The sequence below is a fragment of the Prionailurus bengalensis genome, chromosome D4, assembly GCF_016509475.1.
Source record: "Prionailurus bengalensis isolate Pbe53 chromosome D4, Fcat_Pben_1.1_paternal_pri, whole genome shotgun sequence".
Lineage (NCBI taxonomy): Eukaryota > Metazoa > Chordata > Mammalia > Carnivora > Felidae > Prionailurus > Prionailurus bengalensis.
Window position 1 is genome coordinate 41,947,400 of NC_057359.1, and position 462,609 is coordinate 42,410,008.

General features: G+C 36.4%; 1 protein-coding gene across 3 annotated transcripts; it reads left to right on the forward strand.

Annotated features, from left to right (window-relative positions):
- Positions 1-79,473: 79,473 nt before the first annotated feature.
- On the forward strand, positions 79,474-394,676 carry CNTLN (centlein). 3 transcript variants are annotated; one of them, XR_006295095.1, is made up of 27 exons: positions 79,475-79,900; positions 89,396-89,484; positions 161,407-161,491; positions 180,723-180,857; positions 181,468-181,647; positions 192,847-192,980; positions 203,033-203,195; positions 214,074-214,268; positions 238,236-238,412; positions 240,241-240,366; positions 250,600-250,721; positions 252,069-252,188; positions 268,535-268,635; positions 277,635-277,726; positions 282,544-283,079; positions 297,142-297,322; positions 301,554-301,647; positions 301,728-301,951; positions 337,237-337,428; positions 343,266-343,363; positions 345,040-345,166; positions 346,576-346,713; positions 347,953-348,138; positions 378,542-378,727; positions 381,427-381,504; positions 392,466-394,277; positions 394,369-394,676. XR_006295095.1 is itself a non-coding variant. In XM_043566783.1 (26 exons), the coding sequence occupies exons 1-26, from the start codon at positions 79,541-79,543 to the stop codon at positions 392,565-392,567; spliced, it is 4,218 nt and encodes a 1,405-aa protein (XP_043422718.1). In that variant the 5' UTR covers positions 79,474-79,540; the 3' UTR covers positions 392,568-394,676. The 3 variants fall into 3 exon arrangements, 2 of the variants coding, with proteins under 2 accessions (XP_043422718.1, XP_043422716.1); XM_043566783.1 differs by having other exon boundaries at positions 79,474-79,900; positions 297,145-297,322; positions 392,466-394,676; XM_043566781.1 differs by having other exon boundaries at positions 392,466-394,676.
- Positions 394,677-462,609: the final 67,933 nt, after the last annotated feature.

Sequence of the window (462,609 nt, forward strand, 5' to 3'; positions counted from 1 at the left end):
TAATAGATGAGCATCTAAAAAAACTGAGGCAAAGACTTACAGCAGGAGATTTGTCTGGGAATTTGATCCCAGGGAGCACGAGTTAAAAAGGAGTAAAAACAGGGAATCAAGGAAAACCAATAAAGAACCCAATAGCAAACTGTTTACTACTACTAAGTTTACTGGTGCTTTTGTCCTGAGACCTTCTGAGCAGCTGTGAATGAGGTTCAGAACAATTTGTCTAAGGACTGAGAGGGAGAAGGAAGAATTGATACATTGCTTCTTGTCGCCATTTGTCAAAAATGGCCTCAGAAGCATGGGTTTACCTGCATGTTGGCATTGCAAATTTCCTGCAGGTGGCTCATGCCAGGAAGTAAGAGCTACCTGTTAGGGACCCACAGTGAGGTGCTCTGGGTTGTGTCTGTAAGAAGGTGATTGAGCTATAGCACTGGCTGGAGGGGGAATTGGGGTTGAGAGGATCTGAGTGCTACATAGGAGGATCTGACTGAGTAGTCTTTCCCTCCCAGAACAGAAAAGAGAGAAGAGGCCCAAGAACACACATATACTCAGGAATCTGGAGGAGAGACAGAAGAGGCTGGGAAGAGACCAATGAAAGGGCATCAAAAAGGTAGGAGAAAAATAAGGTAATAATAACAGTTACAGCCATAACAACAACAACCACAGCACTAGCAATGATAGTAATAGCAGCAAACACTCTATGAAGGTAGACTAGGTGGCAGGCACTATTCTATGCTCTTTTCATAAAACAAGTCATTTAATACTCCCAACCGTATGAAATGAGCACAGTCACCTGCCCCATCTTACACATGGGGATACCACATTACTGGAGTAATAGTTGGTTACTCCAGAGCCTGTGCTCTTAACCACTTCACTGTGCCGACCCGAGGAATAAAAGCACCCATGAGACAACAGCGGATGGAATTCCACAAAGGAGGGAATGAGCAAGCGTCACTTTTACTTACCAGGGAGGGAAGGATAAAGACTAAAGAAAGGCCATCTGATTTGTGACCAAGAGGTACCTGGTCACTTTTGAAGATGCAGTTTGAGCCAAGTGATGAGTCAGAACACAGAGTGCAAAGAGATGAGGACAGAATGGAGCCCATATCCACCTCTGGAGACATTTGTTAGTGAAAGGAGTCAGTGTATTATTTTAGCGTAATAACCACCCGTCCTCGAGAGCCTGGGTGGCTCAGTTGGTTAAGCATCTGACTCTTGATCTCAGCTCAGGTCTTCATCTCAGGGTCTTGAGTTTAAGCCCTGTGTTGGGCTTTACACAGGGCATGAAGCCTACTTTAAAAAATTAAACAAACATGGGACACCTTGGTGACTCAGTCAGTTGAGCGTCCTTCTCTTGATTTTGGCTCAGGTCATGATTTCATGGTTTATGAGTTCGAGCCCCATGTTGGGCTCTTTGCTGACAGTGCAGAGCCTGCTTGGGATTTTCTCTCGCCCTCTCTCTCTCTGTCCTTTCTGTGTGTGTGCTATCTCTCCCAAAATAAATAAATAAACTTTAAAAATTCCAACCAGCCAACCAAACAAAACCCCACCTGTCCTAATTTGCTAATAGAAGAGACGGATCCAGTGTCGAGGGAAGGAGAAGAAGATCAGCAGGACTCTAAACATTACTAAGTTTGAATTGGCACAATTCTTTTAGGTATAGGAAATGTCCCTCAGGTGGTGTCCTTCGGCTAAATGCCAAGAGAGAAAGGTTAAGAAGCAACATAGGACCCATCAGAGACTGAGGAAGCCTTTGGAGAGAAGAATAATGAGCAGATTTTCATTCTGGTTTTTTGCCATTTCTGAGTTCCCACAAAATGGCAGAAAGGGACACACTCTGTTGCCAACCTTCTCTTTCCCTCCTCCTGCCTCATTAGCTGAGCCCAATCATTATACTACATTTTCTGTGCCTTGGATAGAAGAGCCAGCTCTTCAAACCATAACATTGGCAGCCGTTTTCTTCCTACAGTTTGTAAAAATTAAATCACAAATCAAAAGAGTGTGAGCCAAACATGCCACAGCCATTTGGATTTACATGAAAGAGAAACCATCAACACCTCCCTATCTTGGCTGATGAATGTATCTGATATTTCAGACTTCTTTCTTGGTTCTTTCATGACCACAAGACCAAAACTAATCAGTCCAATTAGACAAACTTCCAGATTATAGCTCTGAAGTCAACTCAACAAGTAACATATCCAACAATATAATTTGCCAACTTTAATTCGGAGGTTGAAGGAGGGTGGAGGGGAGAGGGTTCCTGATTTATCACAGCAGCTAAAGCAGTATCCCAGTCTGAATACAAAGCAAACAATAATAAATAAAGCTAGATTGGGGGAACTATAACTACAATCATCATGTTTTCCCAATATTAAAAAAACAAAACAAAACAAAACAAAACAAAAAACTGGAGTTAAGATGTCATCTGATGAAAGCTCTCAGGATAGTTGTAAATATCTTCAAATGAATTAGTTAAATGTAAAGAAAAAAATCAAATCCAAAGAGAACTGGAAGACTATATAGTTAAATATTTACCTGATTATGATGGTAGGATGGTCTTAGCATGCAAAAGACAAAAAAGAAAAAGATTAAGAGATTTCTCCACATGAATACATAATTTTTCTGAACTCAACATAAGTCACCATAAGCAAAAAGCTTAAGACAAATAGAACAATATATTTGTAACACATATAATATTCAAAAGGTTTATAGCCTTAACTTTCCTTTTAACAGATTTTTGAGATATAATTAACCTACCATATAGTCCACCCAGTTAAAGTGTATAATTCATGGGGGTTTTTTTGTATGTTAACAGGATTTGTATATTTGTATTTTTTTGTATATTAACAGGATTTGTATATTAACAGTATAATCATCAATATAATTGATTTTAGATTATTTTTACCACCTCAAAAAGGAGAACCTTTGCACCCATTAAAAATCACTCCGCATTTCCTCCCATCTCCTCAAGTGTAGAGGTTTCCACTTTCTTTACCTACATATTTGACTACTGAGGACATTTTATAGAAATGGAATCACATAAAAATGTTTTTGTTTGTTTGTTTGTTTGTTTGATGTTGTTTTTTTGTGACTGGCTTTTTTCACGTAGCATAATGTTTTCAAAGTTCAACCATGCTGTACCATCCATCAGTACTTGGCATCTTTTTTTCAATTGCGATATAATTCTCATGCCATAAAATTTACCCTTTTAAAGTATTCAATTCAGTGGGGTTTTTTTGTATATTCACAGAGTTATGCAACCATCACTGTCTGTTTTCAGACATTTTCATTACCGCAAAAAGAATCACCACACCCATTAGCAGTCACTCCTCAACTCCCCTTCCCTCTTGCCCCTGGTAACCACAAGTCTAGTTTCTATCTCTGTGGATATGCCTATTCTGGATGCTTCATATTAATGGAATCATACAATATGTAACCTTTTGCATCTGGCTACTTTCATTTAAAATACTGTTTTCAAGCTTCATCCATGTTGCAGCATGAATCAGTACTTATTTCTTTTTATGGCTGAATAACATTCTTTTATATGGATACACCACATTTTATTTATCCATTCTCCAGTTGATGGACACTTGGGTTTTTTTCCACTGTTTAACTATTAAGAATAATATTGATATGAGCATTCATATGCAAGTTTTGTGGAGTTTTTTGTGGGTATGTTTTGACATTTCTTGTGTGTATGTATACCTAAGAGCAGAATTGCTGGATCATATCTTTAACCTTTGAGAAACTGTCAACCTATTCTCTAAAGTAGCTGCATCATTTTACATTCCCACCAGCAATGTATGAAGGCTCCAATTTCTCTACGCCCTCCCCACACTTGTTATGACCTTGTAGTTTATGGCCATCTTAGTGGATGGAAGTCATATATCTCCGTGGTTTGGATTTGCATTTCCCTAATAGCATCTAATGACGTTGAGAATATTTTCATGTGCTTATTGGACATTTGTATGTTTTCTTTGAAGAAATGTCTGTTTAAATCCTTTGCCCATTTCTTTTTTTTTTAATTTTATTTTTTATTTTTTTAATTTACATCCAAATTAGTTAGCATATATTGCAACAATGATTTCAGGAGTAGATTCCTTAGTGCCCCTTACCCATTCAGCCCATCTCCCCTCCCACAATCCCTCCAGTAACCCTCAGTTTGTTCTCCATATTTATGAGTCTCTTCTGTTTTGTCCCTCTCCTTGTTTTTATATTATTTTTGTTTCCCTTCCCTTTGTTCATCTGTTTTGTCTCTTAAAGCCCTCATATGAGTGAAGTCATATGATTTTTGTCTTTCTCTGACTGACTAATTTCACTTAGCATAATACCCTCCAATTCCATCCATGTAGTTGCAAATGGCAAGATTTCATTCTTTTTGATTGCCAAGTAATACTCCATTGTATATATCTATCTATCTATATCTATCTATATCTATATCTATATCTATATCTATATATCTATATCTATATACCACCTCTTTATCCATTCATCCACCGATGGACATTTGGGCTCTTTCCATACTTTGGCTATTGTTGATAGTGCTGCCATAAACACGGGGGTGCATGTGTCCCTTTGAAACAGCACACCTGTATCCCTTGGATAAATACCTAAGTCATAAGGTCATAAGGTAGTTCTATTTTTAGTTTTTTGAGGAATCTCAGTGTCCTTTGCCCATTTCTTAATTGGGTTATTTGTGTTTTTATTGTTAAGTTGTAATATTTCATTATGTATTCTGGACACAAGTCCATTTTTTGATAGCTAATTTATAAATATTTTTTCCCTTCTGTGAGTTATCCTTTCATTTTCTTGATGGTGTTCTTTAAAGCAGTGTTTTTGGGGTAGCTGGCTGGCTCAGTCAGTAGAACATGTGACTCTTGATCTTAGGGTTGTGAGTTCAAGCCCCACACTGGGTGTGAGGCTATTCTAAAAAGGTTTTAAGTTTGATAAAGTCTAATTTATCTATTATTTATTTTGTTGTTTGCATTTTTAGGTGTTATACCTAGGAAATCATTGCCTAATCCAAGGTCATGAAGATTTACTCATGTGTTCTAAGAGTTTTATTATTTTTAGATCTTATAGTTAACACCTTGATCTATTTTGAGTTAATTTTTGTATATGGTATGAATTTTTGCATGCAGATATCCAGTCATAGCACCATTTGTTGAAGTGACTATTCTTTACTCATTGAATCATCTTAGCATCTTGTCAAAACACAACTGACTGTAAATGTAAGGATTTATTTCTGGACACTTAATTCTCTTTTTTAAATATAATTTATTGCCAAATTGGCTAACATACAGTGTGTAAAGTGTGCTCTTGGTTTTGGGGGTAGATTCCTGTGGTTCATTGCTTACATATAACACCCAGTGCTCATCCCAACAAGTGCCCTCCTCAGTGCCCACGCCCATTTTCCCTTCTCTCCCACCCCCCATTCACCCTCAGTTTGTTCTCTGAATTTAGGAGTTTCTTATGGTTTTTCTCCCTCCCTCTCTGTTTGTAACTATTTTTTCCCCTTCCCTTCCCCCATGGTCTTCTGTTAAGTTTCTCAAGATCCACATATGAGTGAAAACATATGATATCTGTCCTTCTCTGAGTGACTTATTTCACTCAGCATAATACCTTCCAGTTCCAGCCATGTTGCTGTAAATGGCATGATTTCATTCTTTCTCATTGCCAAGTAGTATTCCATTGTATATATAAACCACAATTTCTTGATCCATTCATCAGTTGATGGGCATTTAGGCTCTTTCCATAATTTGGCTATTGTTGAAAGTGCTGCTATAAACATTGGGGTACAAGTGCCCCTATGAATCAGCACTCCTGTGTTCCTTGGATAAATTCCTAGTAGTGCTATTCCTGCATTGTAGGATAGTTCTATTTTTAAATTTTTGAGGAACCTCCACACTGTTTTCCAGAGTGGATTCACCAATTTGCATTCCCACCAACAGTGCAAGAGGGTTCCTGTTACTCCACATCCTTGCCAGCATTTATAGTTTCCTGAGTTGTTCATTTTAGCCACTCTGACAGGTGTGAAGTGGTATCTCAGTATGGTTTTGATTTGTATTTCCCTGATGATGAGTGACATTGAGCATCTTTTCATGTGTCTGTTGGCCATCTGGATGTCTTCTTTAGAAAAGTGTCTATTCAGGGGCGCCTGGGTGGCGCAGTCAGTTAAGCGTCCGACTTCAGCCAGGTCACGATCTTGCCGTCCGTGAGTTCGAGCCCCGCGTCAGGCTCTAGGCTGATGGCTCAGAGCCTGGAGCCTGTTTCCGATTCTGTGTCTCCCTCTCTCTCTGCCCCTCCCCCGTTCATGCTCTGTCTCTCTCTGTCCCAAAAATAAATAAACGTTGAAAAAAAATTAAAAAAAAAAAGAAAAGTGTCTATTCATGTCTTCTGCCCATTTCCTCACTGGATTATTTGTTTTTTGGATGTTGAGTTTGGTAAGTTCTTTATAGATTTTGGATACTAACCATTTATTCTAAGGAAATCTTCACAATGTGATGTGCACAATGATATATGTACAGAGAGGTTCACAAAGCATTATTTGTAATAGAGAAAAATGGAAAGATCTCACATGCTTGATAATAGCAAACATAAATCCATATTCATACAATGGAATACTACACTACCATGGAAAACTAATTGCTAGAGATATGCAAGGTCATAGGAACAGGCTCAATACATATTATCTAGTAAAATAAACATATATAATAGGATATCAGTTTTGTTCAAAATTACTGTGTATGTGTGTATGTGTTGTGTGTGTGTGTACGTGTGTGTGTATACACAGTGATTTATTGCTGTATGAAGAAATGTGAATTCAGGTGATGTATTTCCTCCTTTATACTACTTTGCATTTTCTAATTTTTAAATTTATACACAAGTATTACTTTTATGAAAACAAAAACCAAAACAATTTGTTAGAAAAACTTATTGAGTCTGATGTTCTGTTCCATAGAACATCTAGACCTAGGATGATTGAAGCAGTGTCAGAAACCAGATTCTTGCAAGTGTGAGAAAGGCTGGGCTTTGGGTTGTTAGTAGCTGAAATTACTAGTAGCCAAGTACTAGTAGCAAAACTGAGAGTGTTCTGAACTCTGTTGCTAACCTAGAACATACAGCAGAACTTTTTCTAAAAAACTGGGACCTAGTGAGAGAACAATGCAGTTAGCATTAGAGTCTGAGAGGTCACACTACAGAGAAATGTGGAAGAACAATAATTTGGGCTACCAGATAGGCTTAAATTATGAGCAAGCCACATGAGTAGAATGCTAACAAGTCTGTTGTTAGTGGGTAGGGAGGTGATAGACACAGAGGGGTGCGGAGTCTTGTTACTGGTGGAGTATTTGAGTCAAATTTCGTGTCCTCTTGATGAGATTTGCCCCAGATGCAAAGCCTAACTCCAAATTCCACGTTTTCTGAAACCGCTTCCCACCCCTGGATTTCTACTGCCTTGTTTATGAACACTAAAGTCCTTATTTCTGGAGGTGACAGGTGTGAGCTTCTGTTTCCTGTAAGTAAGAGCCTTTCTGAAAGTTTCACTGGGTTACAAGGAGAAAGATGAAATCAAATACTCTAAGCAGTTTGGCTAGCGCATAGGGCAGAATGGGAGAGTTGATGGAAAATGAAGCTGGAGGTAGACAGCCTCAGAGGGCCTTGAACCCTGGTGACTTAGTTTTAGCCCATGGTTTGAGCAGCTTTGTGCTCTAGTCTAAAATCTGTCATCAACTACTATATGACCCTGGACAATTTACCTTCTTTGACGTTTAGTTGTCTCATTTGTAAAATTAGGATATTGGTTTAGGTAACTCTTAAAATTATCTCCAGCTTTTCAAGTATTAATCTGCTGTCTACCTTATACTAAGTAGGCAGCTACTTACTTTGCTACCTCATCCAGTGATTACTGGTGTCAAGAGCCTGAGGCACTACTGACTGATAACAGGACAGATCCAGAATATATCTATCCACCTTAAGTGAGCTTTTCTAAACTTTTCCCAGGCTCCTGGAGAGCATGGTTTCAGTTCTAAATCAGGAAGACTAAGGGAGTCAGGAGATTTTGAGATTTCAAATTAAGATGTCACACTCAGTTATATATTTCATGAGGACAGAGGCCATATCTCCCTTGTGTGTCACTTTGTTCATCCTTGGAACCTGGCCATTATGTGGGACTCAATAAATATTTGTTAAGTAAAAGAATAAACAAAAGTGCATGTGACAGATGTTAACTATACTTATTGTGGTGATTATTTCACAATGTATACAAATATTGAATCATTAAGTTGTATACCCGAGACTAATGTAATATGTCAATTATAACTCAAAAAAAGCACAAATGAGGAAATACATGGGAAAACACTGTGGAAATTGTAAAACTCAGCACAACTTAAAGCTGTTACAGCTCATTCCAGTATGGAGGGTTATTTGCAAATTGTTATTTTTTGCCCAAATAATAAGCAAACTGATAGTTTTTCCAGAAGAGATACTGATGGATGAATAACAGTGATGAATTAGGATTTCAAAGTGGCTCAAGAAACCTGAACATTAATCTTCCTCCCTCCCAAATCTTACTGAGATGACTAAAGAAATATAAAATTGGAAAGCTCACATGCTACATATCCCCTAGACCTGAGCTAGGTTCATCTGATGGTTCTGAAGAAGACAGAAACAAAGATCATAGGAAAGAGGATACAGGCAGGACACAAGGAATCTCCCAATTTGTGAAACTTTATTGTGGACGTTATTGTAGGAGAAAGTATCAACTTTCCAAGATTTCTCACTGAATCTTAGAATCATCCCATCCAGCCCATTGTCTGACAGTTTACATCCTCTGTACTAGTAACTCTTGGTTATTATGGACAAACCATTCAAACTGGCTTAAGCAACTATAGGGAACTATAGGGAATTATCTGAAAAATACAGTGGCAGTGGTGCTCTTAGGCATAGCTGGATCTAGAGGCTAAAAAAATGTCATCAGGAATCAATCTCACTTTGTTTTGTTTTCCTCTGTTTCGACTTTATTCTCACGTGGGCCCTTTTCATGTGTAAACTCCTGGTAGCTTAGAAACTACCTAAGAGGGGGAAAATTTTTTTCCCCTAAGAATTTCAGCAAAAGTCATCGGATTTAATCTGACGGGACCAACTTGAGTCATGTACTCAACCTGGACCCATTGCTATGGCCAGATGGATGAGATGCCCTGAATAGCTCCACCTGAATAATCTGTTAATTCCTGTAGCGAGGGGACAGTCCTACCTTAACTTTATGAACAGAGAGTAAGGGAAGGACGGTTCCCCAAAAGAAAATCAAAATCAATTCTTAGCTGTTACCAGAAAAGAGCGTGAATACTTTGCTGACAAAAACAACTGTCTATAACTCCTCCAGGATTACTTTAGTACCTGTCTTCCTCCCTGCATTTGTACATTTCCAGCATCTGAGGCAGTTGGCTCAACTGGGCTTATTAGAGTTCTTCCTAATATCAATCCCATAGCTACCTCCTGCTAGATCCATTCTTTGCTACTCTCAGCAATTTCTTTGGTCCATATAAGTAAAAAAAATGTAAATTAGGTGAATCCTAATTCATAATTCACCAACTCTTCCTGGAAATTAATACACTGACATTGGGTTTTGGTTGCTTTATGTCCACCCTCAGGATCTGATTACCACTCCTACTGAAGCCAATCCATCTCTTCTAGTCCTCAAAATGGAGGGTTTGTTCTGAAATGGCCTGAGGCCCTGACCTTGCTCCTGATTAGTGGTGGTTGAGAGTGGGAGCCCAGCACAGGATGTAGTATGGGAGTGGGGTGATGGTTTTGCATCTTGGGAAAGCAGGGAGTCAGTGATCTGAGCTGGGGCAGAGGAGGAGCCTGGCTGTCCTGCCCAGTACCTGGAGGAAATATCCAGCCAACACCCCTAGCTGGTGAAGGGGAAACTGCAGAAGAGGGAGACAAGCAGCCTATATGGTCCTCTCCCCTGCCAGCTCATTTTTTCTCAAACTATCGTCCTCAACCCAACCATGATCTCATCATGGACCTCAAACTGAAAAAGAAAAAAAAAAGTGATTTCTCTAAATTCTTATACACAATAGCACATGTTTCCATCAACTTTTACTTATATATATGAATAAGAACTACTTATTGACAAATTCTAATTAATTAATACCAGAGGTTTTTTGTTTTGGGTTTTTTTTTTTTTTTGGTGAGTTTGGGTTTTTTTCTTATTAGACTTTTTGGGTTTTCTTCTGAAGATTAACCCAAGAAGAGTATAGTGTATGCTTACCAGACCGTCTGTCCCACGAAAAACAGTCTTCCAATATGATTCTAAAGTTTCTAGCACTCTCTATGCTACCTCACTCCTCAAGTTACTGGATTTTGCACTTCAGAACCATTCAAGGGATTGATGTGGGCTGATGGGAGACGGAAACAGCAGAATTGACTGGAAAGTCAGAAGCTAAGAAAAGGACAGCCTTAGAGGCTTAGGAGTCCAGCAAAGCTCAGGCTGGTTTTGCTCTCTGGTGAGATGGCTGCTTTGGTGCACCTGGTGAGTCTGAACAATGGGCTTGACTGCCTGGAAACACAATGAGATTTGGTGGGCTAGGTTTGGCCTGCAGGACTGGAGACACCTGCTTTGGTAAAAAATGGACTAAGGCTGCCTTAATATAAAACTCAGTGGTGACAATGATAGACCAAAGACCTCAAGGCCATTCCGAAATTCCAGACTATATGATATATGAGTTCAGCCAACAAATGCCATTGCACCCTAGGAATAGAATGAGCCCTCCCCTCCTATAATGATACTGAGCCTCTCAACAACCTGGCAAGTAGGGATTTAGAGCCAGGATTTAAAAGTAGAACTTCCTGCATCTGAGTATCATGGATCAGATTCCTAACTTCATATTTGGCAGTCATCACTAAAATTAGCACATTTTTAGTGCTTGTTGAAGGCTAGTTTAGCATTTTACTAATAAGTCTGGCAGAGGCACAATAATTTGGCTTCTACTCGTGAGGTATTAGGAGTTCCTACCAGCTTCAGAAAGGGTGCATAGTATGTGTGTTATTAGTGTTCATTGGAGTTTTCCATGGCTTTCACCTGCCAGCATGCTAGCTTTTTCATTATTTCATTAATTTTAATTTTTATTGTTAGTTTCGCTACATCCTTATTATGGTTTGCTGTGGTTCATTCAGATACACCTATGGTGTGTGTGATGATGTATATTTCTATCAACAGAGTTTTACCCTATAATTTCCCCACATATAAATAAATTTTTAGACATCTGTTGGTGGCTCAAATACCAAACATCCATTACTTATTGCTAACATAGATGTTTACATCATCATCTCTCCTTTGGCTTGAAGAGAGGTTTTTTGTGATTGTCAAGTTTTCTTGTTGTTGTTTTTTTTCTGCTAAAATTTGGAATGGGTAAGGTCGGTAGAGTAAGGGTCCTCTACTCAGATAAATGCTCTTTGATTATGAAGTCTGGGGATTGCTCAAAGGTCATAACCTCCTGCAGTTCCTGAGGACTGTGGCTTTTCCCCCACTTGTTCTTTCCCTTGAGTCTTATCCCTAGGGGTTCCAGAAAAACGTGATGAAGTTCCAGTTTATAATTTTCTGTGTGGAAACTGTATATTTTGTGTCTGTTATTTAAAGATATGAAGATTTTTTTAAGTTTATTCATTCATTTTGAGAGAGACAGGGCAAGTGGGAGAAGGGCAGAAAGAGGGGGAGAGAGAGATTCCCAAGCAGGCTCCACACTGTGAGCACAGAGTCCCACGTGGGGCTCAAACTCATGAAACACGATATCATGACTTGAACCAAAATGGAGAGTGTGACACTTAACCTACTGAGACACCCAGGTGCCCCCAGAAACATTTTCTGATGTGTCAACAGCAAAAATACTGTAAACTAAATTACTTCTGATAATAATTTATATGAGACTTAATTTCTCCCTTGCAAGTAAGCCGTTTCCTAGCACTGATGCTGCATTTGATTTCTGGGGTAATGTTTTAAAATTAGGGGGAAAATTACTTTTTAATACTTAAAAATTCATGAAATTAATGTAACAAATGTCATTCTATCCATTCACCCACAATGGATAAATGTTAACATTTTTTATGATATTCCCTTCATTTATTTTTTTAAACTGAAGTATTAGATACAACTAGAGCCTCTTTTTATCTGGTCCTATTCTCCTCTTTCCCCATAGGCAAGCATGCTCATGATTTTGATATGTATCTAAGTTCTAATGCATGTTTCTATACTTTTACTGCATAAGTATGCACCTCTAATGTGCTCTAGTGTGTTTTTTCATTTACTTAAACAGCACCACAATGTACATATCACTCAGCAGCTTTGCTTTCTCATACAGTATTGTTTTTGAGATTTATTTACACATATCGATCTAGTTTATTTCATCTTGTTCATTTATTATATAAGACTCATTTAAGTCTTTATACAGGCATGCCACATTTTAATTGTCCATTCCCCTCCTGATAGACCAATTTAAAAATATGGTATTCTGTAAGTTATCAGCTTAGCTATCATCTCTTATAGAAAGCTTTATCTATTACCTTCTTCCTCCCACCATTAAGTTGTATTAAATGCTCTTCCTCTTCCTCCCTTGACCACCCATATCATTGACTCCATCACATATTGTTGAAAAATGTCTCCCTTTGTTTCAGACTCTAGACTCCTTAAGATCAGGGACCTGTAACCTGTTCATAGTGTTCATGGTGCAGCCCTTATACTGTGCATGGCACGTAGTTGGCGCTTTCTGATAAGTGGATGAATGAATAATTCTCTGCTGTGCAATAACCTATGTCAATAACTTGCTGATGTAACTTAAAACCAAGGCCCCAAACCAAAAAACTTTGAGGGCACTGTGTTCTGCCTACTAGACCCACTTGTTCCCTCCTGTTGAGTAATGGAATTCTTTTACCATTTGAGGTAATAACAAATTAAGGCAATTGATATAACATTCTCAATTTTAAGTTTGTTAGATCTTTGCCACTTGGTACCACTGGCTTATGTTAAAATCTAATGTTAAATAGTGTCTGCTTTAGTTCTAAATTATACATTTTTTAAAATTAAATAAATCACAATTTTCTGGTGTTTCATAATAAGCTCCTGTACCTGCAGGTGTCCTGCCACTTGAATAAGCATGAGAACCACTGCGTTCATGACATTCAAATATAGGCACTCAAGTAGCCTACTATTGTCATGAATCATGCTTTTTTTTTTTTTAATTTTAGAGAGAGAGAGAGAAAGTGTGTGTGCACACCCGTGTGTGTGTATGTGTGTGTGTGTGTGAGTGTGATCAGGGGAGAGAGAGAGAGAGAGAGAGAGAGAGAGAGAGAGAGAGAGAGAGAGAGAATCCTAAGCAGGCTCCATGCTCAGTGCAGAGCCCATGTGAGGCTCAATCCCACAACCTTGGGATCATGACCTGAGCTGAAATCAAGAGTCAGATGCTCAACTGACTGAACTACCCAGATGCCAATAAATAATGCTTTTTAAAAATATTTTGTTTCAAATAGGACATTTCTTAAAGTTGAAAACTAGTCTTGCATATTATAAAGGGGCAATTCCTTCTCAGTCAGTAAAGCCTTATGAAATTTGAAATAATTATTGTTGCACCTTGTGACTCCCTCAGCCCTGCTAACCTGGTAGTGAAGAGAGCTCCTTCAGAGGCTTAGTGGTAAGGAGGCAGCTACAGTCACAGTCCACCAGTTATCCCCCTGTTGCCATGGTGACTGGTGACATCAAGACTTTCTTAATGACTGCCACCCTATCCCTCATTCCTCCCCAGATGCTTGGAAGGCCCAAACTTTAAACTTCGTGTACAAACAGGAATAGAAAAAAGTAAGCTCCCTGGGATTGTTCAATATCCTCGTGAAAGGCATTGGACTTTCCAATGTGCTTGAACAGGGATTCAGGCCAATCTTCTTTAATCTTATGGGACAAGGTAACCCCAACTGGCATATGGATTGTACATACATTAGCTTCTTTATACCTCAATAACCCTGACATGTAGGCATTATTATTATCTGTGCTTTACAGATAAAGAAACTGAATTAAGTGTGGAGAAATTATGTAAATATCCCCAAAACACAAAGCTAATTAGGGGTGGAGTTTAGATTCTTACCATTACATAATGTACCCTCCCTATAAACACATTTTAATTTATTAGGAAGATGTCATTTGCCTACAACATATCCGTATAGAAGTCTAAAGCAAACTGATAAGAGGGTATGAACCCATGGGGAAGAGTTGCAGGGAGAGTTGTCATTTTTCTTTTTATGGCTCATCTATTAATTCATTCAACCAACAGTTATTGAACATGTATTTTGTTCTAAATATTGGATAACAACAGTCACCACAACGAAAGACATTTCTACCACTGAGTTGTTCATAGTCCTGTACCCAAATAATTATGATTCAGTCTTATAGGTGTCCCAGTAAAGGGATATGCAAAGTATACGGGAGTTGGGAAAGTGGATGACATTTTTGGAGGGTTATACAAGTCTTCACAAAACAGATGGCATTTAAACTTAATCTATGAAATTTTGCAGAGTGGAGGAGTCGTGATAGAAGGGCCAGGTTCAAAAATCTTCATACGATATCTGATGTCACATTTGGCAACTAGCTTAATATATCTGAGTCTTAGTTTATTAACTGCAGACACCAAAAATTATATTCCTCATAGAGTTGATGGAAAGATTACATAAAATAAAGCATTTGGAGTATACATATTATCATCATCATTACACGTGGTAGAGAAGGCTTCACAAGCAGAGAAGCTTCCTTCCCTGGGAGGAAACCAGTGAAAACCTTAGTGATGCTACAAGTCTGTAATTGGTTACTGCTTCTATCATACTGGTCCTAGACCATATAAATAGGATATATTTATGTATGTGTTTTTACTTATGCAGTAAAACCTTGTTTTGCATGCATAATTCATTCCAGAAACATGCTTATAATCCAAAGCACTTGTATATCAAAATGAATTTCTCCTTAAGAAATAATGGAAACTCAGATGATTCATTGCACAACCTAAAATTATTCATATAAAAATGATTATAATACTGTAATATAATACAAAATATAAAGAAAAATAAACAAATTAACCTGCACTTACCTTTGAAAACCTTCGTGGTGGTTTGAGGGAGACCAAAGGAGAGTTATTGTGTAGGACAACTTTCACTATCTCTAACAGAATCACTGCTATCTATTGGCTTAATGGAATCTTTTTTTTTTGCATGGGGGCCATTGTGTACGCTCTTATGTATGTTGACTACAGTACAGTATTAATCAACTCTTGTCATATACTGCATTTAATGTAAATGGCAATAAGGCAGCTGAGAAAAGGGTCTATAGCTGCAGGCAGCCTGACCTAGAATGAAGCAAAACATTCCTAAGCTTACTCTTATATGGGAAGGCAAAGGACTGTCCACAGGTGCTTTGAAGTGACAAAAAATACACTAGAGCCGGTTGTGGACACCTTCCAACATTCTGGAAACTTATGATTTCTGCCAAACACCATGGCCTGAGACTGAGCATCAGAGCATGGGAGACAATCACCCATACAATCCCGCAGAGAGAGATAGAGAGAGAGAGAAGAACCATTAGCTCAGTTGTAATCATGTGATGTTCGGTGTCACATACTACTCATATTGCAAGACGTCGCTCATTTGTCAAGTTAAAATGTATTAGAAATGTTTGTTCATCTCGCAGAACACTTGCAGAACAAGTTACTCATAACCAAGGTTTTACTGTATATGCAAATGACTGATCTCCAGATTCCTGTCTCAAGTTCTCCCCGGATGGAAAGCTGAAGAGATGGACTCGTGTCTCTAGTCTGGAGGAGGTCTATGCTGTTTGGGGGACTAGACAACTGGCAGTGACGTGACAGGAGGCAGCAAGTGGGGGAAGGAGGTAGTGGTGTAAAGACCTTCCACGCCAGGAATGCCATCTCTGTTCATCCTCTCCCTCCCCATTGGAAAGCTTTATATAGACCTCCCAGTCTTGCTCCTTTGGGTCCTTCTCAAAGCAGACCAGTTTTCTAGTTTTTTTTCCTTAACGTTCCTTCTAGCATTTCCCCCAACAATAAAAACTATTACTAATGCAGTTTCTTCAGGTTGCCTAACTTTACTGAGTAGATATGCCTATACTTGATTTAGCCAAACATACACAAAATATTTCCCCAAACCATCTGTGACTTGAAGCCCAAGGTCTCCTCTGTGCTTGCTGCCGCTCTGAATGGCCTATTCACTCATGTAATAATGCTGATGGGATAGGCATAGTCATCACCCCACTTTTACTAACAGGAAAACCAGAGCAGAAGAATACAAAGTAATGTGTTCAAAGTCCCACTACTGGCAGTGACAGAGCTGAGATTTGAACCCCAACAATTTACTAGGTACTCATAACCACCATATTATGCTGCACCTACAGAGAATATTCAGCCAATATCTTTATACACAGTGTTTTAAGGACAGGAAGTAAATTTTCTGCTTCTCAAAAATCAATCTTCTGGGCTATGTATGTTATGGTATCAGTGGTTTTAGCTTTACTAACATTTTTTTTTAATCTGAATCTTTCAGTTGGTGCCTAGAGAGTGAAAGGGAAAGATCATAAATAGGTCAATATGTGATTGGCTTGTTTTGATTGCTCTGTTGCTCTCAGTTTTCTAAGATGACACCTTGGCTTCAGCAGTTTCCTGGCACAATTTAAGGTCATTTACTCACCCAAGTAATTTGAGAGAGAGAGAGAGAGATGAAAACAGAGAGGAGAAGATAAACATTAAGTGGAGTGAAAGTTGCAGGAGAAAAAAAAGTGACTGGGGCCAAGAAGCATGGGGTAGGTACAGGATTCATATGTCTTTTGACATCATTTATTTTTTCTAATTTAGCAACAATAAAAGAAAAAATGTCCAAAAAAAAGATTAAAAAAGTGGGTATTAAGCAGATTAGAGGAGGTTGCCAATGACTACCACTTTATCAGTGTTCCTTGGAGTCCCCCATGACTTACTTGATCATTTGACTAATGTCTTCTAATTTCTTTTCCGAATAGCCACCCTGAACACATTAACACTGTTAGTGGTGAGCTCTAGCTGATTCAAACACTATATGTTATAGAGCAGGATGTTTTGTTAAGGTAACCAATAAGAAAAGAGATTTTTTTAAAAAACGTTTTAATTACCTGCAAAAAGAAGTGATTTTAGGTTTCAGGTATCATAGTTACTCAACATACACATTATCTTCTGAAATGGAGTTTTGTCTTGGGGAGCTGTTAAAATGAAATCTGTAAGGCTGGAATTATCCAATAGCAAGAGAATCCATTAAAGCAAAGAAAGGGAAAAGCAAATCATGTTCTCTCAATATCTAGCCCAGTTAGGTTGCCAGTTATTGATTTAGTCTGGGACATAGTAGCATTAAATCTTCCTCATTATACAAGTCCTGTATATCTTTTTAGCTTCTCTATCTATGCCTTAATCTCTGGGTCCGACATTAAGCACAACATGCACAAACCATTTTAATGTGTTCTCGCATCCCTAGGAACACGTTTGTTCTGAAGGATCTCCACTAGCATTATGATTTTGTTTGGATTTGCAGGGAGTCCTTCTGATAATTAAAACATCCCACCACCCGACATGGCCTCCTGACTTGAAATCCTTTCTAGATCACAACACTTGTGTCGGTGATTTCTTTAGTAAACTATCTTGCACTTCTGAGATCCTGCCTGTGAATTATGTGTAATAACTAGATCAGAGTGATCTAGGGACACAGGATTCTAAGGACAGGGAATATCACTCTTTCTTCAACTTGCTCATATAAACATAAAAGCATTTTTCTTAGGCAATGTTTGTAGAACTCAGTAGTTACCCAAAAATTGTCTTCTTGAATCGCAGTTATGTTTATTTCTACAGAGGGTAGCGTGAATAAGTATTAAAGAGGATGGAAGGATACGGCAGTGGGTTAATTTGACTGGAAAAAGTTCAACCTGACCAGGTGTGAGGAGACCATCAAGTCTTATCTTTAGCACACTGATCCACTGGCTTTGGCCTTCATCTGTCACTTTTATTCATCATTTTCTTAACTCCCATTGACAACTCACAGATTACCAGACATGATTAGCTGTTAATTGTTTTGGCAAGATGCTTGATATTACCACTTTAACTGTTTGTAGCTTTGATCCAGGAACATTTTTTTATTTCTTCTTAACACATTTCATTGTCATTTTGTAGGCTTTCTTTGTATAGATCATCATAATATAGAATATGGTAAGAGGAAAAAATATGTGAATAATTCAATTTCTAAAAACAAACATAGGGGGATTGATTTGAAAATATTCCAGAAAAATAGTTTAAATTGCTAGATTTATGATCATTAATATTCATAATAGAGTCCACTGGGATATGAGGACTCCAATTTAGAACATTTATGACTAAGAACAAAATATTTGAAATTAGAATTATCTTGGGAAATCTAATAAGTTGGTTAATTATTGTTCATAAATAGAATGACGATTCTACACAAATTTACCAATGATATATTCATGGTGGAATTAAATGAAAACTCTTCATTGGGGTTACATCCCTAATGCTTTGGAGGATTCAATATGTATGTTAACACTTACAGTTTTGATTGGAGTATAGTAGACATAGAAAAAGGCAACATATTATCTGAAGTATTTCACTTAGATACATTTTTTTCAAAAGGAACACACTCATCAAGAAATAGAACCAGCACCACAGAAGCTCTTTTGTGCCCTCTTATATGTCTTTATCGTGCCTCCCCCCACTATTATGCCTTAAAATTTTTTTTAATTGATAACTTATTTATTTTTAAATTTATATCCAAGTTAGTTACCATATAGTGCAACAGTGATTTCAGGAGTAGATTCCTTAATGTCCCTTACCCATTGAGTCCATCCCTCCTCCCACAACCCCTCCAGCAACCCTCTGTTTGTTCTCTATATTTAAGAGTTTCTTATGTTTTGTCCCCCTCCCTGTTTTTATATTATTTTTGTTTCCCTTCTCTTATGTTCATCTGTTTTGTATCTTAAAGTCCTCATATAACTGAAGTCATATGATATTTGTCTTTCTCTGACTAATTTCACTTAGCATAATACCTTCTAGTTCTATCTGTAGTTGCAAATGGCAAGAACTCATTCTTTTTGATTGCTGATTAATACTCCATTGTATATATATGCCACAACTTTTTTATCCATTCATCCATTGATGAACATTTGGGCTCTTTCCATACTTTGGCTATTGTTGATAGCACTGCTATAAACACTGGGGTGCATATGCCCCTTCAAAACAATATACCTGTATCATTGGATAAATACCTAGCAGTACAATTGCTGGGTTATAGAGTAGTTCTATTTTTAATTTTTTGATGAACCTCCATACTGTGTTTCCAGAGTGGCTGCACCAGTTTGTATTCCCACCAGCAGTGCAAAAGAGATCCACTTTTTCCACATCCTCACTAGCGTCTGTTGTTGCCTGGGTTGTTAATGTTAGCCATTCTGACAGGTGTGAGGTGGTATCTCATTGTGGTTTTGAGTTGTATTTCTCTGATAATAACTGATGTTGAGCATTTTTTCATGTGGAGGTTGACCATCTGGATGCCTTCTTTGGAGAAGTGGCTATTCATGTCTTCTGCCCATTGATTCACTGGATTATTAGTTTTTTAGGTCTTGAGTTTGATAAGTTCTCTATAGATTTTGGTACTAACCCTTTATCTGATATGTCATTTGCAAATATCTTCTCCCATTCTGTCAGTTGCCTTTTAGTTTTGCTGCTTGTTTCCTTCACTGTGAAGAAACTTTTCATTTTGATGAGGTCTCAGTAGTTCATTTTTGCTTTGGTTTCCCTTGCCTCTGGAGACGTGTTGAGTAAGAAGTGCTACAGCTGAGGTCAAAGTGGTTTTTGCCTGCTTTCTCCTCGAGGATTTTGATGGTTTCCTGTCTTACATTTAGGTGTTTCATCCATTTTGAGTGTCTATTTTTGTTTATGGTGTAAGAAAGTGGTCCAGGTTCATTTTTCTGCATGTTGCTGTCCAGTTTCCCCAGCACCACTTGATGAAGAAACTGTCTTTATTCCATTGGATAGTCTTTCCTGCTTTGTCAAAGATTCGTTGGCCATACATTTGTGGGTCCACTTCTGGGTTCTCTATTCTGTTCATTGATCTGAGTGTCTGTTTTTGTGCCAGTACCACACTGTATTGATGACTTACAGCTTTGTACTACAGCTTGAAGTCCAGGATTGTGATGCCTCTAGTTTTGGTTTTCTTTTCCAAGATTGCTTTGGCTATTCCGGGTCTTTTCTGGCTGCATACAAATTTTAGGGTTATTTGTTCTAGCTCTGTGAAGAAGAGCTATTTTGATAGGTATTACATTGAATATGTAGATTGCTTGGGTAGTATTGACACTGTAACAATATTTGTTCTTCCTATCCTGGAGCATGGAATATTTTACCATTTTTTTGTGTCTTCTTCAATTTCTTTCATGAGCTCTCTATAGTTTTCAGTGTATAGATTTTTCACCTCGTTGGTTAGATTTATTCCTAGGTATTTTATGGTTTTTGGTGTGATTGTAAATGGGATCGATTCTTTGATTTCTCTTTCTGTTGCTTCAATATTGGTGTATAGGAATGCAACCGATTTCTGTGCATTGATTTTATGTCCTGCCACTTTGCTGAATTCATGGATCAGTTATAGCAGGTTTTTGGTGGAATATTTTGGGTTTTCCATATGGAGTATCATGTCATCTGCGAAAACTGAAAGTTTGATCTTCTGGCCAGTTTGGATGCCTTTTACTTCTTAGTGTTGTATGATTGCTGCAGCTAAGGCTTCCAATACTATGTTGAATAACTGGTGAGAGTGGACATCACTGTCTTGTTTCTGACCTTAGGGGGAAAGCTCTCAGTTTTTCCCCATTGAGGATGATATTAGCATTGGGTCTTTTGTATATGGCTTTTATGATCTTGAGGTATGATGCTTCTATCCCTATTTTCTTGAGGGTTTTTATCAAGAAAGGGTGCTGTATTTTGTCAAATGCTTTCTCTGCATCTATTGAGAGGATCATGTGGTTCTTGTCCTATCTTTTATTGATGTGATTACATTGGTTGTTTTGTACCACATTGGTTTTTTTGTGGATATCAAACCAGCCCTGCATCCCAGGTATAAATCCCACTTGGTCGTGGTGAATAATTTTTTTAATGTATTGTTGGATCTGGTTGCTAGTATCTTGTTGATGATTTTTGCATCCATGTTCATCAGGGAAATTGGTCTGTATTTCTCCTTTTTAGTGGGGTCTTTGTCTGGTTTTAGAATCAAGGTAATGCTGGCCTTATAGAAAGAGTTTGGAAGTTTTCGTCCCATGTCTATATTTTGGAACATCTTCAAGATAATAGGTATTAACCCTTCTTTAAATGTTTGGTAGTATTCCCCTGGAAAGCCATGTGGCCCTGGACTCTTGTTTTCTAGATTTTTTATTACTAATTCAATTTCTTTACTGGTAATGGGACTGTTCAAATTTTCTATTTCCTCCTGTTTCAATTTTGGTAGTTTATAAGTTTCTAGGAATTTGTCCATTTCTTCCACATTGCCCATTTTATTGGCGTATAATTGCTCATAATATTCTCTTACTATTGTTTTTATTTCAGCTGTGTTGGCTGTGATCTCTCCTCTTTCATTTTTTATTTTGTTTATTTGGGTCCTTTCCTTTTTCTTTTTGATCAGACTGGAAAGGGGTTTATCAATTTTGTTAATTCTTTCAAAGAACTAGCTTCTGGTTTCATTGACCTGTTTTACTGTTGTTTTCTGGTTTTGGTTTAGAGAATTAACTTCTGCTCTAATATTTATTATGTCCTGTCTTCTGCTGGTTTTGGGTTTTATTCTTTTTCCAGCTCTTTAAGGTGTAAGGTTAGGTTGTGTATCTGAGACTTTTCTCCCTTCTTTAGGAAGGCCTGGATTGCTATATACTTCCTTCTTATGACCACCTTTGCTGTGTCCCAGATGTTTTAGGTTGTGGTGTTATCATTTTCATTGGCTGCCATGTACTTTTTAATTTCCTCTTCTGAATATATCTGTTAAGTCCATCTGGTCCAGTGTGTCATTCAAAGCCATTGTTTCCTTGTTGATTTTCTGTTTAGATGATCTATCCATTGTTGTAAGTCCCCTACTATTTTGGTATTATTATCAATGAATTTCTTTATGTTTGTGATTAATTCATCTGTGTATTTGGGTGCTTTCACATTTGAAGCATAAACGTTTCCAATTGTTAGCTCTTCTTGGTGGATAGATCCCTTAATTATGATATAATGCCATTCTTCATTTCTTGTTACGGTCTTTATTTTAAAGTCTAGATTGTCTAATATAAGTATGGCTATTCTGGCTTTCTTTTGTCAACTGTTAGCGTGATAGATGGTTCTCCATCCCCTTACTTTCAGTCTGAAGGTGTCTTTAGGTCTAAAGTGGGTCTCTTGTAAGGAGCATATAGATGGATCTTGTTTTCTTACCCATTCTGTTACCTTATGTCTTTTGATTGGAGCATTGAGTCCAATGACATTTAGAGTGAGTACTGAAAGATATGAATTAATTGCCATTGTGTTGCCTGTAGAATTGGAGTTTCTGGTGGTGTTCTCTGGTCCTTTCTAGTGTTTGTTGCTTTTGGTCTTTTTTTTTTTTTTTGTCTTTTCTCCCCTCAGAGAGCCCCCCCTTAACATTTCTTGCAGGACAGGTTTAATGGTCACAAACTTAATTAATTGTCATTTGTCTGTGAAATTTTTAATCTCTCCTATTTTGAATGACATTCTTGCTGGGTAAAGAATTTTTGGCTGCATATTTTTCTGATTTAGCACATTGAATATATCTTGCCACTCCTTTATGGCCTGCCAAGTTTCTGTGAATAGGTGTGCTGCAAGTCTGATCTGTCTTCCCTTGTAGGTTAAGGGCTTTTTTCCCTTGCTGCTTTTATGATACTTTTTTTGCCTTAGTATTTTGTGAATTTGACTATGATATGCCTTGTTGATGGTCGGTTTTTGTTGACTCTAATGGGAGTCCACTGTGCTTCCTGGATTTTGATGTCTGTGTCTTTACCCAGGTTAGGAATGTTTTCCTCTATGATTTTCTCACATAACCCTTCTACCCCTTTTTCTCTCTCTTCATCTTCTGGGACCCCTATGATTCTGATGTTGTTCCTTTTTAATGAGTCACTCATTTCTCTAATTCTTAAATTGTGCTCTTTGCCTTAGTCTCCCTCTTTTTTTTTTTTTTTTGTGCTTCATTGGTCTCCATAAGTTTGTCTAATATATCGCTGATTCACTGCTCTGCTTCATCCATCCTTGCTGCCATGGCATTCATTCAAGATTGCAGCTAAATTATAGCATTTTTTATTTCATCCTGACTAGCTTTTATCTCCACAGAAAGGGATTCTAATCTGTTTTCAACCACAGCTAGTATTGCCATGATTCCAAATTCTGGTTCAGACATCTTGCTTGTATCTGTGCTGATTAATCCCTAGCTGTCATTTCTTCCTGTTCTTTCTTTTGGGGTGAATTCCTTCATTTCATCATTTTGAAGGAAGCAAAGGAATTAATAAGGTAAAAAAATTAAAATTAAAAAATTAAAAACAACACAAAAAAGCAAATAAAGGATGCTAGGTGTGTTTTGGTCTGGTTGTTGAAAGGTGCCTGATAGATTAGAGAAAAAAGGAAAAGATAAGAAAAGAAAAAAAGAAAAATGAAAATTTGAAGAAATGAATACAATGAAATAGAATAAAATGAAATGATGGAAGCAAAATAGAATTTGAAAATTTTACCAAAAAAGTAAAAAGTGGAAAAAACTTAAAAATATTTTTTAATAAAAATGGAAAATAAAAATAAATTTTTCTGTTTTTGTATTCAAGAATAAGAATGAAGAAAGAAAAAAATGAATAGGTGGACCAGCAAACAGACTGAAATATGATTGAAATTACATTGGTTTCCCCCAGAAATCAAATATGAGACACTTTATAGTACATAAACTGAGCAGGTGGAGAGACTTGTGGTGTTCCTGAAGAGTGATGTTGGCCTGGTTGGGTGGGGCTTAGTGTAACGTCTCTGTTCTCCACTAGATAACACTGCTTAGGTTACTGGGGTGGATTGTAGTGGCCCATGAGGCTGTGTATGTGCACGAGCAGGAGGGGGGAAAATGGTGTCACCCAGCTACCCAGTCTCTAGTATCAGAACTCTGTACTCTCCCCGACCAGCAATTGTGCACCCTTCTTTCATCTTTAGCTTCCATCCACTCCCTGCTTTTACACTGTCTGTGACCAAGCCATCAGGTTGCTAGGCGGCACCTGCCTCCTGAGTTTTATCTCAGATGCGGCTATGTTTACCAACTCCTCACTTCTGAGGGACTGTGGCCTTGACCCATTCAGACTTTCTGGGGGAGGGTCTCACCAAGCAATGGCCTGGTACCAGACACACCCAGGAACAGTCACGGGACCATGCTGCTGCTGATGCCCAGAGGCTATGGTTGGGTGCCTGCCTGCCCCAGAAAAAGTTCACATGATCATGTAGCAGCAGTGTTTCAGGGATTATGGAAAATCACAGCACACATCTAGCATCAGGCTTTCCTCTTAACATCCTTGTTCCAACACCAGAAAATGTAGTTGTTCTCCAGGGTCCACTGGGACTTTTGGCTGTAGGGTGGCCACACAACCTCTACCAAATGTCCTCCCAGCAAGGGAACTGCCTTTCCCCATGTGGCCTGAGGACCCTGAGGACCTCGCTCTGTGCTCCTGGGGATTTGCCCTTCCCACCAGAGCACTGCCAGGTATTTTATAGAGTCTTAATGGAATTTAAGCTCTCTCCTTTCTTGTTTTCCCTTTTTTTTTCAGTCCCTTGAGTACGCTTTCTTTTCTCTCCAATTGCTTTTGTACTCTCCCCCCATCTCTGTCCTCTCTCCACAAGCAAAAACAGCTCCCTGCCCTCCACAGCTTCTCTCTACCCCAGTTCACCTCTCAGTGCGGTGTACCTGCTGAGTTTTCTGGTTCAGGTTGTGGATATTGTTGTGTTAATCCTCAAGTCAGTTTTCTAAGTGTACGGGACAGTTTGGTATTGATCTGGCTGTATTTCAGGGATGAGAGATGCAAAAAAACCTTCCATGCTCTTCCACCATCTTGACCCTTCCACCACTATCGTGTCTTTTAACAGCATAATTTAGTTTTACCTGTTTTTGTGCCTTTGCGTACATAGAATCATATCATGTATCTCTTCATTTTCTTCTAACATTGTGTTTGAGATGCACCCAAATTACTATGTGTAGTTCAAGTTCTTTCTTTCTAATTGCTGTTGTAGATATGCACTGTATGTACATATAGTGCTTTATCCCTTCTACTGTTAATTGGCATGTAGGCAGTTTCAGTTTGGGGATATTACAATTAGTGTTGTTCTAAACATTCTGGAATATAGCTATGTGTGAACATAGATAAGTATTTGTGTTAGGTCACCTACCTGGGAGTAGAACTACTGGGTGCACAGTGTTTTGCTTTAGTAGGATTCTGCCAACGAAAATGGTGGTACTATTTTATGCTCCAGTATATGTGATCAAGTTTCACATCCTCTCCAGCAGTTGTCATGATCTGACTTATACAAATTTTAACCATTCTGCATGTATAGCAATGCCACATTTAGATTTTGGTTTGTATTTTGATATGGCTTGCATTTAACCATGGCTCAAGGAAAATCTTTTGTTGAATTTCTGTTATAAGTGGTCACAGGTTTCTGCCATAGTTAAGTGGGGGTAAAACTAGGGATAACTTAAAAGGTACAAAATGCGTTTTTGCTGAAAAGTATCTATGCCATGGGGTTTTACTTGAAATTTCCATTTTTACCATTTGCCCTATCAGGGTCTTGTGCAGCTACGGACCTCTTGCCTGAGCTAGAAAATTATGCGACCTGCAGAAATTACTTAAATAATAACAATATATTTAATATGATTAACTTGTCCCCTTTATTTATCACTGGGTAGTGAGAGGGTCCTTGACAATTGGAATATGTAATTTGATGGAAGTGTGTTAGTGAGTGGAACAGGAATGTAAGGAGAGGGAAGTGAAGACAGGTCAAGCACAAAACACTGCATAAACATGTGGGGCCCATCCCCCATCCAGAGGCCTGGCTGGCCAGGGGCCTCTCATGATGGGGAGCAAAGAGTAACCCAGAAGTCTAGACAATAAACAAATTAGTGTGGTGTTTTACCCATGATTGGCCCTGACTGCAATAGACAGGTGCAGATTCTTTGTATAAAGAGAAAATAGCCATATAGTCCTAGACAGCAAATGTTCATCAATTTCAAATTACACCTCAAATACTGCTGGTGTCTGGACCACTGATGGATGAGCTAGGTCTTTCCAGGTCTAATGCTGAGTAATGCAAATTAGATTCTCCTGAGTTATGCCTAGTGCAGCTGGAGGGCACAAAATAGTTGCCAGGGACATATCTCTGTGCCAAATTCTTGCCAATGTTGTTAATAGTATTGTACCCTGTACATGTGCAAGCACTCTTAGTTTTATTAATGCCAATACTATGCTTTTGCCCTTTCTTTCACCTTTTAATTTTTGAATAGGGAATAGCTTTGGTTTCCTCCTGACTCTTCAGAAAGCAAATGCTCGATTTAAAGGCATGCATGCAGTCCTATCTCCTACCATGCAATTGGTGAGTAGGATCAGTGCAGATAAATCTCATCTGTGTTATCTCTTGCAGATTTGTGAGCCAGGAGGGACAGATGATGTTAAGAAGGGAGAGGAAATGCCTATGTCTCCTGACAAAAGGCAAGAGTGGCCTGATGGCAGGAATTACATTTCTACACTTTTCTGGGGTGTATGGTTAGCCATGTCCTCTGATGCCAGAAACACTCTGTAACTCCTTTGTGGGAGCTGTGTGGAGAGGTGATCACATGAGAGCCATGCTAATAACTAGTTGTGAGTGAAGCTGCTGTGGAAGAGGGAGGTTCTTCTCCCTTCTACAGTAAGAACAAAGAGAAAGAAAGTGAAGATGGCTCTAGACTGAGCTGCACTCATCCTGTGACAATGTTAATTTGCAAGCTATATAAGTAAAGTCACTGTTAACATATATAAAGATTTGGGTAACTCCAAAGAGTTTTTTTTTAAAAAAAAATATTAAGGTTTATTTATTTTTCAGAGACAGAGAGAGACAGAGTGTGAGGAGAGGAGGGGCAGAGAGAGAGAGGGAGACACAGAATCTGAAGCAGGCTCCAGGCTCTGAGCTTACCACACAGATCCCGATGTAGGGCTCAAAATCACTGACTGTGAGATCATGACCTGAGCTGAAGTTGGATGCTTAACTGACTGAGCCACCCAGGTGCCCTTCCAACAGATTTTTTTAAAGCACCCTTACCAAATGCCTCAAAAACTCCTTTGAACCACATCAATTCAATCTGATTAGAGTCTTTGCACAAAATATGGGATTACTGTCAAAGGGCATATTAAAGCATGATACTAATCACAAAGATTTATGTAACCCATTCTCTCCCCTCAAATCATGTCCTTATGTACTTTATTTAGGTTTCTGTTACAATATTCGAAGGATATTGTCTTGACAAAAAAATTCTCAGCATCCTATCACATACAATTCATAGGAAAGAATGTTCTAGTAGGAACCTCAGGTGGAACCCATAGTAACAAGACTCACCTAAGCATGCTAACCACTAGAGGGCAATATTGGCCATGCACTATAGTCTCTAACTCTCCTGTAGAGAGCAGTGTGACTGTAGAATGGATTGCTAGACATGCAGTCAAATTTTTACTGGATACTTAGTGTATGCTGGAATGTGGGCTCTGTGATATCCATGAACTTGAATGATACTTTATTCTTAATCTTGAGGAGCATATATTTAAAAATAAGAGATTATAATCACATATCAATTATAATTGAACCATGAACTGTATTTTATTTTAGTTTTTTAAGGTTATTTATTTATTTATTTATTTGCAAGAGAGAGAATGAGTGTGTGGGGAGGGTGGGGTGGGGATGGGCAGGGAGGGAGGGAGAGAGAATCCCAAGCAGGCTTTGCTCCACCAGCACAGAACCCAATGCAGGGCTTACTGAAAGATCATGACTGGAGTAAGACACTCAACTGACTGAGCCACCCAGGTGCCCCGTACCAGGAACTGTATTTTAAACTATATTTAGATATCAATTAATAGATGTTGTGCCAATTGATATTGATAGTCTCAAATAGAGATATAAATACTGCTACTTAACTATCCAAAGCAATTAATTTGGAAGCCTGTTTGGTATAAATGAGTATTGCAGGACATAGTAAGATCTCTTTATTTTGTCTATACTATAGAATAATCTAACCGAAAGGCAGCTTGCTAATTTTTAAGTAACTCAATGATTTTTCTTCCAATGTATAGGCTACCTATTTTCCCTTAATAGGACTCCTAATATTCACCACTAATATTTACCTCCTAATATTTACCGCTGAAAAGATGAGAATACTTTTGTACTGAATTATTTGTCTCTAGGATTAAAATTATTTGTAATCCAAATGCAATAATAGCTCAACTGATCATTTTATAAATTAAGCGAGTGCTAAAGTCACTTTGCATAAATCCATAATTTTTTTTAATTTATCAGCTTTACCATTAGCATAAAAAGGTATCTCAGGAATATCAGCTAATGTGTATCAGTTACCTTCTAGGTACTTTGAACAATCCCATCAAGTACAAGTTCTTACTTTTTAACAATATCAGACATGATTTTGGGGTATTAAGGCACTGTCAGGAAATCCAACTATTTTAGATTGAGACAATGTTTGGTTTGCATTTTTCTTAAACATCAATGATTTAAAAAAATATAGCACCATTAAAACTGACAGCTTTTCAGTCAATGTTGATTAAAGTAAGCCCAGTTTAGAGATTAGGAAATGAAGAAACTAGACTAGAGCAAATAAAAAAATTCTCAATTAACGACATTACAGTTGTGACATGTGGACAAGAGCCAGATTAAGCAGATGCTATCATCAATTCATTTGTTGTCATGTTTGCAATGTGGCAACTGGCTCCAGAGACAGAAGATCTTCTGGAAGTGGTGCATCCTGGGACACTGTTTTTTGTTTATTCCACAAATGATCATCAGTCATAATGATGCAGTGATATTGATACTCACATCAGGAACTGTCAAAACAGAAAATAAGGGAGACCAAAGCACTTGCACATGCTATTCCTTTTTTAAAAACTCACAAATATCACTAAAAGCCTTTTCCTTAAATTTCCTAGATTTTGCCAATGGAAAATAAACTCTTCCCCTCCCACAAAAATCTACAAGTATTTTAAATGTATTGGCAATTTATTTATGGCATACATACCTTCAGTTGCTCAAGAGACCAGAATTCCATCAAGTGAAGAGATAAGCGTGCATTACGTGCTCCTTTATTTAATTACAAAATACAAAAGCCCATTAGCAGAATGGCCTGTCGGCCGTAGAGAGGATGCTGGCCTGCCATGTGGTAGACCTGCAGTTTTCTCTCCTGCTCTGGCTTGCCAAGCTGGCGGGGACTTGGAGAGCAGGCACTGTGGACGCGGTCAACCTCGAGAAGGAAATGTATAATGATGCCGAACTCTGACCACTTCATTGTCTTCACATTAAGGAAATATATATATATGGAATTCTTGCAAAATATGGCTGTAAAAGGCATTTTGTTGGTTTTTTTTTCAAAGTTTTTTTTTTTAATATATTTTTTTCAACGTTTATTTATTTTTGGGACAGAGAGAGACAGAGCATGAACGGGGGAGGGGCAGAGAGAGAGGGAGACACAGAATCGGAAACAGGCTCCAGGCTCCGAGCCATCAGCCCAGAGCCTGACGCGGGGCTCGAACTCACGGACTGTGAGATCGTGACCTGGCTGAAGTCGGACGCTTAACCGACTGCGCCACCCAGGCGCCCCTATAAAAGGCATTTTGTAGATGTTTTATTTACATGAGTTTGAGTTAAATATCTTTAGGGAAAAGGGCATGAAATTATAATATAAATCTCTAATCTAGTTTGGGTTCTACTCCCAGCTGCGTGGTGGAGGAAGATCATTTCACTTAAAATGCCTGTTTTCTGCATTTGTAAAGGTGATAACTGGCCTGACCTAACCATAGGAACCATAGGAAATTTACATGGATCAAGTAAGATTATGTATGTGAACAATACCATTTAATTGGGAAGCAGAGGTCCCCATTCTAGCATTCATGGCTGTTTTCAGGGCTTTTTCTGAAATTATATTCAGAAATGAGTGTGAATGTCCTCATATACATTTTTCTGGAGAGCTTATATCTACTTCTCAAGTGTTTTTGACCCCAGAATAGATTCAAAAGAAAGCTGCTGCTGTAAAGTGGGAAATATATGTTACCTTATTTTCATTATTATTCCATTAAATGATTCATTTTGATTATTTTTAATCTGTTACTTCAGAGTTGTGCGGTGATTTTAATTTCACCATTGATAATTTATATTCCAGCTTATATGAATGTACCCCTCTCATATGCAAGCAGAAGACATACATCAAATGCTTTGATGCATTATCATACTTCCCAGGGTGAATAATTTTTATTTATTTTAATTTATTTTAATATTTATTTTAATATTTATTTATTTATTTATTTATTTATTTATTTTTGAGAAAGAGAGACAGAGATAGAGAGGGAGACAGGCAGAAAAAGAGAGAGAGAGAGAAGCGAGAAAAGCGGGGCTCATGTTCACCTGATGTGGGACTCGAACTGACGAACCATGAGAGCATGACTTGAGCCAAAGTCAGATGCTTGACTGAGCCGCCCAGGCATACAGGATAAAGAATTTTTAAATGTCATTTTAAAACCATGGGGCTCCTGGGTGGCTCACTTGGTTAAGCATCTGACTCTTGATTTCTGCTCAGGTTATGAAATCACGGTTTGTGAACTCAAGCCTGGAGTTTGGGCTCTGTGCTACCTGCACAGAGCCTTCTTGGATTTTTTCTTCCTCTGTCTGCCCCACCCCCGCTTGCATGCATGAATGCATGCTCTCTCCCTCTCAAAATAAATAAACTTAACAAAATAATAAATAAAAGTATATAATACCAAACATCCACTGGAAAGAGGAAGAAACACTTGAAGTAGGGAGAAGTGCCTGAAACACTTTAGAAGGGTAGTCCAAAAAGAGCCTCTCAGCAGGGGAGAGGGAAGGAACTCTCCATTGGTGGATTTCTATCAGGCTTTCTTTTATTCTCCCATCCAAAAGGTTTGCAACAAAAAACTATTACTGTTTTTAAATTGCAAAATATTACCTGCTTGTTGGGGCCTCGGTGGCTCAGTTGGTTAAATGCCTGACTCTTCATATCATTCAGGTCATGATCTCCTGGTCATGACAATGATCTCCCCACTGTTTGGGATTCTCTCTCTCCCTTTCTCTCTGCTCTTCCCCTGCTTGCATTTGTGTGCATGTGCGCAAGCTTGCTCTCTCTCTCTCTCTCTCTCTCTCTCTCTCAAAATAAATAAACATTAAAAATATATTACTGCTTGTAGAAAATTTTCAGATAATGCAGACTGGCAAAGAGTGAAAAATCCTTCATCACCCAACTCCCAGTTCCCCAAGGGTATTACTATTAAATGCAAAACAATTAGTAACATTCAGGGAAAAAATAGCCTAGAGTCACTTTGTATATTATTTGTTGAATCAGTATTTATGGAGTGCTAACTCTGTGTCTGGTCCTCTGCTAGACTCAGGGATAGAAAAAGCTAACAAGATGGGTTTAACATCTGTAATTGTGGAGTCAACAATGAAGTAGGCGCATAGAAAAGCACATGGGATGACCATGTTGCGTGCTAAGCATGGCATCAGAAAATGGATTCTATGGGAAATTACGGTTGGGGTGGGGTGGGGATCTAGTAAAGGAAGTAGATCTAAACTGAGATTTAATGCAAAAGTGAGTTGGCCAATTGGTGATGGGGCGGGATGGTCAAGTTTTATTACAGTACATGCATAAAAGTCACTTACTCGTATAATCAGTTTTAGCAAATCTTGTTTGGGAGTCTTTCTGTAAATGTCTTATCTGCTCCATTAAATCACTGGTGACCTGATGGTTGTTTTATAAAATTTACTCCCACTACACAGGATCCAAATTTTGCTCATCTTCAGTAGCACCAAGCATGGAACCCACTCACCTATCAAAACTCCCTAATCATTCCAATCCACATCCGCCTCTAAAACATGTAAAATAGGATTGAATTATATATGGTCATAATTGTCCTCTGTGTCATCCCCACAAGCTTTAGTCTTCTCAAGCAGATTTCAAACATATTAGAAGTCAGAAACGTGTACTTCTTGTTCCTTGTGGCATAGTATTATTCAATATTTTTTACTGCCACTCTCAGGAAAAATACATTTTACTTTGGGATCCAGTATGTATATATATAATGCACTCTGGTGTTTTCTATTTTATTGTATTCTATTGCATTTTCTTTAAAAAAATGCTACTTGTGACCCACAAAATGGATTTTATGACCCTAAATTGATTTCCTTATGGGTCTCAACCCACAATTTGGAAAATACTTCCCTAGCATTTATAATACTGTGTTTGGCTCAGACTTAGGGGTCATTTAAAAAATAAACTCACTTGCTAATTGATCTGTTTAATCAGAATGTTACTTTTAGCAGCTGCACAAGGAGGGAGGGCCTTTGAACTCACAATTTACACTACTTATATAGGAAGATAGGAGATTAAATGGGTCAGAGCCATTCATCCCAAGATTGTGATTGCTATTGGTGTAAGATGTAACTCTTTTTTAAAAAATTTGTTAATGTTTATTTATTTTTAAGAGAGAGACAGAGTGCAAGCAGGAGAGGAGCAGAGAGAGAGAGAGAGAAAGAGAGAGACAGATAGACAGGCAGACAGAGAGAATCCGAAGTAGGCTCCAGGCTCTGAGCTCTCAGCACAGAGCCCGACGCAAGGCTTGAACTCACAAACCGTGAAATCATGACCTGAGCCGAAGTTGGATGTTTAACTGACTGAGCCACCCAGGTGCCCCAAGATGTAACTCTTTTTATCCCAAGCATGAAATGAGAAACAAGGAACAGAATAGAGAGTGAGACAGTTGTCTTGTGGTCCTGAGTCTAGCCTTTACAGCCTCATTTCTTTTGTGTTGCTTGAAGTGTTTTGATGGAGAACGAAGTAAAATGTAGATGATCTGGTCTTCATCTGTCATTCTGAATTCTGCACAGTTATCCCGTTTTGTTATATGAGTTTACACAATAATATCCAGCCTGGGGAATACACAGAGTAAGTGTGATTCTTTCTACAGGAACCAGAGATGGGTGACGAAGCAGCAGCTTAAGAATGGAGGGTGACTCGGGAAGGTTTCACAGGGTAAATAAGTCAGGAATCTTGAGGAATGATTCAGATATTCCCAGTGGGGAAGGGGAGGCAGGGCATTGCAGCATTAGCAAAGTCTCAGTATGGGGTAGTGGCACGAGGATAAGATGTGGTGACATTTGGACAGGAGCCAAAAAAGCAGATAATCAGAGATAACATTTTACACGATTAGGTGACTGATGATGACAAAAAAGGGAATTCAGAATGAGGAGGGCTCAGAGGTTTGGAGAGGCCGATGTCAGGGTTCATTTAAAGTAAACCATTTGGGGGAAAATTACCAAAACAATGGGCAATGGAATACAGTAAAAAGTATATAAAACTGTGCTACTGCAAATTCTTTTATATACTATCTCGTGGGACCACTTATGAAATTAAGTCAGGTTGGCTGGAATAAGACAACTGTCACAGGTATTAAAAATTGGCTCCAGAAATGTAAATATCAGCAATGACAAATGACAATGTGCTAGATGCAGGGAGTTGTCTGAAGGTGTGTTTGGTGCAAAGGCTAGCCTTGTTTAATGACATTATTAATGAGTCAGAAGAGGAATTTAGCACATGACACATAAGAGAGATTAGAAGAATAACAAAACTAGATGGATGAGGATAAATCTAAATTATATTTGGAAGATACCTGTGTTTGTAGTTTATTAATTAAAAACCCAAATATTCAACGGCTAGGGGAAACATCTGGAAATCTACAAGGACAAAAGAGTGCAGGGTGTAAGTGGGCATTATCTTAAACTTTCTTTTATAATAGGACATAACAAAGATTAATAGGTTACAAAGAGGTAATTTTTCTAAAACAGTGCAGGAATAGTTTTCTGCCACACAGTCTATTGGTGAGGGATATAGAGTAACAGGTGACAAAACACCTGATCATCCTGATTTTCATGTCTTTAAAAACTCGTGTCAAAGACACCATTTTATATCATAACTCTGTATCTCTGAAATGAAAAATAAAATACAATTGGATTTTGAGAACTCTGACTTTTTCTTCCTATGTTTTAGATAACTATGCATCCAGTAAAATGGTGCTAACACCATGGACCCTTGTGAAAGTAAAATTTTCTCTCTGAACATGTACAAGAAGAATGATTTCTAGAGGTACTTTAAGGAAAGCTGTTTCACTTAAAATTAGTCGTGAGGTATAAACTAAATGGATAGTCTTTTTTTTTCATCTTTGTTCTCGTGTTCTTTTTATACGTATTTTTTTCTGATTACAAAGTAACATTTATTGTAAAAAATGATAAAATAAAAAAGCACAAGTACGTAATTTAAATTACTCATAATATCATCGTTTAGAGCTACCTAGAGTTAACCTTTTAGTCTTTATTCTTCCAATCTATTTTCTGCGCCCATAGAAACCAAATAAAATTGGAAACACATTTCAAGTATTGTTTTGTAAGCTTTTTCATTTAATAATAAATGGTGAAAAATTTCCTTAAATTGTCTCCTCTAACATGATTTTAATGGCTACATACTATTCCATCACATGAATGTGCCATATTTTATTTAATAGCATTGTTTGCATATAAGTTGCTTATAATTTTTTTAGCTGTTACCAATAACAGTGATGAACATCCTTGCACACAAACCTTTTTTCATGTGATTTATTATAATCCAGAGGATATAAATAATTCCAAGGAGTGGAACTGCTGGATCATGGAGTATTAATGTTTTTTTAGAGCATCAAATATATATTAACAATATTCCTTCCGTAAATGTTGCACCAGGGCATGAAGTGCATATTTAACCTCCTCCCTTGCCTGGAGGGCTACAAAGTGAGAATATGTTTACACACACATAACATATAATATTGCCTTATATGTGTTTAGTGTTCACCTTTTTCCAAAGTATTTTCCAATTTGGCACTAACAAGAACTCACACAAAGTAGATCGTACATCAAGGCTAATCCCTGAAGGCTAGTTAATGTTTTCGCAAGGAAGAACAATGTGTAAGTGAAAGAAATTTCCATATTTGACATAGCTAAAAACAATCTATGTATCTGAGCTAGAGCCATGTAGTCACAGAGTTGCAAATTTGAGCTAAAGGTGAAGCCCTGGAATATCAAGTCCCATCAGCAAAATCAAGGATCTGGTCTAGAAAGTGATGGACCAGTCATACCATCAGCACATGCCTGGCAAAGGTCCAGGTGATGAGGGATACATAACTCAGTGTTCAAGCAGAAAGCAGACTATACCTGGGGTCCGGCATGCAGGCACAGTGACCTTGGATTTCTGTGAGCCTAATTTGTCTCAGCTGTAAAATGGACATCGTCATAACAATAATAACAGAAGCCCCAAGTATTGCTTTGAGGATGAAATGAGAGAATATTTTTGACAGTACTTTGTACATTTTAAATCACTCTAGAAAGGGTAGATATTGTTGGGCTGAAGGGAAATGCAATGAGGTGATGACCTCTAAGTAATCTGAGATGGCAGAGAGAAGTTAGATATGTAGAAGGGGTAAGAAAGAGTAACAATTTCTACATCTTGATTCTTTAATTTTTTGTACAATATCTGTAAAATATATTATTTTCCGATTACAGTAGCACTCTATGTCTCCTATACAGCACAAAGAAGAAAATAAAAACTACCTTCACTTTCACTACCCAGCGATCCCCCTGTTAGTGTAGTAGCTCCCTGTTAAATGCTTGGTTCAAATTCCAGTTACTAGAGTGTGACCTTCAATAAATTACTTAGCCTGATTTTCGTCATGTGTAAAAGAGAGATAATAACTATGTATAATAATAACAGGTAAAGTTTATTATACACTTAACATGGCCATTCCTGCAATCAGTGATTTACATGGATTAATTCATTTAATTCTTCCGTCGATCCTATGAAGTAGACTTTATAATTATGCCCATTTTACAGATGAGGAAGCTAAGCTTAGAAGGTTCAATAACTTGCCCGAAGTTATAAACCAGTGGGATCATTAATAAAGTGGGAGCGTAACTATGTGAACATTAACATGTGCAGCCAACAACAGGACACAGTGTGGAAATACAAGGTAACCATTGGGTGACCATAGCTAAGAAGAGTTTTAGGAAGTATGTGGCAAGTAGACTTAAGAAAATGTGGTCTGTAAATAATGCCTGATGACCTAATGTGTGATTAGCAAATGCATAGTATGTGTGTGTGGAGTCCCCCTCCTACACACATGGTAACAATCACTAATCAAAAGCAGCAAAGTTTTCCAGGGATTTATAGTCCCGGAAACTTCCTCAACAATGAGCTACTTCTCAAATGAGAAGATAATGCTTTTCAAAAGCATGAGATAAGACTGATTTGCCTTTCTGTCAAAGATACTCTGCATTTTAACATTTCAACTTTTTAGGATGAGGGTTGGCCAACATTTTCTGTAAGAGGTAAGATCATGGGTGTTAAGAGGATTGTATTCGGGTCTCTACTTCTTCACGTTATGAATCAACTCTTCTCTCAAGCTGATCTGTTCTTCTGTTTGTTATAGACACTATCCATATATATATTTTTATATCTCATGTTTTCTGTCATGTAGATGGTGTCCTTCCCTTGGAGGTTTCTCGGTTTTCATATTCCTTCCACGGCTTCTATGCGATGCGGGTGATGAGGGAGGGCTTGAGTGCAATTTAACAACTATGCTCAATCTACCAAATTTCTCTGCAATCTGAAGAGAGTTTTCCAGTTTGAGGCTGGGTGTGCTAATAGCACAGCCTGTCCAGGTCATCCATAGGTCCTCTTCTTCCTAGTCCTCCTCTAGCACCTGGTCACAGTGGGTGGTTTGATTAGATCCAGGCTACTTTAGAAAAAGCACAGGATTAGGACTTGAAGTACAGTTTCCCAAGTCTGTCACCAATTATTTGTGTGACTTCAGGCAAGTTACAACTTCTCCAGGCCAGTTTCCTCGTCTGTATAGTAAAGGGTTCGGTTTAGATTGATAGTTTTCAAACGAAGATCCTATGGAACACGGGCCCTTTACCTGCGTGACTGGAGCTTTGGGACATTGAAATGGGGGGATGGTCTGATTGCTTGAATTCTCCCGGAAAAAAGAGATAGGAATAAACATTTTCTTCTCAGTTTAGGACTCTTTACCCATGGATTTTCTTTTCTTTTCTTTTCTCTTTTTTCTTTTTTCTTTTTTCTCTTTTCTTTTCTTCTTCTATGGCTACTTGGACTAGCAGATGAAGAACACATATGAACAAGCAGTAAATTATTTTCATTTGAAACATTTGGAAACGACTGATTATTTCAATTTTGAAGATGTGAGCCCAAGTTATTTTATATTGTATGTGTATAGTCATATTAAGAAAAACTGTCCTCTGTTACCATGGTATTAACAATCTATCAATAGTTATCTCATTCTGAGAATACCATGACTTGCAGGTGCTTTCCTTCTGAGCAGTTTGAGAACCACTGTTCATACGTGCCTGTGGTTGGGACTTCATATTGCATGTGCACAGTATAACTGTACTTTTCTTCCAGCAAAATTGTTTTCAATTCCTATGAAATTAAATTCATCATCCTTTCATAATATATTACAAAGGTTGCCATAGATTTTCAGGTGCTTTCCATCTGGACAAGTCTGAGGAGGATGAGATAGTCTATAATGTTTCTCCCAGATCTTTTTGAAATTCTTCATTTTTATTTAATTTTTTTAAAATTTGTATTTATTTTTGAGAGAGAGAGAGCACAAGCTGGGGAGGGACAGAGAGAGACAGAGACAGTACCTGAAGCAGGCTCCAGGCTCTGAACTGTCAGCACTGAGCCTGACACGGAACTCGAACTCACGAACCACAAGATCATGACCTGAGCCAAAGTCGGGTGTTTAACTGACTGAGCCACCCAGGCGCCCCCATCAAATTCTTTTGTTTTAAAAGTGTCCCTTTAAACTGTTCCTTCTCTTATTTCCCTCTTACCATTTTATTTTTCACCAAATGTCAGCTCCTTTATCCTGCCATCATCTGTTCTCTCCACGTCCAACCCAGGAGGGTTGTTTTGCTCTGTGACACTAATGGGAAGGGCTGACTATTATCTAATACTTCAGTACTGCTCTACTATTCCTCCACTTTGCTCTGGGGTCAGTCCTGGAAGTTTGATTGAAGATCTTAAACAATGTCTCAGTCTAGCTTTTAGGCATAAATGTTGAAAGTCAATCCATAATAGGATTTTTCCCCCCTGGTCTCAGTGGGAAATAAGGCTAGGTAAAGACCAGATGTCCTGGAGACCCCTTCTGGGCTTATCTCTGCTCTGTGACCTTTGACGGCAGTTGGATCTCACCTTACTGCGGTGGTTTTGTACCGTGTCAGTGTAAGGTTGGAACTCTTTCCTGGAATCTCTTTGCCTGCGTGGGACCAGATTAGGCATGGCGACAAGAGAAATTTGCACAAGAAGTGGAGTGCGGAGGTGAAGTCATGGTCGTTATGTTCTGAGGGCTGGGGCAGGACACCAGGGATCGTTGCAGCTTGTGCACTTTGTCACTCGTCTGCTAGCTCCAACTTGTTTCCTCTGCTTCTAGTTCATCTTCTCACTCCCCGGCATCACCTCCAGGCAGCTGCTGACCCTATTGACCATGCTGACTTCCAATGGACAGTCATCCTTCTACAGATTCTTCAGCTCCCACAGGTGTGTAAGCTCTCATCCCTATAATAAATTCCTCAATCCACAGCACCTGTAGCGATTCTGCTTCCCTGGTGAGCTCTATGGGATACACCTGCCAATAGCGCTGACTGCTTTCTTGACTTTACCATTAAAGGTGTATAAAGAAGGTGGGAGCATATTTATGCCTTTTCTCTCCTCCGAACAGGCCAGTAAGGGTGTTCGGTTGACGCTACTGCTTTGGAGAACACTGTGGCTGATCATGACTCAGAGCACCACTACTGGAAGGAGATACGGCTTGGAGGAAATGGGTAAAAAGATGAAAAGAAAATGCATTCACTAAAACAGGTAATCACCCTGGCTTCAAACTCACGGCTTACATCCACACATTTTCAAAATTCTGCTTCAGTTTGTTTTTACCATTGCTGTGGCGCCTAAATCTCAGAAACTAACAGTCAGTGTATGCTCTAGATAAGTCCATGGCTATTGAGACAGCTCTCTCTGTCCTAAATGTAACCCCACTTCTTACCTGTAATATAAGGCAGGAGCTGAAATTTTGATTCAAAGCTTATGGGGGGGGGGGGTCATGATTACTTTTCAAAGCAAATCACAGAATACAGGAGCCTCTCTTCAAATCCCCATCACCACTCTGAAAATAGGTAGACGCAGTGATTCTGTATCCAGGAATGGGAGACCAGATCTGAGAGGTGTCTTTACTTTCAAAGAAACCTATAGCCCAGAGTTACTTCCCTTTTAGCTTTAGGATTAATACTTATTAATAATTAATAATTAATAACTAATTAATACTTATTAATACTCTGACACCTTTAGCAATCACAGTGGGAACTCAACCACTCTTGTGCCAGACCAGTATTTTACAAACCTCACTCACTTTTGTAGCACCTTTATAATTTTTTACCCCTATAAGATCTGTTCACTTAATAATTTATACTTAAACTTAAATATATTTACCATGTTTCATTGAATCTATATCCATTGTAAGATACACCCTTATTTTTTGTGCCACTGAAAAAGCAAAAATATTGCTGACTAAATTATACAAGACCTTCTTATCTTAGAAGTTTTATTTTCCACTTAGAGAAAATGCTCATTTATCGATGTCCTCTCATCCCTGAATAAGTTTCCTGTTTCCTACCCAACTTAGGAAAAAGAGGTTATATTTCTGTGTTCAGAGCTGATGAATATTAATATTGGGTCATGGCCCAGATAAATCCACCTTGCTTTGCAAGAGGCTTGTCCAGTGTAAAATCTCTGAGTTTTCAGTCCAGGGACTCCCAGGCTTGGGTTTAGGAAAAGGATACTGGATGAACAGGGCTGGAAGGGGAAGGGTTTATAGCTTATATCTGCTAAGAATATACCATATATCTGCTTCACTCTGTTCTGTGGGGCAGAAGGGTGGCTAGAGACAGCAAAAGCCAAAAGATTGTGAAACACATTCTGATTTCAGAGATACCAAAATATGGGGGGTGGGGGCAGTGCAACTTAGATTCAACAGAATACTTTCCTAAAAAAGAAACTTTATATTGCCACCAAAACCTGTTGGCCAGAAATTTAAAAAAAAAGTAATAAAACAAAATATATGATATTAACTTCTAAGTAGATATTGTGACTATGGAGGGCTCTCCACTCGAGGTATGCTCAAAAAAGGGAAATTTGTCAGTATTAGATGTTAAATAATATTAGTACCAAATGGAGACTTTCTCCTTTATTGAATCAGAAGGATTGCAAGAGAGTTGAAAAGTGAATAACCTTTTCACGTGAGACCCAGTGTTAATTAAAGCCGGGCTTGGGAACCATGTAAAACCATATTAGTTGATGCCACCAGTGGTTTTCAGCTTACATTTTGGAAAACACAATGTAAATACTGTCCTTGATCTTTTCTGTTCTGATCTAGCAAGAGCACTAACAAGTGGACCAGAAAAGACCAGACAAGAGGTATAAGTCAGGTACAAGCAAGGATGAATGGATAACAGGGATAGGTCAGATTTGGAAAGATGAGTCTTTTTAATTATGTCAGAACAGGCATAATAATCTACTGATCTGAATATTTTAAAGCACTGTTGAATCAGTTTTTATTGCTTCATAGCAAATTACCACCAATTTAGCAGTTTAAAATAATATCCCATCTATTAGCTCTGTAAGTCAGAAGTCCTACAATGCTCAGTAAGGCTTTCTTTTTAGGGTCTCAGAAGGTGTCAATCATGCTAAGCTCTTATCTGGAATATCAGGGGAAGAATTTACTTCCAAGCTCATTAAGGTTGTTGGCCAAATTTAGTTCCTTATAATTGTAGGACTGACGTCTCCAGCATTTTCTGGTTGATTGTTGGCTGGGGGTCATATCCAGTTTTTGGAGGCCCCTCTTTGCTATGATTCTTGCCCCATGATCCCTCCATCTTCAAAGCCAGCAATGGCATGTCAAATCCTTAACTTTGACTTTTCTCTGATTTTTCTTTCTGCTACTGGTCAGAGAAAATGCTCTGCTTTTGAAAGATTCCATGATTATATCAGGGCTTTATAGCCACAAAAATCCCTCCACAGTAGTATCTACTTTAGCATTGGGTTGAATATCTAAAAAACAGGAATCTAGGTGAGCCATCTTTAGAATTCTGCCTACTTTGGTTGTCCTCTGAGATCAAGCTTGATGTATAGAAATGAAATGAAGACCCTTGTAATTCTGGGTAAGAATTAAAGGTATACCTTAAACTAAAGTCTATCTTTGAATGGGTGATTCTATAGCTAGGTTCCAGAATAATCACTGCCAGTAACAAATACAAAGGAGTTAACATGTTTATTTTTATGTGAACACAAGCTACCTCACAGTAATGCGTAAGTGAACTTCACACAGAAATAACAATTTGACTAAAGCATCTTCTGTCTTCTGAGATACTCCTAAACACTAATACAGAATTTTTTTCTTTGTTGTTAAATTTTAAACTGCGGACAATTTTCATAATCAAGTCAATTCTCTTACCTTCTTAAAATTTGTGGGCTGAAAATGTTGATATTTAAATATGTGAACTGTATACACACAAGTATATACACTTTGATCTGATTCTGTTAACAGTTAAAATCATCAACATCTGACTCACACTTTATTACTCAGAGCTCAGTCACTGTAGGAAAGCAGAGAAGTTCAAAGGTACAGCGTGATTCCGAAGCCAAAATACACTAACTTCACCCTACTGAAAGGAGACAGTTGTGTCCCACTGAGATGATGGAGTTCGGGCTACAGCAAGAGTTCAGACCGGCCCCTGTAGCACTGCCCTGCCCTGCAGTGTGCAGCTTCTATCCGGCACTCCCTGGAGCTGGGAATTTACCACCAATACCGCCTTGGGGAACAGTGTTAGCAGCTGAGAAACTGCACAAACAAGCTGCTTCTCAGTGACTCCCAGATACTATCAGAATGCGAGAAAATAATTAAAATCCTAATTAAGTGGTTTCTCATCTGGCTCATTTGAAGGCGCTCCAAAACGGTCAGATTTAAAGCACGGTAAACAGCTGAAGTGTTAAATTTGCTTGGTAGTTAAAACCTTTGTCAGAGGTCAGGTCTGCATAAGGAATGTGAAATGGAGAATGGAGGCAATATCTGTGTAATTCACACCCCAAACGGTTTTTGCTCAGGTTATTTGTGTCTGTCAAGTGAATAATCTATTTCTCTTAAAAATTTTTTGTGTAAATACTGATTCATTATTGTTTTTAGTGTAGCATTGTATAAGGGATAATTTTCATACTCATAAATGATACTAAGGTTTTAAACACTAATTAAATTTGTCAAAAATGTTCTTATTTTGGCATATTTTACTTATAAAATTATAAAGTTATACATATTATATGACCTTGTATTAATTTTATGCTAATGACTTGAATACAAAATATATTAACATCAGGCATGCCTGGGTGGCTCAGCTGGTCGAGCATCTGACTTCAGCTTGGGTCACATCTCATGGTTTGTGAGTTCAAGCCCTGCATTAGGCTCACTGCTATCAGCACAGAGCCCATTTTGCAGAGCCTGCTTTCAATCCTTTGTCCTTCATTCTCTCTGCCCCTCCCTTGCTCTGTCTTAAAAGTAAACAAACATATTATATATATATATAATGTGTATATATATATGTATATATGTATATATATGTATATATGTATAATGTATATATGTATAATGTATATATGTATATATATAATCTATTTACATTAATAAGTGAAATTTAATTATGGCTTTATATTTTGGAGGCCAATTTTCTTCTATCTTCTCTCAGTTTTACTTTATTTCTCCTCTTGTAGGGATCCAGTAAGAACCAAACATCACTGTGTTTTCCAGAGACGTCATTTCTCAGGAGACATTTGTTAAAATTATATTATAAAAATGCATCCAATAAGTGTAAGCATTCTAAATCACAACCTATGATGTGTGTGTGTGTGTGTGTGTGTGTGTGTCTGTGTCTGTGTCTATGTGTCTGTGTCTGTGTATGGTCTACTATACAGATTTCTTGGAAGTCATTTGTTAGGTTATTATTTTGAATTTGCTATTTAGAGATAAATACACACTTATATTTAGGATTTTAAGTATGAGTAATGTCATAATCAATGTTATATCCAGGCAATTTTTAAATAGGAACATGAATCTCCTGTGATTCCCACCCTTTTCAGACTGTTCCTGAACTTGTTGGTTTTGCCAAGCCTTGCCTCTGGGACTCTATCACTTTGTTGCTTCCTCTTCTCTTAGTCTTCTTTGAACTCTCTCTTTTTTATTTTAGAGAGAGAGTAGGCAGGAGAAAGGGGCAGAGGGAGAGGGAGAGAGAAAGAGAATCTCAAGCAGGCTCCATGCTCAGTGCAGAACCGGTCGTGGGCCTCAATCCCATGACCCTGTGATCATGACCTGAGCTGAAATCAAGAGTCAGGCACTTAACCAACTGAGCCACCCAGATGCCTCTCTTTTTTTTAAAACAAACTTGGCATGTAACCTTGTATAACTGTAAATAACCCGATTTAAAAAATGGGCAGAAGAAAAAAATGGGCAGAAGAACAAAATAGATATTTTTCCAAAGAGGACATCAAAATGGCTAACCAGCACATGAAAAGATGGTCAGCCTGACTAGTTAACAGGCAAATGCAAATAAAAATCACAGAGAGGTATCACCTCACACCTATTAGAATGGCTATCATCAAGAAAACAAGATAACAGGTGTGGTGAAGATGTGGAGGAAAGGGATTGTTGGTGGGAATATGAGTTGATCTAGTCACTATGGAAAATAATATGGAGGTTTCTAAAAAAAAATAGATCCAGCATATGATCCAGCAATTCTACTTTTGGGTATATACCTAAAGGAAATGGAAACAGGATATTGAAGAGATATCTATACTCCCATGTTTATCACAACATTATTCACAAAAGCCAGATGTGGAAACAACCCAAATGCCCATCAACAGATGAATGGATAGATATGATGAGGTACAACAGATGAATGGATAGATATGATGATGCACAATGGAATATTATTCAGACATGAGAAAGGAGGATATCTTCTTCCCACTCCAACTCTCTTTTCCAAACCTTTTGGTTGGAGAAGGAAGTAGTGCTTCCAAGTGGGGACTTTGGAACTGGACTGTCTGATTTGCATCCCAGCTATGCCAACATACCAGCCATATGATTTGGGGCAAGTCACTTAATCTCTCAATGGCTGTGTCCTCAACTGGAAAATGGAGATAATATTAGCACTTACCTTGGGTTATTGTGAAGAGTGAGTGAGTCAGTCACATAGCATGCACTTTTAAATTGTTAGCTAAAATCTTTTCCATTCTATTAATATTTCTGAAACATTTTTCTATAATAAAAAACCCCTACTTCCTTAGCCTTATCATATTCCTTATCTCTTGGCCTCAGTAGAAACTTATGTGTTTTTTGAGAAAAACTTAAACAACTCAGGTGAAGGTGGCTCTCTCTTCCAAGCTTAGTTTAGTCCACTTCTATGAAGAGGAATCAACATCCTGGTTATTTCCAACCTAGTACTTTGCACTATGGGCAAAAACTTCTCCTTTTTTAAAGTTTCTCTCTCTCTTCTTGCTATTCATGCTTCTACATCTATTGAGATTTTGACACCTGGGTCATGGTTTTCTTCTCTTCCCCATAGCATTATAGTGGCTAATTTCTCTGTCCATGCAGAAGACCCATCCAATGCTCCAATTACTGGGAATAGTAATCAATCCCTTTATTCTGATGACCTTCACCTTCTCAACCCTATAGCCCCACACTAGACTTTTTCATCACCCAGATATACTCGATCTTAAAATTGTATATTTGAATATCATAGTCTTTGACCTAATGATACTCAGTGCCAAAGGAGCAGCTACTCGATTTAGACTGTAAGTTAAATTCTTGACAATAGACTTGGGTCTCTTGTTTGCTCATCTGCAAGATTTCCCCACAAATTCTACCATAAGAGTTTAAGATTGACTATTGGTAGATATCCTTCCCAAGCGTACTGGAGCAAAGTGGTAGCTATTCTTTTTTCTTTCTCTTAGTGTAATTGGAAGTAGAGATTCTTACTACATACAGTTAATATTTAGTACCAGACACTATTATTTCACCCGTACTTAGGTGTGGGCAATTCTTTCTGAAGAACCGACTTATATTTTCTTGTAAATATTCCAATCTCCTTTTTCCCCTCTGGCTAAAGAGCTTCCAGATCAGTCAGATTACTTTTATGGCTAGTCAGAATTCTAGGAACAATGTGTTGGAAAGAATGGGAGCAAAAGAGATGTTAGGCTTGCTATACTAGAATATTCTAGATTAAAGATAAGACATCTCTATATTGTTAAAAAAAAAGAAATCTCTATATTATAAAGTTTTTTGCTGATATAATTTTTTGTTTTCAGAATCTGAATTTTAGAACCTTCCCCGTCTATGTTTTTTGTTTCTTATAATACATTTTTATACTATACAAGTCATAGAGGATTATTGTTAAATTATTTGAAAAAAAGAAAAAGCGTAAGGAGAAAATACCACCTATAATTCCATATTGTATCATAACAATATAAATGCCTTTCAGACCTTTTGCTAGGTAACATACTACATATGTAATACCTGCTGATGTACACTTTCTCTTGTATAAATAACTCATCAATACTGTGCATGATCTTTTGTAGACTGTTTTTTTTTTCTTTAGAGAGGGAGAGAGAGAGAGAGAGAGAGAGAGTGTATGTGTGTGTGAATGGGGGAGAAGAGCAGAGGGAGACAGAGAGAGAGAGAGACAGAGAGAGAGAGAGAGAGAGAGAGAGAGAGAGAGAGAGAGAGAGAGAGAATATTAAGCAGGCTCCACACTCAGTGCAGAGCTCAATGCAGTGCTCGATCCTATGACCCTGGGATTAGTACCTGAGCTGAAATTAAGACTCTGGTGCTCAACCAACTGAGCCACCCAGGTGCCCCTTTTTTTCTATTTAATAATATATGCATTCCATATTTGTCCATGTTAGTAAATAAACCACTATAACATTGTTTTTAATGAGTGTATTGTATTCCACTGAATAGATATAATTAACCAAAATACTATCATTGAACATTAGATCATTTCAACAATGATATCAGGAAGTCTTTACCTACTTCCTTAACTGTTTCTTTGGGTTACATTTCTGAAATTTAATTCCTAGGTAAAATTGTATATACTTTAAAATATTTTCTTTTAAACATTGTACAAAGACTACATGCTAGTTTAAAAAAATCCAATTCATTAATATGCAAATTCATATGTATGTTTGTTGAGTCACAATTTCCATTTTAAGTGTTACTAGAGTGAAATTTTGCAAGGTATTTAATATTGCCCATAGAATAATTCCTAAATGTCACATTGCTGAATCTCAGGATGTGCATTTTGAAAAGCTCCAACCTATGCTGCCAAATTGTCCTCAAGGAAGGATGAATGCTTCTTCCAGTCTTGTATGAGAGTCTTGTTTTCTCCTGATCCAGTCCAATAACAGACATTATATTAAAAAAATCTTTGCTAATTTGGTAAGTGAAGAACTATAACTGTTTTTTAATTGTATTTTTGACTCATGGGGATGTTAAATTCCTTAAAAGTATTGGATTTGTTTCATTTTTGGCAAGTTATCTGTTCATGCTCTTGGTTTCTTTTTTTTTCTTTCTTTTTTTTTTTTTTTTTTGAGTCATGCTTTAGTGACTAGCTAGCTCTTCAGCCAACCTATTTCACATTCCCCCTAGCGTGCACAGCAATACTGCATTTCCCAGGCTCCTATACATTTAAACATGGCTACTCAACTGAGTTCTAGCCCAGACTATGAGAATCCTCACAGGTCACAAGTCCAATGCATGTCTCTCCAAGCTGAAATTCAAGTGTCAGCAGGGTTGAGTTCCTCTCTGCAGACTCTAAAGGAGAGACATTTGTTTCCTTGTTCATTTTGGTTGTCGGCAGACTTCATTTCTTTGTGGTTTATAGGAGTAAAGTCCACCCCCCCCCCTTTTTTTTTTTTTGTGCTGGCTGCCAGGTGAGGGCTGTTCCTAACTTCTAGAGACCACCAACATTCCTTGACTTGTGGCCTCTCCTTGTCCACCTTCTAAGTCAGCACTGGGAGTCCCCCCTTGTGTTACAAATTCTCCTGCTGCATCTCTCTGACTCATACTCCTCCTTCTCTCTTTCCCTTAAGGGGCCCATATGATTACACTGGGCCCACCTGGATGATCCAGGATAATGTCCCTATTTTAAAGTCAGCTGATTAGCAGCTTTCATTCTATTTGCAACCTTGATTTCCTTTTGTCATATGAGGTAATATATTCATGGGCGTAATACCAGGGAGTGAAGATAATGAGGCCCAAATCCTGCTGAGCACACTTTCTTTCTCTTCCCTTCTAGAATATGATATTTAGGACAGATATGTTATCTTTGTATCCCCTTTGTTTAGACCACTGGTTGGCTCACAAGGAGTGTAAATAAGGGTTTGTTGGTAAATACATGAAGAATATATTAGTCAAATAGCTTGGTGAAACTATACTGCTAAGTTTCCATTCTAATATCCTTATGTATTTTTGTTCCTGTTTCATATGGTTTTAAATATTTCTGAGAAGATTTTGGCATAAATAAATAAATAACATATATATTCCAAAACATGCTATCAACCTTTTGTATAATACTATTTTCCCATTTTCCTTTTTTTCAGATGTTATTTTCTATACTTATCTTACTCTTCTTAGTAGTAACTTTCATTTTCCTGCCACAAGCCTTCTGTGGATGTGGAAAATAGAACCACTTCCAAGCAGAAACTGAGATTTAGAATAGTTAAATAAAATTCTCAAAGATAAGCCCCTTGTATAGAAAGGACTAGAATGATTGCACAACCATTTTTCATGGGCATCCTTATCACAGAACCAACTAATCATTACTCTCTCTTAATTGTGGCAAAATATATATAACATAAAATTGCCATTTTTTAAATGTTTATTTTCATTTTTGAGAGAGAGAGAGCGCGTGCATGAGCAGGGAAGGCAGAGGGAGAGGGAGACACAGAACCCAAAGCAGGCTCCAAGCTCTGAACTGTCAGTACAGAGCCCAATGTGGGGCTTGTACTCACAAACCGCAAGATGGTAACCTGAGCAAAGTCATATGCTTAACCGACTGAGCCACCCAGGTGCCCTAAGACTGCCATTTCTAAGTGTACAATTCAGTGATATTAATTACATTCACATTGTTGTGCAGCCATCACCACTCTTTCCAAAACTTATTCATCACCCTACCCTCAATTTCTTTTAAAAAACCTTTTTAGTGAACTAATTTCAGCCCTCAATAATTTTCTAAAATGTAAACATCCCAACTTCCAAGAAAAATCACTGCCATTTTGTTAATTCAAAATAATCTTATCATCGGTAATTTAAACATAGATAAAATAAAGTATATAAATAGTTTTTTAGAATCCTCCATACCCCAGGTAATTAAAAAAAACTTATTAAATATAAAAATATTTTCTTAAATAAAAAAATAATGCTCTCCAGGCAAATATTTATAAAACAACTTTTTTTTTGCTATATTAACAAAACAAGAAATAATATTTGTAAGACTTTTTCATCTATTGTAAAACTAATGGCCAGGATATTTTTTAAAATAATCATTTGGCAAGTAGATTTAGAACACATCTGCCTATCACCCACGATATAAGTACAGGTAATGTTAACCTCAATATAATCTCGTTTGTTAAAGAACAAATTTCAATAAAAGTGCGTTCTGCTTACATGACATTTAGGGGGATTAAATTTAAAAACTGCCGTAAGAATCTCATAGGCTGGTCTTTCCCATATGGAGGCCCCATGATCTTCCAAAAGATTTTTGTGAAATGATAAGAAATGCTAATTTGCACTCTTACTGTAATACAGTACTATAATTACTAGTGTGAAACTAACTGGTGATAGAATGATTGTGTTAATGACAAACATTTGAAACTAGAAACTAATTTCCTACCTAATAATCTTAGCATTAAGTAATAAGATCTGATTTCATTATTCTTTCCTAGAGAAATTTAACTATAAGTACTTTTCCACACATGTGTGTGCGTGCAGACACAATTGAATGAATCTGAATCTTTGCATTAATTCCAGTGTGTGGGGTTATGATGTCTCTATATGCTTTTATCCTTTTACAGTGATGTATTAATTGTTTTTATCTTGCTCCTTCTTGGAACCAGATTGAATTTAAGTACGTTTCACTACAGGAAAAGATTTTTTCCAATTAATTTAAGAAAAACATTTTCTTATGTTTCTAGAATAGATTTGAAAGCTGATAGTCTTTAAATGGTATTATTTTGTAACTTTTCTGTTATAAGACTTTTTCTTGGGGTTCTATTTATAAAAAACATTGTCATTAAGATGTTTCACCTTTAAATTTAATTTTTGGTTTTTGCATATTTTCTTCATATTATCCGGGTTTATTTTATTTTTTTAAAGGTAAAAGGTAAGGTAATCTTTGGGTGGCATTATTGTGATAAGTATAATCTAATTCAAATTAGATGCAATACAAAAAGTTTTAAGCACTATTATTTACACTACAATTCTGGTTAGTTTGTACACATTCTAAAATATAAATTATGAACATTTTGTAAGGGATTCTAAATGTTATAAATTCTAATAGTTAAATATAAGGGAAGTGTAAGTCCCATATAGTATTATTACCAGTATTTCTAAGTTATAAAAACATTATTTGGGGTTCAATAATTGGTTAAATTTGCTAAAGTAAAAAACGAAACAACACAAAATGAAGACTGGAGGGGATCGAGAAGAGAAAATGAGTTTCTCTTTTCAGACAGATTTTGACCCAATATTCTAACTGGCTCATTAAATTTATTTTAGTGGGGGCGCCTGGGAGGCTCAGTTGGTTAAGCGTCCAACTTCAGCTCAGGGCATGAACTCTCTATTCGTGAGTTCAAGCCCCACATAGGGCTCTGTGCTGACAGCTCAGAGCCTGAGCCTGCTTCAGATTCTGTGTCTCCCTTTCCTCTCTCTCTCTCTCTCTCTCTCTCTCTCTCTCTCTCTCTCCATCTCTCTCTCAAAAATAAATGAACATTTAAAAAATGTTTTAAATTTATTTTAGTGAATTGAAGTTCTACTATCTGTTACTCTTGGGTAATAGTTACATTTGATTTGTTTTATTGAAGTACACTTTAGCTTTGGTTTACTTCTTGATGGCTCTTGAATCAAGATATTAGTTGGTTCATTTGAATGAATCTAATTAAAAAGCTGTGATTGATAAATGAAAGGGAGTGTGTCTTTGTTGTAATATGTAGACTTTTTAAATGTCAGAAATTGCTTGTGGAAGAATGTGGCAACGTGCAAGCAATATTTAACATGAAACCCAGCAGAAGAGTAAGAGTAGTTTTACCTGCGATGATAATGTTCCAATTTATCCTTCTGACTAACCATATGGCTGGCAGCTTCCTGTGACAGGTGACCATCACATGTGCAGTTCAAGTATCCACAGACATTTGGAATAGATATGTTTGATGGAAGTTCTCTTTCTTTCTTTCTTTCTTTCCAACATAAGCTTACTGAATGTTGTTCTTTCAGTATATTTTCTATCATCAATTTAAGGATATCTTCCTATGAAAAATATTTTAGTCCAAAGATATAATAAACTTAAAAGATGAATGGCCTAAAAGAGAATGGAAAAACAACTTCTTTCTGATAAAAATTAATGAAGATATCTTGAAGAAACTGCAAAGAGACTGGAAATGGAATTATTAGAAACTATACAAGTTGGGGTAGAGAGAATTAGAATAAGTCAGTTGCAGGATAAAATGAGACTTAGACTTCATTAACAGTAGAGAATCAGGGTGAGTGTTGCTATTCTCCCAACTGCTTCCCAATGCTGTTTTGTTGCACTGGAGTTAACATACATGCAAATTTTCTAATCCTTCCTTAATCTTTACCTATTAATGGAAAAAAAATGTTTGTTGCTCTTAGCATATTATGGAATTATAAATCTGTTGTCTAATTCTGCCTCCTTCCTACTGTAAATTTGGGGAGATAATATCAAAGCCCTGAGGAAGAATCACGTAAATCTGTTTTCTTTTCAAATTCAACACTGTTGACAGGGATCAGATTTATAATAGTTTTCAAGGAGACCTCAACATTGTGGAAGGTGGACCAGTAATAAATCAAAATCACTTGCTGGTTTGGGTTACATGATGTTAAAAGTGTGAATATTTAGTTATCTATAACAAGATATATGTATATCTAGAAAAAATGTTTGTGTATGTTGAACAGTAAAAAAGGTAAAGAAACTTTTGGGTGTTTTTTATAAATAATGGACAGGATTTATTTAATAGAATATGAGGGATGGAATCTTGTGGAATGAAAGAAGAAAAACTCGTAACAAATCTAGCTCATGTTTGAAACATAAAGAGGCTCACTCTCTCCTCAGATGCCTCCTCGGAGTCTGAGGATGGGATGTAAATGGGGGTTTTGGTGGTGTGAGATGATGGATGAGGGTCTCCCCTGGTTGCCAGAGGATCTGTGACCAGCACAAAAACTGCTTGGTCTGGGTTAATTAATTGCAGGAACGGTTTATTCAGATGCAGGGCAAGCACCTTGGCTAAAATCTCAGCATCTGTGTTGATTAAAGATCTGAGGCTGAAGGAAGCACATAGTTGGGGGTCTTAGATGGGTTTGGGAGCCATATGGGCTTCTTTTAATGAGGGAGGGCTTCTGTGATCCAAGTCTCAAAGCTATGTTGTTCTAGTCAGCATTAACGGAGTATCTCTTGTCCAGCACCAAGACACCTCACCGTACCGTTAGGGCAAAATTTTTTCCTAGTTATTTGTTTCAAAAATCTATTCAAGGTCTCACTATTGTTTTCATGTTTTACAGACCCAGTGATAAGAGAATAGGGTACAAAATCTTGCTGGTCTTAAATCCAGGGCAGATCCTGAACAGATATCTATCTGTTTTGAATTTCATTGCCAATGAAATGTCCACTAGGCTATGATGGCACTTTTAAGATGTGAGTTGTGGAATTGTATTCTCTGAAATTTTATCTTCAGGATATTATATCTAATCGGTTTTTCTTGGCTTTGAGTTTGTTTATTTTAGCTATGGAAATGGACAGAGAAGTTAAACTGAAAAGAGAATTATAATAAAAATGAAAAAATATGAGCTGCATCAATAAAACTGAACTGTTTTGGCTGCACAATCCCTTGAGACATTCATAATTTGATAATATTGCTTCATTGCTTACAAAAACTGTTTATGGACCTTATCTAAGGACTTTTAGGAATTATGAAGTTATACCACACAAACATCTAAGTCAGACACAGGTTTAGATGCTCACTTTGGGAAACAAAACTTGGGTCTGGAAGAGTATTTTTCCCCAAGTGCTTTGTTCTCTTTACCCAGTTTGATTCCCACAGAGATTTAGATCAACCATTGGCATTAGTGTCTATTCATTCAGGTCACCAGACTGAATCACTTCTTTATTTTGTAATTAAAAAAATTGTTATTATTAAATATATACATGAAGGTAGGTAATGCTTCAAGTAGATTTCTAAAATAACAATAAAATAAGCGTGCATTTCTCCTTCACCTTAGAAATTAGTGCATCATCAGTTCTTCCCTGTGCTCCTTCCCTTTCAGAGATAACCACCAATATATATTTTTATTACACCTTCTCTTCCTTTTCTTTTAAGCTTTCCACCTATATATGGTTTTGCACTACATATCATTTGGAATCAATTGTACATTTTGTTCTGAAACTCATCTTTGTTTCACACTATTATGTTCCAGAGATTCATCCATGTATATGTGTACAGCTGTGCTTCATTCATTTACACTGCTATAGGATAAGTCACTGAATGAATATACCATAATTTGTCAATTCATTCTACGATGAAAGACTTTGGATGGCTTCAATTGGTTGCTCTTGGGAAGAGAGCTAATATGAACATGTTCTGTGGCACAAATGGGCAAGAATTTCTTTAGATAGAGGCCTATGAGTGGAATTATTGGGTCATAAGGTATGTGCCAAATTCAGAATTTCTGGGTCATTTCTAATGGGCTTCTAAAATGATTTGTATCAATTTTCACACTTACTAGCAATGTATGAGAGTTCCTGAGGCTCCAAGTGTCTGCCAGCACTAAATATGGTTAAAATATGTATATTTGTAATCATGTTGTTGTGATATCCTGTGTCATTATAATTTTTCTAAATGTTTACTTATTTTTGAGAGAGAGAGCATGAGTGGGGGAGAGGCAGAGAGAGAGAAGGACAGAGGATCTGAAGCAACATTAGGATTCATTCTTTGTGTTGTACATTCTAGGAGTTGGAAAAATGTTTAATGCATGTATCCACCATTATAGTTTCATACGGGGTTTTCCTGCCCTAAAAATTCTCTGTGCTCTGCCTATTCATTCCTCCCTCCCCACAACCCTTGGCAACCACCGATCTTTTTATTGTCTCCATTAGTTTTGCCTTCTCCAGAATGTTCTATAGTTGGAATCATAAAGTAGCCTTTCCAGAGTGGCTTTTTTCACTTAATAACATGCATTGAAGTCTCTCATGTCTGCCCATGGTTTGATAGCCCATTTCTTTTTAGTGATGGTTTATTTGGATGTACCATGGTTTATTCATCCATTTACCTACTGAAGGATATCTTGGTTGTTTCCAGGCTTGGGCCATTATGAATAAAGCTGCTACAAATATCTGAGTACAGATTTGTGTGGACATAAGTTTTCAGCTATTTTGGATAAATACGTGTGCATGATTGCCGGATCATAGGGTAAGAGTGTATTCAGTTTTATTAGAAACTACCCAACCATCTTCCAAAGTGGCTATCCCATTTTGCATTCCCATCAGCAAGGAATGGGAGTTCTTGTCGCTCTACCAAATGACAATATTTGCTATTGTCAGTGCTTGGGAATTTGGTCATTCTAATAGTGTGTAGTGGTACCTCACTGTTGTCTTAACTTGCAATTTGCTAATGATATTTGATACTGATCATCTTTTCACAGGCTTATTTGCCATCTATATATCTTCTTTAGTGTGTGTCTGTTCAGGTCTTTTGCCTGTTTTAAAATCAGGTTGTTAGTTTTCTTATTGTTGAGTTTTAAGGGTTCTTTGTATAACAATCCTTTATCAATTATATCTTTTGCAAGTATCTTTCCCCCAGTATGTGGCTTGTCTGCTCATTCTTGACAATGTCCTTTGTAAAGCAGAAGTTTTTCATTTTAATGAAGTCCTGCTTATCAATTATTACTTTCATATATCTTACCTTTGTATCTAAAAAGTAATCGTCATACTGGAGATGATCTAGGTTTTCCTCTATGTTATCCTGGAGCAGTTTCTGCAGCTTTGCATTTTACGTTTAGGTTTGTGATCCATTTGAGCGAATTGTTGTGAAGGGCATAAAGTCTGTATCTAAATTCTTTTATTTTTTTCACTTGAATGTCTAGTTGTTCCAGCACTATTTGTTGAAAAGATGATCTTTTCTCCGTTGTATTGCTTTCCCTCTCTCGTCAAATATCATCTGATTAAATATGTGGGTCTATTTCTGGGCTGTCTATTCTGTCCCATTCATCTGTCTATTCTTTCACCAATGCCACACTGTCTTGATTACTTCACTTTATAGTGAATCTTGAAGTTGAGTGGTACAGTCCTCTGACTTTGTTGTCCTTCAATATTGTGTTGACTCTTCCGGGTTTTTCACCTCTCCATATAAATGGTAGAATCTGTTTGTTGATATCCACAAAATAACTTCGGATTTTTATTGAGATTCATTGTGTTCTAACATGCATTGATGTTTGCTGGGGTTTTATATTAAGACTGAAAGTTGGGTAGTATGAGTCTTCTCATTTTGTTTTTATTTTTCATAACTATATTTGTTATTTTGATTCCTTTGCCTTTCATATAAATTTTATGATCAACTTGTCTATATCTACTAAAAATCCTGCTGGGCTTTTGATTGGATTATTTTAAATCTGCATATAAATTTAGGAATTATTGATAAATTAACTATACTGAGTCTTTTAGATCATGGGCATGGTATTTTTATCAGCTCATTTAGGTCTTTAATATCTTTAATCAGCATTTTGTACTCCTCAGCATACAGATCCTATACATCTGTCTTAAGGTTCTTAAGTATTTAATTTTTGAGCTATTTTAAATGGTACTGTTTTAAGGTTTGGTTTCCAATTGTTTATTGCTTGTATATAGAAGCATGATTGCTTTTTTATAAGTTGACTTGCATATTTTTTGTATAACTGACCTTATATCTAGGGACTTTGTTAACTCACTTAGGTTTCTGTAGATTCTTTGGGGTTTTCCATGTAGACAAACACCTATTATCTTTACCATTTCTTTCCTTCTGCTTGCTGAGGTTTAAATTTAATTCTCTCTCTCTCTCTCTCTTTTTCTTTCCTAATATGGAAATACAGATTTTTTTTTATTTAACATCTTTATTCCTTCATAATATATGCATTTAATGGTATAAATTTTCCTCTAAGTATTGCTTTGGTGCATCCTACAAATTTTGATATGTTGTATTTTCATTTTTTATTCACTTTAATATATTAAAAAAATTTTTTTTGATGTTTATTTTTGGGAGAGAGAGACAGAGCATGAGCAGGGGAGGGACAGAAAGAGGGAAACACAGAATCTAAACAGAGCTCCAGGCTCTGAACTGTCAGCACAGAGCCCAACACAGGGCTCAGACTCACAAACCATGAGATCATGACCTGAGCCAAAGTCAGATACTTAACTGACTGAGCCACCCAGGCGCCCCAGTATATTTTCTAATATTCTTGAGACTTCCTCTCTGACCAGTGGATGGTTTAGAAATTTGTCATATAGTTTCCAAATATTTGGGGGATTTCCAAATATTTTTCTCTTATTCACTTCTAGTTTAACTTCACTATCGTCAGTAAACATACTTTTTATGTTTTTATTTTCTTTAAATTTGTTAAGGCTTGTTTTATGACACAGGATATGGTATATTTTTATAATGTTTCATATGCACAAGAAAAGAATGCTTATTCAGCTGTTATTGGGTCAAGAGGTCTAAAAATTACAATTAAGTCAATTTGGTTGATGGTGGTTTTAGGTATTGTATGTCCTTACTGATTTCTGTCTAATCATTCCATAGATTACTAACAGAGGGTTGTTGAAATCTCCATCTTTAATAGTGGATTTTCTATTTCTACTTTAGTTCTACCATCTTTTGCTTTATATATTTTAAAGATCTTTTGTTAAGTACATTTACATTTAGGATACCTATGTATTCTGAGTGGATTAACCCTTTTATCATGGGACTGTCCTTTTTTATCCCTGGTGATTTATCTTCTTCACAATTGTATTTTTCTGGAGTGACATCAGTAAGATAGTGGTATAGGAGTTCTCTACTATAACTATACCACAGAACATCAATTTGGACAATTACCCAGGGATGGAAGTGCCTTTGCAAGAGTCTAGGAGTCCAATGAATAAGTTCCAGCACAATCTTAGAGCAAAAAGTTCAAGGGTAGATGAATCAAAGAGGGTAAAGGACAGTTTCACTTTGCCTGCATCCCTTCTCCACCAAAGCAACATGGCTTAGTGCCAGGAAAAACCCCCACAGCCCATGATTTTCCCACAAAGTAAAGCAAGAGCTAGGTTTCTCCAACTGTGCATGACACTGCCTAAGAGGCCCAACTTTTTTTTGCTCCTTCTTTACTGGGTAATCTACAAAGTTGAGGGGCTGGGAGAGGCTGAGAGATAGTAGTCAGAGCTCAGAACTCATAAAAGGGAAATTACTAGCTGCTTCACAGTTCTTCCTACTAACTGATTCATGATATACATCAGTAAGACTGGAGGAGGTGATTGCTTTTTCAAATGCAAAGACATCAATGGAAACTGCAACAAACCCCAAAAAATCAAAGAAATATGACTCCACAAAAGGAACACAGTGGTTTTCCAGTAAATGACCAAAAAGAAATGGAAATTTACAAATTACCTGACAAATAATTTTAAATAATTATATTAAGGAAGTTCAGTGAGCTACAAGAGAACACAGACAACTCAGTGAAATCAGGAAGATAATGCACAAACAAAACAAGAGGTTCAACAGAGAGAAAAAAATTCTGAAGCTGAAGAATACAAGGAATGAAAAGGCTAGAATAGAGAGCTTCAACAACAGGTGAGATCAGCAGAAGAAAGAATCCATGAACTCAAAGACAAGTCGTTTGCCGTTACCCAGTCAGCATAAAGTAATACCACAGAAATACATAGTATCATAAAAGACTTTATGCCAACAAACTGGATAACTTAGAAGAAATGGATAGATTCCTAGAAACATACAACCTACAAGACTGAATCATGAAGAAATAGGAAATCTGAATAGACCTGTAACTGGTAAGGATTTTGAATCAGTAGTCAAAAATCTCCCAATGAAGAAAACCCCAGATGAAGACAGCTTCACTGGTGAATTCTATCAAAAATTTAAAGAAGAATTAATTTCAAAACTTCTCAAACTATTCCAAAAAATTGAAGAGGGAGAAACTTCTAAATTCATTTTACCAGGCCAGTGTTACCAAACAAGGACACTATAAGAAAACTGTACATCAATATCTCTGATGAACATAGATTTAAGAAGTTCTTAACAAAATCATAGCAAATTGAATTCAACATTACATTAAAAGTATCATACACCATAAAGTGGGATTTATCTCTGGGATGCAAAGATGTTTCAACAAACACAGGTATCAATACGCCACATTAACAGAATGAAGGATAGAAATCATATAATCATTTCCATAGATGCAGAAAAAGCATTGGGTAATATTCAGCATCCTTTCTTTATAAAAAACTCTCAACAATTTAGGCAAGGAAGGAATGTATTTCAGCATAATAAAGACCGTATATGAGAAGCCCACAGCTACATCATACACTTTGGTGAAAAGTTGAAAACTTTCCTCTAAGATTAGGAATAAGAAAAGGATGCCCACTCTTGCCATTTCTATTCAACACAATATTGGAAATACTAGGTAGAGGAGTTAGGCAAGAAAAAAAATAAAAGGCTCAAATACGAAAGAAAGAAGTGAAATTATCTCTGCAGATGGCATGATCTTATATGTATATAGGAAATTCTAAAGATGCCAAAAAAACTTAAAACTGATAAATGAGTTCAGTGAAGTTTTAGGATGCAAAGCTAACATGCAAAATTCAATTACATTTTAATATATTAACAATCAACAAATATCTTAAAGAGGAAGAGGAAACAATCTTATTTTCAATATTATTAAAAATGATAAAATACTTAGGAATAAATTTAGCCAAGAGGGTGAAAGACATGCACACTGAAAAGTATAAGACATTCATCATAGAAATTGAAAAAGACACAAATAAAAGGAAAGATATCCTATTTTTTTAGCTTGGAAGAATTACATTGATAAAATGTTTATAGATTGCCAAAGTAATCTGTAGATTCAAAGCAATCGCTATGAAAATTCAATAGCATTTTAAACAAAAATAGAAAAAAGCATTCTAAAATGCATATGAACACACAAAAGATCCTGAATAGCCAAACCAATCCTGAGCAAGAAGAACAAAGCTGGAGACATCATGCTTTCTGATTTCAAACTATATTACAAAGCTATAGTAATCAAAACAGTATGTACTGGCATAACAACAGACACATCAATAGAATAGAGATTCCTGAAATAAACCCACACACATATCATCAATTAATCTTTGATAAGAGTGTCAATACCAATGAATGGGGAAAGAATACTCTCTTCATTAAATAGTGTTGTAAAAACTATATCCACATGGAAATGAATGAAGCCAGACCCCTGTCTTATACTACTCACACAAAATCACTCAAAATAGACTAAAGACTTACATGTAAGACCTGAAACTATAAAAGTCCCAGAAGAAAAATTAGGGAAAACTCTTCTTAACATTGGTCTTGGCAAGGAGTTTTTGGATATGACACCAAAACATAGGCAACGAAACCCAAAATAAATAAGTGGGACTAAGACAAACTAAACAGCTTCTACACAGCAAAGGAAACCACAAAATGAGAAGGCAACCTACTGAATGAGATAAAATATTTGCAAACCATGTATCTGATAAGGGGTTAATGACTAAACAACATAAAGAACTTTTACAATTCAATAGTTAAAAGCAAAGCAAAACGAAACCTAAATAATCCAATTTAAAAATTGCTGAAGGAGCTGAATTTTTCCAAAGAAGATACACAAATGGCCAACAGGTACATAAAAAGGTGCTTAACATCAGTAATTATTGGGGTAATGTAAATCAAAACCACAATGAGATATGCCTCTTTCCTATTAGGATGGTTATAACCAAAAAGACAAGAGATGACAAGCCTCGGTGAGGATCTGGAGAAAAGGGAATCCTTGTACACTGTTAGTTGGATTAGAAATTGGTACAGACATTATGGAAAACAGTATGGACATTCCTCAAAAAATTATAAATAGAACCAGCATATGATCCAGCAATCCCATTTCTGGATATATATCTAAAGGAAATGAAATCATGATCTTGAAGGGATAATCTGCACTCCCATGTTCATTGTGGCATTATTCACAATAGTCAATACATGGAAACAATCTAGGTGTCCATGGATGGATGAATGGATAAAGAAAATGTATACATATATCACATTATAATGGAATATTATTCAGATGTAAAAAAAGAAGGAAATCCCACCATTTGCAAGAACACGGGTGTACCTAGAGAGCACTTGGCTAAGTGAAATAAGGCAGAGAGAGAAAGGCAAATATTGCGTAGTATAACTTATAACTTGAATCTAAAAACAGGGGAAAAAAAGCGTAACTCATAGAAACAGAGAAAAATGATACTTGCCAGGGGATAAGGGATTAAGAAAATGAAATATTGGTCAAAGGGCACAAAGTTTCAGGTATAAAATGAGGCTCTAATAATGCAGCATGACGATATAGTTAATAACACTATGTTGTAAACTTGAAATTTGTAACAGAGTAGATCTTAGGCATTCTTACCACACACACTCAAAAGGTAACGTGTTTGGCAACTGATATGTTAATGAGCTTGATTTTGGTAAATAATTCAGAATGCAACATATCAAATTATTACATTTTATACTTTAAATATATACCATTTGAGTTATCAATTATACTTCAATAAATCTAGAGGGAAGGGAAAGAATTCTACTTTTTCTCATATTAACATGACCATTGTAGCTTTCTTTTGGTTAGAGATTACATGGTGTATCTTTTTCCATCACTTAACTTTTAGCCGATCTATATGTTTTAATATAAAAGGGATTTCTTATAGAATAAGAGTCCAATTTTATTAGATTATCAAATAACCTGATTATCCATCTATTAACTGCATTTAAGCATATGACAATACCTACTTTCAAGGAAAGCTGTGTATTGTAGTCTTTTAACTGGAATATTGCCCACACACCCAAATACACATATATACATGTGTGTTCACATACTTCCAAGTTTGTTTCAAAAAAAAGTGAGAGTGGATGTTTGAATTAGCAACGAGCTATTTCTTTTTTAATATATCTTTGTTATTTGTAGTTGTCTTTTCCTATGAATTAGGACATATGTAATCCTTCCATCCCTTTCTGGAAAAATTAAATCATCAATTTATTTGATCATTTTGTATAACATTTAAAGTATCTTGTTAATATTATTCTTGTTCAAGTTATCCAGCATGAATTGAATATTAAAAACACATCATTCCCAGAAAATGTAGAGGAATAATTTTTTGTCTTTGAAAAAATATGCTTACTTTGGCAATGGGCTTTAATGTTTCAAATTTCTAAGCAGTCTTTTGTTTTCAGCAACATATAGATGGTTTCTGTTTTAAAAAGAATTTTTCTAGGGCGCCTGGGTGGCTCGGTCAGTTAAGCTTAAGCTCAATGCTGAGCATGAAGCCTGCCTCCTTAAGATTGTCTCTCTCTCTCCTTCTGCCCCTCCCCTGCTCACCTTTTTTTTTCTGTCTCTACAAATAAACAAACAAACAAATAAAAAGTATTTTTCTTCAAAACAGTTAGGAATTGGAATATCAACCATCTTAAGTGCCTCCCTGTGAGATTTAAATCAATTTCCAGACTTCTGAGGGCAAAGTTGCATCCTAGGTGAACAGAGTATGAGTACTGGTGGGAAGGGCAGCCTGGCTGTGAAACATGAAACCACTGTTGGAAGTAATCAGGTCACACATGGCATTTTATTAGGGCATTCCCCCTTCCCTGATGAAAAACTATTTTAATATATTTTTAAACTCCCAAAATATAAATGCTCCTTTAATACAATATGCTGATATCCAAATGCATGTTTACTATATTTAAATATAGAGTGTATCTGGGGTGCCTGGGTGGCTCAGTCGGTTGAGTGTCAGACTTTGGCTCAGGTCACGATCTCATGGTCCATGGGTTTGATCCCCACGTCGGGCTCTGTGCTAACAATTCAGAGCCTAGAGCCTGGTTCAGATTCTGTGTCTACCCTCTCTCTGCCCCTCTCCTACTCCCACTCTGTTTCTGTCTCTCAAAAATGAGTAAATGTTAAAAAAAGCTTTTTTTTTAAAATATAGAATGGTCTTACTGTCAAACTGAATTCAGTATGTTGAAATAAAAAGCAGTACATTTAGAAATTATTTATTACCATTTGTGTTTTTTCTCTTCTTTAGTTATATTAGTCTGGATTAAAGCACCCCAAGTAGACAATTATATTTACTTAAAGGGAAAACATTTAGCTGGATAATGGAACATATCATTATGAAACATTTTCCAACACAGTTTTCCTTATTTTCACCTTAGCCCCCTTTTCTTTTTGATTGTCCTTGTGCAAGGAGCACAGGATAATAAAAAGTAATTTAGTTTTCCCTGAAAATTAGTTTCCCTGAAATTAGTTTAGTACAGAAAAGTAATTTAGTTTTCCCTGAAATTTGGAAATTACCCTAATTAAAAGTCCAGTAATATTTGAAACTATTCATTGTCCTATTGTTCTATTTGTACATTTTAATTTAGTGTGCTTTTAAATGTGTTTTTCTAGTTTTGAAAAATATATGTCATACTTTTTCTTAGAAAATTAATATATCAAAAATTACTTCCTAAGATACACTCATATATTTTAAACATAAAGATAGTTATTAAAAGTGACGAAAAACATTTGGCTAATAACACAGATTTATACGTCATTTAAACCTGCACCAAGCTTATAAATATGAACTAAGTACCTAGATTTAGAGGGAGAAAAATTCACTGTAGGATGGAAAGAAATAAATTCAAAACATTCATTTCCCAGACTCACAGATTATTACCCAAATCAGCATGTATAAACAAATCCCTGTTTCCATTTTGAACCATGCAATTTTAAATATTTCTTCATTCATCGAGAGAAAATTTACAAAATTAAGATATGGCACATAAATCTGAATGGAGTATGTTGCTTTAAAGATGTGAGATTATTATTTAAAGGTGAGAGTGCTGCTTAAAATTTCATAACCTGGAACGAGCGATAAACAAAAAGATAAGTGGTTGACAGAGGGCCACTTACAGCTGTGGCCTCAGCCTACTAATATTATTTTCAGTTAATATGATTCAGACAGAGGCAGAAATTTTTAATTTAGGGCATAGAAACAAATCAAATGGCCCAAAACAAATGTCATATAAAACAATTATTGAATGCCATAAGCAAGCAAAAAGGTTTATGGGTCTCAGAATTGACTCTGATTTAAATAAACACAGGGGGATATACAAAAGCAAAGTCAAGGAGAAAATGATCAGTGCATGGTGATTATAAAAGAAAGGATGTCTTTTAATAATTGACATATCATAAAGTAATTTCCATCATTTTAGAAACATTTAATTAATATTTTCCCTAGCATAACAATAAGCCTATAATGACTACCTCTTACACAGCATTTATTATTCTGTTTGGGTTAGCCAATAATTACAGGAGGCAAAATTTCATCAACATGTTAAAGTCGCCTAGCTGAAGTGAAATAAGGATGCTATTGAAGACCTGCTATTGAAAAATGCCAGAGCCAAGAATGTGTAGACAAATCTTGAAATACCACATAGTTTTCTGTAATTTTACGCATGTACAGCAGAGGGCACTAATATAATTATAGTAGTTGAACCTGATGGGAGTAATTATCTGTGATTCTGGGATTTACAGGAAGTAGTAAAGTAGAAAGTCTTTCTCATCTTCATCAATGAATAGTTTTCTCCTATCTAAATAGGGAAATTCTTTGCATGAAATTTACTTAATTTTTATAGCTAAAGGGCCATAATAATAGAAAGTTAATGTTGATTATTCCCTCAGAAATCAACAACACAACGAGTGATCTTTGAACATCATAAACCAGCTTCCTCAGAAGACTAATAACACTCTATCAACCTTCCCCCACTTCCTCTTGCTCTCATATAGCTACACTCACCTAACTACATCTTCTCCCAAAACACCGTCCCAGAAATCTAAAAGTGGAAAAACTTTTGGCTATGTTAGCAGCTTTTTATGATACAGTTGAAACATTGTCTGATCGTAATGATCTCCACAAGGTGATGGAAACTTCAAGACAAGTGGAAAGACCAACAATTAGCTGTTACGAAAGAATGAGGAAGTTAACCGAAATCATACTCAAATATGTTGTTTCATCACAAAGCAAGAGAACAGATGGTCAAACACTTTTGTGGTCTTCGTTTTCAGGGTAGAATTAATAGAATAATTGCCACCCTTAGCAAAGCATAATGCATGTATAGTAGACAAAATAATCACTTGCTTTATAAATTTAACTGTGATAGATGTTTGGGCTCTGCTTTGCAGAAGTTGAAAGTCTAATGGCAGGGCAGCAAACATGTTAACATATGAATGAAATAAAATGTGGTAAGTCCTATGGGAACATAGGAAATTTTACGACTCTGGGAACCTCCGGGAGCCAGGAAAGGGCTGCAGAGACAATAACATTTAAATTGGGCTTTAGAGAATGGGTAGGCATTATTGGTTAAAGACGTGGTAGAATGATCTTCCAGGAAGATAGGAACTGGTCATGCCAAGGCTTGGAGTCATGGAAGGCTAATCACAAAATAAATACACCTCCAGCATTCAAGGGAACATCCACATGGAAGCCACAATTCTGTATTAGGTAGCAAATAATTTTATTAAGCTATTAAAGTAATTCACAATGGGTGCTTAAGAAATCTAAGAGGAGAGTTAGCTTTGAATTTCAATAGAAGAGTTTGTTAATCACAGAGTCTTGTAGGTACGTGGGAGTAGGGAGAGGTTGTGTCAATACTTGTTATTTACTATAGCATTGTCCTTTTCAAGAAGCTTATTGGAATCAGGAATCTGGTGCTTATGTCTAAAAGGTTGTTACTCTCAATTCCAGAAACTTCTGATTACCAGCATGATTTTATTTCATATCCAGAAATTATAGAGACAGTATTTTTTTTCTGTTTGTTTGTTCTTCTGGCCATTGCATTGGTGTACAAAAATTAATTATGGCCAGAGTTTTTTGTCAGATGTAAGTGTCCTCAGAGGGTACAAATGAGAATTATTTTGAGATCAAGACTCACTACAGAGCAAACTATCTGTGTGGTTATGGCCCATGCATTTTTAAGGACCAGTGAAAATATCTGAGATCTGAAAAATAATTTATTGGCTTCAAAATGCAAAAAGAAAATCGGAAAATAAAAATTAATATATGTTTAAGTAAGTGTCTACAAAGTAATACTAGCCACTCAGCCTTATCATGACATTTTTCTAGCTATATAAAACATATTTAATATGGGATATGGATACATTTTATATGTTTTATGTGATTTTGAGAAAGGCCTCCAGAAATAAGATTGTTCATAGCCTTCAAGTTCTTCAAATTTCTCTGCTTACCCTGGGCATTGCATTATTTTATATTTGTATATTGCTCTGAGAATCTCTGATTATGAGAATGTACAGAACGTGTTTCCAGGGAGACAGCAGGTGGGTGGAATCATGAGAAACACAGGCCTCAGCTCCTGTTCCTAACCTAATTTCATTTTTGTTAACAGGGGACTGGTTAATAGCAACTCAGTTCCCATGTTACTGCTTAACTCAGAATCATGTCTATTGCTTCATTCTTCTGGTTCTGGATAACCAAAGAACTAAAATATGTAAATAAGCTATATTTAAGTTTGCAGATAAATTTAAGATTCTTAGATAGGAGATTCTTACCATGTTGCCAGCTTACAACATATTCGTTACCAGAGGTTTCTTTTACATTAGTTATCTAAAACTTGGAATTTACTTTTGACCATAAACATGTTACAAATGATTGGGAATTTCTGAGATTAACTCACAAAAGTTTCATAGATACATAATGTACCTGATTTATTTTAACCACAACTTCAACATTGTGTAAAATATAGTTTCTCCCAAAATGGTTAAAGGCAGAGACTCAAACATCTATTTTTACATCAATGTTCATAGCAGTATTATTCCCAATAGTCAAAAGGCAGAAACAGCCCAAATTACCATCAACAGGCAAATGGATAGACACAATGTAGTATAAACATACAATGGAAAAGGCAGAAACAGCCCAAATTACCATCAACAGGCAAATGGATAGACACAATGTAGTATAAACATACAATGGAATATTATTCAGCCTTAAAAAGCATTGAAATTCTGATACAACACAAATGAACGTTGCTCCAACACAAATGAGCTTTGAAAGCATTATGCTAAATAAGATAAATCGGACACAAAAGGAAAACCATTGTATAATTCCACTTATACGAGGCACCTACAATGGGCAGATTCATAGAGACAGAAAGTAGAAAAAGGGTTTGAGAGGAGGAGGAAGAAGTTATTGTTTAGATGGTACAGAGTTTCTGTTTGGGACAATGAGAAGGTTCTAGGAAAACATGGTGGTGATAGCTGTGCAACATTGTAAATGTACTTAAATTCCACTAAATTGTATGTTGAAAAATGGTTAAAAGGATACATTTTGTATGTATTTTACTACGATAAAAATTGTTTATACAAATTGAAATCATCCTTGAGCTCTATCTCAAGATTAGGAATCTCGCTTCTCAAGTTTAGGACAGGGAGAGAGAACAGATGCACCCAGCATCTGTTAGGAGTGACAGTAGAATTTGGTGTAACATAGAAGAATTTCCTATTTTTCTAATACTGAGTGCTGGGTAAAAATGTAATAATGTCACACAACAGAACCTGAGTCTGTAGTTTATAAGTGTGGCATCCATAGTCATGACCCATCCTAGCCTTCCAATCTTCTCTCACATCGCCCTCTGCTTCATTCCCAGGCATCGGTAACACTGCAGTCAAGAGGCATTGTTCCCATCTGGTGAAGTGGGATCAGTAGAATGAATGGAGTAGAAGGAAAGCAAGGTCCTGGCCAGGATCACATGGAAGCTGTGCCTTTGAAAGTCAAGATGGCCCCTGCTTTTGCTGTTTATTTAGAATTGAAAATGTGGAGGCAAAACTGTGCAACAGTGTGAGCTACAAGCATTGTAGGTAAAACCGATTTGACTTGGTGTGCTTGATACTGTTGGTTGCCAAATGTGGCAGATACTTTAGGCTGTCTTGCTAAGGATGTCTTGCTATCCACTATCCCCATCTTCCTTATCAACAGAACTCTTATTTTTTGTTTGGGTGATAATATCCTCAGTTTAAAAACTTGTTTTCCAACCTCTCTTTTACCTAGGAGTCACCAGGTGATATGGTCTAGCCAATGAAAATCTACCAGGCAGGTTTGGAAAAGCTTTGGCTTTCATATTTTGGTCCATCCTCTTCCTCCTCCCTTCTTTGTCCAGTGATGCAGGGGGATGTAATCCCAGAAGTTTTAACAACTGTCTTGTTTTCATGGAGATGAAAAATATTTGCTAATTCAACAGTGCAGGAATTTGGAAGGAGCCAGCACTCATTATTATGTTGAGGAGTGTGGATTTCCTAAGTCTGGGCTTCTGGTTAGGTGAGAAAAATCACTATCTATATGTTTAAACTGCCAAGAGTTAGGTGTGGACTTGCATATACTGGGGAAGTGCAGAAATTCCATATGGGAGGAACAGAAAACTCAGAGATCAGAAGTAGTGGGTGTGTGGGGTATAAGTAAGGAATGGGAAATATGTGATTTATTTTGGTTGGAGCATAGAGTATGTAAGAGAAAGTAGAGGGAAATAATTTTAAAAGGCAATTTTGAGCAGGATAGTAGAGGGCCTGACATTGCAGGTCAAAGAATTTGGTTTTTGTTATAAAGGCAATGAAGAGGGCACCTGGGTGGCTCAGTTGGTTGAGTGTCTGGCTCTTGACTTCGGTTCAGATCATGATCTCACGGTTCATGGGTTCAAGCCCAGAGTTGGGCTCTGCACTGACAGCGTGGAGCCTGCTTAACATTCTCTCTCTCCAACTCTTCTTTGCCCGTCTCCTGCTCATGCTCTTTCTCTCTTTCTCAAAATAAATAAACTTAAAAAAATAAAAATAAATAAAGGGAACAAAGAATCACTCAAGATTTCTGGAGAATCCCAAGCAGGCTCGGTGCTGTCAGCACAGAGCATGATGTGAGGCTTGAACTCACAAACAATGAGATCACAACCTGAGCCGAAATTAAGAGTTGGATGCTTAACCGACTGAGCCACCCAGGTGTCTCTGACTTTCATATCTTGATCATTGAATGGGAAATACACAGGCAGGCTAGGAGCCAGAGTTTTTTCTTTTTGAATACAATGTAAAAAGAATATTTTAGATGAAGATTTATTTCTAAAGGCTAGAACACTAATGGATAGCCTGTTTATTTCTTCCTCCTGACTTCAAAGTTTCCTTGATGAAGATTTTAATAAAGTGGATCCTTTGGAATGAAGGTTCCATTAAGTTAGAGACATTATTCTGTTCACTGCTGTTTTCCCAGCACCTAGAAGAGTGCCTGGCACATAGTATGCCTTCTGTAACTATTTGTTGTAAAATGAATAAATGGATCATTCATAATCTTTGGAAATTTTAGATGTGCAGTCATTTTTATTTGATAACAGATTTTTATAAATGTTTATTTTGAGAGAGAGAATCCCAAACAGCCTCCCATGCTATCAGCATAGAGCCTGATGTGGGGATTGATTTCATGAATCGTAAGATCATGACCTGAGCAGAAGTCAAGAGTCAGTCGCTTAACCAACTGAACCACCCTAATACCAGAGATTTTTTGACTGAAAATGACTTTAAAGATTGCCTGCCTGGTCTAGTCTAGTATTTTACATTTTTTTAAGTGTTTTTATTTATTTTTGAGACAGAGACAGAGCATGAGCAGGGGAGGGGCAGAGAGAGAGGGAGACACAGAATCCGAAGCAGTTTCCAGGCTCTGAGCTGTCAGCACAGAGCCCGATGCGGAGCTTGAACTCACGGACTGTGAGATCATGACCTGAGCTGAAGTTGGCCGCTTAACTGACAGAGCCACCCCTGCGCCCTAGTCTAGTATTTTAAAAGGAAACTGATTCACAGAGAAATTATGGTGCACAGATATGAGTTTATAAGTATATGTATGTTACATTTCTAGGGACCGATAAACCCACAAGAGAAAATAATATTTTTGTGCAAATCTTCTCAAAACCATCTTTGCATAAATATGTATTTCTTTGTTTCTATATGCCTAATACTGTTTGAGATGTAGTAGGATAATTAAAAAGAAGATTAAGATTTAATCCTTATCCTTAAGAAATTATAATTTAGTTAGGGAGATAAAATGAAAGTATATGAAATACCTAGAGCACAATCAAGAACTATAATTGGGTGGGGGCGCCTGGGTGGCTCAGTCCGTTAAGCATCCAACTTAAGCTCAGATCATGATCTCACGGTTTGTGATTTCGAGCCCCATGTCAGGCTCTGTGCTGACAGCTCAGAGCCTGGAGCCTGTTCTGGATTCTGTCTCCCTTTCTCTCTGCCCTTCCCCCCCTCACACTCCATCTCTGTCTCTCTCAAAAATAAATAAGCATTAAAACATTTTTTAAAGAACTATAATTGGGTGGGATTGCATTTATGGATTCAGGAAAGGGAGAAAGTAATGTGACCTACAAGCTCTGTTCCATAAATTTTTAAAAAAATATTTATATGAGAACATAAATGATGTAATTTATCAAATTATCATCTGGCATGAAGCTGAGCAGAGTAGAATTCAAAATGAATTCAAGACAATGGGGTGAACCCAACAAGGTAAATTTAAATAGTATAAATAGCTTAATAATGCTTAATAAGAGGTTAATTATAACAAATATTTATTGAGCTTTTACTATGAAACAGGTGCTATTTTATGGTTTACCTTTGTTATTTCACTTGAGCCTCATATTACTTCATGAAGTTTGTTTTCATTCTCATTTTAAGGTTAGGTAATGTTCCCAAGGTCAAATACGTCAGAGGTGATAAATCTATGCTTCAAATTCAGATGTAAACTCTTCATCTACTACTAAATCTTATTGCCTCAATAGCTTTAAAATGGATAAATATGAACTTTTATATTTATATATTTAGTGTGAAGCCCCTTACTAGTTTGAGGTACAAATGAGGTCATTTATCCTTATAATAAAAAAATATATATAAGACCCCAGCAGCTCAATTAACAAGATGTCCAGTCTCTATGTTGGGGCTTTCCTTTTAGTTGCCCGCAGTCTACCTCTGACTAAAGACGTTCATTCTGATTCCAGCATCCAGAAAAGGAAAGGACTGGTGAATCTCCTCAGGAGTTTAAAGGTTCCAATTTCCAGTGGTCATTGCTTGTGTTGCAGCCTTATCTGTGGCTGAGTACTTCCCCTGCATAGTTTGATGCAGCGTTCTTGTCTGAAGTTGGAATGCTGGTACATGACCCTGCACAGGCCACACTCCTCCTCTATACAGGAGGATGATCCCACACTCTCTAGCTGTGTGCTGGACCAAGAGCAATTACAATGGACTTCCAAGTTGATAGTTCTTTGGTTTATATTCAGCTGCTCAGCCATTGTCCCAAACATACCTTCAGCAACAAGAGACAGGTTGAACCTTCAGTGTCAGCCATCTGCTATCTCAGAACTGGGCCTTACTCTACAAACACTTTTCCTCTAGTTTTGAGGCTGGGGTTACCGTCATAGACTGTCCCTTCTGTGGTGAGACCTAGCTTGCTTTTCTTTCTTTTTTTTTTTAACATTTATTTATTTTTCAGAAGGGGGTTGCTGGAAGAAAGAGACAGAGAAAGAGAGAGAGAGAGAGAGAGAGAGAGAGAGAGAGAGAGAGACAAAGGACCTGAAGTGAGCTCTACACTGCCAGTGTGAAGCCCGGTGCAGGGCTCAAACTCATGAACCATGAGATCATGACCTGAGCCAAAGCTAGATGCTTAACCAACTGAGCCACCCATGTGTCCCTGTGATGGGACCTTTTTTAATACTGGACCTCAAACAAGAGCATCTCGATCCACAAGATCTAAAATAATATCAAATCTCCAAGGAGAAGAAGCCTTTCCTTTAGGATACCATATGTCTCATGCATTTTTACTTAACTCCTATATACCAGTAGGTTCTACATATGATACCAGTCATATGCTGATGACTCACAAATGTATATTTTGAGTTGAGAACTTCCACCAAGAACTTCAAATTTGCATGTTTATTTGCCTGCTCTACATCCTTGACTGGATATCTTCCAGACATTTATCCTGAATAGGCTTTTAATTCCCTGCTTCTAGACCTGTTACATCAACAATCATTTCTGTACCTCAAAATATTCAGATACTCAATCTCAAAACCTGAAAGTGACTGGATCCCTTCCTTTAACTCTTGTTCCATATATAATCCATCAGCAAATCCTGTTGGCTCTATGTTTACAATACATCCTAGTTCTACTATGTCCCACTTTTCTACCTATAAAGATATTGGTTCATGCCACCATCATCTCTTGCTTGGAATGGTCTTCCTGATTCTATTCCCTTTTTCTAACCTCACAATCCATTCTCCCCATAGCAGAGTGGTCTTTCATTAATGCAGTGAAATTGTGTCTCTGGGTATCTGTGGGAAACTATTATTTCCTCCAGATAAGCTCTTTTTTATTTCATTGATGTCATTTAGTATGATTCCATTTCAAATGATTTCTCCAAGAAATGTTTCTGGAGAGGCAGAAAATGTTTCTTTGTGGCCCTTACCAAATGATTCATAAAAGTCATTTCAAATTTGGAGTTTATGTGTGGATCACAAAACTGGTTCCCTGACCATGTGAATACTTTCATCCGTTTAGGACTGGGTTTCTTTGGGGTTCCAGGAGAACAAATATTACCTGGGAGGTAGTTTGTGTAGATGTGTCAACCTATGAAGCATTGTGGTATTCACTTTCCCTGTGCTCTGATAGTCTCCCAGATATGGGCATGGTGCACTTTCCATTTAATCGAAGTAATTATCATTTGCTGAAACATTCCTTATTAGAAATGTTTCCCATGACCACTCTGCCTAAAATGGTTCCCAACCACTATAATCACTATTGCCTTCCCTTGCTTTATTTCTGTTTACATAACTTTTCACTAATTAACAAGTATATTTTTTAAGAGGTATTTTCTCTACTAGAATATAAGCTCGATAAGAGCTGGGATTGTGACTTTTTATTACTCTAGTAGTGTTCACTAAGTATTTGTTGAAAAAAATAAAGGAATGAATCAACAGTGTTCAGGCAAGGGGGTCCCAAAACTGATTGTGTTTTCTCCCTTTCCTCCCTCTTTTATTCCTATGGAATTTTGCTACACCAGGAAGCATCATCTTGGAAAAAGAAATATTAGTGGTACCAGGAACCATTTTGCCCATGATTTAATAGTCTCATTTCCCCCAATGTAGTTATCATGCATGTTATCCATTTACCTCAGATATTAACTTTAGTAGCATATAATCCATAAAAATATTCCCTGTTCACAGCAAAACAATGTCCACTAATTTGTGATATAATTAAGGACCATCAGGAATGTCTGGTATTGCTGAAGGCAAGTGTTTCTGTGTCTTATAGGAAGCTAGTTGAGAGACAGTTCTCATATGCTTCCTATTTGAGGACACTGTGATGGGGACACAGAAATACAGGTATACAGGTAGGCATATAGAAAAAACAGAGGCATTTTCTGCCTTCTAGGATTTTATAATCTATTTAGTGATATAAACCGTATGTGTATGAAATCTAAGAGTGATAATGTGATAAGAAAGATGCAAAATACAAAAATAGATGCAAAATGCAAATTGAATAATATTATCTTACAATACATATATGATATATATGATACATATATTGCTATAAATATATATCATATATATAGTAAAACCATGGTTCACGACCATAATTCATTCTGGAAACTTGCTTATAATCCAAAGCACTTGTATATCAAACTGAATTTCCCCTTAAGAAATAATGGAAACTCAGATGATTTATTCCACAACCCAAAAATATTCATATAAAAATGATTGCAGTACTGTTATAGAATACAAAATAATAAAATAAATACAAAATATAAAGAAAAATAAACAAATTAGCTTGCACTTCCCTTTGAAAAACTTCGTGGCTGGTGTGAGGGAGTGAGAGGAGGGTTATTGTGTAGGATGACTTTCACTATCACTATCACTAATGGAATCACTGCTATCTATTGGCTTAATGGAATCTTTTCTTTTTGTGCAACTTTAATGAGGAACCTATCCAATTAGACTTGGTTTTGCCTCCTTTTGAGGATTTTGCAGAAATATGACATTGTGTTGACATCACCCACAATCCTGCAGAGAGAGAGAGAGAGAAAGAGAGAAAGAGACAGAGAGAGAGAAGAACCATTGGCTCAGTTGTGATCATGTGACATTTGATGTCATGTACTTACTACTTGTATTGGAAGACATTGCTCATTTATCAAGTAAAAATTTATTAGAAAGGTTTGTTCATCTTGTGGAACACTCAAAGAACAACTAACTCACAGCCCAAGGTTTTATATATATATAAATATAAATATATATTTATATATAAATATATATATAATATATATAATATATAATATATAATAAAAATATATATATAATAGTTGTATATAGTTATACATAAAATAGTTATATATAAAATATATATATATAATAGTTGAATTAGACAGTGGACTTGAATTTCTGGGAAATGAGTTTTAACATAGAATGGGAAGGCAATAAAGAAAGTGGATGCAGTCCTTTGGTGCTTTTCTGTTCACAAGTCCTGAACTCTTTGCCTAACTTTTGATTTTGTTTCTTCTTTATAACATGTAATTTACCCTTTTCTCCTTTGTGGACATGTAAGTTGTAATGTCCAACCAGCTGCCATGAGAAAATATGAGTTGTTACTTTATATCATATGTTGGCTATAAACAGAATGCTAGTCAGACTAGGTCCCTGTTGTTGCTTATTAGCTATATTGGACTCAAGCTGAATACCTTCTGTTTGCCCCTCCAGATTGTCTCTTGATGTTTTTCTATCCTGCTTTGTGTCCTGGCAGGCTGCTGGATAAGAAATGGTTGGGTTCAGCCAGTGGGGAACATAGGAGATGGGCATAAGGGAAAACAGTGAGGTGTGAGTATTTGTTCCCCTGGCTCCCTCTCTCTTGGGTGTGTACCTCTCACTAGGCAACTCTCTGTGCATAGACAGTTCTTTCTGTCCCCTGGTACCATTAACTGGTACCATCTCCCTCACCTCTTCAGGTTTAGGGTGATAAGATCTCCCTTTTAAAAAAATATTTTTAATGTTTATTTATTTTTGAGAGAGAGAGAGACAGAGACAGAGAGAGACAGAGTATGAGTGAGGGAGGGGCAGAGAGAGAGAGAGGGAGACACAGAATCTGAAGCAGGCTCCAGGCTGTGAGCTGTCAGCCCAGAGCCTGATGCGGCCCGACACTTGGTGGCAAGTGTGAGATCATGACCTGAGCTGAATTCAGATGCTTGACTGACTGAGCCACCCAGGCGCCCCAAGATCTCCCACCTTTTGATTAGCCTTGAGGTATTGTACTATCACTTGGGCTCTCCTTCCATCCTACTCTTACCATTGTAATTAGTCTCTGTTTTAACTGTTCCTCAAAGTATTTGAGATGAGTTTTCTTTCAACTTCCTATTGAGACTCTGACTGATCACCTTGCCAAGCAGGAAGGGAATCAGAGTCTGAAATTTCTAACCCTCTAATCACATAGTTGGCTCCACTGACAACCAGCTGCCATTCCAAAAGTTACCTTATTTATTTTTTTAAGTTCATTTATTATTTGAGAGAAATAGAGAGTGTGCAAACAGAGGAGGGGAAGAGAGAGGGGGAGAGAGAGGATCCCAAGCAGGCTCTGCACTGCCAGTGTACATGAGTTCATGTGGGGCTTGAACTCACCGACCATGAGATCATGACCTTGAGCCAAAATCAAGAGTTGAATGCTCAACAGACTAAGCTCCCCAGGTGCCTCATATCTTATTATTTTTTTAATGTTTATTTATTTATTTTGAGAGAGAGAGCATGTGTGAGCACGGAGGAAGGGCAGAGAGGAGAAACAGTATCCCAAGCAGGTTCCATGCTGTCAGTACAGAGCCCAATGCCAGGCTCAAACTCATGAATTTTGAGCCAAAATCAAGAGTTGGACTGCTTAACTGACTGGGTCATACAGGCACCCCACCAAAAGTTTACCTTATTAATGTAGAAAAAGACACCATTAAGCTCTCATCATTTAGGAAATACCATGGGTTTTAGGAGGCCTGTGCCAGAAATGGGGAAGGGGACAGAGACCAAATATATATATTTTTTATTATAAATCACAGTATCACAAAAGACCAAAGCCAGTGTGTGTGTGTGTGTGTGTGTGTGTGTGTGTGTGTGTGTGCATGTGTGCTATGAAACTGTATTATACTGTAGGGAAGAGGTAAATATTATCAAGGCAGATGTTAAACCAGGTCATTGGCAATGGAAGAAATCCTTCATCTTCAGGGTGAAACCAGAGGAACAAAATAGATGGAAGGGCTGGAATACTTTTGCAATATTGCCTTGACGGTAAGGAATATCTAAGGCTATCGGTCTCCCATCCCATCTATTAGGGATGAGGAATCTGAAATACAGATTAAGAAAGCCTAAAAAAGTAGAGTGTTGTCTCACTTTGGTCATAGGTTAAAACAGCAGCCTGAAACTATGCAACTCTATGTACTGAAGCAATTGAATTCCTCAGGGAACTTGGGATTGTATTCCAAATTTTGTAGAGCTAAGTAAGCTGAGAAAGTGGCTCAAACCTAAAACATACAGGTTGGTTGGTATGTTTATTTTTTCCCCAGAACAATATCCACAGGAGTTAGGAGATAATTTTAGAAAAGTCTTTTATTAGGGAAAAAAGACAGTTGTTTAAACAATTTTGAATTTTTATATAATCACCAAAGATAAAAATGAAAAATGAAGTTCTGTTGTCATAGCTCTGTAAGTCATCATTTTCGAACTGTGTGAAAATCACATGGGACAACTGGAAGAGATGATGTCATCCTTGGATACCTATGTTCTTGACTTAGAGTGCTCTCAGACTGATCAGGGAATCAATAGTTGCCAGGAATTGCTCAAACAAAACTGTAGTGTTTGTAAGCATAAAACAATTTTCTTGGTTTACTTTGACTAACTCTTGCAATGCAATTTGTACATATTAGACTGACAAGATATGTCTGCCGCTGATGCGAATGTCACATTGGCACATTCATCATTGGGTTTCTCTTTTAATGTTGAAGGGGTAGGCAACAGGCTAGTCTAGATTTGAATCACTTAGAATATGGAAAAACCCTAAAAATTGAGATAAATTTCAAAATGATTTGAAAGAAATGTATGATATTTAAGGTCTTACCAACACCTATTAGTGGCTTAAAATTGAACAATTAAATCCTGCTGACCAAATAAAGATTATATCAAATCTGTAAAGGAGAAAAAAATATGTCTAAAATTTGGCATTCTTTCTGGAAACAAAGAAACATCAAGGCTGAGAAACTGTTAATACATTTCTCTTCTTAAATAAAAGATAGAAATATATTTTTAAAATTAAAATGAGAGATGCAATCTAAATATCATACTGACTTGCACATTTCCCACAATATTTCAACTATATAACAATGATATGGATAGAATTGTGTGTTTCTATGTTCTAATATATTTCATCCTAGCAGTGTTTATTATTAATTTCTGCAGAACAGATATCATCATTTTTAAACGTTTGAACAAAGAATTGCACCAGAGAGACACTGTTGTTTGTTTTGGACAGTTTTATTCAGATGGTATTAGAGATCTTTAACTTATCTTTTTGAGATACAAATGTTAATATTCAACGTTTCACAGGTTTCTGTCATTTTCCCAAATAATACAAGAAAGAATTCCCTATGTACCTTCTGAAAATGTGCAATTTTTTATGCTTAATATATCAGTAAAGAACACTTATCACTCAACAATGAAAAGATAAAAAACCCAATAAAAATGGACAAAAGATTTTAATTGAACTTTCTCCAAAAAGATAAATGTCCAACATGAAAAGCGCATGAAAGAACATGAAAAGGTGATCAATGTCATTAGTCATTAGGGAAATGTAAATCAAAGCCATTATGAGATACCATTTCACACCCACTAGTATGGCCATAAAAAAGGGAAAGTAACAAGTGTTGGTGAGGATGTGGAGAAATTGGAACTCTTATACATTGTTAGTGGGAATGTAAAATGGTGCTGCTGCTGTAGAAAACGGTTTGGTAGTTCCTTAGTAAGTTAAACATAGAATTAACATATGAGCCAGCAATTCCTATCTGTATATACAAAAAAATCAAGACTAACCTGTTCAAACAATAACCTGTATGTGAATGTTCATACCAGCTCTATTCACAATAGGCAAAAGGTGGAAATAACCCAAACATCCATCAATAGAAAAATGGATAGACGCACTATGGCATATGCATATAATGGAATATTATTTGGCTAAAAGAAAATGAAGTCCTGCTACACGCTACAAAATGGATGAAGCTTGAGAACATACTAAGGGAAAGAGGCCAGATGTAAAAGGTTACCTGGGGCTTGAGGGGTGGGATGGTTAGTAGAAATGGGGAGTAAACAATGGACATGGGTTTTGGTTTGGGGGGTGAAAAATGTTCTGGAACTAGATAGTGGTGATGGTTGCCTAGCACTGTGAATATACTTAAAGACATTTTATTTGTAGCCACTTCAAATGGTTATAATGGTACATTTTATGTTATGTGTATTTTGCCAAACGAAAAAAAGAAGAAAACTTATCTACCTAGCCATAGATTCAGGATATTCTTCTTTAAGTCTAATGTGTATTTATTGAACATAATAAGTTTGACTGTTTTTCAGAAGAATCTTTCTATAATTGGATAAAATGATGCCCTTTTGAGTGAATAACAAATAGCCATTAAGAATGTACATTCATAATGATTTCATGCCAAACTTGTGAATTTTGTGACTAGAATTCTCAGTCTTAAACCCAATGAAATCTCATATGCTCAGACGTAATGCTGTATTTCAAGTGACAGGTATGGAGTAAAGGTAGATCAGAGAGGTTTTAGAATTAAGTGGATCCATATTCTAGCTTTTCTAACACCAGTCCCAGTGGGACTTCAGGCAGGGTACAGTAATCTCCTAACTCTAAGTTTTCTCACTAGTAAAGTGAACATAATATCTATTTTACAGTAATGTAAGGATTTAATAAATACATATATGAAACATATTTAGCCCTGGACTCAGCATATAGTAAATGTTCAATATGGGAGTTACTCCTAAGATAGGCTTTTGGTACTTTTTCTAACATCCTTTTATAAATTTTGTGAGGTGTTCACCTTCAGTGGGAAGGAAGCCCACTCATCCTGCCTCAGCAAGATTCTAATTGGAAGGGTGTCTTTCCATGTGCTAACTAAATTCTCACACAAAGCAGTAATTCTGATTAATGAAGCGGTCATCAGTTAAAGTGGTCACCTCCCTATTTCCACAGTCCTCCTTTCCCTACCTCAGCTCTCTATGTATTCTGGAACCCTTTCTGCAGAAGAAAGCCATCTAGCATTTGGTAAAACCCTAGTGCTAGTTCAACGTGGATCCGTTACAAGACGAGTAGGACGTGTTATAATGGCAAAGAAAAAGAAGGGTACTGTCTATTATAAGCTTATAAAGAAAGCAGGAAGGAAGGAAGAAAAAAAGGGAGGGAGAGAGAAGGAGAAGGATAGGGAGAGAGGGAGGGAGAGGGAGACAGAGGATGAGCCACAGAAATCTGATCTCAGTTCTTTAACCAGGCTCGAATTACTGATTTCAAATTGGTCCAAGGACCCAAACCGGGGGGGGGGGGGGGGGGGGGGGCAGGGTGGGTACACTCGCTCTGATAGTCAGTCAATTGCTTAAAAGAAGCTGCCATAAAAACTTAAAGGAAATCATGTCTCTTGAAAAGCAAAAGACAAAGGGTGCGCAAAGGATCGTAATTCAAATGGGAAATCCGGCTGATAGTCCCAGCTCAGCACAAGGCTTTCCACATCTCCCTGACATCACTCAGCTGGATGTCAGCTGTACGTAAAGCAGTTTTGCTAAAGGGTGTGAAGAAAACACTTAAGTGTAAAACTTATTCCCTGATCCTCAAGGAGTTTACAACAGCGCTGGAGAGATTAGCTGTGTAACTAACACTCCAGGGCGGTCAATGAAACGTGACAAACGAGTTGGCAGGGGCCTTGAAGGCGAAGGAATTCACAGTTAAGGATCATTTGGGGCTAGGGGCTTGTCAAGGAAGACTTTAAGAGGTGGGATGTAAGTTAGGCGCTAAGTGGCGGGTAGGGTTTTAGGTGGGCGAGAAGGCGTGGCGATGGGAACTGAAGACTCGGCCCGGCACGTCGGGGTAGCGCGCACAGTTTTCTGGCCTAACCCCTTGGGCCACGGCGCGTGCGCAGCCTAACGCTCGCGCCGGGCGCGCGGCCCGCGGAAAGCTGGCCAGGATCCGCGAGCGCGAGACCCCGCGCGCCAAGGCGGGAAAAGTCTCGCGCATGCGCGGCTCGCAGCTTGGGGCTCGCCAGGATGGGGAAGGGGAGGTGGAGTTTCCAAGAGGGAACTTGACCCGTTAGCAGCCGCGGCCATGGCGGCGCGCTCGCCTCCCTCCCCGCTCCCTCCGCCCCCAGCGCGACAGTTGGGTCCCTGGTCCCCACGTGTTGGGCGGGGAGCTGTGGTACACGCAGTGCGCAGCGAGGCCTCGGGTCTTGCGAATGCTGTGCGGGAGGGCGTCGTGGACAAAAACGATATATGCTGGCGGGGCGAAGAAGGGTCAGGGGGCCGGCGAGGGCCAGGGGGGGCAGCTCCGGCTCAGGCTCCCCTCCTCAGCTCGCCCATGGGGTCCAAGCGACTAGAGGGCATCTCGGTAGAGGAGGCGATGGTGACCCGGACGCAGCTGCTGGAGGAAGAGCTGAGCAGCCTAAAGGAGGAGCTGGCCCTGTGTCAGGTATCGAGGTGGCCTCCGGCCTTTCCCCTACACAGCGGGGCCGGGGCCGGTCCGATGGGGAGGCGCGCCCCTCTCCCTCTGCCTTAGGCTGCGTCGCTGCGCGGGTTGGGGACCCACCCATCTCCGTCCGGCGGCGCTGCCTCCCGGTTTCCACACCCAGCCCGGCCCGCTGCTTAGTGCCGGGGGGAAGTAGCAGCGCCCCGCTCCCTGACCAGGGGCTCCCGTTCCTCCCCGGCCGGGCAGGGTTCGCCTCGGCGCCCGGGTTTGGTTTTGTTCACTTGAATGCCACCAAAACGTGTAGTCGCACCCCTCACCCCCCAGAAGCCCAAGTTCTTGGTTGTGACTGTTAGTGGTACTTGGAGAGGAGTGGAGTGCAGTCCACGAGTTGATACATCGAACAGGAAAGTTTAAACACTTCTATTAAAATAAAATCCATCGGTGAAAGAACCTGTTTTTAATTTTCAAACCCACGCTTGTTCTTAAGTCAAGTTAAACTTAAGTTGTAACACAGACCAGTAATTTTTAGGGAGTCTTGGGGTGGGAACTTTCACACATAATAGATGATGCTTGATGTTTATTAATCAGTTATACTAATTCTGTATCCTTGAAAGAGAAATTTGATTTTCATATCATGTTGCCAGTGAAAAGCATTTCCTAAATCGATTCTGTTGAATTACTTGCCTGTTATTTGTAGAGTTATTAAAGATAGCTTGACTGCACTCATGTTCAAAGAGGTTTGATTTTAGTTTAGTTTTGCATCCTTACCACCATCTCTTCCCTGATCTTACCAGAACCTTTAGACAGGGTTGGGAGATATAAATGCTGGGGATTCACTCAACAATAGATGTTTGAGTCACTCTGTCTTCAAGATAGAACCAGTTAGGAACTACTAAAAACCAAGGTAACTATGAACAGTGTCATCAGTTTAGATTAGTAAAAATTCATGATTTTCATTCTCTCTGTTTGTTCCATTGGATTCTTTTGCTCCTTTTGTAGGTCCTTGCTGATGGAGTCAAGGCTGTAAAAACAGGACAGTCTTGTTCAAATTGAATATACATTTGCTTAAACAAGTTGGGGAAATACTATGTGACTGTTTCTTTGTCATTTTCCGATTTTCTGTTCTTTACTGGATAAGGAGCAAAGGAACAAATAAGAGACACCAGTGAATTAAAACATTTTGTCATCTACACACCTCACCTTTGGATAAAGATGTTAACCCATGATAAAGGCTTTTGTTACTTTAACAGGTCCTAATCTAAGATGCTATTTGCCCATAACTTCTATACTCTTCCCCCTTCCCTCTCTCTATATGCCATAGTTACAGCTGGCTAAGGAGCTGAAATATTTACTTTTTAAAACTGACTTGAGTAAGGAACTCACTCTATTGGAAACAGCCCAATGACCCCCACCCCCAAATCCACTCCCTATTCTTTTTTTTTTAATTTTTATTTTAATGTTTATTTTTGAGAGAGAGAGAGAGACAGAGTGTGAGTGAAGGAGGGACTGAGAGAGAGGGAGCGACAGAATCTGAGGCAGGCTCGAGGTTCTGAGCTGTCAGCATGGAACCCTGTGTGGGGCTCGAACCCACAAACTGCGAGATCATAACCTGAGCTGAAGTCAGAGGTTAACCCACTCAGCCACCCAGGCGCCCCTCCATTCCCTATTCTTTAAAAATGTAGCTTCAAATACGGTGTTGGCCCTTGTGACCTTGGACATATATGGCCTAGGAAGATGATTAAAGTGCTCTAGGCACTGTAGATGCCTAGATGTAAGAATAGAGATGGTCATAATTAGGCTAGAGTGATGGTTCTTGAGATTTTTGTAATATTGTCCCTGTTAGATGATCATAGGCATTCCAGTAATGTGAGATGAGATTGGCAGTATCCCATTCAAAACTGGTCAAACCACAGTTTGAAACTTAGGAGAAATAATAATTGAATTCCCAACTGTTTTATAAAAAAGCATTTAAGTAATTAAAATTCACTTTTACACCTTTTGATTTGTTCTACTTCTTTAGCTATAAATCACATTACCCAAGAATATATAGTATTAACCCTGTTTTTCAAACCTTTCAAAAATCGCAACCCAAAATAAGTTCATTTTAACCTTAACCTAGTAAGTGTGCACAACATACGCATAACTAGAATTTCATAAATATTTGCCCTAATTGTTCACCATGAACACTGATTTTTCTTTTAAATTAACACTTTTTAAGAAAATACTGCTCAGATCTACTAAATTAATTTGACACACTAATGGGTCAAATGTATAGTTTGGGGGAAAAGAATCCTGCAAATTAGTCTCTGGTCATAAATAGTGGCTTCATATAGTTGGTTCTTTTTCCACATTTAGCTTATAGGAATTCAATTATATGTACTTGGTGGAGAAAAAGAAAGTTTGAGTGGTTCCATGTGACACTTCACCCCACTGGAATTACTCAGAATAAGCATGTATAAGAAGGCTATCTCAGTTCCAAATGTTTCTCATCCAACTCTATGTGATTATAATATTAAAGGCTTTTTTTTATATGGCTTCAGATTAGCAAGCAACATACATATAATGCGTAGCTAAAGAAAACATGATTAACTTCAGTGCGGAGAGAAAAGCTGTCTGTACTGGACTTACTGAGGATAAGACATGAGCTTCCCACTGTAGCTTCTTCCTAATGAAATTTCAAAGGTGCTACAACAATTTTTTTTTTAATTTTTTTTTTCAACGTTTATTTATTTTTGGGACAGAGAGAGACAGAGCATGAACAGGGGAGGGGCAGAGAGAGAGGGAGACACAGAATCGGAAACAGGCTCCAGGCTCTGAGCCATCAGCCCAGAGCCCGACGCGGGGCTCGAACTCACGGACTGCGAGATCTTGACCTGGCTGAAGTCGGATGCTTAACCGTCTGCGCCACCCAGGCGCCCCAAGGGTGCTACAACAATTTTAAGTGCATGACATTTATGCTTTGTCCATTGATTTAGAACCCACCTTTACTATACTCTTAATTTGATTATTATTTTTTTTTTTTAAATTTTTTTTCAACGTTTATTTATTTTGGGGACAGAGAGAGACAGAGCATGAACGGGGGAGGGGCAGAGAGAGAGGGAGACACAGAATCGGAAACAGGCTCCAGGCTCTGAGCCATCAGCCCAGAGCCCGACGCGGGGCTCGAACTCACGGACCGCGAGATCGTGACCTGGCTGAAGTCGGACGCTTAACCGACTGCGCCACCCAGGCATCCCTTAATTTGATTATTTTAAGAATGTGTTCTACTTGTGACAAGAATGTGTTCTATTTGCAGTTCAGTATATTGCAAGTATGTGTATATATACATTTATCAGCACTTGTAGAATACCAGAAGAGAAAAAGTAATGTTATATATGTGTAATGTATATACATACACACATATATATATTTGAGTGTGACATATGTATGTATATCTCAAAGCTTATTTCCTTTTTCAGTAGCATCCAAAAATATTCACTAAACCTCTAAATCAATTTAAGGTAAAAAATTATTTAGGGCATTTAAATTATAGATAGATAGATAGATACCTGGCTGGTTCAGTCAGTAGAGCATATGACTCTTAAAAAAATTTTTTTTTGATGTTTTATTTATTTTTGAGAGAGACAGAGACAGAGTATGAACAGGGGAGGGACAGAGAGAGGGAGACACAGAATCCGAAACAGGCTCTAGGCTCTGAGCTATCAGCCCAGAGCCCGACGTGGGGCTTGAACTCATAAGCCATGAGATCGTGACCTGAGCCGAAGTTGGCCACTTAAACAACTGAGCCACCCAGGCTCCTCAGAGCATGTGACTCTTGATCTCCAGTTTGTGAGTTCAAGCCCCAGGTTGGATGTAGGCTTTACTAAAAAAAAAAAAAAAGAAAGAAAGAAAGAAAGAAATGAAATATATGTTTATTAATGTAATTTTAATGATGAAACTAAGTTTAATGAAGTATGTGATGTTGGAATTAAGAATATATAACCAGAGAAGTTAGCCAGTTATATTTTTTGTTAGATTTTTAGGTGTTTTGAAAACTTGTCCAGTCATTCATAAAGAAAAAAAAAATTTAAGAACCTAAGGTATAATTAGAATCCTCACCAGTGTTAGTAGTTGTATTTTAGTATTTGACTCTTTTTGTGCAATTATTTTCCACAATTATAATTTTTTTTTAATTTTTTTAACGTTTTATTTATTTTTGAGACAGAGAGAGACAGAGCATGAACGGGGGAGGGGCAGAGAGAGAGGGAGACACAGAATCCGAAGCAGGCTCCAGGCTCTGAGCCATCAGCCCAGAGCCCGACGCGGGGCTCGAACTCACGGACCGCGAGATCGTGACCTGAGCTGAAGTTGGACGCTTAACCGACTGAGCCACCCAGGCGCCCCACACAATAATAATTTATTGAGAGACTACTTTGTGCCACATTTTGTAATTAGACTTCATTATTTTCCCTGGGTTCTGATAGGCAAATTATTTATTTAAATATAGGAAATAGTTTTTCATGTTTGTTGAATTCATTCCTCCAGTAGAATTCATTCCTCCTATTATGTTGCCAGACAGTAAACTAGGTGCTGGGAGAGTACAAAAAAGTACAAAAGTTTTGGATTTCTGTGTCTGTAAAGTTGATACTTATTTCCATGTCAGCTGATAAGTGAGAGTCAAGACCAATACACTACTAAGATAATTTAGATTCAGATCTCCAAGCATTTAGTCAACTCTTTCATAGGCTGAATTTGATAAACTTTATGAGGAGTAGGATTTTTAAATTTAAATTATTAAAAAAAATTTTTTTCAACGTTTATTTATTTTTTGGGACAGAGAGAGACAGAGCATGAACGGGTAGGGGCAGAGAGAGAGGGAGACACAGAATCGGAAACAGGCTCCAGGCTCTGAGCCATCAGCCCAGAGCCTAATGCGGGGCTCGAACTCCCGGACCGCGAGATCGTGACCTGGCTGAAGTCGGACGCTTAACCGACTGCGCCACCCAGGCGCCCCAAATTTAAATTATTTTTAAAAGTTTATTTCTTTGAGTAATCTCTACACCCAATGTGGGGCTCGAACTTACAACTCCAAATCAAGAGTCATATGTACTTCTGCCTGAGCCAGCTGGGTATCCCTAATTTAAATTTTAAATTACTTGATTCTGTGTCAAATTTATGGAGTAAGAATAAATAATTTATGAGTTTTTAAATGTTTATTTTGAGAGAGAGAGAAAAAAGGTTTGAGTGGGGGAGGGCCAGAGAGAGAAGACAGGATCTTGAAGCAGGCTCTGTGCTGACAGCAGAAAGCCCAGTGCTGGGGCTCACACTAATGAACCACATGATCATGGCCTGAGCTGAAGTCAGACACTTAACCAACTGACCCACCCAGGTGCCCCTTTATTTTTAATTAATTAAACTTTTTGTTTTGTTTTTTGGGAGAGTGCAAGCAGGGGAAGGGCAGAGAGAGGGGGACAGACGATCTGGAGCGGGCTCTGTGCTGACAGGCTGATAGCAGTGAGCCTGATGTGGGGCTTGAACTCACGAACCGTGAGATCATGCCCTGAGCCAAAATTGGACACTCAGCTGACTGAGCTACCCAGGTGCCCCTTTTAAAAATTATTTTAAAAGGACCTATTTATCTGCCCCAAAGAAGGGAAACTATAAAGAGGATATGATTGGCAATAGTTTTCTGTTTTAATAATGTCTGGAATAGTTTGGCAATTAGTTTTGTGTTTTTAGGGGGACGCTTTATTTATTCTTGCATGTGAAAGAGGGTCTTTTTAGTAATTTAAGGTATAAACCACATTGAAGATTATACAGCATTAAATAACTGAAAAACTTGGGGCACCTGTGTGGCTCAGTTGGCTAATTGTCTGACTCAATTTTGGCTCAGGTTATGATCTCATTGTTGGTGAAATCAAGCCCCTCAATTCATGCTGTGTGCTGACAGTGTGGAGCCTGCTTGGGATTCTCTCTCTGTCCTCCTCTCTGCCCCTCCCTTGCTTGCTCTCTCTCTCAAAATAAATAAATAAACATTTAGATAAATAAATAACTGGAAAAGTCACAAAACTAATACGGTAGTCTCACAATCCATTTATAACATTTTATTACTTACAAAAGAACTTGCTTTTTTTTTCAAATAAACTATCACTTATACATTTGAGTGTTTTTAGGTGACAAAGGGAATCTGAATACCGTTGCTGACCACAAATTAAAAAAAATAATAATAACAACTTTAGAAATTTGTAAATTAGAAAAAAGAAAGAATTTGTTGTTACTTTCTCTTTGGTGAAGATAGAACAGGAGATGTGAAATAACCATTAACTATCAACAATGGGAAAAAGAGAAAAAATGTACAAATTAAGATGTAAAGATTTTTTTTCATCAGATGTTTTTTGACTTCTTGCTATATCTCTTCAACTGTGCTAGAGCTAAGTCCTTTGTTACTAAGTCATAACTTATTTAAGTGGAAGTAACTTATTTAAGTGGAAGTAACTAAAGAAAACCTACTTTTTTATATTTTTACTTAACCTTTCTTTTAAAAAAATTTTTTTTCAACGTTTATTTTTGAGAGACAGAGAAACACAAAGCATGAGGAGGGGAGGGGCAGAGAGAGAGAGAGGGAGACACAGAATCCGAAGCAGGCTCCAGTCTCCGAGCTGTCAGCACAGAGCCTGATGTGGGGCTCGAACCCACAAACCATGAGATCATGACCCGAGCCTAAGTCAGACACTTAACTGACTGAGCCACCCAGGTGCCCCAATAATAACCTTTCTTAATATTTTAGTTAGAAAAGTTGAGGTGAAAATACATGTAAATCTTCCCTATTTTGTTTTGAAGGGAGCTGTAAGATAAATTTCTAGATAATATTTGTTTGAAGGGATTTTGTTATTTCCTCAGCATACCTTTTAAAACTAGAGATATTAGAGCACATTATGTTGCGTAGTTTATATTTTCTTCTAGGCAGGTTACGACATGTGATTTATATAGTGACATTTCTTGTCTTTAACTCAAGTCCTCCCTCCCTTCTGTCCCTCCCTCCCTCCTTTCCTCCCTTCCTTCCTTCTTTCCTTTCTTAAGTTTATTTATTTACTTTGAAAGAGGGAGAGAGAGAGAATGGGGGAGAGCAAAGAGACACAGAGAGAGAATCCCAAGCAGTCTCCGTGCTATCAGTGTGAAGCCCCACCAAAGGCTCCATCTTAGGAACCGTGAGATCATGACCTGAGCTGAAATCAGTAGGCGCTTCATTAAGAACTGAGTTACTCAGGTGTCCCAACCCAAATTATTTTAATACCCAAATTCTAAATTCTTGGTTCTAAAAGTATAAAGTAAAGCATGATATATATAGGACTGTTTAGGAAAGGTAGTAGTCTCTTCTACTCAGACTGTCAAAAGTCCTTTAAAAACAAGTAAATAAAGTAGATCAAAGATTTGAGCATTAAAAAAGGAAAACAAAAATTTTATAAGAAAGTATAAGTACATAATTTTTTTTAATTTTAGAGAGAGTGTGCGTGTGCATGTGCAAATGGGGAAGGGACAGAGAGAGAGAGAATCCCAAGCAGGCTCCATGCACAGCACAGAGCCTAACGTGGGGCTTGATCCCATGACCCTGGGACCATGACCCAAGGTGAATTCAGGAGTGAGATGCTCAACTAACTGAACCACCCAGGCATCCCATAGGTAGATACATTTCTAATCTCTGAGTAGAGAAGGCTGATTAGAAAAATTGGTACATAAAGCCATTAAGCCATAATGGGAAAGATGGATACATTTGAATATATAAAACTAATAACTTACCCTTTTCTGAAATGCTTCATCATAAATAAATATGCAACAACATACAAGAGAAAAATTATTTGTAACACGTTTGGTAGACATAAGTCTAATTTTAAGATTTCTAGCAATAGTTCTTATTTTGTTGGCAGAACTTAGTCATATACCCATAGGTAAGAGGGGCCTGTCTTTTAATTCTTTTAATTGGGCAGCAAAAAGCCAAATGGTTTCTAATAGGAAGGAAAGAATGGATGATGGACACAGACACAAAAATATCTGCCACACAAGTAAACCTAACCAATCAACCAACCAAATATAGTATTATAAAATAAAATGTGTTGTGAAAAAATTTAATCAGGGCAAAGGGTTATCAAAGACTTAAAGGTTTCGGTGGCTACAAATATAGTAGAGAAGACTTCACTTGAGGTGATATTTAAGCAAAGACCTGAATGAAGTGAGGAAATAATATACATGAAAATCTGATGGATGGTACATGTGCAAAGGCCCTGGTACAAGTAGAGCAAAAAGACTAGTGTGAATGATGAATGAACAGAGTGATAGATGAGGTTGAGGAGGTGTGTATGGGGCCGGAGAATGTGGGGTTTTGTAGCCTTGATACAGAGTTTGGATTATTTTCCTAATCTGATGGGAATGCAGTGGAGATTTTTGAGCTATAAGGAGGCTAGGGGAACCATCGTAGATGGCTAGGCAAGAGAAGAGGTTGACCTGAACTAGAATGGGATATATTTTGTAGGTAATAGAACTTACTAATGGTTTGGGTAGGAAATACGAGGAAGAGAGCAACCAGAATTGACTTGTAGGTGTTAGGCCTTTGAAGAAATGACTAGATGGTGGTGTCATTTTCTGAGATGCATAGTAATAGGTTTGTGAAAGAGTAGGAAATCAAAAAGTTTATTTTGGATAAGTTAAATCTGAGATACCTATTAGGTATTCAAGTGGAATTATTGAGTAGGCAGTTAGAAATCAGAGTCTGCACCTAGGGGTAGAGGAAATAGCTAAGGCGGGAAATGTGGAAGTCCTTAGTGTAGAGTTGATACATGAAACCATGGAACTATGAGGTCCCCTAGAGCAATGGTTCTTATTTAATCCTGAGTGTACAGAATCACCTGAGGAACTTGTAAAAAATACTGGTGCTTGAACCTTACCCAAAACCAATTAAATCAGAATCTCTAGATAATCACTATTTTTAAAAACTTCCCCTAAAGTGATTCCTAACTCTCAACCATAGTTGATGACAATGGACCTAGGCAGTAAGGACTAAAATTGCTCATTGTCTATGGGATTTGGCTACATAGGGGACCTTAAAAAAGGAATTTAACATCATAGTAGGGAGGGACATCTGACTGGAAGAAGTAATAGAGTGAATGAGGTGAGGAAGTGGAGACTGTGTTTATAGGCAACTCTTCCAAGGAATTTTGCTGAAAAGGGGAGCTGAAAAATGGAGCTGTAAATAGAGAGCAATTCCCTTTTAGAGCAAAATAACTGATATTTAGCATTCCATCAATTATACCCTGAAGTGTGGGTGGTAGAAATAGTCGAAGTGAATGTGGGTTACCAGTGTAAGAACTTCTTAAAATAAAGCTTTCCTGCTACAGTTTTCAAGAGTCTATTTTATAGTTCTAGAACTAGAGATCAAGAAACATTTTTCATTTTAAAATTTAATGTAGTGTCTTCTCTGATACAGCTACAAAGCAATGCATTAAAAATGTCTTTTGTTTCTTTAAGGCTGATAAAGAATTTGTATGGTCTCTGTGGAAACGTCTCCAGGTGACAAACCCAGATCTCACACAAGCAGTCAGTTTGGTTGTAGAACGGTGAGCTTCCAAGTAATTTTTTCATGAGTATTTGGTTTGTTGAATTTGCTTTGCTTTATTATTAAAACTTGGCATTAGGCCCCTAAAGAGATTTTATTTCCAAATGAATGTGAAGCATGATATTAATAATTATTGGACTTATTTCAAGGGGTGCCAGTTAATAAATATAAATAGGCCATATCTCCTACTTATATTCTGATGTATTTGGAAGGTTTGGAGGTAAGAGATAAAAGTGTGACTTAGACATTGTGTGTGTGCGTGTTATGTGTGTGTCTGTTTATGTCGGTGTGTTGAGCTATTATGACACAACTTTAAAAATTAGAGAAGTACCTGTTACTTGGTTTTTTACTCTGAAACTGCCTCTGTTGACAACTTTCTAGACATGATCCTTCCTAGACATGGCTCAGTTTTCCCCTAAGGTAATTGCAGTGTGTACCTGAAAGCCTGGGATGACCTTGCCAGAATAAAGTAATCTGGAATAGGCTGAGGGATTTTGCTTAGCACTCTGTATTACCCTGTAGGGATGCTCATTGATTTAACTATATATTACTGGGCCTCTCCTTGGTCATTAGAAATAGCAGAGTGATGCTGGGTACTCCTTACCAAACATTTGGTGTACGGTAGTCCCATGATGCTTAGCATAGCAATTAAAACACTTGCTTTCGTATTAAATGGATTTCAGTACATTTCCTAAATGAGAAGCTAAGCATATGGATGGATGCCGTTTCCTGTGTCTTTATTGGAATCATGATTATATAATCTGAATATCAGTTTTTGATAACTTGACCTTTGGTATGTCTGGCCCTAGGACCATTCCAGTGTTGTCTGGAATTTGACTTTTAAAAATCTCTGATAGATACCTATGTACAGTTTTTACCATTCTCCATTATTGTGGACTCTTAGAGTAGTATATTCACCTTCTCTTCATGTTACTTATATGTCTCATTCATCAATCAGTTTTTCCCTTTCGATAATCAGAATTAAGCCTTTTGTTGAAGTACCTTATTATTTCCTTGAGATGAAATGTGATCACTCTCAGTTGCATTCTGTTTTCTAGCCAAATAAGCCTTCTAGAAGAAACATTCTTGGGACTTCAGTAGTAATTTCTGTGATTTTTTTCATTATCCTCCTCTCATTTTATTTGTATATTCCAGCTTTGTAATTTGTTATTTTTTAAACTAACTAAAACTGTCTTTAATTTTCACTTTCCTCTTGGTTGAGAGAGAAATATTAACATATTGTTGAGTCCTCTTTCTCACCCTTTGAGATTTCTACTTTTTAATATACATAATACACATAAAAAAGTATTTATACACACACTTTGTAAATAAATGCACATATATTTTGTGAGTATACTCAAAAGCCCTATACTGATAAGATATATAATGGGAAATTTTGGAGATTATTACTTTACAGCTATGATTCTCAAAATTTTAGTGTGCCTAAGCTATACCTAGTGAATTTATTAAAATGCAGATTTCTGGGATTTTTCCCTAGATCTACTGAATCTCTAGCAGTGAGGTCCAGAAGTCTTAAAATTTTTTTTAAGTTTATTTATTTACTTTGAGAGAGACAGAGACAGCATGAGCAGGGGAGAGGCAGAGAGAGAGGGAGAGAGAGAGATTCCCAAGCAGGCTCTGCAGTCAGTGCAGAGCCCAATGCAGGGCTTGAACTTGAAACTGTGAGATCATGACCTGAGCTGAACCTGAGTTGGATGCTTCTTTTTTTTTTTTTAAACTGAGCCACCCAGGCACCCCTAGAAGTCTTTTAAAAACAGCTCTCCAGATAATTCTGATGTTGTAGTTCATAGGTCATACTGTGAGATACTTTGAAATTTGAGTTGACTTTTGAAACTGGAAGCCTATAAGTAGCATTTATAACTTTATAATTATGTGGACATTTATTTCCTAGAGAACCATGTAGTATGTTTTGACTTGTGAAAAAGGAAAAATGGTATACCATTGAATCTTTATTTTTCAAAAAAAGAATATTCTCAAAATCAAAGTCCAATACACTGTCTTTGTATAGTCCACTAGTTACCTAAATAATGTTACATTTAAGTCTGTTTAATATCTGTGCCTTGATCTTCCTAGACAACATTTTTCCCCTTGGAATTTCTAATAGTCCTTCTTTTCTGCTTTCTTATCATAAAGAATGTCTGTATTTGTTTAACAGCCTAAGACATTCTTCCTTGAGCCTTTTGGCTTATGGTATGAATTTGGACCAGTTGCTTTCTACACCTACTCATAGCTATTACCTTAGATTGTCTTTTCATTGTGCTCTTGGACTTGTTCCACAGTTCCTGGTATCCCATATCTTTCTTTTTGTTGGGTTATGTTTTCAACATTATTTCTGAGAAAGGATGCACAAGTCACTTTCTGACTCCTTACATGCCTGAAAATGTCTTTCTTTGTCCTTATGCTTGATTGATAGTTTAGCTGAACGTGCAATTTTATGTCCACATAATTTCCTTCAGATTTTTGAAAGTATAGCTCTGTTATCTTCTTTTAGCATGTAGAGGTGCTACCAAGTGTATTTGTGATCCAGTGTAAGTATGATTCTTTTTTCTAGGTAGCTTGCCTAAATTAAACTTTCAAGATAGTCTCTTTGTATGTAACATAGTAAAATTTCAATATCAGCTATTAATTTGGGTTTTTAAAAAATCCAACCTTCTCAGCCTTTGGTGGGCCCTTTCAAACTTAAGACTTAAGATTTTCTTTTGATTAAGGAAAGTCGTCTTTGGCCATTTGCTGTAGGCAAATGCTTCAAGTGAGTGAGAGACTCAGCTTTTTGATAAATGGTTCCTTTATTAGTCTTCTTGACTACTTTGGGCTTCTGTTCTCTGTATTTACTGATTGGGTACTTAGAGTCTCTTTGAGCATCTTTGAGAAAAAGCATCTTCCTCTTCCACTGTAGGCATCAGTTAGATTTTGATTTGATTTTTCTTCTCTGGGTTTGTGAGCACATCCTTCTGTCTTTCCAATGTTTCTCACATTTATGATCAATTTTGGCCCCTTTTCTTATTTTCCATGCTGATAGGTATTTATTCAATTCAATGTGATTTGTGGAAGTCAGTATCATCTTCACCAAGTTAATCATCTTTAAGAGGAAGTACAGTATCATTTTTACTGGTTACAATATATTTTTATTATTTTGATACACCATATTTATATTTAACCGGTATCTTGTTTTGATACATTAAGATTATTTTATTTTTTTAAAAATCGTATGATCATGCTGTGATGAATGGCCTTCTGGGTAAATCTTTGCCTGCATTGTTAGTTTCAAGTAGTGCTGCTGCTGTCATAGTGGTGTAGGCTGAGATTGCTAACCATACTGAAACGAATAGGTTAATCCTGCTCCATTAAAGAGTCATACTGCTCCAAATGTCAATACCCTTTTGGGAAAATGCCTATCTGCAACTTTTTTAACTTTTTAAAACTTTTTGACACTTTATTATAATTTTCTGGTAAGTTTTTTTGTGGGATGTCTGTGTACAGGGATACCTTGGAGATGTTGTGGGTTTGGTTCCAGGCCATCACAATGAAACGAATATTGCAATAGAGCAAGTCAAATGAAGTTTTTGGTTTTCCAGTGCTTATAAAAGTTATGTTTATACTATACTATAGTCTATTAGTGTGCAATCGCATTATGTCTAAAAAAATAATGTACATACCTTAATTTAAAATACTTTATTGGTTCAAAAAAACCACTTTATTCCTAAAAAAAATGCTAACCATCATCTGAGCTTTCATTGAGTTGTAATCTTTTTGCTCATGTAAGGTCTTGCTTTGGTGTTGATGGCTGATCGCTGATAAGAGTGGTAGTTGCTGAAGGTTGTGGTGGCAATTTCTTAAAATAAGACAGCAATAAAGTTTGCCATATCAATTGACTCTTCCTTTCTAAAACATTTCTCTGTAGCATGCAATGCCATTTGATATCATTTTACCCACAGAATTTCTTTCAGAATTGGAGTCTATCCTTTCAAACCCTGCTGCTACTTTGTAAACTAAGTTTATGAAAGATTCTAAGTCCTTTGTTGTTGTTTCAACAATCTTATGGCATCTTCACCAAGAACCACTCAAGAAACTTCTTTCTTTGTTCATCCATTAGAAGCAACTTTTTATCTGTTAAAGTATGATTATGAGATTGCAGCAGTTCAAACGTATCTTCAGACTCCACTTCTAATTCTAGTTCTGTTGCTATTTCTACCACACCTGCAATTACTCCTCCCACAAAAGTCTTGAATTTGAATTCCTCAAAGTCATCCAATGAGGGTTGGAATCAACTTCTCAAAACTCCTGGTAATGTTGATATTCTGACCTCTTTCCATGAATGAATCATGACTGTTCTTAATGGCATGTGGAATGGTGAGTCATTTCCAGAAGCTTTTCAGTTGATTTTTTTCCAGATCCATCAGAAGAACCATGATCCATGGCAGCTGAGAGTTGAAATGACTCCTGGATGTATGGGCTGCAGAATGGATATTTTGTTAGCAGGCATGAAAACATTGTATGTCTCCATCAGAGCTCTTGGGTAACTAGGTAGATGGCCAGTGAGCTGTAATGTTTTGAAAGGAGTCTTTTTCTGAGAAGTGGGCTTAAAAACAGTGGGCTTAAAATATTTAGTAAACCATGTTGTAAATAGATGTACTGTCATTCAGACTTTGTTGTTCCATTTATAGAGCATAGACAAGTAGATTTAATGTAATTCTTAATGGCCCTAGGATTTCCAACATGGTAAATGAGCATTGGTTTCAACTTAAAGTCACCAGATGCATTAGCCCGTAACAAGAGAGTCAGCCTGTTCTTTGAAGTTTTGAAGTCAGGCATTGACTTCTCTCTGGCTATGAAAGTCCTAGATGGCATCATCTTCTAATACAAAGCTGTTCTGTCTGCATTGAAGATCTGTTATTTAATGTAGCCACCTTTATTAATTCTCTTAGCTTGATCTTCTGGATAACTTGCTGGGCTTGTACATTGAACAGCACCTGTTGCTTCACCTTGCATTTTTGGGTCATGGAGATGGTTTCTTCTCTTCAACCTCATGAACCAATCCCTGCTAGCTTCAGTTTTTTTCTCTGTAGCTTCTTTACCTCTCTCAGCCTTCACAGAATTGAAGAGAGTTGGGGCCTTCCTCTGGATTAGGCTCTGGCATGAGGGAATGCTGTGGCTGGCTTGATCTTCTCTCCAGACCACTAAAACTTTCTTCATATCAGCAGCAAGGCTGTTTAGCTTTCTTATCATTTGTGTGTTCACTAGAGTAGATGTTTTAATTCCCTTCAAGAACTTTTCCTTTGCATTCACAATTTGGCTAACTTTTTTTGGTGCAAGAGGCCTAGCTTTTGTCCTGTCTCAGCTTTCAACTTGCCTTTTTTCACTAAGCTTAATTATTTCTACCTTTTGATTTTAAGTGAGAGATGTGCAACCCTTCCTTTCACTTGGACACTGGAGGCCTCTGTAGGGTTATTAATTAGCCTAATTTCAATATTGCTGTGTCTCAGGGAACAGGGAGGCCTGATGAGAGGGAAAGAGATAGGGGAATGGCTAGTCAGGGGAGCAGTCAGAGCACACACAATATTTATCAATTAAGTTTGCCATCTTATTTGCATGTGGTCCGTGGTGCCCCCAAACAATTATAATAGTTTGAAATGTTGCGAGAGTTACCAAAATGTGACACAAAGATGTGAAGTAAGCAAATGCTGTTGGAAAAATGGTGCAAAGAGATTTGCTTGACATGGGATTGCTACAAACCTTCCATTTGTGAAAAACTCAATATCTGCAAAGCACAGTATAGCAAAGCACAGTAAAACGAGGTATGCTTATACACATATTTGTGTGTATGTGTTTTATTTTATTGTGGAATATTTCAGTTAGATGCAAAGGCAGAGGTAATATATTAATGAATTCCCACGTTTACTCACCACCCAGGTTGAGTAATTATCAACACATGGCCAATATTATTTTATCAATAAACTTACTTCCTTCTGCTTCCCTGCTCCCTCTACCGCTAATGGATTATTTTGAAGCAAATCCCAGACATCATGTTATTTTATCCACAATTACATAAGTGTTGACAGTCAGTTCTTGTTATTCACAGCAGTTATGTTCAATAAAGTCATTGCAAACATTGAATTAGTCAACACTGGACCACTACTTCTGGGGAAATAAAGGTTTAGGTTCCTGTGAACTTTGGCCACAACTTTTTGTCAACTGGTCAACATATAACATTGTTTTATGTATATTTCTCTTTGAAGATATCTCATTTAATATGTATTGTTGACTCATTACCTTTGAACTCATGATAGCCTGTATAACTCATGCCTGAACAAAGATTGTTTAATACATTCTTTACTTCATGAGGCACATCACAATTTTCTTGTGTTTAGGAACACTAACCACTATGCTTGGTGACCATTTGTAACAGTGAAATCATCAACAGAAAGTGTAAAATTGTGAAAAATTTGGCACTAAAGTGAGAATAACACTTGTTTATGGTATGAGAACTGAAACAGAATGGCCCCTTGTTTAACCTCAGCTGGGAACATGTGGTTTGGGCGACTTAAATTTTTTTTTTGCTGCCTTGGGCATGCCTGCAAATGACTGAGAAATGCCATGGGTATTGGTTGTAAGCTTACAAATGAATTTTAGCAAATAGACAAATTCACAGATTCTAAGTCCTTGAATGAGAGTTAACTTTGTCTGTAAAAGATAAGGGCTCTTTTTAATATAACCATGGAATCTTTATCATAGTTAGAATTCTCTAGTTATTCCCTAATACAATTAAATACCCAGTCAGTTTTCAGATTTCTGGAATAGTCTCATACTTCTTTAAAAAGTTGGTTTGCTCCTGGGGCGTCTGAGTGGCTCAGTTGGTTGAGCATCCAACTCTTGATTTTGGCTTGGGTTGTGATGTCATGGTTCATTAGATTGAGCCCTGTATTGGGATCTGCGCTGACAGCATGGAGCCTGCTTGGGATTCTCTCTTCTTCTCTCTCTGCCCCTCCCCACCTCAAAATAAATAAGCTTAAGAAAAATAAAAATAAAAAGTTAGTTTGTTCTTATGAGGATCCAAACATAGTCTACCCACTGAATATATAGATTCCATATCCTTCTCTTCTGTCTTTCTCTTCACAACATTAAGAAATAAATAAATAAGTTGGTTTATTTATCCTATAGAGTTTCTCGCATTTTGGGTTTTTCTGATTGTAATATTCTGTACCCTATAAGTATCATAAACTTGTAGTTACACCTAGAGTGTTATTCAGATTCAGGTCTGATCTTCTTAGGTATTATTATATAATACTTATTACATCATGTCAAAAGGCACATCGTGTCTTATCCAGATCCTTTTGTGATAACTTTGATCAGTGGATTATGTCTCTTTAGTCACTTTAGAACAGCCTGTATTCTTTCTATTTAATGGCATCATTTTGTTAAATGAACATGGTTATTAGTTGTCTTTTACAAGGTCTTGTAGTCTGGATTCACTTGATTGCTTCCTTGTGTTGTCATTTTAACTTTTCCTCTTTATTGTAAACTGAAAGGTAAATCTGAAGCTTGATTATATTCAGGTTCAACTTTTTTGGCACAAATATTTTTATGTACTTCATAGTGTATCTCAAATGAAAGCGCATATTATCTGATTGTGCCACTTTCAGTAGTGATAATGTTGGTCAGTACATTAAAGTAATGACAGTCTGACCCCTCCATTGTAAAGGTGTTCTTTTACCTTAGGGCCAACATGTAATCCAGAAAGTAAAGGTAATAATCTATTGGTGCCCTGCAAGTGTTCATTTCTCCGTCAACATTTCACCTAATTTTAGTATACACTGATGATCTGAATTTATTATTTCATTAAGGGTTAAAAATTGTGATTTTATAGTTGTTAGTTTTTCTCTATTAATGTTTATTTATTTTTGAGAGAGAGACAGAGACAGAATGTGAGTAGGGAAGGGGCAGAGAGAGGGGGAGACACAGAATCTGAAGCAGGCTTCAGGCTCTGAGCTGTCAGCACAGAGCCTGATGTGGAGCTCGAACCCACAAACTGTGAAATTATGACCCGAGCTGAAATCAGAACCAACTGAGCCACCCAGGTGCCCCTCTTTTGTAACTTTTTAATACATAATTTTGATTAGGTAATATGGGCATATGATTACGTGTTCAACATTAAAAATTTTTTTTATTTATTTTGAGAGATAGAGAAAGTGTGCAAGCAGGGGAGATACAGAGAGGGAGGGGAAGGATCCCAAGTAGGCTCCACGGGGTCAGCACAGAGCCTGATGTAGAGCTGGAACTCACAACCCATGAGATCATGATCTTGAGCCGAAACCAAGAGTTGGACACTTAACTAACTGAGCCAGCCAGACGCCACAACATTTTAAAAGTGTTAAAGAATGTACAATGAGGAGTCTCCCTCTCATCCCTGTCTCCAGCTGTTCCATTCCATTCCTTACAAACATTGGTAACAGTGCATTTATGTCTTTGATCCATTTTAAGTTTTGTTAATGGTGTGACTTAAGGATGCAACTTAATTCTTTTGCATGTGGATATCCAGTTGCACCTGTTGAAAGGACTATTTCCGCCCCCCCCCCCCATTGGATGGGCTTTGCGCTTGTTAAAAAATTGGGTGACCGTAGATGCATGAGCTTATTTCTGACTATCAGTGCTATTCCATTAATCTGTTATGTCTGTTCTTGTCCCAGTGATATACTGTCCTGATGACTGTTGTTTTGTAGTAAGTTTGAAATCAGTTAAGTGGAGTTCTGCTATTTTGTTCTTTGATTTCAAGATTGTCTTGGCTATTCTGGGTTCCTTGTAATTCCAAGTGAATTTTAGTATCAGTTTAGCAATTTCTACCAAGAAGTGATCTAGGATTTTGATAGGATTGTATTGAATATGTAGATCAGTTTGGGGGATATTGCCATCCTAACAATATTAAGTTTGCTATGTCATGAACATGGGACATTTTTCCAATTATTTCGGTCTTTTAAAATTTCTTTCAACAATGTCTCATAATTTTCAGAGTTTATGTTTTGTACTTTTTTGGATAAATTTATTTCTAAGTATTTTATTTATGATTCTATTGTAGATGGAATTGTTTCCTTAATGTTATTTTCAGATTAGTGTAACTGTGTAGATTACAATTGATTTTTGCATATTGATCTCATAACGTGCAAGTGTGTTGAATCATTCTATTTTTTCTTTTTCGTGGATTCTTTTTTTTTTTTTTTAAATTTGAGAGAGAAAGAGAGCAAGTGAGCGAGCACAAGCAGGAGAGGGGCAGAGAGAGAGGTGGAGACACAGAATCCGAAGTAGGTTCCAGGCTCTGAGTTGTCAGCACAGAGCCCAACACAGGGCTGGAACTCACTAATGGTGAGGTCTTGACCTGAGCAGAAGTCAGATGTATAACTGACTGAGACACTCAGGTGCCCCTAGTGGATTCCTTAGGATTTTCTACAAGATCACATCATCTGCAAATACAGATAGTTTTGCTTCTTCCTTTCAACCTTGATACCTTTTATTTCTTTCTCTTGGCTGCTTGCCCTGACTAGAACTTCAGTACATTGAACGGAAGAGGCCAGAGCCAATGGCCTTGTTTTACTTTTTTTTTTTAAGCCTTGTCTTATTCTTGATAAGGAAAAAGCATCCTACCCTTCACTATTAAGTATAATGTTGTCTGTAGGGTTTTCATAGATGTTCTTTAGCAATTTTAGGAAGTTCTTTACATTCCTAGCTTGCTTTTATTATGAAAGGTTGTTGGATTTTGTCAAATGTATTTTCTGTGTATATTGAGATGATTGTGTGACTTTTGTTTTCCATTCTATTGATACAATGTATTACATTAATTGATTTTCAGATGTTAAACCAACTTTATAATACTAGGATAAATTCCATTTGGTCATGATGTATAATTCTTTTGATATGTTATTGGATTTTGTTTGTGTTTTGTTGAGGATTTTGTGCCTTTATTCATAAGAGATATTAGTCTGTGTTTTTTTTTTCTTGTGATATCTTTGTTTTTTCTATCAGGGTAATACAGGCCTTAAAACATGAGTTGGAATGTGTTTCCTATTCTTCTGGTTTTTTTTTTTTTTGGTTTTTTTTTTTTTTTGGAGGAGTTGTTTAAGAACTGGTATTAGTTGTTCTTTAAATGTTTGATTAAAAAAATGTTTGATAGAATTCAGCAGTAAACCAATCCAGTCCTAGGCTTTGTGGTTAATTTTTTTTTATTGCTAATTGAATAGGTGAGTTTAGGTTTTCTACTTTTTTCTTGAGTCAGTTTTGGAAATTTGTGTCTTTTTAGGAATTTGTCTATTTTTTCTAAGTTGTCTAATTTGCTGGCATACAATTTTTCATAGTATCCTTTAGAATCCTTTTTGTTTTTATTAGGTTGATAGGAATATCCTTTTTTTTCTTTCTGATTCTGATGATTTGAGACTTCTCTCTTTATTGTGGTCAATATAGGTAAAGACTTGTCCATTTTATTGTTCAATATTTTTTAAAAAATAGCTCTTGTTTTCATTAATTGTCTGTATTGCTTTTCTATTCTCTATTTCATTACTATCTTCCCTAATCTTTATTATTCCTCCTTTTTGCTTGCTTTAGATTTAGTTAGCTCTTATTTTTTCACTAAAAGTGGAACATTAGGCTATTGACTTCAGACCTTTCTTCTTCCTTAATATAGATATTTAGAGCCATACATTTTCCTCTACACACTACTTTAGCTATATTTCACATTTTGAGATTTTTTTTTTTCAGTTTCACTCGTCTCAGTATTTTCTGATTTCTCTTTTGATTTCCTCTTTGACCCATTGTTTATTTAAGAATGTGTAATATCCTCATACTTGTGAGTTTCCCAATTCTTTCCCTTTTGATTTCCATAAATGGTTGCCTTTCTTTTTGAATTTTTGTAGATTTTGTTGAAAAGATATTTCATTTGCTATTTGTCCTTAGGACCATTATACAAGTTGTCAGTGATTGTTTTAAAATAATGTTCACCAGTTTCACTGGGGAATGGGTCAGTAGAGCTCCTCATCATCATGACAGATGTCAGTCCTTCTGTGTTATTATAAGCTGCTAAATTTGGGGGGGATTTGTTAAATAGCAATAGACTTACAGACTAGATCAAAACATATATACAGATGTAACCGTGACAGGTATTCCCAAATTGTGCCAGTTTATATTTATATTAGCAATGTAAGAAGATGCCTGTTTTCCCCATATCCTGGCTATCACATTGTTTTCAAACTTTTGTATTTTTCGTTTTCTGAAAGATATAAAATGATATCCTGAGGTATTTTTAACTTGCATTTTTCTTACTATGCATGAATGAAGTCTCTTAACCATTTTATATCTTTTTCTGTGGACTTTTTCTTTTATATGTCTTTCTATATCCATTTAGTTGGCATTTCTAATTCATGTCTATAATGCTCTTCAAATTCAGTATAATATTTATAGAACTTAGTGGCTTCTCCTGTGAGTTTTATTTACTACTTAACTATTTTACTACCACAAGCATGCCATTTTCTTCCTTTTCTCTAAATTTCACATCTTGAAGGTAATCAAGATACTGTTTAGTCTCTTTTTGAACAGAAAATCAATTCCAAGTTCAGTCACTTTCTCTTTTGCTGTGTCACTCAGATCGAGTAATTCCTCTTTTCCTTAATTTCCAATCTCTCTGTCTAGGCTCTTAGTATCTCAGCTCTGAACATCTTATTGATTTCTTTTTCAAACATCAGTTCTGTTTTATATCATTACTTTGAGACAAAGCAATATATAAGGCACCCAAAAAACCAGTGTATAGAGTTTAAGTTAAGGTAACTAACGAAAATTCTAGGACCTTAAAGTTGTTGTTGTTTTTTTAAGATTTATCTCTAAGTAATTTTTACACTCAATGACAGGCTTAAACTCACAACCCTGAGATCAGGAGTCATGTGCTCTACCAACGGAGCCAGCTGGGTGCTCCTAGGACCTTCTTAATGTATATCTAGAGGAACCTTATTATCATTAGGTGTGGATGTCTAGAGGATACCAAATGTTGTAAGGAAACAGGACCTTGAGATTCAGAAATGTATAGCCATCACTAAAGCAGATTATATCCACTAGGTTTACTCATTCAAAAAATATCAATTGAGTGTTGTCTGAGTGTCAGACGTATGTTGAAAGTTGGAGAAAGATAGTTCTGTCTTAGCTATTCAAGAGTACTGTCTGGGCAGAAAAACATTTGTGCAGACAATTTATAATGTATAATAGTTTGTTGAATACTATGATGAGTACATTCAAAGATTTTACTTTTTTACATTTACTTATTTTTGAGAGACAGGGAAAGACCACAAGTGGGGGTGGGGTAGTTAGAGAATGAGATGTGGAGTCCGAAGCAGGCTCCAGGCTTTGAGCTGTCAGCACAGAGTCAGATACAGGGCTCGAACCCACAAACCGTGAGATCATGACATGAGTTGAAGTTGGACGCCCAACCGACTGAGCCATCCAGGTGCCCCAATGAGTCTATTCATATTAATACAATTCTTTCTTTGATTTCTGGAAAAAGACATAAAAACAGTTTTCACTAATTCTAAGTAGAAGTTTGTTATTGAAAATAAAAATTTGAGGGGCACCTGGGTGGCTCAGTTGGTTGAGCGTCTGACTTTGGCTCAGGTCATGATCTCACGGTCTGTGAGTTCAAGCCCCATGTCAGGCTCTGTGCTGACAGCTCAGAGCCTGGAGCCTGCTTCAGATTCTGCGTCCCCCTCTCTCTCTGACCCTCCCCCGTTCATGCTCTGTCTCTCTCTGTCTCAAAAATAAATAAACATTAAAAAAAAATTTAAAAAAAAAAGAAAAGAAAAATTTGATTTCCCTAATGGAATAATATCAGAGAAACAGAAAACATTGTATACATTATATTTTCCTTATGAATTAGTAGAAAATATTATTTTATATGACTTACAGATATTTGAGTTCACCTTTCATTTTATGACTTTATTATGAACTACTGCCAGAAGCTCATTTTGGATATATCACTTATTGTTTATTAACCTTACAAATCCAGTTGCCTTGCTATTATATATAAACTTTCACTTTAGTGTATTATCAGTGTGATAAGATACTACCACTGTATATTATCTTTGAATGCATAAGATAGCATTACTTCGGTAGGTGGGATGATAAATGTTTAAGAAACAGTAACATGGAGTTTCGTAGAATATCGGTACAGAAGGAACTATAGGAACTTGAATTGCCCAACTTTTCTTTGAATAACTAAAAATGTGTTATAACCAAAGTCCATTTCCTTTGCCTTAGACACAAACTTATCCTGACTTTTTAAATTTTATAATACATTATTTTGTCTAGAACATTATTTTGAGATTGGAGTAGAACAATAGACACTACTATTATTTTGCTTACTAAAATTATGTAAATAATTTTATGAACTCGTCTAATAGTGTACACAGTCCTGCACTTTGTGTAGCTCTGCCTTAAGGTACTGTAGTTTGTAATTCACCTGCAATGACAAAGAGTCCCAGGAAGTAACTTACTGCATTTCTTTGCTGCTACTTATTTATTTAGATTTGTCCAAAACTTGTTGATCTCTTTCTTCCATCACATCTATCTATCTATCTATCTATCTATCTATCTATTTATTGCACTTGCTACTAGTTCTAATTTCTTTTTACATACTTTCTGTTCTTTCTTTTCTGTTCTTTTGCATCTATTTAAATGTTTTAGGGAGGTGATCTGTAGTTCTAAGTGTGGTCTGCAGACCTGTGTTGGTAGCAAATAATAAAGAGCAATTGCCAGAATGTAAATCGAAACTTACACTTTTTTTGTTGAGAAAGTCTTGTTACTTATCTTGCCTTGTTTCGTGGCAAACTAGTAATAACTAGTTCACAGTTATGCATTTTGAGTAGCACTGCCTTAATATTCTGCATTATGATATGTACCACCTTCACCAGAGGTACTCTAAGCTGTGTAAGTGGAACAGAGTAAAGGATGAAGAGAACCAGAATAGTCGTCTTGAAGGAGTCACCAATAGTTCTTTAAGCATACATGTGAAGAGGAAAATGCATCATAAAAGTAGTGTTAAGTTTAAAGGTTTTGACATAATGAAGATCCTGAAACTGGAAATATGCATTCCTACTTCTTTTGCTTTAGTGATGGAGCAGGAATTTATGGGTGGCTTTAAATTTTTTTTTAATGTTTATTTATTTTTGAGAGAGAGAGAGAGAGAGAAACAGAGACAGAGACAGAGTGTGAGTGGGGGAGGGACAGAGGAAAACACAGAATCTGAAAGAGACTCCAGACTCTGAGCTGTCAGCACAGAGCCCAACATGGGGCTTGAACTCATGAACCATGAGATCATGACCTAAGCCATAGTTGGATGCTTAACCAGTTAAGACACCCAGGTGCCCCTGGGTAGATTTTATATACTTATGAGCTTCAGGTCTCTTTTAGATGATGTAACCAATTCCTACCTGGATGTTGCCCTGATTCACTGAATTTGCTTTATCTGTTATTTCACCTGAGGATGGAGGGAGAGAGGTGGCTTGGTGGGCAGGATGGCTTGTAGATCATGCTACACAGAATACTTCCCCTAAGTGAGTTTATCAGAAACATTTCTAATCATGTTCTCTTTTTCTTTTTGGTTTCAATGGATTGAATGGCTTCTCACACTGATTATTGATTTGAAATTAGATGAGAGGATGTTAATTAGATTCCTGTGTAAATTTCTGGTTTAGGTAGTATATTAAGATACTAATGCATTTATTTTATTATTTTTTTAATGTTTATTTATTTATTTTGAGAGGGAGAGAGAGAGAGAGTCCGAGCAGGGGAGAGGCAGAGAGAGGGAGAGAGAGAATCTGAAGTAGGCTCCATGCTGTCAGCACAGAACCTGACATGGGGCTCGTTCTCACAAACTATGATATCATGACCTGAGCTGAAATCAAGAGTCAGACTTCTAATCAATTCAACTACCCAGGCGCCCTCTAATGCATTTATTTTACATCATGGTAATTATACCATCTTATCCCCCATTTTCAGAAATTATCCCAGAGGTAAGAACATAATAAAGCATATTTAAGTTTATGTTAGTTGTGTTCTTGTGATTCATTAAATATCATTAGCTAAATCATATACAGAGACCTTATATGCTCATGTAGGTCTATAGTTTCTTGAATACTACTTTAAAAATATTTATATTTCTTTATATATGTTATTCTTTTGCCTTTTTGATTAACATTGTGAGGATAAGGATCATATAATACATGTTTTTCATGTGGTTAACACAATCCTTGTCTTAGTGCACAAAGATGCTGAATAAATGCATTTATGAGGAAATGAGTGAATGATATTAAATTACAAGGCAACAGGGGCGCCTGGGTGGCGCAGTCGGTTAAGCGTCAGACTTCAGCCAGGTCATGATCTCGCGGTCCGTGAGTTCGAGCCCCGCGTCAGGCTCTGAGCTGATGGCTCAGAGCCTGGAGCCTGTTTCCGATTCTGTGTCTCCCTCTCTCTCTGCCCCTCTCCCGTTCATGCTCTGTCTCTCTCTGTCCCAAAAATAAATAAACGTTGAAAAAAAAAATTTAAATTACAAGGCAATGGAAACTAATGTCTTGAACATAAGAATAAATAAATATATTTGTATGTTAAGAAGGTAATGTTAGGAACTAGTTTTTAAAAATCCTGAAATTTGTTTCAGTTGTTGCACACCATGAATTGATTGTATGAGTCAGTAAATATTTTATTTTATTTTTAATTTTTTTCAAGTTTTATTTATTTTTGAGAGAGAGAGCATGAGTTGGGGAGAGGCAGGGGGAGAGGGAGACACAGAATCTGAAGCAGGCTCCAGGCGCTGAGTTGTCAGCACAGAGCCCGATGCGGGGCTCAAACTCACAGACCGTGAGATCATGACCTGAGCTGATACAGACGCTTAACCGACTGAGCCACCAAGGCGCCCCAAGTCAGTAAATATTTTAGAAAAGATAATGTTGATTTATTGAAAGGATCTTTCATTTTTTCACATAAAACATTTGTTAGCTTTAATTTAAAATAAAATCAAGTCTTAGATTTGACATCAGTATTGTGCAAGTCTATATTTTCAATTAGATTTTTAACCTCCACTGAACTCAAAGTCTAGATTCCTAAAAATGTTTCTAAGTGACTTTTGTTAAAATAATTAATTTGAACTTTTAATCGTGTATGTTATCAAAGAGAGAGCATCATAGCATTAGCTCAGATAAAGAACATTTGAAATTATAACAGTAGGAACTTGGATTAAATATGATAGATTGAGCCTAAGTATTTATTTGTACTTCTCACAAAATCTTGCTATTGTAACTTTAAAGGATTTTTTTTTTTAAGTGTAAGTACCTATGGATAAAGACAACATGAGAAAACATGACTATGGGCAAGCGATTTTAGTAGATTTTTGAATGATGTAAAGTCCGTTGATAAATGATATCTGACTAAGCAAAATGATGACAGTTTGAAATCCACAATATCTAGAAAATTTTAGGACCAGGTGACAACAGTGATCTCTCATGGTTGGAGTGAGAGTGAGAGATGATGCTAAAACATAGGAAAATTGAATTAAAGTCTATATAAAGAGCATATTGACTCCCTGGTCCTCCTTTCTTCAAGGCAGGAAGCAAGAGTTTTATTGTCTTGTGAAATTGAAACATGTAGCCTCTGGACTTTGGGACCTCAGGCATATAGGGGTTAGGGTTATGCTGAAAACTAGGGAAATAAGTGAAAGCCCATTCTTCTGAACAATGAAGTTGTTCAGATCCAAGATTGCTGGAAGCTGCACAGTGTCCTACCCATAAGAATTGTTCTCTGGAGAAATTGAGCAGACCTAGAGAAGGAACAGAGAGATTAAAAAATGGCAGTTCCCCATTCGGACCTGTAGAGAAGATCTCCTCTTTGCAAGCTTCTTCTCCAGGTCAAGAAAACTACCCACAATCTTTCTTAGTGCCTCACTCTTAAATATAGATGGACAATAAAGGATTATAAAACATTTGAGGAAAACCATCAACATGAAAGACAGATACCAAAAGTAACAAAAATTGAACTCAGAAGAGACAAACAATGCAGAAAACAAAGAAGGACCCTTGTAATAACTATCTTAAGGCAGACAAGAGACTTTGTATGTATGAAACGTAAGTAGGAGGCAAATAATGAGAAAGAGCACATAGACATTAAATATAATTATCAAAATAAAGAATTTACTAGAGGCCATGGAAGATAAAGCTGAATAAGTTTTCCAGAAATGGGAGCAAAGAGGTAGCAAAAAGATAAGAACATTAGAGAATCAGTATAGGTGCTCGCCCAGTGATTATTAGGAATTTCAGAAGTAGAGAAGAAGGAAATGGACATTATTAAAGAAGTAATTCAAGAAATTTTCAAACTCAAGGGACATGAGTTTTCAGACTGAAGTATTCTTGACCAGACCAGTAACATAAGAGTTAATAGTAAACAAAATATTGAGCAAATAATAAAATGACAATTTAAATTTTTTTTTAAAAAGGAGAAGAGTTTTATTAACATTTCTATCTCATTAATTAACTTGACTAAATCAAAAACTGTTAGGATTTCATATGTGATACTGTACTGAGTGAAGTATATGTGAGCTCCAATCTCTTGAGATTTCCTATTCCACAGAGAATCCACCTCAGATCTGTTCCTGTGAGCATTGGATTCAAGGGATATCTATACTGGGAGGAGATGAGTAAGAAGTAAAAAGATTGTGTCTCAAATTAAAAATTCAAGAACTAGTATAAAGGTGGAGTGGTGTCAACAAGATGGTGGATTAGAAAGTCCCAGTTTTAGGGGCGCCTGGGTTGGTTGAGCCCCGACTTTAGCCTAGGTCATGATCTCGCAGTCTGTGAGTTTGAGCCACGTGTTGGGCTCTGTGCTAACCGTTCAGAGCCTGGAGCCTGCTTCAGATCTTGTGTCTTCCTCTCTCTCTGCCCCTACCCTGCTCATGCTCGCTCTGTCTCTCTTTCTCTCAAAAATAAACATTAAAAAAAAAAAGGAAGTCCCAGTTCTCACACTGAAATACCATCTTAATGATATACAGACCAAAATACCTTTATAAGTCCAGATTCCAGTTAAATTGCAGTCCAAGACAAGCACAAAACTGAGAACACTGCATTGAAACAGGTAAGAAGAGCAATTACATGTTACCTGAATAATCTCTCCCCAAAGCAGGCACTGCTCAGCCCCAAAAGCAGGCACTGCTCAGCCCCAAGAGATTGCCTCAGGCTGTGATTTCTTCCTTGAGGTAGGTGGGGGTGAGGAAGAGAGAGAGTAGGGCATCCATCTCTAGGGCATCCTTAGCCTTTTGGTACACTACCTCAGAGACTAGATTCTGTCTCATCTTGAAGTGCTGATGGAACCAGCTTAGTTCAGATGCCTGGGCAGCCAGGAACAAACTAAGAAGGACAGGCAGCATGCTGTTGCCTGATACAGCTCTGGGATTGGGAGAAAGCACAGAAACTGAGGCTTCTTCCCCAGAAAGGAAGGAGAGGAGTGGAGTGTGCCTCCAGAATTGCAGACTTTCAGTGTACTGTCTAAGGGGCTAGTCTCCATCTTACCAGGAAGACTCCTGGAATTGACGTAATGTGGTGGGAACAGTTAAAAACAAAGGAAAAGAAGTGGGTACTTGCTGTTTGAAAGGCTCAGGATTTCGTGCTGGGCTTATTGGTGAAGATTTTTCCATGTCAAAGCCAGTTCAGAAGCCTTGGGGGGAGGTGGCTGTTTCTTCAAATGCATAGAAACCAGCACAAAGGCACAAGGAACATGAAGAATAAGGGAAACATTAAACAATCAAAGGAACAAAATACATGTTTCTTAACTGACCCCAAGGAAATGGACGTTTATGGATTGCCTAACAAAAAAAATAATCATGTTTAAGAAGTTCACTGTTATAAGAAAACACAGACAGTTAAAGGAAATTGGGAAAATGATACGTGAAAAAAAATATCAACCATAAGGGACTATAAAAAAAGAACTGAGGGGCATCTGGGTGGCTCAGTTGGTTAAGTGTACGACTTTGGCTTAGGTCATGATCTTGCGGTTGTTGAGTTCAAGCCCTGCGTTGGGCTCTGTGCTGACAGCTCAGAGCCTGGAGCCTGCTTCAGATTCTGTGTCTCCCTCTCTCTCTGCCCCTCTCCTGCTCACATTCTGTCTCTCTCTGTCTCTCAAAAATGAATAAATGTAAAAACAAAACAAAAAACACTGAACAGAAGTTCTAGAGCTAAAGAATATAGTAACAACTGAAAAGTTTAGTAGATGGGTTTGATAGTAGACTTGACTAAGCAGATGAAAGAATCAATGAATTTGGAAATAAGTCATTTGTAATTATCCAGTCAGAGGAGCAAAAAGAAAGAATGAAAAGGAATGAATAAAACCTAAAGGATTTATAGGGTAACATTAATTATTAATATACATTAGTGGAGTTCCAGAAGAAAAAGGGAGAAAGGTACAGAAAACTTTTTTAAAGAAATGATGACTTAAAACTTCCTAAATCTGTATAAGGAAATGGACATCAATATTGATGAAATTCAAGAGTCCAAATAGGATGAATCTAAAGAATTATATGTAGAATCAAAGTATAGTTGAGCCTTGAATAACACAAATTTGAACTATGCAGGTCCTTATATGCAGATTGTTTCCCACAAATATAGTGTAGTACTATAAATGTATTTTCTCTTATGATTTTCTTAATATTTTTTCTAATTTTATTGTAAGAATATGGTTTATAATACAAAGAACATACAAAATATGTGTTAATTGGTGCACTCTCTCTCTCTCTCTATATATATATACATACATATATTATTGGTAAGACTTCTGGTCAACATAGGCTATTAGTCATTAAGTTTTGGGGAAACCAAAAGTCATATGTGGATTTTTGACTGCATGGGGTCAGTGCCCCTAATGCATGCATTGTTCAAATGTCAACTGTATAATCAAATGACCAAATGGGATTTTGAAAGCAGCAAGAGAAAACTAGTCATAGTCCCCATTGGAGAATAAACAGATTTCTCAGCAGAAAATTTAAAGACCAGAAGACAGTGAGAATATCTATATTTTAAGTTTTGAAAGAAGAAAACCTGCCATCTATCATCCCTGGCAAAACTGTCCTTCAAAATGAAAGACAGATACAGACTTTCCTAGGTAAACAAAAACTAAGGGAATTCATCACCACTAAAGCTGCCTTACTAAAAATGCTAAAAGGATTCTTCAAGTTGAAACAAAAGGTTCTAAATAGCAACAAAAAAGTTTATAAAAATATAAAATTCACTGCTAACGTAAATATATGGACAAATACAGAATACTGTAATAGTGTAATGATGGTGTATAAGTCACTTAGTTCTAGTATAAAACTTAAAAGACAAAAGTCTTAAGAATAACTGTAACTGCAAATGTTTATTAGATATTCAATATAAGAAAACAAATTGTGACATCAATAATAGTGTGGATGAGAAGTAAATATAGTTCTTGTATGGGATTGAAGTTAGGTTCTTATCAGCTTATAATGGACTGTTATAATGTAAGATGTTTTATGTGAACATCCTGGTAACCACAAAGAAAATATCTATAGAAGATACAAAAGAAAAAGAGAAAGTAATCAAAGCATATCACTACAAAAAATCAACAATTTCAAGGAAGATAGCAAGAGAAGAAGGAATTACAAGAAGGGTAGAAAATATTTAAAAATGGCAATAGTAAGTCCTTACCTATCAACAATTACTTTATAAATTCATTAAGCTTTTCCATTGAAGGACCTAGAGTGCTGAATGAATAAATGTATATCATACAAAGTAGACTTTACTCAAAACAGTTTAAGTCACAAGATACCAAGATGGTCATTTTATAATGACAAGAGTTAATTCACCAGGAAGATATGATAATTATAACAACATATGCCCTTAACATGAGAGCACATAAAGGAAACATTGACAGATCTAAAGAGAGATAGACAGCAATACATTAATAACAGGGGACTTTGGTACCCCACTTTTAAGAATAGATAGAATATTTAGACAGAACAGCAGTTAAGGAACAGAGGACTTTAATAACACTGTTGACCAAATGGAAGTAATAGGATGTCCCAAACACTTCACACTACACATTGTTCTCAAATGCACATGGAGCATTTGTAGGTAAATCACATTTAGGTAACAAGTCTTAACTAATATAAGAAAAAATAAAATCATCAGTATTTTTTCCAGTGAGAATAGAATGAATTTAGAAATCAATAGCAGAAGGATAACTGGAAAATTCACAAATATATAGAAATTAAACAACATGCTGTTGAGCAACGAGTGGATTAAGAATAAATCAAAAGAGAAAATATCTTGAGGCAAATGAAAATGAAAACACAACATATGAAACATTATGGGATGCAACAAAATATATACTAAGCTGGAATTTTATAGTGGTAAAGACCTACATTAAAAAAAGAAGAAAGATTAAAAAACTATTAGCTTTACACCTAAGGACATGAAAAAGAAAAACAAAGTCCAAAGTTAGCAGATGGGAGGAAATATTGAGCATAAATAAATGAGACTATAAAAGCAATAAAAAAAGATAAAACTAAAAATTGAGAAAAAATTAATGAAACTGGAAGTTTTTTGAAAAGATCGACAGAATTCACACAACTTTAGCCAGAATAAGTAAGAGAAAAAGAGGGTTCAAAGAAATAAATTCAGAAATGAAAGAAGAGACATTACAACTGATGCCACAGAAATAAAAAGGATCATAAGAGACTACTGTGAACAAATATATGTCAAAAACTTGGATAACATAAAATAATGGATAAATTTCAGGAAACAACCTATCAAGACTGAATCATGATGAAATAGAATTTCTGAAGAACCTATAATGAATCAGGAGATTGAAATAGTAATCAAAAACCTTCTAACGAGGAAAATTGCAGGAGCAGATGACTTTACTGATGAATTCTCCCACATGTTAAGGAAGAATTAATATTAATACTTCTTAAATTTCTCCGAAAAATTAAAAGGAAGCATCTCTAAATTCATTTTACAAAACCAGCATTATTCTGATACCAAAGCCAGAAGAGGACACTGTAAGAAAACTGCAGACCAATATCCCTGATGAATGTAGATGTAAAAAATCTCCACAAAATGCTAGTAACCTGAATTCAACCGGTCTTTCAAAAGATCATACACCACGATAAAGTAGGATTTATTCCTGGGATGCAGGGATGGTTCAACATATGCAAATAAATAAATGAGATACATCACATTATGAAGGATAAAAATACCATGATCATCTCAAATTGATTCATAAAAAGCATTTGACAGAACTTGACATCATTTCATGATAAAATCTCTCAACTAGGAATAGAAGGAATTTACCTCAGTATAATAAAAACCGTATATGAAAAGCTCACATCTAACAATATTTAATTTTTTAAGTTTATTTATTTTGAGAGAGACAGAGACAGCATGAGTGGGGAAGGGGCAGAGAGAGAGGGACTCCAAGCTTCTCCACACTGCCAGCATGGAGCCTGATGTGGGGCTTGAACACATAAAACCATGGGGCCATGACCTAAGTGGAAACCAAGAGTCAGATACTTAACCAACTGAGCCACCCAGGTGCCCTTAACAAATACTATTTAATAGTGAAAAGCTGAAAGCTTTTTTAAAGAGTAGGGCCAAGCCAAGGGTTTTTACCCTCTGCACTTCTGTTCATCACAGTATTAGCTAGAGGAATTAGACAAGAAAAAAGAAACAAAAGGCAACAAATTGTGAAGGAAGAAACCTGTCTCCAGAGACAACATCTGCAGGTAGAAAACCCTAAAGAGCACAGAGAGACTTACAATAGAATAAATGATTTTGTAAAGTTGCAGGATACAAAATCAATATACAAAAATGAGTTGCATTTCTTTATGCTAACAAAGAACTATTCCAAAAAGAAAGTAAGAAAACTATTCCCTAAAAATATCATGGGAAGAATAAAGTACTTAGGAATAAACTTAACAAAGGGGGCAAAAGGCTTGTACTGTAAACTGTAAAACACTGATGTAAGAAATTAAAAAGACATAATTAAATGGAAAGACATTCTGTGTTCCTGGATCGGAAGACTTAATATTGTTAAAATATCCATAATACTCATCACACTCTACAGTTTTACAGTCTCTATCAAAATCCCAATGCATTTTTCATAGGAATAGAACAATCCTAAAATGTACCACAAAAAGATCTTGATCATCTTAAAGCAATTTTGAGCAAGAAGAACAAAGATGGAGGCATCACACTTCTGCTTTTGAAATCTATTACAAAGTGACAGTAATCAAAACAGTATGGTACTGTCATAAAAACAGACATATAGACCGGGGGAACATAATAGAAAACTCAAATAAAACCTTGCAAACATGGTCACTGATTTTTTGATAGTAGTGCCAAATGGTTAAAGGATAGTCTCTTCAACAGTGGTGTTGGGAGAATTGGATATTCACATACAAAAAAATGAAATTGGAATCCTTATTTTACTGTACACAAAAATCAACTCAAAAATGAATTAAAGATTTTAAGACCAAATCTGTAAAACCGTGGGAAAGAAACATAAGGGAAAACCTTCATGACGTTGGTATTGGAGGCAATTTCTATGATATGACCAAAAGTATAAGCAACAAAAGCAAATATAGACAAGTGGGACTACCTCAAAATGAAAAGCTCTGCACAGTGAAGGGAACAATCAGCAAAACTAAAAGGCAGCCTCTGGAATGGGAGAAGATATTTGCAAATGACACATCTGATAAGGGGTTAGTATCCAGAATCTATAAAGAACTTATCAAACTCAACAACCAAAAACAAACAACCCAGTGAAGAAATGGGCAGAAGATATGAATAAACACCTTTCCAAAGAAGACATCCAGATGGCCAAAAGACACATGAAAAGATGTTCAACATCACTTATCATCGGGGAAATACAAATCAAAACCACGATGAGATACCACCTCACACCTTTCAGAATGGCTAAAAATAACAACATAAGAAACAACAGGTGTTGGCAAGGATGTGGAGAAAGGGGAACCCTCTGCACTGCTGGTGGGAATGCAAACTGTGCAGCCACTCTGGACAGCAGTTGGAGGTTCCTCAAAAAACTAAAAATAAAACTACCTATGATCTATCAATTGCACTATTAGGTATTTACCCAGAGGATACAAAAATACAGATTTGAAGGGGTACGTGCACCCTGATGTTTATAGGAGCATCATTAGCAATAGCCAAATTATGGAGACAGCCTAAATATCCCTCAACTGATGAATGGATGAAGAAGATGTGGTGTATTTATGTACAATGGAATATTACTCAGCCATAAAAAAGAATGAAATCTTGCCATTTGCAATGACCTGGATGGAGCTAGAATGATTATGCTAAGCGAAAAAGTCAATCAGAGAAAGACAGATACCATATGATTTCACTCATATGGAGGTTAAGAAAAAAACCAGATGAACGAATGGGAAGAGGTGGGGGACAGAAGAGAGGGAAACAAACCGCAAGGGACTCTTAACTGTAGAGAACAAACTGAGAGTTGATGGAGGGAGGTGGGTGGGAGATGGACTAGATGGGTGATGGGTATTAAGAAAGGGTCTTGTGATGAGAAGTGGATATTGTATGTAAGTGACGAATCACTGAATACTATTTCTGAAACCAGTGTTAAACTGTATGTTAACTAAAATTTAAAGGAAAAAAAGGAAGAACAACAACAACAAAAAAGCTCTGCACAGCACAGGAAACAGATGGAAGGGCGACTATAGATGGGAGAAAATATTTGCAAACTATATGTCTAATAATGTGTTAATATCCAAAATATGTAAGGAACACATACAATTCAGTAGCCAAAAACCCAGTTTAGAAATGGACACAGGACTTGAATAAATGGTAGGATGGCGATTATTAAAAAACAAAAAACAAAAGGTAACTAGTGTTTTCAAGGATGTGTAGTAATTGAATCCTCGCACACTGATGTGTAGGTATTATGGGAAACTGTGTGGAAGTTACTCAAAAGATTAGAATGATCCAGCAATCCTACTTCTGGGATATACCCAAAGGAAATAAAACCATAATATCAGAGATAACACATTCCTATGTTTATTACAGCATTGCACAATATCCAAGATATGGATATAACATAAATGTTCACTGGTGGGTGAATAGATAAAACCAAAATGTGATATATACATGTAAAGGAATGTTATTCAGCCTTTAGAAAGAAGGAAATCCTGCTATATGCAACATGAATAAACCTGGAAGACATTATGCTAAGTGAAAACCAATCACTGAAGGAGACATATTGCATGATTTCACTTCTATGAAGTATCTAAAATAGTCAAACTCATAGAAACAGAGAATGGAATTGTTTTTTTCAAGGCTGGGGGAAAGTGTGTAATGGGGAGTTTTTGTTCAATAGTTATAAATTTTCAGTTATACAAGATGAGTAAGTTCTTCAGGTCTGTACAACATTGTACAATTCTGTATTGTGCACTAAATTTTTTTATTGTTTATTTAGTTTTGAGAGAGAGAAAGCGCGTGCGAGAGAGAATGGGGGAGGGGCAGAGAGAAAGGGAGACACAGAGTCTGGAGTAGACTCCAGGTTCTGAGCTGTCTGCACAGAGACTGACATGGGGCTTGAACCCACAAACCATGAGATCATGACCTGAGCCAAAGTCAGATGCTCAACTGACTGAGCCACCCAGGCACCCTCTAAAAATTTTTATGAGCTTATGTTACATTTTCTTACTACACTAAAAAAAAAATTTAATGAAATACATGAGGAGAAACATAAACACTTCTTCATCTTTTTAAAGGAATTGTAACAACAGCAACAAAGAGAAATAGTGTAGGTATATGAGTTGAGAACAATTATAGGTGGTGCTGGGTACAGTTCTTTTTTGTTGTATCACATTACTATGTTTGTGTGGAAAAGTAACGTATAATTTGGATAAAAATAAGAGACAAAAGTATGTGACTGTTCATTAGCAGATTTTTATGGCTTTGTGTATTTTTTTTTCAACATTTATTTATTTTTGGGACAGAGAGAGACACAGCATGAACGGGCGAGGGGCAGAGAGAGAGGGAGACACAGAATCGGAAACAGGCTCCAGGCTCCGAGCCATCAGCCCAGAGCATGACGCGGGGCTCGAACTCACGGGCCGCGAGATCGTGACCTGGCTGAAGTCGGACGCTTAACCGACTGCGCCACCCAGGCGCCCCAGGCTTTGGGTATTTTTAAGTTTATTTATTATTTTGAGAAAGCAAGAGAGTGTGCTAGTGGGGGGAGGGGCAGAGAGAGAGAGAGAGAGAGAGAGAGAGAGAGAGAGAGAGAGAAAGAGAATCCCAAGAGGGCTCTGCACTAACAGCGCTAACAGGGCAGACTCAGGGCTCAATCTCTCAAACTGTGAGATCGTGACCGGAGCCAAAATCAAGAGTCAGATGCTTAACCAACCGAGCCACCCAGGTTCCCTGGTCTTTTGATATTAACATTCTTAAATTACTTGTTGAATAAATATATTTAAAGCAGTATTTATAACCACAAAAATTTATTTTATTATACTTTATACAAATGGTATACTTTAATCATTTGTTATAAAGCCTATCTTTTTCCTGTTTTGTTTTGTTTTGTTTTGTTTAGCTGTGTTTTGTTTTAATTTGAAACCTGAGAGGTTTAAGGTCCTATTGAATAAGGATTATGACTGGTTGTGTGGGTGTGGTGGGATGGGGGTAATTAATTCTGAAGGTTTTTTTAAGTTTATTTATTTATTTTGAGAGAGAGAGAGAGAGATCATGGTGGAGAGGCAGAGAGAGAGACAGAAATAGATTCCCAAGCAGGCTCTGTGCTAACAGCAAGAGCTCAATCCCATGAACCATGAGATCGTGACCTAAACTGAAATCTGTACTTTATATTTTTTGGGCATGTAACTAGACTGTTTTTCAGTTTTCCTTGCCTTTAAGTATGACGTTACAACTTATTTATGGTAAATGGATTGTGGCTGGAAATAATGTATCCCACTTTTAGGCATAGCATGTGAAAGATACTTTTTACACCAGGCACTGTTCCACCAGCTCCCTTGGCCTATCTGCCAGCCGAATGGGAAGGATTCAGAGGACTCAGGATCCACAAGATGTAAGAAGCCTTGGTCTCTGAGTGACTCAGTAAAGCAGAGCACTCTCCTTTCTCCGTCCATTTCTAACGTATCAAAGCCTGCTATTAGGAATAAATGGTGGATGGGTGGGTATTAAGCCACTGAGATCTTGGGGTAGCTTTATTTTAAAATTGATTCCTTTTTTTTTTTAAATTAGAAGTTTTAAAACAGCTATTGCTTAAAAATTTGCTAAAACACTTTCAGGTCTCACATTTAGGTCTTTAATCCATTTTGAGTTTATTTTTGTGTTTGGTGAAAGAAAGTCCAATTTTATTCTTTTACATGTTGCTGTTTAGTCTTCCCAGCACCATTTATTGAAGAGACTATATTTTCCCCATTGCATATTCTTGCCCCTTTGTTGAAGATTAATGGACCATATAAGCATGAGTTTATTTCTGGGCTGTCTATTCTGTGCCGTTGATCTATGTGTCTGTTTTTGTGCTGGTACCATACTGTTTTGATTACTACAGCTTTGTACTATATCTTGAAATCTGGAATTGCAATACCTCTGGCTTCATTTTTCTTTCTCAAGATTGCTTTGGCTCTTTGGAATCTTTTCTGGTTCTATACAGACTTTAGTACTATTTGTTTCAGTTCTGTGAAAAATGCCATTTTGATAGGAATTGCACTGAATCTGTAGATTGCTTTGGGTAGTATGTTTTTCCAAAGAAAGCATACAGATGTCCAGCAGACACATGAAAAGGTGCTCCATATCACTAACCATCAGGAAAATGCAAATCAAAACTACAATGAGATATCACCATATACCTGTCAGAATGACTAAAGTAAAAAAGACAAGAAATAAGACTTGGTGAGTGTGTGGACGAAAACGAAAACTTATGCACTGTTGGTGGGAATGCAAACTGGTACAGCCACTGTGGAAAATAGTATGTAGGGTCCTCAAAAAGTAAAAATAGAAATACCATATGATCCAGTAATTCTACTGGGTATTTATCCAAGGAAAAGGAATATGGTAATTCAAAAAGATATATGCACCCCTGTGTTTATTGCAGTACTATTTACAATAGTCAAGATGTGGAAGCAACCTAAGTGTCCACTGATGAATAGACAAGGAAGATGTGGTATATATCTTCAATGGAATATTATGCAGTTATGAAAAGGGTGAGACCTTGTCATTTGTGACATAGATTGACCTAGAGGGTATTATGCTAAATGAAATAAATCAAAGACAAATAAATGATTTCACTTATGTGTGGAATCTAAAAAAAAATTAATAAACAGAATCATATCTGTAAATATAAACAAACTAATGGTTGCCGAGGGGGAGGGGAATCAGAGGATGGATAAAATGAGTGAAGGGGAGTGGGAGATATAGATTTCCAGTTATGGGGATAAAAGGCATGGCATAGAAAATATAGTCAGTGATACTGGTTTAAAAAGTTTTTTTTATATTTATTTATTTATTTTCGAGAGGCAGAGAGAAACAGAGCACTAGTGGGGGAGGGGCAGAGATAGAAGGAGACACAGAATCCGAAGCAGGCTCCAGGCTCTGAGCTGTTAGCACAGAGTCCGACACGGGGTTTGAACTCACAAACTGTGAGATCATGACCTGAGCCGAAGTCGGATGCTTAACCAACCGAGCCACCCAGGCACCCCAATATTGTTTTTAACTGTGAGATCATGACGAGTCGAGATCAAGAGCTGGATGCTTAACTGACTGTGCCACTCAGGTGTCCCTATGGTCAATGATATTGTAATAGCTTTGTATGGTGACATATGGTAGCTATACTTAAGAAGTTGAGTCACTATGTACACCTGAAACTAGTGTAACATTATATGTTAACTATACTTGTAAAATTTTTTGAAAACATCATTTTCTAAAATGCATGTGGAACTACCTTTTTCTTGATTTCTTCTCATTTTTGGATATCTGCTTAGAGATGATTAATGATAATTTTATTACTTTCATTTACTATGCCAGTAGGTCAAGAAATCTGAGTATTTTTAAAATCTTATGTAAATAAAATACATTATGGGTGTCAGAGTATTGAGAATTACTCAAAACTAAGTCTAGTTATAAGTGTGTATGTGTTGCCTTTATAAAGTATTTGATATGTAAAAATCCTTTAAGTTAAAGCCTGCAACATGATAAATACTTTATTCATTTATGCTAATGTTTTGTCTTTGGCATTATACAGTTTAAGGAAATAATCCATGAAAACCTGAGGAAAAGTTTCTAGAAATTTGAAAAAAATTAATGGTTATAGTTGGAGGATTTTTAGAAATGTTTATGGAGACAAAGAAAGTTATGTCTTCAGGGGAAATAAGAACTAGTCATCTTAGTTTCTATTTTTCTCTTCTCTGGTTCACTGATTCTTTACTCTGTCCTCTGTAGGATTATTTTGGTTTTTTGTATTTTTCATTTCTAAAATTCCATTTGATTTTTCTTTGTATCTGTATCTCTTTGCTGAGACTTTTTATGTCTTTGCGAAGGCTTCTAGTTTGTATCTTGTGCCTTTATAATTGCTTGTTAAAACATTCTCACAATTGTTTGCTTTAAATTTTTGTCAGGTAATTCTAACATCTCTGTCATCTTGGTTTTAGATTCTGTTGATTTTTTAAAAAATTCACTTTTATATGTTATGGACTCTGTGTCTTATTTAAACGTTATGTTTCTGACTTTCTTTGTTACCATTCCTTCAGGAAAGAGGTGGTGCCTCCTTTTTACTGTAGGAGAGGTTAGAAGTTTGGATTCCTTTCTTGGCCTTTGTTGACACCTGAGGAGTGGGGAAGGGCTTCTCATTATTGCTGAATGGGTATGGGAGTTAGCACTCTCTTCTGGGCCTCCTCTGGCGTACCCTGGCTGGGAGGAGCTGGGAGTGCCTCCTTACTATTCCTCTTGTGGCTTTCACTGACCACCAGGCAATGGTGAAAGTCCTGATTACTTTTCCCTGTTAGGCAAGATCTCTTGGCTTGTGGTATTTGCTTTGGGTGTGGATGATGTGCAAGATCTAATGTAAGGATTCTCCAGAACAGTAAAAGTTCTGACATTGCCCCACTAAGGAAGGGGAGGTGAGGAGTCTTCTTACAGCCTTTCATGGCTTGAAATCTAGGTTCCCCACTAGGCTTTTGTTGGTATGGGTGGTAGTGGGGCTGCATTGTTTTTTTTCTTGTGGTGATGGGCTGGGATAGAGTGGTTCATGTCTAAAGTTTTCTTTCTTGTTAGGCTGCCTCTTTCCAGAGTTTTTGGCTAGGTAAATCAGGCTTTTGCTGAGAGTTTTATTTTATTTTATTTTTTTGACTCCAGTACTTGGCATTTCTAGGTTGTCAACTTTTTCTGCTCCAAGTCTGGGATACATAAGGAAAATCCAGGGAACTCATCAGTGTGTTGTTCCTTGAGCTTCACGATTCCCAGCCTGTCTTTTTTCTTCCACCTTCAGAGTTTTCTTGTTTTATATATAATGCCTAGGGTTTTTAATTGTGCTTTGAAGGAGACATAGAGAGAAGTACTTGGAATACTTTTTCTTAGGAGTGGAAGATGATCATGTTTTTAAAAACTTGTATTTTGACACCGTATATATGAGTTAATTGGACTGAGTGACATGACATTGTTAGAACCTACTATTCAGATGGGATTTAAGCAGTTGATGGGTGAAAAGCTTTTACCCTGGAGGAGGGGGACAAATACTTGGCCATTGTGTCATCATTTTTCCCCTTCCATGCCAGTAGTCTTTACTGGCTAGTCACAACTCTCTTTCCTAATGAGTCTTGAATTAAAACAGCATTCCAGTCAGCTCTCTGCTTTTGCGCAGGTCAGAAAGCCTGTATCCCATATCTGCCATAGAGTTTTATTCAAATGAACATAATTATGTGAATTATAATGGGAGAGTCCCAGCTGGGATAGGTCCAACATCTATAAAACTGATGAAGTTACTCATAAAATCAAGTGAAATAGGTCATTAGTTGTTTCTGGAGGGTCTATTTCTTCAAAGCATCTTATTTTCATTTATGTGTGGACAATAGTATCACAGAATTCTAGCTTAAAGTTAAGTATAGGCCTTCAGTTGCCATTGGGAATTATTTACTTTTATGTATGTGTTGGGGGCTAAGGTGGGTATATAATGAATTCATGATTAGTAAACAAACTAAAACATTCAAAAACCATCTGTAAATCTAAACTATATTATTCTTATGAATGAATGGCAGGCGCATCCATTCTGTTATCTGGAAGTAGCACCAAGCAATCCTCATTGTTTTAACAAATTTATCATTTTATAAGACAATATAAACCAGAAAGTAAAGAGTGACCCCCCAAAACCCATTGAGTAGGATTATAGTGTTTTACTGTAGGTTGGACATTTGAAAACTATATGTAGTATTAAAAATTACTTTATGAACAAATATTTCTCATTTTTTAAAACAGTAAGAAAAGACATAAATGCTTACTTAAATAGACTCTACAGCAATAAAAATAAAACAATTATGGTAACTTTAAAATGTTCACATGACACACCAACAATAATCACTGGCCGTTCAGTAACATTGATAAAGGCTTACCTATTCCTTTCAGTGCCTTTGGTAAATTTTCATGTTATCATCAAAAATAAGTGTTTCAAAGGAAAATGATCCAGATATAATTATATATAAACAATGCTGAGATCAATAGTATTTAAAGTAGTTGGGAAGTAAACTGAACATGAAATACACTTTTGCATCTGCTTATTTGAAAGTACCTGGAGGCCTTGTTTTATCCCAAAGGCATTTCTAATTTGCATAGCAAAGATAATATTATTTATATTTTCCTTTAATATTCAGATATGGCTATATTCACCAGATAAGAAATGCACCTAACATGTGAAAGCTAGTGTCTAAATCTGTGTTTAAGAACCAGTCAGGTATAAAGGAAATAACTTCTGGTTGAAATGGAAAAATAGTCAACTGTTTGAAGTTTCACATTGAGGTCATGAGATAATCTGATTTATGTATACTATATGAAAGACAGGAAATGATCCCCAATGATCATCTCTCACTGTAGATTATACTGAGTTTCTGTAGACATTAATATTATAACTAATTTTGAAAAAGATTTTTTTGAAATGTCTTTAAGGTATATTGGTGATTTTACTAACAAAATAACTTCTTAGAATCTTAAATGAACTTTGTTATTTGAAAAATTATCACATATATATGTTAAATAAAATTCTTGCCATTTTGGAATTTGAATGTTAAAATTATTATATAAATGTGAGTGTTATAACATATACAATATTTTTATACTAACACATCAACGAATTTAAAACATTTTAATTTTAATAGTTAAAATACAGAAGCTGTTTGAAATGGAGTGCATATGGGGTGTGTGGGTGGGTCAGTTGGTTAAGCATCAGACTTCGGCTCAGGTCATGATCTCATGGTTTGTGGGTTTGAGCCCCACATGGGGCTCTGTGCTGACAGCTCAGAGCCTGGAGCCTGCTTTGGATTCTGTGTGTGTCTCTCTCTCTGCCCCTCTCCCTCTTGCTCACTTTCGAAAATAAATAAAACACTTAAAAATTTGGGGCGCCTGGGTGGCGCAGTCGGTTAAGCGTCCGACTTCAGCCAGGTCACGATCTTGCGGTCCGTGAGTTCGAGCCCCGCGTCAGGCTCTGGGCTGATGGCTCAGAGCCTGGAGCCTGCTTCCGATTCTGTGTCTCCCTCTCTCTCTGCCCCTCCCCCGTTCATGCTCTGTCTCTCTGTGTCCCAAAAATAAATAAACGTTGAAAAAAAAAACTTTTTTAAAAAAAAAATTTGTTTAAAAATAAAATGGAATATGTATGATAACTGGTGATTTTAAACTTTGACTCCATGTATAAGGTAAGTTACTTTTCAAGAGTGACTATTAATGGAAAGAAGAAATATTATAAAAAGATAAAACCAGATAATCTTCCAGTTGTGCATATGGATAGGTGTGAGGTAGGAAGTTGGAATTGTGAATTGTATTGGGAGAGAAGTGCAGTATTGTTACTGTGATTATGAACATAGTTGCCTTTGGCATTATTTATTGTTTTTATTTTTTTATATTTTATGAGGATGTAGCTCAGCTATTTTAGCAGATTTCTTACCACCACAGTTGTTATTGCAGAATTAGCTTATTAAGATAACAATAGCAATATATGTCAATAATTATATTCAAAATAACGCATTGGGACATGGGTGGCAGGCAGTTAAGCGTCCAACTTTGGCTCAGGTCATGATCTCACGGTTCATGAGTGAGCTCTGCCTTGGGCTGTGTGCTGACTGCTCAGAGTCCGGAACCTGCTTCAGATTCTGTCTCCCTCTATCTCTGCCCCTCTCCCGCTCACACTCTGTCTCTCTCTCTCTCCCTCTCTCTCTCAAAAAGAAATAAACGTTAAAAAGAATTTTTAAAAAAGTAACACACTCCCCAGGTAAGCATATTTTTATTCAGTACATGGTAGGATTTAAGGCAAAAATTTGAAATGGTAGAGGAAAGTATCCATATAACAAATGTGCTGTTAAAACCAAACCCAGGGTTTGGTATCCTCTAAGTCAGACACACTTTTATGAAGGCTTTGGCCAAATAACATGGAATTCATTTGCTCTTGAAGTCCAAGTTAAATGGTCTATTACAATTTTCCTTTGTTTGGCATCTGTAAAGTAAGTGGAGATAAATGTTAACATCCTAATGGATTTTCTGTTGAAATTTGTCTTCTGGTAAAAATTTTAACAAACATTTACTGCTTATATGGCAAGGTAAAGTATATATGCTTTAATTTTCCAAGGAAGTTAGCAAATTTTATTGCAGTGGATAGTATGCTTAAAACATGAGTACATCAAAAGGAAATCAAAGTCAACTAACTTCTGGTACATGTTCACTATTGTGTTAGAAACTGGATGGTTAAAAATAAAACAGAGCTTGGCCTTCAAAGAGTTATTTTAAAAATATTAAATTCTTAAGTAGTATGTTGGCAAACCAGTGTTTCTAAAATTCATGACTGAAAGCCATAGCAAATGAAGTTTCCCTTTTGCCATCTGGCTCAGATCTTTCTATGAAACTCACTTTTTTTTTTAACTTTTTATTTATTAATTTTATTTTTTAAATTTACATCCAAATTAGTTAGCATGTAGTGCAACAATGATTTCAAGAGTAGATTCCTTAATGCCCCTTACCCATTTAGCCCATCCCCCCTCCCACAACACCTCCAGGAACCCTCTGTTTGTTCTCCATATTTAAGAGTCTTTTATGTTTTGTCCCCTCCCTGTTTTTATATTATTTTTGCTTCCCTTCCCTTATGTTCATCAGTTCTGTGTCTTAAAGTCCTCTTTTGAGTGAAGTCATATGATATTTGTCTTTCTTTGACTAATTTCGCTTAGCATAATACCCTCTAATTCCATCCACGTAGTTGCAAATGGCAAGATTTCATTCTTTTTGATTGCTGAGTAATACTCCATTTGTATGTATGTGTGTGTATGTGTGTGTATGTGTGTGTGTGTATATATACACACACACACATACACACACATACACACAAACACACACACCACATTTTCTTTATCCATTCATCCACTGATGGACATTTGGGCTCTTTCCGTACTTTGGCTATTGTTGATAGCGCTGCTATAAACATTGGGGTGCACGTGTCCCTTTGAAACAGCATACCTGTATCCCTTGGATAAATACCTAGTAGTACAATTACTGGGTCATAGGGTAGTTCTATTTTTAATTTTTTGAGGAACCTCCATACTGTTTTCCAGAGTGTCTGCACCAACTTACATTCTCACCAGCAATGCAAAAGAGATCCTCTTTCTCCGCATCCTCACCAACACCTGTTGTTGCCTGAGTTGTTAATGTTAGCCCTTCTGACAGGTGTGAGGTGGTATCTCATTGTGGTTTTGATTTGTATCTCCCTGATGATGAGTGATGTTGAGCAGTTTTTGATGTGTCAGTTGGCCATCTGGATGTCTTCTTTGGAGAAGTGTCTATTCATGTTTTTTGCACATTTCTTCACTGGATTTGTTTTTGGGGTGTTGAGTTTGATAAGTTCTTTATGGATTTTGTATACTAACCCTTCATCTGTTATGTCATTTGCAAATATCTTCTCCCATTCTGTCAGTTGCCTTTTAGTTTTGCTAATTGTTTCCTTCACTGTGCAGAACCTTTTTATTTTGATGAGGTCCCAGTACATTTTTGCTTTTGTTTTCCTTGCCTCTGGAGATGTGTTGAGTAAGAAGTTGCTGCAGCCAAGATCAAAGAGGTCTTTGCCTGCTTTCTCCTCGAGGATTTTGATGGCTTCCTGTCTTACGTTTAGGTCTTTCATCCATTTTGAGTTTATTTTTGTGTATGGTGTAAGAAAGTGATCCAGGTTCATTCTTCTGCATGTCGCTGTCCAGTTTTCCCACCACCACTTGCTGAAGAGACTGTCTTTATTCAATTGTGTATTCTTTCCTGCTCTGTCAAAGATTAGTTGGCCATACGTTTATGGGTCCATTTCTGGGTTCTCTATTCTGTTCCATTGATTTGAGTGTCTGTTTTTGTGCCAGAAAATCGTGTTTATTTATTTATTTTTTTAGTTTTATTTATTTAAGCAATCTCCACACTCAAGTGGGGCTTGAAAGATTTGGACTATTGTGTTTTCATTTTCATTTGTCTCCATGTATTTTTTAAAATTTCCTCTTTGATTTCTTGGTTGATCCATTGATTATTCAGTAGTATGTTGTTTAGCCTCCATGTATTTGAGGTTTCTTCTTGTAGTTGATTTCTAGTTTCATACCAGTGTGGTTGGAAATGATGCAAAATTATCTGGAGGGGGGGGATTGGTATTGAATTGTATAAGTTATGTATACATTTTGGATATTAACCTCTTATTGCATATGTCATTTGCAAATATATTCTCCAATTTGGTAGGCTGCCTTTTAGTTTTGTTGGTGGTTTCCATTGCTGTGCAAAGGGTTTTATTTTGATGTAGTACCGATAGTTTATTTTTGCCTTTGTTTCCCTTGTGTGAAGAGACGTATTTGTAAATATGTTGCTAAGGGTGATGTCCAAGAGATTACTGTGTATATTTTTTTTCCAGGAGTTTTATGATTTTAGGCCTCAAATTTAGGCCGTTAATCTAATTTAGGTTTATTTTTGTGTATGATGTAAGAAAGTGGCCCATTTTCCTTCTTTTGTGTGTTGATGTCCAGTTTTCCCAATTCCAGTTGCTGAAGACACTCTTCCCCATTATATATTATTGCCTCTTTTTGTCATAGATTAACTGACCAAAGAAGCATGTGTTTATTTCTGAGCTCTCTATCCTGTTTTTCTGTCAGTGCCTTACTCTTTTGATTCCCATAGCTTTGTACTATAGCTTGAAATCTGAGATTGTGCTTTGTTATTCTTTTTCAAGATTGCTTTGGTGCTTTGGTGCTCTTGTGTGGTTCCATAAAAATTTTAGGTTTCTTTATTATGGTTCTGTGAAAAATACTATTGATATTTTGATAGAGATTGCATTGAATCTGGGTTGCTTTGGGTAATATGGACATTTTAACAATATTAATTCTTTCAATATGTGAACATGGTGTATTTTTTCATTTGTTACTTTCAGTTTCTTTCATTAAGGTCTTATAGTCTTCATAGTATATTTGTTTCATCTCCTTGGTTAAATTTATTCCTAAGTATTTTATTCTTTTTGGTGCAGTAGTAAATGGGATTGTTTTCTTAATTTCTTTCTCTGTAATGTGTTGTTAGTATGTAGAAATGCAACAGGTTTCTGTATATCAATTTTGTATCCTGCAACTGAATTCATTGTTAGTTCCAATAGTTTTTGGGGAGTCTTTATGAGGTTTTCTATATATAATATGTCATCTACAAATAGTGACAATTTTACTTCTTCTTTTCTAATTTGGATACTTTTTATTTTTCTTGTCTGATTGCTATGGTTAGGACTCCCACTACTATGTTGAAAAAAGTGGTGGAGAGTAAACATCTTTATCTTATTCCTGGTCTTAGAGGAAAAGCTTTCAGGTTTTTGCCATTTAATAGGATCTTAGCTGTGGGATTTTTATATATGGCCTTTATTATGTTGAGGTATGTTTCCTTTAAGCCTGTTTTTGAGTTTTTATAATGAATGGATGTTGTGTTTTTTTCACATGCTTTTTTTTGCATCTATTGAGGTGATATAATGTTTTTTTTTTATCATTTCTCTTGTTAATGTGAGGTATCATAATGATTTGTGAATGTTGAAGCATCCATGCATCCTTGGAATAAATCCTGGTGTTGTGTGATCCTTTTAAGTTATTATTAAATTTGATTTGCTAATATATTTTTGAGGATTTTTGCATCTATATTCATCAAGGATATTGGCTTGCAGTTTTCTTTTTTATAGTGTGTTTGTCTGGTTTTGATATTAGGATAATGCTGGTCTCTTAGGATAAATTTTGAAGTTTTCCTTCTTCTAATTTTTGGAATAGTTTGAGAAGAATAGAAACTCTTCTCTAAATATTTGGTAGAGTTCACCTGTAAAGCCATCTTTCCTGGATTTTTTGGGGGGAGTGTTTTGATTACCAGTTCAATTTTGTTACTGATAATGAGTCTGTTTAAATTTTCAATTTCTTCATGATTCAGTTTCAGAAGATTGTATATTTATAGGAATTTATTTATTTATTCTAGGTTTCCCAATTTGTTAGCATATAATTTTTCATAGTATTCTCTTATAAGTCTTTGTGTTTCTGCAGGGATGGTTGTAATTTTTGTCCTTTAATTACTGATTTTATTTATTTGAGTTCTCTCTTCTTTTCTTGATGAAACTAGGTAAAGTTTATCAACCAGTTCTTGGTTTCTTTCATCTTTTCTATTTTTTCAATGTAATCTATATGATTTCCTTCATTCTCCTAGCTTTGGAAATAATTTGTTCATCATTTCTAGTTTATTAAGCTTATAAAATAAGATAGAGATTTTTCTTGTATCTGGAGATAGGTCTATATTGCTACTTCCCTCTTAGAATTGCTTTTCCTGTGTCCCAAAGATTTGGACTGTTATGTTTTCATTTTCATTTGTCTCCATGTATTTTTTTAAATTTCCTCTTTGATTTCTTAGTTGACCCATTGATTATTTAGTAGCATGTTGGTTAGCGTCCATGTATTTGAGGTTTTTTCTTGTAGTTGATTTCTAGTGTCATACCATTGTGGTTGGAAACGATGCATGATATGTTTTCAGTTTTCTTAAACTTAACTGACACTTATTTGTGGCTTGACATGTGATCTATCTTGGAGAATGTTCCATGTGCACTTGAAAACAATGTTTTCTGCTCTTTTTTGATGGAATGTTTTGTATGTGTCTATTAAAGTCCATCTGGTCTAATGTGTCATTCAGTGTCACTGTTTACTTATTTTGTTTGGATAATCTATCCACTGATGTAAACATGGTGCTAAATTCACCTACTGTTATTATATGTAAATATCACTTCTCCTTTTATGACTGTTAATGTTTTCTTTATGTATTTAGATGTTGCTATGTTGAGTGCACAGATATTTACAATTTTATATTCTCTTGTTGGTTTGATTCCTCTATCATTACATAATACCCTTTTTGTTTTTTATTCATCTTTGTTTAAAAATATAAGTATTGCTACCCCAGCTTTATTTTTCCCATTCCATTTGCGTGGAATATCTTTTTCCATTTCTTCATTTTCAGTCTGTGGGTGTCTTTAGGTCTGAATTGAATCTCTTTATTTTTTTATATATATATTTATTTTTGAAAGAGAGAGAGACAAAGTGTGAGTAGGGGAGGAACAGAGAGAGAGGGAGACAGAGTTGGAAGCAGGCTCCAGGCTCCGAGCTGTCAGCACAGAGCCTGATGTGGGACTCAAACTCATGAACCGTGAGATCATGACCTGAGCTGAAGTCAGCCACTTAACCGACTGAGCCACTCAGGTGCCCCTGCGATGACTCTCTTGTAGTCAGCATACATATGGGTCTTGTTTTTTTTATCCACTCAGTTATGCCATTTGATTGGAGCATTTCGTCCATTTACATTAAAAATAATTACGGGTTTGAATGTATTTAATGATATTTTGTTAAAATTGTTTTCTGGTTGTTTTTGTAGTTGTTCTCTTTTCCTTTCTTCTTTTGCTCTCTTCCCTTGTGGTTTGATGCCATTTTTTGGTGTTATACTTGGATTCCTTTTTCTTTATTTTTGTGTCTTGTGACCTTGGTTGATCTCCATTCCCCTGTCTTCCAGATCATTGATTTGTTCTTCTGCATCCTGTATTCTGCTGTTGACTCCCTATAGTGTAATTTTCATTTTAGTTAGCATATTCTCCAGCTCTGACTCATTATTTTTTATCTTTTCTCTTTGTTGAAAGTTCTTTCTGAGTTTGTCCACTCTTAAGTCTGGCATATTGCTTATCTGCTTCATTTAGGTTTTTTTTTTCCTGTGATTTTATTGTTCTTTCATTTATGACATTTCATTTGAGGACTTTGTCCTCATTTTTTCTAACACTCTGTGTTTTTCCCTGTGTTCAGTAGGACAGCTATATTTCCTGGTCTTAAAAGTAGTGAACTTAGGGGCGCCTGGGTGGCTCAGTTGGTTAAGCGTCTGACTTTGGCTCAGGTCACTATCTCGCGGTCCGTGAGTTCAAGTCCCGTGTCTGGCTCTGGGCTGTTGGCTCAGAGCCTGGAGCCTGCTTCCGATTCTGTGTCTCCCTCTCTCTCTGCCCCTCCCCCATTCATGCTCTGTCTCTCTCTGTCTCAAAAATAAATAAACGTAAAAAAAAAATTAAAAAAAAAAGTAGTGAACTTGTGCAGAAGAGGTCCTATGGTTCCCTGTAGAAAATTTTGCCAGGTCACTAGAACCATGTACTCCAGGGGTGTTCCTTCTGGTGGGCTGCATATCTTCTCTTGTTGTGAGTTGAAATTACTGTGGGCATACTGGTGAGTGATGCTGGCCCTCATTGTAGCTGGCTTCAATGACCCGCTTCACCTGCTGTGGGCACACTGGACAGGGCTTGCTCCCTGTGCTGTTGAGGGGCCCAGCTACAGTTGCCATAGACTTGCTGCTGGGCAGTGCTGGCCCTTACCCTGGCTTTTTGTAATTAGCCACTGTGACAGCTGCATGCCCACCAATGGTCTGGTCTTGCTCCTTATGCTGCTAGCTTATAGGCCCAGCTACAGGAACTGTTGGTGCACTGGTGTATAGATTTATATTCTCCCTTCCTTGGGGCAGGAGTTGCTTTGTAGGGGCTCTGGCTCTGGTCTGGCTGAGTATGGCAGGGCAGAGTCACTTTGCAGGGATGCTTGCTGAGGCAGGCAAGTTGGGTGGGGCATATCTGCAGGGGAACTTCAGGGCAGGGCACATGGTGCTAACAAGGTAGGTGGAGTGTGTTAGAATTGGCTCCTACAAGCATCCAGCTATTTCCACTGGGAGAGGGCAAGAAAAATGGTACCCGCCAGCACTTTGTTCCTGAAGAAATTTCCTGTGGATCCCTACCCTTCTAGCACACCTCCTAAAATTAGTCACTAAATCTCCTTTATTACACCCCTGGTGCTTTTCAAATTGCTGCATCTGTGCTGTGTCAGGCTGAGTTATTTAGGGTGTTGGCTCTTTAATAGTGGAGCCATGGTTTCATATAGCCTTCCAGCTCTCCCAGAGTTAAGCCCTGCTGATTTTTAAAGCTCCTAGATTTAAGCCCCACTGATTTTCAAAGCCAGACATAATAGGGGCTCATCTTCCCATTGTAGGTCCCTAGGGCTGGGAGTGCCAGCTGTAGGTTCTGATCCCCTCATTCCTTCATGCTTGTGATGTCTGTCCTTCATATTTATGGTTAGTCGTGCTAGGGTTCCTGACTGTGTCTGTGCCCCTCCTACCCTTTTCAGTGTGGCCTTCTCTCTATGAGTAGCTATGGAAGAGCTGTTCTGACAGTCTGCAGGTTGTTTTTAGTTAGTTGTAGTGCATATAATTGTTTCCTCAGTGTGTTGTGAGACAAGGTGAGCATGAGCTTTGCCATCTTCCCTACACTCCTGAATTTAAAAATCCCACATGGTGGTTCTATTTTAACCTCCATACTGTTTTCCACAGTGGTTGTACCAATTTACACTCTCACCAGAGGTACATAGGGATTCTCTTTTCTTCATGTCCTCACCAGTAGTTGTTATCTCTTTTCATTGTGGTGATGACCTTATAACAAGTATGAGGTGACATCTTACTGTGATTTTGATTTGCATTTCCCCAGTGATTAATGATTTGAGCACATATCTATTGGGAATTTAATGTCTTTGGGAAAATATCTGGGCCTTTTTCCTACTTTTTCAACGTTTTTTTTATTTATTTATTTATTTTTTTAAATTTATTTTTGGGACAGAGAGAGACAGAGCATGAACGGGGGAGGGGCAGAGAGAGAGGGAGACACAGAATCGGAAATAGGCTCCAGGCTCCGAGCCATCAGCCCAGAGCCTGACGCGGGGCTCGAACTCATGGACCGCGAGATGGTGACCTGGCTGAAGTCGGACGCTTAACCGACTGCGCCACCCAGGCGCCCCACCTACTTTTTAATTAAATTGAGTTCTATGAGTTTGTTATATATTTTGGATATTAACCCTTTATTAGTTATATGATTTGTAAATATTCTTTCATTCTTTAGGTTACCTTTTCATTTTTTTGATTGTTTCTTTTGCTATGCATAAGCTTCTAGTTTGATGTAGTCTTACTTTTTGATTTTTGCTTTGTTTATGCTTTAAAAAAATTTTGTTTTTACATTTTTATTTATTTTTCAGAGACAGAGACAGAGCACATGTGGGGGAGGGGCAGAGAGAGAATGAGACACAGAATCCAAAGCAGCCTTCAGGCTCTGAGCTATCAGCACAGAGCCTGATGTAGGGCTCGAACTCACAAACTGTGAGACCATGACCCGAGCCGAAGTCGGACACTTAACCGACTGAGCCACCCAGGTACCCCTGTTGTTTATGCTTTTGATTTCATAGCAAAAAATCATTGCCAAGATCAGTGTCACAGTTTCTTCTCCATTTTTTTTTAGGAATTTTATGATTTTAGTTCTTTAAGTCTTTAAGCTATTCCACGTTTATTTTTGTAGGTGTATAAGATAGGAGTCCAAATTCATTCTGCTTGTGGTTATCCAGTTTTGTCAAAGCCATTTATCAAAGATACATTTCTTTCTCCATTGAATATTTCCAGCTCCTTCTTAAAATATTAGTTGGCTGTATGGGGCACCTGGGTGGCTCAGTTGGTTAAGTGTCCAACTTCCGCTCAGGTCATGATCTCCTGGTTTGTGAATTGGAGCCCCACATCGGGCCCTGTGCTGACAGCTCAGAACCTTGAACCTGCTTTGGATCCTGTGTCTCCCTTTCTCTCTGCCCCACTCCTGTTTGTGCTCTGTCTCTCTCTGTCTCTCAAAAATGAATAAACATTAAAAAATTTTTTAAAAAATTAGTTGGCTGTATATATTTGGTTTTATTTCTGGGCCCTTAATTATGTTCCATTGGTTGTATCTATTTTTATGTTAGTTCATTACTATTTTGATTATTATAGCTTTGTATTATGGTTTGAAATTAGGAAGAGTGATCCTTCCTGTCTTCTTTTTGTTTCTCAAGATTGATTTGTCAATGCAGGTCTTTTATGGTTCCATACAACTTTTAGTATTTTTTTTTGTATTTCTGTGAAAAATGACTTTAGAATTTTGATAGATTGTTTTAAATCTGTAGATGACTTTCAGTAGTATGGACATTTTAATGATATTATTCTAGTCCATGAACGTGGGCTATCTATTTGTTTGTCTTCTTCAGTTTCCTTGATCAAAGTCATGTAGTTTTCAGTTTACACATCTTTCACTTTCTAGTTTAAATTTACTCCTAAGTATTTTATTGTTTTTGGTGCATTGTGAATGGGATTGTTTTATTTCAAGTTATTTCACTGTTAGTGTATAGAAACATGACTGATTTCTGTGTGTTGATTTTGTGTCCTGCAAATTTATTGAATTCATTGATTAGTTCTACCAGTTTTTTTTGGTGGAGTCTTTGGATTTTCTGCATCTAAGATTATAACATCTGAAAACAAAGACAATGTTACTTTCTTTATTCCAATTTGGATGCCTTTTATATCTTTCCTTGCCTGATTGCTCTGAGTAGGATCTCCAGTACTATGGTGAGTAGGAGTAGTGAGATAGGGCGCCCTTTCTTGTTACTGATCATAGAAAGTTTTCAGTCTTTCACTGTTGAATATTATCTTAGCTGTGGGCTCATCATATCTGTCCTTTATGTTGAGGTATATTCCTTCTATACCCAATTATTGAGTATTTTTTTATCACGAAAGGATTTGTAGTTTGTCTAAAGCTTTTTCTGCATTTGTCAAGATGATTTTTTTAAGTTTATTTATTTATTTTGAGAGTCAATGAGAACAAGGAGGTGCGGGGCAGAGGGAAGGAGACACAATCCAGGCAGGCTCTGTGCCATCAGCACAGAGTGCAATATGGGGCTCAAACTCACCAACCATAAGATCATGACTTGAGCCAAGATGAAGAGTTGGACACTTAACCGACTAAACCACTCAGGTACTCCTTTTCATTGGGAGGTTTTTGATTCAATTCAATCTCCTTACTCATTATAGGTCTTTTAACATTTACTATTTCTTCATGATTCAGTCTTAGGTTGTATTTTTCCTGGAATTTAACCTTTTCTTCTAGGTTATGCATTTTGTTAGCATTTAATTTTTCTTAGTAGTCTTTTATTATCCTTTATATTTTTGGTTGATCTTATGTAATCTATCCTATTTCATCTATAATTTCATTTACATCTTCTCTCTTTTTTGTTAGTCTTTCTAAAGGTTTGTCCATTTTGTTATCTTTTCAATAAATCAACTCTTAGTTTCTTTGATTTTTCTAGAGTCTGTTTCATTTGTTTCATTTATTTCTGCTTTAATCTTTATTTCCTTCCTTCTGCTACCTTTCAGCTTAATTTGTTCTTTTTCAAGTTCCTTGAGGTGTAAAGTTATATTGTTTGAGGTCTTTTTTCTTAAGGTAGGTACTTACTGCTATGTACTTCCCTTTTAGAACTGCACTTGTTGCATCCCCAAAGTTTTAGTATGTTGTGATGATTTTTCATTTGTCTCAAGGTATTTTATTTACCTTTGATTTCTTTTTAACCCATTCATTGTTCAGGAGCGTGTGTAAATTTTCTCTTTTTTGTGAATTTCCCAGTATCTTTCTGTTACTGATTTTTAGTTTAATGTCATTGTAGTTGGAAGAGATACTTGGTATGATTTCATTCTTCTTAAATTTGTTAAAACTAATTTTATGGTGTAACATATGATTTGTCTTGGAAAATATTTTGTATCAGCTTAGGAAAAATTTATATTTTGCTGACCTTGAATGAGATGTTGTGTATGTGTCCTTTAGTTAGGTCTACTTGGTCCTAACAGTGATCATGTGAATAACCACTTAGTGTTATGGAGGTATACTGTTTCCTTATTGATTTTCTTTATGGATGTTTTATCCATTGTTAAAGTTCAGTTTTTGAAATCACCTCTTGTTACTGTATTACTGTCTATTTTTCACTTTAGTTCTGTTAATATTTGCTTTTTATATTTAGGTACTCCAGTGTTGAGTGCCTACATGTTTACAATTGTTATATCTCCTTGATGAATTAACCCTTTATCATTATATAATGACCTTATTTATCTCTTATTTGACAGTTTTACTTAAAGTCTATTTTGTGTGATATATTTAAAGCTACTCCTGTTCTCTTGGTTAGCATTTGCATAGAATATCTTTTTTTTCTGTCTTTTCTCTTTCAGCCTGTGTGTTTTTATCTTTAAGGTAAATTGAGACTCTTTGTGGCAGCATTTGCTGTTTAAACCATTTGGATTCTCTGTGTCTTTTCTTTATAGAATTTAATTTGCTTACATTTAAAATAATTATTGGTAGGTAAGGCCTTATTTTTTCCATCTCATTAATTTTTTTTCTGGGTGTTTTTTGTTTCTCTTTTCCTTTATTTCTGTCTTCTTTTGTGATTTTCTGTAAGTGATTTTTTTTTCTTCCGTGGCTTTTGTGTATTTACTGAAGTTTTTTTTTTTTGTGGTTACCAACATGTAATTAGTTATAATAGTCCATGTTAAGCTGATAACAGCTTAACTTTAGTCTCATACAAAACCTTTACTCTTTTATTTCCCCTACCCTTACAATATTGTACTGAGGTTAAACTTTGTATCTTTTTATATTTTGTATCCATTAACCAATTATTATATTTATATTTATTCTTAGTACTTTTATATTTTAAATTTCATACTACAATTCAAAGTGATTGCACAACATCAGTATTAGAGTATTCTGAATTTGACTATACCCTTACCTTTACCAGTTGGTTTTATAATTTCATGTGTGTTCTTGTTCATGTTCATTTTTTTTTTCAATTTAAAGTGGTCCACTTTAGTATTTCTTATAAGCAGATCTATTGGTGACGAATTTCCTCAGCTTTTGTTTTTCTGGGAAGGTCTGTATCTCTCCTTCATTTCTGAAGGACAGCTTTGCAGGTATAGTATTATTGGTTGGCTGTTTTTCTTTTTCAGGACTTTGAATACAGCATCTCATTCTTTCTTGGCCTGCAAGACTTCTTCTGGAAATATCCACTGAGAATCTTATAATGTTTCTTTTGTGTGTTAGGAGTTGCTGTTCTTTTGGGTTTTTAAAATTCTATATTTGTGTCTGATTTTTAAGGATTTGATTATAATGTATCTTGGTGTGATTTCAATTGCAGGTCTTAAAGCTTATGAATTTAGATGTCCATATCCCTCCCATGATTTGGGAAGTTTTTACCCACTATTTCTTTAAATAAACTTTCTAACCCTTTTTCGTGTTTCTCCTTATTTGACTTCCATAATGCATACAGTAATTATTTAAAACGGTATCCCATATATTCGATATGCTTTCTTCATTTTTTGTGTCTCTCAATTGGATATTTGAAATGATTTGTCTTCTATTTCACAAATTCTTTTTTATGCTTGGTTGCATCTACTCTTAACTCATAACGTTTTTCAATTTATTCTTTGTATACTTCAGGTCCAGAATTTCTCTTTGGTTCTTTTTTAATAAATTCTGTCTCTTTTGTTTTAGTTCTCATTTTTTTAATGTATAATTTTCCTGATTTTATTTATTGTTCTATGTGTGTTTTCTTATAGCTCACTTAGCTTTTTCAAAACATTCATTTTGAAAGTCTTAGCAGGCAGTTAATTGATTATTTCCTTGCATTTCGTTACTTAAAACTTATTATCCCTTTAGTTTTGCCATGTTTCCTTCATTTTCTTGTTCCTTGAAGCCTTGCATTCCTGTCTTCATATTTCAAGGAGGAATCACCTCCTTCAGTGTTGATTGACAGGCTTTGGGAATGAAAGACCTTCCCTAGTCAACCTGGTTAGGGATTCAGGGAGTTTCTTAGACCTTTTCTATGGATATTCCCACTCTGCTCCTCTTGTTCTACCTTGAAGGTGATTGTTACAATCGTATGTCTTTTGATTCTGCATAGCCAGCTCAGATGCCGAGAGCCTCTTTTTATTTTGCCTAGATCAGTGTACTGAAGTGCTCAAGATTATATGCTTTCTCTAAGTCCAATAGAGTTGAGCTGGCTGACTATGTGTGCTCCTTGCACAACCTACAGAGGCTTGTGTGACATCTATTTGGGTACTTACAGAGTGCTGGTGTGACATATATTTGGGTACTTACAAAGTGCTGGCTGTGGAGTTAGAGGGCCACACAGAGTTCTGGAGGTACCTGTGGGCTAGTTAAGGGGTCCTCTGTGTGATGCCTCCTACAGGGTTCATGTGTGGGCTTCTTTATAGAGTCTATGCAGTCATTTGTCAAAGTCATGGCTCTTTGTTGAGTTCCACACCCTTGTTATTATGAGCCCTCACCAATTTTCCCTTCTCCAGTTGCCCTCAAACTGTTCAACTGTGCTGATCCTCTCAATGTTTTGGGTGGGATGAGAATGAAATGGGCTGCTTAGGCAGTATCCCGTGTGTTTGGGGAAATTCAATATTCATTATGCTCTCATTTTCTCCTCTGGGAGAAATCATGGCCTGAGGAGGTTTCTTTTGGCACTGAGCTGTGCCATCTTGTGGGAAGAGTGAATTGGTAAGTGAAACTGTTAGTACCCTTGTCACTGTGTTGATCCTCAGGTATTTTTTGCTGCAGTGGGGTGCTGGGACCTCTCTGTTGAATTCCTGGCCTCTCATAAAGGTACTCTTATCCTTGGGTGGTTGTCAAAATCTGTTTCTGTTGGTGGATGAGGGCTGAAATCTATTCCACCATCTATCTGATGTCACCTAAAGTCACTTTTTTTTATTATTTAAAAAATTTTTTTTCAACGTTTATTTATTTTTCGGACAGAGAGAGACAGAGCATGAACGGGGGAGGGGCAGAGAGAGAGGGAGACACAGAATCGGAAACAGGCTCCAGGCTCTGAGCCATCAGCCCAGAGCCTGACGCGGGGCTCGAACTCACGGACCGCAAGATCGTGACCTGGCTGAAGTCGGACGCTTAACCAACTGCCACCCAGGCGCCCCTAAAGTCACTTTTAAGTAAAGAATTTGTTAGATTTTAAAAGGAGTTTTGAAAAAATTATGTCTTTAAAATAAAAAAAAATCCCATTATGCCTTAAGAGAGCAAAAGACAACTATCACATGTGTAGATTTCTTATTTGTGTTTATGAGAAATTCTGTAGATTCTGTTTTATCATGAGGGAATATATTATGGAGCAGATTTTTCATAATGAAGTTAAAAGAAAGATTATTACTTTTGAAAATTATTACTTTTGTTTGTACATTTATACATTTATACAAATGTACATTTGTACATTTATAGTCTTTAGAAAAGACCATATTTATTTCTTTGAGATTTCTTTTAAATGGTTTTTCACTGCTGAGAATTATTATTTGTTTAGATGAACACAATATCATTTAGATGGTACTGTTTGGAAAATACTATCATACTCCTAAATAAGACTTAGTTATTTAGCTAAAGGATCTTAGCAGTGAATATTCTTCAACTCTGCTTTGAATAATTTCTATTTCTTTGATGTCAAGTTTTATGATGTTTTCATATGCAGTTTCCAATCTTCTATTAATCTCTTCCAGTATATTTTTCACTTCAGATATTATATTTTTCACACCCAGAAGTTCTTATAGTGTTTTTTAATCTTCCATTTGTCTCCATTATATTAATGTTTTCCTTTAGATTCTTGAGTATATTTTTAATATTTATAAAAACCATTTTAAGGTCCTTAAATTACCTAATTCCATTATCTGAGTTTTGATATTTCTCCACATTTTGGATCATGTTTCTACTTTTTTACATGCCTGGCAATTAAAAAAATTTAATTTCAGTATAGTTAACATACAGTGTTATATTAGTTTCAGTGACTCAACAATTCCATATATTACTCAGTGCTCATCATAAGTGTATTCTTAAAATTTTTTTTTAATGTTTATTAATTTTTGAGAGAGAGATAGAAGGTGAGTAGGGGAGGGACAGAGAGAGAGGGAGACACAGAATCTGAATCAGGCTCCAGACTCTGAGCTGTCAGCACAGAGCCCAATCTGGGGCTCAAATTTACAAACTATGAGATCATGACCTGAATGGAAATCAGATGCTTAATGAACCACCCAGGCACTCTGATAAGTGTATTCTTAATCCCCTTCACCTATTTCATCCATCCCCTCACTCACCTCCCCTCTGGTAATCATCTATTTGTTCTCTGTAGTTAACAGTCTGTTTTTGGTTTGTCTGTCTTTGGTTTTCCCTTTATTCATTTGTTTTGTTTCCTAAATTCCACATACAAGTGAAATCATATGGAATTTGTCTTTCTATGACTGGCTTCTTTTGCTTAGCATTATACTCTCTAGTTCCATCCGTGTTGTTGCAAATGTCAAGATTTCATTCTTTTTTATATTGACTGAATAATATTCCATTGTATGTATGTATGTGTATATATGTGTATGTATATGTGTATGTGTATGTATATTTGTGTGTGTGTGTTTGTGTGTGTGTGTGTGTGTGTGTGTGTGTGTATATATATATATATATATATATATATATATATATATATAAACCTCATCCAGTTTATTCATTTATCTATTGATGGCCACTTGGGCTGCTTCCATAATTTGGCTATTTTGAATAATGCTGTGATAAATATAGGGGTCCATATATGCTTTTGAATTCTTTGGGTAAATACCCAGTAGTGTGATTACTGGATTGTAGTGTAGTTCTATTTTTAATTTGTTGAGGAACTTCCATACTGTTTTTCGTAGTGGCTACACCAGTTTCCATTCCCATGCCTAGTAATTTTTTATTGGATTCTTGACATTGTAGTAAATTTATTTTGAGTGTTTGATTATTGTATTCCTTTAGAGAATATTGGACTTTGTTCTTGCATGAGTTATGTTACTTGTGGATCAGCCTGATGGTTTTGAGACTTTGATGGTATAGATCCAGAGTAGCCTTTCTTCTTAACAAGGATGAATTTATTTCATTAAGGCCTGACCATTTTGGGGATTCTACCTAATGCCCTGTATATATATTATAAGGTCTTTTCATTCTGACTGATGATACCATGAAATATTTTCAGCCCTTTGTGACCTCTGGAAATTGTCCACTCTGTTGCTTTCCAATGGTTCTCTCCTTTGCATGGATGGAATAGTTTCTTCTTAGTTATGGACAGATCAATACTCAAAGAGTAGCCCTCTGGTACTCTGTCTATATGCAGCTCCATTCTCCATTGCTTTGCCTTTCAAATTCTATTCATCTTGGATTTCTTGAACTCCAGTCTGTGTCTGCTCCAATTAATGAGACTGAGTTCTGTTTGGGTTTCCCCTTCCTTCACTGTAGCTTGGAAGCTGCCTTTTGATAATAATCTAAAGTAATTATACATTTGGGGCACCTGGGTGGCTCAGTCGGTTTGGCATCCGACTTCAGCTCAGGTCATGATCTCACAGTTCGTGAATTCGAGCTCTGCGTCGGGCTCTGTGGTGACAGCTCTGAGCCTAGACCCTGCTTTGTATTATCTCTCTCTCTCTCTCTCTCTCTCTCTCTCTCTCTCTCTCTCTGCCACACTCCTGCTTACACTCTCTCTCAAAATGAATAAACGTTAAAAAAATTAAAGAATATTAAAATAATTATACAGCTTGCCTCATTAGTTTCCCTTCAGGGATCATAGTCTTTTGCTACCTGTGTCCAGTATCTGAAAAATATTTTATTAATATGAAATTTATTGTAAAATTGGTTTCCATACAACACTCAGTGCTCATCCCAACAGGTGCCCTCCTCAATGCCCATCATCCACTTTCCCCTCCCTCCCACCCCCCATCAAGCCTCAGTTTATTCTCAGTTTTTTTTAAACGTTTATTTATTTTTTTGAGACAGAGAGAGAGCATGAACGAGGGAGGGTCAGAGAGAGGGAGACACAGAATCCGAAACAGGCTCCAGGCTCTGAGCTGTCAGCACAGAGCCCGACGTGGGGCTCAAACTCACGGACCACGAGATCATGACCTGAGCCGAAGTCGGCCGCCCAACAGACTGAGCCACCCAGGCGCCCCTTATTCTCAGTTTTTAAGAGTCTCTATGGTTTGCCTCCTTCCCTCTCTGTTACTTCCCCCTCCTCCCCCTGGTCTTCTGTTAAGTTTCTCAGGATCCACATATGAGTGAAAACATGTGGTATCTGTGTTTCTCTGCCTGACTGATTTCACTTAGCATAATACCCTCCAGTTCCATCCACGTTGCTACAAAGGGCCATATTTCATTCTTCTCATTGCCAAATAGTATTCCATTGTATATAAACCACATCTTCTCTATCCTTTCATCAGTTGATGGACATTTAGGCTCTTTCCATACTTTGGCTATTGTTGAAAGTGCTGCTATAAACATTGGGGTACAAGTGCCCCTATGCATCAGCACTCCTGTATCCCTTGGGTAAATTCCTAGCAGTGCTATTGCTGGGTCATAGAGTAGATCTATTTTTAATTTTTTGAAGAACCTCCACACAGTTTTCCAGTGTGGCTGCACCAGTTTGCATTCCCACCAACAGTGCAAGAGGGTTCCCGTTTCTCCATATAGTCTCCTGATTTGTTCATTTTAGCCACTCTGACTTGCGTGAGGTGATATCTCAGTGTGGTTTCGATTTGTTTTTCCCTGATGAGGAGTGTCGTTGAGCATCTTTTCATGCGCCTGTTGGCCGTCTGGATGTCTTCTTTAGAGAAGTGTCTATTCATGTCTTCTGCTAATTTCTTCACTGGATTGTTTGTTTTTCAGGTGTAGAGTTTGGTGAGTTCTTTATAGATTTTGGATACTAGCCCTTTGTCCGATATGTCATTTGCAAATATCTTTTCCCATTCTGTCAGTTGCCTTTTAGTTTTGCTGATTGTTTCCTTTGCAGTGTCAAAGGTTTTTATCTTGATGAGGTCCCAATAGTTCATTTTTGCTTTTCATTCCCTTGCCATTGGAAATGTGTCAAGTAAGAAATTACTGCAGCTGGGGTCAGAGAAGTTTTTTCCTGCTTTCTCCTCTAGGGTTTTGATGGTTTCCTATCTGACATTCAGGTCCTTCATCCATTTTGAGTTTATTTTTGTGAATGGTGTAAGAAAGTGGTCTAGTTTCATTCTTCTGTATGTTGCTGTCCAGTTCTCCCAGCACTATTTGTTAAAGAGACTGTCTTTTTTCCATTGGATATTCTTTCCTGCTTTGTCAAAGACTAGTTGGCCATACTTTTGTGGGTCCAATTCTGGGGTCTCTATTCTATGCCATTGGTCTGTGTGCCTGTTTTTGTGCCAATGCCATACTGTCTTGATGATTACAGCTTTGTAGCAGAGGCTAAACTCTGGGATTGTGATACCTCCTGCTTTGGTCTTCTTCTTCAAAATTACTTTGGCTATTTGGGGTCTTTTGTGGTTCCATACAAATTTTAGGATTGCTTGTTCTAGCTTTGAGAAGAATGCTGGTGTATTTTGATTGGGATTGCATTGAATGTGTAGATAGCTTTGGGTAGTATTGACATTTTGACAGTATTTATTCTTCCAATCCATGAGCATGGAATGTTTTTCCATTTCTTTGTATCTTCTTCAATTTCCTTTATAAACCTCCTATAGTTTTCAGCATACAGGTCTTTTACATCTTTGGTTAGGTTTATTCCTAGGTATTTTATGATTCTTGGTGCAGTTGTGAATGTGATCAGTTTCTTTATTTGTTTTTCGGTTGCTTCATTATTAAGGTATAAGGATGCGACTGATTTCTGTACATTAATTTTGTATCCTGTGACTTTGCTGAATTCATGTATCAGTTCTAGCAGACTTTGGTGGAATCTGTCAGGTTTTCCATGTATGATATCATGTCATCTGCAAAAAGTATAAGCTTGACTTCATCTTTGCCAATTTTGATGCCTTTGATTTCCTTTTGTTGTCTGATTGCTGATGCTAGAACTTCCAACAGTATGTTAAACAACAGTGGTGAGAGTGGACATCCCTGTCGTGTTCCTGATCCCAGGGAGAAAGCTCTCAGTTTTTCTCCACTGAGGATGATATTAGCGGTGAGCTTTTCATAAATGGCTTTTATGATGTTGAAGTATGTTCCTTCTAGCCTGACTTTCTTGAGGGTTTTTATTAAGAAAGGATTCTGAATTTTGTCAAATGCTTTTTTTTTGTTTATTTTTTTAACGTTTATTTATTTTTGATACAGAGAGAGACAGAGCATGAACAGGGGAGGGGCAGAGAGAGAGGGAGACACAGAATCTGAAACGGGCTCCAGGCTCTGAGCTGTCAGCACAGAGCCCGATGCGGGGCTAGAACTCACGGACCATGAGATCATGACCTGAGCCGAAGTCGGACACTTAACCGACTGAGCCACCCAGGCGCCCTGTCAAATGCTTTTTCTGCATCGATTGACAGGATCATATGTTTCTTATCTTTTCTTTTATTAATGTGATGTATCACATTGATTGATTTGCGAATGTTGAACCAGCTCTGCAGCCCAGGAATGAATCCCACTTGATCATGGTGAATAATTCTTTTTATATGCCGTTGAATTCTATTTGCTAGTATCTTGTTGAGAATTTTTGCATCCATATTCATCAGGGATATTGACCTGTAGTTCTCTTTTTTTGCTGGGTCTCTGTCTGGTTTGGTAATCAAAGTAATGCTGGCTTCATAGAATGAGTCTGGAAGTTTTCCTTCCCTTTCTAGTTTTTGGGACAGCTTGAAAAGGATAGGTATTATCTCTCTTTATTTTTTTTATTTTTTATTTTTTTTTTATTTTTTTTTCAACGTTTATTTATTTTTGGGACAGAGAGAGAGAGGGAGACACAGAATCAGAAACAGGCTCCAGGCTCTGAGCCATCAGCCCAGAGCCCGACGCAGGGCTCGAACTCACGGACCGCGAGATCGTGACCTGGCTGAAGTCGGACGCTTAACCGACTGCGCCACCCAGGCTCCCCTTATCTCTGCTTTAAATGTCTGGTAGAATTCCCCAGGGAAGCCATCTGGTCCTGGACTCTTATTTTTTGGGAGATTTTTGATGACTGATTCAATTTCTTCAGTGGTTATGGGTCTGTTAAAATTTTCTATTTCTTCTTGTTTGAGTTTTGGAAGTGGGTGGGTGCTTAGGAATTTGTCCATTTCTTCCAGGTTGTCCAGTTTGTTGGCATATAATTTTTCATAGTATTCCCTGATAATTGCTTGTATTTCTGAGGGATTGGTTCTAATAGTTCCATTTTCATTCCTGATTTTATCTATTTGGGTCCTCTCCCTTTTCTTTTTGAGGAGCCTAGCTAGAGGTTTATCAATTTTGTTTATTTTTTCAAAAAAAACAACTTTTGGTTTCATTGGTCTGCTCTACTGTGTTTTTAGATTGTATATTGTTTATTTTGCTCTGGTCTTTATTATTTCTCTTCTTCTGGGGTGTCTTTGCTGTTCTGCTTCTATTTCCTTTATGTGTGCTGTTAGATTTTGTATTTGGGATTTTTCTTGTTTCTTGAGATAGGCTTGGATTGCAATGTATTTTCCTCTCAGGACTGCCTTCGCTGCATCCCAAATCGTTTGGATTGTTGTATTTTCATTTTCATTTGTTTTCATATATTTTTAAATTTCTTCTTCAATTGCCTGATTAACCCATTCATTCTTTAGTAGGGTGTTCTTTAACCTCCATGTTTTTGGAAGTTTCCCAGACTTTTTCCTGTGGTTTCATAGCATTGTGGTCTGAAAGTGTGCATGGTATGATCTCAATTCTTGTATACTTATGAAGGGCTGTTTTGTGACCCAATATGTGATCTATTTTAGAGAATGTCCCATGTTCAGTCAAGAAGAAAGTATATTCTGTTGCTTTGGGATGCAGAGTTCTAAATGTATCTGTCAAGTCCATCTGATCCAATGTATCATTCAGGGCCCTTGTGTCTTTATTGATCCTGTGTCTAGATGATCTATCCGTTGTTGTAAGTGGAGTATTAATGTCCCCTGCAGTTACCACATTCTTATCAATAAGGTTGCTTATGTTTGCGATTAATTGTTTTCTATATTTGGGGGCTTCCATATTCGGTGTATAGACACTTATAATTGTTTGCTCTTCCTGATGTATAGACCCTGTAATGATTATATAATGCCCTTCTTCGTCTCTTGTTACTGCCTTTAATGTTGAAGTCTAGTTTGTCTGATGTAAGTATGGCTACTCCAGCTTTCTTTTGATTTCCAGTAGCATGATAGATAGTTCTCCATCCCCTTACTTTCAATCTGAAGGTGTCTTCAGGTCTAAAATGAGTCTTGTAGACAGCAAATAGATGGGTCTTGTTTTTTTATCCATTCAGATACCCTGTGTCTTTTGGTTGGAGCATTTAGTCTATTTAGTCTAGTTATTATTGAAAGATAAGGGTTTAGAGTCATTGTGATGCCTTTAGGTTTCATGCTTGTAGTGATGTCTCTGGTACTTTTTGGTGCTTGCAACATTTCACTCACAGACTCCCCCTTAGGATCTCTTGTAGGGCTGGTTTAGTGGTGATGAATTCCTTCATTTTTTGTTTGTTTGGGAAAACCTTTATCTCTCCTTCTATTCTGAATGACAGACTTGCTGGATAAAGGATTCTTGGCTGCATATTTTTTCTGTTCATCACATGGAAGATCTCCTACCATTCCTTTCTGGCCTGCCAAATTAGTAGATAGGTCTGCTACTACCCTTATGTGTCTACATTTGTAAGTTAGGGCCCGTTTATCCCTAGGTGCTTTCAGAATTCTCTCTTTATCCTTGTGTTTTGCCAGTTTCACTATGATAAGTTGTGCAGAAGATCAATTCAAGTTATGTCTGAAGGGAGCTCTTTTCTTGGATTTCAATGCCTGTTTCCTTTCCCAGATCAGGGAAGTTCGCAGCTATCATTTTTTCAAGTACACCTTCAGCCCCTTTCTATCTCTTCTTGTGGAATTCCTACGATACGGATATTTTTCTGTTTGATTATATCACTTAGTTCTCTAATTCTCCCCTCAAACTCCTGAATTTTTTATCTCTTTTTCTCAGCTTCCTCTTTTTCCATAGTTTTATCTTCTAATTCACCTATTCTCCCCTCTACCTCTTCAGTCCATGCTGTGGCCACCTCCATTTTATTTTGCACCTCATTTATAGCATTTTTTTAGTTCCTCATGACTATTTCTTAGTCCCTTGGTGTTTGTAGCAATAGATTCTCTGCTGTCCTCTATGCTTTTTTCAAGCCTAGCGATTAATTTTATGACTACTGTTCTAAATTCTTGTTCCGTTATATTGCTTAAATGGTTTTTGATCTATTCGTTAGTTGTCGCTTCTTCTGGAGTTTCTTTTGAGGAGAATTCTTCTATTTTGTCTATTCGGTTCATCCCTGAGGTAGCTCCACTGCAGGGCACTTCCCCTGTGCTGTCCAGAGAAACTTGTGTTGGTGGGCAGGACTGCAATCAGACTGATGTCTGCCCCTAGCCCTCCACTGGAGCCATAGTCAGACTGGTGTGTACCTTATCTTTCCCTCTGGCAGGGGCAGGACTCACTGTGGAGTCGTGTGTCCCCTGTCTGGGCTGCTTGCACACTGCCAGGTTTGTGGTGCTGTTTTGATGAGATCTGCCCAAGGGCTTTTTAGACGGGGTGGATCTGCAAGGTGCACGGGGGTAGGAGGGGCAGGAGGGGCAGGCATAGCTAAGTTTGCCATAGGTGGTCCCCTGCAGGAGGGGCCCTGCGGCACCTGCAGGGAGGCAGACCCATCAGAGGGATGGATCCACTGGAAAACAGCATTGGACGATTTCACGGTGCAAGCAAGTTCGGTGATGGGAGCTCGTTCCCTTTGGAATTTTGGCTGGAGGATGGGAGAGGGAAATGGTGCTTGCCAGCACCTTTGCTCCCCGGCTGAGTTCTGTCCTTCAGGGGCTCAACAACTCTCCCTCCCGGCCTCCTTTCGCCCTCCCTGCTCTCTGAGAGCAGAGCTGTTGACTTTTAGCATTCCAGATGTTAAGTCCAGATGGCTGTCAAACTCACGCAATCCGGCCCCTCCGCTTTGCAAGCCAGACTTTGGGGGTTCTGCCTTGCCCGGGGCTGCCCCTCCACCACCCTGGCTCCCTTCTGCCAGTCTGTGTAGCACATACCATCTCTCCGCCCTTCCTACTGTCTTCCATGGGCCTCTTGTCTACGCTTGGCTCTGGAGAGTCCATTATGCTAGCCTTCTGGGGGTTTTCTGGGATATTTAGGCTGATGTGGGTGGAATCTAAGCAATCAACAGGACGAGGTGAGCCCAGTGTCCTCCTACACCGCCATCTTCTCACTAGTTCTGAAAATATTTTTTGTATTTTGTATAGATTTCAAGTTGTCTAAAGTAGCAGGGCATATCCTTTTCCTCTCTATGGCTAATAACAGAAGTCAATTCAGCTTCATATGCTGGGAAATGACCCAGAACTGTCAGACATTTTAAAACATATAAATCAGTATGAACGTATGATTACTTAATTGAACTTATAGTACATAAGTACATATAGCACACATGTACATGCAAGTATGTATAGTACATAAGAACATATAGTCACTTAAATTGAAATTATGCCAACAAAGGAATTTTTTGTCTGGCGAATTTAATTTTATTCACATGGCAAATTGAATTTTTCACTAAAGTACTAGGTATAAAAAATTTAACTGATTTTGTTGTTATTATATTCAGAGTTTCAGGTAGACCTCCCATAATGAAGTTCATTGATATACATAATGATGTTTGTACCTAGAAATTCTTAGTGGTTAAAAAGTTGTGCCAAAATATCTATGTTTAACCTTGAGTGTATGTAACTTATTTGTCATTAGCTGGGTTGTTATATTCTTATACTCCTTCAGTTTTACTCTTGAAGAGTCATATATGAGCCTGCTGAAATAAACTGAGATTAAAGTTGAGTGAGACTGAGTAGAATTGTAATGATAGCAATTAAGAACTACTACCACGGAGTTGGGAGACTTTTTAGCAAAGATCTCTGTTGCTCTAAGTGTTGTAATTAATAATTATTCATGCATTATAATCTTTGGTCATTTAAATAATGAATCTGTTTTCTTTAAAGATTAACTCATAGGTTCCCCAGTGTTCTCAGTTCATAGTACCTTTGTATATCAGTAATATTTTCATGGCACTTCAAATTAAAGAGAAATATCCAAGAGTTTCATTGGGATTAGTATTTATGCCCTAACATTGTAACGGCTATTAAAATACACATAGAAATTAAAAGGAAAAAGTTATATTTTAATTTTATTCTTTAACGTAATTATTTGCTGTAGGATATGAACTTTTGGGTACTGGACAATTTCTCCAACCTTATAATCAGATTGGACACTGCTACCCTTATTTCTTATTTCACATTGCTTTTTGCTCTCACCTTAATTTTTATCACAGCAGTGGTCAAAAACTCAACTTCATAAAGATATGATGTCGTGAAAGAAATGTAGTGCAATCTAATATTGAAGCTCTGAACTTCTAGCAAGTATTCTGTATGGTGTCCAATAGACATGAAGTATTTCTCTGTTTCCCGTAGACATTTAAAATATCCCACAATGCCCTGTCTGTTTGTTACAACACCCCTGGGAACCTTGGTACACAATCTGGGTAATAGAATTAGCACATTCTCTTCTAATGTTTATTACTGCTTTATATGGAATTTTGGTATGGTTAGTGTCCTTATTATTTTATGTTGAGACAGAGAATCCTTTTTGATCATTTTTGACCAGCAAGGTTTCTTAAAAAAACTGTGTAATAGTGAAATAAAGGGATAATACATTTTACATTTTTCTTTTTTTTTTTTAAAGTATGGTAAATTTTTTTTTAACGTTTATTTACTTTTAAGACAGAGAGAGACAGAGCATGAACGGGGGAGGGTCAGAGAGAGAGAGGGAGACACAGAATCTGAAACAGGCTCCAGGCTCTGAGCTGTCTGCACAGGGCCTGACGCGGAGCTTGAACTCACGAGCTGTGAGATCATGACCTGAGCTGCAGTCCGACGCTTAAGCGACTAAGCCATCCAGGCGCCCCCATTTGACATTTTTCTTGATGGAAGTGTTTACTGCAGAGGTTTCATAGAAACATTATTGAATAAATTGGTTTTGTGACTATGTTTATAAATAATCTGTAATACAAAGAAATAATGAATGAATAAAATCCTAAAACATGATATTAAGTGGGAGAAAAATGCAGTACTTTATTACTCTACAAGGTGTATTGAATAAACAAAAGAAAAAGATGAATTTTATAATGGGAATAAATAAGGGAAAAGGACTGAAACTGAAAATAGTCAAAATTATCTGTGCTGTTACTGTTTTTGTCAGTATCAATTATTATATTGAAATGGATTTAAGATATTCCTGATTAATCCTTTAGGATATTTGCATACAGTTCTAAACTGTATTGTGACTCAAAATGATTTTTTTAAATAATATATTTTGGGGGTGCCTGTCTGGCTCAATCAGAAGAGTGTGTGACTTCATCTCAGGGTCGTGGGTTTGAGGCCCACGTTGGGTGTAGAGATTACTTAAATAAATTTTTCAAAATGATATATAAGAAAGTATATTCTGAACTATATGGAAAATATTTTTGTGTAATATTATGCTAAGGATATATTTGCAATTCCATGTGTCCTTAGTTTAATACATAATAAAACAATCATAGTGATAATAGCTTACATCTATCAAGTGTTTACTATGGTCCACATGGGGTTTTTAGTGGTTTTTAGTGTTTTCAACATATTGGCTAAATTCTTATAATAGTCCTATGAGATGGGTCTAATTATTATTCTTATTATACAGATGGAGGAAATGAACTACAGAGAGGTTAAATAATTTGCCCAGGCTCACAGAACTAATGAGTGGCAGTGTGTATGGTTCCAGAGCCCCTGTTTTTAACTACTACCCAGATGGAGAATTAATCTCTCACCTGAATGTTAACAAAGAAAGAAGAAAACAACTAACTGTGATCTAAATTTATTTTATGGTCCTACACTTATTAAAGTTATTTATTAGTAGATTAGATTAGAGAAAATAAGCCAAGAATAACGCTTTAAAACTTTAAGAAATAAAATAAATATATTACTTACTGGCATTGTATTCCATTTATGTTATGATGACTTTAAGATTAAACTTGGAATATGTTTCATGATGAGTTCAAGGAATTGGATTTTAGCAAGAAGTTAATGGATGCTAGATCTGTTTGAGAAGTCATTCTAATGATTTGGGAGAGAGTATACCATGATTACACATAAGTTTGATCGATAGTATTGCTGGAAATGAAAGATATTTGGTATAGCTGGCCAGCAGTATGACATTCATTTTACTTCTTAATGAATACTATTGTTTCTTTTTTCAATATACTCCCATCTGCAAAAAAAATATTGTTCAATTATTTTATGTTTTTATTGTTTTAAATCTTCTTGAAAATTCCATATGTTTCTATGAGTTTTTAAGTTCTGGGTTTGTATAGATTGTGGTATAGTTTGCATACCTGATAGTACTTAATAAATCCTTATATTTAATTCAGAATTACTATTTGAATGCCTGATATGTGCTTAATATTCTACTTATATTGTGAGAGGAGAGAGGGTCAGGGGAAGGAGAATACAACATGCTTCTCAGGAAGGTGGTTGTGGTAAAAATTGTAATCGTTAAGAGATGTCTTCCTTGATCCTCCCTCATTTAATAAACAAGCTCTCTTCCCTGCATTTATTCCATGTCAGCATATATTGTTTGTTGTGCGTATAGTATTTGTTAAATTAAAAGTTTACATTTTTCCATGATTAAAGTATTATTTCTTACCTGTAAGAATCTTTTTCAGATTTATATAAAATCAGAACTTCTGGAGATGTATTTAAGATTAAATTTTAAAATTAGGAATTTAAAAACTAACAGTAAAAAGAGACTCAGCTCAGGCTGCTATAACAAAATACCATGAACTGGGTGGGTTACACGTCAGATATCTATTTCTCACAGTTCTGGAGGCAAGAAGCATGAGATCAGGGTGCCAGCATGGCCAGGTTCTGGTGAGAGCTGTTGCAGACTACCAACTACTTGTATCTTCACGTGGTGGCAAGAGAGTGCTCTGGTGTCTTGTTTGCCTTTTAAGGGCACCAAGTCCCTACCTCCCAATTCCTCTGGATCCCCTTACTCCAAACACCAGCACCTTGGGGATTAGATTTCAACATAGGAATTTGGGAGGGGTGAGGCATGAACATAGATGGTTGGGAATACAGACTTCGATGTTACAACGACCAGAGTTGAAATGACAAATATTGCTGAGTCTTTCTTATTGAAACTCTCTCTCTAGGTCTCAGTTACCACATCTGTTAAAAGGATTTTAAGAAGAGTTTGTTGAAGGATTAGAGAAGCATTTAGTTAAAAGCTTGTCCGGTAATCGGTACCCAAAAGTGGCATTGATCCTTAAACAGTTCTTCTCAAGTAGTCAAAAATTTGATAAGGGGACATGTGAGGAATGTCATATTTAATTTTAATCAATGAGTTACAGAGCAAAGACTTAATTGTAAGAATATTTCCTTCACTGAGTTGTGGATCCAGTTGTTTAAAGAGATTTGTGAGCTATAATTCACCTATGAACTCTGTGAGATTGTTACTTGTCAAGATTTACGATGAGATTGAGGTATCTACATTTTGAAACAGCTTTATAGGCAATGCTGACATTCTAGAAGAATCTAAGCTAGAAAGGTGAATATCGTTACATCTTTGTGGATGGAAAAATACGAAATCCAGTATTTAACAGTTTTAAAGATGTTAGGGAAAAATTTGTATGTCTTTCGCTGGAACTTAATATTGAACTGTAGTTATTTTTAATGATTTAGTGGTTATGATAGCCATGGAGACAGGGCTACATGGTTTAAAATCTTGGCTCTATCACGTGGTTTATTGTGTGATTTGAGGCAAAATACTCACTTTTATATGCCTTAGTTTTCTCTTCTGTAAAATGAAAATAAGAATAGAATTGTTTTGAGTTAATGCACATATATTAGTTATAATAATGCCTTGCACATTGTATGTATATCATCATCATCATCATCACCACCATCTCATGTTATATTTTACATTCCTTTTCAGTTTGTTTTTATAGTCTTGAGAAAAGTCAGTTAGTGTTTTGTAAATAATAGGCTTCCAAGAGTAACTTGTAGCCTTTTTGATGTTTTTATTGTTCTTTAACATTAAAGGTTATTGCAGTTTGCTTATCCTTAAATGTGTTTTGTACTTGAATTTGAATACTCAAATTCAGAAATATATCTGTCCCAAATTGGAGATGTTCAGAGTTTACCAATTATAATATTTTTTACTTCTTCATATACAACATTTTCAAATGACATCTCTATAGACATTGCTTTATTTTCCCATTTTTCTTTTTTACTTCTAAACACTTAATCTTTGTATAAATCTTAGAGACATGTTTTGCTTTCTTTTTAACATTTATTTTTACTATTTGATGGGCTCCTCAATACTTTTTTCCTTTACTCAGTCTCCCATTTTCACTGTTTTCTCTCTCTCTCTCTCTCTCTCTCTCTCTCTCTCTCTCTCTCATCCATAAATGAGAACTCAGTCCTGGAAAATGGGAACCATAAAAGGAATAAAAAAGGCAAGATGATATTTAGTATTTTTTTGCATGTTTATTTAGAATATGCATACTATATTCTTGAAATAAATGTGTTTAAAGATTTAGCCTCATAGAGGATGAGAGATTATCTCATATTTATGTTTACACTTGAAGTTTAGATGCTTAATAAGCAGGCTGTTATTATAAGCTTATATTATATACTCTCACCACTGGGAACACCTCCCTCCTGCTCCATTCCACTTTTAAACACATGGGTTGCACAGCTGCTGTATGGTTGTACACTGTCCCATGTGTATTAAGCAAGCACAGCCTGCAAAAGGGTTGCATTTTGGAGCATGGAAGTAGCATGGCTGGTTGGAGACCCCAGAAGTGTAGCTGCCAGAATTCTTCCATCTGGCAGCAGTGCTGCTAGGCAGCTCCACACAGGGCATAAATATATTTTGCTGAGTACTTTTCCTGGTGCAACAGCCATGAATGCCTGGGCTGAGATGGATGAATGGGAAGATGGTCAAAGCTAGTAATAGAAAGGTATTTAATTGGAACCACTGTACTGCTTAAGGTGAAAGAATGAACAATAAGTATGAAAAAACACATTGTCAGTCTTTTAACCTTTATGAAGACCTTTTACATTAAAGAATTATGAAATAATTCTATGAAATAAATACTGAAGCATAGTTCCTTTAAAAATTTAGCTTTTATAATTTAACATAGACATATCATTTTTATGGCAAAATAATTGCAATAGTCTTTATTTGATGTAAGTTTATTTCTGGTTTCATTAAAAATTCCCAGAACATTGAACATAAGTCAACATTCCATGGAGAAGGAAGTATTATGCAGCTTGCATGTGTGCATATCTGCATATCGGAGCACAAAATATTGACATGATAATTGCAGTCAAGCCTGAGTGAACAGTGGCCTGTGGGAATTCAGCTGGTGTTGTACCAACTGGATGGCTGCTCAGGACACAGTTTGAAATGCAAGGTGCAAGTTAGCACTTTATTCAGCACAGGCAGGCATCATTTAAAAATCCTTGGGGGCAGCCCTGGTGATGTGCAGATGTTAAAACAGTCTGTTCTGAAGTGCTGATATTTTTGAACACTGTAAAAGACTTCTAGATTCTGGGTGAAAAATATTTGCACAATTATTAAAGACATATAACGCACAATCTTTTCCAACTCCTTTCTGGATGTTTTAGGTAATAGGGAGTGTATATGCAGAAGTAACTGGACAGGTAGTTAAAAGAAGAAACAGGAAAATCAATAACCAAATAAGGTCATTTAATTTATAACTATAAAACAGAAAGGGTTTTGAGTCTCAACTTTGTGTTAGAAATGATGTTGAATGAATAAGGATATCTGAAACAAATATGTTATTTAGTAATATATTAAATCTAAGCTGTTATGTTCTAGTAAATTATTGATTTCTTCTTTATTTATAGAGTTCACCAGTACCCCATAATTTACAAATTCAGATTAAGATGCTGTAGCCTAATTCTATTCTTTATTCTACTTTGGAAATACCTGATGGAACAAGAAAAAGATCAATCATTTTTTATGTGTCAGGCTGAATCTTCCATCACAAATTTTGGCTTTCATATATAGTTTAAATATATTTTTATATTGAAGTATAAAATATAATAATTTGAAATTCTGGATTGTATACTAAAAATTAAGCTCTGATCTTAAAGAGAAATAGATATTTTAAGTATACTTGACCTTTAAAATATTTTATACCAAAGGTTTGGGGATCTGTTGATTTAGTAATGTATTTTTATTTAAGTATATTAGAGTTTTTTTCAATAGCTATTTTTATTGTGGAGTAAACATATTTGAAAAAATATTTGTGTTAAGTTTTTTTTAAAGTTTTCTCATTATATTGCTCATAGATACCATTTTAGTAGTTTATTATGCATATTCAAAGTAGAAAAATAGTTATGAAACAGTTCATGAATAAAAGGTTAGATAGTATGATAATGGTATGATTCTCATTTCCCTAAACTTCCATTTTTATCAGTCTTCCTGTTTTAGAATCTTAATGTTTATCAGAAAGTGAGAAAGCATTTAAATGGAAAGTCATTAATAAGTATAAAATCTACATTTTAATAGATTTTGTGCTCAAATGAAAGAAAATGTTCTTCCAACTAGGTTTATTTTGTGCATTATTGTTATCTATCTGTTAATTAAGAATAATCAATGTCAGTAAGCTTTGCTTTTTTATTTTCTTTGTTTTCTAAATCAGACCAATATCATTGCCTCATTTATAGCTAAATGTTTCTTTTAGGCTGTAATATTTCATTTTTGACATCTCATTAAAAATGGGCTCAAGCCCAGAAAATATGATCCTGTCATATTGTATAATACATGGCATGGTCTATAACACAATAAAGTTTTGTTTCCTAATGATTTAGAATAATTTCTCAGATTTTTGAGTTTAGAAAAATGGCAAAAAGTTACTGTGGTAGTTCATGTGGCTAAGTACCAGCAATGTTAAATGTTTAAATGGGTAGTACCCTTGGGAAAAGTGATTGGAGCTTTAAACTTGTACACATTTGACAGCGTCTCTTCACTTCATTTTTCATCCTAAAGAAGTCTGCAAATATTCTTAGCTCACATCATTATTGCACATCAGTGGTTCTAATTAGCTAAACAGGAGTTTGTCTCAGTCATTGATCATCATCAACTTCTTGACAGTATCCCTTTTTTTTTAGGAACCTTTTTTTAAATGTCTTATAAATACAGAGAATATATATTAATTGAATTGACCAGATACATTGGTGGTGTTTTAAATTTGAAACAACTTTTTTACCTTGTATTATTTTAAGAAAAAAATAATTGTATTCATATTGTAGCGCTGTTTTCTCTTGGGAGCATTTTCCTGTTATGAAAATACCATGTGCCACCAGGAGGAGCTGCTGGACAAATCTCTATATAGATTGTGAATTGTGATTTTTTTTTTCAATTTCAAAACTATAATAGTCACTTTTGAAGGTTTTTGGTTTAAAATACATCAGTGAAGTATATTTTTGAAGTTTATATTTGACATGAAGTTTATAGATCATTTATGACCTATATTTTCAGTATTATATTACTCAGCTTAGTTATTGTTATTTCAGTGACTCTCAAATTTTAGTGTGTGTCAACATCACTTGAGGCTTTGTGTCTTAGTTCGGGTTGTTATAACAGAATATCATAGTTCAGGTGGCTAAAAAGCCAAACATTAATTTCTTATATTTCTGGAGGTTAGGAAGTCCAATATCAAGGTGACTGCTGATTCCATTCCTTGTGAGAGCTCTCTTGCAGACAGCTACCTTCTTGCTATATTTTCACATGATGGGGAGGGAGATCATCTTCATGTAGATCCCTAACCCCATTCATGAGGACTCCATCCTTATGACTTCCCAAAGGCCCCACCTACCAAAACTAGCGCATTGGGGATTAGGGCTTCAACATGAATATGAAACATTCAGTCCAGAGCACCTTGTTACGGTTAAACACTGATTGCTGGGCCCTACCCTAGAGTTTCTGCACTTAGAAAGGGTGGAAGATAGTACATTTCTAGCAAGTTCTTGGATGATGCTAATCCCACTTCTCTGGTGACTCACAGTATGAGAACCACTTGGTTAGACTGTGTGTAAGTTTATGTACATACCTATGTATATAGTAGGAGTTAATCACTCTGGTACCAAGCTGCAGTAATGCTTTTGTTTGAGTTTTGTGGCACATGTTTTATCCCTGCCTCATAAAAAGGACACCAGAACGTATTTGGACACTGGTAGGGATTTTAGGCTTACTACAAAAGAGTGAATTAGAAAGACTCTATCCCTGTAAACTAAACTAATTCCTGGGAATTTAATATTAGACTCATAACATATTCAAAAAGCAACTTACAGGGGGAGTTTCTGACTGGAATTAATATCTTGGCTGTTATATCCTGGGTCTTTGTCCTTGAGTAAACTCAATCAAGCCCTTCCCTTTGAGATTTGAAGCCATCTTCCCCCTGATGCATATACCTTGAATTGATGTAGTACTGTTTTGCAGTACTCGTGATTTTATAATATTAAACACTCAAATGATAATTTGAGATTATATATTTGTGACAAATGATAGGCAAAGGGTGTATATATTTTTTTCTTTTTTTTCTTTAAGCTTTTAATTCCAGTATAGTTAGCATATTGTTATATTAGTTTCAGGTGTACAAAATAGTGATAAAGGTCATATATTTTTAATATATAAAATAGTTTTATAAATCAAAACCAATAAAATATAAAATGACAGTTATGTTGACTGGCACTGGAAAATTAGGAAAAAAACATTTCAATTGGTGAAAATATGTTGAAATTCATTATTAATAAAAAAAATAAATACAAAGAGAGCCCAGTTGAAGACAGTGGACTGTGATTATGCATTAGATGTGCTATCAATACTTGGTAATAGAAAATAAAATAATAAAACAGAATAAAATACAAACAGTAAAAATAATACATATGTTTGTAAAATTTTAAGTGTGATTTATTCCAATTCTCTACCTAGTGTGTGCCTATATTCAGAGGGCTGAACCTGGCTAGAGAAAAATTCTGAGCCATGACGACTGGTCATATGTGAATTTATGACTACTGACCTTCATGGTCTTAGTACTGACTAGTAGATATCCTATTTTTCCTGGCTCACTTACCATCCCAGTCTCCTAGAAGACTATTTGATGCTTAACTCTCTTGTCAACTTATAACACTTTGTTTTTCCTTTTCACTTTCAGATAACTGTTATGAATTTGTCAGATTAATGTTAAGTGGAGCACAGGGCGCTGGATGGTGAGCCATGGTTCAACAACAGACCATAAGAAAAACTGAAATAGAGAACTTTATTGCTCACATGTCCTAGAGGAAGTACCCGGCATGCCTCGAGGGGCCACATGGGGAAGTCAAGGCACAGTACGGAGACAGAGAGGACCTAGGGCACATGCCTTTATGAGGGTTTGTGTGTGGAGTACTTTGGGGTTTCCAGGCTCAGGTGGGATTGGTCAAACCAAAAGAGCTAGGTTTTGGTGAGCTCTATGAGGGGATCTTATGTAAGTGACACATAAGAGAATGGCATTGGGAGGCAGGGGAGATTGTTGATCACAATGGCTGTTAGGGAAGTCATATCAAGAACTTTAATTTACTTGTGACTCTGTGAGCTGCTATCTAGGGCACTTGCATGAACTAGCTTCAGGCTGCTTGGCCAAACCAAATGGATGCCAAGGCATGGAGTAGCTTTAGCTAAACTCTTGACAACCTCCTTGCTTCCTACACCACTGAATAAATAGAAGCTTTTAGAAGAGAGCTTTTACTCTTTCCCATAACCACATCTTCTACCAACATACCTGAATCTATTTTCTCTTTTTCTCTTTTTATTTCTTTGGAAGAACTGTTTATACTGTCACTTAAGTTCAAAAAAAAACTGTGCACCATGAAGCCTTAAGGATGCAAGGATGTCACTCTGTAGTTCTCTCTTCTCTCTCTTGCATCATCTGTATCGCTCACTATCCTGGGTCATTCCTGTCCACGTACTCACATGCAATTTTATCTTCTGTCTTTTGAAAAAAATCTCTTTTGATCTCACATTTCTTTTGAAATACTGTTCCATTTCTCTGCTGCTTTTTACAGCAAAAATCATCTGAAAAGTAGTTTTTACTATCTCTATTTTTTTCTTTCTCTCTTGAACTGACTCCAATTAGGCTTGTATGTCCACCATTCTCCTAAAACAGCTCTTGTCAAAATCACCAGTGACTACAATACTGCTAAATCCCAGCAGTCCAGTTTTTAGTCTTTGTCTTCTTTAGCATGTTTACAGCATTTGCCAAGGTTGGTTCTTTCTAGAAATAACTTGTTCACTTAGCTTTCTCTCTTGATTCTCCTTTTGCATGACTGTGTATCCTTTGTAGTATCATTGGCAGTTTTCCTCGCCTTACTAACCTATAAATGTGGAGTGCCTCAGGACCCAATTCTCAGATTTTTCTATCCAAAATTACTTCTTAGGCTTTTAAATATATTTGGATGATGCCTAAAGTTTTATCTTCAGCCTTGACCATTTGACTGATTCTAGACTTGTTTACCAACCGCATATTGGATTTTGATTAAACATCTCACATTTGACATGTCCAAATCCCAAATACTTAAAAAAAAAATTTTTTTTTTAGTGTTTGTTTATTCTTGAGAGAGAGAGAGAGAGTGTGAGTGGGGGAGGAGCAGAGAGAGAGGGAGACAGAATCTGAAGCAAGCTCCAGGCTCTGAGCTGTCAACACAGAGTCCGATGTGGGGCTTGGACTCATGGACCTTGAAATCATGACCTGAGCCTAAGTCGGAGGCTTAACTGACTAAGCCACCCAGGTGCCCCTGTCCAAATCCAAAATTCTAATGTCCCTTAACTCTCCTCATCAGGATCTGAGATCATGTCTACTTGATCCTTCCAGTTATTCAGACAAAAGCCTTGGAAACATTCTTGACTTCTCTCTTCCCTTAAATCTCATACCTATTGGATCAAGAAATCCTGTTAGCCCTACCTTCAAAATATCAAGAATTTTATTACTTTCTCAGTAACACCACCATTACCTATCTTGTCGAGTTCATCTTTAGTTCTCACCTGGGTATTTTATCTGCCCCCTAATTATTCTCCCTGCTTCTACTTTTGATTGCTAGAGTCTGACCTCAGCCCAGGACCCACTGTGATACTTGTAAAATATTAATTCTTATTGTATTATTTCCCTACTCAAAACTATCCTCTCTGTTCCAATTTTATTGGGAGTCAGATCTAAAGTTCATAGGGCTTAAAAGGCGATATACTGCTTTATTCCCAGTGACTATTCTGTCCTCAGCCACCATTCTCCCCTTGTATGGACGTTACTATTTTGCTGTTCTTTGGCTACACCAATTGTGCTCTTGCCTCAGTATCTTTGCTCTTGCTACTTTTCCCAAAGCCTGGAAAACTCTTCCCTGAAATCTCTATGACTCTTAATTCCTTCCTTTAAGTTTCTGGTCACATATCTTTAAGGACAGTCATTTTTATAAAATAGCAACAGCCTTCTTTTTGCTTCCCAGTTCTCTAAGACGAGGCATCCCTTTCTGCATTACCCTAGTGTATTGTTCTTATACATATAGCTTATACATATAGCTATACATATAGCTAGTTGGCATACTGTATATTCACTTATATATCATTTATTTTCAGCATCTATGAGCTAGAATGTTAATTCCATCAAGACGGCACTTGGTTTATTTTGTTTGCTGCCGTTCTCTATTCCCTAGAATGAAGTCGAGCATATAATAAATGCTCAATAAACACTCATTAAGTGAATGATGGATTAATGTGTAAATGTGTGTTTGTTTGTTTTTTAGGTATTTATTCTGGTAGGTATTCTTTCAATCTGAGGATTCTATTTAATTCTAAAACATTCTCAGAAATTATCTCCTAAAAATACCACTTTATCTTTCATCCCATTTTTTTTTTGCTTCTGGAACTCTTTAGGCATATGCTGGGAGTTTCAAGTGAGACCTACATGTCTTAACTGTGTTTTTATATTTTTCATCTCATTTCTGTATGCAGTGTTCTGGATGAATTTCTCATTGTTATTATCCATTTCACTTACTCTCTTTTTACATCTAGTTTTGAGCTAAGCCCATTGAATTGTGTTTTGATTTAGTGGTTGTAATTTTTATTTGCAAGGTTTTCAATATATTTTTTAAGATCTATTTATTGTTTTTGTTTTTAATTGTAGTCATTCTTTTAGGTCATAAATCCTTACTTACTTTAAAGTCTTTATTTTTATTTATTTTTGAGAGAGACAGAGACAGCGTGAGTAGAGAAGGGGCAGAGTGAGGGGGAGAGAGAGAATCCCAAGCAGGCTCTGTGCTACTGAGCCTGACGTGGGCTTGAACTCACGGAACTGTGAGATCATGACCTGAGCTGAAACCAGGAGTCGGACACTTAAATGACTGAGCCACCCACGCGCCCCTTAAAGTCTTTTTCAGTGTGTTGTGTTATTTTAATTTTGTCTAGAGTGATTGATTCTTTGAATGATTCAGTCAGTGTTTGCATGTGTTGTATGTGAATTTAGAGTGTGTGTTTTCTTCTTGTGTTTTGTTGGATTTTTTGTGATAAACCTTGAGTAGGAGGGTTGATGTTACTGTTCTCTTATTCCTTTCTCCACTACCCTGCCTTGCCTAATGCCTTTTTTTCTCTAAAAATTTTGTGTTTGCCACTAAATTGTCACCCTCATCCCATCCTGAAATAGGTTTTATATTTGTAGTGTGAGGCTCTTAGCCAATAATGACACAGAGGATTTGTTAAATTTAGTACCTCGGCTATGGAGTGTTTTGGCTCAGTGCCTGATTGGGATTTTATCTATAAACGTTTGCCTTTCTAAACTTTCATATAAGCCTTAGTTCCAGGCAAGGGTGGGGAAAGACTTTTTCCAGACTCCTTTCAGAAGTTCGGGGCACCACCCTAGTCTCTGGATTCAAACAATGAGCTTAGTTAGCTATGCTTCCCTATATTGGGCAGGGCACTTTCATTAGCAGTTACCCTCAGGAGCTGAGCTCTTTTTCACCTTAGCCCACATCTGGATCTGGACAGTACACAGCACCTTCACCCTTGTTTGTAGCATTGTATTTCTGTTTAGTTTGCAATCCTTAGAGACGTGGCTGTGTTTCCTTAATTTTTTCTTTTATGTTTTTCTATTAATAGTATCAACTTAGAGGACAGAGAATTGCCTCAAAGTGTGAACTTATTATGCTAGGTTATTGGAAGTCTAATTTAAAATTTTTAAAGTGTACTAGTGTATCATCTGAATTTATCTCTTAAACCAGTGTTGTGCTTTTCTGATTGGTGTCTCTTCATTCTGATATTCCTTTGTACCTTCTAGGGCCCTTCACTTCATTTCAATGTTTCCCAGTTGAGGGTTCTTTTCTTCTAACTTTCCTGTATACTTTGTCACTCCTGAGTGATTTAAGTATAGATTTCTATTTATTTTACTTATTTTTAAAGTGTTTTAAAATATAAATAAATGTCCGGTAAATTTTTATCCCGTTTTAAGTTGTTAAAACGTTATTAAAAGTTACTAGTAAGTCTCTAGTTCTCTTTTGAGTCTTTTACTTAAAAAAATGATATTTTATTCTTAATTTAATTGTGTGTATAAAGTGCTTATGTTAAGAACATACTGACTTTGGGTGCCTGGGTGTCTCAATTGGTTAAGCTCTGATTTCGGCTCAGGTCATGATCTCGCGGTTTGTGAGTTTAAACCCTGCATGAGGCTCTCTGTGGTCAGTGCAGAGCCTGCTTGGAATTCTCCCCGCCCCGTCCCTCCCCCACTTGCATTCTCTCTCTCTCAAAAATAAATAAACATTAAAAAATAAAGAACATATTGACTTATTTTAAATTAATGATAGAGTGGTTGGGATCAAGATTAAATGTGTTGCGTTTTTTTTTTTTTTAATCATGGATCTAAATCTGGAAACTAAACTGTTCTTTTGGTATGAAGTTGTCTTAGTTGTCAGCAGTTTGTAAGTTGTTGTCACTTGCCATATGGTTTCTGATTAATTCTGAAAGGGCTGTCAACCCCAGATAATTTAATTTTCTATATTTTAAAGTGATACTCATTTTCAGGATGTGAAAATTTAAAGGGTTAGCTACCAATTATAACTAATAAACTCTCCCTTATTTTTCTTTGTAGAGAAAAACAGAAATCTGAAGCTAAAGACAGAAAAGTTTTAGAAATTCTGCAAGTGAAGGATGCTAAAATACAAGAACTGGAACAGGTTGGTGTAACAGAAAATACTAAGAATATTTTTTCAGGTAGTAGATATTTGCAATTACTTTTAATTAAAAAAAATATTCATTAAGAACATTGGAGTAATCACCTCAAACCATCACTATTTTGAAACTACTATGGCCAGATATTCTTCACTATTGTAATTTGCTTATAGCCTGTTGTCCGAATTAATGGGCTATGTCATTTATTCATTAAAATTCTTAAGATAGTGTTATGGTTTTATAGTAGTAACTAGCAATTATTCATTGTTCTATTGAATTTTGCCTCTTATTATTACCAGTTATCATTGTATTATTAGCAGTATCATTGAAACTTGTAAGTTTTCAGATGGTTTCATTCATAGAAAGGATCAACAAATAACAGGAATGATTCCATTTGATCTTTTGAAAACTGTCGTTTCTTATGTCTTATCTATAATCAGTTAACTATACAATTACATATATAAGAAAATTATATGTAATTATATAATCAGGATATTATCACTGCAAAAATCCATGTTATCAGTGCTTCCCAGAACCATTTTCAAAGTATACACATCTCAAAAATGAAGGAGAAAGAAATTTATTGTAAGAATGGCCTCTATTGTGATAAAATACTTAAATTCATTTTGTACCCAATTGTTCCTTGTGGGCTAAATTGCCCATAATTCTTCTAGGGTAAATGGAGGCTCTTTTTGGAAACTATGATCTTTGAGTTTTGACTCTATTTTCCTTCCTAGCCAATTAAAGTTTTATGAGAACTTTGATCTAAGTTTGGTTATTGTTATAAAGTTGTTTTATCAAAAAACTTAAAGTGGAAGTTAACTTAGATAAAAGATCCAATTATTTTTATGTTCTCTACATCCATAGAATATCTTTCTAAAATGGAACAATGCATTCTTTTATGACATATAAGCTTGAAGTTTATACATTCTCCAATGTTGTGTTTTCCTCATAGGAAATATCATAATTGATACCATAATGGTAAAATTTTAGAAATAATATTTTAGTCTGTTTGCTCTGGAGGGGAAAATGTTGTGTTTTCTACCTGAATATCAAAAAACATTAAAATGGATTCTAAGATGGATAAATACTGTTATATGCCTAGGCTAAGCTGCCTAATAGATATAACCATATGACTTAGAAGTGCCAAGTGTCATTTGTACTCACACTAGATTGAGAAAAACTAGCCATATTGGCCACCCCGAGATTCTGGAGGTTAGGGAAGATAAAGAACCAGACTGAGCAATCTATTCTTCAGTTACAGCTCTATTCTATGGAAGAGAATGCATTTTGCCACTCTTTGATATTCTTGGGTTTTAAGTTTGCAGTGAGTGCTTTAGGGAATGCTCAGGTTACCAGATCTAGATAGCTATAGCATACCATTTTTTAAAAATGTTGACTTTTAAAAATGATAGTATATTTCCCCTTCGCTAAATTCTTTTTGTGCTTCCTCTTTCTTGAGGGATATACTATTTAACTATTTACGTTTTTGAGCAGAATCACTTAGCTTGGGGATAAAATATTAAATTTCCATAAGAGAAATTATTTGTTTTTAGGCTTCCTAATTTTTTTAGAGGCCCTAATTTGCCAAAATCATGTATATTTTTGTTCAGTAATGGTTACAACTTTCTACAAAGTATAATATGTTAAATGTATATACTATTCTGTGATGGTACTTTGGAAAATTCGAAGTTACAGTTCTTGCCTTTTTTTAATTTTTATTTTTTTAATTTTTATTTTTTTTCAAAGTTTTTTTTTTCAATATATGAAGTTTATTGTCGAATTGGTTTCCATACAACACCTGGCGCTTATCCCAAAATGTGCCCTCCTCAATAGCCATCACCCACCCTCCCCTCTGTCCCACCCCCCATCAACCCTCAGTTTGTTCTCAGTTTTTAAGAGTCTCTTATGCTTTGGCTCTCTTCCACTCTAACCTCTTTTTTTTTTTCTTCCCCTCCCCCATGGGTGTCTGTTAAGTCTCTCAGGATCCACATAAGAGTGAAACCATATGGTATCTGTCTTTCTCTGTATGGCTTATTTCACTTAGCATCACACTCTCCAGTTCCATCCACGTTGCTACAAAGGGCCAGATTTCATTCTTTCTCATTGCCACGTAGTACTCCATTGTGTATATAAACCACAATTTCTTTATCCATTCATCAGTTAATGGACATTTAGGCTCTTTCCATAATTTGGCTATTGTTGAGAGTGCTGCTATAAACATTGGGGTACAAGTGCCCCTATGCATCAGTACTCCTGTATCCCTTGGGTAAATTCTTAGCAGTGCTATTGCTGGGTCATAGGGTAGGTCTATTTTTAATTTTTTGAGGAACCTCCACACTGTTTTCCAGAGTGACTGCACCAGTTTGCATTCCCACCAACAGTGCAAGAGGGTTCCCGTTTCTCCACATCCTCGCCAGCATCTATAGTCTCCTGATTTGTTCATTTTGGCCACTCTGACTGGCGTGAGGTGATACCTGAGTGTGGTTTTGATTTGTATTTCCCTGATGAGGAGCGATGTTGAGCATCTTTTCATGTGCCTGTTAGCCATCCGGATGTCTTCTTTAGAGAAGTATCTATTCATATTTTCTGCCCATTTCTTCACTGGATTATTTTTTTTTGGGGTGTGGAATTTGGTGAGCTCTTTATAGATTTTGGATACTAGCCCTTTGTCCGATATGTCATTTGCAAATATCTTTTCCCATTCCATTGGTTGCCTTTTAGTTTTGTTGGTTGTTTCCTTTGCTGTGCAGAAGCTTTTTATCTTCATAAGGTCCCAGTAGTTCATTTTTGCTTTTAATTCCCTTGCCTTTGGGGATGTGTCAAGTAAGAAATTGCTACGGCTGAGGTCAGAGAGCTCTTTTCCTGCTTTCTCCTCTAGGGTTTTGATGGTTTCCTGTCTCACATTCAGGTCCTTCATCCATTTTGAGTTTATTTTTGTGAATGGTATGAGAAAGTGGTCTAGTTTCAACCTTCTGCATGTTGCTGTCCAGTTCTCCCAGTACTATTTGTTAAAGAGACTGTCTTTTTTCCATTGGATGTTCTTTCCTGCTTTGTCAAAGATGAGTTGGCCATACGTTTGTGGGTCTAGTTCTGGGGTTTCTGTTCTATTCCATTGGTCTACGTGTTTGTTTTTGTGCCAATACCATGCTGTCTTGATGATGACAGCTTTGTTGTAGAGGCTAAGGTCTGGGATTGTGATGCCTCCTGCTTTGGTCTTCTTCAAAATTACTTTGGCTATTCGGGGCCTTTTGTGGTTCCATATGAATTTTAGAATTGCTTGTTCTAGTTTCAAGAAGAATGCTGGTGCAATTTTGATTGGGATTGCATTGAATGTGTAGATAGCTTTGGGTAGTATTGACATTTTGACAGTATTTATTCTTCCAATCCATGAGCTTGGAATGTTTTTCCATTTCTTTATATCTTCTTCAATTTCCTTCATAAGCTTTCTATAGTTTTCAGCATACATATCTTTTACATCTTTGGTTAGATTTATCCCTAGGTATTTTATACTTCTTGGGACAGTTGTGAATGGGATCGGTTTCTTTATTTGTCTTTCTGTTGCTTCATTATTAGTGTATAAGAATGCAACTGATTTCTGTACATTGATTTTGTATCCTGCAACTTTGCTAAATTCATGTATCAGTTCTAGCAGACTTTTGGTGGAGTCTATCGGATTTTCCATGTATAATATCATGTCATCTGCAAAAAGTGAAAGCTTAACTTCATCTATGCCAATTTTGATGCCTTTGATTTCCTTTTGGTGTCTGATTGCTGATGCTAGAACTTCCAACAGTATGTTAAACAACAGCGGTGAGAGTGGACATCCCTGTCGTGTTCCTGATCTCAGGGAAAAAGCTCTCAGTTTTTCCCCATTGAGGATGATGTTAGCTGTGGGCTTTTCATAAATGGCTTTTATGATGTTTAAGTATGTTCTTTCTTTCTCGAGGGTTTTTATTAAGAAAGGTTGCTGAATTTTGTCAAAGGCCTTTTCTGCATCGATTGACAGGATCATATGGTTCTTATCTTTTCTTTTATTAATGTGATGTATCACATTGATTGATTTGCGAATGTTGAACCAGCTCTGCAGCCCAGGAATGAATCCCACTTCATCATGGTGAATAATTCTTTTTATATGCTGTTGAATTCGATTTGCTAGTATCTTATTGAGAATTTTTGCATCCATATTCATCAGGGATATTGGCCTGTAGTTCTCTTTTTTTACTGGGTCTCTGTCTGGTTTAGGAATCAAAGTAATACTGGCTTCATAGAATGAGTCTGGAAGTTTTCCTTCCCTTTCTATTTCTTGGAATAGCTTGAGAAGGGTAGGTATTATCTCTGCTTTAAATGTCTGGTAGAACTCCCCTGGGAAGCCATCTGGTCCTGGACTCTTATTTGTTGGGAGATTTTTGATGACTGATTCAATTTCTTCGCTGGTTATGGGTCTGTTCAAGCTTCCTATTTCCTCCTGATTGAGTTTTGGAAGAGTGTGGGTGTTTAGGAATTTGTCCATTTCTTCCAGGTTGTCCAGTTTGTTGGCATATAATTTTTCATAGTATTCCCTGATAATTGCTTGTATCTCTGAGGGATTGGTTGTAATAATTCCATTTTCATTCATGATTTTATCTATTTGGGTCATCTCCCTTTTCTTTTTGAGAAGCCTGGCTAGAGGTTTATCAGTTTTGTTTATTTTTTCAAAAAACCAACTCTTGGTTTCGTTGATCTGCTCTATAGTTTTTTTAGATTCTATATTGTTTATTTCTGCTCTGATCTTTATTATTTCTCTTCTTCTGCTGGATTTAGGCTGTCTTTGCTGTTCTGCTTCTATTTCCTTTAGGTGTGCTGTTAGATTTTTTTTATTGGGATTTTTCTTGTTTCTTGAGATAGGCCTGGATTGCAATGTATTTTCCTCTCAGGACTGCCTTCACTGCATCCCAAAGCGTTTGGATTGTTGTATTTTCATTTTCGTTTGTTTCCATATATTTTTTAATTTCTTCTCTAATTGCCTGGTTGACCCATTCATTCTTTAGTAGGGTGTTCTTTAACCTCCATGCTTTTGGAGGTTTTCCAGACTTTTTCCTGTGGTTGATTTCAAGTTTCATAGCATTGTGATCTGAAAGTATGCATGGTATGATTTCAATTCTTGTAAACTTATGAAGGGCTGTTTTGTGACCCAGTATGTGATCTATGGTGGAGAATGTTCCATGTGCACTCTAGAAGAAAGTATATTCTGTTGCTTTGGGATGCAGAGTTCTAAATGTATCTGTCAAGTCCATCTGATCCAATGTATCATTAAGGGCCCTTGTTTCTTTATTGAAAGTGTGTCTCTTTACTGACCGTGTGTATAGATGATCTATCCATTTCTGTAAGTGGAGTGTTAAAGTCCCCTGCAATTACCTCATTCTTATCAATAAGGTTGCTTATGTGTGTGAGTAATTTTGGGGGCTCCTGTATTTGGCGCATAGACATTTATAATTGTTAGCTCTTCCTGATGGATAGACCCTGTGATTATTATATAATGCCCTTCTTCATCTCTTGTTACAGCCTTTAATTTAAAGTCTAGTTTGTCTGATATAAGTATGGCTACTCCAGCTTTCTTTTGACTTCCAGTGGCATGATAAATAGGTCTCCATCCCCTCACTCTCAATCTGAAGGTGTCTTCAGGTCTGAAATGAGTCTCTTGTAGACAGCAAATAGATGGGTCTTGTTTTTTTTATCCATTCTGATACCCTATGTCTTTCAGTTGGCGCATTTAGTCCATTTACATTCAGTGTTATTATAGAAAGATATGGGTTTAGAGTCATTGTGATGTCCGTAGGTTTCATGCTTGTTGCGACGTCCTGGTACTTTGTCTCACAGGATCCCCCTTAGGATCTCTTGTAGGGCTGGTTTAGTGGTGATGAATTCCTTCAGTTTTTGTTTGTTTGGGAAGACCTTTATCTCTCCTTCTATTCTAAATGACAGACTTGCTGGATAAAGGATTCTCGGCTGCATATTTTTTCTGTTCATCACATGGAACATCTCCTGCCATTCCTTTCTGGCCTGCCAAGTTTCAGTAGAGAGATCAGTCACGAGTCTTATAGGTCTCCCTTTATATGTTAGAGCACGTTTATTTCTAGCTGCTTTCAAAATTTTCTCTTTATCCTTGTATGTTGCCAGTTTCACTATGATATGTCATGCAGAAGATCGATTCAAGTTCCATCTGAAGGGAGTTCTCTGTGCCTCTTGTTTCAATGCCTTTTTCCTTCCCCAGATCTGGGAAGTTCTCAGCTATTATTTCTTCAAGTACACCTTCAGCACCTTTCCCTCTCTCTTCCTCCTCTGGAATACCAATTATGTGTATATTATTTCTCTTAGTGCATGACTTAGTTCTCTAATTTTCCCCTCATACTCCTGGATTTTTTTATTTCTTTTTTCTCAGCTTCTTTTTCCATAATTTTATCTTCTAGTTCACCTATTCTCTCCTCTGCCTCTTCAATCCGAGCCGTAGTTGTCTCCATTTTATTTTGCATTTCATTGATAACATTTTTTAGCTCCTCCTGGCTGTTCCTTAGTCCCTTGATCTCTGTAGCAAGAGATTCTCTGCTGTCCTTTATACTGTTTTCAAGCCCAGCGATTAATTTTATGACTATTATTCTAAATTAGTGAATTAGTGCTAATTCACAGAATTAGTGAATTCACTATTTATTTTAGAGAGAGAGACACACACAATGTGATTGGGGTAGGGGCAGAGAGAGAGGGAGACATAGAATCTGAAGCAGGCTCCAGGCTTCGAGCTGTCAGCACAGAGCAAGACGCAGGGCTCGAACTCACAAACCTTGACATCATGACCTGAACCAAAGTTGAATGGTTAACCAACTAATCCATGCAGACACCCCTTTCCAGATTTTTTTCTTAAGGTTCTTTTCTTGTTTCATAGCATTGTCGTCAGAAAAGATGCATGGTATGACTTCGATTCTTTGAATTTGTTGAGACTTGATTTGTGGCCTAATATGTGATCTGTTCTGGAGAACGTCCCATGTGCATTTGAAAATGGTGTGTATTGTGTTGTTTTAGGCTGGAATGTTTTGAATGTATGTTAGATCCATCCGGTTGATTTTCTGTTTGGATGATCTATCCATTGATGTAAGTGGGGTGCTAAAGTCCCCTATTATTATTGTATTACTATTGATTATTTCCTTTATGTTTGTTGTTATTAGCAGCTTTATGTGTTTGGCTGATTCCATGTTGTGTGCATAAATATTTACAAATGTTATATATTCTTGTTGGGTTGTGTCCTTTATGATTATATAGTGTTCTTGTTTGTCTCTTACTACATTCTTTGTTTTAAAGTCTATTTTGTTCAATATAAGTATTGCTACCCAACTTTCTTTTAAATTCCATTTACATGATACGTGTTTTTCCATGTCTTTACTTTCAATCTACATGTGTCTTCAGTTCTGTAATGAGTCTCCTATCGGCAGCCTATGGGTGGGTCTTGCTTTTTTATCCAGTCTGTCATCCTATGTCTTTTGATTAGAGTGTTTAGTTAATTTACATTCAAAGTAATTATTGATAGGTATGTACTTATTGCTATTTTGTTACTTGCTTTATGGTTGTTTTGTAGTTCTTTTCTATTCTTCTCTTGCTCTTTTCTCTCACAATTTGCTGGCTTTCTTTGGTGATATACTTGGATTCCTTTCTCTGCATTTTTTTCATATGTGTTATGGTGTTTGATTTGTGGTTACCCTTAGGTTATATACCTAATACCATTAGGTATATAACATTTTGTGCATATAGCAGTTTATATTATATTGATAATATATCAATATAATGTGATATGATGTTTGAATGTGATATTATGTTTGAACTCATTTGTTTCTTTTCTCTCCTGCCAAATTTTAGGTACATTGTGTCATACTTCACATCCTTTTATTTTGTGAATCCCTTGACTGAATTTTACAGATGTACTCATTTTTATTGCTTTTGTGCATCCTACTTTTCTTACTCCTAGCTATGGCCTTTCCTTACCATTTAGAGTCCCCTTTAACATTTCTTACAGGCTGGTTTCGTGGTGATGAATTCTTTTAACATTTTTTGTCTGGGAAGCTCTTGGTCTCTCCTTCTGTTCTGAATGATAGATTTCTAGATAGAATATTTATGGCTGCAGGTTTTTTTCTTTCAGCACTTTGAATATGTCATGCCACTCCCTTCTGACCTGAAAAGTTTCTGCTAAAATCAGCTGATAGCCTTATGGGGTTTCCCTTGTATTAACTGTTTTCACTTGCTGCTTTTAAAATTCTCTATCATTACTTTTTGCCATTTTTATTATTACATGTCATTGTGTGGACCTCATTGAGTTGATTTTGTTGGGGGCTCTCTGTGCCTCATGGGTCTGGATCTCTGTTTCCTTCCCCAGATTTGGGCAGCTTTGAGCTGTTATTTCTTCAAATAAAAATTCTGTCCCCTTTTTTCTCTCTTCTTCTAGGATCCCTATAATAGGAGTGTTATTACACTTGATGGAGTTGCTGAGTTCCCTCAGCATTGTATTATTATTTTTTGCTCTCTCTATTGTTCAGCTTCATTACTATCCATTACTCTTTCCTCCAGACCTCTGATTTGTTCATCTTCTTCCTCTAGTCTCCTGTTTATACCATCTAGTGTATTTTTAATTTTAGTTATTGAGTTCTTCTTCTCTGTTTGGTTCTTTTTTTTTAATTTTTTTTTCAACGTTTATTTATTTTTGGGACAGAGAGAGACAGAGCATGAACGGGGGAGGGGCAGAGAGAGAGGGAGACACAGAATCAGAAACAGGCTCCAGGCTCTGAGCCATCAGCCCAGAGCCCGACGCGGGGCTCGAACTCACAGACCGCGAGATCGTGACCTGGCTGAAGTCGGACGCTTAACCGACTGCGCCACCCAGGCGCCCCTGTTTGGTTCTTTTTTATGTTGTTTGTCTCTTTCTTAAGGGTCTCACTGAGGTCCTCCACTCCCACTCTTTTTTCAAGTCCATTGAGTATCTTTATGATCATTACTTTAAGTTCTCTATCAGGCATATCACTCATCTCCATTTCATTTAGGTTTCTTGCTGTGATTTTGTCCTTTTCTTTTATCTGGGACATATTCCTCTGTCTCCTCATTTTGTCTATCTCTCTGTGTCTGTTTGTATGTATTAAGAAAGTCAGCTACATTTCTTGCTCTTGAAGTAGTGGCCTTATAAAGAAGTCTCGTAGTGCCCTGCAGTGCATTGTCCCCTGGTCACAAGAACCTGGCTCTTCAAAGGAGTCTCTTATGTGTGGTGCTTGTGTCCTACTGTTGTGGCTGAGCCTCTTTTGCCTTTCAGTCCAGTTGTCTGCCGTGGTTCTCTTTGCCTGTTGTTGGCAGGATTTGGTCCCTGTGTTGTTGTTGAGCCAGTCTTGGGGCCACCTTGGGCTTGAGTTGAGTCAGACTAGGCATTTGCCAGAGATGTAGTAGCACTGAACTCAGATTGCTTTCCCTATATTGTTCCCTGAGAAGCTTTCACTGCTGAGGACCTGCAGTCAAACCAGATTATCTTCTCCCAATCCACTGCTGGGGCTCCAGCCCCTGGTGTGTGTGGTTCTTCCCCTCTCCTTGGAACAGTAGTAACTTTGGAGTGGCACTGGCTCCTATTCAGTCTACTGACACATTGCTAGGCTTGTGGTACTGCTTTTGATAGGCTCCTGCTAAGGATGTATTGGAAGGGACAGGTCTGCAGGAGAACAAGGGGGCAGGGAGCACAGTGTTATCAAGGTTTGTACAGGTCTGCTGTGCAAGGGGACCTGGAGCTACTTTAGAAAATGGCTGTAGGATTAGAGGGGTTGAGTCCATAGGAGAATGTGGGGGCAGGGCACACAGAGTGCCAGCAAGGTCCAAACCTGTCCATTGGAGGAGGGGACCCACAGCTGCCCAGAATGCCTGCCAAGGTTGGAGGGTGTAGATCCACAAAAGCATGGTTGGGGGGTCAGTAGGAAGGGAGATGTGTGTTGTTAGCAATCTAGGAGGAGAGTTTTGGGGCAACACTGATTCCAGCAGGTTTCTGTATCTCTAGGCTGGTGGAGAGAGAAATGGCACCAGCTAACTCCTTTATTCCTGGAGAAGTCTCCCAAAGATCTCTGCCCCTCCAGCACAGCCTCTGAGATTAGTAAAGAAATCTTTTCCCAAATACCCCAGACATTTTTCAAATGCTGCTTCTGGGCTGTATCTCTGTGGGCCTCTTTGTTGTGCTGTCTCTAAGGTGGGGAATCAGTTTCCTCTTGCCCTCTTGGCTCTCCTAGAGCCAAGCCTGATGGTTTTTAAAGTTCCAGGTGTTAAGCCCCACTGATTGTAAGAACTCATGAAATTATGCCCCTCTGTTTTTTGAACCCAAATTTTATAGGGATTGTCTTCCCCGTGTAGGTTCCCTGCACCTGGTATGAGGTTCTGTTTGTTTGGTCTCTCCAATACTGCAGAGTCTGTCCTTCCCACTTACAGCCCTCTTGGTCCTTTTAGCTCCCAACCACATCTCTGCCCTTCCTACCTTCTTAAATGTAACCTCTTCTCTGAATTTAGCTGTGGAAAGTCTGTTCTGCCAATCTTCAGGTTATTTTCTGGGTTATTTACATTGATATGGATGTTATCTAATTGTATTTATGGGACAAGGTGAGCATAGGATTCTCCTATATTACCATATTCCCTGGAAGTGAGTTTTGACTCAATCTATATACATTTTTACCTTTTTTTATAAGTTTATTTATTTATCTTTGAACAAGATGGGGGGGGGGAGAAAGAGTCCATGCACCCATGCATGGGAGAGAGAGAGAGAGAGAGAGAGAGAGAGAGAGAGAGAGAGAATCCCAAGCAGGCTCTGTGCTGTCAGCATGGAGCCTGACATGGGGCTCAATATTGCAAACCGTGAGATTATGACCCAAGCCAAAATCAAGAGTCAGACACTTAATCAACTGAGCCACCCAGGTACCCACATCTTTACTTTTTTCAAGGTAGGTTTATCCCATCTGCATTTCTTGATATAACATACTTATTTGGTCTTTGTTCTATGACTAAACTTATGCTTTCTGTTTTTAATGTTTTCTTAACTTTTTACATTTGCTGTATTTTTCATTTGTGTATGTTTGTGGGTATGTGTGTGCATGCATTTTTGTGTTGATAGTTTGGGAGGTTTAGAGTCTATATCAGTTCTTTTCATGACTAAGTTTATTACTTTATATTTAATGATATACTTCTTAATTCTAACATATTCTGAAAAATCTATATAATACACATCAACTGCACACTGTAAGATAAGATAAGAAAATTTGTATATTTTTATTTATTCACGTGTTTTTTTCCCTGAATTTTAAAGTGAACTTGCAGAGAGTAAAAGACCTATATGTTGAAAACTATAGAAAGCTTATGAAGGAAATTGAAGAAGATACAAAGAAATGGAAAAACATTCCATGCTCATGGATTAGAAGAATAAATACTGTCAAAATGTCAATACTACCCAAAGCTATCTACACATTCAATGCAATCCCAATCAAAATTGCACCAGCATTCCTCTCAAAGCTATAACAAGCAATCCTAAAATTTGTATGGAACCACAAAAGACCCCGAATAGCCAAAGTAATTTTGAAGAAGAAGACCAAAGCGGGAGGTATCACAATCTCAGACTTTAGCCTCTACTACAAAGCTGTAATCATCAAGACAGTATGATTACAGACACAAAAGCAGACACATAGACCAATGACATAGAATAGAGACCCCAGAATTGGACCCACAAAAGTATGGCCAACTAGTCTTTGACAAAGCAGGAAAGAATATCCAATGAAAAAAGATAGTCTCTTTAACAAATAGTGCTGGGAGAACTGGACAGCAACATACAGAAGAATGAAACTAGACCACTTTCTTACACCATTCACAAAAATAAACTCAAAATGGATGAAGGACTTGAATGTGAGACAGGAAACCATCAAAACCCTAGTGGAGAAAGCAGGAAAAAAACCTCTCTGACCTCAACTGCAGCAATTTCTTACTTAACACATCCCCAAAGGCAAGAGAATTAAAAAGCAAAAATGAACTATTGGGACCTCATCAAGATAAAAATCTTCGACACTGCAAAGGAAACAATCAGCAAAACTAAAAGGCAACTGACAGAATGGGAAAAGATATTTGCAAATGACATATCGGACAAAGGGCTAGTATCCAAAATCTATAAAGAACTCACCAAACTCCACACCTGAAAAACAAATAATCCAGTGAAGAAATGGGCAGAAGACATGAATAGACACTTCTCTAAAGAAGACATCCAGATGGCCAGCAGACACATGAAAAGATGTTCAGCGTCACTCCTCATCAGGGAAATACAAATCAAAACCACACTGAGATACCACCTTGTGCCAGGAAGAGTGGCTAAAATGAACAAATCAGGAGACTATAGATGCTGGCGAGGATGTGGAGAAACAGGAACCCTCTTGCACTGTTGGTGGGAATGCAAACTGGTGCAGCCACACTGGAAAACAGTGTGGAGGTTCCTCAAACAACTAAAAAATAGACCTACCCTATGACCCAGCCATGGCACTGCTAGGAATTTACCCAAGGGATACAGGAGTGCTGATGCATAGGGGCACTTGTACCCCAATGTTTATAGCAGCACTTTCAACAATAGCCAAAGTATGGAAAGAGCCTAAATGTCCATCAACTGACAAATGGATAAAGAAGATGTGATTTATATATACAATGGAATACTGCTTGGCAATGAGAAAGAATGAAATCTGGCCATTTGTAGCAACGTGGATGGAACTGGAGGGTATTATGCTAAGTGAAATCAGTCAGGCAGAGAAAGACAGATACCATATGTTTTTTCACTCATATGTGGATCCTGAGAAAGTTAACAGAAGACCAGGGGGAGGGGAAAGGGGGAAAAAGTTGCAGAGAGGGAGGTAGGCAAACCATAAGACTATTAAATACTGAGAACAAACTGATGGTTGGTGGGGTGGTAGGGGAGAAGGGAAAGTGGGTGATGGCTATTGAGGAGGGCACCTGTTGGGATGAGCACTGGGTGTTATATGGAAACCAATTTGACATAAATTATATGTAATATAAAAAACAAAAAATAAATAAAAGCATCAGGCTAAAAAAATAAAATGTTCTCACTTTAAAAGCAAAAAAAAAAAAGGAGTCTGGACATAGCTAGATTGTCTGTTCAGTATCTCATGGTTGTACTCAGGGTTTCCTTTTGGCTTGCTCTTATCTGGAGGCTTGATTTGGGGAAAATCTGCTTCTAAGCTCATTCAGGTTGCTGACAGTATCCATGTCTTTTTAATTTTAAGACTGAAGTCCTAAATGGAGCCAAACTCTGTATTAGTCAGGGTTCTTTAGAGAAGCAGAAGTGATAGAGGTATATGCATATGTGTATGTATCTACCTATATCTGTCTTTCTAGAAAGAGAGATTGATTTGAAGGCATTGGCTCATGCAGTTTGGGGCTGGCAAGTCTGATTTATGCAAGACTGGCCGGCAGGGTGGAGACCCAGGAAGAGTTGATTTTGCAACTCAATCAGAAAGCTTTCTGGAGGCAGAATTCCTTCTTCCTCAGAAGACTATAGCCCTTTGTTTTATCATCTTCAGTTGACTGGATGAAGCCCAGGCACATTATGGAGAGGTTATCTGCTTAACTCAAAGTCACTGATTTAAATATTAATCATACCTGAAAAATATGTTCACAGCAACATCTAGACTTGTGTTTTATCAAAAACTTGATACCATGGGGAACCTGGGTGGCTCAGTTGATTGGGCTTTTGACTTCAGCTCAGGTCAGGATCTCACAGTTCATGGGTTCGAACCCTGTGTTGGGCTCTGTGCTGACAGCCAAGAGCCTGGAGCCTGCTTCCAATTCTGTGTCTCCCCCTCTAACCCTCCCCTGCTTGCACTCTGTCTCTCTCTCTCTCTCTCTTTCTCAAAAATAAAAATAAACATTAAAAAGAAATTAAAAAAAAAAACTAGATACCACGGGTACTATGGCATACGCAAGTTGACACTTAAAATTAACTAAATGGGTAAAAAGTAGTGAGGTGAATAGGCCTTTACTGTGAGGTTTTCTGTTTATCTGGCTAGGGCTTAGGCTGTGTTTACCGTTTGCTGTAGTTGTATGTTTCAGAGGCTAAACTTTGTTTTGCTGTCCTTTTTTTGGGGTTTTCTACAAGCTTCTTAAGTACTGTCTGAGATGCACAGTTTTTTTTCCATTGTGTTCCCTTGTTATACAGAAGCCCTATTGGTATGGTGGTCCAGTGTCAGGGGGAGATGAAGTATTCTATACTCTGATTAGGTTTCAATCTTTTAGTGAGCTTGTGTCCCTACAATGTGACCTTCACAAGTGCTTCTGTTTCTCCCCCCTCCCTTGGATTAATAGGAAGGCTAGAGGGTGTTGGAGTTAGGTATTTCCCTTTAGCCAGGTTGATTTGGCTCTGGTGAAAGTCACCTAAAATTGGGCTTTTTAACTGTTAAAACTTGTCTACTTTGATCCTCCAGCAATCTGTTAATTACAGATTAAATTTTTCTACCCTGGTAGTGGTTTCCATGGATTTTACTGCTCCTGGGCTCCTGCTCTGGTATATTGCCATTCTCTTTATATATCTGTCTGTTTCTCTAGTTTTTGGAACAGCAGTTTGCTCTATGTCCCCAATTCTCTGGTAGATCCAAAAAGAGTTTTTGAGTTTTAATTAGTTCAACTTTTTCCATGTTGTGTAATCAGGAGAGATGACTTCCAAGTGCCTTACATGCTTGAGTGGAACCTGGAAGTTTCTCCATTGTGTTTTTATTAAGTAGCTCTTAATTTTTAAGACTTACAGCCTGTGGAATAGAGTTAATACTTAAGGATGACAATTCCGGGGGTACTTGGGTGGCTCAGTCAGTTAAGAGTCTGACTCTTGATTTTGGCTTAGGTCATGATCTCACAGTTTATGAGTTCAAGCCCTGCATCAGGCTCTCTGCTGACAGCATGGAACCTGTTTGGAATTCTCTCTCCCCCTCTGCTCCTTGCAGAGCACATGTGCATTCTCTCTCTCTCTCTCTCTCAAAATAAATAAATAAACTTAAAAAAATAACAATTCCTATAGCTTATTTAAGTCTTACTTAGGTATCCAGTCAAATTTCTAGGAAGTTGTGTGCATGCCGCACACACACACACATACTCACACAATTTTTTAGCTGGTTGCAGAAAAAACTTTCATAAGAGTGCAATCTAATATTATAACTTATATTTTATTGATGATAATGTAAAACATTGCCTGTAACTTTTGTGATAAGATACTGCCTTAGCTTTGTCACAAATAGTTATAAAATAAATCATGTAATAAATTCTCCTTCTACAATTAACATTAGATAACTCTGCTAACAGCCTAGTATATTGTATTTGATTAGATGATGATTGTTCTTTAACGTTATATCCCTGCCCCCACCCCTTTTTTTTTTCTTTTACCTTATAGGAAGCTCAGAAATGAGTTTGGGTTCTCAGTTACAATTAGATCTCTTACCTTTTCCTTTTTCTCGCTTTACCGTTGTTTTAGTTGTTATGGCTTCATAACTTGTGTTTTTTATTAAAACTTTCATGCCTACTTGAAAGTAGGTCATATAAATAATACATTAACTATGCTGAAGTATTGCTTGATAGAATTTTAGGTCTTATGCTGCTGCCCCTCCTTTCCCCTTTTTTCTGTGTCATACTCTTTATCATCCTCATCTTACTCCATAGACTTCTCTTGACCGTGATGTGAATTATTCATTTCATGTCTTATCCATAATAAATTATTTGTTCCAGACATATTTTCTCTTGTCACCCTTTATGGTTTATGGTTCCTCAGCATTCTATTTGCTAGTTTAATATTAACTCAAGCCATAGCATTCAAAATGTACTCTATCCAGAGAAGTTTGTTGAAAAGTTTCATTAAGCTAAATTTTAAAATGAACTGTAGCTGTATATACCTGTGATTTTGTTATTTAAAGTAGATCTCAAAGAGCATATTTTATTAGGAAAATATTTTGCATTATACAAAATTTCATAGTTCTTGAAAGGTTTGATTTATCGGTTGTCTTTTATCGGGAGTGCATCTTTGTCTTAATTATTACTTTCATGATTATTTAACATAATATCAGATTTATCAAACTATAAGAATATTGATAGTTTGGGTTAACTAATTTCTCACTGCATTATGCTTCTTTATTTAAAAATTAAGTCTATATTTGTCCTTGTTGATTGTTAAATTCACTCAAATGCCAGAATTCAAATTATTAAATAATTGTTATGAAAGGGCTTGCTGGTGGTGTTTAAGTTGTCAGTTCTTGTTAAGGTTAGCTGACATGAATGGACAAACCCTTCTAAAACTTAAATGATTTGCTTCAGTGTTCTTTCCTTCCTAAAGTCTAAATAATTTCCAGAATAGATGAAGATGCTCAAGTTTTGTCAGTTCTCTTTTCAAAGGAGAGGTCTCTAGATAGCCTGTGAACAGTCTTAGTGTTCACATGATTGAATTTTTCATTCTTTGTCAATGTCATTCATAAACATTTACTAATATGTTTTGGAAAACATTATGAGTACATAGATAGTGTGTAATGTGTCAAATTAATAATATGGGCAAGACAGAAATCTAGAAAAGGCAGAAATTACTGTAACATTTGGGGAAGCCTTCATGGAGAGAGGTGGAAATTGAATCTTGAAGGAGGTAACATTTAGATGAGAATAGAAAAATGGGCTATGAGTTGTGGATGGGCCACATTTATGCATCTATTTTTAAGCTGTTTGATTGATGTCAGGCACACCTTGATATGCCCTAACAATTCAAATGGGAAACAAAAATTAAAACTATGTTGAGGAGCCGTGTATACCTACTGGATTTGTAAAAAATACCACGCCTGAGAGTCAAGTGTTGCTGTAGCTGTGGAACTGAGAGAACACTTGAAGTGCTTGTAGCCTATGACTTAGCAGTTTTACCCCCAAATATATTCTTAAGCAATGTTTTTCAAACTTTTATTAATATGACCCCTACACTGAAAAAAATACATTTTCCCTAATGACCCCAGTGTACCCACAATGAAATAAAAATTTCATATAATAATAGTTCTTACTATGTGTAATAAAGGTAAAATATAATAAAGTATGTATCAAATATGAATTTCATAATATTTAAATAAAACAAATCAAAAACAAAAAATTTAAGAGCAATTTAATGTGTCTGCTTCTTTCATAATTCTATTCCTTTGGCATAGTTTTTTTGCTAAGAGTTTATGCTTACATTTTTAATATTTTCTATTGTATTCTATTCCAGTTTTTAACAATGCTGATTGTGATGACTAAATTGATTTAATGACCCATTACTCGATTGCAATCTGTAGTTTGAAAAATACTGCTTGGGAGAAATTCTTGCTCATCTGTATCAGGAGACATGTTTAAGAGTGTTTATAGCAGCATTGTTTGTATACCCCTTTTCCCAAAATGGGAAGCAGCTGAAATATACACTGACAAGAGATAGATAAATATATTATAGTATATTTATATAATAGAATAATACTATACACCAAGGTAATTGAATTGCAGCTACACCTATCAATATGGATGAATTTGGGAACATATGTTGAGCAAAAAATAGCAAATCACAGAATATGTGTAGTATGATTTAATTTGTATAAAGTTCAAAAGTAAGGTAAACTATATAATATACCAAATAGGGATATTTATGTCTCCAAACTATAAAGAAAGGCCAGACAAGGATAAAAACCAAAATTGTAAGACAGTGCTTTGCCCTGAAGGCTATAGAAATGTCAGAGGATCGGGGGACCTACAAAGGACTTCAAAGGCAATGGTAGAGTTGTGTGTCTTAATTGAGTGGTTGTGGATACAAGGCTGCTCTTTTTACTCTGCTCTTAATACCTTTATATATATTTATCACAGATTATTTTTGTATGTATCCAGTATTTAAAATATTTTTAATTTGAAGTAAAGTAAAATCAACAGTTAACATTACAGCTTAAAAAATAGGAATATAGTAGATACCCTCACTTCATTCCTAAGACTTACCCCATTTTTCATCCTATCCCTGAACCTCACCCTAAGTTTCAGTTCATCCTCATGTCATTTGGAGCATATTTAATAAGGAGCAAATATGGGAGTACAAAATAAATTGGTAATTAAGGATCAGATGAGCATCAGTGATAGATAAGAGATGGAATGAAGGTCAGGGGTTTCTAGTGAGCATACCAGTTAATAACAGAACAGCATGTTGTATCTTGATGTGTCTTCTTGGTTGATAGGCAGACGGGGCTTTGGGAAAAGGTACTGTTAAGAATGACCTGGAGGTTTTCAAAAGTGTGTAAGCATGTAATGGATGCTTAATAAATGTTAGTTGAAAAAAATGAACAAAAGTTGGCTTGACGAAGGTTGAAGAAGTATAGAAAGAGATAGTATAAGGATATGGATTTCAGTTTTACCATGTTAGTTTAAGGTTCCAGCAGATAATCCAAGTGGAGGTATTATATAAAAAGTTGCAAATGTGGCATTAGTGATTGGGAGAGAGTCAAAGCTGCATTGTAGATTAGTTATTCTCTCAGACAGAGATAAGACAAAAAGCCAAGAGTGGGTAAATTTTCTGAGAGGAAAACTGTAGAAGTAAGAGGGAAATTAAGAATTGAGTCATGGACACATCCTGTGATTACGTGTTATTTAGGTATCTCTGGCAGGTAAAAAGGACATTCAGTTAAAAATTATGGCAGTTTGAATATTCTGAATTATTTTCCTACACAGCAAGATATCTTTGGTACAAAAACAGACTTGCCATTTTTCAGTCTTGAAGATTATTCATGCCTTCACAAATCTAATTGTTTCTTTAAAAAATGTTTTCTTCGAAATCATACTCAAGAGGGTAATTCTTATCTTAGTTACATACACTTTTTCTTTGATTGGAATGTTTTATAAAATTTTGTTTTCCTTCTGTTTTGCATCTAAATCCCAAAAATTTACTTTCTGACTGTGGCTTAACATTTGGTATCCAGTTTGTATGTGTCCTTCATCTTAAACTAATAAACAGATACCATACTTGCACTGTTTACTTGAATATTGATGGGCATGTCACCAGAAATAAGAATTGTGAAAGTAGACATTATTATGAAAGCTAGTTAATCCTAATATTATCAGTCAAAATCTAAAACTTTGTAAATAAAATAATTTTTTCTTAGAAGTACCAACTCACCAATAATTGTGATTTTTTTTCCATAGAGAGAAACAGGACTAAAAAAGGAAATAAATGACCTTGTAAAACGGAAGATTGCAGTTGATGAAGAAAACGTTTTCTTAAGGAAAGAATTCAGCGACTTGCAGAAGAAATTTAAAGATAAAAGTCAGGAAGCTAAGGTGTGTTGGCTTCTACATAGTTTTACAGTACTCTTACTTTGAAGTCCTACTTTAAGCTTTGTCAGCCTTTGTGGCACAGAAAGTGACAAGCTTGGAGGAAAAATTGCCTTAGGCCCTGCTGTACCATACAGTTTTCTCACATGCAAAAACTGAGAAAGATGCTTTAAAGATAAGACTCCAAGCTTTATAACTTTCAGATAAATAGTTAATGATGGAAATGGAGCTAAGAAAGTAGGAGTGTGAATATGTGGCTTCTTGTAATTAGATTCTGATGGGACTGGCATTATTAATTGATAAAACCCAGGTCTGGGAGGATATGTCTGTGTGGGTCTCAAAAATAGCTGGGGACAGCATCAAAGGCAGCTTGATCAATTAATGGGCTCTTTGCAAATGTGTACTCATCAAAGCTGTCATCCAGTGAAAAAATATGACCCATCCACCTGCATGAAAAGAGGCCAATAAAAGTATACAGGTGACCTTGGCCATCAAATATAGAAGAAGCTGCTGTGAGGGTAAAACTGCACAGTTTATATTTGCTGATTAGTTCTCACCTTTTTTTGTTGTTGTTTGTTTTGTTTTGTTTATCGGCCCTTGTGGTACTGTTCTACAGGACACTAAGGAGCGTGTACAGAATAAGGAAGAGCAAAACAGACTGGTTATAAAAACTCTGGAGGAGGAAAATGAGAAATTAAGTACCCGCTGCGCTGACCTGCTAAATGACCTGGAGAAACTGAGGAAGCAAGAAGCACATTGGAGAAAAGAAAAATATAGCATTGATGCAAAAATAAAGGTAGGCAATGAGAATGGAGGGAATAAGAATAATGCCGTTATTTTGGATCTAACTTCTTATAGGAAGTTTATTACATGTGATTTTCTTTAAATAACAAGTTATATATTCAAATCTACCAGTGGGGACCAGCATTAATTTATATTCCTTCACTTAAGACCCACAGCTTTTTAAAAATTGATGTTGCAAAGCAGGAAACTGACTTCAAATAGTTATCTAAAATGTAATCATTAAAAAATAAAGGCTATAGCATTTTGAAATAAAACATGTTTTGGAAAAACATATTTAGAATCATGAGGTTTGACATTTTTCAGCTAGAGCTTAAATTTATAAATATAGCTAGAATTCATTACAATCGAGTTTTAAGAATGTATTTTCCAGGTCTTTTAAAAAATAAAATGTGAAAAAAGCATAAAACAGTTGAAAAATACTCATGTGTGTTTTAAAGATGATGCTTTCCTTTGACTTAAAGGGGCCTTATCATAGTAAAATTTTATTTTCATAGAAGATGAAAGGTACAGTCAATCTTCATAATAGTCTGATATCTTTTTTCATCAGTATTTTTCAAAATAGTACTTTTTTGTGGCTTTCTCTTTGTTTTGAGAATATTTTTGTTAATTTTTTTCCCATCAAATTTCAGGTTTCTCATAGACTTTATTGAAAAGGCTAGAAACAAATTTTCATGCTAGTAAATATGATAGTGCCTCTATGTATGCACAATAAAAAGAATATATAACATAAGCACACATACACATACATATATACATATATATGGCTATTAAAGCATACTAAGTATGGATATGTGTGTGTGATTATTTTAGAGGTGAAGGGATGTCTATTTCTGAGTGTGTGAATCAATTTGTTGCACATATTTAAGAAAACACATTAAATCTATTAGTGTACCATCAGGGAATGACTGAGCCATTGAGAAAATTGAATTCTGGTGCATTTTCTTTCTCAATTTTTATATCAGTTTCTGCTTCCCTGCATCCTTTAAGCTGTGTGGTAGTGCGATAAGGCTAAGTGGCACTTGTGTTAAATTCATGGGTACATGATTATTTGATGATACTCTTCGAATCATTGATTACTGTTTTCCACTTAAATAGTTCATTCTGTGATTGGCTGTGAATTTTGGTTCCGTGACTTTTTTTTTTAATTGTAGGTTTGGTCTTATTAACTTGTAGACATTTTTTATTTACTCTGGATAGTAATACTTATATATATATATATTATGAATATATATATATATTACAAATATATATATATTACAAATACTTTCTGTTCCATGACTCTTGAATAAGGTGAATTGGACTTTGAAAAGTTTGTGAATTTGGAAGAGTCTATTTTATTATTTTCTTCTTTAATATTTTCTAATGTTTTTGCATTAGGAATCTTAGATGCTAAACCTTTCCTTACCCTAAAGTCTGTAATCTACTTAGAATTTATTTTGGGATATGTTGTTTCACACCATTTATTTAATAGTTAATTGATTTGTGATTCAATCTCTCTCATATCTCAAAGTTTCCATGTGTGTATTGGTTTGTTTCTGGAAATCTTATTATTCTCATGGTTTTAGATATTGTGGTTTTGTAATTTGACTCATTGTTTGGCAGGGAAGTCTTCTTTATTCTTATTTTTGTAAGTCCCAAGCCCTGTATGTGCTTCTTCACTGTCTTATAATATTTAAGAACGATTTTATTAGTTTTACTGAAAAATTCTGTTAGGAAGTAGATTGGAATCACACTTAATTTATGAATTAATCTTGGGAGAATTGTGACCCTAACATTCATGTATGTGGAATAAGATGTATTCTTAAAATGGCACTGTCAACTGTTATTCAATTTATTAATAGCTACTAATATTGTCAAATTGTATAAGGGTAAGTAATATTTTAAATTATATTTTAACTGATTATTTCGGGAAGACAAGACTGTTACTGATTTATTTTATCTTAACCTTCTTTTCAACAATTTTTTTTTCAAATTACTTTATTCTAAAAATTTGTACATTTTCTAGATTTTTCTAAGTTACACAATTACATTGCACATTAAGAACACTTTGAATCTTTCTTTCCTTTCTAAAATATTGATTGGCATATTATTCACATTTAATCCATTTAAAGTTCACAGTCCAAGTGCAGTTTTTAGTTTGTGCAGAGTTGTGCAACTATTATCACAATTACTTTTAGAACATTTTCATCATTTCTTAAAGAAACCCTGTAGCCTTTAGCAATCACTCTGAATTTACCCCCTTTTCTCTGCAACCCTTGATAGCCAGTAAGCTGCTTTCTTTCTCAATATATTTTCTGTTCTAAAATTTCATATAAATGAAATCATAGTGTCTTTTGTGACTGAGTTCTTCTACTTAGAATAATGTTTTCAGTGTTTATCCATGTTGTAGCATGTTTATCAGTACCACATTCCTTTCTTTGTTGAATAATATTCCATTACATAGATATCCTACGTTTTATTTCTTTACCATTAGTAGATAGACATTTGTGTTCTGAATAATGCTGCTATGACTATTTGTGTACAGGATTTCATGTATACATACATGTATTTTTCTTTCTCTTAGGTACATACCAAAGAGTGAGAATACTGGGTCATATTGTAACTGCTTTTAAGTTTTTGAGGAACTTAAGGAACCTGTTTCAAAAACAGGTGCATCACTTTACATTGTGAACAGCAATGTATGAGAGTTCTGATTTCTTTTTGTGCTCATCAATACTTGTTATTGCCTGTCTTTTTGATTATAGTCATTTCTGTGGATGTTAAGTGATACCTCATTGTGCTTTTCATTTGCGTTTCCCTGATGGCTAATGATGTTGAGCATCTTTGGATGTGGTATTGGCTATTTGTCTGTTTTTGAAGAAATGCATATATATTCTGCATACAAATCTCTTTTGTGTATACTTCTGGATACAAGTCTCTTTTTTGGCTGTATATTTTGAAACTATTTTCTTTAATTCTTGGTGTTGTTTTCCTTTATTAATGGTGTTTTTAAGCATAAATGTTTTACATTTTGATGATATTTATCTACCCTTTTTTTTTTGTTACCCATGCTTTGGTGAGAAATCATTGCCTAGTCTAAGATCAAGAAGATGGAAACCAGGGGCGCCTGGGTGGCGCAGTCGGTTAAGTGTCCGACTTTAGCCAGGTCACGATCTCGCGGTCCGTGAGTTCGAGCCCCGCGTCAGGCTCTGGGCTGATGGCTCGGAGCCTGGAGCCTGTTTCCAATTCTGTGTCTCCCTCTCTCTCTGCCCCTCCCCCGTTCATGCTCTGTCTCTCTCTGTCCCAAAAATAAATAAACGTTGAAAAAAAAAATTAAAAAAAAAAAAAAGAAGAAGATGGAAACCTATGTTTTCTTCTTCGAGTTTTATAGTTTTATATCTTGCATTTAATTCTTTGTTCCATTTTGAGTTCGTTTTTGAATGTGATGTTTGATAGGAATCCAACTTCTTCTTTTGTTATTCAGTTATCCCAGTACCATTTGTTGAAAAAAACCTAGTCTTCCCCTCACTGCATCTGTTTGGGCATCTTTATTGAGTATCATGGGACTGTAAATAGAAGGATTTTTTTCTTAGACCTCAATTCTGTTCCTTTGATTTATACATTTATCCTCATGTCTATGCTACACTATTGATTATTATAGATTTGTAATAGATTTTGCAATTGGGATATGTGTCTCATACAAATTTTTTCTTCTTTTTTCAATATTAGCTATTCTGGGTCTCTTGCATTTCCATATGGATTTTAGAAACATCTTTTCCATTCTTACAAGAAAAGCAAGCTGGGTTTATTTTGATAGAGATTGCATTGAATTAGAAGATCAATTTGGCAAATACCACTATCTTAGGATACTTTATCTTCTAATCAATCAGTATGGGGTGTTTCATTATTTTAGGTCTACTTTAATTTTTTTCAATAATGTTTTGTGGTTTTCAGAGTATAATTTTGCACTTCTTTGGGTACATATATTCCTAAAAATTTAATTAATTTTTATGCTATTTTAAGTGGAACTGTTTCTTCATTTCCTTTTTGGGTGGTTTATTCCTACTGTAGAGATCTGTAATTAATTTTATATAGTGATCTTATATCCTGCCACCCTGCTTGATAGGTTGATTCTTCGGGGTTTTCTATTTGTAAGATTATGTCATTTATAAGCAGAGATAATTTTACTTCTTCTTTTCCAATCTGGTGCCTTTTGTCTCATTTTATTGCCCATTCATTACCCTGCTAGAATCTCTCATATAAAGTTGAATAGAAAAAAAAGAGTAGACATCTATGTCTTGTTCCATATCTCATTGGTAAAGGAACCACTCTTTCGCCCTTAAGTATGATAATTGATGTTTGCTCTGAAGTTTTGTTGATAAACTTTATCAGATTGAGGAAGTTTCTTTTGGTTCGTAGTTGTTGAATGTTTTTGTCTTTTATCATGAAGAGGTGTTGGATTCTGGTGAATGCTTTTTCTGTATCTATTGAAATAATATTGCGGTTTTTGTTTTTTATTCTGTTGGTATGATATATTACTTGAATTTTGGATGTTAAACCAACTTTACATTGCTGGGATATTTCTGCCTTTATCTGACTTTGGTATCAAGTCAGATCTTTGGCATCTACTGGCCTTGTAGAATAAATTAGAAAATATTTTCTCCTCATATGTTTTGGAAGAGTTCGAAAAGAATGGGTATTCATTAAAAAAAAATACTTGGTTCACCAGTTAAAGCCATCTGGTACTAGAATTTTTTATTTTGGGTAGTTTTGATAACTGATTAATAAACCTTTTCAGTTATCATAGGTCTGTTGAGATTTTCTATTTCTTCTTGAGTTAGTTTAGGTGATCTGTGTCTTTCTACGTACGTAGGTTATCTAATTTGCTGATGTACAATTGCTTACAGTATTCTCTAATAATCCTTTTTTTATTTCTGTACTAGTGTCCTTACTTTGATTTTTGATTTTAGTTACTTACACCTTTTCTCTTTTTTCTTTGTCATTCTAACTAAAGGTTTGTTAATTTTTTTTAATGTTTATTTTTGAGAGAGAGACAGAGTCGGGGAGGGGCAGAGAGAGAGAGGGAGACACAGAATCTGAAACAGGCTCCAGGCTCTGAGCTGTCAGCACAGAGCCCCATGCAGGGCTCAAACTCATGAACTGAACCGTAAGATCATGACCTGAGCCCAAGTTGGATGCTTAACGGGCTGAGCCACCCAGACTCCCCTAAAGGTTTGTTAATTTTGTTGCTATTTACAAAGAGTCAGATTTTGCTTTAATTGATTATTGTTTTGCTAGCCCCTTTTTAAAAACTTTCCATATTAATCTTTATCATTTCCTTTCTATTCTCTTTGGTTTTACTTTGCTATTTTAATTTGTTTTCTATTTCTTCAAGGTGTAAAATTAGATTCTTAATTTGAGGTATGTTTTCTTTTTTAATGTTGGCATTTATAGCTATAAATTTCCCCCAGTACTACCTTTGCTGCATCTTGTAATTATTAGTATTTATGCGTTGTTTTCATTCATCTCTGAATATTTTCTAATTCTCTTGTGATCTCTTCTTTCACCTATTTGTTGTTTATGATTAGTTTGTCTAATTTCCACATATTAACTTTTTCTTTTGGTTTTTCTTCTTTTAGTGACTTTTTTTTTTTTAATTTTTTTTTTTCAACGTTTATTTATTTTTGGGACAGAGAGAGACAGAGCATGAACGGGGGAGGGGCAGAGAGAGAGGGAGACACAGAATCGGAAACAGGCTCCAGGCTCTGAGCCATCAGCCCAGAGCCCGACGCGGGGCTCGAACTCACGGACCGCGAGATCGTGACCTGGCTGAAGTCGGACGCTTAACCGACTGCGCCACCCAGGCGCCCCTTCTTTTAGTGACTTTTAACTCCAATCCGCTATGGTTGGACAAGGTACTTTGTATAATTGTAATGTTTTTAAATTGATTAAGCATTATTTTATGTCCTAACATTTGGCCTGATATGGCAGATATTCCATGTGTACTTGAGAAAAATATATAATCTGCTATTTTGGAGTAAAGTATTCCATATACATCTATTAGGACTACTTAGTTTATAGTGTTCTTCAGCCCTCTTCATCCTTGTTGACCTTCCGTCTAAATGTTGCATTCATTATTTAAAGTGGAGTATTGAATTCTTCAGCTATTATTATAAAACTGTATTTCTCCCTTCAATTCTCTAATTGTTTATATATTTAAGGGCTTGGTTGTTTGGTACGTGTACATTTATAGCTATTATATCTTCTTGATGAATTGACTCTTTAATCAATATATAAGCTCTCTTTTCCCTTTTTTGACAGTTTTTGACATAAAGTATATTTTGTTTGGTATTATTTTATCTGTTCCAGCTCTTTTCGGTTATTATTTTCAGAGAATATCTTTTCCATTCTTTCATTTTCAGTCTATTTGTGTCTTTGTATCTGAAATCAGTGTCTCTCTTTTTTTTTCAATTCCAGTATAATTAACATCCAGTATTGTATTAGTTTGACATGTACAATATAGTGATTCAGAAATTCTGTACATTACTCAGTGCTCATCATGATAAGTATACTCTTAATCCCTTCACCTGTTTCACCCATCCCCATCTATGGTCACCATCAATTTGTTCTCCAAAAGTGTCTGGTTTTTTGTCTTTTTTTCCCCCTTGTTCATGTTTTTGTCCCTTAAATTTTACATTTGAATGAAATTGTATGACATTTATCTTTCTCTGACTGACTTATTTAAAGTGAGTCTTTTTTGGGGCACCTGGGTGGCTTAGTCGGTTAAGCATCTGACTTCAGCTCTCGTCATGATCTCTCAGTTCTTGAGTTTGAGCTCTGTTTTCGGCTCTGTCCTGACAGCTCAGACCCTGGAGTCTGCGTTGGATTCTGTGTCTCCCCCACTCTCTCTGTCCCTTCCCTGCTTGTGCTCTCTCTCTCTCGCTCACTTGCTCAAAAATACATAAGTAAACGTTTAAAAAAAGGATCTCTAAAATGTGACAAGCCACTCTCTCTTACTTTCAAGATTCTTTCTTGGGGAGCTGAATTCCAAAAGATTGATAATAATTTATCTCAGTGTGGGTCTCTTTTCTCTTGATCATTCTTGGAGTTTGTTGTGGCTGGCCTTTGGATTTGTGGTGCATGTATTTCATCAAAATTGGGAAGTTTATGGCCATTTTTTCTTCACATGTTATTTCTGCTTCCTCTTGTCTCTTCGCTTTCTGAGACTCCCATAATGTGTATGTCTTTCTTGTTAATGGTGTCCACAGTTTTCATAGGTTCTGTTCACTGTTCTTCATGTTCTTTTTGCTGCTCAGATTCAATAATTTTCCTTGTTTCATCATCTAATGTGCTGATTCTTTCTTCAACCTGCTCTGTGTCTGTTGTTGGGCACTCTGGAGAATGATTCATTTTTGTTATTTTACTTTTTCACTCCAGCATTTATGTTTACTTCCCTTTAATAATTTTTTTCTTTACTGATATTCTTTTGGTTTATACATTGTTTTCCTGGTTTACTGTAGATTTTTTTTCTTGTTTTTTTCCTTAGTATATTTAAGACATTTTAAAGTTTTTTCCTTGTAAATCTGATATCTGGGGTTCCTCAGGAATGGTTTGTGTTAATTTATATGTTCCTTTGTTTAGGCCATACTTACCTCGTTTTTCTTGTATGCCTTGTGATGTTTTGTTGTTGTTGAAAGTGGAGCATTTGAGTATGATAATGTGGTAATTCTGGAAGCCAGATTCTATCCCTTATTGAAGTGTTTTGCTTTTTTAACTGTCAAAGGTTATTTAGGTAATCTCCAAATCTGTATTTCTAAGAGTCTGTTCCTTGTTGTGTAAGCTCACTGAAGTTTCTATCCTTAAGCTTTTGTTCACCTCATGTGGTGTCACAGGTTTCCTTGACGCCAGGAGCCAAAACAAACAGAACACAAGGAATAGGAAAAACCCAAACAAACACAGTACACACATCCACAGCCACAAAACAAATCCCTCTCCCAGTCTTTGTATTGACTCCATACTGAGAAAGTCTTTCAATACTTATCCATACTTGCACTGAGCTCAGAGGTCAGCCCAGGGTGAAACTTTGGGTCTTAATCAAAGACTTTTCTGTCTTTTCATGTCTTTTCTGAGCATGCATCTTTCTCTGAGCCTATGTGTGGTTTTCTAAACTTTCCAAGATGAATGAGTATTTTTGAATGTCTTAATGTCTCAAAGAATCTCCCACAGCTTTTGCTTCCATGCCTTGGGCATTCTGTTGTGTATCTGAACCAATAATCTTTTACTGTACACATCTGTGTTTTGTTAGTTTACCTTGTGGTATATTTGAGCCATATCCTATTTTTCAGACTGTGTTACCAGGTAGGTTAAACAAGACATAATCACTTTGCATCATTCCTTCAGGTAGCCCTCAGATAAATTAGATACACATAGTAATTTGCTAGTGAAGTCTGTTCTGCTTCCTTCTGAACCAAGGACCAGTATCTCCTACTCAGAACATGGGCTACTGTCATTCTAAGAATATAACTGCTTTAAGATTCCCAGGCTTTAAAGTGGTCAACTTATTGGAGACAGTGTGGAGAAGGGCAAATGAAAACTCCATAAATCTTTTGTCCTATTTTTAAGTTGCTTTTATTTTTGGCTCAGCGTTTTTTTGGTTGCTGTAAATATTTGAATGTTATTTTTCTAACATTAGTTCTGAGAGTTTCTGCTTGTTTTTTCATATTTCTGCCAGGGCAAGAGTGCTTGGAGCTGCCTACTCTGCCATTTTCTTGATGTCACTCGTCACCTTCATTTTTTTTTTAATTAAAAAAAATTTTTTATGATTATTTATTTTTGAAAGAGAGAGACAGAGCATGAGTGGGGGAGGGTCTGAGAGAGGGAGACACAAAATCTGAAGCAGATTCCAGGGTCCAAACTGTCAGCACAGAACCCAATGCAGGGTTCGAACTTGCAAACCACGAAATCATGACCTGAGCTGAAGTTAGACACTTAACTGACTGAGCCACCCAGACGCCTGTTGTCACCTTCATTTTGAAATGATAGCTTTACTATATATATGATTCTGTGTTAGCAGTTTTTTTTTTCGTTTGAGCACTTTGAATATGTTATCTCACTGTCTCTGACATCTATTGTTTCTGAAAAAGAGTCAGCTGTTAATCTTACTGAGGTCTCTTGAAAATGAGGAGTGGTTTTTCTCTTATGGTTTCTAAGATTTTTTCTTGGTTTTGGCTGTCAGTATTTTTACTATGATATGTCTGTGGATTTCTGCATGTACAGTCCATGGAGGTTTTGTGCTTCTTGGATGTTACATTAATTTTTTTCATCATTGTTTGGTAGTTTTCAGTCATTATTTCTTTGAATATTTTTTCTGTTTCTTTATTCTCTTAACTCTCCTTCTGGTAGTTTCATTATGCTCTGTTGGTGTACTTAATAGTGTTCCACATTTTTCTGGGGCTGTTGACTATTGTTACTCTTTTTTCTTGATTTATCTTCAAGTGTTTTCTTATTTTTGCCATCTCCTATTGAATATTCAGCTCCTCTTGTGAACTTTTTGATGCTCTTCATTTTGGTTGTTTTGCCTTTTAGCATCAGAAATTCCACTTGGATGTTTAAAAATAACCTATATCACTTTATGGTGTTTTTTATTAGGTGAGACTTTGTCATGTTTTTGAAGCATGGTTTTCTTTAGTAATTTTTTATTGACTGCTTCTTCTGTATGTATGGATGACACTTTCCTCTTTTTACATGTTGTAATTTTTGTTGGAAAATGGACATTTAAAATTGTATAGTAGAGCAGTTTTGGATACTGATTCCTCACTACCCCATCCTCATTGTAAAATGTAAAATATTTTTAATATCTATTTTTGATTTTTAAAATTGTTTCATTTTTTAAATACTTAAATTTTTAAATCTAATTTTAAATTTATATATCTGGCATATGGGTGGTTCTAACTCTTGGTTGTTATAAACAGTGCTGGTATAAACATGGGTATGCCAATACGTCTTCAAGATCCTGCTTTCTATTCTTTTGAATTTATATACCAAGAAATATTGCTGGATTACATACTAGATACCTTTTTAATGTTTTGAGCAGTTACCACCCTCCCAGCCGACCATACAGGTTACATCATTTATAGTCCCACCAGTAGCGCACAAAGATTTCTGCTTTCTCGTATCCATGCCAGTGATTTTTCTTTTTTCTTTCTCTCTCCCTCCCTTCCTCCCTCCCTCCTTCCCTCCCTCCCTCCCTCTCTCTCTTTCTCTCTCTCTCATTGCTGTTTTTTGTAATAAATGGAAATTTAAGAAGTACTCAGAGTGCTTTCTTGGCCGAAAGCCATTATTTTTACCTTTAAAAGATTGCTTCAGCTACCGTGGGGTAATATGTGAAGTATGAGAGCATGGCTAGAGTAGAGGAGTGCAGGGTAGAGTAGAGTGCCTAAAGCCTGGTGCTCACTTCTGCAAATAATCAATGTGTAGTGTTTATGTGGGTATACTTTATGTTTAGATATGTTTATTTACTACTTTATGAAAAGAATCAAAATTAGTTTTGTAATATATTTTGGAAAAAATATAGCTAAAAGTAACATCAATTTTGAAATGTTTCACAACGTAAGCAATAGAGAATTATCTGGAGGAAAAGGCCGACTTTGTAAAACTTGGGTAAAATTTCACCATAATCAGGAAAACTGAACATGATCTGAATCTCAAATATTATACAATTATGTTGATATTTTTTACAGTTCTGTCCCTTTTTTTCCCAGTGTGTGTACATTTAAAATAGAGGAAATAATGAAATATCTGCCATTTGTCCTGGCTACTCTTTAAGTAAATGAACTAATTTTTTTATTCATATATACTTTCACTATACAATAATTTTCTTACACAGTAATAGCTTTTTCACTATACAGTAATTTCCTTACTATAATTTCAATAAGTACATTTCTACTTTGATTTTCAAATTTAATTGCTTCACATTCTTAGTTTTTGTACCAAGGCACTATGATACTTTTTCATTTTCTGGAAAAAGTAAATTGCACCTGGTATGAAAGTTATTGTTTGTACTAAATATTTTTTTAGTTAAGTGAAAACAAAAAAAAATTAAAAACATTACCAATTTTTTACTGTAATTTTTTAGATTAGTTGAATATAATATACTTCATTTCTTATTTGATACTTATTATGTTTGATTATGATATAAGTGCTCTGATTTTAGGCCTTTGAAGATGATTTAATTGAAGCAAGAAAAGAAATTGAAGTATCACAGAGTAAATATAATGCTGTGTCATTACAGTTGAATAATAAACAGACTGAACTTATCCAGAAGGATATGGATATTACCCTTGTCAGGCAAGTGTATTCAATTTCAAATGTAATATTATAGCACTGTCATTAGTTATTCAGAATGGTAACATATATGTTTATTATTAACACTCTAAAATGACAACAATAGTTCTTCTATGAAGACATATGTTTGTATATTGAAACGATCTGGATTTTATTTATTTAAAAAATTTTTTTTTAACATTTATTTATTTTTGAGAGAGAGAGAGAGAGAGACAGAGCATGAACGGGGGAGGGGCAGAGAGAGAGGGAGACACAGAATCAGAAGCAGGCTCCAGGCTCTGAGCCATCAGCCCAGAGCCTGGCCCGGGGCTCGAACTCATGGACCGCGAGATCGGGACCTGAGCTGAAGTCGGACGCTTAACCGACTGAGCCACCCAGGCACCCCGAAACTATCTGGATTTTAAATACCAAACTGGGAATCGTTAACTGAGAGAATCAAGGGTTGCACAGGATTGGGAAGAGCATTCTTAGAGAGTGGTTTTGTTTCCATTTTTAATAAGCATAATGCATTTGTTCATTGTTTCCTTCTAAAATTCCCAGCTGGGTATTATATGATATTCATTATTGTTATTTATAATAGGCAATATATGAGAAATCCAATTTTGACATTTTATTTTATTATGTTCTACATAGATTTAGTTTATGAGATATTCTTTCTATATCAACATAGTTAATTTTGTAGTGCTATGCAGAAAGTAGGATTCCTTGAAAAATATGTTTTCAAGTGTTTTGAAAGATATTAAACTACCTATTAATTTATTTCATTTACCTTTATCAGAAAACAATATTAGAATAAGTCATAAATATGTAGGTATATATGCATGCATATCACATATATATGTTATCTATATATACACATGCCTACATTATATACATGTGTGTATGTATGTACATTTTTACTTAAACTAATTAAAGTAATCATACAAAGTTGGGGCACCTGTATGGCCCCATACAAAGTTGGGGCAGCCGTTAAGCAGCTGACTTCGCTCAGGTCATGATATCATGGTTCCTGGGTTTGAGCCCTGCATTGGGCTCTGTGCTGACAGCTCGGAGCCCGGAGCCTGCTTCTGATGCTGTGTCTCCCTCTCTCTCTGCCCCTCTCCCACTCATGCTCTCTCTCTCTGTCTCTCAAAAGTGAATTAACATTAAAACAATTTTTTAAAGGAATCTTACAAAGTTTTTCATATACCTTTATAAACAATTTCATCCTCTGGTGGTACTACTGTGTATATATGTGCATACATATATATGTGTATATATATATATACACACACACATAAACTATTTACATATGTAATATTATATATAAACACTATGTATTTCTGTTATGTATAATAATATTGTGTGGTTAAAACCTGATATGTAAATATGTATTTATGTATTATATATTTATATATAATATGTAATATATATATGTGTACATATATGCATTATGTATATGTACACATATGTATTACATACATATACATATATGTAATATATACATATGTATGTGTGTGTGTGTGTGTGTATATATATATATATATATATATATATATATATATAAATTTATTACCTAAGCAAAAATTCATTGTGTTACAATTTAAAAATCTTCTTATTAATAGGGTTGAGGAAAAGTATAACATTTATAGGTGATAGACTGATTGGCTTATCTATTCATGGTATAATTATTTTTGAAGACTGTAATTTGATGAAATCAGAAAAGTAATTTTACATAGTTATAGAATCTTAGATTTTTAATTTTTTTTTTTTTTTTACATTTTATTTATTTTTGAGAAACAGAGTGAGATAAAGCGTGAGCAGGGGAGGGGCAGAGAGAGGAGACAGAATCTGAAGCAGGCTCCAGGCTCTGAGCAAGCAGTCAGCACAGAGCCTGATGCCGGGCTTGAACCCACAAACCGTGAGATCATGACCTGAGCCGAAGTCGGACGCTCAACCGACTGAGCCACCCAGGCGCCCCTAGAATCTTAGATTTGTAAGAAATCTTAAAATTGTCATTTATCCCTGTCTTCTTCTGAATAAGATAATATACCTTTTGGTCTTTGCTTGACACTTTTAGTTGATAAGTTTCTCGTTACTCTTCAAGACTGTTCTTTTCAGTTTATATTGTTAAAATTGAACATTGTTCAGTTGAGTTAAAGTTTGATTTTTTTTACAATATCCACCCATTAATCTTGAATACTTATTTAGAAAACCTCAGAGACAATCTAATCTCTATTCTATTGCATAGATCTTGAAATAATAGAAGATATCTTTATCAATAACTTTATCTTTTCATTGTTTAACTATTATTTCTCATAATTTTTCATGTTATATACTTTGTAGATGTTACACTGTTTGGGGTTGCATTTCTGAATGTGTTCCATATCATCAGTATCTGCATCATCAATATTTTTCTTAAAATGTAGCACTGATAACTGCACAAAATATTCCAATGATGACCTTTCCCTTTTAGAGTATGATTCGGATGGAACATGGGACATAATCTAGGATGCAGTGTAGTGTTAAGTGCATGGCATTTGAATAATTACATTTTCTACTAAATTTTGCCCCTTTGTATACTTGAATTTAGTGTATTGCAAGAGCTATAAGCTACAGTAAATAAGGCAGTAATAGTCCACAGATGGGCATTTTATTACACTATGGTAAAAGAAAGGACCATGTGTAATTTTAAGAGCTTGACTGTAAGGGCTTATAGAGGTGGAGTTGGAAGTTTGGAGCAGAGGACTATGACTCAAACCCTCATTATAGGGTTGTAGTTGAGATGTCTGTAGTATTTTTCCTGAGTTGTCTGAATAAGTTGGGTGTATTATGTGTCTCCTTTCCTTTATGATTTTTATTTCTTAGAGGGGGATGGTGGTGATTATGATATACCAGTATCACTTTACTGAATCTGTATATTGCACAAAAGATGCAAAAAGCCATAATTGTGGGGAAAACGTTCTAGGCACTTTCTTATTTGGATATACTTTTCTTTATTGATGTATGACAGAGTTGTCCAAGCTTTATTTCTTTATGGGTTTATGTCTTTGAAATTCATAATTATTTGTATATGTATTGAATATTCATGTCACTCACTATGATATGAAACATTGTTGTGAACTCAACCTCAAATGATTTTTATCCTGAATTAGAGTATAAATAAATATCAGTACTTATATAATAAGGTATATGCTTATAATGCATACAGAGCATCCAAATTTATAACTAGAACTTGCATAAAGTGCTAGCCAGTTAGGTTTCCTAATCAAAAGTTTTGTCTGAATAGCTAATGATTCTATAATTACATGGAGGGTGGACTAAATGGCTGCATGGATAGTGGGCTAAATTACAGGGACATAGGCTTAAATGAGTTGGGAATTTTTCTTAGAAATTACTTGTGAATCTCCTACCAAAAATTAAAAAATAAAAGTCAAGATTGTGCAGTCATAATTTGGATTAGAAATGTCAAAGCCAGGGCACCCAACTTCAGCTCAGATCATGATCTCACAGTTCATGGGTTCAGATCCCCCATTGGGTTCTGTGCTGACAGCTCAGAGCCTGGAGCCTGCTTCAGATTCTGTCTGGGTCTCCCTCTCCCTCTGACCCTCCTGCTCTGTCCTCCCCTGCTCATGCTCATGCTCATGCTCTGTCTCTGTCTCCCTCTCTCTCTCTCAAAAAGAAATAAATATTAAAAAAAAAAAAAAAAGAAATGTCAAAGTCAGAATCCTGAAATTGGATTGGTTGATACACCTGGATTGCTAGTTCCCAGACCCTTAGCAGAAGCAAGTGTAAATTATCTCTGTAAGATGATACAACAATTCTGTCCTCAAATTATATCCACAGTTTTTCAAATTAATATCCCACATATAGTCAGACATATTAAGTATTAAGAATAAAAACTAAAGACCTAAGAACTGGACTTGATAGGAAAAGACCCAATTATTTGCCTATAATATAATTAATTTGCATAGAAAACTCAAAATAACTTACAGAAACACTTTTCAAATTAATAAGTGGGTTTATTTAGTACACTTGGTAGATGCAGTGTTAGTGAATAAAATTCAACTGCACTTTTATTTCAGCAAAAATTTAGGAAATGGACTTAATATATAGAAATAATATCATTTATAATATGACTAAATATATGAAGCGTATGTGTAATGAAAGCTGTGTGTTACCTCTGTGCAGAAAAGTGGAAAACATTACTGACACAAATCAAGGGTCTAATAGGGATATACAAAGTTCATGGTTTAGAAGGTTCAATATGATAAAGATGTCAATTCTCTCCAAATAGGTACTGAGATTTAGAATAATGCAGATTATCAACAACAGAAAACCATTACTACCTCCAGACCAGAAGGAGCAAGGAGAGAAGCTCAAACCAGATCTTGTGAAAAGTCTGTCCTGGAGAGAGGTTGCCTAACAGATGTGTCTTTAGACAGGGGAACAGAGACACTGCCGACTGTGGTTCAGCATAGTGGGAGCCAGGGAAAGAAATACCTTGACTCAATTTGTCTCCTTTACCCTCTCTAATCACCAGCCAGCACTTCTAACTGATCAAATTCAGTCAGAGGCCGAGGACAAGGAGCGAGTGTAATGCAGTCTGTAGAGGCTGGCCTCTTAGGCTAGAGTATTAGAGAGTAGGAAGACATGGTGAACATTGGAGAATATATGGTACATTCTCCATTACTGCTCTTTTCCTGGACATTTATTGCTTATTAAGTTTTTGGTATAAACTTTAGAATAAACTTGCATATTTCTTGTTTGGTATTTCATTAGAGCATCAGATTTACAAGTAAGCCTGAGAATTGACATCTTTATGATGCCAGTCTTCCCGTCCCAGAGGGTGGTATGCCATTCCATTTGTTTCAGTACCTTTGTATCCTTAGAAATTTGTTTTAAGTTTCTAATGAGTTTTGACATTTCTTGTTAAATTTATTCCTAGCTATTTCATGTTTTTGTTACTATTTTAAATGGGATATTTCCTTCCCCTGTAGTTTACAACTGATTTTCCTTTCATTGCTTATAGTTTTTTGCTGTACGTGTTTTGATGTGCTATGATTTGGTGGGTAAAGTGTTCACAGTTCTTTTGTTTTTACTGTGAATTTCACTTTTACTTTTTTGCATGTAAATATTTTGCCTTGGATTCTAATTCTTCTGAAATTAATATTGCTGTTCTTTATTTTTGTTTACATTTTTATGATAAACAAAACAAGTATATAATCATTTAGGATAATGATACATGTGAATTATTAAAAATAATTCATGCATAGATTATATTAAAAATAATAGTAAAAAGAAAAAATAGCTCATGAAGTATAGAAAAGTACAAAGAAGATAGAGGAAAAGTATTACACTTAAAATACAACTCCAGACAAGTAAAAGCCATTAAAATTTTGTGAGAATCATTCTAGATTTTTCTCAATTTACATTTATAGATTGAATATTAGGTGGATAGAAATTTTTAGATAAAAGGGACTATACTAAACGTGTTCTTTTAATAAGTAATAACTTCAGCTTTTTATGATATGATGGAACAATGAGACACTGATGTGAAATTGAGGGAATTATTAAACCTTTCTCTATAAAAAGCACTGACTCTCTCTAAAGCTAAGAAGGAAATGGCATGAAAAACTTTGGAGGTCAATCTCATTATGTATTTTTTTAATCCACATTTCATCTTTAGTTCATTTTGAGACCTGCTATGTAAACTTTGGAAAATAGAACATACATTCAACCATTTTAACTCCTGATTTTGCAACTTGAGATATATGACACTTGTAACCAAAGTGACCAAAGATGTTTAGGATTGGTTCTGTATTTTGCTTCAGTGCTCATCACCTAACTTTTTACTTTTGATGTGTTCATTCCTTCACTCTATTTTGATTCACCTCAGGGGCTCATTTTTATTTATTTATTTATTTATTTTTCTTTTTAAATATACTTTATTGTCAAATTGGTTTCCATACAACACCCAGTGCTCATCCCAACATCAGGGGCTTATTTTTAAAATTTTTTTTAAACATTTTTATTTATTTTTGAGAGACAGAGACAGAGCATGAGCGGGGGAGGGGCAGAGAGAGAGGGAGACACAGAATCCGAAGCAGGCTCCAGGTTCCAAGCTGTCAGCACAGAGCCCCATGCAGGGCTCGAACCCATAAACTGTGAGATCATGACCTGAGCTGAAGTCGGACGCTCAACCATGACCTGAGTGAAGTCAGACGCTCAACCGACTGAGCCACCCAGGCGCCAGGGTCTCTTTTTTAATAGGGCCTTCCCTGTTGCTAGAGTATGCTTTCTCCCCCATTGTCCTTGTATTTAGCCATGTGACTTATTTTGGCCTGTGAGACAAGAGTGAAAGTAATATATGCCATGTCCTAATGTTTTAAAAGAAGCATTGCTTGATTTGCCTTTGCTTTTTGTCCTCTGCCACCAGAATAGTATATTCCTAATATAGTCTGCTGCTGCAGTTTGAGTCTTAAGATAGAGGAAAGCCACATGTAATGTGAGCAAGCAGTAAATCTTTGTTTTTATAAACCATCCAGATTTTTTTAAACTGCAGAATAACCTAGAGAAGCTGCCGGAAACCCTCTGTCAGTCTTTGGTATCAAACTTGATCTCCACAGGGATATTCCTAATTTATCCCATGGCCCACTCAATCCCTTAGATAGCATCACTGTAACTAAAAAATCACCGGATTTATCTTTCAGGAATCCAGTATTTTTAACAGCACTTGACATTCTTCTTGAGGAAATGTCGGTTCTCAGAGCTGTCTCAAGTCTCTCATACTTTCCTTTACTCCTTTTTATCTGTGTCTACAGGAAATTCTCAAGTTTGAACCTACCAATTAACTTTATTTTCCATAGCTTTTATTTTCCTTATAACTGTAATTATGCATTTTGATGTTATTATGGTATCTTTCCTTTTTAACAATGTCTCTTTATGTTATCCTTTTCATTTCATCCATTCAACAACTGTCTTATCCCATATATCCTAGCAAACAGAGCATGAGGGAAGGATTAAGTCCTGATTGCTTACTTAGGAGATTCAATTCCAGGGGTAAGTGAGTGAGAGAAAGAGAGAGAAGAATGAGGCAGGCAAGGATAAAGAGTAATTCAAGGAAATGCACTATTGTGCTGGCTACTGCTTTGTGATGAACCATGAAGAGATAGCAGGTGCACTGAATTTGCTACCCAGGGTGATTCTGAACAGGCTGTAGGAGAGAAACGATGCTCTAGAGCAATCCATCGGATGGAAAAAGAAAACAAGTTACCTGTCTGTTTTCTTCTTGTGTTTTGTCTTACGTTGATAAAAGTTTGCTGCATATACCATGCCTGTGTTGTAGCATTTTATCCTAATCTGGAAATGGTACAAGGAGACACACACGCTAGGCATGCAGCTGGTTGACTTCAAGCAGTGGAGCCAGATGAGCTGTATAAATTTCATAGGCTTAAGTGGCAGTTAATAGGCTGAGACAGAGCAAGGGAATGAAAGTCTAAGAGGCAGGTATAGACTGAATCTGGAAATATGCATAAGATGTATATAATACACCAACAACTACAACAACTGGAATTACCTTAGGTGCTCTGTTTGTAGTAGTGAACAAAAAAGTTCCTACCTTCACAGAGGCTTTATTAAGATCATCTTTACATCTTGTCTTTCTATTGATAATTTAGAGAAGTGTGATGATTTCTTTTTTATACATTTTCTAGACCTTCCTTCTAATTCCTTTAGTAATTTCTACTCAGAGGTATACTTTTCCTCCGAGTATGTACAATAAACTTCCTTTTTTCTTAATTCTTAGTACTCCCCTTTTTTAGTAAGTCCAGTTTGTTTTTCTTTATTTGTTTTCAAACGAGGAAAGATCTAGACAAATTAAGTGTTTGCTAGTGGTCCAGACGTGTGCCTTTTGTAAGCTTTATTGCTTACTTTGATACTAATCAAATTCCACATTTTGTATTTGCAACAATGGTGTACATCCCATTGCATCTACTTTTCAAGTAGAAAGAAGAGAAAGAAACTTATCTCGATAGTGTAGGATCATGCTTCCATTCCACTTACTGGGAGTATGCCTAGGACATAGCATGGGATGAGAGACAGGGGTATGCTATTCCCTTAGTTGATTTTTAATCCTCAGGTGCCTCATAGTGTGAGCATTTCCCTATTCTTGAGTATGTTTTTTTCTGACTAAAGATACATATATTTTGTTCCACATGACCCTTAAATGCAAGCCAGCTACTGATCTTCTCTTTAAGAAATAACAAATATTTCTAGCATTGGAAGAGAAGTAAATTTGCTGTGTTTCACATTGCACTGAAAGATGGTATATGTTTTCTCCTCATCATGTCCCCATTCTAAATGCAACATTTACTTGGGTTTCCAAACATATATCTTGACTATATACTGAGATAGAATTTTATTATACATCTATTGCGTATCTTATTTGATCATTTTTACCAGTATTATTCTGGAAACGGCAGTACTCAGCAAGCATTCTTACTGTGGGTCTCTCTTCCCCTCCTCATGTGAGCATTATATATCCTGCAGGCATTGCGCCATTATTGATTCTCTTCTCTCTCCTCTCTCGTTTTTGGACTGTTATTTACTGCAGGTTTTAGTTTTTTTAAATAAATAGTTTTTTAAAATAAGTTACAAAAAGATGATGCTATAGTCTGAATGTATCCACCCAAAATAATATGTTGGAATCCTAACGCCTAATGTGATGGCATTAGGAAGAGGGGTTTTGGGGGATGTTTAGGTCATGAGGATAGAGCCCTCATGAATGGGAATAGTGTTCTTCTAAAAGAGACCTCCCCGAGCTGCCGAATGTCTGTCTACCTTGTGAGGATACAAGAAGTCTCTGACCCAGAAGAGAGCCCTGACTGGGCACTCTGATCCCTGACTTCCAGACTCCACAACTGTGAGAAATAAGTTTCTGTTGTCTGTAAACTACCCAATGTATGATATTTTGTGATAGCGGCCTGAAAGGACTGAGACAGACAGTGTATGTTCATGTATCTGTATGGATGGAGGGATTGTTGTGCTATTTGGAAAACGATATTCCAAACTTCTAAAAATAGAGCTCATTTCTCCCATATTAATATTTATCGTCTTCAACAACTGTTTGCATATCTCCTTTGTTCCTTCTTTTAAGACTTACCTTATAGAAATTAATTTTTAGTTTGAGGTTATAGTTTAAAAAAAGTTCCATTAGAAAATACAGTCTCCATAATACATATTATAATGTGTTGTTCTGTGAAATGTATTTCTATAAATATTTTTCTCTTCAAATTGAATATACAAAATATGTTCCAATTTTATGTGATCTGTTTCACATGGGATTCCCTACCATGGAACTCTGGCAACCCCTATACCAGGAAGTAGGGTTTTCCTGGACCCTTAGTGCCATCATTACTACCACTACCAGTTCATTTGTTCTCCTCCTTACCAGTTGCACCTGGGATTGGTTGGAATCACTGGTTTTCACCTTGTGTTGCTCTCCTTCCTTCTACCTTTTTTTTTTTTTTTGCCTTATCTTTTCCTTCAGTCTGGATTAGAAGAGTCACAGGAATCCCAGCCCAGATCTCTGAGGTTGCAAACTAATGGTGCTTTAAGAAACTTTGGTTTGAAATTTAATTTGCCTTTGGGATTCCTTTTAATGCATCTGAAGTTCTGTATAATATGCAATGAAAGGCTGACTTACCCTGTATTCAAAACTGATAACTATTGTTGGCATCAGTACTTATCAATTCTTGGAACTGAAGTGTAACTTAATTTCAATAAGAAGGTGGTGCTATGTCTGTATATCCAAGGTTTTTATTACTATCAAGCTATAAAAGAAAATTGATAAGTATTTGGCTTTGAAAGTCATAGTAGTTCTATCAATACTTTCTAGGTGTATGTGATAAATATTAAATACTTTATATGTTATTTCTTTCATTAATATGTTTGCCTGCAGTAAAAAATAATAGATAAAAAAACTGGAAGACGATCTATAACTTAGATGAACACAGTTATTTAACTGAGATGGTCTTTATTCATGCTTGTCCCTGTTTATGGCTCACTTTGCACAGGAAGGAGTTGCAGGAGCTGCAGAACCTATACAAACAGAACAGTGCACACACAGCACAGCAAGCGGAGCTGATCCAGCAGCTCCAGGTTCTGAACATGGACACACAGAAAGTACTGAGGAATCAGGAAGACGTCCACACAGCCGAAAGCATATCATATCAAAAAGTATGCTTCTATTCTGTCATAAAAATGTAAATTTATATGGATGCACTTATACAAATATATAGAATTCAATTTTTTTCAGATTTCAACATTTCTTTATTACTACTCCCTTTTATATATGTTTCTTCAAAATTAAAAATGAAATACAGCTCAATTTGGTAATATTTAAAATTTTGTGACTTTTCTATATGGCTGTTAAAGTTGAAACATTTAAAATATAGATGCAAATTTACTCTGTAGGATATTGTTTTCATAAATTGGAATTTCGATATCTACTATGAAACATACTGTGACTGTAGCCCCCAAACCAGAAAGCATTTGGGGAATGGAATTTCTCAGCCTTCTATTATGAGAAATCACTCCTTTGTTATGATTATAGTTTATGACCTAAAGCAGTCTTTCATTATAGAATTGTGCATTGTTTCATTGGCAAATCTGCACAGACACAAATGGGTATGCTTCAGGGTCAGTATTTTCCAAGGATGTTTCTCTTTTTTGTCTGCTTCTTTTAAGTAGTCATTTTACTTTACAGTTGTTTTAGGAACCACTTAAGAAGGCTTACCCAGCTATTTAGGCATGCTGACTGACTCAGCAACAATAATTATGGCTAGTAATTAAAAAAACCACCTTTATTGAATTCTTTATGTTTTGTGTAGTGTACCAAGTTATTTATAGAAATAATTTGGTTTCTGTATAGGTCAATCTCATAAGATTGATTTTATTCCTTTTTAATAGTTGAGGCAGCCAAGGCTTAGAGTGGTTAAATAGTGCAATCTGTGTTGTTGTTTTCTATTTAACTCCCTCTTCTAAAAAAGGACCATGAAAATCCAATACCTATAATTAACATTTTTATGTTAGTAGTAATAGTAAATAACTATTAAGTAAACGTTAAGCACTTATTTTTAAATAATGCTTTGGAACAGTGGTTTTCAATCTGTATTCTGTGTTCCTCTAGAGTTTCCTTCAGGACGCAGATGATAACGAGGGAAGGGTAGCGCCTGTTCGCTCCACTTAGAATAGAGCCGCTTTCTCTTTTTGCTCTGTATGGTGGGATTGCCTATTTTGCTTTTGCCTCCAAACCAGGCTCCATTGCTAAAATGACTTGGAGAATTGGATCTTATTAGTAACTTTAATTTTTTCATCCTTTTCACTTGTATATTTACCTCAAATATTTCTTTTTCCTTCTTAATTTTTGCTTAAAAGCCCCCACCCATGGCAATTTATATTCAAATACATCTTTAAGGTTGCTTGGTAATAACCTCATATCCCTTTTCTCTTATATGCTAATACTTCTTTTACTCTTTCTACTCTCAGCAAGAAAGAACTTGGTAAAGAGGAAAAAAAGCAGTGTTTCCTTGGCTATTTCATTTTTCAATCTTGTGTTCTAAGAATTTTTTTTAGTTGCTTGACTAAAAATTTAAGACAAAATGTTTCAGCCTTAATTCTACTTTTCGGCTGATTTTCTTTAGCAATCCCTACATAGAGCAACCATCTCTTTTATTTTTTTTAAATTTTTTTTTTCAACGTTCATTTATTTTTGGGACAGAGAGAGACAGAGCATGAACGGGAGAGGGGCAGAGAGAGAGGGAGACACAGAATCGGAAGCAGGCTCCAGGCTCTGAGCCATCAGCCCAGAGCCTGACGCGGGGCTCGAACTCACGGACCGCGAGATCGTGACCTGGCTGAAGTCGGACGCTTAACCGACTGCGCCACCCAGGCGCCCCAGCCATCTCTTTTATAACCTACTTGAGAACTTTTGTAGATTCTGAATCATTTCACACAATTGAATACTTAAACATTTCAAATTAAAATAATTATTACCAAAGTATTAGATGCTTGTGATAAATTCTTAAATAATACAGAAGTGTATGAAATAAAAATATAAAGTATTCTGCCTGCCTACCTGAAGCCCTTGCCCCAGAAGTAACCACTCTTAATATTTGAATGTATCTGAGAATTTCTCTAGGAGAACAGAATATTTTAAAATTATTTTCTTTGTTAACTATACAAACATTACAAGAATACATTATTATAAGAAACAGAAATAATAGTATAGAAGTCCTGATACTGCTAGTCTAACAGATTCGAATACCCTTCCACTCACCCCAATTCATTTCATCTGTCCCCAGGGATAATCATCTGAGTAGTCATTCCAGACCCTTTTCATGCATTAGGTATTAGATGTGTGTGTACATACACACATAATCACAAATCGAGGCATGTTATAATTTTAATATTTATTAACTTACACTGACTGTTCTTTAACTTGTCTTTAACTTGTTCTTTAACTTGTCTTTAACTGTTCTTTAACTTGTTCTTTAACATTTTCAAAAATGTGCATTGGATGTATTTCCACGACAATACATAGAGTTCTGGCTCTCCTCCTGCTCCTCTTTGTCCTCCAGCATGAACATATATAGTGTGGATTTATAATTTGATGATTATTATGGTCTTCCTCTCCAACTTTTTGTTGTTACCAACTTTCTCATAGAAGGAGATGTTCCCCATCTCTTCTATAGCATCATTTCCTTACTGGACCATTCCTAACCACATATAAACAGGCCGTTATGTCTCTGATCTGGGGAAAAGAACAAAACAAACAATAAAAAAACATGTATTGACCCCCACTATATATATATTCCTTCCTTCTCTTCCTTTTCCTTTTCCAGCAGTATTCCTTGAAAAACTTAAGTTTTCTTGAAGTTCACCTCTCTTGTTCTCTCTTGAACCAACTCCAGTCAAGTTTTTACCCCTTTCATTCACTCTTCTAAAATTTCTCCTCTCAGAATTACTTGTGACCACCACATTGCTCAATTCAGTGATCATATATCAATCCTCATTTAATGTATCAGCAACATATGTCTTAGTTGATGGCTCGCTGTTCCTTGAAATACCTTCTTTCCCCCACCTCCTCTCCTGACTTGCAGTGCACTACGGTTGTATAGTTTTCTTCCTTCAATTCTAGCTGTTCCTTTTCTGTTTCTTTCACATCTTTTCCTAGTCTCCATGTTGTCTAAATGTTAAAATGTCCCAGGCCCTAATTATAGGATTTTTTTTTCCTGTGTTTAAATTCACACCCTAGGTGATTTTATCCAGTCACCTAGGCTTTCAAAATCATAATTGTCCATATGATGACTCCCACATTTGATTATCTACTCTGGATGTCTTGTGTGAACTTTAGGGAAGATATACATACATATATATCTATATATGTAGATCTATCTATCTATATATATACACACACACATATACACATATATACATATATACACACATATATACATATATACACATATATACATATATACACACACACACATATTTTTTTTTTGAGAGAGAGAGAGAGCGAGCAAGCATGAGTGCTCCTGTGCCCAAGTATGAGCGAGGGAGGGGGCAGAGGGAGAGGCAAAGAGAGAATCTTAAGCAGGCTCCATGCCCAGTGAGGAGCCCAGTGTGGAGCCCAATGCAGGGCTTGATCTCACAACTGTGAGATCATGACCCGAGGCAAAATCAAGTCAGACATTTAACCAGCTAGCTGAGCCACCAGGCGCCACTAGGAAAGAGTATATCTAATTGTGTACTTAACATTTTTTAACTTGTGTGCCTAATAAGCATCTCAGATTTCACACCTTCAAACTAAGCTATTGTCTGCTTTGCCTTCAATACATGTCTGAAATTCTGCTACTTCTACTACCCCTGTTGTCACCATTCTGTCCAAACCACTATCATGTTTCACATGAATTCTTGGAATAGTTTCTCACTTTATTTCTTTCCTCCTGACCTTATCCCCTTTGAGTCCATTATCAACACAGATGTCAGGATGTTCTTGCTAAAACTTAGTAAGTCCTTCCTTCCTTTACCTCCATCCATTGGTTTCCTGTCTCATGAAAAATAAAACTCCAAGTTCTTGCTATAACCTGAGAGACTGTACATGATCTGGCTCTTCATTACCTCTCTGATCTCATTTTTGCAATCTCTTCTCCTTAATCTCTCCACTGCAGCCACACTTAATTCTGTTTTTTTTCCCTTGAGCATCCAAGTATTCTTCAACCTCAAGTTCTTTGCATTTGCATCCTCTTCCTGAAAGCTCTTCCCCCTGATGTCTGCATAGGTAACCTTTTTACTACCTTTATTCTTCACCTCTTACAGCTTAAAATCTAGTTGATCACTGATAATTGAGTAGCAGGAGTAAGATGATGTTGTATGTATGTATGATGTAAGTAATGTATGTTGTAATAGCAGAAGTACATAGCTTGGACCTTTTCCTATGTTTAGGGATAAGAGACTCCCTTTGTTGAAGTGATATATGTGATATTTATTCTGAGAAGATAAGAAGAAATCAGTGAAGCAATTTAATTTCTTATAATTCTTCTTATATGAAATCTACCTTAAGTCATAAATTCCCTAGTTAATGTCTTTACCAAATTGGGAGAAGTAGAGCTTATCAAACTCTAATTTGAAGAATTTTGAAACCTTATGGATGTTTCCCCAGGATTATGACAATGCTCCAAGAATCATTCTAGATAATGAGAGGTTTAATGGGAATATATTGTGCTTATGAATAATATAGAGGCAGGAAAAAAGAGCAAACTGACATCTGATGCTAAAGATCTGGCTTAATTTCCCTATTTAGTCTATTTCTTGTACTCTCTTTTCTCTACTTTTTTTTTTTTTCTCCACTTTGAATTCCTGTTTCTTCCAACTTGTTCCTCAAAAGTTACTTCTTAGAGGTGCTGTGTAGGAAACTTAACTGATTTTTTACTTGATACTCATTCTGAAATTTTAATTCTCTTTGTGGTATTTTAATTTTAAAGTAATTTTACATAATTATAATTGTTCATTCATAAAGTTTTCATTAGTATACTCACCTACACTCAATTCAGAAGTCCTTGATTATTTATTTATATTTTGTGAATTTTGCCTGAAGTTAGTAGATACTACATTTAATTTTTCTTTGGTAGTCTATGTGTAAATAATTACCCATCAAAACACAGAAAAAACCTTTTATAATTCCATCTCCTAGAGACAAATGCTGTTTAACATTTTGAATATTTTTTCAGTTTTTTAAAGTGCATTTTAACATATCTGTGGATACACTAATATCTTTTATTTCACATTATATTAGAACAATATCATGACATATAACTATTTTGGGAATAGCAATATATTTAACCATATTTCCAGTGTTGATCATGTATGTTGTTTAAGTTTTTTACTATTATAAATAAAGGTGCAATAAACATTTCCTTGTTGTCAGTTCAGACCATTAGTATTCATTAGAGAGTATGGAATATGCAGACACACACACACACACACACACACACACCTCACACCCAGGCCTAGGAAACCATTCCTTTTATGAAAAAGCTAGTAACATCATATTAATGCTTTACAGTTTACTCTTAGTTCATACATAAAAAAGCCTCATTTAAGTTATTAAATGTTGAGAATGCACAGGACATCATGAAGTTTGAAGGGGACCTGCCGGCCACATGAGAGATGATCAGTAAATGTTAAATTATTGAACCTTAAGGAGTTGTGTGCAATGATATACCACTTTGGATAATGCAGTTTAAAAATCATAGATTCTTATTTGAAAGTAAGAGTATTTTCAAACTTTGCAGGCATATTTTTCTGTCTTAATTTAAATATTCTTGTCCACTTAATTTTTAACTATTTGGGTGAGTAAATAGTTCTAAAGTGGTAAAATATGGAGAAACTAAGAAGACAAGTAGAAAGGCCATCTAGTTGGAGCACAATCATAAATAGACAATATAAGATTTTATGATAAGCCAAGGAGAATCTGTGTTTCCATTTACACACATTATTTTAGAAACACATGATATAGGCTGAGGCACAATGCAAGTCATATCCAGCAACCATATAGTAATAGTGGTGAACATTTATTGAGCTTATTGTGTATTACCAACTGGGAAAATGCCTTTTGTGTCACTAAGTCTCACACCAACCCTATGTGGTATATTACTATTATTCCTTATTGTTTTATAGATCAAGTATTGAGGCTTAGAATGTTTAAAGATGGTAGAATTCAAATCTAGGTGATCTTGGGTCCAGAACCCACAATCTTAAACTCTATTACAAAGCCCACTGTATCATTCAGTTATACATAGAATAATGTGGTCTTAAACGTTCTGTAAATAGATTCTGTAAACTTGCATCATTCATTCTCATCAAAATTCTTTTAATGTTCAGTAACTTTATGTTGGGAAATTTATCTTGATACCTAAGTTAAACGTTACTCAAAAGAGTTCATTGCTGGGTGCCTGGCTGGCTCAGTCAGAAGAGCATGTGACTGGTTCTCAGGGTCATGAATTCCAGTCCGATTTTGGTGCAGTGCTGACTCCATTACATCCTTTTTGGTGAAGAGGGATCCTCGCATGTTACTATCCTCTGTGCAAAGGGCTGTCATCATTGTTCTTCAGCCACTCTTTGTCCTGGTTATAAAAATGTAGTTTCTTTTATTATGCTATGGCATGGCAATTTTACATTTTTTTAAATTAAAAAAACCTTTATATTTATTCATTTTTGAGAGAGAGAGAGAGAGAGACAGAGTACGAGTGGGGGAGGGGCAGAGAGAGAGGGAGACACAGAATCTGAAGCAGGCTCCAGGCTCTGAGCTGTCAGCACAGAGCCCAACACAGGGCTTGAACTCATGAACTGTGAGATCATGATCTGAGCTGAAGTCAGATGCTTAGCTGACTGAGCCACCCAGGCAACCACGAGTTAGGTCTTCTTAATTTACTATTTCTCATGGAGTTTCTGTTTCCTCTGTGCTCTTTCTTTCAATTCTCTTCTCTTAACTCTTTTTTTTTTTAATTTTTGTTTTCCCTCCATTTCTCCTCCTTTCTCCCATTTATTAAGTTGATTTATTCCATAATATTCATTCCATTATCAGGAAAGATAAAATTAGTTGCCCTCAGCGGTAAGTTGAGGGGAACCTGAAAGGGAGACAAAGGTGAAGAGAGAAAACTAGAAAAAACTTTGAGCCCAGGGAAGAGGTGAAACATATTTTTCCAGAGGTACCCATAACAAATCATTAGTCTTATACACAAAACCTAATAATGTGGTTCCAGGGCTCCTCTGGAAGAGACAGACCCATCAAAATAAATACAAGTAAGCTAGTGTGTTTTCTTCTGCTGAGCCTGTAGCCATTTATAAGTTTTAATTGTTTTTCTACCTTTGCACATCATTTATATACATGTGTGTGATATAACTATAGATAGAGATTGCATAACATTTATAATTTCTAGACCATCTAATATGTTTGGGATACTATATATGTGTTTTATCGCTTTTTGTACTATTTAATGATAATTATATGACACAAGCTAATATCAGTCTGGGAAAATAAGGAGTTAGCTGATGCATTCTTTCTGTTTAAACCGCATATTAAATCAGAGTTTCTCTTCTCATTTTTCTGCTGCAAACAGATGTGGTTTTCAATTGTAGAAGTTATTGTCTCAGTCAGAGTAACAAATAGTATACTTAATCACTAAATAAGGAAAATTGTATTCTTTAGCCAAATTAGTCATTGGGTCACAGAGCATATGCACTTCCAAAATTGTAAAGGTTCATAAAGTATCTTGTTCCTTAACACTAATAAAAATGAGGGAAGGAGAGTACTTCAGTAGAAGTCCCTGAAAATTAAAGGACTTGGAGTTTGGTGTCCTGTTTCTGGAGATAACTTGCTTTCTATCCCCTAGAGATCCTCTTAACCTTTTAAACTTTAATTTCTTCAACAATAAACAGCATCAAGAATAGTAAGCATATTAAATTATTTATGGATTATAATGTACTTGTAAAGTGTATAAGGGAATGTATGATTAAATGTTTTTATAGGCCAGAATCTTGCAAAAAATTCTGATCCATTTCAGCTTTTTGGACTCTAAGGGGAAAGAAATTGTCAAGAAAAGGGCCTATCTGAAGAGTACTCTGAACGATTGTTACTGCTAATAAAGTTACTAATTCCAGATGCTAAACCAAAGCAGATGAATTAATTTGTTATATTACCTAATTTACTCACTTGAGACTTTTTTGACTCACTCTACTGTAATTAATGTTATTATTATTATTTTGCCAAGTTTACTGATGGCCTGGGGCCTAGAACTAACAATGGCTGCAGGGCTGTCTTTGTATCCTTTACTCTGCGTCCACAACTGAGTGGGCTTACTGCTGTTGAATAAGTGAAGTCCAATCAGCCATCAAAGAAAATAGGCAAGTAGGAGATGCGTATTTGGAATAAGAACCAAGGAATAAAAGAGTCTGTGCCAATTCCTGGAGCAGAGCTGGTCTAGATGATTTGTTCTGGGCCTTTTTGATTCTATTCCACCTGCTGCTGGGAAGGATGGATATTTTCAGAGAAAGATAGTTTGCCTCAGTATCTAGAGTTACATCAGATCAAGCCAGAACAACTTCTGAATAGGAGTGTACCTGTGTAAACTGCATGGCAGAGCAAAGTGGAGAACACAAGAGAGCAGTTAGTCTATTTTTACAGAGGCAAAAAAGAGGGGAGACATGAGAAGAGACAAGAGAAAAGAGATTAAGACAGTGCCTTCTTTCATGTACGAATAGGCTCAGAGCCTTATATCTGTGAAGGAAGATCCCAAGACATGACACTCAAAGAAAATATACCACACCCTTGGCACTAATGGTCAGAAATTTATCCTCTGTCCTAACCACACACTATCATTCTTCCTGTACCTTGAGCAGTGTACGGGGAACTATAAGTTTTGCTTTGTCAACACTTGATCAATGTTCATGAGATTCTCAAATATTTGAAATTTGTAAATTCTTTTTTTTAATATTTTGAAATTGAGGTATAATTTGATATTTGTAAGTTATTTAACATTTTAAATATCTTACTAATATTTAATTTGTTAGTATTATTTTCCTACAAAAAGATTAATTTGTATTGATTGGGTAAAAGCTGATTAGTATTATTAAAGCATACAAATAAGAGAGAAAGTAGTTAAATAATCTTTTAACTGACTCTGTTACTGCCCAACTACTATGCTGTTGGGCAGACCTTCATTTATTCTAGCTTCAAATGTCTCTAGAAAGTTTAGCTCTTGTCTCCAGATTTTGCTTTTTCCTTTTCTACCTGAACTCAATCATGAAAGCAGCAACACAGCACAGGTAGGTCACTATAAGGCCCACTCTGATCCCTTCATTGTTCCTTAAAGGCTGTCAGGTTCCTACTCTCTCTTCCCTTCTAGACTGATGCTCTCAACTGTGGAAAGGACATTGGACATACTCCCTGGTGTAAAGGTAATTGAGAGGGAAAGTACAGATTTATTTCCTGAAATTCTTTATAAATCATAAAGGCAACCCTTCCTTTGTAACAATTGCTTAGACTTTGGCTGTAAAGTGAAATGGGTTATTTGAAGTATCTACAATAATACAGTGGTACAATCCCTGATAGGACATAAAATGTATATTGAGTATATTATGTCAGAGTGGTTTGGAGGATCTTGTTTTTATGACAAAGTATGTGTCTGAGAAAAAGCATTTAGAGAAGTTTTCAAACCTTATTAAATTTTAAACTTAAAAAAATTTGAAGTATAGCATACATACAGAAAAGTACTCTGGTGTCTTTTGTGTAGTTAAATTTCTTTCTGTGAGGCAAGGCCAGCTAATGGAAGATTCCCCCAATCTTAAGTTGGTTGAGCAAACCTAAAGACCTAGTGTATTAGCTACATAATTTTGAGCTTGGGAATTTTGCAAACTCCCAAATTTGAGCAAAAAACCTTGGGGATTTTTGCTTTGTTATAAGATCTTACTACCTCACTACTAGCCCTACTAAAAAACCCAAATATTGTGATTCTTAGGTCACTTTCCCAGTGTCATCAACAAATATACATATGGATTTTTTTATGTAAATCAGTTATCACAAATTGAATTACCCCTTTTGTCACAATTTTAAGTTAGGAGTTTCATCACCAAGTAAGTTTATGAATACTAGAGGAATACCATTGTGAAACACATGTGACTCTGTATGAAACCACTTATATACATGCCACATACTGTCTCACTTTTAATAAACTCTAGTTTTAAATTTATTTAATTCATGTTGCCTTGAGTTAAAAAAAATTTTAAGTTATCTATCATGGCTTCAGAACATGTCTTCTATTTTATCACACTCTGTCGAAGGTCTTCAGTTATCCCCAGTTGCCTACAGGAACAAGTGCACCTTCCTTAATCTGGTGTTCAGGAGTCTTTACATTCTGTCTGTTGTCTTACTGCTTGACTGTCTCTTGCTATTCCTTCTGCCTCCTCCTCCCCTGTTGGCAGCAGTAGATGCTAATTTATACTAAGTGGGACTATATCAGTCAAACTTAATGAACTCTCAATGAAAGACTCTTGGTTTTTCCTTTTTTTCTTTCAAATGTATATATTGAGTTCAGTTGGGTTGATATATCTTATGCTCCCTGTCTCTTCTTATAACAGTACAAAATGTTTTCACGTTTCTGCCACCTTCAGAATGACTTTTTGTTTCCATTCAATTCCTATAATAGTATTATGGCTCAGTTCAGGTCCTTTCTTTTTCGTAAAGCCCTCTAATATAGCTAAGCTTAAAGTGTTTTCACCCGCCTTAGGAATTTTAGCATGCTTTTCCTATATTACACTGGCCAATAATACATACTGCCTTTTTAATATCAATTGTAGTTTTATATTGATATTTGATTATATTATTTAGTTTTCCATTTGTTTATATCTTGTTTCTGGAATATTAAAATCACTTGAGGACAAGTATTATATCATATGTAGTCTTTATAGATATGTATATGCGTGTGTGTATATTTACACAGACATGATTGTTTTATTGATTGTTAATAAATTTGGATCTATTTTTTGAAACAGCTTTACAATGAGTTACATATTTGCTTTGAAACCACAAAATCAAGTGAAGCTATGCTCCGGCAAAGTGTTGTTAGTCTTCAAGATCAGCTATTTCAAAAAGAGCAAGAAAATGCTAAATTAAAAGAAAAGCTTCAGGAATCACAAGGAGCACCCTACCCTTTACCTCAAGAAAGTGATTCAGAGCACTCAGAACAGGTGAGAGACATTTTCTAAAAATGTTACCCAGTACAATATCAAATTTTCTCCTACAATTGACTAAAGCACATTTAAATAAATTTATATATATCAGAATGTAAGTGTTGGAAGATGGTTTTATATTGTACTATTTTTTGTACTCTTTGTTGACATCAATGTTATGTACAATATGGATTCATATAGAAATTCATATAGAAATATAGGGTGGGGTGCCTGGGTCACTCAGTTGGTTAAGCATCTGACTTCAGCTCAGGTCATGATCTCATGGTTTGTGGGTTCGAGCCCCATGTCGGGCTCTGTGCGGACAGCTCACAGCCTACAGCCTGCCATGGATTCTGTGTCTCCCTCTCTCTCTGCACCCCCCAGCCCCACCTGTGCTCTGTCTGTCTCTCTCTTTCTCTCTCTCAAAAATAAATAAACATTAAAATAAATATAGGGTATAACTGGCATAGTTATGATGATGAAACACTTGACTGAAATATAATAATGAACAGCAAATTAATAGGTCATGCCCGTTTTGAGACTTTTAAATTGAATGAGGAAATGGAATGGAAAGAGTATAAATTGGAAGTCTCATAAAGTAGTTGCATAATCCCTGGTATATGATACTTACTACCATTTAGTCCCAATTTTGCCACTATCTTGATGTATGTTTTCGGACAGGACCTTTCTACCTACTTCCTGGTGCAATTCCAGCTTCTGAGGTAGTGCAAATGTAAAGATAAATATACAGGTTCAGGAGTCAGGTAAACCTGGGATCAAATACAGCCCTGCCTGTGAGCTTTGTGAACCTGAGCAAGCTTCCTAACCCTTTAGCCAAAGTTTCCTCATGAACAAAAATGTTAGTGTTATTGCTATCTATATCATAGAGTTTTGTAAGCATTAATGAGAGAATGCATATCAAGTGCAGAGTTTGGCACATAGAAATGTTCAGTGATATCTCTTTAAGATAATCTTAAAGGTAACTTTCAGCTCTAAATATACAGTGTAAGGGGGTGCTTGGGAGGCTCAGTTGATTGAGTGTCTGACTCTTGATTTTGGCTCAGGTCATGACCCCAGGGTCCTGGGATCAAGTGTCATGCAGGCTCTGGGCTGAGCATGGAGCCTGCCTAAGATTCATATTCTCAATCTCTCTCTCTCTCTCTCTCTCTCTCTCTCTCTCTCTCTCTCTCTCCCCCCCCCCCCTCTGGCCCTTTCCCCTGCTCATGTGCTCTCTCTCTCTAACTAAAAGAAAAAAATTCAAAATATATATATGTATTGAAAGAAAATAATCTCATTCCTGTAAGTTTATTTAAGTGCTAAGGCACTTGGCATTTCTTTACATTTTATAATGTATTATTTAGTTCAGAAATGGAATTAACACAAACATATAATTGAGTACTTAAATGGTTAGTAATGATCCTTTAACAGTAATTTTTGAATCTAGCTTATTTTGTCTTGCTAACAATTCAACCTTAAGGCAACAGTTTTTAATATAATATAATATAATATAATATCATATCATATCATATCATATCATATCATATAATATCATATAATATCATATAATATCATATAATATATAATATATAATTTTTTAAAGTTTATTTATTTTGAGAGAGAGAAAGAGCATGAGCAGGGGAGAGGGGCAGAGGGATTAGGAGAGAGAATCTCAAGCAGGTTCCATGCTGTCAGCATGGAGCCTGACTTGGGGCTCGATCATGACCTGAGATCATGACCTGAGCTGAAATAGAGAGCCAGACACTTAACTGACTGAGACACCCAACCACCAAGACAGCAGTTTTTAAATTTGTATTGTATTATATTACATTTTTTGGATAACAGGTGCACAGAATTAATCATAAAATTTGTATCATGACATAGTATTATGTTACACACCTAGGCCTATTTTAGTTATTTTAATTTACTTGTTTGTTTATTACAATAAATGGCCTTTGTCCCATCAACTAATCCAAGAATAGAAGATGACTAACGACTTACATCTCCTTGTATGCTCCTGCCCTATCTGGTACCCTGATTCTCTCACCAAAGTTAACCACTAAACTGTTAATATTTATTTATTTTGAGAGAGAGCAGGGAAGGGCAGAGAGAGAAAGGGAGAGAGAATCCCAAGCAGGCTCTGCACTAACAGCACGAAGCCCGATGCGGGGCTCACTCTCACAAACCATGAGATCATGACCTGAGCCAAAATCAAGAGTCTGACGCTCAACCAAGTGAGCCACCCAGGCACTCCTCATTCTGATTATTTTGGTTTTATCGCCTTAAAATTATGAGGAAGTAATAAGTAATATGTTGTTTAGTTTTATAATTTATAAAAATACCATAATGTGTTGTTGCCTGGGGTTTGGCAGTTTTGATTTATCATTATGTTATTAAGATTCACTTATGTTGTTTGACTTAGCTGTTTATTTATTTTTACTGATTTAAAATTTTCCATTTTATGTGATTATATCATAAGTATTTATACATTCATTTCTAGATAAGTATTTGGGTTATTTAGGTGGAATGTATATCCAGGAATGGAAATCCTGGGTTTAGAGTATAAAAATGGTACTTTCACAAAATACTTATTTTTCAAAGTGGTTTTCATAAATTTTACTCCACCAACAATATGTAAGAGATCTGTTGATTCCCATCCTTCTTAACACTTAGTATTGTCACACTTCTTAGTTTGTTGGCAACTAATTCAAGTATGATTTTTTATTTTGATCTTAATGTGCATATCAGTGATAAAAAACATCTCTGAATGATTACTAGCCAAGTGCATGCCCTCTTCTGCAAAACTTCTATTTATGACTTTTATCCATTTTTCTGCTGGATTCTTATTGATTCATGAAAGTTATTTATGTTTATTTTTGAGACAGAGACAGAGCCTGAGCAGGGGAGGGGCAGAGAGAGAGGGAAACAGAATCTGAAGCAGGCTGCAGGCTCTGAGCTGTCAGCATAGAGCCCAACTCAGGGCTTAAACTCAGGAACCAGGGAGATCATAAGCTGAGCCAAAGTTGGACACTTAACCAACTGAGCCACCCAGGCACCCTTAGTTTTGCTTATTTTTAAACCTTACAGTATCTTTTTTTTTTGTAACTGTCCTTTATCACATTGAGGAAGTTCCCACTATTCATAGTTTGATGAAAGCTTTTTCATGAACAGGTATTGAATGTATACAACACATCTTTTAAGATGATAGTAAGGCTTTTCTCATTTATTCTGTTAACATGGTGAATTACATTGATTGATTTCAATTATTAATTTAATTTTGCATTCCTAAAATCTAACTTTGTTGTAATGTTTTATTGTGTTTGTATATTGCTGAATTTGATTTGCTAATGTTTTGCTTTGGATTTTTACATCTATATTTATGAGGAATATTGGGCTATGGTTTTTCTTTCTTGAATGTTTCTTGTCAGATTTTTGTATCATAGTGATGCTGGTGTCCTAATAGAAATTGCAAAATATTCCTTCTTACTAGAAGAGTTTGGGTAAGACATACTGTTTCTTGCTTAATATAAACACTGAATGCTTTCCTTCTAAGGTAAGGAACAAGTCCATTCTTTTCAGCACTGTACTGGAGATTCTAACTAGTACAAAAAAAGGCAAGAAACAAAATCACCAATTACAAATAAGAAAGTGAAACTCTTTTTATTCACAGACAACATGAACATCTGCATAGAACTCTACTGAATCTATGGTAAAGCGCTTAGAAATAGTAAGTAAATTTAGCAGTATTGCAAAATACAACATCACTTTATAACAGTTATATTTCTTAATATTAGAAAGAAATAATTAGAAATTGAAAAATTTTAAATACCATTTATAGTAACATCAAAGCCTATGTAATAATTAAGGATAAATTTAGCAAAATACACACTTGATCTATACACTGGAAAGTACAATGGACATACATACATACATACATACATATATACATAAATGGACAGCTATGCCAAATTCATGAATCAGAAGATAAAATATTGTTAAGATTCAGTTCTTCCCAAATTAATCATTCATTTTATTCCAATCACAATTCCAAGAAGCTTTCTTTTCCTTTCCTTTCCTTTCCTTTCCTTTCCTTTCCTTTCCTTTCCTTTTCCTTTTCCTTTTTTCTTTTCCTTCCCTTCCCTTCCCTTTCTTTTCTTTTTCTTTTTGAGAAATATAAGCCAGCTCTAAGACCTGCAGGGAATGGCCAAGGCCAGGGACCTAAAAGAGCAAAATCAAGTTTCATAAAGAAAAAAAATTAGAGGAATTACACTATCTGATTTTTATACATATTTATCAGGCTAAAAGAAAATCAAGATAGTGGGGTATTGGCATAATTATTGACAAAATAATTAGTAGAACAGAATAGAGTCCAGAGAAATACCCACTCATATATGTCACTTTATAGTAACTCTTGAAATGAGGATAGGGTAAGTCACTTTATTCTTTTTTAAGAATGTTCTGTATATTCTTGCTTTGTTGCTTTTTTATAGAAATTTAAAAAAATTCATGTTTGTTTTTGAGAGAGCATCAGTGGGAGATGGGCAGAGAGAGAGGGAGACACTGAATCCGAAGCAGGCTCCAGGCTCTGAGCTGTCCGCACAGAGCCCAACACAGAGTCTGCTGCAGGACTGAAACCCACGACTGTGAGATCATGACCTGAGCTGAAGTTGGATGCTTAACCAACTGAGCCACCCAGGCGCTACTTATGGAAATTTTAGTATCAGCTCATCAACTTCATAAATAAGCATTTGTTTAGAAATTGTTTCTAATTTAACTTGCGATTTTCTTCTTGCCCATTTGATAACTTAGATGTGTATTGCCTCCTTTTGAAATACTTAGGAATTTCTTTTCCCTGTACAGATCTTCCTTAACTTACAATGGAGTTACATCCCCATAACCTAATTTGAAAATAATGTATGTTGAAAATGTGCTTAGGGCACCTGGGTGGCTCAGTCAGTTAAATGTCCAACTTTGGCTCAGGTGATGATCTCATGGTTCGTGAGTTCGAGCCCCATGTCAGGCTCTGTGCTGAAGGCACGGAGCCTGGAGCCTGCTTCAATTTCTGTGTCTCATTCTCTCTCTGCCCTTACCCCACTCACACTTTGTCTCTCTCAAAAATAAACGTTAAAAAAAAATTTTAATGAAAAAGAAAATATCCTTAATATATCTAACCTACCAAACACCACAGCTTAGCCTAGCCTATGTTAAACGTACTCAGCATACTTACATTAGCCTACAGTTGGGCAAAATCATCTAGCACAAAGCCTATTTTGTAATAAAATATTGAGTATCTCAGGTAATGAATTGAATACTGTACTGAAGGTAGAAAACAGAATGGTTGTACGAGCATGGAATAGTGGTAAATGTTCTTGTGATCGATCATGTGGCTGACTGTGAACCGAGGCTCACTGTTGTTGCCCAGCATCGTGAAAGAGGATCCTACTGCAATATCACTGGCCTGGGAAGAGATCACAATTCAAAATTCAAAAATACAATTTCTATTGGGTTCACATTGCTTTCTCATTATCATAAAGTTGAAACATCATACGGCTGAACCATTGTAAGTCAGGGACAATTTATATGTGTTATTTCTATTCACTCTATTGTGGTCAGAAATAGTAACTGTGTAATGTTACTGTATTTGAAACTTATTGAGACTTGTATCACCAGAATATGGTTTATGTATAGTTGCAAATAATTTGTATTCTGCAGCTTTTAGGTGGAGTGTTCCTTAAATATCAATTTTAATTATGTCATTGTTGTTGATAATGTTCAGATCTTCTGTCTTTAATGATTTTTGTATTTAATTTTTTATTAGTTTTTCTGTCAGTTGCTAAGAGAGAGGTGTTAGAATCTCCCAATATGATTATTGATCTTTCTATTTATCCCTTTAATTTTATTAATTTTTGCTTCACATGCTTTAAAGGTGTTTTATTTGCTGTATACAATTCCTGATTATCATGTCTTCCTGATTACTTGAACTCTTTTCATTATAATAATATTCTGTTGACTTGAAACCCAATTTTATGTTAATTGATCCTATCCAACTCTTTAATGGTTACATTTTACGTGGTATACCTTTTCGCATTCTGTCTATTTCCACCTATAGGTGTCGTTATGTTAAAGTAGTAGGGTTCTGTGTTTTTTATTCATTATGGCAATTTTTTTCCTTTTCATTGCAGTGTTAATTCACTTAAAGTTAATAAAATTACAGGGGCATCTGGGTGGCTCAGTCAGTAAGCATCAACTTAAGCTCAGGTCATGATCTCCCTGTTCATGGGTTTTGAGCCTTGTGTCCAGCTCTGTGCTGATAGCTCAGAGCCTGGAGCCTGCTTTGGATCCCTCTCTCTGCTTCTCCCCAGCTAACACTCTGTCTCTGTCTCAAAAATAAGTAAACATTAAAAAAATAAAAAAAACAAACATATACTTAAATGATTTAAAAAAATAAAGTTAAGGGGCGCCTGGGTGGCTCAGTCGGTTACGTGTCTGACTTCAGCTCAGGTCATGATCTCACAGTCTGTGAGTTCGAGCCCCACATACATATATATATGTATATATAATTTTTTTTGAGAGAGAGAGAGAGACAGTGGGAGAGGGGCAGAGAGAGAGAGAGAGAGAGAGAGAGAGAGAGAGAGAGAAAGAGAGAGAATCTTAAGCAGTCTCCATGCTCATGCTCAGCACAGAGCCCGATGCAGGGCTTGATCCCAGGACTCTGGGATCATGACCTGAGCTGAAATCAAGAGGTGGACACTCAACCAACTGAGCCATCAAGGTGCCCAAACTCTATATATTTTTTAAGAGCAATTTAAAAATATCTGTTTCCTGTCTTCTGGACCCTGCTGTTTCTGATAATAAGTCAGAGTCACTTTGTTTCATTGTTTACTTAAATGTGATGTTCCAGCTTTGTCTAGCTTCTTTTAAAAAAATAATTTAGTTTTAAGCATTTTAACTACTTGTTTCCAAGTATGGTTTTCATTGTAGTCAGCCAGCCTTCTTCCAGTTGCTGGGTTTCATGATTTTTGTAAAATAAATAAATAAATTAATTAATTAATTAATAAAAATAAAATTTGTTTTTATTTATTTCAGTAAGTTGGGGAAAAGTGTTGACGTTGTTTCCTCAATTATTTTTCTGACTCCTTTCTCCTCTCCATTTGAGATTCCCATTTCACTTGTATTAGACTTTTTAGTGTTGTCAGTGAGATCAGTGAGTCTCTCTTCATTTTTTCAATCTTAATATCTATGTATCTTCAAATTAGCTAATTTCTGTTAATGTAATTGACCTTAAAGTAACTGACATTTCTGTTATCCCTAATTTGCTTTTACGTCTTTCTGTGAAATATTCTTTAAATAGTGTATGTTTCAGTGCTGGAATTTTCATTTGATTCATTAGTATAGTGTTTTCCTATTATTTATAGGAGTTTTCTTGTTTGTTTATATCTTGCAAACATATTTTTCCTTAGGTCCTTATTGTAATAGTTAAAATAGGTCTTTTAAAACCGTTAAATTTTAATTCCAACTTTTGGGACTCCTTGGGTTTGTTGATTAGTGGTTTGCTTTTGAACGTGGGTCACATTAATGTTTTCTCTGTGTCTAATAATTCGGGATTGTGTAGTGTATATTGTAACAGATATGTTATAGATACTTCGGTTTCTGTTGTACTACTTACGTAAGTACTGAAGTTTTTTTGTTTTGTTTTTAATCAGAATTTAACTAGGTTCGACTTAAACTCTAAGCCCTAGTTCCCTTCAGGCTGGTGCAGTTAAATTGCTTTTATGTTCTTTTCACCTATCCGGATTGTTTAGAGGTCTGCCTAGTTGCATGAATATTTGAGGTATGAGTCATACTTTTTTCTCTTTTCTAAAATTTCCCCTTTCTGGCGGCAGTGACAGGCCTAAACTTTGTTCCTGTAAGTTTCTATTGGAATTTTAGCCTTCCGACCCAGTATCTCTTGTGGGCCACCCTCAGGTGAAAATTCATAAAAATGGGAAGATCACTCAATGGTGTTCTATTTTCCAAGGATCATTTCTTGTCCAGATTCTTCCTCTGTTGATTATTCTCTATTATCTTCAGATGGTTATTTTTATATTTTGCTCAGTGTTTAAACAGTTATATGGGGGCGCCTGGGTGGCGCAGTTGGTTAAGCGTCCGACTTCAGCCAGGTCACGATCTCGCGGTCCGTGAGTTTGAGCCCCGCCTCGGGCTCTGGGCTGATGGCTCGGAGCCTGGAGCCTGTTTCCGATTCTGTGTCTCCCTCTCTCTCTGCCCCTCCCCCGTTCCTGCTCTGTCTCTCTCTGTCCCAAAAATAAATAAACGTTGAAAAAAAAAAAATTTAAACAGTTATATGTAGAAGGCTTAATCTGAGAGGATCAACTCAGCCATTATTGTAAGTGAACTCCCCAGTCTTTTGACTTTGTAGAGTGTAACTTACACCCACTTAACCACTTTAATGCAATGCAAGGAACTTAATACATTCTCCTTTATCTCTTCACCTTTTTTTGTCTTCTTTGTCTTATATTTTGATCCTATATATATATTTTACCCTGTAAGACATTATCATTATTATCACTAAAAAATTAGTATTCATATAGAATTTTTATTCATCTGAGTGGTCTTCCGTCTTTTCTGCAGTTCTGTGTTTCTGTCAAGGATCTTTTGCCTTCTGTGTTAACACTCCTCCAGTATGGGTAGATCTGAGAGAGCTGAGGGGAGAAAAGTAAGGGGTGACCTCAGAAACGTAGATGTGGGCTCAGGTCTCCTAGGCCACCGTAAGGATGTAGGTCTTACCCTAAGTGAGATGGAAATTTCATTGGTGTGTTTCAAATAGAAATGCAGCATGGAACCTATTGGAGTGTTTCAATCAGAAGAATGATAAGATCTAACTTACAGTTTTCAAAGGATCACCCTGGCTGCAATACAGAAAAGACACTGCAGAGAGACAAGGATGAGAACCGGGGGGCAAATTTAAGAGACTGCTGTGAGGGTAAAGATGAAACTCAGTGGGTACTTAGATTAAGTTGTGAGACATAGTTTGATTTTGGAAATATTCAAAGGTAGAGCCCACAAGATCTGAAGGTGCCTTAGATGTGAAGTATGGGAAGAAGGGAGGAATTAAAAATGAATCCAGGATTCCCAGGGCTAACTAACTGGGCAAACAGGTTTGCCATATTCTCAGGCAAGAAATATTATTCTAGCATTTCTCCTAGCAGGAAGGAGGACACTGAAGTTATACAAAGAGAAGTGGAAGCCCTGACTCAGGGAAATAGTAATAGGAATGGAGAGAAATGGGTGACTTGGGATTTTGCTACAACTTAGTAACATATTCTTTATCATGTCATTACTGTAACTCTTCTTGAGGATTTAGTCCACCTAGACTCATCTTTTCATTTATCCATTCTTCCATCCATCCATTTGTTATTTATTCATTCATGCATTATTCAGTTACATAGTCAGTGCTTATTAAAATTCTGCTGTATTCTAGGTATGAGATTTAATGTGAAAGAATACAAAGAGGAATAAGATAGTCTGCTTTTATGAATCTTATAGATAGCTATGCAGACAAGAAAGTGATTATTATAAAATGTGCTATAATGGAAGCATGAGCAAACTTTGTGGAAAGAAGCTTTACAAGGAACGTGTGTATGGAGAGGAAGAGAGTTGTCAAAGCTTTCACAGAGAAAGTATACTGTATGTCAGTTTGAAAATTCTTTAGGAGTTTTACCTTGGTGGAAATGAATTGGCATAGGCCCTGAGAATAGTCTAGGTAAGTGCTTCTCAGATTTAAATATGCATCCAAGTCACCTGGTGGAGGGGGTTGTTAAAATAGATTCTGATGCAACAGGTCTAGACTGGGGCCTGAGAGTCAAGTTCCCAGATAAATGGTGCTGTGACAGTTTGTCCAGGCATCAGTCTTTGATTAATAAGAGACTGAGTGGACAATTGGATTATACAGTTGAGGGAAAATGGTAGGAGTATTCTTTCTTCCATTTTTCCTATCCCTAATTTATATTTTTCAAATACTTATGATGGGACTTTTTGTGCATGATTTTTGGGGGGATACATTTAGAGTAATAGATTACAACATAAATTCTGTAGTCAGGATCCCTTGTTACCTTGGACAGGTTACTTAATTTCTCTAAGTCTCAGTTTTATCACTTGTAAAATGGGTATTATAAAAGTACCTACCTCACAAGAGTTTTATGAAAACTACATGGTGGGCATTTAGAGTAATAGGTTACTAATTAGTTGTCTTAATATATAGAAAAAGCACTTCTTGTGTCATCTTCGTAAATTTGAAATGTTTTCCTATATTGGTGGTGATTTATCTTCTCTTCTTCCTGATCTCACTTATAATCGGAATTATTGGTAAGCTAACTGACAGGGTTTGCCACAGAAAAGGGCAAAGCTAATTGGTTCATATGGGATTGAAACCTGTGACCTTTGATTTCTTAGCACCCTGCTCTTAACTAGCTGAATTCTGAATGACTGCCTATTCTGATTTCAGAGTGCTTGTTTATCTTTCTCATGGAGAAGTTCTGTTTTTTTGCCTTGGAGGAATATCTTGCAGTAGAGGACAAGAAAGAAACCTCAGCCTTACATTTACCTGTGAATGAGATTCACTTCAAGTGGCTAACAGCAGACCACAAGATTGGAGTTGTGAATTTTAACCACATGCTTGTTTATTTTTATTTTGTAGGTTTTTCACTGATGGTCTATTCCTTCCTTTCCTAAGTGGCAGAGAACTGTTTTTCTGTATGTTGTTTTCCTTTGTGTTCTCACTTTCTTTTCAAAAATTTTATTACTAAATCTTTGAAATCCACAGGAAGATAAATGTAATGTCTATGTACCCAACCAGTACTCTTGACGTGCTCCTCTTTGATCCCATTTTACTTATTTTCCTAACGGTAATCACTCTCTTGGATATTAATTTAAAATTTTTTTAAGACCTACCTATTAAAACTGTTTTCTTAAATAATTTATCATTTGGTATTTTTTTATTTAAACCTTAAAAATATCTTCCTCTTTGTCTACTATGCTCTGAAACTGGTTCTTTTTTTTTTAACTTTATTTTTGTAAGATAACTCAAAATTATCTGGCTGTTGAGTGTAGCTATACCTTTTTCCCCTTTCTCTGAACAGTCTATTGTATAGATGAACTACAGTTTACTTATCCACTCTTTTTGTCACTGAACATTTTTTTTTAGCTGTAGGAATTTTTACACACTGCTGCTATGAACTTTGTAGTACATGCGTCCTTACCCATATGTGCAAGACTTTCTCTAGGATATATTTCTAAGGGTGAAATAGCCTGTCATGGATATGCAAATGATCAGGCTTACAAGAAAATGCCAAATTGCTTGCCATAGTGGCTGTCTAAATTATAGGCTTCTTAGTTGCATTCTTAAAAGGGATAAAATAGTATCTCATTCTGGTTTCAGTTTGTATTTCTTTGATTTCTAATGAGCTTGAGCATTTCACGTTTATGTTACATGATATACCTGTTGGTATCTTTTACTCATTTTTCCATTAGAATGCTTGTCTTTTTGTTGAGCTTCTTTATTTTAGATGCTAATCTTTTGTTAGTTATTATATTATTGACCATAATGTAAGGTTCTGTATTACATAAACTCCAGATCTCTGTGGCTTAAAATAATTTACTTCTTTACGTAGCTCTCCCATATGAGTATTACTTGGATTTTCAACTTCTAAACAGTGATTTAGAGATCTAGGCTCCTTACATCTTTGGGCTCCATTAGCTTTCAGTTTGACTACTAAAGTCGTGCTGTAATCATGTCTACTCCAGCCAAAAAGAAGGGAAAAGGGGCCTAGAGAAACATATGTAGGAAGTTTTTATGAATAAGGCTTCAAAGTGGCACATATTACTTCCGCCAGCATTGTTTGGCAAAGAATTGCAAAGAATATTGGGAAATATGAGCCCCCAAATATTGGGAAATAAATATGTGTCCATTTCCAAAGAGAGGAAGTGAGTTTAGAGATCAGACAGTAGTCTCAGCTTTCAGTTTTAATTGTTGCAAATATCTTCTTGTGGCTTGTCTTTTTACATGTTCTATGGTATCTTTTGAAAAATGGTTATTAATTTTAATATAGTTGAATACCTCATCATTTTCTCTTAGACTTTGTGTTTATTATATCTTGTTTAAGAAATCCTACCTTATCTTGACCTCAAAAGATATTTTTGTCTGAAGTGTTATAGTTTTGACTTCTACATATAAGCCTTTATGTGGAATTGATTTTTGTTTATTGTGTAAAAGATTATTCAATTTGGTTTTTGAAAAATCTAAGAATCTGTCTGTTTCAGCACTTTTTATTGTGTTAATAATCAGCCCTTTTGTCAATGATCTGCATTGCTTCCTTTGACATTTTTTATTTCATGTATAAGTGGGTCTGTATTTAAGTGGGTCTGTTTTAGACTCTGTATTCATTTGCATTGGGTAATTGTTTGTAATCTCTGAAATAACAACACTGTGTTATTATAGCTTTATAATGAATATTGATATCTGATACGATAAATCTCTTCAATTTATTCTTCTTCAACAGTGCTTTGGATATTCTTGATCCTTTACTCTTCAGTATAATGTTGTAACCAGCTATCAAGTTCCCTGAAAAATGTTATGGGAATTAATTTGGGAAGAATTGACATTTTTAGCATTTTAAATCTTTTTTATCTGTAAATATGCTATGTCTACTTCAGTTTAGGACTTCTTTTTCGTTTAAACAAAGTTTTATAATATTATCCATAGTGGTCTTATATCTCTTTATTAGATATGTAATATCTACTGTCTCTTATTAGATTCTGAATGGCTTACATTTTTGTTGCTGTTTAGCTACTTGTCTTTTTGTTAGATTTTCTGTTTCTTCTGAATAGCAATGCAGTTGATTTTAGAATGTTTATCTTATATCCAGTCACCCTGTTAATTTCTTATTCATTCTAATATGTCTTATAGATCCCTCTGGGTTTTCTATGTGGATAGTCTGTAAATTATGACACTTTTTTTCCCCTTAAAAATCCTAATGTGTTACTCACAGAACAAGTTATTCACAATCCAAAGTTTTACTATATATGTAGTATTTCTATAGTTAACTCAGGCACAGAAATCATTTGTTGTAGTGACATATTTGTTCAGTGAGATTAGTTTTATTGATTTAATTAATAAAACATATATTGCCTGGTAAACAATCAGGGTTAATTAATTTAAAAGTTAAAAAAAATCCTAATGTGTTATACCAATGTTTTTACATTTTACCATACAAAAGTTCAATAGAAGCAGTAAGAGTGGGTGTACTTGTCTTGTATTTTAATTTTAAAGGTAATATTTCATCTTGGATAAGAAAGTTAGCCATAAATTTCTTATAGATACTTTTTATCAGTTTAAGGAGCCTGATTAATATCATATATAAATGGTGGTAAATTTTATCAAATGTTTTATTTTTTGATATCTGAGCCATTCCCAACCTTTCATAAGCTAATTCATTCATTTTACTGATATTTTATTTGTTTTTTAAATCTTTATTTATGAGGGTAATTGGTCTGTTATATAATTTTTGTATTGTCTTTATCTTGTTTTGCTAATAAGACTAGCCTTGTGCAATGAGTTATTGAGCTAAAGAGAGAATTAGAAAATTGACCTATAAACCTCAGAATGTAGTACCGAAACACAACATAATGGGAAATATGAAAGAGTTTAAGCGGATATGGAGGAGAGAATGAGAAGTTCAAACCATGTCTGTTTATAAAAGGTAAGGTAGAGAAGAGAGGCATGGCAATAAACTCTGGCTATATAATAGGTTTATTCAAAACTTACAGGTTAGTTTGACTTTAAATCTGCAAGCTTTTTACTGGTTCATTTTTTTGGGTTTCTCTAGCATGAAAGTATGATAATTCCATAAGAACTGATACAAGAGTTACGGCTTTTATGATGATAAATCATCATAAAAGGCAAAATGAGATTAGTTCCAGTGAATTCAAGACAGGTAGTGGTGGCAGGTTGTATACTGAGGATACAAGGAGATGTATGGAAAACTAGACCTTAGCTCCAGTGCTTAGCCTCTACTTCAGTCCAGAAGGTGGCAGAAGACCTAAGAAGGGAGGCCTGCTGTTAGGTCCTAAGTATGCTTTCACTTTTGCACCCTACTTGTGGCTCTGTGTGTGTGTAAAGGTATGCAAAGAAAATGGAGAATACATATTTTATATAGTTGGAAACGTACAATATGTAAATTTGTAAACTGCTTGTTCAATTACCATTTCATTATAATAGGATTAAATGTTTAAAAACATTTTTGACTCCCTAATAATTTAACGTAAGAATGTGCCTTTTTTCCCCACCTTTCAAATGTTTATTTTAGACTCTACCATATTGGACGCAATGGTTACAAAGTTGTACAAGTCCTTGTCCTTTGAGGCTTGCAGTTAATAAGTACCATCATTCTCATGACTAATGGCCTGTGTGGCCTGGTGATAGACAGGAGCCTATTAGATATGTTTATTTACTTAGTAGGTTACTTATTTATTTTTGGTAACGTTTTAGGCATGTACAACCAACTACCCTAGGCTACAACGTTTTGTGTTTTCTTTTAATTCAAATATAGTTGAGACACAGTGTTACATGTTGTACAGGTGTACAACATAGTGATACAACATCTCTGTATGTTATGCTATGCTCACCACAAGTGTAGCTACCATATCTCACCAGACAATGCTGTTAAATTATCATTGACTATATTCCCTGTGATGTATCTTTTATTCCCATGACATATTCATTCCAAAACTGGAAGCCTGTTTCTCCCACTCCCCTAAGTGATTAGTATTTAAATTTCAACAATGCTTATTGAATGAACACATGACAAAATGTATATCCTACTCCAAACCAATTTAGGCTATCTCACAATGATCAAGTATTCTTTGACAACAATTACAGTAAGTAGGAGATAGGAGCATTAGGGAATCAGCTTTCACAAGGGATTATCTAATTGTGATGTGGAACACTTACACGTGGACTAAAAGTTTCTGTTGTCTTTTTAGCAGTGCTGAATTGACTTGGTAGAATTTGCCATTGCAGCAAAGGAGAAAAAGATGTCAGTATTAGTTAGCTTTGTTTTCTTGCCAGTCAGAGGGGCTAGTATTGATAGTGGCTAAATGTCATCAGCTAAAGTATTTTAATTTCTCAGTTGGTAGAGAGGAGATTGGATTGTACTACCTTAACTTAGGCTCAGAATGTTGTTAAGCCTTGTCATACTGTAGTTGGGATGTATGTTAGCATTAATGATTAATTAGCTTTTTATGATTTTTACTTTATTATTGTTTCAGTTATACTTTTTTCCTCCTCATTTTTAACATGGAAGATGATCAGTTTTGTACTTTCTTTGGGAGGCTTACTGTTATAGCCTCAAAATAATTTTTAATGTATTAGGATAAAATGCCATTTATAATGTACTTTAAAATCATGTTTCTCACCATCTTATTTCACACTTAACTAATTTAGAATTTATATATAAACACATTTTGAAAAGCTGACTTATTCCACAGCATTATTTTAAGTGAAAACTGCTTTGACCTAACTATACTCAATGTTTATACATATATATTTAATAAACTTTTTTTAACGTTTATTTTTGAGAGAGAGAGAGAGAGAGAGAGAGAGAGAGTGAGAGAGAGTGTGAGCGGGGGAGAGGTAGAGAGCGAGCTAGGGAGACACAATCTGAAGCAGGCTCCAGGCCCTGAGCTGTCAGCACAGAGCACAATGTGGGGCTTGTACTTACACGAGCTGCAAGATCTTAACCTGAGCTGAAGTCGGAAGTTTGACTGAGGCACCTAGGCGCCCTTCATTGTTTATATTTTTAATTCATTTGTGTATATAGACATAGCCACAGAAATGTATGAGAAATGATCTCTCAACAGTTTCATATTTAATCAACCTTCAGGAGAAAATAAGTCAACAATAAAATAATGCTTATGTCATGATTTTTAACCTTGATAAATGAAGAACTTTTTAAATTTAAAATAAAAAAATTGAAGTATTTATCTTTCATAAGTCTTAACTACAAACTTTTTTTCTAAAGCTCTTTCTGCATTATAATCACAAAATTTGAACTTGTTACAATCATGCAACTTGAATACCCTGCATGAAAAATCAACTATTTTTTCTTAAAAGTGGGGGCGGGGGCAACTTCAATAGATATACTGGTATTTTAAGCCTGCTTTAAGTTCCAAGCAGAATCAAACAGCCCAAGATATTAAAATCTAGAATTTTAGCATATATAATGGAAACTGCAACTCACCTTTAACTACTCTATAGTGGCACTTCTCTTGCTGCTATCATAAAACTTAAGAATGTTTTAGTGATTTTTTTCCCTACTATTATTCAAAATTACATTACCCTTACTGAAATCTGAATGGCTTTTAGTGGATTAATTAAACTGTAGCTGGTTTGCCATCTGGGTGCAGCTTGTTTGGCTGCCTTTTCACAGAAAGATTTCTCATGGAATAAAGACTATTTTTTTTGTTAGAATACAGCTGCGAGGCTTCACTTTCTAAGAAACAAATAGTTTATGCTTTCTTAGATGAGATTCGTGATGAAACTCAATTTGTAAAATAAAAAAACCCTATTATTGCCTTTCTTTTTAAAGTTTATTATGGATACTATATTACACTACAAGATTTTTTTATATTCTGTGTAAATTTGTAAAAAATACATTTTGTGTCTCGATAACTTGTAATGTTAAGTAGATCCTAGGTTTAGGCTAGATGTGGAAAAAAAATGGGAAACAGGGAATTAACTAAATCTGATTTTTATGGCTCAAGTGGTTTCATTAAATTAGAGTGCTCTGTGTTGTTCATTAATGAACTTATGCCATATGCTTTAACTGTTCTGGTCAATAGCTGATAAAGAAAGGCTGGTGGGTTTGCTTTTTCTTTCTTTCTTTTTTTTCATAACGCTGAATAAAAATATCCATGTGATGGGCTTTTATCAAAGGAGTTACTTTGAATTCAGTAACTACTACTGAGGCAATATGGCTCGCAATTTGCGACCCAAAGGTAGTCATACATTATTGGAATACAGCCTACTGCGCTTCACATTACACAGATGTGAAGGCCTGATTATAGCTGCTTCATAATTAACAGTGATCCGATTTGTTTTGTGGCATAAATGGTGCATGTGTAGAACATTAGCCATGGCACTCTCATTCAAATTCAACTCAAGGGCTCAGCGGCAGGCGGGTCACGAGCTTCAGGGAGTAGAAGCACAAGCTCCTCCATATGTTCTTGCTGCATCTTACTATGGCTATGAGTGCAAGATAAGTTCCCCAAAGAACCTAATCGTGTTCTGTAATTACAGTGCGGCTTTCTGCTGGCTAGAAATGAGGGAGAAGCTAAAACACTCCCTCATCAGATAATTTGTAAATTACTTTACATGGCGGATGCCTAACTCAGTTGGTTTTCAACTGCTGAAATTATAAATAATTGTAACAGATGTGGCAATATGGCTGGCCTCCAATAAATGAGGCCCTTGATAATTTGGCCAACCCTTTGACAGGCCAATTTAATAAAATGTGAACAAAATCTTCTTGCTAATAATTTATCATCCTTTTTCCCAATAGAATAAATTTAATTACCCTAGCAGTTAACAAGGTCACACCCAGATGCCAAACTCGGCTACAGTTTTGATAATGCAATCAGGAATTGAGAGGTGATGACAGCGTTGTTGTTTTTTTCATTACCTGGCTTCACATAAACACAGGTGGCGTAGCTTTCTTGTCAGTTTTTAATAATTACAGGCTATTATGGAATGCATAGTTAGCAGATTGAAAACCACACTTTAGTGAATTTGTTTGAGTATGATTGAGGTTTTAATGTATAGAGATGATAATGCATAACAAGCATAGTCCCTTGCTTATACCTTTAGTGCACAAATTCTGATTCTTTTACTGGTGACATAAGTGTCAAATGTTTACAAAACTTAGAGTACACAGTATAATAAGTAATGGATTGCACCAAAAAGTTCCGTATTTAGAGACATACTGAAGAGGTAATTAATTCCTCAAATCTAGAAATTCATTTTAGGACACCATTAACAGGTGTACTTTAAATATTTAGATTTGCAAATTCTGACACAATGTGAGGCATATCATATCCTCCTGGAAAAACTTGATTGTGTTCACTTGTGTTATTTAATGTAAAAAAAAAAATCTATAGACACATCACTTTGTCTTTGCATTCTGATTTTTTAAGTGAGCCCAGGATTAGTTTACTCTTGGGACTAGAATCTGCAATCAGTGTGTATATTACAGAGTTAACACTAAACACTCTTTTATGACACGTAAATACCACTAATTTTTGTCAGTGAAGTGTGATATTTACATGTCGTAGAAAAATCAGTTAGCTTGTGGCTGCTCAATTTTGTGATAAAGATACTGTTGTCATTCACTGGATGTGACTGTAAACCAACAGAGCACCCATTTATAACCCATTCGTTGTTAAATATGGTATATAGAAGTAAAGTTATGAAATTGGATTTTTCCCTTTTATTTGTTCACTAATTTGGCTGGACCACACAAGCGTTTAGATACTAAAGGAAAGTTTAATTTAACTGACTACTTTATAGTACTGAATTTTGCTATAATGAGACATTCAGGTGGTGTTTATGAGAGGAAATGGTGATATTTTAAGTGTAGTAAATAATTTTATTATATTTTGTGATCCCTAAATGCAGTCTGAGGATATTTGGGCTAAAAGTGAGTGGATGGAAGAAATGCAGATATTTATATTTTTAAAAAGAGGGTGCTAGCTGAATTTGTTGATATTAGTCATTTATTACTCGTTAATAGTCTTTCTAAAATTGAGGTGTAAGTTTAAGCTGATACACTTAATACCATTTGTGAACTTTTATAATAAGACTATCTTGATTTATGATGTCATGTTGACTTGATATTATTTTACTTTTTCCTTTTTTTAAAAAATAATATGTGTTATTAGTCATCCGTTTTCAGGTGGTGGATGATTTAGCCAACAATGTTTTTTATAAGTTTGTGGTAGATATATTTCTGCATTTCTAAAATCAATTTTAAATTAAATGTCAAGTTTTTGTAGAGATTCAGGCATTTCATAAGAAGGAAATTTAATGTATGTAAAATTTTATATATGTACTTACTCTAACATATATTGTATGTTTTTATGCTATGTCTTCCAAGAAGATTTGAGCTGATTTTCAGAGAACATGTCAGTTTTCTCTGATACATATGTATACAGGTTAGAAATTTTATATGCATTCACGTATTACAGATTTTAAACACATATGTATATTTAATATATACTTAATTTTCAGTGAGATTAGGGGAAATTATTTCCTTTGCTGAGGTATCATGTCCTTTTAAATGTTATGTTTTGCAATAGGATACATTATTGACAGGTTTGGAATTTGTAAATTTCTTAAGTAAGATAATATGTATGAAATGCTTATCTATAGCTAGGAACACAATATTTTTTTTTTACTAAATGGTAGTTACTATTATTTTAATATAGTAGGAAACAAATTACTATGATGAATTAAAATTTAATAAGGGAAAGCAATTTAATTTACAATTCTTTGTGATCATTATGACTTTGACACAATTTTCTATTTATTAGGCATTATTTACTCAGCCCCTGTTCTATAATGCCATGCGATGTTGCTTCAACACAATTAGATATTTAATTTATATAATTCTTAACAGTTATTGACACAAAGCTTAAAGGTATCCCATGTCCCCTTCTACGCTACATCTTCTACAGGACTTTTTGATCAAAATTACCTTTGTGATCAATGTGAAAGAGAAGTTATATATTAATAATGGTCAGTTTAAAGAGAGAGTTCCAGTTGGAGGCATTTGGACACATACTCCATTGATCACTTCTCATCAGGATTAACTATGGTCTAGCACCATCCCCTTCATTATCTTTTAAGATTGTGAACTATAGAGGTGAACAAGGATTTTCGATATTAGAGAAAAAACTGTTGATACACATACTAATAACTTTTAGTAAGAAAATTAAACTTTTGAAGCATTCTAGGATTTTAAGGGCAATAGACAGAATGAACTTCCTCAGACAGGGGGGCTGATAGTCTTGATTTCAGTAAGCCTTCTATGCAGTGGTTGAAATGATAATGACAAGTAAAGATAAATACATTTCTCATATACTAAATATATGTATATAATTATTAAGTTTTAAAAGCAAGCTTAGTATAGTATGGATGGGGGGCAAAAGGGTAACTTTACAGTGGAGTAGTCTGACAAATGCTACTTAATCTAGGTGATCAAGGTCAACATCAATAGTCAAACCATGTTGATACTATGTACCTTTGATATGATATAATGAAAATGGTACTTTACTTCTGTGATCTTCCTTCCCTGAACTCATAACCCCAGTCTAATCATGAGAAAAATTTAGACAGATTCCAATGGAGGGGTATCCTACAGTGCACTGCATATCATTTACTCCTCAAAACCATCAGTGTTATCAAAAGTAAGGAAAGTCTGAAAAACTGTCAGAGCCAAGAGTTGCTGGCATGACAGGTGAATGTAATGTGATATTGTGGATGGGATCCTGGAACAGAAAAGGGATGTTATGTACAAACTATGGAGATTTGAATACATTATGGACTTCAGTTAAAAGTAAAGTGAATATTGTTTATTACTTGTAACAAATGTACAAAATATTAATTTTAGATGTTAATAATAGGGAACCTGGATGAGTGAGAGTGGGAGGTACAGGACTCTCTGTAGCGTCTGCTTAGATTTTCTGTAAGTGTAAAACTGCTCTAAAAAATTAAGCCTATTTTAAAAAGCAGATTAAAGGGCAGAATTACAATGGTTCTCCTTTTCTTTTTAACATCTGAGTAGTATAGCACAAAGTTATCACTAGTGAACTGTAAGGGATGAAATTATAGAAAGACTTCCCATTTATATTTCTCTTATCTAACCTGAAAATTTTATAGTCAACTTTTATTCCTTTTATTTGAAGAAAAAATTTACATTTTGAAAAACTTTTAGTGATGTGTTCATTGTAAAATTTATTACTTAATAAAATTTAAAATTTATTAAAATTTATTAATTCAAATAAATGTGAAAAAAATAATGCACATATAATTTTTCCACTAAGAAATAACACTAGGTAAAACATTTTAAGGTTTATTTTTTTCCTATGCACGTTTGATGAAATCTGTTTCTATATAATATATTCGTTGGTAACTTGCTTTTCTCATTTTAACATTTTGTCATGGATATCTTTCTGTATCAACCCTCAGCATGACTAGAATGCTAAGCCAAAAGCTTGATATGCTTTTATGTGCTTTGATGGCTTTGATGCATATTTCAAAATTTCTCTAGAAAATTTGTAGGGGTTTATAACTCCCACAACCATGTTCTCAAAATACAGAAGTCATAAACTGAGTCTGGCCAACATCTTAAAATTAGGAGATTTCCGTTAGAAGTCCTGATTCCTTCTTTTGAAAAATCAGCAGCTCGGGCAGTAGTGGGCCACATTCATTCCTCTAGGGAAACAGTTGGTTGGAGCTGAGTTGCTGCTGCCATATACCCTTGTTATGACCTGAGGTGAGGCAGTGTCATTTGACATTTCATTTTACTTATACTTTTTTTTTTTTTAAATTTTTTTTTCAACGTTTATTTATTTTTCAGACAGAGAGAGACAGAGCATGAACGGGGGAGGGGCAGAGAGAGAGGGAGACACAGAATCGGAAACAGGCTCCAGGCTCTGAGCCATCAGCCCAGAGCCTGACGCGGGGCTCAAACTCACAGACCGCGAGATCGTGACCTGGCTGAAGTCGGACGCTTAACCGACTGCGCCACCCAGGCGCCCCTTACTTATACTTTTAAAAGTGGTCGTATTAAGAGAAATATGAAAATACTTATTGTGCATATATCTCTAGCAAAAGTGATAAAAGGAAAGAGGGGGAGAGGATAAGATTAAAAAAAAAACCCGGGAGAATGTAGAAGTTGTTTTGTGGATGTAAAGAATGTATATACATGTTTAATACATCTATAAAGCATCTCTGTTGAATGAATTCTAAAGCTATAATTTTAAAACAAACCGAAAACAACCCATTTTACTTATTTACTTACATTATCTTCCCAGCTTCTATGTGAATTTGAGTTAATCACTATTACAGTTTTTGAAGTTCTGTTATTGTTTGTTGAAGAATTCTGAAGGACTGCTCCTTAAATATGAAATCATTTATGATGATGATAGTATCCACTGTTGGAGCATTTTTAATGTCTTCATGAATATTTGAATTTATCATTGCAGCTTCTTGACTGGATATTTGTATTTTTATATTCATATCTACTACATATAATTCATTATTAAATAAATAATCTATTTAAACTCATTTAAAGAACATGGGATTTCTTACTGGATACACCAATAAAACTAAAGTTATGTTATTTCCATTTTATTCTAAATTTTTGTTTCACCTTGAACAACTTCTTTAAAAATACCTTTGGTAAATGATAGGATATTAATATATTCTTCATAATTTTATTTAAAGGAACCTGGATAAGAGCAGGTAGCTTTTGAAAACTGTTCAGATTGCCAGCTCAATCAAACGGAATAGTTATAAACATTGTAAATTTGCTTACACGATAGGAAGAGAAAATAAAATAAATAATAGTCATACGGTGATTACAGGTGGGAGGAAAGAATAGGGAAAAATCATTTACAGTTTGAAATAAAAGTGCTTGAAGTATTTTAATTTTATATTTAAAGAACGGTACTGGAGTAAGTATTTAATAGATTGTAAATGTGGTAACTACAATATAAACAATGCTGAGAAAAATATTTAGCAATATAATAAAATGACGGTTGGAAAACAAATCAAGTGATTTAAATAGACAAAAGTGTAACAATGTAAATAAATCAAAGATGACCTCTGTCATAAATAATTAGAAGTTTGAATTAGGGCAGTTTTTTTCCCTATTCCCTAAAAAAAGAAAAAGTTAAAACCAGAAAAGGGTAAAATTTTCCAACATTGATTCAAAAAAGTTAAACGTGTATTCTTCTGATAGCCCTTAGGAGTATCATTTAGGATGGATAAGGTTTCCACATTTTAAATGAAACTATTTTCAGGGCTGCTTGCTCTATATCCAATATTAGAATCTTGTGATTGTAATCTTGACTTTCTTTGCTGGAAATCAACAAAAACTTTGTTTGCACTATGATTTAGTGTTTTTGTTTTTTGTAAGTGGAGTGCTTAATTTGAAATACAGTATGTGCATGGATTTTAATGGTCTCAAATATATTCAGTTGAGATGGTAGTAGAATTTTATAAAATGCTGGTTTTTATGAACTAACATTTCTAAAAGATATCCTACATACTTAATTTTTCTGTGATTTTTTCTTATAGCTACAATGTGATGCTTACCATTAACAGATTATCTGACATAGTAATAAATTTTAAGAGAGTATTAATGGACTGTATTGACTGAACATATCAGAGTCTTTTGTGTTGATGTTATTAAATTATGATACACTGAAAGACAATTAGACCTATAGTGCTGTTGGTTTCCTTTTACCAGGTTTATATTCAGTGGTATTATATGATGACTCATGATGATCAAATGGTGGCTGGAATATTTTGTGAAGAAATACATATGTGTATAATTGTATTTTTGAAATAATTAATTTACTTATGAGTGGTATAATTCTAGCAACCGTGCTTTAAATTTTTTCTTCGGCAAATCTGTATAGCAATATTATTTGGGAAAATATTTATACAGACTCTCGGCTATTTTATTGGAAAATGCCATTCTGTTAGGATAATAGAAGTTTAGCTAATTCTAGTTTATAGTTCATTATTGAAATGAAATTTTCCTTCTCTGAATACTTATTTATATAATGTAATATTATGGATAAGTGTTTGCACATATATAAATAATATACAAACATGCATATATATTTGCACTTAACGCTTTTTTTTAATAGGTATCTCAACGGCCATCTTTATCGAGCTTAGAAACTTTAATGGTCTCACAGAAGTCTGAAATCGAGTATTTACAGGAAAAACTAAAAATAGCAAATGAAAAACTCTCAGAGAACAAATCTAGCAACAAGAATTCCTCAGAGAAGGGCATCTGGACAAGTACTGAAGGAAAACATAAGGTAGGGACATTCTGTCATTTTGTGAATTTGTCAGGATGAGGCTGGCAAGACAAGCAATGAAGTTAAAAAACAGCAGCATTTACTTCTCTGCTTATATTTCTGGAAGCTTGAAAAATGTTATATGCCAAATGCTTGATAAAAAATTGTTGTGAGTAGAGAGTTTTCCCCTTTGAAAAACTAAACAATATATTCCTAATTTAATTAAATATATTAGCAGTAGTATAGCTGTTTGCAGTAGATTAACATTCTTAGGTTAAAAAGTTTTGCTAAGTATATGCCTCATGTATCTAATTTATAGCTAAGCTAATCTAGGTAAAAAATCGTTTTAAAGTAGCATTAGTTGTTAAAAGAAAAATATATCTTAATGTTTCTATTTCATTCAGATATGATATTTAAAATACTGCCCATGTAGATATAAACTATAAAGTGGAATTTAACATCAATTTATGGAATTTTATAATTTCATATTTAAACATGTAGCAACACAGAAAATAAGCAAATTTTCCATAGCATGTTTCTCATTTATTAGTGTCTAACTTTCCCTTTTTGTAGTATTTGTATTACAGTATATATACACTATAGTATGTATTCCTGTTAGGCTGCAAGAGAGTCTATGAACATTGACCAATATAAAAATTTTATAATATCACATTGTAAATATGTTATTGTATAACATTGTAAATATGTAAATTCTAGATACATAGAAAAGTAAGAAAATTTAGACATATTTTTCTCACACTTGTTACTTCAGCATAGAAAATTTTTTTTATAAACAGAATACTGTGTTTTTCAAGATAATTGTTTTTAATTCTTTCCATTTTTTTCTATGAATAGAACTGTCTTAATAAAGGAAGTATTTAAAAATATCCAAGTTACTATTATAGTCTTATTTACTCCCTGTAATATTATTAGTAGTTTTCAGAAGAGTGAGCTTTATATATGTACATATGTATGTATTTATTTATTTATTTAAACATAACTTCATTAAACATTTCTTGCCATTTTGGAGTAGTTTCAGAGTATTGAGCTTTATTTAAATGAAAGAAAACATTCCTAAAATGGAGATACATTATAGTTCTGATTTGGTTGCTTGCTACATTGCTGAAGTTAAAAAATGAACCACTTTGATGTTTCGTTGCTTTTAACAAAAGTCAAGAAAATGAGAGGGATATTTGGAACAAAATTTTCTTTCTTTTTCATAAGGACATGCAGTAAGTATGAACAATATGTTGCCCAGCTTAATAGTTGCTCTCACATATTCCTTCTCCAGATTGGTATATGAAGCTGTACATAATATAAACACACATTCTTGTCTCTAGTTAGCCACATTATAGTTAATGACCATATGGTCATTATGGTATAAGATCTACTGTCTGTTGTATTTATATTCCTCAAGCATATTGTTCCTTCAACTTCACAGTGTGTTAAACTATTTCAAAGGGAAAAAAATCCTTTCCCTCTTGTTTCTGGTTGTCCTATCAAGTGTAACCTTGGACCCTTATAGAGCAATTAGACCAGCCTCTATCCCCTCCTTTGTAATGAGGTTTCTTGCATTTCTGAGTCTATAACCCTTTAGTCTTCCCTAATGGGACATCATTATTCTGAAAGAAACAATGTAAATGTAAATGAATATTCTCATTAACGAGTCACAGAGAAACCTTTAGCGGTAGCACTGTGGTAATTCCGCTTGTTATTTCTCTGGTATTCCATGCAGGATTTTTTTTATAATTCATTATTAGTATTCAAAATTACTTGTTCTTTAATTTTGCATGTCTTTCATAATCCAGTGTTCCAACTAGTTCAACCATGTCCTTGTTTTATTCTCGAGGAACCACCTGTGAAACGTTCAAGGTCTTTGTCCCCAAAGAGTTCTTTCACAGACTCAGAGGAGCTGAGGAAGCTGAGGAAAGCTGAAAGAAAGATTGAAAACTTAGAGAAGGCGCTACAACTAAAGGTGAACATTAAATCATTTCTTTAGTAATAACCTTGCAAAGATAAAGATATACCAAAGTAAACATTCCCTTTACAAATCACTGCTTATCATTTATCTTTCCTGAATTTAATTACGTGTATAAAAATGTATCATCGGTTGGTCTTGCGTCTCAGATTTCTTAGGATAATAAAGTAACAAAAAAAATTTGCTGCTTGTAAGTAAATATTTATCCACTACTTTAAAATTGTTTGGAAAAAAATAAAATTGTTTGGAAAAAAATAAAATTGAAAAAAAATAAAATTATTTGGGAAGATTTTGGCTTAATATTGGGAATAAATTTCTTATAGCTCCTCAGAGACAAAAAAAAAATAGAACTATAGCAAGTAGAGAATTTTTCATAGTTCTCTATATGTGATAAGCATATAAAAAGAAAAGTGAGTTAAAAACTATAATCACCTAGCTCAAGTCACTTACAATTGTCCTTTAAAGACAAATTACATAGTTAAAATGGCAAATATGTTATTTTTTCCATTTGACTATATTGAGGGCTTTCATTTTTTCTGAATTTAATATGGCTAAACTTGTGATTCTTTATGCACGACTACCCAAAGGCCTATACTATTTGAGAAGTAGCCATTTAATTGAATCTCAAATAGTTTTAAGACATTTTATGACAAGACCATTGTTTAACACATGATTAGAATCCAATACATTTAAAGCTCAGATTCTTTGTCATATAATATAGGTTATTCTTTTTTTTTTTTTAATTTTTTTTAACATTTATTTATTTTTGAGACAGAGAGAGTCAGAGCATGAACAGGGGAGGGTCAGAGAGAGAGGGAGACACAGAATTCGAAACAGGCTCCAGGCTCTGAGCTGTCAGCACAGAGCCCGATGCGGGGCTTGAACTCACGGAGTGCGAGATCATGACCTGAGCTGAAGTCGGACACTTAACCGACTGAGCCACCCAGGCGCCCCATAATATAGGTTATTCTTAGGGAGAAAAAAGTTTGACTTATATTATGTGTGCTGTGAAATAAGATATGGTTTTGAGGTATAGTTAACCTAAGCTACAATTAATACTTTTTTCTGCCTTTCCACTAAAGAATAATTTATATTTATACAGAGTTAAACTTTAGTTCTAAAAGAAAGGAAAATTATCATCTCTTTTTCTACAAAAAATAAAATGATCAGATGACATCAACTTGCTAGTATTTAGCCTACTTGAAATTTATACACCTGGAGTTACTGATTTATTTACTTGGTTCATTTATTATTATTATTTTTTGTAATCTCTGTACCCATCATGAGGCTTGAAGTCACAACCCTGAGGTCAAGAGTCACATGCTCTTCCAACTGAACCAGCTAGGTGTCCCACACCTGGAGTTATTTGCTAATGCGTTTGTTTACTCAATAACAACTTACTGAGCAGTGCAACTAGCTTAACAAGTCACTTGTAAAAAAGGAGACTCTTAGATAACTATCATTCAAGACCCTTTCTCTAGTTAAGAAGATGCTATATGAGCAGTTTGAATCTAGTACATACGTGTAAACATGGGAGTACACACAGGATATTAAGGGCATGTTTAGGAAGCCATGTTATCATCTTCCTCCTTTTGCATAATTCTTGAAATTCACATACCAAGGCTTCTATCCTGTATTAAACTGGGTTCTTCAGAGAAACAGAACCAGTAGGATAGAACCCTTTCAGTTTTCCTAATGAGGTGTCATTATTCTGAAAAAGATCTATATCTAATCTATATCTATATATCTATATCCATCTATCTGTCTATCTCAAGAGAGAGAAAGAGAGAAACAGACATAGATAGACTGATTTACTATAAGGAATTGGGTCATACAATTATGGAGTCTGAGAAGTCTAAGATCTACAGTTGTCAAACTGGAAAGCTGGAGAGCCAGTGGTATGGTTTCAGGCTGGGTCCAAAGGCCTGAAAACCAGGAAGCTGATGGTATAAGTTCCAGTCCCAATCTGAATCTGAGTCCAAAGGGACAAAACCAATGTCTCAGCTAAAAAGCAAAAAAAAAAAAAAAAAAAGCATTCTTTCTTATACAGCCTTTTATTCAACTCAGGCCTTTGGTGATTAGGATGAATCCTATCACTTTGGGAAGGACAGTATGCTTTATTCAGTCTTCTGATTCACGTGTTCCTTTTGTACAAAAACACCCTCACAGATACACCCAGGAAAAATGATTAACATAATATCTGATCAGTCAAGTTGACACATAAAATTAACTCACATATCCCACTCAATAGTAACAGATCTCCACGTACTTGCCCCCAAACTCTCTGAGTCTTGGACATGGCAGGAAGGAATAGAGCAATTAAGATATTTTTAGATCTATCCTCTTCTACCTCTTGAATTTCTTGCTTGAAAAAGAGTCTCAGAAGCATTGTACTAATTTCTTACTGCTTTTTCCTAACAACTACACTTTTGGATGAGGCTTCAAGCTTATTTTCAGAGTACAATTCTTTCTTCACACAATTTCTTTTTCATTTATACTTCTTCTGTATTCCTTTTTGAAGTTGGTTAGTGATAATTATGAATTTCAAATGTATGTTTTCTTCTATAGATTTGCAAGATAAGGGGAAAATGCGAGCAGATGTTTTTCACTGTATTTTGTCATTTAGTAGGAAAGGATTTCTTGTTTTGAAAGAGCAAAATAGTTGAGTGAAAAAAGCACTATAATCAAGACCATTTATCCAAAGAAGTAGGTAAACAAAACCTGTAAAGTAAAAGCAATTCCAAAGAGAGTGATTGGGTCCAGGATACTTTTTAATTTACAGCCTTATTTTAGTAAGTATACCTATCATATTTAGTGAAGACACGAAACTTCTTCCTGTATTTCTCCTAATTAGGCTTTAGTATTAATATTATTACTGTTGCTCAAGTGCATGTGAATATAAGGTAAGATAAGAATTAATGATGTGTCTGTAGTAGTTTCTTGGGGCTGCCATGGCAAACTACTACAACCTGCCTGACTTACAAGAACAGAAATTTATTGACTCAAAGTCCTGGAGGCCACAAAGTTCCAAAATCAAGATGTCCATAGGATTAGTTCCTTCTGAAGCCTGTGAGGGAGAGAATCCATTTCTCTCTTCTAGTTTCTAATAGTCACAGGTGTTCCTCCACGTATAGATGGCACTCTCCCTGTGTCTTCATACTTCACACCATCTCCCCTCATTGTGTGTGTCTCTCTGTGTGTCTAAATTTCTCCTTGTTATAAAGACACCAGTCAATTGGATTAGGGCCTATCCTATCCTAAGGATCTCATTGTAACTTAATTACCTCTGTAAAGACTTATCACCAAGGGGTTAGTACTTGAACATACCTTTCTGAAGGGGATTTATTTCAACCCCCAACAGTGTTTTATGGTTTTTAATATGCATTTTTTGGTCATGGTGCTCCTTTTGTAGACCATTACCCGTTAATACCTGTTGATATTTATCATGGCCTTCCCATATTAGTATTCTATTGAATACTGCTCTGCCAGAAGCTAATGGGAATATGACAGAGAAAAGTGTTCTGTGCTCAATTATCATAAGCAGTGGATTAAAATCTCTTTTTTTTCTGTGAGCTGTTAAGATATCAATGTGTATTGTGAATCTATAGAAAGGTATAATTTATTTCCCAGATCTACTTGATTATATTAATAATAGGTATATTAATATACCTATTAATATTTCACAAAAAACTATTGTCCATGGAAGCTACCTGTTGGAACTACTAAACTAAACACATACTCCATGGCACAGTAGATAGCTGTGAGCACTGAGGCTGACACGGGGTTTGATCCCATGAACTGTGAGATCGTGACCTGAGCCAAAATCAAGAATCAGATGCTCAACTGACTGAGCCACCTAGGTCCCCTGCAGTAGATATATTTAGGTCCCAAGTTGATCACCAAGGTGGAGTGTAGGGAAAGCAGGACAAATAAGCTTCTCCAGATAACCTCTACCATGGAACAATGTATGTGCACTTTGATATATTGAAATGATGCTCCTTACTGTATCAGTAGTAAGTCATGCATATTATTCTAATACTAGTAATGAATTATGTAAAAATATTTGTACATTATCTTGTTTAGCTTATTTCTGTGAATTGTTGTACATATTTTCAAGATGAGTGACCAATGTTGTAAATAAAAGAACCAGTAGTAATAAAAGAGTTGAAAACTGTTATTCTAAACATCCCAACCATTTCCAAATCCTGACTTCCTAAGTGTAGTGATCTAACAATGTATGAACTATAATTTGGAAAGCAATGCATCTGAGTTTTATGAAATCTTTACTATTCTTGGGATCACTAATGCCATGAATCTCTGTTTTATGGACTTTAATGCATTTGATAACTTGATTCTATTAGCACTTTTCTATACCATTTAATAACATCAGTGTGTCCTTTGAATATAGTTTATATGTCTTTTTATTTTTCAATGCTCTAATATGCATTCTTTATACATTCAACTTTATACACTTTGCTAAAATTAATCATCCGTGGAATCCTTGGTATTTTATGAAAGGTTTTCCTTTTTTTAACTTTTTAAAAACCTTGCTATTATTCTATGAAGATTGAGCCACTGTTTTATTAACAGTACTCATATTCTTAGTTTGCCTCATACCTGTCATGGAGCCTTTGACCAAATTAGTAGATTAGATCAAGACTCATTTTTATTCTTATGAACTCAAAAGTAAAATTGCAGGGGCGCCTGGGTGGCTCAGTCGGTTAAGCCGCCGACTTCGGCTCAGGTCATGATCTCGCGGTCCGTGAGTGTGAGCCCCGCGTCGGGCTCTGTGCTGACCGCTCAGAGCCTGGAGCCTGTTTCAGATTCTGTGTTTCCCTCTCTCTCTGACCCTCCCCCGTTCATGCTCTGTCTCTCTCTGTCTCAAAAATAAATAAATGTTAAAAAATATATTAAAAAAAAAAGTAAAATTGTAGATACCATGAAACAAAGTCCATTGTTACAATCTTTTTATTTTCTAATGTTTTAGTCCTTCACACTTGTTTGTATATAGAAATTAGAGCCTCTAGTTTGGCTAGTTTAATTGCAAAATATAGTGAAGGTGGTCAGTAAGTGTTTTATTGAGTGATCTAATTAATAAATGGACCTAATTCAGTGACTGCCCTTGGCATATTTTTGAGTGTCTCCTCTTGGGAAAGTGTAGTGATTAGTGATATTAAATATATCTTTCAGTCTTTACATTTGATTTTGTTATAAGATCTTTGGGTACGGTATTTCCCAAATGAAGTACTATGGTTTTGACTTAGGCAATTATAGTCAAATGAGACTTAAAGAATCATAATCCAAACTATGGTTAATTTGTATTTGTTATAATATTATAAAAAAATATTTTGATTATTCTTTCTACACATTAAATATTTCTTTTGAGATAGTTAACTTTTGCCTGAAGACTTCAGCTAAATCTGTTCTTGCACTAAAATAGGGAAAAATGTTTTTCTTTGAATATATATTATCTATCTATGTATCTATTTATCTATCCTATATTTACATATCTCTATAATTCTGTCTATTTGTAAAGTAGGCCAAAGGAACAATAGTCTCTAGGACTTATTTAACCCATGTGTTAAAATTTGTTAGTAGCATTCTCAAAGGACAAATCTATGGATGAAACTGCATTTTAAAATAATAATTGTTATAAATTATGCCTATCAAATTGATTTGTGAAATAATCCCTAGTTTACTTTCATTTGTAATAATTTAGATCGTAGTAATTTTATAAGGAATATGTAAATACTCCAGCATTAGTTGTAGTGAATTATGAAGCATGCGTTATTAAAGGAGAAAGCTCCTCTATTAAACTACTTTCCCATAATCACTACTTAATGGAGGGAGTCCCCTATTTCAATTACTATAGAAAAATCAAAACTATTTGCTAATATGAAATACATTACACCAAAGTTTTACAGAGGTGTCTACGGTGAGTGCTTTGTTTAAGTATTATGCCTAAGACAGAGTCTGGCATATTGTGGGTGACATTTAGGACTCAGGAAATTTTTATTGAGTCTTAATCTTTGGTTTAATAGCCTAAGATAAGAACTAGGGAAAATATTGGGTATAAATTCAGTGGTTAGTGGAAGCTGAGACAGTACTGTAAAATGCTAAAATAATGATAGTACTAACAATAAGAAACTCCATTTGTTCCATAGACTTAACAGAGGATTTTTTGTGAAAGACAACACAAAAAATCTGGATATCCCATTTGATTAATTTTTACTTGTTGGGCAGTCTTTTATTTTTTTTTTTTAATTTTTTTTGGGGGGGGGGGCTAAAACACTTTCAATAACCATCACAGGTAATTTTGATGCAGGTGGTCAGTGGGCACCACTATAATTGAATGTTTTAACATCAGTTTTATTTTTATTTTTATTTAATTATTTTTGTAGCTTTATGTAATTTAATTTTTTATTTTTTTAAATTTACATCCAAATTAGTTAGCATATAGTGCAACAATGATTTCAGGAATAGACTCCTTTGTGCCCCTTACCCATTTAGCCCATCCCCCCTCCCACCACCCCTCCCATAACCCTCAGTTTGTTCTCCATATTTATGAGTCTTTCCTGTTTTGTCCTCTTCCCTGTTTTTATATTATTTTTGTTTCCCTTCCCTATGTTCATCTGTTTTGTCTCTTAAAGTCCTCATATGAGTGAAGTCATATGATTTTTGTCTTTCTCTGACTAATTTCACTTAGCATAATACCCCCCAGTTCCATCCACATAGTTGTGAATGGCAAGATTTCATTCTTTTTGACTGCCAAGTAATACTCCATTGTATATATACACACCACATTTTCTTTATCCATTCATCCACCGATGGACATTTGGGCTCTTTCCATACTTTGGCTATTGTTCATAGTGCTGCTATAAACATGGGGGTGCATGTGTCCCTTTGAAACAGCACACCTGTGTCCTGTGGATAAATGCCGAGTAGTGCAATTGCTGGGTCATAGGGTTGTTCTATTTTTAATTTTTCAAGGAACCTCCATACTGTTTTCCAGAGTGGCTGCACCAGCTTGCATTCCCACCAACAATGCAAAAGAGATCCTCTTTCTCCGCATCCTCTCCAACATCCTTGCAACAGTTGTTGCCTGAGTGGTTAATGTTAGCCATTCTGACACGTTTGAGGTGGTATCTCATTGTGGTTTTGATTTGTATTTCCCTGATGATGAGTGATGTTGAGCATTTTTTCATGTGTCGGTTGGCCATCTGGATGTCTTCTTTGGAGAAGTGTCTATTCACGTCTTTAGTTGTTGGGCAGTCTTTTAAATTCTTTTTACTCAGAGCTTCTAGGGACTCTTAACACAGACTTTTAATGATTCCAAAACACTGGGTTTATATGTAATCATTTCTAAGAAATTCATTGTAAAATAAGAGTTTGTGGGGAAGGAATTTGATTCAATGAAGAGTAATTAGAGAAAGCTATTTTAGAATTTAACAAAATATTCAGCTTAACTATGTTCATTTGAAAATTGTGTTTTGGGGGCACTTGGGAGGCTCAGTCAGTTTAAGCAGCCAAGGTTTGGTTTGTAAGTTTGGTTTATGAGTTCAAGCTCCATGTCGGTCTCTGTGTTGACAGTGCAGGACCTGCTTCAGAGTCCCTCTCTCCCTCTCTCTACCCTTCCCCTGTTCGTGCTCGCTCTCTCTCTTTTGTGTGTATGCTCTGTCTCCCTCCCTCTCTCAAAATAAAGAAGTAAACTTTAAAAAAGAAAAGAAAATTGTATTTTGACATGAATCTTTTTAATACCTATACATTTCTTATAATTATTTTATTAATAAGTTTATAGTATATCCTGTTTAAAATCCTAATAAATCTGATTAGTTATTAAAGAATTCTAATAAACACAATGAACTTATCTTCATTTATGAGGAAGCAACATTATTAATTATTACTTTTCTATTTGGTTAATTTAAATTATTTCACATAAGATTAGAAAGCTTACCATTTACAGAAGTAAAGTGATATTTGGATTGTTCACCAACAGTAGGGAAAACTTAAGGTCAAGGGTAAATCATCCTGGGGTGCCTGGGTGGCTCAGTTAGTTAAGCATCAGACTTCAGCTAAAGTCATGATCTTGTGGTCTGTGAGTTCGAGCCCAGCATTGGTCTTTGTGCTGACAGCTTGGAGCCTGGAGCCTGCTTTGGATTCTGTGTCTCCCTCTCTCTCTGCCCCTCCACCACTCACACTCTGTTAATAAATAAACATTAAAAATTTTTTCTTAAAAGGGGTAAATCATTCTTTTGTCTTAGAATAGGAGAGATATAAATAGCTTTTATTTTAAAGATGGAGAAACTGGGACACACTGAATTTAAGTAACTATGTCAAGATAAAATGTACTAACTGTGAGCAGGAAGAGTTGAACTCTTATCAGCACTTAACACTCTGCATGTAATAGACTCTTAATATATGGTTCTTCAGTTGAAATGAACAAAATTCAATTCAGTATCCTGAATTTTTAACCATGGTATTAAACCGTGCTACTCTTTAGCAAGTTTGCAGTATCTGTAATCTGTTTATCTTCTAAAACTCTTCAGGATAACGTTTATTCTGATTGCCCCTTTCAAGTGATGCCATTCTCATGCGTTTTCATCAAGCACTTCCATTTCCAGATGGCATACAGACGCTTGGTGCACACAGGACTCAGATACTTCCTAATAACTACTTGAGAGATTTATTGAAGTTATCCTACTAGACCTACATTCAAAGTGGAATGACAAAATATCCATACTGTTGAGACAGGTAGAATTGCAGTAAAATAATGCAAACTCTGTTTCTCACTGTTGAGATGAGAGGTAGATGGTTCAGGAATCCATGAATTTGGCTTCTTCATGATAAGGACATCAGTTAATACCTGGGAAAATGAAAGGGAAGAAAGCTAACTTCTGCTTTATGCCTCTACCGGGCAAGCATAGTGCCAGCGGCTTTACCTGCATATTTGCTCATTTAATTTAGTCATCATTATTTAAATCTCTGTGCTCTTTTCAGTATTTTACAGAAAAAGAAATTGAATTAATTTAAATAGTATTCTTAAGACTATTCAGCCAACATGAGAAAGCTCCAAGAATAGATTTCAGATTTTTCTGACTGCCACGTGCCTACTCATTTCACCTCACCATAATGTTAGAGAGTACCTGTTGCCTCCACTAAATAACTATACAGGTTCCTTCATATAGAAATATGAAAAAGTTTAAAAAACAAATTTGAAATTCACATGGTTAAATTCAAGGAGTTACTTTACTTTGAGAAACAGTGCGTATGTAACATAAATACATCCTCTAGGAACTGAAAATTTGGCCTTGATAAGTTCATTTTGTGGGTATATCTAAATGAAGACATATTTCATGTACTCTATTTTGAACACTTAGAAGTTGTTGACTTTAATGGCATAACCCAGTAATGTTTCTATGACCTCTTCAAGAGTACAAAGCCCAGTTCTTCCATTTCGATTCTGTACAGTGCAGCCCAGAATATTACACTATGCTACTTCAGACATAGTCCAAACTGATTTTTTTCCTCCTGTGTAATCCCTATGCTTTGTATTAAGCGAATCATAAATCCATGGGCAGAAGCATTGATCTTACTACGATTAGTGTTTTTACACTGATTCTATGCATTTATAATTATGAAAATAAAATTTTGTTATATATAGACTAATCCTTTTGTTGAAAAAGAAATTAAAATTCTGTAAAATTGACTCAAATATCTGTATGTGTACTAATTGATTACAGGGAAAGGAATGAAACTAATTTTTTTTTCAACATTTTTATTTATTTTTTGGGGAGAGAGAGAGACAGAGCATGAACGAGGGAGGGGCAGAGAGAGAGGGAGACACAGAATCGGAAACAGGCTCCAGGCTCTGAGCCATCAGCCCAGAGCCTGACGCGGGGCTCGAACTCACGGACCGCGAGATCGTGACCTGGCTGAAGTCGGACGCTTAACCGACTGCGCCACCCAGGCACCCAGGAATGAAACTAATTTGACAGCAAAATTTTGAAATTACTAAGCTTAAAAAAATGCAGTGCGTCTGTTGAATTTACCAAGCAAACCTATTTTGTGACTTTAAGAATCCTTCCCTTTTTTCTGTTTAATTAAGTATTACAAATTAATTTATATTTACTGTTTACTTTCAAATTTCATATTTAGATGGGCAACCTTTTATTTGCAACATTATACTCATACTTTTTAAAACTTGTGTACTTGCTTTTTTGTGTTCTACAGAGCCAAGAAAATGATGAGCTAAGAGATGCCCATGAAAAACGCAAGGAAAGGCTACAGATGTTACAGACCAACTACAGAGCAGTAAAAGAGCAATTAAAACAGTGGGAAGAAGGCAGTGGCATGTGAGTTACATAGCTCATAAAGGCATTTCCCTAAATATTAAATGGAATCGAGTAGCATCGTATAGGTGTTTTAATGGCTTTTGTTTGATTTTAAAGAAATTACATGGTATTCAAATCTTTCTTGTGAAGTTTTGAATCGATAATACAATAAATGAAAGCAGATAAATATGCTAGCAATAACTATAGATATTCCTATCATTTGCAGATTTCGTAATGTAGGTGATTATGAATTATTGTATACACTTAAATATCAATAGAGTAGATTAGTAAAGTAGATAACTTAATGCAAAATTAGTTCATACCCAAATGATTGAAAAAGTAAATAAATAAAATAATGGTAATACAAAGTTTATAACTCTTTAATTGAAAGACCAGAGAAATATGAAATTCACATGTATAGTTAAATTAACTGTCTTAAAACTACTTCAACCTAGTATGCAATTTGAAAATCTTTACTATCCATCAGTTTGTTCTGCAGCTTATCTGAATGAATTGGCGGTCTCAGTTCAATTGCTCTGAACAGGTGTTCAGATCTTGGTTAGTCGTAAGTGGCTCCCCTGTTAACAGTATCAACAGAGGGCAAAGGACTGAATGAGTACAGAAAATCTACTACCCTCTCATCTTTTGAGATGGATCCTTTAGGGCAATGTTGATGATACACATTGGTCTGTTCTGTAGAGAAATACTGTTTCTAAATTGGCCAGTACAGCACTTTTACAAAATAAAAACGAAGAGTTTGTTTTATGTACAGAAAATGAAAACATAAAGGGCATTTGGCATGTTTTGTAGGTAATTGTCACGTCTAATTTTTTTCTTTTGGAGAATGGAAAATGTTTCATATCACTTGTCAGTAAAGTAGTGATAAAGCAATTTGTCCTGCATTTAGCCTCTGCTCACCTAACTTTAGTAGTCACTAGAAGCGTGAAAACTACTTTCTGACATATTTACTGATGATAGCTTGTTTTAAGAGAAAGTGCATATACGGCATTCAGATTGGTTGGCAACAAATTCTAGATGAGTTGATTGCTTATAATCCTTTTTTAGAAAGTGGCCATCCTGCAATATATGTTTTATTATTACTAGAATGAATAGAGAGAAATAGACCTAAGACTGTCATATTTCTGCTTAAAAGTTTGCTTTCTGTAGTAGCAGGTTAGTCTTTTGGAAATTTTCACACAGGATTTTAATTTCTACATACTTAGGTTTGAGGAAATTCATTCCATAAATAGTGAGCCTGAATTTAGAAATTTGGTCAATATATGTTTTTAAATTTTAGGGAATGTATAAATAAATTTACATTGCATTTTGAACATATTAAGGAAGAAAACAACTTCATTTTAAAAATAGGACTCCTATCAGAAAAATAAAGAGAGCAGATCCCCAACAACTTCGCCAAGAAGATTCTGATGCTGTGTGGAATGAACTGGCCTATTTCAAAAGGGAGAACCAGGAGCTAATGATTCAAAAGTGAGTTTCTTTTTTAACAACATGGACTTAGATAAACATTTGGGAGAAATTTTTTGTGGCTTAAAGGTCGTGAGAGAAATACCTTATAAAATTTGAAAATGAAATAATCTGGTTTTTGTTAATAAAAATAAAGAAAAAAAAGGGATAGCTTTTTAAATATATATATATGTATAATGCAATAACAAGTTGCACATTTGCTAGCTCTAGCCGAAACTGTATAATATGATCTAGGGATTGTGTTAATTAATGTGGCTCTCATCTGTTGGAGGTGTCGCTCTTCATTAGCTTGTATTTTAGACACTGCCGTGCTTCATTTTTGGAATGAGGTGGAGAGGGGATAACCTAGCCAGCCATCCTTGTTTGATCTCCTAGATACATACGCAATGCAGAATGCCTGAGCTCTCTTGGTTCCCTGCCCTGTCCTGCTAATCCCAGCTGAGCTCATTATGGTGTAGCCTTGCTGCTACTCTTGGAGCCAGAGCTGTCCAAGCTAATTACTGGTAGCAGCAGAACTGCCTGTTAAGGGTCTGGTATGGATCTGCTAACATGGTCCTTGGTAGTGACCTGCAAAAGACACGAGGGAATTGCTTTCTTTCTTGCTGTGCACTGCCTGTCCTTTGGGCTTAATGCTGATCCCTCCACATAGGTCTTTTAGCTGCCCTAAGTATAAAACTTGATGAAGGATACTCACATTTTAGAAAACATACAGTTTTCTTGCTTGATCTTATAATTCACAGGCTATTATATTCAGCTTGGCAAAGACAGAACACTTTTTATTTTGAAATTTAAAGGACTTAAACCAACATAATTAGCTTCTTCTGCTACTTAACTATTTTTTCATTTAGAGCTAATTTTTGACATCAAGAGCATGCAGTTTTTTTGAAAGCCTGATGTCTTTTAGATTACTAGAATTTAGCATCATATGGCATAATGCAATTAAATATCATTGAATTTTTTTAGCTGAAAATCAGACTCATACAGTATATATTATATGATAACACATGTAACTTTAGATTACACCTTTTCCATATGATGATAAACTTTTAAGGAAATGATATGTCAGACTAAAATGTGTACTTCCAATGACCTCTTATAGTACACTACACTCTGTTAGTGCTAAAGTCTTATGCTGATAAGAAAGTTTCTTATCTTGAAAATTATTTATAGATTTATCCAGAAATAGTCCCTGACAATTTTTAATAGCTTTAATGAAATATAATTCACAAGCCATGTGATTCTCCGTAGAGAGTGAATAATTCCATGGCTTTTGGTGCATTCAAAGAGTTATACATCCACCATTGCAATAAATTTTACAACATTCTCATTTATCCCCTCCCCCACACTGCACACCACTTAGCCGTCACTTCCCCAATTCCTCTACCACCACCACACCTTTTAGGTAACCAGTAATCTACTTTCTGTGTCTATAGGTTTACCTACGTGGGGCATTGAGAACCTCATTAGATGATGTTATAGTTTTTGCTTCAGCTATCAAACACAATTTTAAAACTTCAAAAGAAGGACGTTTTTAGCTTTTCCACTGTCATTTTTTCATTGCTGACCTTCCAGGTTCTCTTCTTTTATCATTTTATTTCTGTTTGAAGAGTTTCCCTTTAGATTTTCATTTAGGGTAAGTTGGCTAGCAACAAATTCTCTAATATTTCCTTTATTTAAAATGTCTTCATGTCAGCTTCATTCCAGAAGGATATTTTCACTGATTAGAGAATTCTAGTTTAGCATTTTTTTTCTTTAGGACTTGAAAAATTTGGCACTTCCATGTTTTCTGATGAAAAATACACTGTTGTTTTAATTATTCCTCTAAAGGGAGTGCATCATTCTCTAACTACTTCCAATCATTTTCATTTGTCTTTACTTTTCAGAAGTTTAATTATGACCTGTCTTGGCATGGATTTCTTTTGGTTTATCCTGTTTGGGATTTTCTAAGCTTCTTGAAACTCTAGGTTTGTGCTCTTTGTCAAATTGGGAAATTTCCCTATTTATTTCTTTAAATACTTTTTTCAGGCCCACATTCTTTTTCCTCTCCTTTCGGAACTCTATTTTCATGAATGTTAGATTTTTTAGTATTAACCTACAGGTCCCTGAATCTTTGTTCATTTTATTTTTAAGCCTATTTTATCAGTGTCATTAAAGCTGGGTAATTTCTATTGTTCTGTCTTCAAGTTCACTGATTTTTTTCCTCTTTCATCTGCTGTTGAACCCATGCATTGAGTTTTTTATAACTTTCAGTTTTAAAATTTCCATTTGATTCTTACTTATATAACTGATATATTTGCTGAGGCTTCCTATTTTATTTGTCTCAAGATCATTCATAATTGTTTATTGGAGCATTTTAATCATGGCTACTTTAAAATCTTTGTCAAGGAACACCTGGCTGGCTCAGTTGGTAGAGCATGTGACTCTTGTTCTCAGGGTCATGAGTTCAAGCCCCACATTGGGCGTAGAGATTACTTTAAAAAAAATCCTTGCCAAGTAGTTCTAACATGTGCATTATTATCTTGGTGGTGGTATTTCTTAATTACAATTTCTCCTTCAAGTTGAGATTTCTTTGTTCTTGGTATGATGAGTGATTTTCACTTGTCTCCATTGGGAGTGTTTTATGTTTGAGACTTTAGATCTTATTTAAATCTTTTATTTTAATAGATCTCTGATGATATTGTGTCTAAGGGAGAGGGTCCTATCAATACTGGGAGAAGTGATGGCGGTCTTAGCTCCTAACTTGACCCCTGCTGACACTGCATTAAAGGATGTGTGAAGGGGTGCCTCATTGTACTTGATGAGGGTAGAACTTCAGGCTTCTGGTTTGACCTTCCTTTATTGACAGAAATAGCAAGGATTTTTTTTTTTAATTCCTTTTTCCAGTGGTATATGGCGGGAATAGAGTGGTTATTGTCAGTATGATTTCTGTCCTACTTGTTGGCCCACTTCTCAGTTCCTTGGCTAGGGAGGGCAGAATTTGTTTGAGACTGTTTTTTATTTGTGTCCATTAGCATTTTGAGGTTGTGGATTTCTCTAGTACCTACTTTGAGATATTTGGGAGGAAAGAAGAAAGCCAGAGAATTTATCACTGTGGGTTGTTCTTCCACTCCTATGGTCCCTTTCGTGTCCTTCTTCTTTTCCCTGCCTTTCAGAGTTTTCTAATATTTGTTTTGTGTTATCACATTCAGGGTTTTTATATTTAACTAGTGGGATGAATAGGGATAGACATGTCTACTCCTTTTTGTCAGGGACTAGAAGTATTAGCTTATTTTTCTGTGGACCAGGCAGTATTATTTTTGTGTCATACATTTGGCATCTAGTTTAATACTTAGCCCTGACTATTTAAGACTAGAACATATAAAAGAAGATGTCCTACTAAAACTACTTCCAACCGAATTTGAATAGTACTTCCAAATTCAATCTTAAAAGTTGAGTTAACTTTTGAAGATCCTAATAAAAAATTGTGTGGCAGCTCTAAGTCAGTTTATAAAATACGTTAAAGGAAATGATGCTACCACTGACCCATACTATAGTGTTTCTACCATTGAATATAGTCAGAAGTATGTTGCTGCTGTAGTATAAGAATGTGAGGACTTGAGAAATTTGCATGGGATATAGTTCCTATATTCATAAAATATATGTACTTATTAGATCATAATGATGTTATTATAAAAGACCAAGAACTTCACGATCTATGAGCTAATAAATTGGCTTGTTCCCTCAGTATTTATCTAACAAATATTCATATATTTTCATTTATTCACTATTTAAACAATATAATTCAGAGCTACACATAAGCTGTGGATTGAATATACAGTGGTGTATTGAAGAATAATAATTGCAAACTCTTAATGAGATTTATTTTAGGGCCATCTGCCATGTGCCAGTGAGGTGAAACCATTCTTTGGGATGCGAGGTAGTGAGAGGCAAGGAAAGCTTGCAGAAATGCCAGGCTTACTCAGCTTTTCCACTTAGTTGAGGATGTTGCCTTACTATAACTGAGTTAGATTTATGAACCAACAAAGTCATATTAACATTCTCCTAAATGAAGAAGCTAACATTTTCCTAAAGACAAAAATATTTGTGTACTTTATTTCTGAGTAGTGATATAAAACTATAAAAAGAGGTGCAGTTGCCACAGGATATTTAGCTTTTCTTATATTGCAAATTCAACATGTCCTTGAAGTCAAGGGAAGGTATACTGACATTCACTGGATGTTTATCTGCATCTTTGGCTAAATAAATCAGGAACTTGCAGTGGGTGGGTAATTTTGGTCTTTTTGTACTAATCCATAGCCTATATAAAAATGCTACATCTGAGTACTCTGCTAGGTCCAGGTAAACACAGAAAAATAATATGCCACCCTTTTTTTTTATCAGGACCTCATACAGCTTAACAGCAAAAACAAGCAAAAGGGCGATAAGAGCTATAAGGGAATAGTAGTGGCATAAAGTAGGGAAAATAGCATTATGATTTGTCCGTTTGTCCAAACCAGAAACCTAGGGGGTTATAACTGATTTATCCCTCTATCTGACCTCCTTCTAATAGTCTTAATGATTCCATATCACAAATATCTCTAAAATATATCTGTTTTTCCACTCTTACTATCAATGCCCTTGTCCAAAAACTACCATCATATCTTTCCTGCTCATGTAGAATAAACTTGTAAATATCTCCCTACATCCACTGTTATACCCTTGAATCCATTTTCCCCCTAATGCTGCAGGGTGATCTTTTAAAAATACATATAAGAACATAACTTTCCCTTGTTTAAAACCCTTTAGCATCTTTCCATTGCTCTTAAAATAAAAACTAAATTCTTCATATAGCACACTTGAACATCTTTACCCCCTTCTTGTCATTTCTGTTTCACTTTTTTGTTTCTTACCTGAAAATCAGTATGAGAATGTAAAATATTTGCAAAGAATTACTGATGCTTTTCCTATTTGATGCTGAGAATCTTGGCTGGTGAATTTGTCAGTGAAGGTGGGTAGAGTTGGGGCCAGTAGTAAAGGGGTTTAGAATTCATAATTTAAAAATTCAGTTTTACTTTATAGAAGCAGGGAATTCTACCCCATATATCATAACTAAAGTCTTCTTCAATTCAATTATCTTTTGATCATTTTTCCTTAATGATAAAAAGTAGATAAGCTATAGATCAATGGAATACCATCTCCTTTCGGTTTAAACATTAAATGTATGCTGGCCATGATGTCAAAGAATATTTTATAAAATTCAATAGTAATAATTTTTAAGGAGCTAAAATCAAAATATTATGGTAGGAAAAGTTCAGTTATTTTTTTTTCCTTTAGCAAAGCAAGACTCCCTGTTTTCTTTCAGTGCAAATATTATTTTTCCATATATAGAAATGAGGATTAGGAACTGAATTTCTCTAACATGAGTTGGAAATAAAATTCTCAAAAAAATGTCTGCTAAATCATGACATATTTTGCAAACACATGTATTTTTGGATAACTGTTAGCACTGTAAGAATTACACATTAGTTTTATTTTAAAGCATACAACTTAGTGACATTTAGTGTATTTATAATGTTGTATAGACATGATCTTTATCTAATCCAAAGCATTTTAATCACCCTCAGAAGAGACCCCATATCCATTTAGCAGTCACTCCCAATCTGCCCATTTCTGCCTTCCTTCAGTTCCTGGCAACCACTAATCTGCTTTCTATCCCTGTAGATTTACCTATTCTGAATATTTTATATAAATGGAATCATATAATATCTGACCTTTTGCATATGGCTTCTTTCGCCTAGTATAAGGTTTTCAAGAATCATCCACATTGTAGTATGTCTCAATACATCATTCCTTTTTACAGCTGAATAATATCCCACTGTATACAATAAATATATATTTATTCATTCATCTCTTTTTAATTTTTTTTGTTAATGTTTATTTATTTTTGAGAGAGAAAGAGAGTACGAACAGGGGAGGGGCAAAAGAGAGGAAGATGCAGAATCTGAAGCAGGCTCTCGGCTCTGAGCTCTCAGCACAGAACTCAACATGGGGCTCGAACCCATGGACTGTGAGATCATGACCTGAGCCAAAGTGGGACGCTCAACTGACTGAGCCATCCACGTTCCCCTTATTCATTCATCTCTTGTTGGCTAATTGGGTTGCTTCTACTTTTTTGCTATTATGAATAGTGCTACTATGAACATTTATGTACAACTATTGGTTTGAATACTTATTTCCAGTTCTTTGGGATATAAACCTGTGAGCAGAATTGCTAGGTCATATAGTAAGTATATGTCTAACTTTTTGAGGAACTGCCTGACTGTGTTCGTAGTGGCTACATCATTCTGTATTTTCACCAGCAATCTACAAAGATTCCATTTGCCCTCCATTCTAGTTAACACTTAGTCTTTCTTTGCACATCTTTGCATGTATTTTTTTGCCGTTTGTGTTGCTTTGGATAAATATCTATATAAGCCTTTTGCCATTAAAAAAAAATGGGTTCTCTTTTTGTTTTTGAGTTACAAGAGCTCTTTGCATGTTGTGGTTACTAGACACTTACAAATATTTTCTCCCATTCTGTAGGTTGTCTTTTTACTTTCATAATAGTTTCCTTTGATATACAAAGGTTTTTAATTCCTTGAAGCTTGATTATTATTATTATTACTATTATTTGCTTTTGCTTTTGGTGTCATACCCATATACATATCTAGCTATCACCAAATCCAAGGTCATAAAGATTTACCTCCATGTTTTCTACTATGTGTTTATAGTTTTAACTCATACTTAGATCTTTGGTCCATATTACAGCTTTGACAAACAGGCTATATGATCACATGTAAAAGTTATAATGTGATGAATTAATAAGATAAGAATTTAAATGTATCAGTTCTTGAGAAATCAATTCAACATCAAACAGTACAGGCTATCATAAGCCAAGTGCAAATGAGAATATGAGTTCTGGTGTTTTAGTATAATCAAGGCTTGTACAAGTTATCAGTGTCTGTTGGAAGGCAACAGATTTCAAGGCTATGTGGAAACAAGTTTTGAATCTCACTTACTTTGAGACTGAGAATTGGAGACAAGAAATTCAGCCACTGATGTTGGATACATAAGGAAGGAAACTCATTTACATATTAAGTCTTCATAAGTAAGAGTGAGAAGTTTCAGAACAAGATCAGCATGCAACCTAATTCATTGCTGTTAGAGCACCGAAGCCTAGGGTCCCTCATCGACCCCGTCTCTAGTATGTTACTAGTACATGATGCAACTTGAGGCCTATAGATAGGCTTTAAAAACACTCATGATTCTGTTAAAGTACTGGGGTCTGGAAGCAAGTAAACTATTATAGCTAAGTAAATAAAATGTGGAAAAATAAAGGACTTTTAAACTATGGAGTTTTATAATATTAGTTACATAGTACTGAATCTGTGACCTTTTGTATTGTGGTGCTTTCAGTCATTAATTCAATAAATTTGCTGGGCACTGGAAGTAAAATATTGAGCAGAACACGAACATTCTGGCCTCACAGGCCTTCGGTTTATTGGATAACATAAATAATAATCAATAAACACACAAATATATCATTACAAATTTCATTGATATGAAGATAAAGCTTTGCTGTGCCTTTCCGTGTTTGCATCTTCCCTGATTCTTTCCATTTTTCCCCTTTGTCTTTAGCCAGATGGATCTGGCTAAAATATACAGTAAAACCTTGGATTGCGAGTAACTTGTTCTGTGAGTGTTCCATAAGATCAGCAAACATTTCTAATAAATTTTAACTTGATAAATGACTGATGTCTTGTAATACGAGTAATACGTGACACCAAATGTCACATAATCACAACTGAGACAATAGTTCCTCTCTCTCGCTCTCTCTGCGGCATTGGGGGTGATTGTCTCCCATGCTCTGATGCTCAATCTCAGGCCACGGTGTTTGGCAGAAATCAGTGGTTTTTCAAGTGTCCACAACTGGTGCTAGTGTATTTTTTGTCACTTCAAAGCACCTATGGACAGTCTTTGCTTTTCCATACAAAAGTAAGCTTAGGAATGCTTTGCTTCATTCTAGGTCAGGCTGCCTGCAGACATAGACCCATTCCTCTGCTGCCTTATTGCCAATTACATTAAATATAGTATATGACAAGAGTTTATTAATACTGTACTGTAGTCAACATCCATGCGAACATACACAATGGCTCCCATGTAGAAAAAGGTTGAAAAGAAAGGCGGTAAGAAGAAGGAGATGATTATGATGGAAGTTAAGAAGGAAATCATTGAGAAGTACTATCGAGGTATGCAAGTGGCTGAAATTGCAAGGTTTTATAAGTCTATGTCTGCATCTTGTCTGCAGAGGAGGAAGAGAAAAAGGTGGAAGGATCCATTCACTTCAAATGAGATTAAGATGATGTGTAAAACGTGGGAAACAGTGCAAAATTTTGTAAAAAAGCACCACCCAAATAAGTCTGTAGCAGTGCAAGCGATGAATCTGTTTAATGATAATACAATGTTACATTTCCGTGAAATCCTCAAAAGGAGTCAAAAGTAAGTGTCATTGGATAGGTTCCTTGTTAAAGTTGCACGAAAAGAGAAAGATTCCATTGAGTCAATAGATAGCAGTGATTCCATCAGTGATAGTGAAAGTTGTCCTACACAATAACCCTCCTCTCTCTTGTCTCCCCCACACTAACCATGAAGGTTTTCAAAGGTAAGTGCAGGTTAATTTGTTTATTTTTCTTTATATTTTGTATTTTCTTTATTATTTTGTATGATAAGACAGTATTGTAATCATTTTTATATGAATATTTTTGGGTTGTAGAACGAATCTTCTGAGTTTCCATTATTTCTTATGGGTAAATTTGCTTTGATATACAAGTGCTTTGGATTACAAGCATGTTTCCGGAACGAATTATGCTCGCAAACCCAGGTTTTACTGTACTTTTGTTTGCGGTGTTACCAACCTAAATTGGGGGATATATATTTTTTATTGTGGCAAAATTTACATCACATGAAACTTACCATTATAACCATTTTTAGGTGTACAGTTAAGTCCCATTAAATATGCTCACATTGTTGTCCTGCCACCACCACCATCCATGTTTAGGACTTTTCATTTTCTCAAAATGAAACTGTACCCATTAAATAATAGCTCCCCATTCCCCCTTCTCTCAGCTCTTATCTTTTTCTCCTTTTGTCTCTATGAATTTGCCTATTCTAGGTATCCTATAGAAAATGGAATCATATGTTTTTCTTTTTGTGTCTGGTTTATTTCATTTGTCATAATGTCTTCCAAGTATTTCCATGTTGTAGTATGTGTCACAATTTCTTTCCTTTTTAAGGCTGAATAATACTATGGTATGTATATACCATATTGTGTTCATCCATTCATCCACTGATAGATATTTGTGTTTTTTACATCTTTCAGCAATTATATTTTTCTTGTATTGTCATTGTATTTTACTGTACAATTAGCAAGAATGTTAGTTAAGAGAAAATATTTTGTGTCCATTGGCAGATATTCACTGATGTAAGTGGCAAGTATATTTTGGAGTTTTATTTTCTTACTCTTGAGATTAACTTTTAATATTGATACCTTAAACTATTTTCATATATTTGAGGCTGTATACACATGGTATTTGTTCTTTGAGGTCATCTGTTTCAATCCATTCTGGCTGCTATTACAAAATAATGCAGACTGTATAGCTTATAAGCAACAGAGATTTATTTCTCATAGTTCTAGAGGCTGGAAGTCTGGATCAGGGTGCCAGCATGGTCTGGCAAGGGCCTTCTTTCATGTTGCAGATATCTTGTCTTATCCTTATATGACTGAAGAGGTGAGGGAGCTCTCTGGGGGTTCTTTTTTAGAGGCACTAATCCCATTCATGAGGGTTTCACATGACCTAAGAACATCCCAAAGTTCTGACCTCCTAAACACCATCATCTTTGGAGGTTAGAATTTCAACATGAATTTTAGAGGAACACAAACATTCAGGTCATAGTATGATACATATAGTATTTTTAATTTGATTGTTACCTTAATTTTCATACATTTTAGGCACAATATATATAATGTTTTTAAAATTACCTAAAGAATTAATAGTATTTACTAAAAGATCACATAGTGTATCTTAAGTGTTTAGTGAATAATCATTTGATTTTTCTGAAAAAAAAAAATAAAATTACTCTCTTTAAATGTATTTTGTCATACTAACAGTTTATGTTCTTTAAACAACAAAACTGGAAGTATCACAATTCCAGACTTCCAGTTATATTAGAAAGCTATAGCAATCTAAACAGTATGGTAGAGGCATAAAAATAGACACATAGATTGGTGCATCTGGCTGGCTCAGTCAGTAGATCATGTGACTCTTAATCTTGAGTCCTAAGGTTTGAGCCTCACATTGGATGTAGAGATTACTTAAAAAGAAAAAAAAGAGGAGCACTTGGGCGGCTCAATTGGTTAAGCATCTGACTTCGAATCAGTTCATGATCTCATGATGCGTGAAGTTCAAGCCCCACATGGGGCTCTCTGCTGTTGGCATGAAGCCTACTTCAGATCTTCTGTCCCCTTCTCTCTCTCTGCCCTTCCCCCACTCATTATCTCTCTCTCTCTCTTAATAAATAAGTAATCTTTTTTTTTAAATTTTTTTTAACGTTTATTTATTTTTGAGACAGAGAGAAACAGAGCATGAACGGGGGAGGGTCAGAGAGAGGGAGACACAGAATCCGAAACAGGCTCCAGGCTCTGAGCTGTCAGCACAGAGCCCGACGCGGGGCTCGAACTCACGGACCGCGAGATCGTGACCTGGCTGAAGTCGGACACTTAACCGACTGAGCCACCCAGGTGCCCCAATAAATAAGTAATCTTAAAAAATACCTACTAAGAAAGAAAAATGCAGACATAATAGAATAGAAATAGATAGAATAGAAAACCCAGAAATAAACCCAAAGTTATATGGTCAATTAGTCTTTGACAAAGGAGGAATGAATATACAATGGGCAAAAGACAGTCTCTTCAACAAATGGTGTAGAGAAAACAGGGCAGCAACATGCAAAAGAATAAAACTGGGCCAATTTCTTACGCCAAACACAAAAATAAACTCAAAATGGACTAAAAACCTAAATGTGAGACCTGAAACTATAAAAATCATCGAAAAGAGCACTGGCAGTAATTACTGTGACATCAGCCAATAGCAACATTTTTCTAGGTACGTCTCTTGAGGCAAGAGAAACAAAAGTGAAAGTAAACTATTGGGACTACATAAAAATAAAAATCTTCTGCACAGCAAAGGAAACAAACAAAACTAAAAGGCAACCTACAGAATGGAAGAAGATATTTGCAAATGACCTATCTGATAAAGGGTTAGTATCTAAAATATATAAAGAGTTGATACAACTCACCCAAAAAATAACCCAATTAAAAAATGGGCCGAAGATATGAACAGGCATTTCTCCAAAGAAGACATACAGATGGCCAGTGGACATATGAAAAGATGCTGAACATCACTCATCATCAAGGAAACGCAAAACAAAACTACAATAAGATACCTTTCAGAATGCCTAAAGTCAAAAACCCAAGAAACAACAGGTGTTGGGGAGGATGTGGAGAAAAAGTAACCCTCATGCACTGTTGATAGGAATGCAAACTGGTGCAACCAGTGTGGAAAACAGTATGGAAAGTCTTCAAAAAGTTAAAAATAGAATTACCATATGATTCAGTAATTACTACTAGGTATTTACCCAAAACATACAAAAACACTAATTCAAAGTGATACATGCACCTCTGTGTTTATTATAGCATTATTTACAGTAACCAAGATATGGAAGCGTGTCCACTGATAGATGAATGGGCAAAGAGGATTGGTGTGTGTATATTTATACGTACATACACACACACAATGGAATATTATTCAGCTGTAAAAAAAAGAATGAAGGTGCGCGTGGGTGACAAAGTCAGTTTAGCGTCCGACTCTTGATCTCAACTCAGGTCATGATCTCACAGTTCATGAGTTTGAGTCCCACATCCAGTTCTGCACTGATGGTGTGGAGCCTGCTTGGGATTCTGTCTCTCCTTCTCTCTGCCCCTCCACTGCTTGTTCTTTCTCTCTCCCTCTCAAATAAATAAATAAACTTAAAAAATTAAAAAAAAAAAAACTAATGAGGGGGCCTGGGTGGTTCAGTTGGTTAAGTGTTTGACTTCAGCTCAGGTCGTGATCCCATGGTTTGTGGGTTCAAGCCTCTCATCGGGCTCTCCACTGACAGTATGGAGCCTGCTTGGGATTCATTCTCTCTCTCTCTCTCTCTCTCTCTCTCTCTCTCCCTCCCTCCCTCCCTCCCTCCCTCCCTCCCTCCCTCTCTCTCCCTCTCTCTCTGTGCCCTTCCCAGCACCCCTCTCTCTCTCCCTCTCTCTGTCTCAAAATAAATAAATAAAAGTTAAAAATAAAAGTTAAAAAACCTTGCCATTTGCAACGACATGGATAGAGCTAGAGAGTATAATGCTAAGCGAAATAAGTCAGTTAGAGAAAGACAAATACCATATAATTTCACTCATGTGGAATTTAAGAAACAAATCAAATAAGCAAAGGGAAAAAAAAAGAGAGACAGAACAAGAAAACTTAACTATAGAGAACAAACTGATGGTTACCAGAAGAGAGATGGGTCATGGGATGGGTGAAATAGGGGATGGGGATTAAAGAGTACACTTGATCCTGATGAGCACTGAATAATGTATAGAATTGCAGAATCAGTATATTGTACACCTGAAACTAATATAACACTGTATGTTAACTACACTGGAATTACAATATAAAAATCTAAAAACCAACCAACCAAACAAACAAAATCCTTTCTTTAGGGGCAAATAGTTTCATCAAGTATGTTGAGTTTCAACATCTGAATTAAATGGTAATGACCATATATAGGTACCAATTTTTTAAAATTTATTTATTTTGAATAGAGCAGGCATGCAAGCAGGGAGAGGCAGAGAGAGAATCCAAAGCAGGTTCTGTGCTATCAGTGCAGAGCCCAACATGGGGCTTGATTCCACAAACCATGAGATCATGACCTGAGCCCAAACCAAGAGTCAGGCACTTAACCAACTGATCCACTCAGGCACCCATATAAATATCATTTTTTATTTTGAATGATACAGATAACTAATACAAAGTGTTTACCCCTTCTTAAAACTATCTCAGGCTTTTGAATGGTTTTCATTGTAGATCAGTTGCTTTTTAGTATTTAAAAGAAATAAATAGTATTGGAGTACCTGGGTGGCTCAGTCGGTTGAGCATCCAACATTGGCTCAGGTTATGATCTTGTGCTTTGTGGGTCACAAAGCCCTGTTTTGGGCTCTATGCTGACAGTGCTGACCCTGGAGCCTGCTTTGGATTCTGTGTCTCTCTGCCCCTGCCCCACTGGCACTTGCTCGCTCTCTCTCTCTCTCTCTCTCTCTCTCAAAGATAAATAGAAAGGAAGGAAGGGAAAGGAAAGGAAAGGAAGGAAGGAAGGAAGGAAGGAAGGAAAGAAAGAAGAAAGAAAGAAAGAATCATAAGTTTCATATACAGATTTCCTCCAGTTACATGGGGTACAGTAATTACTGTGTGGATGAGTGTATGTGTGTGTGCCCCTCCCATCAATCTGTAACCTACCTGAGAAGCTACAAATGTAATCCTAGGATCGTAATTTTTAAAGTTCTTATATTAAAAAATATGTAAGTATACCCATCAAACTGTAAACAATTTTTTAATAAATAATCTTAGTGAGGAAAAGCAGGGACTATTTTTTTAATAGTTATATAAAGTATAAATGTAAAATGTATTTTTAATATATAGATATTATATTTATATTTTTAATGTTATATTTTAAATCTTTTAATAAAATAAAATATAAATTATAATAAATTATAAATATATTGTTGAATATATAACATTTTAGAGCTGCTGTGTCTTCCTAGTAAGTCATTTCTTTGATCATTATGTAATAACAATCTTTATCTTTAATATTACTTTTTTTTCTTAGCCTGTATTTTATTTTTTATGCTCCTTTTAAAAATCCTTTTCTTGGGGCGCCTGGGTGATGCAGTCAGCTGAGCATCCAACTCTTGATTTTGGCTCAGGTCATGATCCCCTGGTTTGTGAGATTGAGCCCTGCCTTGGGCTCTGCACTGATAGCATGGAGCCTGTTTGGGATTCTCTCTCTGTTCCTCCTCTGCTTGTGCTCTCTCAAAATAAATAAACATTTTTTAGTCCTTTTCTTCCCTTAGATTTGAGTACATGTTGTTCATTTCTTTTTTGACTTCTTCTGACGTATACATTTTATGTTTTCCATTCTTTAAATGCTTTTTCTTGAAATTATATATCTCTTAAAAAAATTGGTTTTTATTTTTAAATTTTTATTTATTTATTTTTTTATTTGAGGGAGGGAGGGGGAGAGAGAGAGAGAGAGAGAGCTAGCTAGCTGCATGCACAAACAGAGAAGGGCCAGAGGAAAAGAAAATCCCAAGCAGGCTCCACACTCAACTTGGAGCCTGACCTGGGGGTCGATCCCACAACCCTGAGATCATGACCTGAGCTGAAATTAAGAGTTGGACGCTCAACCAACTGATCCACCCAGGTGCCCTGAAATTATACACTGTTTATTTGACAAACTAAAGTTCATTAGTACTTATATCCTCACCAACAGTACAGGGTTCTTAGAATACTTTAACACTGACCCTTCTCTTGATCTTATATCATTTTATTTTTCAGATTTTAGTTCTACCATATTCTATTTCTACCTTCACTTAGCTATTGTTATGATGGCTTCACCTGATAAATATTTACTTCCATGTACACATTTACAAATGTTTTTAATCATCACTGCCTATTTTGTTTCATATGTTGACTTTGAAGGGTCTTGTTCCACCTAAATGAAATAGTTCTTTCATCTAGGATCTATGAGTAGTAAGCCTTTGAACGTTGAAAATATTACTTATTTTTCTTCTGCTTTTTTTGTTTGTTTCTGTGAGAAGTCTGTTGTCACTCCAAAGTTCTTTAGTTGTTAATTAACATTTCTTCTCAATATGGTTGATTTTAAGATTGTCTTTTTCTTTGGTATCCTACAGTGTTCCTGTGTTTCTAACCATGACTATAGTTTTATTTATTGTTTGAAATTTGTGATACTCTCTTAATCTACTAATTCACATTTTTCATCAGCTCTCAATTTTCAGCCATTGTATTTTGAATATTAATTTCACTCTTTCTCAATTCTCTCCTTGAAAATTTCTATTAGATGCTTTTTGGGCTTCTTATTCAAACACACTTTATATATTGTTACTGTTTTCCTCCTTTTTGTTTCTTTGTGTTGTCTATAATTTTACCAGCTTTCATTAGCTTTGTGTGCTATTGAACACATTCATTAGTTTGTAATGAGTTATGTTTTTTAAAATAAACGTTTGTCACCTCTTTTTCCTTTTTATCAACATTTTCAAAACTCTAATTTTATAAAAACTCATTTTAAATTGTTCTGTTGTTTCATTTTCTTTATTGTGCATTCTCCTTTATTGGGTGGGGTGATATGTAGACTGTCAGTCATGTCATGACCTGAGCCGATATCAAGAGAAGAGTTGGACATTTAACCAACTGAGCCACCCAGGCACCCCTAGGCTTACCTGTTTTAGTGGAACAAAATAAGCTCAGCTATTCATGTTTCACTCAGAAAATTTTTGTTTGCAAGCTTACTACAGTTAGCCCAGTTTTCTCTCTCAGCATGAAGGACCTTGGGCATAAACTTCCATCCCCATTCAGGTCTGAAGGTCTGAGGTCTCCATGGGTGGTATTTGATCCAGTCTCTCACCATGGTAGCTCAATTCCATTTTACTAGTAAGAGTTCTTTGTCTTTTCTTGGCATCTAGAAATGTACTAACTTTGCTTTCAGTGTATGTATTAATATTTGTATTATGATTTGCATAGTATATCTGTTTGTTAAAAAGTGTTTGGTACAAAGTGTATTACCTGGCTGGCTCACTAAGTAGAGCATGCACCTCTTGATCTTGGGGTTGTAAGTTTGAGCTCCACATTGGGTGTAGATATTACTTAAAAATAAAATCTTAGAAAAAAAAATGATTGGGTAACTCATTTTTTAAAAATACAGCCTATGTTTTTAAGTATTTAGCATGTTTATTTAGATAAATTTAAAAATCACTTACTTAAAACATTTTTTCCAGATTCTCATTAAAATTCAATTTTAATTGTTAGGGTTTATTAATAATGATATATTTTTCTTTTTTTACTATTGCCATTTCATATTTTGTTAAATATCTTTACTACCTTTATCTGTTTGCTACACTATTCAGTAACTTACATGTTTCAAATAATCATTTATTTTGTTAATTTTCATAGGATGAATCTTCAAGAAGAATTGGATAAACTTAAAGTACGTATATCTATTGATAAGGCAACAATACGAGAATTGAACACATGTATGGCAGAGAAAAGAGAAGGTACATTTTTTTCTAAGACTAAATATTTAATGCAGGCATTTTTAAATTATCCAGTACTTGATGTTTTATTTTCAATTTCTTGTAAGAATCTTATCCTTGTTCCCCCTCTTTCTACTGCTTTACTTTCTGATATGTTTAACATTTTTACCTTTCACAAGAAAATCAAATAGAGCACCTAAAAGTCAGCTTTATAATTCATTAAAAATTCTAAAGAAATACTTGATAAGGAGAAGAGATGTTCATTCTTTGGTTCGTCAGTAAAGTTTTACTATTTATGTTTGTTCAAAGTTTTATAGATTATATAGAGTTATTATCCTCAATAATTCATTTATATTTTTGTTTGACATTACATTTTTCTGGAACTCATTTAGTGCTCCTCTATTGTCCTGGAATCAAAATAATAGAGTTAAAAAGAAACTTGGAGGTCTGCAGATCTGCCACCTGATTGACCACTAGCCTAAAACTGTTTAGTAAGAGCAAATGTATCTGTTCCAGTTGAAGTATTGTTCCTTTGTTAAAATCAAGATAACTATATTTACTATATGACTTCAGCCCATACTGTGGTATCTCATTAAAAAAAAGTAAATAAGATTGATATGAAGGATTTCTCCTTGTTTAACTTAACTACAGCTTTGTTGTTACTGCTATACTTTTTAGGTGTTGACAATTTATAATCAAGAATTAATTTAATAATTTATACTTAACAAGTTTTCATATACCACTCATCTTTCTATTGTCCCAATTACTATTGTTGTTCCAGTTGCTCTTAGGTCACTGGTGCCTTGTCAAAGACAGCATTTGAGATGTCTGTTTTACACCACTGAAACACTGGTTTTCCTTTGTTTTACCTTCATACTGTGCTTGCCTGTATTTTCTTTGTTTCTTCCACTGGGATTTCCTTCCACTTATTCCTTACCTTTTGGGGTTCTCTAAGATTTTATCCTCAGTTTACTTTTTAAAAATAACTTTATTGGGTTGCCTGGGTGGCTCAGTTGGTTAAGCATCCAACTTCGGCTCAGGTCATGATCTCACAGTTTGTGAATTCAAGCCCCTCATCAGGCTCTCTGCTGTCAACATGGAGCCTGCTTCGGATTCTCTGTCCCCCTCTCTCTGCCGTTCCCCTGTTCGTTCTCTCTCTCTCTCTCTCTCTCTCTCTCTCTCTCTCCTTCTGTCTCAAAATAAGTAAATAAAATTTTAAAAAGTAATAACTTTATTGTTTCTGGAAAAAGTATGCATACTTATAAATATTCAAGCAATAAGAAAGAAAAAAAGACAAAACATCTTTTTTTTTTTCAACGTTTATTTATTTTTGGGACAGAGAGAGACAGAGCATGAACGGGGGAGGGGCAGAGAGAGAGGGAGACACAGAATCGGAAGCAGGCTCCAGGCTCTGAGCCATCAGCCCAGAGCCCGACGCGGGGCTCGAACTCACGGACCGCGAGATCATGACCTGGCTGAAGTCGGACACTTAACCGACTGCGCCACCCAGGCGCCCCAAGAAGACAAAACATCTTAATTCCATCACTTAAAAATCAAAATTTCAATCTTAAATAATTATCAAATCAAATATGTCTTAATACTTATATATAAAGAAGACAGATAAATTGTGCAAACAGAAAAACATAATATATGCTATTTTTTAAAAAGATAATTACATAGGGGCATCTGGGTGGCTCAATTGGCTGAGTGTCTGACTTTAGCTCAGGTCGTGATCTCACTGTTTGTGGGTTCAAGCCCTACATCAGGCTCTGTGCTGACAGCTAGGAGCCTGGAGCCTGCTTCAGATTCTGTGTCTCTCTCTCTCTCTCTGCTCCTTCCCTGCTTATGTTCTGTCTCTCTTTCTCAAAGATAAATAATAAACATTTTTTTTTAAAAAGATAATTACATATTACTTTATTTGGAACAATCCAAATAAAAAGAAACATATAATCATAAAAGAACTGTTCAACTTTAGGTAAATGTTTCATTACGTCAATAGATGTTAATTTCTAAAACTTCCCTCTAAGATTAAAAAGAAAGATCCTAAAAATATTGAAGATGAATTACTTTGTATTTTTTAAAGTATGTATTTCAATTTCAGGACATATTAAAAATTAATATCTTGTCATGCAAAATGAAAACAAGTTATTTTTAAAATACATTTTGGGACGCCTGGGTGGCGCAGTCGGTTAAGCGTCCGACTTCAGCCAGGTCACGATCTCACGGTCCGTGAGTTCGAGCCCCGTGTCGGGCTCTGGGCTGATGGCTCAGAGCCTGGAGCCTGTTTCCGATTCTGTGTCTCCCTCTCTCTCTCTGCCCCTCCCCCATTCATGCTCTGTCTCTCTCTGTCCCCAAAATAAATAAACATTGAGAAAAAAATTTAAAAAAAAAATAATAAAATAATAAAAAATAAAAAATAAAATACATTTTATTTTTCTCATGGTTCATGAGTTCAAGCCCCACATCAGGCGCTGCCCTGTTGGTGCTTGGATCCTATATCCTCCTGTCTCTCTGCCCTTTCCCTACTCAATGCTTGTTCTCTCTCTCTCAAAAATAAACATTTTAAAAAATGGAAATAAAAACAAAAAATTTTATTTTATTTCCCCCACAGCTTGAATCTTGTTCATTAAATACTTTTAATTTTATCAAAGTCTATAATTTAACATATTGCAACAATAATTTCCCCAGGTTTAAAGTCTTATTTTTATATGCAATGTGCTCAGTACTCATCACAGTTTTAAAACCATCATCTTTCTATTCACGAATTCTTTATTATGATTTATTTTTTTGGTTTGCCAGATATAACTGAAACTTCAAGAAGGGATCAAAGTAGCTATATTTGTAAGAGCTTAGATGTTTGAAAATATGTTTCAACAGTTTTTACAGTCAATGGATAAATTGGCTGGGTATAATTGTATCATGTCACACTTTTTTCCCCTCAGAACTTTCTAGATATTATTCATTTTTAGAATGAAAGCTTGTTGTGGAGATATATTATGGAGAGGTGTCAGGTTTGCCCTTCCTCCAGTTCCTCACTCCTTTCTTTGGATATGACTTCCTTTTGCTTTGTGAATGCCTGAATTTATTTTTTTCAACCTGATGTTCCAAAACTTAAATAGAAGATATCTTGATATACTTTGTTCTAAATCATATTTTTGGATTATCCATGCAATTTATTATTTGTCAATTAAGATCTTCCTGCATTACAAGGAAATGTGTTTTTGCATATTGCTTCTTTAATACTGCAGTTCAAGGATGTCAGTAATCTTTGTATTTGCTTACTTTTTCTCTTACTTTTCCTCTCCCTCTCCCCATATATATGGAGAGAGAGAGAGTTTATATATTATATGTATATTCTTTCCTTTGTTCTTTCTAGTATTTATATTAAATCTACAACTCTTCAAATTCCCACTAATTTTGGATGTCTTATTATTTCTTTTCTGAGCTCGTATTTTATTAAATTCAGGTTTTGACAAGTTCTTTTCTTTCTTTAATTGTGTTTTTTTCCAGACTGGATCTTAAATCTGTATTTTGTTAAATGTCCATTTCACTCCACCTGCTGGAGAGTGTTTCCTGTCCTGCAAGGGGTGATCTCAGAGATTTTAAATATCTGGCTTTAGCTGTCACCAGTCTGGTGGTTCTTATCTTTACTAAGAACTATTTCTGCTGCTCTTCATTCCCTTCCTGGGAATCCTGTAGATCCAGACTTACAGTTGATATTATTTTCTGTTTTCCTAAAGGACTCCCTTTAATATTTCCTATAGTGCACATCTGCTGGTGATGACTTCTTTCAGCTTTTGATACCTGAAAAAGCAACCTTTATTTTGTCTTTATTTTTGAAAGATCTTTTCACTAAGTATAGAATTCTGCATTGGCAGGGTTTTTTTTTTTTTCTTTTGATACTAAAAAACAAATTTACTCTATTATCTTCTGGCTTAAAGTGTTTTCAGTGAGAATTCACCTGTCATTCTTACCTTTTTTAAAACAATACATAACATGTCTTTTTTTTTTTTTTTTTTTTCTACTCTCTCCTATTGGGAGAATGAACTATTCTTGGGCCTGTGTGACTTTTGGAGATTATTTCCTTTAATCCTTTTAGGTGGTTCCTTCTTTGGGCTGTTTACACACACGCCTGTGCTGATCTGTACTTAGCTGAAGACTTGAGGGGGACCCCCTGTAGACCTTCGGAGCTCTCCCTGTGTCCGAGCAGATTTCTGTTCCTTGGCACTGTATCCTGCAAAGTCCAGCTTCCTTGGTCTGCCTGGACTCTGGGATCTGTCACTTCAATTTAGGAAGAATACCAGACCCATTTAGTGCCCCATTTCTGTGCTGTAGCCTGGAAGTGCTCTAGGCAATAAGTGGGAAAAAGGATTGGATTCACTTCATTTGTTTGCCCTTAGATCTGACTACTTTGCAGTGTCTTAAACACCCAATGTCTGAGAACCATTTTTTTCATCTCTTATTCTCTAGTTTTAGTTGTTCCACATGGACAGGTAAATCTAGTGTCTCTGGTACTTACTTTTATTGTCATTGAACATGTTTCCCTGGATTAAAATCTCAAATCTATAGGGATAGTAACCTTTCTCCATGTACCAGGTGTATTTTCTTATTTCCTGCTACCTGTTTTCCCCTGCCTATTTTTATAAAGATTTCAGAAGTTTTGCATGTTTTTTTAAATACTCATTACCTTTCCTCTCAAATCAGTTCTGTCTCCTCTAACTTCCCACACGAGCACCTTAAGCCCCTATCACACTAAATTTCTCTTTACTGAAAATTACAATTCATAGTGTAATGAATCTGCTACAATCCCACAATATCTCTGTTAGAAGCTGGAGAGATCTGGGCTGCCAGGTGTCTATGTAGCTGATTTAAGATAATAAGCCAAATGAAAGTAACAGTCAAGCCTTTAATCACTTACTATATAAGCAAGAGGCTAAAGTGGAGAAAGCATCAACTCTCTCTGTTCCATCTTCCCCCTGGAACTGCCTGCTAGTTGAGGATCAGATGGATCAGTACAGACAGAGAGGTTGTTTTACAGCCAAAGGAGCTCTGAGCAAAAGTCTCCTGCATTTTTATTGACCTGAGTCTTGGGGGAGAAAGGAAGGGAGGGCTGGGAGAAGAAAAGTATTGGGTATTGAGTCAGATGCAAGAAAAATGTCTTTAAGGTTACCCCCCACCCCAGCAACCAAATAAGGACATCTCAACAGAGGCACTTGAGGAAGGCCTCAGCCAAAGGGCTGCCAGTCAGGAGGTGTTCACCTGGAGGCCTAGTGGAGGTACGCAAGGCAGGAACAGAGACATGCATAAAAATGTGGTTGGCAGGGGGAACCTGAGTCCTTGACTATAAACTCCCTTCTGGTTGGGGGTGGGGGTAGCTTTCCCTCATAGGGCCTGCCAGGTAAAGCATATAATACCTATGTTCAGGCCTGAGAAATCACCTATAGAATTAGGCTTGGAGCAGGAATCCTCAATCTTTACAAATTCAAGAATATGTTCATAAAACCACTGTTTATGGTATTTTTCATTGAAAGCTGAAGAGCTGTTTATTAATAAAAGGATGAAACAAACAAATGTGAAAGCTCAGAAACTATAGCAAGTCTGTGTACACACACACACACACACACAATTTTTTGTTGTTGTTATATGGGTCTGTGGATTGGCTGAAACAATCTGGTCCAGCTCATCTGGTCCAGCTCTTTTTTAGGCTACAAGTGGAGTTTATTTCTGCTTCACGTGTCTGTTTCTTGGCCACAAAAGGACAAGTATAAACATGCAGAGCCTTTTAAGCCTTGATTTAGAACTGGCACGTTGTGACTTTTATCCACATTCTTTGGCTAAAATAAGTCATTTTATTAAATACAGCTACCAACAATTCATATGTCTTCTCTGTATGAGTTTCTGTGGAGGATTGGGGAGCACTTTTAGACTTTTTAGTCCCTTACCCATAAACTTCCTAGAAGTCCTTTGTCCAGCTGAAAGGATCTACTAAGCATCCCATTATTACTTTCAGAGATTGTCAGTAACAGGCATGACAGTCAAACCCAGAGGCCATGTCTCAATATCAACATCTTAGATTTGGCCTTTATCCTGACAATGTGTCAGTGGCTGCTCCTTTGATATGGTGAGAAACACCTTCATTTCCAATCCTGAAAGTAATGGAAAGTATGCACTTCTATATGCCTGTGGCTGCTTCCTTTCTGAACTCAGTTCTTTTCTTAAAACCTAGTCAAGTGCAGCCAGTAACGACCAACTCATGCTGTCAGCATTCTACCCTGGATATTCCTCACTTACTGTTACAAATTTATTAGCTACATTTTTTGTCTTCTGTGTTTTGTCAAATGGCATTTTGCCAAATGTTGGCCACTGCATAACACGAGCACCATTTTCTCAGCCTTCTGAAACATATTCTTTGGCACCCATTACCCATCCCCAAATCAATGCCACATAATTTAGATTTTTATTATAGCAGCATTCACTTATAGTTATCAATTTCTGTACCTGACAGCTTTTGCTACGGCATAAATGACCACAAAATTTCAATGACTTGCAACAGTACACAGGATTTTTCTTGTTTATGGTTTCTGCAGCTCAGCTGGGCAGATGTGCTTCAGGCTGCAGTTCTGTTGTTTGTCTGAAGCATACTGAGTTCACATGATTCCACATGTCTCAGTCTTGGGCCCAGGCTGAGCAGGGCAGGGACTCTCTGGCATGTTCTTTTCAAAGCAGATACTGGAAGCTTCCAAGGGGAGAGGAGAAATACCTAAGTTCTAGGCTTATAACAGGCACATTCTTATTTATTCCCACATTCCTTTAGGCAAAGTAATTCATATGGCCAACCTCAACATCAGTGGAGTAGAGATCTGTACTCCACCCATGAAGGTAGAGGATGATGGAGTAAGCATTTGCTGACTAATAATCTACTATAGTGTGATATGAAAGTATTAACCAAAAGCATTTGCTGTTTTTCAAGTACCTACTGCTCAAAAGAATCACTATAATGAAGTGGCATATTTTAAGTCATATTCTGCAATCCTTCATAATGATAATAAGTTTTAAAAATAATTTGATAAAATAGCTAAAAGAATCTACAAAGAGAAAACATTGCAGAAGAATTTAATTTGTTCATGTAATCTAAGAGAATTAAGAGAAGAGAAAAACATGGAAGATAGGATAAGTTTAAACAATTATGAATAAACAGTATTAAACATTAAAAAGTGGAGAGGGAAGAAACTCCTGGGAAAGAATATAAATCAGAATGAATTTTATAAACTAAAACATTAAAGATAAATCTCCAGCAAGGTGAAACATGCTCATACATCTACCATAGGACAAAAATAGAAGTGCATATTTCTAACTAGGTCCTCTTGGTTCATTTCTCAAATCCTGAGATCCTCGAAGGGGAGGAGAATCAAGGGGCAAAGGGGGCTCCTTGTTCTTCCCCATCACCTGGGCTTAGCTATTTGAATACTCTTTATAAATCCTGTGAAGGTGAGAAACTAAAGTTTTTGACAGAAAACCACACGTGAGCATGGTCAACCAGTCCACCAGTGGACTTTGCGCACACACGGGAGCACAAAGCAGCAATCCAATTCATTTTTAAATCAGTCTTCAGCATTTATTTTATTGGAATTATTTAGCTATTTTTAGCATTCTATGCTCTTTGAGCATAGAACTATTTTCTTCTTATTTTTAAGAGTAAATATTTCACTTAGAACTATAGCAGATATTTAAATGACTTGAACAGCTGAATTGTATTTGCATATTATTTCTATATTGCTGAAAGAGTGTTGTAAATGAATTCAGCACCATGGTGTTAGGGGACCAGAAAGAGAAACTTGGGAACCAACAGATTATTATCAAGGTAAAGGTACATATTCCCCAGGTGGCAAATTCTACCTATTCTAGCTTTTATTATCCTTAGGATAGTGTTCTATTTATTTCATGAGTACAGAAGTTTTAATTGGATATGTCATGTTTCAAAGACAAAAGAAATGCCTAATTCACTCTAACAAACTTGTTAGTCACTGTTTATACCAAGAGGATTTCTACTCTACGGAGAATAATATTGTTTTCTTTTTCCTTTGTTGATAAATCAAAGTTTTACACTGACCTACAGCAGCCAAGCATACTTTAAAGCAAAATCACCTCAGTCTAACACGGATATGCATCCTTTTAGCTTTGTGTATTCTTTTTGCCCTTCTATTAATTCTTTAAGAAATGTTGTATCCTAAAAATAATTCAATTATAAAATATTAAATTTGTCACAATAATTTATCTGATTAGAAAACATTTGTTATAAGTTTTAGTGTATTTAAATTTTAATAGTGTTAACTGAAATTTTATGATTATTTTTTTCCTTTAATTTTGATATCTTGCTTGTACATTTTTGCTTGGTTGAAAGGTTGTGGTAGTTAAGTGCATCGTCAGTATATAGGAATCATTTATAGAAACAATTTCACCTGTTATCTGGGTTTCTGTGTGTTATACAGTGACAGTTTTCCTGGAAATGAGATTTTTATGGTTTACTCTGCCTACTGTGTGATCTTTTACCTGAAGAAAAGGGGGTGGTAGGGGCTGTTACAGTTTCAGTCCACCCTAATTCGGGTACTGTTTGCTTTGTTCAGCAATCACTCTGATCCTCCTGGCAGGGAACAAGATCCAGAGAACAAAACTAGTAGTGACTGTGTAGATAAGAAGGCAGTGAATTCTGCTTTTAAGGCAAAGGGGGAATAGTCTACAAAAGAATGAAAATAGGAATAAAAGTATAGCATTGTTAACCTGAAGATCTGTTGTACCTTTGAAAATCTTACACTGGGCGAAAAAAAAGACGCTACAAAGATACGTAATTATGTGACTGAAAATCTTGGAAAAGGTCACCATTTAGTTTCTAGCCAAATACTTGACAATAAAATAGGCTAGAGTATTCATAATTGAGAAAGCAGAACCTTTTTCCTTAAAATGACAGGACAGTGTTTCAGCATTATATGAGTTACCATAATATATTATTTATTCTCCACCAGAACAACTCTGTGGATATGGTGAAGATGATGGGGTCAAGAAGAGTACTCCAGAGAAGAATGGGAAAGAAATGTCGGAGCAGACATGGCAGAAGGTAGTGCAATCTTTAAGATATTGAGCTGAGGAAGTTAAATCTGAATTTTAACATAAAGGATTATAGTTTAAAACGAGGGCTCATGAACTTAAACCTTGTGTGCATCCTTAATTTAAATTCATAATTCAAAATCATTGGCTTGCCAAAATGGGTTAAAAAAATCAATGTTAGTGAAATAAATGTGCAAACACTTGTGCTTCTGTTGACATAGATTAAAAATATCTCAAAGATGAAATGAAGAGAATGACAATGGAAATTAAAAAAATGTATACTATATGTGCTTATTAATTATAATTTAGCAATTTAACTTTAAAATGGAACATGATGAGACTCTGTTATACTTCAAAAGGCATACAGGTTTAAAATATTTAAATGATTAAAACTGAGCATAGTTTTAACTTTGGTAAAGTAAAATGGTAACATGTTTATCATTTAATTTTAAACTTAAAAATATACATGACCCATCTCATTTTAGATAGAAATTTATGACCATATAATTTTGGATAGCACTCCCTGCTTTAATAGACCCACTTGTATAAACCCTGTAGTCACTTTACATCATGTCTGTAATTAATAATAAAATGTTCTTTAAAAATCTTAACATTGATCTTTACAATTTTATACTTAATTCGTATTTTTGTATATAAACACATTATTATCAAGATCCATTAAGTTGGCTTGGTTGCATTTTAGCCTCTTTGTTATTGTTATAAAGGAAAATATTCTTTAAAAAATTTGTTTTAGTGTTTATTTAGTTTTGAGAGAGAGAGGGACAGACAGACAGAATGTGAGTGGGGGAGGGGCAGAGAGAGAAGGAGACACAGAATCTGAAGCAGGCTTCAAGCTCTGAGCTGTCAGCACAGAACCCGATGCGGGGCTCGAACTCATGAATGGTGAGATCGTGACCTGAGCCAAAGTTGGACGCTTAATCAACTGAGCCACTCAGGAACCCCCAAAATTTTCTTTAAATGTTTTCATCCTATAACTGGTTGTCATTTGCTACACTAGATACTTAGATAAAGCTGGAAATACACAAATATATAAACAGAAATATTAATGCTGCTACTTATATTTGTTTCATCTGTGACTTGACTTATAGGAAATCTAGGAATTTACAACAGATGATGTGATCCCTTATACTTCTAACACTTGCCATATGTCAGGTAACAAAGGCTGTCATCTCATTAATACTGAGTAACACATATCAGGTTACCACAATAACATACAGAACAAGAAATGCTCACATTCATTTATCTTAAGGTAAATATATAATTGAAATTACACATTATCAACTGGAATGTCATACAGTTTGAATAGTTTCTTTGTTTCAGAACAATATTTTTGTTTGATGGGGTTTGTATAATTTATCTCTGGCTATATAATACTATACTACTATCTACCACTATCTTAAGGTAGGAACCCTGAGGAAATCTGTTATTTCTTTCCACCTAAGGCTACTACCATAGTGGATCCAGAAATCCATTTTAAGTCTTTAAAACCCAACAGGAATTATTTGCATTGGATCATACTAATTTGCCACTTTTTTTTTTTTATATTAACCTAATGTAATTGTATGAGTCATGATTTAACCATTTTTAGTTGGGTTTCCTTATTTTAAAAGGATGTATTGTAAACTCATTCAAAATAGGATTAAAAGATAGTAACAACTTGAAAACGGTATTACTTACATAGTAGAAATGAAACATATAAGATTATTTTTTAATAATATATTAACATTTCACACTATTATGGTATGAGTTGAGTCCCCCGACCAATGTTATCCTGTCAAAGTCCTAATCACCAGCATCTAAGCATGTGCCTATATTTGGAAATGAGATCTTCAAAGAATCAGTTAAGTTAAAATGATTATTAGGGTTTAAGCTACCCAGTATGGTATTTTTTTATGGCAGCCCTAGCAAAGTATTATAGACACTTTACAAAGTCAAGTGTTTTATTTCAGTTTTGAAAGGAACCACCTTTCTGGTAAATTATTTAAACGATCAGTACTGGAGGAAAAGTATGCACTTGAGCTGATTTACAGAAAAATCAAATACCTTTAACAAATCCCTAGGCTTTCATTTTCAAATATATATTGAAATTTTCTTTTCTATTTCTGGAGGCTTAACATCAGGTTAACAACAATTTTAAGAGTGTACTTTGAACAACACTTTAATTTGTGCTATGGACTATGGGAAGTAGTGTCTCTTTTGTTATTTGTCCTCCATTTTAAACTTAAATGCGATTAATTTTGACCAGTTCTTATAAGTAAACATAGATTCACTTTAGGCAGTTAACATACTTAAACATTTTAAATGTAACAGACTTTAAACAGACATTTTTCCAGTGTTATATAAAATTTTCATGAGTTGTACCTAACATAAATGGATTTTAGTCAAAAGAAAAAGATAATGCTAATTTCCAGAATTGAAATCTCATACTTAAGGTGTTTGTTACATTTGTTCATAACATATTTTAATCAAAAGTACAAAGTTGATTTAATTTGATCTAATTCAGCAATATTTAATGCAAGTAATTATATTTCAGCTCAAGTAATTTTATTAAGTAGCTGTTATGATTAATAATAATAATAAAGACAATAATGAGGTGGTAATGGTGATGATAAACTGTTTAGAACTCACTGTCTATGAGGAATTGTGGTGTATGATCATGTTCAATACTTATAATCTACAAGACAGATGTTACTAATCCCATTTCACAGAGAAGGAAACTTTAAAATAGGTTAAATATTTTACCAGGTTAAAGTAACCTGAGCTGGAAGTAAGATATAGCACAGAAAATATTCAATATCCCCAAGACCATACTGTTTCTTAATATTTTTGTATCACTACTGTCAAAATCAATTTTTTTTAAAACAGTATAATTGCTTATTTCTACAAAATAGATTTTAAAAAATACAGTTTATTCTATTTACTCCACCATGGAATTAACCTGTTAAAATATCTTAAAATATATATATGAAAAGTATACTATTGTTTGCAGTGATTAAAACCACTAAGAAACTGAAGAGGTTGTAAAAAGGTGATATTCCCTATCTGGTAGTAGTGTTTACTAAATGGAGAATAAAATTTGGCATACAATGATTTTGAAAAAGTAAATGATTTTTAACCAGAGTTCATGTGTTCTTGAACACTGTATTTTTTGTCACTTTATCCAGCTCTTCAGTGACGTATTTGCATTGAAAAGGAATAATAGAATTTCTCTTGCATATATGCACAGAGGTCTGCAATAGTCTGATACAAGCTCTTTCATATACCTCTACTCCAGGTCAAGAGTAAGCCCTATAAAGACATAGATCTAACAGTAAGGGAATGTATCATATTACAGAAAAGCAAATTTAAATTAGATGAGATTCTTAATATTGTGTTGGGAAATATCCATGTCCTGGGACAGGATAACTAATCAGTAAAATCTGTTGAATTAAATGAAGAAGGTCGACCTCACAAGAAAAGTAGGGGGTGTAGAAGTACAGGTATCAGAAATGACTGAAAGTAATGTTTAGGAAACAGCTTACATCTTCACCACCTTAACTAAATCCAGTAAACTGGAAAGTGGTAAATATGTGCATATTTTCATCTTGCAGATTTCTGGAATATTTTATATCCTTGGTTTTCAATACATCAAATATGTTTTCACCTTTGAAGAATTGTTTTAAAAGTAAAAATGAATCTATATAGTTTCCCAATCATTTAGATTTCTTGCTTGACTGCAGTCCTTTGTTCATTTCCCATGTGTATCTGGGCGACTCTTTTTCCCCACATAGCTTGTAGAATACTGTGAGGGGCACAAAATCTTGAATTTGAATCCCAGTTCAAAGAATGTTTACCTCTCTGCATTATTTAAGTTTTCAGAGCCTCTGTATCCTCTTCTGGGAAGATAATTGTTGGCTCTACTTACCTCACATGGTTTTGGGATGATCTAGAGAGATGTTTATGAAGCCATCCCGTAAACTGTACTTTACAAACAACAGTGATTATTTGTTTTTCAAGATTTAAGCTGAAATCAACTCCTTGAAAGTTTCATATTCATGGCTTAGTATTATAATTGCTTTGTCCTTTTTGCCCAGATTTACGGCACTTAGATCCTGTCCTTAATCAGTTTTATTTACGCATGTGCCTTTCTTTCCAAATAGTTTTTGAAATTTCTTAAGGTCAGAAATTGTATGTTTTCATTTCTTTGTCCTACAACATGAACATTGTTTATTGAAATAAATTAATGCAATATTGGAATAATTGTAATTTTAAGTTGTTAGACTTTTTTTGGTAAATGTTTCCTTATTGTATAAACTAAGGACCTCATGACTGCTAAAATTACATTTTTCTCAGAATAAAGTAGACTTGGTAGATTATTTTTTTAACTAGGTAATCATTTTTTCATATGATTGTTAGATATTGAAGAAAATTGTTATTTTATTAATAAAGTTTCTCTATGTATCTATTTTTAGATTTTGTATAAATTGTTTTTTTCTCTGAAAATATTTTTTCACAATAATTAGACTACATAGCTAAAGTGCTTATGTCAGAAAACTGCAAAGTTTATTAGCATACTTAGTTCTGTGTCACTTTGTGTAGAATTTTAACTTCTTTTACCATCTGTCCTTTATTTAACAGATGTATTATTGCATTTTATAATGTATTTATCTACACCACCTTAGAATTATTTAGAAATTAAGTACTTTAGATTTATTTTGTCCTTGTGCTAAGTGTAATTTTATTTTCATAAATTAGAAATGATAAAAAATATACAGCAGATTATGGTTTTTGGACCTTTAAAAGAATAAATTAAACTCTAATGTTTAGGTCATTGAATTGGAAAGTCGGCTAAAATCTTTTGAGAAAAGGTCAAGAAAATTAAAAGAAGGGAATAAAAAATTAATGAAAGAAAATGACTTCCTGCAATCACTCTTAAAGCAGCAACAGGAAGATGCAGAGGACAGGGAAAAAGAGCTAGAACAGCTACAAAGGGGGAGTAAAGAAGTAGAAAAAGATAAAGCTGGACTTCAAGTAAAAATCAGTGAGCTGGAGAGAGAAGTCACTTCCCTAAGGAGACAAGTGGCAGAAGCTAATGGTTTGAGAAATGAAAATGAAGAGCTGAAGAATTCAATGGAGAAACTGCAGCAATTAGCAGACAAAGCTAAATCTGAGATGGCCACCACGGAAGTGAGGTCTGGACAATATGATTGTAAGACAACCACTACCAAGGTTAAATTTAAAGCCGCCAAGAAAAAGTGCCCTGTGGGCCGTTACCACACTGTTCTCAATCACTCCATCAAGGTTATGAGCAATGTGTTTGAGAACCTCAGCAAGGACGGCTGGGAGGATGTGAGTGAAAGCAGGTAAGGCTCTCATTAACTTAGCTCTGTGGTGGGGACACTGTGCATATGTAAAGCACCAGCAAATGGAGATTGAATTTCAACTACTGTCGATTTGGTATTCAGAAAAAATACTGTCAGATCCTTTGAAATATCTTGGGAGGTCTTGTTCTGAGCTTATTGACTGAAATTTGCATGCAAAATTAGCCACAACTGCATGAGTATTTGAATAGGTGCCAGGAAACCCAAAAGAAGGCAATGCTTGATTTCTTCCAGTGATGCTATTTTCATGCAGTCATGAGGCTTGAAATTGACAGTTTGGCAGGTTGATTTAATTTGCTGGCCCTTTGCATATTCACCACTGACAGCTAAGGATTCCCAGGCAAGCCTACTAAGTCGGTTTAGTTATCTTGTGACATGCCAACCTGGGAGGAGAAACATTTTTCCCCCTTAATTTAGTTAGATAAATTTTGAATGACCCATTTCAGCTTGTTACCAGATGTCTACAAGCTGTTTAACATCCTTTAAATTAAGAACCATCTTCACTAATTATTTCATGTATGTATTATGCAAAGCCATTGTACTAACTTTAATTGAATGGTGGTTAAAAATCAGTTCTTTAAAGTTAAAGCTCTATAAATTCCTGGTCCTAAGTTATATAACACCTAGTGAATAGCAACAGGAGAATACTAAAAATCTATAATATTTCTTTTCCTTACCCCTGGCTATACATTCGTATATGTACTTGAAGCACATCAGTAAAACCACAAAGGCAGGTGGATAGTAGAACACCTCTTTTTGTATCTATGTAATAGGGAAGTTCAGTGTTGCCAGAGTTGCCAACAGACAAATAGAACTATTTTCATAATTCTGTCTTGTTTTATAGTGGCATGTATTTCCTTTTATTTGTCTAAGTTTGTTTTTTTTTAATCCCCAAAAGACATGTGTTTCAGATTTGGTATGTCCCTGGATGGTGTAGGGGTGGAAGAGTTTTCCCTTCTTCCCTTCTAGGTTCTTTGGCTGGTCTCATAATGAAATTGATTTAAGAAAGATTAACAAGAGAAAAAGTATCGGAAGTTTAATAATATGCATACCTCCTGTATACATGGTAGAGGCCCAAGAAAACTGAGTAACTCCCCCCAAAACAGCCAAAACCATCACCTTCAATACCACCTTCAGCTAAAGACAAAAGAAGATGAGGTCAGAGTGTCAGTTATGGGAGGTTATCAGGAAAAGCATAATAAACAAGGGTAAGGTTCTTATGCAGAGTTAAGCCCTTGTCTTCTTCATTGGCAAGAATTTTTACAGATTTAGACTCATCCATCGCTTCCTGGTATAAGGAAGCCTACACCCTTACAAATGGAGATTTTCCTTATGCATGCCAGTGTCTCTTAGAAAAGGGTAACTTCTACTTGATTCTCAGAATTTGTCCTATGTCTGTTGTTTCCTAAAAGTAATTCGTATGCCAAAGAGACGTATTTGCGGGTGGCAAATTCTGTTCCCCTACTATCACACCTTTGAAAATTCCCCGAGAAGTTTCACAGTCCAGAAGCTAAGCTGACAGATTGATTGCTTCATATCTCACAGAACCAGTGTCACAGTCCTGAGAATAGGTCAGTTTAGTTAAACAGTGTCTTATTTCAGCAGGTGGGTCTTGCAGGTGGGCTCCCAAAGTTAGGCCTATTTTGTGAGAGAAATGAGGCATTTAAAAAGGCATTTCTATGGAAGTGAAATAAAAACAGAGGTTAATGATTGGAGCAGACTATAAAATTAATCTTGAATCCTGAAGGCAGCCAGTGGAGAGAAGACATTTCTAGAGGTAGGGGCTGAAGCATCTTTGCAGTTTGAATATCTCCAGTGATGTCATTGGTTGTTTAGATAAACTTTCTGAGTGGCCCACACAGCAATAGGCATGAAGATTATCTAAACATGAGCTATTGTGGTGGTTTCTCTGAAGTGTATATGAAGTGATCTAGCTTCATTTTGCAGAGCTTTGGGGGGGGGGGGGAAGGCAGTTTTAGTTCTCAGTGATTAGTTTGATTCCAAGTGGAAACGTTAGTTTGGAGAGTCATAGCCAGATATTTGAGGAAACCAGAAGAATTCAGGATTCCATCTAGTTTATAGGTAAACAACAAACCCTCAAGGTAATTAATCAGAACTGGAATCTAATATTCACAAAGGTGTGTTATTGAAACATAATTATTCTCTTTTAAATCACCTTAATTTCTACTAAAGACAGCCAAATTAAGGTTAATTTGTTTGCAAAACAAACCTAGTTTCAATAAACTTGGCCTGATTATTTACATAAGTCCAACAAAGAATAGTGGTTGACTGTATAGACTCTTCTTAAATCTGCTTTGCTGAAACTTTTCATAAGGATTTTCAGACTGAACTTTTCAAAGCTTCTCAAGGCCAAGATGCCAATCCAAGGATTTGCCACTGGAATTGCTTGCAATAGCAATAGATTGGGGTAAATTTCTCTCTTCTTGAAGTCCTTCAAATATCCTGAGGTTTCTTCACCTGCTGGGAAGTAACCATCCTTGCTTACCTGGTATGGCTGCCAGGAACCCTGTAAACAAGCTACCAGGATGTTTTTTCAAGAAGTTTTATTGACTCCATAAAGTCACCTTTCTTCCTTAAAGCTGTCTGGTCATAATCTGAGTCTTTGCATACCTCTCTAAAATATGACATTCCAGTCACAACTTTGGTAATATACTCATTGTTTCCAATTATGTCATGTTACCAAGAGAACAGATTCTTATTGAATTTATGCCAAAAAAAAAAATAGATTGCCATGAAAATATAAGAATGTTCACTAAGAGTTTCCAAATTCTGGAGGGATCATTTAAGGAGAAAAAGATGTTTCAATTGTTTACACAGGTCCATTTTACCAAATTGCTGTAAGTCCTTGCTAACCTAAGAGGAAAAGTTTTCTTAAATCTGGAAAAACACAACATTTAAAAAATTAGCAATAAAACAAAGTCACAAAACTTATAATCATCCTTATCAGTTCATTAAGTCCCATGTTACTAATTTTTGTTCTGCTTGAATCCAATTTTCCCCTTATGTTCTGGAAACTCTTATCCAGTTTTATGATCTTAAAGGTATTAGAAACTTGTATTTTGGAATATTTTCCATGAGTCTCCTTGGAGATCAAGCATTTTCCAAACATTTTTGCAAAAGTTTCAGTGTAAAACAATAAGTCCGTAAATAACAAAGAGTTAAAAAAATGGCCATGGTTAAAGATCTGGTGAGAGTTCCTTACAATGCAGTTGACAGGAGGGGTGCCTGAGTGGCTCATTCTGGTATGCCTCAGACTCGGTTTCAGCTCACATCATGATCTCATAGTTCATGGGATTGAGCCCCACGTTAGGCTCTGCACTCACAGAGCAGAGCCTGCTTGGGACTGACTCTCTCTCCCCCTCTCTTTCTGCCCCTTCTCTGCTCACACTCTCTCAAAATAAATAAACATTTTTTTAAAATGCAGTTAACAAGGAAATTTGGTTATTTCTGTAATATATAATATTTCAAGATAACAACTCGAATTATAAATGATAACATTATGTCAGGACAAATCAGATTTTTAGGAATTTCACGCAAATTCCAGTACACTTAAATTAATAACATATATCTACACAAATATAACCAAAAAAGTTTAGCATCACTTATTTGACAACACTTCCCATATAATTTAACATATCAAGTCAGCCTAATTAGCTTAATACATTTTTTGAAATGTTCCAGGGACCTTCTGAAATATCTGAGTTTCTTCCAGGTCAGAAAGACTTCATTTAGAATTTGATTTGGGGAAGTTTGTCGAGAATATCAAAACGTTTTGGCCACTTGATCATGGGTCACTGTGAGATAATACTTAGTTATCTGTTTAAGGGACAAGACAAAAACTTCACAGGCAAATACAGACATTCACATAGTTCTCAGCAAAACTTCTTTCTTTGTATCAAGAGGACTAGGTTTATTTAAATAATCAAAAACCTGATTATAAAAATAACAAAGCACAGGGAATTATTTTGATAAAAACACAAAATCTTTGCCTTCAAGGTAGATTAGTTTAAAAGGTAAAGAAGAACCTTTCACAGTCTCTTATGAAGAATACACAGAGAGTCAAGAAAACGTTATCCTTTTACCAGAGACAGAATCAATTTGTAAAATTGTAGCAGCTGCCTTTTGATATTAAAATTCACTCAATTAAGTTAATCTTTATCTTAGCCAGTCCTGTCCATCCATAAAATTCCTTTCTAAAGGTTCCTTTCCACAGACTTTCTACAAGTTTCAGATTCTGTCTTGATTTTCCTCTTTTCCATTTTTAAATAACCAGTTTTTTTTTTTTAATTTTTTTTTTTCAACGTTTATTTATTTTTGGGACAGAGAGAGACAGAGCATGAACGGGGGAGGGGCAGAGAGAGAGGGAGACACAGAATCGGAAACAGGCTCCAGGCTCTGAGCCATCAGCCCAGAGCCCGACGTGGGGCTCAAACTCTCGGACCGCGAGATCGTGACCTGGCTGAAGTCGGACGCTTAACCGACTGTGCCACCCAGGTGCCCCTAAATAACCAGTTTTATGTTGAGATATTTACTTTATTTTCATTCAACAAAATGCATTTCTATTCCTTTTTTTTTTTTAACTGGAAACATATATCTTACTTTTCTTGCATTTAGAGATGTTTTTCATATTATTTCTAACAGTTTTAGTTACATTTATTAATTAGAATTCCTAACCCTTAGAAACCTTAATTTCTAGTGAAAACTAAGTAAGCAATTGTGAACTGTGTGTTGCAACAGCATTCTTTAGATTGCCAAATTTATGAGTACATTCCATAATGTACAGTCTTTCAATATGCAACAAGGCATGTTTACTAAGAGATCCAAATAGTTCTTTAATTCCTCTGTAACAACCAGAAGTAGATAGGCCCATGTTTAGTAATTATATTATCTTATTTGGAAATGATCTAGATGTTCAGTGAATTTCTCTGAATTTAAGTTAGCAAAACTTTAAAGGTTCAACTTACCTAAGATATTTGGGGAACTGTTTTTAAGAACACATACTGTTAAATGTAATCTCTGTTAAAAAGTTTACCTAAAAACTCTTACCACTACTAATGTCTATCTTAATCACTCGCTTCCAATAATTATGTTTAGACTACCACTGAAAGCTTCATGAGACATTAGACACAGCCAGCCATCACCCTAAGTTATCCTTGCTGATAAATTTCGTAAGAGATACAACATGAAGTTATTTGACTAGTAAACCAAGGCAGAATAAAATTTGTATCTCTGCATTATATGTTGATAAATCTAAAGACATACCTATTTTAATGAAACCAACAAACTTAAACTAGTTTTTATTTACCAAAGATTATACCAAGTCATGTGAACTTGAGAAACATATAGGTCCATTTTTGTTAATTTCTGAGAATTCAATTTATATAAGTGTTTAATTTTCTTTATGTGAATTAAATAGAGCTATTTTTCAAGTTAATTTTGGTAATATCATCTGGAGGCAGAAAAATATCACAAATCTACAGCATACATATACAGACATACAGAGACCTTAAAATTTTAGACATGAGACAGGTATGAAAATGTAGAACTTACTATTAAAAGAACAGTAGAAATGAGTTAAATTTATCTGGTCAGATGGCTAACGATTTTTTTTGTTTTTACTAATATTTGTGGAGAAGACACTGATTTTTTATTTGCCTAAATTTTTTTTTTACTAATATTTGTGGAGAAGACACTGATTTTTTATTTGCCTAAATTTCTTTCTTTTTTTTTTAATTTTTTTTTTCAACGTTTATTTATTTTTGGGACAGAGAGAGACAGAGCATGAACGGGGGAGGGGCAGAGAGAGAGGGAGACACAGAATCGGAAACAGGTTCCAGGCTCTGAGCCATCAGCCCAGAGCCTGACATGGGGCTCGAACTCCTGGACCGCGAGATCATGACCTGGCTGAAGTCAGATGCTCAACCGACTGCACCACCCAGGCGCCCCTATTTGCCTAAATTTCAAATGACCTTTTCCCCTTTTGTTCTTCTGATAAGAATTACCTCCTTGAAGTTTGTAGAACATTTACATCTCAAAAGCACAGGGAAGGAATGCAAGCTCCTTTAAGAAGAACTTTGGTTTCCCAAGGCCAATATTTACAAGCCTTTTGAAATAAATAGCAGAGGTTTGGGGAATGGTAAAAAGGATTGGTGGACTTTTAATTATTTCTGGAACCTTACCTAAGGTCCTATAAAGACTAGATGTTTTAAAACAAGGACAGCTGTTTGAATTCCTCAAAGAATTGCTACAAGGTATCTAAGAACTGTCACACCCATCCAACTATGTTGAATGTTTTTCTTCCCCTCTGGGTATATTTAGTTTAGGAGAGAAGCCCTAAAAAAAAAATTCCTGTCAAGCACTGAATATCAGCTTTATTCACAAATTCAGTCAGACTCATAGCTTCCTATCTAATTTCTATTTTTTTTAATCTACCCACCAAATCACAGGAGGTAATCCATCTATGAAAACTTTTGTGGATCTAATATTCTGCTTTTTAAAATTTTTTTTTAATGTTTATTTTTCTGAGAGAAAGAGAGAGCACACGCAAGGAGGAGTGGGAGGAGGGGCAGAGAGGGAGACACAGAATCTGAAGCAGGCTTCAGGCTCTGAGCTGTCAGCACAGAGCCTGACATGGGACTCAAGCTCACAAATCATGAGCTCATGATCTGAGCTGAAGTCGGATGCTTAACCAACTGAGCCACCCAGATGCCCCTAATATTCTGCTTTTTTTAATCTTTCCACCAATCACAGGAAGTAACCCATTTACAACAGCTTTTGAGGGTTCTCCCTTAGTTTAAGAAATTCTTTAACTATGGCTCTTAATTCAGCCTTTGACCAAGGAGTGGAAGATAGCTGAGGAGTATTGCCCCCAGTCGCAAGTGATTTTGTTTTAAAAGGTAACTGTTTAATAGTCTCTTCAGAGTGGAAAGGCAGTTCAGACAAAGAATTAGTGAAATGTGAGCATTCAGGTAAAGACTGATAGAGGGAAATAGTAGGAGTTATGTCCGCCTTAATGACTTTTGTTTTAGGTACCTCTTGGATCTTTAGTATTTCATTTGCCCAATTTTCCAAATATCCACCTCCCTTTTCTTTTTTGATGAGAAACTTATCCCCAATGTTTGCATTTTAAAGAATGGCTCTTAGGTCCTACAGAAGATGGGGGCATAAAACTTTTATCACAAAGGCATAGAGAAAGTAAGTTTTCTCCAAGATGGAGTTTTTGGGACATACTTGCTTCTTATTAGAGGTCCAGGGTAATTTAAGTTTTTCCTTTTTCTTAAGTGCAGGACAATTCTGTTTCCAGTGTCCCAATACTACAAGCAGTTTGAGTTGAATAGGTGAGGTCTGAGGGTTGGTGACCGGTGAGCTCTGAATTGCTGCCAGAGCCACATTTCTGGTTTTGTAGAAACTTGCAGAGAGGTGGGAAGATTTAAACAAGAGTCCCAGATAGCCGAAAGATATTCTAGAAGGCCAGGAACAGGGAATTGGAGATAAATGGGTGTGGAAGAATGTGGAATTTATTTTAGATATTGTGACAAATAAGCCCACTGACCCAATCAAAGGAGGGACACAGATACTGGGAGCACAGTGAAGCAAGGCTTTAATCAATGTTCTTGCAAGAGCGGGTGTCTGATGGACAAGCACACTTGGAAAGGCAATTTATCTCCTAGTGTGCAAGTCCCTCCCCTGATTCCTCATTGGCTGAGTGCTACAGAGATGATAGCCTTACCCTGACATTGCCTATGCCTGTGTAAGGCAAAAAGTAGTCTGATTGGAACAAATGTACATTCTTGAGGTGACACAGAGACTTCAGTTCTTTGGCGCATGCTCATAGCAAAGCCCGAGAAAAATAAGCCCATGAAATGGAGTGGGGAAGAACCAGGAAGTGAAGTGTCTAAGGGCTTGGGACTCAATTGTTGGTCAGGGGAGGGAGGGGTTCATACATATTTCCAATAGGTTGTAAACCTTTTGTTAACTAGCCAGCACAACTTTTATTTGGTATTTCTAAAAATGAATCATTCTCACAGATACGGACTCTAATTTTCATTCTGAATATAATTTCTGTTATTTCATATTGTCAAGGAAATCCTTAGGGCTAGCTGTTACACTTCTTTGTGTCCACTTTTTAATTTGGTCTTTCCATAGGTACCAATAAGACAATTATTTAAGATAAGGGCTTTCTAAAAAAAAAAAAAAATTCGGGGCGCCTGAGTGGCTCCGTTGGTTGAGCGTCCGACTTTGGCTCAGGTCATGATCTCGCGGCCAGTGAGTTTGAGCCCTGCGTCGGGCTCTGTGCTGACAGCTCAGAGCCTGGAGCCTGTTTCAGATTCTGTGTCTCCCTCTCTCTCTGACCCTCCCCCGTTCATACTCTGTCTCTCTGTCTCAAAAATAAATGAACGTTAAAAAAAATTTTTAAAAAAATCAATTACAGAAGTTTTTCCAATTCAAAGGATCTCTCGTCTGGCCATTGACAGACTTAAAGACAGAATATTCTCACTGACATAAAGCCAAGCTCTAAAGACACAGAATAAGATGACAGAGACAAAAGAAAGCAATTATCAAGTCTGAGAGGAAAGGGATCAATAGAAAACAAGAGTGCTCATAACAAATTTTTACCTAAGGACTAAATTTTACCAAAAAGCTCCACAAATATTGTCTCCTGCTAGTCTAAATTTAGATAAGGACTCTTACCATTCTCACTTCCATCAGACCCTACATGCAGAGATCCAGGAGACTGATGGGTAAGAATTCTTAACTTCTGCCAGCTTGTGTCCCAAAATTCAGAATCTGTCAGCTGCAGCATCCCTGGAGTGAGTCGTGATGGTCCCTTCACAGGTTGCCAAAACTGTAGGGGCAGAAATGTTTTCCCTTCTTCCTTAAGTCTAGAGTCTTTGGTCTAATAATGAAATTGATATAAGACAGATTAACAGGAAAAAGTTTAATAACATGTATACCTCTTATTTATATGGGAGAGACCCAGGAAAACTGAGTAACTCCCCCAAATGACTGATGCCATCACCTTGAAACTATCTTCAGCTAAAGACAAAAGATGTTGAGGGTGAGGAGTCTGTCACAGGAGGTTATCAGGAAAAGCACAGTATACAAGGGTAAAGTTGTTATGCAGATTTAAGTCCTTGTCTTAGCCATTGGTAAGAGTTTCTAGGGATTTAGAGTACTCTATCTCTTGCTGGTATAGTGAGGAAGGCATCCTTACAAGTAGGAGATTTCTTAATCAGAGACATAGAACTGAAATTTATCTTAAAATGTCTTTCTCAAACTTGTTTGCATCTATTAGATTTATCTGAATTTTATAAAGATTCCAAAGCTCAGATGTGAGGTTTTCCAATCGGATGGAGGCCACCAAATGTGGGGCAGCCCCATTGGGTGGAAACTGGGGGTATAGGTGGTAAAAGAATTCACTCAAGGCAGAACAAAAGAGAGAGATGTTTACTGAATACCCCACAAGGGAGCAGCAGGCAGGACAGCAAAGGAGAGACTGTCTCCCACAAGACAATGGTGGGGGGCTGTAGTTAAATGGGGAAGGAGAGAAGGTATGGGAATGTATGGAATTTTCCTTTTTTGGTACCTGTGCCCAAGTGTAAGTAGCCCATTGGTCTGCTAGGACTTACATATATCTTGGTGAGTTGCCTAATGGGCCTATTTGTATTCAGCCGGGGGTTTGGGGGTCACTGTGGGCCCTTCATCCTCACTCAGATTTCTTTTGTTCAGGTTGGTTGCCTGAAAGCAGCCTCTACATAGGCCACACCCCAGAATAATTAAATCATAACTTCTGTGGTGGGATGCAAGCTTTGTAGAAGGACTCTTGCACAAAGAGTCATGACACCGAGGCTTTTCTTACCAGGAAGCGAGTTTATTTGTGCTGTCATGGGCTCAGAGAGTTTGTACCTGAATAGCTAAGCCCTGAATGCCACGTGGTGTAGTCTTTTATGCATTTTCTATTTCTTTGTCTCCCATATATGGGTAACGCATAAACACACAGGCTGATTGGGTGCTCTCATGTTACGGGGACCTGAGGGACATCACATACGCACACAGCCAGGTTGCCTTTCCCTTTGGTTGCCTTCCCTATGGTCTTTTCGTACCATATTCCTGAGGGAGGGGATTCTACCACAGCTTCACTATTTTTTAAGCTCTCCAGCTGATTCCAATACGTAGACAAGTTTGGGGACCACTCTTTTGTTTTTGTTTTTCAACTGTTTATTTATTTTTGAGAGAGAGAAAGGGCATGCGTGAGTGCAAGTCGGGGAGGAGCAAAAAGAGAGGGAGACAGAGAAACTGAAGTAGGCTCTGCACTGACAGCAGAGAGCCCCATGCAGGGGCTTGAACTCACAAACCATGAGATCATGACCAGAGCCAAAGTTGGACTTTCAACCGACTGAGCCACCCAGGTGCCCCAGGAACCACTGTTTTAAATGATCATTGGGTCAAGCCCTCGTCTTCATACAGGTTAAAAAAAAAAAAAACCTTGCAAACAAATTGATGAAGGTGAGGAAGAAGGATGAATCTGCATTCCCATTTCTTTTTGACTCCTAAGGTTTTCTTCCTTGTTCTCAAAAGCCATTAGAGATAAAATCCTACTCAGCTTAAAACCCACTAATCATTTATCTGTCTTCAAGGAAATCCTAGTTTCAGCTAATTATGTCTCACCAGTTGATACTACCACACTCTTCATAATAGAAGTGGTGCAGTTTACTCATGCATGAGTATGTATGTGTGAATAGATACATGAAAGCTAAGTAACACAGTCAGTTCTAATTTCATCGTATTGGTACACGTGCAGATGGTCACATATTTTGGGAGATGAATCATACAGTATCTCTTAAAACATAAGATTGTCATTTAAGTTGCTTAGCAGTGAACTTGATTTTACATTGTGAGGATTAAGTGTTATATTTCCTGCCTGACAGAACACTCTCAGGAATCACTCAGCTGCAAAAAATACTCAAACAATTAGAAATCCCACAGTGGACCTTCAGGACTTTAGAACATTCTATTTCTTTTAGCTTTTCATAGTCTGAAATATAAGAAATTTACTTGAATACTGAGAAAAGCAGAACTTTGTCCTTCATATATGAATATAAAATACTTTATTATATAATTATGACCTTGTTAGTATTTATATATTTATGACTATTTATCTTTCATAGTTGAGCAGTATTACAAAAACATGCTATCAAATGACAAAAATAATACAGTTTAGAAATGAGTGTGAAGTCCTTCATTCAAGTGAAAACAATCCATGGAATGAGGGAGTATACTGCCTAGCAATCTATGGTGCACTCTTCCTAAGGGTTTTGGGCAAGAAGGAGTTTTATAGAAGAAGCAATGCAGAAACAGGGCATAGTTGGCTGGGAGGTTAGGGATTGATTGGTTGGCTGGTAGGTTAGGGATTGATTGATTGATTGATTGATTGATTTTTATATGACCAGTATGTCCTGGTCTATAGAGTAAAGTAAGTTAGCTAAAGCTGTGTTGGAGGATTGTGATTGGTGTGTATTAGGTTTCCTTGACAGTGAGGTGTTCTGTATAGACGTTGTTTTGTGTGACCTGTCACGCATTTCTGCCTAGATCTGCACATACACAATCATGGAGGGCTTTGTTGGCTTTCCATATCTGGCCTCAGGATTGGAACTGGTCCTTCTGTTTCTGATGCCAGGAGGGATTAACTTGCCTCTCCTTGAGCCAGACCATGCTGGCCCCCTGGAATGGATCAGGGAGGGAAGAGGACTATGCAGACACCCAGCCTCCTAAGATTGTAAGATATGATAAGAGAAACAGAGAAAAACCAGCTCGCTCTGGACTGCACTTAGGCAAACTTAATGACTAATCATAAATCACACATGGGTAGTATATGTATCACCCTGGCTGGAATAGCTAGTTGGAAGTCTTACCTGAGGGGAGGACGCTGGCCCAGGACCCTCAATCACCCAGGACCCTCAACCGGGCCTCCAACCTGGCAGTTCATTGCAGGGCTTCCCTAGCCAGAAAGTTGGATATTGTGAGTACATGATTTGATGTATTAAGCCTTCTTTGTTCTTCTCTATACTTCTCTCCCTCTTTATGTTTACTATAGTTGCTTAATTCCTTATATTTCATTTCCCTTATAATTAATAAAGCTTTCTTCCATGAAACAAAAAGTTCAGCTATTGCAAATTACTATTATTCAGAACAGGTGTTTACTATAAATGCAGCTCACTTAGTTCAGATTTCTGATAGAGGCCAGGCCACTGGCACAGCCTGCATTTTGTGGGTCCTGATACACAAATAACTTATCAGTGCCCAATTCAGTGATGGGTGATTTTCAGGAAGAGTTGTTCATACCTTGAAAAACAGAATTTCAACAAACCATGTTTATCAAACTTGTGGATGGATAACATGACATGAGAAAGGGGTAAAAAGTACTTTACAAAACAGAATAAAAATCCCCAAAGATAGCAATAGACTGGGAAGATAGAGTTACACAGAAGACTACAGGGTCCATTACTTAGCTGGAAGAGCCAGTTGCTCAACTATACAATGGGGAAAATATGGGACTTTGCAATAGTATACATAAAAATATTTTAGGAAGTTTTAATTAAATCTTGTTTGAGTCTACAGTACAATGTACATTCCAGAAAGCTTGCATAATTTTAGTCTGCATCTACCAAAAATTGTACTAAGTAATTCACATAGTATCCTTGGAATATGAAATTGAATTCTGGACATAATGCTCCATCAAGATAAGGTGGAGTGACCAGGTTGAAAAAACATCTCAAAAGCACACATAATAGGAATGTTTGAATAAGCTAGGGATGTTTTTTTACGAGATGTTTCAAGCATCAAATGACCATATCCAAATATTTAAGAGATCATCCATGTGGAAAAGGAATTAGACTTACTTGAATGTTCTACTCAACCTCAGCACTTTCAATCAATCTTCCTTCTCATTAATACAAACTATTAACGTAATTTTACTTATTTTTCTTGTTATCTGAACCTACCCCTTTAGGATGAAAGCTGCATAAGGGCAGAGACATTTGTCTCCTTTATTCCTTGTACTTTATCCTTTGTGCTTAGAAGAGTGCCTGGCACATAATTGGTGCTTAGCAATGAATGATGAATGGACATTTTACTGAATGATGAGTGGACATAAGAGATGGAACTGAGATCAGTGGGTGAAAGCCTTGGAGATTCAAAACTTGTCTCAGACTCAGGGAAAACTTTCCTGTGAGAAACGTTAAAGCTTTCTGCCCTGGCCCAGAAAGTAGTAAGTGCTCCAATCCTGGCAGCATTAAAACATGTGCTTCCCAAGTTAACGCTTAGTAGAAATACTACAGAAGTGGCACTACCAGGCATTTGGTACTAGATATTCTAATTTGTTGATGAGATTTTACAATTTTGTAAAACACTTCTTTTTGGCATTTACTTTCTTTTCATTTAGATGACAAGTAAATAAGATGTTGAATTGTTTTTCAATAGGCATACTCTTTTTCTCTGCTAGATATACTTTTCAAATATGGTATACCTAAGGGAATTGTAATAAAGAGGATATTTGGTTGTGAAAAAAATCAGGATCACTGATGCAATATAACATTTATCAGGTGAAGAAACATGGTCCAGAGACAGTAAGTAACTGAAATGGCCATATAGTCAGAACTCTAGTCCCAGGCCAGTGCTTGCTTAAGGCTGCTCATTCTACTGCAGTAGTAGGTCTCTGTGTAAGTGGTGTTCAAATTCAGTCACCAATGTGGATGTCCCATCAGGTTAATTAAAGAAGTCCTACTTGTACTTACTTATTCGTCTTAGTAAGTTTGAGGTCATGTACAGAATTAACAGAAATAACAGACTGTAAAACATGTTTAGGCTAATTTTTTTCTTAATTTAGAGGACCAGTAAATGTTCAAATTAAACTTCTAGCTTTAAGTGCAATATGTGCTAGAACAGTATTTGATCTTGAACTTAAAATGGGTACATTTAACAACTCTTCTTCTTGCGTTTCATGTTCCCCACTTTTTCCCAAAAGCAGTGATCCCGAAGCACAGACCTCTCAAAATTTAGGAACAATTATTGTAGAAACATCCCAGAAAATAAGTTCTATAGAAGATGGAAGAGACCAGAAACAAAGTGACCAAACAGAAGGTAGCCAAACGCAAGGAAAAGAAATGGTACGAATATATTCAAACACAGATGGCAAGACCACAAAGGTATATGACACAGTGTTCCTTGATTATAAGCTATGTTTTTAATTTTATCTTATGTTTCATAACTTATTTTTGTTGCTAATAATTTAATTTGCATCCTTAAAAAAATTTTTTTCTGTGAAGTATACGGTGAAAATACTCAACTTTTTAATAATTTCTTAAGAAGACTAGTTAGGAATCACAAGACTCAAGGAACAGTATGATTGGTGAGTTTTATGAGTTTTAATTCTGCCTCATATATCCCAGCCTAGATGCTGAATAAACCTGCCACCTGGAAACACTTTCATCAAATGATGAAAGGCCCCAATAAAACCCTGTTCTCTCTTGTTAAAGGACCAAGAAAGGGGCAGCCAAGCAAGATAGAAAATTTTTACACAGTAATCACCCTACTCTACCCAAATACCACAGAAAAAATTGCAAACCTACCTCTACTCACATTGATAAAGACCTAGTGGGGAACCTAGGCTTTTACTCTCACCTGGCTCTAAGGAGTCACCCCCAACTTCTCCTCCACCCATCAGGGTGGTGTTAGAGAAGACAAAATGAAGACCCAATGGTAATGACTCCCTGCCATCTTGTCATCAGAGGCCATATAAGGAGCTAGACATCTGAGTTCATCCATCAGTGAAAAGATGACCCTCTCCCTTCCTTGCAGGGTGATTTCAAAGGCCAAGGGCAGAGATGGGGACTGTCATACCTTCTGTATCTATAAAGCCTCTTACTCCCCACTCCCCACTTTGTCATTGGACTCTAAGTGAGGAGCAGAAACAAGTCCATGCTCCATCTCCCAGGCAGGATGGCATCAACCTTTGGGGAATTTGAACTTTCACCTCCACCAAGCAGTAATGAGGTGCTCCTCCCAACCTCTTTGGTGGGGACTTCCCATTTTCAGTTGGCAGTAATGAGGTGGTGCTCCCTTGCTCCACCAATGTGGTATAAGAGGAGGCCTGCTAGAAGAAATAAATAAGATCCAGAGTCTTAAAATAAAATAGGCAAAGTGTCCAGGATACGATGGAAAATTACTCATTATACCAAGAAATCAGAAAAAGCTCAACTTGAATGAAAAGACAATCAACAGAAGCCAATAACAGGATGACACAGATGTTGGAAATACATGACAAGCATTTTAAAATTTTTTTTCAATGTTTATTTATTTTTGGGACAGAGAGAGACAGAGCATGAACGGGCGAGGGGCAGAGAGAGAGGGAGACACAGAAACGGAAACAGGCTCCAGGCTCTGAGCCATCAGCCCAGAGCCTGACGTGGGGCTCGAACTCATGGACCGCGAGATCGTGATCTGGCTGAAGTCGGACGCTTAACCGACTACACCACCCAGGCGCCCCTGACAAGCATTTTAAAGAAGACATCATAAAAATGTTTCAACAAACTGTCACAAACAGACTTGAAACAAATGAAAAAATAGAACATCTCAAGAATGCAATGGAAAGTCTCAGCAAAGAAATAGAAGATATAAAAAAAAGAACCAAATGGAAATTTTAATAAGAAATAAGTATTTTGTGAAGATTGTGACATCAATTCTTACCACTCAGTGTCATGTCGAGACTGATTACAACAAACGCCCACCATGAGAGGAAGAAAGGTTTATTTTTTACATAATGGAATACAGAATCTAGAATGAATTCACAAGTATAAACAACTGATTTTTTGCCAGAGAGGCAAAAGCAATTCAATAGAGGAAGGATGGTCTTTTCAATAAATAATGCTGGAGTAATTAATTGGATATCCCTAGACAAGAAAATGAACCTATATCTGAACCTCACACCTTGTGCAAAAATTAGCTTGCAATGGATCACAGATATAAGTGTATAACATTAAATCATAAAAATTTTAAAGGGAAACGTAAGAAGAAATCTTTAGAACTTAGGGCTTGCTGAATAATTTTTAGAGATGATATCAAAAGCATGATCCCTAAAAGAAATTATCAATAAGTTAGACATCATTAAAATTAAGAAATTTTGCTCCATGAAAGGACCTCTTTAGAGGATAAAAAGACATGCTATAGACTGGAAGGAAGTATTACAAACCATATATGTGACAAATGACTCATACTTTGTATATATAAAGATTTTGTTGGGAAACAACAGAATGCTGGCAAGGATGCAGAGAAACTGGATCTCACATATAATAATATAAAGTGGTACCCCACTCTGAGAAACAACTGGCAGTTTCTTTAAAAGAAAAAAAAAGAAAAGAACAAATCATGCACATCATACAACCCAACTATTTCTCTCTTGGACACTTATCCCAGAGAAATGAAAATCTGCGTTTACCCCCAAAATCCTGTATATGAATGGTCATAACAACTTTATTTCTAATACCTGAAAAACTGACAACAACCAAAATTTTCTTCCATAGTTGAATGGTAAATTGTGATACAACCATTCCATGTAATACTACTCAGCACAAAAAAAAAAAAAAAAAAAAAAAAGATGCAAATTATTGATACATACTATATCCTAGGTTTGCTTCTTCAAATTTCTCATCTTGAGTTCCTTGAGTTTCCTTTAACATTTTTCCATATTAAAAAGACACTTTAAGTGTGCTGATTTCAAAGTTTAAAATTTTTACAATTTTTTCTGAAATTTTAGTAAGTAATAATACTAGAAATGGTTCTTTTTAATTTAGATCCAGTTAACTTGATATCAGGTCTGGTGACGAATACTGGTAATTTTGTAGTTCTGTCTGGGACATTTTTTATAGTGTCATGACTGGCTCTTAAGGCCTAATATAGCAATGAAACATTTAAAAATACATATATCTGATATACTGGTTCTAAAAAAGTTCAAATGAGGCATTTCAAAAACAAACATTTTGAGAATGAAACAAGTTCAAAGGAAAAGTAATTGGTTTAAAGGAAAACCCTATCTTAGATAAAATATTTGGCTCATTGCCAAAGTAACACTGGATAAAATTTATTTTTTTCTACCATTTTTATTATAATTATTTTTTCTGGAATTGGGATCTCTGAAAAAAAAATCCTTTTTTAAAAGAATTTTCTAGATTGGTAATGTGCCTGTTTCCCAGCCAATAAATTCTTAGATATTACCACATATTTTAGTAGTATGATTTATAATACTTTAGAAACATGTCCTATTTAAATTTTTGCTTTGGAGAAGCGTTTTTAAAAATTTTTAATCTGCTGGCATCTCTAATTACAAATCTTAAATTCCTGGGGCAATGATAAGAAAAAATTTTTTTTTTAATTTGTGTTTCAAAATATCAAAACACTATCTTATGTTTCTGGTATAGTAAAGGTAAAAAGCAGACTCAATATAATATGAATTTGTATAATGCCATTTTTGTTCATTCTCCAGAATAACCTAGATGAAAATATCCTAAAATTTTGACCATGGTTATTTCCAGGCAATAGGCTTTCTGGTCACTTATTTTCTTTTCCTGCATTTATGGATATTTTTTTCCCCAGAGAACACACATCATTTTGAATAATGGTATATAGAGCTTTACATATACACATACAATGAAAAATACTAAAAATATATAAAGCATTAGATGGTTTCTAGGAGTCCTAATATTCAATAAATCCTTGTGTAAATGGGCTATAAAACTCTATCCATATCCCAGAATGGAATGCTGACTGTGACAAGTAAATTAATTTTTTTCTTTTACCTTTGACTCCCTTTCCTCATTTCTCCTACCCTCTCCCCTGCCTCCAGTCCTTTTTAAAATTGGTGAAATATTTTGGAACAAAAGGCATGTCTTCATTTTAGAATGTCCTGAGGAAAACATACAATTTAAAGGAAAGTTACTTTATTACCATCAGCATTTGTCAGCTTTATTTGTCAGAAGGGATTAATCAGTCTCCATGCAACAGATAACAGTATTTGACAAAAGGACCTAGGTTCCCAGAGAATAAGATATTAAATTATTCTTATTTTAATTTTGTTGTTTTTACTGTATTTACTCCTGGATTTTAAAACTGTCCACAGGTTAAATTCCTACTAATTCAGGGTTGATTGTATTTGTATCTTCTGCCTGCTAGTTGATAAGTCAACTTTAATGCACATTTATGTTCATTTATAAGTTCTTGGTATCAATTATAGAATTTGTTTAGATTTTTTTGAGTTTGAATAAATAAATATATATATTTTTTAATGAATATATTTTTAGGTAAAGAAATATTATTTACTATGTTCATTCACTTGAAGTTGTTATTGAGTAATAATGTAATTTTTATTAAAACTTTCAAATTTAGGATTATTTTCATTGCAAGAATGCCAGAAAGCCAACTTTTCAAAAGAAGAATGGCAATATACAAAAGAGTTCTCATACAACAGTTCCTACCAGAGGTAAGAATGTATATGAAATTAACAATGTCTTTTTAATTTAATGTATTTTTAAAAATATTATGAAAATTCTTTTTGTATAGTTAACAGAGAAAAGTGGAAAAATATAACTTCCCAGAAGTCAAATAGCAATATTATTTTATTACGAGAACGTATTGTATCTTTACAACAACAAAACAGCATACTTCATAATGCCAAAAAAACAGCGGAATTGTCTGTAAAAGAATATAAAGAAATAAATGAAAAACTCCTTCAGCAGCAACAAGTATCTGATCAACGATATCAGACAAGCAGACAGACAATAAAGGTAAAGGAACCTTAAAAATCAATTATAATAGACTATATTATCAAGGTGGATATTTTGTTTTACATGTGTTGTTCCTGTTCATTGTTGTGTTATAACATTTTAAGGACAGGCTTCATTAATGCATTTATCTCACTTTATTTTCCCATGTCTAAAACTTAGAATTTATCATTATAAATCAAATTATTAAATAGTAATTGCCTCAGTTCCTCTTTACAAGTACTAGTATAAAATGTGAAGAATTTAACATAAATATCTATTTTAATGTGTTCTTATAATTTACCTATGCTTTTTGAATTGAGTTTTCTGCAATAATTTGTAGACACATTATAACTTACTGCTGGTTATCATAATTTAATCTTAAAGCACATGGAAAGGAAAAGATTGTTCCTTAAGTCTCCGTTCTTAAAGGTATTTGCTTGTATAAAAAATGTTTTGTTGAAAATTTGTCAGAATTCATCAATGTAGAAAGTAATTTTTATTTTTATTTATTTATTTTTTAACATTTATTTATTTTTGAGACAGAGAGAGACAGAGCATGAACAGGGGAGGGTCAGAGAGAGGGAGACACAGAATCTGAAACAGGCTCCAGGCTCTGAGCTGTCAGCACAGAGCCCCATGCAGGGCTCGAACTCACAGACCATGAAATCATGACCTGAGCCGAAGTCGGCTGCTTAACCGACTGAGCCACCCAGGCGCCCCTAGAAAGTAATTTTTAAATCACTGTCATACATAATTTTAAATTATGCTTAAATTTTCTACTTCTAATATCTAGTGCTTTGATTCAAGCAATACTTAGTAAATGTTTTAATTATGAAGGATTACTATTATAGTAGTTATACTAATAAGAACTGTCTCTGGCTTCATTCCCAAAGTAGCCTAATAAACCAGATCTGACCCATGTTCCAAACTTACACTGAGAGTTACTTTCTACCATCTGGATTTTAAAAATTTATTAAGACTTATTTTCTGGCCTAACAAATAGTAGATATGGCAGAATATTCCATGTGCACTTGAAAACAATGCGTATTCTGCTGTTGTTGGATTGAGAGTTCTCTATATATCTATTGAGTCTACTTGGTTAATAATGATGTTCAACTCTTCGATTTTCTTGCTGATTTTCTGTCTAGGTCTGTCAGTTATGGAGAGTGAAGTATGTAAATCACCCACTATTAATTTTTTTTGTAATAACTTTAATGACATATAATTCACATACCATAAAATTCTCTTATTTAATTCAATGGTTGTTACAATATAGACAAAATTGTGCAACTATACCAAAATCAATTTTAGAACATTTTCCTAACTTCATAAACGTACCCTGTACCTTTTATCCATCATCCTTCTCCCATCTCTGCTAGCTCTCTGCAACTACTAACCTACACTCTGTCTATATAGTTGTATGGGCAGAAAAAATTTTCCTTCTTCCCTTCTAGGTTCTTTGGCTTGTCTAATAATTAAATTTTCATAAAACAGATTAATAGAAGAAAAAAATTTTAATTTCATATATATGCAAGCCCCATAAAAAAATGAGACCCAAAAGGCAGCTAGATAATTGAAGTTTATATAACATCCTGAGCTAAGGAAAGGGGTGGAGGTGTGGGATACAAAGGGAGGGAGGACTTTCACAGGAAGTCTAGAGGAGGTGTTTGGAAAACAAAGGTTGTTCTGTTATGTAGATAAATTTCTTAGGTAAAAAAGTATTTCTGATAATATCTCTCTTCCTGGTAAGACTTGCTTTCCAGTGTAAATTTAGGCAGTTGAAAGGAATGGATAAAGAGTTTTTCTTGAATCTGCTGGGTTTTGGTTGCCTTTAGCTCAAAACAATCCTTATGCCAAAGAGACATATCTTGGGATGGCAGAATCTGCTTCCCTTCAAGATTTGCCTATCCAGACATTTCATACAGATGGAATCTTAGAATATGTGGCTTTTGGTGCCTGGCATCTTTCGCTTCTCATAATGTTTTAAACATTCATCCACGTTGTAACATGTATCACTATTAGCATAAAGGTTTTGATGATTATTCCTCCATAAAAGAAATTTAAAAACAAGCAAACATTATTGGGAATCAACATCTTCATAGCACTTTGTGCAGAACCTAATCTTCTAAGTAAGGATCCATGTAATAATTCTAAGACACTTGATGGATCAAGGGAGTCACAAATTTTCTGATGAAGTTTTGGGGTTATGGTGGGGCGGTCTGGAGCCAACAAGCAAGAAAGAATTCTTGAAGACATCTTTGATGCAAAAAGGTGATTTTACTAAAGCATGGGGACAGGACCCATGGGCAGGAAGAACTGCATGGGGTTGTGACAGTAACTCATTATATACCCTCAGGTTGGGAGGGGGTCAGGGATAGGGTAAGTCTCTAAGGAATTTTGGGAGCAAGGTTTCCAGGACCTTCAGGGGCTAGCTGTTGCTAGGAAAATGCCATTTATTACCATTTAATAAAACCTCAGTCATGAGACCCTTTAGATGCATATCTGGGGGCCATAAGCTTGGAGTATGATTGCCAGCATATATCTTGGGGGAGTTGAGATAACGGAAGTTGACTTACAAGGTCCTCGAGGTTGGGATAATGTTAAGCTAAGGTTCTCTTTTGTCCCTGACAAACTGTCATCATCGAGACAGCTGAGCTCCTGGAGGACGGTCACTCTGCCTGGTTCAAGGCCTTGTCAATGGGCTGTAGGCAGTAAGGGAATTTAATTTTTATTTGCCTTAGTTTCCCACATCACCATGGCAAGTACTTAAACCCCTTTCCTTTGTTCTTGGGCAGCCAGGAGTGTCCAAGGAATATCACTCAGATCCCACCTGGGGTGGTGGGGTGGGGAGGAGGTGCTAGCTTGTGCTTTACCCCTCAGCCTGCCTCATGCTCCCTCATCATTTTCTAAGCCATATGTTCCTTGGAGATCAAATAAAGGCATATTACATGAAAACTACCAAGTATTTTTTGAGACTTTCTACGTACATTGAGGAACACTTATAATTCCTCTAGGAAATTCTGGAAATTAACCAAAGACTTGCAACAGTCTAGGGAGTGTTCTTCAAGAAAAACAGCTGAATCTAAATAAGAACAGGACACTGTGTGGCATTTTAATTTGCCTTGGTCCCATTCCCTACTATCCTAGCTCAGCAGTATCCTGGGAATAAAGATGGTTCATGTCCCCCATGCAGCCTGGCAACTACCAGAAGAAACGGAATGGAACTAGAGCCCCTGCAAAGCCTGATTCCCAAATAGTTGTCATCATTTGACCTGTCTGATGCTTTCCTGGAAGACCCCAGTTGAAAAGCTGTCTCTGATCCCAGTCATTGTGAGCAGCCTTCTTAGCAGGTTTGGTGGGTATGGGATTGTCAAAACAATTACAGGCAAGTGTTTTAACTTCAAGCTGCCTGAGGTGATAGATTCCAGTTAAGGTCAAACAGTATATTAACCAAATAGCTTAAAAGGAAAACTGGGAAATGAGATGTCCATAAAAGTTTCAAAAGGCTATGACATCCTCCTGGGAATCTGGAGGACACATACATTCATAGAGCTTTGTGAATACTCAGGTAAGAAATGAGAAAGCCTAAGTACTTGCCTCTGTCTTACATAAGGCTTTGTACAAGTGGATAGTAAATATTAAGGCAGTATTGTTCATAGCACCATTACTAATAATAAGCAAAAGGTAGAAATAACCTAAATGTCCATTAGTTGTTGAAAGTATAAATTGTGGTATATACATACAATGGAATATTATTAAACCATAAAAAATAATGAGTATTGATATGTGTTACAATATGGGTACAACTTAAAAACATATTTAGTGAAAGAAGCAAGTTAGAAAAGACCACATATTTTGTGATTTCATATATATGAAATACCCAGAATAGGTAAATCTATAGAGATAGAAAGTAGATTCATGTTTGCTTTGGGCTGGGGGTAAAGAAGAATATGGTAGCAATTGCTGAAGTATGTGGGTTTCTTCTTAAAGTGATGAAAATGTTCTAAAATTGACTATGATAGTGGTTGAATGTATCTGTGAATATATACTGGAAACAATTGAATTTTACACTTTAAATGGGTGAATAATGTGGTATGTGAATTATATATCAGTAAAACTCTTTTTAATGTTAGTTTTAAATAGGAAAATATACCAACAAATAGTAGTATCTACATGGCTTTTACTGAACAATACATTCATGGTTGACAGAATAATATAATAAAAACCATTCTCCATTCAAATTAATAAAATCTACCAACATAACAATTATTTATGTAATAAATAATGGTAAAGTGTAATAGCTATATAACATTTTAATCATTTTTTATGTTTATTTATTTATTTTGAGAGACAGAGAGAGCACATGCACAAGCTGGGGAGGAGCAGAGAGAGAGAAGGAGAGAGAATCCTAAGCAGTCTCCAAAGCCTGGCGGAGGGCTCAATCTCATGAACCATGAGATCATGACCTGAGTTGAAATCAAGGGTTAGATGCTTAACTGACTGAGCCACCCAGGCACCCCTAACACTTTTAGATGTATAGAACCTACTGTTAGACAAAGCACTTAACTTCAATTATTATTAAATTCAACAAAGTAAAATATAGTTAAAGTTAATTTTCCTAAAATTAACTTCTAATTAAAACTTGTGTTTTCTTTTTTCTAACATATTCCATTGTGTATTGCAAAAGTAAGCATCAAGGAATAGACTGTTAAAGCTAATAATATTGACAGACTATCTTTTCCAGTTTAAATGCTCAGTTCTTTGACCTAAGAGCCTTACTCATAATTCAGCTGAAACATGTGACAAATGAGTCTCAAGTCTTAAGAATAACAAGGTGTAAATATTATCCTCTTTTGTTCTAGTAACATTACTTAATTGTATCATAACTGTGGAAACTCCTTGATAGCCACATACGTGTCATCATGTGGATTTAAACAGCATTGTTTCATAGAAGCAAACTATCAGAACCATATTATAAAAGAAAATGCAGCTTTACCTGTAAAAACACCTTTTAGAATATCTTTTAAATGTTTTGTAGTAGGTGTTAAATAATTATATATAAGATACCAGCTGGCAGATATCAAATGTAAATGTTTGTGGTATTTTACATACTAGAAAATTTATTTTATGGTAAGCTTTCCCCTGAAATAATATGTGTTTCAAGAAAGTATAATACTCCATGTCATTCATTTAAATATGAATAGATGAATTATTTTATTAATTTTCTTTCTGTATTTGTTTAAATAACAACATGGATTTCAAGAGGCTTATTATCACTGTGGATTGCACTGTGTTCTCCCAAAATTCATGTGTTGAATCCCTAACCACCAATGTTATGGTATTTGGGGATGGGGCTTTTGTGAGGTAATTACATTTATTTATTATTTTTTTTATTTTTTAATTTTTTTTTTCAACGTTTATTTATTTTTGGGACAGAGAGAGACAGAGCATGAACGGGGGAGGGGCAGAGAGAGAGGGAGACACAGAATCAGAAACAGGCTCCAGGCTCTGAGCCATCAGCCAAGAGCCCGACGCGGGGCTCGAACTGATCGTGACCTGGCTGAAGTCGGATGTTTAACCGACTGCGCCACCCAGGCGCCCCAGTAATTACATTTAGATGAGGTCATGAGGGAAGGGCCCTCATGGTGGGTTTAGTGCCCTTATAGGAAGAGAAAGAGAGCTCTCACTAGAACCTGACCATGCTGACATTCTGATCTCATACTTCCAGCCTCCAGAACTGTAAGATATTAAATGTCTGTTTTTTAAGCTACCCAGTCTATGGGGTTTGGGTTGTTGTTATTATAGCAACCCAAGAATAGTAATGCATATTTTGGTGGTAGCTTTGGGTGCTATTGTAACAAATATCTAAAAATGTGGAAGCAGCTCTGGAACTATGTAATGAGTAAATGCTGGAAGCATTTTGAGGTTCATACTAGAAATATGGACATTAAGGGTATTCCAGAGAGGTTTCAAATGAAAATGAGGAACATGCTTTTGGAAACTGGAGGGGAGGCAATCCTTGGTGTCAGAGAACTTGCCTGAACTGTGTTCTAGTGTTTTGTGGAAGGTAGAATTTGAGAACAATGCAATTGTATGTCCTTTTATTAAAACTTTATTTTAGAGGGAGTAGCTTTAGGTCAGAGCAAAATTGAAAAGAAGGTACTGAGATTTCCCATATACTCCATGGCCCCCCACATGCATAGACTCCCTCATTATCAATATCCCCACCAGAAAGGTACACTTATTACAATTGTTGAACCTACTTTGATACATCCTAATTACCCTAAGTATACAGTTTGCAGTTCACTCTTGGTATTGTTTGGGTTGGGACAAATGTATAATGATATATCTCTGTTCATATATTCGTTTTCACTGCCCTAAAATTCCTCTATGTTTCACCTGTTTATCCTCTGCTGCCCACCCCCCACCTTGCCTCAATCCCTGGCAACCACAGGTCTTTTTACTCTCACCATAGCTTTGCCTTTATAGAATGTCATATAGTTGGAATCATACAATATAAAGGGTTTTCAGATTGGCTTCTTTCTTTTAATAATATACACCTAAATATCCTCCCTGTTTTTTCATGACTTGATAGCTCATTTCTATTTAGCATTGAATAATATTCCATTGTCTGGATGTGCCAGTTTATGTATCCACTCAGCTTCTGAAGGACATCTTGATTGCTTCCATGTTTTGGCAATTATGAATAAAGCCACCATAAACATCCCTATCGAGGTTCTTATGTGCATATAAGCTTCCAGTGACTTTGGGCAAATACCAAGAAGCATGGTTGCTGGATCATATGTTAAGAATATGTTTAGTTTTTGTTGTTTTTGTGGGTTTTTTTAAGTTTATTTATTTATTTTGAGAGATAAGGAGAGCACATGCCAGCAGAGGAGGGGCAGAGAGAGAAGGAGAGAGAGAATCCCCAGCTGTCAGCACAGAGCCTGACGTGGGGCTGAACTCACAAATGATGAGATCATGACCTGAGCCGAAACCAAGAGTCAAAAGATTAACTGACTGAGCCACCCAGGCCCCCCAAATATGTTTGGTTTTGTAAGAAGCTGCCAGACTGTCTTCCAAAGTACTTTACCATATTGATTCCCACCAGCAATGAATGAGACCCCCATTGCTTCACATTCTCACCAGCATTTGTTGACAGTGTTATGTATTTTGGTCATTCTAAAAGTGTGTAGGGGTATTTCATTGTTGTTTTAATTTGCATTTCCCTGATGACATATTATGTGAACCATCTTTTTCTATGCTTATATGCCATCTGTTTGTCTTCTTTGGTAAGGTGTCTGGTCTCTTGCCCACTTTTTAATTCAGTTGTTTGTTTTCTTACTGCTGAGTTTTAGGAATTCTTTGTATATTTTGGAAAACAGTCCTTTTTCAGATGTGTCTTTTGTAAATATTTTCTTCCAGTCTGTAGCAGTATGGGCCTTCTCATTCTCTCGACATTTTCTTTTGTAGAACAGAAGTTTTGAATCCTAATGAAGTCTAGCTTATCAGTTATTTTTTTCATGGATTATGCTTTTGGTGTTGTATCCAAAAAGTGATCTCCACACTCAAGATCACTTAGAGAGTCTCCTATTTTATCTTCTACGAATTTTTTTTTAAATGTTTATTTATTTTTGAGACAGAGCATGAACGGGGGAGGTTCAGAGAGAGAGGGACACACAGAATCTGAAGCAGGCTCCAGGCTCTGAGCTGTCCGCACAGAGCCCGATGCAGGGCTTGAACTCACAGACCATAAGATCATGACCTGAGCCGAAGTCAGACGCTCAACCGACTGAGCCACCCAGGCGCCCCTCTTCTACGAATTTTTTATCTTTGCATTTTACACCTGTGTCTGTGATCCATTTCGAATTAGTTTTTGTGAGGGTATAAGGTCTGTGTCTAGATTCTTTTTTTTTTCTCCTGTATATATCTAAGTGTTCTAGCACAATTTGTTGGAAAGCCTATCTTATCTCCATTGGAGTGCTTTTTTATCAAAGATCAATTGACTCTATTAATGTAGATCTACTTCTGGCTATGTGTTCTATTCCACAGGCCTATTTATCTATTCTTTTACCACCACATAGCTTGATTACTGTACCTTTATAGTAAATCTTGAAATCAGGTAGTGTTAAGTCTTCTGACCTTGTTCTTCTCCTTCAATACTGTATTGACCAATCTGGGTCTTTGCTTTTTCATATAAACTTTAGAATTTACTCATCTCTCCTTTTTTTAATTTTTTAAGTAGCCTCCATGCCCAACATGGAGCCCAACTCATGAACCTGAGATCAAGAGTTGGACGCTTAAGGGGTGCCTGGGTGGCTCAGTCGGTTGGGCGTCTGACTTCAGCTCAGGTCATGATCTCGTGGTCCATGGGTTCGAGCCCCGCATCGGGCTCTGTGCTGACAGCTCAGAGCCTGGACCCTGTTTCAGATTCTGTGTCTCCCTCTTTCTCTGACCCTCCCCTGTTCATGCTCTCTGTCTCAAAAATAAATAAATGTTAAACAAATTTTTTTTTTAAATAAAGAGTTGGACGCTTAATTGACTGAGCCACTAACTCAAGGACCCCTCTTCATATAAACTTTTGAGTCAGTTTGTCAATATACATGCTGAGGTTTTGATGGGGATTGCAATGAATCCAAAGAGCCAATTGGGAAGAACTAACATCTTGACAATACTGTATCTTCCGCTCCATGACTATGGAACATCTCCATTTATTTCTTCCTTGATTTCTTTTATCAAACTATTTTATATTTTCTCGTACAGACATTATACATATTTCGTTAGATATATATCAAGGTATTTACTTTTTAGGTATGCTAATGTAAATGGTGTTTCACTTTTTTAAATATTTATTTTTTGAGAGAGAGAGAGACTGAGCAGGAACAGGGAAGGACAGGTGTTTCGCTTTTAAATTCCACTGGTTCACTGCCGGTATGTTGGAAAGGGATTGACTTTAATATATTAACCTTTTATCCATCAACTGTGACACATTCACTTATTTGGTTCAAGAGTTTTTTGTTGGTTCTTTTTGATTTTCTGCATCAACAATCATATTGTCTGTGAACAAAGACAGTTTTATTTCTTCCCTCCAATTCTGTATACCATTTACTTCATTTTCTTGTCATACTGACTTAGCTAGGACTTCCAGTATGATGAAAAGCCAGGGTGAGAGGAGATCTCTTGCCTTGTTCCTGGTCTTAGTGGGAAAGCTTCAAGTTTCTCACCATTAAGTATGATGTTAGTTATAGGGCTTTTGTAGATATTCTTTATGAGTTGAGGGTCATTCTATTTACTATTTTCTTATTCCTATTTTACTGTTCCTAATTTATTCCTAATTTACTGAGTTTTTACTATAAATAAATGTTGAATTTGTCAAATGATTTCCTGCAACTAGTGATGTGATCATGTGATTTTTATTTTTTAGCCTGTTGATGTGAAGACCTACATTAATTGATTTTTATGTCTTGACTTGTTATATCAACCCAAAAAGAGGAAATCCTCATATTGTGTATGATGCAGTTAAGACTTAAAGAATTGATGTTAACTCCATTGTCTTTCTACTTTTCTTGATCTTAACTCCATAGTCTTTCTACTTTTCAAAGTTGACTTTTTATACAGTTTTACATTTAATAGTTTTAAAGTTTAACATTTCTGAATTCTGTTGTATCTAACAGCTAATTTGCTCCTCAAAGACAAAAACCATGTATTATACTTCTTTGACAACTCTCACAGAATCTGCATAATTAAGGTCATAGTACATTCTCAATGAAAGAATGAAGTTTGATTTATGACTAGTTTTTTGCCAAGATACTGATATGATAATGCATATTCTTATCAAGATTAAAAATTGTAGGAGTGCTTGGGTGGCTCAGTTGGTTGAGTCCGACTTTGGCTCAGGTCATGATCTCACGGTTCGTGGGTTCAAGCCCCGCATCTGTGCTGACTGCTCAGAGCCTGGAGCCTGCTTCAGATTCTGTGTCTCCTTGTCTCTGCCCCTCCCATGCTCATGCTCTGTCTCTCTCTGTTTCAAAAATAAATAAACATTAAAAAAAATTTTAAAGATTAAAAAATTGTTTTCTACTTCAAGTACCTTCCACTTTTCTTTATATCCTTCTAAATCTAGCATATCACTTAAAGCCTGCTTCATATATCACTTCCTGCATGCAACATTTCCCAGAGACATTCTTCTTTCTTAAGGTTAGCATAAAATACAAGAATAATTCCGTTTTTAATTTATTATGTTGAAGTAGTAATATGACGTATAAGTGAAAGTATCCCACAGACTTTTGTGATTAGGAACTAGAGAATCAGTTTTGAGAATTGGAAGAATAGATAAATAGGTCAAGACTGAATATTCATTTACATTAAGAAAGTGAAGGCATTGGTGACATTAAATGAAAGAACTATAAAGTTTACAAATCAATTAATAGATTATATAGTATCATGAAAGTGTTGGAAGTTATGGTTTTGATAGGAGAGTTAGTCTTATGGTGCTTTCAAGAAGAATGAGGGCTACTGTCTTCTGTTTGTCAAAAATCCTACCAGGCCCACTTCACTTATTTGTGCTAGCTTTCTGGTAACTATAAGCATTTAATTTTCTGAACCCTGATTTGCACAATGGCCCTACGTGTTTTCTAAAGGAAAAGGATACTCCTTTTTGTCCCTCTAAAATGGTATTTCTGTATATTAATAGCAGTATTAACTAATCCCCAGTGTCTTGTATTGAGGAGGCATGACACTATTTCCAAAAGTTAGAAAAGAGATACTTTATAAAATGTGGACGAGAGAACCGGACTTTCACTCTAGACCATTGTTGCCTAATAGCCTCTAATCTTCCTTTACTGTAACTCCTCAACTACAGTGTCCCAAGTAATCTCAGAGCTCAAGTATAATATGTCAACATACATGACATAAATACACACTGCTGTTTATTTTGTGATTAAACACCATTATCTCCTCTGATGTCTTGATGAATTCTTGATGCCCCTGCCATCTGAGTCAGATACAGGTAAATTTTACAACAGCAGATTTTGTTCTCCGAAACTTTTTTTGGCAACTGTGATCTTAAAGCAGGTTCATTTTTAGGATTTGAATTTTCAAGTTTGCTTCAGCTATTGTCCAATTTCATTAACCAATTAACCTTAACTTAGTTTAATCAAAACCCAAATAAAAGACTTCTCCAAGTGTCAAAATCTGGAATTAAAAACAACAGCATAACCCTTTCAACAAATATCTTGGGTTTTTAGGTTAATCTAGCATATAAACTTTGAGAATACTAACTACTAAATCTGAAGAGTCTTTAAGTAAACCCTGTAATTCTAAAAGGACCATATTTTGTGGATCTCCATAAAACATTTTAATCTGGGTATACATATATGATTACTATTGTCTCCTAAATTTACAGTTATCTTTGGTTTGTATTTATTTATATAACTCTTATTTAAAAGACTGAAGGTATTAAATTGTACTGGATTTTTTTTTCTATCAGGAATTGTAGAATTTTAAATAGCCTCATTTTCATTTTTGTGGTCTGTATTCACACCTCTAGTAATAATGAAGTAGAAAACTACTCTCTTATTGTATTTCATTGCTAATCTCCAGAGTTTTCTTTTATCTTATCCCAATAGCTTGTGTAGTACACATTCCTTGTAGGGTATTCAGTTTATATATGTCAGATTCTCTAGGGCCATGGCTTTTGCCAGATGAAGCACTTTTGATTTTGAAGCTGATGAAACACAGTGCTATTATTGATCTGTGCATGACATAGCCTGTCTCTCTCCTAGCAGAGTGTAGCAACATTTATCCAGGAATTTGTGAAATGTCACTCGGATCATGTTCGCAAGGTAAACTGTGCAAAAACCAGGATCTGAGCTGAGAATCCATGTGGAATTGGACGTGACTGTCTTATTCCTATGTCTTATCTTCTAGATGAACCAAGTGATATTTGTTAACAGAATGTCTGTGTCTTATATTAGACTTTGTAAGGAACTATTATTATCATCACTCAGAACACTATGTACTGGAAAATCATACTTTTTATACTCTGTTTTTAGATTCACTTGTGATCTTACCCAGAAAATAGTAAAATAAGAAAATATGACTTGAAAACATCAGTTAGAAATTTATTTTCTGTTTATAATAAACCAGTGTTATAATATATTACACAGTATTATATTCCTAGTAGTGTTTTTATTCTTTGCATCAATGAAATGTCAGGTAAGTGTCTTATTATAATATCAACGTGCCTAGAAGTGACAAACTATAACATTTTTCTCACTGTGGAATTGTTGTGATATTTATTAAGGCATATATTTTAGAGTTAGGTTTTAAATGCCTAGAATTTTGGTTTGCAGATGGATAGATGTATTTGTTACAATTCCTTTTAGTTTAATGTACCTAACATGGGTAAGGCATTCTAATAATAGGATATTCAACAATGAATTAAACAATATCTTTGGCCCCTATATAAGATACTACTAGGAGAGATGGACATGTGTATCACAATACAAAGAAATTATATATAATATATATATATATTATATACTTATATAATATATATATATAATTCTCTATATTCTATATAGAAAATATACATAGAGAATATATATATTCTCTCTGTGTGCTGTATGTACTGTGGATGTGTAATAGATGGAGAAAGACAGTCATTCATCACAGTCATTATTTAGTAAGGCTTTTGAAGGAGGTGGCATTTGGGCTTAGACTTATAGTTTGGTTTGATTTTGAAAGCTGTTATAAGTAAAACAAAGCCATTGGATGAAGGAAAGCTTGAAAAGGCATCAAGGTGAGAAAGCAGTTTGTTGTGGCTAGTGAATAATCTGGTATAGCTGTGGTTCTCAACTCTAGCTGCATGTTCTCCTCACCTGGGGAGCTTTTAAAAATACTTATGCCCAGATCCTACCCTAGACCAGTTAAATCTGCATATCTGGTAGTGATCCTTGCACCTTGATAGTTTTTTAAAACTCTCAGGTGGTTCTGATGTACAGTTAGGCCAAAGGCTAAACTTTGAGAAAGTAGAGATTAAATGGAAGTAAATGAGAGATTGTTTAAATATCATGGCAAAAGACAACAAATATCTAGACAATACCAATAGAAGTAGAAAGAGCCGGGGAAAAAAACACCAAGAGATATCACAGTGGTATAATACAGAGTTTGATGACCAATCATATATGGCAAGTCAAAAAAAAAAAAAAGTATTCAAGGTACCTGTCAGGATTCCAATTGAAGTAACTAGAAAGTTGATGATAGACTATATTTGTGGCAATATAATATACTAAATATTGTGGGAGGAAAAAACCTCATATGAAAGCATACCCAGAAAGTTGAATAAAACATAACAAATTTATTTATAAATGCACACCATTTAAAAATATAGAACGTACAAAAGAAAGAAAGGAAAGAAGAAAGCAAGCAAGCAAGAAGAAATGTGAACCCCTAGAGGCTGAAATCAGTGACACCTTACCACTGTCACCAAGTGGCAATTTGTCACTGAAGTGAAGATATCAGGTGAGATACAGGATATGTGAGGCCTGGGCTAGAGGTATGAATTTTGGAGTTATTTAGATCAGATTTTAAAATGTGAGGCTGGATGGGATCACCTAGGAAGTGAAGGTGGATAAAAGAGAGAAGAGGTCCCAGGTCAGAGTACAGGGTCCTCCAAGCTTTAGAGCTTGGACAGATGAATTAGGATGAGAAGAGGTGAGGTCAGTTAAGTAGGAATAAAACAAAGAGGAAAGAGTATCTCTTTTTTTTTAATTAAATATAATTTATTGTCAAATTGGTTTCCATACAACACCCAGTGCTCATCCCAACAGGTGCCCTCCTCAATGCCCATCACACCCACTTTCCCCTCTTGCCCACCCCGTCAACCCTCAGTTTATTCTCAGTTTTTAAGAGTCTCTTATGGTTTGCCTCCTTCCCTCTCTGTTACTCCCCCCCCCCCCCCGCCCCGGTCTTCTGTTAAGTTTCTCAGGATCCACATAAGAGTGAAAACATATGGTATCTGTCTTTCTCTATATGACTTATTTCACTTAGCATAACACTCTCCAGTTCCATCCATGTTGCTACCAAAGGCCATATTTCATTCTTTCTCATTGCCAAGTAGTATTCCATTGTGTATATAAACCACATCTTCTTTATCCATCTGTCAGTTGATGGAAATTTAGGCTCTAGGAAAGACTGTGTAAGAGCCAAGTGATGAAAGTGTTTCAAGGACAAGTGAACAACTCTATGTCAAATGCTATTGATTAGAATGAGTTCATGAGAGGAACTGAGAAATGGGAAGAGAAGGAGAAGAATTAGAGAACATAGTTAAATGTGCATACATTTTAGAGTTATCTCAAGGAATTTTGCTTTATCTAAAGGGAAACATGTATATATATATATATATATATATATATATATATATATATATATGAACATTAATAACTTGGGCTCAAAATAATGCAAAAATTACAAATTTTATTACTTTTAAGATAAAGCTGTCATTAAGTGTATATATTATTTGAACAAACAATAAAAAGTCTTGCTCTAAATATTTATCAAAAATGTTCACATAATTAGGCAGAAAAATCAGCTCCCCACAAACTTTAAATATTTGGTGTCATATAAAAAATATTGTCTAACATAAGTAAAATTGGAAATCAGTTTAAAAACTTAACTTTGAAAATTCTGATGCAAATTTATAGAGGCATTTCCAAATAATTAACGGGTCAAAGAAGAAAATAAAATAAAAGTGAGAAAATACTTCAAATTGAATGACAAAACTTGGAGGATGCAGGTAAGATAGTACTCAGATGGAAATGTATATCTTTAAATACAATAAGACTAGAAAAAGGTTAAAAATTAATGAGCTAGCAATGTAACTGGTTTTATTCAATTTAAGAATGAGCAATTGGATAATCCCAAAGAAAAAAGTAAGAAGGAAATACTAAGATAAGGACAAAACCTAATATTGTGGAAAGCAAATATGCAATAGATATGATCAAAAAACTAAAAGCTGGATCATAGATACTAATAAATTGACAGGCAATAGCAAGTGCTGATGAGGATGTAGATGAATTAAAACTTTCATACATTGCTGGTGGGAATGAATAATCCTGCAGTATTTTGGAAAACAGTTTGGCAGTTCCTTGAAAGGCAAAATGTAGACTTACAGTATGACCCAGCAATTCCACTTAGGTATATACCCAAGAGAATTAGAAACAGAAGTCCCCATAAAAGCTGTACATGAGTGTTCATAGTAGCATTATTCATAAGAGCCCAAAAGTAGAAACAACCCAAACACCCATATAACAGATAATCATTCAGGAATTAAAAAAAAATAATGAAGTAGTGATACAAGCTACAACATGAATGAGTCTTGAAAACATGCTCAGTGGAGGAAGTCAGTCACTGAAGATCAAATACAGTAATATTTCATTTATATGAAATATCCAGAAAAGGCAAAGTCTATAGAGACAGAAAGTAGATTAGAGATTGTGTAGGCATGGGAGTGGGAAAGGAATGTCTGTAAGTGGGCATGAGATTTCTTTCTGGTATTATTGAAATGTTCTAAAATTAGTCTGTGGTGATAATTGCACAACTCTTGTAAATATACTAAAAGTCATTTAGTCAAATACTTTAAAAATGGATGAATTTCATCCATGTAAATCATACCTTAATAAAGCTATCAATAAAAAAGTAATCCCACATTATGAACGGTTTGTGAGATTGCTATTTGAGTTTTATATGTAAGTTATATTAGGTATACACATTTTCCCAAAGAATAGAAAAAAGAAGCAAATTCCACCTCACTTTATGAAGCTGGTATAACTGTGACACAATAACAAGATAAGATAATATGAGAAAAGAAAATTAAAGTCTCATCTCAGCTATGAACATAGGTGAATATTCCTAAACTATAATCAATGTATAAAAAACTAATATAAATAAATGAGGATAATTCCAGAAATAAAAAGGTTGTTTCATCATTAAAAATTTATTTATTAAAAAACAAATTAAAAAGAGAAATCTTATTTATATAATTCATTACTACAACAAAGAAAAGGGAAAAGTGTATTAAAGATGCAGAAAACCTAGAGCGACATCAGCAAGATGGCAGAATTGAAAGGAAGCACCAGATTCACCTTCCCAGAGAGGAAACAAGTGAACATTACTCAGACCAATTACTTTTGTGAGAAATCCAGAAACTAGTCAAGAGGTACGTCATCCCTGGTGAATGTGAAGCTAGCTGTATCAAAGTTGCTTGTGGGACTCTTCTCAACTTAGTCCCTCAAAGCACACTGCTTTGTGTGCTAAGTCCCTCAGCTTAGTCCCACAAAGCACACTGCTTTGTGATCAGATGGAAACTCTTGGTTTCCAGGTTTTTCCTGAGGAGGAAAGGAGTATACTCGCCCTTATATCCAACATTCTGGCTTTTCAGTGTGCTGCCTGTGGGACTGGCTTTGTTCCCACCTGTCTCAGAGCACTGCCATCCTCTAGATGCCTAGAGGCTACTGTGAACCAAGAAGAGCTGGGTGGCCTGCTGCTGTTGTAGAGGACCCATGGTATACCAGACAAAATGTGATTACAGCTTGAAGCAGAGGTTGCCCTCAGGGAAAGACAGAAGACTGGACCAGGAGTCCACACTCAGGGAGAGTGCCTGAGGGATTTGTTTCTGTCTTGCTTGTCTTAGACCTCAGACATGACCCAGATACTCGAGAAGCCTGGGTAACACAGAGCTAGACAAGAGTTGGGTGGCATGCTACTGCTCCAGAGGGCCTTTGGTACAGCAGACGGGGTGATACAGAGAGAAGGATGTACTGTGTGTACAATGTTCTAGGTCCTTAGGGGCTACCTGAGAGACCAGTTTCTGTCTTGTCAGTTCGGGGCACCAGTGGGACTGGGAATGCTCTAGGTAGATGTCTGGAAGCTGTTGAGAATGAAAAAGAGCTGAGTGGCCTGCTACTGCTTCTTAGAAACCCAGTAGAGCAGACACCAGAGCAAGCAAGGAATAATGAGCTCCTGGAGAACAAACAAGCAAATAAACAGAAATTTCTTCTACCTAGAAATCTACACACACCACTTAAGAGAAGTCACGTCTACAGAAAAGTTTTGAGAGCCTCCAGAATCTCTAGCTGGGCTGATAATGGTTAAAGCCTTTCCCTATGTGAAGCCAGTTTGTAGACTGGAAGAGGTGGATGTTTCTTCCAAGAAACATGGATAGCAACACAAAGTTGCAAGGAACACAAAGAAACAGGGTAAAATGGCCCAACCAGAGGAACAAAATAAACTTCCAGAAACTGGCCTTAAAGAAACAGGTATATGAATGATCTGACAAAGAATTCAAAAACAGTCATAAAGATGTTCAACAAGCACAAGAAAATGATGCATAAACAAAATGAGAATTTTTTTTAGTTTTATTTACTTTCTGAAAGAGAGAAACAGAGAGACAGCAAACAGGGGAGGGACAGAGAGAAAGGGAGAGAGGGAATTCCAAGCAGGATTTCACTGTCAGTGCAGAGCCCAGTGTGGGGCTCGAACTCGTGAACCATGAGATCATGACCTGAGCTGAAATCAAGAGTCAGACGTTTAACTGACTGAGCTACCCAGGTGCCCCGAGAATTTCACAATAAATAGAAACTGCTAAAAAGAATTTGGAGCTTAAGAATGCAATAACTGAACTGCAAATTCACTAGCAGTGTTGAACATCAGCTTTGATCAAGCAGAAGATAGAATCAGTGAAATTGAAGCCAGGTCATCTGAAATTAACTAGGCAGAGAAGTAAGAAGAAAAAAGGATGAAAGAGAGTGAAGAAAGCCTAAGGGATTTATAGAATACATTGAGCAGATCAATATATGTACTATGGGAGTTGCAGAAGAACAGAGAGAGTGAAAGGGACAGAATGTTTATTTAAATAAATAATGGACAAAGAAAAAACTGCCAATCAAGGCTAATACATCTGACAAAGTTGTCCTTCAAAAGTGAAGAAGAAATAAAGGTTTTCCTAGATCAACAAAAGCTGAGAGAATTCATCACTGCTAGACCTGCCTTACAAGAAATGCTCAAGGAAGTCCTTCAGGTTGAAATGAAAAGACACTAAACAGCAACAGGAGAACATATGAAAGTATAACACTCACTGGTAAAAATAAACATATAGTAAAATACAGAGTACTATAAAACTGTACTGGTGGTGTAATCGCTTTTAATGCTCACATAGACATTAAAAGACAAAAGTGTAAAAAATGACTCTAAAATATGTTAATGGATAGACAAGAGATGTGGTTTGTGACATCAATAACATAAAGTGTTTGGGAGGGAGAAGTAAAAGTGCAAAGATTTTGTATGCTTTTGAAGTTAAGTTGTTATTGGCTTAAAATCAATTGTTATAAGATGTGTCACAAAAGCCCCATGACCACCACAAAAGAATTACCTATAAAAAATATACACAACAAGAGGAGAAAGAAATCAAAGCATGTCACTACAAAAAATTAAAATACAAACAAAAGAGAGAAGAACAGAGACAAAAGAGCTATAAGTTCTTCTCTATCATTAGTTGACTCTAAATGTAACTGGATTTACATTTACTCCCCAATCAAAGGACAAAGTATAGCCAAGTGGATTTAAGAAAACAAGATCCAACTATATGCTGTCTGTAAGAGACTCACTTTATTTTTTTAATGTTTATTTATTTTTGAGAGAGAGAGAGTGGTGGAGGGGCATAGAGGGAGAGAGAGAATCCCAAGCAGGCTCCATGCTGTCAGCACAGAGCCTGATGCAGGCCTCCATTTAACCACCTCAACATCATGACCTGAGCTGAAATCAAGAGTCAGATGCTTTTTCTTCCACCTCAGGAATAGAATTTACTGATTCATCACTTACATATAACACCCAGAGTTCATCCCAACAAGTGCCCTCCTTAATGCCCATCGCCCATTGAGCCCATGCCCCCACCCAACACTCCTCCAGCAACCCTCAGTTTGTTGTCTGTATTTAAGAGTCTCTTATGGTTTCTCTCCCTCTCTGTTTGTATCTTATTTTTGCTTCCCTTCCCTTATGTTCATCTGCTTTGTATCTTAAGTTCCACATATGAGTGAAATCATGTATTTGTCTTCCTTTGACTGACTTATTTTGCTTAGCATAATACACTCTAATTCCATCCACATTGTTGCAAATGGCAAGATTTCATTCTTTTTGATCACCTAGTAATATTCCATTTTATATACACACACACACACACACACACACACACACATATACACCACATCTTTATCCATTCATCTGTCGATGGACATTTGGGCTCTTTCAATACTTTGGCTATTGTGGATAGCACTGCTATAAACATTGGGGTGCATGTGTCCCTTCGAAACAGCACTCCTGTATCCTTTGGATAAATACCTAGTAGTGCAATTGCTGGGTCATAGGGTAGGTCTATTTTTAATTTTTCGAGGAACCTCCATACTGTTTTCCAGAGTGGCTGCACCAGTTTGCATTCCCACCAACAGTGCAAAAGGGTTCCCATTTCTCCACATCCTCGCCAGCATCTATAGTCTCCTGATTTGTTCATTTTAGCCACTCTGACTGGCATGAGGTGGTATCTCAGTGTGGTTTTGATTTGTATTTCCCTGATGAGGAGTGACGTTGAGCATCTTTTCATGTGCCTGTTGGCCATACGGATGTCTTCTTTAGAGAAGTGTCTATTCATATCTTTTTCCCATTTCTTCACTGGGTTATTTGTATTTTGGGTGTTGAGTTTGATAACTTCTTTATAGGTTTTGGATACCAACCCTTTATCTGATACATCATTTGCAAATATCTTCTCCCATTCCATCAGTTGCCTTTTAGTTTTGTTGATTGTTTCCTTCAATGTGCAGAAGGTTTTTATTTTGATGAGGTCCCAATAGTTTAATTTTACTTTTGTTTCCCTTGCCTCCAGAAACATGTCTAAAAAGAAGTTGCTGCAGCCAAAGTCAAAGAGGTTGTTGCCCTGCTTTCTCCTCTAGGATTTTGATGGCTTCCTGTCTTACGTTTAGGCCTTTCATCCATTTTGAGTTTATTTTTGTGTATGGTGTAAGAAAGTGGTCCAGGTTAATTCTGCCACATGCCACTGTCCAGTTTTCCCAACGACATTTATTTAAGAGACTGTCTTTTAAAAAAATTTTTTTTAATGTTTATTTATTTTTGAGACAGAGAGAGACAGAGCATGAACGGGGGAGGGGCAGAGAGAGAGGGAGACACATAATCGGAAGCAGGCTCCAGGCTCTGAGCCATTAGCCCAGAGCCCGACCCGGGGCTCGAACTCACGGACCGCGAGATCGTGACCTGAGCTGAAGTCAGACGCTTAACCGACTGAGCCACCCAGGCGCCCCGAGACTGTCTTTGTTCCATTGGATATTCTTTACTGCTTTGTCAAAGATTAGTTGGCCATATGTTTGTGGATCCATTTCTGGGTTCTGTATTCTGTTCCATTGATCTGTGTGTCTGTTTTTGTGCCATTACCATAGTGTCTTGATGATAACAGCTTTGTAATACAGCTTGAAGTCCGGAATTGTGATGCCTCCAGCTTTGGTTTTCTTCATCAGGATTGTTTTGGCTATTCAGAGTCTTTCCTGGTTCCATACAAATTTTAGGATTGTTTGTTCTAGCTCTGTGAAGAATGCTGGTGTTATTTTGATAGGGATTGCTTTGAATATGTAGATTGCTTCGGGTAGTAACCACATTTTAACAATATTTGTTCTTCCAGTCCATGAACGTGGAATGTTTTTCCTTTTTTTTCTTTTTTCCTGTGTGTGTGTGTGTGTGTGTGTGTGTGTGTTTTCACTTTCTTTCATAAGCTTTCTATAGTTTTCTGTGTATAGATTTTTCTATACCAATAAACCTCTTTGGTCAGGTTTATTGCTAGGTATTTTATGGTTTTTGGTATAATTGTAAATGGGATCACTTCCTTGATTATTCTTTCTTCTGCTTCATTATTGGTGTATAGAAATCCAACTGATTTCTATACATTGGCTTTATATCCTGTGACTTTGCTGAATTCATGTATCAGTTCTAACAGTTTTTTGGTGGGGTCTTTTGGGTTTTCCACTCAAGAGTCAGATGCTTCACTGAGCCACCCATGTGTTCTAGGAGACTCACTGTAGATTTAAGGAGACACATAGGATGAAAGTGAAAGGGGAGAAACGATACTTCATGCAAACTGTGACAAAAGAGAGCAGTGGTGGTTATATTAGACAACATAGACTTTAAACGAAAACCTGTTAGAAGAGACAAAGAAGGACATTAAATAATGATAAAAGGATCGATTTACCAAGAAGATGCACCAATTACAAATATTTATGCACCAAATACTAACACTTTTAAATACGTTAAGCAACTTTTGACAGTATTTAAGGGAGAAATAGACAGCAGGACAATGATAGTAGAAGACTTTAATACTCCACTTTAATAGTCCAGACAAGATTAATAAGGAAATGCAGGACTTGATTAACATTGTAGACTAACTGGACCTGCCAGACACATACAGAACACTCCACCCCACCAACGTTCTTTTCTGTTATTTATTATTGAGAGACAGAGAGAAACAGCATGAGGATGGGAGGGGCAGAGACAGAGGGAGACACAGAATCCGAAGCAGGCTCCAGTCTCTGAGCTGTCAGCACAGAGCCCGATGCGGGGCTCAAACTCACAAACAGCAAGATCATGACCTGAGCCGAAGTCAGACACTTAACCAACTGAGCTACCCAGGCACCAGTGTTCTTTTCAAGTGTACATGGAACATTCTACAGGATAGACCACATGTTAGGCCACAAAATAAGCCTTAAATTCAAGAAAATTGAAACCATACAAAGTATCTTTTCTGACCACAATGGACTGAAACTAGAAATCAATAGCAGAAGGAAAACTGTAAAACCCACAAATATATGAAGTTAAACAACACACTCTTAACCAATGGGTCAAAGAAGAAGTCACAAGGGAAATTAGAAAATACCACGAAACAAATGAAATGAAAACACAACGTATCAAATCTTATGGATGCAGTGAAAGCAGTGCTAAGAGGGAAGTTTAAATACCGCACTGTGTACTATATACACTTACAGATTGGTTGATTGTTACCACAATGAAAAAACTGAACACACTATTTTGATACAGGTTGATACAGTATTTTGTTCATGATAAAATTCTTTTAGTAAACTACAAACAGCAGAGAACTTTCTTTTATTTTTTTAAATTTTTTTTTGTTTTATTTTATTTTTGAGAGAGAGAGCATGAGCAGGGGAGGAGCAGAGAGAGAGGGAGACACAGAATCCAAAGCAGGCTCCAGGCTCTGAGCTGTCAGCACAGAGCCCAATGTGGGGCTCAAACTTATGAAGCACAAGATCATGACCTGAGCCGAAGTTGGACACTTAACCACCCAGGCACCCTGTAGCAGAGATCTTTCTTATTCTGCTAAAAAGTATATACCAAAAACCTAGAACGGCCATCATACTGAATGGTGGAAGGTAAAAACATTCCTTTAACATCAAGAGAAAGACATTTATGTCTACTATCATTGTTTGTCCTAGACATGGTGCTAGATAAAGGGCACAGGCACCAAAAACAAAGAAATAAAAGTTAAAAGTATGAGACATGAAGAAACAGAACAATCATTAGTTTCAAACACTATGCTGTCTGCACAGAACCTCAAGACAAATTAATAATAGGTTTCAGCAAGATTGCTGGATATAAAGTCAATATATACTAAGATGATGTTTGTATTCACAAGCAATCAACAGAAAATAAAATCTTAAGAAAGAAATATTATTTAAGTAATAGCAGGAATTATATGGTATCCAGGAATGGAAGATGCATGCCAATTTCAGTAATGTTAACATGTGAAAAGGGAATGTCTTAAAATCACTATATGTTTGCTTTGGAAATACATATATATATATATATATATATATATATATATATATTAGAAGTATAAAGTATATAATATATATACTTTAGAAGTATAAAGAAATGTGAGGCAATGATAAACACCAAAGGTGTTCAGGATAGTGATTATTTATGGTGAGTCATAGGAGCTACATTCATAACCTTGGTAATACAGTGTCGTTATTGAGTGGTTGGTACATGAGCATTTATTATATATTTCTTTCTGTATCTATTGCATATTTGAAATACATCATAAAAAGTGAGGAAACCTGGGGTGCCTGGGTGGCTCAGTTAAGTGTCTGAATTCAGCTCAGGTCATGATCTCACAATTCATGAATTCGAGCCCCGCATCATGCTCTGTGCTGACAGCTCAGAGCCTGGAGCCTGTTTCAGATTTTGTGTCTCCTTCTCTCTCTGGCCCTTCCCTGATCTCAGTCTCTCTCTCTCTCTCTCTCTCTCTCTCTCTCTCTCTCAAAAATCCCACTAATTTTCAAATATACATATCTAAATACTGTTTATTCTTTAAGAATCACGGATACAGGAGGACAGCAAAGAAACCAGTTCAATTAATAAATATCGAGCGATTTTACTCCAGATTACCCTCTTTCTAAAGATCTATACGAATCAGAACACTTTATATAGCACAGATTTACTGAGTGATTACTGTTAGGTTAAGACTATTTGAAAGAAGACAATTCTAAATAGAAAACAGAATGAAGGATGATGGAAGAAGTTCCTGTGTGAAATTTTTGTGTTAAAAAAAAGCTTTTTAATGAAACCTCTGAGAAATACCTTGTATAGTATCATCTAAGTCTGAACTTTGTAAATCTTTTTTCCTCCTTTAGAAGAAATTTCTAATTTATGCCATGAATTGTCTTAGTATTTTTAAAGTAATTTTCATATGCGCTAGTTTTTAATTTAAAAAAAGTCCCATTTTACATGTTGTCAGTAACCTTTTATCAGGTCCAAAAGTTTGCAAAAACCATTCTTTTAAGGGAGCATATTTTTTTAAAAAATTTTAAGGTTTATTTATTTTTGAGAGAGAGACAGAGTGCAAGTCAGGAAGGGACAGAGAGAGAGGGAGACAGAGAATGTGAAACAGGCTCCAGGCTCTGAGCTGTCAGCAGAGCGCCTGACGTGGGGCTTGAACCCACTAACCATGAGATCATGACCCAAGGTGAAGTCGGATGCTTAACGAACTGAGCCACTCAGGCGCCCCTGCAAAAGCCATTCTTTTAAAGAACTGTCCATGTTTTTACTCTCTTTAAATCTTAGGAAACTTACACAGGAAATAGAGAAAACATTATTAAGTTGTTTCCCTTGAGAATTTTAGTAGGATGTTATTTATAAATGTAATCAAAATTATATGAATACTTAGTATTGCTTCTGTTAAATTTGTAATGAGTTGTAGGATTTTTGAAATCCCCCAACTGGCTTTCATCCAAGTAATTTGTTTTCAGAGCTTATAATGTAGTACAACTGAGGAAAGACACGCCGTTAACTATTGACCCTATCAATTAAATATTTCAATAAGTATTAAGATGCTATTCATGTTTAGCATATACTTAAGAAATATCTATCATTTTACTACTTTGAGTATATAAAATTGGAGCTAGATATGAAGATCTTTAATCTTTGGGTTTATTTCCCCAAAAGTCAGTAATATTTCATTTAGATTAGCATCGTAAGGCACTATTTCTATGAATTGATAACAGTGTTATAGAAATCAGTTTAATGTTGATATACATAAATTTTAGTGGCTTATTAATTGAAAATGCTTTTTTAAAAATAGGAATTACAGGGGCGCCTGGCTGGCGCAGTCGGTTAAGCGTCCGACTTCAGCCAGGTCACGATCTCGCGGTCCGTGAGCTCGAGCCCCGCGTCGGGCTCTGGGCTGATGGCTCAGAGCCTGGAGCCTGTTTCCGATTATGTGTCTCCCTCTCTCTCTGCCCTTCCCCCGTTCATGCTCTGTCTCTCTCTGTCCCAAAAATAAATAAACGTTGAAAAAAAATAGGAATTACGGAAATATATGTCTATTATAAATTTTTACAAATCAGAGATTATTTTAAGGAATATCAATGCCTTTTGAAGTTGGTATAAGCATTAAGTATTAAGAGTAATTTTTAATCGTATAGATTCTCACTTCCATTTAGTAACAATACTATATATGAGTATTCATTTCTTTAGGCCTGTTCACAAAGGACTTTTGTGCAATACAATCTGTACAGTAAGAAGTAAATCCCCCACTAGGGTGGAAAAACAATCAAAAGTATTGAAATCTGTTGTGTAAGAATACCAAGTTTAATTAAAGGAGAATGAGGCAGAAGTCATGAGACTTCTGCTGATATTCTAGAACTTGATAGCCTCTGTTCCTAATAACTCAATCACTATAACCTCACTTGAGATTTTATTGATGTTCTTTATCTTATATTAGATCGAGATATTTAGTATTACTATCACCCTGAAATACCAACCATTATTTTTGGTGATTTGGCAATTTTTTTTTATCTTTTTCTTCATTCTTTGAGTAGTTTAATTGGGGTGGATTATTTTCCTCCTGCCCCCCTTACAGTTTAAGTAACTGAAATAAATATTGACAAAAGGGGTGGAGGAAGACTAGAATTGAAGAGAATATGTATATACAGTACATGTGAAGAATAGATAATTCCATGTTGAATTAGCTGAGTTTGAGTAGTGGAAAGCTGCAGAAGGAGAGTGAAAAAGAAGGGTTTAGAAAGAGAGTACTCAGTTTCTTCTTTGGAATGGCATGTGTACTGCCATTCTCTGTCATTTCCTATTGGGGAAGGGAATCAGAATGGGAATACATTGCACTTTGGTAGTCATTAGTAAGCATGCCATGTGTATATCAAATGTCTAGGAGGTCTGAAACTGATATGATAATATTATCATGTGAACATTGAGAAATTGTTAGTGGTAGTGATCATGATTAATTGTTCTGGATATACTTTTGGTTCTGAATATCTGTCTCTGTATTGAGTACTTGGTATTTAAGTTTCAAAGGGGCATTTATTTTAGTGACTAGAATGGAGGGTTTGAAATAAGAACAGACCTATATAGTTGAGTTCTTCTTACCATGAATAAACCAAATACTGATTGTTTTTCCCACAAATATTGACAATTCAATTGTATTAGTTAATTTTCCAAACTTCATATATAATACATTTATACTGATCCTTTTCCCATAGTTTGGGGGACAGAAATATAAGTGATGAGGTTTGACTTCAGCACAGTTAAAATTCTGTGATTCTAGATTATTGTGAAACCTACTATATTGCTAGTACCACTTAGATTAATGTTTACTATAAATGCCCATAGGGCCAAAACTATCAATACAAATTAAAGGACACATGTTCAATGTTTTCCGTACATGGAGCTGTTTTGAGAATTAAAATTATAAGTAAACTTTTTCAAACAATTTAACACTTGTAATAATAGTGTTGGTTTTCGTTTTAAGAAATCATGTTCAAACACTTATAAAATTGTTTAATAGGACATTACTTAGAACTCATATCACAAAGTAAGGGCATTGAGTTAATTTTACTTCTTGTAAATGTTACAGAGAGTAGCAGATCTCTTATCCATATGCAGATATCCATACTTCTTTTAGAATCTAATTTGAACGCGTCAAGACAGATTGGCATTTCCAGCACGATAAAAAACTGCTTTGTTAATTGCAAACCATATTTAGTATGACCTTATAACAAAGTAGCACCTTAAGTGTCATGCTTTGTCTTTAATGTGCACACTGGAGCTATGTTCATCTGTACTAGACAACTGCACTTCATGAAAAGAGTTTTTTTCTTGATAGGCAATTAGCAGTAATTAGGAAGATTCACCTCAATAAGATGTCAACATGAGATTGTTTTAAAAAGTTGAATGTCAGTGACTTAAAAAGAAAGTTCTTCTGACACATAGGTATGGCATGTGAAACATGAAATGTTAATTTAACTTTTCTGCTTATTATTCATGCACAATATTATTTTGTCATTCAGACACTACACTGACAGAGTGTAAAGGGTGTTAAAATAGTGCTGCTAGAATAAAAAGAGGATTAATCTTCCATTGGCCAATTAGCCAAAGGGTACTTAATGGTCTCTAAAGGCTACTGAAGTCTAACTACTAGCAAAAGCATTGGTAAAAAGTCCTCTATATTACCTTCATTTGCTTGACATTTTGTGAAACATACTGTAGGCCTTTAATCACTGCATTTATCAGAAAGTAGTTTATAAATGAATGATGTAGTAACTCAGTGTATTTTTCATAAGAAATTTTGTTACATAAATAATTCCACCTCTGCCTGAGATCTTTGTTCTTTTTTTTTTTGGTCGGTTGTTTTTAATTTTTAATTCTTTTTCTTGAAGATCTCAAATATCATAACAAAGAAAGACTCATGTTTTCAATTTGAAGCACTTGTTACTAACTTGAAAGAGTTATTAATCTGAGCTATTTATCTTTTTGGATAAGTACGTGTATGGAAAATACTCTGCTAATAACCTAAAAACCCATGTCATTTTCTTTGTAATTCATATAATGTTTTAATTAAGTGACTGTGATTTTAGTATTATAAATGGACAATACAGAATTTTATTTCTTTCTGTTTTTTCTCATAAAAGAATAATGTAAATGGTCACTGACCAGGTTTCCACTTAACGATGGGGTGAAAGATGTATATGCATTCAGCAGAAATTGTACTTTGAATTCTGAATTTTGATCTTTTCCTGGAATAGTGATATGTGGTAATGATCCTCTCTGATGATGCTGGACAGGCAGCAGCCACAGCTCCTGATCAGCCACCCAGTCACGAGGGTGAACAGCCAATACACTTACAGCCATTCCATAACCATACAGTCATCCTCTTTTTCACTTTCACTACAGTATTTAGTAAATTACATGAGATATGAACACTTTATTATAAAACTGACTTTGTGTTAGCTGATTTTGCCCAATTGTAGGCTAATGTAAGTGTTCTGAGCACATTTAAGGTACGCGAAATTAAGTTCTGATGTCTGATGGTTTATAATATCTTTAACTTATGTTGAATTTGTCAGGATGTAACCCCATCATAAGACAAGGAAGACCTATATTCCCAATAAAAGAATATTGATTTTCTTCACAAGGAGAAATATCATTAAGATCATGGTGACTTTCTAGGAGATTCTTGCCTGTAGAATTTACATAGGTATTATTCACTAGAATTTTCTCTCCAGTCTTTTTACTTTAATTCTGGTAACAAAATTATTATGTAATAATTTTTTAAATTATAATAACATTTTTAAATTGCTGCCTCTGCTTAAGTGTGAACCAGAATTATCTGATTGTCAGATAAAAATCTACTTATGTATTCAACATGAAATAACATTAGTCCATATTCTCAGTCCTATGTAGAATTTAGGACTTGGTAAAGTAATTGGAAACAGACAGCTACCTTTTAATGATTGTTTTCCCCTTGACTGTCAAGGCCTTTGGGTTTCAAAAGGAGAAAGAAAAATAAGACACTCCACCATTATAGGTAAGAACTAACCCTCACTTCTTACTCTGTTTTAGTGGCTGAACTTTTCTAGAACATGACATTTAACTTTTGCTCTAAGATGGACTGGAAAGAATCCCTCTCCCACCAACTATTTTTTCCATAGGCTTTCCAGAAACCCTGCTCCCGTGACCTGTTCATCCTCATGTTAGGCTGGATTTTCTAGAATTTCCATGTGTCTACATTTCACATCCCACTATGCCAACTAAAAATGTTTTCCAAAATTTTTTGGATGACTCATTACTTTACATTTCTAATCCAGTGGTGAAAAACATGGGGAAAGCTGAACAGTGTCTTTCAATGCCATAGAACAGTTACTGTCCAGCAAAAAACGTTAGGTAAGAATCAGTCTCTTATTAGAATTAAAAAGCTATGCTCGCTATCCTTTTCCCTGGAGCACTGCTCCTAATCTAGTGACTGTTCACAGCGTTTTGTTTATCTATGCCATGACTAGCGTCATATCCATTAAGTAGTCAGATGTTGAATATTTTATTCTTTGGAGACATTGAGATCAGAAATCTTAAAATATATTGTTTTGGCGAATGATTAGGGAAATAATTCTTTCATTTCTGATTTTTTTTCTAAGTCCTTTACTTCATTTTGCTTGGACTATAGGATATTTTCTGTGGGCCCAGTTTTATTTTCTTCTGATAATTCATTCTTGAACATTAAAATGTTTACTGAGGCTCCATGCTGGAAAAGAGATCCAGCATCTCATCAGGAGTGGCCTCAGTGTACTTACCAGTATTCGGGCAGATACCTTCCCTAGAGTAAAAGTTGGAAAGCAAGGCGAGTGTAGATCTAGCTGTATCAGGCCTTTAATGTTGCACCTAGCTTCTAGGAAACATCTGACAAAACAGATCAGGAGGGATACATGGAAGGAAACTGGTTGTAACAGTGCTTACCAGATGGGATGTGAAGGCAGTAGCATTTCCATTAGCTCCCTGTTTTGTTTATTCATAGCATTCACTGTAGTTTATTGTTACATATTTCTAGGGTATAGACTGGTAGCCACCTAAAGGTGAGCATTGCCACTTTTTTGTTTATCACTGAAAACAGAGCTAGTAGAGTTACTACTATGTAGGATGTGTTTAAAAAATAAATGCTAGGGTGGCTCAGTCAGTTAAGCCTCTGACTGCAGCTCAGGTCATGATCTCGTGGTTCATGAGTTTGAGCCCCACATCGGGCTCTGTGCTGACAGCTCAGAGCCTGGAGCCTACTTCAGATTCTGTGTCTCCCTCTCTCTCTGCCCCTGCCCCACTCAGGCTCTGTCTGTCCTCTCTCTCTCTCAAAAATGAAAGACATTTAAATAAATAAATAAATAAATAAATAAATAAATAAATAAATAAATAAATGCTAGATACTGAGTCAGTTCTGGGTTTAGATATTCACTATCGAAATCTGCCAGAAAATGTTAAGTTGGGGCCCAGAATACAAGAAATTTATCTCTTAAATAAACTGAGTGAACTCTTACATAAGAGAACAAGGGAGAATATGTCAAGAGAGCCTTATTTACCCTGTTCATGGGATTCCACGGCTACACCAGCAAAAGGAAGCTTTGGGCCAGAGCTTTTGCTTTGTAATTAAACTGTAAGATGCAGATCTAGAGGCTATTTATTTCTAGCATAGAAAATGAGACCATTTTTTTAATACAATTGAAGACATGAAATTAACACAAAATTATGGATAAGGAAAAAATTAAACCAGGGTGAGGATGTTATGCAAACTATATACTGTGGGGTTTGGGATATTTGGTCAAGGTGGGGCAGGCTGGCCATAAGAGAACAAGGTTCAAGAAAGAGACTTATTTTTAAAAGTGGGGACTCACATTAGTTTTCCATGCTACATAGTAAGTTGCCGCAAATTTCTTAGCTTAGAAACAATGTACATACTCAGTACCTCACAGTGTTCATGGGTGGTGGTTCTGGCACAGCACCGTGAGGTCCTCTTCTCAGAGTTTCACAGGGCTGCCATCCGTGTTGTATCTTCAAGGCCAGGCCGCCTTCCTTTCTGGAGCTCAGGCTTTTCTTCCAAGCTCTTGTGTTTGTTGGAAAAATTCAGTTCCTTGCGATTGTACAGCTGAGGTCCCTGTTTTCTTGTTCACTGCTGTTCTAGGACCATTTTCATTCCTGAGGCCTTCCTTAGGTCCTCGTCTTATATCCCTCCAACACTCCTCCCATAACATGGCAACTTACTTCTTCAAGGCCAGCAGGAGAATCTCTCTGATCTCGGGAAGGCCCCAGGAATTCTTTTATTTTTTATTTTATTATTGATTGATTGATTGATTTAGAGAGAAGGGTAGCGGGGGAGAGTGCAAGCCAGGGGAGAGGCAGAGACAGAGAGAAAGACAGGAAATCCCAAGGAGGCTCTGCACTGTCAGCACAGAGTCCAATGCGGGGCTGTGAGGTCATGACCTGAGCCAAAGTTGGATGCTGAACTGACTGAGCCACCAGGGGTGCACTGTCCCCCACCTCTCCCACCCCGCCCCCCACCGCCTTGGATTTTTTTAAAGGGCTTATCTGATTACATCAGGACCAGCCAGGATAAATTTGCTTTTGATTAATTCAAGGGCCTGTGATTAGGAACCATGATTTACAGAATGCCTTTAGCATATAACACATGCAAATAATATAATCATGGGAGTGATAGTCCATTATATTTCCAGGTCCCAACCACAGACAAGGGAAAGGTATTATGCAGGGCATGGGTCACTGGGTCATCTGAGTATTCTGCCTTCCTCAAACGTCCTTACTGAAGAAAGAATTCTCCAAAATATTTTGTTTCCTCTTACAGTTGCATAGAGGGCTCTTTTCTTTTCAGAGACTTATCCTCCAATGTTCTATTTAAATAAGTAATAACTAGTGTCTAGTTTCAAATTTTATAGTATTAAATTCTACTTTGTAACCTTTAGTTAGAATAATTGACTAACATAAATCAATACAAATCTCAGTACCTATTCTCACTGAAGTCAACTTTTAAATTGAAATAGACTTTTTAAAAGATTATTATATCTTTTAAAGGAGGGATTATATATATATATATATATATATTTATATATTTAATATTTTGGATATATCACAAAGCTCTTTTTAAAATCCAGGTTCTCAGCCTTTAAGATAATTCTCAGACACTTTATGGCAGCACTTACCACAAGGTAGTGCTAATAGTAATGCTATAAATTTAAATTTTGCCAAGTGCTATCATAATTTTTTTAATCCTGCCCTCAAAATTACCTTTGCAAGGGTGACAAGCATCATCTCTAGAATTTTTAAATGAGGAAACAAAGTCATGTGCTAATTAGTGTCACCCAACTGGTAAGCAGTAGATCCAAAGCTAAAATCCAGAAATTATGACTCTTCCCTGTGTTTTATTATTACTTATGGTTTTAATAGAAATGACATATATTTTTAAGTGTTTGGAGATGGTAAAGTAATAATATAGAAATAGGAATCATGGTTTTGATAAAAAAGGAAAAGTAACAATTTTAAGAGTAATCTTAATTTATTCATAAATTTTAAGCATAATCTGTTTCTAACAAGATCATCACAATGTGGTCTCACATGTCAAACTTGTGTATACTAAAGAAAGTTATTTATGCTTCTTGTCTCATTGGTAGCATTTCCAAATAAGAGAGGATGCTTTCACTGAGAGAAGTTAGTAATAGGGCCATCATTATTTGTCCAAAATTCTGAGGGATAAAAAACTCCAAACTGATGAAATATATGATTTGTTTATATCCTCTATTTCAGCATATGCTCTGTAGCATTTCTGGGCATATATAACTAATATTATGGAATATGGTTTAAAGATTGTAGATTTTGAATATTGGTAAATCAAAACATGATTTATATTTTAATAAATTACAAATTGTGGTTTGCTGTCTCCATAATTTCAGTGTTTCTTTAGATAATGAATTTTTATATTGTTAGATTGAAGTTAAAATCTACATATACCTGTCTTTTAGAGATCTGAATTTATTGGCTTGGTCTTTCCTCCATGAAGGATTTATTTATAGTGTTAGGATCTACCACCGTGGAAGGATTAGACAGAAATCTAATGGCATACAAATTTAACAAATGAGAGAAGCCACCAGAGCTGTTCGGGGGAAGAAAAGAGCCTCCTCAAAGTTTAGTTTTCAGTGTTGCCTACTATTCCACATAGAATTGTAGCCATGAGTTATGTCATACCAAGTTAAAATCTCAGAAAGTCTAATTTAGATGCATAGCATTAACTTCAGGATTGATAAATGCTCCGATGCACACTACCTAAGTAAATGCTGATAACATTACCTTACTAATAAAAGTGTATTTTAATTTATATAGTGATAAACTAATAGATTATAAATATAAACTGAAACTGATGTGTCTTCATAGCACCATCCATGCTACAAACATCAAGACTTCAACTTTTGGAAACTTTCTTTTGGTCCTTACTATACAGAAGGCATTGTTTTTAATTTTTTTTTTATGTTTATTTATTTTTGAGAGAGAGAGAGAGAGAGAGAGAGGCAGAGAGACAACGTGCGAGTGGGGGAGGTGCAGAGAGAGAGGGAGACACAGAATCCGAAACAGCCTCCAGGCTCTGAGCCGTCAGCACAGACCCCGATGCGGGGCTCAAACCCATGGACTGCAAGATCATAACCTGAGCCGAAGTCAGAGGATCAACTGACTGAGCCACCCAGGCGCTCCAAGAAGGCATTGTTTTTAGATAGCCTGGGGAATACATAGGGGAAAAAGGCACAGTCCTCTCTCAAGGATTCACTAGGGTTCATGGTTGAAGAACAGGCATAGAGCAATGGGAGATAAGAGAATGGAGAAGCTACTTTGTTGAAGAAAAAAAGGAAGAAAGAACAGAAGCCTTCATAAAGGAGGAACTACTAAACTCTTCTTTAAGCATGAGCAAGATTTCAGCAGAAGGAAACACCATGTGTAGAGTCATCAATGTAGAAATGGCATTGGTTTGGGGAATGGCAGGCAAGATTGACTTCAGGTGATATTTAACTGAAACAAGTTGAAGCTAAATCTTAGCCTTATTGTAACCACAAACATCTGAGCTTTATTCTTTTGGGGTGAGAAGCTTCTGAAAGGTTTTCGAATAAAGGAATAGGAGGCCAGTGTTGTTTTAGAAAGTTGTATAAAAGATGATTTCAAAGGAGGGAGGATTGCAGCAAGGGGAAGGGCTTTGCAGTAGTCTTAGTAGGATAGTGAGAGTCTTCATTAAGAAAGTGGCACAGGGAAAGAATATGAGAAGCATTACATAATTTATAGAACCTGACAATTGATTGGACATAGAGAATTAATAAACAAGGAGGGAAATGGATTCAGGGTTGGGAGATAACCAGAAGATTTTCAGGCTTAGGGAAATTATAAGGTTGTTTTTAGATGCTAATTATTAGGTACTTTTGAGACAATCCATGAATGAATATTCCCTGAAAATATATAGAACCACAGCTTTAGATCATAAGTTCAAATATAATCAGGGGTGCCTGGGTGGCTCAGTCAGTTAAGTGTCTGACTTTGGCTTAGGTCCTGATCTCACAGTTAGTGAGTTCAAGCCCCATGTCAGGCAGGCTCTGTGCTGACAACTCAGAGCCTGGAGCCTGCTTCAGACTCTGTCTCCATCTCTGTCTGCCCCTTCTCCACTTGCACTCTGTCTCTCTCTTCAAAACAAATAAATATTAAAAATATTTTTAAATAAGTTCAAATATAATCAAAGCAATATTTTTTCACTGAAACATACTTATTTCACCAAAACATAATATCAAATATATCAAGCCCTAATTTTTAATCTAGTATCTGAAATATTCATATTTAATACTATACACATATACACACAAACACATATGCAATTGTTCATATAGTTTGTAAAAGTCATGTTTATATGTAGTGTTAATCCTTAAATAACTTATTTTATCCCATATTTATATTACTGTACACGTTGGCTACATCTTTTGCTGTTTCTCATTAGAGTTTTTCAGAAGGAAAGATTTTTTGCCCCCTGAGAGATTTCAGTACCATTTTATCTAATTGTTCCTTATGTTAAACTACCATATTATAAGCTTCTTTGGAATCATAAAATAGTAATGCAGTTACCTCTTAAGGAGCTGTGAGTTGTTAGGCCATTATAGCTTGGTGGCATTCTGCTGACTGCAGATTGGTGAACAAGAAGGGCTGACATTAAGACCATTTCTTCTACACTATTTCATAAAAACATTACCGGTAGGTATGTCTCTTAGTAAAATGTTGATGTTATTAAAAATTCAAATGTAAGGAGTTTAGTGCAATTCCACGCTAATATTACAAAGAGGACTTGTCAACAGTCAGATGCATAAGACTAAGCGAATTTGCACACTATTTATTTGAGCTAAATCTCTAATAAGCCTCTTCTGCTAATTGGACTTAACATTTATGTTACTAAATGAGAAACGTTTTGGCTGCCATATAGGATAGTAAGACCTACCCAATGGAATAAACAACTAACATCTGTTATCCTGTCCTGCTCCAGCTTGGCTTTTACCAGTTAAGTACATCAGCCCTGAAGTCAAGGTTATCAAATATGTGAATCTCTGGCTCAGCCATGTCTATGTGAAGTCAAAGAAATATCACATCATGAGTAAAGACCAGCCAACCAAAAGATACTAGATACAGCTGGTCCATTTTGTTTTAACCTTTACAGACCCTACGACCAGAAGCAAAAACTAGTCGAGGTTATAATCTTTGTAAAGTTTTAACGATAACTATTTTTAGAATTAATTTCACTCTTTAGCATTAGAATTTTATGCTGATAATTGTTAGGTTAAAGATAATTATTTTTATAATATATTTATATTTACTTTTTAAAAAAGAAGCTAAATTTGGATTTGGCTGACCTTCGGAAGGAAAAAGAAGACTTACTGAAGAAATTGGAGTCCTCATCTGAAATCACAAGTTTGGCAGAAGAAGTTTCCCGAGTAATAGTTCCACGGATACAAGTTACATCACTTGGTCCTTCAAGGAGCATGGATTTGGAGATGAAGCAATTGCAGTGTAAACTAAAGGTGATTATAAATTTATTAAATGTGAAAATATATATTAGGTTTTTGAAAAATGTTTATTTATTTATTTATTTTGAGAGAGAGGGAGAGCACAAGCAGGGAAGGGGAAGCGAGGGGGAATCCCAAGCAGCCTCCACGCTGTCAGCATGTAGCCAGACGCAGGGCTCAAACCCACAACCCGTGAGATCATGACCTGAGCCGAAATCAAGAGTCAGATGCTTAACCAACTAAGTCACCCAGGTGCCCCTTAAGTTAGTGAATCCTTAAAGACATGTTTATATCGATGCTAATTTTTTTTAATTCTACTAAGGGTAAATTATGGCATAAATAATCCAAAAATTATTGATTCTATATTTGATCTGTTTTAGCCTAGTAGATTCTTATATGGTAACTCATAACACTACTCTCTGAAAAATGACAAGACACCATGAAATCCTAGGATGGTGATAGAAACTGGCCATTGTCATTTCTCTTCTACTGCTGAACTCCCCCTCTGCCCTCCATTCCTCCCTGCACTGAACAGAATCCTTTCTGTATCTACATAAGTTGAATTGCTTCCCTCTACACAATTGCTGCTATTTTAATTTGGTTGTTGTTGGTTGGAAATGTGGAAGGAGGAGGGAAGTGGAGGGAGGGAGAAGCCCTGAGCAAAGGTGGGTTAGTATAATAGATTTCAGTGAGTTAGGCCTGAGAGTAAGAATGACAATCAGTATTCTTTTTGTTTATAAAGAATTCTATCTAAGTCCAATTGAAACTGTCAACAACTTAAGAATAAGGCTGACCTTAGTTTAAATAGAATTACCTTGTAAGAAACAGGATTTGTGACTTCTAATTGCAAAGTTTATTTTCATACTGTTTAAAACAAGCTCGTTTATTCCTCACGTATTTAATTATTTTGTTCAGTGGGGATTGCTAGCTGGTAGCTAAAAAGACAGTGTGTTTGGGACCATCACTGTAATGAGAGTCACTAGAAAGAAAGTTCTGGTTGGACATGCACAGAATACATTAGGAACAGAGTACCTATGACTGTTAAGAGAGTATTAGAATATTGAATTATCAAACAGACTCAGTTGTTTTTAATTCAAAAGATGATATGTACATTCTCCAATAATATCTTTAAATGAAGGATTGCTAAGTATAAAATAGTATAAAGCTTAAAGTAAATGATTGTATCATTACTTGAAAATATTTTGCTTTGTTAATAAGAATGAGATATACACAGTGGCATTAATTTAGATAATTCTTGAATACCATCATCTTCAGACAGTTCTTGTGTGCATAACTTGCCTCAACCACTACATTTTATAAGTTTAAAATACCTTGTGTAATAGAAACATGAGAAAAAATAGTTGCATAAGTTTTGGTATATGTGGATGTATCTTCTTAAAATGCATTTCTGTCTGTGAAAAAGTGGAATAAAATGTACAAATTGAACATTTCAGTGTTAGGTTACTATACAGTGTTAGGTTACTCTACTATCATAGAGGCTTTAATTCATGGTTCTATGATTCTTCTTACATTTAAGTCTTCATGCTCCTAATAAAAGTTTAGTTTTCAATAAGATAAAATAGAATGTTGGATCCAATAATACCTAATCTGACCTCTAAATTTTTTTAAGTTATTAATAGCTTTAAGTCGACTTATATTTTACTTATGTGATTTTATGTACTGTTAATGTCCTAACTTAATTTTTGGAAATAATAGACCCATATCAATATCTATAAGTTATTTACCTTATGGTTTCCCATGGTGTCAGTTTTTACCGTATATAAATCTCTCTTTCACTTTGGAGGAATGTGTGAATCACAAAGGTAGGACTATGAGGATGCCTGGAGCATTTAGACCACACTTGATGTATACTTGAAGTGTCCATGAGTAGCCTGCAGTCCTGGAACACTGGCCCGCGACAAAAGGATAAATCTCTACTTTTGTCTTGTTTCATGTTTTAATATGGAAATACCTTAGAAGACCAGTACCTTAACGTACATAATACTCTGTGCTACTACAAATTTCTGTTTTGATATTCTATTAGTTTGCTAGGTCTGCCATAACAAAATACCAGAGACTGGGTGACTTAAATAATAAAATATTTTTTTCTCATAGTTCTGGAGTCCACAATTCCAAGATCAAGGTATCGATTAGGTTTGGTTTCTTCTGTGTCTTTAGAATTATTACCTTGTAGATGGCCACCTTCGCTGTGTCTTCACATGGTAATCCCTCAGTCTGTGTGATTCTGTGTTTAATCTTCTCTTCTTGGAAGGATACCAGTCATAATGGATGAAGGCCCACCGATATGGCCTCATGTTACTATACTTACCTCTTTAAAGGCCTTATCCTAACACAATGACATTTTGATGTTCTGGGGTTACAACGGCAACATATACATTTTGAGGGGACACAATTCAGTCCATGACACATATCAAATCGTTAGCACAATAATTTTCCAAGAAATGACTTCTTTTCTAGTTGATGTTTTTATGCTAAATTTTTAGAAAAACTGGTTAGATTTGTATATATTAAAGGCTTATATACATCTTTTTTATTTTATTCAAGTAACTTTAGACTTTTCTGTAGAAACTCTTAGGTGTACTTCTCAGATATACGTGATACATTCAGTATCATTTGAGTGCTCATGTGTATTTTCTGTATCTTCATTTTTACCCATATTAGATATGTTTCTTCAAGGTACCCAACTTTATATAGATAGATGATCAAATATTTAGAGACATACAAATTCCTTCCAGTGAATGTTATATATATGCATATACATATACAATATACCAATATACATACATGTATGTACATATATATACCATTATTTTGTATTAGTTTATATGTAGTTATATACACACTTTGAATTAAATAGTACTCTAATTTATATTTGTGATTCTTTGACTTCTTGATTGTTGAAAGCATCCCTTTTGATATATACCGTGTTCTTTTCCAGTTTCCCAGTAAGTTCGTAATGAAGCATAGTAGTTTTTAAACTACTGTTCCTTTATATGTAACCTGTTGCCAGGCTGGTTCTAAGTCCTTTACAAATAGTAATTCATTAATCCTCATTTCTACCCTGTGAAATAAGGTCTGTTATTCTATTTTACTTTTGAGAAAGCAGAGACACAAAAGGTAAGTTAATTGTCCAAGGTCACTAAGCTACTAAGTGATAGAGCTGAGATTAGAACTCAGTCCATCTGACTTCAGAGTCAATGCTTTCATTCATTACACTCTGCAATTAAAAAAAAAAATGTTTAACAAACTTAGATAGGAAAGCTGTAACCATGATGGATTCTTACCATTGTGACATTTTTGACATACATGTTTTACTACAGATTTGAGGTCATGCTGCAGATAAATTTTGTATAGTAGAAATGGAAAATGCTAGAGGCCCTGGGTTTTGATCACTCTTTGTGCATTAACTTCTTATGGGACTCTACTGAGGAAATAACTTCTCCAGAGGTTGAAAGCAGGCATACCTTTCTACCCACTCCATAAGGATTTTTAAGGATCAAATGAAGTGGCTCTGAGATTTAGAGATTCTAGAAAAAGTATGTATCAAGCTGGTGTTGTTTTATTTACTGTAATTCAGTAATCCCTCAACTATCCAGAAGCCAGAGTTATAGCATTTTCAGTCACCTAAAATAACAGCCTTAAGTCTAAAAACAACTACCTTAAAATCCACTTAATTTATTCCACTGAAGATATTGTCAGGCTTCATTTACTGCCCGTTGTCTTTTATTTTAAGTACCACTCTAATAAGTCTATTTGTTTAACTTCTGAGCCAAAAATATCTCAAAAGTAGCGAATGAGAAGTAGGCATATTAAGGGGCAGGATGATTGTTTTCAGTCAGGAATATGGGAAAAGCAAGAAATGTCGACCAACAGACCAATAGAGCAACAGAGAGAAAGAAAATATTAAAATGTTAAGGTAAAAACACAAAATTAGAAAAACAGCACTCTGGGACCATTTAGAGTAGGGGTAAGTTGCCATTTATATCATAATAGTTCCAAAAGACATGACTATATAATGATATAGTGATACTATAATACAGCAATATAATATATATAATTAATACAGTGATTATAATATATAGCTATATAGAAGTATCTCTATTAGCTTAATGTAATTATAGATGTTCATATTTCTAAGTGAGTGAACAATCATTCCAGAGAGAATTTAAGATTAATAATTAAAGCAAAAGCTTCAATTATCTGCTAAATTCACTAGTGTGGAATATCTTATTCTGGCAATGCACATCATATATGCTGGAAATTTAGATTGCATTACACAAACATTTAATCAAAATTTTTAAAATTCAGTCTACTTGCCATGTTAAGGTTTTTAAGCCTAAGTTTTTAAGAAATTTATATATTTAATGTAAAAGTTAAAATTATTTCAAAAATTTTATTCACATATTCTATACCAATAAGATATTTAAAGTCTGTCTAATGAATTTGACTTGTATTTAAATGGTGTGAGCAATGGTTTCATGATTAATGGTTTCATCTTTACAGATTTACAATTTTTTTTAGCATGAGTCAGTCAAACCTGGGAATAGCTCTAGCAGAAACAATTGATTGTAGTTACAAAGAAAGATTAGCAAAATAACTATTCCAAATATATTTAAAGCTATCATATTTTATTCTATTTATATCAAGTTAATACTTCTAAATTTTAACAAGTAACTTAATGTATGTTATTACTGTCTTGTAGGTGGAGAAACTATAATATCAGACACACTAGGTAATGTGTCAGATTACTTATCTACTTAGCACTTGAGTCAAAATTGAAAGTTAGGGTTCCTGATACACTAGTACCTCTGGCTCTTGGGCTGTGCGTTAACAAATACCACAAAGCTGTTCTGCCTTGAAAAACTCATGTTTATGCATGAATATTTTAATAATAAATAGTATAATCAATAAATTCAAGTAAGGAAGTATTTAGTATCCCTAAGATTCCTTATCAGTTATCTATTACTGTCTAACAAACTATCTTAAAAGGTAGCAGCTCAAAACAATGGCAGTTTATTAATTCTTATGATCCGGTGGGTTGACTGGGCAGTTCTTTTACTTCTCTCTTTTGAGTTCTCTGATATGCCTGCATTCTTTTAATTCAAGGATTTACCTGGACTGCAAGTTCCAAGATAGCCTCACTCACAGCCTGGGAGTTGGTCTGCAGGCTGTCTGCTGGGATACCCTAGTACTCCTCCATGGCCTTTCCTCTGTCTTCCCTGCAAGGTGATCCCAGGCAGCATTCCAAGAGCCAAAGGTGTAGCTGCAAGGGTTTAGGCCCAGCAGCTGGTACTTGCATAATGTCATTTCTGCCACATTTGCCTTGGTCAAAGCAAATCACAGGCCAGACCAGACCAGGCTTAAAGGTTTAGAAGATGGATCCCTCTTGATGGGAGGAGCAGCAAAGTATTTGTGACCACATTTAGTCTGTTATAACAGGTTCTTAGTAAATCAAGCTTTCATTTCACGTGATCTTGTTAGCCTATCAAAATACTAAATTAATCACATGCACATTTACATTTTACAGAGATAGTCCTTATTCCTCAGAAAGTACTTTGTGTGTGTACTTTTTGTAATTCTTATATGATGGCATTCTTTTGTGGTTTTGGTGTGTTATATAAAAATTTAGTATACCATAGTACTTCTGTTAAAACATATAAAATAAATCATTTAAAAATATTAAAATATACAAGTATATTAAAATGCCCTTCTTAATTATAATCATATTTATTTCAATATTATTACTCTTCATGAGAATGGCATTTATTTTGATGCTGCATTTGACCAAAAATTGAAAAGTTTATTTGATTTTATATGTGTTTTTAATCTAGAATGCAACTAATGAGCTCACTAAACAGTCCTCAAATGTGAAGTCTCTGAAATTTGAACTCCTAGCAAAAGAAGAACACATAAAGGAAATGCATGAAAAGTATGTTCTTGATATTTTTATCCATTGTATTTGGTGCCACCTAGTGGTAGTTAACTCTATTAAACATTGCACGCAAGAAACAAAACCCCATGTTAAAAATTAGCTTTTCCTTCCTTCATGTTTAAGCCTCAATAAGATGAAAGTTCAAGGAATATTATCTATAAGCATAGTTGATGACAAGCTATTTAATATTCTTTAATTAGAGTAAGAATATTTAAAGTTATATTTTCCTTCTTAGAAGTAACCATTTAATTTTGAATGTATATAAATTAATGACCTAAAGACTACGAACAAAACACTTCTGAATGTGGTAATTCTTTGACCAAAATTATATATGTAGGTTGATCTCAAATTGGATTTAATGCCTAAGCTTATAAAGCTAAGGTGGAAGAAAAGGAAAGTTTTTGATGGTCTCTAAAATAAATGGAAGATTACAAAAGTTTGTATTTTATGTGTTGTTTTTTTTAACAAAAAGGGGTTTAAAATGTCCTATCTCACTGAATCAAAATGATTTTCTCTGTATATTTATAGATGTATAAGAGCTTAGGGGGTGATAACATGTTTAGGTGGAATGCCAGTCTGTCCCTGATAATTTGAGAATATATACATATGTATTAGCAAAATAATGCAGATACATATATACTACATTTTAAGTGAAGATCACTTAGAAGTGATATTAACAGATGAAACTACTGACAAAAATATTGGTTAATTTTGTAAACAAAGTATCTTCAAGTTTATTTATTAGCATAAGAGGCAGTCTTATTTACTATCTAATAGTGAGGGCCCTAGAGAAATAGTCTTTGAATCCTAGTTCCTCTACCTGCCAGCTCTGTATCTCAGTTTAATAGTATTAGCTCATAAAATTCTTGTGAAGATTAAGAGAGAGCGTGTAAAGTACTTGTAACAGAGACTGGCACCTAATGAGCACTCAGTAAATGTTACCTGTTATGATTTAGTAGGCACAGTAATAGTTGTTTCTGCAGCTACCATTTCATATCTGTCATCAACTTAAGCTAAACTGATATGTCAGTTCAATCGTACGTGATATTAAATTAGAAGATACCATGCCTAATTTTAGTGTTTTTGTATCATATTATAAGATTTTACATTTGTTTGTTTATTAAAATACAGAATTATTTTCTAGCAGTGCTATGCTTTTTAATGATCTCTGAATATCAGTTTGATTTTTCTGAGCAATGCAATAATATAATTTAAATATAATTATTTTATTTTATTTTTTATCTTTTATTTTGAGAGAGAGTGCAAGCAAGGAAGGAGCAGAGAGAGAGAGGGGAGAGAGAATCCCAGGCAGGCTCCCAGTGCAGAGCCCAACACGGGGCTGATCGTCACAAGCATGAGATCACAACCCAAGCCAAAGTAGTCAGATGCTCAACCAAGTGAGCCACCCAGGCACCCCTAAATATAATAATTTTAATTTTTCATAAATTTTGTCAATCTTTCTCAATTCTTCAATTTTTATGCCTTAATGCATATATATTATACTGTAATTACCAGTCACAACTGGATTTTGGATTTTATAAGTACACAGAGTATGAATAGATCAGTACTCCATCTCATGCAAATATCTTATTAATTTGCAATTAATATCAGTTAGCATTTAAAAATTAAGTATTTTCTATCTCTCTTATAAAATCTCTTTTTTCCCCTTCAAGGATATCTCGAATGGAGAGGGATATAACCATGAAAAGACATTTGATAGAGGACTTGAAATTTCGACAGAAAGTAAATTTGGAAAGTAATGAGAGTATTAATGAAATGTTAGAAAATCTTGAAAAAAAGGTATCAATTTTTATGTTCTCTGACAGTAGAAAATACCACTTTTCTCTTACCTTCTTAACTTGAATAATCAGTCTTAATAAATTCCTAGAAAATATTCATAGAATACATGTCTGCTGTTACATAATTACATTGTTTGATCTGATAGTACGTTATTTGTTTTAAAATTCAAAACTCTAAAATGTCATACATAATATAGTCACACGTTCTCTTTGTATTTGTAAATACATGAGAGGATAATCACATTTAATTTTTAAAACTTTCACTGTTTCTGGGTATGTAATTACATTTTATTCAACATTTTCAAGTTGAATTTATACAATTTATAAATTATTTATTTGCTTTATTTAATTTACTAACATTTATGATAGAATCAAGCATATATTTTTAAATGAAAAAGGTAATAACCAATAACTACCAGAAGATCTTTAAAAACTGTACTTACCACAGTTTTTTAAAAGTGTACTTTTTCCTTTGATACACTTAATTCAGTATACTTAGGAAGAGAGCTTTATTTAACATAGTTGTATATCTGGCCCCAAAGTAGAAATCAGCAATTTGCTGACTAAGAGATATTAAAAAAAAAAAAAAAAAAAAAAAAAAAAGGTGCTATTTGCACAACTCCTAAAGCAGCTTGTGCTCTGGCATTCACTAAATGTTATCCACTCCAGAGAGAGCATCTCCCTTACTTTTCTTGTTGGAGATAAAAATCTAAGTATCTCTTAGCTCAAATGGATTTAAGAAAGAAAATTTTACATGAGCAAGACAAATGCGTGTGGATTTTCTTTCTCTTTCTCTTCCCACACACCCACATAAATTATAATTACTTCCTATAGGTTTTTTCAGTGTTATCACTGAAATTTTGCTGATTTTTAAACTTTAATAATCATTTCAGATACAGTCTTAGAATCTGTGCATAAGTAATTATATCTTTAGTGGCATTAAATGAAAAAAGAAAAACTATTTCTTCTTTCAAATGTATTATAACTATGTTACATTATTATTTAATTTTATCCTAAAAAGTAGATGTTATATTGGAGATAGAACTGAAAGTTATCCATGACTTACTTAAGAATTCAAGACAACCAATCCCCTGCTTAAGGAGGTTAAGGTTAGTAATTAAAGGAAACATAGTTAAAATTAATATTGTATTCATACATTTTTGTGCATTTTTCATTTTGCTATTGATTTAAGGATTTTAGTCTCATTCATAGTGAGTTCTCCAAATCTAATTTACTTGAATTTGATATCATTTATATTTTTTTGCTGTTATTATTTAAATGTGATATCATTTATGAGAAAATAAATGAAATTAGACTTATTCATGGATCATTTGGTTTCTGTTGAAACAAATAGAGTATACTCCTAGAATGGCTTTACCAATAATAGTTATCGTTATGCTTTTAATGTAGGTGAAGACACTAACTGAAGAGTGTTCCAACAGGAAGGTGTCAATTGATTCACTAAAACAGAGACTCAGTGTTGCTGTAAAGGAGAAGTCACAGTTTGAACAGATGTATCAAAAAACTAAAGAGGAATTAGAAAAAAAGGTATGCTTTTCAGACATGTTAGCTTAGAAATGGAATATAACCATATCTTTTTCATTTTTAAAACTGTAATTTTTTTCTGCCCAAAATTACTATGAACAAAACTGTTCATACCTCTACATGAAATACTAAGCATTTAACATTAAAGGTAATGCTATATTAGAGAAACAGATTTTGTATCTTAATTTTTTTTTCATTTTTTTAATGTTTATTTTTGAGAGAGAGAGAGAAGGCACACACAAGCAAGGGAGGGGCAGAGAGAGAGGGAGAGAAAGGATCTGAAGAGGGCTCCATGCTGACAGCAGAGAGCCTGATGTGGGGCTCAACCTCACAAACCATGAGATCATGACCTGAGCCAAAGTTGCACGCTTAACTGACTGAGTCACCCAGGTGCTCCTTGATAATGTCTTTTAAATGAACACTACTATTGGGGCGCCTGGGTGGCTCAGTCGGTTGAGCGTCCGACTTCAGCTCAGGTCACGATCTCGCGGTCCGGGAGTTCGAGCCCCGCGTCGGGCTCTGGGCTGATGGCTCAGAGCCTGGAGCCTGCTTCCGATTCTGTGTCTCCCTCTCTCTCTGCCCCTCCCCCATTCATGCTCTGTCTCTCTCTGTCTCAAAAATAAATAAACATGAAAAAAAAAAAAATTTAAATGAACACTACTATTAAGAACTGGCACGGGGCGCCTGGGTGGCTCAGTCGGTTAAGCGTCCGACTTCGGCCCGGGTCACGATCTCGCGGTCCGTGAGTTCGAGCCCCGCGTCAGGCTCTGTGCTGACTGCTCAGAGCCTGGAGCCTGTTTCCGATTCTGTGTCTCCCTCTCTCTGCCCCTCCCCCGTTCATGCTCTGTCTCTCTCTGTCTCAAAAATAAATAAACGTTAAAAAAAAAAAAAAAAAAAAAAAAAGAACTGGCAAAAGTGGATATAATTTTTTTAGATCCACCTAAACTTATAAACTAATTAAATATTTCCATTGACATATTAGATCTTTTGGTCTAAAATAGCTTCCATGTCTTTAATGATTTATAATTTTTTTAAAACAAACTAATTTTGATGATAAATATATGAGAATATGTGCTCACCATATTTTATTGAAAATAAAAAAACCATCAATTTAACCCAAATAAAAACAAACACATACATAAAAAGAATCATGAAGTCATTTCTTTATCTAACATGAATAACTAAATCTTCTAAATATGTTTATGAATTATTTTTTATTCTGTGATTACCCGTCTTTTGCAGGATGTCAAGCTTGGTCTCCTAGTATCAAAAATAAGTGAGACCGAATCTGCAATGGCAGAAATTGAAACAGCAGCATCCAAGCATCTTCAAGGATTAGCACTGAAAAGTGAGCAGGCCCTAGAAGGTGCACAAAAGAAGTTGCTCTTAGCCAATGAGAAAGTGGAGGAGTTCACCATCTTTGTGAAGGTTTGAATTATTTGCAGTTTACTAACTCGTGCTTTAGTTCAGGCAGAGTGGTGGCCTACTTGAGATGATTTGGGATACTTTGTGATTTCTTTCTGCTTTCTGAAAACCATAAAATATCTTCTTCTACCTTACTCTCCACATTGTTCAATTTTTGTCTATAATAGATCTGGTTTTATAGCTTGAGCTTAAAATTTTCTACCCTGTTTTTACTATTCTTTTCTTAATGTTAGTTCAGTTATGAAATTGCAGTAATCACATAAGACAGATTCTAAGATGAAATAATTAAGTCATTTCCATTCTAATCTCCTTTTGAAAATCCAGCAGGAACAATCAGAAACTTGTCCCAGGTTTATTGAAGCTCAGAGACATCTCAACCCCAGTCCATAGCCTGTCAGACATGGAATGGGTAAAGGAATGGTAAATGACTTAGCAGAAAAAAAGGAAGACAAACCTAAGTGCCTGCAAAGGCTGTACTCTCTAGAAATTATCTGACAGCTGAAGAATCCCCAGAAAGGCTCAGTAATTGGCTATAAGGAACCACTGAGGGTGATGGAGGAGGGAAGGATACAGGTGGTTTGTTTGAAAGTTTTTATAAGAAGCTTTTAGGCCTGTGGTCTGTAGTTTTGCCCCATACGTTTGGACAGAGCTCTTCCCTTAACTCTTCTGTGAGAGCTGAGGAAGAGCAGCTTTGGTTTCAGAGACACCAGGAACTGAGGACCAGGAATCTGGTGATTGCTCTGCTGCTTCAGTCCCACTATAAGTCATTTACACCTCTATGTGGTGCCTTTTCTTCTGCCTTGTATTATAGCTAGGAAAGGAATCCATTGCCACTAGAGAGATTATGAGTCTTTTAAAGTCAAAGACAATGTTTTATCAATTTCCACCTTCACAACATCTACCTAGTGCCTTGCAAAATAATTGGCATGTGGTAAGTAATGATCACTACCTAATCAAGTTAAATTTCCATTAGAAATGTAAGATTTCTTTTAAAGTTTATCTTTCTTTATTTTGAGAGAGAAGGAAAGCAAGCGGGGGAGGGAAAGAGAGAGAGGGAGACAGAATCCCAAGCAAGTTCTGCACTGTCAGCATAGAGCCCAATGCGGAGCTCGAATTGACAAACCATGAGATCATGGCCTGAGTTGAAATCAAGAGTTGGACACCCAACTGATCGAGCTACCCAGGTGCCCCAGAAATGTGAGATTTTAATGATACTTCTTTGGCCTTTAAAAATAATCACCAAAGGGGCGCCTGGGTGGCGCAGTCGGTTAAGCGACCGACTTCAGCTAGGTCACAATCTCACGGTCCGTGAGTTCGAGCCCCGTGTCAGGCTCTGGGCTGATGGCTCGGAGCCTGGAGCCTGTTTCCGATTCTGTGTCTCCCTCTCTCTCTGCCCCTCCCCCATTCATGCTCTGTCTCTCTCTGTCCCAAAAATAAATAAACATTGAAAAAAAAAATTTTTTTTAAATAATCAGCAAAATAGTTTGATTACAGTGGGAAAGCAACTCTTTCTCTCTTTTCTCCTGTAACCACGCTGTTCTTTTTTCTTTTTTTTTTTTTAACAATTTTTGATGAGATTAAGTTCTCATGCCATTGTGTCCTTCAGAAGGCATGCATGATTAAAAACTGGCATGTCATATACTACAAAGCTGTAGTAATCAGTATGGTACTGGCACATAAATAGAGACATATATCAATAGAATAGAGAGCCCAGAAATAAACCCATGATCATATGGCCAATTAATCTTCAACAAAGGAGGCAAGACTAGGCAGTGGGAAAGACAGTCTCTTCAATAAATGGTGCTGGAACAACAGGATAGCTACATGCAAAGGAATAAAACTGGTCCACTTTTCTACATCATACACAAAAATAAATTCAAAATGGATTGAAGAGCTAAATGTAAGATGTGAAACCATAAAAATCCTAGAAGAGAGCACAGGCAATAATTTCTCTGACATTGGCCATAGAAACATTTTTCTAGGTATGTCTCATGACGCAAGGGAAATAAAAGTAAAAATAAACTGTCGAAACTACATCAAAATAAAAAGCTTTTGCACAGTGAAGGAAACCATCAACAAAACTAAAAGATAACCTACTGAATGGGAGAAGATACTTGCAAATGACATATCTGATAAAGAGTTAGTATCCAAAATATATAAAGAACTTATACAACTCAACACACAAGAAAACAAATAACCCAATTAAAAAATGGGCAGAGGACATGAACAGACATTTCTCCAAAGAAGATATCCAGATGGCCACCACATTAAAACATGCTCAATATCACTCATCATCAGGGAAATGCAAATCAAAAGCACAGTGTGATATCACCTCTCACCTGTCAGAATGGCTAAAATCAATAATAAGAAACAACAAGTTTTGGTGAGGGTGTGGACAAAAGGAACCCTCACGCACCATTAGTGGGAATGCAAACTGGTGCAGCCACTGTGGAAGGCAGTATGGAGGTTCCTCAAAAAATTAAAAATAGAATTATCATATAACCCAGGAATTCCACTACTGGGTATTCACTCAAAGAATATGAAAAACTAGTTTGAAAAGATATATGGACCCCTATGCTTATTGCAGCATTATTTATAATAATCAAATTATAGAAGCAACCCAAGTGTCCCATCAATGGATGAATGGATAAAGAAAATGTGGTATATAGATGTACAATGAAGTATTACTCAGCCATATAAAAGAATAAGATCTTGCATTTGCAACAACATGGACCTAGCTCACATATTGCTAGGTGAGCAAAGTCAGAGAAAGATAAATACCATATTATTTCACTCATGTGTAATTTGAAAAACAAAACAAATGAACCAAGAAAAAAGAGACAAAATAACAAGATTCCTAACTTGGAGAACAAACTGCTGATTACTAGGCGAGAGGTGGGTGGGAGGATGGATGAAATAAGTATAGGGATAAGCGTCTGACTTCAGCTCAGGCACAGTTTATGTGTTTGAGCTCCGCATCAGGCTTTGTGCTGAGAGCTTAGAGCCTAGAGCCTGCTTCAGATTTTGTGTGTCTCAGTCTCTGCCTGTCCCCTGCTTGTGCTGTGGCTCTCCTCTCTCTTTCTCTCGAAAATAAATAAACATAAAATGTTTTTAAAAAATTTAAAAGAACTGACATAGCATAGCCCTAGAAATTTACTTAAATATATGATATATTTTCCATTTATGGAATCTTTATAAAAGGAAAATTTAAACTATACAATAAAATAACAATCTACTTCTTGTCTCCTTCCCCTAATAACCCCACTATTATTTGTATTCTTTATTCCTCTAAAAATTGGCTCTTAAAATTTTTTTTAATTTATTTATTTTTTTATTTACTTTTTAATTTACATCCAAGTTCATTAGCATATAGTGCAATAATGATTTCAGGAGTAGAATTCAGTGATTCATCCCCTACATATAACACCCAGTGCTCATCCAACAAGTGTCCTCCTTAATACCCCTTGCCCATTTAGCCTATCCCTCTACCCACAACCCTTCCAGCAACCCTCAGTTTTTTCTCTATATTTAAGAGTCTCTTGTGTTTTGTCCCCCTCCATATTTTTATAGTTTTTGCTTCCCTTCCATTGTTCATCTATTTTGTATCTTAAATTCCACATATGAGTGAAGTCATATGATACTTGTCTTTCTCTGATGAATTTTGCTTAGCATAATACACTCTACTTCCATCCATGTTGGTACAAATGTCAAGATTTTGTTCTTTTTGATTGCCAAGTAATACTCCATTGTATAGTATACCACATCTTCTTTACCCATTCAATCGTTGATGGACATTTGGGCTCTTTCTATACTTTGGCTATTGTCGATAGTACTCCTATAAACATTGGGGTGCATGTGCCCCTTCGAAACAACACACCTGTATCCTTTGGATAAATACCTAGTAGTGCAGTTGCTGTGTCATAAGGTAGTTCTATTTTTAATTTTTGAGGAACTTCCATACTGTTTTCCAGAGTGGCTGCACAGTTTGCATCCCTACCAGCAGTGCAAAAGTGTTCCTCTTACCTCTGTCATTGTCTGAGTTGTTAATTTTAGCCAATTTGACAGGTTTCTCATTGTGGTTTTGATTTGTATTTCCCTGATGATGAGTGATGTTGAGCATTTTTTCATTGTGTCTGTTAGTGATCTGGATGGATGTCTTCTTTGGAAAAGTGTCTATTCATGTCTTTTGTCCATTTCCTCACTGGATTATTTGTTTTTGGGTGTTGAGTTTGATAAGTTCTTTATAGGTTTTGTATACTAACCCTTTATCTGATATGTCATTTGCAAATATCTTCTCCCAATCCATCGGTTACCTTTTAGTTTTACTGATTGTTTTCTTTGCTGTACAGAAGCATTTTTTTTTTGATGGGGTCCCAATAGTTCATTTTTGCTTTTGTTTCCCTTGCCCCTGGAGACATGTTGAGTAAGAAGTTACTGTGGCTGAGGTCAAAGAGGTTTTTGCCTGCTTTCTCCTCTAGGATTTTGATGTCTTCCTGTCTTACATTTAGGCCTTTCATCCATTTTGAGTTTATTTTTGTGTATGGTGTAAGAAAGTGGTCCAGCTTCATTCTTCCACATGTTGCTGTCCAGTTTTCCCAACACCATTTGCTGAAGAGACTGTCTTTATTCCATTGAATATTCTTTCCTGCTTTGTCAAAGATTAATTGGCCATATGTCTGTGGGTCCATTTCAGCATTCTCTATTCTGTTCCATTGATTTGTGCATCTGTTTTTGTACCAGTACCATAGTGTCTTGATGATTACAGCTTTGTAATACAGCTTGAAGTCTGGAATTGTGATGCCTCCAGCTTTGGTTTTCTTTTTCAGGATTGCTTTGGCTCTTCGGGATTTTTTCTGGTTCCATACAGATTTTAGGTTTATTTGTTCTAGCTCTGTGAAGAATGCTGGTGTTATTTTGATAGGGATTTCTTTGACTATGTAGATTGCTTTGGATAGTATCGACTTTGTAACAATTTGTTTTTCCAATCCAGGAGCTTGGAATATTTTTCCCTTTTTTGTGTGTGTGTCTTCTACAGTTTCTTTTATGACATTTCTATAGTTTTCAGTGTATAGATTTTTCACCTTTTTGGTTAGGTTTATTCCTAGGTGTTTTATGGTTTTTAGTCCAGTTGTGATGGGATCAAGTCCTTGATTTCTTTCTGCTGCTTCATTATTGGTGTATAGGAATGTGACCAATTTCTGTGCATTGATTTTATATCCTGTGCCATTGCTAAATTCATGAATCAGTTCTAGAAGTTTTTTGGTGGAATCTTTTGGCTTTTCCATATGGAGTATCATGTCATCTGCGAACAGTGAAAGTTTGACTTCCTCCTTGCCAGTTTGGATGCCTTTTACTTCTTTGTGTTGTCTGATTGCTGAGGCTAGGACTTCCAATACTAGGTTGAATAACAGTGGTGAGAATGGACATCCCTGCCGTGTTCCCGACCTTAGGGGGAAGCTCTCAATTTTTTCCCATTGAGAATGATATTAGCGGTGGGTCTTTTGTTTATGGCTTTTATGATCTTGAGGTATGATCCTTTATCCCTAGATTCTTGAGTACTTTTATCAAGAAAGGATGCTGTATTTTGTCAAATACTTTATCTGTGTCTATTGAGAGGATTATGTGGTTCATATTCTTTCTTAATATGATTTATCACATTGATTGATTTATGGATATTGAAGTAGCCCTGCATCCCAGGGATAAATCCCACTTGATCATGGTGAATAATTCTTTTAATGTTATGTTGGATTTGGTTGGCTAGTGTCTTGCTGAGAATTTTTGCATCCATGTTCATCAGGGAAATTGGTCTGTAGTTCTTTTTTTAGTGGGGTCTTTGTCTGCTTTTGGAATCAAGGTGGTTCTGGCCGCATAGAATGAGTTTGGAAGTTTTCCTTCCATTTCTATTTTTGGAACAGCTTCAAAAGAATGGGTGCTAACTCTTCTTTAAATGTTTGGTAGAATTCCCCTGGAAAGCCGTCAGCCCTGGACTCTTATTTTTTGAGAGATTTTGATTACTAATTCAAATTCTTTACTGGTTATGGGTCTGTTCAAATTTTCTATATCCTCCTGTTTCAGTTTATGTAGTTTATATGTTTCTAATAATTTGTCCATTTCTTCCAGATTGCCCAATTTATGACATATAACTGCTCATAATATTTTATTATTGTTTTTATTTCTGCAGTGTTGGTTGTGATCTTTCCTCTTTCATTCTTGATTTTATTTATATAGGTCCTTTCTTTTTTCTTTTTGGTCACACATGCTAGGGGTTTATCAGTTTTGCTAATCTTTCAAAGAACTAGCTCCTGGTGTCATTGATCCGTTCTACTGTTTTGTTTTTATTTCGATAGCATTGATTTCTGCTCTAATCTTATTATTTCCTGTCTTCTGCTGGTTTGGGGTTTTATTTGCTGTTCTGTTTCCAGCTCTTTAAGGTGTACGGTTAGGTTGTGTATCTGAGACCTTTCTTCCTTCTTTAGGAAGGCCTGGGTTGCTATTTACTTCCCTCTTAATGACTGCCTTTGCTGCATCTCAGAAGTTTTGGGCTATCATGTTATCATTTTCATTGACTTCCATGTACTTTTTAATTTCCTCTTTAATTTCTTGGTTATCCCATTCATTCTTTAGTGGAATATCCTTTAGTCTCCAAGGATTTATCTTTCCACCTTTTTTCTTGTGGTTGATTTCAAGTGTCATAGCGTTATGGTCTGAAAATATGCGCGGTATGATCTTGATATTTTTGTACTTGTTGAGGGCTGATTTGTGTCCCATTATGTGATCTATTCTGGAGAATGTTACATGTGCACTGGAGAAGAATGTGTATTTTGCTGCTTTAGGATGAAATGTTCTGAATATATCTGTTAAGTCCCTCTGGTCCAGTGTGTCATTCAAAGCCATTGTGTCCTTGTTGACTTTTCTGCTTAGATGATCTGTCCATTACTGTAAGTGGGGTGTTGAAGTCCCCTACTATTATGGTATGATTATCAATGAGTTTCTTTATGTTTGTGATTAATTGATTTATATATTTGGGTGTTTCACATTGGGGGCATAAATGTTTACAATTGTTAGATCCTCTTGGTGGATAGACCCCTTAATTGTGATATAATGCCATTCTTCATCTCTTGTTACAGTCTTTAATTTAAAATCTAGATTGTCTGATTGAAGTATGGGTACTCTGGCTTTCTTTTGGTGACTATTAGTATGATAGATGGTTCTCTACCCCCTTACTTTCAATCTGAAGGTGTCTTTAGGTCTAAAATGGGTCTCTTGTAAACAGCATATAGATAGATCTTGTTTTCTTATCCATTCTATTATCCTATGTCTTTTCATTGGAGCGTTTAGTCCATTGACATTTACAGTGAGTACTGAAAGATATGAATTTATTGCCATTGTATTGCCTGTAGAGTTGGAGTTTCTGGTGATGTTCTCTGGTCCTTTCTAGTCTTTGTTGCTTTTGGTCTTGTTTTGTTTTGTTTTGTTTCCTCTTTTCTCCCCTCAGAGAGTTCCCCTTAAAATTTCTTGTAGGGCTGGTTTAATGGTTACCAACTCCTTTAGTTTTTGTTTATCTAGGAAACTTTTAATCTCTCCTTCTACTTTCAGTGACAGCCTTGCTGGATAAAGAATTCTTGGCTGCATGTTTTTCCAATTCAGCATGTTGAAAATATCCTACCACTCCTTTCTGGCTTGCCAAGTTTCTGTGGATTGGTTTGCTATGAACCTGATCTGTCTTCCCTTATAGATTAAGGACTTTTTTCCCTTGCTGTTTTCATAATTCTTTCCTTGTCTGTGTATTTGTGAATTTGACTATGATATGCCTTTTTACTGGTTGGTTTTTTTTTTAATCTAATGGGAGTTCTCTTCTTCTTGGACTTTGATGTCTGTGTCTTTCCCCAGCTTAGGAAAGTTTTCCACTATGACTTGCTAACATAAAACTTCTACCCCTCTTTCTCTTCATTTTCTAGGACTCCTATGATTTGGATGTTATTCCTCTCTAATGAGTCACTGAGTTCTCTAATTATTATATTGTGCTCTTTTGCCTTACTTTCCCTCTTTTTTTTTGCTTCACTATTCTCCATAATTTTGTCTTCTACATCGCTGATTCACTGTTCTGCTTCATCCATCCTTGCCACCGTCAATCCATTTGAGATTCCATCTCAGTTGTAGCATTTTTAATTTCATCCTGACTAGATTTACTTCTTTTATCTCTGCAGAAAGGGATTCTATGCTTTTTTTCAACCCCAGCTAGTATTCTTATTATCGTGATTCTAAATTGTACTTCAGATACCTTGCTTATATCTGTGTTGATTAAGTCCCTGGCTGTCATTTCTTCCTGCCCTTTCTTTTGGGGTAAATTTCTTTGTTTTGTCACTTTGGAGGAAGGAAAAGAATTAATAAAATAGAAAATTAAAACTAAAGAATTAAAAAACAACAGAAAAATTCTTATAAAGGAAGCTAGTTCTAGGTGTGTTTTGGTTTGGTTGTTGGAAAAAGCTTGATAGAATAGAGAAAAAAGGGAAGGAAAGGCAAAGGGGAAAAAAAGTAAGAAAATGTTTAAACTTTTAAAAAGATGTATACAGGGGTGCCTGGGTGGCTCAGTTGGTTAAGCGTCTGACTTTGGCTCAGGTCATGATCTCGCAGTTTGTGAGTTTGAGCCCCGCGTCAGGCTCTGTGCTGACAGCTCAGAGCCTGGAGCCTGCTTTGGATTCTGTGTCACCCTCTCTCTCTACCCCTCCCCCACTTGTGCTCTGTCTTTCTTGGTCTATCAAAAAACAATAAACGTAAAAAATTTTTTTAAAGATGTATATAATAGAATAAAATGAAATGAAGAAAGTAACAGAATTAAGAAAAGTATTAAAAAACTGTAAAAAATGTTTTAATTTAAAAAAACAAAATAAAATTTTTTTTCTCTTTCTGTATCCAAAAATAAGAAAAGAGAAAGGAAAGAAAAGACAAAAACCAAAACCAAAAAAAACCCAAATAGGACCAGTGAGCAGAATGAAATCCGAATGAAATTACATCCAATTTCCCCTAGAAGTATAACTATACAGCACTTTATAGTCCATACACTAAGCAGGAGGGGAGACTTATGGTGGTCCTCTAAGGGCTGAGCTTGGTTGGCGCAGTTGGGGAGGGCTTGGTGTTACAGGTCTGTTCTCCAGTAGGTGGCACTGCGTAGCTTACTGGGGTGGATCATTGTGGCATGAGTGCAGGGGTATGCACATGTGCACAAGTGGTAAAAATGGAGTCACCCAGCTTTCCAGTGTCTGATATCAGAACTCTGCACTCTCACTAACCAGCGATCAAGAAACCCTAACTTTGTCTCCGGCTCCCATCCACTCTCTGCTTCTACGCTGACTGCGTCCAAGCATCGGCCCACTAGGCAGCACCTCCTTCCTGAATTATATCTCATATGGGGCTGTGTTTCCAAACCCCTCACCTCCGAGAGCCCAGCCTCATGGACCCACTACGCCCCTCTGGGGGAGGGTCTTGTGGAGCAGTGGCCAGGTGCCAGCTTCCCCCTGGGAACATCATAGGGTCATGCTGCTGCAGAGGCTCAGTGATTGTGGCTGGGTGCCTGCTTGCCCCAGGAAAAGTTTGTGGGATTGCAAGGTAGCAGAGGTTTAGAAATTATGGCAAAACACAACATGCAGCTGGCACCAGATTTCACTGCCCCCTGGCATCTTTTTTCCAATCCCAGCAAATGTGGCTGTTCTCCAGGATCACTGGGACCTTTGCCTGTGGGGAGGCCCCACAGCCTCTACCAAATGTGCTCCTGGCAAGGGAACCACCTCTCCCCATGTGGCCCACGGACCCCTCAGACCTCACTTCCTGCTCCTGGAGATTCACCCTTCCCACCAGAGCATGGCCAGGTATTGACCTGTGGAATTTTCAACACTGCTTCCCCCTGTTGATAGAGTCCTAGTGGTACTGAAACCCTCTGCTTTCTCCTCTCTCCCTTTCTTGTTCAGTCACTCTTTCTCTTTCTCTTAGCTTCTTTCAGGGGGAGTGCTTTTCCTGGACTCTCCCTTCTTTCTGTTTCCTCTCTCCACAAAAACAGCTCCCTGCCCTCTGCAGCTTCTGTCTCCTCCCCCAGTTCACCTCTCCACACTGCATACCTGCCAGTTCTGTGGTTCATGTTATGCAGATTGTTGTGCTAATCCTCAGGTCAATTTTGTAGGTGTGCAAAATGGTTTGGTGCTGATCTAGCTGCATTTCAGGGATGAGAGAAGCTGAGAACTTTCAGGCTGCTCCACCAACTTGGCCCCTCCTGCTTACAAAATTTTATACCACTGTTAGTACCCCATTTAGAACAAATCCCTTACTTTGTTTCTTTGGAAATCATAGATACCTTGGGAGTTTTCTCATTTTAAAAATATCTACAAAATGAATGGAGTATAACACTTTATGTGTTTTATCTCTTTTAACAAAGGTTTCAACTGATATAAAGTCAAACAATAAGCCTTGCCTCAGAGGACCCCAAATGATTGCAGAGTATTAATTTTAATAAACATAATTTACCTTTTCCAGATTTAAAGTGTCATTTCTTCCAAATACTTGTTGAGTAGTCTCACTGTTTAACTTATGAATAGCACTCTCATTGAATATTGTCATTACTCATGATGTAAAACCATTTTTATTACGACTTTTAGTTTCATAAGCCTTTGTTTTCTTGTTTTATATTCACATTAGGGTTTTGTTTGTTGCATTTATAGCCAAGATGTAAAATATGAAATATGTAATAGTAAGATTTATTTGAATACAAATTATTATTTTTCCTGAAATATTCTTTGAATGTGTCCTTTTTAAAAAGAGTTGATAACCAGAAGTTTTAAAAATAGAAAAATGAATGTTATGACTACATATATGGCTATTACACACTGAAGTCTATAATAACCTTTGTGATATTGTAATAGGTATACTTCTTCACAGAAAGTAACTTAGCAAAAGTTGTCTTTTAAAAAACAAAGTTTTTATTTTTGTCTAATGATTTGAATGGTATTTAATGGTAAAGTATCTAATTTTTAACTGTTGAAGAGTGGCCTATTAATCCTTCATATTTTTCACCAATTATGTAAAGTATAAATGTCTTAATAGATAAATTCAGGATTTCTATGGTTTCACTTCTTTGTAATTTGAGTAACATTACATAGTAGGAAAATATAAAAGGTATTGATAAGCCATTTTTAGTACTCTTTCAGAAGTTTTCCACTTTATTTCAGTTTGGTATTAGATTAGCTGCATTGGAATCAGGTGATTCTATTCCTTTTAAATAAAATGCATAATTTGGGACTCCAAATTTATCAAATCAAAATCTTGGTGGGAGTGGGGCCAATAACCTGAATTTACTGTTAGGTGATTATTATGCATAATACAGTTTTTAAAATGCTGCCTTAAATTGTTTTTATCAATTGAATCTATATAACAGTACATATAGTTTGGTGTTTCATAGAACCCTAATGGTAATTTCAAATTTGTTTTTCTTAACTGTGTTTTAGGGCCAATATGTAGTTAATACTGGCACTACTTACACTGTTTAATCCACTTTTCTAATAAAAGGCAACCAGCAAACTAATGCCAAACCAGAAACATTGGAAAAGACTGGACATTTGGCTCTGAGAAATGAGATGACTATCATCCTTCACTTCCTTGTGCATATGGCCCTGGGACCAGCTGGAAATACTCAGGAGCCACTATCTGAGGCTACATACCATCAATGACTTCCTAAATCTTTACTGACTGTATTAGATCTAAGCTTTCTAAGAATTTAAAACCTTCTGTAATTTGACCCTCTCTTGCTCTGAATCTCATCTCCTTCTCCTCTTCTTTCCAGCTTTCCCCGTAGTGTGTTCATTCCTGCCTTTGCATGGTTCTCCTTCCCACTGAACATATTGTCATTCATTATCCCCAAAGTACTGGCATGCAACAGGGTTCATTAAATTCTGAGGAATTGATTTTATATCTGGCTCAAGAAAGATATTAGACACATAATCACTGCTTAGATTGAAAACTCTGTGGGGGTGCCTGGGTGGCTCAGTCGGTTGGGCGGCCGACTTCAGCTCAGGTCATGATCTCGTGGTCCGTGAGTTCGAGCCCCGCATCGGGCTCTGTGCTGACAGCTCAGAGCCTGGAGCCTGTTTCAGATTCTGTGTCTCCCTCTCTCTGACCCTCCCTCGTTCATGCTCTGTCTCTCTCTGTCTCAAAAAAAATAAATAAAAAGAGTCTATTTCTTAAAAAAAAAAAAGAAAACTCTGTGAAGGCAAGAAGCACATTCCTTAAAGAGCATAAAGAATGTACATGGTTCCTACATGGAACATTGTAATGACTAGGACTCATTCTGTACAGAGCTTATCCGGGTGTATCATGTACACCAAAGTACCTAATGAATATTATTAGTAGTATTAATAACAACCATGTTTGTTCTGGCCCTGTTGTGGAATCTATGTTCCCTTTAGTCTTTTCATTTTTCATAGGGCACACCAGATTATAGAAGAGGTGGAGTGGCCATCTGTTCTAGATCTAGTCTTGAATACGGAATTTTGCCCTGGGGTAAAATCAAGTGCTCTGAGCGTGTGGCCTGGATATATGTGGCATAACTGAGGCTTTGAATCCTCCTAGTAACTGAATAAAACCCATAAGGGAAATTCCTATAAGTATTTGCTCAATTTGATTGAGCCCTGATATAAGTTTGTTAATGTGCTTATATGTGAGAGTCATATGCCAAATTCCATCTTCTCAATGGTTTTTGTTAGCTCTGAAATAAATATCAGCCAAAGAACAACATTTAGCTGGAGGCTTAAATCATTTAATTACCAATATGTGCTTGCTTTGAAAAGATTTAGTAAGATGTTTTGGGCATATAAATTTCTTGCTTCTTTAGTGAGAACATTTGTGGAGGACTATAATTTTATTTTTATATGTACAATTGTTAATACTTGGGCACTGGTCTATTCTCTTAATTATGATTTTTTTCTATTCTTTTTTCTGAGATTTATTGATATTTAATAGACATATGACATTGTATAATTTAAGGTGTACAGTGTAATGATGTGGTATATGTACATATCATGAAATGTTTACCACAGTAAGGTTAACACATCCTTCACACCTCACATAATTACCGTTTTATTGTTGTTGTTCTTGTTATGGTAAAGACATTTAAAATATATTCTCCAGGCAACTTGCAAGTATACAATACACTTTTGTTAACTGTGGTCACCATGCTGTACATTACACCCTGGAACTTATTTTTCTTATCACTGGAGGTTTGTACCCTTTGATCAATGTCTCATTTCCCCCACCCCTCAGTCCCTGGCAACCACTGTTCTACTCTCTGCTTCTATGAATTCAGCTTTAGATTCTACATGTAAGAGAAATAATATGGTGTTTGTATTTCTCTGTCTGACTTATTCCACTTAGTATAATACTCTCAAGGTCCATCCATGTTGCCACAAATAGCAGAATTTCCTCCTTTTTTATGGCTCAATAATATTCCATTGCATGTATATACACTGCATTTTCTTTCATCCATTCATCCATCCATAGATGGACACTGAGATTGTTTTTATGTCTTGGCTATTGTGAATAATGTTGCAATGAAAATGAGGGTACAGATATTTCTTTCAGATCCTGTATTCATTTTCTTCGGATATATTCCCAGAAGTGGGATTGCTGGGTCATATGGTAATTCTACTTCTAATTTTTGAGGAACTTCTATACTTTTCTCCATAATGGCTGTATCAATTCACATTCCCACCAATACTGCACAGGGTTCTGTTTTCGACACAGCCTTGCCAACATTTGTTATCTCTTACCTGTTTGGTAATAGCCATTCTAACAGGTGTGAAGTGATGTTTCATTGTGGTATTGACTTGCATTTTCCCAATGGTTACTGAGATTGAGTACCTTTTAATGTACTTGTTGGCTATTTGTATGTGTTCTTTGTCAAAATGTTTATTCTGGTCCTTTGTCCATTTTAAATTGGATTATTTGGATTTTTGCTATTGAGTTGAATGAGTTGTATAAAGTTTCCAATTGGGAAGTATGATGCCTCCAGCTTTGTTCTTTCTCAAGATTGCTTTGACTATTCAGGTCTTTTGTGGTTCCATATAAATTTTAGGATAGTTTTTCTATTTTTGTGAAAAATGATGTTGGAATTTTGATAGGGATTGCATTGAATCTATAGGTGGCTTTGGATAGTATGGACATTTTAACAATATTAATTCTTCCCATCCATGAACATGGGATATCTTTCCATTTACTGGCATTTTCTTCAGTTTCTTTTCATCAGTGTCTTACAGTTTTCAGTGTATATAGATTTTTTATTTCCTATTGTTTTGAGTCTATTGGAAATGGGATTGTTTCCTTTATTTTTTCCAGTGTTTTGTTGTTAGTGTATAAACACACAATTAATTTTTGTATGTTGATTTTGCATCCTGCAACTTACTGAACTTGATTCATTTGAATGAGTTTTTAGTGGAGTCTTTAGGATTTTCTATATATAATATCATGTCATGGAAAAACTGAGATAATTTTACTTCTTCCTTTCTGATTTGGATGCCTTTGATTTCTTTTTGCTGCTTAATTGCTCTAGCTAAGACTTCCAGTACTATGTTGAATAAGAGTGGGGACAGTGGCACCCTTGTCTTGTTCCTGCTCTTAGAGGGAAGACTTTCAACTTTTCATTGTTAGGGATGATGTAAGCTGTGGTCTTGTCATATATAGCCTTTATTATGTTGAGGAATGTCCCTTCTATAACCACTTTGTTGAGAGTTATTATCATGAGAGGATTGTTGAATTTTGTCAAATGCTTTTTCTGCCTCTATTGAGATGACCATGTGATTTTTATCCTTCCTTCATTGTAGTATGTCACATTTATTGGTTTGTAAATGTTGGCCCCATGGTGTATGATCCTTTAATGTGCTGTGAAAACCTGTGTGGAGGAAATGCCATGGTGAAATCTTCAGGGAGTGCATGAGGGCTATCCTGGTCGTTGGTTTTTTTTCAGCAGCAAAAGCTGTTGGGGTCCTCTGCAGAACAGGCCACTGTGAAACGAGGTTGTGCCTGCCACGTGTCTGATACTGATAGCCCAAGCCCTTTTTCCTTGTTCCAGACCATTTCTGTACACCTCACTTGTGCCATTCTCTGGGTCAGGTGAAACTGAAGTGGCTCCTTCTTTCAGTGCATCAAAAGGCTGGGGAAGCTGATTGCTCACCCCACTCTCCCTTTCCCAGGGAGGGGAAGGAACTCTTTTCATATTGTTAGTTCCCTGTCTATGCTGAGCAGCACCGGCCTGGGTGATAGGCTGACACAAGCAAAATGAAGCTGTCCTTCTTTTCTTCTACATTTGGTTAGTCTCAGGTTTTTTTGTCCCACTGTGTTTGGGGGCTTTAAAAGGAAGGTGTATACCTTCTCCCTTTTCTTCTCCCTTTTTCCTTGTTATTACTTGCAAGAATTTAGATATGGTGATGAGCCATCTTAGAATATAGAGACCAAAAGCAGTATCCACTTAGGAATGAGGCACAGATGTCTCTTTCATTGCTACTATTAACACTGGTTCTATAGATTCTTGTAAATGAAAATACACAAGAAAAATACATAATTACGGGATGTATACAGCCAAAATGTGATTGTCAGTGACATGTTTTTGGACATAGAAAATCCTAGAGAATCAACTCATGAGCTATTAGAACTAACTAGATAATTCAGCAATAAGTTCTAAACAAAGGTCAACCAACAAAATAAAGTAGCCTTTACAAGTAATAATATATTTTAAAATGCTATTTTAAAATTTTTATTTACAATAATAAAAATAACTATTAAATACCCAGGAATAAATGTTTTTTTTTTTTTAAATTTTTTTTTCCAACGTTTTTTATTTATTTTTGGGACAGAGAGAGACAGAGCATGAATGGGGGAGGGGCAGAGAGAGAGGGAGGCACAGAGTCGGAAACAGGCTCCAGGCTCCGAGCTGTCAGCCCAGAGCCTGACGCGGGGCTCGAACTCACGGACCGCGAGATCATGACCTGGCTGAAGTCGGACGCTTAACCGACTGCGCCACCCAGGCGCCCCTAAATGTTTTAACAAATAGAAGAAACCTATAAAGCAGACTGAAAAACACTGGAGGACATAAATCAACTATTAAATAAATGGAATAAATACTGTTTTAAGAATAGGAAGAATCAATACTGTAAATGTGAGAATTTATTCCAAAGTTAATTTAAATGTCAGTGCAGTTCTAGATACTGACAAATCGATTCTACAAAAATAACTAAAGGGGCACCTGGGTGGCTCAATTAGGTAAGCGTCTGACTCTTGATTTAGGCTTGGGTCATGATCTCACGGTTCATGAGTATGAGCCCTGCATTTGATTCTGCGCTGACAGTGTGGAGCCTGCCTGGGATTCTCTCTCTCCCTCTCTCTCTCTGCCCCTCCTCTGATCTCGCTTTCTCTCTCTCTCAAAGTAAATAAATAAACCTAAAAAAAATAACTGACAAGTAGGAATAAAGATGGCTAATGAAAAAGAATGGACAAAGAGAGGAATATTTTCCCTACCAAACACTAAAACATGTTATAAAGCTGTGGTAAATAAAACATCATGATTAGTGTAGAAATAGAGGCATAGAGCGTTTGACAGAATAGAGTTCCACCGTTTTACAGTCCCACCAGTAGTGCACAAGGGTTCCAATTTCTCCACATTCTTGCCAACACTTGTTGTATTTTTGATAGTAGCCACCTAATATCTCATTCTGTGTGCTTTTTAAAATTTTTTATTCAATTTATTTAAACTAAAAAAAGAAAAAACAGTTCATCCATTTCTCCATACCTGCCCCCCCACTTCTTGAAACCACCAATCTGTTCTCTATATCCATGAGCTTGGTTTTGGTTTGGTTTGTTTGTTTTAGATTCCACATATAAGAAGGTTCGTACAGTATTTGTCTTTTTCTGTCTGACTTATTTCATTTAGCATAATGGTCTCAAGGTTCATCTATGTTGTCACAAATGGCAAGATTTCACTTTTTTAAATAGCTGAATAGTATTCTTGTGTGTGTGTGTGTGTGTGTGTGTGTGTGTGTGTGTGTGTGTGTATCTCAATGGACATGTAGGTTTTCTCCGTATCTTAGCTATTATGCTGTGTTGAATATAAGAGCACATATGTTTTTTCAAAGTAGTGTTTTTGTTTCCTTTGGATACACACCCAGAAGTGGAATTGTTGGATCATGTGGTAGTTCTATTTTTAATCGTTAGAGGAACCTCCATACTGTGGTTGTACCAATTTAAATTCACACCAGCAGTGCACAGAAGTACCTTTTTCTTTGCATCCTTGTCAACACTTGTTATTTCTTGTCTTTTGGTAGTAGACATTCTAATGGGTGTGAGGTGATATCTCATTGTGGTTTTGATTTGCATTTCCCTGATCATTGATGATGTTGAGCCTATTTTCATGTAGCTATTGGCCATTTGTATACATTCTTTGGAAAAACGCCTATTCAGATCCTCTGCCAAGTTTTGGCTCAGATTGTTTTTTGCTATTAAGTTGTATGAGTTCTTTGTATATTTTGAATATTAGCCCCTTATCAGATATATTATTTCCAAATATGTTCTCCCAATCAGGAGGTTGCCTTTTCATTTTGTTGGTGGTTTCCTTTGCTGTGCAGAAGCTTGTTCATTTGATGTAGTCCCAGTTGTTTATTTTTTGCTTTTGTTGCTTTTGCTTTTAGCGTAAGACTAAAAAAAATCACCAAAACCTATATCCAGGAGCTTGCTGCCTATGTTTTCTCTAGTTTTATGGTTTCAGGTCTTCTGTTCAAGTCCTTAATCCATTTTGAGTCGATTTTTGTGTATGGTATAAGATAGTGGTCAGATTTCATTCTTCTGCATATGTCTGTCCAATTTTCCCAATGCCATTTATTGAAGATACCATCCTTTCTCTATCATACATTCTTATCTCTTTCATCATAAATTAATTGGCCATATATGTATCGTGATCATATATGGCCATATAGGTTTATTTCTGTGATATGTGTTCTGTTCCATTGAACTATGTGTCTGTTTTTATGCCAGTACCATATGGCTTTGATTACTATAGCTTTTTTAAAAAAAATTCAAGGTAGTTTGATTACTGTAGCTTTGTAATATAGTTTGAAATCAGGGAACATGATACCTACACCTTTGTTCTTTTTTCTCAAAATTGCTTTGACTATTTGGCTCTTTTATGGTACAATACAAATTTTTGGATTTTTCTATTTCTGTGAAAATTACTATTGGATGTTTGGGATTGCTTTGAATCTATGTATTGGAGAGTGTGGACATTTTAACAGTATTAATTCTTCCAACCTTGACTGTGAAATATCTTTCCATTTATTTGTATCTTCTTCAATGTCTGTCGTCTTTTCTTTTCTTTCTTTCTTTCTTTCTTTCTTTCTTTCATGTAAAAAAGGTGTTTTTATTAAAGCATGGGGACAGGACCCATGGGCAGAAAGAGCTACACTCAGTTTCTTTCATTAATGTCTTATAGTTTTCAATATATAAGTCTTTCACTTTGGTTAAATTTTTTCCTAGGTATTTTGTTCTTTTTGATGCAATTGTAAATGGGATTTTTTTCCTTAATTTCTTTCTGATATTCATTATTAGTGTAAAAAACAGTGACTGGTTTTTGTGTATCGATTTTGTATCCTGCAGCTTTACTCTGAATTTGTTAATTAGTTCTAACAGTTTTTTGATGGAATGTTTAAGATTTTTCTTTATATAATATCATGTGCTTTACAAATAGTGACTGTTTTACTTCTTCTCCAATCCAGATGCCATTTGTTTACTTATTTATTTATTTCCTAATTTCTCTAACAGGACTTCCAATGCTATGTTGAATGAAAATAGCAAGAGTGGACATCTTTGTCTTGTTCCTGATCTTAGAGGAAAAGCTTTCAGCTTTCCACCTTTGACTATGATGTTAGTTGTGGGCTTGCCATATGTGGCCTTTATTATGTTGAAGTACATTACCTCGATATCTACTTTGTTGAGAGTTTTTATCATAAACAGATGTTGAGTTTTATTAATGTTTCTTAAGCATCTGTTTAGATGATCATATGATTTTTATTCTTTTGTTAATGTGGTATATCACCTTGACCAATTTGGGAATGTTGAGCCATCCTTGCATCTCTGGAATAAATCCCACCTTATCATGGTATATGATCCTTTTCATTTATTGCTGAATTCAGTTTGCTGATAGTTTGTTGAAGACACAATATTTGCTTTTATGCTCCTCAGGGATATTTGCCTGTAGTGTATGTGTGTGATCCTTTTCTAGTTTTGGTATCAGGGTAATACTGGCCTCATAAAATGTGTTTAGAATAGTTTGTCCCTCTTCTACTTTTTGAAAGAGTTTGAGAAGTATTAATATTAATTCTTATTTGAGTGTTTGGTAGACTTCACCAGTGAAGCTGTCTAGTCCTAGACTTCTGTTTGTTTGTTGGGAGGTTTTTGATCACTGATTCAACTTCCTTGCTAGTAATCAATCTGTTCAGATTTTCTATTTCACCATGCTTCAGTTCTGGTAAGTTGTCTGTTACTAGGAACGTATTCCTTAGTACCAGTTGAAACATTTATTTTGTTTCTGATTTATTTTCATCCTTTCTTTTTTCCTGGTGAGTGTAGGTGAAGGTTTGTCGATTTTGTTTATTTTTTCAAAGAACCAGCTCTTAGTTTCACTGATCTTTTCTATTGTCTTTTTAGTTTCTATTTCATGTATGTCTGCTCTAATCTTTGCCATTTCCTTCTTTCTACTTTCTTTGGGCTTCATTTGTTTTTCTTTTTCTAATTCCTTGAGGTGTAAAGTTAGGTTCTTTATTTGACACTTGTTTCTTGAGATAGGCATTTATTACTGTGAACTTTCCTTTTAGAACTATTTTTTGCTGCATCCCATAAATTTTGATGTTACATTTCCATTTTCATTTGCCTCAAGGTATTTTTTATTTCTCTTGATTTCTTCTCTTTCCCATTGGTTATTCAGTAGCATGTTGTTTAATATTCACATATTTTTTAATTTTTCAGTTTTATTAATGGAATTAAATTCTAGTTTCATATCATTGTGGTCAGAAAAGATGTTTTATATTATTTTAATTCTCTTAAATTAAGTTTTGTTTTGTGGCCTAACATGATATATTTTGGAAAATGTCCCATATGCACTTAAGAAAAATGTGTATTCTGTTGCTTGTGGATGGAATGTTTTGCAAATATCTGTTAAATACATCTGGCCTAATGTCATTTAAGACTCATGTTTCCTTATTGATTTTCTGTCTGGATGATATATCCATTGATATAAGTGGGTATTAAAATCCCCTACTTTTATTGTATTGCTGTTTATTTCTTCCTGTAGGTCTATTAATATTTGCTTTGTATATTTAAGTGTTTCTGGGTTGGATACATAAATATTTACAAATGTTATATCCTCTTGTTAGATTAACGCCTTTATCATTATGTAACTCCCTTCTTCATCTTTTATTTGCAGTCCTTGTTTTAAAGTCCATTTTGTCCGATATAAGTATAGGTACTTCAGCTCTCTTTTGGTTTCTGTTCACATGGAATATCTTTTTCCATCCCTTCACAATCTATGTATGTCCTTACATCTAAAGTGTGTCTCTTGTAGGCAACAGATAGATAGTGTTGGTTTTTTATCTATTCCATCAATCTGTGTCTTTTGATTGGAGAATTTAGTCCATTTACATTTAAAGTAATTATTGATAAGTATGTGCTTATTATTATTTTGTTAATTGCTTCCTAGCTGTATTTACAGTTCCTCTCTGTTCTTCTCTTCTTCCCTTGCACTATTCCTTTGTGGTTTGATGACTTTCTTCATATATAAGGTATAAGTTATCCTTATATTCTTTCCCCTTTATTGTTTTGGATTTTCTATAGCTTTATCTTCTTATGCTTACCATAAGGCTTGCATATAACAGCTTGTATCTATTATATCCATAATAGTCTGTTTTAAGTTGATAACAACTTAAGTTTGATCCCATTCTAAAGCTCAACATTTTTATTCTCCTCACTCCATGTTTTGTTTTTGATGTCATGTTTTACATCTTTTTTATCTTTGTATCCATTAACTAATTGTAATCATATCTATCTTACTACTTTTTGTTTTTTAACATTCATACTATCTTTGTAACTAATCATTATGGTTTTGATTTGCATTTCTCTGATGAGACATGATTCTTTACATAGATACTCCTAAAGATTTGTAAAACAGCTACTAGTATTAGCAAGAGAGATTAACCATTTCATGAGATGTAAGGCCAAAGTACAAAAATCAGATCTATTTTTATATGTTAGCAGTAAATAATTGGGAAATGAAATAGAAAACTTCCAATTTATAGTAGCATTTAAAAAATATTTAAATGAATTCAAGGGAAGACATGTAATCTACCAAATATTGGAATGAATGTAGAGAATGGAGAATTTTCATCCATTGTTGGTGGTTGAAGATTTGGGGGAAAGGTCTAGTTCTAATAAATAAAACATTCACCTATGATATGACTTAGCAATTATTCTTCTAAGTATTTACCCAAGAGAAATGAAAACATATGTGTGCATACACACACACAAATGTGTTCAGCAATATTTATAGCAGTTTTATTCATAATAGTCAAGAATTGGAAATAGCCCAGGTGTCCATCTATAAGAAAATGTATTATTATATAATGGAATATTACTCAGCAATAAAATGAAATGAACTTTTTTTTAGAGTTTATTATTTATTTTGGAGAAGGAGGTGCAGGATGAGGGAGAGAGAGAGAATCCCAAGCAAGCTCTGTGCTGTCAACACAGAGCCCAATGTGGGGCTTGAACCCACGAACTGTGAGATCTTGACCTGAGCCGAAATCAAGAGACAGACATTTAAACAACTGAGCCATCCAGGCACCCTTGAAATGAACTTCTGATATATGTAACAATGTGGATGAATCTCAAAAACATGAGTGAAATAATCTAGACACAAACCAGTATATGGTGTACGATTCTATTTATAAATTTATAGAACAAGCAAAATTACTTTACAGACAGTGGTTTTGCCTTTGGGGCGGGGATTTGGATTGGCTAGGAAGGGACACAAGCAAACTTTCTGAAGTGATGGAGGTGTTCTTTACTTTGATGTGGGTCTGGATTATCCAGTGTTTTCATTTGTCAAAGCTGATAAAACTGTAATTAAGACTTATGCATTTCACTTTATGTGAATTTCACTTCAAAATGTATTAAAGAGAACCATAATAAATATTGACTTTTCGTTAATGATGTGAATGCTCAAGTGTTTGGGGGGAGCTGTGTAGATTTCTGCAGCTTCCTTTGAAATGCATCAACAAAGTAAGATGGATTGATGGATATGTGAAAATGCAAAATAATTGTAGCATGTAGGTTGTGGGTACATATTTGTTTCTGTGTTTTTAACGTTTATTTATTTTTGAGAGAGAGAGCGCACAAGTGAGGGAGGGGCAGAGAGAGAGATGGAGACACAGAATTTGAAACAGGCTCCAGGTTCTGGGCTGCCAGTGCAGAACCCGATGTGAGACTTGAACTCACAAACTGTGAGATCATGACCTGAGCTGAAGTCAGACACTTAACTGACTGAGCCTCCCAGGCATCCCTAGTGTGTACATATTTGTACACCATACATTTATTTCAACTTTTCTGGATGTTTGAAGCTTTTCATAATAAAATGTTAGAGGGAAATGCACTTTGGAAAATTATGACTTGATTATAGAGAGGCAAAATCATCACTACCCCTCCTTTGCGCCTTTGGAATCATGCAGAAGACAAGAATGATGAAGAAAAATTCAACTCCTTTTCACAGCCAACCTAGGTTATAGCTAAAACTCTGTATTTCAAAATACATGGAAGAACAGTGAAAAACAGGTTATTAGTGAAAGCATGCAAAAGGACACAGATATAAGACACCATGGAAAGAAGACTTAGGTGCTACGTCTCTGAAAGATCAAGACCTCTTAGAAGATGAAGTGCACATAGGGTGCAAATCCGATATCCCCTATTTGCAACAGTGGAACAGGTCTGCAGTGGCTTGTGATAGCCATCCTAGAACTGGTTTGCTTCCAAAGAATTGAGGAGGCAGGGCCTAATGAAGAATAACATAGATAATGAATATCTGAAGGAGGCAGCTTTTCTCACAGCAGGCAAAAGAAGAGTTTCCTTACAGTATTAAAAGAAAAAGACAAAAACAACCAAACCATAACAAAAATAACCTGGTTAATGGAATTCATTAAAAAAATTAAAGTCATATGCAAAGTGTCACTAGTCTGGAAGATAGCACAGGCCCCTCTGCTATGTAACTTTCTGCAAATAGGTGATCTAGGAAAAAATCTCTTTAAAAACTGAGTTCTGAGAAATGAACCAACATAGTATCCATACAAATATACTAGAATAAGAATGGAAAAAAGAAACAAAAAGTAAATGGCAGGAAAAAAAAGTTTCACCACAGATAAGTTGCTATTGAGTAGATGAAAATATATTAGTATGGGGCTCCTGGGTGGCTCATTCTGTTGTGTCTGACTTCGGCTCAGGACATGATCTCGTGGTTCATGAGACTGAGCCCTGCATTGGGCTGTGTGCTGACATCTCAGAGCCTGGAACCTGCTTTGGATTCTGTGTCTCTCTCTCTGCCCCTTCCCCACTCATGCTGTGTCTCTCTGTGTCTCTGAAAAATAAATAAAAACATTAAAAAATTGTTTTAATATTGGTATGAGTTTAAAATGTTAATCATTTCTTCTAAAAGGGATAAGTTTAAGGTAGAATTAAATGTAAGAATTTAAGGAAAGTATGATGAGACATAGGAGCAGATGAACTTAGGCAGATGAACTGCCAACTTGCTAGTTGGCAGAAAAGCAAAGAAGTAAAAGAAAATAAGTTATCTCAGAAAAAATATATATTGTTGGTTTCATAAGAATGTGTGTGTATGTCAATAATTGGTGTGTGGCTGTGGGAGGAATTGCCTAGGAAGGGACATCAGAGAAATTTTTGGAGTATGAAGATGTTTTATATCTTGAGCAGGGTAGTGGCTACATACATGCATACAATTCTCAAAGCTCATTAAACGAAACACTTAAAATGCATGCACTATTTCACTTATTATGTCTAAGTTTAGAAATAAAATGTATTGGGGGAAAAGGATTTATGAAGCATGTGACAGAGATTCAACATATGTATAATTGGGGTCTTCAAGGAGGAAAACAAATCATGGAACGGAACAAATATTGAAGTTGTAATTCAGCAACAATTTCCAGAAATAAAGACTTATAAGAACATAAAATGAACCAGGGAAAATTGATCTTAAATGTGTCGTACCATAGGCGTGTTTTAGTAAAGCTTCTGGATGGGAAAAAAAGAAAGAAGAGCCAAGTAAAAAGTTCGTGTCGTGTATAAAGGGGAAAAAACAAAGATGAGACAACTCTGTAGCTCCAGAGCTCCCAATAAGCTGGCATGAAGCCTCTGCAGGAACTGCAGTGCACTTCACTTTTTCCCAGTCCTGCTTCCTGAAGCTTCTTACAGCTGTTGTTTCTACAAAAAACCTCCCACACGCAAATTTTCATCTCAGATTCTGCGTCCAGGTGATCTGACCTGAGATGTACCACAAAGGAAACCTTAATTAATTCTGAGAGGTAGAAATAGTTACAGATAACTTTCTCTGGGAGTAATGCAATAAAACTAATCAATTACAAAACCTGAAAACAGAGGTCACTATGACCTCAGTATTTAAAAGAAAAAAATTCTTGGGTCAAGTAGATAAATGTGAACAAATTACAGAATATCCCTAAAAGAATAACATTCTGGAATGATCAGAACCCACGGGATGGCTAAAACAGTGCTCAAAAAAATTATAACTGTACATATTTACATTAATAAACAGGAAGAAATGACAATAAACAGCTCCAGTACTAATAACTAGAATCTAAAGATTAAAATAGAAATTAATGAATTAGAAATGTACAATTAATAAGTGAACAAGAGTTGTTTTTAAAAAAGAAAAAGCATGGGGTGCCTGAGTGGCTCAGTCATGTAAGTGTCCCACTTTAGCTCAGGTAATGATCTCGTGGTTCACGAGTTTGAGCCCCTCGTGGGGCTCTGTCCGGCTTAGAGCCTGGAGCCTGCTTTGGATTCTGTGGCTTCCTCTCTCTGTGCCCCTCCCCTACTCTCTCTCTCTCTCTCTCTCTCTCTGTCTCTCAAAATAAATAAATAAATAAACATTTGAAAAGAAAAAGTAATAAAATAGATGGACTTGGTGTTACCTTACCTAATTAAGAAAAAAGAAAGTAAAACTATGTGAAACAAGTGATAAATAACAGTAGCCACAGACTCGGGGGGTGGGGGGTATCATGGCAGGCTACTTAGCTCAACTACATGCAAATAAATTTGAAAGCCTGGATGAAATGGAAAGTTTTCTAGGAAAATATAATGTTCCAAATTTTGCTCTAGAACAAAGAGAATACTAAAACCAAGTTGTCAGAAAGGTACCTTCTTACCTTCCCTTTCAGTAAATACTAAGTAAGCCAAATTCAGACAAGTGCTACTACAGTAAAGAACAGATCAATTTAATCTCATCAAAACTACTGTAGCACATGGAAAGAGAAAGGTACCTCCAAATTTTTTTTAAAAAGACTGCACACACTGGGTGTTATATGTAAGTGATGAATTACTAAATTCTATTGCTGAAGTCATTATTACACTATTTGTTGACTAACTTGGATTTAAATTAAAAAAAAGAATTGGATGCTTAACTGACTGAGCCACATAGGCGCCCCCTTGATTAACTATTTTTCAAGTTGTTTTTTAAAGAAAATTATTTTGTGTGGATTATTTTTAGAATTTGATGAATAAATTACACCATTATAGATTGTTACAAAAAAAAAAGACTGCATAAAACTAAAAGAAATCAATCTCACGTTAATGTAGAAATCCTATGATAAAATGTTGGCAAAAAGAGGTCAACAGCACATAAAAAAATAATATAGCACACCAACTGGAGTTTATTCCAGAAATGCAAGGATAATTCAAATCCAAGAAAATTACTAATAATCCTATTAATAGCTTTATGATGGGAAATCATGATAGTTTATATGGATGGTAAAATGGGCTTAAGACAATTTGATATTTTTATAAGAAATAAAGGGGCGCCTGGGTGGCTCAGTCAGTTAAGCGGCCGACTTCGGCTCAGGTCATGATCTCGAGGTCCGTGAGTTCGAGCCCTGCGTCCGGCTCTGTGCTGACAGCTCAGAGCCTGGAGCCTGTTTCAGATTCTGTGTCTCCCTCTCTCTGACCCTCCCCTGTTCATGCTCTGTCTCTCCCTCTCTCTCAAAAATAAATAAAACGTTTAAAAAACATTAAAAAAAAAGAAATAAAAATGAGTAGAAAACTATTAAATTACATATTATAGATTAATATATTAAAATATATTTCTTAACATTAAAATATGGCTCTCATCTCAAAGCTGGCATAGTATTTCCTAAGAAGTGAAAGGACTGTCACTAAAGTTAGGAAGAAGTCAAGCATGTCCATCAGTGCCGGATTCCAGCTCCAGCAGGTCCAGGGGTTCCCAAAGGATGAACGGCATCGCGAAAGTAACAAATGGACCCAGACCACAGACGTGTGTTAGACTGGCCGCTTTATTGTGGCAAGCATGGCATTATATTTGTTAGCAATTTCCTTATAACGTGTGTCATCTATGTTTTCTGGCATTACCTGATTCTAAAGATGTTCCTTTGTGTAATCACCCATTAAGGAACAACATAGTTATTTTCTTGTAACGTTCCCTCCTGCCCTTTCAAGGTCATCTAGCTCTCAACACCTCAAGGGGAACGTTTACAGGGATGTGACTTTTTAATTGTTCCTTTGAACCATTTGCAGTACAGGGAACAAAAGTATTCACTTTGGTCTGGGGTGCAGGGAGGGAGCCAAGAGGGCCCTGGGAACCCACGCCTTATGTGCTCCCAGAGAGACAATGTATACCTAGGAACTAATGAACCATTCTGTACCTTAACCCACCAGGTCCAGTTGTCATCTGGAATGCCTCCTGGGGGTCAAATGGGCCTAGGGGTTGGAGTAACTTGTATCCGTATATACATTATTTTGTTGCCAGAGTGGGGATTTCGAACCCATTTGTCCCCCTCCTTGGCTGAGAAATATATGGGGCTGTCCTTCCTTTAGGGAGAGGAGTCTTTATAGGGGGTGGCAAGGGCTGGCTGCATGATTTCCTTGCGGAATCTTCTTTCTTTCCCCAGTGGTTCTTTTCCCGGGGGGCCTGTCATGGGCAATTCCCCAACCGGCAAATCCCCAGGTGCTTTCACTGGGAGGGGGGCTGTCCTGACCAGCGCTAAGGCCAAATTACATAAAAGCAGGAGTCCAAGAAGCTTCACTTTCGGTGGGCCGCCATGCAGTGCTGATCCGTCCACCACCCGGGCCCTGCCATCAGGCTGGTTGGAGAGCTTGGCTTCTGGCACATCAGTGCTACTATTTAATACTGTTTGGGAGGAACTTAACTGATGGAATCAGAAAAGAAATTAGAGGTGTAATATTTGGAAAATAAGAGATAAAATTATCAATATTTGAAGATACGATTCAATCCCTAGAAACTGAGGAGCTGAAAAATTATAACAAGTAAGAAGCTTCAGTAAGCTAAATATATGTCAACAATATTTATATATACAAGCAACAGTCAGTATTAGAAGCAGCCCCCAATCAGGTCATGATCTCAGGGTTCGTGGGTTTGAACCCCACATTGGGCTCTGTGCTGACAGTGTGGAGCCTACTTGAGATTCTCTCTCTTTCCTTCTCTTTTTGCCCCCCCACTCACACTTTCCCTCTCTCTCAAAAATAAATAAACTTTTAAAAAAAGAAGCAGCCCCCCAAAAATAAAATGCTCAGGAATAAGCTAGATCTACAAAGAGAAAACTTAAAAATGATTCTAAGAAATGCAAATAAAGATTTAATTGGGAAGGAACTCCATGGTCTTCAATTAGGAAGACTCAAACATGTTAAAATGTTAGCCTGATCCAGATGAAATGTAACATGATTGAAATAAAATTACCAGTAAGATTTGGTTTTTAAGGGGAGGGAAACTAGACAATGTTCCATATGGAAAACCAAACAAGCAAAAATTACCAAGAAAAATCTGCAAAAGAAGGGTAATGAGAGGGAAATAGCCTGCCAAATGTTAACATTTATTATAAAGCCTCACTAGCTTACATATGTTCTAACACTTCACTAATAAAAAGAGAGATGGAACGGAACAGAAAGTCCAAAAACTGACCGAAACACACAGGAGTTCACTGGGAGGAAGGTGACCTTTCTAATGAATGGTTGTGGGACAACTGAGTATGATTTTATGTAGCAATTTCAGAATGATGACCAATGGGTAACAAATTAAAAATTGAAAAATGAAAACTTAAAAGTAGCAGAAAACGTCATGGTTAGAAAATGCATTTATATATGTCTCATTGTGGAGAATGCTTTTTGAAGTAACACACTAAATTCAAAAGTGAGAAAGAAAGGAAAAGAACCATTGAGTATATTAAAAATAAGAAATATTTTTCCTTGGCATGAAACACTAATTACTGTGAAAAGAAAAATACAAAGAATGAAAAAATTCACATATGTACAATAGATAAATATAATATCCCCAATATATAAATGATTCCTGTAAATCACTAAGAAAAACAGAAAAAAATGAGAAAAGAAATATAATATTTCTTAAGGCTGATGTTCAACTTTTTTTTTTTCATAAGGGAAATGAAACTTACACATACAGTGAAAAAACAAGCTATGGCAAAATCCCACATTGGTGTTTTGCTAATGGTATGCAGAAACAAGTACTTTTTTTTTTAAGTTTATTTATTTATTTTCAGAGAGGCAGAGACAGCATGAGCAGGGGAGGGGCAGAGAGAGGGAGAGAGAATCCCAAGCAGGCTCTGTGTTTTCAGCGCAGCTCCTGATCCAGGGATTGAACTCACCAACGGTGAGATCATGACGTGAGCTGAGGTCAAGAGTCCCACACTCAAATGACTGAGCCACCCAGGAGCCCCTCTTTTAATGTTTATTTGTTTTTGAGAGAGAGAGAGACAGAGCACGAGCTGGGGAGGGGCAGGGAAGGGGATGGACAGAGGATCAGAAGCAGGCTCCACACTGACAGCAGAGAGCCCAATATGAGACTTGAACTCATAAACTGTGCGATCATGACCTGAGCCAAAGTTGGACGCTTAACCAGTTGAGCCACCCAGGTGCCCCACAAATACTTTCATATGTTCTTTATAGAGGTATATCTTGGTACTGTCTTGGAGGGTGGGGACATTAACGGTTTTCAGAATTACAGTTAGACACACCCATTGGTCCAGCAATTTCTCTTCCATGGATATATCCTAGAGATGCAAAATGTATACATGAGCACTGTTATTTATTGCAACATTGCTTGAGCTGGCATAAGATTGAAAAACCCAAACAGCGGTGCCTAGATGGCTCAGTTGGTTAAGCTCAGAGCCTGGAGCCTGCTTTAGATTCTGTGTCTCCTGTTCTCTCTGCCCCTCCCCAGCTCTCACTTGCACGCTCTCTCTCTCTCTCTCTCTCTCAAAAATAAATAAACTTTAAAAAAGAAAAACAACCCAAACATCTGGCTAGGCTGCTCTCAGTTCACGAAGCCGGGCACCCGAGGTCCAGAACTCTGTCTACCCAGAGTAAGGGGTGTCCTTTTCTCATGCTTGGGTAGGTATGGTATAGACTCCATTGATTCATTTCTGAAAAGGAGAACTTAAAGACTTGTGAAGTAGTCCCATGGTTTTGGATTTGGTTTTTTTTTTATTTTATTTTATCTTTATTGTTGTCTTTCCCACAAATATTTCAACTGCATTTGTACTCAACTTGCTTTGATCAAGTCCTTGCAAAGGATTTCTGATCCAGTTTTAATAAAATAGAAATAGGTTTCTTTCTGTAGCCATATTTCACCAGTTTATGTAATAATTAAATTAATAATATAATTAATCTGTTACAATGAATATACACACATTCAGCAATAAACAAACAACAATTGGCATCAGCTCTGTGGGCAGGAGTAGTTGTGCTCTGGCATGATGAAAAGTAGCCTGCCTGATGCAAGAGCTCACCAACCAGGATATCAGTTCGTAAACCTGAAAGAGGGATTGGAGAGTTTGGTTAATCCAGCAAGTTGTTTGAGTGTTCATTTAAGAGAGCTTTTATTACATACAGACAATAAGTAAAGAGCAATCTATTGTGTTCCAAAATAAATAAAATCAGAGTAATCCTAATAAGCAATGATTTGCTGATATCCTTATATTTTTATATTATGACTGCTTTGTCTTCATTTATGACTTCCATATGAGCCCACATTCTTTCCAATGTGTTGCAGGCTTTGGTCAAGGAATTACAAAATGATGTCTATGAAATAAGGCAACAAATCAGAGAGCGTAAAAAAATGCAGAAAAACAGGGACGCTTGCAGAACTTCAACCCATAAAGCCCAGACGTTGGCAGCTTCTATTCTCAACATTTCACGGTCAGATCTAGAGGAAATATTAGATACAGAAGATGAAATGGTAAGGTCATTTAAATATTTATTAATCAAGGGCTCTTTACACATTGAGCTTAAGCAAATACTTTTATTTGTTTTATAATTCTTAGAATTTAATCTTTAATATAATATTAATGAAGGTAAGCTTGACAATGTACTAGTGAAAGTTACATCAAGGGTATTAACCAACTCAGAAAACCTTTAGAAAAATTTAACTGTAATACAGAAATAAGCCAGTATGTAGAACCTTTAGACCTGCTTCTTTGTTATTCAAGTCCTTTCCTGTCACTTCCATTTAATTTAGTTAATCATATATCTTATAAGATACTATTTTTAACTAAGCCAGTTTGAATGGATTTAGTTAAGGTGGGTCATCGTTGATTTGAGGACCTTTCCTCCGATGTGAGTAAAAATAGTAAATCTATTGGCTTTCCTAGACAAATTCAAAATTACTGTTGATGAAGTTAAAGAAAAATATATTTATGGCTTTAAATTGGCTAAAGTACTCCTGTCTGAGTGAATTGATATGCATACAGATATGAGTCTTCAGTAGCAATTCTGTACCCCTGGGGAGGCCACTGCATTTTTAAACATAGTTGTTTCCTCGTTGACAATAGAAGCTCATCCTATACATAGTCTTCTATGAGACCTGAGGATGATAATCCTGTTCTACTATTAAGTCTCTGAACTTTAATGCATGAATACTAGACTTTATTGTTTGCAAACATTTAAAGAGATGACAGCACTAGTAGCTTCCCAATACATATTTGCTCAATGAATAACTAAAATGGTAGACGTGAATAGTTGTATGAGAACATCCTCCAGCACCCCTGTCAGCTTCTCAAAAAACTTCTGGAGAAAAAAAAATTCTGGAGCAGAGCAGATCTACAATTTGCAAACTGCAAAAACTGCAGTTTTTAAACTTCCAGGAATTCTTAGAAAAGAGGTCAACCTACGAAATTATTTTCATCCCATGGGTGAACAGGATAGTGAACTATCAGTTTCCCCTTTTTTAGCACCTATGCCACAATGCCCATGACTTCTACACTTTGAATTCACTTTGTGAATTCTGAACTTTGAAGGACGGAGCATTATCAAATATAGTATCAAATACAAGACACACAAGAAATAATAGTGTCTCTGGCAAAGGTGTTAACTATACATTATTATAGACTTTAATTAATATTTGTTGATTGACAATGAGAATCCTAACAGAAAATTAGGATTGAGTCCTCCACTGTTGCCTAAGAGCTTTAAAACAAGCAGATTTCCAAAAGCCCTCATGTATGTGTGTATTTGTGTGTGCATGTGTGTGCATACACACAGATAAATGTTCTGGAAGACAGACCCATCGGCTTTGTGTGGTCTCAAAAGATGCCCTCTCTGGGCTTACAAATTAGGAAAAAGTACCCTCTCTGAATGGACAAGTTAGAAAAAAGTTTTCCCTTTGAGTATATGAATTAGATCTCTCTTTATAGTCCCAAAGAGTAGCTGGCACATTTCTGTGAAGAAATAGTACCCCAGCCTCTGCCTCTGGGCAGATGTATTCTAGAGCCAGAACGTACAGCACTGAAGTTTGCATATCACATAACCTTCAGTGCAAGTCCCCCTGGAAGAAAAAGGACACTAGTACAAACACCCTGTTCTAGGAGGATCAGTGCACCTTGATACATTTACTAGGTTTAATTATAGATCAGAGCTTAGTTAGATCCCTGCGTCTTTTCAGAGGTCTAGAGAGTTGACTGGACTTGTCCAAGCAGAGCCCAAACCAGCTGACTTATATTCTTTAAGCTACACTGAATTCTAGCAAATTCATGTAAAAATTGATACTCCATATGAAGTGCCTAGTGGGATACCTGGCATACAGTAAATTTCAACAAATGTTAGTTTCCCAAAAACCTTTCCCTTTTTGAAAAGTCCGTCTTTTTGTAAACTGAATCATGATTTTATTTTATTTTATTTTGAATCATGATTTTAACTGAATAATCAACAGCACATATGAATGCATTATACTTTCAGAAATATATTACCTCGATAATTGAAAGGTTGAAATATTTAGGCACTTACAACACTGTTAGGTTGAAGAGCCCCTTGCTTATCAGTCAGTTATTGGATATTTTAAATAAGTAAGCATTTAAATACCCCAGTGGCATGCCACGTCCTATTTTGTTTTTACCTGTAACAATTACTCCTTAATTATCTATTGACAAGTCATATTGTTTCAGTATAAGGTTTTATGTTATCTTACAAGAGTCCCTTGTAAATGATTATTTTATATAGCTCTGTCTTTTTATTAAGTTTATTTACTTATTTAAGTAATCCCTACACCTAATGTGGGACTTGAACCCATGATGCCAAGATCAAGCGTCACAAGCCAGGCAGCCAGCCAGGCACCTCTGTACAGCTCTGTCTTATTTTTTGCTTGATTTTAATCGCTTTTACCTCCACCTCAGTCTCTACCTTGAGCTCCACTGTGAAGGCAGAAATAAAATATTCCTGAATTGTATTGTGAAATAGAGAGATAGAGCTTTATCTTCTGCATGTCAGTATTTATAAAGTATTATTAAGAGCACAGATTTGCATATTCCCTCCTCTGGAGGGACAGGCTGGTCTTTGTTGAATTCTATTCTGCCAGTATCTCTCTAAATTTATTTAGTTACCTGACAGTATGATCAAGTTCATGTACTTACAATTAACACCAGTCTTTTGATTTTCTTCATTTAGGAAATAGAAAGGACGAAGATAGATGCAGAAAATGATCGGGAATGGCTGTTGTACATTCAGAAACTTCTTGAAGGACAGGTATTTCGTTTTTCTGCTTCATGTATTAAAACTTCTCAAAAAAACATTTCAAGCCTTACATTTTTACTCGATGTCTAACTTTTTGCAAATAGTTACACATTATTTACTTCTGTTAGGTAAAGAAGTATTCCAATAGGTAGACAGGAAAGTTAACCCTCTATTTGTACTTTTGGACTTAACAAATGAAACAAATGCCTTGGGAAGAGCCAACATAGGTCTTAGCAAATGCATTAATTAAATTATTGAGTCAGCCTCTATGCTAGCTACACTGAAAAGGATCCGTTCTCTCAGCCCTCTTAGGAAAAGAGATTCTTTATTATGTGTCTTTAAAGTTAGTAGTTGATATGGACACCTGAGGAGTTCATGGGTTTCAGTGACCTTTTACTATGGACCTGTTTCCAGTCAATTCATGTTTTCCTCACAGCCAGACAGCTGTTTATTACTGTGTCTTCCCGCATTCTCTACAATATTTTCTACTGAGACCTCGAGCAGCTTGTTAGTGGGAAGTAAATATTGATTTGGCATCCTGTCAATGCAGGAAGAATGAAAAAATTTCCACCAGAGGCCCCTCAAACATTTTCCTATCGACATTTTCTGGGCCGAGTGGAAAGCTGCATAGAGGATGACAAGGCCAAGACGAGTTGAAATCCCTGAGGGGTCCATTGAGACGGCTGCTGTGACCTGTGTGATACTTTTTCTTTCCTTTCAAGTATTTTTTTAATACACATAGAGTCTGCTGGGATGTGCCCCTCTTGTAAGTGATCAAGGGCAGTTTATTGGCAGGTGAGAGCCCTGCTTTTCTAGTCATAGCCAGCTTTTGTTTTGACATCACCAACAGCATGTAATGTATTCGAAAAGTTTTTCATTAGAGTTCTTTTTGCTTAACCTAATTGTCTGTTTTAAAAATGAACCAAGGATAAAAAGAGCTAAAATGTGTTTTTCAAAATAGCAAAAAATATACACATCCATTACTGTCCTGTGATTTTTGGAGAGCCATTATAAATGTTTCTGTGTAAAGATTAAAAATAAAAGCAGTTTTAAACACATTTATTTTACATTTATATGAACAAACAACAGCATCTATACTTCTGGAAAAGTCAAGGATAAGTAAATAATACATGAACTACTCATATTCTTAGTGTCAGTCTTATATATTTTTGAAATGTTATCTGGAATCACTTCCATAGTAACAGAAGGTGATTGGCAATCTTTGCTTAAAGTTCTTCAAGTGCAGACAATGTCTTCTACAGTGACAACTTGCTTTTGAGAAGAAAGGCCATTTCTTAATGAATGTTGCGTGCCCAGCACCCAGCCCAGTGGCCAGCACATCAAAGGAGTTCAGTAATGAGTGTGACAGGTTATATATTTAGGCTTGAAAAATGATAAAAAATAAACTCTTAAATGAATTTTTTAATGTTCAATTTGTAAACATGGCTCTTTAATATGGAGCTTTCATCGTCAGTTATGGACATAAAAAAAAATAGATCCACATGCGTAAATCTTTATTAAATTTTTCTAAAGCTGTATTGACACCAGACCTGCTTTTTTGACTCACCTTTGTAGATGTACATGCACACATTCTACATTATCTGGATGTATACTTATGCCGCTTAGTCGGTGCAAAAAAAATCCTGTGGAAAATGGCATTAGACCGCTTAATACTGCAGTTTGATGTAGTGCCTTTTTGTGCCACTGAGCCTGGACTCTGGAATATAATTGCCTGGCAGTATTGATTTAATTGCCCAGGTTTATTTGTGGACTCCTAATTATTGACTGGAGGTAAATTTAATGGAGCAGCCTTTATGAACACTGGGAAAGCGCCTCTGTTGCCGTTATACATAATGAACTGCATCATGTGCCTTTAGATCATTTTTCAAGCTAATTTTATTCCACTGTGACAGTATGAAAACATTTAAAAAGTCAAAGACTTTTTATTTTTATTACTGACATAGGTGGTTTTGCTGATGTCTTTGAATTTTGTGAGAAAAAAATAGTGACTTGATTGGTTGCACTTGAATGTCACTTCATAATTACACCCAAGAGAAAAATCTATAAAATAGAAAACATCTTTTTTTTTAGCCTACTTTTCTTCTCTCTACGTTCCAGCAATTACATTTGTCCTGAATTTTAGAAAAGGTTTTCTTTGTCCGACAATTTTTTTTGAGGCTGTTATGCCTCTAAAAGTGTATGTATGTTCATTCCTACATTTGCTTAGTACAATATACAGTTCTGTGTGTCTGAGGTTACGTGATTGTCAAGCTGTGGAATAATTGAGCACATTTCCTTAAAAAAATAATTAATTTAATATTGATATTTGGTTATTAGAATATTTTGAAGATGAAATTATTGGAAAACTTCTCTTTTATGTCCTCTGTGTTGGGTGCTGTAAGGGAATTCTCGGATCAGAGGAGTCAGTCTGGCCCTGTGGTTTTACCTTTTGTTTAAGAATTAAGCCACAAAATGATTTTCTTTCAAAGAAAATTTTCTCTGCATTCATTTGGTGTAAATTTGTATTCATATAATGCTTGCCACAAAATAAAAAGCTGTTCCGCCATGTGGCAATATGGGACTATACAACAATATAATGCCTACTACTGCTGCTAGCCAGAAGTGCATGACAACTGAAAAGCCTGAAACCTTAACTTTTCTTTATTTAAGGCAGAGTGCAAATATATGGCCTCTTTGCTTCAAGTAGTCCTGGTGCAATTGGTAATTTTATGTGTAATCATATCTGCACCTAACTTTTGTTCCTACAGATTTCTAGCAATAAAAATTACACTAGAAAATCTTTCTAATATCTACTGTTATTCTTACAGCATAGCTGCCATTTAATTTCTTTGAACATTTTTACTTGTATTAATTCATCTTTCTTTCATTATTACATTTTTAAAAACTTGCAATCTATGGCAGAGAAAAGCAAACAAATTAATGATTATAATAGGATGGGAGAACCCTTCCAAATTAGTTCTTCTGTAGTTCAGAGGGTGGGAGAAAAAAAACAGAGATAGAAAAAGTAGGCTGAGACCAAACTATAAAAGCGGTGAGCAAGAAAGAGATATGATCAGAGTTGTGTTTTATAAAGATGCTTGAGATCAGCACATAGTAGGTCTGTAGGGAGAGAGACTGGGAGCAGGAAGATAATTTAGGCAAAGGGCAATGAGGGTCTGCATGTGCCATTGCCATAAAAATGGAAAGAATGAGATAGATGTGACCCACATTATAGCGATTGAATCAATAGCAGTAATGAGATTAGATAGAGTCAGAAAGCAGAAACCATAGATGGGTGAGTTTAATACCCCACATAAAGAGAAAGATGATGATACCTCTAAGAGTTTGAGACACCAAAAGGTGTAGATCAGATGTGGTAGGGAGGAGATGTCAGTACTGAATCCATAGAAAGTGTAGTAGATGCATTCCATTAACAATATTCAAGGATTCAAGTGTTTTCATTAATTCAGCTAGCCTTCTCTCTGGCTTTTCTCAGTGAAATTTAACCATTTGTGAACACATTTCAAACTCTTACAACTCAACAACTAAAAGTAAAGAAACTGATTTGAATAGACATTTCTATAAGAAGATAAACAGATAGCTAATAAGGGCATGAAAAGATGCTCAACATCATTAACCATCAGGGAAATGGAACCCAAAAACTGAAATGAGGTACTGCCTCACACTGAGCAGGTTGGCTATCACGAAAAAGACAGACAATACTAAGGGTTGGTGAAGATGTGGAGAAATTAGAACCCTTATACATTGCTGCTGAGAATGTAAAATGATGCCACTCCTGAGGAAAAGAGTCTTTCACTTCTTCAGAAAGTTAAAAATAGAGATTATATGACCCAGCAGTTTCAACCTCTAGGCATATACCCACAATAAACGAAAACACATGTCCATACAAAAACTTCTACATGAATGTTCACAACAGCATTATTCATAATACCTCCAAAGTGGAAGCAACCCAGAGGTACATCAGCTGATGAATGGATTAATTTGGCGTATGTATACATGGACTATTATTCTGCCATAAAATGGAATGAAGTAGTAAATACATGCTACAACACAGCCCTATAACCTTTATGCTAAGTGAAAGAAACCACACACAAAAGGTCACATATAGTCTGACTGCATTCATATGAAATGTCCAGAATGGCAAATCTATATAAAGACAGAAAGTAGAGTGGTGGTTACCATGGAGATCGGGGTTGGGGCAGGCAGACAGGGAGTGGCTGCTAATGGGTACAGAGTTTCTTTTGAGGGTGATGGAAATGTTCTAGAATGAGATAGTGGCGATGGTGGCACAGCCTTGTGAATATATCAAAAACCAACGAATTCTATACTTTAAAGTGGTGAATTTTATGTTATGTGAACTATATAGTAATTTAAAAAATGTTCTCTTTAATATCAAAAGAGGAAAAAATACATTTATTAAAAAATATTTTTAATGTTTATTCATTTTTAATAGAGAGAGCACGCACAAGCAGGGTTGGGGCAGAGAGAGAGGGAGACACAGAATCTGAAGTAGGCTCCAGGCTCCAAGCCATCAACATGGACCCCAATGCAGGGCTTGAATCCAAGAACCACGGGATCATGACCTGAGCAGAAGTCAGACGCTTAACTGACTGAGCCACCCAGGTGCCCCCAGAAAAAAGAATACATTTAAAAATAAATTCCATAGGGGTTCCTAGGTGGCTCAGTCAGTTAAACATCCAACTCTTGATTTCAGCTCAGGTCATGGTCTCACAGTTTGAGAGATCGAGCCCTGCGTCAGGCTTCATGCTGAGCATGCAGCCTACTTAAGATTCTCTCCCTCTCCCTCTGACCCTTTCTAACTTGTTCTCTCTCTCTTCTCTCTCTCTCTCTAAAAAAAAAGTAAATTAAATAAATTTCTTATATCGCATATGCCATCTCCTCTACCATTAATTAGCAGAGATTGCCTTAAATGCATTTGAATTTGAACTTCTGTCTCCTGGTCATAATTATGAACAAATGAGATAAGTGATTTCCTTTCATTTGGCACATAAGGAGATGTCCCTCTGTTATGCTCTGACTGATACTTACCTTCTCACATATCCAAACTAGTAGTAGTCATTTATACTCTGCCTTCTGAGAGACAATTGTTTATTTGTTCTGCCCATTCTGATCCTCAATTTATAAAATTGTAATAAAGGTCATTTAACTTTGCCTTTAGGCCTTAATAATACGTGAAACAGTACTTTTTACTTGGGACTTTAAAAGGTAACAGAGAGTTAGTGGAGATAACACTGAACCTATACTATGGAATCCTTTAAAAAAAAAAAAACATGTACATAGTGCCTCCTACATTATTGTTTCAGGTTTAGGAGTACAGAAGTGAGCAGAGGAGACAAAAATCACCTCCTTTATGGAGTTTATGTTTCTGGGGGTGAAGGACAATAAAAGAGTTAAAATATATAAACTGTGAAATTTATTAAACAATTAAATTGAACAGAATTATGGGTATATATGTTAAAATATGTATACTTGTACAAAATAAATAATTACAGTTATAAATGCAATATGGTTCTTTACTAGGATTTGTATAAAAACCTTGAGCTGGGAATGACTAGAAAATGTGTCTTGATTTCATTTTGTTTTAGCCCTGTTCTTTATTATTTGCTAATCCTTCTCTGGATTTTATTCAGTCCATTTTAGTCCACTTTTTGGAGATCATTTTCTTGCATTGGGAGCATATAAAAAATTCTTTCTGCCTTCAGCTGTTGAGAATTTAAAGTACAGAATTTAATCAGTGGTTTTTCTTTAGCTTTAAATATCCCTGTTCCTATTAGATGCTTCAGATCTTGCAAATGCTGAAATTTAAAATGGCTCTTTCCCCAGTGCCCTCTCTGCAAAATATGCTTACCTTCTACAGAATCCTTGCAATATGGCAGTGAGAAGAGTTTTATAAATCTCCCTGGCTTTTGTAAATAGAGTAACTTCCAGGCTGAAGGTTAACTGAAAGTTTCTCCTTAGAACTCGGAACACATCTAGTCTGTTACTTTCTGTGTGGCACTTACAACACATGCAAGCACACGCAGGCACATTCACTCACCCCTGCTCACACACGTAAACCCACTCCCTCAGCCACCCACACAGCTTTCTTACATCTAGTGAAATAGCAAGAGTTCAAATTTCTCCATTCAGAGCCTTCCTGGGATTTTTTTTTAATTTAACAATGTTAAGCCTTCTTTCGTGTTTCCAGTAAAAGCAGGTACACTACATGAAATGAAATACATTTATTTTCAATAGGACTCAAGCTAGATTAAAGTCAATTTGTGTTTTAAAAGTGGTATCTTCTTGGTGGTAGTTTTCAAACCAAAAACAAGAATGAAAATGGTTAAAATGTTCATCTTGTTCTTTATATTTTTGTTAAAAGCACATTCCAGTTACTGCTCATGCTGTTAAGTTATCTATGTTTTATAGTCATGGACGTTAGGCTTGGTTATTTTTCCAATATAGCTCTCAAAGGTCTGCAACCATCATTCATGCCTTACCTTTATACAGAAACACTTAAATGAAACCACAACTTGCGAGTGTGAGTAATAAACTTGAGATTGTGTCAGTGGCATACAGCTCCTAGAGGCAAACATCTGTAGGTGTTTACATGTGAGATAAGCTGGAAATCTGTGTGAAATCAGGGGAAATTGCTCCCTAATAGAAGTCACCTTTTGCAACAGGGACAGCCCAAATGATTAGGAAGACCCACTTTAAGACCACACCACACACCAAGCAAAGCTCAGTTGTTCCGGTGTCCTAGTTAAATTTCCATACCAAGAAATCTCACACAGTATCAACTCTTCACCTGTCTCATCTTCTCCGTGATGTTGAAGTGTTCAAGCCTGTGGGACTCTGTATTGACATACCCAGGAGTATCCCTTCTCCTTTGTTATGCAAGAGAAAGAAAGAAATCATGCAGTCTTTCTGGACTTCATAGTCCCTGGCATATGCCATCGGAGATGAAACCCGAGGCAGCATAATTGTCGGGTTTGTTGTTTCAGATACATTTGATGGGGCAAGTGAGAAAGTATGGCTGCTGTTGTCCAGTCAGCTTGCTGCCACTTCAGTCCAACTCCAAAATCCTATCCATGAAAGAATAGTGGTGCTTTCTGTGTCTGAGGGAGTTCCCTCTAGAATGCATGTAGAGAGATTTTAATGTACTCTAAACACCCTGTGTGAGATAACCTTGCATTTCATCTAGGCTCCGGTCTCCTGGTCTTCTTAATGTTTTTAAAGCGTTTTGCTGTTAAAACAAATAAAAAACAGGGCAAACAAGCAGACCATGTGAATTTTTAAAGCATTTTCCAAGGCATTTTGTATTTTAAAGACAGTCTTAACTGCACCCAATCTATAGCTCTCTGTTGAGAATTGACGTTCATTTGATACTATAAGCTTTTGAAGAACTCTGTGAATCACAGTAGACTAAATTATGTCCCATCAGTCTTCAGGTTAACTGTAATTTATAAGATTTTTTAAATGTTTGTTTATTTATTTTGAGGTGGGGGGCAGAGAGAGAGTGAGAGAGAGAACACAGCCTCTCTCACAGAGAGAGAGTGAGAGAGAGAACATTAGCGACAGAGCCTAATACGGGGTTCCATCCCCATGTAGGGTTCGATCCCACAAACCATGAGATCATGACCTGAGCCAAAATTAAGAGTTCGAGGCTCAACTCACTGTGCCCCTGTAATTTGTAAGATTTAAGAATTAACAATAATCTGTAAATGATAAAAGTGATTATTCTCAGTTAGCTAAAATAGCCAGTGAACTTAAAAATCCCATTCTTAACCACTTTGAGAAAACAAGAATTTTCATTAATTCATCCTAGACTAAGCAGAGGTTTTTATCTGTATAGTCTATGAAAGAAGTTTGCCAAATAAAGAATAGTGCACACTTGGCAAGAGAAGCTATTTTTGAAACCAGTACTGCTGGTCCACTCGTTATTTGAGGATGTATTGAGTCTACTCCATGAATAAGGAACAATTTATAAAGTAGGAGGGACACGTGGTTAAAATTTTTTGGTTAACAGTTACTTTGAGTTATAGTGTTCATTTGTAAAAAATAAGTCATATTCATTTGAAAACAATAAGTATATTTTATGAAATGTTTTCTAATCTGACTTTTCCTTAGTCTTCTTCTAGGTTTGTTTCAATTACTAACAATTATATTATAAAATTACATTAATTTTGTATTTTATAAAATTACAGTTGATCCTTTCGAAAGGCCTCTTTGAGAGTCGGACTTACAGTTCCCAGGGAACAACAAGTCATAAAAAGCAAATAGAGTGAGCACTGTGTTTGGAGAAAGAAATTCAGAGTTGGTTTATGAAAAAGGAAATAGAAAGGTTGAATTAAAATAAACATCTCCAACTAGTAAGATATATGAATTTTAATTTAATATTATATAAAGACAGATAATAATGTCCTTCTGACCTATTTGCAGAGAAATAGAAGAACCTCTAAGGGCAGATAGATATGCACATACCGTGCATCATGATTAAAAGATTGATCACTTTTTGAAATCTATATGTGTTAGCCTCTATACAAAGCTTAAAAGAAGCTTACAATCCAATAAAACAGGATTGACAAACAGTCGTGTTTAACTGTGGGGCTTTTTGTTTTATTGGGAGCCAGAGGAAGAGAATAAAGTGAGTTGTCAGTAGTAAATTAGTAAATGGACCTCTTGTTCCACCTCGGAGGCTTCCTGGAAGAGAAATTCTTTGAGCTAGATTTTTTTAAGAGGAAGTGAAATTTCCAAGTACATGACATGTTGAAAACTGTTCAGATCACAAGATAAAAAGGTTTATGTTTAACTTGAAAGTGTAATATGCAAATAAGATGATTAATGTCAGTACATTGTGGCCTGGTGAAAGTACTGTGACATTATTACATAGGAAATTACAGAACCAGCATGTTTCCCAAAGTGTGTTCCATGGATTGCTAGTTCCTCATGATAAACAGACCATGAGAAGAGCATGGACAAATGAATTTAGAAACAGAGTATTACATTGCTTGGAGACTCACAGTGTCTGTTAATATCTTAAAGCTTCTAAGAGATCCTGAAATAGAGGAACTTTTTAAGGTTTGGTTTGTTTCCCAAACTTATTTGGTCAGAGGACCCTTTTTTCCCTTGAACAGCTTGAGGAAATTACATTTTATTTCCACCAGGAAACATCTTGTTTGTCTGCCTTTTTGATGGGGATGCATATGGTACTGATAGCCATGGCCAACATAAAGAAGGTTGCCTGATAGTTTTGTTATTATTTTGTATGTGCATTCCTTTAACATCTAATATTAATGCCCTGAGAATTTAAATTATCTAATTTATAAGACTGGAAGTTTTGCCAAATATGACTCTTTTCTGCATCCCAGAAGGGCAATCTGTCAAAGTAATGATTTGCTGTTAGTATCCTTACCTTGAAGAAGGGAGTCTAACATTCTTCCTTGCTTCTAAGATGCATTTTCCCCACATTTTCATATTTCTGACATTGCAATGCAAACACAGTGTTATATATTTAATGGGGTAGTAGGGGTTTTTTCTTTCCCAGAAAAAAGCTGTTTTTAATTCAATGCATGTATCTTCTATTCAAGTCTGTCTTCAGAACTAAAGAAATGTGATATTTTGGTATCTTGTGGTTTCTTCAGTAATAAGTTTCATGGAAGACCGTGTGTGAAGCTCCTGGCATTGACTTAGAAAAGGCAGTTTGTTACAAAGATGAGAAAGAAGTTAAACTAGAACCTTTTTGTTAGAAACTTGGGATCTGAGGCAATCCTATGGACCAGTTTTGGTCTTCGCTTCTCATTCGTGGCCTGCATAATCTGTTTGTCTGGCCTGTTGTTTCACTGCCACTGGCCAACCTTTTCTGTTTACTCCCAGTTCAAATTTGAAAAGGCCGTTCTGGTTGGTTGAGCGAATTATAATCACCCTAGCTGAGCACAGCCGAGCACCTCCTATAGTGGTCTTTGGTCAGGTGCTGATGATGGATGCTGCCTGTGGTTATCCTGGCACAAAAAAGGGCCTGATGGTACTTCCCTTGTGGGGAAGGGGACTGGGCATGGGAAGCATCCCCGTCAACATATTCAAGGAAACAAAAGTGGTATTTTGCTGGTTAATCAAAAGGGCAACTCCACGAAATGGCATAATGAATGTCTTAATTATTTTAAACCTCTTCTGTGAGACCAGACAGCTGGGAAGGAGACAAAAGGAAGTTGGTGGAGGTGTGGGGGTAATTGGAGACCCTTTTCCCTTTTCTTCTACTTACAGCCCAGACATGTATCCTACGACTCAGACTTCTACAGGAAACCCAGGGAAGCAGAGGGAACAATGAAACTTTACCAGAAAAGTTATATAAATTATGAAATTTAAAAATGTACTCTACATTTCATAAACTCAGCAGTTTGCAACATGTGTATTACACTTTGATGTGCCAAACTTTTCTATAACATCTTAATCAATGGGTATACTTTTGCCATTTTTTTTCGCTCTGAAATTTTACCCTACAACTCTTGAGGTGTTGGGCTCTCACACAGACAAGTGTATTGATAGTTCTCTCTCATTCTTTTATGAGTGATGAGCATACAGTACTCCTTCGGTGGGCCTGTGGGCCCTGGAGATGACTGTAACCTGCTATTGATCAGCTGATTGAAGATAAATGGCTCAGCTGCTTGTATTGCAGATTACATCATTAACATGGTCAGTAAACCATGAATTGTTCAATAAGGCGTTTATCTTTTTTCATTTTACTTCTGCTCTTTTATCATTTTTATTATAAAAGACAAAATTACCCACACTAACCAGGAAGATCAGTTGAAAAGAGACCCAGAAGGGTGCCATTATGGGTGCAAAGTTGCAGATAGCTGAGTTCTAATGGTTTAATGATATTTAGTGTATGTTTTTGAGCTGAAGAAAATATAGAGTTTTGATCATCTTTTTTTTGTGTGTTTCTCTTACAGCTTCCTTTTGCCTCATATTTGCTAGAAGCAGTACTGGAGAAAATAAATGAAAGAAAGAAACTAGTTGAAGGATATTTCACAATTATGAAAGATATTAGATGATATTATGATGAAGAACTTTTTTTCAAATGTGAAAACTTTTTGTGCGGTGGGACTGGAGAAATGCATTGCAATCCTGATACAGTATCTGCTCCAACTATCAATAGTCAGGTTCAATACCAAAATAAGAAGTCTCTGAAACTAATTAATTGCTGAACAAGTGAAACTAATTAAGTACACAGCCATTTTAAAGGAAATAGTGTAGCATTTGATTGTTGAATACAAATATTGCCACAAATCAATGCAAACTTAAAAATGATTTTCCTTCCAGTGCAGTAGAAGAAATTAGAACAAGCTTGGACACACAAATTGGCCTGAATATAAGAAGACAAAGGTGTAAACTGAGGACTTAATGTTTTAAGTTTTGTAAGAAACTAGACCATTTACATAAAACCAGTATAAAAGGCCTTAAATCATCCAATGAAGAGCAATTTGTTTTATTGGCAAATATAAAACGAAGCATCATATCTTAAGGATGAGAATTTAATGAAATAAATTGTGTGGTCCAATTATATCTGTTCTCAATATACTGGATTATGTAAGAGACACTGTATTTTCCTAGAACTACTTGGCAAAAATAAAAACATTTTCTCCTTTTCTCCCTTTCTTTTTTTAAATTCACAAGACTTTGTGTGGCCATCTAAATTAGCAAGGGACCACAAGCCCAGTGTATAAAATTAGGCTAGATCCAGCATAACTCCTACTGTGGTCAGCTAATTAAGTTCAAATTCCTGATGATGATATCATCTTTATTTAGATTTCCAAATACTCTTAACCCCTTTTCACCTCTTCTCTATATTCCTGCCACACATGACCTTTCTGGTTCCTCTAATTCACCAAACTTCTGCCTGCCTCCAGCCTTTACTCTTTTTCTTTTCTAGAATAGTCTGTACGTTTTTCTCATGACTGGCTCCTTCTCATCATTCAGGATCACCTTATCTGCTCCCTCAGGGACACATTCCCTGGCCATCTTACTACTTAATTTCCTTTATCACAGAAAATTGGCTATTTTACCTGTTCACTTATATGTCTTCATGTTATTTTCTCCTCCCCTTTCCCTTTAGAATACAGGTCCCCTGAGGTTAAGGCAGCGGTTGGCAAATTATGGCCCACAAGCCAAATCTGGACTGCCGCCTGTTTTTGTGCGGCCCACAAGCTAAGAATAATTTTTACATTATCAAATGGTTTAAAACAAAAAGAGAATATGTTTTATAGCATGTGAAGTTTATATGAAATTCAAATTTTAGTGTCCATCAATAAAGTTTTATTGGAACACAGTGATGGTCATTTATTTATGTATTGTTCATGGCTGCTTTCAAACTACAGTAGTGCAAGTGAGTATGCAGCCCAGACCATATGTGATGCTGTGGTCACTTTGCACTACTTAGCACACTACAAATCACAATGACACAATTCTAGGAAAATACAGTTACAACTTGACAGCATTTCAGATGCCACAATACTACTCTACTGCACTTTTTAAGAAAAATATATACCCATCATGTCAAAACAAGAAAAGAAGAGAAAAATGGCCGTCAGTGTGACATTTTTTACGGCATAGCAGAGTGTGGATTATCTTGCTATTGAATTAGACGGCAAAACATTGTGATTATTATACAGTGACAGTATACCTATGCTGAAAGAATGCACTGTATATGGACATTACTGAACCAAGTACTCATAACAGAATTTCCAACTCACAAGAAAACAATGGTAAGAAAATAAATTACAAGGTTTTTAATATAATATCTGATCACAGAAGAATTTTGTTACAAAGACAAAATGTGACTGAATTTCTATGCAGGCCTGAGGTCTTCCAGGAAGAAGGCAAGAGGAGTCAGACAGCAATGTTACCACAGAAGGAGTGGGACAAAGAAATTTGACAATGCTACCCCAATAACTTTAAGTATAGAGGAAAGGGGCCATCAACTAAAGACTGTAGGTGATCCCCAGACACTGGAAAAGTCAAGGAAATGGATTGTCCACCACAGAGACTCCAGGAAAAAAAACAAAAAACAAAAAAACAGCATTTGTTAACATCTTGACTTTAGCCTAATAAAACTGATTTTGCACATCCCCAGCTATTAGAATAAATTTTGCTTTTTTAAGCCATTAAGTTTGTGATAATTTGTAACTACAGCAATAGAAAATGAATACAGTTTTCTAAAATTCTGTTTAGAATTGTTTTATCTGTTTATGAGGGGTATTGGGCAGAAGATACAAAATCAAGGATGGTTCCATATTCAAACATCAATCAATGTAAGACACCATGTAAACAGGCTAAAGAGAAATATCACATGATTGTAAAATTTTACAAAAACATATGAAAAACTTCAATACCCCTGCACGAGAAAAGAAGAAACTCAAAACTAAGAACTTCCTCAATTTGATGGGATTGCAAAATGCCTACGGCTAACATTATACTTAATGATGGAAGATTGAACACTTTCCCCTAAGATCAGGAACAAGGCAAGGATGTCTACTCTCACCACTGTTATTCAACAAAATATTGAAAATCCAGGCCAGCATGGTAAGGCAAGAAAAGGGAATAAAAGGCCTACAGATTGGAAAGGAAGAAGTAAAGCTATCTCTTACATAAATAATTCCATACACGAATAAATGAACCTCAGAATTAATAAGTGACTTCTCAAGATACAAGATGAACATAGAAAAATTAATTGTATTTCTATATACTAGTGAACTAGTAATACATGTGTGGAAACCATAATTTAAAATACAATTCACAATTCCTCAAAAAGAAGAAAAAATAAATATTGAGGTATAAATCTAACAAAGCATGTCTAAGACTTGTATACTGAAAACTACAAACACTGATGAAAGAAGATTAAATAAATGGGGAGACATGCTGAGAGCATGAATTGGGATATTCAATATAGCAAAGATTCCAGTTGTCTCCAAATTGATATACAGGTTTAATACAATTCCCACAAACATCACAGCAAGATATTTTGAAAATAGAGACAAGAGTCTTCTAAAAAATTGTATGGAAAGGCAAAGGAAGAAGAGTAGCTACAAAGATTTAAGGAAAAATAAAGTGGGGGAAATCACTCTACCCAATTCTAAGATGTATTTTATAGCTACATTAAAAGTGTGGTATTGGCAGAGGAACAGACACCTTTTACCACCTGACCCTAATTAAAGCACTTTCAGCATATTTTTTAAAGCTTATTTATTAATTTTGAGAAGGGATGGGAGAGGGGCAGAGAGAAAGCATCCCAAACAGGCTCCGCCCTGTCAGCATGCAACGCGATGAGGGGCTTGAACTCATGAACCACAGGATTATGACCTAAGCTGAAGTCGTAATCAGACGCTTAACCAACTGAGCCATCCAGGAGCCCCTCAGCATATTTTGGGATGAGATTTAGTTAAGATAAAAACAATTTTTTAATGTAAGTGAAGTTTGCATTTTCCAATATCTTATCTTAGGTTACTACTACTCAATCTGAGGGCACACAAAAAAAAAAATCTTCCTGTTGCCTTGACAAATTTCTTTGGTTTGGGACCTAGCTTTTTTCTGGAGTTTTATCCCCACTGTAATGTTCCCTATCTTATACACCTGTCAACATCCTTTGTCTTATAAGGAATCCTCTCCATTCTTCCTATTGTACTAGTTCTGACACTGCTCATTAATTCAGTGTTGGGAGCAAGGTAGAAAAAGAAAAGTACATCCAGGGCATTTTCTTTTTCCTTTATTTTTATATAAATTTTAATTTTGAAATAGTGTAACATTCATAAGGAATTGCAAAAGTAGTATAGAGAATTCTTGAGTAGTCTTCATTCAGATTCCCTGAATAACACCTGACTTAATCATAACACATTGTCAGAATCAGGAAAATGACATTGGGACAGTATTATTAACTCAAATATAGACCATAAATGATTTTTACAAGTTTTCACATTCACTTCTTTTGGGGAGGGATAGTTTTATGAAATTTTGTCACACATGTAGATTATATAACTGTCAGCACAGGATACAGAGCTATTCCATCGACAGAATATTTCTCATGTTATTCCTTAGCATTCATATCCCCCTTCCGACGCTAAGGCCTGCAACTATTTTTTTTTGTTCTTCATCACTATAATTTTGTTACTTTGAGAATGTTATATAAATGGAAGCACAGAGTATATAGTTCTTTTCAGTCAGCATAAGCCCTTGAGATCCATATAAATTGTGTATATCCATAGTTTATTTCTTTTCATTGCTGAATAGCATCCCAGTATATGCATGTACCACAGCTGGTTTATTCATTTACCCATCAACAGATACATGTGATGATATACTGATTGATGGGCCAAGTAGTCAGGGACTTGGGAGGAACATGTTTGGAACAAAGTGACAAGGAAGTCTGGGGAAGAGAGATGTGGATAGACCTCTCTGAATGGGTGTAAAAGGTGATGATTTTTTTGTCCCATGTGAGTGCTTACCAAAGGGTGGCCTCAGCAGAGGAGGATAGTAATAAGTGAGTAGAATAAACTGTTCTGTGGATACCAGTCAGCCTCTTTTCCCAGCCACCTCTATCATTGCACAGTGGGCTCATGGACAAAGTGGTTACGGTGGCGGTATGAGGTTATGCATGGGCTCAGCAACATGGACATCTACTCACCAAGGCCAGCCTCACTATAGCCACTATTGAGTGTCCAATCTTCAAGAATCAGAGACCCAACACTAATTCCCTGATCTGACAAAATCTCCCAGGGTCAGCCAGCTACCTGGTGACAGGTTGACTGTATCTGACTGTTTCCATCATAGAAGAGACTGTATTTTGTACTTACTGGGACACTCACTCTGGATATGGATTCGCCTTCCCTGCAAGCAGTACTTCTGCCCGAACTACCATCTGTGGCCTTCCAAAATGTCTTATCCACCATCATGGTATTCCACACAGCAATGCTTCTGATCAAGGAACTCACTTCATAGCAAATGAAATGGATCAATGGGCCCAGGCTCTTGGAATTCACTGGTCTTATTGCATTCCCCACCATGGTGAAGCAGCTAGTTAGAATGGTAGAGTGGCTTTTGAAGACTCAGTTACAGTACTTTGTGGCAGTACTAGGTGGCAGTACTTTGCAGGGCTGAGGCAAGATTCTTGAGGAGGCTGTATGTGCTCTGAATTAGCATCTAATATATGGTGCTGCTTTATCTATAGCCAGGATTCCCAGGTCCAGGAATCAAGGGGTAGAAATGGGAGTGGCACCACTCGCTATTACTCCTAGTGACTCACTAGCAAAATGTTTGCTTCCTCTCCCCATGACCTTATACTCTGCTGGCTGAGAGGTCTTAACACCAAAGGGACAAATGCTTCCACCAGGAGACATAGGAATGATTCCACTGAACTGGAAGTAAAGACCCACCCAGCCAACTGCAATTCCACATGACTGAATCAACAGGCCAAGAAGACAGTTACTGTGCTTCTTGGGATAATTGATTTTGACTACCAAGGGGAAATTGTACTGCTACTCCACAGGAGATCCCTTAGGGCATTTCTTAATACTACCATGCCCTGTGGTGAAAGTCAAAGGAAAATCCAAACCAGCTAGGACTATTAATGGCCCAGACCCTTCAGGAATAAAGGTCACCCCACTAGCTAAAGAATTACAATCAGCTGAAATGTTTGATAGAGAATACAGAATGGATAGTGGAAGAAGGTATTTATAAATACCAGCTATGACCACATGACTATTCACAGAAACAAGGATTTTAATTATCTGGAGTATTTCCTCCTTATTTTGGGGTGTGTGTGTGTGTGTGTGTGTGTGAATGAAGTTGACAAGGGGTGGGGTTGTGATAGTTAATTTTATTTGTTGAGTGGGCTGGTCCACAGTGCTGGATTTGTGGTCAAATATTCTGGATTTTTCTTTTTTCTTTTTTTTTTAATGTTTATTTATTTTTGACAGAGACAGAGCTTGAGCAAGGGGAAGGGCAGAGAGAGAGCGAGACACAGATTCTGAAACAGGCTCCACGCTCCGAGCTGTCAGCACAGAGCCCGACACAGGGCTCGAACTCAGAGACCACGAGACCATGACCTGAGCCCAAGTTGGACGCTCAACCGGCTGAGCCACCCAGGCGCCCCTATTCTGGATTTTTTATGAGGGTGTTTTTGGATGAAATTAATACTTAAATCAATGGACTGTGAGTAAAGCAGATTGCCTTCCATAATGAGGGCTGGGGGGCACTCATCCAATCAACTGAAGGCCTCTTCCACCAGGAAGAAAGAAGTTTGCCAGAAGACAGCCTTCTGACTTAATTGCATTGATTCTTTCTAGTTCTCCCTGCCCACTTTGCAGCTTTTTAGACTTGCCAGCCTCTGTAATTGTGTGAGCTAATTCCTTAAAATAATGATTTGGTTTTGTTTCTCTGGAGGATCATGACAAATATGCTAGGTTTGGGCTATTACATATAAAGATACGATGAACAACATGTATAGGATTTTGTATGAACAAAATTTTCACCTCTCTAGAATAAAGTGTAAGTGTGATCGCCAGGTAATGCAGTAAATGTGTTTCACTTGGTAAGAAACTGCAAAGACGTTTTCTAGAGCACTTACTACCATTGTATAGTCCCACCAACAAGTTGGAGAGATCAAGTTTGTCTGCATCCTCTTCAGGACTTAGTTTTGTTGGTATTTTTTTGTTTTACCCATTCTAATAGGCATGTAGTGGTGATATTTTGATTTTTAAGTTCTATTCTACACCTGATCACATTTATCATTTTTTTGTTTTTCTATCTCTAAAACTGCATTCATCGTATTTTTGGAAAGCATGGGCTGATGGGAACAGGATGATTTGGGTTTGGATGGACACATAACTCTTGTCCAGACTGATTACCTGAAGAAAGAACTTCCAGTAATCACCACGAATTTTACGAGAAACTTCTGAAATGCAGTTCTTTTCATTATATATTGTTGCATCACAATTAACCCTAAAACCTAGTGGCTTGGAACAACATTTATTCGGGCCACTTTCTGTGAGTCAGGAATCCAGGCACAGCTTAGCTGGGTTCTCTGGCACTGAGTCTTTCAGAAGGCTGCAGTCATAGCAAGGTGCAACTCCAAAGATTCACTTTTTAGTTCACTGAGGTAGTTGGCAGACCTCAGAGCTTTGCAGGCCATTGGACCAAGGGCTATAGTTCATTGTGAGCTATTTATTGGCTAGCGGCCGTCCTCAGTTCTTTGCCACATGGGTCTCTTCAATGTGGCAACTTTCTTCATCTTTCTCTGTCTTTCTCTCTCTCTCACACACATACACACACAAAGGAGATTGCAGAACAATATGAATAATAGGACATGGAGGTCTCCAAGAACCATCTTAGGAGCTCCCTAACACAGCAGGTCTCTAGGTTTGACAATCTAGATGAAGCAGAGGCTACTGGAGAGGTTGCCTTGAAGCCATCTTTGCAAGGTAAGCATAGATTTTACTTGTAGAATCATTGTTTATTTGTGGTGATTTGGGGAAGAAAGACAGATGAAGCACATGGGTTGCAAAATTGCAAATACCTCTTGGCGCCACTACCATAAGATATAAATGAAAGAATCCCTCTCTGTCAAGAGTGAGGGCCGTCACACGAAGAGGCTTAACAGATACGTTTAAGGAGGTAGTTAATTTCCATCTCTAGACTTGAGATCAAAAGGTTGGGACAGTACAATTAGGCTGCCATAGCCAAATAAAACTAATATCAGAAATCTACAAATTTAGAAAGCCAAGGGAGTATATTTTATGACCCTCTCTCAGATTTGAAGATAGAAACAATGTTGACAGCCAGAAGCAGGCAGTATGAGAAGTTAGAGCTTTAAGACCAGGAGAGAACAAGCATTGGGATCCTCAAATTTACCATGCCGTAGCAATGGCCTTGGGAAGCCTCCTAACAAATTAAACTAGAAGTTAAGGAATTTATATTTATTTATATTTTACTTTTTAAGTTTTTATTTTAAGTCCAGTTAGTTAACAAACAGTGTCATGTTAGTTTCTGGTGTATGATATAGTGATTCAGCATTTTGATACATCACCTGGTGCTCATCACAAATGCCCTCCTTAATCCCTATCATCTATTTCACCCATACCTCCATCCACCTTCCCTCTGGTAACCATCAGTTTGTTCTCTATAGTTAAGAGTCTGTTTCTTGGGTTGTCTCTCTCTCTCTCTCTCTCTCTCTCTCTCTCTCTTTCTCTCTCTCTTTCCCCCCTTTGCTCATTTGTTTTATTTCTTAAATTCCACACGAGTGAAATAATATGGTATTTTTCTTTCTCTGACTGACTTACTTCACTTAGCATTATACTCTGTAGCTCCACCCATGTTGTTTCAAATGGCAAAAGTCCATTCTGTCTTATGGCTGCATGATATCCCATTGTGTATGTATATACCACATCTTCTCCATCCATTCATGAGTTGATGGACACTTGGGCTGCTTCCCTATCTTGGTTATTGTAGATAATGCTGCTATAAACATAAGGGTGCATGTATCCCTTTGAATTAGTGTTATTGTATTCTTTGGGTAAATACCCAGTAGTGGGATTGCTGAGTCATAGGAATAGTTCTAAACTTTTTGAGAAACTTCCATACTTTTTTCCACAGTGGCTGCACCATTTTAAGGAATACTTTTCAAAAAATATATTTGTTCAGTATATTCATATTACTAGAAGGAAACATCAGAGCCTGATTAAGATTAGTCATTTCTGGAGAGAGGACTAAGGACTCTGTGCTGAGAGACAGATTTATTTATTACAATATATCTTTTTATACTGTTTCTATTTTTTTTATGATAAGGTACAATTTTATTTTATTTATTTTTTTTTAGTTTTGTTTTTTTTATATGAAATTTATTGACAAATTGGTTTCCATACAACACCCAGTGCTCATCCCAAAAAGTGCCCTCCTCAATACCCATCACCCACCCTCTCCTCCCTCCCACCCCCCATCAACCCTCAGTTTGTTCTCAGTTTTTAAGAGTCTCTTATGCTTTGGCTCTCTCCCACTCTAACCTCTTTTTTTTTTCCCTTCCCCTCCCCCATGGGTTCTTGTTAAGTTTCTCAGGATCCACATACGAGTGAAACCATATGGTATCTGTCTTTCTCTGTATGGCTTATTTCACTTAGCATCACACTCTCCAGTTCCATCCACGTTGCTACAAAAGGCCATATTTCATTTTTTCTCATTGCCACGTAGAATTCCATTGTGTATATAAACCACAATTTCTTTATCCATTCATCAGTTGATGGACATTTAGGCTCTTTCCATAATTTGGCTATTGTTGAGAGTGCTGCTATGAACATTGGGGTACAAGTGGCCCTATGCATCAGTACTCCTGTATCCCTTGGATAAATTCCTAGCAGTGCTATTGCTGGGTCATAGGGTAGGTCTATGTTTAATTTTCTGAGGAACCTCCACACTGCTTTCCAGAGCGGCTGCACCAATTTGCATTCCCACCAACAGTGCAAGAGGGTTCCCGTTTCTCCACATCCTCTCCAGCATCTATAGTCTCCTGATTTGTTCATTTTGGCCACTCTGACTGGCGTGAGGTGATACCTGAGTGTGGTTTTGATTTGTATTTCCCTGATAAGGAGCGACGCTGAACATCTTTTCATATGCCTGTTGGCCATCCGGATGTCTTCTTTAGAGAAGTGTCTATTCATGTTTTCTGCCCATTTCTTCACTGGGTTATTTGTTTTTCGGGTGTGGAGTTTGGTGAGCTCTTTATAGATTTTGGATACTAGCCCTTTGTCCGATATGTCATTTGCAAATATCTTTTCCCATTCCGTTGGTTGCCTTTTAGTTTTGTTGGTTGTTTCCTTTGCTGTGCAGAAGCTTTTTATCTTCATAAGGTCCCAGTAATTCACTTTTGCTTTTAATTCCCTTGCCTTTGGGGATGTGTCGAGTAAGAGATTGCTACGGCTGAGGTCAGAGAGGTCTTTTCCTGCTTTCTCCTCTAAGGTTTTGATGGTTTCCTGTCTCACATTTAGGTCCTTTATCCATTTTGAGTTTATTTTTGTGAATGGTGTGAGAAAGTGGTCTAGTTTCAACCTTTTGCATGTTTCTGTCCAGTTCTCCCAGCACCATTTGTTAAAGAGGCTGTCTTTTTTCCATTGGATGTTCTTTCCTGCTTTGTCAAAGATGAGTTGGCCATACGTTTGTGGGTCTAGTTCTGGAGTTTCTATTCTATTCCATTGGTCTATGTGTCTGTTTTTGTGCCATTTATACTGTTTCAATATGTTCCCTTGGACATGTATTTGTATTTCCATTAAAAGACAGTTTTAAACCATACCTGAAGCAAAGATACAGAAAATGGAAGTGGAAAATTTCCTAGAAAGTAATGGCAATTAGAACACTTTTTATCAAAAACCTAAGGATGCAGTTAAAGCAGTATTCAAAATAAAATGAATAATTCAAAAGTGTTTATTTAAAAGGGGACTGGAAATAAACTAAACATGCAGCTCAACAAATAGAAAAAGTAAAACCAATATCAAAGTCAATATGAATGGAATATAAGGAAAAAATTCATGAATGAAAATAATTTAAAAGAAAAACTACTAAAAAAAAGATATAAAATCAAAACTGTTACTTAAAGTTTAATTAACCCTGTCAAGTCTAATTAAGAATAACAGAGAGAAAAATGAAAATATAATGTTAGAGGTTGTAAAAAAAATACAAAGGCCATTTAAAAAATTATAAAACAATATATACACAAGTATGTCAATCTGAAGGAAATGTATGATTTTCTAGCAACATATAAATAACTCAAGTTCACTTAAGAAATGATAGAAAGTCAAATAAACCATTACACCTAACAGAAACTAGAAACCACAGCTAAAGATCTGCCATTTAGAAAAGCAGTAGGACCCAGTGATTTTATCATTGAAATCTACCCTCAAAGAAAAGATGATGTCTGTTATTTTAACTATTCACAGAAAAGGATGAGGATAGTCCATTGTCATATTTGTAAAGTGAGGATAGGCTAAATAACAAAACCAGGTAAATACAATTAAAAAGAGAACTATGGATCAACATTATTTACTAATAGAAATATAAATATTCTGGGGCCCTTGGGTGGGTCAGTCCAGTAAGCAACTGATTGTTGATTTCAGGGCAGCATGGGGCCTACTTGGGGTTCTCTGTCTCTCCCTGTCTCTGCTCTTACCCCACTCATGCACACACTCTCTCCCTCTCTCTGTTTCAAAATAAATAAATAAACTTAAAGAAAGAAATGTGAATATTCTAAGTAAAAATAGAAATTGTACTTATTCAAATAACAGCGTATCTGGACCAATAGATTTTATTCCAAATATAATGATTAGGAAATATATCAATGTAATTCTTGACACCAACAAAATAAAGGAGAAAAAAATACTTGATGTGGCATATGATAAAATTTATCAGCTTTAATATAATAAAATGTACTGACCAATGATAAGAAAAGGCCAATAGACATATAAAAAGATAGTGAATCTGTAGTGGAGATGAAAAATTATTTTTATGTCCCAGAGTGGAAAGAAAATATTCAGTGCTGGTGAGAGTACATGAAAGTAAGCACTCTCATATACTGCTGGTAAGAATGTGAATTGTTAACTTCTTACAACGTAATTTAATGTATCTGCTAAGAGTTGGCCAGAAATAGCCCTTTGGGGAATCAGATCTACGGAGTAAAAGCACACATAAATAGGAATAAATAAATAGCAACAAATTCTTTGTAGAGAAAAAAAGCAACAAACTAACTCTATTCTAATTGGTGTATTTATCTATTTTTATGCCAGTACCACACACTTTTAATTTATGGCTTTGTAGTATACTTTGAAATCAGAAAAAGTGATGCCACTAACTTTTCTTTGTTAGGATCACTTTGGGTATTTGGAGCCTTTGTGGTTCCATAAAAAGTTTACGATTATTTTTTCTATTTCTGTGAAAAATGCCATTGGAGTTTTGAAAGGATTGTGTTGAATCTATAGATGGCTTTATGTAGCATGGACATTTTAACAACATTAATTCTTCTGATTCACGGACACAGGATATATTTCTATTTGTGTCTTCAATTGTTTTCATCAGGGTCTTGTCATTTTCATTGACCAGCTCTTTCACTTCCTATTTTAAACTTATTCCTAACTATCATTGTTTTTGATGCTATTGTGAATGGGACAATTTTCTAGATTTCTTTTTCAGGTGTTTCATTGTTAGTATATAGAAATGCACATGATTTTTGTAAGTTGATTTTATATCTTGCAACTTTATTTGTTGATTAAATTCAACAGTTTTTGGTTGCATCTTTAGGATTTTCTATATATAAGATCACACCATCTATTAAAAAAAAAGACATTTTTCTTTCTTTTCTGAATTGGATGCCTTTTATTTCTCTGTCTTGCCTGTTTTCCCTAGTTAGGACTTCCAGTATCATGTTTAATAATAAATGTGGTGAGAGTGGGTACCATTATCTTGTTCCTGGTCTTAAAGGGAAAGCTTTCAATTTTCCACCATTGAATATAATGTTATCTGTGGGTTTGTTATATGTGAGCTGTATTATGTTGAGTTACATTACTTTGCACCCAATCTGTTGAGTATTTTAATCATGAAAAGATATTTCATCAAATGCTTTTTCTGTACCTATCGAGATGATCATATGATTTTTATATTTCTTTCTATTAATGTGGTATGTCACACTGATTGATTTGTGTGTGTTGAATCTATGGTGTATAATCTATTTAATGTGTTAAATTCAGTTTGCTACTATTCTGGTTAAAGTATTTGCATTTATATTCATCAGGATTTTTAGTCTATAATTTTGTTTTATTGTATTTTCCTTATCTGGATTTGATATCAGGGCAATGTTGACCCCAACCAAGAATTTTGAACCCTCAGATTCCTCTGAAACTTCTAGGTTCAGAAAACAAGCTCACTCCTCCACTGCTAGAGAATATTAGCCATCCTTGACCTGCAACAAATACCTCTCAAGATGACGCTTTATTTCTTCAAGTTCTTTCACTTCCCCCATTATTGTTTTTAGATAGATAATCAGAGTCAAATTGTAGCCCTGTTTAACCATGGACGTATTTTCCAGGCTTCAGAAGTAAAGAGGTATTTCACAGAACAGCTACAGATTCTAGCTAAAATAATATTAGCAAGAGCTGAGAAAACATGCCTGGAAATGGATCTTGATGGTGCTGAACAGAATTTAAGGCTGGATACAGAAGAGTTTGTTGGTATGGGACACTCGTATAACTCATCATTTAACATCCTGCCAAGGGCACCTGCAATTGGTCTTAATATATTGATGGAATAATTCCTTGAAGCTGGGGGGAGGGGGGTAGCCTATTTTAAATTAGGTGGAGGTACCATAATTACTCTAGTAATTGAGGAAGAGGTCCAAGTGTTCAGAGTGGGCATGCTAGACTATATGTATACAGACTATAGAACTCGCTAGTGGACTATGTTTCCCAGGAGAACCTACAGGATACTCCCTTTACTAGAACAATAAGAATTATCTAGTGAGGGGATCACTAGGAGCATTAAGAATCTCAGTGATGCCTGTGTCTTATAGGCTGGGGTTGCAGCTATGGAAATGAGCTCTCTAGTGGCAGTTAAGATGAGAGGATCCTGAAATATCAGAAGTCAAGTGACAGCATCCAAGACGATGAGAGGCAAGGCGGACAGAATTGCCAGAATGGAACCAGAGGCCCTAATCTTCCAGGATCTGTAGTGAAGGCTAACAGACAACAGTGTTGCCAAAGGGGAAGCAGATGGATGGGTAGTCAATTAGGTTTTTTTGATCTGTATAATCTAAAAGGTCATGTGCGGGTGAAGAGAAGACTGATGTCAGCTGCTGCAATAAAAAGAAAAATTGTAATTCCTCCCACTGTTTCCAGACTGGAACCAGTGCTTAGGCCTAAAGTCCATTAACTGAAGATGGCCTTGTAGAGGGACCATGCAACACCTCAGATACACTACAATGATATCCCCCAAAGGGACCTACAGTTACAGAGCAATTTTACACGGTGATAAAGGAAATACTCCTTTTTTAGATATAGGATCTGAACTGACTCTGGTACTGGAGACCCCAAACACTATCATGACTCCTGATTAAAGTGGATCGATCATACAGAGACCAGGTAAGAAGGGAATTTCCGGTCCAAGTCTGTCCCACAGTGGGTTCAGTGGGGCCAGGCATCTCCTCTGTGGTCATTTTCCTAGTGCCACTGAGGATATCATGAAAATGGATGTAATTTTCAGCTGACAGAATCATGAGATTGGTTTCCTGACATGTGGTGAAAGAGTCATAATGGTAGGAATGACCAAATGAAAGCCACTGAAGCTGCCTCCTGCCTGAACCAAGATAGGAAATCAGAACTAGTACCGCATCTTGAATATAATGGAAGAAACCAGGCCAATCTTAAAGATTAAGGATACCAGAAAGACTGACATCCACGATTCCATTCAGTTCACCAATCTGAACCCTGCAAAAATCATAACAGTTGATGGTGGAGTGTACTTAACCAAGTGGAAGTCCAGTTACTGGACTGAATTGATATCCTTATCAGACCGATCAGCAGAGCCCCAGGCCAATAATTTTTAGCTCTTGATATGACAAACTCATTCTTCCCAACCCCATAAGGAAAGAAGATCAAAGCAGTATGCAAATACACCTGTACTTGGAACAGAAAAAGGCATTCCTGATTTTGCCCAGGGTTATATTAATCTCCCGTTGTTTGTATTAATGTAGTCTTCAGGAATCTTGAGTGGACACTCTGCAAAATATCACCTGGTCCACCACATTAATAACATCAGGTTAATTGGACCAGATGAAAAGGAAGTGGCAAGTACTCTGAATGCCAGACACATACACTCCAGAGGATGGAAATCAAATTAAAAATGACTCAAGGGGCTGTTGCATCAGTAAAAAGTTTAGAAACCGGATGGTTTGAGGATTTCCAGAGCATACCCTCAAAGATGTAGAATATGTTCTTGCAGTTCCTCCTGTGGACACAAAAGCACAGCACTAGGTAGGCTGTTTCAGATTTTGGAGATAGCATATGTCTCACTTGGGAATACTTTTCAACAGGGAATACCTGTTAATGGGTGACTCAGAGGCCTGGAACAGAAGAGGGCCCTGCAACAGATTCAGACTGGTATAAGCAACACTCACTTTGGACCCAATGACCCAGCATATTCCACGGTGCTAGGGGTGTCTGTGGTAAATAAGAATACTGAGAGACTTTTCTGACAAACCCCAATAGGAGAATTACAGCACAGACCTCTAGGTTTCTGGAGAAAGACTATGTTGTCTATGTCTACAAAAAGCAGCTCCAGACAGGCTACTGACAGGGTTCATCAAGGGGCTATGTAACCAGAACAGAGCTATCTCTAAGCTGGGTATTATCAGACCCACCAAGTCTTTTGTTAGGATAGTATCCTGTTTCACAATAGAATCTCATGTCTATGAAGGCAAACTCATAAGCTTACTTGGGCAATTTGATTGTTTTGTAGGTGTCATAAAATGACAAATTAAGTGTTAATAGAGTTTTATAAACTGTGGTCCTATCCCATTTAGTTTAGTGAAATAAATTGTTTGATATATTCATTTGATGCAGATAATTCCTTAAAATTAGTTTTTCCATTTTCTGTTAATTGTTTTTGTCTTCCTCAAAAACCTCTTTCCTACCTTAATATTATATATTTTAAAAATCCTCCTATATTCTACCCAGCACCTGTTAGTTAAATAGCTTTGTTCTTTAGGTGTTGATTTTAATTGATCTCTGTCTTGAATTTATTTTATGTGTAATGTGATATTGGGACCTATTGTTTTTCCAAATGAACGGTAAACTTTTCCATCCCTTAGCATTTCCTTTTCCACACTAATATGAAGAATTCCCTTCATAATGTACTAATTTCTCAAATATACATGGTTCTGTTTATGGCTTCTCTATAATGTGCAATTGACTTCCTAATAGCTCTCTGTTTAATTATTGCTTTATATTGCTTCTTGATATCTGGTAAGATATTATCTCCTTCGGTGTTCATTTGTTTGTGTGTGTTGTAGTTTTGGAAGCCTATTATTGTGTAGTTTTTCTTCCAAACAAAATTTTAATTGAAATGTTTATTGAGATAATTATACATTCCACAGCAGTTGTAAGAAACAATACAGAGAAGCATTCATATACATTTTACCCAGTTTCTCCCAGGTAGCAACATTTGTAAAAACATAATATGTATATCAAAACCAGGAAATTGATATTGATACAATCCAGTGATCTAGTTCAGATCTCCCCAGTTTTACTTGTATTCATTTATGTGTACATGTGTGTTTAGTTCTCTACAACTTTATCACATGCATAGGTTCATGCATTCACTATCTCACTCAAAATAGTGAATAGTTCCCATGCAATGATCCCCAATATTGTCTTTTTTTAAAAACAGTTAAGTAAACTCTACCTCCAACATGGGGCTTGAACTCATGACCACCCAAGATCAAAAGTCCCATATTCTACTGACTAAGCCAGCCAGATGCCCCTCATGTTGCCTTTTTGTAAGCATACTACTTCCCTCCACCCCCCATGATAGGTATTAATTGTCTTATGTTTCTAAAATATTGTCACTTCAAAAGTATTATATCAATGGAATTGTACAGTATGTAACCTTTGCAATTGGAATTAGTAACTTTTTCACTGAGAATAATTCTCTGTATATTCATTCAATTTTAATAATTTGTTGCTTTTTATTGCTGAGTAGTATCCCATAGCATGAATGTAACAAGGTCTATTAAAACTATTCATCTGTTGAAGGACATCTGAATTGATTCTACTTTGGGGCTATTACAAATAAAGCTGCTACGAACATTTGTGTACTGGTGTTTGTGTAAACGTAAATTTCCATTCCTCTGGAATAAATGACCAAAAGTATAATTTCTGGCTGGTATGGTAATGAGATGTTTATGTGTTTAAGAAATTGACGAACTATTTTCCAGATAGGCTGTATCATTTCACATTTCACCAGCAATGTATGAGTGATACAGTTTCATCATATCGTTCACAGCATTTGGTGTTGTTATCACCTTATTTTAGCAATTCTGATGGGTTTATAGTGATATCTCTGTATTTATAATAATCTGTGTCTTCCTGATGACTTATACTGTGGGACAGACTTTTAGATCCACTTTTTTTTTTAACCATCTGTATATCTTCTTCAGTCAAATGTCTATTCATGTATTTTTCCCATTTTCTAATTGGATTGCTCTGTTTGGTTGCTATTCAGATTTAGAGCTCTTATATATCTAGTCTTATACATCTAGTCCTTTGTTGGATATGTGTTAGCAAATATTTTCTCCAAGTCTATAACTTATCTTTTAATTCTCTGTACTTGAGCTTTCTCAGAGCAAAGTCTTTTAAGTTTGAAGAAGTCCAGTATATCAAATTTTTTTTTGTTTATGGTTCATGCTTTTGATGGCAATTCTTATGGGGCGCCTGGGTGGCTCAGTCAGTTAAGCGTCCGACTTTGGCTCAGGTCATGATCTCAAGGTCCATGAGTTTGAGCCCCGCATCAGGCTCTGTGCTGACAGCTCAGAGCCTGGAGCCTGCTTCAGATTCTGTGTCTCCCTCTCTCTCTGACCCTCCCCTGTTCATGCTCTGTCTCTCTCTGTCTCAAAAATAAATAATAAAACATTTTTAAAAAATTAAGATATTTGATGGCAATTCTTACAACTCTTTGCATAGCCCTAGGTCCCAAAGATTTTTTCCTATTTTTTTAAAAATAGTTTTATGGGGGCGCCTGGGTGGCGCAGTCGGTTAAGCGTCCGACTTCAGCCAGGTCACGATCTCGCGGTCCGTGAGTTCGAGCCCCGCGTCAGGCTCTGGGCTGATGGCTCAGAGCCTGGAGCCTGTTTCCGATTCTGTGTCTCCCTCTCTCTCTGCCCCTCCCCCGTTCATGCTCTGTCTCTCTCTGTCCCAAAAATAAAAATAAACATTTAAAAAAAATAGTTTTACGTTGTATTTTTAAGTCTGTGACACTTTTGCAGTTAACTTTTGCATACAGTATGAGATTTGGGTCAAATCTCACTTTGGTCAAATTTCACTTTATTTTTTGCCTAAGGTTGTTCAGTTGCTCCCTACCATTTGTTAAAAAGGCTATCCTTTTTGAGTTGTTTCTTAATTTTTGTCAAAAATTAGTTGAGCATATTTGTGTGTGACTTCTTCTGAATTCTCTATTCTGTTCCATTGATCTATACGTCTATCCGTCTGCCAGTACTACACCATATTGATAATGGTAGCTATATATTAAGCTTTAATATCATGTCAAATGATTGCTTCCATTTTATTCTTCTTAGTCAAGATTGCTTTAGCTATTTTATGGCTGTGACCTTCCATATAATTTTAGAATAACTTTGCTGAGATTTTCATAGGAATTACGTGGAGCCTATGGAACAATTTGGGGAGAAATCTTATCTTTATTGTGTTGAGTTTTGCAATCTTTCACAATGTATGATATTAGATCTTTGATTCCTTTCATCAGAATTTTGTAATAATGAGATCCTATACAAGTTTTGTTAAATGTATACCTGGGTATTTCATTTTCTTTGGAGAAATCGCAATGGTATTGTATTTTAAATTTTGGTTTCCATGGGTTTATAACTAGGATACAGGACTATGATTGATTTTGTCACATTGATCTTGTGTCCTGGAACCTTGCTGAATTCACTTATTCGTTCTTGGAGGGGTTTTGTTTCTTTGTTGTTGTTGTTGTTGTTGTTTGTTTGTTTTTCCTTTTTGTTTTTGTTTTGGGAGATGCCTTGGGATTGTCTAAATAGACATGACATTTGTAAATAGAGGCGGTTTTATTTCTTCCTTTCTAACTGGTATTTCTTTTATTTCATTTCCTTGCCTTATTGCACTGGCTAGAATTTCCAGTACTCTGTTGAACAAGAGTTGTTAGAGTAAATGGACATTCTTGCTTTGGTCCTGATCTTAGGGACAAAAACATTACATCTTTCACCATTAAGTATGATGTTAGCTATAGGTTTCTGGGTAGACTTTTTAAATCAAGTTGGGGTAATTCCCCTCTATTTCTTTTTTTTTTAATTTTTTTAATGTTTATTTGTTTTTGAGAGAGAGAGAGAGAGCATGAGCAGGGGAGGGTCAGAGAGAGAGGGAGACACAGAATCTGAAGCAGGCTCCAGGCTCTGAGCTGTCAGCACAGAGTCTGACACGGGGCTTGAACTCACAAACTGTCAGATCATGACCTGAGCCGAAGTCGGACACCTAACCGACTGAGCTACCCAGGCGCCCCTATTTCTTTTTTTTTTAAATTTATTGTCAAATTAGCTAACATACAGTGTAGTCTTGGGTTCAGGAGTAGATTCCAGTGATTCATCACTTACATACAACACCCAGTGCTCATCCCAACAAGTGCCTTCCTCAATGTCTTTCACCCATTTTCCTCACCACCTCAACACCCCACCTCCATCAACCCTCAGATTGTTCTCTGTATTTAAGAGTCTCTTATGGTTTGCCTCCCTCTCTGTTTGTATCTTACTTTTCCTTCCCTTCCCCTATGGTCATCTGTTAAATGTCTCAAATTCCCCATATGAGTGAAATCATATGATATCTGTCTTTCTCCTGGTCACTTATTTCACTTAGCATAATACCCTCCAGTTCCATCCACATTGTTGCAAATGGTAAGATTTCATTCCATTCTTTTGGATCACCAAGTACTATTCTGTTGTATATAATATATACCACATCTTCTTTATCCATTCACCAGTTGATGGACATTTGGGCTCTTTCCATAATTTGGCTATTGTTGATAGCACTGCTATAAACATTGGGGTGCATGTGCCCCTTTGAATCAACACTTCTGAATCCTTTGGATAAATTTGTAGTAGTGCAATTGCTGGGTCACAGGGTAATTCTATTTCTAATTTTTTGAGGAACCTCCTCCTGTTTTCCAGAGTGGCTGCACAGTTTGTATTCCCACCAGCAGTGCAAGAGAGTTCCCTTCTCCACATCTTCACCAACATCTCTTGCTCCCTGAGTTGTTAATTTTAGCCACTCTGACTGTTGTGAGGTGTTATCTCAGTGTGGTTTTGATTTGTATTTCCCCGATGATGAGCAATGTTGAGCATCATTTCATGTGTCTATTTGCCTTCTGGATGTCTTCTTTGGAAAAGTGTCTGTCCATATCTTTTGCCCATTTCTTCATTGGATTATTTGTTTTTGCATTTGGTGTTGCATTTGGTTAGTTCTTTATAGATTTTCTGATACAAACCCTTTATCTGCTATGTCATTTGCAAATATCTTACCACATTCATCAGTTGCCTTTTAGTTTTGTTGACTGTTTCCTTCACTGTGCAGAAGCTTTTTATCTTAATGAGGCCCTAATAGCTCATTTTTGCTTTTATTTCCCTTGCCTTCAGAGACATGTCAAGTAAGACTTTGTGGCCTGTTTTATTCTCTAGGATTTTGATGGTTTCCTGTCTCACATTTAGGTCTTTCATCCCTTTTGAATTTATTTTTATAAATGGTGTAAGAAAGGGGTCCAGTTTCATTCTTCTGCATGTTGCTATACAGTTTGTCCAGCACCATTTGCTAGAGACTGTCTTTTTTCCATTGGATACTCTTTCCTACTTTGTCAAAGATTAGTTGACCATATATTTGTGCATCTGTTTCTGGGTTCTCTATTCTATTCCATTAGTCTATGTGTCTGTTTTTGTGCCAGTACCATACTGTCTTGATGACTATAGCTTTGTAATACAGGCTAAAGTCTGGAATTGTGATGCCTCCAGCTTTGGTTTTCTTTTTCAACATTACTTTGGCTATTCTGGGTCTTTTTGTGGTTCCATGCAAATTTTAGGATTGTGTGTTCTAGCTCTGTGAAGAATGCTTGTGCTATTTTGATTGGAATTGTATGGAATGTGTAGATTGCTTTGACTAGTATCAACATTTTAACAATATTTGCTCTTCTGATCCATGAGCATGGAATGTTTTTCCATTTCTTTGTGTCTTCAGTTTCTTTTATAAGCTTTCTGTAGTTTTCAGCATGCAGATCTTTTACCTCTTTGTTTAGGTATATTCCCAGGTATTTTATGGTTCTTGGTGCAATTGTAAATGGGACTGATTCCTTGATACCTCTTTCTGTTGTTTCGTTATCAGTATATAGAAATGCAATGAATTTCTTGTCATTGATTTTATGTCCTGTTACTTTGCTGAATTCATGTATCGGCTCTAGCATCTTTTTGTGCAGTCTTTCAGGTTTTCCATGTAGAGTATCATGTCATCCGTGAAGAGTGAAAGTTTGACTTCTTTGCCAATTTGGATGCCTTTCATTTCATTTTGTTGTCTGATTGCTGAGGCTAGGACTTCCAATACTATGTTAAACAACAGTGGTGAGAGTGGACATCCCTGTCGTGTTCCTGATCTCAGGGAGAAAGCTCTCAGTTTTTCCCCATTGAGGATGACAGTAGCTGTGGGCCTTTCATAGATGGCTTTTATGATTTTAAGTTATGTTCCTTCCATCCTGACTTTCTCGAGGGTTTTTATTAAAAAAGATGCTGTATTTTGTCAAATGCTTTTTCTGCATCTATTGACAAGATCGTATGGTTCTTATCCTTTCTTCTATTAATGTGATGTATCATGTTGATTGATTTGTGAATATTGAACCAGCCCTGCAGCCCAGGAATGAATCCCACTTGATCCTGGTGAATAATTCTTTTAATATACTGTTGAATTCAATTTGCTAGTATCTTGTTGGGAATTTTTGAATCCATGTTTCAGGGATTTGGGCCTGTAATTCTCCTTTTTAGTGGGGTCTTTGTCTGGTTTGGGAATGAAGGTAATACTGGCTTCATAGAATGAGTCTGGAAGCTTTCCTTCTGTTTCTATTTTTTTGGAACACCTTGAGAAGAATCGGTATTAAGTCTGCTTTAAGTGTCTCATAGAATTCTCCGGGGAAGCTGTCTGACCCAGGACTCTTATTTGTTGGGAAATTTTTGAACCTATTCAATTTCTTAGCTGGTTATGAGTCTATTCAAATTTTCTATTTCTTCCATTTTGAGTTTTGGTAGTGTGTGGGTGTCTAAGAATTTGTCCATTTCTTCCAAATTGTCCAGTTTGTTGGCATATAATTTTTCATAGTATTCTTTAATAATTATTTGTATTTCTGTGATGATGGTTGTGATCTCTCCTCTTTCCTTCATGATTTTATTTATTTGGGTGCTTCTCTTTTTTCTTTTTGATCAATCTGGCTAGGGGTTATCAATTTGCTTAATTCTTTCAAAGAACCAGCTCCTGGTTTCATTGATCTGTTCTACTGTTTTTTTTTCTTTTTATATCATTTATTTCTGCTTTAATCTTTATTTTTTCCCTTCTTCTGCTGGTTTTGGACTTTATTTGTAAGGTTAGGTGTGTATTTGAGACCTTTTTTCCTTCTTTAGGAAGGTCTGGTTTACTATGTATTTCCCTTGAATGACTGCCTTTGGTGCATCTCAGAGGTTTTGGACTATTGTGTTTCCATTTTCATTGGCTTCCATGTACTTTTTAATTTCCTCTTTAATTTTTTAGTTAACCCATTCATTCTTTAGTAGGATGTTCTTTAATCTCCAAGTATTCCTGGTCTTTCCAAATTTTTTCTTGTGGTTGATTTTGAGTTTCATAGTGTTGTGGTCTGAAAATATGCAAGATATGATCTTGATCTTTTTGTACTTGTTGAGGGCTGATTTGTGACCCACCATGTGATCTATTCTGGAGAATATTCCATCTCCACTCGAGAAGAATGTGTATTCTGCTGCTTTAGGATGAAATGTTCTGAATATATCTTTCAAGTTCATCTGGGCCAGTGTCTTTCAAAGCCATTGCTTCCATGTTGACTTTCTGCTTACATGATCTGTCCATTGTTGTAAGTGGGGTGTTGAAGTCCCCTACTATTATGGTATTAGTATCAAGGAGTTTCTTTATGTTTCTGATTAAATGATTTATATATTTTTGTGTTTTATGTTGGGGGCATAAACAATTACAATTGTTAGCTTTTCTTGATGGATAGACTCCTTACTTATGATATAATGCCCTTCTTCATCTCCTGTTACAGTCTTTGTTTTAAAATTTCTTTTATCTGGGGCGCCTGGGTGGCGCAGTCGGTTAAGCGTCCGACTTCAGCCAGGTCACGATCTCACGGTCCGCGAGTTCGAGCCCCGCGTCAGGCTCTGGGCTGATGGCTCAGAGCCTGGAGCCTGTTTCCGATTCTGTGTCTCCCTCTCTCTCTGCCCCTCCCCCGTTCATGCTCTGTCTCTCTCTGTCCCAAAAATAAAAAAAATAAATAAATAAATAAATAAATAAATAAAATAAATAAAATCTCTTTTATCTGATATAAGTATGTCCACTCCAGCTTTCTTTTGCCATCCAGTAGCATGATAAATGGTTTTCCATCTCCTCACTTTCAATCTGCAGGTGTCCTCAGATCTAAAATGAATCTCTTGTAGGCAGCATATACATGGATCATTTTTTTTTAATCCATCCTGATACCCTATGTTTTTTTTTTATTGGAGTATTTGGTCCATTTACATTCAGAGGTATTATTGAAAGATACAGATTTAGTGTCATTGTGTTATCTGTAGGCCTCATGTTTGTGGTCTCTGGTCCTTTGTAGTCTTTGTTGCTTTCCACTCACAGAGTCACCCTTAGGATCTCCTGCAGGACTGGTTTAGAGGTCTTGAACTCCTTTAGTTTTTCTCTGGGAAAGCCTTTATCTTTCCTATTCTAAATGACAGACTTACTGAATAAAGGATTCTTTGCTGCATATTTTTCCTACTCAACACATTGACTATTCCCTGCCACTCCCTTCTGGCCTGCCAAGTTTCAGTAGACAGGTCTGCTACTACCCTTATATGTCTACCCTTGTAGGTTGAGGCCCATTTGTCCCTAGCTGCTTTCAGAATTCTCTCTTTATCTTTGTATTTTGCCACTTTCACTATGATATGTCGTGGTGTTGACCTGTTTTTGTTGATTTTGAAGGGAGTTCTCTGTGCATCTTGAAACTGAATGCCTGTTTCCTTCCCCAGATTAAGGGAGTTCTCAGCTATAATTTGTTCTCATAAAGCTTCTGCCACTTTCTCACTCTTCTTCTTCTGGAACACCTATGATATGGATATTTTTTTGTTTCATTAAGTCACTTAGGTCCCTAATTGTCCCCTCATGGTCTAATAATTTCCTTTCCCTCTTATTTTCAGCTTCATCATTTTCCACAATTTTATCTTCTATTTCACCTGTTCTCTCCTCTGCTTCTTCCACCCTCACTGTCACTGTATCTAGTTTATTTTGTATCTCATTTGTAGCGTTTCTTAATTCATCGTGACTATTTCTTAGGTCTTTGATCTCTGCATCAGTGGATTCTCTACTGTCTTTTATGCTGTTTTCAAGCCTAGCTATTAGTCTTATACTGTTATTCTAAATTCTTGTTCAGATATATTGTTTATATCTGTTTTAAGCAATTCTCTGGCTGTCATTTCTTCCTGGAGTTTCTTTTGAGGAGAATTCTTCTGTTTCGTCATTTTGGCTAGGTTTGTGTATTTTATGTGTTTTAATAGCTTGTTTTGTGTCCTGCATCTGTGAGTACTACTATATTAAAAAGGGGTCATACACTGTCCAGGTCCTGGCACTTCAAGAAGTGTTTTTGGACTGTGGTGCATGCACTCTGTTATGTATTTGGCTGTTCTTTCCCATCGGTCAGTCCTCTTCAAAACCCCTCCTTGCTTATAGTGGTGGAGTGTTTGGACCTTCCACCAGGTATGCTTTGATTTGTTCATTGAAGTAACCTTGGAATAAAGGAACAGGCAGATGTCATACAAAGACAAAAGTGAAAGGGGCAAAAAAAAAAAAAAAAAAAAGGACCAAAGAATCAAAGAAACTATAAGAATTAATCCAGAGAGACAGAGAGAGAGAGAGAGTAAAATAAAGAAGGACACAGAAAAGTTGTATAAAGAATAGGGTAAAAATGATTAAACAAACAAAACAGAGAAAGAAAAAAAAAATATATATAGTAAGAATTGACCAAAAGTCAAATCAGAAACTATAAGCCTGATTCCTAAGGAAAAAAAAAAAGAAGAGGGAAGAAAGAAAAAAAATTAAAAAGAGGAGAGTGAAGGAAAGAAAAGAAAAGAAAAGAAAGCAACAGACTAACATACAAAACCACAGGACAGTTGTCTGTTGGTGTCTTGGACTGGTGGCTGTACTGGTCTCAGAGGAGAAGCCCTCTGGTTCCCTTTGTGTCAGTCCTGTTCCAGTGGATAAACAGTTGCCAGGGACGGGGGGGGGCAGGGTTTGGTGTAAACTGTCCTGCTTCCGCTGGGGGCCACTGTCCTGTTCCCTGAAGCTTCACCATGTTGGCGATGGGGAGAAAAATGGCGACCGCCTAATCTCTCCTCCCCGGACCAGGTATCCCAAACCATGCTGTTCAGGCATCCCTCACAGAATAGCACTGGCAGGTGGGCATATCCTGCTCCACAGTCCTCCACCTGGCTGGTGCCTTGCAAGGTCATTTATCTTTGCAGGGGGCAATATATCCGCTTCCCACAGCACTGGAGGATAGGGACTGCTCTTTCCCAGTGCGTGTCCCTGAGATGTTTAGTGCACCGCGAGGCCGGCTCCCCTCCCCCCAGGCCTGTGCACACTGGGGCAGGGGAAACTTTGGTCTGGAAAAAGTCGCGCATTTTTGAAAACTCTGATCTTCAGATCCTAAGGCTGTTTGCAAAGTAGAAACTGGCACTCTCCATATTTCTTGTTCCCCAGTCCGTGGTTTGGAGAGGTTTTTCTCGTGTCCAAATACAGTTCCACACTTCCTCGGCTTCTTTTTCTCTTCCTTTTGTCTCTTCATAGAAGGGGTCCCCTCCCCTCTGTGCCTACTCTGCCCGCTGTTTTATCTCTTCTGATTCACATACATGCTCCTCTGTCATGCCAAGCTGTTTTAATCCACCTCTGGAGATGTTTTTGTCACTCTGCAAACTGATTTTTTAGGTGTTTCAAGTGCTCTGACCTCAATACAGTTGTGTTTGAGGGAGGAGAGAAATCCGGGTCCCCCTACTTCTCTGCCATCTTCTTTCCCTCTCTATCTAATTTGGTGAAAATTTTTATACGAGTAAGTGTTGGATTCTGTTAAATACTGTGGAAGGGAAGAGGAATGATCATGTGATTTTTCTTTTTTAACTTGTTGGTATGATGAATTACACTGATTAATAATTTTCAAATGTTTAACGAGTCTTGGGTACCTGAAATAAATCCCACTTGTTCGTAGTATATAATTCTTTTTACAGATTATGGATTTAGTTTGCTAATATTTTATTGAAAATTATTGTGTCTCAGTTCATGAGACATATTGGTAATTGTAATTTTCTTATTTTGTACCATTTTTTGTACCATTTTTGTCTGGTTTTGGTGTTGGGGTAATAGTGGCCTTATAAAATGAATTGGGAAGTGTTCCCCCGTTTTCTCTTCCCTGGAAGAAATTTTATAAAATCGGTGTTAATTCTTTAAATGTTTGGTAGCATTCTCTAGTGGAACCAATTGGGCCTGGGGATTTCTTTTATGAGAGTTTTTAAATTATGAATTCAATTTTTTCAATGGCTAGAATGCTATTCAGATCATATATATCATCTTCATTGAATTTGAGGAGTTTGTGGGTTTTGAGAAATTATTTTTTTCTTCTAAGTTGTTGATTAATGAATGTAAAATTACTTAGATTTACTTTATTTCCTTTTTAATGGCTGTAGGATCTGTAGTGATATTTCCTACTTCATTTTTGACATTGGTGGTTATGTCTTCTTTTGATGTTTGCAGTCGTACTAGAGGTGTATCAATTTTATTAAATTTTTTAAGACCCCAGTTTTTGTTTTTTTCTATTGTTTTCTTATTTTCAATTTCATTGACTTCTGCTTTCTTATTCCCTTCCTTCTATTTGTTTTGAGTCTATTTTGTTCTTTTTAAAAGTGTCTTGAGAAATTTTGTGCTATAAATGTTCCTCCTAGCACCACTTTATTGGCATGATATGTTGTATTTTCTTTTTATTCAGTTCTACATATTTTTAAATTTCCTTTGAGATGTTCTGCCTGACCCTGGGATTATTTAGAAGTGTGTGGTATATTTTCCACATGTTTAGATATTTTTCTGTTGTCTTTCCCTTATTGGTTGCTAGCTTGATTCCATTATGACCACAGAACATCTCTGTATGATTTCAGTTCTTTTAAATTTGACATTTTGTTTTATACCAAAGATATGGACTGTTTTCATGAATGTTCAATGTGCAGTTGAGAAAAAAAATGTGTTTTATGGTGTTTGGTAGAGTACTCTATAAATGTCAACTAGAACCTATTGGTTGATTGTGCTGTTTAGATCTCCTATATACTTGCTGACTTTTTCCCCCTAGTAGTCTCACTGGTTGCTGAGAAAAGGGTGTTAAAATCTCTAACTGTGGATTCCCCCCAAAAAAACTGTTTTCTTCCCTTATGGAGAATGTTACCCCCACTGATCTAAAAAGAACTTTAGTAAGGCTTATGCATATGTGTTACAGCTTTTCCTCTGGTCTAGATAGGATTATAGTTCTCCACCTGCTCTGAAGTTAAGTGAGACTATATGACTTGCTCTAAGCACTAGAATTTGAATGGGAATGCCATGTGTCACCTCCAAGAAGAAGCTTTAAGAGTGAGTGCACCAGTCTCCACCTCTCTCCCTTCTGCTCCTGAAATTCTGGAGACAAAGAGTGCTCTAGAGTCTCCAGTAACCAGGATGCCTAAGTGAGAACAATGGGCATAGCGTCCCTCATAGCTCATAGTGTACCATGTATGTGAGTGAGAAAGAAACTTCTGCTGTGAAGAGCCAGTGAAATTTTGGGGTTGTTTGTTACTATGAAAAACCTGCCCCATCCTGACTAATACAGTATTGGATAGGGAAACAAGTCAGAGGTATAAAATTAACTCTTCATGTCATTTTAATTTAAATTTAACCTAGTCCTCACAAGGAAAAACTCCAATAAAGTTTTAAGACATAACTATAACTTTTCCAAGTTTATTGTTTAATGTTTAACTTCTTACTCGTCTTATTACATGTTAAATTTTAAAATATATGAAACAGGGGCACCTGGGTGGCTCAGTCAGTTAAGTGTCCAACTTCAGCTCAGGTCATGATCTCAAGGTTTGTGAGTTTGAGCTCTGTGAGCTCTGTGTCAGCTTCTGTGCTGACAACTCAGAGCCTGGAGCCTGCTTGGGATTCTGTATCTGCCTCTCTCTCTGCCCTCCCCTGCTTGTGTTCTCTCTCTCTCTCTCTCTCAAAAATAAATAAACATTAAACATATATATATATATATATATATATATATGAAACAAAGCCTTCACTACTCTAGAACTCTAAGTCAGAAATTTAATTAAAACATAAACTAACATGGGGGTAAATGTTTGGGATGAAGGGAGACTCCGCCCGCATTCTCTGAAGTCTCAATGCTTTTCTTCACTTTCTTTTCAAGGCATATGGTAATGGATCATGGGCTTCATCACCAGTGAAAAATAAAATTATGTGTTTATTGGATTTGTGTGACCTTTTCCTCCAACAATCTCAGGACACTGAACTTTTAGCATATCCATTCCTTAAGTAATTTTAACATGCAGAGAGGATGAGAAGGTCAGACAATTACAAGAAGTTGGCTAGCCAATGTCAGTGGAATGCATTAGGTGTCAGGAGAGTTCCAATTGCATATATTAACAAATAGGACATAAAGTTACAGCATAGCTGGGGTGAGGCAAGAGGCATGCTGGGAAGTATGCTAAATGATCCCTGGGAACTGGGCAGTGTAGCCAGCCCTCTCAGAGTAGAGTGGAAGCAATAAAGAGCAATGTTTAAAAATATAAAAATTTAGGATTTTTAGCAATAAATCTACCTAACACAGGATCTTCACTTGCATTCAAATACTTCTTCTTCTTGTATGAATTCAGCCATTTGTAAAAATAGAAAAGACTTTTTTTCCATTTGCTCCCTTAACTACTACCATTGTTTCCTTTCACTGGACAAACTTTTGCAGGACATTGTAAAGTTTTTCTTTTCTTTTCTTCTCTTTTCTTTTCCGTCTGCTTTTCTATCATAACCACTAGTAGAATTTTCAGGTAAGAAAACAGATTCAGTCCAGAAAACAGCCACTGAAAGAATTGCAGGAGTAAAGGGATTTAATATAGGAATTAGGGCTTACACACATGTGGGGGATCTGAGGGAGGGAGGCTCTGGATGCAGCAGAGAAAGATCAGAGAAATAGTCTACTAATGACTTCAGCCTGAGGATCTGGGGCAAGGAGGGGAACAGGTGTTAGCAAAAAGCCCAAGAAGCCATCACCTGTAGCCACTATGCCCTCCTGAGAAGGATGGCTTAGCTTTCTAAATCCCATGCAAGTTCCGACCATGGCAGATATCAAACCCTGAATGGTACAGAAAAGACTTTCTGGAAAACATGGTGCCTGATCTTAGAAGAGGTGGTTCTGCTGAGATGACCACAGCATCCAGCACAGTGAGTACAATGAAGTCAAGTACACAATGAAAAGAGAACTCTGTTTATTTAAAATAGGGTTTGTTTATGTTTTTATTTATTTTTAAATTTTTAAATGTTTATTTATTTGAGAGAGAGACAGAGACAGAGCACAAATGGGAGACGGGCAGAGAGAGAGGGAGACACAGAATCTGAAGCAGGCTCCAGGCTCTGAGCTCTCCGCAGAGTCTGATGTGGGACTCGAACTCACAGACCATGAGATCATGACCTGAGCCGATGTTGGACACTTAACCAACTGAGCCACTTAAGTGCCCCCAGGGATTTGTTAATTTTAACTGATAATTGGAGTGCAGGCCAGTGGTAGTATAAAATCACAAACTGAGTTAATAACATTTTGCTTTTGTTAAGAACAAAAGATCAGCTGAAATATTTTTAATTTCTCCTAAAATTGTTTCCATTAGATTTTAGATGTGCATTTGCAACAAAGAAAAGGGCAGCCCCTTGGCCTTAATGCTGTGGTGTTGAAGGCCAAATAATTGCAATATTTTGGCCATCTATTATGTAATAAAGAAATTAAAGCTGCCCTCTTCTTCTGGTTCTAAAACATAATTTGGGTCTAAAGCATGAAACTTCTGTGGACTGTTATTTGCAATAAAACTGAAAACTGGCTTAGAATACAAGTTTAGAAAATGAATACATGAGCCTTCAAACCATTTGTCTACAAATAATACAGCTAGAGAAGCCCAAGATAATTGTCCAAATGAAGTTAAAAAAAAAAAAAGGAAGAAAGATTGCTAGCTTTGATGAAAGATTCTGCAGTTATTTCAGATTTGAGGCTCCCGGAAGTCAGAAAACAGGACCTTTGTGGCTTAGAACAGCCTTCTAGAAGTGTAGAGAGGGTGAGGAAAGGGGACATGAAGAACAGACTGGCAGCTGTGGTGGTGGAGAGGAGGCTGCAAAGACGCTACTAGAACAATCTAAGCTGTTAAGTGAGCCAGGAGAACAGCCCTGTGACCAGGTTCTGTAATACAGCAGAGCAGCAACGTGGTTTGGCTGGTTCAAGTAATGAGGACTAGCAGGAGACTTGCTCCTTTGCATAATTCCTCCCCTCCCCCCTCCCCCCCCATTCACTCGTGAGTATGTCTCTGTGGATAAAACTTGTTTAATTTAATAACCTAGTTTTTCTTTTCTTTTCTTTTCTTTTCTTTTCTTTTCTTTTCTTTTCTTTTCTTTTCTTCTCTTCTCTTCTCTTCTCTTCTCTTCTCTTTTCTTTTCTCTCTTCTCTTCTTTTCTTTTTTCTTTTCTCTTCTTTTCAACAGAGAAACCTATTCTTCACAAAAACCCAAACAGCATTTTTGTGGCTTAGTTCCTGTTTAGCAGTACCCTTGCCTCTTGGATGTGGAACTCTACTATCACCAGGTGGCAACTCCCAACTTTGCAGGTGAGAGAAAAAGCAGATGGAACTCGGTTCCAGCAGCCCTGGAACTACGACTCTCTTTGACATTGTAGCCAGAACTCCCAGGACAAAATGCACTTCAGATTTTGGTCTGCTTAGACAAGCTCTGAAAAAAATAATACCGGCAGTTTCTTCCAAGTGTTGCTCTTAAAAACTACAAATGTTGATTCATTGGAACGATAGCTTTCCAAAGATTTTATTTGCCCCTTTAAAATTCCTGTCAATATTGAGAAAGCTGACTATAACTCTCCATTTTATCTTCACCATCATTGCACCGTTGAATCATGACCTGTTAGCTAAAAGAGGATTTTGCAACCAACTGTTTACAATGAGATCCCCACCACACCCACCCCTCAGTGCATTTTCTACTAAACTGTGTTGTAATACAGTCTCCTATGATATAGACAAAGACTATCTGTCTCCCAGAGATATTATAAGGATTAAAGGGCATAATACAGGAAAATGATTAATACAGTGCCTGCCACATGGTAGATGCCCTTTAAATGTCATTTGGCCTCCAGACATACAATTTAGGTGACAGTAGTAACAGGGATGGCTGCCATTTGTTGAGCTGTGGACTGGATGTTGTACTAACTGGTTTTATCCCTAAGACAGCCCTATGGGGCTCTGATACTAACTTGCCCAAGATCTCTCACATTCAGTACGTGGGTGCACTGGATATTTAACCCCTGAACTTTTAAACCTTTTACCAGTATGCCCTCTTGACCTTGATTCTTCAAACCAAATAGGGAATCCCATCATACCTCGTGCAGCCTTTGAATCACTTGGCAGGGATGGAATCCTATGAGAGAAGAATTCCCGTGGTTTTATTGCATTTGGTTTTTGAAACTACAATACAACACTGGCAAGCCCTAAAGCTTCAGACTGACTTGGAAAGGCAGTCTTGGTGGACACTCAAAGGGGGCCTGCCTTTCTCCTAAGGCACAGGGGTAGTGAGGCCATTGCCTTTTGTATGATACACATGAGAATAAACAAATATAAAGAAAGTTTAAAATTACTCTTATTCTGAGACTTGATGCACAAATGCATATCCACCTTGCTCTTGTCCACTTGGATTTTCCTTTCATTTACATGGCACCCCCAAACAAAATCCTCTTGATTCCTTGTTTCTCCAAGTCCCATTAAATTGATCCCATCTTCCCGAGTCTTATCTCTTTTCAACAGGCACTTTTTTTCTAAACTGCTGCCTACTTTTTGGGAGCTCAGTTTCCTAAATAATTTGAGTAAATGGTACTAAAGCACCCCTGGATATGTGTAAGAGTGGGAAACCTTTAGAATGCAGATGCTTAGAATCTCTTACAGAGGCCCCAACTTCATCACCCCTGTCTGTCCTTTAAAGTTCATTACTTGGAGCATCACAAGAGCATCTTCATGACCAATCTAGAAATTCCATAGCTAGAGACTGCTCCATCTAAAAACTTTGTAACCCTAAGACTGGTCCTGGAATTTGAAGAGTTGTAGGTGCTTTCTGATGGACTTATATATGTGTATTTCTTAGCAAATGACAATCAATTTGAATACAATTCTACTTTGATTTTTCACAATGGAAAAAATGAAATTGAAGATTATCTTATGTATTGTTTACCTTCTATTCTTTTTTAGCAGTAGAGTGTACTTTCTGAATCTCTGGCTTCATACAATCCTTCCTTCCTCCCTCTCTCCCTCCCTCTCTTCCTTCCTTTCTTCCTAATGGATGTTCTGTATATGACTGATACCTTAATATTTTGTATGAGTCAACACTCCCCAGAGAAACAGAACTAATAGAGGGTGTGTGTGTGTGTGTGTGTGTGTGTTCTATTCAGATCTTCCACTGATTCGATGAGGCTCACCCACATCGAATCTGCTTTACTTAGCCTTGTGATCCAAATGTTAATCTCACCCAGAAAGCCTCTCACAGACACATCTGGAATAATGTTTGACCAAATGTCTGGGTACCCCATGGCTCAATTAAGTTGATGCACAGAATTAACTATCACAATATTCCATTACTGGTCATAGTTAATCAGAATAAACTTAATTCTCAGCTTCTATGAAGGCTCTTAAGAACATAACTATTTGTTATAAATTTTAAAACCCTGTTTTTTTATTGATTCCGATTCAGTATCTCTATCAAAACATCCTTGGCTTTAGGCTTTTTTCAAGGTTTGGGTCATAGACAGTTAAAGGATAAAGAAAAGCAGCCCTTGACATCTGGGAGCTAGTTTGAAACTGTCTTCTGGTCCTTGTTGTGGCTAGAAACTGGACTTGGCATTTTTCTATTAAGCACACACAATTTCACAGAACTTCAAAATGGGACCACTCTATACTCATGAAACGGATCAAGACAAAAAAAAAAAACAAGACCACTCTCCAACCAGGTTTGAGCACAGACAGAAACATGGTCTTTCTAAACCATAAAAATTACCAAACTTTCTCCCTGTCCTGGCTAATATGAATGATTGCTTTTTTCTTAAGAATTATGATTAAGCCTCATTCTGGTCTTCCCTCTTTCTAGATAAGGCTCGCTTAGCTACTCAGCCATAGAATTACCCCCATTTCCTGACAGCATTCATTCTAGAGGAAAGCCCTACTTCCTTAAATTCTCCACAAACTCTATAATATGCTCTTTCTGACATGTCTTACTAAGCTGCCCCATGCTTCCCCATGTTATGTGTTCTCCCTTGCTGCAATGAGTGATAATCCAAATCATTCAATTAAAGGTATGTTGCTGGTGGTCCTCATCTGAAGGGCATTAACAAAAATGGATCTTTGCTGAAATTCAGCTGAAGCCCTCCTCGCCTTTTTCCCATCCTGTGTGTTCTCTCTTGCTGCAACATGTAATAACCCAGTTAGTTCAGCAAAGTTTGTGTTTCTGGTGGGCTTTGGCTGCAGGACATTGGCCAAAGCATGATTCAATCAATGACTGTTAACAAGCTGATAGTAGCAAGTCTTGAATTTATATTTTCTTAGAATAATCCATTTTTTTTTGTTTTTTGTCTTTTGTTTTTTTACTTATTAATGCAGTTAAGACAAATATCATTCCAGTCATGCTCATTTATATGGTATAGTTTCTCCCCAAAGACTATTTCTCAAGTTGACCTCAAGAGGGCAGGCTTGAATAAAAGATATTTCCATTTCTAAGTTCTGGGCTTCTCCAAAGTTCTCTTTGAAGTTAAAGTTACAAATGATCTTTTTCTCACCCCATATAGGCTTTAAAAAAATTCTGCCTACGTTTCTTCTGTCTTTATTTTTTTTCATTATTTCCTCCAGGGCCATGAGATTTTACTCTAAGTTTTTTCTTAAGATAACAAAGCCAGATATCCAAAGCCAGAATTTGGAGGCCTCTTAAAATGGAGATAAATGGAAAAAGAGATACATTGAGGCAAACATTTTATTAGGATGGGATCAGGGATACACATCCCCACACATCCCTGTAAGAACCCTAAATTATTATTGGTAATACCTTATTGCAAGAAGCCTTAGGATATTGGCTCTAACTTACCATCATACATCTACAGTAATTTTACACTAAAATTTTGGGATGAATTTATTCAGTGTACCAGTATGCCACTGGAAAAGTAAAGACTAATGTAGGAATTCCAACCAGTGTTTTTGTAATATAGTGTCTAAAATTCTCCAGAGAAGTAAAACAATGTTTTGATTCAGTTTGGTCTTTAAACAATATACTATTTTCTCCCTTCTCCTAATTGAGAAAAGGTAATATAGTATGGTAGTTAAGTTCATATGGTAGCCAGACAAAATCAAGTTCAGATCTAATTCTTACTGGCTACATAACTATGGGCACATTACTTAACCTCTCTGAATCTCATCTGTAAAATGGGAACACTCATTTGTGTAATATCACACTCACGGTGTAATATCACTCACAGGGTTGATATGAAAGTCCAGTCAGATCATGAATGAAAAGCACTTAGCACAGCTCAATAAATGACAGGTTTTATTGTTATTTTGAGGGAAGGAGGAATGGGTACACAAGGTGAGTGGTGTCGCAAAATATGCTATGAATTATTTTGACTCCACAAGATGAATAAAAATGTACTGATTTTTTAAAAAGTATGTGACCTTCTGGGGCACCTGGGTGGCTCAGTTAGTTGAGCATCTGACTCAATTTCGTCTCAGGTCATGATCCCAGGATTTGGGGATCAAGCGCTGTGTCGGGCTCTGCAATGAGTGTGGAGTATGCTAAAGATTCTCCCTCCCTCTGCCCCTCTTCCCCACTCTTCCTCTCTCCCCAACTTTCTCTTAAAAAAAAAGAAAAAAGTAGGTGAGCTTCCATAAGTGGTCAGAGACTCAGCTTTTAGCAATGACTCTTCTAAGGATTTGTTGTGAAATTTGAAGAAAATTCTCTAATGACTATGATTCAGTTTCATCATCTGTACCTCTGACCATAAATGTGGATCAAAGATCAGGAGGTATTTCCTGAATGTTCTGTTCTGCATCAGACTCCTCAGACCCTCAGATGATTCTGGGCTAGGATGAGGGTGGGGTTATAGAAAATCCCAATAATAAACCTGATTGAAATCCTCATCAGCTTAATGGAATAGGGGCTCAGAAAAGATTAAATCTAACTGAGAACAAATATAATATTTATACACCTAGTGATTGTAAATGGCCATTCATCCATACACACAGAAAGATTTTTTTTTATATTTATTCTTCCACCTCGTGGGCTTTCAAATCGTAAAGAAGGATGTTGGCTTGTTCAATGTATTTGGTGACTCTGCATAGCTGATGGGACATGTGCAGAAAAGTGAGATACTTCTAAACCTAATCTGGACATTTGGGCAGCAATGGGTAACAAAAATTTGATGTATGATTTACAGGAATCTAAGGAAATATCCAGATCTCATTTAGATCCATCTGTTATTTTTATTTAAAGTAGGCACCAGTAGTGAATGCAATTTACCTTCTGCTCCTACCAAGACTTCTCAAAATAGACGCTAACCGGTGACTGATGGGCTGGAAACGACCTGCCTCTGTCAGTCTTCAGGGCAGAAAATGCTACAAGCCTGGAAGCAAAGGAGGATACTTAGTCCTTTGTTACAGCAAGTTGCCTGAGTAGTTTCCACTAGGAATTAGGGATACTTTTTTTTTTCAAATATTATCAATTTTGGAGTATTTTTAACAGGGTTGAATATTTAAAGCAATCCCTTGAGTTACCCAATCCTCACCACCAGGCTTGTTTTGTTCTGTAATTTTTTTTTCCTTCTTGATTTGTAGGGTCACAATTCTGAATACTAGCTTATCAACACAGGAAGACAGTGAGAATTCACTGAACATTGAACAAACCAAACCTCTTCATCAAAATTAAAAAGCCAGGAAGTCACCACCAGAGTGCTATCCTTTCCCAATAAAACAGATGTATCAATAGCGGCAGTGGACACTGGGGGGCAGTAACACACAGCATATGTGACTTTTTTTCTTGAAGCTTCTTAATTAAATCAAATTAATTAAATGTTGGTTTTCTACCTCTCCACTTTAAAAGTGAATTTCTCCAATAGTTTCTGTTTTTCAGGAGATATTATACAGATATATGTGGTCCAAAACGTTGTTCATTTGGACATTAAGGCAATCAGAAGATCTGATTCAGCTTGTGAATTCAGTTTTTACTTTGAAAATTGATGGGACTTTCCAAATTAAATTGGTTTTTTGTTTTTTGTTTTTTGTTTGTTTTTTACTTCTTAAACTCAAGGTAGGACAGACTTTTTTTTTTTTTTTGTAATTGGCTTGTCTTATTTCCTGGTAGAGTCACCAAAAACTGTCTTTAATTGCTTACCTCTGTGTTCCTAAGTCAGGCCATTCTAGTTACAGAGGAGTGGGACAGCCTGGGGGGGGGGGGGAGCACTTCCCAGCCTGCCATGAGGGGCGGGGCTAGAGTGTGTTTGGTGGCCGGGGTAGGCAGGAGGATGGGGCTTTGTTCTGCAACTGCCCTAGGGCTGTGGTCACCTTGAGATAGGGGCTGCAAAGGCACCACGGAGAGGAGTGTGAGGTGGCCTGGAGCTGCCTGTGGTTTGGGAACAGATGGAGAGCCCAAGAAGCCCAGAGCTCGGCTTCCTCCTCGCCCCGACAAGGTATAAGTTCCAGCTGAGCCTCTGTGCAGAGCTGGCTCTGGCAGGATGGACAGTCGCATCCACCCTCTGGCTTTGCTGTCACTGTGAAGTCCTGAGGTTTTTTCAGGGTTTCTCAAATGCATGGCCACTTTCCTGACTCAGCCAGCTGCTCCAGGCTTAGCTCTAATGACTCTAGGTGCCTGAAGCAAGCAGTATCACTAAAAATCAACCAGAGATAGAGGAATACCAAGGCCTCATTCAAGCCTCAGGAAAGCTACGGGGCGGGGGGGGGGGGGGGGGGGGGGGGGGGGGGGGGGGGGGGGAAATCCTGTTACAGAATGCAGGAGAAAAAGAAATCCTCAATTTCTGAGATACTGTTTGAAAATAAGTGTATAAACTGCAATTTTCTTATGGGAAACAATTATTGGTTAGTTAACTGTGTATAGTGCTTGCAGAGGGTGGGGAGCAGGGCAGGCACTGTTCAAAACTTATTTAATTTTTGTAATGATCCTATGAGGTAAGGTATCATCATTATTGTATTGATGGGGACTTGGGGTACAGAAATGTTAAATGACCCAGCCAAGAACATATGAACTATTAAGTATCAGAGCTGGGGTTCGAACCCAGATGGTCTGGTACCAGAGGCTATACTCTTTACATTATGCTTTCACACTCTCAGAATGAAAAATGCAGTTCCCTTCTGTGAATGAAAGAAAACTTTTATTTTAAATTTCAATAAAAAGTTATTTAAATGCATATATCATAAATTATTAGAACAAAAATTGCTATTTTATACTGAATTACTTAACTCTTTTTGGAAATTTATAATGGGATTTTTGCCTTTAATTGTTTTAATTCTACTCCCTGGTTACTGAACCCCCCCCCCCAAAAAAAAACCACCTTTTATATATTTCTGCTAGAAATCAAACATTTGAGAAAGAATCAGATTTTAACATTTTATTTTTAAGTAACGTCTACATCCAGTGTGGGGCTTGAACTCATAACCCTGAGATCAGAAGTCGCACATTCCTTCAACTGAGCCAGCCAAGCATGCCAGAATCACATCTTTTTATCTTTTTAGCATTTGGAACATTTAGCATGGGATCTAAACCGAGAAAAGGTATTCAAGAAGTGCTTACTAGCAGCTTCGGTATTACTCAATGTCTTCCTGCTTTAATAAATATTCATTATGGGTGAAATATACATCTATCAGAAATACTTGTACTATATATCATAATAGGAAAATAATTTTATGAATTTTTTAAAATATGAAAAAAATTTACAAACTGAAATGTGTTTTCATCATTAATGTACTTTTTAAATTACTGGCAGTTTCTTGACAGGTAGTGTATCTAAGAGAAAAAGGAGCAGTAATGCAATTATTAAAATAACAAATTCAGGATTCTTTTTTTTTTATTTTTTTGTTAACGTTTTATTTATTTTTGAGACAGGGAGAGACAGAGCATGAACAGGGGAGGGTCAGAGAGAGGGAGACACAGAATCTGAAACAGGCTCCAGGCTCTGAGCTGTCAGCACAGAGCCCGACACGGGGCTCGAACTCACGGACCGTGAGATCGTGACCTGAGCCGAAGTCGGCCGCTTAACCGACTGAGCCACCCAGGCACCCCTCAGGATTCTTTTTTAAAATAAAAACCTTTTTAATGTTTATTTTTGAGAGAGAGAGAGAGAGAGACAGACAGACAGAGAGAGAGAGAGAGAGAGAGAGACAGAGTGCTAGTGGGGGAGGGGCAGAGAGCGAGGGAGACACAGAATCTGTTGCAGGCTCCAGGCTTCGAGCTGTTACCACAGAGCCCAATGCAGGGCTCGCACTCATGAGCTGTGAGATTGTGACATGAGCTGAAGTCAGATGCTTAACTGACTGAGCCACCCAGGTGCCCCTAACAAATTCAGGATTCTTAAGGGAGATGAGCCAATACTATGTACCAGGCAATATGCTAGGCACCTTCATAATTACCTTATTTTAGCCTTCCAGAAACTCTATGAGGCTATTTTATTATTTCCATTTCACAGATGAGAAAACAGAGGATCAGGGAAATCAGGTAACAAACTTTTCAGCTAGTCAGGATTTGAATATATCTGGTTCCAAACTGTACACATTCTATCAAGAAATCAAGTAATGCAATTTGTCCATGGCAGCTTAAACCAGGAAGGGTTTATTTTGTCACATAAAAGCCATTACAGAGGCACCTGGTTGCAGGCATCTGTCCCGTGGCTCAGTGATGTAGGTGCAGCAATGCTGTGATTGTCCTGACCTTTTCCTCATGTTTGCAAGATTCAAGGAAGGAGGAGGGAAGGGGCATGTAGGCAACACATGCACTCTAAATCTGAAAGCTTTTTGGGGCGCCTGGGTGGCTCAGTCGGTTAAGTGTCCGACTTCGGCTCAGGTCATGATCTCACAGTTCGTGGGTTCGAGCCCCACGTTGGGCCCTGTGCTGACAGCTCAGGGCCTGGACCCTGTTTTGGATTCTGTCTCCCTTTCTCTCTGCCCCTCCCCCACTCACACTCTGTCTCTATATCTCAAAAATGGATAAACATTAAAATTTTTTTTTTAATCTGAAAGCTTTTCTAGGAAGCCCCATAGCTGGCTTCCACTTACATCCTATTGGCCAGAAAAGGGCTGGGGAGGAGGATGGTAAGAAGTTGGACAAGCCAGTGAATAGTGTCTACACAGCAGTGGCATGTTATTTGACAGTAGAGTCCTGTCCACTGTCTTTGAGTTGTGGGACTTACGTGACAGCACAGCTGTTCTGAGCTCTTCTCAGGTGTGGGCTGGACCAGGGCTGCTGCGTTGTTAGGTACACCAGGCTACCTGCTTGCCCTTGCTCCTGCCAAGACAGCCCTGTCCAGGGGTCATCATGGAGAAGCTGAGAAATGCTGCAGCCATCTTTCCCAAGTTTCCTAACGAGTTCCTGTGTGTAGTGCAATGCTCTAGGGTGGTGGGCACTTTTCTGATTGTTGGTTATCAAGGGGCCACAGAAAGAGCATCAGTAGGAAGTTAGTAAGATGTCAGAAGACTTGGAGTCCAGCCGGCTTTGCCACCTACGGAGAAACGTGGAGTAAGTCCCTTAAGCCCTATGAGCCATTATTTTTTCATCTGTATGGGGTGGTAACATTTTTCTTGCCTATTTGTTGAGATTGTAGAATGTACCAGTAAGTACTCTGATATCTCCAAGGTCTTACATGAAATAGAAAGCTATTGCTGTTCCTAGATGCAAAAGCATCCTCTGACTCCAAGGACTTTGCTACATCTGGGACCCTGTGGCTGTAAGATCCCAGGGGGAAGACCTGTGTCTTCCTTATCTGTGTCCCAGAACCAGGACAATATTGTGCTTAGTAGGGACTCAGCAAATGTTCACTCAAGGAGTGGCTAAGTGGGTGAATGACTGGATGAATAGAAAGTGAATGGGGTGCCTGGGTGGCTTAGTCGGTTGAGCATCCAACTCTTGATTTGGACTCAGGTCATGATTCCAGGGTTGTGAGATCAAGCCCTGCATCAGGCTCTATGCTGAGTGTGGAACGTGTTTATGATTCTCTCTCCCTCTCCCTCTCTCTCCCTCTGCCTCTCCCCCACTTGTGAACACACACACACACACACACACACACTCTCTCTCTCTCTCTCTCTCTCTCTCTCTCTCTCTCTTTCTCTGTCTCTCAAAAAAAAAAAGGTGAATGAAGGATCATCTTGCACAACTGAGTTCTGGTCTTCGCTCTGCCTTCCCTCTGGCATGTCTAACTGGCTGCTGGAAATCACCACCTGGCTCTCTTGAAGTGCTCCCAAATCATCTCACCCCCAAGGCATGGCAGCTCTTTTCTTCACAGAACTGGGGACACTTCCTATTCCTGCCATCTCTCTCCTCCAGCCCTTGGGCCTGCAATTCCAGATTTCTATTTGTCTATTTCCCTTCATTCTCAACATCCTACTCTTTGAAAGGTCTTTGTATTCTTCTGTGATACTCGGGCATGAGGTATACCTCAGCCACCACACAGTTTTGGAAAAGGTTGCTCCTTGTTATGATCTTTTAGAAAGTACTGATGACCAGGCTGGGCAGCCTTGTGTCTGTTCCTGGGAGGGTTTAGTAAGGATCTGCCTCTGAGGCAGAGATTGGCTACATGTTTTCACATAGTTCCATCCTACCTTAGATGTCCCCACCCACGTGGATTTGATGTTTTGCAACCAATTGCCAGCAGCACTGAGAGTTTCCATTTTCTTTAAATTTTTTTAATGTTTATTTATTTTTGAGAGAGAGAGAGAGAGCACGAGTGGGGGAGGAGCAGAGATAGAGGGAGACATCGAATCCGAAACAGGCTCCAGGCTCCGAGCTGTCAGCACAGAGCCTGACCTGAGGCTTGAACTCACAAACCATGAGATGGTGATCTGAGCCGAAGCCAGATGCTCAACCGACTGAGCCACCCAGGCGCCCTGAGTTTCCATTTTCTGAACTAAAGAGCTAGTGGGTTAGACGATAGCTCATGTTCAAATAAAGCACTGAAAAATTATGCACTTAAGTTGGGTTGGAAACTCCTTTTCACTTTTGTTATCAGCTTGCTTCTGTGTAGTCACTTCTAAAATAACATCTGAAGATACAATTTATGTACCATTTCATTCCACCATTTAAAATGGACAATTCAGTGGCTGTCAGTTATGCAAACATCACTGCAATCAATTTTGGAACATTTTAATTACTCCCCCTTCGAGAACACCCTTACCCATGAGCAGTTTCTCCCCTTTTTGCCCCCTTCCTGCTTTCTCCCTCACCCCACCCCCACCCCTAACCACCAGCCCTAGGAAACCACTAATATACTTTCTGTCTCTGTAGATTTGTCTATTCTGGACATTTCATATAAATGAAATCATATAATACGCAGTCTTTTGTGACAGGCTTCTTTTACTTGGCTGAAGTTTTCAAGGTTCCCCCATGTTGTAGCAAGTATTAGCAATTCATTCCTTTTTAGTGCTGACATGTCACATTTTACTTAGCCATTCATCAGTTGGTAGATATTTGGGGTGTGCCTATTTTTTGGTCGTTATGAATAATTCTACAGTGAACATTCGTGTACAGGTTGTATGCGGACAGATGTTCTCATTTCTCTTGAGTAGATACCTGAGAGAAGTGATGTGTCATATGACAAGTCTGTGTTGGACTTTTTGAAGAACTGTGAGATTGTTTTCCAAAGCAGATGTACCATTGTAGAGTCATTTTTAACTTGGTGCCATTATTAGCATCCTGACAGAGACGGGCATCTAAAATGAGACTGCAAAGAGGCTTAGATTTAGACGTGTCCAAAGAACACGATTTTATTGTATTTTAAGTCCTGTGCATCTGTGGATTTATAACTTGCATCCGAGGTGCTGTCAGAAAATCTTCCAGGAGACAGGATTTCACTGCGCTATCTGGCTCGTCCGTGGTGAGGGGTGAAATGCCTGCTTATGTATCCTTGTGTTGAAAGGTACTGTTCAGCAATGTGGTCTTGAACCAGAGTCTTGTTCTGTCCCCAGCACCACCTCAAGCTCCTTTTTAGGAGTTCCTGGGACAGCCAGCCTCAGTCCTTTCTTATCATTCTCACCCTGGAGCCAATTCTCAGCACAGTCTTGTTTGTGCTCATGGATTTTTTTCCATAGTAGGTGGCTGTGGAAGAAAATTACATCACAGAAACAACAGCATGACCTCTCCACAAAAGGAGAGAGAGAGAGAGAGAGAGAGAGAGAGACCTTCTATACCAGGAACAGGGCATTATCCCATAGTGGTTAAGGTAGGAGACGAAAAATCCATTTTCGTGACTTTAAGATTTCTAAATTTTATGTTCTATAACTCTGAATATATAAATTATAAATGCCATACTCTGGGTTTAATTATGTTGGCTTACTTTCATAATTTAAAAAATGGGAAGAAAACAAAGAAATATCACTGTCACTGTCAGTTTGAGCTTGGCCTTTATTTAGACTCTATATCTCACCGCTGGGGATACTGAAATGGGATGAAATTCTTATTTTAGCAAATAGGAGACAGTGTTTCTCTAACAGATCTGAACATCTCCTTAAAGTAATATCAGCGTACCTCCCTCTCTGTTTCTTCTTGGGAAGAATTGGGACTCAGTGGGCACAGTTTTAGCTTCCTAAACATACAGATCGTTCAAACATACAGATCGTTAGAAATAGAGGTAAGGCATTTGGACAAATGGAAACCCAGGGAAGTGAAACATCTTTCTCAGAATCTCCTGGCAGTACAGGCTCCGGAAGCAATGCCCAAAGTTTTTGACTCTCAGACCAGTGTCCCCCCACATGTGCTGCACTGCCTCAGGCTGCCCGGTTTCCTTGACTCTGACCATGGATGAGAGGCAGCAAGGAAGACCCTGCTAGCCAAGAAAGACTCTGTGCACAAGCTCCCGTCCTTCAGAGCTAAGCACCCAGTGGGAATCAGTGGTAGTCATTTATGGTACAGGGGCGGGGAAAGGAATTTTAGGCTCTGGCATTTGACCCTTCAACTTTGGGGGCTGCTATTGGCACACACAATAGCTTTGTGTGTACAAGAAGAACTCAGCATTCCTCAGGGTGGGTAAAATCCTGTGCCAGGGCTTGAGAGCAGTGCATAGGTTCAATCTCAGCCTCTCTGTGCTTTTGCCTGGGAGCTCTTGTGCAGGACCCCACCCACACATCCGTAAAGGATGATCCCATTAATCTTCAAGGAAGCTTACTTTTCTCATCTGTAAAATGGGGGCAATATCAACAGTAAGACTTCTCTAGTAAGGATCTCTGATGATTCCGTGAGATACATTTGGAGAAAGTGCTTCATAAACAAGAAAGGATCACCATAGGATAATTATAAATACTTGTGCATGTGTGTGCACATGTGACTACACACACATACACACACGCACGTGCGCATGCAAAGTTTTTGCCAGTTTTAAATGTCAAGAATGGTATGTTCTTCAAGTCCTATAGCCTAGTAGATGGGCCTTTATAACTAGTGAAATGCCCCTGGATCTCAGTGTCAGAGAGATTCTAAGTAGAAACCTCAGCAAACGATAAAGAACAAAATAAAATGTATCCCCTAAAACCTGTGTTTCTCAGACCTGGCTGCATATTAGAATAATCTGGGAAATTAAAACCATACAGATGCCCAGGCTGAGGGTCTGATTCATTTTATTTGGTAGGTGTTGGGGGTAGATAGAGGCAATCATGGGTAGTTTTCAAAGCTCCACAGCCAAAGTTGAGGAAGCTGAGTCTATACCTGCTGTTGACTAGTCCTCTTAATTCCTGGCGCCCTCTCAAGCCCTGGGAGGCCAGGTATTGTTGCAATCAACAGCCAGTCTCAGGCTTCCCCTAATGCTGCTTGAAGCCCTGTCACTTGCTCTGCCATCCTGTGGTTGAGGTTTGAATACATTGCAAACTCAGACCTACGATCATATAAGGGACCAGAAGCCATTTTGGATTGTAGCCCTCAAGGGAATGCTAGTTTGCTGGGGCTGCCGTAACCCAATGCCACAACTGACTGGCTTCAACAACGGGAGTTTATATTCTTCTAGTCTGGAAGCTGGAAGTCCAAGTTCAAGGTGTCTAAAGGGTTGGTTTCTTGTGACACCCTTGTCCTTGGCTAGCAGATGGCTGCCCTCTTATTGCCTCTTCATGTGGTTGTCTCTCTACACATGTGTGTTCTTGGTGTCTCTTTCTCTGTGTCCAGATTTCCTCTTATCGGGATACCAGTCAGACTGGATTAGGGCCCATTCTAATGGCCTCATTTTAACTTAATTATCCCTATAAAGGACCTTTCTCCAAATATAGTCACATTCTGAGGTACTGGGAGTTAGGGTTTCAACATATGAATTTGGGGAGACATTATTCATTATTCAGCTTATAACAGTGACCCAGATAAAGAAACTGGATGGTATCTCAAGGACAGATCTCTATTCTACTCCCCTGCAGAGTACTAGCCCCTGGTGACATGCAGGACTGGGACCAAAGAGGGGACATGCACAGGGACATCCTAAAAGACTGATAAGCTGTCAACTTCTTTGGGGGGGCTAAAGTTTCTTTTGGAATTAGTGTCCTTTTATTTAAAAGTATTATATGTCCTCTTTTTAAAGTTGCAGTGGCTGGAACTTTTAACCTCTGTTTTGACAAAAGATAAAGAGGAAAAGTCAACTCTTACTGTCCCTATGAGAGGAAATGGGTTCAAACATGAAGATGAGGACCTGATCCATAACTACAGCAGACTTTAGGCATTCTACCTATCAGAGCTCTCATTCCTGGAGGAACTCAGTGAGCTAACAACAAAGGAATACACTGTGAGCAGGACTCACCTGGTGACCCTGAGGCAGATTGTCCAGAGAATGCCCATACTCACCACCTGGGGCCAGTTGACAGTTTGGACTCCAAATAAAGGCAACAGCATTGGCAGGATAGGGTCAGTTGTGGGAGAGAGAGCTTTGGAGGTTGGGTCTCAACTTGAGGGAAGGTCCAACTCTTCAGATCCCAGAATTAAGCCATCACAGGGAGCAAACTGGCATTGCTACTCATTCTCTGTGTGGCCTCAGGCAAGTTTCTGTTCCCCTCTGTGCCCCAGTGTCCACATCTATAAAATGCAGGTAATAATACTGCCTGATAGAATTGTTAGAAGGATAATAATAGTTTCTCATAAAATTAAGGTGAGTAAAGTTCTTACCAACAGTGCTTGGCACATAGGAAATGCTCAATGAATATTTATCATTATTTTTATCATGAATATCCAAAATGTTTGGTATTAACTACACTCTAGTTCAGGAGTGCTATGAAAATCATTTAGGAGTATGGACTGATGTTACTGAACATGGTACTTATAAAATAGAGTAAAAGTTCACCTCTCTCATTTAGCTAAGATACTCAGAGAAAAGCATGAGCCAAAAGATTTGAGCATGAGTTGGGGGCTGAGATGGCTGATGTCTCCCTAGTTTCTTTAATAACAGCTAAGAACCATCTGTCCAAGCAGGGGCTTAGGGAAGGCAAAGATAGGTGGGAAGACCCTCTAGTCAGATGAGGAAGAACCTTCCCATCCAAGTGAGAGGGTCTAACACCTGCACCGAGGGGTCAGCCCTGATCATTTTATTCAGCATGACTACAGGCCTTGCCCATTCACTGAGCAATGGTAGGGCTTTTAATCTTTTTTTTTTTTTTTTTTTTTTTTTTACCAAATATTTATTGAGCACCTACTATTTTCCCGGCCCTATGCTGGGGATATGATGGTGAGCCCTAACCAGGTATGGCCTCCGCCCTCATGGATCAAACAGACTAGGGGGCCATCCTTGGAGAACCCCAAGTGAGGCAAAAGGCAGGAGGCTTCTCCACTTCCTTCCCTTTCCCATCACTTTTGACCCCCACGGAAATGTCCCCCCCCCTTTTTTTAATATGCCCCTGGGCCTCTGGCTTTGTTTGTGTTTAAATACATTGGAACAAAACTTCTATTGTGGAATAAAGATAAGGAAACTCAATAGGACATTGAAACTAAAATAATTAAAAGAAGTTGTCCTAACCAGACTTTCCTTTCCTATAAAGCTTTGAGTTTGCCACAAATTCATCCCCACCAATACGCCCTTCTCCACTACACATCAATTCCCATAATTCTCTTGTTCCTCCCCTGGCTCATCTGTCTCCATCTACCAAGGCTGTTCTTTCTCCAATATTGAGTGCGTGATGCATCTGGGAGGAAGGGAGGGCCAACAAGCATATTCTAATTTTTTAAAAATGTTTATTATTTTTGAGAGAGAGACAGAGACAAAGAGAGACAGAGAGAGAGACAGAGCATGAGCGGGGGAGGGGCAGAAAGAGATGGAGACAGAATCTGAAGCAGGCTGCAGGCTCAGAGCTCTCAGCACAGAGTCCGACACATGGCTGGAACTCATGAACCATGAGATCATGACCTGAGCTGAAGTCAGATGCTAACCGGACTGAGCCACCCAGGCGCCCCAACAAATTCCAACTTAATCTCCCACGTTAAAAAAACCAAATAATCATAGCAACAAGTCCTCCTTGGCTCTCTGCATTTCTGCCTTATTTTTCTATTCTCATCCCTAATCAAAATTTCAAGAGTTGTCTGCATACCCTGTCTCCAGTTTCGCTGTCTTATCCATTCAAATTGGAAACCTATTTCAATCTTCTACCTCCCTTATCTCCATCTGCTAAAGTTATCAGTTACTTCTAGGTTAGTCAAATGTCACTTTTTAAAAAGTGGTATTTTTCTTTTTAATAAAGTGTGACCATATATGGACTGAATTCCCCGCCCCCCCCCACGCAACCCCCAGATTCTTATGTTCAGACCCAATCCTTAAGGTGATGATATTAGGAGGTGGGCCTTCAGGGTTGATTATGTCATGAGCGTGGTATCCTCATGAATGGGATTCATACCTTTATAAAAGAGGTCCCAGAGAAGCTCTCCTGCTCCTTCCATCCTGTGGGAACATAGTGAGAAGACAGCCCTCTGTGAACCGGCAAGAGGGTTCTCACCAGACACTGAATCTGCCAGCACCTGTTTGCAGCCTCCTGGACTTCAAACTATGAGAAAAAGTATTTGTTTTGAAGCCACTAGTCTGTGGTGTTTTCATTATGGCAACCTATACTGGCTAAGACAGATGAACGAACACACAGAGAAGTACAAAAATCCATCCATGTACAACTTGATGAAGGTTTTGAAAGTGATCACGTCCATTTAATCATCACTGAGGCCGAGAAACTGGATATTTTCAACACTTGAGCATCCTCTTTATGTCCCTCCCTAAGGTCACTGCTCTTCTGATCTATCAACAGATTAGTATTGCCTATTTTGGAGCTTTATATGAGAATATATACACCTTAAATGAGAATATACGGTATGTGTTTTTGTGTTTGTGTTTGGCTTCTTAGTTTCAGTATTATGTTTGTGAGATTCAGGTGTCTGTGAAATTGGTGAGGTATGAATATTTATTCTTCTCTTGATAAATTGGGTTCTTTTCCATTTTGGGCTATTATCAATGCTGTTGGTCTAAACATACTTGTATAGGTTTTTAATGTACATATGTATGTGTTTTTGTTAGTTACATACTGAGGGGTAGAATTGATGGGCCATGGGTGGATCTTACTACCGGCCAGTAGTACCTCTAATAAAATGCTGCATAAATATAGCGACAGCAGAAATCCTTATTCAAGAGAAACAATTTCAAGATATCCCCATCAAGAATGATATTTGCTCCTAAAGTTCTCTGGATACACTTTCTCAGGTTTAAAAGTTGCCAGAATTCATAGTTTGTGAATAATTTCTCAGCATATGAGAATGTTAAACTGTTTTTTCTGTATTCATGGAAGTGATCGTATGGACCTTATGCTCAGAATATATCCTTCCCTTCTCTCCATCCCTTTGAACACTTCCCTTTCATCATTACCCGGTCCCCATTCATGACTTGGCAGGATCCAGGAGTGATGGCCATTGGGAGCAAGTCGAGTTAGAAGGTGTGACTTGGAAGTTCTTCCTATAATCATCCAGGGGAGAGAGGGAAAGTGAAAAAAAGGAATCAGGAAGTAAAACTAAAAAACAGAAAGGGCTTATAGCTGAATCCAGAGAAAAGATAACACAGGTGATGAGACACAGTGAGCCATGGTAGAAGTGAGGAAAAGATAGTTGAAATTTAATCTGCCAGTGCTGGACAGCTATGCAGATCACCTTTGTACATGGGCTCTAACTTGTCTCAGGATTGGATTATTTAAAGAGCCCTAATGGGCAGTTCCATCCCCAGTGTCTGCCCTCATCAGGTTGTATTCTGGCTTTTTAGTCCTCCAGCATTTCATATTATGTTCCCTTCTTCCAAGGCCTTAATAACCTCTTACCTTTCTTTCCCAGTTGGTTAATATTAACTTATTATTAAGTAAAGTATAGTCCCTACTCCTTTTTTTTAAGTTTATTTATTTTGAGGGAAAGAGAAAGAGAGAGGGAGAAAAAGAGAATCCCAAGCAGGCTCTGCACTGTCACCGCAAAGCCTGATGCAGGGCTCGAACCCACGAACCTGGAAGATCATGACCTGAGCTGAAACCAAGAGTTGGACACTTAACTACTGAGCCACCCAGGTGCCCCTAGTCTCTAATCTTAAAGAGTTAAAATTCTCATGGCTAAAGAAAGTATATAAACAGATGATGTCAAACTATTTATGTTAATTAGGGGAGTCCAGAGTGAAGGGCCCTAAGTTCAGGCCCATGTGGTAGGACAGTTGAGATATTTTGGAGAAGGGGGTTTTCTTGTGGTTTTTCCACATGGACACACAATCTTACTGTAGCACAGCAACACCTGCAAACTTTTCTTTCACACAAGACTTACAAAATTAATCTAATCAAGAATGTATTAATAAGAAGCCCAGATATTGACATGTTCCTTGGTAAGCATTTTATAATTTATATAAAGCAGACCTTGGGTTTTTCAGAACATTTCATCTGCAAAGTGTCAACAAAATACAGCTGAGGTTGCAATGTGTCAGCAAGGATGTCGAGGAAGTCAGCGGGTCAAATCTTCAATACCGTTTAGCTTACACGGTATTCTTAGAGTGTCAGTGGCTCATTCTGTTTGGCAGCTTGGAGAGCCATTCAGGTTCAGAATTAAAAGCATGCAGGCCAGGAAGAAGGCAATGGATGATTGGAGAACATCTTACTAATACCTTCCAGAAGTACCAAATCAGATAACTGGAATTCTGGAAGCTTCTACATGCATCCATTCCCATAGGCAGCTCTTGTCCAGACTTAAAAAAAAAAAAAAAAAAGTATCTCTCCAGTGTTTCTCAAATGTCACTTTGCCCAAGACTCACGTGGTGCTTGTTAAAGTGAGCATTCCTAGATCCCACTCCTAGGAACTTACATGTGACTTTCTGGGGTTGGGCCCAGTCGTCTGCATTCCTGCAGGCACACCAGGTATTCCAGAATCCGGTGGTCTGTGAACCACATTGTCAGAAATTCTGCCCTACAGTTTCCCCAGCTATCAAATCACTGTGTGAGGGGCCACACTTATGTTTCCAAAGGAAGGGGTCTGGAAGTAGCTTTTCTTTCTCCTCCTACATTCAATCTGTCACCACCTTCTGCTGCTCTGTTCTAACATTTTCTTTATGCTTGTACCCTCTTCTCAAGCTCCTCACCCCAAATCCTTCTAAGCACATGGTTTTTCTGGCAGCTGTGGTTCCAGTTAAGCCAGCCCTACCAGGCATATGCTGAGAGGTACAGCTGAATAATTTGGGCAACAGTCTTCCTTTGATCTCAATCACTGCATGACCCCATTTTCCAGAATTGCCAAAATGATGACCAAAGGCTGAGTCTTACAGGGGATTTTTAAAAAATTTGACTTTTGGGGGGAGCCTGGGTGGCGAAGTTGGTTAAGCATCCGACTCCCAGCTTTGGCTCAGGTCATGATCTCACGGTTCATGAGTTAGAGCTCCACATTAGGCTCTGCACACTGACAGTGCGAGCCTGCTTGGGATTCGCTCTCTCCCTCTCTCTGCTCCTCCCCTGCTCTCTCCTCTCTCTTTCAAAATAAAGAAACTTACAAAATTTTTTAAACCTAAAAGTAAAAATTGGCCTTTCTTGTCAATATTTAAAAATGGGGGAAATTTCCCATAAATATCCAGATTTCTGGCTATTCTTAAAATATCAGAAGATCTGGCCAATCTGGCCATTTTCCCTAAGGGTAATGGTCAGCCAGGGTTGAGGCTTCCCTCTTCCCTCTTAAGAGGCTTCCCTCTTAAGACACTGAGCAGACGTGCATATATTTTAAAGAAAAGGATGTTCAAGTGTCAGGACCCTGCTTCTCCAAGCCTCTCAACCTACTATTGTACTTGTGATTTTGTATTTTTTTTAAAAAGAGGTTTCCATAATTGTAAAAGTTTCAGATTCCACGAACCCTGGATCCGCCCCTGCCAGTCTGCTCTGTTCTTCCCACACTGAGGCCAAGGATAGATTACCATTTATCATCAGGCTTGCCAGTAGCTTTCTTACAGTAGAGAAATATTTTTCTGAACTCATGGATCTATAAAAACAAAAGACAAACTGAGAGGGCCTCGTACTTCAGGAGGAAAGGGAGAGAGTCTGTCTTCTCATGGACGTGACCTGGCCTGGGTCCCTGGTGTCGGATTCCATGAACCCTGGTTGCATCTAGTTCTTATTCTGCAATTCATGATGCCTTAAATACTGTACAGTTGGAACAACGTCTTTGTACATAATCCTCAAGCTGGCTTTCTCCCCCATTTCTGCAAAGACACATTTAAATCCCATCAATTTAATCTTCATATAGAGTGTGAATGCTAAGGACCCCTATTCTGGAGAAAGAAAAATAAAACTGAGATCTGCCCATAGAAAGAGAATATACATCTTGCTCTTTTTGAATGGAGTGTCCTAGAGGGGAAAGAATGAATATTCTCTCCGGTTTTTACTGCAAGTTTTGCATGCATGGCTAAATGTTTCCTGAGAGGTCCATAAATATTCATTGACGCTGATGATAAAACACAAATGAATAGATTAAAGCATATGTTCCCAATTACCTTCTAAGATGTGATTTTTCTATATTGGTCACTGTGTGGAGCAGATCTTTTTATCACACAGTATTAGAGCTCTGTGAAAATTCAAACATTTTTGTTGTCACAACATGCTGAAATATTGGGAAGTCAGTCACTGCATTTGTCTCTTCCAAGATACTATGTACATTGCTTCCGTAGTTCTTGTGTTGTTCATAACGTTGTTTTAAAGCCTCATTTTTTACTCTTGAGACCAGCAAGAATTTGGTGATACTTTCTGTGAGTGTACTTACTACGCAGCAAGAGCCTTGTCCCGCTCGCCAGTGGGAATGAAGAAGTGGATGTGTTATAGATCATCCGGTAGGGCATCTTCCCAAGCGATTTCTTTCAAGTTTATTTTAACATTTTCCATTTGCACAGACTGTTAGTTATCCCATCTTTTTAGATAGCATCTTATTAAAAGGAAACACCTGTTTGAAGATGTAGAAATAAGACTAAATCTAAACATATGTGGTCATATGTGGTCATTTAGCAGATCCATAAAGTAAATCTTAGAACCTTATTTTATGTAATCATTTAATTACTTAAAAGCAACCTGGAACATTTGATTCCAGTGATGGTGTACAAAAAATTAGGTCAACCTTTTGCTAAGGCCCCCACAATTGGTAGCGCTGAATAAAATTCTTTTTTAATTCAAGTATAACTAACATGCAGTGTTATATTAGTTTCAGGTATACGATATAATGATTCAACAGTTCTATACACTACTCAGTGCTCATCATTGTAAGTTGAACAAAATATCTTTATAAATCCTCCTCGAGGCATTGGGGACTCAAGGCAATGAACATTTGCCAGACCATAATCCCGGGAAAAGATGGAAATCTAGAGAGGTGAATGTGGTTTTGGGAGCTGCTTTTCCTTGGGGAGCTTTGCAAATTTTAGAAAAGGGAGCTGGAAGGCTGAGAGCTAAGCAATACTTTCTAAAGCTTCCAGAGTTGAGGAAGACAAAATTTGAAGTCTAAGGCCTACCAAAGTAACAGTGGTGGATAAATCCATGTTTTGGGTTGACATCTAGAAGGTCACCACCTAGAAGTAAGGGCAAAGAGGAATCAGCCTGGTGCCCTCAAGAAATGTAGTCAGCTTAGAATCATCTCTAGTCCCAATATGTGCTAATATGATTCTAGAATGCTTGTGCCTTCAAATGTCTGAAAGAATCAAACAAAAATCCTGAAAAGGATATTACAAGAAAGGAAAATAATAGGCTAATTACTCTTATGAACATAGATGCAAAAATCCTAACTAAAATATTAGCGAATCTAATCCATCAATATGCAACAAGTACATGCATAATATGACCAAATTCTTTGTTTCCCAGGAATGAAAGTTTACTTAGATATTTGAAAATCAGTCACCACAGAATATAGGGGGAAAAGGATTATTTCAATAGGTGCAGTCAAAATATTTGATAGAATTCAATCATGTTCATAATGAACTCTTAGCAAACTAGTAATAGATGGATATTTTTAAAAATGGAATAAAAAGTACCTACAAAGTAAGAATAAACAAATACAGTACTTAATGAGGAAATATTAAAAATTCCCCTGAGATCAGGGAAAAAAAGAAAGGATTACCACTGCAATTCACCATTTCACTGAAGGTCCTTGTCAGAGTAATCGAGTCAAGAAAAAAACATAAATTAAATAAAACATTGGAAAGGGAGAAGTAACTGCCATTTACATACCATGTGTTTGCATTCATGAAAAAAATCCAAAAGTATCTTTAGATAAACCATTACAGTTAATAAATAAATTTATCAAGGTCATTGAATAAAAGCTCAGTACACAAAAAATCAATTATATTTTTAATATACTAGCTCAAACAACTAAAATATGAAAATTTGAGCATATGACTAATGAAAAGTAAACAAGAATGAAACATGAAAGACCAAAAGGTGAAAAATACAAAGGAGAAGGTAAAATACATAGAAACTATAGTGAATAGGTCTAAGATATGAGTAAGTGTAGTCCCAGAAAGAATAATTGAAGATAGAATAACTAAGATATTTACAACACCAGTGAAAACATTAGGGCACAGATTAAGAAGTTGTATAAACTATAAATGAGATAAATAAAAGGAACTCCACACCTATGCACATCAAAGTTAAACAATGAGGATAGGGGAGCCTGGGTGGCTCAGTTGGCTGAGCGTCTGACTTCAGCTCAGGTCACGATCCCATGGGTTCACAGGTTCGAGCCCCGTGTTTGGGCTCTATGCTGACAGTGCTGAGCCTGGAGCCTGCTTCGGATGCTGTGTCTCCCCCTTCTATGCCCCTCCCCTGCTCACGCTCTGTCTCTCAAAAATAAATAAGCGCTAAAAAATTAGAAACAAAACAAAACACTGAAAACAAATGACAAACAGAAATCTTAAAAGCAGCCCGCAGCAGGCCGGAGTGAAGACATGCCATCCTTAAATTACACAAATTTGACTGTGGGCTGACTTTGTATGAGGAAATAATGGGATCCAGAGGAAAATGGAAAAATATAACAAAGTAGCAAAAGAAGATAACTGTCAACTTAAAAGCCTATTTTCATCCTTAAAGAATGCAAGTGAAATGAACATTTTCAGATGAACAAAACGTAGAGAATTTATCCCCAGTATACCTATTCTTAAGAAAATTTCAAACATTATTTTTTTTAGGCAGAATAAAAATATTACCAGATGGAAGGTGGGGGAAGCAGGAAGAAAGGAAGAACAGTAGAAAGAGACTTTGTGAATAAATCTGAATGAATATTGGCTCTATAAAACAATAATAAAAATGTCATTTAGACATAAGTATGGAGGCTGGTGAATGGCGTTGAAGTATTCCAGTCCGTGTGTTGTCCAAGAGGAGGGCAAGTGTGCTGATAAATACTGCATTTTAGTAAGTCAAGAATGCATGTTGTAATCTCACAGGTAACCATTAAAAAGAATAGTAAAAGGACTTATAACTTGGAATATATAGCTGGAAAAAATGATAAGAAACACCTAGTCAATCTAAGCACATTAAGAAAATCAGGAAAGAGGAAGATAAAGCAGGTGGAACAAAGGGAGGATGCAGTAAAATTAAAGCCTTAAACCAAATACATCAGAAATTATATTACATATAAAAGACTTAATGATCAAATTAAGATAAAAACAATTTCAGACTAGTTACAAATATGTAAGATCTATAAAAAATACACCTAAAACATGAGGCTACAAAAAAGATTGAAGTACAAAGACTAACCAAAAGAAAGCTAATGTGGGATAGCCATCTTTTATCTATATTAATATCTGATAAAGCATTTTTCATTAAAAAAAACATTTGAAATAGAGGCCATGATTAAAGAATACAGGATTTTACTCACCAAAAGTATACAATAAAGTGAAACTGCATGCAGCTAACAATATGGCCTTAAAGTAAATAAAGAAGAACTTCAAGAAGAAATAGATACATTCATAATCATAGTAGGAAATTTTAACACAGCATTTTCAGTCATTGGTAAAATAGACAAAAATAAAAAATGACATAGAAGATTTAACAACCCAGTGAGCACACAACCTGTAGACATACATGGAGTACTGGACTCCACAAGTGCAGAATGTACATTATTTTCAAAAACACACAGCACATTTACAAAAATTGACTATATGCTGAAACCTGAAGCAAATCTCAACAATTTCAAAAGATGCCAATCAAACTGAGTATGTTTTATGTCCACCGTGAAACTAAGTTAGAAATCAATTATGAAAGAGATATTTATAAAAATTCCATGTATTTGGAAATTAAGCACTATATTTCTAAATAACCCATTGGCATAAGGCAGAACTCATAAAAGGAATTAGAAAATATTTTGAACAGAATAATTAAATTATTGCATATCGGAATCTGTGGGATACTGCTAAAACTACCCTTAAAGGGAAATTTGTAATTTTACATGCAATGAGGTAAAAAAGAACACCACCTTCAACAAGGAAGAAAAGAATAAAGAGAAGATAAAAAATTAATGCAACAGCAAAGATAAAATAGAGAAAAATCAATAAACCAAAAATTGCTTCTTTGGAGAAACTCATAAAACTGAAAAACTTCTGCTAAGACAGATCAAGGGAAAAGAGAGAGAGAGAGAGAGAGGCTGAGAGAAGATGAAAATAACCAATGTCCGGAATGAAGAAAGTAACATCATTATAGAACTTAACTGCATTGTATATATGAGAAAATAAGGACCAACACGATGACAGTATATTTAAAAATTTAGATGAAGTTTACAAAGTCCATGGAAAATAATAAATCTGATACAAAAGAAATAGACTAGTTCTGCAAATATTGGAAATATTAAGTCTATCATTTAAAACTCCCCCCAAGGAAAACTTTGGGCCCTCTGAATCCTACCAATCTTTTAAGAAGGAAATACCATTAGGGATGCCTCAGTGGTTCAGTTGGCTAAGCATCCCACTTTTGATTTTGGCTCAGGTCATGATCTCACAGTTTGTGAAATGAAGACCCATATCAGGCTCTATGCTGACAATGTGGAGCCTGCTTGGGATTCTCTGTCTCCCTCTTTCTGCCCCTCAACCTCCTCCCATGCTCATGCATGCTCTCTCTCTCTCTCTCAAAAAAAGAAACATTTAAGAAATCTTTACAAAATAAAGAAGGAAATAACACTAATATTATATAAACTCTTTCAGAGATTAGGACAAAAGGGAACATACCGAACATGATTTATGATACCACATAATCTTGATTCCCAAACCTGACAAAGGCACTATGAACAAGAACAATTTCAGGCAAGCCTTATTTTTGAACAAAGACAAATAGACTAATGGAATAGAGAAAAATTACCTGGGACATATATAATGGACAAAGGGATTGATTCTAGAATATTGAGATTGTCTACAAATCAATAAAAAAAGACAATCTATTATGGGCAATAGATTTAAACGATATTTCATGACAGAGAATATTCAAATAGCTAAAATATACAAAGATGCTCACAACTTCATTAATAATACAAGGAATGCAAATTAAAATCATGAGATACCACTGTGTATCTACCAGAACAGCTTATCAAAAAGACTGATGATACCAGGTTCCAGTGAGGATGCAGAACAAAGGAAGCTGTTAAATGCTGCTGGTGAATGCACAAATTGGTACAACCATTTGGCAAAACAATTTGGCATTCTTTAATACAATTGAGCATATGCTATGTATATGAGCAATTCTGTGACTGAGCAGTTCTATTCCTGGGTAAATACTCAACAGGTATGTTTGTATATGTATGCCAAGAGCGCCACAGACAAGAATGTTCTTAGTGGCATTATTCATAATAGCTCCAAACTGAAAGCAGCCCAAATGTTCAGAAAAGAAAAATAAATTACTCCAGGAGAATCCTCTATAACAGAGGACAAGGAATGTGGTAAAAGAACTGGTAAAAAGAACACATCTGACAGTAGTCCATCCTCTGGTGTAGACAAACAGGGGTGGAGAGGAATGGATTCAATATGAAGAAGATGGATTAATCCACATCAGCAACTGTCTATTCTTCACCAAAGTCCATCTTTAAGAAATGTCAAGTGAAAATATGAGCCTCCCCAACTTGACCTTCCTCAAATTCTAATCTTCATCATGCAGACCACCAGAAAGCTTCATTTTTGAACTTGACCAGTTTAGCCCCTGAAAAGATTTCCTTTTCCAAGTTGCATCGTGTCCTGGACATTGTTCTGGAAGTCAAGCTGGTGTCCTGGCACATTGCTCTGGGGCAGGACAAGGAAAACTGGTGGGAGAAGAGTCCTTAGAGACACACAGAGCTAGGTTTGAATTCCTCCATTCCTTACCAGATTGAAACCATGAGCAAAATTACTTGATCTGTCCAAATTGCAGTGTCCTCATCCATAAAATGGGAATGAGAATCCCTACAGCATACAGTTGTATGAAGATTTCATGAGGTAATGTCTATGTCATGCACAGAAAGATGCTCAAATGGTAGCTATTAATACTTACGTTGATTGATTCTTACTAGCTTCTGTTTTAGAACGTGTGTATTGACCTTGACTCATATCTTGCCCTGCCTTCTCACTGATTATACTAAAAACTCTGAGAATGAGGTAGGTGGTTCAAACCAAGCTTTGCTGGACCAGAGAAGTTGGGCTCACCCCCCACTGAGTGGATACGGATAGGCTGTTTGTGTATAACCTGAATGCAGGCTGATTTTGAGGCACAGGAGCTGGAAGGGGAAGAGAGTCAAGAAGAGGGTAGGGGCGATATCCAGGCAGAAAGAATGAGATGAACGTCCCCACTCTCTTGGAAACTGGACTTACAAATTATAATCATGTGAGTGTTTATAGCCTTCCTATACCTTGCTAGTCAGAGGGGAATTTCTTTGCTGGCTTTTTTCCATCCTTTTTAAGGGGAGTTCTGTCTTTGCTAACTCGATTCCTAGATCTCTATGCTTTAGAATCAGGCCATGTGAATCCACAAACTGGATTCTAGGAAAGACAAAAGAATAGGAGCAGATGGAAAAACACAGTGAAAGGAGACAGCAGGCTGGTGTTGAGAGTTTTATTTGGAGTTGAGAATTGGAGAGGGAACGGGGTTTTGAGGAAGTGACTGATGACCATTTCAGAGAATATTGTGAGTGGGAGAGGTAATCCTATGGGCACAAAAGGCAAATCCAGGATTTGGAACCAGCTGTGTATCCTTCACCGCAATCTAGTTTAGAGCTTTTTCATTACCGCCAAATGAGACCCTTCTCTTTAGCTATCAGCCCCAATCCCTCTATCTGCCTCCCATCCCCTAGCCCAAGGTAACCACGAATCTACCTTCCATTTCCGTGGATTTGCCTAATTTAGACATTTTATATAAAGGGAGTTACATAATAGGTAATCTTTTGTGATAAGCTTATTTCATTTAGCATAATATTTTTAATGTTCATTCATATCATATAGTATGCATCAGTACTTCATTTCTTTTTTTTTTTTAACGTTTATTTATTTTTGAGACAGAGACAGAGCATGACGGGGTACGGTCAGAGAGAGAGGGAGACACAGAATCAGAAGCAGGGTCCAGGCTCCGAGCAGTCAGCCCAGAGCCCGACGCGGGGCTCGAACTCACGGACCGCGAGATCGTGACCTGAGCTGAAGTTGGACGCTTAACCGACTGAGCCACCCAGGGGCCCCAGTACTTCATTTCTTTTATTGCCAAATAGTGTTACACTATAAGGCTATACCACATCCTTCTTATCCACTCATTAGCTGATGGCCTTTTGGATTGTTTCCATTCTTGGCTATTTTGAATAATACTGGTATGAACATTCATGTACAAGTCGGTGTGGACATATGTTTTCATTTTTCTTGGGTGTATAAGTAGGAACAGGGGGCACCTGGGTGGTTCAGTTGGTTAAGCGTCCGACTTCTGCTCAGGTCATGATCTCACAGTTCATGGGTTTGAGCCCTGTGTCGGGCTCTGAGCTCAGAACTCAGAGCTTGAGCCTGTCTCAGATTCTGTGTCTTCCTCTCTCTCTGCCCCTCCCTCACTCACATTCTCTCTCTCTCTCTCTCTCTCTCTCTCTCTCTCTCTCTCCCTCAAAAAATAAACATTAAAAAAATTATAAGTAGGGATGGGAATGTTGGGCCATATCGTAAGTCTACGTTTAGCCATTTTTGGAATTACCAGACTGTTCTCCAAGGTGGCTGCATCATTTTATATTCCTACCAGCAACATTTCTCCACATCCTCACCAACAATTAGTATTGTCTATCTTTTTTATTACAGCCATCCTAGTGGGTGTGGAGATTTGCACTTCCCTGATGGCTAATTTCCTGAATTTCTATTTAACTAAGATACTTTTGGGATCTAAAGTTAAAGGCACAGTTTTTAAGTTGATAGCTAGTGCCAAACTGCTTTTCATTAACTGTGCCAATGTAACTCAGCCTGGAGGTGTATAGGACACTTGTTTTATAATTTATTCATCAAAGTAAGTATTATATTTAATATCATTGCCAATATAGTGAAATTGGAGTTATTTATTTTAACCCCATTTCTTGTGAAACTGGGTTCTTTTCACACACGTAATGGTTATTTCTGTAACTTCAGTGAGCTCATATTCTTTTTACATTTTCTTGTTGGGCCTTAGGTTTGTTTTGGAAAGTTTTCTTAAAATAGCTAACATTCATCTTGAATAGTTTATGCTAGATAAAGAGTTTTTAAGGAGTTTTTAAGTAACTTGTCAGTAAAAAATATGGGGAGAAAAATTAATATTTCAGAGTTTTTGCAATAATAACCAGAATGACCATTTTCAAAGTATTAAAAGAGATTTAGAAAATCTTAAAAGTTCATATTTACTTATTTACATAATGCAAAATAGGAGTCAAATGAAGTAAAATGAAGGGAGAACGACTTGATTACAGGAGACATATCAATGCTTGTCCCTGAATATAATTGAAAATTGGATAATAGTTTATGTTCAATGAAGTAGAGGAAATTAGAAGTGGTAATTATTTTGTGGTTGATCCTTTCATTTAGCTTCTTAGGCACTTAAAAATGTTTATTTATTATCTTGAGAGAGAGAGAGAGCATGAGCAGGGAAGGGGCAGAGAGAGGGAGAGAGAGAAAATCTTAAGCAGGCTCCAGGCTCTGACGTGGGGCTCGATCCCATGAACCCAGGATCATGACCTGAGCTGAAATCAAGAGTCAGTCGCTTAACCAACTGAGCCACCCAGGTGCCCTGGCTTCTTATGCACTTTAATTGCATTGATGGAAATATCTGGAGCTTTTAAAACATTGTCCAGTGTAGATCTCTCAATGTTTACTTGTACTTAAAAGAATTTCATGATAAAATATAGGTCCGAGTGCTGTATCATTTTTTGGCCAGCAAAATTCTTAAACAGACATCATTGAAATATAAGGTGCACCTTGGGCTAGTAGTGCTTCTAGGTGTGGTGTGAGAGGTGAGCTGATGGATGCTGAATCGTAAACTCCATCTCCCTTCCTGATGTTTCATGCCTAAAGGTCCTAGTCGCCCATAAGTAGATTACAAACATCTACAGTTTTTCTTTAGGAAGATCTGTGAGTCTAAAAGGACTTATCCAAAACTCCAAAGTAGTTCTGAATTTATGGTCTTCTGAATTGACTCTCCCTTGCTACCTAGGTTTGGTTGTTTTACATGGCTACCGCCAGGGGGAGCACAGAGTAATATGTGATGGGTGATGGATCTTCTTTTCTCTAAACTGTCTTTTTTTTTTTTTTTTTTGAACAGCAGGCAAAAGTTTATTAGAGTATAAGATCAGAAAGTAAGAAAAGTATGAAAGTTCTCTTTACAGAGACTATAGACAAGGGACTTTGTTTCATAGGGTTTTGGTCTGCCCTCTTCCCTCCCACCTTGCTCCTTCTCAGGTTTTACCCTTATTGGCTTGATAACTCTTGGTGCTGAGTTGTTCATTTCTGATTGGCTCGATTCCATTGTCTGAGGAATCAGACTATGGTTATATTGTCCCACGTATAACATAAGTGTTATGGTTTACTTAATTAATTTTTAAATTTAAATCCAAGTTAGTTAACATGTAGTGTAATAATGGTTTTAGGAGTAGAATTCAGTGATTCACCACTTACATATAACACCCAGTGCTCATCCCACCAAGTGTCCTCCTTAATGCCCCTCACCCATTTAGCCCATCTCCCCACCCAACCAGCAACCCTCAGTTTGTTCTCTGTATTTAAGAGTCTTTTATGGTTTGTCCCCCTCTCTGTTTTTATATTATTTATGCTTCCCTTCTCTTATGTTCACCTGTTTTGTATCTTAAATTACACATATGAGTGAAATCATGATATTTGTATTTCTCTGACTGATTTCGCTTAGCATAATACACTCTAGTTCCATCCACATTGTTGCAAATGGTAAGATTTCATTCTTTTAGATCGTTGAGTAATATTCCATTATATATTCCAACACACACACACACACACACACACACACACACACACACCATGTCTTCCTTATCCATTCATCAGTCGATGGACATTTGGGCTCTTTCCATTTGGGCTCTTTCCTTTGGCTATTGTTGATAGTGCTGCTGTAAACATTGGGGTGCATGTGCCCCTTCAAATCAGCACACTTGTATCCTTTAGATAAATACCTAGTAGTGCAATTGTTGGGTCGTAGGGTAGCTCTACTTTTAATATTTTGAGGAACCTCCATACTGTTTTCCAGAGTGGCTGCACCAGTTTGCATTCCCTCCAGCAGTGTGAAAGTGTTGCTCTTTCTCCGCATCCTCGCCGACATCTGTTGTTGCCTGAGTTTAAACTATGTCTTTAAATATGTAGCTATTGATCCAAGAAAAAGGAGGAAACTATTATGTTTAAGTGTACCAGATATGGAATGGCAAATACCAGTCCCAGAAAATACCCTGTTAATGTATGTAAACCTCATTGCTTTGGGGACACACTGTGAGGGGTGTAAGGTATCCCTCTCTGTGGGTTTCTCTGCCAGTGGCATTAGATGAGGAAATCTGTCAGGGGCCCCTGTGTTCCTGGTGGAGGGGAAGTAAAGAATGCTGAGGAGTGAGGCATGTTCTCAACAGGATTCCTGAGTTGGTCCCCCCAAAACTGTGGAACTCCTAACTCCTAGTACCTCAGAATGTGACTTTAGTCACAATAGGTTCATTGTAGATGTAATGAGCTAAATTAAGAGGAGGCCATACCTTAACTCAATATAACTGGTGTCCTTAGAAAAGCAAAATTTAGACACAGTCACACACAGTCCGTAAAGCACTGTGGGAAGACAGAGGTGGAGACTGGAAAGAAGCATCTAGAAGCCAAGGAACACCAAAGATTGCTGGCTGTCACCAGATGTAGATGGAGGGCACGGAACAGTTTCTTCCTCACAGCCCTCAGAAGGAAGCAACCTCTCAGACTCCTTGCATTGGGAGTCTGAGCCTCTACAACTGTGAGAGAGTGGATTTCTGTTGTTTCAAGCTGCCCAGTTTGTGGTAATTTGTTACAGCCGCCCTAGCAAACTGATAAAGGCCCCAAATCTCTAGCCAAACTGCTTAATAATTGTGTCTCAATTTCTTTTCTTGTAGAAGTAAAAATAACCTGCCATTTGTGATGATGCAATGGGCTTCTAAAGGGAAAAACTTTTATGTTTGGCTGTCTGAGCCTCCAGGCCTGAGAAGAATTCTTGAGACTCCCACCCACTCCCAGTATGCTCAAACTGGAGCATCGCTAGGACCTGGAGAGCTGGTGAAATCAAATTGCAGGACCCTACCCCAGAATTGTTCAACTAGTCGGAGGTAGGGCATCGATAATTTGCTAATCTAACAAATTCTTGGGTGATTCTGATGCTGCTGGTCTAGGGGCTACATTTTGAGCACTATGGGATTGGATACTTGGGGAAGATCTATGGGGTAAATGTAATGAAGTCAGCCTTACAAGAACTCTTGAAAGGTGGAGGCTTTGTGCCATGTGCAGATAAACTGTAGGTTGTGTTACCATAAATAGGCGCCAACCACCTGCCGTTCCCTCATGCCTTACCCCTAAAAGTCTTGTAATATCTCATTGGTTATCTTCATTCTCAGTGAAGATATCCTGAGATTCTCTGAGTGATGAGATTCGAGATCAATTGAAAGTTAATTTCAGGACCTTTGTCTTAACTTCATGAAGCCTTTTCTCCAGGACGAATCCGTTCCTTGGGTTCATAACATGTGTCAACCTAAAAGAAGAGGTAGACCAAAGCAAGCTCAAAACTGTCAAAAAGATGAATTATTTGGGCATAGCAGAGGAATTACAATTGGCAACACGTAGACTGTAGCAAGCTACGGACAAGTCCATGGAGGGTTTGGGATAGGCTGTGTTTATTGGCAAGGAATGTAAAGAGGGGTGAGTTTAGTTAGGCTGTTAAAATAGAAAACAAATGGAGACCAGTTATGAAAATTATCCAACCAGACAAAACCACTCTAGTCATAGAAATAAAAGTTCAGTTTAGCCTATTTTGTGAGACCAGCGCACCCTGGGTGATTTCTTATTCATGCCTCTGGAAACCATAAGCACAACTTCCCAAAGTTGATACTGGCAACCCCTCCCCCTCCCCCTGACTAACTTCCTACCATTTAAGAACATTCCAACATTATCAGCTTTTGTAAATCAGACATTTATAGGAAATCAGTCTCTCAGTCCTTAAATTTTGTTTCCCCAAGGGCACATGGATGAGATTTTCCATTTTATATCCTCTATTTCCATTTTAGATTGAAATTCTTTCACACATATTTTCCTTACTATTGTGTAATTAATCATACATTTACCAGTTTTCATGTGCTGGTCACTGAGCAACCTTCTTGTTGATTTGTGTCCGTGCCCCCGCCCCCCCATCATGTTTAGCTGGGCTTAGGAAACTAGGCCATCACTGTTCCTCAGAAAACCCTTAAATTTCTTTTAAGTCTTATTGAATCTCCCAAAACTTCTCCACCTACTCATCATTCATTCATTCATTCATTCACTCACTCATGAAATGCCCTGTGGAGCACTTCCTATAATGCTAGGCTTTCAGTAGTATGCTGGACATGCAGTGGTGCACAAACCCCAACAGAGCATGCCCTTATGGGGTTTGCAGAGTAGTGTGGGAAGGGAGGAGAAAGACATAAAAATCACATAAATACATGTAAAATCACAGCTATATTAAGTGCATCAAAGGACAGCGGTACTTAGTTCTAAAGGACTCTAATAGTGAGATTTGGGCATGCTGGGGAAGCCAGGGAAGCCATTTGAATTGATATCTGTGGGGGTTAGCCAGGTGTAAAGCAAAAGACAACTATTCCAGGGACAGAGCACAGTGAATGCAGAGTCCTGGTCAGAGGCAGGAACAGACAAGGGGGTTGAGCACAGAGAATAAGGGCATTGGGGGTGTCCAGCCTGGAGAAATGGGGAAGAAGCCAGATGGTGTAAGACCCTCACTGCTATATGGTCACAGTCTGAGGATATGGGCCACCAGGCACCTCCCTTGCTTCCACTGACTGCTTTCACCTGTGGCCAGAACTTGCCCTCCTCATTGATCATGGCTTCACCCCTGCACACCTTCCCACCACTACTCTGTCCAGGTGGGGATACATTCCTCCTCTTTTACCAGGTGACCTCTCCATTTGGCCTTTCTTCCCATCCTTTCTGCATCCTTCAGTGACTGAGCTCAGTGAGTTTTTAAATCTTCAGTATGACTCACCTGCCATTTAACTGGATCCTTCCTTTTTTTCTTGAACATGTCTGGGTCTCCCTGGCTCAAAAAAAAAAAAAAAAAAGAAAAGAAAAGAAAAAAGAGCTAGTCAGATCCCTTACTATATCCCCTGACCTAATGACAGATTCTCTCTTCATCTTAAGACTTCTCATTTTGTGGGTTTGTGTGTGGGGCGGGGGGTGGGGGTGTACAATGGGGACATTTGTCTTTGTTCCTTCCACTTCCTCTCCATAGTCAGTTCTGCCTTGATAGAGCAAAGAGTTTCCTTATAATTACACGTGTTCAGTGGTCTGATGCTTGTGGGGCTGTGGTGAGATTTCCTTCCCCCTGTAATTCACCTTCAAAGTTAAGTCATCTTAAAAATTGGCATCAGGGGCGCCTGGGTGGCTCAGTCGGTTAAGCGTCCGACTTTGGCTCAGATCATGATCTCACGGTCCATGAGTTCGAGCCCCACGTCAGGCTCTGTGCTGACAGCTCAGAGCCTGGAGCCTGCTTCGGATTCTGTGTCTCCCTCTCTCTCTGACCCTCCCCCGTTCATGCTCTGTCTCTCTCTGTCTCAAAAATAAATAAACATTAAAAAAAAATTAAAAAAAAATTGGCATCAAAAGTTCTCTCCAACAACTCAACTCTATCTACAGGAAACTAAAAACATTTTCAAAATATTAGTTCTGAGGAATCCCCTATTTGGCAAACTTCCCATGACTAGATCTTGAAAGAAAATTGGTATTCTTGAGATGGTGGTGTTTTGTTGTTAAATATTTGAAATGATATTTTATTTTTTTTAAAACTTTTAATGTTTATTTTTGAAAGAGAGAAAGAGACAGAGCATGAGTGGGGGAGGGCCAGAGAGAGGGGGAGACACAGAATCCGAAGCAGGCTCCAGGCTCTGAGCTGTCTCCCCAGAGCCCGATGTGGGGCTCAAAGCCATGAACTGTGAGATCATGACCTGAGCTGAAGTCGGACACTTAACCGACTGAACCACTCAGGTGCCCCCCTGAAATGCTATTTTAAAATAGTGCTTTATATCTGACCTGTCACTGAAGTCAAGGTTAAGTGTGTGGACCAGGGATACTACAAGTTGTGCACATTTAATAAAACTGCCAAGAAGTTTTTTAAAAGATGTTTTATCTATTTTGAGAGGGAGAGAGAGAGTGCACACACATGGATAAGTGGGATGGGCCAAGATAGAGGGAGAGAGAGAATCCCAAGCAGGCTCAGGGCTGTTAGCACAGAGCCTGATGTGGGGCTCAATCTCACAAACCACGAGATCATGACTTGAGCTGGAATCAAGAGTCAGATGCTCCAGCAACTGAGCCACTCATGCACCCCATCACCAATAAGTTTTTAAAAGGTAAAATAAAAAGTTCCAAAGATAAATGATTTATTTAAATATGTAAATTATCTATCCTTTTAAGTGCATTTTTGTCTCATTAAATATAGTAAAATAGAATAAATTTCTTTTTCATGTGTAAAGCTGATGCTGACAGAAATTTGGAAGGTTTACTCTGACAGCTTCATATTGTTGACAGGTGTTTGCTGAACTAAATTATCTCTCCTTTCTCACCTGGACTTTTCTGTCACCAAGAGAATGCATCCTTGAGATTACAGAGTAGGATGCATACGGTGACTAAGAAGTAGCTTTTCTCTGCATGGCTAACTAGCTACTAAAATAGAATGTGGCTTCTTTAACACAATGCTTTAACAGGCTGACTACCCTGATCCCATGTTCAGGGTTCACAGCATGCCTTCAGATCTTCTAATGATAATATCTATCCAGGAATAGAAAAAAAATAAGCCAGTGGTAAAGATGCCCTAACAATTTACAGTTAATTAAAGTTGTTTTCATTTCAGGAGTGGGCATTGCTATCTCAGAGTCCAGTTGCTTGGCATTTACCAGCATTTAGCTGCCAATTCCCAGGGGCTTGGGAGGTCCCGGCCCTGGCAGCCTGACACATACTGTCAAATAAACAAAAGTTTGATTTGTAAATCAGAATGTCAGTGTCTTACAGGGAGAGCTGACACTTAAGGACTATATTCCTTGTCACACAATCTGCCCACTCTCTCGTCTGAGAAGGAAGCCTAATGCACAGCTTAGCAGGACTTGTGGTTTAATTGCTATGTTTGAGTTGCTAGATCTGAACAAGAAATGGGAATGGGATTAGAATGTTATTGTAGGGGTTGGGAGCGTGGAGGGGATAGGTCACTTAGAGTTTGTTGACTGCAAGTAACAGAGAGTCATAGTGGCTGAATTAGCAAAGGGGCATTTATGGGACGGTCATTAGGGACTCTCAGAATTCACAGGAACCTGGAGGTACAGGCTTGGATACAGCAGGGGAGCAGCAATGATAACCTCTGGACGGTGTGCACAGTTGGAGGGAAGGTTAGCCAGTTCCAGGCTTCCTGGCCCTCTGCTGGATCTAGTTTTAAAAAATTCATCAGGCTTTTAAAATTTCAATTTGCCCATATCTAGTGGGTGGTTATACTATTTGCTAAGAGTTGTGAAAATAAAGATAAGACCCTGTATTCAAAGACTAAAGGATCTTATATATCAACAGCTGCAACACACGTTAGATCAAGTGCGTGCAGAGGTGCGCCATCAGGGCTTTGGGACTCCCCCAGCGAAGAGAGGACATGCGGTCAGAAGGTTGGGGAAAACCTCAAAGGAAAGGCACTGGAGATGGGCATTGGAGCTGGCAGGATTTTTCTAGAGGAGTTGGAAGCATTTCCAACTGGGATACAAATAATAAGAGGGGCCCCGGATGTAGGAGCTGGATGTGAGCTACCCACCTGGTTAAGTCCCCTCCTCCTTTTCCTGAGACTGGGTTACCAGGGTTCAGCCAAATGAAGAAGTGTTCGCAGGGAGAAGTGTCTGCAGTGCTTTGAATGGAAGAGGACTAGGCGGGGGAGAAAAAGAAGGGGGATGAATGGGGGGGAAGACCTATGCATTCCATGTTGAAGAGACAAAAAGTGTGCTTCTCTGTACATCCGTTGTACGGTGGGTATAGGTGACGAACCTGGAAGCAAGGAAAGGAAGGTGTCTCCCTTGATTTCCCATCTCTAGGAAAGGGCTTGTTAGTCCCATCCATGCTGAGTGGGGGCTCAATGCTACTGGCAGCACCTGAAGGCCCCAAATCTTATGTTAAGAGCAATTCACACCAGGACGACCGTCTGGGTCCCGCACAATCTGTGATTTAATGCAGGGCTGTTGGTGAGGGCTCTTGAGCATCAGACCCAATGTAGCAAGGATACAGCATCAGTGACAGTGATAAATTGTTCCACTTTTAATTCCCATCTGTATGTATTAACACTGACTGGAGGCTTCTGCCCTGAATTAAGGCTAGAGGCTGGAGTAGAAGAAGTTAACGATGAGGGAGTCACTCCCTTTCATTGCTTCTGTTTTCTCATCTGTAAAATAAAATGTCAGGGTTTAATGCCTTTGTTTTGCTATGTTTCTTGCACTCAGTGAGCTTCCACATAAATTCAGGAACAGTTTGCCCTTGAGTGGGCCAGAGGAAAGGGATCCAGGGCTGAAGGGCAGAAAGATGAGAGCTCCGGCTTATCCCCTGCCACCTTGGAACGAGGGGCCCTCTGAAAGGTGCCAGGGATGCAGCAGCTCTGTGCAAACTAGAGGTCCGGTATTTGCCAGAAGCTTTGGCATAATGTAGGGAGAAGTAGTGCATGAATGATGTGATGGAATTATTGCTGACCATGAATTTCCTGTCCAATTAGTGAGGTGCTGCTGTGTGGGGGTTTCATTTAATTGGGCCTCTCCTGAGCCATCTAGGTTTATTTACCATTTTACATTGATTTGATCTCAGGGGAGGAGAGGGCAGCATGTTGAATTACAACAACCTTTTATGAAACAAAGTTCTTCCTTATTGACCTTTGATTCCCCTTTCCCTGCATTATGCCTCTGCATTTCTCTGTGAAGCCTGTGCCGCAGCTTCTTTGCAACCAAAGAAGCTTTGCACTCATGTTTGACATTTTCCAATGTCTGGTGCATTCATGCCTCTGCATTCAGGTCACAGTAAATGTCTAAAAGGGCTTTCTGGATTACTGGTCTGGAAGCTCCTTGGGGTTCAAGATGCAGTTGGTATGTATCTTGGCATCTCACCCTACCATCCCCCATACCTCCTACCCTGCTGCCTGCTAGAAGGGGGACCTCAACAAACCTCTTTGAAAGGTAACATCTCAAAGGTCTTTATAGGTATGCACGGTGGCTTCGATAGAAATAGTGGATTCACATGAGACCCAGGGGATACTTGGCAGAATTGACCATGCTTCCGATTTCTGCCAAGGTAGTTCCTTTGAAATAGAGGTGCTCAAAGATGGTAGATGAAGAACCAGGGAAAGAGAGAGACTTGTTTTCATTTAATTTGTGTTTCTGGCGAGTGTTTGAAGTCCTGAGGAGATTCATCAGGTCCTCATTTCACACCTGTCACGGTTAAAGACCAGAGCTCATGGACCCCAGGTCCTTTGGAGATTAGTTGCTCTCTCTCTCTTAACAGCTTCACTAAGGCCCATCCTTCTTTGCAAATGTTCTATGTTCAGATCTGGGAGCAGGCAGGTAAAATAAACCATAGAATACTTTTTCTGTTATACAAGTGATGAGAAATCATTTAAAAACTTGAGAGAAGAGAGGAAAAAGTTAATTCCTAGCCTCCCTACTCTAGCCCCCTGGTTTTCAAAGTGTGGCCACCAGAGCAGAGCATCACCTGGGAACTTGTTAGAAATGGGCCCCACTCTTGGGCCCCAACCAGAACTAGTGAATGGAAAACTGGGAATGTGGGAATTTTTTGCTTTAAAGTCCTCTAGGGGATTCTGATGCATGCTAAAGTTTGAAAACTGCTCCACCAGCCCAACCATTATTAGCATTTCATGCATTCTTTTCATGAGTGCGTGCGTGTGTGTGCGCGCGCGTGTGCAGGCTTCACTAAACTGTTAGAGTACAAAAGCAGTCATTGTAACACTAGCCCCCAAAGCTCTCTTATCTAAAGCCCCACCTCCATTTGCAGTAAGTACAAACTATTGTGGAATTTCCTAATGTCAAGAATCTGGGAATCCCCATGGTGGGCCTTAGAGGTGTGAGTCATTGTGCTACATCATGGTGCTTCAGTCAAGTCTTGTTAAAGGTTGTCCTGAACTTTGGTGGATTAGTAGCCCCACCTATTTCTTGGCAGGACTGTTGTTTTTCCCTGTCTGATTCCTGAGACACAGATTGTCCCTTGCCCTGACATTCCATTACAATTTCCTAGAGATCACCAGAGCTTACTCTGTACCCTCTTTAGCTGG

Excerpts from the sequence above, each read along its gene's own strand:
- CNTLN (XM_043566781.1), top strand. The coding sequence starts at position 79,541 with ATGGCGGCGCGCTCGCCTCCCTCCCCGCTCCCTCCGCCCCCAGCGCGA. Across the intron at positions 203,196-214,073 it reads AAAGCATATCATATCAAAAA|CTTTACAATGAGTTACATAT; the intron begins GTATGCTTCTAT and ends TTTTTGAAACAG. Across the intron at positions 346,714-347,952 it reads AAGAGGAATTAGAAAAAAAG|GATGTCAAGCTTGGTCTCCT; the intron begins GTATGCTTTTCA and ends CGTCTTTTGCAG.